The sequence below is a fragment of the Canis lupus genome, chromosome 25 (genome assembly GCF_003254725.2).
Source record: "Canis lupus dingo isolate Sandy chromosome 25, ASM325472v2, whole genome shotgun sequence".
Classification (NCBI taxonomy): domain Eukaryota; kingdom Metazoa; phylum Chordata; class Mammalia; order Carnivora; family Canidae; genus Canis; species Canis lupus.
The window spans coordinates 31,916,064-32,492,779 of record NC_064267.1 but is presented as its reverse complement, the minus strand read 5'-3'; the positions used below and the strand labels follow the sequence as shown (position 1 = coordinate 32,492,779).

General features: G+C 40.2%; 4 protein-coding genes, 2 long non-coding RNA genes, 1 other non-coding gene and 3 pseudogenes across 17 annotated transcripts; 5 read left to right on the top strand and 5 right to left on the bottom strand.

The window, feature by feature from the left end:
* Positions 1–93,364: 93,364 nt before the first annotated feature.
* Positions 93,365–95,846, top strand: LOC125753654 (uncharacterized). The gene is made up of 2 exons (XR_007405961.1): positions 93,365–93,563; positions 94,307–95,846. It is a non-coding gene; the product is annotated as an uncharacterized LOC125753654 (long non-coding RNA).
* Positions 95,847–145,684: 49,838 nt separating this feature from the next.
* On the bottom strand, positions 145,685–145,860 carry LOC112670226 (U4 spliceosomal RNA; annotated as a pseudogene).
* Positions 145,861–165,589: 19,729 nt separating this feature from the next.
* LOC125753682 (U1 spliceosomal RNA) lies at positions 165,590–165,732 on the top strand (annotated as a pseudogene).
* Positions 165,733–194,673: 28,941 nt separating this feature from the next.
* DOCK5 (dedicator of cytokinesis 5) lies at positions 194,674–405,879 on the top strand. 2 transcript variants are annotated; one of them, XM_049101457.1, is made up of 53 exons: positions 194,678–194,940; positions 253,685–253,768; positions 274,368–274,408; positions 279,309–279,364; positions 281,007–281,103; positions 291,249–291,397; positions 294,181–294,316; positions 295,657–295,814; positions 296,882–296,963; positions 299,264–299,393; positions 302,282–302,354; positions 305,928–306,070; positions 309,210–309,335; positions 313,423–313,547; positions 315,795–315,893; positions 317,161–317,233; positions 319,690–319,793; positions 320,781–320,964; positions 328,201–328,298; positions 328,532–328,621; positions 330,220–330,320; positions 332,018–332,152; positions 337,230–337,341; positions 338,538–338,608; positions 339,208–339,314; positions 341,347–341,483; positions 344,522–344,617; positions 350,687–350,785; positions 354,067–354,161; positions 356,015–356,093; positions 357,470–357,570; positions 360,616–360,674; positions 360,987–361,141; positions 361,935–362,020; positions 364,059–364,218; positions 364,998–365,038; positions 365,702–365,792; positions 368,767–368,886; positions 373,383–373,472; positions 375,428–375,532; positions 380,563–380,703; position 381,704; positions 382,539–382,620; positions 383,800–383,884; positions 384,318–384,404; positions 386,432–386,608; positions 390,782–390,865; positions 391,601–391,738; positions 393,610–393,776; positions 398,830–398,998; positions 399,685–399,823; positions 401,043–401,146; positions 401,737–405,879. In XM_049101457.1, the coding sequence occupies exons 1-53, from the start codon at positions 194,898–194,900 to the stop codon at positions 401,839–401,841; spliced, it is 5,610 nt and encodes a 1,869-aa protein (XP_048957414.1). In that variant the 5' UTR covers positions 194,678–194,897; the 3' UTR covers positions 401,842–405,879. The 2 variants fall into 2 exon arrangements, 1 of the variants encoding a protein (XP_048957414.1); XR_007406049.1 differs by lacking the exons at positions 361,935–362,020; positions 364,059–364,218; positions 364,998–365,038; ... (15 more) ...; positions 401,043–401,146; positions 401,737–405,879 and having other exon boundaries at positions 194,674–194,940; positions 360,585–360,674; positions 360,987–361,004.
* LOC112669725 (uncharacterized) lies at positions 218,375–270,927 on the bottom strand. 3 transcript variants are annotated; one of them, XR_003142472.3, is made up of 5 exons: positions 270,776–270,927; positions 269,441–269,715; positions 264,507–264,669; positions 260,442–260,573; positions 258,379–259,558 (listed from the first exon to the last, which is right to left on the bottom strand). It is a non-coding gene; the product is annotated as an uncharacterized LOC112669725 (long non-coding RNA). The 3 variants fall into 3 exon arrangements; XR_003142473.3 differs by lacking the exons at positions 258,379–259,558; positions 260,442–260,573 and adding an exon at positions 218,375–218,524; XR_003142474.3 differs by lacking the exons at positions 258,379–259,558; positions 260,442–260,573 and adding an exon at positions 260,621–260,894.
* Positions 358,823–358,941, top strand: LOC112670207 (5S ribosomal RNA). The gene has a single exon (XR_007406056.1). It is a non-coding gene; the product is annotated as a 5S ribosomal RNA (ribosomal RNA).
* A 2,972-nt stretch (positions 405,880–408,851) lies between the features above and the next one.
* Positions 408,852–413,399, bottom strand: GNRH1 (gonadotropin releasing hormone 1). The gene is made up of 4 exons (XM_025463070.3): positions 413,311–413,399; positions 412,292–412,433; positions 410,469–410,564; positions 408,852–409,057 (listed from the first exon to the last, which is right to left on the bottom strand). The coding sequence occupies exons 2-4, from the start codon at positions 412,430–412,432 to the stop codon at positions 409,016–409,018; spliced, it is 279 nt and encodes a 92-aa protein (XP_025318855.1). The 5' UTR covers position 412,433; positions 413,311–413,399; the 3' UTR covers positions 408,852–409,015.
* Positions 413,400–416,478: 3,079 nt separating this feature from the next.
* KCTD9 (potassium channel tetramerization domain containing 9) lies at positions 416,479–454,712 on the bottom strand. The gene is made up of 12 exons (XM_025463069.3): positions 454,478–454,712; positions 445,206–445,327; positions 442,251–442,294; positions 438,711–438,807; positions 438,021–438,079; positions 437,693–437,821; positions 433,505–433,572; positions 433,312–433,407; positions 432,456–432,605; positions 421,289–421,394; positions 420,371–420,504; positions 416,479–418,386 (listed from the first exon to the last, which is right to left on the bottom strand). Exons 1-12 carry the CDS (start codon positions 454,523–454,525, stop codon positions 418,270–418,272), a joined length of 1,170 nt encoding a protein of 389 aa, XP_025318854.1. The 5' UTR covers positions 454,526–454,712; the 3' UTR covers positions 416,479–418,269.
* On the top strand, positions 454,708–508,480 carry CDCA2 (cell division cycle associated 2). 8 transcript variants are annotated; one of them, XM_025463061.3, is made up of 15 exons: positions 454,708–454,991; positions 456,118–456,184; positions 456,280–456,453; positions 457,774–457,928; positions 470,141–470,291; positions 472,010–472,206; positions 474,029–474,113; positions 479,725–479,933; positions 482,185–482,269; positions 482,702–482,955; positions 487,119–487,197; positions 488,454–488,542; positions 489,448–489,585; positions 500,955–501,126; positions 503,761–508,480. In XM_025463061.3, the coding sequence occupies exons 2-15, from the start codon at positions 456,118–456,120 to the stop codon at positions 505,002–505,004; spliced, it is 3,099 nt and encodes a 1,032-aa protein (XP_025318846.1). In that variant the 5' UTR covers positions 454,708–454,991; the 3' UTR covers positions 505,005–508,480. The 8 variants fall into 8 exon arrangements, with proteins under 8 accessions (XP_025318846.1, XP_025318850.1, XP_025318842.1 ...); XM_025463065.3 differs by having other exon boundaries at positions 456,274–456,453; positions 487,119–487,167; XM_025463057.3 differs by having other exon boundaries at positions 456,274–456,453.
* LOC112670164 (60S ribosomal protein L27a-like) lies at positions 463,522–464,000 on the bottom strand (annotated as a pseudogene).
* Positions 508,481–576,716: the final 68,236 nt, after the last annotated feature.

Below are 576,716 nucleotides of genomic sequence, written 5' to 3'. Positions count from 1 at the left end.
AAATGGGTAACTTAATTTTATTTTGAAATATCTATGTTTAAGATACATTGGAAGTTACAACTTTTGCAACTATTTACACTTACAATGAAAAGTTGTAGATATCAATTAAAATCAAGAGAAACGGGATCCCTGGGTGGCTCAGCGGTTTGGCGCCTGCCTTTGGCCCAGGGCGCGATCCTGGAGACCCGGGATCCAATCCCACGTCGGGCTCCCGGTGCATGGAGCCTGCTTCTCCCTCTGCCAGTGTCTCTGCCTCTCTCTCTCTCTCTGTGACTATCATAAGTAAATAAAAAAAAAATTTTTTTAATAAATAAATAAATAAAATCAAGAGAAACATTACGTAGATTTCCAAAATTTTTCTAGGGACTGTGTGAACAAAAAGTGTTTGAAGAATACTGCCTTGGAAAAAAAAATGAAAAGAAAAAAGAACACTGCCTTGGGCAAAAGATTTGAGCAGACATTTCCCCAAAGAAGATAAATGAATGGTTGACAAACACATGAAAAGATGTTCAACATTATTGGACTTTAGCAAAATGCAAATCAAAACCACAATGAGCTATTATCAGAATGAATACAATAAAAAGGACATACACTAACAAGTGTTAGCAAGAATGTGGAGAAATTGGAACCTTCAAATATTGTTAGAAGGAATGCTAAATGGTGCAGCTACCTTGGAAAACAGTTTGGCAGTTTCTCAAAATATTGAACAGAGCTATCGTACAATCCAGCAATTCTACTCCTAGACTGTGGTGATGGTTGCATAACTACATAACACACTCAAAACTATTAAATTTAACATTTTAAACAGGGGACTTTTATTATATATAAATTATATCTCAGTGAAACTGTTTTAAAATGCCACAAATACAATACAATACATACATACATACATACATACATACATACATACATACTTGTTAGAATAAATGAATGTTCTTTCATTATGTTTACTCTGCTTGCTTGGAGGCAGAAGGAAATGATCAAACTCTTTGAGAGAGTGAGGGGAAGAATGGGGCTATTTCCCTGTCCCTCCACATTGGCAAAGTGGCCCAGAAAGTCAACTGAACCAGCATGGAGCTCAGCCTAGTCAGGACTGGACAGAGCCTTCTACAGACAGTGAGTCCCAATGGTTCACATTTCAAGGTCAAGGTTGTAGATTTTATCCTTCACAACCAGGTGTCTGTTCTATGGTCAGAACTGAAAACAGTTAATGGAGCTCCACAGCATTCTCTTTTACACAGAAGAATTTACCCAATTTCTTTCTATTGCTTTTCATCGGTAGACTAAGTTGGATTTTCCAGCAGATTATCAACCCTAGAAAGTGGAACAATTTGGTTATAATGCATCCAGGAGTATGAGAGAGGAAATAGACAAGCAATTAATTCTCAGTCTTTCTGCAAACACTACAGAGATGGCTGCTTTTGTCTACCTCTCAACTGAATACAAAGAACTAAATTCATAAATTCCAGTTTAAGTTTAGGATGTATTGAATATTCTTTTTCCAAATGTGTACCTCATATTTGAATAGCATAATGAAATAAAACAAGGAGTCAGAAGATCACATATTAAAGGGCTGTCACCCCAGTATTCCTTTGGAAGCCTAGTGTACCTATTATAGCTATATTCTCATTGCTTGACATTTTGTTGTTGTTGATTTAGAGACAGTATATAAGCTACACAAAGAAACCAGCTGCCTTTACTTTCTAGTTATATCACACTCTTCTTACAAGGATACCCAGTTTTATCTATGACTTTATTTCTAGTTTGGATTCTCAGTGACTTTTGGCCATTTCCAAAAAGCAACAGATAAAAATGGGCCACTAATGATAATTTTCAAAATAATGGGATTTATTCACGTTGTTCTAAGGACATTCCCCAATATAAAATTTTCAGCAATATTTGGAATGTTTCTGCTCCCTGACAAAGTATTTACTGCCATACCTGTACATCATTTATTTTTGCTCCTATTCCTTGATTTGCTAATTTGAGACTCAACTGTAAATGAGAATGTGTATCTTTCTTAGTACACTTTTTAGTTCTTCAACTGGCTACATTTGTAAGTTTGAATAATACATTTAAACCTCTACTGGTTTATCAGATAGCAATGAGGAAGAGCTCCACTTTTTTAGGCTGAGAATATTAACATCAAAGTCTCTTCTCTTCACTTTGGTTCTCTCTCCCTTTCTCCCCAACTTTGCGATCTGTACGTTTACTTTAATGTTGTTAAGGCTGGAAACTTTATCCTATGTCCCATATTAACCAAAAATAGTCTTCTATGCTTTGTCTATAATGATTCCAAAAACCAACCTGTGGCATTTGGCTTCTTAGAACTACGTAAATTAAAAAAAAAAAAAAAAACAAAAAAAAAAACAAAAAACTATGTAAATACTGCTTGCTGCAGAGGAAAGAACTATGCTCCATTTCCTTTCTTGACCATCTTCTCCATCCTCTTTGGAGTTTCTCATTTCTCTGTTTTCCTTCAGTCTTGGCTTTTCATACTGTCAATTTGTCCAGCTCCCTTATTATAGTACCTGGGACAAGAAGTCTTTTGTCTCAAAGCCTGCTTCAGCTTCAGGCTCTTGCTATAGGTGGACTTGACTGTCCTCCACGCATCCAGGCATCCTGAGGTTTCCTTTATTTTCAGTCCTGGTTTGCATCCATTCCTGGATCACATGTTTTCCTCTTCCCCTACTTAAAATTTTGTTTTTGTAAAACTCAACTTCAAGTAAGAATCAGCAGGAGGTAAACTTCCTGAATCCCTGCATGTCTGAAAGTGTCTTGGTTTGCCCTCTCACCGCAATGACACTTTCCCTGGGTATGTAGATTTCAGAAAACAAAACATCTTCCAAGTAATTTATTTATATTTTCACTAATTTATTTGTATATTCACTTGCATTTCTAAGAGCTCTTTCTTATTCTCTCTTCTTTAAAAATTTTTTTAAAATTTATTTTAGAGAGAGAGCAAGCGTATGTATGCCCAGGAGCTTGAGCAGGAGGAGGAGCAGAGAGGGAGGAGAGGCAGGGAAGAGTAGAGAGGGAGGAGTAAATGTAGGAAGAGTAGTGGAGGAAGAGCAGAGAGGGAGGAGCAGAGGGGGAGGGAGAGGGGAAAGACCCTCCAACAGACTCCACTGCTAACTACAGAGCTCCAGCAGGGGCTGGATCTCACAACCCTGAGATCTTGACTGGAGCTGAAACCAAGAGTCCAACACTTAACCACCAGAGCCACCCAGGAGCCCTCCTATTATGTCTTCTTTATCACAGTATCTGATTATTGTTTTATAGGAATAATTAGTCTTCAATTTCTTTATGAACAGTAATGAGGTTAAAACAGAAGTTGACTTCAGTTTTACTGGATTACTTGTTTCCTTCAGGGTTAGATTAGATTTTTTCCATTTCCTTGGCTTTCTTTTATCACAGGCTTTCTTCAAAGGTCTGCTTTGAGCAATCCATGATTGCATATTCATACTTAAAACTAATAAAATGGAGAAGCTCCCTGAGAGACCTGTGAATCTGGTTGGGGGTTGCTGAATGATTTTTGTGACAGGATGGGATTTGGCCTTTATAAGTTGCTTAGCACCATTACCACCGAAAATGTGGAAGATTTTATTCTGAGGTGCTAATTCCCACACTTCTGTAGTTCTTCCTACACAATTCTTTTGGTCAATTTCTTCAGAAAAATGTTCTTTTCCCTTAGTATTTATGTAATGGGATGAAGCTAGGGGAAGGGAAGTGGTCCACATGCCTTAATGCCCACAGTCCTGCTTGAGGCAGGTAACAGGGAGTTAGGGATCATGGAACAGGTCAAACATTCCAGAAGACTGCCCATCACTCTCAGGGTTCTGTGTCATCCCCCATTCCTGTTTTATCTGCAGTCTCTGCAAGGGGGCCTCTCACAGTGGGCAGGGCAGCAGCCACCTGACTGTGGGAAGTTTGGGGGGGCTCCATGCAAATTCAGGGGTTGGTCACAACCCTTTCACTTGCAATTGACTTTCCCAGCTGTGTTAAACTCTCCTTCCCTAATGAGTCCTGTAAACTGTTCTGAGATTATGTAATTCTTCATTTCTTAATTATCATGCTAATGGTGTCTCAGCAGAGAGGATGAATATGTTCAGTTCTTATCTTGAATCAGATAGCTTTATTATTCAGTTTTTACATCTCATATGTAGAAAAAAATTACACACAAAATGTTTAAATCAGTTCTATCCACATTTCCACCAGCCCAGTCTAAACACTGATGTCAGATAAGTTGATAATCAAAAGCAGTGGGGAACCTGGTGGCTCAGTTGGTGGTTACTGGTTACATGTCTGCCTTTGGCTCAGGTCATGATCTCAGGGTCCTGGAATCCAGCCCAACATGGAGCCCCACATTGAGCCTCAGGTCAAGCCCCACAAAGGGCTCATTGCTCAGTGGGGAATCTGCTTCTCCCTCTCTCTCTGTCCTCCCCCAGCTCGTGCTCCCTTGGGTGCTCTCATTCTTTCTCTCTAATAAATAAGTTTTTTTTTTTTTTAAGCAGTAAGTATCAAAGACCTAAAAATATGTGTGTCTCTGTGGGTGTGTGTGTATATTTCATGGGCCATATTTTCTACCCATATTTTAAAGTCGTACCTGTTCACAATCTGTTTCTTTCAGGATTGCACAATGGTAATGTGCCTTTTAAAAAATGAATAACAGATTTTTATTGAAAAAAATTCTAAGCAGGCATAACCAGCTCCTGGAAAAACTTTTTGCATTACAGCTTGCAGAGACTTATAAAGAACATTAAACACCATCTATCTCTTGCTCATCTGTCAAGTATTATCAATTTTGACAGATTTTCCTAGGATTTTACAATAAAAAATTATGAGCACAAAGACCTCTACCTAGCTTTCCTCAGACTCCTCATCTTTCTCTCCCAGTGGCAACCAGTAGACTGAGTTTAGTATTACTCCTTTGTATACTACTGAGATTCACTATAAGCAATCTGTATATATCTATAATAATATAGACATTGGTCACTAATAAATACAGTCATGTTTTTTTAATTTTTTTTTTTAAAGAGAGAGTGCGCACATGCAGGAATGGGCAGAAGGGAGGAAGGGCAGAAGGAGAGAGAGCTAGGCATGGAGCCTGATGTAGGGCTCGATCTCACAACCCTGAAACCATGACCTGAGCTGAAATCAGGAGTTGGACACTTTATTGACTGAGCCACCCAGGCACCCCTACAATCATATGTTCTTTTCCTTGATTCAGTAACAGGTTTTCTAGCATTAAATTATCTTTACATTACTGTAATCAGGTAGGTAGATAGATGATAGATAGAAGGGTGGATAGATGGGTTCATGCAGCTGTAAAATTGTCACATCTTTCTGGTAAATAGTTGCTTTTTCCATTATATATTTATAATCTTTACTCCTAAGTAATCTATTATAAATAGCAGATAGCTAGATTTTTTTCCTTTTCATTCAGTCTGGTGATCTTTAGCTTTTAATTGTTACATGAATTCACATTTATCATAATTACCAACATACTGTATTTACTTCTACCATGTTATTTTATGCTTTCTGTTTGCCTTGCTTTTCCTATGCTTATTTTTTCTCTTGTTCTGCCTCCATTTGGATTGGTTGGGTTTTTTTTTTTTTTTTTTTTTTTTTTTAGTTTCCCTTTTCTCTCTCTTCTGTTTTAAAATTTGTAAACCTCATTTTTTTTTTCTAATAGAAAGTTAGAGTCACTGAAGTCTACATTTAGTCACTGCAAAGTAGCCAGTGTCGCCCATCAGTACCCCATTTCCACCAGCCCACTCAGGCAGCTGTTAGAGGCTTTGCATTCCCTCCCAGCTGCATCATTTCCTCAATGAAAATTCCCACTTAGTTGCAAGGTGGGAAAAAGACCCTGGATATTAAGTCCTGAAGTCTTGCATTCCCATCCCAGTTTCACACCTCACTGAATGGAGGGTCTTGAACAAGTAACTTTATTGAGTTTTAATTTTCTTACCTGTACACAGAGTCAAGTATATGGCTACATATGTGTTGGGAGTAGAAGGAAGATAATATATGTAAACTATTGCATTATTTGGGTAGTCATAGGTAGACAATTGGTAGACAATAACTTTTGGCAGTTTCTCAGTTGGCTTATTTTATCTTCAAAGTCTTGATCTTGAGTCCCAAAAGGATCATTAATACAAATATCTTGATGTTTTGGTTCCTTTTTAGGTAAGGGTTTAGTGTTATTTTGTGTACTCTCTATCATATCATTTTTGTATTGGCTATAAGACATCAGCACCAGTTCCCTAGCTATAATCCTATCTATCATCTTCTGATAGATCTCAGCAAACCGAGGTTTCTGAATAATTTACGTTCTCTTCTTCCAAACTGGACCATTAAAATTTTCTCAGCTTTCCCTCAGTTTGCTAAGCCTTCCCAGAGTTACACAGATATAATTGCTCAGACGTGATCCTGATGGAGTAAACATTCAGGCCAACAGGAAGCGAGGAACAAGTCCATTTTACAGTTCACTTATTTTCTTAGTTCAACTTGGTTGCTAAAAGGAAGCAGGAAAAAATTCAAAAGGCAGCCTTATTAAATGAACTGAGAGCAATTTAATTCAGATAACTTAAGTGCCAATTAGCTCATTGAGAACCCCATGCTGATAAGTCAGAAGGTATTAGCTTCCAGGCAAACCCACAAGACTCGGGAGGACCCAGATTCTCTTAAACCCACAGTAGACCATCCAATGACATGCACAGCATACTGAATGAAAGATTTAAATACATACACAAAGATAAACTCAAAATGGATACACAAAGATAAACTCAAAATGGATGAAAGATCTAAATGTGAGACAAGATTCCATCAAAATCCTAGAGAAGAACACAGGCAACACCCTTTTTGAACTCGGCCATAGTAACTTCTTGCAAGATACATCCACGAAGGCAAAAGAAACAAAAGCAAAAATGAACTATTGGGACTTCATCAAGATAAGAAGCTTTTGCACAGCAAAGGATACAGTCAACAAAACTCAAAGACAACCTACAGAATGGGAGAAGATATTTGCAAATGACATATCAGATAAAGGGCTAGTTTCCAAGATCTATAAAGAACTTATTAAACTCAACACCAAAGAAACAAACAATCCAATCATGAAATGGGCAAAAGACATGAACAGAAATCTCACAGAGGAAGACATAGACATGGCCAACATGCATATGAGAAAATGCTCTGCATCACTTGCCATCAGGGAAATACAAATCAAAACCACAGTGAGATACCACCTCACACCAGTGAGAATGGGGAAAATTAACAAGGCAGGAAACAACAAATGTTGGAGAGGATGCGGAGAAAAGGGAACCCTCTTACATTGTTGGTGGGAATGTGAACTGGTGCAGCCATTCTGGAAAACTGTGTGGAGGTTCCTCAAACAGTTAAAAATATACCTGCCCTACGACCCAGCAATTGCACTGTTGGGGATTTACCCCAAAGATACAAATGCAATGAAACGCCGGGACACCTGCACCCCGATGTTTCTAGCAGCAATGGCCACTATAGCCAAACTGTGGAAGGAGCCTCGGTGTCCAACGAAAGATGAATGGATAAAGAAGATGTGGTTTATGTATACAATGGAATATTACTCAGCTATTAGAAATGACAAATACCCACCATTTGCTTCAACGTGGATGGAACTGGAGGGTATTATGCTGAGTGAAGTAAGTCAGTCGGAGAAGGACAAACATTATATGTTCTCATTCATTTGGGGAATATAAATAATAGTGAAAGGGAAAATAAGGGAAGGGAGAAGAAATGTGTGGGAAATATCAGAAAGGGAGACAGAACGTAAAGACTGCTAACTCTGGGAAACGAACTAGGGGTGGTAGAAGGGGAGGAGGGCGGGGGGTGGGAGTGAATGGGTGACGGGCACTGGGTGTTATTCTGTATGTTAGTAAATTGAACACCAATAAAAAAAAAATAATAAAAAAAATAAAAAAAAAATAAAACCAAAAAAAAAAATTAAAATAAAAAAAAAATAAAAAAATAAAAAAAAAAAAAAGAAAGATTTAAATACAGCTTTAGGGAGCAATAGACAGGAAAGCCTTGGCTTCAATCTATTGGGTTAATTTCCATACAGTTCTCTATTGGTTTATATATATGCTATCTATTAAGAACAAGTCTTAATAGAACATTAATTGGATCTTTTAAAGAAGGCATTTTCTATACCTTAAAAAGTACTTTTAACGTGATTTCTGAAGGTCAAAACAACATTTTGAAGCTCTCAAAATGACAAGACCAACATCTAGTGGTGAAGTGAGTATACTGCAGGATGAATTCCGGCTTACACGGGTCAGCGATAGATGCATCTCTTCCTCAGAGAGGTTATTTGCTTTCAAAAACCAGGATTCCTAGAGAGTCACCCCAAAAGACTAAAGTGTTAGCAGTAGAATTCCAGGCATTTGTGAAATAAGGGACATTTCGGAGATAGGAGGAGAGTGGCTTTTTCAGTGCTACTTAATTTAGATGATAACAGCGAGTGATTTTCCAGTTTATTTTTAAGAACTCTCCAAGCTGAAAGTTGCTCCACCAAATTTTAGAGGACTTTTACATCCAGTGTAAGAGATACAATTTGAATATCGCTGATAATTGTTATTGACTGCCTGGCATGCACTAGAGCTGTTATTGCTTTAAATAAATTTCTCACGTAAAAGTTAGCTTCTAACCAAGTACTTAATTGGTTTATGCATTATTTTTGCCACCAGCCTGCCTTAGTAAATAAATCTGTTTCTTCTTCTGAATCTGTAAAGCTCATTAAGAACACTTACACAGCGTACTCCTCATCACTTACATCTCAACATCATTATAATTCTGATGCGTAAAATTGTTCCACAGGGGCCATGGCACAGTAAGCAAAAGACAGGAACTCCGAGACCATCCGAAGGACCCCCAGTCATGCCAGCATGTTCTCAGGGATCCCTGCCCACCTCTTCCTTCCTCTTTCACCCTGGATTTTCAGAATCCTTCTCTTCACTCTGATACCTGTGGCCCCATTCTCTCTTGGTCATAAATACAAAGAGCTAGACTAGCATATGATTCCAAGCCAGTTTAAGTAGCAGTGGGAGGTTATAATATCTCTTCCTGGCTTACAAACCAAATGAAAACTTCATCCTCCAGCTGGCCAGCTCTAGCTGTTTTCCTCTAAAGAAAGCACCACTTCTTCTGAATGTATGTCTCTGTCCATCCATCCCAGGAACAGAATATGAGGGTCCACTCAGTCAACTCCGTGGGCTCTTAGGCTCAAGTTCTAATGTTGCTTGACCTGCCTCTAATGTGGAACTGGCTTGCCCCTCTTGCCCTGTCTCAAAACACCTTCCTCAACCCCGCAGTATAGGAAAGTGACCCTCTTTAGGAAACGGTGCTGGATATTATCCAAGGGTTGTTCTTTATCAAGGCCCCTTTAGGCTTCATTATACATAGTTTTTGCAGCCCATGCATCAAGGGAAAACGGGGGAGGGGGACACTTAAACAGGCTCTTTCATCAGGTGATGTCATTATCTGGCTTGGTGTCTCTTGCTTCAATTACTCCAGGCAGAGGACCCACGACTTAGCCATTGTATGGTTTTTCATCACTTCCCTAATAGCTTTCCGTATCTGGATTTTGATATTAGAATTAGCATCCAGACAATTTAACAGAAGACCCAATGGTGAAGTTATGAAGCTGACTCGACACCTGAGTAGAAACCACTTGTGGGAGAACAGGCACCCCTGGTCCTCTGATGCTTCAAACAAAACACTTATCCAGGGGCAACTGGCTGGCTCCATCTGTAGAGCACGCAACTCTTGATTTCAGAGTCATGAGTTCAAGCTCTGTGTTGGACATAGAGCTCACTAAAAAACAAAACAAGACAAAACACAAGTATCCAAAGATCCCTCTGCCTCGGTTTACCCCCAACCTCAGCCCATCCACCCGCTGTTGCCAAAGGACACTGGAACACAGATCTGGCATTGTCATCAGCCCCTGCTCTGCAACCTTGTCCTTGGCCTTTCGTTGCCTTCTGTCACCCCCTCCCATAAGCTGCCCCCAACCTCCCTTTGCCACCCCTAGACTGAGCTCTGTGGTCTGACTTTCTCTGTTTAGCCATCACCAACACTGTTCTTCCCTGCACTGCCTTTCCCCATCTTTCAAGACTGAATTCAAGTGTCTGCTCCTTTCTCTCCTCTGAATTGCAGTAACTCGGCCCCCACAGCCTTCCATTGTGTCTTAGAATAATTTCCTTACTCATCTCATTTTCTTTTTTTGCAGAGATTTACTTGAGGGTTATACAGTTTGTCTCTGTCACTTCTGAATTCTCCACCAAGCCTGGTACTTACTAGGAGCCGAGCAAATCATGACCAAAACATCTTTTTAAAAAGGTCAGAGAACCAGTGACTTTGATTTTTGGAGCCTTTTACAGGGCCTAGATTCACTTTGAATCGTTGGCTGCAGCATGACAGCAAAACAGAGGGCTTCACCCTCTTTACTGGAGAATGTATGATGTCTCATTCTCCCGTATCCCTGACAAATGATTTCCACCCTCCACCCCCTTCTCCAAGTTAAAATGGAGCAATAAGAGCCTGTCTTGAGATATATTGGAGAAACAGTCCGTGACTGGCATAAATTAAGTTGTTGGACGGTGAAAGATGCTGCAGTGCAGGCGGCCGGCACCTCCTGCACCAGTGAACTCAGCAGTAGGCAGCTGGAAGGCCGTGGGGAAGCAATACCGACCCCTTTTCCCTTTCTCTACAGCAAAGTGCCCTGTGATGCAGGTTTGGGGCACAGACCAACACCCACTCACAGGCTTGTGTTGCTCTATTAGATGGGTTGTTTGGGCATTAAGATGCCTTCTGTGGGATTTGGCTTCTGTACGGGAACAAAGGACCTCGGTTTCATCCTCACGGTAAGGACCACCGTGTACTGAGCTCTCACTGTGCACCTGGTACTGGGCTGTCCTGAGGGAAAGGTACTGTGGTTAACAGCACTTGACGAAGAGAAAATGAGTGTTTGGGACCCAAAAGTAACTTGGCCCAGGTCACGGCTGGTGAGTAGAAGAGGTAGATTTTGAAATCAGGTCTGGCTACTTCCAAAACCCACGATCTCACTCGGTGTGCTCCTGAGCCTTTCCTGAAGGAGCACTGAACAGAGAAGGTCAGGGCACCTGCAATTGAACCCAAATTGTGTCAGGAATTTGCTGTTGACCTCAGAAAACGTATTTCGTTCTGTCCTCGGCTATAAAATGTGCTTTCTGCAATGCCTATCTCTTGCGAACCTCAACTGAGATCATGCTAAGTAAGAAGTAATAAATAAAGGAATAAATAAACTACGAAAGTTCAATCACTCCTCTATTAAATGCCTACTGTATATTAGATGCTGTACCAGGCATTCAAAATGAAGAATTTAAGTTCAAAGTCCCTTCCTTCGAAGTACTTAACAACCTAAAGGAAAAAGACAAACTGACAGTAAGAAGTAGCGTAACCGCTCTGCTAACTGCTCTGCTAGAGCCAGCACACATGCACCTAAATCCTCTACAGGGGGCAGCCTCTTGAACTTGAGGGTGGGAGAAATGTCAGGAAAGGCCACCCCCCGCCGCCCCCACCCAACAATCAGAGCCAGCATTCATAGGGTGCTTAGCTGCGTGCTGCTAACTATGGTAAAAATTCACATGAATTATTTAATCCCAACAGCTGCTCTATGTTGAGGCTTCTCATCTTCTTCCTCTTGTTAACATATGAGAAGATGGATGCTTACTGAGGTTGCTCAAGGTCACAGGGACAGCATTTTGAGTGAGAGGTCTGTCTGATATCAGAGCCCACACTGCTGCAGATCTGCCTTTCTTCAGAATCCAGGAACAACCAGAGTCTTGACGAACGCATATCCAGTGGTCAGGCCGATAAGGAAAGGTATTGTGGATAGAAAGAACAGCATGTGCCAAGCACAGAGATGACAGCAAGGGGAGTTTGTGGCTGAGTTTGGCGGCAGCGTAGAATGTGCTGGGGGAGTACTGAGAGGAGCAGACAGGGTGGGAGTGGTGATTAAGGAAAACCCAAATGAAAGCATTCACTCATACATTACTCCTTAAAGCTATGAACCTTGGTCTTTCTGGTGGCCCATTCAGAATGTCGCTGGTTCTCAGGAAGCAATGAGATTCACTTATGACTCTAGTCAACAGACAGAAGAGAGTTTGCAGGACTCCTGGTGTATTTCTCTCCTTGCGTGCCTTAAAACATTAAAGGGGCCTTAAAGCATTAAAGCAGGGCAGCCCGGCTGGCTCAGCGGTTTAGCACCTGCCTTCAGCCCAGGGTGTGATCCTGGAGACCCGGGATCGAGTCCCTCGTCCGGCTCCCTGCATGGAGCCTGCTTCTCCCTCTGCCTGTGTCTCTGTCTCTCTCATGAACGAATAAATAAATTAAATTTTAAAAAAAAGCATTAAAGCAGCCACTTGAACTAATTATGGTGTGAAAGATCAATCAGAGCCAAACATACAATTTGCAAAATTGCAGGTACAGTAATAAAATAAAATATTGGATCACTGGAGCATTCATTTTGAGAACGATATTTTTGACAGGTTTCTATGTTAATACACTTTTTCCACTCCTTGACCAAGCTGGGAGACGCCAGCGTCCTGACCCTCATGACCGAGAGTGTGACCTGCTGATGAGAACGAAGACTGGGCTTTGGCGGCAGCCAGGCTGGCTCACAGTCGCTCTCTCCCGCTGGCCCTTGCTGTGACCCAGAGCAGGTCACTCAACTGCCATAGGCCTTTGTTTCCAGGACCATAACTGAAGCTCACTGTAATGCCTCCCTCTGAGGGTGGTGGGGAGAGCCAGCGACGTGCAGAACGCCCATCACGGTACCTAGCATGTTGTAAGGCCGCAGTGAATGCCAAACATCATGATCGAAGAACACTGAGGCCTCGGCTACAATTCGGATCCCTCCACCCCACAGAACATACCATGGTGTGAAATATCAGCTCCACAGAGAAGGAGTCCAAACACTCGTCCCATCCCCAAACCTGCATCACAAAGCACTTCTTTGCGGGGAAGGGCAGGGACAGCATAATCGTCTCTCCCCACCCCCAGCTATAAGCAGTCTGTGATATGCTGAGTTGGGTAGTGCAGAGACGAGCTGCCCATCTGCACTGCAGCTACTTGCTGTTTTTGCCAGTCATGGGCATGGTTCCTCCACTATGCTTCAAGCTTAGCTCCTACTGCTATCGTTTTAAGCCAACAGTGGTGTCGCTTGGGGATGGGTGGGAGGCAGGAATCTCTCCTAAGGACGTGACAGAATGCCAACAAAGTAAAGCTATGAAGCATTCTGGGCTTTTTAAAAATATACTTGCAGCCAAGGATTTAAATTGAGTATATACCCTACAAGTGACTCCTGAAATAAGTCATTGGATCTCCGCACTTTCTGCTCAACGTTTCACTCAGCATTCAGCAGCATCGACCATAGGCCGGGATCTCTGGAAAATATGGGTATTAACGAGATACTGACTCAACCAGTTTGAGCTGCTAATGATAGAATATCACAGACTGAGTGGCTTAAACAACAAACATTGATTTCACAGTTCATTCTGCAGTTCTGGATGGAGGCTGAGATGTCCAAGATTGAGGTGCCAGCAGATTTGCTGTCTGGTGAGAGCCAGAGCCTACTTCCTGATTTGTAGATGACCATCTTCTTGCTACACTTGGGGGTGTGAGGGCGGGGAAGGGAGGATGAGAGAGAGAGAGAGAGACTATCTCTCTTGTGTCTCTTCTTATAAGTGCACTGATTCTATTCATGGGGGGCTTCACCCTTATGACTGAATTACCTCCCAAAGGCCCACCTCCAAATATCATCAAATTGAGAGTTAGGGTCTCTTTCTTTTTTTTTTTTATAAATTTATTTTTTATTGGTGTTCAATTTGCCAACATATAGAATAACACCCAGTGCCCATGAGAGTTAGGGTTTCAACATAAGAATTAGAGGAGGCCACAAATATTCAGTCCATAGCAGGTATCCATATACTTTATCTACAAAACAGTTTTATCTACAGCTTAACTTTATCTACAGAGGAATTATATCATGTAAGGAAATTATCTTAAGTCAAAATAGAAAAACAGTAAATACTGTAAGAGAGAGAGAATCAACAAGTTAAAGGAGTTCACAGGTTGGGAGGAGATCTTCTCTGGTCAGGGAATCTAAAAAAGGTGCCTTGAAGAACCAGCATTTGTGTTAGGCCCTGAAGGATGTGAATAGGGCTGTTCAGGAAAGGGAAACACCACATTGCGGGGCAGACCTGGGAAACCCAGGAGCACAGTTTAGTTTGGTTAAAGCACACAGGGTTGGAGCAGATCTTAGAAGCTTAATTAAGATGCAAGGACTACTTTTGAGTAGGTGGGTTCCAGGAAGTGTCCATTGGCATCAGTGGATGGGCTGGACTAGGTTTGGTGGGGAGGGGAAACTGAGGCAGAGAAATCACTGGGAGAGCACTCTGCCTCAATAATTGGAGGACCCTGGATACCTGTGCCTACTTTCATCTTGAAGAATGAGCATGACATATTGGTGTTTTGTTTTGTTTTCAAAGAAATACGTGCTTCTCCCTCCTCCTGTGTCTCTGCCCCCCCCCATCTATCATAAATAAATAAATATTTTTTTGAAAAGGGGGGGAATCCCTGGGTGGCTCAGGAGTTTAGCACCTGCCTTTGGCCCAGGGCATGATCCTGGAGTCCCAGGATCGAGTCCCATGTCGGGCTCCCAACATGGAGCCTGCTTCTCCCTCCTCCTATGTGTGTCTGCCTCTCTCTCTCTCTATGTCTATCATAAATAAATGAATGAATGAATGAATGAATGAATGAATAAATAAATAAATAAATCTTTTTTAAAAATAAAGAAATACAAGTTATCTTACAGCTCTTTTTTTTTTTAAAGATTTTATTAGTATTTATTCATGAGAGACAGAGAGAGAGAGAGACTCAGAGACACAGGCAGAGGGAGAAGCAGGCTCCATGCAGAGATCCCGATGTGGGACTCAATCCTGGGACTCCAGGATCACACCCTGGGCGGAAGGCAGCCACTAAACTGCTGAGCCACCCAGGTGTCCCTTGGTAGGTCTTCAAGACTGAAATGACGTCACTAGACTACAACCCTTAGTACTACTTGGCACCGCCCTCATAAGGAACTCAAAACAGCATACACTGGCTGTAGAAGTGATGGCGTCCTGTAAGATAACATGGACCAGTCACCATGTTCAGAATGATGTGGGAAGTCTTAGAAATTCTTTTCACCTGATTTGTTTTATATCTTAAGACTTTTTTTTTAATTCAGTAAAATATACATAACAGCATTTATCATTTTAACCATTTTTGAGTGTACAGTTCAGCAGTATTAAGTACATTCATATTGTATAACTATCACCAGTCTGACGATTTCATCTCCAAAACTTTTTCATCTTCCCAAACTAGAACTCTGTCCTCATTAAACACTAACTCCCCATTAGCCCTCCCCCAGCCCCTGGCTGCCACTGTTCTACTTTCTGTCTCTGGGAACTTGTCAGTTCTGGGTACTTCCTGTAAGTGGAATTATAAACATGTGTCTTTTTGTATCATCTGGCTTATTTCACTCAACATGATGTTCAAGGTTCATTCATGTCATAGCCTGTGCCAGAATTTCCCTCCTTTCAGAGACTGAATGATCCATTGTATGGATAAACCACATTTTGTTTACCCATTCAGCTGTGGATGGGCATTTTGGTTGTTTCTACCTTTTGACTATTGTGAACAATGCTGCTATGAACATTAGTGTCCAAATATCTGATTGAATCTGTGCCTCTAGCTCTTTTAGATATACACACAGAAGTAGAAGTTCTAGATCATATGGTAATTCCATATATTTAATTTTGAGGGGAGCCACCATACTGTTTTCCATAGCATCTGCACCAGTTTCCATTCCTATAACCAGTGCACAAAGGTTCCAGTTTTTCTAGGTCTTCACCAACACTTGTTATTTTGTTTTTTGCTTTGGTTTTGCAACAACATCCCAATGGATGCAAAGTGAAAATTTGATTTTAAAGTGGGCAGAAATGCCTATTCTTTATGCAGAAGTGACCCAGTATGGGAAATGGACAAAGCCTATTAAACTGCTTTCTAAAAATCTATTTTCCTCTGCCCTTGGCTCCTTGGGGTATTATTTACTTACGTACTTACAAATGCCTTAGGCTGGTTTCTTACAGCATATCCTATGGGATGAAAAAGATCTTTCTTTTGTCTAATGATGTGGCTCTCAGTATAGTTGGTGTTGGGAGGGGTGGGATGGAAGAGCAAAGTAAAGGTCAGGGGGTCACTCGCTAGCCCAGTAATCTTAACTGGAGGGGACATATAGCTGCTCTCTGAGCCTGCAAGGCCCACATCTAAATATCAGGGAGATGGCCTCACTAACGTGTAAAAAATCTTCACTGGGACTAAGAATGTGTGAAACACCAACTGTTACCTACAAAGTGTAGGAAATCTTCACTTTATTCTTTTAAGATCTTTTATTTCTAAGTAATCTCTATACCCAATGTAGGACTCTAACTCACAACCCCGAGATCAAGAGTCACATGCTCTAGGGACTGAGCCAGCCAGAAGCCCCAGGAAATTTACATTTTAAAAGAAGACTGAAGACCAGTAATAATTCTTAAAAATAATAGGGTTTATTCTTAATCAAAATTAATGTACTTTTAGCACTTAGGAACTATAAAAAAATTGAAGTAACGTATAATCTGAAAGATAATTAATCTTAGCATGTTGGCATGCATTCCTCCAGTCGTTATCCCACTCAAGCTCCTAAAATGGTATTATTTTATTTTGTAGTTTCCTTTTTATCACATTACAGCAGGAATACCTTTCCATCTTGTAAAATATTCTTTTCTATACATCATATTTGCTGGCTATCTAACATCCCATTATAATGATATGCATTTATATTCATATATCATAATTTATTGTATCTATACCTTAATTTTGGGAAAAAAAGATTAATCCAAAATCACAAATTCAAACATTACCCTCCCCAAATACAACAACCCTGCACTTCAGTTCACATGCTACATAATTATTACAATTCTTGAATATCATCATTGACTCTACCATTTTCCTTCTCCTATCAACCCACTCTTCTGTCTTGATGTCCATTTTATTTAGTATAGTTTCCACAATCTACTACACTTAACTCTGTCCACCTCTCCTTCTGCTGCATGATAATGAAGGTAGCAGAACTCCAGCTGTGGATAAACCCAGAGATCTGACTTTTGTGACCCAACTTCTCATTTGTTTGAGTGTTACTGTGAAGAAGACAACTATACTCTTATCTTTCTCAAATGAGCACTCAACACTTCCCAGATATTGCAACATGGTTTCTTAGTAAACTTGTTCAAACATTCCCCACCAATGAAAATTTCACAACCTTACTTAATCTTCAAAATTCCCACCCATACTCTACTCATTTTTCCTCACTTTCAGATACTCTCTTGCATTGCATGGATTCCTTTATTAATGAGCAAGTATTTATTAAGCACCTATCAGGAGATAGGTCCTGTTTAGTCACTGGAGGTACTGCAGTGAACTAAATAAAATTCTGTGCTCGTTGGGCTGCCTTTCTAGAATTTGAAGAGATGGACCAGGAACAAGTAAGCATTTAATGCATAAAAATGATAGGTCGTGTCAACTACTGAAAAGAAAGCTAAAGCAGAGTACAGAGTCGATGGGAAAAGGTGAAGGGGTTTCTAGACAAGGTGCCCAAGGAATACTGTATTCAAGCAAAAACCTAAATGCAGTGACAGAGCAAGTTATTTGAAGCCCCACTCAAAATGATTCAACACCTCTTCATGGCGAGCTTCTTAGCCTGTGTTCAGTGTCTTTTGTGAAACACCCCAAACTTTCCTTATGCCTCAACCAAACCCAGTGGTGCTCCCTGATTTTTTGGTTTTATATCTTCCTATACAGGTGCCTTTTTCTGGAATGCCTTCCCCTCTTCCTTGAAGATCCAATTCCAGCATTCCAGCACCTGCTCCTTTCCTGATCACTGAGCTTGCCGATTCTGAAATTCTCTCTCCTCTTGGCTTTTATGACCTATCATCACTCCCCTAGTCTTCCTACCTCCCAGGCAGGCTCACTTCTCCTCTCTCAGCCCTGCTCCCTCCCTCCCTATGGCTTAACCTATCATCTATGTGCAATAAATCCAAAAATTTATACCCCTTGTCTACATATTTCCTCTGAGTGCAAGGTCGCTTTGTATCTGTAATTATATTTTCCCAAAATTTACATCTCTGAAATTTAAGCCTTGATCCCCTCGCCTCTGTGGGTGACCTACCACCCAATTCTTGCCACACCAAAAACCCGGGAGGTCACCACTCTTATCACACTTGGTATCATTCCCCACTCTGTTCACCTGACCAGTTCTCAGCTTAAATTACACTTCACTCAGAGAGAACGTCTATGGACACTCAATCAAAAGTGAGTTCCCTTTCATCTCTGTTATGTTCTCTCATAGCATCCTGTGTATTTCCGGCATAGAGTTACTGAGATTCGTAACTACATGTTTTGTCTACTTCTTTTTCTTCATGTTGTGTTTTCCCAATAACCCTATGCTTTCTGAGGGTAGGGATTGTGGTTATCTGTTAACTGTTGATACCCATAACCCGGCTTATAGGAGATGCTCAAGAAATATTTAATGGGAGATGGGACCAAAAGTATTAATGTTTGAGGATTCACAGACTTCCTTCCTTCTTTTCTTCACTTGGCCAAAACATATTCAGGCACCACCTGCTTAGCTTTCTTCCCTGCTCCTGACCTGTAAGGGTTAAAAGAAAAATAAAACAGACTCTGGGCATAAGAAATTATATTCCTTGGGGTGCCTGGGTGGCTCAGTGGTTGGGTGCCTGCCTTTGGCTCAGGTCGTGATCCTGGGGTCCTGGGATCGAGTCCCACACCAGAGTCCACACAGGGAGCCTGCTTCTCCCTCTGCCTGTGTCTCTGCCTCTCTCTCTGCATCTCTCATGAATGAATAAATAAAATCTTTTTAAAAAATAAGAAAGAAATTATATTCCTCAAGTGGCTTCACATGGTGGTGTAAGAAGGATTTAGGAACCAAGATAAGGAAGTAGGAGAATAACAGTCTCCTAGAAGCATTTGAGAAGGGCAGTGGACAAGTTCTGTCAATATTTATTTATGTGAATTATGTGCACTTTGACTTCCCCTGTTTGAAGATATTTATTTATTTATTTATTTATTTATTTATTTATTTATTTATGACAGAGAGAGAGAGAGAGAGAGAGAGAGAGAACATGGACCTGTGCAAGGAGAAATGCAGAGTGGAAGGGAGAGGGAGAGAGAATCCCAAGCAGACTCCTCATTGAGCACCAAGCCCCACGAAGGGCTCAATCTTACAATCCTGGGATCATGACCTGAGATAAAACCAAGAGTAGAAGCTTAACTGACTCAGCCACCCAGGCACCACTGACTTCCTCTGTTTGTAAGAAACAACATAAATACTAAATATTACTGCTCTTGTTTGGACTATTTTCATTCGTTTACTTTTTTTTAATCCCCAAACCAAGCCTGATAAACAATTTAAAAATTATCTCAAATAATAGGAATATTGATTTATTTACTAGCAATATCTATTCTTTTAATGAATTGTCTGTTCTGCCATCAGGCTGAACATCTGTGCTAAGTTTAGGAGGTGGCATCTTTTCACATTTTAAGTGAATGAGTATTTTTAGTGAAAAGGTGGGAAAAGCTGTACTAGGGGTGGCCGGCTAGATGCCATTATTAGAAAGAAGTCCCAGGAAGAACGCTTTTAAGATAAAGAGGGAAGAGATCACTTTTGGGGGGTTGATACTAAAAGGGTTATGAGTCAAAATGAGAGCAGAAACAAGGGCCTGAGCATCACAGATGAAGGCCACACGGGAGTCTAGTTCTAGACAGGCTTTCTAACACTAAGAAAGATTTGCTAGGAGCTTAGGGACGTAAGTGTGGAAGGTCGGAGTAAAAATGCATTGGGAATGCAAAGCCTTACTGGAATTCTGTGTTAAAAAGTGACAAGAAAGAACAGGGCCCATCTTTTCAACTGGGGTCAAAGTGCTCCCTGGGCGTCAGAGCCCAGGGATAGGGGTAGGGTGAGGAGAGGTACAGAGGAACTCTGGGCATCCTGTAGACCAGCTCCTAAGGGACCTGCTCCTGGTCTTCAAGGCTTCTGATTTCCAGGAGTGCTCACACCATGAGTGTCTGGGAATAATCTGGGTGAAGAGACAGGTGCCATTTTAAGCTAAAGCAAGTCACTGCTCTATGGCTACAAACGGTGGGTGGTAGAGGGCTACCTCTAGGAGCTTCTCCTTTTGAATCAGAGGGCAAGACAGAAGCAGAGACTTGGTATTTTTCACCTTGGGGGTATACTATCTCCAGAGTAAATACCAAAGATATTTCTGAGAAAAAATGGAAAACCTCTGTGCTCTTTAGACTCAAGTAAATTTTGGATCTTCTGGTCAGATTTATGTTACGCAGGCTCTTGCTCACAGTGCAATGAGTCTGACAGAGTGCCTGGGATCACGATATTAGGTGCCCTCTAATTACCTAAGCATCAGTTCCCCTGCTGTAAACCACAGATGCCAGGATAGAGGTAATAAAGCTCCAAGGATTGCATTTTTCAGTCAATTATTTTTGATGATATGCTAGGAGCCAGGTCATCAAATTGAAATCCCTCTGTGTGCAGCAGAAATGTCTCATAATGCATTTTGTGAGATCAGGGCAAAGGCCTCAAAAAGACACATTTTTTTTTTAAACGGACTCTTTTTTTTTTCTGGTTATAAAAATTACATATGCCTAGTGTAGAAGCTATAGAAATGTACATAGAAGAAAATAAATATTATGGTTTTAATAAATTTTCACCCAAATAATCACAGTTAATTTTGGGGGGTTTCCTTTAAAGGCATGAACCTTATAATCAGCTAGAGGTATTTACATAGCTAAGTCTATGCAAACTAGCTGAGAGTAGCATTTTTCACTGGACTTCATATTGCAAGTGTGAAAAAGGAATCTATTTAGAACTTGAGTCCTACAAAGACCAGAAAGCACTGAATTGAGTTAGATGGGCTCTATCACGGATACTTGGGTAATTCAGTACTAAACTGATTTCACCACTACTAGCATTGGAAAGCAATACAGCCAGATATGTCACTGGCATGCCAAGAAAGTGGCCCCCATAAAGAGTGATAGATCATCACTGTCTCAGTACATCTGGAAATATCCTCCGAGCCTAAAAATAATGGGCCACATTAGCTAATGCAGAACAGTTATTTGGCTAAATTAAACTTCAGCTACTCTCAAGAGACTCATTCCAAAAAAAGGATTTTTTAAAGTAATAATGATAGTACCTTATTAATTATTCATAAAGTAATTATATTGGAGCCCCTGCTGCCTCCATCCATCCAAATGATACCGAAACTAAGGAAGAGGGAAGGAGAAAGAGTTAAATATTATATCCCCATTTTTCCATCAAAGAAAGTATTTTTCTAGGCTGAGAGTGGTCCTTGGGAAAGGGTATAATCAGGGCATTTCATTTCTTTCCTGTAGAGGTATTTTGTTGAGATGGTGTTCCAGCCCTTGTACTTTGTCAGTTTCTGACATTCTAAGATGTCACAAGCCTTTCTTTCAATCCACAGCCAATGCAGCAAAGCTTACACTGAGGAAATGGGGCAGAAGCAAGCAAAGCACAGGACATCTGATCACAGCACAGTAGCCAAAGCTTTGGTGGCAGCCGACAGCCAGTGTGTGCTCTGGCTGGACTCCCATTTGCCTTCTGTCAGCAGAGAGTGAGGACACAGGAAACTTATAGCCTCTAGACAAGCCCACTAAATGGACTTCATCAGGCCTCTCATCTAGAAATCTCAAAATTAAAAATCTGGACCACCAGAATGCCCCCACTGAGGCACAAAACCAACAAGAAAACAGGCACCAGCTGTCTGACAAATAAGGCCCTGGAGTCAGATGCTGGTTCCCATGTCACAAGCATACACACACCTGGTGAAAACTAAGTGAATGATCAGTGACAATCCCACCAGATGCTCTTCAATTCACAGTGGGTGGGGATGCAGGGAGGTGGCTGAAGAGTCCTACCTGTCTAGTGCAGAAAATTCAAAATCTGTAGAACTAAAAATCTCCATGCCTGAGGAAATTCACTGCTAATATCTCACCATATTACCTTCCAGACTTTTCAACGCAGATATACATGTTAATCTGAATTTTTGCCCAAATTGAGATTATACTGTATAATATTATATCCTGGTTTTTAAAATTTAATGTTATATACATATATTTTTTAAGGTTTTATTTGTCTATTCATGACAGACAAAGAGAGGCAGAAACATAGGCAGAGGGAGAAGCAGGCTCCATGCAGGGAGCCCAATGCAGGTCTCGATCTCAGGACCCCAGGATCAGGCCCTGAGCCAAAGACAGACACTCAACTGCTGAGCCACCCACGCATCCCTAATGTTCTATATTTTTAAAGAATATTTTCAAGTCATTAAATATTCCATGACTCATTTAAAAGACTGCTTAATACTCTTTCACATGTATGAGTCACAGTGGTGTTTAATTTATCTCATCCTGTTGGATATGCAAATAGATTCCAGGTTTCTTATGAATATTAATAATATGACAATAAATATCCCCATACATAAATTTCTGTCCCTTATTGTACCCTTTCTCCAAGGTATGTCCCTATACTTTATTTTATGTGGCATTTATGGACAATTTTTAAGCTCACACTCCCTCCAAGCAGAGTATGAAAACACCTAGTTCTTCAAATCCTCACTAACATTGAAAATAATCATTATTTAAATCTTTGTTTTCTGGTAGACAAAGTATATATTATCACTGCTTTAACTTGTAGTTGCCTGATTATTAGGGAGCTAAACGTCGTTTTTTGTTTGGTTTGGCTTGGTTTTAGTTTGTTGCCATAGTACTTTTTTTCTGGAAATAGAGTATTTATGTCATTTCCTTTCTTCTCTTTTGGATTATGTCATCAATTTCTAAACAAATTGTTTCTTTTACATTTGTGACAAGTAACTAACTTATAAATGGACAAGGATCTTCCCTTCTTAATTCATTTTATTGCTCTCACATGCAGGAAATCTTGCCTCATGCTGAGATGAGATACATCTCTGGGTTACCTATTAAAAGAAATATACGCATGCTGTATCCAATGAATACGATCCTTTTGTACTCACTTCTGCTTGCTCTCTAACATCTAGAAGTTGCTTTCAAATGAGGGAACAATGCTCTGTTTCCCCAACCTGAAGAAAGCTGCGATAAATGCCTTTCTTTCTTTTATATCTGAGGCTTAGCCGAGCCACCCGCATGCATGTACGTGCAGTCAGCAGGTGTGTTCATTCTGTTAAGCCATCTGGGGCCAACTTAATACCAATCTGCATTCTGCTATCTATTCTTTCCTGTCCTTGGTTGAGATGGGATACAAGGAGAGATCATTTTTATCCTTTTGAGAGCTGAGAGATTAAAGAAAACTCAATTATTCTATACTCAGAACTGGTCTTCAAAAGAACCCTAAAAAATTAATGCCCAGATTTGAATCTCAAAAAAAAAAATATGCCCGCGTTCTCTGTCTTAACCAAATACTGTGTGATTTTAGACAAGGGTCTCACCTCTTTAAGCTTTGGCTTCCTGATGTATAAATTCCAGACAATGAGCCCTACTTTACATTGGTGCCGTGATGGTTAAACAAGATCGTGTTCCCGGTACAGCCCTCAGTAAACACAGGCCAATAAATGTGTGTTGAATTTGAATTTAAGGGAGGCTGAATGGGAGTGACAGCTACAAGGCTTTAAATTCCAATCTGGCAAGATTAAGGCCCTTTCCCAAATGTTAAGGTCCTTCCCTAGAGTGTAATTTACTACAATAACTGGCACAAGATCTGGGGACACTGGGATGATATGTTTGCCAAATGACTTGAAAACTTTTGAAGGGAAAATTCTTAGAGAAATAAAAACCAGGCAAAATCAGTATATAAACAGGAACCCTGGTCTCCTAGGTTTGTGTTCGTTTGTCACAGAGAAATGATAATGTTAAGATTGATTGAGGGGAACCATGTGGTGGACACTGCATGCAGACTATTTCTCATCCTCTCTCCGGTCTGTTCAGAGTCAGCACTGTTGTGAACACTGGATTACAGATGAGAAGAGGGAGTCTTGCCCAAATTCAAACAACTAGTGAGTGAGAGAGAAGACTCTGTGCAGGTGCCAGACTCCTCACAGCTTCATGAATACAGCCATGAAGGAGCATGTAAGCCATAACAACTGGTCACTGGATGAGACCACACCCCTGTAACTTGCCCTGCAGTCTGATCCTTAGCAGAATGATATCCGAGGTGTTCTAGAAGGAATTTTTGTCTCTCAAATACCTTCTCCATCTCCTCTTATGATTCAGAATATTTTCTGTTCTGGAATCCGAACCTTTTCATTTCAAAATCAGATAGGTCTTAAACTGCCAGTGGCCTCTGGTTTCTATTCTGAGGTATTTTGGCCCAGGAAGGTGTAAGTGACTGACAAGAGAGTCTTTCTGGAGAAAGGGTTTGGCTGGGTGAGGGGAAGAGAATGCAAAACAACTGGCAGAACCAGGGAATCCCTCAAACAAAAAAACTTAGAGGATTCCACAATTTTGCTCTGAACAGGACATATATTGTAGAATGTATTAGAACCAAACTGGCAATTTGCTGCATAAGAATTAATCAGGAAAAGAAAATCTACTTGTACCTTAATTGAATGGCTTTTATTTTTCCTCTTAATTAATAGGATATCCAAATTCTTTAATTAAACTCATTAACTAAGAGCTTTCATTTCTTAAAAGTTCCATTTTTAGGAAGATAGATACATGGAAAGAAGATTTTATTATTTGAATACTTTGTGCCGTTTCTGATGACGCATCATCTTTATTCCTTAATATTCTTTCCAGAAACTGTCGTGATTGAGTATACTCAGACCCTGGTTCTGTGAAAACATAAAATCATCAAAGAGTCTTTATATTAAACCACATTTCTAGACAAAACTAAATCGGAACATACTTAACGGCCATATTATACGTTAAACTTGGTTTATCTGTTTCTCTCCTCCTCCCGTAATATAACCTATGCATAAAGTGTAGAATTATGGTAAAGTTGAAGACATCGTTTAGGGGCAAATGTATTCCTTTAGCTAGAGGGGTGACATTATAAGACCCAAGGGGACTGCAGAAGTGATGACTACGGGATAAATACCCTTGAATTATTGGTGTACTGTCTTCCTGCTTATTTTTCAAAAGAAAGAAAAAGTAAGCGGTGGTCAGGATGCCCATATTTCTTAAATTATGTACATGGCTCTCTTAGTCCCTCTGATTCTATAAAGCTGCGTGGCTGACAGAAGCATAGCATTATTGCCCATAAAACTCCGATGCATAGAAACACTGTAAGAGTACACAAAGGACTAAGTAAATTGCTGAGGAAAAAATCGGTGTGAAAAATTGAGAATTTGAAGCCCATATGCCATTTTCCTCATTGGCCTCCTACAGCTGCCCTGCAGAGCTCCCACTTTGCAAATCTAGATGCGAGCACATTTACTGGGGCAGTGCTTCTTAGCTCAGCTCACCTCCTTAGAGCTGACAAGTGACCGCCTGCACCCGGCTCTTTGGGGAAGAAAGCTTTTAGATGGATTAAAATGTCAGACACACAGACTGTTTAAATTGAGAGTGAGGGGGGTTTCCTAAGTGCGCAGCTCCCTGCTGCCTAATGACACCCCACTGCCCTGCTCCACTCCTCAGCAGCAGGAAGAGACAAAGTGCAGAAGGATCATAACAATACATCTTGGTGTGCCGAAAGCAATTGTCTGAGGGCACACAGACTGGAACCAAGCCTGCCATGTCCATCTTCCAGCCAGACTGCACATTAGGCAGCACACTATTTTCCATTTCCTCTTGCCTTGCTGCCTCTCAGTCTCCCCGCTACCCCTAGCTCACAGTAACCCCCCTGTGCCAACTGCATACCCAAGAGACCCCAGTGCAGCAATTTTTTTCAGCACTCACTTCTCCATGCAGTTCTTTTCTTCCTTCAAGACATCAATTATACTAACCTGTCATTCTAAAAGAATTCCCATTCTTTTACTATTAAAAGTATTAAAAGATATTAATGTATTAGCATAACTATCCTGCCAAAGGAGGGCACATGGGTGTGCATTTGTGTGTATGTGTGATAAAAGAGCATCATCCTAGTTCTTTTTTATTTTTTGAAGATTTTATCTATTCACTATTCATTCATGAGAGGCACACAGAGAGAGAGAGGCAGAGACATAGGCAGAGGGAGAAGCAGGTTCCCCAAGGGGAGCCCGATGTAGGACCCGATCCCAGGACCTTGCGACCATGACCTGAGCCAAAGGCAGCGGCTCAACCACTGAGCCACACACAGGTGCCCCCATCCTAGGTCTTAATTGCAAAAGAGAGAACTGAACAGTAGTAAAGATGCAGCACAGAGAACTGAGTCTTGGATTCTAAAGTTAGCAAGCCTTTTAACTTCCCTGGTCTATTTCCTATTAGGCAAAGGACACAATTGGACCAGTTCTCCAAGGTCGAGGAGCATGTTTCAGGCTAATGGGAGGAGTATTAGAAGCACAGAGTCCTTTCTGTGGTGTAGCTTTGCAAAATGATTTCCGTGCCTGCCCGTGACACAGGTGCCCCATCTCTCTCGAACTATATAGACTTGGGTGGGCCAAATTTGCAACCATTACTGTGCTGCCCTCAAATGGCACATGTTTTGATCAGAAACTGCAGGAGAAAGCACACATCAGTGTGCCTCACAGTGGTGCTGGGGAAGAGTCCACAAAGAGGTCTCAGGTGGGTCTGGCCATTAATAGGTTACAGCCCAAGTTCATCTTTTCAGCCAGAGACATTATCTCATCAGCAGGTCTTGCCAGAGGCTGAAGTTATGTCTCATTAAGAGTCTCCCAGGCACTGTGATTCTGCTTTGTCACAGACACCCATTTAGTTTATAGTTCTGCTATGTCATTAGGCAACCTTTTCAGAGCAATGCGGGAAAGAAGAGTCTGCGATTAACCAATTCAAGACAGAAAAGAATGAAAAGAATCATAGAACCACAAAATGTCCAAATTAGTGACAGAAAAGTAAAGGTCTATATTTCTATATTAAAAAGGGACCCGAGAGGATGGGCTGCGAAGGGAATGCTTGCTGTATGTGAAAATGAAAGAACAAAAAAAGAAAAAGAAAATGAAAGAACGAATCAGCCTTTCTTGGCTAGGCACAAGATGAAGGAGGTAATACAAAGCACTGAAAGTGAGAAGGGGGGCTTGAGGCCTAGGACCCCACCCTAAAAGACATGAAGAAAAGTCAGAGGAATCAGTGGGAATGTGGCCTTGGATAGGAAAGGAGGGAAACAGACTTTTTTTTTTTTTTTTCCCCATAAATTTTGGTCGTTGGCTGCATCAAGGCTAGGACCCTGGGATAAATGTGTAAGTAGGCTGGGCTGGAAAGTAGCATCATTTAGAAGGAAGGCAGGCAGTATCCCTTCTCCTATTTTCTGTTACCCAGGCTATTAGACCTTTGGCCTCACAACCGATGGGGGGCAAAGAGAAAACAGCTTACATGTCTTTCTTTTGGAAAAGCTTTCTGGGCTCCTGTGCAGCCGTGCAAAGAACGTTCTGAGCTGGGCGCGGACGCTTTTCTAAAAAGCCAAACGCCTCCCTTTTGGGCACCCACCTGCAGCCCCCTGCTGGGTGCGGCGCTTGCCCGCTGCGACAGCGCCCCCGCTGGGGAGCTGGAGCCGAGCCGCCACGGGCCTCCCAGGGCGTCGCCCGCCGCACCCGCAGAGAGGTGCGGGTCCCCATCACCGCGCTGTTTGATGCAGACTATGTATGCGCGGAAAATCCTTGGTTTGCGTTGCCGCCCCTCTCCCCGGGGTGCGAGGTCGGCGCCGGCACCCCCGCCCGCTCCCCCAGCGCCGCCTCCGGGGAGCTGCCGCCGCCGCATCCCCCGGGCCTGAAGTTCAGCCTCACTGCAACTTGCCTAGGGGGGGAAAAAAAAAAAAAAAGCAGAGACCTGGCAGGTGGGAAGGGGGCGGGCCCGAAGGCACCGCAGAGGGCTGCAGGGCAATCCCGTGGACCGGGGGGCGAGCGGGCTTGCTGCCCCCCAGTGCCCCCGGGGTGCGGGCTGCTGCGGGCCGGGGCGAGCCTGCGAGGGGACAACCTGGGCCCGCACCGACCCAGAGGCGCGGCGAGCACCGCCAGGGAACCGCAGGTCAAAGAAGCAAGGGACGGTCCTCGGTCGAAGGAGACATGGGGGTTGGGGGCGACATCCCCAACTGCCACGCGTCTGGGAGCTCGGGCTCAGGGCGGCGCGGTCCTCGCGGCCGGAGGATGCTGAGTCATGTGCCTTCCCCGCGGCGCGGGCGCCGGGCCCCTAGCGGAGGGCGGGGGAAGGAGCCCCAGCTCGCGGCCGGGTCGCCGCTGCACCGGAGCCCAGCGGGGGGCACGTGCGGGAGCCCGGAAAGCGCACCGCACCTGACGTGTATTCGAGCACAAGCACGTGTTTTCTGCGGGAGGAAAAATACCAAACTTCCATCGCAATTGAAAGGCATTCTAGACTCAAAAGGAGGGCTCGGACTCTCTGGGCGGTAATCCCTTTGTTTTACAGTTGGGGAAATGGGGACCCCCCCCCCCCAGCCGAGAAGGAACGGGCTTCCCGCAGCCTGGGGTCTCCTGTGCGCCTTACACTGACCTTGCTGCTGTGGCTTTTGCGCTTTAACCTTGACTTGTCCCTGGGCTTCTGTCTCTCCCGATCTAGTTACTACCCTCCATGGTTTGCAGCAAGCATCTTCCCTGAGGTTATTTCTGCGATTTCCCCGCAGAGCGTGCCTCTGCCCGTTTCCAGTTCCTCTCGTCTTTTCAGGGCACCCCACTCTTTTGTCAGGCCGGTTGAGGCTCCTGGTTACTGCCGCAGGCACCTTCAACATCCTGGGAAATGGGTGCTAAGCAGCCCAGAATTCTCTTGGTCTGATCTCTCTCTCTCTCTCTCTCTCTCTCTCTCTCTCTCTCTCACACACACACACACACACACACACAGACACAGACCTCTTAGTGGTTAGGCTTTTAAGGAACTTTGTGAAGTTTCTACTCTTCCGGTTGGCAGTTTTTCAAGGCACAACAGAGAGATGAAGGCTGCAGGTGGGAGGAAGAAGCCCGTCCTAAAGGATCTCCTATGGCATAGGGCACAGCCCCCCTTATAAGGACGCCCACCGTCTTCCTCAAGCCTGAGGATGGGGTGACTGTGCTTTCTGGGCAGGGTGTGGGTAAGCACTCTCTCCTGGAGCATCCACAGGCCATGTGTGCCGTTCTTACTGTGGGCTAACCTGCACAGCCCCTCCAAATTAACCAGAATCTTTTGAACCAAGGAGTGGTGCCCACAGGAAAGAGAGCATGAGCTGCTCCAGCAGAGGGGGTTCCTGGGGGGCGGGGACGCATGGAGCCTCAGCCCCCCCCCCATTTCCAGTCCACACCCACCTCAGTTCTCCACTTGTTCATTTCTTTTTTTTTTTTTTTAAGATTTTATTTATTCATATGAGAGAGAGAGAGAGGCAGAGACACAGGCAGAGGAAGAAGCAGGCCCCATGCAGGGAGCCCCACATGGGGCTTGATCCCAGGTCTCCAGGATCAGGCCCTGGGCTGAAGGCGGCGCTAAACCGCTGAGCCACCCGGGCTGCCCTCCACTTTTTCATTTCTATTGAATTAGTCCAGTCTTCCAGGCTCCCTGCCTTTGCCAGTATTCGCTGGTCGATTGAACAAGGGCTCAAGATTAATCGGTCGTCCTAGCAGCTCTTTGGGATAAAAGCCACACTCTAGCTGTTGAAAGCTCTGCTCTCTATTCCAGGAATCCGTTTATTTTTCTACTTTTCTTATCAAATTTCCACAATTGACTTTAAATTTTTCCCGTGGGCGTCTTGCACATCCCCCAGGCAGATTGTATTATTTACTTTGGCACCGTGGAGAGGAAGGCTACTCATTTAGCTGTGTGTGGTTGGTTGCCTTATCTTTGTTCTTGAGAGATTAGGCAGTCTTATTCCATAATACATGAAGGTTTTATTTGTGAGCTGTGTCCCTCACCCCTGCTAGCCACAGCCGATAAAATTAAATAGAAGGTCATACTTGTATCTTCAGGGCGCTTGCTGATTATCATAATCATACAAGTAATGAACATTTGACCACCTTCTCTGTGCTCACATGCTTTTAACCCTTACAGCTCTGACAAAAGATAAATCATTTTTATAGAGGGTACCAAGGTCTGGATTTGAACCCAAACCTATTTCAAAATCTTTCCATGGTCTAGGAAAAGAGTTATGGGCATGGAGGCTACGAGATCAAGACTATTAGGAGTTATTTATAATTCCAGAAATCCTAGGATTATGGAATCAAAGTGTTTAGGATAGTAGTTAGAAATAGGAACAGCACAGTGGTTTGCAAGCACAGACTAAAATCTTATTGACTTGGTCAGAGTCGGATTCTGCTCATTACCATCTACTACGAACTACTTAGCTTCCTCAGACTTAATTGCTTTAATCTGAAGATGAAGCATAGCAATAATACACATCTCACAGGTTCGCTGATGGGATTAAATTAGAGGTGTTTGCAATGTTCAGCACAGGGACAGACAGAAGGTGCTTAATCCATGTTAGTTCTTATAAATATTAAGGTTAAAGAAGGATGAGTGAAAATTTGAATTCCTCAACTAACAACACTCCTACTATTTCTATTCTCCAACTTGTCCTTTTGGATGCAGATAGGCTAATCTCAGTCTAGAAGAAATCACACTGTATACTATTTCCCCTTCTTCAACATTCATATGCAAGTAAAAATCAGTTTAAACCAAGGACACATTTACAAGAGTAAGTAACAAGGAGTAAAGCTTTATGAATTGTGTATATAGGGAGGGAGGAGCCAGTTCTGTTCTTTGGTGAGGTTGTCTGGTGTCTGCAAAAGTGTTCCAAAGTCGTAGGGACCCACGTGGCTTCCAGACGTTCACAACGGTCTGCTGTGAGCTGGCACAGATTACTTATCTCTCAAAGCCTCCCATTTTTCATTTATTCAAAATGGTGATAATAATACTATCTCTTCAAAGCTGCAGTTAAACTTAAATGATCTTATATATGTGAAAGTGCTTAGCAGAGTGCCTGAGTCGTCATCATCTCCCAATAAATAAAGGTTTACTTTCCCTCTTTCCATTGTCCTGATTAGAATTAACTGGGTTATCTATTGATTATTTTGTAGGGGCATCTGTGGCTCCATGTTTGGCAATGTGTACTTATATTAATGTTAACACAAACTGATGTTATAAAGTATAATTCTAAAACCCCATAACCATGAATGGGGTGGGGGGTGGGGCAGGGAGGGAATGGAGATTGTCTTGAATCATCCTAAGGAAAGAAAGGTCATGTGTGGGGCTAGTTACCAGAGTCCCAAAGCCTGTAGCAGTCATTGCACTCAGGGAGTGTTGGTTGGTTCATTTTGCAAATGGTCTATGAACTGCAGATGTCCCTGCGAGAGAAAACAGAAAATGACTAGCAGATCCCTAGGAGAACATAGCTTCTTTAGGAAGATGAGAAGATACCTGAAGCTGGGAGTTAGTGGAGAAATGAGAAATCGAGCCACAGACGATGAAAGATATCATCTACCAAGAAGGTGATGAGGCTTTAAGAACTGGAGGGATTGGGGTGCCTGGGTGGCTCAGTGGTTGAGCATCTGCCTTTGGCTCAGGTTGTGATCCTGGGGCCCTGGGATCGAGTTCTACAGCAGGCTCCCTGCGGGAGCCTGCTTCTCCCTCTGCCTGTGTCTCTGCCTTTCTCTCTGTGTCTCTCATGAATAAATAAATAAAATCTAAAAACAAAAAAAAATTGGAGGGATTTATACTTCCAGCCATGATGGAGTAACTGGCACCAAACTAGTCGTCCTACTGCAAATGGTCGTAAAACTGGATGAAAATTTTTCAGGCAACTGTTTGCAGGCAGTGAACAACAGGCAGCCCAAGACTGTCATCCCTGAGAGAGAAAAACGTAAACATAAACCTACAGGCATCCAGCTAGCTGCCTGCCAAAGACAATTCTTTAACTAGAGCACTGAAGTCCAGACAGGGGTGGAAGTTGAGGTGAAGAGACAGAGAACAGAGTGTAGCACAGCTGAAATAGCTGGAATCTGTGGAGTAGGGCATCAGCAAGGAGAGAGCTATGCAGAGAGGGTTCCCCAATAGTCTATATGGGGGTCCCCCATGAGACCCTGCCTGAGGCCTGGGCTGTTGATGAACAGAAAGAGACTACCTGGGGTTCACCAACTAGTAGCTGCTGGGGTTTGAAAATGAGCAGATGCTAACAATGCTGGAGCAACCAAAGACTTGGAAGTTCTAAACCCCATAGAGTTGACAGGTCTCCATAACATTTTAGAAACACCCTTTGGAAAATAGCTAAGACACCAAGAAGGTTTTCCCTTAGGAGTAAGTACTATACTCTAGAGAAAGGTTCAGCAAACTTTTTTGCAAAAGACAGCGTAGTAAATATTTTCCTGTCCAGGCCATATAGTCTCTATGGCAACAACTCAATTCTGTAGCATATAATCAGTCAAAGACTTTATGTAAATGAATAGCATGACTGTGTTTTAATAAAACTTTACTCTCAAAAATGGGGATGGGGCAGGATTGGACTGAGGATCATCAAACATTCTAGAGTAAGACTTATTCCAGACCTGCATTAACAAAGCCTGAAGCTAAGCCCTGACAAAATCTCAGGTGAGGCAGGGTTTGAAGTCTGAGCCCCAACGAGGTAGAAGAGCTTGGGAAACAACCTTGGGCTTTCCACAGACCCTATAACAAAGTACCAAACTAGCCTACAAAAGTTCAAAATGACCAGCTGGTAATTGGACTACTCACTAAAACAGGTATTAGCACTCTTCAGAGGATGATGACAGAACTCAGAATCTTTACAACATACAATGTGAAGTAGCCAGTACTCAATAAAACAAAATCACACACAAAACGTCACTAATGTGATTTATAGCCAAGAGAAAATAACAGTCAATATAACCGACTCCAGGTAATTCAGATGTTGCACTGAGCTAAGGTTTTAAATCATTTGTAATAAATATGTTCAGAGAATCAAATAAAAATATGCACAAAATTTAAAAAGTATTGTCTAATGGGTGAAGAAATATAAAATCTCAGCAGAGAAATGAAAATTGTAAAAAAAATAATGAAATCAAAATTTTACAACTGAGGGGCACCTGAGTCGCTCATTGGTTGAGCGTTTGCCTTTGGCTCAGGTCATGATCCTGGGGTCATAGGATGGAGTCCTGCATCAGGCTCCCCAGAGGGAGCCTGCTTCTCCCTCTGCCTATGTCTTTGCCCCTCTCTGTGTGTCTCATGAATAATAAAAAAAGAGAATCCTAAAAAAAAAGAAAAAAGAAAGAAAGAAAAAGAAAATCTTCAAAATTCTAGAACTGGAAAGTACAACTAAAATGAAAAAAGTCACTGAGGGGCTTAATTACTTTTTGGAGATGGCAAGAAAAGAGAATCAGTAAACTTGAAAATGGATTAACTGAAATTATTCAATCTGAAGAAATAAGAGAAAAGAGAGCGAAGAAAACTTGAACAGAAACAGGACCTATGGGACAATGCCAAATAGTGCCCCAGAATGGGCGAGAGCACTAGTTTGGATTGAATGCCTCCAATGTGGTAGGTTGTAGGCTACACACTTTAAAATCTGACTTAATTGGCACATCAACACTCTGTGGTAGAAATTACTGTCCTTACAGATGTGATTCACAATTAACAGATTTGAAAATAGGACCAGGGGATCCCTGGGTGGCTCAGCGGTTCAGTGCCTGCCTTTGGCCCAGGGCGTGATCCTGGAGTCTCAGGATCGAGTCCCACGTCAGGCTCCCTGCATGAAGCCTGCTTCTCCCTCCTCCTGTGTCTCTGCCTCTCTCTCTCTCTATGTCTATCATAAATAAATAAATAAATAAATAAATAAATAAATAAATAAATAAATAAATCTTAAAAAAAAAAAAAAGAAAGAAAATAGGACCAAACAGGAAGGATAGTACTTGACCTTTAGTCCAAGTCTGCCTCAGATCTACTTAAGATTGAGCAACGTCAGCATGATCCCATAGCTTCTAGAATCATCTAGATGTTATCTTACAACAGATTTAGGATCATTGATGGATTACTTATTCATTGAGCACTTACTATGTACTAGAAATTGCAGTATATGTGATTTCATTTTAATGTAGACTTTGTATATAAATTTCATTATAATCCCCACCACAATTCTAAAAAGTTGGTAACATTATTCCCATTTTATAGATAAGGAAACTGAGGTTTTGAGAAATTAGGTAATTTCCTCATGGTCATACGATTGGTAAGATTAAAACCCATGCCAGTCTTTTGCCAAAGAGTGTAAAGTATAACATCACCCTAGGGGAAAAAAAAAATGGTTTTTAAATTTCTGAAAGTAACTTGCATTACTTTTGCTGTTTATTCCTAACACGTATTGTCTTTTAATATGAACAATAAAAACTTAGTGCTAATGTATGATAAGGAAGAAATGATCATTTCTTCTTACTTTAGGAGACAACCCTATAAATGTATAATAGCAGCTCTAACATTGAAAGGACTTTAGATTAAATCCACTGGGGCCTGTGTGAAGAGGAAAGACTCCCACTGAAATTGCCCTGAGAGTCTACAAGGGCTTAGACTGGAAGAGTCTCCTTGGTTAAACCTCTGGTCATTTAGAACATCAGCTGTTTGAATCATGACTTGAGCTTTCAGAGGGGTACCGAGTTATCATTGCAAACTTTCCACAGACACAACTCTCGCTGATTGGTTGTAAAGGGTCAGTTTCCATCTACGGAATATCCCCCCAGTATCTTTCATGTTTCCCTTGGTTTGGAAGCCTCTGTCTAGAGCAGAGGTGGCAGGGGTGGGGGGACTGGGGGTCGGGGGTGGAAATATATCATTACTGCTTTCTAATGTTAAGGGAAAATGTTGCATTTATCAGAAATATATCATAATAGGGGAAGTCATGTGTTGAGAAGGAGGCAGAGCAGAGTGCCTCTTTCCCACAGTGCTCTGGAGATACAAAATCGGAGAACACACCTTACCAGCTGCCAAGGAGCATATAACCATTCAGGAAGGCAAGACATATGTGAATGAAAAAGAAAACATACCTTCCAAGACAACCCAAAACTGCAGTGCAGGGGGTAAGAGCAGTGCAGGTGGTAAGTCTTCTGTGGTTTTCAGGTGGAGAAAACCACAGAAATCTTCACTTCACGGCAGAGACTGAATGATAGATTGAACAGAAATGGAGAATGGGTAGAGGAGATGACATTCAGAGTCAAGAGGCAGAGTTTGGTAGGCTTCCCAGGGAGGTGGCGGGGGAGTGGGGGTCTTCTGGAGATTTGTGAATCATCTAGCTTACTTAAAAACTTCCATGTATTTATGCACTTTTTTCTGGAAAGAAAGGACATAGTTTCAAAGGGGTTCCTAACAACCTCAAAAGTCAGAACCCATACTGTAAGGGCTAGAGAATTGTCAAAAGCTTAATCACTGGTCTTACAGTGAGACCCCCATCATCTGCCTTGGGTTTTTTGTTTGTTTGATGGTTTGGTGAGGTTTTGAGGTTTTTTGTTTTCGTTTTTGTTTTTTGTTTTTTTAGTTACTTGTAAGTCATTCAGATACAGATAATTTCAACACTACGGGGAGGGTGCCAAGGTCAACATTGGAGGAGACACTGGGGACAGAAAAGTCTTTGGTGCTGCCAGCACACTGGATAAATGGCTGTCTCTATGAGCCAGCTATGCTCACAAGTTCTGGAATCATGGCACCTGGGGTCTCCCATAGGGAACCATGTGTCCTGATTTGGGAAATAGCAGCTACAGTAGTTTTCTGGTGTGTGTACATTCATAGTATTTGTGTAGAACTTAAAACAGTTTCCACCTTGCCCTCCTCCTTCCACTTGCACCTTCTGGAGGACTGTGGTCTGTGACTCCTGGAACTTCTAAAAAGCTTATTTAATACTGTTGCCCTCCTTCCCACTGTCCACAGCAACCCCACCTTCTACTCCAATTCCAAATTTCTCCTATTCCAGGGAGCATTGTGGAGCATTTCCTGCATCTATCTTCTAGCTTTCAATATTACCTATCATCAAAAAGCTGAATTTTCTCTTCTCTTTCTCTTTAAATTTAGATGAAAGCAAAGAGAAACAGATTTGCAAATTTCTTTACCAAACTTGACAGGTTATTTTGAGCTGGGAACTGATTGATCGGAATTGACTTTTGTAGTGAAAACGAGGCTGGAGTACTTGATATTGTTCTAATTTTCTGGTTACACTCAGGAATGAATCACAACAAATTTCAGTGACTCATCATTTCGGAGAGAAAGCCTAAATTTTGATTCTATGAAAAGTTTTGCTTTATTAGAAATGACACAGGAGCGTTCTCTCTGTTCTAGTTCAGGCACCATCATAGGCAACCTAGGTTTTGCACAGGTGTCAAATTTTCTTAAATAAAATCACACAAAGCAAGTATATCTTGATTTTCAGGGCTGGATTTTTTTTCCCTCTCTCTTTTGCCTCCTTTTGAAAGAAAGTGTCTTCAAACAGGAAGCCTTGAGCTACTCATAAATTCTCCCTAACACTGCAGAAACATATTTCATTCTGAAACAGTGAGGATAGCAATAAAAGCCTCTTGGTTGAGGGACAAAGCAGCGACATCTTGAGTAGTTTAGAAGTTTAATCTTCCATCCTGATACCATCCCAAGAATATTATGCTCCTGGGGTTTTCTTTATTGCCAGCTATTGTTTAATGCCAGGGTGAAAGGAATAATTTAATGACAAGCAAGGGCAGCACAGTCTGTTCCTGCTACTATTAAATTTCTTTCGGTTTTCCTTTTGTTTTCAAATTACAGAATGAGAACTCAAAATGTATCTGGTGCAAAATGCTGGGTACTTACTGCCTCAGGCCATAGAGCAGACCCGGCAACATTGGAGGTGGCTTGGATAAAAGGAGCTCTTTGCTTCTTCTGTAGTTAACAGGATGATAAAGGGATTCAGTCTGGGATATTTGATTGATTCTCCCTTGGGAAGGAAACATAAATTATTCTTAATTGCTGAGTGATGGGTCTGTTATAATTAGTTACAAGGGAAAAAAAAAATGATGCCAAAGAAATAAGGAATGGCCTGCCTGCCTAAAAACAGATGTGTCTTGGTCCCATCCCCAGCCCAGTTGTGAAGCAGCAACCCTTCAGCTTTCTTCCTCTGTCCAATGTTCTCCTTGCCATCCTGAAATCCCACTGGCCCCAGAAGCTTGCTCTGAACTCTCAACTTTCCTACCTGTGTCTAGCCATAGGGAGGGAACCTGAGTCTCTCCCCTTTTGGGTGAAATCTGAATTCTGAGAAGCGCAGAAAAATTACTAAAATATATGAGTAGCAAATTGGCATCATTTTCAAGTTGCCATGCCCTCAAAAGAAAAAAAAAAAAACTGGGGGAGGAATTACTTAGTCATTTTAGGTTTGTAGATGGACCAATGAAAGAATCTGTTTGTGTCATCCAGAAAAAAATTTAGAGCCCCTTGGTGTCAAATGACCCAGCTAGTTGACCAAACCTGAAGATAAACCCACCCCTCCAGGTGCTGATGATAATACCATACAGATCTCCGGGTTTCCCATGTTTAGAGAAGACCCTGGGACACTGTAGAGACCTTCCAAAGCTTTCCAGACATTTATGTATGCTCGGGCAGCTAAGAACCACTCAGCTTCATGAAGCCTTCCTAAGAGAGATGTTCTGCAGAAATCCCATCTCCCTAACTGGAGTCTAAGTGCCTCATGAGAAGAAACCATATATTGGATGTTCATTCTTATACCACAAGTGTGTAGTAAACTTCTGTGAGGTGTCAATGCTTAATGTACATTTGATGACTAATGGAATATAGTCTCTAAACTTGCCTTCTGAAACCCACCCTCCCTTGAGCCTAAAGCTTGAGAGGCAGCAGGGAGATGGGAGATGGTCCAGACCTCCCCCTCTCTCTCACTTTGCATTAGGCCATGGTAAAGTTATGGCACCAGAAAACATTTACCTTTAACCCTCCAGCGTCTCCCTCAGTGTTGCCTCTTACCGCCAAATCGATGATGAATGCAGGAGTGAGGACCAAACAGAATGCATGGGCTTAGCAGTAGCTTGGCTTAGCTATGCTCCAGCTGAAAAGAACTTTCTTTCTTTTCTGATCCCAGAATCACGTTAGGATATAGTAACTGATATTAAGATTTCCCCCCAAGTAAGGGTACGTGCATTTTTAATACACGGATGAAGCAATAATGGTGACATCTCAATAGTTAGACCACAATTCCGAGCAAGACTCTCTGTTCCTTCTTATACTAGAACAGACTAAAAGCTTGCTTTTGCATATATGTTTTCCTGAGACTCAGAAATAAACTGAAATTCATGGTTTTTTGTTCCAAGGCCAATGTTTCAGTGTAACTTACCCTATTAAAGAAATCTAAAACCTCACACCCAATTCAGAGCTCACACAATGAGGATAAAATATTTGACTTCAAATTTGGAGTTCCAGGCTATCCCTAAGGGATATAGAAAAGGAGCAAAAGCATTATAAGCTCTTGTGAGGAGGCACTTCCTCTTCCTTTGGTGTAAACAATTTGTTGGTAATGTGACAACCTTGAGAGGTAACCATGTAAAGTAATGTGGAGCCAGCCAACAAGGCTCCCTGGGGACTGAGGGAACAACAAGGTGTCTCAATCCCAGATTTGATTAACCCTCCCTCTAAGACCTCCCCTTGCTGACTTCTACAATCCTGGACCACAGAGATGCTACTCCTGTCCCTTGGGTACATACAACAGAGAGAGGACAGCAGAGATATTCATATTGCAAGATGGAGACTACCACATCTCTAGTAGTTCTGCTCAGAGATTCTCAGTGAGGTGAAGGGAGGCAAATCATTAGACACTCTTAGGTGTCCAATGCTTGGACAAATAAGTTTCATGTACTTCCCCCAAGACTAATTACTACATTATGAGTAAAGCAGTATGTACCTAGTACCATACAGATTGAAAAGTCCTTCAGATCTCAAGGACTAGGGCATAGAAATTGAAAGAAGTTTCTCCTAGAGCAGCAGAAGAAGAAAGTGTGTGGAAATGTGATCATTGATCTTCAAAGATCCCCTCTAACCTGTGCTAGAATAAGGAGATCTGTGTTGTCTTTTGATCTCAGGGAACTCTAGCAAATGCTGGTGAAGAAGGAAGCAGGGGCTTGTCCCAACAAAGGCCAATATGTACTCTCCTCAAGAGAGGCTGCACCATGGATAAAACTTTCTCTAAACAGGCCAAAAAGGAGAGAAGTCAGGGTGGCCCTAAAGAGAGTCCAAGGGCAAGTAACAGAAGGAAATAAACAAATGGAATTTCCTTTTTGACCTTAAGCAAGTCCTTTTATCTCTCTGGGCCTCAATTTCTGTATCTTCAAGAAGATTGTCTCTTAAGATCTAACCACATCTATAATCTCTTAAATCCACATTTATGAAATTTTGATTCATAAACCTATGATGAATCAATATAGAATCAAATAGAATATATCTATCCTAGAAACACATTTCCTGTGGAAGATGGAAAAGGCCTTAAGCTACAGATCACCAAAATGATTAAAAATATAAATAACCATAGACAGGCATCGCATTCATCCACTAGGGCTTCCATAAAGAAGCACCACAAACTAAGCGGCTAAACAGAAATGTATTATTTCATGGTTTTGGAGTCAGAAGTCCAAAATCAAGGTATCAGCAGTGTTGGTTTCTTGTGAGGAACGTGACGAAGAATCTGTTCCATGCCTCTGCCCTAGCTTCTGGTGGCTTGTTGGTGATCTTTGGTGTCCCGTGATTTATAGACGCATTACCCCAATCTCCACCTTCATCTTCACATGGCATTCCCCTTGCCTGTATGTCTGTGTCCAGATTTGTCCAAATATCCCCTCTTTATAAAAACAATAGTCACATTGGATTAGGAGCCCACCCCACACCAGTTTGATCTCACTTTACCTAAATATATTTACAATGACCCTAATTCCAAATAAGGTCATATTTTGAGGTACTAGGGGGTTAAGAATTCAGCATATGAATTTGGGAGGGACACAATTCAACCCATAACAGCCATACAGCACAGAGGTTAAGCTCATGGACTTTGAAGTGAAACAGCCAAGAGGTCCAATCTGCTTCACTTACTTGACTGAGTGATACAGGACAAACCTCTGACTCTCTGAGTCTTGGTGCTCTCTTCTATAAAATAAGATGAAATGAGGAAAAACATGCCAACAAATTAAAATAAGCACATCACGGTGGTAGTAACTTGTAGGTGTTCAATAATTGGTAGCTATGGTATTTTCTTCAACCTAAACTATCTGGACAAGTAGTTGAGGACAAAATAGCTTTGAGAGCCTTACTAAGTCAACAAAGGTCTACATGGTCTGGTTCCCCTAGCTGACTCTGATCCCATTCTTCACACCTATCCTGTCACTCTCCAATCTAGCCACATAGACCACCTTGCTGCTCCTCAGATATGCCCACTCGCTCCCACCCCATGTCCACTCATTCCCACCCCAAGGCCTTTGCATTTGCCTTTCCTGCTGCTTATAATTTTCTCTTCTTGGATACCTACATAACTGGTTTTTCCATTGCCTTCAGGTCAGCTCAAATATCATCTTATCAGAGATTTTCTTCCTGACCATCCCTTAAAAACAATATGCCCTGAACTTCTATTCTTCCCAAACCCCTTCTGCTACTTTATTCTTCTCCTGAGTACTTATCACAATCTAATGCACTGTTAAAAGTTGACTTATGCTCCAAATTCACATGTTGAAGTCCTAACCTCCACTATCTCAGAATATGACCTTATTTGGAAATAAATTGCCAGAAAGAATTAGTTACGATGAGGTCATATTTGGGGTAGAGTGGGTCCCTAATCAATATAACAGGTATCCTTATAAAAATGGGAAACTTTGAGACAGAGATATGTGTACAAGGAAAATGCATATGAAGATGAAGGCAGAGATCAAGATGATGTTCCCATGGTCTAAGGAACTCCAAATATTGGCAGTAAGCCACCAGAAGGATAAGAGAGGAGTGTGGAACAGATCCTTCTCTCACAGCCCCACCCACTCCTGATCTCAGATTTCAAGCTTCCATAATTGCTAGACAATGTATTTCTGTTGTTTAAGCCACCCAGTTGTGGTACTTTGTCTTGGCAGTCCAAACAAACTAATATTTGTCTGTTGTCTCTCTCCCTTGACTTGGAAGACTTGACTCCTGAGGCCAGACACTCCAAAGAAGAAAGAGTATAAGACAGATGAGTTTCTGGAATTGGTATCACATACCTGTAGGATTACATCCACCTAGGCTCAAGAACCAAAGAGAGTAAACAGAATTTCAATAGAAGGTAGAGTCAAAATTAGCAACTAGAAACTAAATATGCTTAAAGCTAATGTTAGAGGTTGGAGAAATGTACTTCAGTGGGCAAGGATAGGAAAGTTCTAAGGCCTAAGTCATGGAAAGGCTGATCTTCCAGGAGGGAGTAAATAAAGGCGTTGCCTACAGTTCCAATTCATAAAACCAAATTGGAGAGAAGAGAAGATCCACTATGAAAGAGGAGACTGAGAAGAAGTTTCCAGATGGGCCGGAGGGTCTTCATGTACCCTTGTTAGTGCTGGATAGGCATGCACTCCCTTGGGGCAGGAGCAGTTCCTCAACCTCAGGGTCATTGGCATTTTAGGCAGGACAAATTGTTTAGTATCTCTGCTCCCTGCTAGAAGTGTCCTTCAATCCTTTAATGCTAGAAGTGTCCTTCAATCCTTGTGACAACCAAAAATGCCCCCCTCCTCCCCTCCCACTGCAACATATTTCCAATTGCTGCCTCCCGTTGAGATCCACTGGGCTATACTGAGAAGTGTTCAGTGTACCAGACATTGCCATCCAGTTGGGAAAGGGAACAGCAAAAGTAAGACAAGTTTCATCCTAGGGAAGGAATGGGTGTTCAGCAAGCAGGCTGAGAGGAATATAGGGGCAGGAATGACACCAGAAGTCCTTTTAGTTCCTTTTTTTTTTTTTTTTTTTTTTTTTAAAGGCAGGCAGCCCTGGTGTTTTTTTTTTTTTTTAATTTTTTTTATTTATTTATGATAGTCACAGAGAGAGAGAGAGAGAGAGAGAGGCAGAGACATAGGCAGAGGGAGAAGCAGGCTCCATGCACCGGGAGCCCGACGTGGGATTCGATCCCGGGTCTCCAGGATCCCGCCCTGGGCCAAAGGCAGGCGCTAAACCACTGCGCCACCCAGGGATCCCCTCCTTTTAGTTCCAATGGGGTCCAAGGTTGGGGCATACCAGATGCTGAGACCAAGAACACAGAGCTAGAGCCACTGATGTACCCTAGACTTTAGGTTAGGTCCAGATTCCTTCCAGAAACTGAGGATGAGGGTGAATCTATAAATGGTGAGCAGGTGGGAAAGATAAGGCGCACCATAGTCAATGCAGCAGCAGGGGAAAAAATATAGGAGGTTGAATGTTTCTTTGCATTTCACTTAGTTGCAGCCAAGAACAAAGGGCAAGAAGATTGTCTTGTGTGTGTACCCCAGAGTTAACCACCCCCTTTTTCCCTACCCTTTCCACCCTTACCCCATTCCCTCATTTATCCAGAAGAGGTGGGGTCATTATGAACAGTGGGGAGCAAATCACAGAAGGGTGAGGTGCTGGTGAGTGGATGGCTATTCCCACATCTCCACCTGGGATGGAGAAGGTTTACCAGCAGGCTGTGCCTGTGTTCTGAGACTGCAGGAGGCAATACTAGGTCATTCTCTCATTGTCTCCATGGCTTCCTGGAGTCACTATCCAGCTACCAGAAGATCAACATTTTTCCAAAAGCGTGGGTCCTCAAGCAATGCCCTGGCCTATTAAGCCCCTAAAAAGGCTGCTGGAATGGATTCCAACTTGGCCGAAAGGAAATGCTGGACCCCAGACTAAACCAAGGTCACTACCTCAGAAGCAACATTATTTTCCTGTAGCCCCAGGATCTGGAGAACAAGCATAGACAAATTCTTCCTCAGTAAGGAAAAGAAGGTCAACAACTTCTTGGTTACTTTTCAAAGTCTTACAGAAGATCTTTACTCATTAAAAGGTTCTTCAGGTGCCAAAAAAATAAAAAGGCACTTCATGAAGTTGATGCAGGGAGTCCACTTACCACAGGACACATGGCTATTTCTCACAGTCGATTTCCATTTAATCACCCTCATTAGCATTGAGCTGGTGTGTAACAGACTCCTATGGGTTATTCCCCACCCCTTGTCTTTCTGTTCAAAAGCATCTAGTGTGCAAGAAAAACAGAACATAAAATTCTTCCCCTGCTCCTTTGGGCAGTGACTGTGCTTTTATATCAATGCTTTATGATGGGCACCAGGGTCCTTTAATAATCCCTGTTTCTTTTTTGAAAGAATCTTAAAAGCAAATATGCATTTACCAGAATTTGGGCAAAAATTCCAGATGAAAAGCCTAATCATGTTTCTGAGAAAAGCAGAATTATACATCAATAGTCAGATAGCTTGTTCTCTGACAGAGCAATTACATTAAAGGCAGACCTTCTACATACAACTAAAAAATAGTCTCCTGTTTCTAAAATAGGGAGGAATGTAATAGCGCTTAGAGCTGAGAATGCCTTGAGTTCCATCATCCACTTTGGTTTGCAAATTGATTAAAGGGAGATTTAGAGGAAAAGCCAAAGGTTTTTTTCCTTTGCTTAGGAAGCACAATATGCTGTTTATGTTCTGTTTTCCTTTTCACTGACTATAAAAATTCGTTATTGCTTCGCAAAGAATAATTCTTAAAACTCTAGTTTTAAGACAAAACTTTAGTTTCTAAGAAGAAGAAACGGGAGTGGGGGAGGAGGAGGAGGAGGAGGGGAAGGGGAAAGGGAAGGGGAAGGAGAAGGAGAGGGAGAAGGAGAAGGGGAAGGAGAAGGAAGAAAGAAGAAGAAGGAGAAGGAGAAGGAGAAGGAGAAGGAGAAGGAGGAGAAGAAGAAGAAGAAAGAAGAAGAAGAAGAAGAAGAAGAAGAAGAAGAAGAAGAAGAAGAAGAAGAAGAAGAAGAAGAAGAAGAAGAAGAAGAAGAAGAAGACCCTCCAGAGTCTTGATTACTCCTGAGGTCCTGGTGTGGTACAGCTGGGGAGTGTGTCAAAACGGAGCCAGAGTTCTTAAATGTTGTTTCCTGATTTTTTGCAAAGGAGGCATGGGCTTGGCTTCTAATCTCAGCTGGGGGACTGCCTGCTGAGCCTTCCATCTCTATGTGCCTAACTAAGAGAGTTAGCAGAAAATCACCTTCCATCCCAGCATTCTGCGATCCTATAAAGGCAAAAGTTCTCTTCCGTTTATGCTGTTAGTGGTTTTTTTTTTTTCCTCTCTCTCTCTTTCCCATACCAAATGAAAGAAAAAAAAAAAAAGAATGAAAAGAAGGGAAATAAAAAAGACAATCTCCCTGCCTGACTTTGTATGGATAGGAGAAACAGGATCTGGTTTATTTTGGGAACCGAAGCACCCAGGGAGTGGGCGTCTCGGTGCAGTCGGATCTGGAGGCCCAGCCCCGACCGCTGGGCGTCAGGTGTCTGCGGCGGGCGCGTGGTCCTCACCGCAGAGCATCCTTCGCGCGGTCCCCGGGCCTCGGAAGGGAGCAGCGCGCTCGCAGCCGGTGATAGGTACACGGGCCATCGAACAAGCCATTAGCTCGGCTGGCGCCGGCCACCTCCCCGATTTTGTAAATGGATCTCATTGTTAGGGTAATTTACTCCGGGAGGATCTGCAGCAAACCTGGCAATTGCTAATCACCGACTGTGGAGCTGGTGGAAATCTCAGGAAGCCACTGGATTTGCTCATTTTGCTGTAGGAAAAAAAAAAAAAGAGATTCAGAAAGAAGGTGTGACTACTGTTCCGGATCATTCCTCGGGAGGGGCAGAGCCTGGCGGGCGGGGGGGGGGGGGGGTGCTGATTCTGACCTCCCTAATGACCTAATGACTCCTCCGTTATGCTGTCCAGCCTGCGGAACAGCTGCACCCGGGCTTGAGCGCAGGGCCAGGGCACGGGGGACCGGGCTGGAGGAGAGGGGAGCTGCCTGAACCGCGTGCCCCCGCCTTGTCTGGGCGTTGCTGTCGGGGCGCAGCAGGGACAAGCGCTTGTGGAAGGTGGAAGTACACAGACCTGGTGTCTCAGTCAAGCTAAGCTCTGCTTTGCGACTGGCCAATTACCTTTTTGAGTCTCAATTTCCAAGTGTCTAGAATTTACCCACAATGCAAAATTATCAGAAAGATTACACAAAATAATTTGTAAAAAATATCTGAATCTGACACAGATCATGAATATCTGCTCCCTTTCTCCTTTTAACTTCCCTTCCTCTATTTTTTTTTTCTGTTTTGAAAGAAGGGGGTGATATCTTTTTTTTTTTTTTAAGATTTTATTTATTCATGAGAGACAGAGAGAGAGAGGCAGAGACACAGGCAGAGGGAGAAGCAGGCTCCCTGCATGGAGCTCAGTGTGGGACTGGACCCTGCGATGACAACCTGAGCCAAAGGCTCAACTGCTGAGCCACCCAGGCATCCCAGAAGGGGATATCTTCTAAGTTATGTATTTCTCCTACTGTGGGAAAGTAGCAAAAATTGCATGGATGTGTATTCTATAACCTATATATTCCCCCAAAAGCAGTTTTAATGTTTAAAATAGATTTTCTATGCCAAAATATAACATGGCTACTAAATTAATAGGATGCTTGCATGAAAATCACTGTTTACTGTGATAATGAAGCATTTATCAAGACTCCCAGGTGGAGCATTACATAATAATGTCTCAGCCACAGGATTACCATCAACATCATCAATGTAGCCATTATCATAAAGACCCATGGCTTAAAACCTTCACTGCCCATGAGTATAAACAGATTACCACACAGATGAAGAATAGACCCTTTTGCCCCAAATATCCCGAACAGATGTGGTCCCTGGCCTCTGTGGTATCCCTTCACCGTTACTGAGAAATCACAGCCTAGGCTTCTCGGAGCATTTGCATAAGTGCAGCCGATCAGTCATTTTAAAGTGCACAGTGTGAATATGAAGATCCTTCCCGTTACTGCTATTTTATTGACCAGAACTGTAATGACACTTATTATATAGTGACACACCTACATTTTTTTTCATAAAATAAAATGGTTCGTTAGTCAAAAGGAAGGATGCTCAGTATCCGCTGATGTTTTAGGGCCCCACTATGTGAAAATGGACAAGAATGTTTTATTTTATTAAGATGACCAAGCAGTCAGTATGGAGGAAGCAGCCACTCTATGCCAGCACTATTCTTAGTGAGGAATATAGAACAGGTAGGAGATAATTCTACTCATCCTTGAAGATTCTGGTGGCTCTCTATCATGCAAAAGTAACAGCTCCTCTTTACATAATGCCTCTTACAGCCTCAGGCAGAAAATATAATATTTTGTTTTGCTTATGTTCTTCCTTTGTGCTCCATGACCCTTTGAATAAACCTCTACTGTGGACATGATCATATCGTATTATTGTAATTGTTTACTTGTCTTCTTCATTAGAGGGGTATGAAGCCTGTCTAACTTATGTAGTGAAGGCTTCAATTTGAACCTACCATTTCTGCAAAGAAGCAGGAACACCAAGGATATTGAAGTGTAGAAAAGTACACTAAATTTTAAATATTAAATTAAAGGGGAGGAGGGCAGCCTGGGCGGTTCAGCTGGTTTAGCGCCACCTTCAGCCCAGGGCGTGATCCTGCAGACCTGGGATCCAGTCCCACGTCCGGCTCCCTGCGTGGGGCCTGCTTCTCCCTCTGTGTCCCTGCCTCTCTCTCTCTGTGTGTTTCTCATGAATAAATAAATAAAATCTTTAATTAAAAAAAATAAATTAAAGTGGAGGAAAAATGTAAATTTTCCCATATGATTTCTCACCATTCTGGGGTCTGGAAGCCTAAGATCAGGGTGTGTGCATGGTGGAGTTCTTCCTCCACCTTCTTCTAGCTCATAGACAACTGCTTACCCGATGTGTCTCCACATAGCCTTTCTCTCCCTCTTCCTCTAAGGCCAACAAACTTATCAGATTAGGACCTTACACTTACTTCACTCAATTACCTCCCATAAGCCCTATCTCCAACTACAGTCCCATTGGGGCTTGAGACTTCAACATATGAATGGGGGTTGGGGAGGCACAACTCAATTCATAGAATATGGCAAGGAGGAATTAGCCTGCGCACATAGGTGGACAGGGTGTTGTTCACTGATACAGAGAACATAGGAAGAGGGGCAATGACTGCTTTTATGGGAACAGCAATAAGCTCAGTCTAGAACACAGTGAGTGTGGGCCATCTGTGGAACATCCAAGCACTGATGAATGTGTCTGGCCTTCAGCAGACAGATCTGGGTTGAAGGCACAAACCTGAGCACTGTCTGCAAACACATAAGGTGAGTCCATGCGAACTAATCAGAAAACCCAAAGAAAATGAAAAACATGAAAAAAACAAAAAAAAAAAAGCAGTGAATTTCGGACAGAACCCTGGAGGGCACCAAGCCCTTTAGGGATTGTAGCTGTCAGAACCCTGTGAGACTGAGGTGGGCAAAACTATAGGATGAAAACCAAGGGGGGGTGGTGACTTTAAAGTCAAGTTTGGAGGATTTCCAAAAGAATTATGTATTTAGAGTGTCAAATGCCCCAGAGAAGGCAAATGAAACAAACTATTCGTTGAGAAACTACTGAGTCACTGGGAGACTTAACAAGTCTTGTTCTATTGAGTGATGCCTGCAGGATCTCGGTTACAGTGGGCTAAAGTGGCATTGAGAGGTGAAGAAGGGGAATGGTATAGATATTTTTGTATGCTGATTAACATCTACCCATAGATCAGCCCGTTATAAGAATCACTCTAATGAGCTATTAACCTATCTATTCATTCTTACATATATATTTCTCTAACTTTTCCACAAAAACCTCATAAAAGACATTATCAAAAGCTTTGTTAACAAGAATGTTAACATGGCATTATATGCTTTTAATTAAGTGCTTCTACTTCCAGGTAAGAACAAATGATTCATTAAGTAATTCTATATTTTGGAATTATGTAGGGCCACATCAAGCCTACTTACCTAACATTTTTAAGAATGTACCTTCTTGGGAGATTCCTGGGTGGCTCAGTGGTTTAACACCACCTTCGGCCCAGGGTGTGATCCTGGAGACCCAGGATCGAGTCCCATGTCAGGCTCCCTGCATGGAGCCTGCTTCTCCCTCTGCCTGTGTCTCTGCCTCTCTGTCTTTCCTTGAATAAATAAATAAAATCTTAAAAAAAAAAAAAAAGAATGTACCTTCTTTACCCTTTTGAAAATCAGAACAGATTTTGTCCATCTCTAATATTCTTATTCTCTTCTGACTCCAAGACTAATAAAAAACACCAGAAGTGCACATGTGTTCTTGCAGGAGAGCAATTTGGAAACTTTGCAAGCTATTGCAGTGCTCTGGGAAATAATACTTTTTGGCAAAACGATTTGGACTCCTATAATGTAATGGGATCTCCTTCTCCTAATGTGGGCTTCCCATCTCTCTTAAAAAACATGCTTCCCCTTGGAAACTTCTCACAAATGCATATTCATAAATGCCAGTGTGAGAGTATAGATGCATTACCTTCTCTTCCATAGAATTATGCTTACCTTCAACTTTCAATGCTATCTTCTAAAAACCATGCACTCACACTAGATTTTTCTCTTTCTCATGGACTCCAAAATTGCATTTACTCAAACTTTCCATTACTTACATTAAAAATATATATAGTTGGACTTAGGTCCAGAATAACAATTCTCCTAGTTGTTTTCCCCCCTGGCTATTTTAAGATATTATCATTGATTTTCAGCAGTTCGAAAACTAGGAATATAACTAGATATGATTTTTTTTTTGTTTTGCTTATTTCTGAGAGTGAAAGTCCTTTTTTTTGTCTGCTAGTGAGTGTGGGATGGGGTTACTAACCATCAGATTCCTTCTAGAGCTAAGTTGAGCTGGGCCAGACCATAGCTTTAATTTACCTAGGTGTGGGTATCTTTGTATTTATTTTGCTTAGGGTTTGCTGAGCTTCTTGAGCCTGTGGATTAATATTTTTCATCAAATTTGGGGAAATGTTGGCCTTTATTTCTTCAAATGATTTTTCTAGTGACATTTGTTTGTTTGTTTCTTTTTCCAGGATTCCAGTTATATGTAGATCACATTATATTATTCCACAGGTCACTAATATGCTGCTTTTTCTTTTATAGTCTTTTTTCTTTTTGCACTTCAGTTTGGTTAATTTCCATTGACCTTCTTCAAAGTTCATTGATTTGTTCCGCTGCAGCATACAATCTGTTCTTAAACTCATCCAATGATTTTTTTTTTAAACTTTCAGATCATATATTTTTCAATTCCACAATTTCCATTTGGTCCTTTTATTTAAGTTTCAATTTCTTTCCTAAAATGCCTCCATCTATTTACCTATTACATCAATCTCTTCCTAGAAATTCCTTAGTGTATATTTGATGGTTGTTTTAATGTTAAAAGTTGTTTAAAGTCATTGCCTGCTAATTCTAACTGGATTTGCTTCTAGTGACTGCTCTTCTCTTTATGAAAGGTCACATTTTCCTGCTTCTTCGGGAAATGTGTCTCAACGTTTTTCATTGTATTCCTGTTGTGTGTTTAAAAAAAAAAAAGTGGAGACTGGTATATTATTGTTTTTTCATTTCTCAGAGAGTGAAAATCCTTTTCTTCTGTCTGCTGGTAAGGATGGGGGAGAAGGGTACTGCTGACCATTCAGATTCCCCCTAGAATCTAACTGAGCTGGAGCTGGACCAGATATTTAACTAGATTGATTACCCACCCTCTAGTGTCACACCCACTGGCCAAAGGATGATCTTTATGGATCTTATCAGTATTTTGAACTGGGAGTAGACTGCACTTCAATTTTAGATGATTTTGGTTGATCTTTGAATTTCAGCTTCATAGGGCCCCAGAATGTAAACAAAATTCTGAAAATGTGATCTTTCTACTATCCAGTCATCATTATGGCTTTCTCTGCAAAATTCAGGGTGTAAATGTGTTAATGGGAGTTGGGGGGGAGGGTGGTGGTAGATTTTTGGACCAAGTGATTTGATTTCATTTTTGGTGCTCTTTCAAAGTCCAACTCATCCAAGACTTTGGTTATTTTCTTGTCATCCACAGCTGACCATTCTCACCTCCACTAGACCAGGCATCCACCACCAAGAATGGATGACCCACAACTCTCTTCTCACTGATGAGGGAGTAGATTTTCTCCACATATCAGTTCATTAAAATTTCCTTGCTTGCTTCCGTAAAAATAATAAAATAAAATAAAATAAAATAAAATAAAATAAAATAAAATAAAAATCATTTTTCTTTTGTCTGTTTCTTTTTTTCTTGTAGTTACCTCAGGAGTAAGATCTTTCACATTCTTCTTCCTCCTAACTGGAAGCAGACATAACTTAGATCTTTAATAAAAAGAGACAAAATTATCAGTTAAGTCATATAAGAAATTAGAGACACTCCACATTTATCAAAATATGACTCACAACAGATACCAGATATAAGAAGTCTTTTTCTCTCACCCCACTAGCCCTCAGTAATAATGCATCTTTTCCTGTCTTCTGATCTGTATCCTGAGGCACTATCCATTACCTGACGGCATGTTTGCTGAAATGCATAACTGACACAAAAAGTCTATATGCAGGCACTGGGTCTGGGAAATCATACACCGAGGAACTGACTGCTGGACACAGCTAGCACATCAGTCTTACTGCCAGGAATGGCTGATGTGGTATGGACCAGGACAGAATGCTGTGGCAATGAATGCAGCTCACACAGAATAACACAAGAAGTGGATTTAAACCAGGTCCTGATGATTTTGTAAGTGCTTTCTCCCTTAAGCAAAATCTTGTGTGGAAGACATATATTAACCCCATATGGGAAGATTTGTAAGGGACATTTGAATCAGAGTATAATTGAAGACTATTGCATATTTTGGGTAATTTGCTTTAAGTCTATATGTGTACATTGCATAGATCAGTGATATTTCATTCTATATTGGAGATTATCTTTTTGGTGTATATAATATTGGGTTGAAAAAACAACTTGATATTATTTTTATAAAAGACATCAGAACCTATCAAGTAGACACAATGACATTGTGGTTATATTGTCTTGATGCCTGGTTGAAGTGTGTAGCTCTAAATAGGAATTATTCTCAGTTGTTCCAGCCAGAAAGTAATAGCTACAGCATATTTATCCATTTAACCACGCTCCAGATGCTGTACTGATTGCTTTAACGTAGTACCTTGAATACTCATATATGGTTGCCAGACTGGTAAGTTTTATCATCATTTTGCATTTGAGAAAACTGGCTCAGAGAGATTAAATAATTCATACATTTGATAAATATTTATGGAACATTCACTATTTGCAGGAACTGGGCTGCATGCTGGAGTTACATTTGATGAAAAAGACATGCTTAGAATCTAATGGAATTTTTAACATCTTTTTCTTCCCTTTTTGAGTTTTATATGATATGATTTCAATATAGAAAACAAAGAAACAAAGATAAAAATGTCAGCAATATTATTGATAAATCTTACCGGATCTTCTGTCATCTAATCACCAGCCCTGCTGGGCAAATACAGGCCTTCCCTCCTTACTTCAGGGATATGACTCTTGCCCAGCACACAAGCAGTACAGGATGCCATTCCTGCCAGCAAACCAGGAAAACAAAGAGCTAAGCCACACACACCTAGTTCATCCTCCCAAACTCTCCAAGCTGACAAGTCACTATCTGATAGTGCATGGGGCATTGGGATGACTCCAGTTCAAGTACTTCTACATGAAAACATGAGGCCTGGGGCACCTGGGTAGCTCTATCAGTTGAGCATCTGACTCTGGATTTCAGCTTAGGTCATGATCTCAAGGTTGTAAGATTAAGTCTTATGTCAGGCTCCCCATGCAGGGGAGTCTTCTTAAGCTTCTCTCTCTCTCTCTGCTTGTGCTTTCTCTCTCTCTCTCTCTCTCTCTCTCTCTCTCTCTCTCAAATAACTAAGTAAATCTTAAAAAAAAAAAATGAGGCCAGAGGAAAGGCTATTCTCCCTTAAGCAAAATCTGGTGTGGAAGACATATATTAAATAAAAAAATTATATATGCACTTAATTTATTCTCATTTTCATTTGAGCTGTGAAGCAGAAACAGAAGGTGCTGTTAGAATGTATAATAGGAAAATTTCCCAAGCTTCTTAAAGAAGTAAAATGAATGAATAGGAAGTATCTAAGTGAGAAGGGGGAAGAGTACTCCAAGGGGAAAGGAAATGCATGTGCTAAGGCCCTGAGGCAGAAAGTAACATGTAGTGTTTGGGGAACCAAAAAACCAGTGGGCTGGAGAGCACAGAGAAAGATCCCTCTGTTGTTAGAAGAGGGTTGTTATGGTCTGAATGCTTGTGTCACTCCAGAATGCATATGATGAAACCCTAACCCCTAAAGATGCTAATATTAGTGGGTGGGGCCTTTGGGAGGCACTGAAATTGTGAGAGTGGAGCTCTTATGAATTGAATTAGTGCTCTTATAAAAGAGGCTCTGGAGAGCTCCCAAACCTCTCACCATATGAGGACACAGCAAGAAGGTATCAGCTATGAGGCAGAAAGAAGGTCTTCGTCTGACCATACTAAGGGCTTGATCTTGGATTTCCCAGCCACCACCACTGTGAGCAATAGATACCTATTGTTTATAAGCTACCTAGTCTGTGGGATTTTGTTTTAACAGCCTAAATTGACAGGATGAGATTGCAGAGATGGAGAGAGGTCCTACTAACAGGCAGGATTTTGAACTTTGTATTAAGGGCCATAGAATGTCATGGAACTGTTGTAAGTAGGGTATTGACATCACCAGAGTGCCCAAAATTATGTGCCCTCCACCTAAGAGTAACGATGAGCAGTTCACAGGTTAGAATTTTCAAAGAGATTCAAATTTTCTTTGCAACTGGTACTAATTCTCTTGTCTTATACTGTCTAATTCATCCTCTGCAAACTCACAAGTGAGCCGAGAGCTTGAGGGATATTTTTAGTTCCATGATTAAGTGGTATCCAAAGTGACGTATAGTGTGTTCTGGAGCTTTCATGGATTCATTTTCATTTAATAGGTTGGCCTTCAACTAGCTGTTTTATTTATTCATGTCTTCCTTTTTAAACTTTAATTTAGCAAAGCATATTAGATGCCAAAGTTTATTATGCTTCTCGGCCTGTGATTTAGCTAGTCTGCCTTTGCTGATAACATATCCCAATCCATCAACATCACTGTAAATCTGAGATCTCTGGGTCTGAGACTGGAGCTGCTACTGTTTCTCTGACTTCCCGTGAAAACATTCCCTTCCAGGCAAATGTGCTCTCCTTTGGGGACTTGCATGTGTGCATGTTTGATTCTTCTTTTTTCAATTCCAAAATGTGGGTCGTATCTGAGGGATCTTTCCTAACCTGATATGAGCCAACTGGTTAACCACCTAGTATTTGTTGAACATCTATTAGAAATAACACATCTAGATATTGTGGGAAATTGAGGGGGGAAGGAGATATGCATTGTAAGTTTTGCCTTAATTCTGCTTACATTTATCCATGGTGATGGTTGAAAACACATGTGTTAGAGGGTGAATGGTAACACAAGGCAAAAGATGATACTTGCCAAATAAATGATAGTAATTGCTAAACTGCAAGAGTGTAGGAAATAGTAAAGGAATCTCTAGTGAGTAAGTGGGCTGGAGAGGTGGGTAGGATTCAGTGGGCAGAGCATCCTGGATGGAAACACATTCCCGATGGAAGGACATAGTGCACTATGAGGGCAGGGATGGACAAAGGTCTGTGGTTATTTGGGGACCAGGCAGGATTTTAATGGTAAAGAATCTTGGGGTCATATTGTAAAGGATCTTCCATGTCAGAAGACATTAGATTGGAATGCCTGGGTGGCTCAATGAGTGAAGCATCTGACTCTTGATTTCAGTTTAGGTCATGATGTCAGGGTCGTGAGATCAAGCCCTGAGCTGGGCTTCCTGCTGGATAGGGAGCCTGCTTAACATTTTCTCTCTCCTCTCTCTGCCCCACCCCTCCTTATGCTCTCTCTCTCTCTCTCTCTCTCTCTCTCTCTCTTTCAAATAAAAGAGAGAGAGAGAGAGAGAATATGACTAGATTAATTAACAAATCATAGCCTTAACTTAATATTCTTAGAAATAAAAGAGGCCTAAGAGATGATGTCAAATGTTCCTTTTTTAAATGAGAAAATTAACAAGTAAAAGGGATGTCTTATTTCCATGTTTATCTATCTGTATTTTATAGTTCATCTGCTTGCAAAAGCCTTTGGAGGTGTTTCCAGCCTGCCCAACTCAGTACTTCGCGCATTGTTCAAACAGGCAGAAAGATCATTTCAAAATAAGCTCAGAACTTCACAAAATATTGAATAGGGCTGTTGCAAGCACCAAAGCTTATTCTATTGGCCTAGAGTTTTTAGTACACTTTATCCATCTTTCCATCTGTCAGTGAGTTGCAAAAAAGAGATTTTCTATTGAAGCATATTCCGGTGACTGTGACTCATCAAGAGCCACAGTGCTGGTGTGAGCGCCTGGGATTTGGAATTACTAGAAGCTTTTCACAGAGGTTGGTCTAGGTGAAACGCCCACCACTACCATTCCATCCCTGCCCTATGAATACCAGCCATCCTACAGCGTTCAGTTCCTTTTCTACCTACAATCTGAAGGCTGACTCATCCATCCTTCCTGGTGAGTCATGCTTCTCTCCTCTGATTTCCTGCAGCATTCACTGTCTGGAGCAGTCTTGTTCCACTCATTATATGCTTTTTGTGGTTTGCACTTTATTGAGGAATCATTTACACACAGTAAAATTCATAAACCTGAAGTGTAGAACTTGATAAATTTTGACAAATGTGTAATCATTATTTTGATCAACGTAAAGAACATATATTTATATCACCTCAGTAAATTCCTTCCTACCCCTCCCCAGTCTAATCCATTCCCCGCCCACCATGGGCAGCTACTGTTCTGATTCCAATCACCAGAGTTATTTGGGCTATTCTCTTTTTTTTTTTTTAATTTTTATTTTTAGGGGCACCTAGGTGGCTCAGTTGGTTAAGCATCTGCCTTCGGCTCAGGTCATGATCCCAGGGTCTTGGAATCGAGCCTCCACAGTGGGCTCCCTGCTCAGCAGAGAGTCTGCTTCTCCCTCTCCCTCTTCCCCTCCCCGCTGCTCATGCGTGCGCACTCTCTTTCTCTCTCAAATAAATAAATAAAATCTTAAAAATACATAAAAGATTTTACTTTTAAGCAATCTCTGCACCCAATGTGCGGCTTGAACTTACAACCCCAAGATCAAGAGCCACATGCTCTACTGCCTGAGCCAGCTAGGCATCCTTATTGTGACTATTCCTAAACCCACAGAAACAGATTCACATATTGGAATGAAATCATACAGCATATGTATTCTTTGTGCTTGGCTTCTCTCACTCAATGTAATATTTTTGAGATTCATCCATGTTGTTTTTTGTATCAATAGCTTATTCTTATTCTTTTTTCTATCCCATGGTAGAAGTATGCCACAATTTATTTATTTCCCTTCTGATGGACATTTGGGTTTCACCAGTGTTCAAGTGAGTATTTTTGTGCAAGACATTTTGTGGACATGCACCTGTATCCCTTGCATAAATATTTTGGTGTGGAATTGCTGGGTCATAAGTACATATATATCAGTATGTATTTAGTTTTATTAGAAACTATCAGAGTTTTCCAAACTGGCTGTACAGAAATGTACTCCTACTGGGAAAATATAATTATTGCAATTGCTCATCATCTTTTATATTGTCCTCCTCTAACTTTAGCTGTACCGAATGTGATAGAGGTACTCACTGTGGTTTTCGTTTAGATCTACCTGATGTCAAATGCCAAACACTTGTTCCTATGCTCAGTATATCTTTAGGTAACTTTACTTGTCGAGCATTTCTTCAAGTGTTTTGCTCATTTTTGTATTGAATTGTTTATTTTTTTATTTGTAGGAATTATTTATAGACTCTCAATACAAGTCCTTTGCCAAATATACGCATTTCAGTGTTTTCTCGCAGTCTGTGGGAGAAAAGCCATTGACTTTCCCAACATTATCTTTTGATAAGCAGAAGTTTTCTAAGTCTGGTGAAATCTAGTTCATCATTTTTTTTATGGTTAGTGCTTTTTGTGTCCTAAGTAGTCTTCTCTACCCAAAGATTGTGAAGATAACTTTCTAAGTTCTCTTCTAAAAACTTTATAAATTTAACTTCTAGGTATAGGCTGCCCATTAACACTAATTTTCATTCCTCCAACTGTATTCTTCTTCAGGTTTGTCCTGGATGTTTTATTTCCTTTGCATTTCAATATGCATCTTGGAATCCACTCATTAACTTCTACAAAAACTGCTGGGATTTTTTTTTTTTAAGATTTTATTTATTTATTCATGAGAGACACACAGAGAGAGAGGCAGAGATAAAAGCAGAGGGAGAAGCAGGCTCCATGCAGGGAACCTGATGTGGGACTTGATCCCGGGTCTCCAGGATGACACCCTGGGCCAAAGGCAGGCACTAAACCGCTGAACCAACCAGACTTCCCCTGCTGGGATTTTAATTGGAATAGCCTGCATCAATAAATCAATGTGATAAGAATTAATATCTTAACCATTTGAGTTTCCCAACCAGTGATTATGTCTCTCCACTTATTACATCCTCCTTAATATCTCTCAGTAATGTTTTGTACTTTTGAGACAAAGGTCTTGCCTACCTTTTGTTAAGTTTAGTCCTGGATATTGGGGGAGTTTTTAAGTGGTATTTCAAATTTCATTTTTTCAATTTTTTGTTACTAGTGTAAATAAATAATGGATTTTTAGATATTGATGTGCCTCCCTCAGACTGCCTAAATTACATATTAGTTAAAGTAGTTTATAGATTCCTTGAAATTTCCTAACATACAATCATGTCAGGTCTGAATTAAGATACTTTTACATCTTGCTTTTCAACCATGGATCCTTAAATTTCTTTTTGTACTTTTCCATGACTAGATCTTCTAATACAATGTTAAATAGAAATAATAATAGTAGACATCATTTCCTTTTTCTAGATTTTAGAGAAAAAGCATTCAATATTTTGCCATTAAGATGTTAACTGTAGGTTTTTCATAGACTATCAGATTGAGGAAGCTTCTATCTACTGTTTGATAAGAATTTTAATGATGGACATCTGCTGAATTTTATCAAATGCTTTTTTTGCACATATTAAGATGATTATACTTTCTTCACTTTATTCTGTTGATGTGGCAAATTATATTGATTGATTATAAATGGTAAGCCAATTTATATTCCTGCGATAAACCATTATGCCTGACCATTATGTATTATCTTTATAGTATTGATGGACTCGATTTGTTAATAATAGGTAATATCTTTTTTTATCTATATTCATAAAAGGCATTGGTCTATAATTTTATTTTAATGTCTTTCTCAGATTTTGATATCAAGATTGCACTGGTCTCATAAATTGCATTGAGAAATATTCTATCTTCCTCTATCCTCTGAAATGATTTGTGTAAGACTGGTAGTACTTTATCATTAATTTTTTAAATAATTTATTACTGGAGCTATTTACTGTAAAACAGTTTATTTGTGTTTATAGTAAAAAGGGTAAAGCCTAGGGTTTCTCTTGAAGTTGTTAATTACAGTATTTTCTTTAAAAGACATAGTACTATTCAGATTTTCTATTTCTTCTGACATTCAGTCAGGGTTTGCACTAAAAGGAAGGGAAGTTAAAACAGCTTGGCTTATGATATTCAAAACCATGATATGATTGGTTCTCACTTCAGTGTCCTCCTTCCAAAGGATCAGGATCTCTTCTTACCCTGAGATCTGGATGCCAGTTGCATTTCCCTGAAGCACTGGAAGTTCATTTCATTATTCTCTGGTCTCCACAATGGTTTACCCACATGGAATGGCGTCCTTATTTGATCATGACTCATAATCAGTGTAGATGTGATCACATTATAAATACCCTCACTCTCTAAGCCATACTCCTGGGACTTTTTTCTGCTTTCAGTAAGATTACTGAGGACTTAGAATATGCTTTCAAGTTGGAGCACTGCTCCCACTTGCATTAAAGAAGTGCTATCTCACACACCATGTGGGACTGTCGATTGTATCCCAGTCGTGGGCACTTTCTGGAACTAGAGGATCACAGAGTCATTATCCTACATCGACTCAGATGCTATTTATATGAAATACATTATTTATTGATATCTCCATCGCTAAATCGCTAAATATTTGGAAAGGATCTAGCATACATGCCATGTAGCCTAAACAAAAACATGTCTCGTGGCTCCTAGTCCTGAATTGGGTAAGCTGCAAGAAATATTTGCTTTCATTTATTTGGTTTCCAGAGTTCTGCTTTCTTTACAAGGTAACCTTGACACTTCTGTTTCTGTTGGGAATAATTTACTGAAGGGGACAATGGAAGAGAAATTAAAAGTCAATTCATAGGTTTTTGCAAAGCAATTTGGAAGAAAAAAAAGAGGACTAGCTTCTTTATTTTTCCCTCAGAGGCTAAGAACTCTGGAACAATATTCCAATTTGTAGAGAATGAAAGGAGATCTGATCTATGTACAAAAAAAGAATAATGTGGTCAGGGAACATTCTGATATGTTTACATGTATTGTGATGCAATTTTCTCATGAGCAAAGCTAAAGTCACAAACCCAGTATATCAGGGGTTTGAGAACTACTAATCTGCGTGAAGCGTGGAGGGTGTCCTAGAAGCTACCATGAGTGAAGGGAATATTTTGCTGTCTATTGCATCTTGAGACCAAGCTTCTCTGCATTTTAAGGTGAGAGCAGAGATGAGACAAGAACTAAGAATTCTCACCTCATCAGAGCAGCACCCAACAGTAGATCAAGAAATTGGCTGTGGTAGGACTGCTCTTCTAAGGAAGCCAGGGATGAACCCATTTATTTTTGTTCTGCTTCTTCTTTGGATTCTTGGCATCTGACTGAACTCCTAGCAAAAGGCCTGCCTTGACTTTTCTGTTCTTTTCAGTAAGCATTTCTGGGAGTCCCAGTTTCCCCCCAAGTCTTATACCAGCTCCCACATTAGCTGCACCTTCCTACATATTGGCTTCAGCCTCCCAATGCCACTTCATCCTCCAAATCAACTCTTTTATATGCCACCATACCTTCAATCAGCATTAATAGCAGTAACTGTCTGAGCCTGGTCTATCTCCTGACTTAGTTTCATATGAAGGTCTCTTACTGGGGTGCGAGTGGTGATTAAAAGCCTAGTCTGAGAGGGTGACCAGAAAAGCCATGGAACGTAGCCAATAGCTGCACTAAGTTAGGGTAGCAGAGATCCTGAAAGTCTATAGTCAGCATTGTCAAGAGCATGGGCTTTTGATGGTCTAAATCAGAGAACAACAAACCCTTTCTGTTTGGGCCCAATTGTAAATATCGTAGTCTATGGACCATATGGTTTCTATCGCATGTTACTTAGCTCTGCCATGGTAGAATGAAAGCAGCCATGGACAATGCATAAACTAATGGCTGTGACTGTATCCCAATAAAACTTGATTTTAAAATATGGATATTTGGTCAGATGTGGTATAAATTTATATGCTAGCTCTGCCTCTTATTAGTTTTATGACTTTGACCAAGATAATCTCTCTATACCTTAATTTCCTCATCTGTAAAATGGATATGATAATAATACCTACTGTTCATAGTTGTCTAAGGGAGAAACATATATATAAAACACTTGGTACAATGCTTTGGCACAAAATAAGTAACACATAAGTGGTAGCTGTCACTATTATGATTATCATCATTTTATCATTATTCTTATAAAATCAGATCCTAAAGAGGACTCTTATGCCAATTTCTCAAATTGCTTGATCATTTCTACTGCCTTTTACTTCAGGCACCTCATGTCCTGTCTTTTCTGGCTAGCCTCAGTCTCCGATCAGGAAATATCTTGGTCAAAATTAGCCCAAAAGATATTATCCTTAAACAGTACTAAAAAGGCTGGCTAGAGCATGGGGCAACACCAGGTAGCTATAAAGACTCTCATATTAGCCTCAAAATTTGGTGCCTATGCCCAACAGTGACACATTTGCTGATTTTCTACTTTCTGGGATCTGAAACCTTCAACCTATGTTAGCTTTCCACTCTTTCCTGCAAGAGTTGTCCTTTCTATATGCAATTCTCTGACTTCCTAGACTTAAAATGCCATTATCTAAGCTTTTGGGGCTTGGGTCCCTAAAGTGTGTTGTCCATATTTAGATCTCCTAGCTCCTGAGATGGATGACACCAGGACAAGCATTTACTAACAGTCTGGGGCCACCAACCTGAAGGTGATGCCCATTCTGCCTTTGGTGAGCTCACATGCCTACCTGGATGTGCCCTTGTTCTCAACCTAACTGCTAAGTTTGGCTTGCTTTCCCCTGAGTTTTCGCTTTGTTTTTCCGTGTAGCCTCCGATTTCTCCTCAAGGACCCTATCTACAGCCTTCTCCAGCTACTGAAGGTTGGATTACGCACCCCATATGCTAGTCACTAGCTTAATTCTTGGCATGAAGAGACCGATCTTCTGACCCCATCCAGTGAGAATGGAGATGGGTTGGGGGTTACTTACTCCATATGATATTTATTTTTCATGAAAGTGCTTCTTCACAGGGAGATAGGATGAAGGGGAGGTAATCCACTAACTTTCCTAGATGACAAAGATGCTAGAAATGGAATCCAAAGCTTCCCCTTTCATTAATGCCATCAGTTTAAACTAGTGGTTACAGAAGGAAACTCCTAAGTCATGAAAGGTTTCTGCCTCAGGGGCTTCTCTTATAGGTCCTGTGGAAAGTGGGCTCAATCTCCCATTCCAGGGTGAGGCTCCCAGTTCTATAGGCTTGCAAATTTGCTGGTTAGTACACACAGGCTATGGGGCCCTGGGGTTCTGGATGATGATAATCCAAATCACAAGAAATGTGTATGTAAAAACTAGACTGTTAAATGGATTCATTTGTACTAAACCCATAATTCTCAAACTCCAAGAAAGTGACAGGGGTATCTTTCTCTGATAATAAGACTATAGCAAGAAATTACACTTAAGGAAGGGGAGTGTCAATAGGATGACTCCCAGGTGATGATGCTGAAATGGCCTGATGGAAAGACAACCCCTTGTACAAACTAGACACTCTTGTTATCCTGCCACTTCTGTGGCTAGAGACACACCACCCATATTTGCTTCTCAGACCCTGCCTTCTTTATGTTCCCATTACCATCATACCAACAGCACCCCACAACTTGTCTTTCACATATCCAATTTGGTCAGTCATTAACAGTTGGTGGTGGTGATGTTGGTGGTTATATATGGGGCCAGTGGGGGGTGAGTAGGGAGGAGGTGATGTTATCAATACTATTCATTGAAGGGCCCCTGGGTGGCTCAGTCAGTTAAGCATCTGACTCTTGGGTTTGGCTCAGGTCATCATCTCAGGGTTGTGTGATCAAGCCTCGTATCTGGTATCTGGTTCCATGCACAGCAGGGAGCCTGATTGAGATTCTCTCTCTTCCTCTGCCACTTCCCAACTCTCTCTCTCAAATCAATAAATAAAATTAATCTTTTTTAAAAAAAAATATTGTTCATTGAATGCCAGACACATTTCCTGAACTGAAGAAGCTCAGAGCATGTGGGCGTGACAGCCAGACAATGACAACATGATGGCCAAGGGCAGAGACGAAGATATGTATTTCCAAGACAGCAGAATTTGGAGAAACATTATGCAGTGAAATGTGAAAAAAAGAAACAAAAATTTAGTCCAGTCCCTTCCCTACATTTTCCTTCTCTTCCAAAAATTATCACTCTTAGTGATGAGCTAACATCCCTTCAGTTCCCTTTGAGCAAAAAGAGATCTGTATAAACATATGTGTCCTTCTTTGTTTTCCTGTCAATTCTCTAGGTTGCTTTTTCTTTTTACCCACTGACCAATATGCCTTGGAAACTCATATGTAAGTATGTGTGGATATAGTCAGGGTGAGATTCAAAGTATTTAACAACCCAATGATGGCCTGGTACACCCAGGACTAATGTGGGTCCAGTGTGCAAGGGCAGGTTTTTCTAAATGTGGGAGAAATTCACTGCATTTTATCTGAGCCAGTGCAATGTGTTAATTACATCTACAGCTCTGGAGCCAGAAGACTGTTTACATTTTTAATTAAAGGATCAAGATATTCTTGTGAAATTTCTAATTGACTCCTTATTATAGATGCAATATCTACCTTAAAGTATAAATTTAAAAATACACCAAAATGGGGCACCTGAGTGGCTCAGTGGTTGAGCATCTGCCTTTGGCTCAGGTAGTGATCCTAGGGTCTGAGCATAGAGTCCTGCATTGGGCTCCCCACACAGAACCTGCTTCTCCCTCTGCCTATGTCTCTACCTCTCTCTGTGTGTCTTTCACGAATAAATAAATAAAATCTTTTTAAAATAAATAATACATCAAAGTACTCTTTCTCTTCTACTAATTCTACATCCTTAGGCATCAGGCCTTCTACTTGTTTACACTGAGCTGAAAGTTCCCCAAACCACTCTTACCTCTGCAAAGTTCCTCTTTCAGTGTTTTGTACTGTTATTTTCTACATTTCCACTTTATGCAACTCTGATTCTATCTCTTCCTGTATTCTAAGAATTCCTCAAAATTTCTGGTTCATTGATTACATTATTTATGTTTTCCTGTGGAGGTAAAGACAGACAGACACACACAGACAGATAAATATATCTTTTAAATAATTTTATGAGATTTAGGAGCAAGAGTGGGAGAGGGAGGCATGCTTAGTACCTTGATTTAATCTTTATTTCATTGGGTAAGTCTGTCTGAAAGTACTTTCTTCCCATATATAACCTAAAAATCCAATTATGTTAGAAGCATTCTATATACACTGAAGACCAGCCTAGGATCAAATATCAGTAACTGCTAATAGCCATGATTTAATGACACTGTACCAAATTTTAAAAAGCTTATTCTATATTAGCCTCTTTAAGTCTCATCTTTGATAAGAAAATTAAGAAAGGCTGGCTATTTTTTTATTGTCTTTAAGAAAAATTCATTTTTTTCCATAACTTTCACTAGCAGAGCTGAAAGTTTTCAGAAACAAAAACACCAGTTAATGCCAACTGGCAAAATACTCTAATTCTGTTATTAGTTTATTCATTCATTATATATTTACTGGCCACCTATTCTGTACCTCTGTAAAAAGATCAAGGGATACAACAGTGAGTAAGGCAGACGTAACCCTTGCATGGAACAGTCTGAGTGGGGCAACCCATGGAACATTTACAGATTTTGTAATGTTTGCGCATCTCAGTACATATAGTGATGGCAGCATGTCTTTAGGTGGTTGCAAACCTTACATAATGGTCTATTGGATCAAATGGTCCAGTGTTTTCCTTGGAGTTAGTCTGTGTTTCATTCATCTTGGTAGAGTATCCAGAGTATCCAGAATAGCACTAAGCACATGGTAGATATTCAAACAATACGTATTCTAAGAATGAGCTTCCTAATTAGAATGAGCTTCCTACAAATTCATTTTCACGACTCTGTGCAAGTTCATTTATAATCAGTTTTGTGTGAGGCATCACAAATGTGAATGAAATGTGATCCCTGCTTTCAAGGATTTCACAGTCTAGTAGAGAGACCGATGCATACCTGCTTTTATTAGTTTGCTTGGGCTGCCATAACAAAAATCACACACTGGGTGGCTTAAACAACAGACACTTATTTCTTATCTTCTGGAGGCTAAAGTTCCAAGATCAAGGTGCTGGCAGGGGTGGTCTCCTCCTTGGCCTCTCCTTGGCCCCTTCTGCCTTTTGCCCCTTTGGTTGCTTTTTCATGTGTTTATTCCTCATGCACATGAGCCCTAGTGTCTCACCCATGTCCAAGATTCTGCATCTTAAGGACACCAATTAGGTTGGAGTAGAACCTATCCTAACAGACCCATTTTAATTTAATCACCTCTTTTTTCTTTTTTAAAGATTTTATTTGTTTATTCATGAGAGACACAGAGAAAGAGGCAGAGACACAGACAGAGGGTGGAGCAGGCTCTCTGCAAAGAGCCCAATGCGGGACTCGATCCCAGGACCCCAGGATCACACCCTGAGCAGAAGGCAGATGCTTAACCACTGAGCCACCCAGGCATCCCATTTAATCACCTCTTGAAAGGCCCTGTCTCCAAATATAGTCATATTATGAAATTCGCTGGTGGGTTAGGACTTCAACAGATGAATTTGAGGAGAACAAATTCAGGCCAGAGTAATGCTTATATTACAGTATGACTAATTAAATAACAAGGAAAAAGTATTAGCAAAGTGGACATTTAACTGAATGAAGGACTGAGCTTTAGAAGATACTAGCATTGGCTAGTGCTCAAAATTCTTCAGGGCAGAGTAAGAATAACAGTGTTACTACACATTTTGCTTAATTTCCCAAAACACTGTACTAAATAGAATCTAGATTGCAGGTATCTTTTGTTCTGGTTTTTGAGACACTATTTTTTTTCTTAATTTAAAGAGAAAAATGATCTAGTTTTTAATGTGTCACTTCTAGGAAAAGAACCAGAGTTTAATTTACCTTTTCAATGAGATTTATATTGTTTCTTTGATGTTTCAATGCAAAAAATCGTTTGGCAGGGGTTTACTTTGTCATTAACATTCAGATACTAAAGTCCTGTTCACCATAAATGCACCTGAAAATGATTGAAGATGTGTCTTGATCCCAACAGTTTATTTGTGAAGTCTATTCCAGGACTTGTTTGGAGGTGGAAGGGAATAAAATATTAGGTGTCCCTCATCACTCAAATTAGAGTGCAGAGAAGCCAGCTCAGTTCTCAACCAAATCAATAAGCAGAATCAATCAGTTCATCTTTAATTTATTTACCCAACCATTAATTCAAATAAATATTTGTTAAATTAAGGAAGAGCAAATCAATGAAGTATTTATTGAATATCTATTATTTGTCAAAACTATGCTGAGTCCCATGGAGACTACAAAATTAGGTAAAATATCACTCCAACAAGAATTCTACAACTAAAGTGAGATATAAGATCACCTAGAATGAGACAGAGAATGATTACATGATTCACTGCAGTGGTAGCTAAATTGGGTGGGAATAATCAAATTTTCTAGATGATAAAGATTAAAGATTTTATAGAAGAAGCTGTAGGCAAACAGAATCTTAGATGCTAACTATAATTTGGCTAAATGGACAATAGAGAAAGGGCATTCTAGGTGGGAACAATGGTATCATACATCATGGAAACAGAACTGCATGTGGGGAGTTGGTGGGACAACAAGACCACTTGACTAAGTAGGATGATACAAGTTGAGGAAGAGTAGAAAACATCATTAGAAAAGTTGGCAGAGGGGATTCCTGGATGGCTCAGTGGTTTGGCGTCTGCCTTCGGCCCAGGGTGTGATGCCAGAGTCTCAGGATCAAGTCCCATGTCAGGCTCTCTGCATGGAGGCTGCTTCTCCCTCTGCCTGTGTCTCTGCCTCTCTCTCTCTCTCTCTGTGTCTCTCATGAATAAATAATTTTTTTTTTTAAAGAAAAGTTGGCAGATGTGGACGCTGGAGATGTGGATCCTGGAGACCCGGGATCAAGTCCCACATTGGGCTCCCTGCATAGAGTCTGCTTCTCCCTCTGCCTGTGTCTCTACCTCTCTCTCTCTCTCACTGTGTCTCTAATGAATAAATAAATAAAATCTTTTAAAAGAAATCAAAGAAAAGTTGGCAGATGACCCTAATATCAGACTGAGAAGCTTTGACATGAAGCAAAGAAATAATAATATAGAGAGAGATATCCTGAAAATTCCCTTCCAGGGAAGTGACATGATGAAACACATATACATGTCCAGATACAACAAGTCCAGCACAGGAAGTTACAGCAATCTGGGCAAGTGGTAAGGAAGCCTGAGGGATTAGGGCAGGAATGGAGGAGAGATGTGATATTTTGAAGGAAAAATAGGATTACATCATAGGCAGGGTTTGTTTTTTTTAAGATTTTTATTTATTTATTCATGAGAGACACAGAGAGAGAGAGGCAGAGACATAAGCAGAGGGAAAAGTAGACTCCCTGTGGGGAGCCTGATGTGGGACTCAATCCCAGGACCCCAAGGTCACCACCTGAGCCAAAAGTAGATGCTCAATCACCGAGGCATCCAGGTGACTGAGGCAGTTCTAAATCATGAAATCTGAGTAACTTGAAAATGGTGATACCACTGACAGAGTGAGGACAGAGAGATTGGGTCTATTTGGGGGGAAAAGACAATGAGTGCAATCTGATGTGATTGGGGTACAACTGCATATTCCAAATGGAGTAATTCATAGGTTCTTGGAGTTAGACCATGGGTAAGAAAATTGACCTGGAGATACCCACATTTCAAACAGGACCTTATGCAGGTAGGTATTGAATACTTTTTGACAGAATAGAACATGGTTACACATTTGAGACACAACTTATGTATTTTAGAATCAATGGAGTAGCGATGTCAAATAAAGTCAGGAGAAAGGAATGAGTTCCCTCAGGCAAAGAAAGAAGAGTAAAGAATCATTTGGGGAGTCTGAGGGGCAGTCTGAATAGTAGTGGGAGAATCAGAAGAGTGAATTATGAGGACAGCTTAAGAAGGATAGAGTTTCACAGAGAGGGAGGGGCTAGAGGTGTGAGTGGGATGCAGGAAAGGGGAAGGAATCAATATGATCAAATTCAGCAGAGAGTCCAAGATGATGAAGGGCTAAGAATAGATCATTTGACTTATAAAGCACCACTGGTGTCCTCCAGAAGAGCTGCTTTAATAGAGTGACAGAAACAGAACCCAGAGGCCAATGCCAAGAATGAAACAGGGAGAGAGAAATGCATGTCCTTTCACAGAAGTGTTGACATTTAAGTTGAGAATGGGAGCTGAGAGGCCCCCCTCATTTGGAACTTAGGGTGGAGCAGAGCATACAACTAGCCATTGCCTCTGCCAGGAGACATTTCCATCTGGGACTGGTAGATGTGATATTAATCTAAATTGCTAGTGACCTGGGTAGCCTGGGTAGCTCAATCAGTTAAGTTTTCCGCTCCTAATTTCCACTCAGTTCATGATCTCAGGATTGTGAGATGGAGCTCTGCATTGGGCTCCCCACTCAGCGGGTAGCGTGTTTAAAATTCTCTCTCCCAAGGATCCCTGGGTGGCTCAGCGGTTCAACGCTCTGCCTTTGGCCCAGGGCGTGATCCTGGAGTCCCGGGATCAAGTCCCGCGTCGGGCTCCGGGCATGGAGCCTGCTTCTCCCTCTGCCTGTGTCTCTGCCTCTCTCTCTCTCTGTCTGTCTCTGTCTTTCATGAATAAAAAAAAAAAAAAATTCTCTCTTCCTGCACCTCCTGCACCCCCTGACCGCACTTTCTAAATAAATAATAAATTAAATTGCTAGTAACCAAGAATCTGAACATGAGGGATTCCTCCAGAGAGGAGGACGACAAGTGAAGCCAGTAACCCAAACTATAAAAACGGAACCAGTACTGCCTTAGCTGTTTACAAAATAATTTGAGAAGTCCGAGAAATGAGTATAACCATCTCTTTGAAGCAAGTTCAATAGAAGGAGAAGCACTCAGAACAATTAGCAAATCACAATAGAAGTCCATGCTTTTCTAGTGCAATTGATTGTTTTATATGCTGCTGCTACCTTGATTAAAGCACCAGGTGATGCCCCTGAGTGGCTTGAAAGCCGACACTTGAAGTCAACCCATGCAGTTTCAGCAAAATTATTAAATTAAGCTTAACAAATTGGCTTCATCTCACACGCCAACTCTGATGAGTTGGTTGTGGCCGCTAAACTGCGCAGGGTTAAGAGAGATTGTGGTGTGTCAGGAAAGGGTACCTTTTGATTAGCAACTTTTGACCTGGGTGTTATAGGGGAATGTGGTAGCACTGATGCTTCCCCATCTTCCATGTTCCTACTAAGTAATTATGTCTCATAGTAGAAGATTCATGAAAACGAGGCACTGTACAATTTGCTCTTTGTCTTTCCTACACATTAAGTTTATTTGAGGCAGATCCTGGGTTACAAATGCAAGACAGTCTCATGATAGAGAACCACAAATGAACAAGAAAAAGTCTAGAAGTGGAATTGGGAATGCATCAGGAGTAAATGAGGGTGGGGCAGAGACAAGGATAAAGGACGGAGAGAGGCACAAACAGACTGACAGGAATAGAAAGGGAGACGGATGAAGACAGGTCTCCATTCTTTTCCCACTTTTCTCTTCCTCAAGTCTTCTTTTATTTTCCCTTGGTTCTCCATCTGGATTTGGCAGCCTGGGGTCCGATCTGGCAGTTGGCCATCCATCCTGCAGAGATCTATAGATCTATAAGAACTTTCCTGAGTCTCAGATGACCTCAGAGTCACAGGTTAACTGCATGAAGAATTCCTCTGGTCAGTGACTAAAATCTGCTTGAATCTTCAATATCTCAAACTTGTGCCTTTCTTGGATAACAGAGAAGCCAGCAGTTTAACCATATGTGCGATCCCTTACCCTGACCTGGGCTCTTTATTCCTGTCTAGAATCTACATTTCAATTCCAGTCTTGGTCCTTGAAAATGTCTGTACTCCACACATCCGACTAGAGGCACTATGAAATATTTATTTAACCTTCAAGGCGAGGACTTTGCAGCAAATGGACTAGTCTTGACCAAACTATAAGCTCACAGCAGCCATCAGAGGCCTTTTTTAGTTTAAATCAGTGTCACAAAAGCAATTCAGGCCAGGAACACAACGAACTCAAAACCACTGCTTGTCTTGGTATCTTAATGTAAATTATTTATATTCTCTCATCCTGGAGACAGAAGGAGAATAGAATGAGTCAGCAATTTTCTTTGTAAAGCTGTGCATAGAATAAAAAGAGTCAGCATAGGGTGAGACAGAAAGATAAGGTATTCTTCACTATAGTACTTAATTTAAAACCACAAATTGGCCTACCCACTTTAGTATTTCCTTTTAAAAAGAGCAGACCACAATCCAGGAATAGGTATCTTAATTAGATGGCAGCTTAACTCTTCCATGGCTGCAAGAAACAAAATGATGTCCATGTATGGCTCCTTCCCAAATGGAGCCTCCGGCATCCCATGGGTGGCTTCACCTCATATGCAAATCCTCACATCTCTAGGATTTAGCCTTCTACCTGCATGTTATCCACCAAAAGAGAGTAAAAGAACACAATGGGACTAAAGATATCCAGCAGGTCTCAGGAGAAATGAAGTCATGGATGACTGAGTCTGGTTTATTTGCATATAAGAACCTCATTCTGGGCTATAATAATAATAAAAAAAAAATGTTTTCTGAGGTCCCAAAGCTGGATTTAGTTAGGAACTCCATAGGGATGACTAGGGTGCCCTGAGGAATATTCCCAACTAAAGGTCCACCTTAGCCAAATAAGAATCCAAGGACATATATCTCTTCCAGGAAGGAGAGAATGAGTGATAATAGCTTCCAAAGAGAGTTTTCTTATGCTATTTAGAGCATCTTCTTCAAGCAGTCTGGTCTTATTCCCTCTAGAGGTGCATATGAGCATGAAGCTACCTTTTAGTTGGTGCTCTGGGAACGAGAGCAAGAACCTCGAGAGCTGCCATAGAAAGGCAAGTGAGGACATTCACTTATTTGTGTGATGACATGTATTCGAGAGTTCTTCCACTGACTCATTCAGCAACCCTCCTTTATTGGCTTCTTATACTAGAGACACTCCCGTGAGGATACAAAAGAGCTTGAGATATGGCCCCCCTCTTCTCTGAGCCTCTAGAGCTGACCCAGCTGAGAGGCCACGGAGGACACCCCAGTGGAAAGTTTGCCTGGGATGGCTTTTTCGAAGAAAAGCATAATTGATATCCAACATCGCTTTAGTTTCAGGTGTACAATGTAATTATTTGATATTTGCACATATTATAAGATGGTCAGCACAATAACTCTAGTTAACATTTGACACCACAGATAGTTACAAAAGTTTTCTTCCGGGATGCCTGGGTGGCTCAGTGGTTGAGTGTGTCTGCCTTTGGCTCAGGGCGTGATCCCGGAGACCCGGGATCAAATCCCACATCAGGCTCCTTGCATGGAGCCTGCTTCTCCTCCCTCTGCCTGTGTCTCTGCCTCTCTTTCTGGGGTCTCTCATAAATAAATAAATAAAATCTTCAAAAAAAAAGTTTTCTTCCCTGTGATAAGAATTTTCACGGTGTATTCTCTTCGCACCTTTCCAGTGTATAATACAGTATTATTAACTATACATACTGTGCATTACATTCCTTTTATTTATTTATTTTATAACTGAAAGTCTATACTTTTTTTATTCCATCATTCATTTTGCTTGCCCTCCCCTCTCAGCCCCTGACAACCACCAATATCTATGAGCTTGGGTTTTGTCTCCATTTTTTGTAAGATACCATATATAAGTGAGATCATAAGGCGTTTGTCTTTCTCTGTCTGACTTTAGCATAATGCCCTCAAGATCCATCCATGTTGTCACAGATGGTAAGATTATCCTTTTTTTAATGGCTTAATAATAGTCTGGAATCTGAACAGTAAGGCGATTTGTTCTTTTCTTTCCGTTTCTTAAAATACCTGCATTATCAAAAACTTGGAGACAGAATAGCATAATGAAAGGTTAAACGTCACCTCCACCTAGAGGGAATACCTCTTTGGTGTAAATCCTTTTATTTCCGTGTGTGTCTGCACATGTATCATATCCTACCTGCTGGCTTAAGTCTTAAAGCCAAGACAGATCAAGCGACACCTGCTTTCCTTCTTGCTGAGGAAGATGGAGCCCTGCCCTAGGGGCTGGGAGGCTAGAAGGTTGGGGGCAGTCTGCTGTGTTACTTGAAGTCAACCATTTAACCCTGTTGGCCTCACCTCCCTCCTCCCTACGTTTCCAGAAGGTGGACTCTCTCTAAGGTTTCTGCCGGCCCTCTGGGTTTTCCACCCCCAGACTCCAGGTTGGTCCATTTAAAAGTCCCACTGTCCAGGTAAAATGGGAGTTATAACTCAATATCCATACATGACAAACTTAAAACACACAGGCAACCAGGTATAAAAAGACGACTGGGACTCTGCTTTCTTAAACCATTTCTCTCAGATTTAAGAATCCTTTGTAAATAGCAATCTGGGGAAAGTGCCATTTGATACAGAAATGAACTACTTTAGTGTAGAGATGAGTTAACTTCTAGGGCAGGGCTCCTCTGAATTGGATTCTGAACAAAAGCCACTGCCTCAGAGCAAGCTCTCCCCTCCTTCTCCCTGACAACGCCCTGCTGCAGTGTTTGCTGCAGGCCATTAGCATTCAGTATCAGATCATCTGCAGACTGGGTCCCACACCCAGCAGGGGCCACTTTGAAATTCCAATTTGTTAAGAGGAATTGACTTTGGCTTAAAGAAGATGATGGATCACGGAGCTATTAGCTAATAGCACGTATCACCCACTGTCTTGTTCTTGGCAGATAATAAGTAATGAAAACTTACTGTTCATGGACATATTCCTGTTTGCCCTTTGAATCAAACTCTGTGGGTATGAGGATGGATGAAAGGGTATAAGTTCACAAGACATGGGAGTGTATTCTAGGTCTTTTGCTTTGGATTCCTAGAAGCTTAAGCTCCATGATCAATAAACTCCCTTTAATTTTCAGTACTTAGAGAACAGAACTGATAAAAGAGCTTCTGATGTTAATAAGCCTGGATCTAAACAGCATGAAGTCAAGTGAAAATGGGTAACACTACTAGTATCAGTGAATCAGTCTAAAAAATGCAGTCTCCTGAATTTCTTGGGAACATTGAACATTCAGATATGGCTGCCTATGGTTTATTCATCTGCTCCAGTGATGCTGCAGAAAAGCTCTTTAAAATGTTTACCACTTACAAATGCAGCCGGTTTTCCTCTGCACTCAGCTGAATCTGGAAACCCCAGCAGGGGACTCTCATCTCCAACAAATATGCCATTCTTGACACTTAATTCCACCAAAGGATGTTGGTTTTTTTCTTATGTCTAATGGGATTTACTGTCTTGTACGAGCATGGTTTTTAAGGACTAGGGCCCTTTCTTAAAATAAGCAGATGTAGATCTAATTTATTATACTGGTATTAATTTGATCATCTCACTAACATTTTTAAAGAAGATACCCAGATGCTTCTTTGAACCTTTGAATATTTATGATTTAAAGATTAATTATGTTAATTTGGGTCTACTGGTCACCTCCCCATATTTGATTAACTGTGGGCCTAAAGGAAGATTGGTTATTAGATTATTTCTTTGTAAAGGAGAAAAGGGAGGAGACAGCCTGATGGATTTGTAGGGCTCTCTAGAGAAGACGTACTGTGGCCTGAAAGCATTTGAGGCCATGAAGTTAGGGAGGCTTCTGTAAAAGCCTATCAAGTTGTCTTCTTACCTAACCAGTCACAAGCCTTTTTGTTCTGAACATGGGAAACTGCAGCCCCTAATGGGAAGAGCCAATGCCTGCCTTGCTCTGGCCAGCTTAATTTTAAACCCAGGTCACCATCTGTGCCCAAAGCCTCTGATCCAGAGATGAGTTCCTTAACTGTGGAGCTAATAGTTTTCTTTCATATTTCTGACCATCTTAAGTAAGGGTAATCCAATACTTGAAGTGATGGGGTGTCATTCTTAGGCCATCAGTATCTCCAAGCAGAATGAGACTAACAGACTTGAACAAATCAATTAACTCCATCATTCTGAAGTGCAGCATGCCCCAGCCCCAGCTTGCTAGAAGAGTTCTCCGCCTGGAAACTTTGTCTGCAGGCAGAAGTGCATCATAGGAGTCTGAGTCTCATCGTTTCATCAATGACCCTGAAGACAGTCCATAAAGAAGGTATCAGACTTCCATGATGCCCAGTGTCTTGCAGCAATAAGCTCACAACCATCCTGTTGCCTATGTCTTGACAGCCCACTTCTGGATGGCAGTTGAAGGTCTGCTGAATGCCCAGACCCATGAAAAGTATATACACAGGAGGCAACTGCAGAAATTCCTAGCAGCTTTCAGATAATACGGTAACTGGGCATTGCCTAAAGCCTTGAGTTATGGGGGAGTGTCTTGGCAATAGAGGTCTTTCTGGAGCAGAGAGTCTTGATAGGCCTAAGAGATGGAAGTAGAGTAGCACAGGGCTGGGGCAGTGGTGAGGGGCCAGAAGCTTAGAGTCCCAGTTGGCTGGGCTTTCCAGTAACCAGTGAATCAAAGACTAATGGCATAACCAAGGACTAGAACCTGTATTTTTTTTAACAGACCTTTTTTTTTTTTTAGAGAAGTTGTAGGTTCACAGCACAATTGAGACAATACAGAGATTTTTCATATACCACCTGTCCCCACAATGCATCCCTCATCAAAGTGGCATAAACCCACACTGACACATCATAATCACCCAAAGTCCATAGTTTACATCAGGGTTCACTCTTTGTGTATACACTCTATGGCTTTCTACGGATGTATAATGACATGTATCCGCCATTGTAGTGTGGTCCAGAATATTTTCACTGGGCTAAAAATCCTCTGTGTTCTGCCTATTAGCTCCTCCCTCCCCCCACCCCTGGCAACCATTAATCTTTTTACTATTTCCATAGTCTTGCTTTTCCCAGAATGTCACATAATTGGAATCATCTAGTACATAACCTTTTCAGATGGGGTTCTTTTACTTAGTAATATGCATTCAGCTTCCTCTATACCTTTCATGGCTTGATCCCTCATTTCTTTTTAGCCCTGAATAATATTCCGTTGTCTGGATGTACCAGATTATTTATCCATTCACCTACTGAGGACATCTTGGTTGCTTCTGTTTTGGCAGTTATGAATATTGCTGCTATAAACATTCACGTGCAGGTTTTTGTGTGAACATAAGCTTTCAACTCCTTTGAGAACTCACATTTTTTTGACTTCCAACTGAGTTCTTTTTTCATCATGACTAGGATTTCTTCCCAATGGAATCCTGTGACTTATAATTTCTCTCCCTTCTGGGTCCATGACATCCTTAGGATCAATAGATGGCAAGGGTTAGAAGAAAGTTTTTTTTCTTACAGTTTTATACCTTATTTGAAAATGTTTTGCAGTTTTACACCTTCATTTGACAAAATTTTTTAGAAGAGAGCTTCAGATAACCCACTCTAGATCCTTTATTTTACAGAGATAAAAACCAGCCCAGAGAGATTATAAAGTTTGCCAAAGGGAACAGAGCTGGAAGCTGGGGTCTGACTCCAGTACCTGCACAGCTTCCCATGCAGTGCTGCCTCCCATCTCTGTGAAAGGAGTTAGAGTCATCTTGCCCAGGTGGTTTAAAACAATCTAAATTATGCCAGGTAAATTTAAGTTCACCTGCATGGGATGGTGTGAACTGATCCTGTACGAAGGTAGGAGGAAAAACCAAGTATAGAGGATCTTACTGGATAGAGGTAATTTTTGTTGCTGCCTTTTTCCTGAATGCTATTGTGGTCTCTCATTTTATTCTTATGAATGTAGAACAAAGGCTTTTGTTCTGAGTTATGAATGAGGAAAGTTCCCCCTCAGAGCCAGGGCCCATATCTTCTGTCCTCTGGTGTAATGGTCAACACCAGCTCCCTCCTGAGGGTGGAAGTGAGGGTCCTGCTTCCTGTATTCTCTAAACTGAACATTGGCTGAAAGAGGACAATTTTCCATGGAGAAATCACAGCTTTGAAAGTCCTCTACTGGCCGACTGAATAAACATGTTGTGGATGCTGGTATCCAGGAAGCTATCTCATGATATTGAAATTATTTGTTTATGGGTCTTCTCTTAATTAGACCACACGGTCCACAAAGACAAAGGTACAATCAATAAATATCAATAAATATATGCTAAAAGACATGTATGCATATTCCAGAAACTACTCTTTTTGAAAAGTGCTGACTGCTGGAGAATTAGAATAAAAATGTGATTCTTTCATAACTTCGCGCCTGCCAGCTTTGGGTCTTCCACATGGCTTATTACAGCTATGTCATCTGAAATGTCCAACCGATTTAATAAATGGTTTGGCTGTACTTGCTCCTGAGGCTTTTCATCACAGGAAGCAATTTTAGAGATCATATGATAAACAGGAGGGAAGTCACTAAAAGCACCAGTAGTTTCTTTGAAGAAAAAGATTTAGTGCGGGTACTTAGTAAAAGTAATATTATTATCCTGTCTCAGTGCTGTCAGGTTGTGGAAATAAAAAAGTACTGGAGATTGTAAGGTCACTGAAATGCGACTCCTATCCCCTCCAATAAAGGAATCTTAATTAGAGTGGATGGGAAGTGATGGAGGTGGAGAGAGTCCACCTATGAGAGGGTAATAAAGCAAAAGGGGTGATCAGAGAAGAAGGAAAGGAAGACACAATGAGCTCTAATGATTCCTTGAATGAGTCAGCTGTTTGCTTGAACATTCATTGATGCTGTTGCAATGTAATCCTGTATCTCCAATACCCCTGATTTTCCATACAACTGAGCTCAGTACAGATGCACTATTAGGTGGTGTGTGTGTGTGTATGCACATGTGCGTACGGAGGTATCAGGAGAATCCTAATAGCAAATCAATGAGCTTTATGTATGAAAATTTCAATCCTCAGAAATGACTCATTTCTTCCAAAAGAACCTTCTCTTTATGACTGATAGGTAGTCAATTTCTGTCAGCTAATGCATGCATTTCCCTTCGGTCTGAGAAGACAAAGAGGTTCTCTCTGAAGAAGGACATAACAATAGCTCTTTCATGATTATATGCAGAGAGAAGACAGAAATAGGATTCCAGCCTTTTAAAAGGTGGTAGAGGGAAAAATATAATCATAGAGTATTGAATTAGGCATCATACTCTGCTGTTAGTGGACTGTGTGACCTTGACACTGTATGATCTCTAATATCCCTTCTAGATATATTGGCTTAGAGCTGTAATGCATTTCCTCTCACAAACTCTGATTTTCAATTTTTTCATAGAATTTCCTCTACTATAGTCTGCTATACCATTCATTCATCATTTGTTCTTTGATCCAACAAAGATTTATTGACCCCAATTATATGCCAGGCCCTGTAAGATCACAGTATTGTAACCTCCCTGCAGGCAGGTTCATCTTCATATTTTCTATTGCCCAATCCACCGTCGTTGGGTCTCAGCAATTATTTGTTGAATTGAGTTGAATGATGTCCCTCAGTCAAAACCAAAGGTCAGACATGTCATTTTGGTTTTGATGATATTTTGCTGCGTTAGAAATTGCCCAATCCTTGAAGCCAGAGAGACTGTTCTAATCTCATCCTATGAAATAGCAGTGACTACTTAGAGACCTTGGGCAAGTTTCTTAACCCAAGGTGCCTCAGTTTCTTCCACTATAAAATGGGAATGATCACTCCTATCTCATAGGGTGGTTGTTAGGATTAAATAAGAATGTCCATCTCAGGGGATCCCTGGGTGGCTCAGCAGTTTGGCGCCTGCCTTAGGCCCAGGGTGTGATCCTGGAGTCTCGGGATCGGGTCCCATATCAGGCTCTCTGCATGGAGCCTGCTTCTCCCTCAGCTTGTGTCTCTACCTCTGTGTGTGTGTGTGTGTGTGTGTGTCTCATGAATAAATAAATCTTTTAAAAAAATGTCCACGTCAAAGAGCCCTCAAAGTGTCTGAAGCCATTAGTAATGGTGGTGATTATTTTTATTAAATTCATCTAAGTTTCTGGGCTCTGTGTTATGATTGCCTCATTGATCCTGCAACTTTCTCTGAATTAATACTGCTATGACACTCTGAAGGGTTAGTCTAATTCTTAGAATCTCAATCAATGGGAAAATGTATCTCAGAAGTTTCACTGGTAAGCTAACATGGAAATGCATCATGGCACTTGGAAGTGTGTTAGTGGGAGAGCCAGATGGCTGTACCAAATCCCAGGTCTGCCACTACTAGCAAGTTACTTAATAGCAAATTACTTACACCACTGAGTATGGTCCTTAAGCCTCCCTGAAACCCAGTTTTGTTCTGTAAATACTAAGGGAAAAAAAAACAACTTCTGGCACGTGTTATTCACTTTTCATTCAACACATATTTATTCAGGTCTTTCTGAGTGGCAGGCATTTGGAATGTAGAAAGATGGAGATGGCTCCTGTCCCTTTGGGGTTTCACCTAGGAATATTGTAAGGACCAAATCAATCCAGACATTACATGGTTAACACCTGGCAGAAAAAAAATCTGTGTCTGATAAATATCTGCTGAGTGCAATCTGCTGAATGAAGGGGTCTTTCTGGTCAACCCATCTCCCATTATCCCCTGCCACTTGGATAGGAAGATGAACAGAGCATGCCTCACATTGTGCCTCAGAAAGAATAGACAGAACAGGATAAAGACTCCCTCTGCTTTCTGTCTATTCTCCTTAGTCTCTTTGATTTCAAGTCACTTGTTATTCTCCTTAGTCTCTTTGATTTCAAGTCACTCAGGTTATCTCACAATTTACATGATAGAGAAGTTCCATGGAAACCCAGGAAAGCCATATGGCTTAGTTATATAAGGTCAGGAATTGCAGCAAATCGGAGATGCAGAAGAAACAGAAGCTACAGAGCTTGGCCTTGAGTCTTCCCTCCCATGTGGGGCCAGTGGAACCAGCGCCTTTCGGGAAAGAGGAAAATGCACCATTAGAGAGCTGAGAACACCAGAACATTGACCTGGGCAGGGGTGGGGAGAGGCATATGGTATGGGGTACAGTGTTGGGTACCTTGTGGGCTTTTTTAAACATAATGATCATGTTAGTTAGTAGTAGATAGAAGCCCTTGGTAATTTCCAACTTCATAATGATAGTCAAGATAACAAATGAAAGGGAGCTCTAGGTAGAGTGCAGGTGTCACCTAGACCTCAGAGCCTCTGTCCCTGTCACCTGAGATTTACTTGTTCTTCAGGGCTTTCTCACTAATTGCCAGTCTTGGAAGATTGGTGCAAACCTCATGCATTCCATATCAACTTAACATACTTATGAGAGATTCAATAAATATTTACTGGTTCAATCAATTAAACTTCAGGGGTAAAGAGGTTCTTTATGTGTGAGTCCAAACATCTCTGGCAATTCCGGTTTTTACTGACATCAGGAAGCACGGAAGCTCAGTGCTTTCAGATTCAACTGACCATATTCATCACCTTCATTTAACACAAAATCCTATATCTCTGAAGGGAGAGAACATTTCAATTGCTCTGCCAGCATCAATCTTTCTAGTACTAGTGCTCTGAGCCTGAAATAGGAACTAGTGGTAGCACATTTAAATTCACAAGAAATAAGACTTGAAAGTCATTTGTATTTCATATCATAGGAGTAAATTCAAACCCTATTGTGGTCCACATTTGGAAGCTTTAAGTGGCAAATAATTATTTGTGTTCACATTTTTTTTCCTGATGAAAAAAAAACTGGTCAAGATACAGTCATAATATTCTACAGTTTTATATCACTTTTCTTCCGCACAGCTTCTTACAGCATCTCATTTCCTCTCATGGGATTTTTTTTTATTAGAAACATCTTTCTAGAGTGGCATGTCAGTGCACTTTTAAATTTCTTTAAAATGTTTAAACTACTTTCCTTATGATGCTATTATCCAAACACATTTTAGATTGATGTCTTCTCTGTCCTTGTTTGTCTTTGAATACCCATTTTCCATGGGTTACCCCAACAGAGCCTCCAATTCTTTCTCAAATATTTCTTTTTTTTTTTAAAGATTTATTTATTTATGATAGACATAGAGAGAGAGAGAGAGAGGCAGAGACACAGGAGGAGGGAGAAGCAGGCTCCATGCCGGGAGCTCGACGTGGGACTTGATCCAGGGACTCCAGGATTGTGCCCTGGGCCAAAGGCAGACGCTAAACCCCTGAGCCACCCAGGGATCCCTCAAATATTTCTTTTTGGGTCATCTTTTCATGGATGTTCCAAAGCAAAAGGCCCTTTTCCCATCCATCTCCCAAGTCATTTGCATTTAATTAAAAATATCTTTTCAACCTACTTTCTTTCCTCGACTCTTACAGTGGACATATTTGTCTCTCTTAGCTTAATATGGACATTGAGTTCCTGATGCCCTCTCTTGATCCTCAAAATGATTATATACTTTTTTTAATGAGTCCCGGCCTCACTTACGACAGAATCTTCTAATAGAGAAGCCAACGCCTGTATAACAGGAAATGCTGAGTCAGAAGTTAGAAACCCAGAGTACCATCTCCCATCTGCCATTCGTAAGCTGTGAGAACTTTCACAAGTAACACTACCTCTCTGAACCTGAATTTCTTCACCTGTAAAAAAGGGATAAAGATTCACCCTTGTAGGTGGTTAAATTTAAAAAGATTATTCTGTAAAAGTAACTGATGTCATTCTGGGACACAGTAGGTGCTCAGAAAGTGGATTGACATTGAACATAGCACAGTAGTATTTTAGGACTCACGTATCTCATGTCTAGACGGCCGCAATAATTTCTTAACTAATTGGGGTTCTTTCCCTCCTTAAATCGCTCCTGTGCTGTAGTGCCAGACTAATTGTCTAAAAGCATCATTTTTATTATGTCACCCTCTTGGCTTAAGGACATATATCAGTAAAGAATCAAAATCCTCCTTCTGCCAGTAGATCTTCTGTGACTTAGAGACAACACAGAGTCTTGCTGCCCCACTCAACCAGTCTTTTCCACTCCTCCCCCATCCGTCCTTCCCCTGTCCCCCCTTCATCCCCATGGCTGGATTCCAATCCTTACCTCTCCTCTCCGACTATCCCTCAGAGTCTTCACAACTAGTTCTATCCAAGCTTTGTCTCTTTACACACTTACCCCCCAGGAGCCTCACGTACACATATACTGTACTCATATTTTTGATAGCATATATTTTATATATTTATGTGTATTTAATTCATTAATAAAAATAAATTAACGTGGCATGTATAGCCCTTTCTTTGTCTCACATGTGGAAATTTAACTCATATGTGGAAATCACACCCCCAACAAGGTGATGAGCTACCTGAAAGCAAGAGCCATGCCACTTTCTGGCATAGGTCTGGTGGGAAGTTGGCTCTCAGTACACATTTCTAAAATGTATGTGCTGTCTGTAATTTACAATTCTTTTTGTGAATCAAATTTCTTCTTTTATTCAACACTTACAACATTTTTGTGCCTCTGCAACATATACTCCCTGTCTTCTGAGTGTCCACAGGCTGAGAGAGGCAGATAATTATATTAAATAGAGGTATGCTAGCGCTAAGTGTGGGATGGTACAGGTAACCACCGCCTCTACTAACGCTCGCATTCGCTGAGTGCCTACTATGTGCCCTGCACTAAAGCTTCGGTCACAGAAACTTGAGCATAAATTATTTAACTTCATCCTCAAAAACCTGTAAACTGAACTGGCATGACCCTCATTCTCTGCATACTCTGAGCAATGAAGGGGACTGTCCAAGGTCATGGAGCTAGTAACTGGAATCCCAAGAGATTTTTACCAGTAGCGCAGAGGTTATCTGTGTCCCCAGGTGCCCTTGTGCCCTTTCTTGTGCCCCAGTCACTCCACCTGCTGAATGTGGGATGGCTCTGGCTTATCCTCCCAAAAAAGGCTTTTTGATGCTAACAGCGGGGGGTCTGTGCCCCCACCCCCAGCCCCAGTCACAGGCTGGGTTTCACCCTTGGAGAGCGAGTGCTGCCTCTTTTCTCTGCTGATGCTCCTCCTGCAGGAAACTATAGTGACTACAGCCTTTCTCCGTCCCCACAAGTGCTTTTCTGGGTTCCCACGCTGCCACCTTCCCCCACTCCCCCATACTGCTCTCCTACATAGAGTGTTTGAAATTGCTGCAGCCCATCCAGACCCCCACCTCAACCCGGGACTGAAAGTGCCTCTGTAACTCCCTTGGCTGCCGCAGCAACCCCACCCCACTTCTGGGAAGAAGATTCTATGCCGAGTGACTGCTTCCAGCCTCTTTATGGCCCAGACTGGGGTAAGGAAGGAAGAAGACTGGTGTGTATTGAATTCTTTTGGGGTGTCTGGTACAGAGCTAGAACCTCCACCCATGTTTCATTCGCTCCTTAGAGTTAACCTACAAGGAATATTATTATCCCTGTTTTTTGAATGTGAGGGAGCTAGGGTGCAGAGAAGTTGGGGACTGGCTCAGGTTCCACAGCAGGGTGGGGATTTGCAAGCCCAGGACTCCTGCCCCACCTCACAGCCTCTTACTGGAGCACACTGGGGTTGGATGTGGAGCCAGACCTGATCCAGCAGCATGATGCCACGGGTGAAGGATGCCACAGCCTCCCTCACCTCTCAATTTTTTTTAAGATTTTATTTATTTGTTCACAAGAGACACACAGAGAGAGACAGAGACATAGGCAGAAGGACATGCAGGCTCCCTTCAGTAAGCCTGATGTGGGACTCGATCCCAGGACTCTGGGACCACGCCCAGAGCCAAAGGCAGATGTTCAACCACTGAGCCACCCAGGGGTCCCACCTCTCACTTTAGTAAGCCCCTCCTCTCATCTCTCTTCATCAGCTCATATATACTGGGAGCTCCCCACCAGCCAGCCAGGGACCATGCAAAGCACTCTGTGCCTATGATCTCATTTTGCTCTCTAAACAGTGTGATAAGCATGAGCCAGAGTAGCAGCCTCATTTCACAGATAAGGCAACTGAGGCATACAGGGGCTTCTTGCTTGTCAGTAAATAAAAGCAGAGCCATACACTAATTCCAGACAACTGCAGCAAATAATAAAATCAACATTTCTCTCCCAGCCCTTTAGTGATGAGAGTCCCCTGAGGTGATGTCACCCTATCTTCCCCTGAGGGAATTAGGAGCTAATTTAGCCATGCCAGGGAGGCTTTTTGGCCTTCTCTCTCTCTCTCTCTCTCTCTCTCTCTCTCTCCTCTCTCTTTTTTTTTTTTTTTTTCCTAAATTCAACTTTTGTTTTTCTCCTTCTCAACCTTGAAGGCCTCCTCATTAAGTCTGGGAGGCTAGAACTCAGATGAATGCTTATCACGTTGGAAGGAACATTTAAGTATTTATCTTTGTTCACAGAGGAAAAATGAAGGTAAACGCTATGCTTGCATTGCTAATGTCCAGTCCACCAGAATACTTGGCATATAATAAATGCTCAAAAATATTACATGAATGAATGAATACATGGTAAGCATTTCCCCCCTCTAAATGAAACCGAGTTTTTATTAGATCGGTCAAGCCAGATCTAAAGCACCTAAGAAGAAAGGTAACCTTAAAATGACACCTTTCAACCTGACACAGATTGTGGCCCTGGAGACTGAGTCCCTCCTGGAGTCCCCGCTGGAAACCTGCTCTCTGTCTGATGGTGCCAGACTCTTCTAGGTGTGGCCAAAGCTGAGCTGGGCTGGAGGGAATACAGCGCTGTGCCTTTAACAGGGCGTGCCCGTGGCTTGCTGCAGTCTCCACCGCAGTGAGCCCAGAAAGTAGCACCCTGCCCCCCCAGGCTGGGTCCAGCATCCCGGCTGAGCCCAGTGCTGAGAGGGGACACCTCTTACGGCCAGCAACTAGCAGGGCCACCGTGAGCCAGCCGCTTTGCTCTGGTTATGCCAGGAACTCCTCATCCACAGATTAACACATGGGTGAGGGATGGCACATTCCCCGCTTTCCTTGAACAAGGCTCCAGACATTGAACCATTAATTACAGGCAGAGTGCTAATGGGGAACAAGTCATTTCTAAAGCTGAGGTCAGAGCTACTTTCAGATACACAGATCATGGTGCCTTGACTGAATTTTCAAGCCTAAGCCCTGAATGCATATGGGATGCTTTATTGATTTTTTTTTTCACACTTTGGGAAGATTTTTCTTCTATGTGGCTGTTGGTGAGGGTTTGCTGAACCTTTTTATAGCAAAAACTTCACTCGTTTAAAGAATATGACTCTTCAAGTTTGTAAGACACAGAGCCTTCTAGAAACAGGTTCTTATTCGCAACGTCACTGCCGCGCTAGCTATGATTCCAGCACAACCTCTGTGCCCTTGGAGGATTTGCCTGTATCCTCATTTGATTGGTCTTGCTCACGTTCTTTTTATAAGATCTCCCCCCTTTTCAAGAGCCTGCTGTTACATAAAGATATATAGAACGCAGCACCAATTAAGTGCCTTTCCTCCCCTCTGTAAACTTCCCACACCTCCTAGCTCTAAGATGACAAGCCCAATTAAGCAATTTAAAATAGGTCTCTACAATAGCCCCATGTAGGCTGCTATATATTACTTTACTGCATATTACACCCTGAGAGAAACGGCCAAAAAAGGAAACGATGATATTAATATGTCCCTGTTCCCATTGGCTCATAAGTTAGCTGGTCGAGCGATCATCATAGAAGAGCTAAATGTTCCAGCCCATTTCGGGATGCTCTGACATATATTTCCCTCCTACTTATCCCTCTGTGACAGAAGCAGAACATTAGGCAGAAAGGGGAAAGGGGAGGGTCCCACAGACTTGTGCTTTACTGGAGCATTTGTCTTCCAAGAATTCATCCCACAAGTGGCTAATTAGAGTGCCCTTGAAATAAGAGGCAAAAGAACAAGGGGCTTGCGATGTTTGCACATATGTACATACAATATTTGCACAAACATTGTCGATGCTTCCTTTCCTACTTAGATTTACTATTTGGAGGCTCCTGCCACCTTATGGTCAAATCGCATCACGGCAAAGCACAAAGCAGGGAGTGGGCTGTTGTAAAACCTGGTGGGCTCCTCTCTTGGATCAAAACTATTGCTAGAGATGTTGATTGATACCTTCCTCCACTTGGGTTCACATGTCAGAATAGTATAAGGGTACATATGTTTGAGGATGTTTTTCCAAGTCTGTTGAGCAAAACTACTGATTCCTTCAGTACTTTATTTTAAAAAAAAATAGAAAGGCTGCTCAGATCATAAGGAAAATTAGATTCAGGTTTTGTCTTTGCCACGAACCAGATGGTGAGAGGTTTAAACGCTCTCAGTTGATGTACTTAATAGAAAGATTGAACAAATCAAGATAATGTCTACTCTTTTTCTATACTGGGTTGGAAAGAATATATTGGGAAGCTCACATAGACTCCTGTGTATTCACTTGCTGCATATTACACCAAGAAGAGGAGCAAAGATACCAAGATCAGAGAGGATACAGTGATATCGCAGACATACAAGTTGAATAGTTTACCAAGGTCACGCTCTGTTTTAACTTGGAGATCATTATACCATCATATATCTGATTATCTATAACTTCACAGGATCAATAATGATTATTATAACATTTCATAAAAACTATATTCATACTAAATATAATCAAATTCTGGCAGTAAAAGTAATAAATGTCAAAAGTAAAAGTTGTCTAGTTTATTGCCTATTGTCTTTGGAACCAAGATTGATTTGATTGTGTTTGGTTTTTGTTTTTGTTTTTGTTTTTGTTTTTATGTTTCCTGAATCAGGAATTCGGTCTGGTGCGAATAACCTTATTTTCTATACCTTCTCTCTCAAATTACCATGGATTTTCAATCAGAAAAGGACAATTATCATATGATTTCACTCATATGTGAAATTTAAGAAAAAAAAGAGAATCATAGGGGAAGGGAGGGTTGAATAAAATCAGACGAAAGCAGAGAAGTAGATAAACCACAAGAGTCTCCTAACTCTAGGAAACAAACTGAGGGCTGCTGGTGGGGTGGGGGTAGAGGGGATAGGGTAACTGGGTGACAGGCATTAAAGAGGGCACGTGATGGAATGAGCACTGGGAGTTCTATGCAACTGATCAATCACTGACCCCTACCTCTGAAACTAGTAATATGTTAATAAATTTAATTTAATTTTAAAAATTACCCTGGATTTATGGTGTGGTTGTAAACTGGTAGGTAGGAAAGGAACCAATATCTGAGTGCCTTCTATATATTGGACACTGTTTTGAGGTACATCTTCTCCTTTCACATCCCAAAACTTTGATAAGAGAGAGACTGTGTCCTTAGAGTTACAGAGAGCAGATGGAGATTCAAAGTGGTTAGGTGATTCAATCAGTTAAACAGCTAGTGAGTGAAAGAGCTGGGATTAGAACTACAGACTAGGTGGCAGGTGGGGAAAGGTGTAATTATGGGATTTTTAGCTGTTGTACAATGGTTAGACTCAATATATGGTACTCCTTTGATATGAGTAGTTAAAAAGCACCTGCCACATAAATGCCCAAAAGTGCAACTCACAAAAAAACCGAGATGGTGGGGGATGGGTGGCAAAAAGAAAAAGCACTCACCTCTCCACAGTATATCTATGAATAAGAATTTCACATGCTGATCAGATGTGCTTCAGGAAGGGGGATGGGGCTACCATAGATTAGCTAATATCTCCTCTGAACCTGGTCAGAGTTAACCCCATCCCTGACTTGGGACAACAAACCCTTTAGAAGTAAGTTGGAAGGGGATTTGAATTTCACCAACCCTTGAGACACTATGACATCCAGGACTGTCACAGCAGGTGGGAACGATTTGTTTTGAATATTCCAGAACATCTCAGGAGTTAAGTGTGGTTGGTCGACAGCAACCAGAGCTGCCCAGCTACTGCCTCTCCCCACTGGCCTTCAGATGTCATATTCCCAAATATCACTTACTTCCTCTGATCAAAACAGACACCTCAGCCCATGGAAGGACCACAAACCTGAACTCAGGAATGCAAAACTACCCAGAAAGGGAGGCATTCACTCCATGTGGTGCCCTTGGCATTCACTGAGGCCCATCTGGGGAGAAAGGAAAGGCTTCTGCATCCACCATCCTTTGAGGTTCATTTTAAAATGCAGCTCAGGTAAATAAGAATTGAAATTTATTTGTCGCCAGACAGGATCACACTGTTGTAGGGCATAAACTAGGTTATCCGAAGGTTGTGATGGATAAGGAAATGTACTCCCTTGCTGACAGGAGAGAAAGCTGCTACCAATTCTGCAGTGATTACAGACAGCTAGAGCTTGTTTTTTTTTCCTGAACCTAGAGGAGGAGCTGGGCAGAAGTGGGAGGCCACCCTGCAAACTCAAGAATCCTTGGCCATTACCAGAGTCATGTTCTCATCCCTTCCTCTCCTTGTTTCCTCCTGCAAGGAGAGTGGTCACCAGTTTCAGCTGCTACCTCTGAGTAACTGAGGCAGGGGAGAACTGTCCATCTTGCTCAGCCAGGGAGGCCACTACTCAAGCTGTACAGCGGTAGGGGGCTAAAATTGAGTCAAGCAGCTCAGGGTTCCAGTGGAGAAAGAGGAAAGCAGTGATCCCCATTAGATGTTGCTCTCTCTGGTAGTAGCCCCCATTGTGTTTGGGTTTCAGCCTGATAGATGGAAGGATCTGACTTCAATATAATGAAGACCTAGATTCAGAAGGAAGGCAGAATGGAATCCCCCCACAACATGTACACATATGCCTAGGGATGGAAAGAAAGCACTCCCCAAGAGACTAGCTCTCCTTGAACCCATACTAAATTATACACTTAAATGATAATCTAGTTCTAACCTGTTTTAGTTCTCTCTCTCTCTCTCTGCCTCTCTCTTTCTCTCTCTCTCTCAGCAGTCTGGTGAAGCCTATGAAAACCCATCTCATAATAACATTTTCAATCTCATAAAATAATAGGAAGCCAATGATATTAAAAATCAATCCTAAGTTTCTTTAGTTTAAAATATAATTGTGGTCTAATTATTTCATGAATAAATTCTGTCTTCCTCATAAGATTAGAAGTCACTTTAGGTCAGCACCTGCCCTTTTTTATTTTCCTAAAACTCCTCTCTTTCCAGAACTCCAGAACTCTTCTCTAAATGTGTAGTATAGCACTTAGCATAATTTAGGAGTTCATCAAAGGCATGTTTCTCTTTCATGGGTTATAAACTCATAGAAAAATGTAACTTAAAATACATAACATTTTCATTAGTCATTACATGTCTTCTGCCAATGGGAAAACTAAAATTTCACCCCTAAATTAAATGAGTGAATATGAATAAAAACATCAATATGGTTTTATTATTGAGAGAATTACACTAAGTAATGAGGTTACTTCTGGTTGCATATTAAGATTTTTCAGCCAGTGCTCTCTGAGCTTGTTGACTTTGTGTCAAATGAGCAAAAGTTATTCTGTGCTCAGAGTTAGAAGAGGTCACATGCTGGAAGGGTGGGGGGCTCATTCATAGATTCACTGCTTACCCCTCACTCTGGCAGATGACACAGTACAGAGGTTGCTGACAAGTTCTTAGAGACAAATTGCTCTTTGTAAGACATTCAGAATGTACTGATTTGGGCAGGCCAATTGTGAGAGAAGCATCTTCTGCTGAGGGGCTTACCTGGTAAGTAACCTTAGCAATTATTCACTAGCTCAGAACGCATTCAAATTTTATTGATCTTGGAAATAGCTAGCTCCTAGGTGACAAGCTTTGTTCTAGGCATTGTGTGTTGTCATCTGTAATCCTCATCTAAAAAGCCTGTGCGGTGGTATCTCATTGTGGTTTTGATTTGTATTTCCCTGATGGCAAGTGATGCAGAGCATTTTCTAATGTGCGTGTTGGCCATGTCTATGTCTTCCTCTGTGAGATTTCTGTTCATGTCTTTTGCCCATTTCATGACTGGATTGTTTGTTTCTATGGTGCTGAGTTTAATAAGTTCTTTATAGATCTTGGAAACTAGCCCTTTATCTGATATGTCATTTGCAAATATCTTCTCCCAATCTGTAGGTTGTCTTTTAGTTTTGTTGACTGTATCCTTTGCTTGCAAAAGCTTCTTATCTGGATGAAGTCACAATAGTTCATTTTTGCTTTTGTTTCTTTTGCCTTCGTGGATATATCTTGTAAGAAGTTACTGTGGCCGAGTTCAAAAAGGGTGTTGCCTGTGTTCTCTAGGATTTTGATGGAATCTTGTCTCACATTTAGATCTTTCATCCATTTTGAGTTTATCTTTGTGTATGGTGCAAGAGAGTGGTCTAGTTTCATTCTTCTGCATGTGGATGTCCAATTTTCCCAGCACCATTTATTGAAGAGACTTTCTTCCAGTGGATAGTCTTTCCTCCTTTATCGAATATTAGTTGACTATAAAGTTGAGGGTCCACTTCTGGATTCTCTATTCTGTTCCATTGATCTATGTGTCTGTTTTTGTGCGAGTACCACACTGTCTTGATGACCACAGCTTTGTAGTACAACCTGTGTGGAGGTTCCTCAAAGAGTTAAAAATAGACCTGCCCTACGACCAAGCAATTGCACTGTTGGGGATTTACCCCAAAGATACAGATGCAATGAAACGCCGGGACACCTGCACCCCGATGTTTATAGCAGCAATGTCCACAATAGCCAAACTGTGGAAGGAGCCTCGGTGTCCATCGAAAGATGAATGGATTGTGCTTTACGTATACAATGGAATATTCCTCAGCCATTAAAAACGACAAATACCCACCATTTGCTTCAACATGGATGGAACTGGAGGGTATTATGCTGAGTGAAGTAAGTCAATCAGAGAAGGACAAACATTATATGTTCTCATTCATTTGGGAAATATAAATAATAGTGAAAGGGGATAGAAGGGAAGGGAGAAGAAATGGATAGGAAATATCAGAAAGGGAGACAGAACATAAAGACTCCTAACTCTGGGAAATGAACTAGGGGTGGTGGAAGGGGAGGAGGGCAGGGGGTGGGGGTGAATGGGTGACGGGCACTGAGGGGGGCACTTGACGGAATGAGCACTGGGTGTTATTCTGTATGTTGGCAAATTGAACACCAATAAAAAATAAATTTATTATAAAATAATAAAATAAAAAGCCTGCGAATAGTTACTATTATTCCTACTTCCAGGAGAAAAGGTGAGACTCAGGGGTCAGAATGATTGAATATAGATTGATGTTTCCACAGAGGAAAAAATAATTTTTTCTCCACCTTTCAGAGCTATTTGCTGACACCCCCATAAATAAAAGGCAAATTAACAAAAGAAAAACAAACATAAGTTTATTAATATGCATACCTCAGATATAGATAGACACCCAGGGAAATATGAGTAACTCAAAGAAATAGCTTGGATCTCTGACTGAAATACCATCTACAACTAAAGACAGAAGACAAAAGGTGTGGGGGGAAGCCAGTTTGGGAGTTTACAGAAAAAGCATGGTAAACAGGGTAAGGTTTGTTATGCAGACTTAAGTCCAGAGCCTTTTCCATTGACAAGATTCTCTTGTGTTTTGGTTGTCCTTCTTTTCCTGGTACAGAAAAGGAGATACCCTTGCCAATGGAGATTTTCTTATAAATTTCCCTTATAAAAGTGTAACTTCTAGTCTGTTTCTAGAGCTTCTCCTATGTCTACTGTTTCTCAAAATAATCAACTCAAAATAATCTCGAAGCCAAAGAGTCATATTTTGGGATGGCATATTTTGCTACTCATCATTTAAAACCCAGGTCTACCTAAATTTCAAAGCCTACACAGTTTTCTTGTGTCTGGCAGACAGCAAACAGCCAGGTGTGCCAGAGCAAGGGTAGAGGGGAGTGGGTGGGCACTTAAGGTGAGGGAGTTGCTGACAACTCTTCAGCCATCACAGAGCTTCCTTGTATATGATAAGTGTTCAATTAATATGTGCCCGTTAATTGGGGATTGAAGCATATTTTACTTCTATATTTAAGGGTATAAAACTGAAAGGGTAATTTGAGTCCCATTCACAGGATTGATAAAGGCTTTTGAAATGCCCGAATGAGCTTCAGATTTTTTTTTTAAAAGACTTTATTTATTTATTCATGAGAGACAGAGAGAGAGAGCAAAGACATAGGCAGAGAGAAGCAGGCTCCATGCAGGGATCCCGATGTGGGACTCGATCTCGGGTCTCCAGGACCACGCCCTGGGCCAAAGGCAGGCACTAAACGGCTGAGCTATCCAGGGATATCTCTAGCTTCAGATTTTATTCTGAAGTTTATAAGAAGCCATAACCAGTCATTTATAGATAATGACAATATTAAAGATTAATGTGAGTGCTACAAAGATGGAATGAGAAGGATGATATTAGAGACAGAGCACATGGTTAGGACAAGAATTTGGGCTTCAGGGGTTCTGTGAACTTTCTAATATTATACTTAAAATCTTGTGTGTATGTACACAAATTACATTTTGGGAGGGAAACAATTCATAAATTTTCATGAAATCTCAAAGGAGTCTATGGACACAATAAAGTTTAAGGACCACAACATAAAAGCCTAGATTGATGGACAGTGGCAGAAATAAAAGAAGGAGATCGACAAAAATGTTTTTTGGGTATATTAACAGGTCTTAGAGACTTGTTTACCGGCAATAAAAGAAAGAAATGAATCAAAGATAATTCAAATTCAACTGTCTAGTGGTGCTGTTTATCAGAAATGGGGAAAGAAGGAGAGACAGTCAGGAACCTGCTGAATTTGTGATGATAAAGAAATATTCAAGAGGAACCTTTCGATGTGGGGAGAAAGCACAATGAATCTCACTGAAAGTATAATTTTACAGTCATCTGTACAGAGGAGTTCATGAGGAGTCTAGAAAACAAGATGCCTTCTGGGTAGGAAGAGACCAGGAAAGTGTATGAGAGTTTTGGGATAGAAGAAATGATCGATAAGCTGATGCGTTTGAGAGATTAATGGCATTGATGACTTCAAGAAAACACCACCAAGACAGCCTTTTTTTTGAGACAAAGCTGAGTTCATTGGTAAGAAAGAACACTACTCAATCTTAGAGGGGTAGGGTCAAGTTAGAATATATATGAGATTTGGTGTTGGTTTAAGGTAGCTCTTTCAATGAAGGGCCTCATTAGAAGTAGGTAAGAATCATGATATAACACTTCAGAACTGGTGAACACCAAAAGGTGAGGGTTTTGAAGAAACTTGTACAGAAAATGCTCATTTGATGCTGTAAATTAAAAAATGCAATAGTCTAATGTTCATTTAATTGGGGTTTTTCAAGAAGCTCCTGGAATGAATAATAAAGTTACTCACAACTTTCATCTTATTAGGCAAGAGTTTCCAGAATAGTGAAGCTCATTAATGAAGATACTAGAAGAGTAAAGTCATATTAATGATGACAGCTGAATCGTACAGTCATGTTCATGCAGACAAGTTGTGTGGTGTAGATGATTTCAAGCCTCAAACATAATGACTTACTAGCAGATCTAGTTAGTAGGAGGCTGTTAGTGGTTTGTGGAGCATTAGAGTTAGAATTGCTCAAGAATTTACTCAAATTCCTAGTTTCCCTTCACAGTCCCCCTTTCCCGAGTTCCTCCCGGACATGGTCCAGCCTAGTGCTATTGCCAATAATGTGCTTTATAATCTAAACTAAATCCCAGGCAGAATGGAGCTACCAGATTGTTTTCAGCTATTCAATCATTGAGGTTTCAATTTGCATACTGTTTGAACACATTTGCAGTGCTAACTTCAAAACACCCCATTTGTGAATCAAAAGAACAAAAATTTTTGCAGTCTGCTGCAATTCTTCCCAAACCAAACATTCAGTGCAAAAAAAGTGGGAAGAGAGAATTTTAAATCACCACAGAGAGTAAGGAAGAGGAACCCTTTGCCTCCCATATTCTGAACACATGGCTCTGAAGAATAGGATGAGGAAGGGAGCAGACCAGTTCCTTTTTCCTGGTACCCTTGCCCACACAATTGCCTGGATATAGAACCTGAGTGGCAAAGGACTCACTTCCTGAAACCAGAATCTCCAGAATCTTCACTTATCTCCATTGTTATCCTGTATCTGCATTTCCTCCTGGATAAAAACAGAATGTACCCGTCATTAGATTGAGCAAATATATCACACCATCTGTGATAATTACAAGACTTTCCTTGGAGGAATTTTTTTTTTTTCTTAAAAAATTTTTGACTGCAGGACAAAAGGCCTGCCCTGTTAAAGCTTGTTGCATGCATGCCACAAAATCCTTACTGTTGTGTGTTCTGCTGGCCTTTTCACAGTGGGACTCAGGGCAATAGCTCAGATATGCACACCTCCACAAAAATTCTCAGCTTCCTGATCTTAATCTTAGGGTTGTCTTGAACATTGGTGTTAAAAAAAATTTATTATTTGCGTCAGTTCCTCCTTTAAAAATAAACAGCTGTGACTGAAACAGAAAAATTGCACCATGAGTCAGCTAAAAAGAATGCAGGGAAGTTGAGGCCTCTGCAGTCGATGTGGATGCATCTAGCTCACGATCTTAGAGTGACATCTAGAGTTGACAAGGTAAAGACCAGCTATTCCTTAATCATGGCACCAAAGTTGTGCCATAGTGACTACAAGTGGATCGCTTTATATGTGTGATATGTGAATTGTAGTCCACAACATCAGTGTGCAACAAACGTCACCTTTTTTCCCCCTGAATCCAAAATAATTCATTGTGATCCAACATCCTCTTAGGTTCTCAGAAAATTTCCAGTCATTGTATAGTTTCTCTCTGTACAACCCTCAAATCCAATTATACTTGAGAAGGTCTCAAGGGATCTTAAACAGTACAGGACATTTGCCTTACGTATTTCAGCCCAAACAGGTCACCTCTGATGTGCTCATTGTCCAGGATACAGACAAGGGTTTCAATCCTACTCTATCCTTAAATTACCTTTTGCAAAAAATTGAGGGGCACCCTGGTGGCTCGGTCTGCTGAGCTCAGATCATCATCTCGGACTCCAGGGATTGAGCTCTATGTTAGGCTCCTGCTTAGCGGGGAGCCTGCTCCTTTCTCTCCCTACTCATTCTCTCTCTCTCACAGGTGCTCTCTCACAGGTGCTCTCTCTCTCTCTCTCAAAATAAATAAATAAGTAAATAAAATCTTTTAAAAAAGAATTGAATAAAAAAAAAGAATTGAATCTCCCTCTTGTAATGGTTGTGGAAGAGGAATAATTTAATTTGCCCTTCAGGGTTCTTCTAACTGAACTAAGAAAGAAATTGAAATAAGACAGATGAACCAGAGAAAATCAAATTATTAATTTTGTACATATGGGGAATTCATACAGACATGGAATTCCAAAGATAGACAAAACGAAGTACACATGTCATCCTGAACTAAGGAGAAAGAGTAGGTGTCTGGGGCTTCAAAGAGAAGAAATGCAGAATGAAAAAGAGAAAATATTTGGTAAACAAGTGTTTGCTGGGCCCCTCAGAAACAATGGGATGAAGAGGACTGTGATCAAACAGGCCTGGCTTGGTTCCTCCCTGTCTGCCACACCCAGCTCACATCATAATTAGTTATCTGTGGTGACAGCTCTGTTCCTAGAGCAGGTCCTCTAAATTCTTTCAGGCAGTTGGAAAGTAGAGTGGTGTCAAAGTTTTTTCCTTAACCTTCTGGGCCTTATTTCCAGCTCAAGATAATCTGCATGCCAAAACCACCGGTCTTGAAGGCCTGCCCTGGGATCCTACAGGATCAAATGAGGTAAGGAAAGGGAAGTAAGTAGGTGCTTGACATAGAAAAAGTGCTCAGAGGGCCCTCTCTTTCCACATTTCTCCTCATGAAACTTCTGCTCCCAATCATGCTGCACTTATTTATTCCCCCACGTGATTCCTAGCACTCTACTGAGGAGACTGACAAAGACTCTTTGCCTGATCAAACTCTATCTAGGCTCTCCGGAGCCTTTTTTTGATTAGGCCCCGTCCTGGAGCATGTCCTTAAGAGCTCAGTTTTAGGGTGCCTGGATGGCTCAGTTGGATAGAACATATTACCTTTGATCTTGGGGTTGTAAGTTCAAGCCCCACTTTGTGTGTAGAGATTACATGATATAAGATCTTTTTTTTTTTAAAAAAAGCTCAATTTTAGCAAGAATCCTGCTAAGTCAGTTTAACCAAACTCCCTCACCCTCAATACTTTGATCACCCTTATCTTCCGCCATCCTCCACCATCCCCACAGAAATATCTGATCACCTTGGCCTGCCTTCTGCAAGAATCCTATTAGGTCACCTCAGCAAAGAATTACCCTACCCTCTTAGCAATAATAATTTTCTACCACTTACCACCCCTGTTCCTTATCTATAAACTCCCACTCTACCTTGTTGTATTCAGAATTGGACCCAGTCTTTCTCCTCTGCTGTTAAACCCCACTGAAATGGTCCCTACATCCATCAACAGTCCTAAATAAAGTCTGCCTCCCATTTTAATAAGTGTAATTTTCTCTTTAATAGCACCCAAGAGAGAAGAGTCACAGTGTGTACTTTTGAAGCATCTGCAACATTTAAGAAAACATAGTTTTCTATGTAAGGCTCGGCTTCATCCTCAAAAAATTCTGCTGCATCACCTCTGTTCTTGTACTGTTGGAATAATGGCAGTCCAAATATTTGTAGTGATCCTGTGAATAGTGAGGGTCAAGGAAAAATCACCTTAAGTCCATGAAATGCCTGGGGGCTAGAGAACACTGAGAAGTATAAATGACTATGGAGCAAGAATCTGTGAGTATTTCTGCCTCCAGGTAATGCAGTCAGTATCGAAATGAGCTTTCCTCATCTAGAAAATGTGGGTCTGGCACTGGGGCAGACATTTCAGTAAATCATGAAGGCTCCACCAGCAGGCACAAGCAAGTTACTTAGAAAAACGGCTTATTTATCTCCATCAAAGCTACTTGCCTTGTTTTCTTTCCTGACAGTCCAAACATGTTCTCTGACACTGCAAGTCATTGTGCAAACCTGAAAAACAATGAAAATGACAAATGGTTTGTATCAAAACAGGAGCCGTGGAGGGCAGAAAGCAGGAGGAAACTCTTTCCATGTCACTTCACAACTACATAACCTAATCTTCTCTCACACCTAACTCTTCCTGACTTTTTCTTCTAAAAGAAATTAATTGCCTGGCAGAGAATTACAGAAATTTTGGCCAGAGAGATTATTAAAAATCAGTCATGCATTGGGCTGAAACTAGCCTCCTGGCTGCCTATAGCCCTGAAATCAAAACCTGTTAATTATACAATGGATCATGCTGTTTGCTAATTGTTACGTGTGATCCTTACATTAATCTTAAAAGATCATGTTTTCTCTATCACGCTTTCTGTATCATATGGCATCCCTAATGCCCATCACAACACTAGATACATAAAAGGTGTTCGGTACTTGATTGCAAACATTGTACGTGTTAAGCAGAACTACATAGAGCACGTCTGTGCAGAAAGCCCAATGAAGGCAGGGCAGGAGGACTAATCAGTAATCTATTTGTCAGCAGGGGCTTTAGCTTCATTAGCTTGGCTAATTGAACTACCACAGGTTACATGGAAATGGGAATGACACGTCAAGTTTGTCACACTTCCTGAGTGTTCTCTATTTCTTCCGAAAACTGGCCTGAGAAAATTAATTCATTTGCTCCAAAAAACCAATATATCAGATTTTCTACCTTGAACTTGGAAGAAACAAGCTGTAAAAGAAAATGCTGGAAATGAATTATTTCAGTAGGCTTAACAACAGCCCCAGGAGGAAGATAAGTCACGTTTGATATGTGTACTGTTCACAGAGAGTGTGGCAATGAGAAAGCATCATAAATAATTAGAAAAGAAAGACATCCCATTCAGCAACTCAATCAACAAACAAGGGTTCCCAAGTGTGTTCAGCACCCAGGATTGTCACATTCTCTACATGTTCCTTATTGCTCCTGATCCATAAACTCAGTGATTAGTTAGGATATAAATTCAGATGCTATAACAAAGACTCCACAATAAAAAATGGCTTGAAACAGATTAAAGTTTATTTCTCTTTCATGTAAAACACCAAGGAGGCAGCACTCCAAGGCAGATACAGTAGCTCCACAACCATGAGAATCCCAGGCAATTTCTATTCTATTTCTCTGCCATCCTCAACTTGAAGCTTTCATCTCCCATGCCAGAATAGCTGCTCCAACCCCGGCCATTGCAACTGCATTCGACTCAGTGGAAAGGGGAGAAGAGGTTGAAATATGCCCCTTTCCTCTGAGGGAATGACACAGATTTTTCACAGCAGTTCCTCCTGAATGAAGTCAACATTCTCACCTAGCACAAGGGAGACTTGAAAACCAAGACTATATTGGGCAGCTCTGTCCACAGTAAAAACACAGGAGTACTATTATCAAAGGGAGTGGTGAGAATGGACACCAAGAAATAATCAGCAGTCTTTTTCATAGTACATCTACTATTATGTAATCTAGCCTTTTCTGCATGACATAGAATAGTGATTCTCACATTTCCGTAGGAGGTGAAGTGGCTGGAAATCATAGCCCAAACGTGAACATGAGTTGCTCAATATCAGTGCTTCAAAAATGTCATTCATGGAATATTAGTCCCACAACATAAATTGAAAACAAGTTTGCTTATTGTTACATGGTGCTAGGATCAAATAAGTTTGCAATATACTTTAACTCTATCCTTTTCTGGAGATTGTGGATACATTCTGATTTTATAGACTTTGAGAAAGCAGCTTAACTATATTTAATCCAGTATTCCCCAAACTTATTTGACTGAAGACATTTTTGTGTGAGCCAAAAATCCCACAGAATTAGTGTGCTACAAAATACACATTGGAAGACAGATTTAATTTCATCCTCCAAACTGGAAGAATGTTTATTAGCAGGAAATATGACTGCTATAATATTTTAAAAGTCACAACTATGAGATCATGTGCTCCAAAATAAAATAAACCCTTAGACTAAGAATGATTAGGTGTTGGGGCACCTGGGTGGCTCAGTCGGGTAAATGTCCAACTTTTTACTTCAGCTCAGGTCATGATCTCAGGGTAGTGGGATCAAGCCTGGAATCAGACTCCATGCTGAGTGTGGAGCCTGCTTAAAATTCTCTTTCTCTCAACCCTTAATCATAGGAAACAAACTGAGGGTCGCTGGAGGGGAGGAGAGGGTGAGGGGATGGGGTAAAAGGTGATGGGCATTGAGGGCATGTGATGTAATGAGCATTGGGTGTTATATAAGACTGATGAATCACTGAACTCTATCTCTGAAACCAATAAGACATTATATATTAATTAACTGAATTTAAATTTAAAAATTTTTTAAAAACTTCTTTCTCCCTCTGCCTTTGCCCTTACCCTTTGCTCATACACACGCAGTCTCTCTCTCAAAAAAAATTAAAAATGAAAATAAATTTTAAAAAAAGAATGATCACGTGTGTCTGAGTCTCTTGGGGTGTGTGTGTGTGTGTGTGTGTGTGTGCTGCTTTTTCATTCATTATATCCCACAAGGGTAGCAGATACAAAAGGTTTAGTAAACATTTGAGAGAACAACTTGTAAAAACCCTATTGATTGGTTAAATTGTTCCAGGATTTGGGAAATGTCCCCATTAATGTGTAAATGAAATATCTAAGCCTATGTCACAAAATAGTCTATATATAACTTGAAAATCAATAGACTTTTAAGACACAATTTCTGCTTTCAAACACATGTAACCTATTTTGGGAGCAATGACTAATATACAAAATACAATAAGTTTGTGGAATTTTTTTCCCCTATGTGCTGGTATTTCACATTTGTACCTATTCTTTTTTTTATTTTTAAATTTATTTTTTATTTGTGTTCAATTTACCAACATACAGAATAACCCCCAGTGCCCGTCACCCATTCATTCCCACCCCCCACCCACATTTGTACCTATTTCTGATTGACTTTTGCCTCTCAAAGAAACAAAGTTTTAAATAAATAGCAGCTCATTTTACTGATTCCTTAGACAGGGACAGTAGTTTCATATCATGATACCACATGACCCTACTAAGGACCCAGAATGTTTGCATGCTCCATGCACTAAGACATGGTCTCTCTCTCTCTCTCTCTCTCTCTCTCTCTCTCTCTCTCTGTCTTTTAATGTGCCAAAAGTAGCAATATTTTCAAAAGTCAGATCACATGGATCCTGGCCTATTACTGGTTTTGGAGATCTGTTGAGTCATTAAATGACTCAGTAACTATAAAATGGTAAATCTGAGTGAATATTTACTGTTTCCATAAAACAATCTGGGAGGTAACCAATATGAGGTGAATAATCTAAGTTCTGATTCCATTTGTTCCGTTATTTCAGCTTTAGCTTTTGAGTGATCTCATACATTTCAACTCAGTCACTGAACGAGAATGGTACCATGATCCTCCCAGTTCTCCTAGCCATAAACTTGAGTTTCATCCAAGACTCTACCCCAGCCCTTAGCAAATGGTGTTGATTTTTCCCACTAAATCTCTCAAACACACCCCTTATCTTGAAACCCAAGTTCAGGTACTCATCATCTCTGCTTCAGCTATGACAGGAGCTTCCTTTTTAATCTCTCTGTCCTTAATCTTCACTTTGTCCAATTTATCCTCTGATCTAGATTACCCTTTCTAACATTTAAATGTTAAATTCTCTTTCAGCATAAACTTTTGATTAGCTATAGATCTCCTATAAGCAGTGGTTCTCAAAGTTAGATATATTACATCTTCCTTTAAGTGGAAAAAAAATCCCACGTGCATTAGTTTCTTATTGCTCCTGTAACAAATTACATTTGACAGTTTAAAACAACATAAATATATTATCTTACAGTTCTGAAGGCCAGAAGTCTGAAATTGGTTTTCAGAGGGCTAAAATCAGGGTGTCAGCAGGGCTCCATTCCTTCTGGAGTGTCTAAGGGAGAATCCTTCTCCTTGCCTTTTCCAGGTTCCTTGAGATTCCTGCAATTCTTGGCTTATGGTCCTTTCTGTCTTTCAAGACCAGCAATGGTTAGTTGAATCTTTCACATGCTGCATCACATTTCCTTTTCTCACTCTGGCCTCCTGATTCTTTCACTGATAAGGGCCCTGTGATTACACTGTGTCCACCCAAATAATCCACGATAATCTCCCATCTCAAGTATTTTAACTTAATCTCTTCTGCAAAATCGCTTTGCCATGTGTATGAGTTTACTATGGCTGCCATAGCTAAATACCACTGACTGGGTATTTTAAGTCATAGCATTTCAAAGATTAAGTAAGATTATTCATTTCAAAAATTAAGTAAGATGATTCATGACTTAACACGGTACCAAACACATAGTATGCACTCAATAAGTGATTGTAGATTAAAATATGAAAGTGAACATAAAAAACTAACATAATCTGCTTTGACTGCAAGCTATTCCTTGGAAGTGTTCTTACATAGCCATAAGTAAGCACAGGACTGGAATTGAAGAGAAAGGGAAAGAGAAATCTAACCCGAAAACAAACAAACAAAAACCCAAAAAGCCTTAAAGAGAAAGTGAAGGTTTTTTCCAATCAATTATGGTCTGAGAAAGTGAAAAACACCATAAAGAATATGCAAAAATAAGAAGGATTTTTGGAAAACTGTTCTGTATCTTGATTGTTGTGGTGGCTCCATGAATGTATATACCTATCAAAACTCAAATTATGCACTTTAATTGGGTCTAATTTATTGTTTATAAGTTATTCCTCAATAAAAAGTGTTAATATATATATTTATATCAACTACTTCAATTATTTAGATATTTCTAAGCAATTGTTTTTATCCTAGCAAAAACTAATAAAAATAACTTGGGGGGACAAAAAGAATGTTACTGTGTCCATTAGGACCCTTTCAGTTGGAAGTGACTAAAGCCCAGAACCAACTGGCTTGATCAAAGGGACTTTACTTGAGGCACAGCTCATAGGCTCAGGATCTGGTTTCCCTCCAACTTTGCTTCTTCAGTCTTAACTGAAAGTGGACCAATTTACCAAAAGCCAATTTCATTGTTCTTGCTTCAAGGAGCCAGGAAGCATACAGTTGAACTTTCTTTAAGGTGCTCTTTGAATACAAAATGAAAACAAGTAAGCTAAAATGAAATAGTTGAAAGAAATAAATCAGTCTGGAAAAATGGTTATTTAATGTTACAGCTAAATTGTGTCCCCTGAAAATGTATATGTCAAGGCCTTAACCCCCAGGACCTCAGAATGTGACTATACTTGGAGATAGGGACTTTAAAGAGGTGATTAAAATTAAATGAAGTCACCAGGATGGGCCCAAGTCCAATATGACTGGTGTCCTTATAAAAAGAGGACATTAGGACACAGACACACACAGAGTTGAAAGACCATGTGAGGACACAGCAAAGACAACCTTTTCCAAGCCAAGGAGAGAGGCCTCAGAAGAAACCAACCCTGTGGAAACCTTGATCTTAGACTTCCCAGACTCCAAAAACAAATTTCCGGTGTTTAATATACTCAGTCTGTGGTACTTTGTTGTGGCAGTCCCAGCAAACTCATGCGCTTGGCAAATCGGCCATTTGGTGAGTATGTTGCCAGTGCTCACCACATTCCCTATGGGGGTCTCCCCTCTGGCATAAAGATGGCTGTCAAAGATCATGGGTCACAGCCTAATTCGAGCTAGTGCTGAGATTCACTGATTAAATGACATAAATCATAGGTGGCATGAAATAACATTTTACATTTAAATTAAAATTCTTTCTTTTTTTGTTTCTGGTTTGTACTCTTATGGGTCGCCTCCCAGCCTACTCTATAAGGAAAGTCAATAGTCCACTTTCTGACTTCCGAAAGAGGCTTATGGAATCCATGAACCAGAGCTGTAAAAACTAGACCTTTGATTTTGCACGAGACAGGCATTACAGAAAAGAATAAGGTTTTTTTTCCCCTCCAAAGGCTAAGCTTGAAAGGAGCTGGGCATAATAACATTTATTCACTAAACTAGGCTGAGCACAGAAATTTATAAAGTCACCTCCTCCCCCTCCCCCCAAAAAAGGGTCACGGCTCCCTGCCCTATGGAGAAAGATGAAAGTTTCCCTGGTTGGGAAGGCAGAAAGACAAAAAGCAAAAGGAGGGAGGAGACTGGGGCCTCCTGAATGGTGAGTACCATGTGGAGAGGTGTGGAGTCAACATCAAGGATGGCCAAACTCAGACAGGTGGACACCCTCAGTCTGCAGCACAGGGAGGCCCAGGAGGGCTGTGTCAGAGACCACATCCAATCCAGGGGAGTCCAGTGTGGAACCCGTGTGGGGCAACATTAGCAGGGCTGTCCTTTACCAGGCAGAGAGGCATCCTGTCTATGGCAGCCTGCACAGGACCTGCCAATTGCCTAATAGTAGTAGCCCTGCTTAGTAGTGCTTCAGATTTGGGCCAGCTTATGCCACCTTTACTTTGGGAACAATGCCCTTTTCAGAATCACTTTAATCCATCCAACATAGAGGGTGATGCCTTGGACACTCAGGGAAGTCAGATGTGTTATGGAAGGGAAAGTCCCAAAGTCTATACTTACATGAGACTCCATGTAGCTGAATAGGGCCAGCTAAGGATTTCTACCCCACCAGCCTCACATAGCAAGCTGAACCAGACTCCCTTATAAGTATACACCTCTTCTCAGGAAGTACTGCAGTATTCTGATTAACTTAGGAATGGTTTTGTGCTCCACCAATCCCTTCCCCAGAGTGGGGAGCAGATCCCCCAAGTGCATTACAAAGGACTGAGAAATCCCCAGTTTATAAATGGGAGGCTGGTGGTGAAATGAGGTGAATTGCTACTTTAGCAGGAATGTAGGTTTGTGTGGCCAAAAAAAAAAAAAGTTATCCACTATACCCTAGTGTATAGGGTACATCTTGTTCTCATACTTTAGATTTTACCATAAGAGAGAAACATTTTTTTCCCCTCTCTCTCAAATTCACATATGCTGCCCAGAAGCTCTTGACCTTTCTGAAATCTTTGGTAAATAGTTGTAGTCAGTGTACAATAACTGCAGACCACAAATAAGATGCCTCCTGAAAACTGGATGACAAGGTCAGAAAAGGTCAGTCTTATAGGCATAATAGGAATTCATACAAAGGAATGGAATTAGCCATTTGTGTAAATATTTCCAGTGTGTTAGCTCCATTAAGTGATAGTTTACAAATGTAGCTAGAGTAATTAGCTTGTCTCCCACACATCTTCAAAATACCAAGGGTGCCTTCCCCAAGCCTTGTCAAGAAGACACAGATAAGATACAGAAGGCATGAGGGGAACTTGTAGGGTGTTGGTAATGTTCTGTTTGTTTGTTTGTTTGTTTTTTAATGTGGCTATATGTTATCCAGATGTATTCAATTTCAGAAAAATCATTGACCTTTATTTACACTTATGATATATATTCTTTTCAGTATCTCAATTTTTTTTATTTTTTTTTACTTTTTTATTGAAGTATAATTAACATGCAGTGTTATGTTAGTTTCAAGTGTACGATATAGTGATTCAACAATTCTATACATTACTCAGTGCTCATCACAAAAACTGTTCTCTTGATCCCCTTTATCTATTTCATTCCTCCCTCCATCCACTCCTCCTCTGGCAACCACCAGTTTGTTCTCTGTATTTAAGAGTCTGGGTTTTTTGTTTGTTTTTCTATGTTTGTTCATTTGTTTCTTAAATTTCACATTTGAGTGAAATCATATGACATTTTTCTTTCTCTAATAGACTTCTTTGACTTGACATTATATCCTCTAGGTCCATCAGGTTGTTGCAAATGGCAAAATCTCATTCTTTTTTATGGCTGAGTAATACTATATACATAATACATATGTATATGTATGTATATTATATATATGTATATATATTACATATATGTATTTGTCTATGTATACATGCATTTACCACACTTTCTTTATCCATTAATTTATGAATAAAGATGCTTGGCTTACTTCTATATCTTGGCTACTGCAAATAATGCTGCAATGAATATAGCTGCGCGTATATCTTTTTCAATTAGTGTTTTTGTTTTCTTTGGGTAAATACCCAGTAGTGGGATTACTAGATCATGTAGTAATTCTATGTTTAATTTTTGAGGAACCTCCATACTGTTTTACACAGTGGCCATACAAATTTGCATTCCCACCAACAAGTGCCCAGGGTCCCTTTTTCTTCACATCCTTATCAACACTTATTGTTTCTTGTGTTTTTTATTTTAGTTATTCTGTGGTCTGAGGTGATATATCACTGTGATTTTGATTCACATTTCCCCTATGATTAGTGATGTTGAGCATTTTCTCATGTGTCTGTGGGCCGTCTGTATGTCTTCTTTGGAAAAATGTTTATTCAGATCCTCTGCCCATTTTTTAATCAGATTGGGAGTTTTTGGTGTTGAGTTGTATAAGTTGTTCATATATTTTGTACATTAAACCTTTATCAGATATGTGACTTGTCAAAATCTTCTCCCATTCAGTAGGTTGCTTTTGTGTTTTATTAATAGTTTCCTTCACTGTGCAAAAATATTTTATTTTGGTGTAGTCCCAATAGTTTAATTTTTCTCTTGTTTCCCTTGCCTGGGGAGACCTATCTAGAAAAATGTCTCTATGGCTGATATCAAAGAAATTACTACCTATGTGTTCTTTTAGAAGTTTTATGGCTTCAGGTCTCATAAAAAAAATGTCAAAAAGAGAAAAGCTAGAGAGATATATCCTTATAAATTAAATTACTATTCAATGTCTAAATATTTTGAAGCAGTTCTTCAATAAAAGAAGATGTTGGTCACTGGTACAGGATATGGGCATATAATAATCTGTAGAAGGACAGTTTTAGGATTTATGCAGGTCTTTATATGGGACAAACAGACAGACTGAGTGGTCTGGTTACAGAGTGTGCTCTCTTCATGTAATCAAGAATGATTCTCTCAGTTTCTTCACAAGCATGGTACGTGTCCAGCTTGTCTGATCAGGTGCCATGCTCCTCCGCTGGCCTTGGGCAGGGTCCTAATAATTTCCTGGGTGTTTTGATAACAATGCAGGGTTGCCCCACATGCTGCGTATAATGCCTTCATGCCCTGGTGGTCCCATGGGGCCGGATGTGCCTCAGAACACAGACATTTTCATATTTTAGAAAGAAAATACAGTGTGGGGACACCTGGGTGGCTCAGTGGTTGAATGTCTGCCTTTGGCTCAGGCCATGATCCTGGGGTCCTGGGATTGAGTCTTGCATCAGGCTCCCCACAGGGAGCCTGCTTCTCCCTCTGCCTATGTCTCTGTCTTTCTCTGCATCTCTCACAAATAAATAAATAAAATATTTTTTAATGAAAGAAAACACACAAAAAAAATAAAGAAAGAAGAAAGAAAACACAGTGTGTATAGTGTATATTCAGTATGTAACACCCTCAGCAGAGGCCAGGGCAGGACCATGCAAGTAAATACACATTCTGCAGTGCAATTTATGAATATTCACTTGAAAGAAGATCAAAGGAGTCTTGAAATAGCCTCATATTGGGTTCATGAACATTTAACTCCCTAATAAGTACAAAAATTGGCTTTTAAAGATTTGGGGATTACAAAATGAAGGATCTGGACTCTTTATACTCACTATTTTTCATCAGTAAATTAATATTCTGGGTTTATCAGTTTCTTATAACTGTGGTTAGCAGGAAGGAGGCCTTGAAATGGGGAGCAGTTGTTTCCCTCCCCTTAGACCATGGAAAGAAAATGAGCCTGAAGAGGTGGAAGTGATCAACACAATCCCAATGGGGAAGGGAGCCAATAGACCTGGTGCCTGGCAGAGAGCTAAAGGTAGGACTGGCCAGGAGAAGCCAGTGAGGATACACATGGCCTGAGAACTCCATCAGCAGTGATGTCCATTTAAGGTTGTTTTCAGGGTTTGGTTTGATTTTGTCTTGTTTTTCATCTGGTTTTGGTCTTTTGAGCTCAGTAATGTCCTTCAGCTATCTCTCTGCAAAGTTTTGTTAAATATTTTGGAGGAGAGCACAGAAGCTGCAAGGGGAATAATTACAACCAGGGAGGAAAGTGCTGAGGCTGAGATAGTATGGGTAAGAGAGGTCGAGTGGCTGCAGAACAGCCTGTCTTACCTATTGACTGGACCACACAGCCAACAGGCTGCAGAGAATATTAAAGGGAAGTGTGGACCCTGTAAAAAAATCAGTGGAGAGCGCCTTGGCACTTACTGTAATGTAGGTGGGAGCACTCAAATTGAAAGAGCTGTAAGGATGACAGAAAAGGTTTGACTTGTGCCTGGCGACATAAGACAAGGGCCATGTGAGTCCTGGAGGACTCCCTGAGCATGTAAACTTACCTATTTTCCCCTTATCTAGTAAATTTACTTATTCTGCTCCATGGGGCTCCTATAAAGACTAAGTCAGATTGTTTATGTAAGGTTTTTAGAATATACCTAATAAATTATTATTATTAATATAATATAGACCAATTGTACATACTATTATAATATATAAATAAGTTAATTTAATACTATTGATTCGTTGTAAATCTTTATTATCACTTATATACTAACTAAAGCTTATGAACAGTTTGCTTAGTAAGGGAAAATGTGGAGTTGCTATACCCTTTAGAGTTTATTATACTATAAATCTGTTGTGAATGATATAATTCTCCTGCAGACTATGGAGTCAGTATTAATTTATTTTTAAAGATTTTATTTATTTATTTGAGAGAAACGAGAAGAAGTCACAAGCAGAAGGAGTGGCAGAGGGAGAGGGAGAAGCAGACTCCTCGCTGAGCAGGGATCCTGATGTGTAGCTCCATCCTGGGAACCCAGGATCGTGATCTGAGCTGAAGGCAGAGGCTTAACCAACTAAGGCACTCAGGTTGTCCCTGAAGTCAGTATTTAAAAATAATCCTGTGTTGTCCTCATGAAGCCTCAGCAAAGAGAACATTTTAAAACCTCATCAGAGTGCCAACAAAGTACAAATCTGATGAAGCAAATTTTGGTGGCCATATAAATATGTGGCAACTTTCCTAGCCCTGGGTTTGATAGTGGAAGGAGGAACAATCATGATGGAGCACGTGTAAAGCAACATGACCCAGCATTTCCACCCCGAGATACATATCCTCTAGGAACACCTATTTGGACAAAATGAAGACATGTATGGGAGTCCTGACTGCAGCAGTTTCTAACAGGAAGAAAAAAAAACCCTGAAAATAACCAGTGCCCATTAATGGAAGAATGGGTAAATAAATTGAGTTGTAGATAAACAACAAAGTATTACTCAGAGGTTAAAATGAAAAAAATCCCACAGGAAAAGCAAGTTGCAGGAGGATATGTATAGTAAAAGGCTACTTATAAGGAGTTTATAAATATTCAAGGCAATAATACATTGCTTGAGGAAAATTACATACTTAAAATATAAAAACAGATATGGAAACTATAACTACCCAGGTCAGGATGATTGTTAGTCCTGGGAGGGGAGGAGGCTGGTTGGTGAGGACTACACAGAGAGGGCAGGGAAGGTTTCTAGTGTATCTGTAATGTTCTTTTTCTATTAAAAGAAAAATGATCTAAAGCCAAAACAGCAAAAAGAGATTACGAGATGACAAAGCTTTGTATTGAGGGTGATGTTATTCATGATATTATTCTCTCTAGTTTTCTCAAGTTTTCAAATTGTTCACAGTTTTAAAAAGAAATCCAGACTTCTGGGTTCTTATAGTGAAACGCTTTAATTGAAAATTTCTTCCCACACTCTCTAAAATTCATGAGAATGCACCAAAAAAAGGAGATAAAACCACCCATAATCAATGCATTCAGCAAAACTAGGAGACAATATTAAAAATCTCATGTATATGGGGAAATAAATATTCAAAACCAATAGAGATAGCTACTGGGTCAAAGAAAAGAGTCAGATGGATGCTGCAGGGTGAAGAGGAGATGCAGATGATTTGATGTCTGCTGAGGAAAGCTAAGAAATTCAATGGCAAAACTAGTATGAACAGTAAGAGAATTCAAGAAGATAGCATGACATAAACATTAAAAAATAAATGATGGGGTGCCTGGTTGGCTCAGTCGGTTAAGCGTCTGCCTTTGGCTCAGTTCCTGGGATGGGGCCCAGGGGCCAGGTAGCTACCCACTCAGCGGGGAGTCTGCTTTTCCTTCTGCCTTCCCCCCCTCCCATATTCTTTCTCTCTGTGTCTCTCTCTCAAATAAATAAAATCTTTTTCAAAAATATTAGTGACTTTCACATATACAGTCTACAATTAGAAGGTGTAATGAAAATGAAAACATCATTTTAGTCACAACAAAATAGAAATAAAATTCTTAGGAATAAACTGAACAAAAAATTTGCAAAAGCTGTAGAAGGAAAGTTTTCAAAACATACTGAAAAGACCCAAAGATAGACTTTGAACCAATGAAAATACATTCCTTGTTCTTGTTTAGGATGACTACACTGAAAAGATGTCAACTTACCACTAGTTAATGCATATATTTACAATGATCCAAATAAGATAATATTTCTTTCCTAAAGCCAGACACACTGATTCTAAAAATCAAGAAAACTAGGAACAGGCTGAAAAAGAAAAGCAGTGATAGGAGATAATAAAATATAAAAGACAATACAAAATTAAGACAATATCATCCTGGTACACAAAGCGTCAGACAATCCAATGGACTAGAACAGAAAATCTAGAAACAGTCCCAAGAACATATGGAAGTTTAGTATATTATGATGGTGACATCTCATATCACTGGAGAGAAGATGGACTTTTTTAGTAAATGGTGTTAGAACAATGGTATAACTATTTGGAAAAGGTAGAATGGGACCTTACATTATGCACTGAATCAGAATAAACTCCAAATGAGTCCAAGATCTAAATGTTTTCAAAATAAAAAGAACAGAAACTATGAGAAATCTGGATGAGTTTCTTTGAGTGTAGAGAAAGCCTTTCTATAAATGACTCCAGGGGCAGCCCCGGTGGCACAGTGGTTTGGCGCCGCCTGCAGCCCAGGGCGTGATCCTGGAGACCCTGATTTGAGTCCCACGTCGGGCTCTCTGCATGGAGCCTGCTTCTCCCTCCGCCTGTGTCTCTGCCTCTCTCTTTCTCTGTCTCTATGAATAAATAAATAAAATCTTTTTTTAAAAAAGCATTATAAATGACTCCAAATCTAGCAATTAATAGAAGATTGGTAAATTTGGCCATATAATATTGAACCAAATTTTTTCTATGTGAGAGAATCCCATAAAGAAAGTAAAAAATGAATGACAATCTGATAAAATGTTTGAAACGCAAACTTCTTAAAAGCTCTTTTAAAAATAAGAGAAAGAAGAGAGAGCAAAAATAAAAATAGGTATTTCACAGGAAAAGACAAATGTTCCTTATGAAGAGATTCGACTTTTTCATATTAAGAAAAACAAAAATTAAAACTACACCAGTGAGAGGCACCTAGTTGGCCCAGAAGAGAAGGCATATGACTCTTGATCTTGGGGTCATGAGTTCAAGCTCCATGTTGGGTGTAGAGAATACTTAAAAATAAACAAATAATTAATAATGATAACACACTATACCAAGTGACAATTTCATACCTGTTAGACTAGAAAATTTCAAAAGCTTGACAGCACATTTAGTGAGAATATGGAGAAACAGGCGCTCTCATACCTTGCTGGAAGGAGTGCACAATAATATGCTATTGGTACACACAATAGTAAGGAAGGGAATTTGGAATAGATAAACATTACATACACCACTATCCTTTAGTGTTGCAACTCAAGTTGTAGGAATCTATGCTGAAAGTACATTTCCATAATTCTGAATAATATATGTACTAGTTTATTCACTCTGCATTATTTGTTTTTTCATTATGCATCTACAAACCACACACAAAACGTCAACCATTGCCCCAAATTGATAAGAGGTAATCACTCACCAATTCCTAAGCATTTAAGAAAATTCTAATATAACCAATCAAAAAATAAATAGTGTCTTTTAATTATATAAACTACTTTTTAACAATATACTGCTCAGCTTCATTCCATGGTTTGAGTGCTGCCAGTTTCCAAAATGTCTTTTTGTGTGTGCACTGCTGGCACTCCTGCATTTTTACAGATTACTACGTCAAGGATTCATTGGTTTTACTTCTATTTATGAACTTTTGACATTTTATGGTGTCAGAAGTCAGATCCAAACAAGCCCTTCATGGACTCTAAGAGTTGTGAGCAACCAGGTGCTGGTATCCACAGAAGCCATTGAAGTCACTATTCAAAAAACTTAAAATGAATAAAAATTAGAAATAAATAAAACACTGTACTCAACATCAAAAAATCATCCTAGATTGTGTGAACTCAAAAAACATTTGGATTACTTTCTATATTTCGTAGAGCCTAAGAATATTTATATAAGCACTCTACAGTATTTATAATGGCAAGATATTGGAAATCATCCCAGTGCCAAAATAGGAGATTGGTTGAAAAAAATGTAATATAATCATACAATGGTGTAATCTACAGCAATTTTTTAAAAAAGGATGAATCTTGGGATCCCTGGGTGGCGCAGCGGTTTGGCACCTGCCTTTGGCCCAGGGCACGATCCTGGAGACCCAGGATCGAATCCCACGTCGGGCTCCCGGTGCATGGAGCCTGCTTCTCCCTCTGCCTGTGTCTCTGCCTCTCTCTCTCTCTCTCTGTGTGACTATCATAAATAATAAATAAAAATTTTTTTTAAAAAAAGGATGAATCTTCATGAACTAATTTGGAGTCACTCAGTGTAGCAATCAAAATCCCTAAGAAGACAAATAAATCAATAGCCCCACCCAACTCCTGATCTTGTCTTCTGGCTTATTCATCTATTGGCTGCAGTGCCAAGTCAATGCCAGGCACACTTCTACCTTTGGTTGCTTGCACCTGATATCCTCTCCTCAAGGTCCTCCTGGCTTCCCCTTTATTTTTCTGGGAACTTATTCAACTATCACCTTCTCAGTGAGACACTCACTGGCTCTCCTACCCCAAATTGCAACTTTTTCTGACACTTCCTTGCTTCCTACATGCTAAATATTTCTCGTTAGCATTTGTCACTAATATATTCTGTATTTTACCTCTTCAGTTTTATTATTATCTCTTGCACTGGAATGTAAATTCTGTAAGTTCAGAGGTTTTTCATCTATTTTGTTTATACCTGTTCTCCCCGTACTTAAGTGAATCTCTGACACTCAACAAATATCTCTTCAATGAATGGATGAATCCTTCTGTTCTTCTGGTATTATTTCTTCCCAACATTTTCTCCAGTTTGTATTTCTGAAATTTCCATTAGTCAGATATTAGATCTCCTGGATAGACCCTCTTAGTTTATATTTCCTAATACTTTCTTTAAAGTAAGCTCTCTGCCCAATATGGGGCTCAAACTCACAACCCCAATATCAAGAGTTGCATGCTCTGAACCAGCCAGGAACCCCTTCTCTATTACTTTCAATTTCCTTGTCTTTGTTCCTTACTATCTACTAATTTTTTATTACAGTAGCATATTTTTTATTTTGATAGTGCTTCATTCTGTTTTTCATAGAATATAGGATGTTTTTTTTTTCCTTTGAGAATATTAGTTGATGCTTTCTCTGATTCTCTGCATTGTATCTGATCTTCTAGAATCTCTTTCTCTGTTTACTTTGATCTCTACCTCTTTCATCTTGGAGGTGATAGTCAGCTATCCCTTCAGAGTGAGACACTGAAAACAGATTGAATACTGCCTGGGCAGAGCTTGTAGACTCCTGGGTTCTGTGGGCAGATGATTGGGAGAGAAACCAGCCATTTTGTTTAATCTCTAAATGTTAATATTTGCTCTCTGGGTCTGTTCACTTTTTCTGGGCTTCACACCCACCATGGAGTCCAACATGGGGCCTAAACTCATGACCCTGAGACCAAGACCAGAAAAAGACCAAGAATCAGACACTTAAGCAACTGAGCTACCCAGGCACCCCTATTTTTTAATGTTTTGAGGAACCTCCATACTCTTTTCCAGAGTGGCTGCACCACTTTGCATTTCCACCAACAGTGCAACAATATTCCTTCTTCTCACATTCTCATCAACACCTGTTTCTTGTGTTGTTGATTTTAGCCATTCTGACAAGTGTGAGCTTTTATCTATCATTTTAGACAAGTTTTAGGAGGAGGAGGTCACAAATGCTAGTTGTCAATCTGTCAGTTTAAACTAAATGCTTTAAACAAGATTTAAAATCTGGGCACCATGCATACAAAGGTCAGGAAAGGGATCCCTGGGTGGCGCAGCGGTTTGGCGCCTGCCTTTGGCCCAGGGCGCGATCCTGGAGACCGGGGATCGAATCCCACTTCGGGCTCCCGGTGCATGGAGCCTGCTTCTCCCTCTGCCTGTGTCTCTGCCTCTCTCTCTCTCTGTGACTATCATAAATAAATAAAAAAATTATAAAAAAAAAAAAAAAGGTCAGGAAAATTAAGTCCTGGCCCTTTAGTTACTCTACACTAGGGGAGGAGATTAACAAATTGCAATAACCATTAAGTCAAGGGACCCAGTAACTGGATTCTAGTGTTTTATTTCTATTACTAGAACATTTCTATGGCTCAGTTTTTCTACCTATAGATATTTGGTATATACATATAGTGAAATATTATTTAACCTTAAAAAGGGAAGAAATTCTGACACATGCTACCACATGGATGAATCTTGAAGACAGTAAAATAAGCCAGGCACCAAAAAACAAATACTGTAGGATTGATTCCTCTTTCATGAGGTACCTTATAGAAACATAAAGTACAGTGATTGGGAGAGCTAGAAGGAGCTCTGGGGAGCTGGAAGGAGGAAATTAGCAGTTACTCTTTAATGGGTACCATTTCCCCAGTTTGGGAAAAAGAACATTTTCTGGTGATAGATGGTGGTGATGGCCACACAACAATGTGAATGTTCATAATGCCACTGAACTGTACACTGAAAATTGAATAAAATGATAAATTTTACATGTTACACATATTTTACCACAATTTAAAAATGGAAGGTGTTTTAGTAGGGTACATTAAGCATTTTGAAGGGAATACTGGGTATCAGTCTTCTAATTATCATTGAAATTCCTCTTCCACTAGGAGATAAGGATGAATCAGCAAGGTTCAATTACCACTTTCACACACAATTTTCCTTGTACAGAAAAATAGAGTGTTACAGATCCAAACATTGGGGCTGGGATGACAACTAGGGCATCTCTTGGTAGTGAGAAGGAAATGGAGACATTTGGCATGAGGTGGAAAGAGGGGAAGCCCAGAGCATGGCATGCTTTTTGTAATCTTCTAGAACATGATGCATGAGCCTGGATTATATGTTTAGGACAAAAACGCCAGGCCAGTAAAAAGGAAAATGTTGGCAAATTCCTTTTAAATTCACTCACTACCAAACCTTCCTTCTTTTTTTTTTTTTTAAGATTTCATTTACTTATTCATGAAAGACAGAGAGAGAGAGAGAGAGAGAGAGAGAGAGAGGCAGAGACACAGGCAGAGGGAGAAGCAGGATCCACGCAGGGAGTCTGATGTGGGACTCAATCCTGGGACTCCAGGATCACGCCCTGGGCCAAAGGCAGGCGCTAAACCACTGAGCCACCCAGGCTACCAAACCTTCCTTCTTGATCCTAAAACCATAACATTTCTCTACAAGAATCAGAATTGACCTCATTACAATGGGTTTCCATAGAGAGGTACACTGAAGAGCAGGTGAGCCATTTATCCTGCATGAACTTTTGAACTTGCTTTACAGATGTGTGACACCGCACAGGGGTTACAGATTAAGACTTCCTGTGCAAAATCATTTTCATTGTCATTATATAGCACACATTCATCAAAAGATCTTGATGTGAATAGCATTCCTTGGAATTGTGCAACATGTAGCTCTGATGGGGATATGCCCAGATTGGCAAAAACTCATCCTGACTACTTGAAGAAGAACTAGGAATAGCATATGCTTCACTATAAAATCATCTTTGGGTGGAGAGGCACCATTCTGATTTCTGTTGCTCTTGCTCAGTTCTGGAAATCATCCCCTAAACTCAGGCATCCTTTGGTAAACCTTTACTTTTATGGGATATTTTCTTTAAAAATTCTTTCAGTGGCAAAGAGAAAGTCACATTCCCCTTAATTCAGCCATTCCTCCCTTTGTGCTTAGAAGGATGATATTTTTACATTCACTAAAGTGTCATTTAATGAGAATGGCAAGATGAGACTCCAGAATATAAATTATTAATGAGAACTTTTTCTTCTAGAAGGAAATTAAATGAATAGCAAGTAGTCCTGTTATTAGATTTTAAATGACTTTAATTTCTTAACACCAACTGGAAAGAAAATAACCACTGTTATCATGTGTAATTTCTGATAATAGTAATAATAAAGATTTTATTTGCAATCTTATTATGCAGTGAGAAGGTTACTAAGCAATTTACCAGAGTGTAGGCTGAGAATTGTAAAATTCCATTTATGTACAAATGATACAATGCGTTGCCATGGTAAACGACTGGTCAAAACAGGATAATGTTCTGGCTCATTTGAGATTTATGGAAGCAATGATTAACTGATATAAAGGAAGCAACTTCATTCTCATAGTCCATGAACTTTCTGGGGAAAATATGAAGAATTCTGGAAACTAAAAATTCTAACACTCTGTTCCCCAAACTTGGCTGTATGTTGATATCATCTGGAAAGTTTTAAAATATACTGAAAGCTGAGTCCTGTCCCCAGAGATTCTGATTTAATAGGTGTGAGGTGCAGGCTGGAACTGGGATTCTTAAGTTCCCCCAGGTGATTCTAATGTGCAGCCAAGATGGTGTCACACATCCTTCCATCCAAAGAGTACAGTGAAAGTGAACCTTATTTATCACATATTTGTGATTCAACATTAATGAGGGCTTTGTGTTAGAGGTAATTACATCCGTGTGTCTAAAGACAAGTGAAGAAATAAAAATATAGAAGTAGAATATAAATAGAATATTTATTAAAATAACAGATAATATAACATTATCTATTAACATAATAGTATTAGGTTATATTGTATATATTAGAAATAGATTACACTTCATATATTATGTGTCTACTCTCATATTTTCATATAATAATAGAAATGTGGGAAGACATGTAATCCCAGACTTTACGAAGATTGACATTCAAATAAACTTAATCAGAACTACACCAGTCTAACTGAGGGGTACAGGATGAGATGCCCCAAAATGTGCCACTTGGGCATAAAAATTATTTTAGGTTCAAAGTAATCAAAACTCAGCAGACACTGGAAAAGTTCCCTGCCTCCCTCATTACTGCCTACATTTACATTGGAAAGAAGCGGCCTGCAAGAGGAAGAGAAATATTAACAGAGACTGCACATAGGGCAACCTTGTTTTTCCAAACATCTCCTTTCACCTTTCCCTTAATGAGCTTCCTCTCCTTTGTGTCCTCAGACCCCTACCCCTCTCTTTAGCTCATAGAAGCTTCCTGTTGCCTCATTGTCTTTGGAATTCCATGTCTGTGTGGATCCCCTGTCCATAAGCCTATTGAATTTTATTTTCTTCTATTCATCTGTCTTATATCAATTTGATTCTAAGTCCAGCTAGAAGGACCATAGGGCAGAAGAAGTTCATCATCCCTGGCACTATAATGAAAAACAAATTTTGTTTCCAGAGACTGTCTGGTACTCACACATTTTGAAGAAAACCAATTTCTCTCACCTATAAAATCAAGCTGTGTCCAGATAAGGCAGGTAGAATGATACCAGTTGAGGCAACTGATTTGGTTTCCATTTGAGACTGAGCTATTTAGCTTCACTGCATTTTATGGAGCCAAATTGTGATATAAATGTTAATAGATGATCCCAGAAATGCACAGATTTGGTCACAAAGGACATCAAGTTTCAATCAATTGTCACTAGTGAGAAAACAACTCATTGATGTCCAAGTTCATAAAGCATTTCTTGAACACCCACTACTTGCAAAGCAATGAGCTTCTTGAAAATGCAGGAGTGAGAACTTATCTGTAATTTTATTACTCAAAAATGATCCAAGGCAAATATGGGTTAAGTTTTGCTCTGTATGTTTGTTCAGTATGACTGATGAATGCATGACTTCTTTCTTATTCTTTATACTTTTCATATGCATTTAAAATATTCCACTTAAGAAAGGTTTAGTCAATATGGACCCTACGTTAAATCTGCAATCAAGGAGATGAAATAAGAGAGCTATATAAGCAATGATAATATACATTTGAAAACAATGGGTAGAATGCAATAATAGTGTAATTTTCAGTCTTTTAATAATTCAAAGTAAGTGTTCAGTAGATAGCTTTCTGTATAGTGATTTAGGGAATCAGGTTCTGTCTTCCCATGGCCCCGCCATTTCCAACAGCTTCTTGGCCCCTCACTGAATCCTCAGCATCCAGCTGGCATTCTGGCAAGTAGACTGGAGGATTGCATGGCAGGTTTTTATGAGCCAGACTTTGGACTGGCACACATCATTTCTGCTCATATTTTATTGCCTAGAAGCCAGTCACATGGCCAGCCCTTCGTGAAGATCAGGAAATATAGTCTGGCTCTTTGTCCAGGAAGAACAGGAAAAGGGTTTAGTGAGCATCCATGCACGAAAACAAGAAGGTAGAAAATATGATTCACGTAAGGACCAGAGAATGAAAATGAAAGGGTGGAGCATATATAGCCTGGCTAATACCCAGCTGGCACATGCAGGAAGGATATGCAAGCTGCTAAAACAATTAAGTACTTCTGAACTAGTTGAAAAGATCCACCAATCCCAGCCCCTGATTGTCCATAATACCGTTCCAGCCACCACCTGAGCCCTCTGGACCGCCCACAGGGGCCTGCTGCAATGCCGTGGTCTCATCAATTTCGGCTGTTTGGTGCCCAGATTTTATTGGCTGTTACATGTTTTGAACATCATGCCTGAACATAAGATTATGAGAGGGACCAACACCAGGATCTGGAGAGGTAGGTTAGAGCCAGTTCAAGGGTGTCTTCAAATGCCACACCATGAAGATTAGATTTTATTCATTAAGAGGGAGGAAAGGGTATTCATCACAGATGTTTTTGAGTAGGCAAGGAATATGATCAAAACTCCGTTTAGAAAGATTTCTCTGACAGCAGCTAATTTAGGATAATATGCAGAGAGAAATTAGAAGCAAAGATTCAATGAGCTTTGTAAATGAGTGACACCGTGTTATTAAAACAGCAGGGAGGCCACATCTAATTAGTTATTGTCCTTATTAAGATAAGGAAAATATTTCCAACGAGCTAGATCAGACCTAACCTTATTACTTTGTTCTAATTGTCAATGTTTATAACTGTAATTGTTCTTGCTGTATCTGAGTGAGTGGCAATATTACTCTGATATATTGTTCCGAGGGCTCTGGTGCCAGGACTCGCAGAGCGTCACTGAATCACCGTCCTGCATACACTTACTTCCTCAAGGAGCTCTGCAAGGGCAAGGACCTCTCTGTTCTGCTTGTGTCTGGGATCCTCCCTCCTCCACGTTTCCTACATACCCACATTCACACCCCTGAGCAAGTGTGCACATGTACACGCACACAACACACACACATACACACCAGGACCCTGACATGTAAGAGGGAATCTTATACCTGCCATTTGCATGTTAACTAGAACCTACTGGCTCATCTTTGCCAGCCCCACATCCCAGAGAATGGGCATGATTTCTACTCTTTCCTTCCTAGTTTTCAGACTGTTGTCCTCTGACTTAAGAATCAAAGCCAGATCATTCTTGCTGTGTACTTCTGAGGCCATGGTCTTCCCCAGTTGCCCCAGACCAGACCCTTTGCCCACCCAGGCTCTGGAAATGAATCTTGTTCTCCACACCTCTGCCTGGGCTCTATCTGGAAGGGCTGGCCCATCCTGTCGGCTGCATGTTCCCCCAAATCCCCGGCAGAGGACATCTTACTAATGTCCCCTGCTCAAGACTGAAACAGACCCTTCACTCTCCATATGTTTGTATGATTTGTGCACCATAGAGGGATTTTGGGTTGTTTTGTTTCCTTCTAGTCTGAAGCTGATATAAACTATCTGTGGACTACATTCTTCATAACGCCTTGCTCCATGCTCAATACTTAGATTCTCACTAAAAACTCTGGTTGACAAGAACGATGTAGGGGCCGAACACTGAACAAAAACCATAGACTATAGGCCCCAGGCTTTGTCTCTCTTCAGCTCACAGACCTAATTCCTCTGGCCTCAGATTCCCTCTAATTTCTCAGACAGGGGAATAGAGCTAGGCCAATGTTTCCTCCAATGCTATCCTGTAGAACATGGATCTATAGGGAAATAATAGGTTATGTGGGGGACAAAAGGGTGTTAGGAATATGGGGATGTTTTTTGTGGGTATACAGATTTAGGTGACAAGACGAACACAGATAGACTTCCTGACTGCAGGAATTCCATCTGGGAGGGTTGGCCCATCCTGGGCTTCTTCAGCCCAGGGCCACTCATTCCATAGCATTCTACCCATAGTTGTAACAAAGCTTTGTAATCAAATAAAGATATGATATACAACATTAACCCAAATGATTTCACCATGAAGCCCTTTTGTCTTAGAGCATTTGATATATTAACATTCCAAAGAACCCAGATTTTGCAACCTCAGATTCCCCTCCATTCTTAAAGAGCCTCCTGGGATGACACGACTTCCAGAAAGGCTGATGCCTCTTTTTCTTCTGCCTTTCCACATTATGTTATCTCTAGCATCTGTGGCACTTTCTGGCATTTATCTTGAACTTGCATGTGCATCTGAGTCATGGGTTACAGTAGAATTCCTTATGGACGTGCCCAAGTCCGGAGATCTGTGCCCCTGCAGCTCTAAGCTCCGTGATTCGCCCAGGCAGCAGCAAAGCTCCACTCATCCATCTTAGACTCAGCACTTGGCTCTCTGACCATGCCTCCTCAGAGTTTGCCAACTCTCACACCTCCCTACGCACTCCCCTGCCACTGCTCCCATCTCCGCCTAAGTCCTCCACATTGTTAAAGAGTGATCTGTTTAAATACAAGGCTCCTAATGATGCTCCCAGGTTAAATCCCTTCTACAGCAACCTCTTATCTACAGGATAAAGTCCAGACCGGTCCTGGGACAGAGACCTTCATTTTCTGGTTCCCATTTGTGCCTCTAGTGTCATCCTGCAGGAATACTAAACTAGATCACACATGCACACACTCCTAGTGCTACCTCCTGCCTACAAGGATGGACATTCCCTTACCTGGAATGTCACCTCTCCTTTTCTCCTGGATAAATATTCTTATTCATCCTTTAACATAGCACATGTTCTCCTCCACATCCGAAAATCTACCTCTGTAGCTCTCTTCAGCCCAGTGCCAATTATTCCATAGCATTTTATCCATAGTTGTGTGATCACATTATATTGCAATGATTTGTTTACATTTCTACCTCCCCCCTCTCTCCCCCTCCACTACACTATGAGCTCCTTCATGGCCCTGACTATATTTGTATCCAAAGTACCAGCATAGTGGCTGGTATGTAGAATGCTCTTTTTTTTTTTTTTTTTTAAGATTTTATTTATTTATTCATGATAGTCACAGAGAGAGAGAGAGAGGCAGAGACACAGGCAGAGGGAGAAGCAGGCTCCATGCACCGGGAGCCCGATGTGGGATTCGATCCCGGGTCTCCAGGATCGCGCCCTGGGCCAAAGGCAGGCGCCAAACCGCTGCGGCACCCAGGGATCCCTAGAATGCTCTTCTTAAAAAAACTTGTTGAATTAAAAAAAAAAAAAAAAAACCTTGTTGAATGAACACATGAATGATAGTTTCCACTCTATTTGTTAATTGTATGAATCAATGACTGATTGAATCTAACATCTTATTGATGTCTCATATCCTATGTAACCCTTGACCTCTTCAGTGTTGATTATCTCTCCAATCCATCTGCTACCTCTTGGTGAGCTGCAATTGTATTGGCCTCTTGGCTGCTCCTCCAACATTCTGATCTTTCCCTACCCTAGGACCTTTGCATGTTCTGCCTAGAATTCTCTTCCCCAGGTCTCTGCTCAAAGTCACTGAGCAGACATTATCATATTTTTTTGTTATTGTTTATCTGTTATCTGCATCCCACCTCCACTGAAAGCTCTTGAGGGCAGAGATTTGATCTTATTCACTGTCACATCCCAGCACCTAGAAAGGTATCCAGGACTCAGCAAATACTTGTTGAATAAAATTATTTCCTCCTGTAGAAAATGGTCTGGTCCAGACTACTAATTGCTCCCTCCTTCATTTTCTTTTATTATTCTTCTCGAATTCTAGGTTTTTAACCAGACACCTGACTACCTGAATTAAAATCTATATACAGTTTCCATTATTGTTGAATATGACCACTTGGCTAAAGTCTGGTATATGGGATATAAGAGGAACTGACATATGCAAGTTCTAGGATGTGTCCTTGAAGGGAGCTGCCATGGTCCTTCTTCCCTCCTTTCTCCAGCCTATTGGTTGGAACATAGACATGATGACTAGGGTTCCATCTTCCATAATGAGCATACAGGTTCTTAGAAGAACTATAAACAGGTGATGTTATGTTTATACCATTATAATATTCTTGCTTGACCATTTAAACCAGTGTCCCATGAAAGTTGGTAGGTTCAGTTGAATACAGTTCTAAGATAGTTTTCAAATCTAGGCTTCACTGCCAACAGGGCCAGAGCATTCCAGACGTGTAATTTCCAGTTACTGGTAGAAAGTCTGTGGACTTTGCTCTACTTATCCCTTGTTCTCCTAACATCAATTAGGGCAGGAAAAATTTCTCTCCTTTATTGTTTATAAGTGTGATTTCATCATAATTGTAATAATTTTAAGAAAACCAGTGTTCCACTATAATAGCACTATATTAGAGTCTAGTAAGAAAACCAGAAACCACACCAGGCTTTTCAAATTGAGGGGATTTAATCCAGAGAAGTGGTTACACGGGTGTTAAAATACTGGGGCACTGGTAACTACAGGAGGCAGCTCCCACCTCTAGCACAAAAATGAAGAATGATACCAAAACTGAGGAGCTCTGAGAATGGTTGGCTAGATTTCTTATTAGATTGGCTGGTGCTCTGACTTCTGAACAGGATACTGCACAGCTGCTGCAGACCTCTGAAGGGTGAGTGTGACACCCCAGCGTGGAAGTACTGAAGAAGCTGGGGGGCTGCCCTGTGCTACTGGAGGGATGCTAACAGGGGCTTGATACAGGAAGGAAAGCCTCCCTCCTCCCTCTTTCTCATTCCCACTGGTGTTCTACTTGGTGACATGTCACCTTGCAACAGGATGCCAGAATGGACCAGAGTGCAGGGCATCTAGGGTACATAGTCCTAACATCAAAAAACCTATCACTATAGGGTAGGCTTGGAGCCAAAAGACCATAGGTGAACAATCAGCACAAACCCTTCATGCCATATGAATACCCAACAGACTCATTATGTACATGGAGGCTCAACTCAAGGTGATGGATTTGAAGAGTCATGTCACTACTATCGGAAGGGAAGAATCACAAAGGATAATGGCCAACACACTTGTTAATATCTACATGTAGGTCTCCCAGCCTTCATTTTCAGTTTTACTATTGATTTTTTTAACCTAGAGTGGAAGCCAATTTGGATCTAAGTCTATGTTTGAACTCACATTTCTTATGCCCTTATTAATGATGATAAAATGTAAAATTATTTCAGACTATGAAACTAAATACACAATTTTTGCAACACGGAATATATTCAAGGAAAACGTATAATTTGGGTTATTACATTATGGCATCAGACATAATGCTATTTCTGGTCCAACCTTTGTCTTGTAAATGTGTGACCCTTTCTATAGCAACCTTTTGTTTCAAAGACCACACTGATGCAAAGATTTCAAGCACATAAAAGCCCATAATAAATCCACATTGATTTTTCCATAAGAGCTCATTTCTGTGACTAAAAAATGGAAAGCAGATGGTAAATATTTACCAGAGTTGGAAAAAGAAAGAGCCTGAGTCCTAGAGCCCTAAGCCTAGATCCTTTTGTTTCGATTCACCAAATGATGCCTCTCAAAAACTGTTCTCACCAGTGCCTCAATTCCATGAGAAAAAAAAGTTAATTTGTTCTTAAAATTTCAAGTCTCACAGCTCCAGGATTCTTTGGATTTCATGAGAAATGAGATATCTCTGGGCCCAAATTCATCCAGCTGTTCTTTGTACTTCACTTCTACAGCACTGTAATGTTTTAATGCAGTAGTTCAAAAATTTGCAGTTAGTTCCTACACACTGAGAGGTCATGGTATAAAGAAAAGTTCGTACATTTTGCTCAGCAGAAAGGCCTTATATAAATCATGGCATCTTTTTTTTTGGAAGCCAGTATGAACAGCCATCCTGACTATGCATTTAAAAAGCCTTCTTGACTGCTGTTACTCACTCAGGGAAGGGAAAAGAGTATAGAAAAGGAAGAAAACCCTAGCATGGTTAGAGACAGCTCAAAAGGAGTGACAGCAAAATGACATTGCAAATGTATGCTGTCCTTCAAAATAGTCACAGTGGGAGAGAGGGAATGCACATCTTTCAGTGACACTGCCATTTACAAGTGTTTGGATGACCAATGTGAATCTTTTTGAACCAGTTTAAGAGACCCATAAAAAGTTTTATCACTTTCTTCTCAATCTCTGGGGCGGGGGGGCGGGGGGGGGGGGGCAGGGGTTGTGGCCAAAGAGCATATACATAGCTCAGGGTGTTCCAGATTTCGGTCCCCAATTTTAGCAACTATCTTAAAAGACAAGCATTATATATCTCTTGAGAACGCTCCTAAAAATGTGCTTCTTTACTAAAACAATTCCAAAATGAAAGTCCCAAGGTATTTTGTATCTTAGATCTTATCTAAGGTTTGGCTTCCAATGTTCTACCCTGAAAGAAAAAAGTCACTGGAATGTTTAGATTCTGGTATTTTGTTAAAGAATTTGTCACAGTGTTTTATAGACCATGTATTTTAGCTGTGCCTTTAAGGGTGGAAAAAATTTCAACAATCTTCCCCAGCGTTTTGTTTTTATCACTTACTTACAAATTCATATAAATGAGATGTTTCTCCAAGATGAGTTTCCTGATAATGGTATCACATCCAGTTACACTCCAGATAATTCATAGTAAATAAAGGTTCACAAACTTAGAAGGTGTCTTCTTATTGTTAAATGAATCCTGGTATATAATCAAAGATCATAGTAGAGCACTTTATCAAAAAGTCAAGCAACACAAAGAAACGAACAGGCCTGTAGAGGATAAACACTTTCTAAAAGTAAACATTTGGAGATGATGGCATATGTTCTATCCTTCTGTATTAGTCTGTTTGGGTGATCATAACAGAAGACACTGACTTTGTGACTTAAATACCAGAAATCCATTTTCCCCCAGATCTAGAGGCTGAGGAGTCCCAATATCAGGATTTTGGCAGGCTTCAGTTTCTGGTAAGAGCTCTCCTCCTGGATTGCAGAGCTCAACTTTGTCCTCTCATGGCCTTTCCTCCAAGTGCATGTGGACAGAGTGAGCCCAAGGGTCTCTTTCTCTTCTTATGAGGACGCCGGCCTCATCGGGTTAGAGCTCCATCTTTATAACCTCATTTAAACTTTATCATCTAATCTCATAGGCCCCATCTCCCAATACAGTCATGGTGGGGGTTAAGGCTTCAGTATAGGAACTGGAGGATCCCAAATATGCAGTCCACAACACCTTTCCTCTGAACACTAAAGCCATTTTCACTGAGGTTCACACATGCGTTAAAGAAGAGTGAGGTCAAACTGTCAAGCAATGGGATTTACTGAAAATGGTGTCCTAGTTAATGAATGAAGGTCTGAACAAAAATCAGAAAAAGAATCAGAAGAAGCACATGAATGAGCAGAAGTCATGGAGTAACTAAGTTCAAGCTTCTCACCTGTTTGAAAACTGATAAAGAAAAAGAAAAAATTCTTCCGCAGTGAGGAAGAATGCTGAAACATCTACCGGCGCAGACCACTGCTGCTTCCTGGCAGGCCTGGCAGGCTCTTGCCACTGTAGAGTCCTGTGCCTCAACTTCTTGGCTGCTGTCCCCTTGGAAGTTAAATTGGGCATCCACACCCCTCACCTCAACCTAGTTCCAACTTGAGGGCTCTCTTGTGCTCTGTTGTATTCCAAAACACAAGTCCATTTGGGAAATAATTTACAAGGTTAATATTCTTTCTTTCTTCCTCTCTTTCTTTCTTTGAGAGAGAGAGAGAGCAAGAATGAGTGAGGTGAGGGGCAGAGGGAAAAGCAGACTCCCCACTGAGCAAGAAGCCTGACATAAGGCTCCACTCCAGGACTCTGGGATCATGACCCAAGCAGAAGGCAGATGGCCAATTGACTGAGCCACCCAGGGGCCCCTACAAGGTTAATACATTCTGAGCCACCCAGCTCCTTCAGGTCCTTGGTCAGAATTAAAGATCTAGATTCAATCTTGTGCCGTTCCATCGTCCCCACTCGCCATAGAGTCCTTTGCCTTGCTTGTTTTGTTTGTTTGTTTGTTTTTGGTTTCTCATCATCAGAACACCCTTCCTGAGGTGCCTGGGTGATTCTAGTTAAGCATCTGCCTTTGGCTTGGGTCATGATCGCAGGGTCCTGAAACGGAGCCCTGCATCAGGCTCCCTACTTGGTGCAGAGCCTGCTTCTCCCTCTCCCTCTGCCTGCTGCTCCCCCTGCTTGTGTTCTCTCTCTGTCAAATAAATAAATCTTAAAAAAAGAACACCCTTCCTGTGGTTCAGGAACTCACCATTGTGTGACTCTTGGTGGTTGGTAAAATGCCATCTCACCATGGAAGCTTTGAATTCAAATGTGGACAATTGCTTTCCCCAGGCCCTGGCAGCTATAGCTTGGATGTGGGATGAGACCTCAGCCGATTGGATGTTCCCCCAGAATTTTATTCTGGAGGAAGTGACACAAGGAATCAGGAGACCCCCAAAGAAGTCTCCCTGATGGTGCTGTCAGCATTGGCCTGCAAAGGGCATGTAGCTCCCCCTGGCTATAGCAGTGCTGTAGAGGGATCCCAGCCAGCCTCTCCATGGGGTAGCCTCTGGGGCTCCCACCTCCTGTTCTCCTTTCCCTATCGCCTCATTTGTACTTTTCTCCAGCCTCCCCGTCCCTTCTGGGAGTTCTCTGAAATCCATATAGTAAATTCCAATTCTACTTAAACTACCCAGAGGGGGCCTTTGTTTGCAACTAAGAAGCCCAAATAGTGCACAAACTCAGGTTCTGATCGCTGAAATGGAAGTGGATTCCTAAAACAGAGGAATCTTCAAAAATTTAAAGTATCCGCAATCATTGAGTAAGAAAGCTGGCCATGAACTTGATTGGGAACCAATTAAAATATAAATGCAAAATAATCCCCAAGCATTTTTTTTTTCTTTTGCCCCTGAGGCCTTGCAAAGGTCATGCAGACTTTTCAACAGTTTTTCAGCAGCAGATTTAAAACACCCGCAATCTGAATCTCCGGATTGAGAAAGGCATACCTTTTTTATTTGCTTGGCTAGTTCTTGACGCCAACTCTCTGCAGTGTCTCACAAAGGCCAAGCAACTTTAAAACTATTACAGATTGCTTCTAGAGTGCAAAACTTGGCCAAGTTTTGAGAAGTAATTTATTCACAGCCTGATGTGTTCCATCAAGTAGAAGCCCAGGGGCCTCTTTCATATCCAGTGTGTCAGGAACAAATGGGCTTCAGTGCATTCCAGAAAACAAAGACATTTTGGGAACAATTTTAGGGAACATGCAACACTTTCTGGCACTTCAGGGCCTAATTTGCTGCTATATTGAATTTCGGTGATCCTAATTTTAGAGTTTAACAACACCTGCTGGTAAAGCCATCCAACTTTGTCTTACCGAGTTGGTAAGTAGGTAAGAGATGATGTTTTACTGAGAGCTGGATAATCAGGAAATACGGGGGAGGAAAGATGGATTGCCCCTTTTCTCAGAGATGAGCCCACACAAAACAGCGTGAAACGTCTACATTTTCACACAAACTAATTAAAACTACTTGAACCTTACCTCATTAAACCGATTTCATCTGAGCTAAACATGCAGAGACTCCTACAGTCAACGATTAAAATAGTACAGGCTGGGAGGCTAGTGTGATTTCCAGCTTCATAGATGGGCCTCTGTCTAGCAAAGACATTTGTTTCCTACCTAACTTGACTGCTGATTAGATTAAGGGCTTAGACCCAAAGGTAAATGTAAGAAGAATTGCATCACAAGCAGTGAGTTGATCACAGTAGATAAATTCAGGCTGACTACTTTGATTATAAGCATAAATGATTACACTGGAGCTCTGTTTCCAACTAAGGTTTTCCCGTTCACTTATTTTGTATCATAATAATTAAAAATTACCAAGCTCCTCACAAGGATTTCTGAATGCTGATAGCTTTTGGGACATTTGATCTTGGTATCTAATATTTAGTATCTGATACATGGGATTTGGGTTTGATGTTTTCCTTTTCTCTCTCTCTGCCTTAAGGCCCTACTTCCTTCATCCTTTTATTTCTAATTCCCACAATGAAATTTCTCATTCATGCTTGTTCTAGGTAATTTGAGGAAACTATGGTTGTCAGCTTCTGCTCTTGGCTTTTTTTTTTTTTTTTTTTAAGATTTATTTTATTTATTCAGAGAGAGCGAAAGAGAGGCAGAGGGAGAAGCAGGCTCCATGCAGGGACTCGATCCTGGGTCTCCAGGATCACACCCCGGGCTGCAGGCGGCGCTAAACCGCTGCGCCACCGGGGCTGCCCTGCTCTTGGCTTTGACCTTGTTCTGTTTTCTGTCTCCAGGGTAAGCATTTGTCACAGCAGGAAGCACATAAAGAGATTCTGGCAAGACAGGACTATGCTTCAGATGCAAGGTCTCCTTGATGCCTACTAAAATCACTCCCCTCAGCCCCTGCTGAAAGTTGGAGCACACTGGTAGCTGGCATCATCACTGGGAATCCAGGGAGAAGAGCTTTCATGGAACACTAATGGGGGGAGTGGAACAGAGGCAGTAAGCAGGGGTGCCCTGAGGAGGGATAGAGAACCAATGAGCAGTCCTGGTTCCAGGCCGGCATCAAGAGTAGAGCTGACCATCCAGGGCCTGAAAGTTTGGAGTGGGGAGGGTCAGGAGGAAGTGAAAAGCAGAAATTGGGAGAACACCAGGCACAGTACAAGTATTTGTTAGAATTCTTACAAGTCAGGAGTAAAGAAGCAAAGCTAAGCCCTAGAAGTGACTCTAGATGAGACCAAGAAGAGCACTGGATCTTATTCTTGGGGAGTGCAAGGCAGGGCTCCACATTTTTTTTCTCTCTTTTTTTTTTAATAAATTAATTTTTTATTGGTGTTCAATTTACCAACATACAGAATAACACCCAGTGCTCATCCCGTCAAGTGTCCCCCTCAGTGCCCATCACCCATTCACCCCCACCCCCTGCCCCACAATTTTTTTTTTTTAAGATTTGTTTTACTTATTTATTTGAGAGAAAGTGTGCAAGCAGAGGGAGGGGCAGAAGGAGAGGATCTCAAGCAGATTCTGTGCTGAGCTTGAAGCCCAATGCGATTTGATATTTCACCTTATGACCCTGAGATCACAACCAGAGCCAAAATTAAGAGTCTGCCACTTAACCCACTGAGTCACCCAGGTGCCCCAGGAGTCAGTGCAGCCCAGGTTTTTTGGGGGGGAAAGATTCACTGACTAGGGCACCCAGCCCTCTAGGGCTTAGTGAAGGTCTGGCCTCAACAATTTCCCCTGGGAGAGAAAGAAGGATCTGAAACATGACAGAGATTGCTGCCTTACAACATAGAACAGCAGGGGAAACAATATTTCCAACAAGCAAGAGCTATTGTTATAGATTGGCATTCCTCATATGAGGCTTTTATGTTTCTTTGATTTTTGTCTATTTGCTATCTGGAAAGTAACAATGCAGTAGGTAGGATTATCTCTAACAACCAACAACAAATGGACTCTGGATGAGTTAATCAGAAAGAGTAATTTATTAAAAGGATATTAGGTATCTCATGGAATCTCTAAGAGATCTGGAGAGACAGTCCAGGAATTCCCAAATCCCACAGAGCTGGTTCCTAGCTACAAGTTAGCAGAAGTCCCAAGCAGCGGGTACTACCTGTAGATTGCTCAGGCACCACTGCTGTGATGGGATCTCAATCTTGCTGCCTCACTGCAGCCCCTGCATGCTGGGTGCACAATCATGCTGCAGGGAATTCTCTATAGTCCTTGTTTCCAGGTCCCTTTAAACCCAAGGGTAATGTGTGAGGGTGGCAAAGCCTAAGTCTTGTGATCATGGCTTCACTGCTTCACTAGGCCAGCTCTAATTTCCATAATGCCAGGTGAGCTCTGACTCACACAAAGACTTGTTCAGAGAGAACTCTTTACACTTGAGACATTGAAATGGGACTCAATGATGGGCAAGCAAAAAGAATGATAGAAGTGCCTACAGTGTTCTAGTTCCTCTAGAACAGACTGCTATGGGAATGTTTGTGTCCCTACCCCACCCCTCAAATTCATGTGGGGAATCCTAACCCCACAGGTAATGGTATTTGGAGGTGGGGCCTTTGGGAAGTGATTAGATCATGAGGGTGGTACCATTGTGATGGGGTTAGTGTCCTTACAAGAAGAGACACAAGAGATGACCTCTCCTTATCTCTCTCTGCCATGTGAGCACATAGCAAGAAGGAAGCTGTCAGTAAGTCAGGAAGGGAGTTCTCACCAGACACAGAATCTGTTAGTCCCTTGATCTGGGACTTCCCAACCTCCATACTGCGAGAAATAAATCTGTCATTAAAGCATCCAGTCTGAGGACTGTTACAGCAGCCAGAGCAGACAAAAAGAAGCTGGAAGGAGCTATACCTGGTTGAGGGGTGACAGTTCTATGTCTTTGGCCTCTCACTGTGCTTCACACCTGTGGCTTCATGGCCAGTCTTCTGGCTGAATGCCTGCTGGGGCTTCTCAGTGTTCATGTCCTGGAGCTCATTCTCATCTGCCAACTTTTCAATCCCTGACCTCTGTAATCTGGCCATGGCTTGCTTTCCTGGTTGCTTGGGACATTTCTCCTCAGAGTCTGGCCTCTTGTGCTGTGGAAAATCGTCCTACTGTGGAAAATGATTCTGACACCACTTCTGAATGATACATATTCAGTCCTCAGTGATAAAGCATCCCGCTGTATCTTAGGGTCAGAGCTCTGCAAAGTCACATGATGATAAGACCCTATAGGTAGGTAATTGAATCCCTGTGGATGGGGTTGTGATATACGTGATTCATGCCAAGCCTCGTGTCTCAATGGATTGTGTTAAGCTAGCTGCACTGTATCATTTAAGTGATAGTTTTGCTGACTTTTAATAATAAGCTCCCCAACCAATCATTCCCCTAGAGTATAGCTGAATTTTCAATAACTAAGTTAAAATGTTACTTTGAAAAACTTGTCTCTTGAGTGCTCTTTTATAATAATTGCCATAAATCTAACAAAAAGTTTGAGGGAAGAGAAAGTGGCCACATCAGCAGCTCTGTAGTAAAACCCTGATTTCCCTGGTACAACTCCTTATTTACATGTCTGTAGGCACAGCCTTAGCTATCTTGTGGCTAAATTTCTTCAACTGTGAGGTACTCTAAAAATCCTAATAATGCACTTCATAGCACTGTTAACAGAGATCACTCAAGAATGCTTGAACAGCATTTTTTGCAAAATAAAATGCTGAGTAATCTGGAAAGCATGACACTATCTGAAGGTCGATAGAAGAAGAGGAATTGCATTAGGACAACTCATGTTCTTTCTATCAAAGATCAGACATGATGTCAGTTGTAAAATGCAACAGTGTTCCATTCTAAAGAATCGGGGAGCTGAGTGAATGAACCCAAAAAGGGAGTTAGCCCCTGGCCAGAACCAGACAAAACATCTCTAGGGGAATTTTATGTAGCAGTCTTTTTCGTCCACTCTGGCTACAACAAAACTCTACACTGTGAACGTGGACTTGTGAGTCTGCCTCCCATATATTGGGCTTTACATGTTGCTGTCTCTTCTGCTCTGGGGCCACCACCACTAGGAGATTTAAGAAGCTGCCTGGTGTGGTTCACAATATCCACAAATGCCTTGCAGTTCACAAAACACCCTCCCATCCATTCTTTCCTCTGAATCTCAGGGCATCTCAGCAGGTAAGCAGAAGATAAAAAGTCACAGGGGCTCAGAGCACAGGCACAGGGGCCTCTATGCTCCCAGGATGTCATAGAAAGTACTGGTTTTCGCATGCCTCCCTCATTTCAAGTGAAGCATGCTCTCTCCTCCAACGGGTCCAGAAAAGGATTTTCCTCCCTTATTTTTTTGAGGAGTCATGGGCTGTTTTCATCCACTTAGCATTTCTTCTTTTACTTAGGGAATTGCCTCTTCCCTATTTCTGATGGTCCTTATATCACAGTCATCAAGAGGTGGACTTGGAGTCTCCACAACTGAGCTAGAACCTCTTTTAACATGTAATGTATCCTGAATAGGTGATATTCACAGGGAAATTGAGATTAGAGGGTTTTCCACTATTGACCCAAAAAGGAGAGTTGAATCTTTCTGCTATCAAGATCCCCAATGTCCCCAGTGCTGTCCTTTCTGAGGACAGGAAGTCATATCTTGCTTAACTTGGCTGAACTATGCTAACCTAATGATTCAACTTCATCGATGCCATTAATCAACTGCACTGGGGAAGGAAAAAAACTTGAATTTTAAGTCCTAGGAAAGCAAACAAACAAACTTTAGTTTCTGGGAAACGTGTCAAAAATCATTTTTCTTATAGGCAGGAAGATACTCCTTAATATTTGTCTATGTGTGCAAACTTGGCCTGGCATCAACAATCTATGTTTATTCAGGTCCTACAGCATCAGCAGAAAAGGCCTCACAAATCTTTCAGGGAATAGTAACACTTTCAGACAGTCACTTGTAGAAGTGCAAATAGTCATTAAATATCTCGTTGACTTGACTGGTCAGATTGAAACAGGCTTCTGAGCTGAGAATGCCCAGGGGATCTTAAATAACTACCTTGCCAAGCATTTTCAAAAACACACCATGCTCTCTGAATTCTATTTGGCCCAAAAGATTGGCATAGGCCCAGTTTCTCTTCCTTTGCTCTTGGAAATCTTCCCCTTCTTCCCAATGCTAGTGTTAAACAAAATGAGAACCCAAGAAAAATGTATGTTTGTTTCCTCTAAATTCAGTCCCTCATTGGGGCTATCACTTCTTCCTGGCCTCCCTTATATCACAGCATGCTTCCAGCAAAGGAGACAGTATCTATTATTTATCCTACAGCACACATTTATATCTGATTTACCTATCCCAGGGTATTAGGCTCACTTTCAGCTATTAGCCAGCAGATGAAGGAAACATTATGGGGGATGATGTTGGCACAAAGGAGGCCATACTTCTTACTTATAGCCAAGGCTGATGTCACCTTCAGAACTCTAAGAACATGATACCTCTGAGTGAAGCCATCACAATCTCTTCACACGCAAAGATCCTTACCCCTACTCCCCACCCCAAAAAGAGAAAAAGCAAGAGCATATTAATTTGCTTTTATTGCTAGGTTATCTCCAGACCTACCTTAATTTCTTTTCTTTTTTTGTTTTTGTTTTTGTTTATTGTTGTTTTGTTTTTGTTTTTGTTTTTTGTTGTTGTTTTGTTTTTGTTTTTGTTTTTTTGCAAAAAGATATGTTGCTTCCATGGCAAGATCAGAGAGGTTCAAATCACAGATGAGAGGAGCAGATGTTAGCAGATTTGGATTCTAGTCCTTCTTTCCCACCATACAGCAAACCACTCTTGTCTGTTAGCCCCATGCTCCTGACTCTTCAAAAGTATATCCATATGTGTCATCACCAGTCTAAAGAAGTAAGATAACCACTAGATGATTCCAAGAACATTTTCCTTTTGGGGACTGTAGGTTCTGATGACTGCAGGGGTGGAAAAATAAGTTTCCTTTTACCCTTCTAGGTTCCTAACTGAGACTACCTTGTCATAAAAATAAAGGTTAACAGGAGATAACCAAATTTAATTATGTATGCATGTACAGGAGCCCCACAAAAATATGAGACTCAAAGAAGTGACCAGAGCAGGAAGCTTTCATACTTTTTGAACAAATAAACAATAAGTTTGTGAAAAATTAACAGGGCAAAGGTGTTTGAGCTAGCGGTAGTTAAATGGTGAAGAAGTAATAAGATTTGTTTATTTAGCTTTCCTCAGCCCTAAATTCTGTGTTTAGTGATAAGGAGGCCTTCTAGACTACTGCTGAAAGGAGAGTAGCTTTCACATGAGAAATTTATCTCCTGCTTTCAGAGTGTCCTTAGTGTACCAGCTGCTTCTCAAGTACCTTTAATTCAAAATAATCAATATACCAAAGTGGCATATTTTGGGTGGAGCCATTCTGAACCCCTACATCACCAATTCTGAGATATAAGTTTTTCTTCCACATCAAGCAATTCTCAGACACCAGGTGGGGGTGTCCTGCAATTCAACTTAATTCTGACACTATCTACCTGGTGATAGGATCAGATTCTGCATTTTAAGGGTTCAGCTCTGGAAGAGTGCTCCCCATTTCAGAGCCAATCAACAAATCCAGGTTATTTCCTGTGCTTTTGACTGGTCATAAATCAGAGGTTCCCACAAACCCCATTATGGGTTAAACTAATTTGCTAGAGCAGCCCACAAGATTCAGAGGAACATTTTACTTACTGAATTTACCAGTTTATTATAAAAGGATATACCTGTGGAATAGCCAGATGGAAGAGAGGGATAGGGCAAGGTATGGGGAAGGGGCACAGAGCTCCATGCTGTCTCAAAATGTGCCACTCTTCCCAAATCTTCAAGTTTTTGCCAATGGGGAAGTTCTCCAAACCCCATCCTTTTGTATTTTTATGGAGATTTTATTATATAGCCATGATTGATGAGATTATTGTCCACTGGCAGTTGAACTTCATCTCCAGCCCAGAGATGAGGGTGGGGAATAGGGAGACTGAAAGTTGCAATCCTCTAATCAGAGTTGGTTCTCCTGGCAACCAACCCCCATGTGCAAGTGCTTACAAAATGTCACCTTATTAACATAACAAAAGACACCTTGGTAGCCCTCATCACTTAGGAAATGTCTAGGGTTTTAGAAGCTTTGTGCCAGAAAAGGGGACAAAGACCATATATATATTTCTTATTATAAATCGCAATGTCACAGGGACTGACTCAACAAAACCACTGTCTTGAGGCAAAATTTTAAAGGAAAACATTTTAACTTTGCTTCCCCTGCAATAGTCTTTAAGACCCCTGAAATCACATTTTCCTATATGGCCTCATCCCAAGATAAGAGATATGATAATAAAGTAGGTGAGAATCACTGCACTATGGATGAGAAGAGCAGGTTCTGGGTTCATTTCCACCACCAGCTTCAAGACCTGGCCAGGTCACTTGCCTTCTTTCCATGTTAGTGCTGCATGTCCGAGTTGAAAAGATTGGAAATGATGACAGCTAAGATCCCTTCAACCACTAACTTTCTGCCCCACACTGTCTACACTCTACAGGCAAATGCTTCTTTCTTAGTGATGATCATGCCTGGCTGGCCTATGAAAAATGGAAAAAACAAAGCAAATAAATCACCCCTAGTAGTGCCTGCCAATTATATGCAATTATTTTGCATACAAAAAAAGCTAAACATTTTCTACGTTAATGGTACTGAGAAATATTAAAAGGCACCTCAGGTACTTTTATTTTAAGTTGAGCATTAGGACAAACATTAAAGATACAAATTCATTGGCATAAGCAATGGCTGGAAGGAGCAAGAGGATTTATGGATGGGGAGTGTGTGGAATAGGAATTATCTATATCTCACCAAATTATCTCTAAAAAATAATAATCTGAAGAAACTAGGTAGTTTTGATATTTTAATTCTTAATTTGAAATTTTTTAAATTTTATTTTAGTGATTTTGGTGTACAGAACTCAAACTAGTCTAGCAACATGTCAGGCATGTAGTGGGCTGAATGATGGTTCCCAAAAAGATATGTACACCTTCTGATCTCCAGAATCTGTGATTATGGCCTTAGATGGCAAAATAGTGGATATTGTATTATGACAAAAGGTGTGATTAAATGAAGAATATTGGGAAAACAAGTTTATCCTAGGTATTTGGGTAAGCCTACATGTAGTCACAGGTATGTTCATAAGAGGCAGGGGGAGTTTTGAGATATACACACTACTATGAACTGAATATTTGTATTCTCCACCAAATTCTTATGTTGAAATCTTAACTCCCCATGTGATAATTTTAGGAGGTGGGAGCTACCGGAAGATGATTAGGTTATAAAGGTAAAGCCCTCATGAATGGGATTAGTGCCCTTATAAAAGAGATTCCAGAAAGCCCCTTTCTCCTTCCACCATGTGAGGACTCAGCAAGAAAAAGACTATGAGCCAAGTGAGGCCTCACTAGACACAAGTCTGCTTTAAGGAAGAAAGAAAAAAATTCCCCTTAAAGCCATCAGAGGGAGCACAGCCCTTTCCACACCTCAATTTCAGACTTCTAATCTCTTGAAAACTGAAAGAATAAATTTAATTAGTCATGTAATTTGTTACATCAGCCCTAGGAAACTAATACATGTAACAAAGGTGCTTTAATAAATAGATAATAATTATTCATAAATATCAGCAAAATAGCCTAAGTAGAATAATACTTGACTTATATTATTACTTGATCAATTATCTTAGAATTATAAATATATACAGTTTTTCAAAATTTTAAAAGACACATAGTTCAATGGAACAGAATTACAGAGCCCAGAAATACACTCATGTTTATATGGTCAATTAATCTACAACAAAAGAAGCAAGAATATACAATGAGAAAAAGACATTCTTTTGGTGCTGAGAAAACTGGACAACTAAATGCAAAAGACTAAGTCTGTGTCACTTTCTTATACCATACATAAAAATAAAAAGAGCTAAAGACCTATATGTGAGGCCAGATCTCATAAAAGCCCTAGAAGAAAACATAGGAAGTAATCTCTGACATCAAACGTAGCAAAATTTTTCTAGATATGCCTCCTCAGGCAAGGAAGAAAAGCAAAAATAAACTATTAGGATGATACCAAAATAAAAACCTTTTGTACAGTGAAGGAAACCATCAATCAAATAAAAAAGCAACCTACTGACTGGAAGAAGATATTTGCAAATGATATATTTGATAAAAGGTTAATATCCAAAATATATAAAGATCTTATACAACTCAACACCAGGAAAGCAAATGATTAAAAAATGGGCTTTTTTCCAAAGAAGGCATACAGATGACCAACAGACACATGAAATGAGGCTCAACATCACTAATCATCAGGGAAATGCAAATCAAAGCCATAATGAGATATCATCTCACACCTGTCAGAATGGTTAGAATCAAAAAGACAAGAAATAAGTGTTGGCGAGGATGTGGAAAAAAATGAACTCTGGAGCACATCTGGTGGGAGTGTAAATTGGTGCAGCCATTGTGGAAAACAATATGGGGTTCCTCAAAACATTAAAAATAGCAATACCCATAGGATCCAGTAATTCCAGTACTGGATACTTATCCAAAGAAAACAAAAACATCAATTCAAAAAGACATAGGCATCCCTACATTGATTATAGCATTATTTACAATAGCCAAGATATGGAAGCAACCCAAGTGTCTATTGATAGATGAATGAATAAAGAAGATGTGATACATATATAATGGTATATTATCAGCCATAGAATTGAATGAGATCTTGCTATTTGCAACAACATGGATAGACATAGAGGGAATTATGCTAAATGAAATTAGTCAAATACTAATAGCATTATTTCACTTGTACGTAAACTCTAAAAAAACAAACAAATGAATAAACACAGCAGAAACAGACCCATAAATACAGGGAACAAACTGGCAGTTGCCAAAATGGGGAAGAATGGACAAAATGGGTGAAAAAGAATGGAAGGTACAGGTTTCCAGTTATGGAATGAATAAATCATAGAAATGAAAGCTACAGCATAGGGAATATAGTCAATAGTATTGCAATAGTGTGGTAACAGGTGGTAGCTACACTTATGGTGAGCAAAGCATAATGTATAGAGTTCCTGAATTACTATGTTGTACACCTGAAACTTATGTAACATTGTGTGTCAACTGTGCTTCAATAAATATAAATCTCAAAATTTTGAGAAGCTGAAGGGGTAAGCTAACTTTCTCCACACACTCTTTCTTCCTGAAGATTTATTTATTTATTTTAGAGAGAGAGAGAGAGAGAAAGTGTGAGTGGGGAAGGAGCAAAGGGAAAAGGAGAATCTCAAGCAGATGCATGCTGAGCATGGAGCCTGATAGGGGGTGGGGGCTCAATCTTGGGCGCTGAGATCATGACATGAGCCCAAACTGACTGACTGAGCTACCCAGGTGCCCCTCTACATACACTCTTTAAGAGTCTGAAAAATGAGTTCTCTTTCAAATGCCATCTGATTAATATCACCTAACGCAGCATTCATTCCTTTTTTTTTTTTTTTTTAGATTTATTTATTCATGAGAGACACAGAGAGAGAGGCAGAGACATAGGCAGAGGGAGAAGCAGGTTCCTCGCAGGGAGCCCAATGTGGGACTCGATGTGGGACTTGATCCCGGATCCTGGGATCAGGCCCTAAGCCCAAGATAGATGCTCAATCGCTGAGCCATCCAGGCATCCCTGCAGCATTAATTCTAAAATAACTTGGAAGATACTAGGGAAAAAAGATCACCAAAATCTACAGCTAATAGATAATCAACTGTTGGAACCTGGGTTTTCTTTGAATAGATGTTTGAAGTATCTGTAATTTCAAAGCTAAATATGGAACTTCATTAGTAAGCATGGGAGAGTAGGACAGGCTCAAGAAGTTTTAAATTTCAAATAAAGTTAAAATTTCAAACAAAGTTAAAATTTCAAATAAAATATAGAAAAAGGCAGAAGAAATGTTTATGAAATGAATACAATGTAAATGTTTCCCTCCACACTAGATATGTGCTACTTACAAAAGACATAATTGATACATAATGACATATAATAGTTGGAAGAAAATAGACTGAAGACACACATATGCACACCTTGCACACACCAGGCAAGTATAACCAAAAAAAAATTGGCATTGCCCTTACAATTACAAGTAAGATAGGCTTTGCTGGACAAAAAAAAAAAAAAAAAAAAGAGCATTATTAGTAGTAAAGTTAATTACTACTCAATAATAAAAAAGATTATTAGTGAATAATAAATAATTGAATAAATAATGAATAATGAATAATAAATAATGAATAAAAAATTCACTATGAAGATTTAACAGTCTTGAATATAGTCATACTTAAGTACATATGCTCCAAATACATGAAATCAAACTTTTCAGAATTATAAAAAATAATAATAAATGCATTGCTGTTGTAAGATGTTTCATACAACGCTCTCAGTAATTGCTATTTCAAGCAGACAAATGAGGACTAAAAGATTGAACAAAATCGACACCTTTTTTCTGTGTCATATATATGAATTCCTGAGGCTAACTGGAAATTTAACAAATCTTTCACGGGCTCCTGGGTGGGTCAGTCAGTTAAGCATCTGACTCGGTTTTGGCTCAGGTCATGATCTCAGGGTCATGAGCCCCTTGTAGGGTGTGAGCCAGATTAACTTTCTCTGTCTCCCTCTGTTCCTCCTCCCACGCATGCATGCGTGTCTCTCTCTCTCTCTCTCTAACTAACTAAATAAATCTTTAAAAAATTTTCCAGGGACACCTGGGTGGCTCAGCAGTTGAGCGTCTGCCTTTGGCTCAGGGCGTGATCCCAGGATCTGGGATCGAGTCCCACATCGGGCTCCCTTCATGGAGCCTGTGACTCTGCTTATCTCTCTGTGTGTCTCTCATGAATAAATATAATCTTTCAAAAAATAAAATAAAAAAATTTCCAAAGATATATGCAGTATTTACAAATTTGGTGATACATGATGCCAATGTTCTCTCAATAACATTTTCTTTTTTTTTTTTTTATTTATTTATTTATGATAGTCACACAGAGAGAGAGAGAGAGAGAGAGGCAGAGACACAGGCAGAGGGAGAAGCAGGCTCCCTGCACCGGGAGCCCGACGTGGGATTCGATCCCGGGTCTCCAGGATCGCGCCCTGGGCCAAAGGCAGGCGCCAAACCGCTGCGCCACCCAGGGATCCCTCAATAACATTTTCTGACCACAATACCATGAAGAAGAAGAAACAGATAAATATGATCCCCAAATATTTATACTGAGCAAACAACTCTTTTCCAAATAGTTCATGGGCAATTAAAAAAATAATGGAAATTTAAAAATAACATTATGTATGAAAATTGTGGGACGAAGCTTACAAAGTATCAGAGGCAAATATACACACTTAAATACATATTTTAGGAAATAAAAGCCATTGAAATTATGAGCAAAGCATCCAATTTTGAAAAAAGTATCAGTGTAAATCCTAAGGAAATAGAAGGAAAAACAATAATAAAGATATGGGAAAAAATAATTAACGAGGCAACAAAAAATATATAAAAAAGCTGGTTCTTTGAAAAAACTAAGTTGAAAACAATTATAAAGCTGACTTAGAAAAAGTAGAGAGTGTACAGCAAGCAATCAGAAACAAAAGAGTGGGAGTACTGAGAAAATAGTTTTCCAAAATATAAAACAATAATATGAAGTTTTTATGCCAGCAAAATCCTTCCTTATATTGTGTGCATATAGGTAAGGAAGGATTTTATAATCATGACACTTACTAGAAATAAGTTTATAATGAAAAATATTAAGCAAATTGAAAATATAAAACTTACCTGTAAGTTAAAATAATAATTCAAAAATGTTTTAAATTTTTAGAAAACTAGAAAATGTTTCAACAAATATAATAGATAAATGTTAATATATCAAAAGTTCAAAGAATTCTTTCAGATAGATAATAGGTGAACAACCCAATGGAAAATAGAAAACATATTTGAATACATAATTCACAGAAGTAGAAACCAAATGGCCGTGGGATTTTCTTTTTAATTCATCTTTGGCTCCCTGGTAACCAAACAACTCCAAAACATAACAACAGCAACAAAAAGACCTGAGAAATATTTTGCTCCCAGAACAACTACAAATTGACAGATAATATAAGACATGTCTAAGAATTTATATAAAGGTATACTCTCTCTCATCTAGTGCTGACAGGAACTTAATTTGATATATTTCCAAATAGTGCTTCAGAAACATATAGGAAACACTTAAAATATGTACATTCCTTAGATTCATCAATTCTAGTCTTATAATTTGCCCTATGAGGAAAGCCATGGGTTTGCATTAAGCTTTATTTCTAAGGATATTCATGCTTATAATAGAGAAAGTTTGGTAACAAGCTAAATATCCAAGAATGGGAAAAATAAAACTTTGCATTCATTAAAAATGGTGCTGTAATGTCCCAAAGATATAAACAAATAGACCAACAGAAGAGAGAATAGTATCCAGAAATAGACTCATATGTACACAGCTACCTAAGTAAATTAACAAAGACATCAGTGAAATTCAGTGGGAGAAAGGGTGAACTTTTTAATGAATGGCATAAGAGCAATTGAATATTTGTATGGAAAATAACGAACTTTGGTCTTTAGCTTATATCATAAACAAAAATTAGTTTGTGGTGGATCATAGAACTAAATGTAAATGGTAAAAATACCAAGCTTCTAAAAGAAAACAGACAGATGGCTTCATGACCTTGTGGTAGGCAAAACAGGACACTGTCCTGTTAAGCAGACACTAAAAGCTTTAACCACAAAAGAGAAAGAATTGATGAATTGGACTTTATTAGAGTTAAAAATTTCTTCTCATCAAAAAGCATCACTTCACAAAAATGGTACTTTGCAGGAGAGGATGCCCACACAGCTGGTAAGCTACAAAAGATACTCGACATCATGACTTATCAGGTATGTACACACTAAAACCACAATGATTGTAGCAAATACCTATCAGAATGACTACAATTAAAAGGACCAAAAATGCCAAATATTCACAAAGATATCACAAAACTGGAGCCCTCATATATCCCTGGAGGGAGTAACAATTGCTTCAACCATCTTGAAAAAGTGATTTGGCTACTAAAACTAAACTTACACCTACCCTATGATGTGTTGCTAGGTACCCAAAAGAAACAAAAAGCATATGTCCTCAAAAAGACTTATATAAGAATGTTCATGGCAACTTTATTCACAATAGCTACAAAATGGAAATAACTCAAATGTTTGTCAACAGAAGAATGAAAAAACAAATTATGGTATATTTATATAGTAGAATACTATATAGCAATGTTGAAAAAGAAAGAACCATTAATATATGCAACAAGATAAATGAATATTTAATAAAATTATGTTGAATGAAAAAAGGCAGATCCTGAAGAGTACTTTTGAAAAAAATTCATTCCATTTATGCAAAGTTAAGCAAAAATCGTCTATGGTGATTAAACTCAGAATAGAGGTACTTATATGGAGATCTTGAATGGAAAAGAGCCTAGGGATGCCTGTGAGTTGATGGAATGTTCTATATATTGATGGGGTGTGGCTAAGAGATGACACATAAGTAAACATTTATGGAGATGACTATTTAACATACATACAATTTTGTGCAAAATTAAAATATTTTTAAGAGATGCTAGAAAATATTTAACAGTATGAGGAAATGTTAACATTATACTAAGTAAAAACAAGTTTTAATCATCAATTTGTCCATTCAACAAATATTTATCGGGAATCTACTAAGTGACAGACATGGTCCTAGGACACAGAGAATGATAGTGAATAAAATAGAAAATGCCTCTATACCCAAACAGCCTACATTCTAGTGTGGCGTTCATTAAACGATAAGTACATGTGTGATTTCACCTGCATGTGGAATCTAAAAAAAAAAAAAATGAACTCATAGATATATAGAATACATTGGTGGTTGCCAGAGGCAGAGGTTGGGTGTTGGGTGAAATGGGTATAGGTGTCAAAAGATACAAACTTGCTGTAAGGATTAAGTCCTGGGGATGCAATGTACAGCATGATGACTATATTTAATAATATTGTATTGCATATTTGAAAAATGTTGAAAGAGTAGAGTTTAGAAGTTCTCATCACACACACACACAAAATTGTTACTATGTGTGGTACAGGGTATTAACTAGATTTACTGTGGTGGCGATTTTGCAACATCCACATGTATCCTATCTGTACACCTCAAACTAATAGGATCTTGTATGTCAATTATATCTCAATAAAAATGTCCCAGTTTGCCTAACACATTGCTTTAAGTTAAAATCTGTTATTTAATAAAATTGGAAAAAAGGTCATTGGCACAAAGTGGCAGAGAAGTCACTCGACTGCTAAAGAAAATTTCAGTCTACTCCATTCTCACCTTGCCTTGAACACACCTCATCACTGTAAAGATTTTTTGAATGAGTGAGTGAAGGCATGACTGTCACTGCATACAATCTATTTTTTGGCAGATAATAAAGACAAATCTGTTTCTGTCATAACCCAAAAGTTATGCAAAATATTGGCTACATTATCAAGAAATACCAAACATTTTGGTAAGTTAGAATAATTATTCAAGTATCTGGAATGCTCACTACGTATCTATTTAAATTTATTTAATCAATGAATAACTCCACAGCAACAACAAAACAATGAGTACATAGATATAGTGTATTATTAAAAGGTGTGCACATGTATGTGTACACACTCATGTCAACAAGGGTTTAAAATAGGCATAGAAAAAAAGACTAGAAAATTTTAGAAGTGGTATCAGTTTTGGGGATTGCAAGTAATTTTCATTATCTTCTCTGTGCTTCTATAATTTTCTGCAATGAACATTCCTTTCCTTTTATAATTGGGGGAAGGTGTTATTAACAACATGCTTAATGCAGGCATGTTGGTTCTAGCTGGTTCTCTGCAGAGGGACAACCACATTATGCTCCCTGAGTATTTGTAGCTTATTAGTTTTGACAGCTGTGTAACACCTGGAGCAGTTGCATACAACCTGAATGAATTTCTTCAAGGCAATTGATGTAGAAATTATATTAGGAGAGGAAGGACAAAGAGTCATCCAGAAAAAACTTTTTAATTGGCGTCATGAAATAGTCTCCACAGGGATTATTTGCCAAGCCAGGATTTTTCATCGAACATTAGGTCAAAGTCATTAAATCAGAGCCAGGAAAGTATATAAATTATAGTGGAATGTTTGTCCAGCCTGCTAAATCATATCTTTGCCTCTCTCATTAACTTGGAGAGCATCTTTAGGTAAATTCACACAACTTGATTTCTCATCTATTAAATGGGGAAAATAATCTTTAGATTAGAGGTCTGCTGCAGTTTTCTACTTGGCCCTCACTGATCTAAACTGTACTCCTACTTCAAAAGATCCATGGTGGGGTATGCACTCAGACCTCCAAATGACTACAGCTTCTTTCATGCTTAAACCCCTTTACCAAGCCACACCATAGATAAGTCATTATGTGAAAACACGTTTGCGATGGAAGTTAGATTATTTAGAAATCCACAATCTGTGATTAATCGGATCATTTGGTACAGAACAATTAAGTGAGAAGTTAACTTTGGAAGTTAGATTTTGCTATACATTCATCATTATTTTTCTTTGTCCCAACACTTGTCCCAACACTCGGCTATGTGAATCTGCTTCAAATTGCAAGCCTTTTCTGTCAGAGACAGTCATGTATTCTATAAAATTATTCCAGATTGCACTTAAATTAATTGTAAAATACATACACATACACACACAATGTGATCCTTAACTTTATGTATCAACTTGACTGGGTCACAGGAGACCCAGATATCTGGTCACACATTATTATGAATATGTCTATAATGATGTTTCTGGATCAGATTAACTTTGGAATCAGTAGGCAGAATAAATCAGATTGCCTTTCCTCATGTGGGTGGTCCTTATCAATCAGTTGAAGGCCTAACTAGAACAAAAACCCTGAATAATAGGGAACTTCTTCTACCTGTCTTTTTTTTTTTTTTTTTTTTTAAGTAGGCTTGCCATGCAGCATGGAGCCCAATGTGGGGCATGAGCTCACAACTCTGAGATCAAGATCAAGAGTTGGACACTTAACCAATTGAGTCACCCAGGTACCCCTCAACCTGACTGCCTTTAAACTAGTACATCAATTTTTTTCTGTCTTTGACTCAAACTGAAACATTAGCTTGCTCTGGGTCTCAGGCCTATCAGCTTTGAACTGGAACTATACCATTGACTTTCCTGGTTTTAGGTCTTTGTTTTTTTTTTTTTTAATTTATTTTTTTATTGGTGTTCAATTTACCAACATACAGAATAACATCCAGTGCTCATCTCATCAAGTGCCCCCCTCAGTGAGGTTTTAAGTCTTTGGACTTCAGATTGTAACTATACCTTTCTCTCTCCTAAGTCTCCAGCACACTAACTACAGATTTGGGGGCTTTTCAGAGTCCATAACCACATGATCTGATTTTATATAATAATAAATACATCTGGGGCACCTGAGTGGCTGGGTGGTTGAGCATCTGCCTCTGGCTCAGGTCATGATCCCTGGGTCCTGGGATTGAGTCCTGCATTGGGCTCCCCGCAGGGAGCCTGCTTTTTCCTCTGCCTCTATCTCTGCCTCTCTCTGTGTGTCTCTAATGAATAAATAAATAAAATATTTTTTAAAAATTTAAAAAAAGCATAAATACATCGGAGAGTAATGATCTTGAATATGTTTCATACATTTACTGGCTCTTTGGGTATCCCCTTTTGTGAAATGATGCCTTTTAATGAACATAAGTTTTTAACTTTAATAAAGCCAATTTATCAATCCTTTTTCTTTATGATTAAATCTTTTAGTATCCTGCTTAAGAAAGTTTTGCCTACCACAGCCCACCACAAGATCATTTATTATATATGTATATTTTTTAGATTTTTTTATTTATTAATTTGAGAGAGAGAGAGAACACGAGTGGGGGGAGGATCAGAGGGAGAGGGACAAGCAGACTCTGAACTGAACATGGAGACTGATACAGGGCTCAATCTCATGACCCTGAGATTATGACCTGAATAGAAATCAAGAGTAGGATGCTTAACCAACTGATGCTTAACCAACTGAACCATTCAGGTGATATATATATATATATATATAATATATATATATATATTATATATATATATATACCAATTACAATTGATATTATATATTGAATTTATATCAATATAAAATTTCAAATCATTGTGATGACTTAAATACTAGTTTCTGGATCTCAAAAGAGGTGGTTGTGTAATTTATTCACTTGACATGTTTTAATCTTATAACTGCTAAAATGATTGTAAACTGGCTACGTGAATGTACTGAAAACTTCACAGAATGTGTCTATAATTATTGGACCTATTCTAGATTAGTTTTTTCAAAGAAATCAATCATTTAAATAAGGTTTTTGTGAATGTCTTCAACATGATGAGCTTTATCAACATTCTTTGCTGGTTCTTCTTCATCTCCCTGATTTTTAAATGTTGGAGTCTCCCATGCTCTGTCCTCAGACCAATTGTTTTTCTATCTATACTCAGCCCCTGAATGATTATATCCAATTTCATATCCAATTCACACTACCACATTTTACTATTTAGAATGTATTTCACAAACCCAGACATTCCTTTGGCCTTTATGCACATGTCCATTTCCACTTACAAGTCTCATGGACATCTCAAAATTATAAAGAGTGAGTCAACACTGAGCTTCTGATATTTCCACACTGCCTTTCTACCTTCTCAGTCACTGGCAATTCTAGTTTCCCAGTTGCTTCTTTTTCCTTGATATCTAATTTATAAATAAAAGCATCAACTCTACCTACAAAATATATTCAGAAGCTTAGCACATCTGCTGCTGTGATCCTAGTCCAAACTACCATAATCTCTTGTTTAGACTATTGCAACAGCTTCCTACCTGGTCTACTTATTCTTTTCCCCTTTGACCATTCAGACCACTCTCAAGAGAATAGTTAGGAAAATACTATCTAAATGTAAATCAGATCATGTCATTCCTCTGCTCCAGACCTCTAATCACATTCAGGGAAAGAGTAAAATTCTTCCCAATACTTACAAATCTGTATTGGTCTGTGGTCACTGAGAAGCAGATTGCAAGATGGAATTAAAAGTGCAGTGATAACCCTGAGTGATATTAGCAAGATGGCAGATGAGGAAGCCCCAGACCATTGTTTCCTCATGGAAACATTAAATAAATAGTCATAAATTGAATAAAATAGCTTTATCAGAATAACAGAAATCAAAGAATTTACAGCAAGTAAGCAAATGCCAAATCAAGCAAAAGCCACATTCAAAATGGTAGGAAATTTCATGATATATGTAGCCACCTCTTCCCTGATATGGTGCAGTTTGAGGAAAGTGGTGGCCTCATCCCAAGCCCCTGTCCATGAAATGAATTTATAGTGTTTTAACCTGTATGTGGGCTGTTTGTGGGATTGGTCTCAGTATTGTTTAACTTAGAGCCCATACAGAAAAAAAAGTGGCATGGATGTACACTAGAATAACCTGCAGGTAACAGCAGACATGGCTCATGAAAATTACAAGAGTGCAACAGAACTACAGATACCCCAGAGCAAAGATCACTGATTAAGAAATACAATAGAACAGCTGAGACCCTGAGAAGAATCAGAGGGGAAACACTTAGGGAAATTAAGATGTTTAAAGGCAACTGTATATATAGAAGAATAGAAGTGGGAAGACCCCTACCCCAAGGAAAATTCATGACCATTTTATGGTTCTGACAACCATAAGCCTTCACACTGGGCTGATGAGTAAAGGTCCTCCCCTAATAGCCAGTCTGGGAGAAGTAACTGTTTCTTCTTTAAAACAACAATTTTATTTTTATTTATTTATTTTTTTGTTCATTTGTTTATTTGAGAGAGCGAGATCAGGTGAGTGGGCAGGGAAGGGCAGAGGGAGAAAGAGAGAGAGAGAATCTCAAGCAGGCTCTATGCTCAGCACAGAGCTGAAAACAGGAATCAGACGCTTAGCCACCGAGGCGCCCCTGAACTCAATTTTCAATAGAAGATCACAAAGCATAAAAAGAAACAAGAAAATATTGCCCATTTATTTTTTTAAAAGATTCTTTTATTTATTTGAGAAAGCGAGCAAGTGAGAGAACACAACCAGGGGCAGTGGCATAGGCAAAGGGAGAAGCAGGCTCCCCATTGAGCAGAGAATCAAATGAAGAGATCAATCCCAGGACCCCAGGATCATGACCTGAGCTGAAGGCAGATGCTTAACTGACTGAGCCATCCATGCACCCTGAAAACATTGCTTGCTTTTTCAAAAGAGCAAAATAAATCTCCAGAATCTGTCCCTGAAGAAACAGGCATCAGATTTAGTTGACAAAGACTTTAAAAAACTACCAAAGAGCTCAAAGAAAACACAAAAACTGAAAGAAATCAAGAAAACAAAATATGAATGAAAAAAAGAACCAAATAGGGGATCCCTGGGTGGCGCAGTGGTTTAGCGCCTGCCTTTGGCCCAGGGCGCAATCCTGGAGACCCAGGATCGAATCCCACATCAGGCTCCCGGTGCATGGAGCCTGCTTCTTTCTCTGCCTCTCTCTCTCTCTCTCTGTGACTATCATAAATAAATAAAAATTTTAAAAAAAGAACCAAATAGAAATTTTGTAGCTGTAAATACAATAGCTGCATTGAAAAATTCACTAAAGAAGTTCAACGCAGACTTGAACAGTAGAAAGAAGAATCCAGGATTTTGAACATTAATTATTTGAAATTATTGAGTCTGAAGAACTAAAAGAAAAAAGAAGAGAAGTAAAAATAGCCCAAGACCAAGTGAGATATATTCCTGGAATGCAAGGGTGGTTCAACATACAAAAATTAACATAACATACCACATCAATAGAATGAAGGGAAAAGCCACATGATTATCTCAATTGATAACAAAAATTTAACATCTTTCAATTAGCAATAATCGCGCCTCGGATAAACCTCATTGGCACGATACTGCCACTGCACAAAGCTAAAAAATTTAACATCTTTCCGTGATAAAAACACTTTATCAAACCAGAAATAAAAGGAAACAATCTCAAAATAACAAAGGCCATATTTGGAAAAATCCACAGAGGGATCCCTGGGTGGCGCAGCGGCTTAGCGCCTGCCTTTGGCCCAGGGCGTCGTCCTGGAGACCCAGGATCGAGTCCCGCGTCGGGCTCCCAGTGCATGGAGCCTGCTTCTCCCTCTGCCTCTCTCTCTCTCTCTGTCTCTCTCTCTGTGTGACTATCATAAATAAATAAAAATTTTTAATAAAAAAAAAAAAAGGAAAAACCCACAGAAATCATAAGCAAAAGACTGGAAGGTTTTCTTCCAAGATCATGAACAAGTCAAGAATACCCACTGTCACCATTTCTGTTCAACATATTTAAAAATGGGCAAAGGACTTAAATAAGCACTTCTCCTAAAAAGATACACAGATTGTCAAAAAGCATCAAATGATATTCTCAGTATCTCTAATCATTAGGGAAAGAGAAATCAAAATCACAATAAGATTAATTGCAGCAATTAAGAGGGCTATTAACAAAAAATAAAACAAGGGGTGCCTGGCTGGCTCAGTTGGTAGAGCATGCAACTTTTGATCTTGGGGTCATGAGTTCAAGCCCCACATTGGGTGTAGAGATTACTTAAAAACAAGATATTTAACAAACAAGTAAATAAATAATTAAATAAAATAAACAGAAATTAGCAGGTGTTGATGAGGATGTTGAGAAATTAGAAACCTTATGCATTGGTGGTGCAATCCACTACCTTGGTTGGTCCTCAAAATATAAAATATATTTACCTTTTGATCCAGCAATTCTACTTCTGGATATATACTCGAAAGAATTGACAGCAGGACTTTGCACAGAGATTCCCTCATACAGATTATATATCCATGTTCATAGCAACAGTTTTCACAATAGCCAAAAAATGGAAGCAACCCATGTATCCATCAGTGGATAAACAAAATGTGGCACATATATATGATGGAATATTATTCAACCCTTAAAAAAGAATGGAATTCTTACACATGCTGCAACATAGATGAACCTCGAAGGCATTAGATTAAGTGAAATAAGCCAATCACAAAAGGACAAATAGTTTATAATTTCACTTCCTCAAGGTACCTAAAGTAGTCAAATTTATGGAGGCAACAAGTAGAATGGTGATTGCCAGTGGCTGCAGAGATGAAGGAAGAATAAGGCATTATTGTTTAATATGTATGAAATTTCATTTTGGGAAGATGAAAAAAGTTCTCATGATAGATAGTGGTAATGGTTGCACAACTATGTAAATATACTTAATGCCTCTGGACTGTACACTTAAAATTGGCTAAAATGGTAAAATTTATGATTTGTATCCTTTTTCGCAATAAAAATTTATCTTGGAAAAACAGAGTACAAAGATTTTATTAGGAGAAATGTCCATGAGGGGGAATGAGGAAGGAACTGGGAGAAATTGAGATAATTATTTAGACCATGAAGCAAGTCTGACTCTCAGGAAAAGAGATAAGGAAGGAAGACTGAGTAGAAGGATTCTAGACCTCCATTCAATCTAAGGAAGTTTTGGCAAGTCCAACAGCCACAGTTAGCCATCAAAGGAGTCCCCATTTTCTCCCAGAAATGGGTCTGCTTTAGTTTCTTTGAACTATTGGTATTGACTGAAAGGAAGCAGCCCTAAAAAATGACAGTAGGTTACAGAATGGAGCAGCTGGAGAGCTTGATCAATCACACTCTTTGTCATTTGAAGTCAGTGAAACCTATTCTCACTGAAACCTCAAAGGCCTCAATTTGCCACATCATTGCCTCAACACCTTGCATCATGTGTTCTAACCACATTGGCCTTACCAATCCTTGAAAACACTAAGCATGTTCCCACTATAGAGCCTTTGCCCATGTTGCCTAAATCCCTTTCCCTCAGATATCCACATGGTTTATTTCTTTCCTCACTCCAGATTATCAAATATCATTATTACTCAAATATCACTTTCCAGTGAAGGCTGCTTTGGTCACCCTATATAAAGTTTTAACACCCCTCCACTAACCCCCATATACATACACATACTTTCTATTCTCTCCTCTTTGTTTTTCCTTAGCGCTTGTCACTATAACACATACTATACTCATTTATCTTGCTTATTTCCCGGTTCCTCTACTATAATGTAAATTTTATTTTAGCAGGAGCATTGATTTTCGTGGTTGCTAATATTTATCAAGTAAATAGTAAGTAGAATAATGCATATTAAATACTAAGCACTCAATAAATATTTGCTGAATAAAACATTGAGCACACAGAAGAAAAAAAGACTGAGAAATATTAATCAATTTACTGGTAATGTGCAAATGAGTCATTACAAGAAATCCAGAAGGACATCTTGGCAACATTTAATTCACAGTCCAAATTTCCATGTGTACTTGGAAGGAAGAAACTTCATGAAAAATCTACAATCCAAATATTTCTCAAGTTTAGAATGATTTTCATAAGAAAAAAAAAAAAGGAAACTTTCAAAGATAAAAATTCTAAGACAAAATAGTCATCATCAAAGGACACCATAACATCTTTGTGACTCCTTTGGGTCAAGAATGGGACAATATATGTCTCAAAAGTGTTAGTGAAAACAATTGATTTAAACACATTGAACTTTTAAAAATACCCACAGTTCTGGGGCACCTGGGTGGCCTGATTTCAGCTCAGGTCATGATTTCAGGGTCCTGGAACTGAGCCCTGCATCAGGTTCCCTGCTCAGCAGGGAGTCTACTTCTTCTGCCTCTCCCCCTGTGTGTGCACTCTCTCTCTCAAATAAATAAATAAAAATCCTTAAGAAAAGTAAAATGAAAATATTCACAGTTCTTAATAATAAAAAGAAAAATCAAATAAGGGCAACGTCAAAAACAAAAATAAAAACCTTCCCTTTGGGTCACAAGTAGGAAAACCAAGGCACCAATTTTTTTATTCTGGAGATTGGCAATTAAAATAAATACAAGGATTTGTCAATTATCCTAATTTCAGGATAACCAAATTGCTTTAATTGATAAGGAAATGTCCTTCTTTTCAGAAAACATTCAGCTAATGAATGAAGAAATATAATTTATACAAATCATCATTTTGGAAGCTGTAGTGAAATCTTTGATTCAATCAGTTATCAGCAGTGAGTGCAATAGAGAAGAAATTGGTGGGAAACAAAACACACATCATGCTATTGCCCATTGAAACAAGTAGTCAATCTTAGCATCACTAAAGGTAGGACAGACATTTTTGTACTTCATCTTGTGATGCGATACAAAACACACAGCACCACCTATGAAATATTCTGGCTAAGAAAGCAGGACCTGAATCTAATCAAGCACTAGAGCTAACTTCCATTTACAGGAAAAATGAGAAATAGAGAAACAGGAACAAGTGAGATGACACCATCAGGAAAATCAGACAAATCCAGAAGGTGGGACATTCTACAAGACAGCTGGCCTGACTTCTGAAACAAGTAAATAGCATGCAAAAACATGATGGGAGATTGTTCTGGATATTATTTTTAACTTAATAACACTAGACAACAAAATACAATGTGTAGACTTCTTTTTGTATCCGATTCAGATACACCAAATACAAGAGGCACCTGAGTGGCTCAATTAATTAGGCATCCAACTCTTGATTTTGGCTCTAGTCATGATTTCAGGCTCATGGAATCAAGCCCCGCTTTGGGCCCCTCACTCAGCAGAGAGTCTGTTGAAGGTTCTCTCTCACTTTCTCTTTCTCTCTCTCTCTCTGCCATCCCCTCAAATAAATAAATCTTAAGAAAATACTTTTTGAGACAATTGAAGAAATCTGATTATTGTCTAGTTATCAGAAGTCCCCAAAGAATTATTATTATTATCATTACTTATTAATTTTGTGGATATGAATAATGTCACTGTAGTTAGGTAAGACTGTACATCCATATTTTTAGACCCATATTAGAATATAGAGGAGAGTGACATATATTTAATTACATTTAAATGACTTCAGGAAAAGAGGAAAATGGATTAATCCGATGGGGCAAAATCACAGTAATTATTGAATTTACATAATGAATGTAAGTGGTTTATTTTATTATTCTCTCCATTTTGCATATGTTTGGAAAATTTAACAAAAAAATTAAAAAGAAAAGATTATTCTATTCTAACGAATGAGGGTTTACTATGTCATGAATAAATCATCCACTTAATTAACTTATGCTACAATAATATCTGAAAATATTTATGCACCTAATTAGAGGGAAAATAAAGCATGAAAATATCTCACCTTAAATCAAATATTTGGAAAGTCTGATATCTATTAATTCAACGTATGTTTGTTGAACCCTTACTATGAATCAACCATAGCTCTAAATGCTAAGAATATAGTGATGAACAAAGTTAGGTCCTTTTCCTCTTGGATCTATACACTAGGAAGAGATAGACAAATAAAAGATAATAGTAATCGAAAGTAATAAGTACCATAAAGATGATAAAGCCAGAAAAGAAGATAAAGGGACAAGACAGCAGGAGTGGAGAACTTCTGAGATGAGGTAGACAAAAAAGGAATTTCTAAAAAGGTGATACTTGAGCTTAAATCTGAATGGTAGTAGGTACATATATTAAGAAGATCTGGGCAATGAAGCAGGGTAGGATGAAGAGCAAGTATAAAAGTTCCGAACTGTAGAAGAGCTGGATGTGTATGAAGGACACTGTAAATAAAGAAGAGGAAGAAGCAGGGAGGGGTGTAGGTGAACATCAGGAGTCAAGTAGGGGACAAAATACGTGGGGCCTTGCAAGTCATGCTAAGAAGCTTAGATTTTACTGTAAATACAATGACAAATCATTTAAGAATTTGAAGCAGGAAAATGACATGATTAGATTTAATATTTTTAAAATACATGCCTTTATAGGTTTAGAATTTGTTAACTGAGTTCATAACAAGATTGGCCTAAAACTTTCTTTTCTTATTTTGTCCTTGAATGATTCTAGGGTCAAAGTTATATTAGTATAATAAAATGAAATAGAAAACATTCCTTCATTTTGTACCCCCTGGAACTTTTGTATAAGACTAGGATAATCTGCTCCTTAAATAATTTATAAACATTGCCTGTAAAGCTATCTGACCTGATATTACTTTATGCATAGATTTATGCTATAATTTATTTAGTAGCTATATGTTACCTCATGATTTCTAGTTGTTGAGTTGAATTTGGTAAGTTATATTTTTTTGAGAACATACATAATTTTTTCAGAGTTTTAAAATATATTTGCATAGCCTTACATTTCTGAATAAAATGTAGTAAAGGGTTAGATTTCCCTCTTAACCAAGACAACTGTCAATTGTTGGAAAAATACAGTTTCGAATACATTGGACAACAGGCCACAAAAAAACTGTGCCCCTGGGAGACAGACAGCAAGATGGACCCTACAATTGACTAGTTTATGCCCCTGGAAGGATTTCTAGGCTGCAGCCACAGGACAGGAAATCCCAGGTGGATCATGGAAGACTCCCAGAGTTGGAAGATAGAGCTGAGCCCACAGTGGCTGAAGTTCACAGGCAGAGTACCAGAGATGTGGGAGCAGTAGCAAAGGATCCCTAGCTGAGTGAAAATCAGTATAAACATGTGAGAAAACTACCCCAGGTTGAGGAAAGAATGACCTGAAACGATTAAAAGGTACAGCTCCACCAGGGCTCAGAATAGTGCCTACTCCTAACAGTCAGTCAGAAACACCTCATAATTCACGAGGCTTTAAGCAGGGCATTCATAAGAATCTTGCTTCCATAGTGGAAAATAACTTGATCCAGATTAAACACTGCTCTGGTCCTACCTAATAAGCAAGAACCAAAAGAATCAAACTGTGTCCATGGAACTTAACTGTATACCAGAATAAAGCTCAAGAAATTTTATGGGAATGCAAATATAACCCAAAATAAAATAAGCTAAAATTCACAATGTTTGATATCCAACCAAAATTACTAAGTAGGCAAAGAAACAGGAAAATATGACCCATAGTGAGGGGGAAAATCAATCAACTAAAGTCAACACAGAATTTATGCAGATGTTAGAATTAGCAAATAAGGACATAAGAACAGTTCACGATAACCATATTCTGTATGTTCAGAAAGTTAGAGAAGAAAGTGAATATATTAAGTAGAAATGCAGAAGATAAAAAATGATGTGAATCAATGAAGTAAAAAAACTGGTATTTTGCAAAGATCAGTAAAAATGATAAATCTCCAACCCAGGGATTCTCATTTGGAGGTGATTTTGCCCACCACGGGACATTTGGTAATGTCTGAAGACATTATTGAGTACGATAACTAAGAATTGCTGGTATCTAGCAGGTAAAGACCAGGAATGCTGCTAAACGTCCTGCAGGAAAGCCCTCGCAACTAAATTATCCAGCTCAAAATGTCAGTAATACTGAGGTTGAGGCTGAGCAGAAAAAGAGCGAGAAAACACAAATTATTAATATAAGATATGAAAGAGATGACATCATTATAACTCTTACATATTTTAAAAGTACAATAAGCAGTACCTGGGTGGTTCAGTTGGTTAAGCATCTGACTCTTGATTTGGGCTCAGGTCATGATCTCAGCGTCATGAGATTGAGCCCCACATTGGGCTTTATGTTAGGTATGGAGACTGCTCAAGATTCTCTCTCTCTCTCTCCCTCTCCCTTGGCACTTCCCCCTTCTAAAAAAAAAAAAGCGAGTACAATAAGCTAATGTTATAGATAACTGTAGGCAAAAAAATTTTGAAAATTCAGGCAACCTGATATATTTATTGAAAAACGTAAATTAGCAAAGCTCACTTGAGAAGAAATATATTATTACTAAGTCACCATGTATCTGTTAAGGAAAATGACTTTGTACATTAAAAAACATAAGCACAAAGAAAACCTCAAACTCAGATGGCTTTACTGATTAATTCTACCAAGCATTTGAAGAATAAATAATATTAATTCTACACAAACATTTCTCAAAAATTGAAGGAGAGCCACTACTCCCCAAATCATCCTACAAGACCAGCACTAACCAAAATAAATGGATTATTTAAAAAACAAACAAACAACATATATTGGTCCTTGAAAAGAAAAAGACGTCTATGAAAACCTATAGCTAACATATATTTAATGATAAAAGAGTAAATCCTTTTCCACTAAGATGAGGAACAAGGCAAGAATATCAACTATGCAACATCTATCCAACATTGTACTGGAAGATATAGTCAATACAAAGGAAGAAAAAGAGCCAGACTACCATTCCCACCCAGCAGAAATTAGGAGCCTCCCACTCATGTAGCTACAGAGGCTAAGTGAGGAATCTTGGCTTCTACCATCTGGTAGTAACAAGTTGACATCTCCTTCCTTCCCTAACCAGACCAGTGCCGGAAGAAGCCAATTAAAACAGAAGGTTTAAATAAGATCCAGAGTCTCATAATACCTAAAATATTCTTGTTTTAACTGAAAAATTCCTTTCATATCGAGGACCAGAAAGATCTCAAACTAAATGAAAAAACACAACAGATGCTGATACTGTGAGATGACAGAAGTAATAGAATTATTTGGTGAAGATTTTAAAGTACATATGATTAAAACTTAAATGAGCAGTTTTGAACAGATTCAAAGCAATTGAAAAAAAAAAAGGAAAGTCGCAGCAAAGAAATAAAGAATCAAATGGAAATTTCAGAACAACCGGATTAGAGAATTCCCTGGAAGGACTCAATAGCAGAATGGAGGAGACAGAGGAAATAGTGAACTAGAGCTTAGAACAATAGAAATTAGCCAATCTAAAACAATAGAAACAGAATGGAAAAGAACAGAGCTTAAGGGACCTGTGGGAATAAAACAAAAATTGAACATTTCTGTCTTTAGAATCCCTAATGAAAAGAGAAAGAGGGCAAAGGTAGAAAAGCATTCAGAGAAATAATAAGTGAAAATTATCAAAATTTGGCAAAAGACTTTCAAGAAATTAAACTGTCAACCTAAAAAAAAATTAGCCAGTTATTTTATTAGCAAAATGAGTTTATTTGGGAATAGCTGAGGAACTGCAATTTGAGACTAGCAAACTGTGGAAAAAGCATAGAGGAGTCTGCAGAGACAAAGAGAATGTCAACTTTTATTAGCTTTTAGGAGGAAAATGAGGACAGTTGTTTTGAACAAAAGTTCATTGACATGAACATGAGTTTGAGGTTCTGGCAATTTCTCATTGGCTATAAGCGGTCCTTCTTCCTGCTGGTTACGTAGGCTGCAAAAACTGTGTATGTGTGAGCTGCCTCTTCACGGCTTCCCAGCTTCATGGTAGATGAGGTTTCCTTTACTTACTTTCACATTTCTCCCTTTTGATCAAGATCTGTTCTTGAAAGTTTCACTGATCAAGAGTTATGCTTTCCGCATTTAGTGATTTTGTCGCATCATGCCAGGAAGGACATTTCCTGCTTGTCATGTCCCATGTTGCAGATAAAGTGCACAGAATGGAAACTATTGAGGCTACATTTGAGTAACAGGGAAAGGTAGGAAGGAGAATTTTCAGGCATCTTTCCCTAAGTTCTATATCTTTTCGAGGTTGTAAATATTGCAGAACAACTCAAGCACTGGGTTGTCTTTCCACTTTGTTGATAATGTCCTTTGATGCACAAAATTTTAAATTTTGTTGAAGTCCAATTTATCTAGTTTTTATGCTATCACTTGTGGTTTTGGAACCATTTCTAAGAAACCACTGTCTAACACAAAGTCACGAATATTTACTTCTATGTTTTTTCTCTTAAGAGTTTTATATTTTAGCTTTCACATTTTGAGTTTATGATCCATTTGGGTTAATTTTGTATATAGTATGTGGTAGGAATCTAACTTCATTCTTTTTTGTGTGATTATCTGGCTGTCCCAATATCATTAGTTGTAAAGACTATTCTTTCGCCTGTTATAGTTTCTTAACACTTTTTTTTTTTTAATGTAGGCTCTGCACTCAGCATGGAGCCCAATGGAGGGCTTAAACTCATGACCCTGAGATCAAGACCTGAGCTGAGATCAAGAGTCAGATGCTTCACCAACTGAGCCACTCAGTTGCCCCGTGTCTCGACACTTTTGCTGAAAATCAATTGACCATAAATGTTAGGATTTATTTCTGGATCCTTAATTCTGTCCCACTGAACTATATATGTCTATTTTTTTTTAAGATTTTATTTATTTATTCATGAGAGACACAAAGAGAAAGAGAGGCAGACACACCGGCAGAGGTAGAAGCAGGCACCATACAGAGAGCCGGATGTGGGACTCGATCATGGGACTCTAGGACCACGCCCTGGGCCAAAGGCAGGGCTAAACCGCTGAGCCACCCAGGGATCCCCTATAAGTCTATTCTAATGCCAGGATCACACTGTCCTGTTTACTGTAGCTTTGTAATAAGTTTTCTTTTTTTTATTTTTTTAATTTATGATAGTCACAGAAAGAGAGAGAGAGAGAGAGAGAGAGACAGAGGCAGAGGGAGAAGCAGGCTCCATGCACCGGGAGCCCGACGTGGGATTCGATCCCGAGTCTCCAGGATCACGCCCTGGGCCAAAGGCAGGCGCCAAACCACTGCGCCACCCAGGGATCCCTGTAATAAGTTTTCAAACCAGGAAATATGAGTCTTCCACCTTGTTTTTTTTCTCTTTCAAGATTGTTTTGACTATTCTGGGTCTGTTACATTTCTATATGAATTTTATGATCAGTTTTTCAATGTCTGCGAACATGGCAATTGGCATTTGAATAGTGACTGCATTGAATCTGCAGATCAGTTTGAGCAGTATTGCCATCTTAACTATTTTAAGTCTTCTGATCATTGTACATGGAATGTCTTACCATTTATTTAGCTCTTTAAGTTCTTTCAACAATATTTTCAGTTTTTAGTAAAAGTTGTACTTCCTTTGTTAAATTTATTACTAAGTATTTTGGTATTATTGTAAATAGGATGTTTTCTTATTTTTGGTTTGTTCATTGCTAGTGCATAGAAATACAACTGATTTTTGTATATTGACCTTATATCCTGCAAATTTGATGAACTCATTTATTGAGTCTAATAGATTTTTGTGGATTCTTTGGGAGTTTATATGTATAATCTGGAAATAGAGATCATTATATTTCTTTTCTAATCAAACTGTCTTCTATAAGAAAAAAAAAAACTCATAGAAAGAGATCAGATTTGTGATTACCAGAGGGAAAGGATGGGAAAGAAGGAAATAGAAGAAGTTGATCAAAAGATACAGCTTCTAGTGATAAGATAAATAAGTACTAGGGATACAATATACAACGTGATGACTATAGCTAATACTGCTGTGTGATATAGAGAAAAGAGTAAATTCTAAGAGTTCTCATAACGAGATTTTTTTTTCTTCTTTTTTCCTTTTATTATATCTACAAGAAGATGGGTTTTAGCTGAACCTAGTGTAGTAATCATTTCACAATATATGTAAGTCAAACTATTTTTTCACATGCCGCGGACTGACCCTGCTGGGCTCGCTTGCTGACTCCTCTCAAAGGGACAGCCAGCCCCCCATTCCCATACATGAATACAGTGATGTATGTCAATTATTTTTCAATAAAAATGGGGGTGGGTGGGAAATACGCCTTCTATTTCTTTTTCCTGTCAAATTACCCTGGCTAGAACCTTCAGTATAATGTTGAGGGGGGAAAAAACAGAGATGAGAGTAGACATTCTCATCATGTCCGTGATCTTAGGGGGAAATTTGTCAGTTTTTCAGCATTATGATGTTAGCTGTGGTCTGTGTATGGAAGTCTTTCATCAAGTTGAGGATGTCCTCTTATATTCCCAGTTTATTGCTTCTATCACAAAGAATGTTGGCTTTTTTTTTTAAATAATTTTTTATTGGTGTTCAATTTGTCAACATACAGAATAACACCCAGTGCTCATCCAGTCAAGTGCCCTCCTCAGTGCCCACCACCCAGTCACCCCCACCCCCCACCCACCTCCCCTTCCACCACCCCTAGTTCATTTCCCAGAGTTAGGTAAACTTTTAAATAGCTTTCAAAATCTGTGGTAAACCTGAAACTTCAAAGTTTCTAAGTTAAAAGGTTGCCTAAGACTTTTTCTGCATCTATTGAGACTACCATGTCATTTTGTTTTATGCTGTTAATATGAATTATCATACAAATTAATTTTCATATGGTGAACCAACCTTCAGGTACTGAGATAAATTCTATTTAATCATGGTGTATAATCATTTTTGTTGTTGGATTCAGTTTGTGAATTTTTTGTTGAGGATTATTGCATCTATCTTCATAAAGGATATTGGTGTGAAGTTTTCTTGTGATGTCTTTTGGTATCAAGTAATAATGAAGTCAAAGAATGAATTGAGAGGTATTAACTCCTCTTTTTTGTGGAGGGGAATTTGTGAAATATTGATGTTATTCTATGTCTGGTAGGTTTTACTAGTGAAACCATCTTGACTTGGCTTCTACTGATTCAATTGCTTTGCCTGTTACGCTTCTGTTCAGATTTTGTATTTCCTCTTGGGTCAGTTTTAGTAGGTTGTGTCTTTCTAGGAATTTTCCTTTCATATAGGTAATCTAATTCATTGTCATACTTTTGTTCATATAATTCCTTTATATTCCTTTTTAATTCCTATAAATTCAGTAGTAATGACACATCTTTTATTTCTAAATTTAATATTTGAGTCTTTTCTCTTTTTTCTTATCCAGTATAGCTAAAAGATTGTCAATGTTGTCATGTTTTTAAAAAGGCAAAAACAGCTTTGTTTCATTGACTTTTCTTCATTGTGTTTTTATTCTCTCTTTCATTTATTTCTACTTCAATTTTTATTATTTCTTTCCATGTGCCTACTTTGAATTTAGCTCACTTTTATTTCCAGGTTTCTTAAAATAAAACATTAGCTTATTGATTTAAGATCTTTTTTAAAAACTCTTTGTGATAAAAACACGTAAGAATAAATTTACCAAATTAGCTATTTATAAATCTATGGCTCGGGGATCCCTGGGTGGTGCAGCGGTTTGGCGCCTGCCTTTGGCCCAGGGCGCGATCCTGGAGACCTGGGATCGGGTCCCACGGCGGGCTCCCGGTGCATGGAGCCTGCTTCTCCCTCTGCCTGTGTCTCTGCCTCTCTCTCTCTCTCTCTCTGTGTGACTATCATAAATAAATTAAAAAAAAATCTATGGCTCCATAATGTTAATTATATTTACAGTATTGTGCAAGGATTTCTGGAATTTCTACATCTTGCAACACTGAAACTCTATACCCACTAAACACTAATAAACACTTCATTATTCTCCAAACCTTGGCAATCATCCTTATACTTTCTGTTTCTGTGATTTTTGGCTATTTTAGATACTTTAGGTGAGTGTAATCATACAGTATTTGTCCTTATGCAACAGACTTGTTTCCTCAAGATTCATCCATGTTGTAGCATGTGACAGGATTTCCATCTTTTTTAAAGCTGCCTAATATTTCATCACATGTACCACATTTTCTTTATCCATTCATCCATTGATGGACGTTTTGGTTGCTTCTACCTCTTGACTATTCTGAAGAATGCTACAATGAACATGAGTGTGCAAATATCTTACTGAAAGTCTGTTTTAGATTCTTTTGAGTATATAGTCAGGAGTTGAACTACTGAATGTTATGGTAATTCCATTTTTAATTTTCTGAGGAATTTCCATACTGCCTTCCATGTGACTACTTCACTTTATATTCCTATCAATGGTGCACAGGGTTCTAATTTCTTCACATCCTCACCAACATTTTTCGTTTTCCATTCTTATAATTGTAGCCATCCTGATGAATATGAGGTGATATCACAATGTGGTTTTGATTTGCATTTCTCTAATGATTAACAACATTGAGTATCTTTTCATGTGATTATTGACCATTTGTATGTGTTCTTTGGAGAAATGTCTATTCAAATCCTTTGTCCATTTTTTTAGGATTTTATTTATTTATTCATGAGAGACAGAGTGAGGCAGAGACATAGGCAGAGGGAGAAGCAGGCACCCCACAAAGAGCTCAATGAGCGTTCCGATTCTGGATCCCCGGCTCACACCCTGAGCCAAAGGCAGACGCTCAACCGCTGAGCCACCTGGACATCCCCTTTGTCCATTTTTAATCTGGCTATTTATTTTTGTTGTTGATGTATTTTAATTGTAGAATTCCTTCAATATTTCGGATATTAATCCCTTATCCAATATATATAATTGACTGTGTTTTCTTCTCTCTTTTATATTCTATTTTCCTATTCTATAACAGTGATCTACCCAGTAGCAATGAGCATATTTACCCCCCAGGATGTGATCTTGAAATATCATTTTCTATTAAAAGAAGTCAAAACTTATTAAAGAAATTGTTGATTCTAGGACTTGACCAAGAAATATACAGAATAAGCCCAGTGTACCTTCTTATATCAAGTAAGCTATCAAAGTAGTATTATCAAGATACAACAGCAACTTGAAGAAGTTTTCACCAAACAAAGTTGGAGAGGGTGAATATCAGTAAGGATAAAAAGAGTAAATTATTTTAAATGGTCCATGAATAAGAAAATTTATCTCTCTGAAAAAAAATACACTAATTTAGGAAAGATGATGAAAGCTGTATTTTATATTCTTTAAATATGTCGGCATGGTTTCTGGGATTCTAAAGTAATTACTTTCACCCTAACCTAAAGTACAACTTAAGGGGCACTTGGGGGGCTTAGTTGGGTAAGTATCTGACTCCTGGTCTCAGCTCACGTCTTGATCTCAGGGTTGTGAGTTCAAGCCCTGCATTAGGCTCTACACTGGGTGTGGAGCTCTACTTTTAAAAAATAAATTGGGGCATACTCTCTTTCCCTCTCTCTCTCTCTCTCTCTCTCAAATAAAAATAAATAAAATCTTTAATAAATAAATAAGGTGTGAGTTAAATACATGAGTTCATAATAATGCTTTAAGCATTTGACTACCTTTGAAGGATGATAGGGAATTAACTCATTATTTTTAAAACTGTTTCTTTTGGGGGGCACCTGGGTGGCTCAGTGGTTGAGTGTCTGACTTCTGCTCAGGTCCTGATCCCCGGGTTCTGGAATTGAGTCCCGCATCAGGCTCCTCAAGGGGAGCCTGCTTATCCCTCTACCTGTGTCTCTGCCTCTCTCTCTGTGTCTGTCATGAACAAATAAATAAAACCTTTAAAATAAAAATAAACTTTTTTAATGGGAAAAAATCAAGCATTTGCTCTGACTTTCCTATAGATGCTATACTAATATTGCTGAGTGTATATCTACATAACTGTTTTAAGTCACTCTGTCCTTTGTATTGCCTATAAACTGGCATTTAGAACTATGAGCTTCAGACGCATGGGTGGCTCAGTGGTTGAGCGTCTGCCTTCAGATGTGATCCCGGAATTCCGGGATTGGGTCCCACATCGGGTTCCTGCATGGAGTCTGCTTCTCCTCCCTCTGCCTATGTCTCTGCCTCTCTCTCTGCGTCTCTTATGAGTAAATAAATAAAATCTTAAAAAATATATATGAGCTTGATCATATTTGAAATGATTAGGTTTGAAATTTTTGGTCATATTACCTAACAATGAGAAACACTATCAATACAAAGATGTAGCATCCTCAACAAATACAATGCACATGTAAAATATGATGATAGAGGAAGATCTTTAGATTAAAAGAGGCTTAAATAACATTTTTTAAAAGATTTTACTTTTAAGTAATATCTGCATCTAACGTTGGGCTTGAATTTACAACCCCAAAATTAAGAGTCACATGCTCTACCGACTGAGCCAGGCAGGCTCAGTAACATACTTTTTTAAAAAGCAGACAGAAGGAAACTTTTTTGTTTAAAGATACACAGTGGGGTGGGAAAACTATAAAGCAAAGCAAGGAAATGATTTTTACATTACCTGAATAAGTCTCTGTCTTCCTGTTAGGGGGACGGAGCATGTGGCAGTGTACTGGGTGGCTGTTCAACTTTAATCCCTTAACTCATGTGGTAGTTACAAGGGTTTGCTTTATAATTATTTTTTTTATTTTGTATGTATTTTTATGTGGTTTATGTATCTGTGCTATATTTTAAAATGAAAATTTTATAAATAAGTCAAGACAGTAATTAATTTTGAAGAGAAGAGTTTAAAGAGGGCATGAAGATTCTGAGAACATGGTGGCACTCTCTTTTTGGGTCTAAGTGGTAATTACATGGGTGTTTGTAAAAATGTGCCAAAATAAACATCCATGATTTGTTCACTCTTCTATATGTATGTTTTACTTCAATAATAAAAGTTATTTTAAAAAATAAAAAGAAGAAAGCACAAGAGCCTTCCTTAGCCACTACTTAATTTACCCTTCATTTTTTATTTTAGGAAATGTTGCCTTTTGGTCTCATCTGTGTCATGGGAGAAATACATAATTTCATACTCGATTTAGAAGGCGTCCAGATGCTGTTACATTATTTAGTTGGCGCTGTGTGGAAGTGTTGCTTAAAGAGAGACTTTCAGTGCCAGAAATTTCTTTGCAATATATCATGTTAAACACCAATGATTTGTGTTTTAAATTTTGCCTAATGCTTTTTGTAGTATTTGAATTCTCATTGTAAACCATGAGAGCTATCTGCAGGGAATCGAGGCCTTTCCTGGTTCCCATTTCCTTCATTTGGGGAGATAACATCACAGTATATATAGTGAGGACCCAGTTATTTCCAAATCCATAGATTCATCGGGGCTGGGAAATGTCAAATCGGCACCTGAATAAATAAAACACGAGCCCATTAGTGCAAGCTTCTGTGACCTGTCAGCATCATTAGGCTTTCCCGTGCACAGGAAGCCAGCTGGTATAAGGCCTTTAATAATGATGGCATCTCTCGAGAGAGCCTAACAAATCCAGGCTTTGCTTTTTGAATAAGCATTCTGATGTTTACTTTCCAGGCAAGGGTCTGACTTCGTCTTCAGGTTGCTGTAATTCAAACCTTGCCCTCCTAGGAGTCTTCCCGCCCTGCTGTGAATGGATGCACCCAACTAGATTCCAGAATGGAACTCAATTGCACAGACCTACGTAACATGCACAAGGACCCAGCAGTCAGGCTCTTCACAAGGCTTTACATCCCCAACGTTAGTCTTCTAACGGCAATCTCTGCAAGGACCCCTTTGTCTTAGAGAGTAAACGCGTTAGTTTTACAATACAAGCTCAAGTAGTGAATATTAATGTTTCAGAGTGCAAAGTTTAGGAGCAGGGACCTGGACTCAAACTGTCCAGATTCAAATCCCTTGCCACTTACTAGCTATATAACTTTGGGCAAGTTGTTACACTTTCTGGCCCTCAGTTTACTCATCTGTGAATGGGCAGCATGCTACCTGTCACATAGAGTTCAGGTGAGAATTAAATAGTATTCATATACATATAGGTCATAAAACAACACATTTAGTAAGCACTCCAAGCATTTTGATTATTATTATTAGATGTGTGAGCTTGCACAAGAAACCTGACCTCTCTCTGTTTCCTTATCTATAAAATGAAATAATAAAAATCGTACTTACTTTTTAGGGTCATAATTAGTATTCAGTTAGTTAATTCATATACAGTATGTAGTAAATGGCCTACAACATAATAAGCACTCAATGATGCTATTATGTGATCTTTTCCCTTTTCTTATCTATAGAAATGCAGATATGAAGCTGGGCTGAAGGCTGAACATAATGTATGCCACAGGTTTGCCAACTTTCAAGTTGGCAGAAACTTGGAGAAAAGTTGGAGAAAATTATTGATTCCTTAATATAGTCTGTTTAACATAATTCATGTTTCAGATTACTAAGGAAATCTATTTCTATAATAATACATTGGTAAATTAACAGAAAATATAAAATTTCCATAATCTCACTATGCAATGATATGTATTTTTTAAAATATTTTAAATATTTCTTTTCATTCCAGTCCCTTCTTTACCATATACAAACTATGAGCAGGGTAAAAGAAAATCATGAATTGGCCCTTGAATTTCCTTTTAAAGGAAAACTGCTTCGTTTAGCAAAATCACTTAATAATATCACTTGGGTGGAAAGTGAGACTGTCAAGAACATTAGAATTGTCAAGGACACAGAAAGGAAGCTAAAGCACTCAGCAATAGGACTGAATAGTAAATCTGAAAAACAGACCAGGCAAAGTGAAGGGAAAGGCAGAAGCGAGGCTGAGAAACATAGTAAAAGAGATGAGGGTCTTTAAGGCATAAGAAGGTGTGATAGTACAGTTTTCATCATTTGTGACATAAACAGTATATATATTCTCCAAAATGAGCTACTCAGCTCAGGTCTACATTTCCTGTTCTCTTGCAGCCAGCTGTGTCCACACAAAAAGGGTCTAACCAGTGAGATGGGAGAGGAATGGTGGATGCTACTTCCCAGCTGGATGATAAGACCTCCAACACACCATGGAAAAGTCTGTGTATCCACCCAGGACCCTGGGCTTTGACCCAGATGGAATAGATCAATTAAACTTTGCGCTGTTTCCCTTAAAGAGGAGCCTGGTATGTCCTGCACCAGCAAAAAGCAAGTTGTACATGTGACACACACTTTAAATGGGCCAGACTCTCTAGGTGTCTCCTTAATTATAGAACTAGGGGATAGAGAGAACAAGAAACAAGTGAGTTCTTCCCAGAGAGTAGAACCAGAGCCTGCTCTAAAAGTCACTCTGCCACTAAGGCAAGGAGCCTTCACAATTGGTCCTGTGAGAATTAATCAGTGCTGTGGAGCATTGTTGGCTGCTGTTTACATTTCTTTTCCAAACAAGGATTTTATTGCAGTTGTCCTTGACCTAGTCTACCATTTCAATGTGCATCTTTAGGAGGAGATACAAACATGTGTTCTTTGTTTTATGAGTGTTGGGGAAGGCATCCTCTTGTACACAGTCTTTCCTCCCCCTGTCTGTTGCATAGGAACTGGCCTTGGGCCTGGAACACTTCCTACCAAGAGATAAAGAGCCCACACGGTCTGTGCAGGCTTATCGCGCTGTGTGAGACTATCTTTTCGTGTTTCAGACTCAATAAGTACTCTTTTGTCTCTGCTTCAAGCATGTGTGTCAAATGGCACCTGGCCAACCTCATTGTTATATCTGTCCTCCATGAGAAGGGAACAGAGTTCCTCCATTGTGGCACAAGAGGAGTCAACATGGGCCAACTGCTCTGTGTCACTGCTGGGAGAGACCCTCTGGTACACTGCTGAACCTAATCTTGCTCTGTCCCCCTTCTATGTAAGTAAAGCATTGTTTCATTTAGTGCTGTCTTCCTTGGCCACATTGAAACAAAGATGTAATGGGCAGAAGTGTTTGGACTTTCTACTCCTGGTGGTTGGCACAGTGATGATCTTCTATCTTCCACGTACTTGGAGTCTCTCCCTGGGATTGGTCACTGGTACATGAGCTCCAGAGTAAGTCATCAGGTCATGAGAAGCCACATCCAAACTTGTTGGAGGAAGATACATATCAGCTTGAGATCCTAGCTGTTCACCCAGAGAGTCTTTTGAGATGTCTCATCTGAGGAGGTGTGAGCATGTTCACTACGTTGAAAAACAGTTGTGCATTAACATTTAGGCATCTAGGAGGTTCATCAGTGACAGAATGCCAACTGTTCCCTCACTGCATCCATATCCGTGTTCCCTGTCTTCTTTTTTTTTTAATTTTTTTTTATTTATTTATGATAGTCATACAGAGAGAGAGAGAGAGAGGCAGAGACAGAGGCAGAGGGAGAAGCAGGCTCCATGCACCGGGAGCCCGACGTGGGATTCGATCCCTGGTCTCCAGGATCGCGCCCTGGGCCAAAGGCAGGCGCCAAACCGCTGCGCCACCCAGGGATCCCCTGTTCCCTGTCTTCTATAGAAAAAGCTGTAACTGGATTCAGGTAAGCCAGCTAAAGCTACATTTTGCAACCTCCCTTGCAGCAAGATATGGTCATGGGATATGAGCAGCATTGATAGGTGCCAGTTCCAGAGGATTTTTCCAAAACAGTTGGGCATGCACTTCCCTGTCTTTTTATGTTCTCTTTCCAAAATGCCTGGAAGATGATGAAAACTGAAAGTGCTGACTGGATTTCAGCTTTACATCTCTAGACAAGTGCTTTTCTAACTATCTGTGGTGAAGAAAAATTTCTCATAGACTAATTCTTTTGAAAAATCTTATAAAATTCAATCTCTAGAAAACATGAAATGAATAGAAAACAAAGACAGGCCCCCCAAATTTTATTATTAGATTCCATAATAATAAAATTATATTTCAAAAAATATAGTAATAACAAATAACAGAAAAATTATAAATACTTGGCACATTAAAGTTAACAAAACACATGCAAGACTTCTTCATTAGAAAAAATGGAATATTGGGCAGCTTGGGTGGCTCAGCAATTTAGCACCACCTTTAGCCCTGAGCATGATCCTGGAGACCCAGGATCGTGTCCCACGTCAGGTTCCCAGCATGAAGCCTGGAGAGGTTCTCCCTCTGCCTGTGTCTCTGCCTCTCTCTCTCTCTCTCTCATAAATAAATAAATAAAATTTTAAAAAAGTTTTAAAAATGGAATATTGCTCTGAGATACTAAAGAAGACCTAAATGGAGCAATATGGCATGTTCATGAATTGGAAAAGTCAGTACTCTTATTTCTCCCCAGATTGATTTACAGAGTCAGTACCATCCTGATCTCCATTCCTGTAGGCATTTGGATTGTTATTGACAAGTTAATTCTAAAATTTATAATGAAAATTTCTACAGACCTAGAAGAGCTAAAGCCATTTCTAAAAAGAAGAAATAAAAAGAAGAAAGTTGGATAAACCTGCGATTTCCCCAAATGTGGGAAACTCGACTGCATAATTTGTGGTAGTGGGGGACTGCGTTCGCGCTTTCCCCTGGAAAAAAAAAAAAAAATAAAAAAATAAAAAAAAAAATAAAAATAAAAATAAAAAGAAGAAAGTTGGATAAAACTATCTGATTTCTGGGAGTCTGAGTAGCTCAGATCGTTGAGTGTCTGCCTTGGGCTCACATCATGATCCCAAGGTCCTGGGATTGAGCCCAGCATCCATCCGGCTCCTTCCTCAGTAGGGAGTCTGCTTCTCCCTCTCCTTCTGCCCTTCCTCCTACTTGTCCTCTCTTGCATGCTCATTCTCTCAAATGAATAAACAAAATCTTTTTTTTTTTTTAAAGAAAGCCTCTGATTTTATGTTTTACTATAGAGCTATAATAATTAAGACAAAAATTCAAAAATATTTAAGGTTTTGGTAAAAGAATAGACATAAAGATCACTGAAACAGTACAGTAACTTCAGAAATAGATACACTTATATTTGGTAAATTCATTTTCCCCAAACATGTCAAGCAAGTCAATGGGTAAAGAAAAGTCTTTTCAATAAATGTTGCTAGAACTACTGGATATCTGTATTTTTAAAAATTGACCATTAATTCCATTTCACACTATTACAAAAATTAGAAGTGTATCATAAAGCTAAATAAAAAAATAAAAATCACAAAAGCTTGTAGAAGAGAACAGAGGTGAAAATCTTAGATAAGGCTTAAAAACATAAACTATAAAAAAAATAAAATCAAAAATGTTTTTTTTTACAATGGACATCATTAAGACAATAGAAAAACAAACTGCAGAAGGGGAGAAAACATTTACAATTCATACTCAACAAAAAACTTGTATCAAAATAGATAAAGAACTATTAAAAGGTGCAAACTTCCAGTTGCAAAATAAAAATATCATGGAGGTGAAAAGTATAGTGTAGAGAAGAGTCAATAATAGTGTAATAATTTTATATGGTATAGATGGTAATTACATTTATCGTAGTGAGCATAAGGTATAGAATTGTCAATCACTGTCATACACCTGAAACTAATACTAATATAACATTCAACATCAAGTACAATAAAAAAAACTCCTACAACTCAGTAATAAAAAGACAACCTTATTTTTTAGAAATGGTTTGAACAGATATCCAAATGGCTGATAAATACGTGAAAATATGCTCAACGTAACCAGTCATCAGAGAAATGCAAACTAAAACCACAATAAAGTACACCTGTATACTCATCAGAATGGTTAAAAATTAGAAAGATTAATAATACCAAGTATTGGCAATGATGTATAGCAACTGGAATTCTAGCACACTGCTGATAAGAATGTAAAATGTTACAACTTTGGTAAATATATACCTATGTACAACTCAGCTGTAGGAGTATGAAGATAGATAGCTATAGACAAGACTTAAACGTATTTACAAAAGCAGCTGGTAAGGTGGAGTGGGCCATGGGCTATAGTTTGCTGCTATGGTCTAGACTATCTTTTTGTGTACTTGGAAGTACCCAAAGAATGAAGAAAACATATCTCACTGACCTAATCTAGGATAATCTGAGCATAAAATAATGATTAAGTAATAGAATAATACATTGAGTAAGATAAGAATCACGAGTTAGGCACACATTTATAGAAAGTAAAACTCTCATTTGTAATAGGAAGTCAATAAATACATATACAAGAGGGCAACCCTGGGTGGCTCAATGGTTTAGTGCTGTCTTCAGCCCAGGGTGTGATCCTGGAGACCTGGAATCAAGTCCCACATCCGGCTCCCTGCATGGGGCCTGCTTCTCCCTCTGCCTGTGTCTCTGCCTCTCTCTCTCTCTGTGTCTCTCATAATAAATAAATAAATAAATAAATAAATAAATAAATAAATAAATATTAAAAATCTTTAAAAAAATACATGTAGTAGAAATCCTGGAATTAGAAAATCAACATGCAGCAGCCATGGCAGTAATAGCTGATTAAAGCAAAGAATCCCTAACAGACACTAAAACCAGTGGGGTAAATTTTGATGAAGAACAGGACATTTACACAAAATACTAAGTACAAAATATATATTAACTTTACAATAGAGAAATGTGGCAGACAGGATTTTAGCGGTGTGAAAAATGTGTGTCCCCAATATAATGTGCTAAGAAGAACACAGAATTACTTTGGTGACATTCATGAAAATATATAATCTGAATGTACTCATGAGGAAATATCAGACAAGCCAAAATTGAGGAACATTCTACAAGGTAAGTTGCCTTCACTTTTCAAAAGTGTCAAGGTCAGAAAAGCCAAATGAAGACTAAAGAATAGTTCCAGATTCAATAAAACAACCAAATGCAACATGTGATCATGGATAGGATCCTAAATCTGTAGGGGGCATTTTGGGGACATTCAGTGAAATGTGAATGGGACCTGGGGGTTAGAAGTGACCATTGTCTCAATGTTAATTTCCTGACTTTGATGGCTGTTTTGTTACGCAGGAGTCTCTCCTTGCTTTTAGGAAATATTATAGGTATAAATAGGTAATGGCTTCATACCTGTAATTTGTTCTCTAAGGACTCAGAAAAAAAAAAGATTATTAATGTATTGTTTTACTTAATATAGTTGAGTAACTATCCCAAAATCTAGTGGCATAGAATGACTATGCCATAGAGGCATATTATGCTCATGGATTCTGTGCGTCAGGAATTCAGACAGCACACAGCATAGGAGGCTTGTCTCTGCCCCATGATGTCTGTGACCTCAGCTGGAAGATTTGAGGGCTGGGGGCTAAATCATCACTCCCTTGTCTGGTGGTTGATGTTGGCTGTCAGCCAAGCTGATGCTGATGCCGTTGACTAGAAAATCTCTATGTGGCCTAACAGTATGTCCTGGGCTTTCTCACAAAATGACAGTTGACTTCTAGGGTATCTCAAGAGAGATAATCAGGCCAAAGGTATATCCTTATTATGACCTAATCTGAGAAGTCACATAACCTCACTTATGCTGTACTCCATTGTTTATAGCAGTCACACACCCATGTAGGTCAAGAACAGAGGCTATAGACAGTACTTCTTGATGAGGAGTGGCAAAGTTCTAGAAGAGCAATAGGGAACGGTGGCATATTACTCTGGCCCTTTCAGAAAGTATCATCTATCATGTCTGTACACTGAGAAAAAAAAGAGAGAATGGTAAGACAACTGTGGTAGAATGTCAACCACTGGGCAATCTAGGTGAATACAGGAATGCTTTGTATTCGTCTTATAATGTTTTTGAAGTTATTGCTGTTTTAAAGCTAGAAAATAAATGATGAGAATGTATTTCATTAAGCTAATAATGCTCAACTATGAATTTTAAACAGACTTGGTTGAAAAATGAAACAAGTATTAATATTAATTAAAATAATCATATAATTATTAATTACTAAAATTTCAAGAATGTTTTAAATCATTACATTATCTCAAAATAAAATTTAAATATCATATGTTGTAATAGAGTCCTACTGCCCATGACTTTCACTACACACCATGGATTTTCAACCTCCATAATGCAATATACTCTTTTTGGGCAGGCAATCATGCACTTGAAGGTCACGACAAGGTCAAATCATCATAAAAGTTTCTAAATGCTCACACTCAGTTTCAGGACCTATTTCTTAGTGGACCACAAACACATAGTATGTGGGCTACACATGAAGCAGCAACACTCTAAACTGTATTTCTGGTGTTTTGTTGAAATAGTTCAGCCTGTATCCCAATATTACCATTTTCTGAACACTTTATACTTCCTTGTCCAGTTTGAAATGTCATTTCATCATAAACCAAGTTTTCATATAATTGGCCCTTTTCTAGGTCCTATATTTTATTCCATTGGTCTTCACTACTACCACTTTGTTTTAATTATTATAACCTTAAAAGATGTTTTACTCAGTATTCTTTGTTATAAACTTTTTGTAAATTCTCTATCCCATTATTCTCTCAGAGGACCTTTAAGATACCATTTCAGGGACCTGTGTGGCTCAGATAGTTGAGTGTCTGCCTCCAGCCTAGGTCATGATCCCAGAGAGTCCGAGTTGGGCTCTCTGCTCAGCGAGGAGTCTGCTTCTCCCTCTGCCCCTCCTCCCTGCTTGTTCTCTCTTACTTTCATTCTCTCTCAATAAAATAAAATTCTCTCTAAACAAATAAAATCTTTTTTTAAAAATTTAAAAATAAAATACCACTTCAAATTAGGAAAGAATCACACTTGTTTATTTACTGGAATGCAACAAATAATTGATTTAGACAAAAATATTATCAAATGGTCCCTTCCAGGAACAGAATATATCTTTTTATTTATACACCTTTGTATATTTGTATATTTTATTCAGAAGAGTTTCATATTTTTCGGGGTGCCTGAGTGTCTCATGGGGTGCCTGGGTGGCTCAATTAAGCATCCAACTATTGGTTTTGGCTTAGGTCATGATCTTGGCGTCCTGCTATCAAGCCCCTTGTGGGGCTCTCTGATCAGTGGGGAGTCTGAGGATTCTCTCTCTCCCTCTCCTTCTGGCCCTCCCCACCACCCATGTGCTCTCTCTCTCTCTCTCTGTCTCAAATAAATAAATCATTTAAAAAAAAGAAAAATTTCATAATTTTATTTTCATAGGTCTATTCATTTCTTATTAGAGTTATTTTTGGATATTCAAGAAGGTGCTATCAGATACTGGCAGCATAAATGAATATATCTTCATCGAGGTCCTGCTCAAGCCTAAATTGTGGACAGTGGTACAAATCAGACTGTTAGATGCAGGGTCTCTCAGCAGAAGTAGAGCATGTTACAGTCCAACATGTGGGCAGGATATACTCATCCTAGGGAAGAGAGGGAAGTGTGTAAAGTTTGGGTTTGTGATGATAACTCAATCATCCGAAGGAAAAGAGCACATGACTTTGTCTAAAACCTAAAGAAAGAGAATGTAGTGAATAAAATTGGAAACTCTGTTTATACACCAGATTTCTGGGAGAAGCTGATTCTACAGTTTGTATACATAAGTAAGAAAGCCAGAGCCAGAACACTTTGGGGGAGGGGGAAACAAAGCAATGAATAAAAAATAGCTCTGCTAAATATTACAGCATATTTGTAAAACACAAACATTAAATTATTTTGGTATTAAGACATAAATAAATAGATAAATAGAACTGAATAAAAAGTCCAGACATTAACCAAAATATATGTGGAAATGTATTCTCCCTCTGCCCCTTCCCACCTCCCACCCCCACCTCCTTCTCCTACTCACAGTCTCTCTCTCAAAAAAAAAAAAAAAAAAAATTATTCACTGCAACATTGTAACAGTAAAAAATTGAAAATAGCTCAAGTATGTATCAATAGAGCAAGGTAAATAAATTATAGTAATCCATAATGGAATATCATGTGCCATTTTTCACAAGATAGTTTTTTTTTATACTGCTTCAGAAAATCTCTGCTATATTAAGTGAAAAAAAAAGCAAAGTGTATGTATTAGTTCACTAGGTCTATCGTATCAAACTGTCAAAAACTACGTGGTTTAAAACAACAGAAATGCATTGTCTTATATAGTTCTAAAGGCTGGAAGTCCAAAATCAAAGTGTTGGCAAGGCCACGTTCTCTCTAAAGCCTATAAAGAAGGGTCCTTTCTTGCCTCTTTCAGCTTCTATTCTTGGCTGCCAAATCTGAGCCTTTCTTGGGTTGCAGGTGCATTACCCCAGTCTTTGCCTCTGTCATCACACAGAATTATCCCTGTATGTCTGTCCAAATTTCCCTTTCCATATAAGGACACCAATCATATTGGATTAAGGTCCACCCTAATGACCTCATCTTAACTTAGTTACATCTACAAACACCCCATTTCCAAATAAGGCCATATTCATAAGCACTGGAGTTTAGGACTTTAACATGTATTTTGGAGAGACACAATTTAGTGTATAATTGTCCAGAATAATACATAGTATGCTGCATTTTGAGTAAGAAAAGGAGATAAAAATACATTGCTAGTATTTGTTAAGAAATTCTAGAAGAATTTAAGTTATATATAATAATAATATCAGAAACTAATATAAGGGGGGATCCCTGGGTGGCTCAGCAGTTCAGCGCCTGCCTTTGGCCCAGGGTGTGATCCTGGAGTCCCGAGATAGAGTCCCACATCAGCTCCTAGCATGGAGCCTGCTTCTCCCTCTGCCTGTGTCTCTGCCTCTCTCTCTCTCTCTCTTTCTTTCTCTGTCTATCATGAATAAATAAATAAAATCTTTTTTTAAAAAAAGAAACTAATATAAGTTTTTATACTGGAAAGAGGGAGTAGAGCATATGCAGGCAAGAAGGAAGCAAGATTGTATGTTTTCTTATATTATTATTATATGTTATTTGTTATAACATGAACCCTTTACCTTTATTTCCAAAAAATAAAAAAGTAATTCAAAAAATCACTATGAGGGGCACCTGGGTGGCTCAGTTGGTTGAGTGTCCTACTCTTGATTTCAGCTTGGGTCATGATCCTGGGATGGTGAGATTGAGCCCAGCATTGGTCTCTGCACCCAGCAGAGAGTCTGTTTGAGATTCTCACTCTCCCTCTCCCTCTCCCCCAAACCCCCCTGCTCTCTTTCTCTAGCTCTCTAAAATAAAAATATATCTTTAAAAAAATCACTACGATATACTGAGACGCAACTGTACTTTGGGTCCAAGGTAACAGGGGATGGCATAGCGTGACTTTAGGAGTGTCAACCACCATGCCCAAGCACACTCCTCGGTGGCATGTGGCCAAAACAGTGCCAATAGAATAGACACCAGCAGCAGCACTCTGAATTCCAAGCTGAAAGGCTCATCATAGTTCTGAGGGGCCCTGGCAGCTTTGGGACCCATGAGTCAGTAGCAAGAGAGTCTAAAGTAGGTAGCAATTCAATATTTTTAAAAGATGACACCTGGGAGGTACCTTTATGTGACTTTTTACATTGCAGAGACCTCACTAATTGGTCAGGGCTGAGATGATCTGTTTGTGAATATGCATGAGATACTCCCTAAAAACTGCCAAAAATAATTTTAAAGGATTTTGAAGGGGAAATAGGGTCTACAGCATAGAAATAATGTTTGTTTCTACTGTTTATATGATCCTTGGAGTTCAGTCCTACTACTTACAAGCTGTGTCACCTTGAGCAAGTTGCTTGACCTCTCCGTGTCTCAATTTCATCACCTACAAAACAAAGATCCCTTCCAATTTCTTTTTTTGTACTCTTCCTAAAGATGAGTATATTTGCCCACTTCACATCAGGTGTGGCATGCCAGCTGGCCAATAGAATGAAAGAGGAAGTGATGGACAACATTTCTGAGCAGAAATTTTCAGAACTGTTACATGGCTCAGCCACTTCTTTTCCCTCTGTGATGAGGCCAAAACAGAGGTGGCTCCTTGACCTTGACATTAAAGTGAGGAAGAGCTGCTGAGCTACAGCTGACCCACAACCACCAAGAAATATGAGTGAGGGGATCCCTGGGTGGCGCAGCGGTTTAGCGCCTGCCTTTGGCCCAGGGCGCGATCTTGGAGACCCGGGATCGAATCCCACATCGGGCTCCCGGTGCATGGAGCCTGCTTCTCCCTCTGCCTGTGTCTCTGCCTCTCTCTCTCTCTCTGTGTGACTATCATAAATAAATAAAAAAATTTAAAAAAAAAAAAAAAAAAAAAAAGAAATATGAGTGAGAAATGAACCCTTGCTGTTGAAAGCACTGAAATTTGGGTTTCCTTGTTACCACAGCACTGCCTAGCCAATACTGTTTGATAGAGAGCACTTTCTCCCTCTTAGGGTTGTTGTGGGATTTAAATGAGTCAATATGTAGAGCATTTCTATTTCTATAATCACAGCTGGCACATAGTTATCACTACTTGTGATATTACTTGTGACTGTTCTGATGGTTAACATTAACATTAGGCTTGTGTGGTGATAAACGTATGGATCAATGAAAAAAATGAATAAATCTTAATAAAATGCTAAATTTTGCATTCAATACATGCACACTTTACCTACACTATCTCACCTAAAATTTTACATCAATTATATGAGGTTGGTCTTAATGAGCTCAGTTTTACTATGAGAACACTGAGAAGTTTGAGAAGTTAAACCTAAAATTACATAATAACAAGTAATAGAGCAGGTATTCAAACTAGCTATAGCTGTCTCCTTCTACTTTATTACATAGCTCCTCTCTGACCTGGAAAAATGTTGAGGAACTCAGAAAGTGTTCAACTTTGTGCCACCCTTAGAATGCAGTTGCTCTGATCCAGCAAGCCCAAGTGACTTGGAATGGTATTCCTCCCCCAAATCACTGTGAGATTGCCTTCTTTTCTCTCCTTCATTTTCAGCCCACTCTCTCCCACCTCACCTCTCCTTATCTCAGCAAGTCCAAAGCTGAATTTTCAGAAATTGAATTGGTAGAAAATGGACCAAGTAGACTAAACAGCAGAGCCCATGGCCATGACCTCCCTGCTCCCCCCACCTCTGCCATCCTATCCAACCAAACTGATCTCAACTGATGCATCCCCAACTCCTGACGCTTGTCCCTACTAGTCCCCCACAGACCTACTTTTCCAAGAATGTCTGTCCTTGGGGAAATGAGAACTGTGACAACATACCAAATCATGCAAGCTCCATTTTCTTCTCAGATGTGGATGGATCCTGTGACTCCTAACTGCTCATCAACTCAAATCCTCACAGTTTTTTCTCCACTCAGTGGTCAGAGCGACACTTACAGACGAGGACCAATTCATATTGCTTCCTGACTTCAAAGTTCCAGTGGCTGCTTTCACACATGGAATAAATCTAATGTATTTATCATGGCATATGTAAACTGGCCACTGGATGCCCCTCAACCTGATTTTTCCTTCTCTCACCCTTTTGTTTTCAACCTATTAGGCACACTGTTTCCCTTGCTGTGCATGAATGAGAAGGATCGCATGAATAATTAGTGACTGAGGAGAATAGGTTGCTTAGGAAACAAAGGAGAAATATTTAAAATCTAATTAGCATCCTGATGGACATCCAAAAGGCTAATGCATCCATAAAACAAGAACAGGTCCCTATGAAACAAGAATAGAGAGGGCACACAAGAAAAGAACAAAGATTTCTCACAAATTAAAGACATAAATATCAAAATAAAACATTTATAATAGGCTAAATAAAAACATAAATTCCAAATTAGAGTCCTGAAAGCTAATATTAGAAAAACTGTAGAGCAATTAAAGCAAAAGTACTAAGATATGAAACCTATAAGATGAATCCAGATGGTCCAACTCCCATATGGCAGACATTCCAGAATAGAGAAAAGAAATTGAATGGAGGAAATAATCAAAGAAATAATAGAAGACAAATGCCCTGAGTTGGGGAAAACTGAAGAGATATGGGTCTTCCAGTTTGGAAGGAGCACTAACGGAACGTTTGGATGGCTCAGTGGTTAAGCACCTCCCTTCAGCTCAGGGTGTGATCCTGGAGTCCTGAGATTGAGTCCTACATCAGGCTCCCTGCATGGAGCCTGCTTCTCCATCTGCCTGTGTCTTTGCCTCTCTCTGTGTGTTTCTCATGAATAAATAAACAAGATCTTAAAAAAAAAAAAATGGAGCACGAAGCATGACCTCAGGGCCCTGAGATTGGGCCCTGCCTCAGGCTCCATATTGGGCATGGCACCCACTTAAAATCCTCTCTCTTCCTCTCCCTCTGCCTCTTGCCATCCCAAAAATTAAAAAAAAAATAAAAATAAAAGAAGGACCAAGAATTAAGCAAGATGAAAGAAGGGGAAAGATCTAAACCTAGACACATCCCAGTAAAATTAAAGTACTTAAAGAAAAAAAAAGGAAAGAAAATTCCCAAAACTTCCCAAAGATAAAAAAAACCTCCTATGAAGAAAAAGCAAGCTATTGGTGTCAGATTACTGATCAGCAACAATGAACACTACAAGAAAGTGAAATGATAGCTTCAATATTTTGAGAGAAAGTTTGGCACTGAGTATTCTATCTTTGACCAAACTCTCAATTGAATGTAAGAAATGATTATCGACACTTAAAAACAAGCAAGGACCCAGAAAGATAACCTCCATTGCACCATCTCTGGAAAAAATTACTTGTAAAGTTGTTTTAACAAAATGTAAAAGGATTCTAAGCAAGAATACATATAATCTAAAAAATAGTGTAATGCAGTCAAAGAAGAGATTCATGGAATGACTGTATGCAACTTGCCTTGGGAAAAAAAAAAAAAAGTAGCCCGAATTAAATCAGAAAGTTAGAAAAAACTCTTTGGAAAAACAAACAAACAAATGTGGGGTTCATTCAATATATATTTTGAACATGAAACTAAGATTTCAGGGATGCCTGGGTGGCTAAGCTGTTGAGTACCTGCCTTCCGCCCAGGGCGTGATCCTGGAGTCCCGGGATCGAATCCCACATTGGGCTCCCTGCATGGAGCCTGCTTCTCTCTCTGCCTGTGTCTCTGTCTCTTTCTCTCTGAGTCTCTCATGAATAAATAAAATATTAAAAAAAAAAAAAAAAAAGGAGGGCAGCTCCGGTGGCTCAGCGGTTTAGCGCAGACTTCGGCCCAGGGTGTGATCCTGGAGACCCGGATCCAGTCCCACATCCGGCTCCCTGCATGGAGCCTGCTTCTCTCTCTGCCTGTGCATCTCAATCTCTGTGTGTGTGTGTGTGTGTCTTTCATGACTAAATAAATAAAATCTTAAAAAAAAAAAAAAGAAGAAGAAACTAAGATTTCACTCTTCTTTCCCGTGAACATGAAAATAATAAAAACAATACAGTCCCTCATTTAAAAAAAAAAAAAGCCATCCAAGATAGTCACAGGTATATATGAGACAAATTAAAATGTGAACCAATTTTGAGTAGTTACTAGGGGGAGAAATCCCATTGACCTTGATGCTTGGAATTTTTTCCTCCAAGCAGTACAGTTTCAGAGATGTAGGATTGCATTTCCTTTTGTATAGGTCTGGTCACCCTATTTTTTTCTTCAGTGATTGATACTTTCAGAATCATCATATTGGAATCACTGTTTGAGAATTAATCTATAGACACATAGACAAAACACATGGAAGATTTGATTACAATTACGGAAAAATAATCCTTGACATTAAAAAACTAATGATATCACTGACAAGCCAAGTATAGAGGAATAGAAGGACACATGAGGAAAAAATGCAAATACAGCAACTTTTGCATCTTATGGCCAGTCAGTAAACAATGTCAAAAGTCAATGTCAAATCAGTTGATATATAACTACTTAAATTAGAGGAGTAAGGGAATTTTGAGGGGCAAGGAAGGGAGGTGAGTGTGCTAAATTTAGTACTCTGTACTTACACTACTTAAAAAAAAAATTTAGAAGAAATAGAAACAAACAGATGCAAGCCCATTCATGGAGGAAAGGTGGGAAATGGAATGAAATCCCACCCTCTTCCCTTGGTGAAGGCAGGGAAGGCCATGTTTTTATTTTGCCTATATTAGTTTTACAAGCTTTAACCAGGCCACAAAAACTGTAGGAAGGTCTATTGCAATGGAAATCCAAATACTAGATTGTCAGACATGGTTCTGTTTTGAAAGACTTTCAACCTAGAAGGACTTTCTATCATCCTCCCCACTGAGGCTGCCCAGGGAAGTTGGCCCAAGGGCCAAGCTGACACCTAACTGTGCATATGAATATCTCTGAGGAATCTAGGCCCTATGAATCTAAATAGCCTCATTCATGGCCATTTATTTAGAAATCAGTGTGGCCATCAGTCAAAAGGATTGGGACAGGGCCTAGGAGAGATGGGTGTAGGTCTGTTTCAGCCGGGTAGGCAAGAAACCTTTTTCTTATCCCACCTCCCCTCTACCATTCCTCTGGGTGACTTTTTTCCCCAATGCTGGGACTTTACACTTAAGAACTGCCTAACAGGATGACTGCTATCACCAATGTATATTGATAGACTGATTTGGAAAGCACCAAAACTCTTAGACTTACTGGTGATCACCTAAAAAGGCACTCTTCCCCCCTACCACCTCACTTCTATTACAACCGTGTGCAGGATTGAAAACCACCAGAGATGCCCTTGGTAGTCAGTTTAGGAAATCTGGTTGGTGTAACTCAAGTGAAATACAATCTCTCTTCCATTGAAAAGGAGGAAAACAAGGTGGTGACAGAGCAGGTGACAAGCCCAATTGGGAGTTTGGAAGTGTAGTTGGGGGGAGGAAAGGGACTGAAAGATTGCGTTACAGCTCCTTTTTGAAAATTTCTTTATCACAACACTCAACGCCACTTGAAAGGATCTGCATTTATCTGAGGCCCTGGAGTGTTGATGTTTTTCCTGCACCTGCCAAGTCACTCCTGAAACTGATACTGTTTCCCAGCCAATGGAATCGTTCTATGAAAAATTGGAAAGAGTCAACTTTGTACTGCTTTGGTTCATGGAAGAAATAGTCATTCTTAGCAGAAAAAAAAAAAAAAATCCACCTGGTGAATAAGTACAAAGACAGAGACAACATTTAGTCAAAGAACAGAGGAAATAAAGTATTCAATCTAGAGACAAGAATTTCTCCTTTTGGGGACTGTTGTTGTATGGCTGATCCGATGCATGTGGTAGCAGGATAAAAGGACACTGATAGATCAAGTATAAATCCATCATTGAGCCCATTCCCCCAGTGAAGAAATTGCCTTCAGGTGAAGCCCAGTAATTGGCCCAGGATCTATTAGGTGGTAAGTGGCCAAGCCAGGAATTGAATGCAGATGTCCTGACTCCAAACCCACTGCTGCCTACATATCAGGCTGCCAGCTGTCAGAAAGTCTTTGTGATGCCAGCTGTTTGTGTCTATCACGTCTGCTCACACTTTCTTAGCAAGCCACATATCCATGAGGCAGGACACATAAACTCAGGAGTGTAGTGAATAAATAGGAGCAATTATACAATCTATACCATATCCCTCTATCCCTTCGGCCCAGCAGTGGTAGCAGCTGTCAATAATTCTTAAATTAATTCACTGTCCTCCATTTGGCTCTTCCACCCCCTAGGTCACCAATCCCCTGCACTGACGCCTTTCTGTTTAAATATTCAAGTGGTCTCTGCTTCTTAGTTAGGCCAGCACTGTCTGCCACATCAACATCTGAACACTTACTACGTTTTAGGATGTCCTAGGCACAGAACAAGGTGTGGTGTGGATTTTTTTTAAAGTAGTATATCTAAAAATACCATGTGAGTAATAATCATGACCAAGGTCAAACTTGTATCAGTTGTAGTTTGGTTCCATCTGAGTGACAGAAAATCCAAGGCAACAGTGGCATGAACAAGAAAGAATTTTCTCTTGCATGTAAACCATGCCTAGAAAGAAGTGACCCCAGGGTCTGATTTCCTAACTCTGTATTCATCAGGGACCCAGGTTGACCACTTGGCTTCCACTTCATGCTCCAAGATGGACTACAGCAATGACAAAATGTTCTGGAACTTAGTAGTTCAGATGGCAGCCTCCTGCTATCCCCTCTTCCAATTATTTTGAAAAGGGCTAATTGCCTACATTTCACTATTTTTTTGGCTTAAAAAATATGTAGACAGACACAATTTCAATTGGCCAAATCTTCATACCTAACCACAGCTAGACAACAAAAGAGGCTAAGAAACACTAATCTTTATTCTAGACAGCCATGTGTCCAGCTAAAAATACAGGAGTTTTGTTATTAAAGGAGTAGAGGAAATAGACATCCAGGAAAAATCAGCAATTTCTGGCACTCCCCACAAACATTTTCATGAGTTGATAAATTTTGCTCAACTATTTCTGTATTCAAAGTAGCTATAAACCCCAGGGAAGACTGCTATTTTTTCATTTGAATTTGAGAGGAGAGAACTTACTTTTCAGAACGCTGAAAGACATATGAAAAAGAAAGTGTGCTATCCTCTGAGTTATAAAAAGAAGGAAAGCAGCTAAATGACAATTGAAACAGAAATTTGCTACAAATGCTATTATACTGATATTTACTAAAATGAATGTAGTCAATGTTTATATAACACTTTTTTTTTAGAATTTTCAATTACTCTCATTAAATGCTCACCAAAAATTTGTACTCTGCATTATCATCTTCATTTGATAAATGAGAAGGATGAAATTTAAAGAATTTAGATGATTTTCCCAAGTTTAAAAACAAGGAACTAAATTAGTGCCCTCAGAGTCCAGAGTTGAGAATCTGTATTCTCTCTTCCCCTCCAGCATGCCTCCCTTTGAGGAATTTGACAAAGCACACGTGTCTCCATGTTGGAAGCAGATGAGGATGACTCCCATAAAATCTCTGGGTGACATACAAGGACCCTAGGGATCTGAGCTGCGTGACCTGCTTGAGTCATTGAAGAAAAGTTGTAGCCCTTTGTTGCAAGTTTGTCTTTCTGTAAACCCCAGGAGGTCATGCCAAAAGCTGTACTTTCTTCTGAGTGAAAGTACAGAAAGCGAGGCATGAAGATTTCTCCCACACGCTCTGCTTCCTGAGACACCTAGCCTGCCACTGATCCTCTTTCTGCCTCAGTTTCCATCAACACTCCCTAGACTGCAAGACGTCTAGGTGGGGCAGTTTGGGTTTTTGAAAAATAAGCACTCACCCATATTCATTGCAGCATTTCACAACAGCCAAGAGGTGTGATCGATGGATGAATGGATAAAGAAAATGTGGTATATACATAAAATAACATATTACACAGCCTTAAAAAAAGAAAAAAAATTCCATCACATGCTAAGACATAGATGAACCTCGAACACATTATCCTAAGCCAGTCACAAAAGAATAAGTACTGTGTGATTCAACTCATATGAAGTATTTAAAGTAACCAAAAAATCATAGAAACGGGAAATAGAAAGGCAGTGACTATGGGCTGGAGAGAGGAGGGAGAAGGAATTAGCTTTAATGAGTATAGAGTTTCAGTTTTGCAAGATGAGAAAGTTCTAGAGATCTGTTGCACAATAATGTAAACAACGCAGCTGAGCTGTACTGAAAAATGATTCAGATAATAAATTTAAATGTTATGTGGTTTTTTAAATCACAATTTTTAAAAAGAGGAAAAAAAACTAATAAAACTAACACACACACATGTAAGAAGTAGGGTTCTCCAGGCAAGAAGTAGGATGTGGGCCTGGAAGTCATTACACAGCACAGAGATGCCAATGTAGGCTGTAACTAGGTAACTAAGCTGTAGCTTTTGGGTGCACCATGCTTAATCAGATTGGAACTCAGCCATTGAGGTTTTCCAGTCTTTACAGCTAGATGGCATTCAATGCTGCCAATGCAAATCTGCAGATAGAACAGGGAAAGGAGATCTTATGAAGAGGTTTTTGACTACTCACAGTGCACAACTACCACAGTGCTTTTCATACCAATGGTATTGCATAAGTATTTATACGGTGGAATTGATTGGACTCTAATGGTATCTGATGTTGACCCTCTTGATTTGAAAGATACTCTTCTAAGGACCAACATACACTGTCATGGAGTTCCCAATCAGGGGCTTCCAACAGGTCTCAACTCCACATCGCTCCAGTTGTTTGTACAGCTCATGGGTAAATGCTGAGAATGGATCTCCAGCCTCTGCTTTTCCTACGAATTGGCTCCTGGGTACATTTTCCAGATTTTTCTTCTCTCCTCCAATTGGATATGCTACCCTGCCCGTGTCTCCCTCTACTTTACCCTCTGCCCTACCAGACTCCATCTATTCTATACTTTTCCATTTGCTTCATCCTTTCTCTGGTTTGTGTTTTCAAACCTTGGACACAAAATACCATTACATCTAGCAGAAACCCAGGGATTCATTGGAACATATTACTAAGAGTTTTTGGCATCTCCATATAATAGCCAATGAAGGTTTGATAACAAGCCTTCTATACAAAATAAGCACCAGGGGATCCCTGGGTGGCGCAGCGGTTTGGCGCCTGCCTTTGGCCCAGGGCGCGATCCTGGAGACCTGGGATCGAATCCCACATCGGGCTCCCAGTGCATGGAGCCTGCTTCTCCCTCTGCCTGTGTCTCTGCCTCTCTCTCTCTCTCTGTGACTATCATAAATAAAAAAAAATAAAAAAAAAAATCAAAATAAGCACCAATAAGCCATCTTGTCTCCCCCGCCCCCATAGAAATACAATGGTTGTGGAACCCTTAGCTTCAGAGGGGGCATTTTTCAGGGAAAATCTGACCAATCTTTCTATCTCTCAATTGTGGTAATCTGAAAATATCCAAATACAAGTTATCATTGCCAGACATGTGAATTAGCACAAAAGGCACATAAAGGCCTGAAACTTGACACCCATTTTTTATTAAAATGGGAAAGACCACCCAAAATAACCTGCAGACCCTTTTCTTTGCCCTAATAGTGTGTTATAATAATTCATTCCTCTGTGTGAGTTCTTCTGGAGATGATAAACTGAGGCTGAAGTAATAGAAATATATATTCTGGAAGATCTTCCACAAGGGAGATCCCAAGATACAGTGAAATAGCAGACACAGCAGAATGGCAGCCCAGAGGTTGATTTCTGATCAACTAGACCGTCTTCTAACCCCCACCCTGCCACTCAACACCTATGTGACCTTGGCTAAGTTTTTTAATGACTCTTAAGCACTGTTCTGTTCATCTATCCAATGGAGATAAAAATACTACCTGCCTGATAAGAGTTGTTATGACAAGTAAATGAGAAGATTTATGTAAAACTCTTAGTACAATAATTATTTTTTAAAAGATTTTATTTATTTCTTTAAGAGTGAGAGAGCATGAGCAGTGGGAAATGCAGAGGGAGAGACAAACAGATTCCCTATTGAGCAGGGAGCCGGAAGTGGGGCTAGATTCTGGAACCCCAGGATCCTGACCTGAGCCAAAAGAAGACTCTTATTCGACTGAACCACCCATGTGCCCCATTAGCACAGTAATTCTGAATAAGATTTAGGTAAGTGGAAATAATGAAAGTAACACAAAACATCTATTCCTGCCATGAGAGGGCAGGTTTTAAAAGAATTTTGAGAATTCAGAACGAATGGGCTATAGCTTAGCTGCAATTTATACTTACAACAGTGGGTGGCACTAGTACCATATCATATCTATCTAGACATTCCACCACCACCACCCCCCGAATTTTTTTTTCTTTTTCTTTTTTTTTTTTTTAACAGCATTCCTTTTTCGGCTTTCTTTTCCAGGAATAAGAGCATTTCCCCCTTGATCTTTTAATTTTTGTTATCCCTTTATAGTTTCATGGGCTGTTTTCAGTAGCAGAGTAAATTATTTCTATTTTAAAATGCAGACACAAATTGCCACAGGCTGGTTTCACGAAATTTTAAAATTTATTTTGAAGTTTTCCCCTCTTTCTAATTCATTCCCTAAATCTGACTGTATTGTTCTACTATGGACATTGAGACAAATATTTTACATCTATAAAATCCTTAATCCTGACATCTTTAATCCTAAGAAAGTATCAAGCCCCTTTTCCTAGGATACCATAGAATGTGTTTATTTGAAGGAGTGTTTGAAGAGAAGACTTTGAGCATGGCAAGAAACCTACCAATGGTTCTGAAATCATCCTTCAATTGCTTGGTGGACATGCTTATGGTTAATTCAGCAGTGATTATAATTGTATGTTCTTTTTCTGAAAATTTTTTAATTTTTAAAATATTTTTAAAGATTTATTTATTTATTTGAGGAGTGGGGGGAGGGCAGGGAGAGGGCAAGGGGAAGCCCAGAGGGAAAGAATCTCAAGCAGTCTCTCCACTGAGCACCTGCTGGACTTGGGGCTCTATTCCACGATCCACTGAGATCATGACCTGAGCTGAAACCAAGAGTTGGACGCTTAACTGACTGAGCCACCCAGGCACCCTTATAATTATATTTTCCAGTTCAATTTGTGTTGCTCTCACAAATGCCTCTGTGAATTTTATTTCCTATGCTGTTGCCATTGCAACTAATTCAGGTCATTCTCTAGCACAGCCAAGAAGCTACAGGTTGGGCTTTATTTGGGTGCATCAGACTTGAACTGTGACATGGCTGGCGGATCCCTTGCATCACAGGGTTTAGAGATTCTCTAAGAGTTAACTCGTTCCCTAAGGGTAAGAGGCCCACTCAAAGCCAACTCTAGGCAAACACGGCCTCAGTGCAAAATGTATTTATGCAACCACACCCCAGAGTCTTGTTTGCAGCAATAGTTCTGTGGTCTGAGCACCAAGGGTGGTGTTACAGTGATCAAGAACAAGGGTAGGGCTGTCAGGTCACACTGGGCTGGGAGGTGACTCTAAGGGTCCAGCAAATGCCTCTTAGGGGAGCAGCAGCACCAGCCTTGCAGAATTCAGAATAAAACCCTGCAACCCACGGAAAGGCCCATTCTACCCAAGAGAGCAAGCCACTAACAAAATAATAGTAATCACTCTGACCTGTTTAAACTTCTCTAAGACAAGTGAAATAATTTTGAAGCTAAATTCCCTTCTGTGTTTCCAGATGGGTAAGTTTAGGGGTGGAACTGAACCTTGCAGAAACTGAAACATCACGCGTTACCTTTTAGTAGTAAATTTGGTGCAAGAGCCTCACCTGCGAAGTGGTTTTTGTTTTGTTTGTTTGTTTGTTTGTTTTTTGGCCTTCAAAGTTCACTTACACGTACATCAAAACAAGGGAAAAGAGTTAAATATATTATATGATAAAATTCCCATTTATTTGAAAATACTCATCATGGATTCTGTTAGCCAGTTATATAATGAGCAAACAATAACAATTTGGTCTCCAATTCATGTCTTGCATTTCCTTATATTTGGATAGAGCAATCCTGAATACTGCTCTAACCATGATGAATAGGACTTCACTTCTTATTTCCGGTGAATATGAATACACGACAATTAGCACTTAAGTGTGATGCTGTCTGCTTGTTTCCACTACACACTCTTCATTGAGTTGAGGATGTATGCCTTATTCTTGGTTTACTAAGACCTTAGATTGTGAATGAATGTTAATTTTAATCAAATGCCTTTTGTATATCTATCCACATGATCGTTTGGTTTTTCTCTGAGACCTTCTGATGAGATGAATTCTGCTGATAAATACTCTATTAGCTAACTACTCTTGTATTTTGAGAATAAAACTGAAGTCATTTAGGGTTTTAATTGTTTTTCTTTTAAGATTTTATTTATTTATTTGAGAAAGAGAGGGCAAGAGAGATAGCAGAGGGAGAGACAGAGGAAAAAGCAGAGTCATGACTGAGCGGAGAGACTGATGTGGGGCTTGATCCCAGGACCCTGAGATCGTGACCTGAGCCGAAGGCAGACGCTTAACTGACTGAGCCACCCAGGTGCCCCAACGCTGAAGTCATTTTGTATTGTTCTTTTCATAGAATGCTTGATGAGATGCTTAATATTTCACTTTGAATCTCTATGTACAGTTATATTTGTCTGATATTTGCACAAATATCAATTTTTTTTTCTCCCACATTTAAACAGGTTTTTCTGCCAGGGTTATGTTATTTCTTATAATAAATCAGAAAGCATTCTATCTTTTCCTGTGGAAGTGTTCATATTACATTTTCAACTAATCTCTTCTTGGAATATACAGAAGTATATGCCTTTATGTCTAGGCTTGCCATGTTTTTTAGATGTAATATTTTGACCACATTTTCTATGTCTTCTGTGCTCTTTGGCCTCCTATGGTTATCTGTTTCTTGGCTGAATTTTGGTCATTTACATTTTCCAGTGAATTCTATCATTGTGATTTTTACAATTTATTAAGTAGGAACTATATGCATAATCTTATGTAATTTTGCTCCTCTAACTCTGTGATCCTATTTCCTTTTGTGTGCCTAGCTTGCATATTTATGTTTTGTTCTGTTTTGTTTTGTTTTGTTTTTTAAGTGGGCTTCAGGCCCAGCGTGGGGCCCAAAGCAGGGCTTGAATTCTCCACCCTGAGATCAAGGCCTGAGCTGAGATCAAGAGTCAAACACTTAACCAACTGAGCCACCCAGGCGGCCCTGTCTTTCTTTTATTCTTGGCTGAATTCACGCCAGGTCTAATTCATTTTATTGGTATGCTTCTACTTAACACGGCTTACAGAAAGTCAAGTGAAATACATGGCCATTGGAATTCTCCTGTTCACATTCTAGGTGAATAGTAGCTTCCTGTCTTCAAATAACAGTCTTATTCTGAAGAAATTCTAATATTTCTCCCTAGACAATGAATTATGACAACATGTTTACCAACAGGAAGACTGAAATCAGGAGGGAGACCTTTCAGCAAATTACGGGAGGAATCTAAACACAGCTCTGAGGGCCAGCACTTGCTTGGCACTTGAAGTGTGGGCCAAGTTAACAAGAACAAACATTAGCAGTCAGATCATTTCTAAATGGAGTTTGCCTCCACAAAGAACATTAAGCGCGTTTACTTGTCCTAAAAGAATTTTTTTTGCCTCTGCGGTATGAATGGTTCTGAGAAACAAAGCCTGAGGCCTAATTTTATGGGCGGGAAGGGCTTGTTTAAATAAGAACATTATGCCACAGTAACATGACTAAGAAACTATGTAAGTAGAAAGCCCCGGGGCGCTGTCCTCCTGATGCGGCTGAGCCAGGTGATTTGCAGCAAAGTATGTAGAGACATCTTGTTATCTTGAAAGAAGTGAGCTCAGGACTATTGCCCAAATAGGAGGCAAAACAATCTTGGGGTGAAGCCATATCCTGAGATCGAAGACTATTACTTGAGAATGTTGTCAGCATTTTAACATTAAAGGTTTGTTAAGCTATCATGAGTAGGGGTGGCAATCCCATATTTGCTTGATTCAAATAATAGCTTTCAGATTACCCTGATTTAAAATCTTGCTATCCCAATGAACAATCCCTAAAACTTTGAGTCACTTGTACTGCGGCAATAACAATTCTACGCTCAATGTAGTTTCTCTCAAGAGAAAAAGACTGACGTTCAAAAACATGAATTCTGAGACCAAGGACAATTAAAGTGGTCTCAGTTTTAATGAGCGAATGGACATGAAAGCATTTCAGAATATTACTCATCCGTACATCCGAAGGAGATGAGAACAGGATATTGAAGACATATCTGCAATCCCATGTTCACTGTAGCTTATTCACAATAGCCAAGGTGTGGAAATAAGCTATCAATGGATGAAAGGAAAAAGGAAATGTGGTGTATTTATGCACAATGGAATATTATTCAGCATTGAAATAGAAGGAAATCCTACCATTTGCAAGAACATGGATGGATCTTGAGGCCATTATGTTAAGTGAAATAAGTCAAACAGAGAAAGACCAATACTGTATGATCTCATGTACATGTGAAACCTTTTAAAAAGTCAAACTTATAGAAAGAGAGTAGATTGGTGGTTACCAGGGTCTAGGGGGAGGAGGAAATGTTGGTCAAAGGGTATAGACTTCCAGTTATAATGTGGATAGGTTCTGGAAATCTAATGTACAGGTGGTAATTACGGTTAACAATACTGTATTATGTACTTGAAATTTCCTAAGAGTATGGGGCGCCGGGGTGGTTCATTGATTGAGCATCTGCCTTTGGCTCAGGGAGTGATCCTGGGGTCCGGGGGATCGAGTTCCACATTGGGCTCCCTGACAGGAGCCTGCTTCTCCCTCCGCCTGTGTCTCTGACTCTCTCTCTGTGTTTCTCATGAACAAATAAGTAAAATCTTTTTTTTTTTTAAGTTCCTAAGAGTAAATCTTAAGTGTTTTTACTACACACACACGAAAATGGTAATCATGTGAAATGACAGAGGTGGACCTTATTTCACAGCAGTGTATCAAATCATCACATTGCACACCTTAAACATGTACTTTGATATGTCATTAGATTTCAGCAGGACTGAAAAAAAGAAATTCCTTACCGGTTGCTGGTTCTACAGTTTAAACACCCACATTTCCCTACCAAGTCCCCCTTCTAGTATTTCTGGAAAAGCCCAGAGTGTGTGTCTCAGAATTCACACCAATCTGCCCATTTTGCTTTCTTTTCTTCTGCTCTGACCTTTGCCAGGTGGTATCATTGGTATCCACCTGGTCATGAAAACTTTTTCACAGAGGTTGTCACACTTCCTTCTAGAACTATGTTCTGAGAACACCCATTGTCATTTTCAGTAGGATACCTGTGAGAATGCCCCCCTCCAATCTTGTTTCCCGCAGCTTTACTGAGATATAATTAACATAGAGCATTGTGTAAGTTTAAGGTGTACAGCAGGTTGATTTGGTATATTCATATATCGCAAAATAATTACTGCTGCAGCTATAGCCAATAACTTGATCACATCACATAATTACCATATGCTTTTCTATATTGTTCAGGTGAGAACATTTAAGATCTACTCTGTTAGCAGCTTTCAAGTATATAATACAGTATTTTGAGCTATAATCACCATGCTGTACATTAGATCCTCAGGACTCATTCATCTTGTAACTGGAAGTTTGTATCCTTTGACCAACTTCTCCTGACTTTTCCCAACCCCCAGACCCTGGCAACTGCCACTATACTCTCTATGAATTTGGCTTTTTTTTTTTTTTAAGATTTTATTTATTTATTCATTAGAGACACGCAGAGAGAGAGAGAGAGAGAGAGGCAGAGAGAGAAGCAGGCCCACACAGGGAGCCCGATGTGGGACTCGATCCTAGGACTCCAGGATCACGCCTGGGCCAAAGGCAGGCGCTCAACTGCTAAGTCACCCAGGTATCCCTGAATTAGACTTTTTTTTTTTTTTTTAAGATTCCACATATACATGAAATCATACATTACTTATCTTTCTGTCTTCGATTTAGTTCACTTAGCATTGTGTCCTCAGGATCCAACCATATGCTATCACAAATGTCTGTCTCATAGCTAAATAATATTTTCTTATGTGTACACACCATATCATCTTCATCCATTCATCTGTGGACACTTTAGTTGTTTCTATGTCTTGGCTGTTGTGAATAATGGTGTGATAAAAATGCCTCCCCTGTCCACCTTTAGAAGTCTACTTGTTCAGTGGGTACCAAAGCAGCTGCTTGTGTGCTGTCTTAGAGAGATTTGATTATGTTTTTAATTTATAGTTCCTATCATTTGGAATAGAGTTCAGAGAGGCTAGGCCAGGAGTCAATTTCCCCAAACAGATACTGTTTTCAGAAGTGCCCCCTCCTCTAAGGCACCCTTTGTTACTTGGTGTCCTTCTCTTCCAGGAGGTTCTCCCAAGCTCTTATGCAGCAGACTTCTGGTGGGAAGGTCCTATACTGATGTCTCCCTTGGTACCTTGAACATGCTCTGGGCGGCACCCTCAGCCTTTTCACTCACTTCAAAAGGGGGCAGTCATGGTTTAGAGCAGGGATTGGCACTCTATGGCCCTCAGGCCAAGTCCATCACACAACCTATTTTTGTACAAGCTTCAAGTTAAGAAAGTTTTCTGCATTTTTAAATGATTGAAAAAGTTTGGGAAAAAAAAAGTGTTTCATGACATATGAAAATGAAATGAAATTCAAATTTCAGGTCTACAAGTTGGAACACAGCCACACTCACTTGTTCACATATTGTCTATAGCCATTTTCTTGCTACAATTACAGAGTTGAGTGGTTGCAACAGAGACCAGATGGCCTGCAAAATCTAAAATATATATATGGGCCCCTTATAGCAACAGTTCACTGACTCCTAGTTTAGAGCATGGACCCTGGGGCCAATCTGTTCAGGGTTTGAATTTAGTTCTGCCACTAACTAATCACATGAGCAGTATCTTAGCGTGTTCTGGACCATGCTGTCCACATTTCTAAGAGGGTGGGGGAATGACAACTGCTTTATTTACCTCATTAGGTTGTGTGGGAATTAAACAAGTCGATTTAGAATAGTGTCAGGAACAGGCCATGAATATTAATTATTATTGTTACACCACAGCTGGTGACCATAGAAAAATCTGTCTGGTGTTAAATAAAAATTCTGGATCAAAGTGTGTTTCTTAACTGACCATGAAGTAATAGGGAGAAAAATCTTCTGAGTATGAGAGTCACCTAAACAATATAGTCACAAGGTCACTCTTACCAAGGGACTGCAGAATGAAACTTCACTCTGGTCCCAAATAAAGGTCAAAGTTAGGCATTTAACTTCTTGCTTTCCTACATCACCCGGGAATCTCAGCAACCAACTAGTTTTCTTTCGTTTATTTTATTTTGAGGAAGGTTATATAAAACTTTCCATTTTCTAATGTTCTTTTATAGTCATTTTCCATGTAAAATATGATTTTTTAAAAATGTATTTATTCGAGAGAGACAGAGAGAGAGAGAGAGAGGCAGAGACACCAGCAGAGAGAGAAGCAGGCTCCATGCAGGGAGCCCTACGTAGGACTCGATCCTGGGACTCCAGGATCATGCCCCGGGGCCGAAGGCAGGTGCTAAACCTCTGAGCCACCGGAGACCCCTATAATTGTATATAGTTCTATTATGGCATATACAGTTTAATTACTTTTACTTAAGCTTACATTGTAATATTTCCACATTGCTTCTTAGTTATCTCTTGTTTTACTTTTTTTAATTTTATTTTTAAAAAGATTTTGTTTATTCATGAGAGGCACACACAGAGAGAGGCAGAGACATAGGCAGAGGGAGAAGCGAGTCCCAATGTGGGACTTAATCCCAGGACCCCGGGATCATGACCTGAGCCACAGGCAGACGCTCAACCACTGAGCCACCTAGGTGCCCCTCATCTCTTATTTTAAAGAATTTAATGAAGACACATTTTCAACACATACAGGAACTTTTCAACATATGTATATAAACAAAGTTTTGAAAACTCAAGTGGTGAGTGAATCATGTGAATATTGATCCCATTTTCATCAAACTAATGACTTTGCATTGCTCATGTCATTGGCTTCTCCCAAAGGTGATCTTGAAGCACATTTAGATATTTGCAGCAATGAGCATTCTAGAAACAAAACTAAAAGCTTTTTGCTGTGTTTGTGAGGAAGGTGAAAGTGCTTTCCAGGCATAAATCTCACAGCAATGGCAATAGATATGACTAACATTAGAGCATTGACCATCATCTCCCACTCATCAGAGAAATGGGATCCACAATGACACATGGCAGAGGCAAGAACAGACTCAAAGATGTTTACTAGACAGATCATTTGTAGGGCAGAGAGTAGACAGTGATGTGAGTTTGTAGGGAATATAAAAAGTGCTTCTAGGGCAGTGGAGGGTCAGTTCCTCTGTCCAGTTTAGCTCACAGGTCCCAAATGACAATCATCACCCTGTGCCTGATTTACTTACAACCACCCTGTCCCAAAACATTTTCCTTTAGAGTAAGATCTTTGAGTAGTGGTTAAAGCCAATTACATTTTTTCTCCTTTTTTTGATGGGGGCGGGGGGAGTGGATTCTAGAAACTACACTCATTCATATGTAGGCTCAAAGAATGAGCCACTTCTATCTAGAAAAAAGAAAAAGAGAGAGAGACACTTTTTTGCAGAATCCATAGCTTCTTTCAGAGAAGCAATCAAGTCAGCCAGATTTGGCAAAACAAAAGGAAGTGAAGCTCTTACCAGTTACCCTCACCATCTATCTATTCTCTTAGACATTGTAAGGGGTAGCCACAATTTTTATGTCAAACTAGCCTCCAAATTCATTTATCCTCATTTCTTTCTCCCTCAGGCAGACTAAGCTAGTGCCAGTGTGTGCATAAATGTGTTTGTGTTTATGTAGGTTTCAGTGTCTGAATATCTCCGGTTGTGGGATATGCTTACTGTTTGTTCTGAAAAGGTATCAGAGGAAAAAGAAAGTGATATTTCTGGGAATCATGCTTTTATGCCACCTACTCATCTAGTTGACTCTCTAATTTTAAGCCTAATTTTAATAAAAGACGTTGAATAGCTCTGCCTTTATGATTTAAATGGACTTTCAAACTGGGATTTAACCATCTGATATAACAAAGTGGGTGGACTTCAGCCTTCAGAGGAAAAAGAATAAACATACTGAAAGCTGTAATTAAAATGTTCCGTTTGCCTCCAACCTTCTTAAGACAATTATTGTCAAACTTGAAATATCCAGTGCCCAAATTCCAACCTCACGTTTTGCAAAAAGTGGTAGGGGGTGGCAGCTGAAAACGTTCCAGAAAAGGCAGCTGAAAGCATTTTGTTAGAAATAACAGATCCACTGGATGAGCACGAACACTCTGATGCATATTATATTCAAATATACCGGTGGTTAGAGAACATTGGTCAATTTCCTTGAACAGAGGTGATTAAAATAACTTCGTGAAGGCCCCATTCTATAATGCAAATACTTCAGCTCCTAATGGTCCACACGGAGGAATCACTGAGGAAGTATGATGAAATAAGTCCTAAAGAAATCACAAAGGAAAACTTCAATACAGTACAATTTGGATATATTCACCAGGTGCTCAAGTCCCCAACCTTAGAGTCATCCTTGACCCATCTTGTCAATCACACCCAGGGGCAAGATCCAAGGTCTCTGGCTCCTGAACCATATACAGTAAAGATCTTAAGATCTTAAGATATACAGTAAAGATCTTAAGAAAAAAACACACGCACGCACATTTTTTCCTTTGCAAACTTTCTGAAAATGTAAGCTAATGAAAGTGTCCACAGTAAATTCCCCTCTGTGCACACTGCACTCCTGTTGGTTCTACCTTCAGTATATATCAAGAATCCAACTTCTTTCCCTTCTCTCCCCTACCATCCTGGACCCACTACTTCCATTTCTTGCTTGAACTACTGAAATTTTACTATGTCTTCCCTTGGGCCTTTACAGTGTGTTCATCCCACAGGCAAGCAAATTAGATTGTGTCCTAGGTTGGCTCAAAACTCCCCAACCTTGTGTACTGTTGTAATGTATAAGCCCTTACTATGCCTTTCAGGATCCTTCTCTATCTGGCCACCCTGTGCCACTGGGACCAGGTTTGTTCTTTACTCACTTCTCACCAGCTAGGATTCCTTGTTGTTTTGGGAACCTGCTAAATATGCCTCCAGGCCTCTGCATCTGTTGTTCTTAATGTCTAGAATATTTCTCCCTAGAATCCTTACTTCCTTCTGGTCTATACTTCAATATCACCTTTGCAGAGTACTCTGTATAAAACAATGGCATCCCAAACATCCTATCCTCCCTGTTTTGTAGTTTTCTCTACACGATTAGCCTTTCTTTGTTTGGCATATCTTTATTTGTTTTGTTTTATTCTCCTCTTCCAGACTGTAGGCTCTGTGAAGGTAGGGATTTTACGGTGTTCACTGTTGTGCCCCATTCTAAGAACAATGCTTGACACCTAATACGCACATAATTAACATCTGTGGAAAAAAAGAAGAGATTATCTAGCCTGGGAAATTAGGTTAATCATGAAGTCATTGGCAGAGGAAGAGAAATTATTTTTCAGGGAAATGGTGGAATGCCTTCATGCCTTCTGGATGTTGTCTCAAGTGATAGATTTTTAAATTATCATCACACTCTGTGTATAAATACCTATTTGTTGATGGAGAAGAAAGTAAGCCCTAGGAGTTACCCACCTAGAACAGGACCCCTCCCCGCCCCCCCCCCCTTTTTTTAAATTTCAGATCTGGTTTTGCAAAAGTTACCAAAGTTACAATGCACTAATTCTTCCTTCCAAGATTCACTCTTTTACTACGTGTTTATTTTACCTTTCTTTCATGTTCCAAATAGGCAAGGCAAATTTCCCAGACTGCAAGGACAAAACGGTTTCTTTTGAGAGGTATTTTCTGGAATCGTGAACATAAATCGGCTGGTCATTTACTCTGAGATTTTACTTCCATGGGTAAGGTAGCAAAGCATCCCTCCCCTCCACCGGGCAGCACAGGCGTCTCTAATCCCATCTTCAGTCCTGAGGTCTCTCCAGGAGCAAGTGAGATCCTGGAGGGCGTTCGGAGGGCTCCAACAGCAGTCTTCTGCAGTTCAGAAGAGCAGGCTTTGCTTTTGGCTGCTGGTCAAAACCATACAGTGAAGGAGAGATGACTCGGATGTGTCCTGTCCCCCTCTCCGCAGGGATGCTCTTTAGGCTGCTGGTCTCTTGGAAAAGGCGGTTGGGGGGGGGGGGTGTGTCTTGGGGCGAACTTCTCCCTTGATCATAGGGGCCCTCAATCTCTTCACTTGGGGAGGAGTCCCGGGGTTGGGGTGGGGGTGGGGTAGGGGAACAGGATTTCCAAGTTAAGGCTCTCTAAACTCTAAAGAATTTCCCCAACGGAGCTCCCCGAGGAGACGGACCTTTCTGGGGTGCACATCGCCCCCCCCCCCGCACCAGGTCTCTATTTACCCGAAGACGAATGCGCCTGCTTTGAAAGCTCTAAACGTTATATGGTCTCATTCATTTGGGGGAATCTAAAAATCAGTGAAAGGGAATACAGGGGAAAGGAGAGAAAAGGAGTTGAAAATATCAGTGAGGGTGACAAAACAGGAGAGACTCCTAAGTCTGGGAAACGAACAAGGGGTCGTGGAAGGGGAGGTGGGTGGAGGGATGGGGGTGACCGGGTGACGGGCACTGAGGGGGGCACTTGATGGGATGAGCACTGGGTGTTATGCTGTATGTTGGCAAACTGAACTCCAATTAAAAAAAATTTTTTTTTAAAGAGAAGGAAAGCATTAAAGGGTGGCCCCGGGAGAGCCTGTGGGCCCTGGAGTCCTTCCGGCTCTCTCTCTCTCTCTCTCTCTCTCTCTCTCTCTCTCTCTCTTGGTCAGTGAAAGCTGCAGGGGGTGAGCGCAGCGTCAGCTGCTCATTCATTCAACAAATATTTACTGAGCGCCTGCTGAGTGCCAGGCACTGGGGGGCCCGGGGCGAGGAGCGACCTGGGACTTGATCCTGGGCCCCCCGGGGGCGCGGTGGGCGCGCCTCTGCTCCCCCGGGGTGCGCCGCCACCTCCAGGGACGCCCCGGGCTCCAGCCTGGAGGGTCTCACGGGGGACGAAGGGAAGGCGGCGGAGGGCGCAACAGTAAAACGAAAAAGCCGGAGCCGGTGGGCCCCGGGGCGCCGCTCCCGGGGAGCGCGCGAGGCGGGGCGGGGGAGCGCGGAGCGCGGAGCCCCGGGCGCGGAGGCGGCCCCGGCGGGCGGAGGGCGCGGCCGGCGGGAGGGGCCGGGGCGGCGCCGGGAGGGCCCAGCAGGTGACCGGCGGCCCGGCCGAGCCCCAGCGAGTCCCGCGCGCGCGGGCGGCGAAGTTTGCCGGAACATGGCGGAGGAGCCCGGGGCGCGCGGGAGCGGGGCGCGGCGGCGGCCGGGGCCCCGGGAGCTGTAGCCGCCGCAGCCGCAGCCGCCGCCGCCGCCGCCGCGGGGCGAGGTCGCCGCCATGGCCCGCTGGATCCCGACCAAGAGGCAGAAGTACGGGGTCGGTGAGTGCTCGCCCGAAGTTCGCGGGAGCGGCCCTGCCCCGCGGCGGAGGCTCCCCCCGGGCCCCCCGCGCCCCCCGCCCCCAGGGCGCAGGCGGCGCTGCCCGGCCGGGACGTCGCCCCCGGGGTGGGGAGTCTCAGCGCCCCCCGAAACGGCACTGGGGCTCCGGGACCCGAAGCCCCGGCGCCGTGCACGGTGCAAACGTCAAAAGCGAGCGCTCGCCCGCGGGGGTGCGGGGCGCGGGCCCGGGGCTCCCCCTTCTCCGCCCCAGCCTTGCGGATCCGTGGAGTGGTTTGTCCGCTCGCGGACCCGGGGCTTCTGCGTGCCGTCTGCTGGGCTCCCCAAGTGAGGTCCCCAAGTGAGGTGTGCGGGGGAGGGGGTAGGACGGCGCCCCCTTCCTCCAGGGACTGGGATGCCGGTAACAGTTGTAAAGTGAATGGGACACTCAAGCCGTGGGGTGGGGGTGATGGAGACGGAGGAGACGGCGAGCGGGCTGGGGGCGCGGACGCGCGCGTCCCTAACCGAGCGTGCCTAAAGGCGCCTACGACCGCCCTGCGAGGCCGCAGTTCCGTCCTGGGGCAGATAACGTGAGGAATTTTTTTTTTTTTTTTTTTTTAAGATTTTCTTTATTCATTCATGAGAGGCACAGAGAGAGGAGAGAGAGAGGCAGAGGGAGAAGCAGGCTCCATCCATGCAGGGAGCCCATGCGGGACTCGATCCCGGGACTCCAGGATCAGGCCCTGGCCCGAAGGCAGGCGCTAAACCCCCCGAGCCACCCAGGGATCCCCACAGGAGCATATTTTGTTAAGGAACCTGTGGCAGGTCCTGGCCAGGCACTGGGCTTTCCTAAAGGTGGTGCTCCAGAGCCCCCACCACCCGCAGAGGGGTGGCTGTTGTGTTGTTGGGGACCCGAAAGCCTGGCTGTGCCTGGTTTTGACCCAGGTGGAAAACCGCGGTCCTTGCACCTGGTGTGTGTGTGTGTGTGCGTGTGCGCGCGCGTGCTGAGGTCTCTTGGAAAGACTGCCCTGAGCCGGGCCATCCCTGGGGCAGGTGGACTTCCGAGCGGTTCCCTAGAATAAACACAGTTGTGTGTGTGGAGCATTTTATCACTTCCTCCCAGGTTCATTCATTCGGTCCATCTGTAATGTAATCTTTTATTTTACTCGCTTTCCCGGGCCCCATTTTTCCTTACCGCTTCAGTTAGTAGGGAGGGAGGGATCCCTGCAGCGCTTCTGTGCTTTCTGACACACTGAAGTCCTCTTGGGATACTCTTTTAACAACCTCCTCTAGGTGCTTTTCGACTCTGTAACCACAGAGTCCGTTAAAAACCCAACAACAAAACCCTTTCACATTTAAAATAGTATCTTAATTGTGACCCTTTCTGTGTATATGTAGCTGTATATGTGATATGTACTGTGTATATGTAATTCCTTGTTGCCCCCCTATTCCAAAAAAACTTGTTTCCTCTTAAATTTCCTTTAGAATCCTTGCACTCTCTTGTGGCAGCAACTCAGAAATAAGTGTTTCTTCTGACCCACAGTATCTGGTCAGAATTTGGTCCTGAGGCTTCAGGCAGGTGCCAGTGAGTAGCCAGTAGTTATGGAAGGAAAATGGTCTGTGATAGATGGAATCGATTTATTTTTGAGCATTACAGAGTACTACTAAATTAAAGCATAATTAGCAATGCCTGCTCATTAGTTACTATTTACAAAGATAGCAGTTTTGATTTTGTTTCTAACAGGATCCAACACTATGACTTTCATGTAGTTAATGCCAAGCATACCCCTCAAATGTGGTTTTAATTACCATAGTCATAGGAGCAAGTGTGACATGTTTTCTTTTCAGTAATACTACCCCCCCTCCCCCAATTCTGGAATCAGGTTACCATGTTATTTATCAGCAGTCAAGAAAAGCATTTGAAATGCATTTCCAGGGCATAGGTGGTAGCAAAACTGCCCCAGGATATAATTTGGCACACTTATTTTACTAGACACAATAGATTTTGATTAATCTTGGCTTGACAAAAGGACCCACTGTTAGGACAGATTAGCTGAGGAGATAAATCACCATTGTTTATTCCTAAAACTCTCTGTTGTTCTCAGTGCCTCCCGCTTGGAAGCCTTCCTTGGCCTACCGGGGTAAAGTCTAAATTGAGCCCAACTTTCAAGGTTATGATAATCTGGTTCGACCTGTCTCCACCAACTTTATCTCTCCTGGCTTCTTTCATTAACTTACCAGGGCAGACACTGCCCTTCTCTGCTCTTGTGCAACATGCAATGAAGAGGTTCTCCCTTTGGGACTTTGCTCCCAGAGTGCCCTCCCAGTTCTGTATCATCTCCAATCCAGCCTATTCCTCGGGGGGCTCAGATGCATTTGCATTGCTTCCCCAGATTTGGTATGAACCGGACCTTCTTCCCAAACCCGTATGCCTCTCCTCACAATCACTACATTGTGCCACACTTTGTTACTTATCCTTTTATCCTTGGGTTCACTGAATCAGGTTATGGTTCTGTATCCCTGTCATGATACCAGGTAGAGAGCCTGTATTCAGTAACTGCTTGTCCTTGCTGTTGAGGTGACACTCTAAAGCCTTAACCTCATTTCCATGATGATTTAATGCAGTTCCTCTCCCCACCCCCCCACCCCCATTCACCACAGTATGAGTTTTATTTTGTTTGGTTAAATGTGCGTAGTGAGAGCCTTCGGTGTCTTTATTTCTTTGCAAGCAGAAAAATGAGATGTGCTGTTGAGAAAATAAGGAAGCATCGAGTAGACAGACTTCATTTAAATATAATTAGGAAAATTGGCTTGTTGGACTTTTTGGGGGATAGTTATCACTTACGAGTGTCTGCTGGTCAGATTGTGTTTCTGGGTGAAGGAAACCATGTGATAGTCATTTTGAAGCATTTCAATGACTCACAGCTACTCTGTGCGAGGGTAGTGCTTTGATCTCAATTTGAATTTTGCTAAGTGAAGCTAGCAGTCTCTTATATTATCTTGGTGCCACTATTGGCTGCTCCTGACAGAGCCTAGATTTTTCTATGGGGACTGAAATGCAATCTGACTGGGCTTTCTTAGTTCTTAAACATAGCTCTGTTGGCTCAATCTCTAGCATTTTGGAGGGCCTAAATGACCCATGTGTGTTATCTGTTATCAAGGGAAAGGACCAATAGATTTGCTTTTTTAAAGTTCTAGTCCATTAGTATCCTGGTGTGAAGTGTTACGTGCCAAATGCTTGGAAGCAAGTGCTCTTCCGTACAGCCATGGAAAACTGTCTTTTCTTCTTTCCATTTTCTTTATTTTCTTTTCCTTTATTCTTTTTTCCCCTTTCTTTCTTGAATTTTTTTTCTGTTCGAGGACATGAGGATATAATCACTTTTATTTAGATTTCAAACAAATGTCAGTGATATATATCCAGGTTACTTTTCTGATTATTGAAACATTTATGTTTTAAGTCTGCTCCCAAACAAGCTATTTATTATTAATAACGGTCCCAGATTATGTTGTTGGTTGATTTTTTGTTGTTGTTGCAAAAACAATTCATTATTGTTTGTGATCTGTATTGTTATAATGTGATAAAAGGTAGTGTGGGAGCATCTTTGCTTTCACCATTAGCTCTTCATCTGTTGGTTCTGCTAGGCCTCATTAATCTGAAAGCATTTAGCTTAGTAGAGGAGACTCAAATGCTGATGTAAAAAATTGAAAGCAGACTCCTGTAGCCCTTTGTTAATGCATTCAGGTGTGCTGTGGTTCCCATCCAATCCTCAAGAGGAGGGTCTGAGGGAATAACTAATCCAGTTTCCCTTTAAAGAGAGGAACTTGGTGTCTAAAGAGGTAAAGTGAATTGCTTAACACAAGATAACCTTTTGATTGCATGAACTCTGTTGGTCCTCTGGTGAAGCCACTGGATCCCTTTCTTAGAATAATGATTTTAAGTGTATAAAGTCAACTATGAGGAATTGAAAATGGAACCCAGTTGTATTGAAATACAGCTGTCAGGGTATTTTTCAAAATTGTAATATTGTGATACGTGTGCTTATTAATGCACTAAATAACAAGATCTAGTGGCATGTCTGTAAACTACCATACTTTCAAATTAGTGATGAGTATATATGATTTTTTTAAGATATCTGCAGTAACCATGATAATGATATGAAAATACTTATGATTTCAGTTTGGTACAAGTTGGGGTTTATTGCCTACAGTCATAATTAAATACTAAGTTTTAGAAAATTGAGATGCATTTTTTTTTCCCATTTCAAATCCATGGATCTCTGAATTTTTTTTAAGACTTTATTTATTTATTCATGAGAGACAGATTGAGAGAGAGAGAGAGAGAGAGAGGCAGAGACACAGGCAAAGAGAGAAGCAGGCTCCACGCAGGGAGCCGGACATGGGACTTGATCCTGGGTCTCCAGGAACACACCCTGGGCTGAAGACAGCGCTAAACCTCTGAGCCACCCAGGCTGCCCAGATCTCTGGATTTGAACACAGATTAAAAATCCTTGGCTGAAGATCACACAGTTAATTAGTTATGGAACCAGAATAAGCAACAACAGTAACACTTGTTGATCATCTGTCTACTGGAGGCAGATGCTGCTAGATATTATACAGCTGAAGAAGCCTTTGCCCTAATGTGTTCATGTTCTAACAACATTGAGGCTAAGAATAAAAGAACTATAGAATTAATATTTATTATGAATTTACTTTGTGACTGTTCTAAACCCTTTAATTCAGTATGTTCTAGGTACATGTGGGGGTCTCAGAGACATTTTACAGTTGTCCATTGTCACCTTGATCTTTGCCATATCCAGGTGCCCTTGTGGTGAAGCAGCTTCATGTCTGATTCCATGCCCTTTTGCCTTGTCTGTTTCCTACTTCATCTTTTCTCTGTGTTACTGCTTTTTGAATGTTGTAGTTTTTACTTAGTTATTGGAAAAGAAAAATCCTCCATTCCTGCCATTAAAGAAGAACCAGCATCATGTGCCATAGGAAAAAGCAGCTATAAAAATAACACCAACAAAAATAAGACAGCAGTGTACTGAGGTCTGGCTAGATACTGGTACCTGTCAAACCATTCCTCTATTCAGGAGGGAGGATGATACCCAACTTGAAGCTTTCTCTTTGTTGTGACGTTGATTCCCGTGATTTCTGATAGTTGATATTCTATAAAGTAGCCGGGAACCCTGACTAGTGAATATTGAACCATTGCTCCTAGGGGAAATTCAAGGTCAGGTTCCTGTGAGCCTCTGGTCACGTTTTCATCAACTGGTCAATACATTACCTTATTTTAAGTGTGTTTCTGTTTAAAATTTAAAGACTTTATTTAATATATATCATTGATTTACTAGCTGTGAACTCACAGCCAATAGGACGATGAATCAAGCCTAAGTGAAGCTTACCTAACACATGTATTTTCTTCATTAGACAAATTGCAGCCTTTTTATGCCTAAGAACACTACACAGTAGCTCAATACCATGCACTGTGCTTGGGGGCCATTTTAAATGGTGAAGTCATTAACAAAAAAGCATAATATGAGAAGAACATGACATTACCTTTAAAACTGCAAAAAGGACACTTGTTTGCCATATGAGAACTGAAAAAGGTGGTGTCTCCTTGTTGGACCTCAGATGGGACCTTGCACATCCCATTTTGCCTGTCTGCACACATCTGAGAGTGACTGTAGAAGCACCAGGAATATTTATTTGAGGCTACAAATACATTTTAGCAAGTAGGAAAATTCACAGTTACAGAATTTGCAAATAATAAGCATCAACTGTAGCTAGTTAGATAAAAAGAGAATTAAAAATGGAATCACTGGGCAGCCCTGGTGGCTCAGTGGTTTACTGCCACCTTCAGCCCAGATCGTGATCCTGGAGACCCGGGATTGAATCCCACATCAGGCTCCCTGCGTGGAGCCTGCTTCTCCCTCTGCCTGTGTCTCTGCCTCTCTCTCTGTGTCTCTCATGAATGAATAAATAAAATTTTTTAAAAAATGGAATCACTGTTAGAGTAATCCCTCCTTAAGTCCTTCTAAGAATCCTCCCTTAGGGTACTACTGCCTTTGCCCACACTTTGCCTCCCCACACCTCTCAATGTCTTTTTCCCTTTATTCTCTTTACATAGTCTGTAATTGTCTTATTTATTTGATTGTGTTTACTGCCTGTCTCCCATACCAGAATATAAGGTTATAAGGACGGGAGCTTTGTCTTTTCCATTAGAAAATACCAACCCTGGGAAAAGTGCCTGGCACATGGTCAGCACTCAGGATATAAATGATGGAGTAATAAATGAGCACTTGAACCCATCATCTACCTAAATTTGTCTTGTCTGCCATAAGAGGGCATTTTCTCCAAGCTATGGAGTATACTGCCCTATGCATCCTTCCAATGAGATGCAATCAAAAGCAGTAGGAAAAGGAACATATAAATACTAGATAAAATAGATTTAATAAATTGCTTAAGCAGAGGTTGTGTGAACATTGTGGGGTGGACAGGAATTGAAATCCTAAATGATGCCTTACTAGATAGGAAAGGAAAATGGGATAGTCCTCCTCCTCCCCCTCTCACCACCCGCCTCCTCCTCCCCCTCCTTCTCCTTCTCCCCCCCCCTTCATTATTTGTGGAGTCTTCATGGAGGAAGGTGCTTGACCACAGTGGTAAATAGGGTTTGGGAGGTTCTGAGTCATTGCATTAGTACTGTGTTGAGCACATGACTTAGAAAAGACAAAATCTAATGAAAGAAAGAAGGCTTTTAAATGCATTTGTTCCTTCCTATTACAAAAAAGGAGTTGAGATCCCTTTACAATAAGCATAGTGTATACTGTACACAGGGTCATCAAAAGAAAAAGATCACAAGTAATGTGGAGAAGAAAAAGTAATTTAGAGTACTGGCAAGGGGCTTTGCAGCAAAGGGAGTAGTTACTCAATAATTAATTTGTCCAGATTTATAGAAGGCTTTTTTGTGGTGGTCACACGTTTCAACTTGTTAGCTGAAACTTAACTGGTAGTTTCTCTCATCTAAATATTAAGAGACAAACCAGTGGAGTTTGGGGGGTAAGGAGTCAAATCTCATCGTAATGAATTTTCCCACGAAGGGAAAATTTCCCAACTGCTAGTTTATCCCCATCAATATTCAGTGTAACAACAATTACAACTCTATACATAGAAAATATTTCAGTACTGTCAAAATAATAAAAAAAGGAACATGGGTCAATTCTGTTACTACTCATTTGAATGGAGAGTTATAATAGAATTGCAATAGAATTGACCTGTATCTGTGGCCCAGGAAATTGACTAAGGTCAGATAGTTTTTCACTAAATGCTTAAAAGGAGGGAAAAGAAGTTTTCTTCCTCATCAAATAGATAAAATCATCAATGAAATGTCTGCCATCTCTGGATGTTAAAGGTATAACAGATCCTTCGGGAGTCCTTTGACATTGGTTTAGAAGTAGCCTCCAGCATACCTCAGGAATAATGGGCTTTTATTTTTAAGCTAAAAAAGGGCTTTTGAGATCAGGCTAAGAAATTATTTTGAGGCAAAGAGTTGGGTGAGCAAGGGAAAGCAGAGGATGGTTGTGTTAATTTTATTTTTGCAAGTGATGTCCAGGCCTTGTCCTCTGGAGCCTGGGCTGGCAGTCAGGACTCAAACGATTGTCTGAATTGCTGGCAACCAGTTCCCAAGCAAGAGACAAAAGTGGTCTTTGTCTTTCCACAAAGCTCTATGCCATGGCAAAGCTGCTATTGTTCTAATGGCTTTATATTCATGGATCTACGTTTCCAGATTGTGCCATTTTCTCCTACTTTTCCACACCCTGTTAAACTCTGGGACGGTCTATGTCAGATGCAGTAGTTGGACCCCCTCGATGCCCTAAGAATCTTGGGCATCCATTCTTTATCTTTTCAAATAACTTGAGGAAAAGAATCGTAGCAGAGATTAATTCTCTCTTGAAAATAGCTCTTTGCTGACTCAGCCAAGGTGAGTAAGAATGCATCCTGATGACTGGTTTGTTACATATGTAGCTGGGGCAGGAGTGTATTTCCTATGAGCCTGGAGTGATAGGGCTCTCACTCCCCCACACTTTGCTGCTGGAGACTGGTTATAAGTTCTAAAACTTGGTTATAAAAAATCTGACAGCTTTACCCTTTTGTGCATAGCATCATAAAATATTAAGGGCTAGATTCTCTATGCATCCCCTCATAGCTAACACCCTCATTTATTGGAAAAATACGCCCTGCAGGCATAAAGTGATTAACCAAAGTCATAGGGCTCCTAGAAAATTTGTGTTTCAGCCTATTGTCTTCTAGCTGCTTCCTCTCTATAACTTGACAGAGCAAGTTTCTTTATATGTCTGCTTGGGACTCTTGACAAATAATTGCACCCAACACAGTCCTAAAGGTGAAAATACTTGTCTTCCCTGGGTTTTCTCCTAGGTGGAGATTTCGGTATGAATAAGATTTAGCTGTTAAATTATCTTCTCCCCCTTTTTATTGAGATATAATTGACATATAACTTGATGGTATTTTCACGTATACAATGTGAAGTGTGTATAAGGAGAAATGATCACTGTGGTACGTCTAGTTAGCATCCATATCAAATTTTTCTTCACGATGAAGGCTCTTTTTTTTTTTAAATTTATTTATTTATTTTAGAGCACAAGTGGGAAGGGCAGAGGGGGAGAGAGAATCTCAAGCAGACTGCATGCTAAGCATGGAGCCAGATGTGGGCCTTGATCCCATGACCCTGAGCTCACAACCTGAGCTGAATCCAGAGTCAGCTGTGTAACCAACTGCACCACCCAGGCACCCCATGTTGAGGACTTTTAAAAGCTACTTTTGGGATGCCTGGGTGGCTCAGCGGTTGAGCGTCTGCCTTTGGCTCAGGGCATGATCCTGGAGTCCCGGGATCGAGTCCTACATCTGGCTCCCTGCATGGAGCCTGCTTCTCCCTCTGCCTGTGTCTCTGCCTCTTTCTGTGTCTCTCATAAATAAATAAATAAAATCTTTAAAAAAATAAAAGCTACTTTCAAATATACAATATAGTATTATTGACTGTAATCATTATGCTGTACATTACATCCCCAAGAATTACTTATTACCACCCATCTCCCACATATGACAGCCATCAATCTATTCTATGAGTTCCATTGTTTTTGTGGGTTTTTTTTTTTTTTTTTTTTTTAGATTCCACATATAAGTGAGATCATATAGTGTTTGCCTTTCTCTGGCTTATTTTACTTAGCATAATACCCTCCAGTTCCATCTGTGTTGCTATAAATGGCAGGATTCCCTTCTTTTTATGGTTGAATAATATTTCACTGTATACGTATCACATTTTCTTTATCCATTCATCATCAGAGGACACTTAGGTTGTTTCCAAATCTTGGCTATTAAATAATGGTGCATTAAACATGGAGGTACAGATATCTTTTTCAAGTTAGTGTTCCTTTGAATAAATACTCAGAAGTGGGATTGATGGATTATATGGTAGTTCTATTTTTAATTTTTGAAGAACCTCCATACTGTTTTCCAGACTAGCTGCACTAATTTACATCCCAGAAGTACATAAGACGTCTCTTTTCTCCACATCCTCACCAATGCTTGCTTCTTGTCTTTTTATAATAATGTTCTAAAAGACGTGAGGTGATATCTCATTGTGGTTTTGATTTACATTCCCCTGATGATGAGTGATGTAGGGCTTCTTTACATGTGTCTCTTGGGCATCTGTATGTCTTCTTTGGAAAAAAATGTCTATTCAGATCTTCTCATTTTCTAATTGGAATTTTTTTTTTTTTTTTTTGCTACTGAGTTTATGAGTTCTTTATATATTGGATAACTCCTCACCAGATGTGTGATTTGCAGATATTTTTTCCCATTTGGTAGACTGCCTTTTTCATTTTGTTGATGGTTTTCTTTGCTGTTTACCTTCCCCTTTTTAAGAGTTCTGGAAAGGAAGTGTGTCTTGGAGGTTTGAGCCTGCAAAGTAGAAGTCACGCTGTGGGTTTCATGGTGGTCATATTTCAGGGCTGGTATAGACTCAGTGATGTTTGGTCCCCAGCACCAGAGTATTGATATAATGTTCAATGACAAAATTAATAAGTAACATGATATTCTTACAACATTACAGGCATGTTTGAATGTTAATGCAGTTTACCAAGTATGGGTAAAGTCATGTATTGATCATAAGGGATTATAATATTGACCTGGAAGTGAGAGAACATTGGTATTTTTTTAAACCTGTATTTTGAGCAAAACCATGATGCTTTATTCTGAACACTTAAGGTAGGAGAAGTTTGAGTAAGGCTCCTTGGTGTCATGGTGGGTACAAGTCCTCCTGTGCAGTTCTGATGGAAGGGAACAGCTTGATAGTAGGGAGGATATGCAGCCTCATCTCAAGGCAGAGAGCTACTGGGGACTTCCTGTTGGAGTCAAACTCCTCCTGGAACAGGGCTGGAGTTTGTCTACCTGGTTTCTGAGGTATACCAGCCAGGCTTTGAGCTTCCTTATGAACAGGAGCAAATAAATAGAGAAGGCCTGCCCCTCACATCATGACAGCATGATTCATTTAAGTTTTTCCATCTCACAGGATTATGAGGCACAGTTTCTATGAACTTGCATGCTTCTGTATATTTTCTCAACCAGTGAATACTAGAAGAACATTTATTGTCTTTATTTTTTTTCATTTATTATCTTTAAAAAAGAGATCCTGAGGCTCAAAATGTTGGAAACTTTGGTATAAGTGAAGTTCTAATGTGCCATGTCTTATAATAATACTGTGTGTGCCGTATCATTGTGGTCTGAAAAATCTAATTAAAACTGGTATACCCTCTACCAAATATTGATTAAAATAAAAAATGTACATATCCTTTGATCTACCAATTCCATTTCTATGAGTTTATCCTACAGATATGTTAACACATGTGGGAAATAATACATGGACAGGATTGTTCATTAGAGCATTATTCATAACAAAAATGTGAAAATATATGTGAACCAGTGGGGAGTGGGTTTAGGGATTTGTGGCATGTGCATATAATGGAATACTACAGCATTAAAAAAATCAAGCTCAGTGATAGACAAAGTGTCTGTGAAGATGATACTGGCATTTGGTAGTTTAAGGATGATCTCTTCAAAAAATGGTTCTTGGTCAATTGTCTGTCTTGAAAAATGTACTGGATCCCTACCTAATGCCAAAAAAAGTTGATTCCTGGACTCCTACTTCACGCTGTAAAAAATGATTCCAAATGTCTGAAAGGTAAAGTCTTTCAGAAGGGAGTATAAGAGGAGCGTCTATGTGGCTCTGTTGATTAAGCATCTGACTCTTGATTTTGGCTCAGGTCATGATCTCAGAGTCATGAGATAGAGCTCCGTGTCTGGCTCTGTGCTCAGCAGGGAGTCTGCTTGAGATCCTCCCTCTCCCTCTCCTCTCCCCCTCCCCCCTCTCTCTCTTTCTCTAAGAATAAATACATCTTTTTAAAAAAAGTGCATAAGAGAACATCTTGATCTTGGAGTAGGCAGAGATTCTTAAAAGGGACACAAAACCCACTAACTTATAAAAAAATTATACTGAATCTATTAAAATTAAGAACTTTAAGTTCACAGAAAGACACACTTAAGAGATTAAAAAGAGAACCCACAGAATGGAAGCAGACATTCCCAGTACATATGTCTGAACAACAGATCATATTGCAAACATGTAAAGAACTAGAAATTAGTAAGAGAAAAGAATAACCCAATACAAAAATAGGCAAAAGATTTGGATAGACACTTCATAAAAGATAATATCCAAATGTCCAGTAAACATATGAAAGGGGGCTGCTTTCCATTTGTCATCACAGAGATGTAAAAACAATGGCAACCCTACCAGAAGAGCTAAATAGCACAAAACAAAACCATGGAATCATTCCAGCTGCTGGTGAGGACACGTGGTCGTAGGAAGTCGCATGTGCTGTGAAAGCGTACATCAGTACACCCATTTCGGAAGGCAGTTTAGTGGTTCCTAGGAAAGTTTGGTGTGGACCTACTATGTGCCTCCACAGTTTCACTGTTAGGAGAATGACAAGTTTCTGCTAAAAGCCTTGTGCAGAATGTTCATAGTACACTATTTAAAATAGCTCCAAATTGGAAATGACACACATGCCCATTGGCAGTTGAACATATGTATAAATTATGGTGTCCCCACCCAAGGAAATACTATAGGGCAGTGAGAATATAAGATTTACATGTCCTCATAAAAATACAGTTAAGTCTTCCAAAAGGCCATGGGAAGAAGGTGAACACAAGAGTACCTATTTTGCTACTGAATTGCTATAAATGCCAATACAGGTGAAACTAATTTATTTTTTAGGTCAGGGTAGTCGTTAGTCTAGGTGTCTGCAGGGTGAAAGTTGTGCTGGCAGTGAGGATGAGAGCATTTAGGTTATCAGTAACATTTGTCTTTTCTTGATCAGGGTGTTGCTTATGTAGGTGATTCAGTTTATGAAAACTTAGTGCACTGTACGTGTATAACATGTGCCTTTCCTGTATGTACAGTAAACTAAAAAATTTTAGAAAGGAAAAAAGTGAAGGAGCTCTCTATTCATTGATATGGGCTATTTCCAAGATATATTTGAATGAAAGGGCAAGATGCAAAAAGTGTCTATAGTATTAATTTCATTAAATGAATATTTGTTCTGTACCTACTGTGTGTCAGGCACTGTCAAGCCACAATGCAGTAGGCAGAGAAAAGTGTGTGTTTGCATGAACTTGTAAATGCTAGACCATTTCTGAAACTGTATGTAAGAAATTGTCCATCAGGTGGTTCTTGAAAGGGGATGGTGGATTGGGCGTCAGAAGTAGAGAGCTGGGATCCCTGGGTGGCGCAGCGGTTTGGCGCCTGCCTTTGCTCTGGGGCGCGATCCTGGAGACCCGGGATCGAATCCCACATCGGGCTCCCGGTGCATGGAGCCTGCTTCTCCCTCTGCCTATGTCTCTGCCTCTCTCTCTCTCACTGTGTGACTATCATAAATAAATAAATAAAAATTAAAAAAAAAAAAAAAAAAAAAAAGAAGTAGAGAGCTTTTATTGACTATTTTTGCACCTTTGAAAGTTTGTGCAATGTGGATCGATTACCAATTTGAACAAATAAATAAATTGGACTTCATGATCCAATGAGTATTAATGTAATTTGTGACCTAAAGGCAGAGCTGTTGTCACCTCTGTTGTAGAGGTCTAGTAACTGAAACAGACTATTTCGGTGGTTTGCTACAAATCACACAGGATGTCTTGGGTGGGTTCAGCAATTAGGTCTTTGACCCCATCTCTCAAACTACGCTATTGCATATTCTAGCAAAATTCTAACTTTATACACTCCTGTAATTTAGTATACTTTGCTTTCTACAATTGAGTGAATTACTTATGATACACTCTGTCTCTTTGTTTACAATCAAAAACCTATTCCTACATTGTTCTTCAGTTAAGGGCAAAATGGAATTTTCATGTTTACACTAGCCTCATTTCTTTAATAATCCTAAAATTAAAAACTTGTAGAATTACGTCTCATTAATTTTAAGTAATTTATTGTTTTAAGTATCTAAATGACTATTTTATGGCTGATAAACCATTATTCTCTGGCTTTGACTCCTTTGTTTAAAGACAGGGAGGTGATGTCATTCTTTTCTTTGATAAGGTAATGGACAGGCCCATGGCATACACAAGACTTAGTCTCACATTACATAAAATATTTCACTAACAAAATAGAACACTTATATATGATTATTTCTATAGTCTAATAGCTTCACTAATATGGTATGCCTTTAAAAAAAAATAAGTCATGTTCTGAGTAGGTGAAGAAGATCGATGTGCAGCTGTTGATTTGCTCAGTGCCACAGGGTAAGCTAACATGGTTACTACTTCCAGTCCTGCAGACTGTAGCAAGTGCCAGTGGCCAAGCCATGCTTAAAATCAGAATTGTAAAGACAGATGCAAGAGCCATTTGCTGCAGGGTGAAGGTTTTGGAGAGTAGGTTCTTGTGGCTCAGAATTTTGAAGTTCAGGTCTACTTTTATTACCCTTTGCTTTTATGAATCAAATAAGGCTCTAAGCCAGTTGAGAAGGTAGGAATATGATGAGCATACTTCCTGGTACCACGGGCAGTATATAATCATTATCTGAAATTTTGCTAGGCAGGAGCCTGCCTGAGACTATACTAGCCTGGCAATCAGGTGATCTTGTTTGCAGATCAAGGTTGATTTTTTTTTTAAGATTTTATTTATTTATTCATGAGACACACACACACACACACACACACACACACACACACACACAGAGGGAGAAGCAGGCTCCTTGCTGGAAGCCTGATGAGGGACTTGATCCCAGAACCCCGGGATCACAATCTGAGCCAAAGGCTGATGCTCAACCACTGAGCCACCCAGGTGCCCCCAGAGCAGGATTGATTATTAAACAGTTAGTGTTGTTAGCTCTGAACCCATCTTCAGAGGTCCAGACTAGACTCTAGTATATTTCCAGTGTCAAAGCTCTTATGGCTGGAAATGGCCTGGTCTTGTAAAAATTGTTAGAGAAGATATTTGAATTCCCAGGAGTCTCTGGGTGAGGGGACTTCTATTCTCTGTTTCTGTGCTTTTGGAGTAACACTGGCTCAGATCAGTCTAGGATGTTAAGAGGTATAAACAAATAATTCACACAAAACCGACTAACATGGGTGTTTTGAGTCCAACCAACTGGAATTTTATTCTCTACTCACTGTGACTAGCTTACTGCTCTGAGGAAGTCCATGTTCTCAGAATACCTGCTATGTTCCAGTGGCTTATGGGGTGTGAGGATGACCTAAGATACGGAATGTGTAGAAAATACATAGAAAGAGTAGGCAGGGTTTCATAAAGTCTGGCTTCCTTCCCTTTGGTCTGATAGAATGCCACAGTATACATCATCTCCAGCCTCATCTCCGGTCCTACACTCACAGACAGTTATGACCAGTAGCTCTTGGCCAGCCATTTCTGGTCCTATCACACAGACTATCGTAGAATTGAAACTAGGAATCTTTGAGGACAGAACCCCGAATGATTATCTTATAAGCCTGTGAGCCTTTCTTTTTTCTTTAAAGTCAGCCAATTAACATAAAATGTATTATTGGTCTCAGAGGTAGAGGTCAGTGATTCATCAATCTTATATAACACCCAGTGCTCATTGCGTCATGTGCCTTCCTTAATGCCCATCACCCAGTTACCCCAACCCCTCACACCTTCCCCTCAGCGACCTCTATGTTTCCTATGATTAAGTGTCTCTTACAGTTTGTCCGTGTGAACCTTTCTTAAAGAAGACTGATGCCTACTTGAGGAAAGGGGTTGACTGTGTATAGAATACTGCAGAATATTTCTGAGGAACCTAGCTTGAGGGAGACCAGTACCCAGTTCACATTGGGCAATGTGGGGATTGCGGCTCCAGCTTTTTTTCCAATTGCTTGATAGCTTCAGGGAGTCTTTTTGGAAGCTCACAGATTCAGAAATGGTTTGACTCTGTAGAAGAATTCTTTTCATGTTTGAGCTACGATCTAAGCCAAGAGCTTTGGAAATTTTGAATCCATCTCTTATATTTTTTTTCCTGAGTTAGATATGAGTCTGCCTGCTCAGTTCAGATTTGACAGTGGAACTTATTTCAGAAGCAAATGGCTCACTCCGAAAAGCAAACCACAATCTTGTCCACTTTCCTTTGGTTGCATTTTGATATTGACTTAATGCAGTGACATATTTTGGACTCAGAAAACCCTCATTGGTTGCCCAAAGGACTCCATTTGTAAGGATCAGACACGAGGCTGTTACGGAGGACACATGTACATGCAGAGTTTTGCTCTCATTTGCTTTCTTTTTTCCCATCTTTACTGGTGATTTTTCTTAGCTACCAGGGGGCTAAATTCCAGGGTTAGGAGGCTTTAGCTAATGGTTATAAAACCTTAGGGAAAGTACACCACTTCTGTGGTCCTATCTTCCTATCAAGAAATGACAGATGAAGGAAATATAAGTGATCTCTACAGTGAAGTGTGCATTCCCTGTAATATGTCTTTATCTTCTTGCATTTATCAGCAGCCTGGGGTGACAGGGTTTTTAGACTTTTGGAAGATTAAAGGGCTTGTTTTCTTGCAGTAATAGGCACTCTACCATGTTCTTTTGTCTGCCTTAGTTCTGAGGGACCCCCCCCTTTTTTTTTCCTGTTTTTAACACCAAGTGTTTGGATTAAGCTTCAGGAATGATCCGTCTCATAAAGGTCTCATAAAGGTTTTTTTATATTCTGGGGCACTTAGGGTTTGGAGGGATGATGGGTAGAGTGAGACCCACAGAGAAGTATCGAAGCCAGGATTAGGAAGCTGGGCTTGTATTTCAGTCTCTGTTACAGACACAATCGAGTGGCTTGCCTCTCTTTATCTCAGTTTTCTGGCTGTAAAATAGAGATGCTATTTTCTGCCACCTTCCAGATTCTCAGAGTGTGAGGCATTTTCAATTTTAGCAAATTTCTACAAATTAATTGAGCAGTGCCAGTAAGGCCACATGCATTGACCAACAATGTCAAGATCTAAAGTTGATACGCCATTGAACTTTCTGCCTGAAGCCTTACTCAGGTGGTGTTGTCTAGGAAAAGCTTTGGGGCAAAGAAGCCCATTTCTTCAGGGCTCTTTTCTTCACATGCCAATTGTAATCTGATAGTTTTCCTTCTAACTGCTTCATGGCTTTTATATACTCTTCAGGCTGTTTAAGTGATTCATAACATGAAGAACTCATTTTCTCCTGACAGTGAACTTGTGATCTTGTTCATCTGGTTCCTAGTTCTGAGATTTCCCCTAATACTCAGAGCCATTTTTCTCAAAGTCTTAAAGGGAGATCAGTTTTAATAAGGGGTTGATCAAGTTTAATAGGTGGCTTGAGGTATGAATCTGCTGTTGCTAAGTCAAAGTTTAAAATCCCTATATTATATCCTTGATTTTTTCCCCCTTCTCTTATGGGCATTTGTGTCTACTTAAAGTAATACACACAGAGAGACCAGATACATGCCTTAAGGTGACCTCTATTGATGCCTTCACAAATCCTATTCTGATTTGGTTGTCAGGGCTCATCTCTATTGGGGAACTCATGAGTTCGCAGGTCTGGAATGGTAGATGTGTGAAGACAAGGGCTCTAGAGGTGTGTTATTGGCTGACTTGTGGAAATAATTGTTCTGTATTCATTCACCATGTGCTCCCAGGTATTTAACTGAGGAGCATATGTTCAGCACTTGGAAGGATCCAGAGAAGTGGACATAGATCTTGTTCATAGGAAGTTTAAAATAAATTAAAGTACTACAAGTTATGAAGTCAGAAATGGCTAAAGTGGAAGGCTGAAGATGAAAAGAGGGCAATACTTTGGGTTCCAGGACTTTAGAAAAGCAGAGGTTACTTTAATTGAGGGGATTAGGTAGTCTTCAGGGAAGAAGCTGACCTTTATGGAGATGGGCATTGAGGTTTGAGAAGCCTGAAGATATGGCTCAGCATGAGACTTGGCTCCTGGCTGTAGAACAGGTATCTGTGGGAGGTAGGAATGAGGAAACCATCCATTCTGGCTGCAGCAAAAGCTAGGTGAAGAGAAGAGGGAAATGACATAGATTATCAAATGTCAGGTTGTCCGGGAGCCCTGTTTACCTTAATTTTTTTCTTCCTCTTTAACCATTAATGCTACAGGGGTATGCTGGCAAACTAGCTCTCCAGAAGACAGGAAGGAAGGAGGGAGGGAGAGAGAAAGGAAGGAAGGGAGGAAGAAAGGAAGGAAGTAAGAAAAAGGAAAAGAAAAGAGGAAGGAAGAAAGAAAGAAAAAGGAGAGAGAGAGAGAAACCAAGCAAGCAGGCTCTGATTTGTAGTATTTGCCAATGTCTGTGGTATAAGTATTCCCACTATGGCCAATTTCAAACTATCAGTGGATTAACGAATAGCTTACAAAAATCCCCCAAAATTTAACAGTTGGCTCTTACATGCTAGTAGAAGCCTGCTACTGCACACTATTGAACAGCCTGATTTAGAGCCAATAGAATAAATCGTCACCATACCTATCTGGTCAAAGCCACTGCAGAAGACTTTGGGAAGGCCTAGGTAACCAGCCACATTTTATACCATATCTGACTTGCTCGGCCATTGTCAATTGGTATATGGGTGGGCACAGCACTCCAGGGAAGCTATTCCATAATCTGAACGATGACAATGCTTGGCACAAAGAAGTAGAGTCAGTCATATTCCCTATCTTGGGAATTTGAATGAAAGAATCCCAAGCTGTATTTTGCCACAGAGGCAAAAGCTAAAAGGATGCCATTTGACAGAGTCGAGTCCTTGGCAAACTGAAATCATGTGGAGGCCAAGGTTATGAATGAAAAAACCATATGGAGGATGGACCTAAAGAGTATTACACTAAGTGAAGTAAATCAAACTGAGAAAGACAAATACCATATGATTTCACTCATGTGCAATCTAAAAAAAAAACAAACGAGTGAACAAACAATGGAATCAGACCTATAAGTACAGGGAACAAACGGATGGTTACCAGAGGGCTGGGGAATGGACAAAATGGGTGAAGTGGAGTAAGAGATCCAGGCCTCCAGTTATGGAATGAATAAGTCATGGGAATAAAAGGGACAGCATGGGGAATACAGTCAGTGATACTATAATAGTGATGTAATGAGACAGATGGTAGCTACACTTGCAGTGAGCACAGCATGATGTATATACATTTCTCCAGTCACCATGTTGTACACCTGAAACTAATGTTAACATCATGTGTCAACTATACTTAAAGAAAAAAGGAAACAGGAATACCATAGGGAAACTGGAGAAGCTGATTGATAGAAGGGAGCAGCTGTAGAGAGCAACCCTAGAGCCTCTGGGGCGGGTGCAGGGTTGGAGGGGGTGCACCCAGGCCCCAGAGCTCTCCTTGTTCTTAGCTGCTGTCCAGTTCTAGGTCCAAAGCATTGCTTTTCTTGACTCTTCCTGACACAACTTGAGTGGGTCTCTGTTCCATACAGTGTGATGGGCTCACTGGAAAAGTTGATTTGGCACCTCAGAGTACCTTGCAGAGCTTTCTGTAAACACAAAAAATCAGAGAGGAAGGGGCAGATCATGCACGGGCTTCTGATTGAATTCCAAGTACACCCCGTCCTTTATTTCTCTGCAAGCCCCCCTCTCTGCATGCCTCCCGATGGCTTGTGAATATTATGTTTTTCATTCTGGCAGGGCTGGTCTGGAATCTGCAACATTGAAAGAATAGCCAGTAGGACAAGTGGTGGGGGTGATGTGTTTTGTTGGCATTTACCACGATAGGAAATCATGAGAAAATTGCAGCTATTAGCAGTAGGGAAAAAAAGGTCTTTATTTGCAGAGGGCATCTGGTGCGCGAGGGTACGAGAAGATGCCCTCTACTGCATTGGTATGAAATGCCATTTGAAAGAGGCTTAGGGCAAATTTGAGTCTTCATCCCCCCTGATGTTCTCTGTACATGAAAATTTGTGAATAATTAAATTGTTAGGGAGGGGGAAAGCATGCTGCAGTATTTTTGCCCAAGGCTTAGTCATACACACAGTGAAGTAGCTACTCCCAGAGTCCAGGGTTCAGGGTGGCAATATGCCATTGTCACAAGGGAAGGGTCCTCTCTTTATAAGGGATATGGTGGAGAGTTGTTAAGGAGACCACTTAGAGGTCAACAGATGGGTACTCTGCCCACAGCTCCATCACGAACCAGCTGTTGGGTCATTCCTAAGCTGCTTTTGGGGGGGGGGGCTCATCCCCTCATCCATAATAAAGGATTTTGCTGAGAGAATTTTAACTTTTTGTTTGAGAAATAAAACTCCTTTGAGACGCTAATGAGAGCTGTGGATTCTTTCCACAGAAAATTGTGCATATGCATGCAGACAGAATTTCACATACAGTTTTAGGAAGTTGAGAACTCTCCAGGGACTCATGAACCCCAGATTAAGAAGAACCCCTGCATTAGATGATGTCTGGGCCTTTTTCTATTTATAAAATTTCATTTTTCTAAGACTTGGGATCCTGGAAGGAACTTGGAAAGTCAGTGAGGCCCTTCTTTTTGTCACAATGAGAAATAAGACTCCTCTGAAACACTTCAAACAGAAGGCTTAATGAGCCAGAGAGGCTTGTCGGCTTTCCTCAAAGAATCCATAAAGTCTTGGAGTGTGCATTCTAAGTGGGAAGAAACAGTGAATTTGAAGTATATGTAATATAATGGCAGTTGATGTTAAGGGCTATGAGGTTACAGATACAGGATTGTAATAGTATTGTGAGGGATAGAAGGGCATGCTATAGGTTAAGGCCCTCAGAGATCACTTCTCTGAGGAGGTGACATTTGGGAAGAAATCTAAATAAAAGAAGGAATAAGGCATGCAAATCTAGGGTAGGACAGTTCCAGGTAGAGGCTTGGCACAGTTGAGCAATAAGAATGGCCAGTGTGGCTGGAGCTGAATGACAGAAGGGGGCAGAAAAGGAATGGTGGGAAGTAGGTAGAGGGGTTGGCAGAGTTTGTTTGGGGTAGTTCTGTGTCCACTTGAAAAAGTTGTATGTATCTTGAGTGACATCTCATAATAATGGTTATTTGTTAAACCACTCATTCATTTGATGTTTTGTTCATTATACACAATGTGCAAAGCAATGAGCTAGTTGAGTAAGACAGTGGTCCTCAAACTTGGTGTGTGTCAATACCACCTAGATGGCTTTCTGAGGCTAGGGGTTCCAGAGCACCAGCCAACACCCAAAACCTCTAGGGTGTAAGGCCCAGGCCTCTGCTGTGTTTTGTTTGAAAAACTTCCCAGGTGACCTTGGTATGCAGTTCCTGGGCCTGCCTTGGCAATACCACTGGAATAAGATAGCCCCATCTTCGGGGAGCTTACAGTGGAGCAGAGGGGATGGAACGATGCTTGAATTATTGCTTGTACATGGGAGAGCACAGCATGTCTCATAAGAGGAGCACAAGATATGCTAAATAGGGTTTCAGAAGAAGTGGCTACCTTCCTTTGGAGAGCTCAGAGAGGCCCAAGGAACAACTGAGCCAGGTTCTTCACCTATGTGATGAGGATAGTGTCAGAATCTGCTACAGAGCCATGTAAAGACTGAGTGCCTGAGAGTTTTCCAAACAGGGTCTGGCACATAGTAGGTGCTCAATAAATGTGACCTGTCATTTGAGTTGGGTCTTAAAGAATGGCTAACGTTTTCTGCAGTTTGTCATCTAAGAAAATTTTTTTTGTAAAGCTTCCATGTAAAGCACCATTCAAATGGAAATCACCAGCTATTATAAAAAATAAAAAGTCTGGCTGTTAGCTTGATGAATAGTCATAGTTAACAAGGGGATCAAGAATTTTCCAAATCCAAATCCATGTGTATAACCTTATACAGGAAACATTCTGTTCCTGACTTTGGTGCTTAATCCGATTCATTGAAACCTTCATTGTGTTTATGTATTGCTTCATTTATTGGACCAGCCTTGCAGGACCAACTGTGGTCCAAACATTGTGCTCAGTGCAGTGGGCAAGCATTCTAGGCCTGGAAGAGCTCTCATGCTAGTAGGAGAAGTAAAAAGTACACAAATGAGTCAAAATAAGCTGAGTTTTCATTACGTAGGTACCCCCTTGAAAGAGGACTGAATATACATCTGCTTACAACATCTGGATCCCATTTCAGTTGGAAAGTCTGTTTTAAAAGGAAATATCCATATGTGTCATGTGACTGTGACCAATCCACCCAAAGTAGTTAGAGAGTGTCTGAATTATTTTGTGTTACATTGATGTTTGTAAACGATAGGGTTGAAACCCCCTTCTGTGCTGGACTATAGGATAACCTTGGAAAATGAAGGCTGTATAAGGCTGGTGCAATTTCCAGCAATATCTAGATGGGGCCAACAGAGTCTTGGACCTCCTCAGGCGTTGCACATAAATGCTCAGGAAACATTAAGGCATTATGGCATTAGGTCTTGGCTCCATTTAATTGACCCCAGAATTTTGACTGCCAAAAATCAGTAAAGATTAATCTGCTTTTTAGAGAATATTCCTTTGCAGTTCAAGGGCCAGTTTCTCAATTCCAAGAAAAAGGCAGGGCTAATTCTTAGCATGAGCTCTGTAGCTTGCCCACAGTGGTCGTGGGTGGGCAGGTTTGTTTGAAAAGGCCCCCTGACTCTGTTCTTGGTGGAGTGGCAGGGTGTGTGGGTTGGAATGAAGGATGGAAAGCTGAACCCTGGGCTCAGTGGGAGTCTAATCAAGAGAGAAGTTTCCTGTGGATCAGGCCCAGACCCAAGAGGTGGAGGGGGCCTCTCTATTTCCGGCCTGAAATGAAACGGCAGTATGGGAAGGCCGGGTGTGTTACAGCAACTTCCCTGGGGTAACTGTCCTGTTCAAAGAGCTCTGCTCACCTCACACAGTGGTTTGTTTCACACAGAAGCCTGGGGCCGCCTGAGAAACGCATGATTATAGCCAAACAAAGCTGATCATCTCAAGGCCTCTCCCCCTCCTGGCTGGGAATGTAGCTTTTACTTTGTGTGGCACATGTGTAGTGCCTCTTTCCCGAAAGCTCTCAAGATGTGAGACACTGGAGACCCAGGAGGCAGAGCTCATTTTCACCCTCTTTTGGGATGTCCTCATGCTCCATCAGGGCTTAATTAGAACCGTCTGGTGAGTAGCCTTCCGGGGAGAAATAAACTTTCCTTGTGAATACCAACCCCCACCCCAAGGAGAAGTAACAGCACAAATTAAATGCATATCCAGAATTGCACTCATCCGAATCCTGACATCATAAACACATTTATCCATGAAAGTGACTGCATTGGATCTGGGAAATCTCCCATGTCTTACTGTGGCTGTGGCAAAGGGGGCCCCGTTAGGACGTTCAGAGAAGGGGGCGGGTTGATGTTTTGATACCAAACCTGCTAGCTGGTTCTCTTTGCTCCCCCACCTGCCTCTCTGTTTTTAGAGAACTAATTCTTCCCTTCACTTGGCTTGTTCCTCTTTTGATCTTAACCTTGGCTACTCTGCTCATGCTCCCAGCAAGTTTGGTGTACAGGGTGGTGTAGCAGGATGAGCTGGGACAGCATATCTGGCCTGTGAGTGGGAAGTGGTTTAGGGTTAAGTAATCCAGGGTGGGAGGGTGAGTGGGACAGACCGTTTCAGAGCACCTCTGATAAAGGAGAAGTGGCATTTGCACACCTGAACATAGGTCCCATCTGATCCAGTAGTTCTTGATTTCAGTCTCACATTTGTCTCTTCAGTCTCAGTATGTTTGGTGGTCGCCATTGACATCTCTAATTCTCTAATTTTGTACAGTGATTCTTGCTTTAGGGGTATTCAGGAGAGCTCTCATTGGGGTTCTGTGAACACCCCTACACCCCCTGTGCCTCCCACTTCCCTCCCCACCCCTGCCACTGACTCACCTGTTCTGTTGGTCTCAGGGCAATGTGGCTGAGATGGTTAACTGTGGTTTTATAGTTTGCCTTACTTGCTAGTCCCCCATTCCTCTTTTCTTATATGGAAGTAGGTCATATCAGTTCAGGGCACACTGGTTGGTGGTCATCCTTCCACAGGCTATGCTCTGTATGAATGTGAGGGGGACAGAGATGAATGAGACATTTTTTAAAAAAGATTTTATTTATTCATGAGAGACACACAGAGAGAAGCAGAGACATAGGCAGAGGGACACACAGGCTCCCTGCAGGGAGCCCAATGTGGGACTCGATCCCAGGACCCCAGGTCATCATGCCCTGAGCCAAAGGCAGATGCTCAACCACTGAGCCACCCAGGTGCCTGGGACATTGGATTTTGACATGTGGGTGACGCTCCATCTGTCACAGGCCAGCTAGCTGAGGTAAATGACAGGGCACAAGGACCAGAATGGGATGCCTTAAATCAAATTTCCTACCCCATTTGGTTTTTATTCCCCTACTGGCCAACTTCAGATTCAGTCTTATCAACAGCAAGCTAGTGACTAGAATGAAAGCCATCCTATCATTCTGGCTAGACATATTTCTGCCAGGTATCACCAGATGCCTCTTTTGAAGGAAGTGGCATGATCAGTGAGTGGGGTTATGAGAAAATGTGCAGGTCCTTCAGCCTGGGCTCTATTTCTGTGATGGAGTCATTCTCTCCACCATTGGGATATGGTTCTTCAGACCAGGGAATACCCTAACAATGGCTCAGCTGGCTCTTTGTGTCTCTTTCAAAAGCATGGGGGAGTTGGGTGACCAGTTTGATTTCAGCTTTAAACCATGGATAAGCTAGAGTGACATGGCAGGCAGCGTATTCTGTGGGAATATAGCACCTTTGAACAAAACAGTCAATTTGTATAAGGCAGGGGTGGGTGTGCGAGGTTTTTTTGTGCGTCTTGGATTTATAGACATTGAAGAGAGAGGAGGTACAGTACTTCCAGAGTGCAGGAATTGCTTCTTCATTGCCTCTGGACCCCAGCCCATGATCAGGTGCAGTCAGGTCTCCATAGAGACTTATGTGATGTATTATGGTGGTAATTTGTTTTGAGAGAGAGAGAGGGTACCTCTCCAGAAGGGCCAAGATTGGGAGGGAGGGAGAAATTATTCTTCCCAAGCAGGGCATGAGAACAATCTGCAATCTACTCAATGTCCTGGACTTTATTTTATTTCAATTTCTGGCAGTGTTTCTGACTACAGTATCATTGGAACACACTTTTTTTTTAATTAAAAAAAAAAAGATTCTTTGTTAAAGCAATGTTGTTTTATTATTGAAGGATTTACTGATAGAAAATGACCACTATTAACTTTGATAGTGCTTCCCCCAATTTGGATAGAGTAAGTTTATATGATTTATATGTTAAGTAATTAGAAATAACAAATCTCAGGCTTTCCTTAAACCCTGGAAACAACACACACACACACACACACACAGTTTATGTGATAATTAGGAGGGGATTTAAAGAACTGTTTTGTGTTTAAATGAGTAATCGTATTAATGATCTCTGGACACCTAAATAATGGGCATCTTAAAAAGGGAGCAATTGAAATTAGCTGTTTGAGTCACCAACTGCTTTCAGAACTTTCTACTTGTGGGACTTGTCCTAATCAGTGGACTTTTAGCTTGTTTGAGAGTTTTGGGTTTTTCTTTCTGTGCCAGCTAATAGCAGTACTGAATGTGCATGTCATTCTAGTACCTTCATTCCAGTTACCCAGAACACAGAAATCAAGCTTGAGCTACTGGGCGGGGGGGGGGGGGGGGGGGGAGGGCAGAAGATAGGTTGGTAGAGGACAATGGCTCAAGGTTGGCCATGAGGGAATATTATTGCCCAGGACAACACTTGCAGGAAGGGAGCCATATCTGTGATTTTGGAGAGCCATAAGATAATTTTAGATGGTCTAGTACATGGCATTAATTTAACATTGAATCATATAGTGAGGAAATGGTTCCTTTTTGAAATCTCTTTCAATACCTCTGGTTTCATCAAATAGGAAGTTTTGGTATGATGTGTTAGTAATACTGCTCAGACATTGCAATTTCAATCTTTATAGGTCACTGTAGCTCCTAAGACTATACTTTTTTTTTTGAAATACAAAATTTTATTTATTATTTGTTTTAATCCCAGTATAGTTAACCTGCAATGTTCTATTAGTTTCAGGTGTACAATATAGTGATTCAACACTTCCATACGAAACCTAGCGCTCATTACAAGTGCCCTCCTTAATCCTCATTATCAGTTTCACCCTACAGCACCCGCCCCCCCACTCCCTCTTCTCTGGTCACCATCAGTTTGTTCTCTATAGTTCAGAGTTTGTTTCTTGGTTTGTCTCTCTCTCCTTCTCCTTTGCTTGTTTGTTTTGTTAAATTCCATGAATGACTGGGGCACCTGGGTGGCTCAGTTGATTAGTCATCCGGCTCTTGATTTTGGCTCAGGTTGTGACCTCAGGGTTGTGGGATTGAGCCCTGTGTTGGATTCCACACTGGGTTTGGAGCCTGCTTGGGATTCTCTCTGCCTATCCCTCTGCCCCTCCCCACCCCCTGCCCGCACTCTCTTTTTCTTAAAAAAGAAATTCCACATGTGAATGAAGTCATATGGTATTTGTCTTTCTCCGACTTATACTCTCTAGCTCTATGCATGTCTTTGCAAATGGTAGAATTTCATTCTTTTTAAAGGCTGAATAATATTCCACTGTGTGTGTGTGTGTGTATGTGTGTGTGTGTGTATACACTATACTTCTTAATCCATCCACCCATCAACAAACACTTGGGCTGCTTCCATAACTTGGCTGTTGTAAATAATGCTGCTATAAATATAGGGGTGCATATATCCCTTTGAATTAGTGTTTTTGTATTTTGGGGCTTCAATGCTCAGTAGTGCTGGATTGCTGGATTACTGGATTATAGTATGGTTCTATTTTTAACTTTTTGAGGAACCTCCATACTGTTTTCCAGAGTGGCAGCATCACTTTGCATTCCCGTCAACAGTGCAAGAGGGTTCCTTTTTCTCTGCATCTTCTCCAGCACTTGTTGTTTCTTGTGTTTTTGATTTTAGTGATTCTGACAGGTGTGAGGTGATATCTCATTGTAGTTTTGATTTGCATTTCCCCGATGATAGGTGATGCAGAGCATCTTTCCAAGTGTCTGCTGGCTACCTGTATATCTTCTTTGGAGAAATGTCTGTTCAAGTTTTCTGTCCATTTTTAATTGGATTTTTTGTATTTTGGTTGTTGAGTTATATAGGTTTTTCATATGTTTTGGGTACTGACCCTTCATCAGATATGTTATTTGCAACTGGTTGCCTTTTAGTTTCATTGATTGTTTCCTTCACGGTGTAGAAGATTGTTATTTTGATGTAATCTCAATAAGTTATTCTTGCTTTTATTTCTCTTACTTCAGGAGACATATCTAGAAAAAAGTTGTTATGGTCAATGTCAGACACATGACTGTCTGTGCTCTGTTCTCAGATTTTTATGGTTTCAGGTCTCACATTTAGGCCTTTAATCCATCTTGAATTTATATTTGTGTATGGCATAAGAAAGTCATCCAATTTCATTCTTTTGCATGTTGCTGTCTAGTTCTTCCAACATCATTTGTTGAAGAGACTTTCCCATTGGATGTTTTTTCCTGCTTTGACGAAGATTAATTGATCAAATAATTGGGGGTTTATTTCTGGGTATTCTGTTCTGTTCCACTGGTCTATGTGTCTGTTTTTGTGCCAGTGCCATACTGTTTTGATTACTACGGCTTTGTAATATGACTTGAAGTCTGAAATTGTGATGTCTTCAGTTTCGCTTTTCTCTTTCAAAATTGCTTTGGCTAGCTGGGGTCTTTGTGGTTCCATATAAATATGAAGATTGTTTATTCTAGTTCTGTGAAAAATACTGGTGGTATTTTGTTAAGGATTGTATTAAATCTGTAGATTGTTTTGGGTACTAGACATTTTAACAATATTTGTTCTTCCTATCCATGAGCATGGACTATCTTTCCATTTCTTTCTGTTGTAAGACTGTACTTCTGATACTTGGACTAATTTTCTTTCTTCTGGATTATTTTTCTTTTCTCTCTCTCTCTTATTTTTCTCTTTTTTTAGTGCAGTACTCTTCATTTTGGAGAATCTTCCCCAAATGTTTGCTGATCTTGACTACTTATGTATTTATACAAATACAAGGTATTTGTACGAATACTCTGAATTGGTCCTTTCCTTTCCTTTTCTTTCTTTTCTTCTTTATTGTTTTATTATTATTATTTTTTAAGACCTTCACATGCCTTCATCTGTAGATGTTTCTCTGGGCAGGGCAGTTCAGATTTTCCCAGGAAAGATTTTGCTTTGGATGTCAGTGGAAGCAGAGGGCTGGGGTCATCAGCAGGAATTAAGCTGTAACCCTCTTTGTCCTGTTCCCCTCCAGCCCCTCTCCCTTGCCTGGTGTCCTTGTCACTCAATTTTTGCAGAGGATAAACTTCCTGTCTCCTATTAGATGAAGAAGGGATTGTTATCTGGAAGTGCATGGGGGTGGGATGTCATTCATTTATCTAGCCTCTCAAATTTCCCCATCTTGACAACCACTTCTCTATAATTATGGCCAGTCTATCTAAATTGCTTTATTTCTACACGTCATTTTTCAAAATTTCCACTATTGTTAGGTATTTAGTTTGCTATTTTTCCAAATGCAACTAAATTTTATGTTTAAATTCTCATCTATTTCTCTATATTTCCAAAAGAATATTTCTAATAAGTGAAATTACTGGATCAAAGGACAGGAATATATGAAGTAAGTGAAGCTTTCTGAAAGCCTTAGCTGTATTTTGCCAAATCTTAAATCCCAGTTCCATCATTTCTCGCTGTCATCATCATCATCATGATCACCATCATCATCACTCACCATCTCCACCATTACCATCATCATATCATCACCATTATCAATATCTGTCACCATCACTCATCATCATATCCATCACCATCATCTTCATCATCATCATCATCTCTAGAGGAATACTTGCAGTGACTATTCTAAGCACTTTATATTCCCATCTCATTTAATCCTCAAAGCAATCCTGTGCATAAGTCACAGTTATTAGGCATTTTAAAAGAAGTTTTTATTTATTTATTTATTTGAGAGAAAGAGAGCATGAGCATGAACAGGGGAGGGGCAAAGGGAAAAGCAGACTCACCACTGAGCAGGGAGCCCAATGCGGGGCTCGATCCCAGGACTCCGGATCATGACCTGAACCAAAAGGAGATGCTTAGCCGACTGAGCTACTCAGGCATTTTGGTAGAGGAGAAAATGGTGGCTTAGAGAAGTTTAATAACTAATAGGTGGTGAAGCTAAGATTCATATCCAGACCCAACTGGCTGCAGAGTTATGCTGATCCTATCAGCTCACCATCCCCAGAGCTACCCTGTGCTCCTGTTTACCTGAACTCATCTCCAGGGTATTTGGGAGTGAAGAAATGTCCTTATCCTTCCAAGTTAGCAAGGAATGTTGGCTCTTGTTAGGGTCTTTGCTGTTCGGGGGGACACTGTTTTCTCTCAGGGAAAAATTATGAGTTCCTGCTTTCTTCATGCTACATTGCAGTGTAGGAAGACTCTTTAAGGCCCTGGCATGGGGATAGTGCTTTAGTTTGGTTTATAGGATGGTTGTAGATTTTTTCTTTCTTTTAATAATCCTGATATTATTTCAAAGGGGAGCTGAAAGGGAGAGCATACCCCTGAGGACCTCTGGCTTATCACGTATGAATAATTCCCAAACCTCATCTTTAAAATAAATGGAAATATAATTCAGTTGGTCATATCGTGTTCACTTCTGGGTGGGTGGATATGATAGCTCTTAGGAGACAGGTGGCCTGAATCTCCCCCTGACTCAGACACTCCTTTATTTTCTCAAATACAGCTAAAAGAATGATATGCCCTACCTCTCGCTGTTTCACAGGAGTTCCCTGAGAATAAGTAAGAAGATCTCTGTAAATTCGTTTTTTCCCCCTCTAATCAGATAGGATGAAGACCAGGAATGGTAATTATTGCCACATTGCTACACTGAGGTAGAGATCATTAGAATTCATGCCTTTTTATCTAATCTCTTGGTCCTTCCACCTGTTCCTACCTTTCAGCAGGGTCTCCTGGTGAAACCCAGAATGCTCTTGCTTATTTTTAGCAAGCACAGAGCCTAATCAGCTAAAGAATTTTCATAAAGGCCGTGGGACATCAGTATTTCCTTTACTATAAGCAGACTTCCCATCTGCAGGAAGGATGAAGAATTTGAGGAAATTTGCCAAAACATGTCTTCCACCCTTGGTGCCACTAACAACTACCTGCCCAGCAAATGATAGGCTGTATAACCTCATCCACTAATTTCCTCTCACCTCACGGTAGTAGAGCTTACCCAGACTCCTGCTCCGGGGCCTTTGCTCTGGTCAACTGAGTATTTCTATTGAAAGCTCTGGAACTGAACAACTAATTCTTCCACCCTTCTGAGGGCTCAGCGATTTACCCATGGGTCAAGATTTAGAATACGCATGCTACTGTCTTAGTCCTCTAAACAGGGTATGTGTGCTGAAATATTTTGTGATCCAAAAATAAATAAATAAGAATAAGGGAAGGACTTTTAATGAAACAGAAGCATAAAAAATGAAATGAGAATGAGTGGTAAGAATGGATTGCTATTGTCAAGAGAAGTAATGTCTTAGTCTGCTTAGGCTATTATAATAAAACACCATAGACTGGGTTTGTTTGTCACAGTTCTGGAAGTTGGAAAGTCTGAGATCGCAGTACCAGCATAGTTCGGTTCTGGTGTGAGCCCTCTTCCTGGCTTGCAGATGGCCACTTTCTTTTGTGTCCCTATGTGGCTGATTGAGGAGCTAGAGGCCTGGTTTCTCCTCTTCTTATAAGGATACTAATCCCATCATGGCCGCCCCATCCCCATGACCTCATCTAAATTTGATTACTTCTCATAGCCCCACGTCCAAATACCATCGCATTAAGGATTTAGGGCTTCAGTATGTGAATTTGGGGAGGGACACCAATATTCCTTCCATAACAAGTAACTTCTTTTTTAAAAATCTTATAAATGCATACTTATATGTTAAGATGGATTTAGGTCCTTTTTGGTAGATAATTATTTAGATTTATCAAAATCTTTAAACAGAATTAAATTTCTGTTAAGTGGGAAGACCTTCATGGGTGAAGTGTGGACATTTGTAGCCTGTTAAAGCTGAGACTCATCATAAGAGAAAGTTTCCCTGCTTATCCTATCTGAATATTACCCCACCCTTGCTTACCCAGCATTACTTTTTATAGCACTTATCACTTTCTGGTTTTTTTCTGTTTTGTTTCCTGTTCTGTCTCCAGCAACAAGAACAAGACCCAAGTTGTACTGATATGTTGAATGAGTGAATGAGGCATTTTTATCTTAAGTATTTTTAAACTTCCTACATTTATATAATATTCTTTATATTATATAATATTTTTTATAATTTCCATATATTAGCAAATGTATCTTTTTTACCCTATGATAAAAATTAGTGGCATTTTATATACCCATAAGGAAAAGAACAAGTGAGTCATTCTGAATCTCATTCCCTTTCAGTTGGAAAAGGTAGAAATGAACTGAGAATAAATCTGTCTTCAACTATTGGAGGGAAACTAATTTAAAACAGTTAGATGGGCAAGAACTCGCAGGGGTTGGCATGAGGCCCCTTTTGGCAATGGGACACAAATTCATCTTATTTTCCTATAATTTGTTAGATATAAAAATCTGCAAGGCATTTTTGTGTTTCTACAGAGATGAATAAAGGAAAGGTTATGGGCTTCATTGCCTCCACCCATACGCTGGGCCCCCCTGGCACCCTTCTCAGGTGACTGACATTAAAAAGGTATTCCTACAACTTAAAATGAAAAAACTCCAAATAATCCAATTTAAAAACAGACAAAGGATTTGAATAGATATTTCTCCAAAGAAGATGTACTAAATGGTCAATAAGCCCATGAAAAGATGTTCAACATCACTGATCATTAGAGAAATGCAAATCAAAACCAAAATGACATATCATCTCAGACCCATTAAGATAGCTACTATCAAAAAAAAAACAAAAAAAACAAAATAACAAGATTGACAGGGATATGGAGAAATTAGAACCCATGTACCCTGTTGTGGGAATGTAAAATGGTGTACCCACTAGGAAAAACAGTATGGCGGTTCCTCAAAACTTAAAAAGGGAATTACCCATATTATTCACCAATTCCACTTTTGGCTCAGTACCCGGAAGAATTAAAAGTAGGGTCTCAAGAGTCTCCTGGGTGGCTCAGTCAGTTAAGCGTCCAATTCTTGGTTTCGGGTCAGGTTATGACCTGAGAGTTGTGAGATCGAGCCCCTCGTGGGGCTCCTCACTCCACATAAGGCTGCTTGAGACTTTCCTTCTCCCTCTGCCCCTCCGTCCCCCTACCCTGTGCACTTTCTCTCTCTCACTCGCTTTCTCTCAAATAAATAAATATTTTTTTTTTAAAGGGAGGGTCTCTAGGAAATACTTCTATATCCATGTTCATAGCAGCATTATGCACAGTAGCCAAGAGGTGAAAGGAACCCAGGTGTCCATCGGTAGATGAATGGATAAACAAAATTGTGGTATATACATACAATAAATATTATTCAGCCTTTAAAAAAGTGAAATTCTGATGTATACTACAGCTTGGATAAATGTGAGAACATTGTGCTGAATGAATTAAACCAGTCACAAAAACACAAATGCTGTAGGATTCCCTTTATATGAGGTATCTAGAGTAGTCAAATTCCAAGAAACAGAGGGGAGCCTGAGTGATGCAGTCAACTGAGTGTCTTACTCTTGGTTTTGGCTGGGGTTGTGATCTCAGGGCCATGGGGTTGAGCCCCGAATTGGGCCCTGGGCTGCCCCACTTTGAGCTCTGGGCTCTCTCCCTCTGCCACCCCCCCCCCAACATGCTTTGTCTTTCTCTCTCTCTAAAATAAATAAATCTTTAAGAAAATCATAGAAACAGAAAGAACAGTGGTGGTTACCAGGGGCTAGCAGGTAAGGGGAAATGAATTATTATTTAATGAGTCAGAGCTTCAGTTTTGCATGATGAAGAAATTCTGGAGATAGGTTGCGTAGCAGTGCAAAGATACTTAACACTACTGAACTGTACAGTTAAAATGGTAAATTTATGTATTTTGCTACAGTTAAACATTTTTTAAAAAGTAAAATAAAAAGGTAGACTGTGTCATCAGGACCTATCTCAGTGCTCATATAAGCCAGCTGTGTCTAGAGGCTTCTTTATGCTTCCTGTTTTATAAAAAAAGGACACATATTACTCAAGTTTTCTTTCTTTTTTCTTCCTCTTTAATCCATTTAACAGCATATTATGGACAAATGTCCAGGTCAGTGAATATAGATATGATTCACATGTCTTTCAAAAATGACCAATTATTCATAGGGTTTGTGTCTGATGATTTATTTAATGTTTCCTTTTTCAGATATTTCCAGTTTAGTTACCATTACAAACAATGCTGAAATAAACACCTCTATTTTTATTTCCTTATATACTGATGTTCTTTCTGCTGAATTGCAAAATAATTGCTAGGTCAAGAATATTGTCAGAATATTTTCCAAAAATTTATAATAGTTCACATTCATACCAGTACTTTATGAGATGTCAGCTTGTTGATTAGTACCAGATATTGTAATCTACTGGTAGATAATGGGTTGCTATTATTTTTCAGACTTGCAGATGTGAAGTTGAATATGTTTTAAAAGTGTACCAGCTCTTTACATTTATTTGCATATGAGATAAGATAGGGAGTCGAATTTTGTTTTCTTTCAGATGAATAGCCAGCACTGTTTATTAGATCATTTTTCCTCAATAAATTTTTTTTTAATTTTTACTTATTTGTGATAGTCACACACACACAGAGAGAGAGAGAGAGGCAGAGACATAGGCAGAGGGAGAAGCAGGCTCCATGCACCGGGAGCCCGACGTGGGATTTGATCCCAGGTCTCCAGGATCGCGCCCTGGGCCAAAGGCAGGTGCTAAACTGCTGCGCCACCCAGGGATCCCTCCTCAATAAATTAAAGTGATATTATCATATGTATTTGCATATTTCCTAGACTCTTTAATACCATTGACTTATATTTCTATTTTTGTATCAGTGAAACTGCTTTGAGTATATAGAACTTTATAGACAGTTTTAATGTGTCAAAAGAAAAAAATCCTTTTTCAAAATAATATGAGTTCTCAGATATCTTTTCATTCCTATAAATTTCTTTTTTAAAAAAAGATTTTATTTATTCATGAGAGACACAGCGAGAGAGAGGCAGAGACACAGGCAGAGGGAGAAGCAGCCTCCCTTCAAGGAGCGTGATGTGGGACTCGATCCCGGATCCTGGGATCATGCCCTGAGCCGAAGGCAGACACTCAACCACTGAGCCATCCAGGCGTCCCATCATTCCTATAAACTTTTTGTTTGTTTGTTTTGTTTTCATTCCTATAAACTTTTAAACCATTTTGTTCTCTTAGTTTTTTCAAAGTCCAGTTGTGATTCTGATCTTTTTACTTATTATTTACTTATTACATATAATCTGGTGTATGCATTTGTTTAACTCTAGATGTTTTTTATGATTAAGAAAAACAATATATGCTCATCATTTCCTTTTTTTTTTTTAGTTCGTTCATTCATTCATTCATTCATTCATTCATGAGAGACAGGCAGAGACACACAGGCAGAGGGAGAAGCACGCTCCATGCAGGGAGCCCGATGTGGGACTCGATCCCAGGACTCCAGGATCATGCCCTGGGCTGAAGGCAGGCACTAAACTGCTGAGCCACCGAGGCACCCCTATGCTCATCATTTTCAACCAAACCATTACTAGATGGTGCTAGATAATGCCTTCTCTTACCTCTTGAACACATTAACAATTTATTGTGTGAACTTGCAGACACTTTCTGTGCTTTTGAAACACACATTGAATTATTTAACAAAAATTGTATAGTATACTCTTTTAAGTAAAAATTATGGATATTTTATTAACAAATCTAGATCAGGACACCTGATTGGCTCAATTGGTTAAGTGTCTGCCTTGGGCTCAGGTCCTGATCTCCAGGTCCTGGGATAGAGCCCTAAGTGGGGCTTCGTGCTCAGCGGGGATTCTGTTTCTCCTTCTCCTTTGCCCTTCCCCTTGGTTGTGTGTATGTGCATGCTTTCTTTTTCTCAAACAAGTAAATAAAATATTTAAAAAGTACCAACTCTGGATCATTACCCATGCATACACATACCTCACTTTTCATATAGTCTGTAGTATTTCACAGTATGAATGTACTGTAATTTATTTAAACATTTTTTTCTGGTAGCTATATTGATTGAGGTGCCTGGATGACCCAGTTGATAGACCATACAACTCTTGATCTTGAGGTTGTGAGTTCGAGTCCTATGTTAGGTATAGAGATTACTTAAAAATATAAGTTAAAAAAATCGTATGATGCATTATTTCTTGCCCTTTCACTTTTATGAATATATTAGTTTGCTAGAATGGTCACCACAAAGTACCAAAGACTGGGTGGCTTAAACAACAGAAGTGTATTGTGTCAGTTCTGGAGCTTAGAAATCTGAGATCAAGGTGTTGGCAGGATTGGTTCCTTTGGGAGGACTGTAAGGGAAAGCTGTGTTCTCTTGGCTTGTAGATGGTCTGCTTCTCCCTGTGTCTTTGGCTTGTAGATGGTCTTCTCCCCTCTGTGCATATCTGTGTCCATATTTTCTCTTCTTATAAGATTCTAGTCATAATGGATTAGGGCCCAGACTAAAGACTTCATTTTGACTAAATCTCTTCTGTAAAGGCTTATCTCCGAATACGGTCAGATTCTGAGATTCTGGGAGTTAGAACTTAAGCATATGAATTTGGGGACAGAATTTAGTCATTAACAATGAACAATGCCATAGTGATTATTCCTGTATATGTATTTTTGTGCATTTAAATAGATGCATCATAGAATAAATTCCTATAAGTGCTATGTTAGAGTTTATGTACATTTCTAATATTCATGCATAAAAAGAGTTGTGAATTTTTTTTCTCTGTAAGATTGGTAATATTTCTCCCTTAAAGGTTATGTAGAATTCACCAGGGAAGCCATGTATGCTTTGAGTTTTGTCTGGGAAAAAGTATTACTGATTCAGTTTCTTTAATAGTACTGCTCAGATTTTCTAACTTTCTTGTGTCAATTTTGTTAAATTGTATTTTTCAAAAGAATTTCTGCATTTCATCTGAGTTTTCAAATTTGTTAACACTGGTTTTTAATATCTAACAACTTTAGTTTTGTTAGTGCTTTTACTTAATTGTATGAATAGTTTCTGTTTTATTTAGTTTCTGCTCTTCGATTATTCACTTCCTTCTACTTTCTTTGGGTTTAATTTGCTATTATTTTATTATTTTTTTAAATATTTTATTTATTCATGAGAGATACAGAGAGAGAGAGACATAGGCAGAGGGAGAAGCAGACTCCCTGTGGGGAGTCCGATGTGGGACTCGATCCCAGGACCCCGGGATCATGACCTGAGCCAAAGGCAGATGCTCAACCACTGAGCTATTCAGGTGCCCCATCACTATTTTTTTTTTAAAACCAGCTTGGTGATATGGATGATCTGATCACTGATGATTCATTCATTCATTCATTTATTTCATACAAAAGAGGAAAAGGGCACATACAATGAGGAGGAAGGTCCAGAGGGAGAGGGAGAAGCAGACTCCCAGCTGAGCAGGGAGCCCGACATAGGACTCAATCCCAGGACCCTGAAATAATAACATAAGCCAAAGGCAGCCACTTAACTGACTGAGCCACTGCGGCACCCCGATCTTTGATTTTTTTTAGACTTTATTTTCTAAAGACAGGTGTTGGTTAGGATGTAGAGCAACATGGAACTCTTACTGTTGGATTGGGTATGTAATTTGATACAATGACTATTAAAAGTTGCTTGGTGATATTTATTAAAATTGAACATACATGTACCATGTAATTTCAGCAATTTCATTTCTATGTATATATCTTATAGAACTGAGTACATATGTATAATGAAAGATGTGTAAGGATGTTTATTTTATAGAAGCATATAGCTGAAGGGCCTCAAATTGGAAACAACTCATGTCCATCAGCAACACAGCATGGATAAATAAATTGTAGATTCATATAATGGAATACTATATAGCACTGAATGTGAGCAAACTACTAGTAAAAGCAAGAACATGAATGAATTGCATATATACATTATATGTTACAGGTTATATGTACTGTTTAACCACAGACAAGGGGAACCTATAGTGTTAGGAGAGTGGTTATATTTGAGAAGGAAACTGTGAATGGTCATGAAGGGAGCTTTGGAGTACTCCTAAAGTTCTGTTTCTTCACCTGGGTGGTGGTTATGTACACATGTTCATTTTTTAAAAATTTTTATTTATTTATGATAGTCACAGAGAGAGAGAGAGAGAGAGAGGCAGAGACACAGGCAGAGAGAGAAGCAGGCTCCATGCAGCAGGAGCCCGATGTGGGATTCGATCCCGGGTCTCCAGGATCGCGCCCTGGGCCAAAGGCAGGCGCCAAACCGCTGCACCACCCAGGGATCCCACACATGTTCATTTTTAAATAATTAATCAAACTGTATGCCTGTGATTGTGTGTCTATTTTACTTTAAAAAAAAAAAAAGGTCTTTTAAAATGTATTGCATAGTTCCTAAATGGCCTTCCAAAAACATTGTCCTTCCAAAATGTCCTTCTCCTTAGTGTCATTACTCTAAATGTTTGAGAGTACCTGTCACCCAAATTCTTCCAACCTTGAGAATTCCCATATTTTAAAATACTTCCTAGTCTGTTAGGGAAAAAAATCAATTGCTACTTTTTTCATTTTATTATTTTTAGTGGAGATATGCATCTATTGGACACATATTTCTTTTGTAATTGGTCCGTGTTCCATGCTTATTTTTCTTGAGTAAAAATCTTCATTCTTCATCATGATTGGTAAAATTTTATGGCATACGGTTTTCTGTCTTTGCCATATATGTTGTACATTTTTATTTTTATTTTTAATTATTTTTTTAAGATTTTATTTATTTATGAGACATGAAGAGAGAGAGAGGCAGAGACACAGGCAGAGAGAGAAGCAGGCTCCATGCAGGGAGCCCAATGTAGGACTCTATCCCAGGACTCCAGGATCACACCCTGGACAGAAGGCAGGCACTAAACCACTGAGCTACCCAGGGATCCCCTGTTGTACATTTTTAAAAGACTCTTTTATAAGAACATTTTTAGATTCAGAGCAAAATTGAAAGAAAGATACAAAGATTTCACTGATATCCCTTGCTTACACATGCATATAATCCCTTATTATCAACATCCCCCAGGAGGGTGGTACATTTGTTACGATTGGTGAACCTACGTTGACACATCATAATTGCCCCAATTCTATACTTTATAGTAGGGTTCACTCTTGTTACATATTCTGTGGGCTTGGACAGATGTATAACATGTATCTGTCATTATGGTATCATACAAAATAGTTTCGTTTCTAAAATCTCAAAAAAAAAATCTAAAAATACTCTGTGCTTCACCTATTAATCTCTTCACAACTCCTACTGCCACCCCTACCCTCCAGTCCCTGGCAACGATTGCTCTTTTTACTCTCCTCATAGTTTGCCTTTTCCAGAATGTCATATAGTTGGGATTATACAGTATGTAGCTTTTTCAGATTGGCTTCTTTCACATAGTAATATGCATTTGAGGTCCCTTCGTGGCTTTCCATGGCTTGATAGCTCATTTCTGCTTAGCACTGAATAATATTCTATTGTCTGTATGTTCCAGTTTATTCGTCCCTTCACTTACTGAAGGACACCTTGGTTGCTTCCAAGTTTTGGCAATTATGAATAAATTTTCTGTAAACATCCCTGTACATGTTTTTGTGTGGACATAAGTTTTCAGTTCATTTGAGAAAATACCAGAGTGCATTTTCTAGATCATATGATGACTATTTTTAATTTTTTAAAGATTTTATTTATCTGAGAAAGGGAGAGCAGCAGGAGCAGGGTGGGGGGCAGAAAAAGAGGAAGAAGCAGGCTCCCTGTTGAGCAGGGAGCCTGATGTGGAGCTTGGCCTCAGGACTCTGAGATCATACCTGAGCTGAAGGCAGATGCTTAACCTGAGCCACTCAGGCACCCTGACTATTTTTAATTTTTAAACAAACTGCTAAACTCTTCCAAACTGGCTGTACCATTTTGCATTCCCGTCAGCAATAGAAGAAAGTTCCTATTGTTCCACATTCTCACCAACATTTGATGTTGTCAGTTCTGGTTATTTTAATAGGTCCATAGTGGCATCTCGTTGTTTTAGTTTGTAGTTCCCTAATGACTTATGATGTTGACTATCTTTTCATATGCTCATTTGAGAACTATATAAGTGTACCTTTTTATGACGAGATGTCTGTAAACATCTTTGACTCCTTTTTTATTTTTATTTATTTTTTAAGATTTTATTTATTTATGAGAGACACAGAGAGAGGCAGAGACATAGGCCGAGGGAGAAGCAGACTCCCTTCGGAGAGCCCAATGCGGGACTCAATCCCAGGACCCCAGGATCATGCCCTGAACCAAAGGCAGATGCTCAACCACTGAGCCACCCAGGCATCACTCTTTGACTCCTTCTTTAATTGGGTTGTTTATTTCTCTTATTGTTGAGTTTTGAGTTCTTTTTATATTTGAGATAATAGTCCTTTATCAAATATGTCTTTTGCCAATAGTTTCAACCAGTTTGTGGCTTATCTTCTCATTCTCTTGAGAGTGTCTTTTGCAGAACAAAAGTTTTAATTTTAATGAAGTCCAGCTTATCAGTTATTTCTTTCATGGATTGTGCTTTTGGTGTTGTATGTAAAAAGTTATGACCAAACCTATGGTCATCTAGATTTCTTCCTACGTTATCCTCTGGGTGTCTTATAGTTTTGCATTTTATGCTGAGGTATAAAATCCATTTTGAGTTAATTTTGTGAAGAGTATGAGATCGGTGTTTAAATTCTTTTTTTTTTTTCTTGTGGTTGTCCAGTTCTGGTATCATCCAAGACAATACAATGGAGAAAAGATAGTCTTTCATATCTTGGTCAGAGATAAAAATATATTTTGATAAAGATATATTTGTGTATGTATGTTTCTGGGCATATTCTGTGAATTCTGTTCTGTACATCTGTTTATTATTATGTTAATACCATGCTGTCTTGATGACTGTAGCTTTATGGTAAGTCTTGAAGCTGGGTAGTATTAGACTTCCAACTGTGTTCTTCTCCTTCAATATTGTTTTAGCTATTCTGGGTCTTTTGCCTCTCCATATAATGTGCAGAATCGGTTTGTCAATGTACACAAAATAGCTTCCTGGAATTTTGATAGAAATTACATTGACTGTAGATGAATCAAGTTGAACTGACAACTTGATAATACTGAGTCTTTCTATGGAATATCAATTTATTTAGTTCTTCTGTTTCATTTGTCAGAGCTTTATGGTTTTCTTCACATAAATCTTGTATGTAATTTATTTGATCTATGCCTAATATTTCATTTTGTGTATGGTATTGTTTTATTTTTTATTTTTTTTTTTAATTTTTTTTTTTTATTTATGATAGAGAGAGAGAGAGAGAGAGAGAGGCGGAGACATAGGCAGAGGGAGAAGCAGGCTCCATGTACCGGGAGCCCGATGTGGGATTCGATCCCGGGTCTCCAGGATCGCGCCCTGGGCCAAAGGCAGGCGCCAAACCGCTGCGCCACCCAGGGATCCCTATGGTATTGTTTTAAAATTCAAATTCCATTTGTTGGTTCCTGGTATATAGAAAAGCAGTTGAGTTTTGTATATTAATCTTGTATTTTTTTAAAGATTCTTTTAGATTTTCTGTGGAGATGGTCATGTCTGCAGACATCATTTACAAAGACAGTTTTATTTTTTCTTCCCAATTTATATACCATTTGTGTCCTTTTCATATCTTACTATGTCATCTAGGATTTCCAGTATGATGTTGAAAGGGAGTGGTGAGAGGAGACGTCCTTGCCTTGTTCTTGATCTTAATGGGGAAGCTTCTAGTTTGCTACCATTAAATATGATGCTAACTTTGGTTCTTTGTAGATATTTCTTAAGTTGAGGAAATCCCCTCTATTCTTAGATTACTGAGAGTATTGTCATGAATGGTAAATTGGCTCTGGTACTAATTCCAATGTGAGTGTGTGTGTATAGGGTTTCTCCCTCTCCCCCACAACAAGGAGTGCTGTGCTTTGGATACCAGTTGGGTGTCCTACAATTCAACTCAGTTCTGACACTATCTACCTGGAGATAGTATGAGATTCTACAAGACTTCCTCTCAAACCTTCAGGCACCACTTTCAAGCTGTTACTTGTGTTTCTTACAGTCTTGCTACAAATCAGAGATTCCAGTGCCCCTTCCAAATAAGAATGCCAGTTGCAAGACTGGGTTGTTACCTTCTGACTGACTGGATATAAATCAGAGATTCTTATGACCTCTTCTTTAGATTTAATGTGTTATAGTGGCTCACAGAACCCAGTGAAACATGTTTCTTATTGCATTACCAATTTATTATAAGGTAATATAACTCAGCAACAGCTAGGTTGAAGAAATACATGAAGCAAGGTATGTGGGAAGGGGTACATTCACATGTTCACCAACCCAGAAGCTTTGCAAATTCTGTACTTTGGGGATTTTATGGATGATTCATCAGGTAGCCTTGATCTGTCATTAACTCCCTTTTTAGCTCTTCTCCCTTCTCAAGAGAATGGGGGTGTTTGGGCTGAAAACTCCAAGCTTCTAATCAAGACTTGGCCTTTCCAGTGACCAGTCCTTATCCAAGAGCCATCCAGGAGCCCACCCAGAGTTACCTCATTAGAACAAAAGGCACTTCTATCACCCAGGAAATTATGAGAGTTTCAGGAGTACTGTGTCAGAAATCAAGATCAAAGACCAGTAATATAATGAAAGATGCTCCTGTTACTCTTAACACCCAGGAAATTCCAAAGTTTTAGGAGCTCTGCCTCATGGACAGGACCAAGACCAGATATATATATATTTCTTACTATAAATCACAGTATCACAAATGGTTACTGGATTTCATCAAATGCTTTTTCTGCTTTTATTGATGTGATCATACCAGTGTGTTGTAATTTTTTCCCTGTTACTCATTTTTCATGTCATTTTATGGCCTTTTGTTCTTTGGGAGCTTAAATTTTTTCTGACCAAATCTGTGGTCCTTTTTGCAATTTGACCTGGCCATCAACTAACAAAGGCTTTCCTTTTTCCAGAATTATAAATATAGTGCCCTGTATTTTTCTTTTAGTACTTTTATGATTTTTATTTTATTAAATCCCTAACCCATCTAAAATATATGGTATTCATACATGGTTTTCCATATATGGTATGAGGGCACATCAGCCTTATATTTTCTCTATCTAGTAAGGTGATTATTTTGGCAACATTTATTAAATAATTTTTTTTCTACTCTGTGTTACTTAAATTGCCAATTTTATCATTTACCACTTTCTTATATATATAGTTGGACCTATTTCTGAATTTCAAAAATTCTGTTCAACTGATCTATCTATTCTAAATAATCAGCTTGGTTTCATTATTGTAGCTTTTTAAAAGAACGTATTGGGGGCAAGTATCCTTTGGCTAATTCTTCATTTTCAAAATATTTAAAATTTTTCATACATTTTTTCTTCTAAATGAATTTCATTATTATTTATGTATCAAAAATTTTAAAACTCCATTGGAGTTTTAATTGGAATTTAATTTAGTATACCTTTTATTTAAAGCATTGAGATCTTGGTTTAAAATAGATTAAAGATATATTAATATCTTACAGGAACTTGATATGTTTCTGTTTACTTGGATCTTCTTTGTATACTTACTCTTTTGAGCAAAAGGTTGTTTGACTCAAGAATTCTAAACTCAGGGGGACCTGAGGGGCTCAGTCGGTTAAGCATCTGCCTTCACCTCGGGTCAAGATCCTGGGGTCCTGGGATGGAGCCCCACATTGGGCTTCCTGTTCAGTAGAGAGCCTGCTTCTCCCACTCCCTCAGCCCCCCTCCCCCACTCATGCTCTCGCGCGTGCCCGCGCTCTCTCTCTCTCACTCTCTATCTCAAATAAATAAATAAAATCTTTTTTAAAAAAAGAACTCTAAACTCAGTTGATCTTAAAGGCAACAGTAATTCACAGATGCAAGAGCCAAGAAAGAGTTCTACGAGTATGCTTAAATTAAATGAATTAATAGGGGATTGATTGTCTTAGTCTGTTTGAGCTGCTGTAACAAAATACCACACACTGGATAGTTTATAAACAGCGGAAATTTACTGCTCACAGTTCTGGAGGCTGGAAGTTTGAGATTAGAGTACCCCCATGGTCAGATGAGGGTCCTCTTGCTGGTCACAGATTTCTCACATAGTGAACTGGCTAGGGAGCTCTGTGAGATCTCATGTATAAGATATTAATCCTCTTCATGAGGGCTTCACTCTCATGACCTAATCACTTCCAAAGGCTCTCTCTGCCAATACCATCATCTTTGGGGGTTAGGATTTCAGTATATGAATTTGAGGAGTGAGGGGCAGATACAGGCATTCAAACAATAGTAGAGATTTATTCTAGGCTAAAGATCAACCTGAATAATGCAAAAATGAGGAGGTAAGGCTATAAAAAAGTTAGTAGTAAATCAGAAACCGATTAGACATAAGACTACACACAACTAATTAGTTTAAATACAGGTACAAAAGATCATGGAACAGTAATTTTTGTAAAAGCAGGTAAAAATTATAAAAATAATAATTAACTATAATATTATATAATGAAGCTGCCAGATTATACGAAGAAAAACTGAGAAGTGGTGTGGATCTGAGGATGTAAAAGTGTTTTTCTTACATTCATTGATTAATGTCTAATTAAAGATACTGATGATTAAGATAAATTCAAGAGTTTTTTAAGTGGCAAAGCAATCATGAGTAGAATAAACTTTTTTTGTGTGTTTTTAAAAATATTTTTATTTATTTATTAATGAGAGAAAGGCAGAGACACAGGCAGAGGGAGAAGCAGGCTCCCTTTGGGGAGCCTGATGCAGGACTTGATTCCAGGACTCTAGGATCACACCCTGAGCCAAAGGCAGATGCTCAACCACTGAGCCCACTCAGGCACCTCTTTTTTTGTGCTTTTTAATTAAAGTTTTAAATTCTTATAGTTCTCTATTTTATACTGATGTATATGATTTAAGAATTTTCAAAGCTCATCCCTTCCGAAGTCTTCTTTGGTAACCTCCTTGCTTGAACAGCCCTCTCTACTTTCCTCCACTTGATTACATCCTAGCCATAAAGTAAACTTACAAAAGCTCAACTGCAAACTAGCTGGCATGATCCCAGCTTTTGATGGTTTTACCACTTGAGGTAAATAACTTACATGTAAATATAATTTACATACAGTAAAATTCACTTTTTTTTTTTTTTTTAGCACATATGTCTGTGAATTTCAACAAACTCATACATTTGTGCAACTACCACCACTGTAAAAGTGTGAAATACTTCTATCACCCACCAACTTTTTCCTGTGCCCTTTTCTGGCCAGCTCCCTTCCATGCCTTTAGACAATATTGGCCTTCTTACTCCTCTATAGTTTAGGCTTTTCCAGAATGCTATGTAAATGGAATCAGACAGTGTAAATGTCCTCCGTTGAGTCTGGCTTTTTCACTTGATATAATGCATTTGAGATTAATTCATATTGTGTCAGTGGTTGTTCCTTTTTATTGTTGAATAGAATTCCAGCATATGGATATGCCACACCTTGTTTACTCATTCTCTCGTTGAAGGACATTTGGGTTGTTTCCAATTTTTGACAAATACAAATAAAGCCTCACTATACAGAGAATTACCCTATGTTACCAGAAGGGGAAAAAGGAAAGCAGAATCCACAGAGCAAGAGATAAACAAAACAAAACAAACAAGAATATTTTACAGGAAAAGAAAGCATAAAATAACAAAAAATGAGATACAGATGTTTGTAACAAAAATAATGCTAAACTTTCCATTAAATAACAGAATTGAAAGGGGGAAAATGGCTCTAAGCTTAGGCAACTGATTTTACTCTTTCCAAAATTTCTTGAAAGGTCTGAAGAACTATCAAGAGGAAACCTGGAATCAGCCCTATTTGTTAAGGGAGCTATGCCATCCATATCCCCTATAGTTGGCACATTTTCACGTATCACATATTCATGGACATGTCACTCCACAGTTACACCCCAACCCAACTCCCTCCCCAGAGGAACTTTTTTACAGTATCACAGCATAGTGTGTAAAAGGAGGGAAAAAAACCCAGACTGGTCTATAGTAGTGTACAGACAGGACTTGACTAAAGGACACTATCAGGAAAATTCTTAGTTCCCTTTTGAGGAGATTCAATGAGGGGAAGAAGCTGTTGTAATTTAGATAAGTAGAGACAAATCTACATAGGGCCTCTTTTGTCACTGTTGAGCAATCCTCTTCAAGAAGACAGTTGCCAAGAAACCCATGGGCACATGGGGCCATGCCTGATATGAGCCATCTCTTTACATAGAACCCCAGGGGGGACCCAGGCACATCAAGTGACACAGGAAACTCTAAACTGTGAGTAAAGTTTACCACTTTACCTTCCAGTGGTAAAACCATCAAAGGCTGAGATAATGCCAACTAGTTTGTAGTTGAGCTTTTGTAAGTTTACTTTATGGCTAGGATGTAATCAAGTGGAGGAAAGCAGAGTGGGTTGTTCAAGCAAGGGGGTTACCAAAGAAGACTCAGGAAGGAATGAACTTTGAGAATTCATAAATCATATGCATCAGTCCAAAATAGAGAACTATGGGAAGATTTTTGAGTATGTTGTCAGAAAAGTGTTAGAGTGGCATGATTATTCAGAATAGTGTTATAATGACAGTGATAGCTAGTACTTGCCAATGTTAAGTGTTGTAGGAATACTGCTTAATCTTCACAACAGCCCTGTGATGTAGTTCTTATTATTTATCCTGTTTCATACCTGAAGAGAGACTGAGAATAGGGCAGTCGGCAAAGACCCAAGGGTAGTAACCTGAGTTCTAGATGATAACCAAAGATGAACACAGCAGGAGTAGAAATGGGGAGCAGTAGGTCTAAGATGACTCTGCAAGTGTCAAACCTGCATGACTCAAAGAATAATCTCCAGCCATCTAACTGAAATAGACTGATCTTTGATTTTTCTCTTTACCTATACTATGCCCTGATATCATAAAAAATGTCCAATGAAGCAGAGCAGTGGGCGAGGGTGGGGTGGGAATGTGAGTGGGGAGTGAAGTATGTGTGATTATGTCATATGTCTAGCTTATCATAAAATGTGTTGCTTCTGATGGTACATGGTTTTGTCCTTTCTTTGTGGTCCACAGCACAGAAACAGAAGTTAGAATTGTAACACTTTACATTGGAGCAAATGTAGTTACTGTAGGCTTACTGCTGAATTCATTATATTGAAATAAAATATAACATGCTAGTGTGGAAGATCAGGAAATATATTTTCCACTAGCTTTAGAGTGATTTCTATTTTTAAATGCCAAAAAGCAAAGAAGCCTAGATTTCTGGTTGGAAAAATGTTATTTTGCTATTAATATTTAGATTGTGTTGTAGGTAGGTTAGGTTGTTCATATTTTATGAACAATATATTTTTTATGAACATGCATGCCTAAAATATTCTAATGTTTTGGGGATAAATTGAAAGGTGTGTTGAATTGGCATACTCTAATTTTGATTATGTTCAAATGTATGTGAAAAGAAAGTGGAATTTAGGTGAATTTTTAAAAATGTAAAATGATCATAATGAAATACAACCCAAAATTTAGAATTTTCTTTTGTTCTAAAATTAAATCAGAGAAATAATATATTCACCTTTCTTCAGACTGCAGGAAGAAATGAGATGGAAAGAATTTTGCATATCTTTGCATTGAATTGACTCCAACTAATTGTATCTTTTAAAAAAAAATTATTTACTTTAGAGAGTAAGAAAAAGAGAGTGAGGAGTAGAGCGAGACACAGAGAGAGAGAATCTCAAGCAGACTCTGTACTCAGCACGGAGCTGATGCAGGGCTTGATCTCATGACCCTGAGTTCATGACTTGAGCTGAAACCAAGAGTTGGATGCTTAACCAACTGTGCCACCCAGGTGCCCCTACAGCTGATTGTGTCTTGAAAATAAAACTTCAAAAAAAAAAAAAAAGAAAGAAAGAAAGAAAGAAAAGAAAATTTCATTTGGTTGCATTTATAGGGGTGTGTGTGTGTGTGTGTGTGTACATGCATGTGCGTATACATATATGTGTATATATATGAAGTGGAAGGTAAGTAAATCAGAAAGTTAGCTCCTCATATTTATAGACCTGATGCTTGGTTACTTGTTTGAATTATAAAGACCACTTACATGGCCCTTGAAAAAAATTATTCCAGTTTGCATGTCCCACACTTCCTCTAACTAGCTCTATGATCTTAAGCCATTTCATTCTGGTTCTTACTTTTCTTAAAAGTGAAAAGAGCAGTTGGATATAGAATTTACATTAAAGTCTTCTGGTTTTAAAGGTTTCCAAAACTTTTTTGAAAAAGGTTTTGTGCGACTCTGTGGGACTCCTCAATGTTGTCTTATGGTACTAGAAAGCATTTGTGTTGATGATGACTGAAAATGAAGAGCTCCACCACTTACTTAGTGGCAACAAAGTTAGTTAACATTTCCCCTACCATTTACTACTTACCAGGCACAGATTTCAGTGCTTTAGAATCCCTTACCCCTCACACAAATCCTATGTGTGAAATGCTGTAATTGTACCCATTGACAGGTAAAGAAATTTTGGCAACACGACGTTAAATTACCTCCAAGAGTTACTAAATACAAAGCCAGGGTTTGGACATAGGTAGTCTGAGTCCAGAACTGATATGATTAATAATAACACACAGATCTCTTAGTCTCTCAGAGATTACTTGTTTTAATCTGTAAAATGAGGCTTAAGTTAGCTCTCTCTCCTCTGCTGGCTTGTATGAGGCTCAAATTCAGTAATGTTGAAGGTCCTAAAGTGTTGGCCTGAACCAGCACTCAGTGTGACCTAGGGAACATCTTCAAATGCAAATTCTCAAGCTGCCTTCCTGACCTGCTGAATCAGAAACTCCAGATATAAGCCCAAGAATCTGTGTTTTAACAAGCCCTCCAGGTGATTTTGCTGTATGCTAACATTTGTGAACCATTGGAATAATGTGTATGAAGGTATATGTTAACCTGTAATAAGTTATGTAAAAGAGGTATTTTTTGTCATTATGAATATCCCCCATGTATATGTGCATGTGTAGATCTGTCTAGCTTTCATCATTTGAATTAAATATTGAATACATAAAAGAATATTTATAGCACTTGTGAAGAATATAAAGAGAAATAGTAATAAGCCCTCCTGTGTATCACCATCCAATGAATTGCAAAAAATGGTTCTCTGGATATTAGTCACATATCCATGCTTCCCCCTAATACTCTAACACTCCAGCCCAAGCTTGGGTATAAAAATATTCTGAAATTAGTGTGTTTTATTTCCAGTGTTTTTCTATGGTTTTACCATTTATGCATGCATATTTTAAAAACCTAATTCATTTAGTTTTGTAAGCTTTTGGAATTTCTCTAAAAGCATCATCTGGTATATATTTCTCCAATGATTTTTTTTTTTATTTGCTGAACATTTTGTTAGTGGTATGTGTGCAAATTTGCATGCATTCATTTTCCCTGCTATACTCTATATTTGAATATATCATAATTTATTTCCCCATTTTCCTTTCAGTGGACATTGAGTGAGATTCCCGTTTTTGCTGCTACAAATGCTGCTACTGTGAACATTCTTGTACCTGTTTCTCAGTACATGTGTGCAAGAGATTCCCTGGGGCACTGGTTTTCAGGCTGTCTCCTTGAGAATCTGTAGGAAGAAATGCACTTTACATCATAGCTCAGTTTTAGCTTGCTGGTTATAGTATAGAACAATACAGTAGATTTCTATGTATTGACAAAAATTGGGTCCTGAAGCCACCTAAACTCATTTGCTGGTTCTGATAACTCTTCTGTAAATGCCTTAATGTTTTCTTTGTAGATGATCATGTTATTTTCAATGTCATCCTTTCCAATTAGTAAACTTTTAATTTCTTTTTCTTGCCTTATTACACTAGCTTGAACCACCATTAAAATATGGAATAGAAGTGATGAGAGCAGATGCCCTCACCTTGTTCTCAGTTTTAGGGAAGCACTTAATATTTGACAGTTTGGTATGATGTTAGCTGTAGGTGTATCATGTATACTCTTTATCAGGCTGAAGATATATCTTATTTGCTGACTTTTTTTTTTTTATCATTCATGGATATCAGATTTTATCAAATGCCTTCTCTGCATCTATAGAGATGGTCATATTTTAAAAAGTTTTTTTTTCATCTTAATGTGATAGATTACATTGACTTTTGAATGGTCCTCAGACTGGTAAGAGATATGTTGTTCAGTTTTAAATGTTTGGGGATTTTTTAAATGTCTGTTATTGATATTTAGTTTAATTCCATTGTAGTCAAAGAATATATTTTGTATGATTTGAATTTAGTTAACTGAGACATGCTCTCTTGCCTGATCTTTGTCATACCTAGTTATTTTTCTATTGATTCATTTTTCTCCTGACTTTACGTGATATTTTCATCCTTCCTTGCATGCCTGGTAATCTTGAACTGGATGTCAGACATTATAAATTTTATTTTGTTGGGAGTTTGAATCTTGTTCTGGGATGCAGTTAAATTATGAGGAAACTTTTATTCTTTCTAAGTTTGCATTTGATCTTAGTTAGGCAGGACCAGTATAGCCTTTACCTTAGGGCCAGTTTGGTTGCATTGCCAGGGCTCTGCTCTTCTGGTACTCAGAGCAGTGGCCACATACCACAGGGTTTCTCCATTCTGGTTGTGGAAAACATGAACTGTTCCCAGCCCTATGTGAGGCATGGGAATTGCTACTCTGTTCTTTTCCAGTGGTTCTTTTTTCAATACCCTTAGCCTTGGGTATTGTCTTTGCATGGACTGACCACTACTAGCTATAGACTTGGTGTGGGGGGAACTCCTGACCACCATTAGCTATAATTTGGCATGGTGAGGGGAAACTCCTCTCTGATTCTTTGTCCTATATATCTTAGGCACTTTGACCTCCCTGAATTCTCAACTTTTTCCTTATCTTACTTTTGCCTGGAGGCTCTTTTCAAACAGTAACCAGAGGCAGTTGTAGACTTACCTCAACTATTTCAGTTCTCTCGGGCATCCCTGTCTTGCACTGTATTGTTAGGTGCCTGAAAACCATTAGTCATATTTTACCTGTCTTTTAGATATTTAAGACAAGGTAATTCATATGATTCCTTATGTGTTCTCTGGTCCACTGTGGCTACAGTGGAAATGAAATACATACATACATATATATGTATTTGTTTAGAACAAAAAGTATTTCAGATTCATAATGATGTTTCTAATTCACATAGATTATTCCAGATTATTTTATCCTCTTTTTGATTCGTACTTCTCTTCTATGCTGAAATATCTTGGTTCCAAAGACTTTACTAAAAATTACTCACTTTTATATTTCTTTTCATTTTATTATTTTTATTCTCTTATTTATTTATTCTTTTTTAGAGAAAGAAAGAGCATGTGCATGAGCAGGGGAGAGAGAGAAAAAAATCTCAAGCAGACTCCACACTGAGCATAGGGTTCAATCTCACAACCCTCAGATCGGGACCTGAGCCAAAATCAAAAGTCAGATACTTAACCAACTGAGCCACCCAAGAACATTGCTCTTTTCTTTTCTTTTCTTTTCTTTTCTTTTCTTTTCTTTTCTTTTCTTTTCTTTTCTTTTTTTCTTTTTCTTTTCTTTTCTTTCTTTTCTTTTCTTTTCTTTTCTTCTTTTCTTTACTTTTCTTTCTTTCTTCTTTCTTCTTTCTTTCTTTCTTTCTTTCTTTCTTTCTTTCTTTCTTTCTTTCTTTGTTTCTTTTTCCTTCCTTCCTTCCTTCCTTCCTTCCTTCCTTCCTTCCTTCCTTCCTTCCTTCTTTCCTTCTTTCCTTCTTTCCTTCCTTCCTTCCTTTTTGAGACTTACTTATTTGAGAGAGTGAGCAAGAGAGCATGCATGGGGGGAGGGGTAGAGGCAGTAGGACAAGGAGAAGGAGAAAAACAAACTCTTTGTTGAGAGTGCAGCCCCACCCCACATGGGCTGAAATCAAGAGTCAGAGGCTTACCCAACTGAGCCACCCAGATGCCCCTCATTTTATGCTTATAACAACCCTAAGAGGCAGGTAAAATACCAGTTCACAAATGTCATTTTATTGATGAGGACATTGAAGGCTGAAGATTAAATGACTTGTGTGGCTTTCCAGGAAGGTAGTTCTCTGGCCAGGCTGGGAAGGATCTTCAGTTGGCCTGACAGTTGGTTTCACCTTCATCTATCATTTTTCAGCTACACACATGTGCCAATGCATGGCTTCCATTTTCTCATTTATGAAATAAGGAGATTTGACCAGATGGTTTTCCAGATTTCTTCAGCTTCTGGCCTTCTCCCCAGCTATTTGCTCTTCTCATCTCCCTTTCCCTCCTGGGCACATAGACACACACTCTGTCTTCTCACAGTGCTCGCAGCAAGATGTGGCTGTGGTGCATCCGCCTGGAAGTGGTCCATGGTAGAAAGGCGACTGGTTGATATGCCTTGCTTAGATGTAAGCCCAGGTCCCAACCATCTATTCTTGTTTTCTCATTTTTAGCTTCATGTTTTCAAATTAATGGGTTTTGCAGCCTGGTTGGGCATCATTCCTTTTCTCAATGAAGTGTGTGTGTGTGTGTGTGTGTGTGTGTGTTTAAAGATTTTATTTATTTATTTATTCATGAGAGACACAGAGAGAGAGAGGCAGAGACACAGGCAGAGGGAGAAGCAGGCTCCATGCCGGGAGCCTGATGTGGAACTTGATCCCGGGTCTCCAGGATCAGGCCCTGGGCTGAAGGCGGCGCTAAACCGCTGAGCCACCTGTGCTGCCCAATTAACTGTGTTTTGTCTCAAATTCATGTATGTTTGGAAAAAATAGTCACTGACATTTTTGCCTATCATTTCAGGGTGCTTGTTCTAGATTCCACAATAATCTGTGGCTTTTATCTTCAGATTCTCTTTTATTCAGTTGTGATTTCTGTGCATAAGTTAGATGAAGTAAACTTGACTCAATCCTAGATCTGATCGTTTTTTATCTCAGATCTGTTTAATTTTGTATTTAATAGGAATGCTTACCAAGAAGGACCTGATTCATACCTTATTTGGCTGGGGGAAGGTGTTCTGGGCTTACTAGTAAGTCAGGTTTTTTTTTACTTCCTCATTAAAACCCTGCCTTATTTGCCCTCAGATTTTTTTCTCTTTTACTTTTTCTTAACAAGAAAGAGATCAGTGGAAAAGAATAAAAGCTAATAGAACTGTAAGTATAAGTAACATTAGAATGTGTTTTAATTTTGTATTCATGTTTAGAGTACTATAGTAAGTATGTAATTGAGGCATTTTTGGTATTCTGAATAAAACCCTGGTTCCTCAGCTGAATCACTGTAGCAGTGCTAGAAGGGGCAGCAAGAAAATGGTTAAAATACTAAAATATTCCCTCACTCTCATGCTGCTTCTTGGGGGAACTCTTCTCAACTCCTGACAGTAAGGTGGTTTTGCTGTCCTCAGGACACCTGTGCTGCATTGTCCAGCAGCCTTTACCTTTGAAGATTATTATTTTTTTTTTTATTAGAGACAGACTGAGAGAGAGAGAGAGAAACAGGCAGAGGGAGAAGCAGGCTCCATGCAGGGAGCCCAACGCGGGTCTCGATCCTGGGTCTCCAGGATCACGCCCTGGGCAGAAGGCGGCGCTAAACTGCTGAGCTACCACTGGGTCTGCCCCAGCCTTTACCTTTGAAGGACTGTTGGAGCTAGCTTGTTCTGCTTCTCCATAGGCCTCTCTGATTCCCAGTCTTCATCAAATGATTTCCACTGGCTTATTGATGAGGGGGATGGCATCCATCTTTGAGGACATGGGTGCCACCATTCTCAAAGTTGGAGCCGGACAGGGTAAGAAAGGGGAAGGGGAGAAAGGGAAAGTGACTGCCATTGTTTTTAGTGTCCACTATGTATTACTCATGGTCATAGGGATTCTCCTCTTTGGGAGCAGAATGTATGCAGAAACTTTATGTATGCAGAAACTTTGAGGAATGTACTGTTGCCTCTATTTTTTAGGTGGGGAAGCTGTGGGAGAAAGCTCCACATGTTTGTAGAATATAGGCTTTTCTCCCATAATTGTGGATTGTCTTGTTTGGGCTTTTCTCCTTTAAACATTCCATGTAAATTTAATTTCGTATGAGTTTAAATGAGATGGTGTATAATAATCACTTGGTAACAGCCAGTCAGCACACCATAGTTGAATTTATATCTCCAAAATACCTTTCCAGTTAAGGGTATTTATCTATTCCATCTATAAATATATATAAACTTAAAGCAGAGATTTCTTAGAGAATCACCAGTGAATTGGCCAATAAATCCTCTATTCTCCTCAGTAGTTTAGAAAATGAAATTAAGAATCCCCTAAGAGCCTGCTCTTGTGGAGTACTATGGGTGATATGTATAAGCTACTCTTCTCATACTTAGATAATAATACACTTATACTTGGTGACTTCAATGTAGCACTTTCTACACTCGATAGGTCTTCTAAGCACAACATCTCCAAAGAAACAAGAGCTTTAAATGATACACTGGACCAGATGGATTTCACAGATATCTATAGAACTTTACATCTCTTCATTTTATGGCCCCTGGCCTGGATAGCTCTGAGTAGAGAGGTGCCATCATAGTCATCTCATCCTAAAAATATTAGTTTGGAACCTACATAGAATGAACAGTGTAAAACCATGGATTTTTACTTCTTGGAAACAGATGTAGTATTGAATCTGATTCTCTGATCCTTATGTAGATTGGAATTAAAGAGCAAAAGAAAAAAGTCACTTGGCCTTTGGGGACATGACTGTGTTAAGTCCAGGGAAAGAATCAAAAATGGAATGTGCCTTTTTTGTTTTTTGTAGTTCTAATGGCTGAAAGTAGGTGGATAAGGATAACAATGAAAAAGATGAAGTTTGGTTCTCTTTTTTATATTCTGAATAGTAGATAACTCAAATTGGGAACTTGTTCTGTGTTTGCTGGATCTTTCTTTTGTAGATTCTACCAAAGGACTAATAGGAAATGACACGTTTTATTTATTCTTTAGGGTGTTGTAATTTGAGGATTCATGAAAGAACCTAATTTATCAGAAAGATCAAATACTAGTAACACGTAGACTTTTCATTGTTGAAATGGATCCTCATTTGGGGGCCTGTTAGTATATTCTGTTGTTTTCTTGTTGCATAATCTTTAGACCTCAACTTTCTTTTTTCCTCTCTCATGTAAGCCTGGTTTAAAAGAAAAAGCCAAATCAAAGATTTGGTAAAATGCAAACTATTTTACATTTGTAGACATACTGTCTTGTCTACTTGGCTCTGCAAAATTACACTTCCATGATATAAACAGTAAGCTGCTTAGGGAAAAGTTCCAGCAATTCGTCTTTCCCAACCTTGCACATAGCAGCCAGCAAGGCAATTTATATTCAGCAACTCCCTGTTCTTGTTTAATTTCCTCAGACAAAACAAGAGATTGTGGTGGGCCTGCTTGTTCAAAACAGCACTTGTTTCTCCTGCTTCTTATCATCACCTCATGAATCAGAGACGTTGGAGTTGCTGGGACCCTTAGACTCATCTGATCTGATGCCTAGTTTACTGATGGGAAGCTGAGGCTGATACTGAGGACTCATTCAAGGTCATGCATGTAGAAGTGGTATAGTTGAATCTTCAATAGTGTTTTGTTTAACCCTCAGGATTTTCCCTTATTTCCCCTTTATCTGTCTTTCTCTCTAATGATTACTCACATTCCAGGGAGAAAGCACCATCCACTGAGTGCTGGTTGTGTGCCTGTTCTTCAAACAGCACCAGACAAGCAGACAGTATGATTACCAGTTGCTGATTCATAGAATAAAGCTTGTGTTTGGAAGTTGGATTCCCATTTTCTGAGAGAATTCTAAAGCAGACATCATACTGAGAATCCATGAGGCTCTTCTCTTTGTTTCCAGGCTGTTCCAGGGAAGTCCTTCACCATTCTGGAACAGCCTTGTAAAACGTGATGAAGGCATCATCACCAGTGCCGATAACAACTTTGCCGCTTGTAAAGCTGGATTACTTGGGGGCAAGGTGTTTACTCCTTCTGAATCTGTTTCCTTATTAAATAATAACATGGTGTGTGGCATGTACTTCTTATAGTTACTGTATAACATATGGAAGTGATACCATAAAATACAATGGAAATGAGATGTAATAAAGAGTAGGAGAAGGAGGGCATGGTTCAATAGTCCATTGTTGGAATGAAGAGATGACAGACAGCTGCGATTGGGAATCTTGTTCATACTTCTGCCCAAAGATGTGAAGCTAATGAATATCCTCTAACCTGCAACTTTACTCCAGTGAAAGGCATTTTTGAAGGGATGTGCTTCCCCTGGGAATCTCTTTGAAAGCCTGGATTGGAAAGGCAGATTCTCTCGTGTAATAAACAAAAATTGGTAGGAGAGGTGATTTTGATATCATGAGTGGTGGGGAACCACAGCTGCTGCTTCTCAGGAAAACAGAAGTATCTTAAAGTTCGGGGAAGAAGTGGTGAATACCTGAATCAATTGGTAAATTCTATAAAAGTCACTCTGTGCCTCAAACACCTTCTTTGGATCTAATCCAGTACCTTGAAATTTGAAAGACACAAAAATAATGTGCAGCCAGATCAACATTTGTGCCACCTCCTGATTGGTGGCAGATGATAACCAGGATTATCTGAGATTAACAACCCAAACTGTGTTGGAAGGATAAGATGTCAGATGTTGGAGAAACGAATTCATGCGGGGTAATAGGAAGTCCACAGTTACTTGTTGAACAGAATTATGAATGTGAGCTTTGGATTGTTACATAGCAGAAGATGAGCTGTTCCTAGCAGGGATAAACTGTGGGCTGAGCATAGAATTTAGGGGACACTCGAAGAGTCTTGACTGGAGCAGAGGGTGGAATTTTCCAGGTGATGGAGGCTAAGGTAGATAATTAAGGCCAGGATAATTTGGGGGGGGGGAATTTAGGAATCTAGGAATTAAGGAAACATACTGGTTTATGGTGTATGTGTGTGTTTACGACACTCCTTGATAGGTGTTTGAGCTAGGTGCTGCCTTTGAGAGTTCCTGCCTACTTCCCTGATGACGAAGAACGAAGGAGAGATGGAGCTTGGTCATTACACTAAACATTGTGACACAGTAACTTTGTTACTTCCTGTTTCCATCTGTGAGCAGGGCCGCTGGAAGGAACAGGTTCAGTGGGAGTGAATGGGGAGGAGTCAAGGATATGAGATCTATGCTTTCTATGGAAAACTAGACATACACTTAGTGGGTAAAGCCATGGTGTCACATGACTCTCAGATGAAGAAGAACTGCTATTCAGTGGAATAGCAGCAGTGGTCCACTGTCCCATGAAGAGGTATAGGAGTCAATCACGAACTAACTGCTACATCTAAATCCAGTAGAGTTTCCCTGAACACACTTCATTAGCCCAACCTTGTTCTGCATTCATAGTGTAGGCCAAAAGCTCAAGAGTAAATTAATTTCAGCATGATTTGTCCAGGCTTCTATGCCAAGACTACAAAAGAACACTCTGGGTGAGTCCCTTCAAAAAGAGAGGCTGCTTGAGAAAGATGTGGCTGGAGGCATGTTTCTCCCATTCATGGATAGACAGCGAGGTAAGGAAAAGCCACCAGTCAAGCTACATACATAGGGTGCATTGCAGGTTCGAGAAAGAGCAGTGAGTACCCATGGTTTGCAATGCAGGGGGACCTTTCTTCCCCTGTTAAGGATCCTTGTGGAATTTGGGAGGCAGATTGAATGAGCATCCTCATATGCTCATTAGAGCTGCAGAAATGGGGAACATCTTGCTTCCTTGAATTGGCAGGCAAATGGCTAGAACTGCATCTCTGAAGTGGTTCTTTTTGCCTGGAAGGATGCAGATTACATATCAAGAGACTGAGGGCAAGAAATAAGCCTACTTTAAAAAAAAATAGCTTTCTTGAACTCGAATTCATATCCTATAAAATCTTCCTCCCCCTTTCAAGTATATAGTTCAGTGAATATTCATAAATTCACAGAGCTGTGTAACCATCCCCACAATCCAGCTTGAGGGTTTCAACTTCCTGGAAACATCCCTGGTCCCTATTGTGTTCTGTTGCTCTTCCCTCCTCTCCCCTGCCCAGGCAACTAGTAATCGGTGCTACTGTCTCCCGTAGACTTGCCTATTCTGGACATTGCAAAGAAATGGAAGCCCAAAAATAGGGATTTCACATATGACTGTCATTTAGTGTAATGTCTTTGAAGTTCCCCTGTGTTATAGCATATGTCCATATTTTGTTCCTTTTTTCTGATGAGTAGTGTTCCATCATATGGATATATCCTGGTACTATAGCTATTCGTTCATAGATTGATGAATTGTTTCCACTTTTTGGCTCTGGTGAATTATGCTACTATATTGGTTATCTATGACTGTTGCGACGAATTACTGCAAACTCAGTGGCTTAAAAAAAACAAACAAATTTAAAGCTTCACAGTTCTGAAGACCAGAAGTCTAAGGTGAAGGTGTTGACAGTCCGTGCTCCTTCCAGAGGCTCCAGGGAGATTCCATTCCTCACCATCTCCTCTGGTGGTGGTGCCAGTCCCTGACGCGGTCTTTTCCTCTGTCTACATGTATGCCTTCTCCTATGTGCCTCTACCCAAACTCCCTCTGCCCCTCTCTTGCCCAGGATACACGTGATTGCCTCTAGGGTCCACTCAGATAATCCAGAAAAAAGTTCTTCCTTTTAAGATACTTAACTTACTCAGATGTTTTGCCATGCACAGTTGTGTTCCCAGGTTCCAGAAATTTGATGTGGCCATCTTTTGTGGGGGGGCTGTGTTTCTGCCTACCACAGCAATTGCGAATATTCACGTAAAGTTGCCACTTAGATGTGTTTTCGTCTCTCTTCATAGATAACTGGGAATGTCATTGCTGGCCCTTAATGGAAATTCGTGTTTAGCTTTATAAGAAACTGTCCAACTGTTTCTGAAGAGGCTGTGTCTTTTTATATTCTTGCCCACAATGTCTGAGGGTTCCAGTCTCTGTACATTCTGGCCGATTGTCTGCCTTTTCCAACCTGTAGCCATTCTAGTGGGTGTGAAGTGATATCTCGTTTTAATTTGCATTTCCCTGATGACTAATGATTATGAGTATCTTTCACGTGTCTTAAACCAGCATATGATTCTTGGTAAAATGTCTCTTCAGAGCTCTTACCCACCTTAAAATTGGATTGTCATCTTTTTGAATGATAAGACTTTGCCTATTTTTCATAATCTGGCCCAGTCACTGCCAGTCCTAAGGGTGTGGTGATGGAGGTCACCTTGGTGAGGAGGTTCTGGGCCATCCAGTTACTCAGGATGCCTAGAACTGGGACAAGGCAGCCATGTCTGCCATGAACCTGTGTCAGCCTAGTCCTACCAAGTAGATGGGACTCACAATTAACTCCCAATTATTGTGCCAGGCAAGCCAGGGGATGGCTCATTCTGTGTCTTAGAGATCATAAGCTCAGTGGTGTTGTAGATTGGCTATTGTCTGATAAACAAGGGGACTGACCTAAAAGAACCTCACAGCATATTCTCATTGTAGCCTGTTTTTTTTCTTTCATAATTCTTGCTACAATTTAAATGAAGTAGTTGTTTCTGCAATATTATACATTTAATATCCTCCTTCCTCTACTAGACTATTAAAAAATCTCTGGGACAGGGACCATGTCTGTGAGTTTTGTCACCATCACTGGTCTCTAACATAATATGCAATAGGCAACCAACCAGTTTTTGTTGGGTGGAAGAATGACAGTAACATACCAATAACGGGGGTTTAGGAGGATATCTCCGCTTTGCAGTGGGTGATTCACACAAAAGCATGAAAATAGAGGGCTATTTGTTAAATCAGTAATTCATTAACCACTGGATGTGTTGTTTAGTGACTTGTATTTTAACTGCCACTGATGTCATTTCCCCCATGTTTCTCATTTGCAGCGATCTACAACTACAATGCCTCTCAAGATGTGGAGCTCTCCTTGCAGATTGGAGATACGGTTCACATCCTGGAGATGTATGAGGGTAAGTCTGGATGGCCTTCTGCCAGACAGGGAAAGGGAAAAAATGACAGAGGTTACTTATTAATAAGGCACTTTGAGCAAACATCAACATGCTTTACTTCCTGAAGTGGTGCTAGTGAAAACCCAGGAAGTGCTTTAGGTTATACAATTTTGTACTGGGGGTGATTTCAAAACAGCCAGTTGAATACGTGTGTGCATATATGCCCAGACACCAGAATTTAAAGTCTGTGAGTAGTTGAATGCTAGGTGCTTGACACAGAAGGATCCGACACAGTGCTGGCTTGGGAGGAGCAATGTGGAACACCAGATTGGCTGTCGTGCAAGGGAAACACTGCTGATTAACTAGTTTTCTACTCAGCACTAAATGTTGCCAGATTGGGGGAGAAATGAGGGAGAGACCTACTGGTGTTGCTGAGATTCTTTCACAGAATTAGGTCAGGGCCACAGCAGATCCAGAAAGCCCACTAGTATATTTCCTGCAACTAGGTTGGGCTAGGGAGGTGGTTCCAGTTAACCTGTTTGTGTGCTATAGGGTAGTAGTCAGGACTTCTGATTCGTCTGAGACACAGGTTATGTCTGCTCCCACCACATCCCACCCTACCCCAAGCTTTTAGCTCCAACTCAAGCTCTCTGGTTCCTAGCTGGACTGCTCCACATATCCACATTTCTAATTCAAATACCCAGAGTACAACAAACATGTATCCAGGCCACTGAAGTTGAAGATCAAAGTAGAGACCAATTTTTAGGGTCCATTTATTCTCTCTGAAGATTGAGGCAGGAATGAGGTGGGAGGTAGGCCGACTTTTCTCATAGGGTAAGTCTTGTTAGAATCGGGATCTCTAGATTTTCAGGATCTGCATGCCCCCTCACCCATGTAAATGTTTATGATGATGAAATGGCAAAGGTGGTCATCAAGAACCTAATATGGATTCCTAGGATGAGGAAGAAGAGATGTGAAGCCAGGAGAAAAGGTAGCAGGGTTTGGCCACAGAAAAACTAACTCATTCTGCCCAATTGCATAGAAAACTGTTATTCCTGTTGCTTCCCTTTATTTTTAGATAGAGGGTGAAGGTTTGTTTCTTCCTTCCACACAACTCAAAGTATAACCATGCAACTCTCAGGGGCAGGGAGAAGAGAGAGAGGGCTGTGGAGACTCTTCGCACTCCACTCTCTTTCCTGTTTTTATCCTTACCATCTCAGGTCCAGCCCAACATTAATTCCATGTAGTTCCTAAGTCTCTGAGACACAAGGGACAATTTATCGTCTCATCTCAGGGCTCCTTTGCTTATTGAAACCACAGAGCTCTCAAACCTTACAAGGTCATACCTCTTTATCAGGAGCCAGATTAATCTGTTCTATCTAGTGTCTCTGGGCATACATTTTTGTATTGTATAGATGAAAGGTGTATGTTCAATTTCTGTTACTTTTCCATATGGGCTTGAAAAGAGTGTGTATTAGGATCATGAGGTGAAAGTTCTATAGATGATAGATCCTGATTTCTCCATCATTTTTTTTTTCAAATTTGCTGTATGTTCATGTTTTTCTGCATTTTCCATCACTGAGAGAGCCATGTTAAATCTTCCATCATACTTGCAGTTTAGGTCAGTGATGATGATTTACAGCAATTGCGGTTTTTTGCTTTATATATTCTCAGACCTATTTTTAGGTGCATACAGCTTTAGAATTATTATATTAAGCAATTTGGACTTTTAATTCCTGCTTATTAAATCTTTTACCATTACTTTTGTCTATAGTAATGCTTTTTTCCATAGTCTAGTTTGAAGTTACAGCCAACTTATTGACAGTTCAGAACTCCATTTTTTTTTTTTTTTTTTCTCATGAACCCACCAGGCCATCAGAAATGCTGCTCAGCCATTTAGGAAGCTTTTCTTAATTCAGCAGATGTCTCAAGAAGAGAGCAGCCTTAGATGCTAATTTCATCTTGCTGAGTTTTGGTCTTTTTCAGATCTCGACCTGGTAATTCCCACTTTACCATGTTAGATTTTCAGTATGTGTACATGTATGTATGTGTGTTGTCCAGCTTTTATGAGTGTACTGTGGAGTGTAGGAGGGAAGAGTGGAGAGTTGACTGGAAATCAAGTAGGTGATGTCTTTTGAATACACTTTCAAAATTCTTTTTCTATCTTTATGTGACCCCAGCATATTTTTCAAAATAGCTAATTGAAGCACTTTGTCCATATAGGATTCATATCAATGACCATTTTATATTTACATACTTTTTGTGCTTTACTGAGTAGTCTCCCAGTTAACCAATGAGCATTCCTAAAGGTAGCAAGCTGAGGTGGTCACCAAGCTTTGTTAAATATAAATGTAATCACAGGCGCACAAAAACATCCATTTGAAGTACCCCCTGGAGCTTGAGTCCAGGACAAGCCACAGTGCTCCTAGCATTTTGCAGCTCCTGCAGTGCTATGCTTGCTGGTGCTGGCCCAGCTGATAGACAGTCACTCAAAAACCTGCCACTTTATCAATCCTGCATCTTGAATATGGTGATCCTGATGCTCTAGTCCTGACAGCAAGAAGCTGGTGTTTTTGTTAATTGCTACCATAAAATACATGCTGTGCCATAGGACTCTTTCATGTCAAAAAAGGACGTCAGTGCCTGGCAAGCCCAAAAATAGGGATTTCACATATGACATGTGTCAAGTTATGAATGGGCCATCTTAGAACATGAATTTATAGAGTTCATTTACCACCACCAAGTGGCCTGTCAGCCTTACAGAGATTATTATATTGGATTAAGTTTTTATATAGTGCTTATTTTATGGGATTAATTTTTTTTTAATAATGCCTGCTTTGCCAGATGCAGTGATATGTTCTTATATCTCCTAAGTACTTTGAGTTCTTGGCTGGGTTCTCAAATTCCTTTATTATTTCAGGCAGTTCAGGACTAAGTGAGGGCAAGAGTAATTTGCAAACATTAAACACAGTGGAAATCCTGAGTAATAATTTGAGTTCTCTCCCTCCTCCCTCATCTCCTTTTCCTTTAAAAAAAAAAAAAAAAAAAAAAGAAACATCCAAAGTACTGCCAGATGGAATTTAGGGCTAATGCTGGTACTATTTCATGGCCTTAGGGGTTTTGTGACTTCCAGCTTCCTGTTGAATTTAGCTTCCAGGGCTCCCCACTGCACACTCCGCCCCACCCCGCCTTTGAGATATATTCACATACCAGACCGGTGTGTGCTTTTTCCGGTGTGGACATGAGTCTACCTTTCTGGAGCCCAGATACGGAAAATTCTTTTCTGCCCACAACCCACTACAGAATACCACTTAGGACTCTTCCTTTTGCTGTTTCCTGCCCTGTGGTCAGATGAATAATTATGAAAGTGGTAGCTCCTTGAAGGTAAAGCCTGCTCCTCTTACATTTCAGGGCCAGTGTCTAGCACAGCACCTGGCATATAGTAGATGTTCTGCAGAAGTCTATTAAATGAGTGGAGATAAAATATGAGACCAAGCCCATTGGAGCAGGGCAAGCTAATGGGAGGAGGAAGTGGGGTATAGGGGTCACCTCCACAAAACCCCAGATATTATAGGCAGAGCTGTTCTTTTCCTTCCATGAGAGAAACACAGGAGGCTCCAACATTTCCCCACCCTTTGCAGACTGCAGAAGGATTTGGTTATTGCATGAGTTTTTTGCTTTTGTCTTTAATAACAGCTTCATTGAGATCTATTTCAAATACCATGCAATTTACCCATTTAAACTATACAATTCAGTGGTTATTTACAAAGTGCGCCATTCACCGAGTTGGGCAATCATCATCACTACCTACTTTCAGAACATTTTCATTATCCTAGAAGGAAACCTTGTGCCCATTTGGTGGTCATTATCCCCCAGCCCTGAGCAACCACCAACCTAATTTCTGTCTCTATAGATTTGCCTAGTCTAGACATTTCATGTAAATAGGATCATATAATATGTAGTCCTTTGTGATTAGCTTCTTCTACTTAATGTGATGTTTTCAAGGTTCATCGTCATTACAGCATGTATCAGTATTTCCTATCTTTTTATGGATGAGTAAAATTTATTGTATGCATATATCACATTTTATTTATCCATTCATTAGTTGATGGACAGTTGGGTTGTTTATGCTTTTAACCTCTTCTGAATTATGCTACTATAAACATCTATGTACAAGTTTCTGTGTGGACATATGTTTTCTTTTCTCATTGGTTTGTTCCTCAGACTGGAATTGCTGGGTCATATAATAGCTTTTATGTTTAACCTTTTGGGGAACTGCCAGATTACTTGAGTTTTCCCTCCAAACTAGCCCAAATGAGTGAGCTACTATCACTTATCACTCATTTCTTTCTGTCACTTTGCCATTGAACTTCATTTGTTACCCAAAATAGGGGTAGGAAAGTAGAATTGACTGAGAAGCTATATACTGGTCATCTTTCATAGGCCCCTAGGAATTTTCCTTCAGAGACTTTTTCAGGGAATAAAGATCCTCAAGGGCTGAAGCAGGTGCCCTTGCCTTTCTTCACCTTTGGCACTACCCTGCCCTGTTGTCATTGCCATATGTTTGCTTCTTTAACCAGGCGAGGGATTTGGTAGTGGGCAGCTGTTCCCCATCTAGAGTTGTTCTTTTCCACCCCAGGTCCATGGGCATGGCTAAAAAAAATCACTGCTACCTGGAGATTCCAGATGTGGTCATTTATTCAAAAACACTGGCTGAGGAAGTATTATGCTCTTATTGTGTGCCAGCTATATTTATTGAGTACAAGAGATTTCTAGGCAGTGAGGTCACTTGAGAGACAAAACAGTAAAATTCCTGTTCTCATAGGGTTTTCATTTGAGGGATAACAAAAACAAGTGAACAAAGTAAGTAAACAAAACAATTCAGATACTCAGAAGTGCTATGAGGAAAAAAGTCTGGTGTTATACCAGGACCAGAAGAAGACATGAGTGTTGGACAGGGAGAGGAGAGATGAGGCAGAAAGCCTACTTTAGATCAGATGATTTTTGTCTCTATCTAGATAGAGACCATCCTGGGTAGGACACTTAAACTCTTTTTGTGACATGGTCATTTGCCTCTAAAATTGGGCCAGTTTTTGAATTGAAAGTGATTAAATGAAGGTGCTTTGAAAAACAAGGTTGCAGCATTCTTGTTACCATTAAGCTCTCCTCTCCTGTGATTAACTGGATTTTACTCATAAATGCTTTAATGCCCAGGGTCTGTTGTTCCACCCATGGGTACTGGTTTCCTGTGTTTGATTCATATCCATTGGTTAACTCGTTTTCAGCTCCATAAACCACTCACAAGCTCAAGAGAGAGGGTGGCTGGTGTTAGCAGTGATTTCTGGGGGTAAGCATAACACAATTGGCCATAACAAAATGAGATAATGTCTCAAAGGCGTTCCAAACTCTACAGAAGCAGGCACAGCATAAAGCTTTGTACAGTTTTAGTATAATATGTGAGGACCCAAAGGATAGCGCAAATGATTGCATTGGAACCAGAGGAAACAGACGATCTTGAAAAGTTGAAATAGAAAGAAGCATTTGTGTGTATATGGAGGTCCCTAATATACCCATGTTATTTCTTCTAGATAGAATCAGGCCAGTTTTAAAATGCACTGTAATCTAGAAACCCATCCCCTTATAATAAAAAATTAATACGGGTTATGACTTGAGCTGTACATATCTTGAATCTCATCTTTACAAAGTAGGCTTTTCTGTGAGCAAGTATAGAAGGCAGCATTATGTCACATATGTAGAGTTACATGGCACTGAATTTTGACTCCGTGGTTGACAAAACTTTGTAACAGAAACCTAAAAAAGGAGAGAGTACTCTTGAACTTGTTTCCAGCAGAGGCTTAATCATCTTTCTGAGCTATGCTAATTGGACCTGCCTTGGACTGTCTGACAAAGTAAGGTCTTACTGAACTCTTTCAGAACATCTGAATCAAGAGGATGGACAGTCACATCCTACTGCTCTGTACAACAGTTACCCAGCTGGGTAGCCTTGACATTCCTTTATCATACCTTTTTTCTTTTCCTTCTCTTTTTGGTCAGCCATACCCAATGGTGATAGGTGAGTGAGAAACAAAGAAAATGAGAATTAATTTTTAAAAATCAGTTCTTAATAGCATGTATAAAGTTTTACTGAGTGTAAGCTGAAATAAGGCATTTTGATGTGTTTGTAACTTTCATTTACTTTTGTTACTCCACCCATCAAGATCATTGAAAAGTTTATTATAATTCAGAATCCATAGTCTCACCATGTCCTAGTTATTAAAAAAACAACTGCCTTTCACAAACATCAATGGTAGTGAGCCCAACAGCTTGGATTTTATGATACGGATTGTGTGCGAACATTTTGGCACCAGCCTGGAAAGCAAATGAGGCCATGTGGCATTTTGTTGAGTGTGCCGGTCATTTCCCACATCTGTTTGACCTTTGCCTTAAGAACTGCTTGTCAGCTACTACTACTGGGGACATATGTTCCCGAGATGTGTTTTTTAAAAGATGAGTGGCAGCAGGAGTATGTTTACAGAAAAACTAATTAAAAAGTAGAGCCGGTGAGAAGTCTCATCCCAGATTTAATCTTACCAAAAGGAGAAAGGCTTTTCTTATTCTTCCTTTTGAGAATACATTTGAGTGTGCTTCTAAAATGCCATCCTTAAAATTTCTGTTATTTGTCCATTAGGCTTACCTGGGATCTTCTAGGATTGAGGTCAGAACATTTTTCTGAGTAGTGCTTTTATTTAGTTACTTTATCACGAACTGGCACTTGGAGTTGGCCCATTTCAACAGCTGCCCACGCACCTGAGGAGGCAAGCTCAGCCTGAAAGCAAAGACATTTTGGGGGATGCTCTGGAGGAATGTTCTTGTGAACTTTCGATGTCCCATAAATTTTGGTCTCCTAGGGATCTTGGCGGGATCAAGGTGTCAAGAAGGTGGCAAAGTTAGGCTCCTTCCATCCCACGCATACACATAACCACTCATGGCTCCCTCCACATCTCTAAATGCTGGGCCATTCACATTATTTGGTGTATAACTTTTATCAAAAACGCCTTAGATATCTTCTCCCCATTGGGAAACAGGGCACATCAGACTGTTGTGGGGCTAGGTAGACTCGGTGAAGGATTCGTGTCAGGGGAGAGTCCTAGAGAGAAGTTTAAGATTGAGGGCAAAGAATAGGATATTTCTCCTCTTGCTCATATCTGGAAAGAGAAGATTAATGTATCCTTCTTTTTTGCTTCTAGTAATATGAAAGCAATTTATGATCTCAAAAAGCATATAAGGGGACTTGGGCATCATAAGTACTCACTCTGTACTTGAGTGTCCCATTTTATTCAACCTGTGGCAGCAAGTCATTCAATATAAAGCATTGTAGAAGACATGCTGCCTGAGAAACCTAAATGCCACCAGTCAGTCTAAGAAGCACATGAGAACTGTGGTTCTTTTCTTGGCCTCGGCTCCATGTATAACCATGCTGCATGGAGCTGTGACCAGGGCAAGATAGGAAGGATGCTTGTTAGATGATTAGTCTCACCCTTAAGTTCTGTGTGTGGGTCCCCAGCATGTGTCATCAGAGCGATATTAAATATGTGTGCACTTAACTTTGACAACTTTAACTTTGACAATATAAGATTTTCAATGACTGTACCAAGCACTTCAGTCCATCTTCTAAATGTCCAGAGCGATCAACATTGAATTCCTATCCTGCAATACTTGTTTAGTGCTCACCGATGAAGATTGGAGAGTCTTTTACTGTAGTTGGAATTGATGGAATGGAAGAGGGCGGGTGTTTTGATGATTCTTCCTGTCATATTCATTGCCCCCTGAATGTCAAACCAGGCCTTGGAAGACACTATTTTGGTAACTTTTGAGTTCCTTTTTGGCTGCATTCAGTATCTGCTCAGGCCCTGAGTAACTCAGCATTATTGTCTCAATTATCCTAGCCATCATCATATGGTTTTTCTGTCACCTGAGCTGTTTCTTCTATTGTTGTCTCGTTACCTTTCCCTTGAAGTAATCTTTTCTATGGTTTTTCTTCTTCTCTTAGAAAATAAAAGTATGTCTTATCAGGCACTACAGTTCCTGGAGTAAAGCTTCCCCCTAGCCTGGTATCCCAGCTGCCTTACATATGCTGCAGCTTTGTTTGTTGTCAGTAACTAGAGAATAATTTAGAGAGGTGCTCCTCCTCCTTCCAGGGAGCACAGACAACATTCCTCAGAAAACAAAGACAAGAGAACTTTTATTCTACCATCATTAGTGCAGGAACCAGATGATGGCCCTAGAAGTGGGAGTTAGTCCCTGGATTATGTCACTGGTACCCCTGGTTCCAAATTTGTCTGGCATTTTACTCTGCTCTGTGTGCCAGGCATTGAGCTAAGGGCTTTCATGTACTGAATCATAGCTCTTACAGTCATGAGAGACCAGAGTTACTGATGCTCATTTACTAAATGTGAAAATAGGTTAAGAAACTTGAAACGACACACGCTATTAAATGGTAGAGCTGTGATTCTCACCATGGCCCTCTGGAATCCAAGTAGAGTGTTCTTTGCACATTATGAGGCCTTAGAGGAAATGACACTTCTATTTTGGACCTAACCTATAGTTTTTCAAAGCAGGTGAGGTTCTTTTGCGTTTTAAGTTGCTGTCAGACAAGTACACCAACCATCACCCCAAATGTGCCAGTATTGGGGTGAGTTCTTTTTGAACTTCCTTCCCCCCATGGCTCTCATACACTTGCTTGCCACTGTGGCCAAGTGGACTCCTCACTGCTCTCCAAGCCCACTGTGCACTTGGGCCCCCAGCCCTAGTGCCCCTAGTGCCTACCTGCCTCATCTGCACACCCCCCCACCACCTTTCTCCTCCACCTGCTTTCAAGAGCCAGTTTTCTCTGAGCAGGTAGGCGTATGTGTTCCAGGGGAGCATCGCACAGTCATCTTCCCCACCCAGAGATGTGGGTGCTCTTCCTCTAGCCCACGCACTCCAGATCAAAATTACTGAGGGGCTGAGCTACTGTTACAACAGTGTGTCCAACCCTCTTAGGTGTGGCAGGTAGGTCAGAGAGGGGGAAAGTCTCCGTCCCTGTATGTTTGTGGCACTGAGCATATAACCGGTGTTCCCGATTGTGCCCTCCTGCTTGGGTTAGCAAATAAAGAAGGCATCCGAATTGAACCCAGTGGCCTTTGGCTCTCATAGTCCCCAAAGGTCCCATTCGGTTCACATTTGTGCCCTTACTGCTCATCTTTTGATACCTGGACTCTTACTGCCGTCACCACTACGGGGCTCCACCTCCGTTTCTGCCACGGTGATGTTGTCACAGCCCTGACCACATCTCCTTGCCTCTGTCTCGGTTCTCAGAGTGGAGCCCAATAGTTCACTTTTAAAGTCGGTAAAGAGCTTTGCTCTTTCATTTTGGGGATGCGTTCCACTGAGGAACTTGAAGCAGGTTCCTCAGTGACCCAGACTAAAGGAGCCTCGGGATGGCACAGTGTCACATGCAGTGCACTGCTCATTTCACCCAGCTCATGCTCTAAACTAGGGCACACATGTTTCCAGCGCCATGGCCCAGGATGTTTCCTGTCTTACTGGGGCCTCCAGTTTCCCTTCAGAAAGTAAGACCACCTGTACATGTGCCTTTTACTGTGATGTCCTCCTCAGGAGGCTTAGATGGTCACCTGAAAACAGCAGCCTGCACTTCCAGAAATCCCCAGCTAACTAGCTGTGCAAGTTGTCTTCTCTCACCTGCATCTCTGTTCCATTCAACCATTAGACTAGAAATTGTTTGAGATCAGGGGTTGGGTTTATACTCTCAAACTTCTGGAGGCTCCACAGAGCCTACCATAGGTCTTTATAAAAATGGACCCCTTTAAGTATATCTTGCTTGATTGATTCCTCAACTTGCAAACCTGCATCCCTCTCTTGTCCATCTTGCAAATTGGTGTTGATGTTAAAACCAGTCTAATGGTGCACTGCAGTGAAACTATATATTGCATCCTGTCATTTCAGCTTTCTTGAGCTAGTTGAATAAGCCAGAGAAATGCATCCCAGAGGAGGGCAATTAGAGCCATGAGCAAGAGGACTAACTGCTGGCAGGATTACTTTTTTTTTTTTTAAAAAAAAAAAAAAGAAGAAGAAGAAGAAGAAGCAGAAGGAAAAAGCTGCAGCCAGCAAATAGAACAGCACTTGGCAAATCAGAGGGATGATGTTGATTAGACTAGAGGAAATTTTATTTCTCCCTTGTCACTGAGCTTCCGGGTGTCTGAAGCCAAGAGACATTTCCTCCTTTCGCAGTGGACATTTGGATATGTCATCTCTCCATTCTGCCAACTGTGACTGCACTGCCCCCACCCCCACCCTGGACCCGGTCCTGCTGCCTGTCTCAGGAGGTGTTTGCTGGTGGAAAGGAGAAGTCTCTGACATTACCATCTCTTGTAGGCAACCAGGAGAAACTTTAGCACTTTTAGCTATGGAGTTAGGTGGTTAACAAGATGGGGAAAAATGTAGAATGTTTTTGTGGAAGGAAATTGAAGACACGAAAGCCTTAATTACTTGAGCAGTTGGAGAAATGGAGTCCCACAGAGCGGGTGAGCAAAGAACCATCCTGTTCATTTCAGAGGAACCCTCTTCATAAGGAGCAGTGCCTCCTCTTTGGACATTCCGGCCTCCAGGCCAGTGCTTGGGCCCCTCCCAGCTTTTGCCCACTGGGTGTGGGACCCCAGGGGGAAAGAAGGGTCTCTGGGACCTTGCTGTCAGATCGTACCTTGGAGGTGCAGATTTTATTGTACAGTCCTTGCATGATCTGTTCTGTCCATTACCACCAGCTCACAGGACCTCCTCCTCTTTCTCATTGTTGAAGTTATTTAAAGTTTGTGGCTTGTCTGCTATATTCCAGGCACCGCAAAAACAGGCCTCTTTCCTGTTCACTGAAGAAATAAAATAAAAGATGGAAACAGCATCTTTTTCTTTTTCACTTACTTGGCATGCTTGCATGCATGGTATTTTATATTGGTTGGATTCTATGGGCAAACTTCCTTCCCATGAGAGGCAATAGCCTTGAGCAAGTATCCCATTCACTGCATGGCCATGGAGGCAGGTGGTGGAAGGCAAATAGTGATGAGCCAGGCAGTGGAGCCCTGTGTTTGCGTTCCCAGCTTAGATAGTAAGCCACTTGGGGACTTGGCACCACCTTTCAAATTCCTTGCCTGTGTTTCCTCTTTTTTTAAGTAAGGGTGTTAGATTTCAGGGAAATCTGAGTTCCTTTGGAGCTCACACCTGCAACATCTATCTATGTGCCGTAACGGCAGAAAACTGAGCTAAAATGTTTAACTGGGAAGATGGATTTGTTTCCCAAAAAGGTAGAAAATAATAGAATCATCTTTTACTATGTTTGCATCCTTATCCTTTCTTCCTCTTATTTTCAAAAGCACCAGTGAAGCTGGTAGGAATGTAAGCTGGTGCAGCCACTCTGGAAAAAAGTAGGGAGGTTCCTCAAAAAGTTAAAAATAAAGCTACCTTATGACCCAACAATTGCACTACTGGGTATTTACCCCCAGGATACAAATGTAGTGATCTAAAGGGACACCTATACCCCAATGTTTATAGCAGCAATGTCTATGGTAGTCAAACTATGGAAAGAGCTTCCCTATCTACTGACAGGTGAATGGATAAAGAAGATGTGGTATATATACACAATGGAATATTACTCAGCCATCAGAAAAATAAAATCTTGCCATTTGAAATGACATGGTTGGAACTAGAGGGTATAATGCTAAGCTAAATAAATAAATCAGAGAAAGACAATTACATGATTTTACTTATATGTGTAACTTAAGAAACAAAATAGAGGTGCATAAGGGAAGGGAGGGAGAAATAAAACAAGATGAAATCAGAGAGGGAGACAAACCATAAGAGACTCTTAACTCAGGGTACCTGGGTGGCTCAGTGGTTGAACATCTGCCTTCAGCTCAGGTCATGATCCGGGGTTCTGGGATCGAGTCCCGCATCAGACACCCTATAGGGAGCCTGCTTCTCCCTCTGCCTATGTCTCTGCCTCTCTCTGTGTCTCTTATGAATAGAGAAAATCTTAAAAAAAAATTCTAGGAAATAAGCAAGGTTGCTGGGGAGGGGAGGGAGTGAGGGGATGGGGTAACTGGGTGATGAGCATTGAGGGCATGTGATGTAATGAGCACTGGTTGTTATATAAGACTGATGAATCAAAAAAAAAAAAAGAGTGATGAATCACTGAACTCTACCTCTGAAACCAATAATGCACTTTATGTTAATTAATTGAATTTAAATTAAACTAAACAGAGCAAAACACCAGTGAGCTGCCCAGTGCATTTGGTAAGTAAACATCCCACAGTTGGAAAACAAGGATCCAACAGCTGAGCTGTTTCTGTCTGTCCTCTGAGGAGTGTGCACCCAGCTGATCCTGCTCAGCAGCTTTCCTGGAGGGACATCAGCCATCTCTTTGGGGGACATTCGCTTGGGGATGGGAGGGCAGGCTTTGGCCACAGAAACCAGCCAGAGAAACCAAACAGGTTTCTCTGGCCCACAGGGGGATTGGACCTCTGACCTTGGCCTAATTAACTACCAGACCAGTTACACTGAAAGGAAAAACAACAGGATCTGGCACCTGCTCTTCCTCTGTAGATCCTCTCCATCCTTCCCCTATGTTGGGAGGTATGTAAACAGTGGTTCCCTATCTATTTCTTGCCTTTCATTCCTGGGAGGTCAACTGTATCACAATACTGTGAATGAATTTAATGCCACCAAAATGAACATGTAACAATGGTTAAAGTAGTAAATTTTCTGTAAATTTTACAACACAAAAATTGTTTATTTTTCTGGGTGGTGAGCTGAATTTATTGTAGGACTGCAAAATGAGAGATTTTACAGAACTCTCCTTGAGTTCTACATCTAAACAATGCTATCATGGTTCAGACAGTCTTGAGTCCCCCTCAGTAATTGCCTTTGGAGTCTTTAGCACATTCATAATTCTTCCTTTGTGTGCCAGTGTCTTTGAGTCTTCCCATTAGAAGTCCTTTGGATTCAATTATTTGTTATGGATCTATTTCCTTCCTCATTGAAGGCGATGTCTGGCCCGCTGTTGTTCAGTGAGTGTTTTTATGTATAATAAATGAATGACCACATTAGTGATATAAGTCCTTGGCTCCAGTAGCTCCTTCAAGAGCCTAACCACACTTTCTGAAGTCTCCCCACCCCCACTCATCTCTCTCCCTCATTACTCTCCACTTTGTTTATTTGCTAGGTGTTTATGTACCTGTTTTTTTCTTCCCTATTATAAAGCAAGACTTGGAAGGATGGAGACATCCTGTGTCTTGCTCTCTTGGCTTCTCTCTGTTGAATGAGTAAATCTCTCTGTGATTGAACTTTTGAAAATAAGAAAATTTGTTCAGATTAGCCTGGGAGCATAAAGTAAGGAGTGAAGATGGATAATATCTTAAGGAGGCACAATAAAAAGTGAAAATGATGGATAAGTGTCCTGCAATTTTTCACACATGGCTCACGCCAGTTTCAGAGGCACTCTCAGACAGAAATACTGAGTAGTTTTTGAGCAATGTCACTATCATGGAATTCTGTATCACCTTGAAGTGCTTACTTGGTAATGCTCACTTGATAGTGTAAAGTTGGGCAGTCCGGGTGGCTCAGTGGTTTAGAGCTGCCTTCAGCCCAGGGCCTGATTCTGGAGACCCAGGATTGAGTCCCATGTCAGGATCCCTGCATGGAGCCTGCTTCTCCCTTTGCCTGTGTCTCTCTGTCTCTCATGAATAAATAAATAAAATCTTTTTTAAAAAAATGATAGTGTAGAGTTTTGTATGGCTTTTAAAAATTGCAGTAAAATTTATATACAGTAAAATACACTCATCTTCAGTGTTTAGTTCAATGAATTTTGACAGATAAGTACACCCCATGTACCTAATACTCCAGTCAAGATCCAGTCAAGATACAGAACATTTCCCTTGCCCCAAAAAGCTCCCCATTGCATTATTCTACACCCCAGATTCCCACCCCAAAAAGCAACCACTGCTCCAGGGGAGGTCACCATGCATTTGGTTTCTTGCTCTTCAACTTTATATAAATGGAATTATGCATGTCTGTTGTGTTTGGGTTCTTTCATTCCATGTAATGTTTTTTAGGTTCATCAATAATGTTGCTTATGACAGTAGTTCCTTCCTTTTCATCACTGAGTAATACCCTATTATGTGAATATACCACAGTTTGTCCATACTCCTATTGATGGACATTTTGAGTTTTTTAAAAAGATTTTATTTATTCATGAGAGACACAGAGAGAGACAGAGAGGCAGAGACACAGGCAGAGGGAGAAGCAGGCTCCATGCAGGGAGCTCAACGTGGGACTCGATCCCGGGTCTCCAGGATCAGGCCCTGGGTTGAAGTTGGCACTAAACCGCTGAGCCATCCAGGCTGCCCAGATGGACATTTTGATGGGTTCCAGTTTTTGGCTCTTAATAATAAAGGTTCAATACACATTCTTGTAAAGCACTTTTCTGGATGTAAGTTTTTACTGATCTTGGGTGCATACCTAGAAGTGGAGATATTGCTAATTCATAGGTCATGTGTATGTGGGGTTTTTTTTTTTTTTGGTAGTTTTTGTTTTGGTTTGGTTTATAATTTAAATTTTGTTAGTTAACATATAGTGCACGTATGTTTAATCTTATGTGAAGCTACAGACAATGTGAGACAATTCTAATTGCCCATATCTGTACTAACTCTCGGTAGAGTACATCTTTTTAACTTTAGCCATTTGTTTTGTTTTTGTTAAGATTTTTATTATTCATTCATTCATTCATTCATTCATGAGAGATGCAGAGAGAGAGAGAGGCAGAGACATAGGCAGAGGGAGAAGCAGGCTCCATGCAGCCCGATGTGGGACTCAATCCCAGGACCCCGGGATCATGCCCTGAGCCTAAGGCAAACACTCAACCACTGAGCCACCCAGGCATCCCAACTTTAGCCATTTGAATGGGAGTAGAGTAGTATCTCATTTAAAAAAATATATATCGTTTACATTGAGTTGAATTCTCCCTATGTGGTAGCGTACAGGTTTTGACAAATGCATGGAATCATGAAATAGGGAAGAATTCTATTAGGGAAATATTCAAGATAGGGAAATTCTATTAGGGAAGAATTCAAGATAGGGAAAAATTCTATCAGCCCCCTGAAAATTCTCCCATGTTCTCTATCAACCTCACGCCACCCTGAGCCTTGATGTGTTTTCTTTCTGTATAATTTTGCCTTTCCTAGTCCTGGCTTACCAGGACTCATTAGCTGTAATTTTTTTCATAGTTTTCAAATTTATCATTGTCATAGATGCATGTCATTTTAAAGGTCAAGTCATTTCTATCAAGTTTATCATGATAAACAGCAGTCTCTTCCCACCTCTCTTGGGTTTCTGATTCCACTTTCAACTCTTTCAGCCCTTTTTTTGTTATATGCTTTTTCAATTTGAAAGAATCATGCTTCTATTACTTGATATTTCCATTTTCATTTATGGAAGAAAAGGATTTAGCTCTTGTTTAGTTCCCACCACCCACACATATACCTGTCTGTGTCTAATAGAGACCTCCCAGTAGAGATACATCATAATTTTTTAAAGTTATTTAGATTACTGAGTCTACGTAGTATAAGCAGGAGATGCTGTGGAATGTACCTTAATTCTGTTTCCTATCTTGAATAATGTTTTTCTAGAGGTGTTAATTCTTCTTTTCTTGGTTCTCTGTGGACCTACTTCTTTTTCGTTTCCAGACTTTCTGACAGAAGTGTTTACCTCCTTCTCATATGTTCAGACAAATGAGATAATTTCACAGTTACAGTTATTTTCTTGGATTTGTTCTTCATGGAGTCCTCTGCCTTCCTGCTTTGTCTTGGACTGGTTGCTCTCCAGGCCAGTTACAGAGCTGCTTTTCTGAGTTCGCCATCATCTCTCTCAGGGTCAAGAAAATAAGAACCAGTAGGCATCAGCAAAGCCAGGGATAATGTGCATGCATGTATAAATACAGATGAACACATCCATTAATTTTGACCTGTTGGCCTATTTTAGGAGTCATGTGTACACATGGGTCCCTTGAAGTCCAGTCTAGCATATAAGAGTTCATTCTAGTTTTTTCCCTTTCTTGTAACTCCCTTTTGTGACAGTCAGAAATATGGCTTCCAGCATTAATACATTTCCTTAGTTCATCAGTTCCTCAACCAATCTCTGCCTTCATACCACACCTTCTACATGGACGTCCTCCTCAGTCAGTTCTCTCTCTCATAGCTCATGTCTGTCTGTCGTTCCTCACGCCCAATTTGTGGGTGTGGATGCCCTTCTCTTCACCCTCTTCCTGCAGACCCCTGCATGCCCACCTTGTTCTGCCTGGGCTCTGACATGTTCTGCCTGGGCTCTGACATGTCATGCCAATCTGGCCTGCTGTGTGGATGTCCTCTCCTTGCAAATGCCTAAATGGCCCAGTCCCACCTAATGCCTCAGGGCTCAGTTGTTCAAGAAGGGAAGCAGAAGGGCCAAGATATACCTCTTGATTCTGTCTCCTGTGCCCCAGGGCTTTCCTTTGTTCAGTCTTTCTATCCCAAAGAATTAATTCTGGCCACTCATTTGCTTAATTAAACCCAAGATCTGAGTGCCCTTGAATATTTGCCTATTCCCAGCTAACTCATGAGCGACTCTTATTGATGCAAAATGTGTCCAGCATCTTTTCATCTCTCCCCATTTTTGCTTTACCTCCTAGTCGTCTTCTCACTGTTCCTCTTTCTGCTAAGTCTCATCTCCTGCAATCCATTATTTTTTTTCCTAAAGATTTTATTTATTTATTCATGAGAGGAACACAGAGAGAACAGAGATATAGGCAGAGGGGGAAGCAGGCTCCCCATGGGGAGTCTGATGTGTGAATCAATCCCAGGACCCTGGGATCACGCCCTGAGCCTAAGGCAGATGCTAAACCACTGAGCCACCCAGGTGCCCCCCCTCCCCTCCCCAACCCATTCCTACTTAGCAGCCAGCCTGATCTTCTGATCTTTTAAAAGCATGAGGCATGATGTCATTCAGAATTCCAATGGCTTCCCATTGTGCTTAGAATACAAACAAAGTTCCTCCATGGCAAGTAGTATCTCCAGTAATCAATCCTGGCTGCATATCAATATCACCACGGGGTCTTTTCAGAAGCACTAAGCTTGGGTCCCACCTGAGTCCAATTAAACTGGAATATTTGAGATGTGGCTCAGGCATCAGTATTTTTAAAAGTTCCCTGGTAAATCTAATGGGCAGCCAGGGTTGAGAATTATGCCTCCCTCAGACAACCATCTTATTGCCTTTTCTCCTTTTATGACTGGTTCCATTGAGATCCTAGGAGTGGCCTTTCCTTGATTACCTGATCTAAAATAATGTCCCATGTTACTGGTCATTTTCTGCCAAACACTTCTTACTTAGTACTACCATTATCTGAAATCACCTTATTTCTGTATTTTTATTTTTTGTATGAGAGTAGTCTTCATGATAACCTTTGCTCTCTCCTATACCATGGTGATCAGACTAGTGTTTAATAAATATTTATTGAGTGAATAAATAGCAGGGAGAAAAACCAAGTAAAGGGCCCTGTTGTATAGGAGCCAGAAAGGGTGCAGTAGCAAGAGATAATCTGGCAGGTGAGATGACATGGAGCAGATGCCAGAATCTTAACTGATGGAGATGATCTAAGAAACCAGATAAAGGAAGTAGCTGTGGCAATGGAATTAGGAACTCTCAGATATTTTCATTTCAGACGGGAGAGATTTTTATTCTGAATTGGTCCAGTCCCAGGAAACAGAAACGGCTGGTTTCCCAAATGGAAGAGCCACCCTTAGCTTAGAATCACTTTTGATGTTCACCATGGTTGCTATAAACGCTTTTCACTCCTCTACCCTTTTGTTTTCTTTAGGTATGATTGAAGTACAACATTTTATTAGTTTCAGGTGTACAACATAATAATTCAATATTTGCTTTTTTTTGTTTGTTTTTGTTTTTGTTTTAGAAAAAGATTTTATTTCTTTGGGAGTGAGAAAGAGAAAGAGTGCATGGGCAGGGGGAGCAGAGGGAGAGGGAGAAGCGGATTCCCCACTGAGCAGGAAGCTCAATGGGGGACTTGATCCCAGTACCCTGAGATCATGACCTGAGCAGAAAGTAGCCACTTAACTGACTGAGCCACCCAGACGCCCCAGTGATTCCATATTTATGTTTATTGCAAAATGTTCATCATAATAAGCCTAGTTAACATATATTAGCATGCATGGTTACAAAATTATTTTTCCTTGTAATATATTAATATTTTATTTGATAACATTTATATCTATATATTATATTGTAATAATAAGACCTACTGTCTTAGCAACTTTTAAATATGCAACACAGAATTATTGACTATGGTTGCCATGCTGTAGATTACATCCCTGAGACTTCATTATTTTATAACTTGAAGTTTGTACCTTTTGATTCCCTTCACCCATGTCACCCTCATCTGCACACTCTTATCTCTGGCGACCAATCTGTTCTAGATATCTATTGGCTTGCAAACTCACTCTTTGAGACTGACATTTCACCTAAATCTAGGTAAGACTGGCCCTCTGAGTTCACCATCCCCTACCATTCTCTTCATTTTAAGAATCTACTAATTTTCAAAAGCATCCAAGATTCCCACCACTTCACACTACTTATTGATTATGCTTGTTTGATAGAACCTTCACTATCTCTTTGCATCCTGATGCATTTGGAAGCCTTAGAAGCATACATATTTAACTATAATTATCCTGTTTTAAATATGAAGATCAGTTGGAAAACCACGTTCTTGCTTGTATCCCTTGCAGTTATTAGCAATTGAATTTACGGGTTCCTGACAGTGTATGATTAAAACTCCAGAGATAGACACTGTTCTGATACTACCTAATGCCAAGCAAAATGAACATTCTACAAATTCAGTGTGGTAATTTTGTGCCTTTAGACAGGGGTTATACTCAAACCACAATCCTAGAGAAGACTTAGGAGGTAAAAAAGAAAAAAAAAGTTCTCAAAAATGACAGGTTTCAGAAGCATAATTCTGTGATGAATGGCTGCCCAAAAATACTGTTTACAGAAGTACAGAGAAATTCCTCTCTGACAGTGGAGCAAAGTCCAAACTGTTACATCTTGGTTTTGTAGGACACAGGGAGATGAAAACTGCTTGGAAGAGATCATTGTTTCTCAGTTTTCATGCCCTTCCCCCGCCCCAGGATGAGCCTAAAGCTATTCATTCAAGCAAAGGCACTTTCCTGAGGCAGCAGAACCTACCAGAGATGTTTAGCTTGGTTTTCTTCTTATACTTGGCTCTCTTGTACACTTTGGCATCCAAAATTGGGAGCAGTGTTTCCTGTTCACGTATCTTTTTCTCAACCGTGGGCTTTGATATAAACCTATAATGATCTCACAGAATAGTACCCTAATTCTTTCCTGTAAAAAAATAGCAAAATTCTTTAAATTTTGAATACTGACAGTTTAAAACTTTATAAAATATTATTAAATTTATGCTTAAGGTAAATTCAACTTTTTTTGGGTAATATATAATATATCCAGAATATATTGTGTGTCTTTTTCTCTGGATGATTTCATGTAGAACAACTTACAAGACGGTTCAAGAACCCTATTGGCAGATGCCTAAAGTTTTATTAACAGTTTGCATCTACTTACTCTATGTATGTGGCTGCTTTACAACATATGTACCACCCACAACCAGGTTCGTTTAAGCAACATGACCAACTTAATGCCTGATGGACATGGGGAATGAGGAAAATCATTGTAGTCAGTTACTTCTAGTAGGTATTCAGTATATATTTAATATAAGTTATCTGTTTATGGATAAGTTGTAAACTCTCTTTACCAGATAGAGGGTAGAAAAGCATCAATAGGAGTATGTGTATTTATTGAAATTTTTATAAAGAATTTAAAGGCTTTATTTAAAGCCTCATCAGGCCAGCAATTTTTTTTATTATTATTGGGGTATGAATAGCATTGCCAAGAATTGTTTAAAACGGTCTTTTATTGTTTGTTTCAACTTTTTTAGGTGCAAATATTTATATATGTAAGATTTGCCATTTCAGTTTAAGACTGTTCCAGAACAGTGGTTCTTCACCTGAGAATTGAGATAAGAGAGAGACTACGTAAATTATTTTAAAGTATTTTAATAGTATAGGGTGACTTGTAGAGTGTATATACATGGTTGAAAGACCTTCATTCATGCAAAAATGCTTACTGAATGACTGTAAGGTGTTAGGTATTAAGAAGTTGAGCAGTCTTCTGTCTTGTTTTTGTTGTTGTTGTTATTTTTCCTTTCTCCAAAGGAGCAGAGATGAGGCATGTTTCTATGTGAATTTTAAATCCTTTATCTGTAAATAGAATAAAGCTCTAAAATAGATTTAGATTTTGATGTAATAAACCAAAATGTACACATTCTAAGTAGTTGCCTCTTGGATTACATCCCAGTATTCCAATAGAATTTGAGGATGTATATTGCTAATATTTTTATTAATATAAATATATCAGATAACATAAAAGATTATGTTTTCTTATTCCCCAATAGGTTGGTACAGAGGATATACCCTCCAGAACAAATCTAAAAAGGTATGGTTTAACATTTAATTTTTAAATTTGGGTCTGTCTGCCACTTTTGGATTATGTTACCTAATCCCATTTTCTGCTCATCGCTGCCTCTAGCTCTAGTTTGTGTTTTCTGTGATGGCTTATTGTTTAGATCTGAAAACAAATTCTCTGACTTCAGTGTTTAAGTAAAATAGAACAAATCCCATTGATTGCATTTCCCACCAGGCAACTTAAGGATAAAGGCCAGAGGTGAATTCACACACTAGCTAGGGCTCTTGTAGGCTTCTTGCTCTGTCCCTCAAGCTAAGCAGGGTGGTGATACAATGACATTATTAGGTTGGCTGTCTCCTTCAGGGGGTTCCCATGCTGCTTCTTTGTCCATGAGCTACGGTGCTAATAACCTAGAACTAAAGCATCTCCCATTTGTACTTGACTCTACCCTTTATTAAAAAATGGATAAGCCAGAGTAGTAGTTTTGAAACTGTGAACTTCATGACTCCAATAATACATCATGAGATCAACATAGTGTATTATTAACCAACATTGTCCAAAACCCAAAACTCTGAAAAGTAGAAAAGAAAATGGAATGCCATGAAAACTACTCTTTTATGAAACTTTTGTGTGAGGTACATATTTTTTAAATGTATTTTAAATTGTATTTTAAGTATAGTTAAGTATTTGGTTGCCATGAAAATGTATCTCATCATGGTCAGAGACTTTGAAAAATACTGACCCTAGCAGGTTCCTATACCCAGTGCCAAAACTACTCATCATCAAGCTAAAGAAAATCTATTAGTAACGTTAATACCCCCCTTGGTTAATTTTAGGTCAGGTCAGTGCTTTTTCTTTGACTCTGCACTCTGGGGCAGCAATGCATGTCAGCACTTTGTTTTGAAAGAGCAACATTGATAGGACCATAGTATTTCACAGTTAGTTCACATGCAAAAAAGCTAATTAGGAGAGAGGTCCAAGAAACATTTTAGAATTTATCAGGAAGCATGTGAAAAAAAAATACCCACAGTTGTTATTTTTCACACATGGAATGAGATATAAGTAATCTGAGCACACAACTTCAGAAGAGCTCAAGGCCTAGAGAAACACCTTTTTACAAGATTGTAGTCATTAGGAACCAGCACTGTTTGGATCAGGCTTTCCATATATTTGGCTCTGATGTCACACTCACTGTTTTTACATTTACACATATATACACACACACAATTTTGTTAATGTTGACGATTTAATAATCTTCCAAAATAGAGGAGTGTTTGCTTATAATGTGTCAACTCTCACAATCTGTCCTTTTATCCCTCCCCAAGTTCTAATGCTGAATTTTTCTGCCCACAGTTAGATTCCTGGGCCACATGTTTTCGTTTTCAACTTAACTATTTTCATTTAATCTCTTGCTGACTTTAATTTCTCCAGGCCTTAAATAGGGACCCAGGACGGGGACATTCTGTCATGAATGAGAGTGTAAAGAAGACTAAAGCCTTTCTTTCTTTCAGGATCCTTGTCTGTAGTTTAGAGATACTCCTACTTCTTGGTTTGGATTTAGCCCAATCCGTGTTTCTTTGACTGATAATTATAGGAATGATAGTTATTTCAAAGCATGATTGGAGTTAACCATTTTGAAGTTCTGGATTTATTACAGAGCAAGAATACTTCCCCATCTTCAAAAAAAAAAAAAAAAAAAAAGACCTTAACAAAATGAACAAAAACCCATTCTCAGATAAGATCACATGAACTAAAAGAACAAACACAATTCTTGATTTTTACTGATGATTGTGAATCATGTTGAAACAAGGTCCCAGACCACACTTTTCCCTTTCAGAGAGCTTATAGTATGTAAGGATCCTTTTTGCACATAGAATACCTCAGTTTCTAAGGTGTGCTGTGATACCCTAACAGATCAATATCTATTCACCTTGTGCCCTTGTTGTTGACTTTGAAAAGGAAATAGAGTGCTCTGCTAGGGTGTAAATGACATGTTCTGGGTATGTTTTTAATTTTTTTGTTTTCATCTTCTTAAAACCCTTATTTAAACTTTAAATCTCACCCTTAAGAAGAATTGTTTCAGGAGGAGCTTCTTTTAGTTCTTGATAATTCGACTTTGCAATTCAATGAAATGATAGTACAAACAAGGACGGTGCATTTACTTGTTGATTTTTAAGTTGCAATATCTTCCTGGTGAAGAGCTCCCAGAAAAATCAAGGGAATTCAAATTCAATCATCATGAATTATGTTCAGCTTTTGACACCCTTTCATTAAGAGATCCAGCCTATTTGAAATGCTCTCTTAATGCTGTTTTCTTGTGTCTGCTGGTCTTTGGGGGAGGAGCTATTTGAAAGGCCTATTCTTTTAATGGAAATTTTTGGTGTCATTTATCAGCAGACAAAGCCATTTAGAGTGGTGATAAAATGAGCTAGTGGTTTTAGGAATTGAAGATGCCAGGAGCTTTGCAGAAACTGATTATTGATCCTGGCAGGATTGTGAAAATGTGGATAAGGGCAATATCTAGAAAATCATTGGTTTATTTCTTTTTCTCAAGTGAGTAGATTGCATTGAGAAAGGAAAATCAAAATTGAGATAGGCTATAATTAGTGATATATCACCCAGGTTTATCCTGCCTTTCTGTGTGTCAAAAGGCATTGGAAAAATTCTACAAGGCTCAGATTTACCAGAGCAATTAAATGGATATAAGTGGACATGTGCTGTCATGGGAGAATGGTGCCTACAAATAACAGAGCAGTAATGCAACGAAATAAATATTCTCTTAAAATGAAAGTCATCATGTCTGTATGTTCAATATAATGTAATCTGCTTAGATGTAACAACATAAGATGTTCATATTTCAAATGCTTCTATCTTGGATTTCTCCCAATTATTAGTAGAAGACCAGTCATCAGATTATGAATGCACAAAAATTTTAATCGGCCCTTTACCTTCTTGATGAGAAAAATCTTCAAGGATATTCCCTGGGATGAGCCGTGTTACCTTATTTTAACCTCCAAATGTGGTTCCTTATAACTACTGCTTTAAGTAGTTCATCATCGAATCTGGTTCTCTACCAGGATGGCAGTCAACAAGACATTTACCTCAGCTTAAAAGATGGAAGAGGGAATCCCTGGGTGGCTCAGAGGTTTAGCGCCTGCTTTCAGCCCAGGGCGTGATCCTGGAGGCCCTGGGATCGAGTCTCACATCAGGCTCCCTGCATGGAGCCAGCTTCTCCCTCTGCTTCTCCCTCTGCCTGTGTCGCTGCCTCTCTCTCTCTCTCTTTCTCTCTCTCTTTCTCTCTTTCTCTCTCCCTCTCTCTCTGTGTCTCTCATAAATAAATAAATAAATAAATAAATAAATAAATAAATAAATAAATAAAATCTTAAAAAAAAAAGACTCACAGACTCAAAGCAGCAAAAAAAAAGGACAGAAGAAAAAAAGTTCACCCAAAGTTCCTTAGATACCCTAAGGACAGATCTGGAGCTTCAGAATATCAGAAATTAGGTCCCAAAGGAATCCCATGTACATTGAATCTTTGTTTAACTGTTTGATCAGTTTTCCAAAATCACTTTGAATCCTGCCCCTGTAATGAAGGAAGTCAGTGTCAGCTTACCTTTGTGTGTTGTGGGTCTTATCAATAACAGATTAGCATAGTACTTTCTTATATACCCCCACGCATACCCCTTTCTCAGAGTCTCAGAGTGAGGAAGGGAAGGTAATATACCTTTTTTTTTTTTTTTTTTGGTTCTTCCTGCCTGGCAGGAAAGGATGGTCATTTTGCTTTTGACTCAAGCAGTGACCGGATCTACCCTGTCATCACCAATGCTGGGAGCAGCTCAAGCTCAGATTTTCTTAGTTTCCTGTTGTATTGACAAAGGGCTAAAATGGAGAAAGGAGAGTATTAGATAAGTATAGCACACACAACCAAACACAAGACTGACCCCAGTAGAAATTAACTAGTTTTCTGCCTCTGAATGGATTAAGGATCACTGGGTACACACACCCACCCATCTTTGACCAAGTCCCCCAGGTAGGAAGATATTCTTCTCCCATGTCTGTGCCCCCCCCCCCCCCCAACACAGGGTGTCCACAGGGTCGCACTAACTTTCACAGGTACAGGGTGAGGCACTTCTACCTCTACTGGCCTAGCAGGCTAAGTTCCCAAAAACAGCAATGCCTTTTCCAGATGGCAGTTTCTCTATTTATTGATGAGTGTATTGCACAGTTGAACAACAGAAGCCATTGGCATTTAGGAAAACTCAGATCCATGACTTGCTTTCTGTTGGTTCCATCTGATCTTCACTTCTTCAGTTTCTACTGACTGGTTTCCAGTCCCTCTCTTAGGCCCTCCTTGGGTGTTTATTCTCCCATGGGCAGTGTCACACCAGTGATACAGACTCACCTCTTAAGACTGTAGAATGGAGAGCAATTTGAGACTGGGAAATGCTAAAAATAACCAGATAACTAGTACTAATTGATTGGGGGTGCATTTGGCTTAAGTGAAAGTGCTGAGAAGGGATTGTTTCAGAAAATCACTGTAATTTTATGGGCCACTAAGTACATAGCCCTTCATGTCACTAATTATGTGAAACCCTTTCAGGGCAACAGTTCATGGCATGTAGGATCTGGAGGGTTTTAGGAGCTCGCTGTGGAACTCCTTATCGTTACTGCAGCTCTGAGCTGACGCGGACACGTTTGCCTGCCCACTTATGGAGTGTTTCTCCCATGCGTTGGGAATCCCGATCTTAATTTCTGTCTTTCCAGCCATGCTTTCATTTAGGCTCAGTTAGTGTGATAGGTCCTGCGAGCCTGACTGCACAGTCTAGCAACTATCCTGGTACCCTGTCTCCTCTTCATTCATTCTTGATGCAATTTGTGCTCTTTACCCCGAGATTTGTATGGCCGTATAACCAATGTTCTTCTCTTGTAGGGTATTTTCCCTGAAACGTATATCCATTTGAAGGAGGCAACCGTGGAGGACCGAGGGTAAGTTCCAGTCCCAGGAAGACTCCTAAAAACTGGTGAACGCATCAGATGATCATTGAAGGGTCTCTCAAGGGCTTTATTTCTCTTATCTCCGTCAATTGCACCTTTCACAAGAGAGAGAAGTGAATAAAAACTTTTTCCTGATATGATTCCTTCTTTTATAAGTGCTCCTCTCTGGCATCCTTCACCAGAATAATATAGACAGACAATGAATGAATGGAGGGCCTTTGCCTTCCTTTTGCACTATCTGCTCACTGAGTATATGCGTGCTCATGTGTGCACACATGCATGTCTGGCATTCTTTTGCTGTAAGATCTCTGAGAACCCCCAATTTGGCCACCTTGGGGTAGAGATAAGCAAGCTGTATCTTGCAGTGATCAGCTCTGGAGCTTAGACCAGGCAGTTAGTCTTACTGCACCTTGGACTTTGCCAATACAAATTGGAGGAAGTAAATCGAGCCCTGCATCAGTTGTGAGCTCCATGTGAAATTAGGGGAAATACTGTGTGTGAAGATGCTCTGCAGATAAAATCCATTAAGTTTTGGATATTCTAATTTCTCATCCACCTTACCATTTGTCCTGGAAAGTACTGCCTCTGTGGTGGCTGAGGAGAGGAGTAAGACACAGCCTGAGGTGAGAGAAAGAAGTTGCTGGGTTGGTGAGCCCAAAGGCAGGAGAATTAAGGAGGGAAGGAGAGCCTGGAGCAGGACTGGAATCCCAGGGCTGATAAAGAGTGGAAGGATCAGAGTCACGCAGACTCAAAGCAGCAAAGAACATTCTCAGTTTTAAGTTCTGCACCCACACTTTATAGACAAGACATAGAGACAGGCCCAAATTCACACAGCCCTTCAGTAGCAGAACCAAGATAACCAGATGTCCCCCGCCTCCTAGAGAATCTTCTTTCCAGTGGGCCATTTCTGAGCAGCCTCTGTTGTCATGAGCTGCCGCCATGCTGGCGGAAGGCATATTCCCACTAACGAGGGTTGCCAGATAAAAATGCAGGGTGCCCAGTTAAGTTCGAAATTCAGATAACAACAAGTAATTGTTTACAGTAAATATGTCCTAGGTATTTAATGCATCATGTTTACACTAAAAAATTATTTTAATCTATCTGAAATGCAAACTTAACTGGGCATCATGTACTCTTAGTTAAGTCTGGCAATCCTACCTCTGTTTCCTGTTTGTTTACTTGCTCTTAACTCTTCTTCTCACAGGTCCTTGTGAGATCACCAGCCCCATGACCCTCGTGCCATGCACACTTCTCCACTCACCCTCCCTAATGAAATGGCAGAACCAGCTAAAATACTGGATTTTGGCTTCCATCCCTAGGAGTCACTGAAGCCACCCCAGCTCAGTAGTTGCTCCAGTAGAGACGCAACGTGGTGTGGTCCAGGCTGGGCCAAGGCCTGTTCCATTGCAGGAACCATTCATTTTGAGAGCTGTATTGCTAAGTCCCTTCTTTTCTCAGGTGCTTAGGTATAGTAGAGTCTGCTCAACAAATTTCCCCACAAGGGGTGCGTTTTATTTCCAGCCAGACCAGCCCGACACCTATCTTTGAGCCATAGAGAATATGACCCCCGTCAAGCAAAGCAGGGATGATCCACCTGGAGTAACATGAGCATCTGTCTGGTTGTTCTCCTTAGGCAAAATGAGACTGTGATTCCTGGTGAGCTTCCACTGGTGCAGGAGCTCACGTCGACACTGCGAGAATGGGTCGTCATCTGGCGCAAACTCTATGTGGTGAGCTTTCCCCTGGGTCTTGAAGCTGGTAGTCTTATTTCTGGGCTCCTGGCCTGTCTGTCCTGCTGCAAGGTGTCAGCAATGTTTGGGCTCTGTGTGTGGAATAGGGTGTGTGTTAACTGGACTGTACAGTGGCTGATAACCAGCACATTCTCACTGTCCTGGAGTTAGGGGCATTGGTGATCTAGGGATGGTGGAAGAAATGACGGGACTAGCTCCTAGTCTTGATGTGTATTCTGGTGGATAGGAACTTGACAGTGTTTCATTGGCTAGCCGCATGAGGACTCCCTCTTTGGCCAGTGTCCTTACAGACTGCAACCTGAATGGCTTTAATGAGCCACCATCTAAAGAGTCTTTCTTTCCAAGGCCAACTCAAGGTGACTATTTCTTGGAACAATAGTTTGACCTCAGAATGCTATAAGACACCCCAAGTCAGTGGGAAATTTCACAGGAACCAGCACATTCTCTCCATGATGAACCATCATCACAAGTTATGTGTAGGCTGGCAGTTAGGAGAAGGTAGATCTGGCCTTTAATATCATCTGACTGAAAACACTGGGGGCTGCTCTCTTCAAGACGTCAGGAGTGCTCCAAGTCCCCTGGCAGCAATGTGCACACTAGGAAGCTCTTTCCTTGACATTGGAATGCACAAATATCTTTTTTCTAATGTTCCCTCTTTCCTGGAGACCTGGAGTACATAAGCATCACTAGGCCTTGCCTCTGTAAGCATCTTCCTCTGCTGACCAGAAGAAGATATATTTTCTCATTCAATGCATAATGAGTGCAGTGACAGAGTAGACTAGACCCCCATGGCCTGGAAGTCATTCTGTTTCCTTTATGTGATTTTGTTTATCTGGGTTTTTGTTCAGTCATGTGTTGATTCTTCATTTGAACTCTCACAAGCCAGTCTTAATAACTTATGAAGGACACCTCCCTCTAGACCCATAGTACCAAAAACAGTAATCAGAAGCTCATTCTAGCATAACTTCTAAGAGCTAACATATGATTTCATTTCCATCCTGTTCCATGAGCCGTTGTTACCCATGATGGATCACAGCAGCAGAAATCACCAATCCCTTTGGTGGAAAAGCACAGGATTTTTCTCTGCCTGCCCATCTTTCAAGGCCTAATTCAGGTTCTTTCTTCCTCATCATGTAGCTTCTAAACATACCAATCCATAACGTTTCCTTCTGGACCATAGGAGCTCTTACTGCTGAGCCCATCATTTGACCCTTGGGGCACACTGCCTTGTAATGCAAGTGCTCTTTTGATCTCTTTATGTGTAATTGAGGGGAGAGCTACCTGTAAATTCTTAAATCACAAGCTCTCAGCTCTGGGAGGACTGACATGCTGTTTTAAGCCCTTTGGCCTACATCGATCATCTGGTACATCTGTTGAAAGCACTCTCTGGTTCTGGTTAATTGATTGGTTAGTGGCGGTTGCAACAAGTCTGATAAATGAGGAGTGCACATACACAGGGAACTTCCTTAATGCATTCTCTCTGGAAATTGATGAGTGGCGAAACGTATCCAAGAGTTAAGTACTGGGAAATGAGATTTTTAAAGTGGTAATGTTGGAGAGTGAAGAATATGAATGAGATAGACTTTTCTTCTTGTTAAGACACAGCTCTTGTGCTCACTTCATTACTGTGTCCTCCACATGTTCACAGGTGATTGTGCCATGTCTGCTATTGATGGAAATGAGAAGTCAGCCAGGGAAGAGGAAGCCTGATTCATGATTTTGGGCTTCCAAAATCTCTTAGTAGTTAGATGTGGGCAAGCCCAGTGTGAAGATTTCCTGTATGGGCATTTCACTATTTAATAGCAGAAATGGGTTCTTAGCAAGAAAGAAAGAAGCAGAGAAGGAAGGAATGAAGGAGGGAAGGAAGGAAGGAAGGAAAGAAAGAAAGAAGGATGGAAGGAAAGAAGGAAGGACGGAAGGAAGGATGAACGGATGGACCTCCATCTTCTCTGAGAGGGGCAAGCGCATTTCCCATCTTAATTTTGACATCTAATCAAATAATCATTGTGGTAATTGTGAATATTTAAAAAATGTCTGATAGCTGCTGTAAATGTCAAAAAGACATTCATTGTGGAAATCTTAATCAATTGATATGGCTCAGCAATCTGCTTCTGCTTTTGATACATACTTATTTATTTTAAAAATCCATTTAAAATGGGTTCATTATTAATCACGGCTTTCTCTCTTGTCTTCCTGTTCTTTCCTAAAATATTGACAGTTCACTTCAGGCAGAATTTCTGAGCTTCTTTCTCAAAAATTTGCATCAGAGTAACAAACCTCAAATATTGTGCGTCACTGGGTAAAAGGTAAAAGGACACCAAGTCTGTAGTTTTTCACGCCCGCCCCCCCACAATTTTATCAGTGTTTTTGCTTTCTGATTCTGTAAGTCCTTTCGGTTTGCATAAAGATGAACACAGATTTTACTAATCTACATCAGTACTTGTGTTTCTTGCATTTCCTCCCTCAGATTATGAGACCAGGTGTTCTGTTTGATACCTTTTTTTTTTTTTTTTTTTTTTAGAGGGACAGAGAGAACATGCATGTGCACACGAGCAGGAAAGGGGCAGAGGGAGAAGGAGCTAGAGAAAATCTCAAGCAGGGCTTGATTATACGACCCTGAGATCATGACCTAAGCTGAAATCAAGAGTTGGATGCTTACCAGACTAAGCCACCCAAGCACCCCTTGTTTGATATCTTTCAAGATGCTTGTGGAGTCTTAGAACCTCCACAGTTCTCTACAACACATTTACTAGTTCTCTCCTTTTCAGTCCCTGCTCATGAGAAATTTATGTAGTAGACCCAGAGTCTTACGTGAGAGGAAAATGCTATCCACTAACCAGTGTAAGCCCAGCCTAGACAGGAAAGACATTTGGATAGCTGTGATTTATTTTTAGTAGCCATACTGTAACTTTGCGAAATAACCACAAATATGTTTTTAAGATTTTATTTATTCACTGATTCATTCATTCACTCATTCATGAGAGACACAGAGAGAGAGAGAGAGAGAGAGAGAGAGGCAGAGACATAGGGAGAGGGAGAAGCATACTTCCTGTGGGGAGCCCGATGTGAGACTTGATCCTAGGACCCTGGGATCATTACCTGAGCCAAAGGCAGACACACTCAACCACTGAGCCACTCAGGTACCCCAACCATAAATAAGTTTTAAAGGAGAGAGGAGTTCCTTATGCTGAAGAGAGGAGAACCCACTCATCCAAAGCAGAAAAAGAAATGATGACAAAGCCCATGTGTCTTCTCTTCCTCTTTGTTCTATTAGTATTATTTTGTCCCATATAATTGTTTTTCCTGGTGATGTTGGCTTTATGCTTTTGGGAGGAAGCAGGCTATAGGGAATAAACACTGGACTAGAAATTCAGAAGCTTGGTTTCTCATCCAGGCCCTGCCCTAACTAGCTCTGTGGTCCTGGGCAAGTCACTTGATGTTTCCAAGCATCTTCTGGATTCTGGCCCTGTGTGAAAGCTATGTAAAATCTGCCTTGTTGACTCCCTGGGGTTGTGAGAGCATGAAGAGAGGTGATGGCTGTGAAGTCATTGTGCAGATCGAACATCCAGGACTCTGCACATGGCATTCTTGCTGCTGTCTTAACTTGAAACAGTAGCCGCTTTGGATGTCCTCCCTCTGGGCAGCCTTGACTTGGCATCCCTTGACCTAACTCAGAGTCTCTGAAGCTCCCTTGTGTGTGCCCCCTGCCCACCCCCATCCAAGGCCACTTCCTTTGCCTTGTGTTATCATCTTAGGCGGAGTGACCTTGAGCACTCAATAACTTTGCTAAGTGTTTCTCAGCACAGATAGTGAGCCTCCTTAGTCAATAGGCTCAGGTCTGGGAGGCATAGATCATTCCAGCAAAGAAAGGGGAAGTCTGCCAATGCAGAGTGCGAATTCACAACAGTTTCTGGCTTTGTCTATGCTGCTCTTTCTCATTTGGAACTGGTTTAGTGGGCGTGTTTTCACTGGTTGATTTGGGAAGGGGGAAACAGTGAAGTGGTGGTCGCCTGGTGAAATGGCAAGATTGTGGACACTGGGGTCAAACAGCCGGTTCTTAAATTCTGGCTTACTCTCTTACTTGGTATGTATTTTTATATTCAGAAAAAGAAATTAGCAAACTCAGTAATAGTTACTACATACTAAAACAGAAAGAAAAAAAAAAAAAAAAATAAAACAGAAAGAACTCAGATCCTGAAGGCAGGGATTTGGGTCCAGGGTATGCCACTAGCTGATTCTATAGCCTGAGACAAGTCCTTTGACACCTACATTGTATTTTCCTCACCTAAAATGGTAATTATATATTACATATGCCTTGCACATTTGCTGTTAAGGATTTAGAAAGATAATCTGTATAAAACTTCCAGGACAGTGCCTGGTGCTTTGTCATCAAAATGTGACAGCCCCTGACAATGCCTTTACATCACTGCTTCATGAAAGAGCACACAAAGTATGGGACATGTTAGGAGAACTAGATCGTACTGTGGAACTCTGCCCCGAAGTCGTCTTACAGTGCATCCTCCAGCTCAGGGCTGACAGAGGGGCCCCTTTGGGCTCTGTGTGAATTTAAGTGCCATCCACCAGTGGTTTGTAAGTATTCTGCACCTTATTCTTTGCTGCCGCTCAGGATCATGTATTCTCCCTAGCTTGGGAAAGTAGATCCAGTGAACTGAACCCTGGCCTCCTTTCCTTTCGAGCAGCACATCTCCCTTGTTCCACGTGAGTTCCGCCAGCTGGAGGTGTTGATTTAGACTGATTGGACTGATGTAATACCCAGATTTCCCTTCTCAATAACAACCTGGCTACATGTTTTGAATAGGCATGAATCTACATCCCACGTCATAATGTATTTTTCTCAACCAATAATCAGGACTTGAAAACTGACAAGTTAGGGTGTATTTGTGAGGACAGAGGGATGAGCATTTTTGAAAGTGGGACTGTCCTGGAAATATGGAGATATTTGCTGATGTTAAACATACTCTAGAACCTTTCACCCCGAGACTTAGCTCAGTGTGGTTCCCCACTTTCCAATTGGAGCAATGGTTTGGTGAGTTTTGGTCAGCCAGGCTGTTTTGTCCATGTAATTTGGGGAGACTAAATCTAATCCTTTTTCCTTACAAAAAAGAGAAACATAACAAGCCAGGTATAGAAGGTGATTAATATGCATTATTGAATCAAGTGAATGTAATTGCTAAAATGTAGTTCATAGAACAGACTGGTTTCTCATATTTATTTGTTTATCTAAAAGATTTTGTTTATGTTATTCATGATGGACACACAGAGAGAGGCAGAGACATAGGCAGAGGGAGAAGCAGGCTCCCTGTGAGGAGCCCAATGCAGGACTTGATCGGATCACACCCTGAACCAAAGGCAGATGCTCAACCACTGAGACACCCAGGTGCCCCACATTTATTTATTTTTTTAATAAAAGATCTATTTATTTATTAGAGAGATGGGGGAGGGACAACGGAGAGGGAGAAGCAGATTCCCCATGGAGCAGAGAGCCCCATGTGAGGCTTGATCCCAGGACCCTGAGATCATGACCTGAGCTAAAACCAAGAGTCAGACGCCCAACTGACTGAGCCACCCAGTTGCCCCTGATCTTCTCTCATTTAAAATTTGTGGGTACAATAAGACCTTGAGCTGGTCTGTAGTTGTATAAAAATCTGGAGGGGAGAAAGTGCCCCTAACGGAGGTGGGGGTGGGGAACTTGCCAGACACAATGAATCGCCTTTCTTCCCATCATTGCATAGCCGTGCAGATTAAAGCTACTCAAGTCTAATCTTTTTGAACTGGTGGTTATTACTGGCTGCTGGAGCATATGCTCTGAAGTGTAATTAAGCTAGTCTCATGGTTGGAAACCAGCATCTGATTGCTTATTACCAGGGACAGAAAATTCCCATAGAAAACTTGGTCTCGTTGTCAGGGCATTCCATCTGTGAGTTGCAAGCCCGGCTGGGGCCTGGCTCTCATGAGACACAAGATGAGACTCGGCAGTGACCGGGACAGGGCAGGGGGTGTGCTTTGGCTGTTTTTCCAGTTTGGTTTTACTCTGTCTTGGTTGCCTGCCTCTCAGGATTTCTTGTGCTACTTCCTGAGGCAAAGAGTGTCTTACTGGAATCTTCCCTTCAAAAATGAAGCCTTTGCTAGTCAGGCAAAGCCTTTTTCTGGCAGGGAGAAGATGCACTGAAAGGAATGGAGAGGAAGAGGGGCCAGGGCCACATGGATTCCCTTTCTCCCAGAGTTTGGAGTCAGCGTGGCAGGAGGACATCCAGGAACCAGGACCCCCAGAGTTACAGAAGGACAGGAGAGTCCCTGCAGAGAGCTCTCTACAGGTGAAATTTGATATGGAGCCACCCGAGCATGTGAGCACGTTGGGAGTGAGATGGTCAGAGTCAGATAGAGTTAATCAGGAAGTTGCTTGCAGGAGTAATTAAGTTTAATGTCTCCGCCTAGACTCACGGACGCTTGCTTATCCTGGGGAATGGGTCTCTGACCCAGTTCCTTTGTTTTCCAGATGGATGTATCTCAGAGGGAATGATTTCCCCAAAGTCGTTTAGCAAGGTAATGATAGAATTAGAGATAGAGACCCAGTCCCCATACTTTCCGTCATGGCCTTTTACCTCTAAATCAAAATCTGCACGCAAGAGGAGAGGTTGGCGAGCAGAGGAAATACTCCTTTGCAGATGGAGACAGGACCAGAGAAAAGTCTTTTGACTGTCTTCTGCCTCCTTTGAGAAAATGACAAATACAGTCCAGGTTTTCTGACACCCAGGGAAGTGGTGCTGGTGCCATCGTCCCAGTGGTCTCTCGAATTTCTGAAATACTCAGTGGAGGCCTTCTGTACCCCTCGTGGCCACTGCTGAAGGCAAAGCTTTTTTCTTGTGACTTTGTTTTTTTATCTCTAGAAATTCTTAGAGAGAGAGAGAGAGAGAGAGAGAGAGAGAGCCATTCAGAATAGAAATGTAAAAAGCAAGACCTTCAAGATTTCCAAGAGGAAAAGAGGGAGAAATTCTAAGCAAGTACAGGAATGCCTTTACTCTCTCTCTTTCATGCAGCTGTAACTGAAACTGAGACCAGAGTGGAGTTTTACATGTGAACTGTCAGAATTTGTTTTTGAGTTGCTCTTCTGTTCCCAGGGCTGTGCTGACTTTTGCAGAGAGGATCAAAGGGATTATTAAATAAATTCTCTGCCCTCTTAAATTATGTGACCCATAGCTACTAGTGCAAAAAAAAGTGGGGATTAATGATAACAGAGAAGGTGCTCTGCAACAGGCAGGCTTGGGCAATGGAGAGTTCAGGAAAGAAGACAGGAAGGGGGGGCATGATGGGACAACAGATGGAGACTCAGGGTCTTTTGGGGAGTGCTTGATTTTCTCCTCCACCTGTCCTCATGTGCTTCCCTGGGAACCCATAAGCATCAGGGTCCAGCTACTACAGAACATCCTACTTAGAACAATTTTAGAAATGTGGCAATAAAATCCATTTCCTCAATAACTGGGGAAATTGCTTACTTTGGTGTGTTCCAGCTTGTCTATTCAGAATTAATTTGGCACAGTGAGTCAGAGAAGAATGGCTGTCTTCATCCTTCTTTTATGGGGGGATCTTGGCAAACAAGATGATATGAACAGGCAATAATTAAATTGCCTTGGATAGTGTCTAATATAATTGAGACCAAGAACTTGTGACCATGTGTCACAAAGCACTGTCTCTCAGAGAGGCTCCCTGGAGTCTCAACACCTCCCGCATTATTTTTTTTACCATAATATGAGGACTAATATCTTCATTAAAATTAGAAAACACTTAAAAAAAACACCTAAGAGTAGACGAATGGGTTGCAAGAAAGAAGATCCCCTCTCTGCCTAGCAGCTTTGAAAGGCAGAATTTTATGGGCTTAATTTTTCACTCCCCTTTTCAGATTGAAAGACAATGGATGGCAACATTTTATACAGTACTGCATGAAAAAAAAAAAAACAGTTTTATCTTTGCTTATTAAAAATGGAACTTTTTAAAGTCCCGTTTTTATGCTTTTTTGAAAGACTGGCTGATGAGGAAGAGGCAATTCAGAAAATGCTAAAAGCCTAAAACGTAGGCAGTACAAAATTTGAAGCAGGTTTCACGGTCTGTATTTTTCAGATCAGTAGTGTTTATGGAGCATAGAAGTGAGTTCTTTGACTCTCTCTTTTGTGCACTCAGAACATTGACCTTCTTTTAGGGTTTTTATCCCACTCTGCTAGTCTTCGCTGTCTCCCCCGTCCCCACTTCTGGGCTGAGGGCTCTTTGCTCCACGTTTACTCTTTGTTCAGGAGTATCTTGGGTATTTTCAGTATCTTGATTGTACTCGATAACTTGCCTGGGAATCTGCCCCAGGGATTGTTGTAGAAGAAGATCACAGAAGAACACGCTCTATAGCCATCCACAGTTTCTTTGAGTGTGTGTGTTGGGGGGGCGGGGTTGCATTATTTTTATAGCAGATAATAATATTTTCTATAATTTAAAAATATTTAGTTATATAAATATATCATGAATTTTTACCTGCAAATAAAAAAGAAGTGATTTTGTAGTATGTAAGTCGTGAGTGGAATTGTGCAGGTTTTTATTTTTAAAAAACATGTTTCAAAAGTGATACACAGAACAGTTTTCCATTATGACTTTATCTCAAGTGTCTTCCTTCCCCCATCATATTGCCCCCATTTGTTTTCCTTCTGGTTCTTGTCACAATTTAAAATTATTTTATATGAATAAAATGAGATGTATGTTATTTATGTAAACAATATTGTGTATGTTAGTGATATTATTTACATATATAACTATATACTCATTTAGATAGAGGCAAGGTCATAATCGCTTGGAAATCAGATATTTGACTCTTCAAATGACAGAGGTACATATAATTAGTTGGTCATAAGTTAGTTTGGTTCAGATAGAGAAGTTCTTAATGAAGCCCAGAATAGTAGTTTAATTATTGTAGGTCTGATGATTTCTGGGATGGTCTTACAGTTTTATGAGGACTTTAAAACAATATTGTCCATTTCATTTTCCATTATCCTTTATCTCTGAAATGATAATTCTTTCTCCATCCGTAATTCACTCATGCAGTACATTTTATAGAACGTCTACTCCATATCAGTTCCTAGGGATACAAGCATGAACAAGCCCCTTATCCTGCCCTCTAGGAGCTTACGTCCAAGAAGAGGGTCAGATGGGCCAAGATGGTCTCTGGGTTCTGAGTGCCAGAATGGGAGCAAATTCCAGGAACAATGGGAGGGATAGCCAGCCCATCATTAGGGTTTTGAGCAAGAGACTTCTAAGTTGAGACCAAAGAAGTAAGAATTAATGATTGGTAGAGGTTGTAGTGTGTGAGGAGGTGCGAAATGGGGGGACGTTTGAGGGAAGAGGAGAAAAGTAGTTTCAAGGAGAAGAGGTATCATATTGAGAGGGTCTGGAACACTTAAGAGAAATGGACACAGCTTTTGCAAGAAAGGAACATAGATTTTTGAGGTAGACATTGGTATAAAATGCAGCTGGGTGGGATGCCTGGGTAGCTCAATGGTTGAGCACCTGCCTTCAGCTTAGGGTGTGATCCTGGTCCAGGGATCGAGTCCAGCATCAGGCTCCCTATGAGGAGCCTGCTTCTCCCTCTGCCTATGTCTCTGAGTCTCTGCATCTCTCATGAATAAATAAATAAAATCTTTTTTTTTAAATAAATAAAATCTTTTGAAAAAAATAAAATGCAATTGGGTATGTGGGCAGGACCCATGGGGTTTACAATGTGATTTTCTGTCTCTGGAGGACAGAGGAACTCCCTGGAGGGTTTAAAACAAAGGAGGGCCATGGTTGAACTTTGGATACATGGATGATTTGATATACTTATGACTTAGGAGCTACCATCCATCCTCCAGTGGCTTATCTGATTCTAAAATTGGAATAGAAGAGGGAGTGGGAATGGCCTAGAGCAAAGCCATCCCATTTTTAAAAAAATTCTTTGAAGCACACAGCTTACTGTATGGTGAAATTATTTGCTTAAGCAATACCTTATAGAGTAAGAGTCAAGTCGAAAGATGCCTTCCATCCTCCACACCTTCATTTTTTGTTCTTTCCTCCACCTCAATTTCCCATCCTAGAGCAATAAGGTCACGCTCTTCCGCCAGCTGCAGCAGATGACGTACAGCCTGATTGAGTGGCGGTCCCAGATCCTGTCTGGAACACTCCCCAAGGACGAACTGGCAGAGCTCAAGAAAAAGGTCACAGCCAAAATCGATCATGGCAACAGGTAAACCAGGGACAATTTCACCGAGAACTCGGAAAGAGATGGACACATTTGTGCTAAGGATGGCTTGCCATCAGCTTTCCATCTTGGAATTGTCAAAGAATGGTGCTTACTGCTCTCTCTTTCTGCATTGGAAGACATTTAATTTTGTTAGAAAAATTTGGCAGTCAGTCCCCTCGTGGAGGCCAGACCCTGTGTGGGATCTCTGGGTCAAGGATGATCAGAGAAGATCATCAGGGATGATCAGATGATCAGGGAAGATGGGACTTTGCTGCCAAACAAGCCTGAAAGGGATAGCGCATCCAAAGTCACATTTTCTGAGGCCTACAAGGATCACAGTTCTTATTCCAACTTTAAATCAACGTCAGATTCATTCTGTCTTTATCTCCATGTCCCTAACTGGGACCATTGTGTGAAGTGTATAAAAACCAAATTTACAAGAAGAGTAAAACATATTCTTAGCCTGTCAATTATGTCTCCAGTAACCTCGAAAGAGTTCATCGCTTTGTTAATTTTCTGATTAGTTAAAGCAGATCTATAGATTCCCTTTGGAAAATGGGAAATCAGTCCACTCATCAGTTTATGGTAGCCTGGGATACATCTCTCCTGACTAGCTCCTTTTAAAAGATTGGGTTGGTTCCTCAGTTTTGTTGGTGATCTGTCTGACATTTCATTTTCTAAATTTCTTCAAGTTGTGCATATGTGATTTTTTCCCTTCCCCCTTTGCCTCAGGACTCTTGAATGTACTTCTGACATCTGTAAAAAATACAGCTCATTATCCTATGGACTTAGATGTTATAGACTCTGGCAACTATATTCAGAAATATCTGGAGTGACTATGACATACAAGATTCATATTCAATCATTATTTGAAATCTCCTATGTACCTTCACATATCTTACTTGATTATAACTCATTTTATGGTTAAAGAAACAGATCAAGTGAACTTAAGTAATTTATTTCCAAGTCACAGAGATCAGAAGTGGGGAAGTCTAAATTTGAACCCCAAACTTGATGATTTCATGTTTAATGCTCCTTTCTTAGGGTTAAGAATGAACTGTTCCCTCCCGTGTCACTTGTCCATTCATAGGACTATAGCCACAGGGGTTGCTAATCATGTGCTCGAGTATTTCTTCAAAGACATGGTGGGATAAGTCAAAGTATAAAGTAAATTACCTGGAATCATCTTGCTAGCATGTATTCAAACCAAGATTTAAATCCTGGTCTAAGTGACAGCAGAACCCATGCTTTGAGATTGGTTAAGAGATTCCCTCCTTGCACGTAGGCTGCCCTAGTATTTTTGAGTCTTGTCACAGTATGACATTGGCCTGGAGGACTCTGATCTTCAGCATAGGATGTTAATGTCCCACTGAGGGTCAGACACGCCTGCCTTCCCTCTCCAGTCTTTAGAAGCAGCTCAAGAAATTAAGCTGCTTCATCAGTGCCTCAGTGCTCAGTCTCTGAGCTGCCAGTAAGACCCATAGCTCCTGCGTGTGGGTGGCCTGTGGGTCTGGCTGCCATGGAAAGGAATCTGCCAGATTAAATCAGTTGATGGAGATGCTATAAAACAGTGAGGAGGGTAATTAGACATTTTTGCTTTCTTCCCAAAGACTTGGCATATTTCACTATTATCCCGTAGCTTTCTTGCTGTTTGGACATCCCTACTCTCCCAAATTGCTGGTTCCTGGAATGTACACTGGGTATTCAGATAGCAGTATCCTGTTTCCACCACAGTCCCCAACTTATTGGAACTAAACAAAAATTTTTTTCTATTTCTTTGTGCACATCGGGCATAAGAGCCTTGGTAGGGATCGTGCCATGCCTAGGTCATGTGGCTCTTACTTTTCCTATGTAATACTCAGAGCTACAGGGCATCCCGGGTGGCTCAGTGGTTTAGTGCTGCCTTCAGCCCAGGGTGTGATCCTGAAGACCCGGGATCGAGTCCCACATCAGGCTCCCTGCATGGAGCCTGCTTCTCTCTCTGCCTGTGTCTCTGCCTCTCTCCCTCTATGTTTCTCTTATGAATAAATAAATAAAATCTTAAAAAAAAACCACTCAGAACTACAACTTAACACAGATTTTTTCTTGTGCTGGTTTCAGCGATAAGAGCTGCCATTTGTGGAGAGTGTACTGTATACTAGATATTGCGTTACGTGCTTTTTATGTGTTAACTCATTAAATTCTCACAGCAGCTCTGAAGGATGGGGGATATTAACAGATGAGGAAGTTAGGGCTTTGTAAAATGAAGTAAATTACCTGGAATCATTGTGGTAGCATGTATTCAAGCGAAGATTCAAATCAGAGCCCATGCTTTGAGGTTATGAGATTCCAACAGCCAGGACCTACTTCACTGATTGCCTTTAAGACAGTCTTGAATCAAGGACTGTCCTCAACATTGAACTTTTAAGGAAATCAGGCAAAGCCCCCAGATATTTGGGGACTGGTCTATCATTACTCCTCCTATGCCAAGTGATAGAAGATAGGGGAAGAGCCATTGGTCAGAGTAATCTGGTCGCAATCAGTGCCAGTTTTGGCTTTGCTATGGAGGATCTGTGGAACAAATTACTTTGCATATCCTATGAGTTTGGTTAACATGACCATGAGTTTTCATAACTTACCTACCATAAGTTATGAGGAAAGGAGGCGGAAATCCAAAAGAGAAAAGCCAAGGAATTGTTCTTGACTGGTCCAACGCCCAGCTTTCTAACTGTGCATCCTCCAGGGACTCTTCAGGAGAGAGTCTGTTCTTAATGAGGAGAACTCGCTAATCACTCCTTTCTTTCTAGAATGCTTGGGTTGGATCTGGTAGTAAGAGATGACAATGGGAACATCCTGGACCCAGATGAGACCAGCACCATTGCCCTCTTCAAGGCCCATGAAATGGCCTCGAAAAGGATTGAGGAGAAGATCCAAGAAGAAAAGGTATACATTCTCCAGTGTCTAGATTTGGGCTGCCGAGATTCCGGTTTTGCTTTTACTTTAATGAGAGAAAGGGAGTCATGGACAACCAGAGATAGAAATGTTTAGAAAATCATTCATTGCTTCACTGAAAGCAAAACATAACAGAAAGAATGAGGCAGTGGTATACCTTCTGATACAGAAAGATTGCAAAAGTGTGCATTAATAGAAAAAGAGCAAGATGCAGAACAGTGTCTACAGAACACTAGTCTTCATATCTCAGAAAGGGATATATGTATCTCTGTGTTTGCATATGCATAGACTAACTCAGAAGTGATAGGCAAGAAATTGATAATTAATGATTGCCTCTAGGAAGGAGAACTGGGTGGGAGGGAGCCTTTCTTTGTATGGTGTAACTATCTGTATTTGGTATATATGATACAATTTCCAAACTAAATAATAAAATATTTAAAAATAAAGCATTCCAAGGGTTTTGAAAGTAACAATTAGATATTAAATAAAAATTAGAAAAGTACAGAGAAAGAGAACAAGAAAAACCCGCCATAGTATGATGACACAGACCCATCCATATTGATATTTTGGCATATATTCTTCTAATCTTTCTGTTCTAATGAGTAAAGGCTTCTGTTTATTGAGTCTGTTGTTTTTTTGTTTCTTTAGTACAGTTATAATTGTATTTAATTGTGTTTCTGGATCCAGTGGCTAACCACACTTGAGAGTGAGGCCTTTCCAGTATTGCAATGAGAGCTATTCCCCAAAAGAAGGATAATGGATCATGATTTTTGTGCCTATGAGGCTCATTCAGAAGCTTTTGTGAGAGATGAGAAGTTCTCGAAGCTGCTAAGCCATGAGTTGTCATCTTTAGATAGCACTAACTGAATTCGCTGCATTCAAGGCCCTGAACACAACAGTCCTTCCCCCCGCACCCCCTGAAAGATTTATTTACTTATTTTAGAGGAAAGAGTGTGTGTGCACAGTGGGGAGAGGGGGAGCAAAAGGAGAGGGAGAGAGAGAATCTCAGACTCTGTGGTGAGCGTGAAGCCTGACACAGGGCTCCATCTCATGACCCTGAGATCATGATCCGAGCCAAAATCAAAAGTGGGGTGCTTAAACAACTGAGCCACCCAGGCACCCCACAAAGAGGACAGTCTTGAGCATCCAAATCATAGTGATTATATTTTGCTCACTTGCTCCTTTGGCCACATGCACACACTTTCTTCTCTGTCAGTGTTTCTCCCCTCAGGTGGTAATTATACTTGTTCCCCATTTGCCAGCCCATGTCTTGGCCATTATTTTCCATTTGCTGAAACTGAGATGATTTCTCTCTCCTCCTTTGTGTTCAGTCAGTTCTTCAGAACCTAGATTTGCGAGGCCAGTCTGTCTTCAGTGCTGTCCACACTTATGGCCTCTATGTGAACTTCAAGAACTTTGTCTGCAACATTGGGGAAGACGCTGAGTTGTTCATGGCCCTCTATGACCCGGACCAGTCCACCTTCATCAGGTAGTGGAGTCCCAGGCCATCTGCTCTTGACCTTGCAAAAATACCCAGCCTTCACCTGCTACCCACAGTCTATGTACTCCCAGGGTCTTAGAGTCACATAAAACTTATCAGAGACGGGGACAAAGAGTTCAAAAGACCATGGGGACCAGATAAGGGAGGAACACATCAGCAGAGCACAGAGGATTTTAAGGCAGTAAAACTATTCTGTATGATACTATAATGGTGGATGTGTGTCATGATACATTTGTCCAAATCAGTAGAATACAAACATCAAGAGTGAACCCTAAGGTAAACTATGGACTCTGAGCGGTAATAAGGTATTGGTGTAGGTTCAGCAATTGTAACAAATGTACCACTGTGCTGGGAGGATGCTCATAGTGGGTGAGGCTCTGTTGGCAGGGGTGGGGGTGGGGGCAGGGAGTATATGGGAACTCTCTGTAATGTCCACTCAACTTTGTTGTCAACCTAAAACTGCTCTAAAAAATAAAGTCTGTTAAAAAAAAAAAAAAGTTTTTTTTTTTTTTAAGGCTGTAGGGAATGATAATAGGCTTTGTTTGACCCTACAGTCATGCTACTATTTAGCTGAGCAGCTAAGAAAACAGATTTCTTCTTGAGCAGATGTTGTTCAAGGTTGTTACTTACAAATTGTTTATTTCTATAGTAGAAATTTTGTTTAAGTGTAGTGGTGTGGATTCCAGGGGATGGATTTAAAGTAATTATTTTGAAATTAGATTCCAGATTCAGAAGAGCTGAAACTTTTATACAAAGAATTGGAGGTGGGAGAATGACCCGAAGCAAAATGTGATAGAATCGGCTGTGCCTTTGCCTATCCTGAGTAGTGTTTGTCTGGGTCCACCCTGGGTGTGTATCACAGAGCTGGGCTGCAGCACGCAGGCTTCTCCAAAGCCAGGAGACCAGGGAGCAGCCACTTGGGTACTACATTCACACTTGGCTGATAAATTCAACAGAGTTTTTTGGGCCTTCGTTTTACCCTGTAAAGTCTGTGCTCAGGGCAGCCCCATCCCCAGTTAGCCTTTCATTAAGGATAATTTTTTTTCCTTCACCAGTGAGAATTACCTAATTCGTTGGGGCAGTAATGGGATGCCCAAGGAAATAGAGAAGCTTAATAACCTTCAAGCAGTTTTTACTGTAAGTCCTACCTTATGTTTGATAATTTTCTGTGCTTATGATATTAGTAGGTGCTTGTGGTAAATATATGGAAAACTTCAGAAATGGAAAGCTGAAAAGAAAAATCATCCTAATCCCTCTAGCAGGAATAATTATTAGCAAATATTTATTATTATTTATAATAATAATTTAATTTAATTTAATAATAATATAATATAATATAATAATAATATTTATAATTATTTATTTAGCAAATATTTATCGAGCCGCTATTAGATCCCAGCCACAGACCTAGATAGACACTTATGAGATATAATAGTGAACATATCAGAAAAAGCATCCCTGGCCTCAAACAGCTTTTATCCAAAATGGTGAGACCGTAAGAAACAATGATCAAATAAATAAGTAAATTGTACAGAATGTTAGAAGTCATAAGTACTTTTGGGGAAGGGGTTGGGAGTTTCAGGACTGGGGAAGGGATGCTGTTTAAAATAGGCAGGTTGAGGCAGACCTTCTGGAGAAGGGATGGTTTGAGCAAGAACTTAAAGTTGACAAGAGAATGAGCAATGCTGATACAGGAGTGTTCCAGACCAAGGTGATAGCTCAGGCAAAGATGGGGATCTTGACTTTTTTGTTTGCTCATATTTTAATGGACTTTACCCTATACTCCTCCTTTTCTCCAAGTAAGGAGTACTGCTCTGTATCAGTCAAGAGGAATTTATTGACTCTTCACTGCTCTGCACTAAGCCTAAAGGAGAGAACTCTCTTCCTTTTCTGCCTTCTTTCCTTAATTAAGCCCATGCACATATTTTATTTCTTTGTTCTCTTACTACTCCTACAGCAAGGAAAATAGTGTAAGTTAAAGTGCCAAAGAACGTGATATGGAGCAGCAGACCCAGTACAGGTGTATCAGTCTCTCATTTGTTCATTCATTTCTCATTATTATTCAGTCCTTCTATTAACATCTCATTTCTGGGATGAGCACGGTGTCATTACTGCTCATATACTGACACACCTGTATCTTTACCACTTGGCAAACAAAGAGAAAGAGCTGGAACTCTTCCTGAAACCTTCCTTCCTCAGTTCACAGATAATGTGGATTTTTCCCTAAAATAAAAGGCATTTATTTATCACTCAATGTGTCCCTTGGAAAAAAAAAAACACATTATAAAAGGAATTGCTGAATTTTTGGTTCATCTTCTACTCAATAGCATTTTAGAAAAGCTGCATTTCGTCCCCTTCCCCCCACTCCCCTTACCAATGAGGGTCTTCTTGGGAAGTAAATTTCATTTCCAGCCTTTTCAATTAAATAAAATGTGGTGACCACTTTTTGATCACTCAACATTCTACAAAATCTTCTTTTACAAATGATTGTACATTATTAAATAATATCAATGTGCCACATTTGTATAAGTAGTCACCTAGAGTCTTTACGTTTCTATTAACAGAAGCCTCACAAAACCTAGAGCAGAAATTCAGGGTTAATGCTATCATTGCTTTGTATTCTTATCTTGGAGACCTGAGTTAACTAAATTACAGAGGATGGGTTTGGAGTGACTATTCAGAAAGTAATTCTTGATTCAGTAAAGAGACCTTGGATAGCTGTTTCATGAAAGGAATTTGAAATGCAATTAAATTATTTTTGATGTTAGAGAATGAGATATGTGGGCTCATTCATGGGTTTACTCATCCAGCCTTAAGAATACAAACAAGTGTAGAACATGAACCACAAAAAAACAGACATCTTATCTACACATCTTTCATTAATCAACATACACCCAGAAGCTCTCAATGAATGCCTCTCATAAAACAGATGAATAATTTATAGAAACCAACACATGTAAATTTCTCTGTTATAGTTGCCTCACAGGATTATTTGGGAGATGAAATATCACCAGCCTGTATAGATTCCCCCATAAATGTCAGTGTCACACAGTGTCTTTGATTTCATTTGACACTGAAATGCATCCTGTGCTCAGCTATGTCCTAGCAGAATAGAAAGTAGCGATGACAGGTGTCCCAATTTTTAAGTACCCTGCTTAAATGGATAAATTAGAGACTTTCAGTCGAATATGATCTGATTTCTCAACTTGAAGTAGGAACTGGGAAATTTAAAAAATTCCTTCCTTTTTTGAATACAGTCATTTTCCTGGGATACCATGGTAGTTCTTGGGTGGGGATGGGGAAGGGAGGAGTTATGCTGCAATTCTAACATTAGGAAAATATGCTCCAAACGGTGGTCTGTTGTAGAGTGAAAAGAGAAACAAAGGTGACAGGGTGATGTGGCATGATCTCCTTTTACATGTTCTCTGTCTCTTCAGGATCTCAGTAGCACAGACCTCATCCGACCCCGCATCAGCCTCGTGTGCCAGATTGTCCGAGTGGGCCACATGGAGCTGAAGGAGGGCAAAAAACATACCTGTGGGCTCCGAAGACCTTTTGGAGTAGCAGGTACAGAAAGACCCAGAGACAAATGTAAACGGTGCAGCCGCTATAAAAGACAGCATGGCAGGGCCTCAAGCAGTGAAATATAGAACTTATGATCCAGGAATCCCACCTCTGGGTGTCTACCCAAGAGAACTGGAAGCAGAAGGTCATAAGATATTTGTACACCCAGGTACAAGTACACCCTTATTCACAATAGCCCAAAGGCGAAGCAACCCAAGTGTTCATGGATAGATAAACAGTACACAAAATGTGGTCTGTACATACAGTGGAATATCATTCAGCCTTAAAAAGGAAGGAAAGTCCACAATGTGGATGAACCCCGAGGATATTGTGTAAAGTGAAATAAGCCTGTCACAAAAAAATAAACGGCATGCTCTCAATTACATGAGGTACCTAGAGTGGTCGGAGTCACAGAGATAGAAAGTAGAATGGGGCTTGCTGGGGGTGGAGGTAGGGGAATGAGGGGAGCTAGTGTTTAAAGGGGACAGTTTCAGTTTGGGAAGATAAAAAAAGTTCTGGAGATGGATGGTGCAGCTGACTGCACAACACTGTGAATGTACTTCATGCCACTAAACTGTACATTTACGAATGCTTAAAATGGCATATTAAAAAATATTTATTCATGAGAGAGAAAGAGAGAGAGGCAGAGACATAGGCAGAGGGAGAAGCAGGCTCCCTGTGGGGAGCCCGATGTGGTACTCGATCCCCAAACCCTGGGATCATGACCTGAACCAAAGGCAGACACTCAACCACTGAACCACCCAGGTGCCCCAAACAGCAGATTTTATGCTATGTATATTTTACCCTCATCTCACACATACACACACACACACACACACACACACACACAATTAAAGACAGGGAGGGAAACCTAGAGACAGTGCAAGATGAATTTGGTTGTCAGCGTTAGTTATCAGACACAGAGCATTTACTGCCCAGGGCTACCAATTGTCTTTTCTTGGGTTCTGCATCCTCCCCTAGACCCCATCTCCTTTGTTTTTCTCTCAGTGCTCAGCACAGTGCCTTGTGCTCAGTAGGACCGGAGTAGAGGCTCAGTTGTGACTATTGGCATTCTCCCTGCCTGCGGGCTGCATATTGATTTCAGTCCAATAAAATTCTCCCTAGAAAGACTTTGCTGGTCTGAGAGATTTACTCTTCAAAGGCAACATGGTGTTGGTAACTGCTTTCAAAGAGGGCCCTTGGCTTAAATCAAAATCCCTTCCGAGAGGCCCTGCATTTTCTTCTGTAGTTTATTTAATTGAGGAAATACATTCCGGGTCATACACTGACGTCTTGGTTGCCAAGAAGTTTTGAAAGCTGTCAGTGAAATGCCATAATTCTCCTGGAACAAATGGCCAGAAAATGTCAGCAGGCTTGAACTTGTGGGTTGTGTGAGAGAAAACGAGGCTTTCTCTCTATGAGACTCTGTACTCTCATCCCTTGACCAGCCTTGCACTCCCATTTGCTGCTCAAGGTCTGCCAGTCTCTGAAGAGGGTGCAGCATTACTCCTGATAGAGAATTAAAATGAAATCTCAGAAAAGACAGAGAGCCCTGGTCTAGCACAATTTAGCCATGTATATGACAATCCACTGAACTTCAAATTTAGGGCATATTCGAGATCGCTGTCCTTCAAAATGGGCCAAAGAGATTGGAACATCAAGCTTGCGGCTTTGCTTGCTTTTCTGTTTCAGGGTAGGTGGGTGGGTGCACATGTAAGGAGAGAACAGTAATTTACTCTGATCCTCGTTTCCAAGCACCGATCAGCAGATGAGTAACTACATGATGGCATCAGCAAATGAACTGCCTGTTTGAGGACTACATGTGCCAGACACAGATTTTTCAGCATTTTTTTTGTACAGTATTTGTAGGGGTCTGTTAGGGGCTGATGGCACAGCCCGCTTTCACAGCATCCTTTCACCAACATTATTATTTCCCAGGCCTTACCCACTGGCTTTGAGAAGGCATTTCTGTCCTTATCCTTTACTTTTTCATACGAGAAATGTTTCCTATATCAGTACTTCTTTTAATCTCCAAACAGGTTATCGGGAGAGTAGATTGTGAGTGTGTGTTTTATGGCCGGTTTATAATTCATTAACCACGGGTGGCCTCTTGGCCATGGGCCCTGCCTCGTCTGAGCAGCTGTGGAGTGGCCCACTTATTAGTTCTCCAGGCAGCAGGGCATTATTGGCTTAAGTGATTTGACCCCATAATCACTCTTGGGTTCATACCCTGGCTTGACCACTTAAAACTTTGGATCTAGGGCCAATTACCAAACTTTCCTGTGCTCATTTTGCTCATCTTTTAAAGTAGGGCAAATAATAGTATCTGTATAATAAGATAATATACCTGGAAGGTGCAGAACGATGCTGTATTACTTGCTCTTCTTGTCCAAAGGAGCAAATCACTGTGTGATCTCCAGTTCTGTGCTGCTGGCACCTCGGCTTACCTTTGTGGACATGGAAACCAGGTGCGACTATGCCAAGTCCAAGAGGCGGTTGACCACTTCAGTTTTGAGTTTCTCAGATCTTCATTCTCTTAACACTCCTAACAGAAATATGTGTGCTCTGTGTCTTTGAACGCAGGCTTGCTAAAACAAACAAACAAAATGGTTTCAGATTTCTTAAGAATTTAGCACTTGGTTGTGTAGAATTTTAAAAAGCCGGTAGTTTGCAGGGTTGATCTGAGAGAAATCCAAGCCTCTGCCGGAGCTCCTGATGAATCGTTCTGCAGGCTGGGCACAGGGAGTCCTCGCTGGCAAAGACGCGGGGTGTCCCTGCTTGGTATCTTTCTTCTCTAGTGTCCTGTGTTTGCAGATACCATAATTTTCCATTGTAACTTATTGAAGCCTGAAGCAATTAAGTTCTTTAATTAAGTTTTATCTTTTTCCTAGTGATGGATATTACTGATATCATACATGGGAAGGTGGATGATGAAGAAAAGCAGCATTTTATTCCCTTTCAGCAGTAAGTACTTTGGCATTTATCCCGGGTGACTTGAGACCGGGAGTAGTTCTCTGAATGATCTGTTAACACAGAACCAGGTGCTAGGAACCATTTGCTCAGTTACAGAAGGAAAGCCTCGGAAGTTGGAAGATTGTGAGATAGAAGTTGACAGAAGGCTTTATTCAAGGTCCTTTATATTGGGATCACATGTAAGAGGGCAAATGTAACCTTTCTGATTTTATAGAAAGGGCCGATGGAATAGAAGGGGCAAATCTCTGTCCACACTAGAAACCAGAGAATGGTGCCCTGTAAGTGTCAGAAAGGCCAAAGTGTATTTGCACCCTGTTGTAGGGTGCAAGTATTACAGAAGACAGGGCATCATGCAGGACAGCACAGGGCTTCTGTGAGATTTTGTCAGAACAAAAAACGTGGTCTGGTAGGTCTGGAGGCCGAACTGACAAGCTTCCGGCTGCTGCTGCTGCTGCTGCTGCTGAGCTGAAGACCACACTTTGAGTAGAAGGAGTGTAGGAGGTTTGAGAGTGAGGGGCTGACTAATAATGCCTGGGCTCCTGCTGGTGGAGGGAGAACCAGCCTGGGAAGACATGAAAGGATTCCCTGAAGAGCTCGGCTAAGACTCAGACTGAGCTTTGGGAGCTGGAGGCCTGGGCGGGCCCCCGGGGAGTTGTGGGCCAGCAAATGCCAACCCACATGACTCTGAAGAAGTGTATGTGTGAACATGGTGGCTGGCTCTAGCAGTCGTGCTCGCATTACCCCATATGCAGGTGGCCTAAATGAGGCCATGGAAGATGATAGAACTGAGTCCTAACAGAGCAGTTGTGTCAGTGAGGGAGGGTGACTGTCTCAGCCAACCTGTAGCTGCCACAGCAGATCAGTAGAACTGCTGAGAATTCTGGAAACCAGCCCAAGGATACTCGAATTCATATATGATTTTTTTTTTAAATAATAGTGCACATCAGTGAAGAAATAGGAACTATGCAGAGATGAATTATTTGACAAAATTAGCTAATCATTTATGGAACCTAAACTAGAGCCTTGTCTCACATCTTGTGCCACTGTAAATTCTGATTGATTAAATGTATAAGTGTAAGAACTAAAATCTTAAAATACTGCAGAAAAACAGAACTTTTATGTAATAGTGGTGTGTGGGAGGTCTTGCTGACTCAGACTCCAAAGATTTGACCAAAAAAGAAAAATTGACAGGTTAAACCACACAAAAATTTTAAATAACTTATGTCCAGAATAAAATTTAGTAAAATCTTTGCAATATATGTGAAAAAAGGATGAATATTGTTACTATATAATTAGTAGAAATTCATAAAGGTATGAACAGAAAATAATATACATGTGTATATATACACACATGGCCATGTACATGTACACACAGAAATGGCCTGTAAATTCATTGAGAATCAATGGAATGCAAATTAAACAAGGAGTCTTGATATTTGGTTTGACTGAGTCTTGAAAATATATACAATATCTGGAGTTTGGGTGGACATAAGAAAATACACGGTACTTATAAAAATATAAATTGTTACAGGGCATTAGAAGCCTCAAAATTTAGATATTTCAAAGAATATACTCCATAATTAATAGTGAGTATTTCCATTAATTTAACCAAAGGTGATTTTACTCCATTTTTGTTTAACTCTGTGTTCCTATTTTTTTCTACAAAAAAAAAAAATATGTATTATATGTAATTTTATTTAAAGTACAAAAATCTTTCTCTCTTAGTTTAAAGCCTACCACCGTTGGACCAGTTTCTAATAGTAATAGTAATATAATAGTACAAATAGCTTATGCTAAGTAGCACTTTCTTCCTTCATCCAAAGGCTGCTATTAATAATTTTTTTAAATGTGTACTTACTTAGTATCCTACCACCTATACACTGACCCTCCAAGAATGTGACAAGGTAAATATTTTATGTAGCTTAGTACTAACATGAATTATGATATGACTTTGAAATTCATGAATGATGATCCCAATATAAATAGCTACATACACATTCAAGTATATTAAATAAATATATTAAATGTAATAAATATATTAACTATAATTTTATATTAATCCATGAAGTTAAAATGTATTAATGTATTAATATATGACTATCTTAAATGTTGAGTAAATATTAAGTAAATAATATATAGAGAATAAATATGAATATATATTTAGATACATTAAAATGTATATATTATAGGTTATGATATATAAAACATAAAGAACTTACATGTCCATGGATGTTCCTATTATATATGTGCATAATGCTATTATGTATCACTATTATATGCGCATCATGTATATACACATATTATATACGTATATACGTAATAGGAGCAGCATGCATGGATGCGAAAGTTATTCTGTCGGTGTATTTCACTTCTGAGGTCTATTTCATCCTTTGGTTATGTGCCTCCCTGCCTAATTTCTGAACTAGTGCCCATCCGGCTGTCATGTTGAAGCAGTGAAGCCCTGAGATCGCCTTCCCATATAATAATACACACTTTGAGTTGCTGAGGAGCCCAGCCCTAATTTGATTACTGCTCACTGTGCAGCCAACAGCCACTGTAAAGCATTCATGATGCAAATCACAAGTCTCTGGCTTTTCACTCCTAAGATTTATGGCAAATGTTTTCATAACTTATCTCAAGAGCTTTACAGTGTTGTTATATCAGGAGAGTCTCCTGTATGTATTCTGCTAGTCCCTTTAAGAAAGGGTCGTTTGAAGACAGCCACTCAGATCACAGCCACCTCGCTTTTCAGTAAGACATTGCATTACATTTTCCTGCTACCATCAGAATATAGATCAGAACCCTGCAGAGAAAGCTGGCTTGCGTAGTGGGCAAAAGAACAAAACCACAACACAGAGGGAGACTACTGAAGTGCACCAGGCTAATAGGTAGCACCTGAGAGTGATTGTGCTGTCAGGAGGGGTTGTGTTTGGCTCTATGATCTCCCTGTGTGAACCTCGGCCTGGTGGGATCATTAAAGTAAAGCTTGTTTGCCAGTGGCTATGCCATCGTAACTCTACATATAGTTTGTCATCACATGAGAATCTAGGAACAGCCTCCAAAAGCTGCTGTTTGCATACTGCTCTTGTATGTAGGTTGGTTGTTGGTGCCAGATGGAGCCATTTGAAAGGCATATGATCTGGACTCATGTTACAGATGAGGAAACTGAGGCCCGGAGCTTACCATTGGGTAGAACAAGAACTGGAGGCCAGGTCTCCTACCTCGTCCCCGCTTCCATCCCCAGTTCCATTACATCAGCCTTTCCTGCCTCAGAAAGAGCATTAGGCACTGCCTCTGATTTTGTTAACATTTGGCCACATCAGTTTCATTTGTTCTTGAGAAGTTTATTTTTCCTTTTTCCATCGAGTGCGTATCTTAGCCACCAAATTCATCTTGGAAATGAGCAAGATAGGCGCTTAAAGGAAAAATAAAGGAAAGAAAGAGTCCTCTAGTGAGATGTGTCTAGTGTTTATATTTCCAAATTATTGCAGGACCCGCCCTATTTGAAGCTGTGCTACAGAAACTTCCCCTTTTTTCCTTACCTCTCATTTCTGATTTTCCCAGAATTGCAATGGAAACCTATATCCGACAGAGACAGCTAATCATGTCACCCCTGATAACATCCCATGTGATTGGGGAGAATGAGCCACTCACTTCAGTCTTGAATAAAGTGATAGCAGCGAAGGAAGTGAATCACAAAGGACAAGGTACACAGCCCTGCATTAGTAAGCTGGGAGGGGCATGGGGGAGTGGCATTGGCATTGGGTCCTTGGACTTGGGCGCTTTTCCCTGTCTTTCTCTGATGCAAAGCAGATGCTACTGGAGGGTTGCTTACCTCAGCTTCCTGATGAAGGCATTTAATACTGAGGAGCATCAGAGCTGCACCCAGCATAGAATTGGATCACAGCTGTATTTTGTAAATTCTGTGGGACCAATGTTTATACCATGGATCCTTTCTTAGTTTTGTCTCCCCTACAATCCCAATGCTAATTTTAGGTAAATGCACAAAGAGAAAGAAGTTTGGGGATTATTATGTTCCACCCTCTAAATGTCTATTTCATTACTCCCTAAAATGAGGAGGAAAGAGACCAAAGTGATACTAATGAACAGATATTAATGTGAAACAATGGGCTAACTAGCAGAACATTTTGAGTTGTTTTTAGTGCTTCCGTGTAATATTCTATTGACAAAGTTTTATTGTTTTATTTTTAAAGATTTTATTTATTTATTCATGAGAGACATGGAGAGTGAGGCAGAGACATAGGCAGAGGAAGTAGCAGGCTGCCTATGGAGGGCCAGATGTGGGACTTGATCCCAGGACCCCGGGATCACAGCCTGAGCCAAAGGAGATGCTCAACCACTGAGCCACCCAGGCATACCTGTTAACACAGTTTTAATTAAGAAATTCCACCCATTGAAACTGCATTTTAAATTTAAATAATATAAAAAAACTAGCTAAAATTTTTAAATTCAAATATCAAGATGGTGATGATTTAGGGGATAATTTTGAAGATTGGGCCATTTTCTTTCTTTCTTTTTCTTTTTCTTTTTCTTTTTCTTTCTTTTTCTTTTTCTCTTTCTTTTTTTTTTTTTTTTTTTTTTTTTTTTTTTACTGCCCTGTAACTATCTACTGAAGTGGAGGCAATCAGGAAACACATTATTTTCAATGTATTTCATTTTCCATGTATTCACAGTTCTGGATAGGAAAGATATGAGGAATCATAAAAGAATCTGAAAATGAATAGTGAAATACATTTCTGTTGTATTAGAACTCCTAACCTGGGATACGATTTATTAGAGTGGAAAATCCTTATACTAAACAAATTGCTGTGTGTGTGTAATTTTTTTTCCCAAATAAAAGTGAAATAAAAATTTCCTCTCTTGCTGCTTAACAAAGCAAATACTTTTCAAATGTTTTTGTGCTCAGCACAAATATTTTTCTATAGCCAACTACATGGTATTTCATTGCTTGGATTAAAGAAAATTTGCCCCCCCCTAAGTAAACACTTAAGTGTTTTCTATTTTGTCACTATTATAAATTTAAATAACTCTGCTATGACTACTTTTATTTATGAAGCTTTTCCATAGTTAGGATTACCTCCCCTAAGAAAATTCCCAGAAGTAGGATTCCTGGGTCAAGTGATGGAATGAGCTCAAAGTCAGAGATACATGTATTTCCAGATTGCTTCCCATCGACTTCTGCCACTGGGTGATAATTATCACAGTGCCCACTTGGTGAGCTGATATTTAGAAATCTTTACCTGTTTGGGAACCCTGGGTGGCGCAGCGGTTTGGTGCCTGCCTTTGGCCCAGGGCGCGATCCTGGAGACCCGGGATCGGGTCCCACGTCGGGCTCCCGGTGCATGGAGCCTGCTTCTCCCTCTGCCTGTGTCTCTGCCTCTCTCTCTCTCTCTCTCTCTCTCTCTCTGACTATCATAAATAAATAAAAAAAAAAGAAAAGAAAAAAAGAAATCTTTACCTGTTTGTTGAGCCCCTAGGTGGCTCAGTCAGTTAAGCGTTTGACTCTTGATTTTGGTTCAGGTCATAATCTCGGAGTCATGAGATCCAGCCCTGGGTCAGACTCCATGCTGGATGTGGAGGCTGCTTAGAATTCATTCTGTTTCCCTCTCACCTGCCCTTTGCATGCACTTGCTCACACGCTCTCTCTCTCTTTCTCTCTCTAAACAAAACAAAACAAAACAAAACAAAACAAAACAAAACAAAACAAAAAGACTTCACCTGTTTGAAAGGTGAAAAGTAGACTTCCAGAGTTCCCTTGCATTGAAAAAAAAAAAAAAAAAAAACTACTTGATGATGAATTACCTAGCCTTCCTATACATTTGTGAGTTTTCCTAAAGGTTTCCTTCTCAGTTTTTATGAAGATAATGTCTTATACAGAACATGCATTTTTCAATTTTTGATTTGTCAAAGATTCGCCAACCTCATGTTTTTCCTTGTGAATAGTCTTTTCATGGTCTATGTATTTGATGTTTTTCTTGTAATTTCTTAGGGGTATTTCACCATTTGTAGCCTGCATTTCACTTCTTTATAAATATCACAACTTTCCATTTGTGTATAGATAATTCTTTTTTTAAAGATTTATTTATTTATTTATTTTAGAGTGTGTACAAGTGGGGAGAGGGGTAGGGGTAGGGGGGAGAATCCTCAGACTCCTCACTGAGTGTGAAGCCCCACATGGGGCTTGATCCTATGACCCTGAGATCATGGCCTGAGCCGAAATCAAGAGTCAGACACTTGATTGACTGAACCACCCAGATGCCCCTCAGTAATTTTTTTTATGTCTGATTTCTTCATTTGTCTCTATACTTAGAAAAAAAGGTTCATTTTACTTCTTTATTATAGTAGGAATTTATTTTAATGAAAAAGCAAGGTAAGAAATTAGATCGATTCTCTTAAGTAGCAAGAAAATTATTCCAGCACATTTATGAAATTGTTTCTTTTTTTCAGGATTTGTTATGCATGTTTACTATATATTAAATTGCTGTATATTATAGTAATTAACCTAATTGTTTTCTACCATGAATACAACACTTCACTACAGCTCTACAGTATTTTGGTATCTGATGGGGGGGGGTATCTTTACTCGTGTTCTGTTTTCCCCCAAAGTAAACATCTGTTCACACCTCTGTCAAATACTCAGGGAAGTCTTATTGTGATTTTTATAGGCGTGTCATGAAAATTTAAGTTCACTGGGGGAGAATTTACATTTTTATAATAAAGTATCTGTATATTAACACAATGCGTATATTTTTCTCAGCATTTCGATGTGTGTTCATGGTATAGATCATAAAGAGAACTAAAAGTTCATCCTCTCTTTCTTTCAAGGACTTTGGATATCTTTGAAGCTTTTGCCAGGTGACCTTACGCAGGTTCAGAAGAATTTTTCACACTTGGTGGATAGATCAACTGCAATCGCCCGAAAAATGGGCTTTCCTGAAATAATACTTCCAGGTAAAAGCTTTGACTTGGTTCATCTGTTCTGCTTCCTCTAGTTCTCCCTTCATGCAGCAGTGACTTCCAACAGAGTGGTTGAGGCAACATAAGATCCTCTGTGGTATTTAGTTACCTGCATTTGGTGGTATCAAGACAGTAGGGGACACTAACAGAGTGGGGGTACCTAGTACAAGCACAAGATAATGCTTCTGCATGTAACTCAGAGCTTCCTCTTCATGCTCTTCATTTATGCTCTGCAAAAGCCCCTCTGAAATTCTTCCCTAAATTATCCATTAAGAAGAGCTAATGGGAGCACTGGTTTTGTACCAAAGATGATTTGCCTCGTCCCATGTCACTTTCTCAGGATGACATCCCGGCATTGTGGGCTGCTGGTCAGGAAGCTCTAGCGAGGTGACTGCTCAGCTCAGCATCAGCCAGACCCTCAGCCCCATTTGCTTAAATCCCAACTGTGTGCTTGGCTCTCCCCATACTTGTGGTGACAAGAATGTAAACATTCTACGGCCTTCTTACTTTAGTTTTGTCTTTTTTGGCATCACGTGTTGGTGATCTGCCTGTGTGTTCTCTTGAATTCTCTGACTTAACCCATTTAATTTCTCAATGTTTATAGTAATAAAGGGAAATCACCTCAAGGAACTTTATATAAGATATTTATGTATTACATAAAGCATGTTATAAATAAACATTAAAAGATCATCATATTATATGTTTTATAGATGGGTAGATAGAATATATAAATAAGTAATTTTTGGCATGTTGGAGAAATTTAAGAAAACCTTGCTGTTGTCTATTGCATAAAAATTGGGGTTCTTTTAAAGTAATGCAACATCTGACTCCTCATTTTGAAGATTAAGGAGCAGTAATACTGTGTTGCCACACACACTGTCTGCATGTAGTGAGCATTGAGAAAGATGAATGGGAAAAAGAACTATTAAATGGAGACCATCTTCTTTTCTCATGAAAGAAGTCCACTGATGTCATTCCCTTCCAGACTTCCTTAGCCTAACACATCTTCATCTTCATTCTGTGAAAATTTTTGTCTTCTTCTTGTTTAAAAACATAAGCATTGGTAATATTCCTATAATTGCAGGCTGTGTTATTACTACAGTGAGAACAAAAGATGAAAAAATAAAATGGAGAGATGTATTTTTTTGGACAAAGCGAATTGATCTTTCAAATCTGGCTAGGAAGATTTCTTTCTAGTCTTTCTAGTTACTCGGATTGGTTCCCGGACTGCCAGGGCTGTATAATAGACTAATAGACTCTGAAAATCATCTGGGATGATGGCTCCCAAATGCTGGTCTTTGGATCAGCTGGGAAACATTAAAATACAGGCTCCCAGAGTCTTGCAGATCTCTGATTCAGTTTGTAGGACTAGGGCTCCCCTGCTGATTCTGGTGATTGGCCAAGTTTGAGAAATCAGAGATCAAGACCAAAGTCCCTTATCTTGTAGCTCCTCATCACCATTTGAACAGGCTCCAGAGATGCCTTAGACTCCCCCCTCTGGCTCAGGCGCTCCTGCTCTCTGCCAGAATCTAAGAAGTGATCACATACTCTCTGTTTCTGCATCTGCCAGCCACTCTCTGTTCTGTCCAGAATGGTGTCACTAGAGTCACCAGAGTTTGTAATGTCACCTAAGTCCCGTGGATATTTTTTTAGCCTAAGGATTGTCTCTGGTCCTCTCAGCAGCACATGACACGACCCACTACTCCCTTGTTGAAACGTTCCCCCCTCATCGTCAGGGACCCACACTCTTCTCTTTTTTCCTCCACTCCCCTTTGCTAGCATGTCACCCTCTACCTCGCCTGTTAAGAGTTCCTCAGTATTTAGTCCTTATTGCCTGTATTAGTTTGCTCAGGCTGCCCTAATAAAGTACCACAGGATGGGCAGCTTCAACCACAGACATTTATTTTCTCCCATTTTGGAGGCTGGAAGTTCGAGATTAAGGCATCATGGAGTTGGTTTCTTCTGAGCCTCCCTCCTTAGCTTGGAAATGGCCATCTTCTCATTGTGTCCTCACATGGTCACCCCTGGGTCTAATCTCTTTTTTATGAGGATTCCAGTCATACAGGATTGGTGCCCACCATATGACCTCATCTTACCCATCACCTGTTTAAGAGGTCTGTCTCCAAGGACCATCACATGTGGAAGTACTAGGGGTGAGTGCTTCAGCATGTGAATTTAGGGGGAATGCTCGAGTCCATAACAGGCCTCTTCTCCTTCTCATAATTATATTTTCTTCCTATGTGATCTCATCCTCTCATTTTCCCTCGGTATGTTAGTTGCCTCTAAATAAATTCCTGTCTGTGCCCTCAAAACCGCTCCTTTGAACTCTGTTACCATAGATCCAACCACTTCCTGCCTCAGGACTTGAGTAGGTACTATTCCTGCCTCACTGGATCACTCTTTCCTCTTTAACTGGTGAATTTTGTCTCAAAATCCCCATTTGGAACTTGCAATCCTCCGCATCCAGACTGGCTTTTCAGATGTGTTTTATCTAAGAGAATGGCACCCGCATCCATCCAGTTGTACTGCCAAACCTCCCTTTCTTTAGGCCTCACACAAAAAAGTGTCTAAGACTTGCCAGTTTTACCTTTAGAGGCCTCTCAAAGCTGTCCCCCTCTCCCTTTCTCCTTTGCCACCACATTAATTGTAGCTACTGCCACCATTTAGCTACTGCCAACCGTTAATGTTTGGACCGCAATACTCTGTCTACTGCCTCTGGACCTTTGCACATGCTATTTTCTCTCCCTCTTACTCTCCTCCCTCCAGTGACAGTTCAGAGTAAAGATTCTCACACCCTCCAGACACAGTTGAGACTTAGTGTTATGCCTTCACAGAGCCTAGAGTTTTTCTTCATTGATAATGATTCACTTTGTCCTATGATTATCTGATAATGCTTCTCTTCCCCACTAGATCTGTGTGAGAATGAGGCTGGTGCATGGCTCACCATCATCTCCCAGGCACCTAGCACAGTGCTTTGTACAGAGTAGGTGCTCGTCAGTTTTTTACAGGAATAAATGAATATTATCTCATCTGATTGTACCATAATGTATAGTACATTATACATCAGACAGCTGTCTATTGTTGGCAACTAAGGATTTTCCAACTTTTCACTTTTGTAAACAGCACCACAATGAATATCTTTATAAATAAATTTTCACTCAAATTCTTAATACTTTGGGACAAATGTTACCAGTGCAGTTGCTTTAACACAATTGTCAGTTACAAAGTATATGTTAATTAAGATTTCAAACTCTGCTGTATGAATAAGCCCCTTTTGTCTCACCTTAAGCAACTGTGGGCAAGATCTTAATTTTCCTTCTAAACAGATGAGTGATGAGAATGCAAAGTGCTCAAAGTGTGCATGATACTGATAAAAACAATTAGACTGATTTAAATAAACAAAGTATTCTACAGACTTTTAGAAACAATGTTTATCTCATCAGGTTATTATATGGATCAAATAAATTATTGCCTATAAGTCACGTTGAACAGTGCCTAGCACAGAGGAAACACCCAATAAACATTAGCTTTCATTATTTTCAGATGTGTGAAAATACTGCCCTCCAAGGCATTATTGAAAAAAAATCTGCCTTTGTAACCTAATAAGATGCATTGTGTACTTTTCTTAGACAGCAGTTATTAATAAATAGAACAAAGAATTACTATTGGAAGGAGTTCATTTTAAACCACTGCATTTTGGGGCATCTCGGTGGCTCAGTGGTTGAGCATCTGTTTTTGGCTCAGGCCATGATCCTGGGGTCCTGAGATCGAATCTTGTATCAGGCTTCCTATAGGGAGCCTGCTTCTCCCTCTGCCTATGTCTCTGCCTGTCTCTGTGTCTCTTATGGATAAATAAACAAAACCTTTAAGAAAAATAAAACACTGCATTTTAAAGACACTTTGGTTTGTATGGAATGATAGATAGGACAGCTGAAGAGGACAATACATATAAAAACTTCTGCTATATGAATAGCTCCCTATGAAGTCAGAGCAATTCATATTTTATTTATATATCTTATTACATCCTGAGAATTAAAAACGACTTCTCAGCACCACTCACAGGTGGGTTGTCCTGTTTTAGGTGATGTTCGGAATGATATTTATGTCACCTTGATCCATGGAGAGTTTGACAAAGGAAAAAAGAAGACGCCAAAGAATGTGGAAGTGACCATGTCTGTGTACGATGAGGAGGGCAAGCTCTTGGAGGTATGTGGGACCACCCAGAAATCCTGCTGCCCTCACACACTTCTTTACAACAACTCGGGACTTTGGTTTGAGGCAAATGGCTCTCCATGTTCATATGCTTTTCCTTTTTCACAAGGAAAATGTATGGAACCTGTTAAATGTGTGATTAGCAATTACCAAGTTTACTAATAAACCCAGTTAGATTCTTATTTTTATTCTTATTTTGTCCTCTGCTAAGAAATATATCCAGCTACTAGTGATTTCATGGGTATGCTTCTGATCCAGAAATTCTATACTGTTTTCAAGTTATTTGGGCACTCTGAAGCCCGGTAAGTCCCCATGGGGCTTGAGTGAGGTGGCATGGGTGCCTGGATGGCACTGAAGAGCACACTGCCTGAACCGAGGAGACAGAACCAGAGGAGATGCACCCAGTAGAGAGCTCTTAAACTGGCAAGAATCTTGGGTCACATCGACTACCACAGACTGGTCTTTAGATTTTGTTTTAGTAATTATGAAACTGCAGTCCACAAGGGGCAAGCTGTCTCCTCGTGGAAACACAGAAGTCATTGGAGGAGGTCAGACTAGATCTAGGTATCCTGGCTTTCAGGAGTTCCTCCTCCTTCTTCCTCCTGGAAGTCCTCCAACCGTGGCAGCATCCTGTCCAGATGGAAAAGTGTAGTGAGTGTTGATTCTGACGTCAGGCAGAAAGAGAGGTAGGAGGCCCTCATAGTCCCGGCTGAAATCCAGTTCTCCTTGTATGAGTCATAGTTACCTCTAGTTACCTTCTTTGGAATTGAAGACCTACACTCTCTGAAGGCCACCTCTCACAAAGGTGTTTGTGGGCACAGTGGAATACATATCCCCATCACTTTCCCATGGACGTTATCATCTTTGAAAGCAACAGTTGACTGAGTCAAGTCCTATTCTGTGGTACGGGAGCAAACAGTATGGTAGTCCTTGTTTGAGAGTGACTTCTTTGTGCCATTGATAGAGCCCTGGAGCCCCATGAGTTCAAGTATACATCTTCCCCTGACTGTGTACTTTACAGCTTTGCTAACTAGCTTGGAAGTGCTTCCTTAGAGACCTGGTTCTACTGAAGTAAGTGGCTCATTACCAGGAAAAGACATATCTCTGATTTTTAGTGAACATGCTCTACCTAGACACCAGGTCCTTAACGCAGTACGTGGACAGGACCTCACACAGTGGTCGTCTGCTTGTGTGCTATAGCTCCAGGTCACCTTTACTGGCCCTCTGCTCCCTGAGAGAAAAAGGAAGAGGAAGGAGAGAGAATATATGGCTGCAGATGGAAAAGAGAATAAAGTTTACAGTGGAGGCGTGTTATGGTGATGCTGGGTTCCTTTAGTACTACCACAGTACTATATATATATATATATATATATATATATATATATATATACACACATACATATACATATACACACACCACTTCTACCCTCAAAGAAGGTGGTAGACCAAAACTCATTCTTATCCTATTCTTCAGTCTCTAAATGTGATCGGGTGATGTGTGCCAGTGTGAGGCATGTACTGGCCACATGGAGGGTAGGACAGCCCATGTATGGTGTGTGGAGTGCTCTTATTTTTCTAGATAGAATTATCCCTTTTTAGTATTTACCGTCAAAATACAAAATTACCCCTTTAAGTATTTACCCTCAAAAACAAAAACACTAATTCAAAGGGATACATGCTTTTCTATGTTTATAGCAGCGTTATGTACAATAGCCAAATTTTGGAAATAGCCCAAGTGTCTATCGACTGATGACTAGATAAAGAAAACATATATATATGTACATATATATACACATACATACATACAGTGGATTATTACTTATCCATCAAAAAGAATGAAATCTTGTCATTTGCAACAAAATGGATGGAGCTAGAGAGTATAATGCTAAGTGAAATAAGTCACTCAGAGAAAGACAAAGATTATATGACTTCACTCATATGTGGAATTTAAGAAACGAAACAAATGAGCAAAGGGGAAAAAAGAGAGAGACAAACCAAGGAACAGATTCTTAACCATACAAAACAAACAGATGGCTACCAGAGGGGAAGTGGGTGGGAGATGGGTGAAATAGGGGATGGGAATTAAGAGCACTTGTGATGAGCCCTGAGTAATGTATAAAATTGTTGAATCATTGTATTATACATCTGAAACTAATATAACACTGTATGTCAACTATATTGGAATTAAAATAAAAAATAATAAAAAATATCCTTTTTTCATTCTTTTCTTTGCATCCAAAGAAAGCAATTCATCCTGGTGCTGGATATGAAGGTATTTCAGAGTACAAATCAGTAGTCTATTACCAAGTCAAGCAGCCCTGTTGGTATGAAACTGTCAAGGTGAGATGCGCTACTTGTAATCTCCATCATATATTAAACCTCATTTAGATTCCTTTTTTTTACCCACAAATCATTCCTTCTTTATCCTGAAGTTATACATAGGTTGCCTGTGGTGTCCTAGAAGAAATGAATTGGTACAATTCTGCATGAGAGTATTTATCTTTAACTCAGAATTCTTAAATAAATAACATTCTCATTGATGAATGTGTAAAAATTTGACTAGAGACACTTGCAGTTGTAATGCTGTAATAGGCTGCCAAGATGATCCAAAACCAAATGGAAATTTTCACACTCTGCAAGCAGTTGCCTAACATTTTTTTGTCTTCTTGGCCTCTAACCAAGTTTTCTGGGCCTCTTTTCAATTTAAATATGTGTGTTACATATTCCCAATTGCTTTTTAGATAAGCCATCCCCTGTGAGTCGCTCAATAGCCCTGTGGCTAAAACAGTGTGGTAACGCCCTTTTCTGATTAGGTAACTAAGACTCAGAAATGTCAGGTGACCTCCCAAGGTCCTGTAACTGCTTAGTGTCCAAACCTAACTTCTTCTGAATCCCAGATTGTCAAATTGGATTGTCAAAGTCTTATGAGCTCTCCATAGAGAACTTGGGAAAAAAATTGCAGTAATATCTCAATGAAGAAGTAACCATTTTCCTCAATTTTATATACTTCCTATGCTTTGGAACATGCCATTTGTAACAGATTTAGGTTGTGCTTTTTAAAACTACTTATCTCAAGGCATTAAAAGTTCTTCAGAAATGGGTTTCTAGGTACTTGGATAATATTTCACCAATCATGCTATACAAACTCTCTACTCTTTTCATTGCCACGTACTTCTGTATTCCTTGTCTCTTCTGTATATGTAAACAGCAAAAAGCTTCCTGGTCCCCAGTGTTTTATCTTTTCCTTCTGTTATGAACACTAATTACTACTGCATCAATATATAATCGTATCTTGACATCTGAAAGCTCCTGTAGAGACCCCGGAGTGCTGATGATCCTTTTCGTACTTGAGAAAGTACTAGAAACTTGTAATATTTCCATCCTCAGAATATATGATAAACAGCAAAGAGGATTTCTCTTGAGATTCTTTAGGTTTTGAAAATGACTAAATCTGCTTTGAATGGATCCAAATCCAAATCTCACTCTGTAGGAATCAGTGCTGTAATAAGATACTAAAAATGAGTCTAATTCTGTAAAATGAGCAAAGAGCACAACATACTGTGTATATATAAACAATATAAATAATAAGTTCCTTATTATTATGTAGGTATCCATTCCTATAGAAGAAGTTACTCGCTGCCATATAAGATTTACCTTCCGACATAGGTCATCTCAGGAATGTAAGTACTAGAAGGCTACAACATATTTCTGTTAAAAAAAAAAAAAATTTCTCTTGCTTGACAGTGCTTTTGTGGGTCTGGAAAACAAAATTCTTGGTAAATAGATACTTAGCATCATTACTTCAAGATTTGTTGGTGCTAAGGAAATGAGAGAAAGACAAATACCATATGATTTCACTCATATGTGGAATTTAAGAGACAAAACAGATGAACATAGGGGAAGGGAAGGAAAAATAAAATAAGATAAAAATAGAGAGGGAGGCAAACCATGAGAGACTCTTTAACTCTAGGAAACAAACTGAGGGTTGCTGGAGGGGAGATGGGTGGGGGAATGGGGTAACTGGATGATGGGCATTAAGGAGGGCACATGATGGAATGAGCACTGGGTATTATATGCAACTGATGAATCACTGAACTCTACCTCTGAAACTAGTAATACACTGTATATTAACTAAATTGAAATTAAATAAAAATCTAAAAAAAGAATTTCCCCTGAATGTATGACATTAATAGATGCTCTATAGCAAAAAGAGTTTCACAGTCAAATAGGAATAGGAAATGCTGTATATTATCTCTCTCTCTTAGACATTCACACTGTTTGTTGCCATATTGCTGAGAAGTCCTGCAGCAAGCAAACCTGTTGATGTCTCCTCAAATCAAATTTTTTTTCCATGAGAAAACTACTTCAAGTCTTAGATCCCAGTTTGTGAAATGACTACTCAAAAAGTGTGAACAAAGAAGAAAATGGATATGTTCAGATAGATCATAACATTTCTGGAAATGTCTTATTCAACACCATATAAGCATGCAATTCTTCATTCCAAACTGAATTTACTGAACACCATCCACATACTGGACTTTAGGCCGGGCCCTGGAACTATGATAGGACATGGGTCATGCTTTGAAGTCTCTGTTAGGCTGGCTAGGAAAAGGAGGAAGAAAAAAAAGGCAAGTAAGGCCAGAACAGTGTGGTATATCCTACACCAGCAACAAGTTGTAAAGGGGTGTGGAGCATAGCATCCCACCCCTTCTGGGATTTATGTGTGAAGTCTACATTCTGAGACTTGGAGGTAGAGAAGAAATTGCTTTTAGCCAGCGAACACTGACAGTGGAGAAATGTGTTTGAAAGCCACAAAGTGAATGCCCTAGGGCTGAAGTGGGAGCAGTCCTAATATTAGATTGAGCCCCACGAAATTGCTATTTTTGTAGGTCCATATCAAGTAGTCAAATATCAGCAATTTCATATGGTTCTACATAATACTGAGCTAGCATTTATCAAGCCCTTAGTTTGTATGAAATACTAAAGTGAATCTGTATTTATACACTGTGTGGTGTCCACAGTAATCCAGTACGATAGATACTGCTTTTATCCACATTTACACAAAAAAGAAACTGAGCAGAGTGATGAGATACTTGCCCAGGGCCACAGGCCTGGGGAGTGACACAGCCTGGGTTGACCCCTCAGCAGTCGGTATCTAGGCAAGCTGGAGCCTCATTGTGAAGGATGGTGGTTATTTTGAACCATGTTATGGAGGAGCCATTAAAAGGTGTTTTGTGGGTGGTGGTGATGGTGGTTGTGGTTTTCTATGTTTATAACAGACAGCTCTATTCATAATACTGCCAAATTGGATATAGCCTAACGGCCACCAACAGGAGAAAGAATAAGCAGATTGTAATGTAATTTACAATGGTTTACTACTCAGCTGATCCAGGGGCATGTGAGCCACAGCAAACCTCAGAGTTGTGCCTTCCATGAGAATAGGGCACAGGTTGCCCTAGGCATTGACACCTAACTAGGGGACAGAGACAGCCCAGAGGCCAACACCTAAAGATCCAGAGAGAGGGACTTTTTCTTGAGGAGGCTGGACTCTCCTGCATAATAAACCTTGGAATATAATTAATACTTCACCAACTCTATCTTAAAGCAACAGAAATGAGATATTTCATGAAGGCATTTTGGAGCAGCATAGGTGACCTGATTAGACCTGCTTTTGGAAATCTCATTCTGGCTGCAGCGTGGAGAAAGTGTTGGGGTTGAAAAGGACTGCTTGGAGAGATCCTCTAGAAATACAGGGAAGGCTTGACAAGAACTGGGGTAGGAACAGAAGGGATGGAGGGAAAAGGCACAGGTTTCAGAGGTATTCAGGACATGCACTTGACGTGGGGTTGGAGTCAAAGTCAACATCCACATTTTTTATTTAGATGATTGGGTAGTTGCTAGTCTCATTCATTTGCAAATGCAGGAAGAAACACATATGTGGAGATACTAGATTTCAGTTTGGGGAATATTTCCTGTGACATGCACAGTACAGATGGGTTATTGTAGCTTGCTGAACGGTGTTGATTATAGCATGATTGAATATCACACCCTGGAGCAAAATATGAAAGCATCCATCATAGGCAATGCTTCCTGGTATCTTTCTGCACTGCTCAGACATCTATTTCTGTCTTTTCAGCCAGAGATAAATCGGAGCGAGCCTTTGGAGTGGCCTTCGTGAAACTGATGAACCCGGATGGCACCACTCTGCAGGATGGGAGGCATGACCTGGTGGTTTATAAGGTAGTGCTAACAGAACAAGGCTCAAAATATTGCTTAGGAAATATTTCCTCCCTCTGAAATTGGTTGTTAAGGCTCCAGTCAGAATTATGTGTATAAACCTCTCTAGAGCTGTGTTTGCCCCTTAAAGTCCAGAAAAGCAGAGGGCTCTGGTCTCTCTAGCGACATGGTCTCCCATCCCCTTTATGGAAGGAGTGAATTGTATTATTATTGAGGCCTCTGAAGAATGTCTCCCTTTCCTACAGTGGCATTAGGCAGCAGTGAATGGTCAAGGGCTGTGCTGTTTCCTCTCCTCTGCATCATCTTGTATGGAACAGAGATAGTTTCACTGTTGGGCTTGGCTGGGGTGTGGTAGGTGTGGTAGGATGTGGTTTTCATATCACCAAGAGCCAGGCACCATTTCTCTGCTAGGGGGCCTCGCTTCCTTCCCTAGCAGTTTGATCCTCATTCTTTAACTGCTATGGAATTATCTTCTGAGATTTTCCTAGTGGAAAGTTGATGCAAGAAGGCCTCATTCATCTAACGGTATCACAGAACTGGTAGTAGCTTCTTTGAGCAGCATCTACCTGGTATGGCTCTTCCTGTAACAGCTCCTTACTTCACAAATATTTTTGGAAGGCATGGCAAACTGTTCCTTTCCGGTGAATCCAGTAACTCATCAACCCAATGATGTATCATTCTGACCATTTATAGGTTCAAGAAAATGAAATCCAGCTTCATTCCTTAATATTTATTTATTTATAGCAGAGTTTTAGGATGTTCTCAGTTTGTAGTTCACAATTTATTCCATATTCAGTGTTGAAACTATTTCTGGGCTCAAACCCTGGAAAAGTATCACAGTGTCTTAGAGTTGGAAGGAACATTAAATATAATTTGAGAAAACCTTATTTCACACCCTGGAAATGCACTGTGTTCATGATAGAACTACTTTTATTTGCACCTAAGAGATTTTGCCCATCATTTGGTGACCCTAACATGCATCCTTTTCAGGGTGACAACAAGAAAATGGAAGATGCTAAATTCTATCTGACCCTGCCTGGATCCAAGGTAGAGATGGAAGAAAAAGAACTCCAAGCGTCCAAAACCCTGGCCAACTTTACCCCAGCCAAGGATAGCACAAAAGACAGCTTTCAGATCGCCACCCTCATTTGCTCCACAAAACTCACCCAGAACGGTAGGTGTGGTGACCACACTGATACCATACTGAGTTTTCTGTTTGGGCTCCCTGGGTCCAACCAAGACATGGGGCTGTGTCTTCCTACATGGGATGCTGGGCCCTTTGGATTTTACTCTCTGTTCTTCACATGGCATTCTCAAAACTAACGCTCGTTCTGAGGTTATCTTGAAGTATCTTTCAAATAGGATGAAAAGTATTTGGGTATTTTTTTTAGTATCATAAAACCTGTAAATGTAGTCATTAACAGAGGCTGAAAAAAATTTTTAGCTCTTACATTTCCTTCCTTCAAGGCAGCAAAGAATTCTAATTACTCTGTGAAATGTATGAAAGAACAGATGTTAGTAATAAGGGGAAGAATACTGGCAGAGAAAAAGAACCAGTCTCTTGCCCAAACAGGTATGGCTAAGAGCAGGGAGGGTTTCCTGTTAGAATTCCTTCTGACCCCTACAGAGCCTCCTCTTTTCCATTGTTTTGTTTTTTTTTTTCCTTTTTCCCCCAAGCAGTCATAAAATCAACTGAAGAGTTCAAATGGGCTCCGCTTTGCTCCTTCTTGAAATCTCTGATACCAATTTTCACTTCTCTTGTGTCTGTGATGGCTTTAATATCCAATAGCAGCTTCTCATCCAATTAACTTAAGAGTAAGGAGTCCTGCTGAACATAGTAAACCAAGAATCAGGAACTTCAGGTACTTGCCTAAGAAATTCTACAACCCCTGCAACATATAGAGGATTAATCACTTTGGCCTTCTAGATTTGGGTGAGCAGCATGGCTGAGACTCTGCCTTACAGAAGTGCTAAGGGGTAGACAAAACAGTTTAGACGTAAGGTACACTCAGGGATCAGATGTTGGTTGATCTTTAAAAGGGGTCAGTATTGTTTGTTTTGATGAATCATGGTTGGCTAGAGAACATGGATAGTATTTCAACTTGGACAAGTGGCCAGACTCAACAGAGTGAAGTGCAGAGCTGATACATCTGTGAAAGTAAAAACACACTCACCGGGAATTAAGCCAGACAAAAGGCAAAACCTTGGATTCAGTGAAGAGCATGGATTCAGTGAAGAGTTTCAAGGTGGCAGAGGCCTCAGGGAGAGGAAAAGGCATGACCAGGCGGGTACAGGGGATTTCTAGGGCAGTAAAGCTATTCTGTAGGATCCTGTGATGGATACGTGAATGCATGGCATTCTGCATTGGTCAGAACCCACAGAATGTGCTACACAGAGTAAACCCAAACATAAACCATGGACTTCAGTTAATAAACACCACTAATATTAGGTCATTGGTTATAACGGATGTAGCACGTTACTGTAAGATATTAATAGTAGGGGAGCTGGGGAGCATTGAGAGCGTATGTGGGAACTCTCTGTACTCTGTGCTTAATTTTTCAGTAAACCTGAAACTGCTTAGAAAAATAAAGTCTATTAAGAAAAAAACAAAAGCCAGAAAACATTCTTTTTTTTTTTTTTTTAGATTTATTTATTCATGAGAGACACAGAGAGAGGTAGAGACACAGGCAGAGGGAGAAGCAGGCTCCATGCAGGAAGCCCGGTATGGGACTCGATTCCAGGACCCCAGGATCACACCCTGAGCTGAAGGCAGACACTTAACCGCTAAGCCACCCAGGTATCCTTTAAGCCAGAAAACATTTTGAGCTTCATAGAAGATAGGACAAAATTATATCAGTGACCTAGTCCTTCTTAGGGAAAAAGCAAATGTGATAAACTGCTGGTACTGGGTTAAATAGTATAGTATTTATGGAAGATGATTTAGAAGGTGTATCAGAGGTTTTGAATGTATTTAGACCCTTTGACCCCATTATCTCACCCCTAGAATTTAAGCCTAAGTAAACAGGGAAAGATGAGCACAAAGATTCATATATGAAGATATTTCCTTATTATTACTCATAATAGAGGAATAGTGGAAACAATCTGAATGTCCAATAACTGGGGGCATTATCAGGTAATTAAATGTGCAACTACCAAATACATTTCAAAATGTAATCAAACACATGAAAACTTTAACACTAGATACATGTCGACAATTTGGAGCCGATTGCCTGGGTTTAGGTTCAAGCTCTGCCACTAACTGTTTCATTTCAGGCGAGCTGCGTGATCTCTTTGTGACTTGATTTCCTCATCTTTAAAAAGGCAATAATGTTGGGCACGTGGGTGGCTCAGTCGGTTAAGTGTCTGCCTTTGAATCAGGTCATGATCCCAGAGTCCTGGGATTGAGTCCAGGTTGTTAAGGCTCCCTGCTCAGCGGGGAGTCCACTTCTCCTTCTGCCCCTCCCCCTGCTTGTGCACTTGTAAGTGCTCTTTTTCTCTCTCTCTCAAATAAATAAGTAAATAAATATCTTTTTTTTTTAAAGGGAGTAGTGCAACTATACATTTCAAATAATGAAGTAAGTTAAAATGAGAGAAAAACAAGTGTCTTGCTCATTGTAAACACTATGTGAATATTAGCTGTCACCATTGTCATCATCATTCTCATTATATGTCAACAAGAAAAGACTAAAAGGAAAGACACCCAAAGTTGGGACAGTGTTTATTTTCTGTGCTCTATTTTCCAAACTTTTAACTATGACATGTTAAAATGTTATTTTTGTAAGTACGGTAACAGACAGTACAAAGCATTAATGTTCTTTTAGGGCCTGCAAGGGATCGTCAAGAGAGATGGCATTTATCTAATATCCTTTCCAGAGATTCGATTTCAAGTAAAACAAGTGATCAAAGTAGGTGACTTATGATGAAAAACAGAAGGAATTTCCATGAAAAATAACCATATGGTTAAATTTATTATCTGCAGTCAAAAATACAGGAAGTGTATGGACAGGTGGCAGTATTCAGCTCACACACTTGATTTGCTGATACCTATGTTGCTTATCTTCTAGATGTTCTAAGGCCCTGCTATCCCCCTGTGGCAGCCATCAGGCACCTGGAACTTGTGAAATGTAGTTAGTAGCAGAAGAAAATATGAATAGTTCCCTGGTTGCATTAGTGTCTTTTCAGGTATATGTGGTTTCATGTTACTGGTGGCTTTTGGGTTGGCCAGCAGATACACAACATCACTGTCATTCCAGAAAGTTCCATCAGATGGAACTGCCCTCTGCTTTCCTGTCCTCCCTATTTCTAGTGTTTAGGTCTCAAAAAAACCTCAACATACCAAACAAAACAAAAATCTTACATAATAGCCTATCCTAAAGAAGGTTTTTGAAACAAATGCATCGGAACCAGGGGGAAATATATGCTGCCCCATGGCCACACAAGAGAGGACAGATATGGGAAAAGTGAAGAGAACAGCAGGACATCCCAACCATCCAAAGACATGGGGCATTCCAAGGGACAAATACTGATAATAAGGACAGTGGGTGGTTCGTGTATTTGCTTTCTTCTTATTTGGTTGAAGTTTTAAGGAACCAATTTAATGTATTCCAAGCAGCTGAAGAACAGTAAGAAAGCATCAACGCCAAGAGGCTATTTCCTGGTAAAAAGGGTAGCTGTTCTTTCACAGAGACCGTAACCAAGGGCATTTCTCCTTAGCCTTACAAAGGACTATTCAGACTCAAAAGGTTAAAAGCCACTGACCTTTCTTACAAACAGAGCTTGTAGACTCTTGATTTATAAATTTTTTCAAAACTAGATCAGATCCAATTTATATGGGATCATTTGTTGCTGGGCGGGTATGGAGGGTGAGAATCATTTTGTGGCTCCAATAAAAGGAGAGGGGAGTGCAGGTCCCTATAGGGGGGCCTGGTGCCACGGGATTCCCAGCATAATCTTATTTTACCCTGCAACACTCTAGCACATGAAGACACCAGCGTTGTCATTATTCTCCTGTTTACTGATCAGAGAGTTGAGCTCAAGTGCCAAAATATTTTGCCTAAGTTCATAAATAGTGAACACATAGGTCTGAAAGTTCAGACACAGGTCTGAAAATAGATATTTGTAACTCCAAAACTTAGGGTTTTTTATTTTTCATTTCTTTTTTAAGTGTTATGGTCTCTAATCCTTTCCCTAAAGTAGCCTAAATTTGGGGATTGTCATTCAAAGTATCTTGAGTTCCTTTTTTTTTTTTTTTAAGATTTTATTTATTTATTCATGAGAGACTGAGAGAAAGGGAGGCAAAGGCAGCTTTCCCACAGCAGGGAGTGTGATGAGGGACTCCATCCCAGGATCCCAGGATCGTGACCTTAGCCAAAAGCAGACGCTACACAAATTGAGCCACCCAGGTACCTGCCATTCCCCCCCCCATCCCCAAGAGTATCCTGAATTTTTAAATACTTTGGGTAGGGACATAAGTTGAGGTGACTTTGAATAACATTTGGATGGTCATTCGGGATGATCCAGAAATTCCATTCTACTTACATTCCCCAGAGATGGTTGGACCTGGAAACCAGAAGATGTATGAGAGTGTTCATAGCAGAATTGTTTGTGATAAATAGGAAAAAAAAAAAAAAACTGCAAACAACTCAAATGCTTATCAGCTGTGGACTGGACAAGCACATTGTGGTACATCCCATCCACACAGTAGGAGAGATACTATATAGCAATTGACATGAATTAGCTAGAGCTATATGCCTCAGCCCCCAAGAATCTCAGGAGCATAGGAAGTCTGAGGACTTCGCTCTAACAAAGTACTGCCACTTTTCTACTCCAGGACCTTATGATTCACCAAACAACAACCAAATTCCTGACATGGGCAGTGAGGTGGCATGCAAATATTTCTAGGGTGTAAATCTCTGAGCTGATAGAGGGGTGGTTTGCAGATACTTAAAGCTGCTGGGTGACTCTTCACCCTGAAAAAGTATCTAGACCATTTTCCTCAGGCAGCGACTGGTAGAGTGAAGTAACAGATGGAGTGGTAGCATTGACTAGCCTCTGACAGAAATAGGAGATGGGAGGGTGGAAGTGGGCAGTGCCTAGTAGATAAGCCCAGCACAATGTCAGTTACTAAATGCTTATTGAATAATTGAGTGAATCCAAAAAACTGTGTTGAGTTTCTTCAGGGCTGCTGGTTCCCTTTCCACCCATTCGTTCATTCTTTTATCAAACGTGCTGAACACCTATTGGGTACCTGGCACTCCTGACGGGGTATTACAAAGAATGCAATATGGTTCCTGTCCTCAAGTGGCTCAAGTCTATGGAAAGAGGCAAAGAAATATGAAGTGTGTCTTTATTATTTGTAATGTTGGTATATGGATATGCATATGTATATGTAGGAAGGAGTACAAATAGCCCAGGATGATTGACAAAGTCTTCCCAGAGAAAGTCTTCCCATAATTTGAGGTGGGTCTTAAACATAAGGATGAGCTTACCACATACATAGTATTAAAGTATTTCTGGGCATTTCATATGAAGAGAAGACTATATGCAAAGGCATGGATCTATCAGAGCATGCCATAGTCTGGGGAGTAGTGAGTTGATCTGCCTGGCTGCTGAAGGTAACAGAACTGTGGGCAGGAAGGCCACGGGTGGAGCCTCACCGCCTTCTGTGAGTAGTATTGCAACTTTATTCTGTTGACAGTGGAGAGTCTCTAGGCACTGAGTTTTGGAGGTTTCCCAGGAACCAAACAATATGCAAACTAATAAAACAAACACTCATGAAGTAAATTGACTGTTCTAATGAACAGTATGTTTTCAACAATTTCTGTATGTTACACAAGTCCATTGATTAAAAAGCATGTGTTGCTACTTATACTAGATAATGCTCTGCAAATTGGAATAGTAGCTTAATATTCTAAACAAAGTAATAAAACAGTAATAGCCCAGATGCCTATTATATTTCCTTGTGACATTTTTAGCATTGATAAAAGCTATAAATGGCTTAAAGATTCATAAATCTGCACTTTAAATCCAAACACACCTCAAGATTTCTTTCCTGGTCTTACCCCAAGGATCATGAGTCTGTTCTGCCTGCCTTTGATTTTTCTTTTTAAAGATTTTATTTATTCATGAAAGATACAGAGAGAGAGGCAGAGACACAGGCAGAGGGAGAAGCAGGCTCCATGCAGGGAGCCTGACATGGGACTTGATCCCAGAACCCCAGGATCAGACCCTGGGCCGAAGGCAGGCGCCAAACCGCCAAGCCACCCAGGCGTCCCTCTGCCTTCCTTTGAAATAGCAACCTATCTAATTTGCTTGCTTGTTTCTTTGAAGAACTCTGGGGAGGTATTATGATAGAGTAGCAAGGACATGGACTTTTTGGAATCTGATAAAGCTATAATTAAATTCCATTCATAGCACTCCCTGGCAGTTGTGTGACCTAAGGCTAGTAATTTAATTTCATAAGACCTCAGTTTCCTCAATTCAAAAATGGAAACAATGAAATCATTACAATGTGGTTGCAGCGTTTAAATGGATTAGTGTGGGGCACTTGGGTCGCTCAGTTGGTTAAGCGTTCGACTCGGTTTCAGTTCAGGTTGTGATCTCAGGGTCGAGATCAAGCCCCACATCAGTCTTCACGCTCAGCACAGAGTTGCTTGAGATTCGTTCTTTCTCTCCTCCTGCTCGTACTCACTCCCTAAAGCAAATAAATCTTGAAAAAAAAAAAAAGATAAATGCATTAGTGCATGTATATAAGTTCCCTTTTCCTTTAGCATCCACTGGTGGCAAAGGACAAATTAGGCAATGCAGCAAATTGAAGGTATAAAGTTTATTTGAGAGTGCTTTCAGGGCCCCTGTGTGGTTCAATTGGCTAACCATCTGATTCTTCATTTTGGCTCTGGTCATGATCTCAGAGTCATGGGATCAAGCCCCGGTCAGGATCCATGTCAGTGCAGCATCTGCTTGTTCCTGTCCCTCTGCCCCTCCCACGCTCTTGTCTTGCTTGCTCTCTCCCTATCAAATAAATAAATAGAATCTTTTTTAAAAAAAAGTATTTTCAACTTTTCATCTATATGGCTATGATGTCATTATTTCAAAAATTTGAATTCCATTCAGGAATTCAGTTTTATGTTCTTATGTATTAGTGGTTAATTTTTTCTCTGAAGACTAAAAGACCACAAAGTTTTTCCTGTTTTAAATAGGAGACTATAAAATAAATAATAAATAAATAAATAAATAAATAAATAAATAAATAAATAGGAGACTATAAGTTTAAAAAAAATACACAAGGAATTAGCCCCTATTAAGAACAATTATCTTTTTTTCTGGAGAGTTCTATAGTTGTATCCTGAAATAGTGTGTGTTACTTCTCTACTCCGTGTCTAATTTTATGACTTGTGGTCATTCTTCCTAGTTGACCTGTTGGGCTTATTAAATTGGCGTTCAAATTCCCAGAACATTAAACACAACTTAAAGAAGTTAATGGAAGTGGATGGAGGCGAGATTGTTAAGGTATGTTTATATATTCAAGAGTAGAAATACAGTCACTGTATCGTTACTTCCCAACACTTCAAAGGAAGTCAGTGGTTGGAAATATAAAACTTATCTACATCAGAAAGCAGAAGTGACAGTTTTTAAGAAATGCTATTTTTAAGCTTATTCTATAGTAACTGAATTTCTCTGAAATTTTGCAGTATGGAGCTGAACTAAAAGCATGAAATAACCTCTCTCTTTTTTATCTTCAGTTTTTGCAAGATACACTAGATGCACTTTTTAACATAATGATGGAAATGTCAGACAATGAAACCTATGACTTCCTTGTGTTTGATGCACTGGTAAGCAGTTAAACACATTAACTAGTTTATTCTCATGACTATGTAGTGTTTAATATTTTGCTATTATACATGTCTGTGATGAATATGCATACATATTTGTATACATCTCTCTGATTGGTTCCTAGAAGTTAAATTAGAAACAATGGACTTATGTTCAAAGTCTTTGTTTTTCTGCTGCCTATTAGATCTTACTTTTTGACATACTTTCTTTCTCATTAGATAAACAAGGTGTTGTGTTACTTTAGAAATCAGGAATCAGGGATCCCTGGGTGGCGCAGCGGTTTGGCGCCTGCCTTTGGCCCAGGGCACGATCCTGGAGACCCGGGATCGAGTCCCACATCGGGTTCCCTGCATGGAGCCTGCTTCTCCCTCTGCCTGTGTCTCTGCCTCTCTCTCTCTCTCTCTCTCTGTGACTATCATAAATAAATAAAATAAAAATTAAAAAAAAAAAGAAATCAGGAATCACTTGAACATACTTTAAAATTATCTAGTTACAAACTAGGAGACACCTTTAATGAAGATGATTGTGGCTGTGTTGTGTGTGCTTGTGTGTTCATACAAGGGAGACTGAATTCATACATCAGAAATGAGTGTCAATCTCATTCTGTATAACACACAGCCCAGCAGACAATTAAATTTGTGATATCAAGTACTTAAGCATACAGCTCATTCCAAAAACTGGGATCCCGACAAGGAGAGATGATTTTAGAATCTTGGAAGGCTACAAATTGTGGTGGAGTAGGGGAAGTGGACACACCCAAACCAAGCATTGTTTTCTCGTTGTTGGGGTTAAAATTCCATGCAGAATTTCCCTGGATGTTGCAGCAAGAAAATGTTAGGTGTCTCAGTGGTGTGGAGAAATTGATACATTCAAGAAGTTGTCAGAGGTTAAGGATGTGAGATAAAGAGGAGAAACACTCGAGCTAGGATCACAGCTGGCCAGATTGATGGAAAATAATGGTTATAGGTCCTGTGGGACGAGGTCTGCAGATTTTCATGGGACAGGGCAAGTGACAGTGGGTACCTGCAGGCATCCCTGGTGCCCTTCTTCTGCATTCTTGTGTCATCAGCAGGTGCATTGTGGTTATTGGTGGATTATGGGCCTGATAGGGATACCATTCACAGAAGAAGCGGAAATTGAGAGGCTAAAGTCTGATGATGAAATTCAATTACTGGGGACTCTCATGCCATCAGAAGAACAAGGTCATGAAATAACTCATTAACTGCATCCCTGGGTTAGAGTTTATGTTTCCCACAGAAGACCCCTTCTCTATCTTTCTGCTGCTTCTCCTATCTTCCTCCCTAACTCATGTTGCTTGCACACTGGCCTCCCTTTGAGAGAGTGAACTTCCTGAGGCCAGGGGCTGGCTCTTATTAGATTCTTTATAGCATTTGGCCCAGTGCCTAACACATCATAGTTTCTCTATTGATATTAAATAAAAAGAAATTCCCAAGACTTGACTTCAGCTCTGGAAAAGTGAAGTGGGAACACTGCAAAAATGGTCAAGAAAGAGGGCACCAAGATGTTAACGTCTAGCTTATTAACAGAATGCCTGGGGTCATATAGTGCTGCTATTTATACTTTTCCCCTTTGGCAGGTATTTATCATCTCACTGATAGGAGACATCAAGTTCCAGCATTTTAATCCTGTCCTTGAAACCTATATTTACAAGCACTTCAGCGCCACTCTGGCATATGTGTAAGTATGATTCAAGGGAACTACCTGTTGTTGGATTGTTGGGTTTGGACTCATAGTGTTGGGTTGTTAAGACATGCAAAGGGCATAAGCTGAGTAAGTGTTCCCCTTAAGTGCAGAACCTTGTTCTAAGCTTCCTCTGGTAGAAAAAGAGAACCTTTTAAGTATTTCAACCTTGGGAAAAGCATTAAGGTCAATCCAGAAGAGATAAAGCTGTATGTCTTTAAGAATCCAGAACATATAGAGATGAGGAGTTGAAGGCATTGGAAGTACAGTCAAGGACAGAAGATCATACTCAGGATCTTAGGAGAGTTGATCATCAGGGGGATTAGCTGGAAATCCCAAGGGGATCAAACAGTGGATTAAAGCAAGACTAAGTGTGGTAGAACTGAGGGTCATGTCCTCGGTCCTACCCCACAAGTGCTTTATAGAATTTATTATAGAGGATATGAGACAATTATGTATTTCTTTATATAAATGAGAATGATCTCTGCCTTTTCTATAGTGCAGCCTTTCTGTCTTTGGTTCACGAGCCTGTGACTCAGGAAAGCAACTAATATTCAGCTTACCTCACCACGACATTATATGTGGCCTCTCACCCCCACCCCCATGCATTCCAGTTACCGTGCAGAACAACATGATAAAGAGTGGCAGGATTGTAGTAGAGATCGGCAGAGATCTTTTTGACAATGGCTTATGCCAGATCATGCTCGCTGCTCTTGCAGATCTATCAGATTGGCTGCTGACCTGATTTTCCAGGGTTTTATTTGCATGGGAGGTCTAGAAATGTTTTAAAATGTAAGTGACAGGAAAGAGGTGTTACGTAGTGTAATCACCAATGAATGTGGTGGGCATAATGCCCACTGGGTTGGGGGAAGCAGCAGATACACTTGTGATAGGTTTCTTTGCCTCCAGTAGCCTCATTTTCCAAGCAGGCAGTAGCTGCAAGTGAGCCAAATGAAATACTCCAGGAGGTAATAATCTGGGTTTCTTTACAAGACTTTATCAGTTCTACATGTGTGCTGTGGATTTTTCTTAATACTACTAAAACTCAGAGATTTACAGAAAGAAAGGCAAACTGTTAGTGTCTTCAAAACAGTGAATTAGCAAATGATTAAGAAAATACCTAGACTCTGGGAACAAAGAGCAATCTGACATCTCGGCACAGTTTTATCTGTTGTGATGCTCAGAAACCATGGTTGTTCTTATCAGATTGAGCCAGAGTCAGATTGAGCTTCTCTTCCCATGCTTACAAAAGTGTCCATCTGGCTCCATTCTATGGAACCCAGAGAATTGAGGCAGACTGCCAGGAATTAGACTTTTTAAAAGATGACTACGTTAGGCAGACAATCCCTTCCTTTCAGGAACGTCTGAGAATGTCTGTATAACATACTAGAGATTAAAATACCTTCCTGGTTTGAATCCCTTCAACTTTCATTTTTGATTCTTTTTTAAAAATCCTACAAAAGGAAAGAAACTACCTGTATTTCTAGGCTTTAGGAAAGCTCCAAACCTAGGCTGCAGTGAAGAAACCAGATTGCAAAGGAGTTAATTTCCCTGTTCAGGGCATATTCTCAAGAGGTAATTATAGTTATGATTTCAGCTTCCCTGCTATGCCAAGTTCCCTTCCTATATAACATACCCCAAACCTCAGAATACCACTTTGCCCCACTGACATTTTTCTTTCTCTCTCTTTTAAGGAAACTCTCCAAGGTACTGAACTTCTATGTGGCTAATGCAGATGACTCCAGCAAGACAGAATTGCTTTTTGCTGCTTTGAAAGCCCTAAAGTACTTGTTTAGATTCATCATCCAATCTAGAGTACTTTACTTAAGGTAATGGTAGCTGTAGTAAGATGTTTATGCTGTCTGTTCTCTCTTCATGGACTTCCTTAATCTCACAGTCATGTTCAGCGCTATGAGTCATGGTTGGGTCATGGAATTGCCAAATTTCAGAACTGCAAGGCTAAAGATCATGGTAGACTCTGAAACCTCTAGAAAGGCCCATGTAAAGTCCTTTCAAGTCAGCAGAATTTCTAGGGAAGTAATGATGGCAGGACGTAGGGATGCAGGTGGCTATAATGTGCACGCTTGATGAAAGCCTTGGTTGGTGATGACAGCTTCAGGAAGCAAGGTTCCTGTCGCAGGGCTGCATTTAGCACAAGGGACTTCATGGTAATATTGGGTGTACAAATCTAGGATTGTGAGCTCTTGGTGTGGTGGATGGAAAATGGTAGTAGTTGTCGTCAGGGAGATGTTTCCTCAGGGAGATGTTTCCTCAGGTGTGTGTTTCTTTGCTGACGTCATGCTTATCTAACTGATGAAACTAAGCCAGATATGATAATTCCCAACTTGAAATTCTAGAATAACAGCTCCATCAAAAATAGCAGAGACATGGTGCCTGGGTGGCTCAGTGGGTTAAGTGTCTGACTCTTGGTTCTGACTCAGGTTGTGATCTCAGGGTCATGAGATCGAGCCCCATGTTGGGCTCTTTGCTGAGCATGTAGCCTGTTTGGGATTCTCTCTCTCTCTCTCTGTCTCCCTCTGCCCTGCCCCCTACTCTCTCTCTCTCTCTCTCTCTCAAATAAATAAATAAATAATCTTTTTAAAAAGTAGCAGAGACAAAGAATGAAGAAATAACTTTTCTGGGAATGCCCACAACCCCAGTGCCATCTCTCCTTTTCAGTAATAACTGGATTTCCAAACTGTTAAAATATATTGCTGAGGCAGGTTTGGAAACTGGACAGATAGTATGCTAATATATTGTTAGGAGTAAAACTATAGATAAGAGGGTTTCAAGTCTAGATTTAAGCATTTGTATTGTTTTTAACTTGATATGTTTAAATACTCCTAAAATTAAAGGCAAATAACATTTAAAAAGCTTGGAACATACAGTATGGATCAAGGCCTTTAATTAGCTTTACTAATGAAAAGCTCTTACCAATCAACAAAAGAATGATAAACATCCTTAAACAATAGAAAACAAAAACAATGTATAAGAGAAAAATTCAAATGGTAAATTAAATTTCTTAAAAAATATTCAAGAGTACCTGGGTGGCTCAGTCGTTTGGGTGTCAGACTCGGGTTGAGATCTTGGGATTGAGCCCTATGTGGGGAGCCTCACTGGGAGCCTGCTTGGGATTTTCTTTCTCCCTCTCCATCTGCCCCTATCCACTACTCTCTTTATTTTTTTATTTTTATTTTTTAAAGATTTTTTTTTAATTATTTATTAAAGACAGAGAAAGAGAGAGAGAGACAAACAGAGGGAGAAGCAGGCTCCATGCAGGGAGCCTGACATGGGTCTTGAACCCGAGTCTCCAGGATAACGCCCTGGGCGGAAGGCGGCACTAAACCGCTAAGCCACCAGGGCTGCCCCCACCGCTATATATATATATAATTTATATTTATATTTATATTTAAATAAATAAATACTTTAAAAAATTTCTACTATCAAAATACCATACACACACACACTACCTTTATCTATACATTTGATAAAAATTAAAAATCTATTTCCTTTGATGAAATTGGATAAAAATTTGTCATGCATTTTAACACTGATAGTATAAATTTTTTAAAGGCAGAAATTTGGTGCCATGAATAAAAAGCAAAAACAAAAGCCACAAAAAAGCAAAAGAAAATACTGCCTTTGTCTGGTAATATGCCATCTAAAAAATTTACCTGATGGAAAATAATCCACCAGGTGTGAACAAAGATGAATGATAAGGGGTATGTTAATGAGGGAAGATAACTGTGATAGGTTCTTAAATAATAAACTAAGACATAAGATGTAAGTGCAGTATGATCCCATTTCAAAAATATTATAGGTTTGGGAACTAAAATTTTAGTAGGAATAAAACTGTAGGTAAGAGGGTTTTAAGCAGGTTATTTTTATTCTTCCACCATTTTTAAAGTTTCCACAGTGATTTTGCACAATTTTACAGTTTTTAAAAATGTTTGATGACTTAAAAGTTCAGCTGGGTGGATGACAATTCCCCCTTCTCTAGCAGGAGCGAGTAGTGTTTTCCTAGTGTGCGGTTTATACACAATCTCTGTAATCATTCAGACAGGCTTCTTTTATAGCTAGTTCCTTGTATTTTGCAATTATATTAAATTTCCAGAAATTCAGGGCTTGGAGTGTCCCACCAAGGGAATATTCCCTTACCTGAAAGTTTGTATAGTGAACTCTGATTTCCAGTATTAAAAATCATCATAAAACCATAGAAAGGAGATCTTCATTTATGAAATTGAAAAATACTTTCCATTGCTGATTCGCTAGTGTGTCCCCCTTCATAATGTTGCAGTACCTCTGAGCCATTGTTTTCAATATCATATAGAAGGAGAACAAGGGAAAAGCCAAGATTAGGGTGGTTAAGTAGCCCATGAAATTGCCTAAAGGGTTGCTGTGTTGAATGTGGTCCCTGAGCACCTGCTGATGGCTATCCACACTCCTCCAGTTTTTTTCTCATAAAGAAGAGCTTGATCTGAGAAAGTAAGCCTGGAAATCTGCATTCTCTGATTGCTTAGATCAGATAGACATCAATCAGTTTACTGGCCCTGTCCGGGAGCTGCAGGAATGAAATGTCACCCCCACCACCATCCTCCACCCCCTACTGCCCCTTTGCCTTCCTCAGAGCTGAAATTCCTCTTCAGAGCCCATTTCCTGACTGCAATTTTCTTTCATTAGGGAGGCTGAGGTAGAATTAAAATTGTAAATTGCCCATGGTCCAGCATTAAGCACTCTGCCTCAGTCTTGTATTGGTCCCCTCCCCCACTTTTTCTTACAGATTTATTTATTTTAGAGAACATGCTCAAGTGGGGGTGGGGTGAACAGAGGAAGAGGGAGAAGCAGACTCCCGCTGAGAGGGGAGTCCAGTGCAGCTCTACTCTGGGCTGGATTTCACAACCCTGAGATCACAACCTGAGCCGAAACCAAGAGTCAGATGCTCAACCAGCTGAGCCACCCAAGAGGCCCGAGTCTCCTTTACATAAATGCCTGGCACAGAGGGTGCCAGGTACTGCTCTGGGTGCTGGGGGTCTAGTAGCAAGTCTAGTAACAAGTAAACAAGGCTCCAGCTCTGATGGTCCTTGTGGGTTGTGTTGAAGCCAGGGAGGCAAATAATGAAGAAAGAAACCATTAGATTATTTCAGATAGGTAAAGGCTGGCAGGAGAGGACTTACTGGGAGGATGACCAGGGAGGGAGAAGGCCTCTCCGGGAGTTGGCATTTGAGTTGAGACCAAACAGGAGGAGGCCACCTGTGCAGGTCTCAGGGAGGATGAGTGCGGGAGCAGGAAGTGGCAAGGCAAGGGCTCTGTAGGGCCTATGTAGAAGTCCAAGAATCCAGTGTTGCTGGAGCATGGGGAATGAGAATGGGGCAATGGGGAGTGGCAGGCAAATGACAAATGAGGTAGGATCTGGTAGTCCATAGCAAGGAATTTGGATTTTATCCAAGTGGAATGGGAAGCCATTGAAGGGTTTCAGTTAGAGAAACAGTAAAATCTGGCTTGCATTTCCCCTGATCATCTCATTTCTTAGGTGGAAAGTGGATTATCATGGGTAAAGAGCAAATCCTTGGTGAGTACACCATGGGCCGTTGTAATTGAAGTGTAAGATACGGCGGCTCTGTCTCCAGTGAGGTGCAGAGGGTGCAAGGTGGCCTTGTTGTTAGTTTCCGTGGGAGAATGAGAGGAAGGGAAGAACCCTGGGTAACTTCCATGTTTTGGGTGCTATCTCCCAAAACTTGGAATACTGAAAGATGAGCAGGTGAATCAAGGGAGTTCTGCTTTGGCTATGTTAATTTTGAGGTACTTTTTGGACTAAGTTACAAATTAAAATTCCACTAAATGGGTGAATTGAGAATGACCAATAACTTGGGCTGAATGATTTTCTCAGAGGAGTTTACATTCCACGAGTCCCTGATAAGGTATAAGCGTGCACATGTAGGTACGTGTGTCTAAAGGATGTGTCTAAAATCCTGGTTTCAAATAACCCCTACTCTTGACCAATTGGTGGTAATATTGCCACCCACTGTAAATGCACTTGGACTATACAATTTGGGACTTTTGTGTATCTGAATAATGGGCCAGAGACTTCTGATTTCTATTTATGAGAAAGAACCAACTTTTCAGCAGATGGACAAATTCTGGAGACAAGCAGAAGTACCTTAATCAAAATGAGCACAAAGCAGTAAAGGCAAAGGTGTGTTGTGTGCCACGAGGCCCTGTTCTAGAGTAGGTCGCCACCCAAGTGGCCACTTCAGTAGATAGAATGGCACTGCCTAGACTTGCAGATTGGGTTGGGTTTAGAACCTTGCTGGTTTGAGGAGCTTCTCTACGCATTATCTGAAACCTCAGCTCAGATGATCAGGGCTTGAGGAGATGAGATGGAAGGATTGGAAGAGGAGAATGAGGGAGGAGGACAGGAGTGATGCTGGAGGATAGGCTGTGGCAAGAGTATGTGTCAGGGAAGTGAGCCAGGGGAGTCTCCGGCATTGGAGTGCTCTGCTAATGAGCGAAGGAAGGTGGGCATGCCTGCAGTGCTTGTGCTCCTTCAGGCTGTGCAGCTTCCTGCTCTTCCTCCTCTGCCAGAAATGCCCATACACCACTAGGATGGACAGCTTCATACAGCCTCAAGAGAATCCTTCCCAACTGGCTGACCATAGTTATGGACCAGGTGTGGAAGCTCTATGGTAGGACTTTATGTAGAAATTCCTACCTGCTTTCATCCAGGTGGTAATATCTTCTCAGCCTACTGGACTTCTCCCTGAAACCATCTTGGAGTACCTGTGACCTTCCCTTTGCACAGTGTGAAGTGGTGACTAGGGAGGCACAGGCCTCCAGCATTGTTTGGGCAATGGAAAATTTCTTTCTAAACATGGAAAACCTGACCGCTCTTCTCTTTCTCCTGTTAAGATTTTATGGCCAAAGCGAAGATGGAGATGAATTTAATAATTCAATCCGCCAGTTATTTCTTGCTTTCAATACGCTAATGGACAGGCCCCTGGAGGAAGCTGTCAAGATCAAGGTAAGCATGGTATCAGTGTGGGTGCCTCTTTTAATGCTGTTGCTGAGGATGTTCTGTGACAGCAGAACTGGACAGGGTGGGAGAGAAACAAAGTGAACCCTTTTTTGTGGAAAGCCTGTAAATTTTAGTATGACTCATAGAAAGGAAGGGGGAAAACCTGTGTGTTAACTTTTATGTCCATTCGTATTCTCAAATGGCAGCTTGCCAAAGACAAACTATATCCTTTCAGACATTCCTCGAATGGCTTCTGTGGCCCCTGTGAATGCAGCCAATTGATCCTGATGTTATAGGCAACAGGTTTTTATGCTAACTTCCCCCCATTCTTCCCAGAAGCCCAAAGTCACCATCATGTTCATCATTATCAGTTTTTTAATGTAAAATATGCAATCTCTGAGGCCTCAGATCTGAACTTTATTATTTCTTCTTTGTTCTTTTGGGCCACCTAGTAGGGGAGATGTCAAGATCTTAACTAGCCTCCTTAGATAAAAAAACGAATTCCAAATAGACAGTATCTATTGGTAATGAAGGAAGCAAAACAAACAACAAAAACAAAAACATCGAAAGATGAATGGATAAAGAAGACGTGGTTTATGTATACAATGGAATATTACTCAGCTATTAGAAACGACAAATACCCACCATTTGCTTCAACGTGGATGGAACTGGAGGGTATTATGCTGAGTGAAATAAGTCAATCGGAGAAGGACAAACATTATATGGTCTCATTCATTTGGGGAATATAAATAATAGTGAAAGGGAATAAAAGGGAAGGGAGAAGAAATGGGTAGGAAATATCAGAAAGGGAGACAGAACATGAAGACTCCTAACTCTGGGAAATGAACTAGGGGTGGTGGAAGGGGAGGCGGGAGGGGGGTGGGGGTGAATGGGTGATGGGCACTGAGGGGGGCACTTGACAGGATGAGCACTGGGTGTTATTCTGTATGTTGGCAAATTGAACACCAATAAAAAATAAATTTATTATTAAAAAAAAAAAACACCAACTGTGCCACCTGACCTTTTAGGAAAAAGATTTTAAGAAATCGCACTTAGCAACATTTAGCTCTCCTCTCGACTGCAGGAGCATCTGTGTCCAGTTCCCTATGTAGATGCCAGCCTTTTCTTCCTGGGATTAAGTAGTACATTCTGTATCCGTCCTGCTTGGCAACTGAATTTGCTGTTTGGTATTTTTCTTACAGGGGGCAGCTCTGAAGTACCTTCCCAGCATAATTAATGATGTCAAACTTGTGTTTGATCCCGTTGAGCTCAGGTAAATAGCAAAACACATTTGCTGACTTTAACAAAGGGGTAGCTCCTTTTCTTGGCTGGGGCCTGGGCTGCTACACCTTCTGTTGTTCTTCTAACCCATATTAGCTGAACCCCTTCTTGTGCTCCGTTTCTGTGGAAGATATAAAAGAAGACACAAAGCCTGCCCCTGAGAGAGGTTTGCCCTTATCTCTGGGGCAGCAAGACAGGCAGACGTGAAATTAACTACAGAAGAAAGTACATAATAATACGCTTCCAGCCCTACCTAAGTACCCCTGCAATGCAAAGTCAGATGGTGAGCGACACTGGGGTGGAGTCAGCGGGGAAAGGATTTTGCAGAAGTGAGGTGTTCAGGCAGGTCTGCAAAGCCCAGATAGACATGACCGTGCTTTGGCAGTTTAAACAGAGGCGGCCCTAAGGCCGAGCGCCATAGCACGTGGAACACAATCTCAGCTTTCCTTCCAAGGGGCAGACTCTCAGGGCGTCTGGGAGAGATTTCCACGGAAGACTCTCCACACCGAATCTCAGAGTAGAGGGGAACCTCGTAATGATACCTTCAGCGTGACAGAGTGCAAATACTGACCTCTGGGATTTCTCCTGCAGCGTGCTCTTCTGCAAGTTCATTCAAAGCATCCCTGACAACCAGTTAGTTCGCCAGAAACTTAACTGCATGACCAAGATAGTGGAGAGCAATCTTTTCCGGCAGTCAGGTATGTCTTCACCCAAAACTACTGCTTACTGAAATTCCAGTCTTGCTCCTTCTTCAACCAACACCTGTTTTGTTGTTGTTGTTGTTGTTGTTTTAATGTCAGTAATGTCCTTACCAGTAGTTTGTTGGGACTTAGGGACCTCCTGAGAAACCAGTTTTAAGGAGCAGAGTGTGTTCAGTATTTCTAAGGGGATCTTAAAGAATAAAAGCATGCATGTTTTAATGAGAACAGTCCAGTCTTTCGTTAATTAGAGAACTGTCCTCAAAATGGACACCCCAGAAAGTAGCAGGCAAGCAGGAAAGATGGTTCTTTTAAGCAAATGTGTCTTCTTTGACTTATATTTGTTGCATAACCTGAAAAGCCAGGAGGTAGCAGTGCAGGGGTATGCTGGTGCCACTCATCCTGGTTCAGGAGAGCGGATTATGCATATCTCTTCTCAACTTCCATGTTTGGTCATGTCACATGAGGAGCTGAAAATGGGTTACAGTGGTTTACACCACAGAAATTGGCAAACACTCTAAGTTATGGGTTTGGTGAGGGTGGGATTGGGGAGGCTTAGTGGGGGAGCCAAATCACCAGCATACTGCTGGGAGGGCAGAGGGCATGGAGGAGAGAAAACTCTTACATGGATGAAATACTCTTCATTTTGTAACTAGGGGCAAGTATGTAGCCACCATGCTTAAATCACTAAGTTCATGTCCCAAAGCTAATATGGGAAAGAGGTCCAATACCTGGTCTTGCCCCAATAAATCCAAGACTTGCTAGAGAGGGTCCACTCTGGGAACTTCTTTTGGAGCTACTAACACTAGTTCAGGGGCTACCACTAGTTGCATGTTTTGCCTGGAGGGTTGAGGACTGGCACGACTGCTTAGAAATAGGGAAAGGTGAGTGGGTTATTGGTGGCAGGCCTCCTGGCCTTGCCCCACACTAGCTATGTAACTTCAGACACGTGAGGAGCCTTTGTAGGTCTTAGCCTCCATTTCCCTGGAAGGAAGGATTTGAACTAGATCCTATCAGTAGACTGTTTTGACTCCGATAGCTTCTGACCCTGTGAATGTTTGCTTAGAAATTCCATCTGTTACAAGGACACAGTTGAGGGTGTGCACAAAGCTGGTGAATGCTCTTAAGCAGAAAACATACTATTACTAAACATCTTAATATGCTATGAGATCTCTGCCTAAGCATGCAGAAAGGATATATAAAATAATAAAAATGGGGGGTTTGAGCACAAGAGCAAGCATGCACTATGTGGTTCCAGTTAGAGGAAGTATTCTCACTATTAATAGTCCTTTCTGTTAGTGTCCAGAACATCTGGCCTCGTCATAATAATGTCTTCGAATAGCGAAGATCCCAGAAGGAAAACATCATAGATAAAGATAATCTCTTATTTTCTGAAGCCTGCAAAAGGACTTGATTGGCACATCCTTAAAACACATTGAAATGGGGATCCCTGGGTGGCGCAGCTGTTTAGCGCCTGCCTTTGGCTCAGGGCGCGATCCTGGAGACCCGGGATCGAATCCCACATCGGGCTCCCGGTACATGGAGCCTGCTTCTCCCTCTGCCTGTGTCTCTGCCTCTCTCTCTCACTGTGTGCCTATCATAAATAAATAAAAAATTAAAAAAAAAAACATTGAAATGTACTAGCAAAGCTCCCGCGGTATTTACACAAATTTCAGAGTAAATTCTCTCCATTAGGTGGAAACTTTGAAACATTTTTTAAAAGCGTAACTTGCTTAATTTGCTCATTTTGTTTGACTTAGCCTTCAACTGTCAAGTTGGCGTATTTTTTTTTTTTTTTGGTAAGCTAAAGATATTGTTGAATACTTGAAACATTTTTGCATGTATCCATGATAGGTGTAATTTTCTTAGCCCTTCAAATTAAGTTAGAGGCCCGAAGGTCCATGCCTACAGTGCTGTGTTCCTGCTCGGTGGAGCTCTGAGGTCAGCTGTGGTATCAGGCAGAAGCGGGGCATTTCAGGGGCTGCCGCTGCAGCTGCCGCAGCTGCTGAGCTGTGTGCATTCTCTCCCGCAGAGTGCAGAGATGTGCTGCTGCCGCTGCTGATAGACCAGCTCAGTGGCCAGTTAGATGACAACTCCAGCAAGCCCGACCATGAAGCCAGCTCGCAGCTTCTGAGCAACATCCTGGAAGTGCTGGACAGGAAGGATGTGGTGAGTTGAATCATCACCCGGTGCAGACCACACAGCACACGCTGGTCCCTTTGCCTAGGGCAAGGATGACTTCACAGCCTTCCTAGTCTCAGGGTTTCGCCCAGGCAGTTTAGAACCTAGGTACTGGTGCAGGCCGTGCTGGTTTTGAGGTGATCGGAGGGGCTGCTTCTTGCTAGAGCCTGCTCGGCAAATCTAGGTCCAGGAGAGATCTGCTTACTGCTGGCCCCTGCTGCGGCCTGGTTTTCCCAGCTTGTCTACCACTGAGATCCCTGATGGGACTTTGAAGAATCAGCCGTGTTCAGACATTTTGTGCAGAAACCTGGGCCCTCCTTTACCTCTGGTGCTGATGGGACTGTTGTTAATATTCCTGAGCTTCTGAGATGCTCTCAATTTTATAGTCTCTCTGATATCGATCCTTCCTTTTGGAGCCTGGTAGAAAGGATGTGTTTTCGTATCTTGTATCTTCTCTCTTACCTAGGCACCCATCCTCCCCAAAACCCGGGGGCTGCATCTGTCTGAATTTACCTTGTTCTAGAAATGGCAGAGCTGATAGCCTAGGCATGGCCTCCTCCAGAGGCTGGAGTAGTCGGCAGGATGTGTCAAGCTGAGCACAGACCATACTCCCCACCCCCACGATGGCTGCACAGCACCAATGTTCCCATACAGCAGAGAAACACCCTCAGCTTTGCCTAAGCCCACTCGCTCACCAATATCTTTAGATTCAGTTCTGCTAAAAGAATTGAAGAACGCTCTGTCCCTTTTCCCATGGCTAAATTCTTAGCTCACTTTTCAAGGTCCACCCCAGTTTGGCCACAGCCTGCCTCATCCACTCATCTTCCCATGGGCAAGTCTGCATCTCTGCTAGTTCACGCCTCAGCCACAGGGATCCTGGAGAGCACCATTGCTTTCTCTGCCCACCTCGGCTCTTTCTCTGAGCCCCTGCAGCCCATCTTAACAATTTGTATTATTTATTTGATATTTATTATAGGTCATGCTCCCTTTCCTTTTTTTTTCTTAAATGTGTTTCTAGAAACCACATAAATTATAAATTTCGCCAAGGAATTTTGTGATAGGGGATTTGATTCCTAAACGAGAGATTTTGCAACAAATAAACAAATATAACTGATCATCTCCTTACGATAATATTTTTAAAAAGTAACTCTTATGACTCAGTAATCAAAAATACTAAAATGAAGCTCAAGCTATAGTTGGCAACAGCGTACCAGAGACTTTGGTTTAGGCAGGGCTCCGGTGTTCTAGAAGTATATGATCCAAAGTTAATCAGAACCATGGGAATCGGGGTGTTTGTTTTCTGATGCTGGTATTAGCATGTGTAGCTCTTTATCCTTACACAAATCTACAGGTGCCTCAGTTTCCACTCTGTAACATGTAGGAATTGTTCTAGATGGCCTCTTAGATCTCTTCTACTTCTGACACTGTTTGGTTTTATTTAAATATTTATTTATTTGAGAGAGAGAGAATGAGTGGGGGGGAGGGTCAGAGGCAGAGGGAGAAGCAGACTCCCAGCTGAGCAGGGAGCCCAACGTAGGGCTTCATCCCAGGAACCCAAGATCATGCCCTGAGCTGAAGGTAGATGCTTGACTGACTGAGCCCCCCAGGCACCCCAATACTTGACATTTTAATAAAATTGTATATAGCATATTTTAATAAATTGAATTTAAATAAAATTTTAAAATGTTGATTATGAAAAACAAAACAAAAAACAGGAACTATATATATAGCAATGATTTAGTTATTTGAAGGATTAACTAGGAGTTTCAAAATATCTGTCATGAAAAAAGAATGAATAAAGGCTTTGAAAAGACAAGTTGAATATTACTAACTTGGAGCTGAATGAGTACAAATCACCAAAAAAAAAAAAAAAAAAAGGAAAAATAAAGAATATGTATTTGTGAAGCACTGTTTGTTGTGTACATCAACCCAGCTCATTCCTGTAAGGGAACCTTTCTTTTTCCAGCTATGAAAATGGAAGCTCAACAAAGTTAAATAATTGCTCAAAGTGACACACGACAGAGTCAAAATATTAAATCCCTATGTTAGTCTTCTCAGGCTGCCAAAACACAACACCCAAGACTGGGTGGCTTAAATGACAGATATTTATTTCTCATGGTTCTGGAGGCTGGAAGTCCCAAGTCAGGGTGCCTGTGTGGTCAAGTTCCTGGGGAGGGCCTCCCTCCTGGCCTGAAGACAGTTCCTGTCTCTCTGTCCTCACATGGCTTTTCCTCAGTGTGTCTGTGGAGAGAGAAAAGGCAAGCTCTCTAGTGTGTCTCCTTAAAAGGACACTAACCCTATAAGACCAGGGCCCTGCCTTCATGACCTAATTGTCTCCCAAAACTCCATCTCTAAATACCATCACATGGGAGATTAGAGTACCAGCATATAACTTTTGTGGGGTATAAAAAGTAATTTTTATTTAAGTAATCTCTCTGCCCAGCACGGGGCTCAAACGCATGACTGTGAGATCAGGAGTCACATGCTGTATCAACTGAGCCAGCCAGGTGCCCCCAGCATATGACTTTTGAACAGATTTAGTCAATAGCAATCTCCTTGACTTGAGTCTCTTGGGTTTTTTTTCCCTCCTACTCAGAAGGTGGCAAGAACGTTGAATTTTTGCCTTCTACTTCCCATGCACGTGGCTAGTTACTCGGGGCCACCCCATGTGCTCAGCATCAGGACTGACTTCTCATGCCAGCGAGGGGTCTGCCCAAAACTATGTTGAGTTGGTGGCCACAGTGAACTTGCAGTGAGTGTGTGTGGCCTGGGTTATTGGGATGGCATCCTGTCTGCATCCCCACGCTCATCTTGGTACATGCTATATCCAATCATTTTCAATTGATTCCTTAGTAACAGTATATAGTAATCTGTGAACTTATTTTCCCCCCTTTGGACAAGAGATTGCTTGAAGGGAAGAGCAAGAATGAGACTTAGAGAAAACTCACCTGTCCAAGGTTTTTTTTTAGGAAAAGCAAAGCTGAGTCAGAAGAAGTGGTATCAATTCCTGTGTTTCCCCCGTGCAGGGCCCCACGGCGACCCATATCCAGCAGATAATGGAACGACTGCTGAGAAGGATCAATCGGACTGTGATTGGGATGAGCCGACAGTCTCCCCATATTGTGAGTATCGCGACCACGCTGCCACCACTGCTTCCCAGTGTTCCACCTGCCTATTGGGAGGCCCCAGACCAGTAGTGTCTTGGGATCAGATTCCCACAGGTCCCACTCGCCCCAGTCCTGGTCCACAATCTCCACCTGCCTGCTGTGCCTCACAGCTGCCTGGGAAATAAGTGGGCCCTAGAACTTCACAGACCTCCCTAATGATGGGATGACCTTGGTTCTAACTGCCCGCAGATCTTGATTCCAGCAGTGATTTTTCTCTTGAGAGAAAAGGCTCCAGCAAGGTGATGGGAGGGGCTGAGGGAGAAGGGTTTGGGGGACCTTGTCTTGCTCATATTGAAGATTAGACAAAGCCTGTTGTAATACGTTCCAGCAGAGATGGAAACATGTGGGCAACCCAGGCAGGCAAGCTCAGTACCCATTTGACCTCATGCTCTTCTATCTGTTTAATATTTCATTTAAGGAAAACATGAGGCTTTGTGAGCAGAAGATGAAGGCTTGTGGTGGCTTCCTCTGTTATCTCAAGTAACTGGGTTCTGATTCTCAATATGTGGTACACAGGCTCGTCTGGATCTACCCTTGTTAGAATGATAACAGGAGCACTATTAGTACTCCTAGCTGTAGTGATGATAGAGTAGTAGTCATTAGCTGGGTTTTGTTTTTTGTTTAATCTGCCAGAAATTATTTCAAGCAGTTTCCATTTCATGGAAGCTTCACACAAGATCCTTGGAGGTAGTTCTTTCTTTAGCTGCATTTTTTTTTTCAAATCAGGAAACCTGCAGAGAGAGGTTAAGAAATCTGCCTGAGGTTGCAGAAACACCAGGGGTTTGAAATGGGTCTTGAGTCCCAGGCAGCCTGCCTGCTGCAGAGGCCTCACATGGTGGCTGCCCTCACCCCAGGCAGCTTAACCAGGTTATGTTTTCCAGCTATGCACTGTAGTCAGCAGGAGAGGAATTCTGATCACTTCCATCTTCCCCCGCACTATATTTCCACTGCTGTCTAGCGTGCTTGTAGATTGGTGCCCTGTGGTACCATCCAGCCCTTTTGGTTTTAAGAAAAACAAATGTTTGAAAGAATTTGTGATTAGCATGTTTTTAGAAATGTGGAGGTTGCTCTGGCCTCTTCCTCTCCACCTGCTGGGCCTCAATTAGATGTCAAAAAAAAAAAAGTAGTTTGCAACCAGGGGTAACTGTTGGAAGACCATGCTGTATCATCATTAAAATGAGGGATCTTTTACTTATGATATTAAAAGCTACAATTCGATCTCATTTAGAAAACAGAATGAAAAGAACCATCCCAAATGGCTTTAGTAAACAAAAGCCATTTAAAAATTTTTTATTTTTTATTTTTTATTTTTTTTACAAAAGCCATTTATTTATTCAACAAATAGATGTTAAGAGACTGCTGTAAGCCAGGCACAATTCTAGACACTGGAGGCATACTAGTGAACAAAATAGATAAAAATCACTACTTTAGAGAAGTTTATATTCTAGCATAACAATAACAAAAAATAAGGTATATGCCATGAAGGAAAAAAAAAAAAAAAACGAGCAAGATAAGGGCAATCAGGGTGGGAGAGTTACAAATTTAAACTAGGTGATTAAAAATGGTTTGCATGAGAAGGGAAAAATTGGACAAAGACTTGGAGAAGTAGAGGAGGTACTGTGGAGGTATAGGGAGGGGCCTTTCAGCAGAGGCAAGGCCAGGGTAGAAACCTCAGGATGTCCCTTGTAAGATTCACATCTGGTGACAGAGCTGATCCAAATAGGATTGTAGAGAAGTAGCCACTAGGTTAAGATTCAAGGTGATCAAAAACATAATAAAGGATTCAGATCTCTTACTAAAGGTGTAGACGCTAGACATACCATTCATTGTTATTGTCAATCCATTGCTGCCATGTTTTTAAAGAATATAGAAAGAAAGGCAGGTTGATAACTATATTGTTTAGGAAATGATATATTGGTTTTCTAATATTTAACATGTCTTAATTTAAATTTATCTCTTCAGCTTCTTTTAGTAATGAAATTGTTCATTATCTTACTTGTTTAAACCAACTCAAGAATGTTGGCTAAGTGTATTTAAAGAGAAGGGTGGGGATTTGAATGTCAAAGGAGCAGGATACTTGTCCTGTTTCTGTTAAAATAAGATGATGGGAGTGGTGATGGCTGAGATACAGGGAGTGGTAGAGATGCCAAGAAAAGCAAAGTAAAAATGCAGGAGAAAGATAAACATAGGAAGGAAAAAAGCAAGGGAAAGACAGAGACAAAGAGAAATATGCAAATAATAAAAGAATGAATATCGATATATGTGGCTTAATATAGTTGAGTCTCATACTCAAGAATAGTTAAATATTAGAGGATCTGTTAGGGGCACCTGGGTGGCTCAGTAGGTGAAGCATCTGACTCTTGATTTCAACTCGGATCTAGATCTCAGTCGGGGTCATGAGTTCAAGCCCTGAACTGGGCGTGGAGCCTACTTTAAAAAAGAGAGAAAAAAAATATTTTCAGCAAGGATTTGTTAATTAAATACATCAGTTGGATAAAAGGAAAAAAGCTTTATGACTATGTCCAAAAATGCCAAAATATATGATGAATATAACATGAATTCCAAATTAATGGAAGGAAATGTTAACATGCAATCACCAGGCAACCTATTTATTCTCCTAAAAAGGAGAATCAAGATGTTAAATCTCAACACTGTTTAGCATTTTTCTATAAATTCCAGTCAATATTATAACACACATGCATATATTTACTAAGTATGAGTATTGAAAAGTTACAAAATAATTTTCATAACTGTCATTATTTTTAGTGAAATGATTACCATTTCTAGGAAACCCAAGAAACTTAACAAAATCTTAATGGAAATAATGAACAATTTATTAAACTGACCAGTTTTAGAATAAACAGACAATATCCAATGGCCTTTCTACAACAACAGTAGCTATTTAGAGATTATAAAAGAAAAATCCCATTCAATTTAGTCATGAAAATATGAGAGTAATATGAGTTAAATGAATAAATAAATTAAAACTTAAAAAATTAAACCAATACAAGATACACCTAAATGAATAGCCCCATTGAAGTAATAGTGGAGGATTTGCTTGTCATATTTGAAAACATTATAATTAGCTACAGTAATTAAAATAGTGTTGGACTAATGGAATAGAGTACATATATCCACAGAACAGAATTGAGAGAATTTAAGAAGAGACTTCAGGTTATATGAAAATTCTATTACTATTCAATAGGGAAAGTGAAGATTTTTAATAAACGTTATTTGGAAAATACATGAATGGTGTGGAAAAAAGTTTGACTTTTATTTCATGCTCTATCCAAAAAATAAATTTCAGATGGTATGAAAGGTCAATGTAAAAAGAAATATTAAAGCAGCTAGAAGAAAACATAAATTAATCTATACTTTTAAAAATTCCATTATAATTAACATGCAGGATTAATTTCAGGTGTACAAATAGCGATCCAACAAGTCTATACATTTCTCAGTGCTCATCGTGATAAGTATACTCTTAATTCTTTTCACCTATACCTATTTTTCAAGACCTATTTTTAAGAGAAAAGAGATTTATGAATTTTCAAAAATGGAAAGGATACCATAAAAAAGTTTATTAGAGAAAAATATTAAACCCCTATATGTGAAAATATGTATATAAGCAAATTAAATGTCAAGCACCAAACCCTAAAACTTATTTGTAAAATAAGTGCCAAGTGGCTGATAGCCTTAGTATAAAAATACCTATTATAAACAAACCATTAAAAATATATATATATTTTAGTAGAAAAATTGGTAAAGAATACGAGCAAACAGCAAAATGAGAGAAAAATAAATGGCCAACCAACAAATAGACAGATGTGTAATTCAGAAGAAAGGAAACGCAAATTAACAAAAATGAAATTAAATAAAATGCAGAGACCCAGAATAGGCAAAGGCCTGGAGAAACAAGTAGTGTTAGATACTGACAGGAATGCAAACTCTGTGTGGTTTGGTACTATATATAAGAAGCCTTAGGACAGTAAATTTGCATTGCTTTATAATTAGAAAAATAAACTTTTTTTAAACAAAGAGACTAAGACATTCATTCAGAGAGTATTCTTTCATTGTTTTTGTGTTTAGAAAGTCATTTTCTCCATCCCTAAAATAGTTGTATATTCATCTTCTCTATGCCAATTCATTTAAATAACTATGTTAATACAGGAGGGCATTTCCCCCTAGATATTTGCCCACTGGCCAGAATATTAAGTCTGTGATTCAAGTATGGTGGGACTAGAGGAAAACACATTGAATATGTAATTCTTGACATCAAAAATATAAATTGATGTTAATCATCAAGCTCTTCAGTCCCTTTCTTCAAACCACATCCATAATCACAGGTGCATAATAACCTGCAGGAGATAGCAGTCTGAAGGATTCTGGAGTTAGAAGAATGACACTGAAGTGCTCTAGCTGGGAGCACTCATTTCCCTATCTCTCTGCTCTTCCATTCTCAGTTTTACCATCTCTGTTTCCTCCTTGCTTTCTTCCAAAATCAAATTTGTGCTATTTCACACATTTCTCCACGGACTACAACTCTGTCTCAACAAGAAACTCAAAATCCCCAAGTTGTTGTGTTGTATTTTATTTTATTATTATTATTTTTAATAATAAATTTTTTATTGGTGTTCAATTTGCCAACATATAAAATAACACCGAGTGCTCATCCCGTCAAGTGCCCCCCCCAGTGCCCGTCACCCATTCACCCCCACCCCCCGCCCTCCTCCCCTTCCACCACCCCTAGTTCATTTCCCAGAGTTAGGAGTCTTTATGTTCTGTCTCCCTTTCTGATATTTCCTACCCATTTCTTCTCCCTTCCCTTCTATTCCCTTTCACTATTATTTATATTCCCCAAATGAATGAGAACATATAATGTTTGTCCTTCTCCGATTGACTTATTTCACTCAGCATAATACCCTCCAGTTCCATCCACGTTGAAGCAAATGATGGGTATTTGTCAGTTTCTAATGGCTGAGGAATATTCCATTGTATACATAGACCACATCTTCTTTATCCATTCATCTTTCGATGGACACCGAGGCTTCTTCCATAGTTTGGCTATTGTGGACATTGCTGCTAGAAACATTGGGGTGCAGGTGTCCCGGCGTTTCATTGCATCTGTATCTTTGGGGTAAATCCCCAACAGTGCAATTGCTGGGTCATAGGGCAGGTCTATTTGTAGCTCTTTGAGGAACCTCCACACAGTTTTCCAGAGTGGCTGCACCATTTCACATTCCCACCAACAGTGTAAGAGGTTTCCCTTTTCTCCACATCCTCTCCAACATTTGTGGTTTCCTGCCTTTTTTTTTTTTTTTTTTTTTCTGCCTTGTTAATTTTCCCCATTCTCACTGGTGTGAGGTGGTATCTCATTGTGGTTTTGATTTGTGTTTCCCTGATGGCAAGGGATGCAGAGCATTTTCTCATGTGCGTGTTGGCCATGTCTATGTCTTCCTCTGTGAGATTTCTGTTCATGTCTTTTGCCCATTTTATGATTGGATTGTTTGTTTCTTTGGTGTTGAGTTTAATAAGTTCTTTATAGATCTTGGAAACTAGCCCTTTATCTGATAGGTCATTTGCAAATATCTTCTCCCATTCTGTAGGTTGTCTTTTAGTTTCGGTGACTGTATCCTTTGCTGTGCAAAAGCTTCTTATCTTGATGAAGTCCCAATAGTTCATTTTTGCTTTTGTTTCTTTTGCCTTCAAGTTGTTGTATTTTAACTGGTGACCTAGCTGAGATCTTAGAGTCAGTGTCTGATGACCTGCAGGATTCTGCAAATCGTACTATTAAAGGGGTGAGCAAAGCCCTCCACATTCCTCAACTCAAACCTAGAAGGAAGTCATTTTAAGCAGAAACAGCAAAGCATGTGCCCTTTAGACCTTTAGGATGCAGAAAGTATCCAGGTTGGTGGGGTCCCTGTTTTGGTAGTTGGGTGGAGATAACCAAAGTACACGTGCACAAATCTTGTTTTGTCAGCTGGTGGTCTAAGGGGTATTAGATTTGTGTTTCTTCTGTCCTTCCAGGGGAGTTTTGTTGCTTGTATGATCACGATCCTGCGGCAAATGGATGACAGCCACTATAGCCACTATATCAGCACTTTCAAAACCAGACAAGACATCATTGTAAGTTGTCTTTGTTGGATCTGGATTATACTTCTTATATTTGGGGGCGGGGGGAAGGAAGGAAGGGAGGGAGGCAAGAAAGAGAAAAAGAAAGAAGAAAAAAGAAAGAAAAACTGAGCATCATGAGTCCAGAATTCTCTTTCACTCATCTCCATTACTTCATGGCTGTCCACAATGATTACAATAAGGAAAGGGTTGATTCTTATTTTCTCTGTCTGATAGCATTTGAAGACCTCAAAACATGTACCAAGAAGCCCTCACTCAGCCTCCTGAGTCTCTTGGATTTAGAGAGAACCTTTATTTAGAACCATTTGAGAGATCTTTCTTGTTCTCAGAAGAGAACCTCATTTTCAGAGGTAGTAGTTATGCCATGGCAAGGATTCTGAGAGGCAGATATGTGCACAGTACTGCTTCTAAGATGTGGTTGGTGTCATCTTTTTCAGTATTCCCTGGAAAGGGAAACAAGAAGAGTTAATACTTGCCCCTTACAATATCTGTAAGATGATATTTGCCCCCTGACAAATGTCTGTCACCTTCAGTTGACCATATTGTATTCTCTTTTGTTTTAAACAAGAAAATTGTTCTCATAATGACTGTTTAGCATACAACCAAAAGTTGCCTAACAGGCAAAGCTGGGCCTCAGGTGCTTCCCCAGGATCTTCTCTTTAGGGAGTTGTTAGTGACTATTAAAAAGTCCCTGAAAATATCATCTTATCTTGTAAAGCAGTGAGCCGGACACAGCTGGATCAGCAACTCAGTGACCCATTGTACTAGTCCTTGTGGTGGACCATCTCCCACCATCCGTGCATATTCCAGTCTTCTTTAGGCTCTAGATTTTCTACTTTCTGCCTATATTATACTGGTAGGATGTGGCCTGTACACCTGAGGATATCCAGTTCCGTTTCTGCCAATAGCCTTCCTTTCTGAGAGGTCCACATGATGGAAGAAAACACAAGGAACTGCAGAGAAAATGCTAAGTAGTAGTAGTAGTAGTAGTAGTAGTAGTAGTAGTAGTAGTAATGGCAGTGGGAGTAGGTCCAGTGATGAACCATGTGGTTTAATCTGGAGGCCTTCATGAACCTCCGCTTAAGCCATGCTCTGGCCTGCAGCATGGTACAGGGACTCATAGCAATATGTAGTTGTGCCCACAGAGACCAAGTGCAAGAGAATTAGGAACAGAGGAAGGGAGGGAAGAGGTGGAAGTGGGGGGCTAGCAGCGTGTCCCCTCCATAGGCAGTAGGTATAGTGGGTTTAAGAACACAGACTTTAAAATATCCAGATCTAGGTTTGAATTCTGGCTATTCTGTTTCCTTCTGTGAAATTTTCGGCCAGCTATTTAACTTCACTAAAGCTCAGGTTCCTTGTCTATAAGATCATACCTATTTTGAGGGTTAATGTAAATGAGTATCAGTTGAATCAACACCTGATAATTACCGAGCTCTGTGTTTGGCAGTGTAGTTGATGCCTATGAAGACTAGCTATTTATAATAGTAATTTTATTATTGTCATATAAAATAAAGTTAACATAAAAATAGTATAGTTATTTTTTAAAAATTTCCTTCAGAAAGTTAAGTAGAATAAGGGAACTTATACTAAATTCAAGCTCTTGACAATATAGTTCCATTAAGTAAGCAGACAAAACAGTACATTCCAGAACAATGGTAGGCTCTTTCCCCTGTATTATCTAATTAAAAGAGGATTATTATCCCCATGAGGAAACTTGTCATCAGGGGCAAGCCTTCAGGGTACAGCTAGGCCATTGACTTCCAGCGAATTGTCCTTTTCCTCCCTCTGCCTCTGAGTAAATCATTTGGCAGAATTTGGGAAGTGGGAGATAAAGTAAGACCTGGGATAATCTGTGAATTACCTTTCTTATACGCTATTTCCAATTAATTTAGATTCCCAAGAGTTCAATGTAGAATCGGCATCAGAAGTGGATAACTGGCATCTAAACTTAATTCTCGCTTCACAAATCACAAATTCTTACTGGTTTGAGAGAGTCAATAGAATAATTAATATATGAGACTATGATGAAACATTTTAAAACTAAGGAAATATGTGTATGATTTGAGAATTGAGGATAGAAAAGTTGGACTCTCCATTGAACTGGAGGAAGAGTCAAGCATGGCACAGACTTCAGAGCCCGGACCATTCCCACTCCTGTGCTGTGTGGCATCCAAAGTGCTGGAAGTTGGCCATCATGCCCACCATCTCAGAGGAACATCATTAGAGATCGAACCCAGGCCGCCTACTTCCCAGCTCCCGCCTTCCTTCTGCTACATGATGTAATTCATAAGATAGAACTGTGCGGTTTAGTGCCAGAGGGATTGGCCTGGATTTCCAACTTAGGAATCCGAGTGGAAAATGTCTAAATTTAACTAACTAATAAATAAAAAGCTTTCAAAACTTTTAGCTTTGAATTTTAGTCCAGAATGTTCTAAGTTGCTTTTTGATCACAGCCCCCTTTTGAATACAAGAGCTGTTTTCCGGACACTTTGCTGTGTTCTTTTGTTATTAGTTATTACTGTCATCACGACCCACTGCCAACTATTGCTGTTTAAGGACCCTTCAGGACCCTTCCCCCAAGCCACCCCTGGGAACATTCCTGGAATCGGAGGCATAATGACTTTGCTTTTTATTTATAGTGGTTTTCTTCTGTTCTAATAATAATAAAGGAGAATTGGACTCAGAGTTATTAGAAGTATCACAATTTCCGGCAGATTCATTTTAAGTGCAGTAGATGTGTTTGGACAAACTTGGCAGCAGAGGACTAAAGATATCATGGCTCTAGATTTGGGGTCCAGAACCCTGAGTTCCCTTTCCTGCTCTCCCACTGCCCAGCTTCTACAGCCTGAAGCCAGTCTTTTACCTTTTCACAGACTCAATTTTATTATTTCTAAAATGTGGACAGCCTTTTTGTTCTTGTCAGATCCTTAAAAACTCTTATTTTTTAAAAAATATTTTATTTACTCATTCACAAGAGACACAGAGAGTGAGAGAGGCAGAGATAGAGAGGCAGAGACATAGGCAGAGGGAGAAGCAGACTTCCTGTGGGGAGCCCGATGCAGGACTCGATCCCAGGACCCCAGGATCACGACCTGAGCTGAACGCAGACGCTCAACCACTGAGCCACCCAGGTGCCCCCCCCCCCAAAAAAAAACCCCTTATTAAAAAGCTAGGCTATAATTATGGGCAAAGGACATCTTGTTCTCATGCTGTCCATGCTCCCTCTTGTCACCTAGTTCCCCCCACCCCAAACATTCCTCCTTTGTTCTCTGCAGGACTTCCTCATGGAAACTTTCATCATGTTTAAGGATCTGATTGGAAAGAATGTGTATGCCAAAGACTGGATGGTCATGAATATGACACAGAGCAGGTGAGATGGCCCAGGATCGGGCCTGAGGCATTTGACTCTGAATCCTTGGCTTTCATGACCATGACCAGTAACCTGACCTTTGGAAAATGCTGTTGAATCTCTTGGGGGGACATCTGGGCTCTATAGAGTAAGGAGCCTCCTGTGTCTATGATGCCGGTTCTGGACTTGCATTCTTGCTTTTCCCCTGGGCTGTTGGCAGCTGCTCTGCTTCAAGCTCCCTGCTCTGGTGTAGTCTCTTGATTGCCCTCCATCCTCAGTCTCGGCTCTCCCATAGCGCCCTCCCGTGGTTCCATGTGGCCTTCATCATCATGCCATGCAGAGCCTCTGTGGCCTGGCTCACCGTGCTTTTCTAGCCTTACCTTCCAATATTTCACTCCATAGACAATGTGTGCTACAACCAGAGTAGCCTCTTCTCCATCCCTGGACGTGTCCCATGTTTTCCCTTGGGCTGCATCTTCCTGCTGCGGTGCCTTCCCCACAACCTCCAGCTGTCAGCGTGCCACCATTCAAGGTCCTCTCCAAAGGAAGCCTTTCTGACCTGGACATGGCATTTTCCTCCTTTAATGTCCTGTACCTCTTTGACACCCCCTCCACCAGATTGTCCATATTCTTTGTGGGGTCATGGTTAGATTTATATGTTGCAAGTAACCCCCACCAAGTTGTAAACATCTGAAGACCAGGAACCCTCTCTTTTAAGACAGACCTAAGCCAGTGCTTTGTAGTTGTTGGACCATAACAAATACTTGATGAATAGGAGCAAAGTGAACTGAATATATATATATTTTTTCAAAGTTTCAGAATTTTATATATATATATATACACATACATATACACACACACATATATGAAATAAGATTTCAAAATTATATATATACAGATAATCACAATTCTCTGTGAACTTTATTAATAAAGTAAATCATCAGAGATACAGATGTAGTGAAATGACAGGACACCCCAGTCCCCAGTGTTTATAGCAGCAATGTCCACAATAGCCAAACTGTGGAAGGAGCTGGGATGTCCTTTGCCAGATGAATGGATAAAGAAAATGTGGTCTATATATACAATGGAGCATTACTCAGCTATCAGAAAGGATGAATACCTACCATTTGCAACAACATGGATGGAACTGGAGGGCATTATTCTGAGTGAAACAAATCAGTTGGAGAAAGACAACCATTATATGGTTTCACTTATACATGGAAGATAAGAAATAGTGAAAGGGATTATAAGGGAAAGGAGGGAAACCTGAGTTGGGAAAAATTAAAGAGGAAGACAAACCGTGAGAGACTCCTAACTCTGGGCAACAAACAAAGAGTTGCAGAAGGGGAGGTGGGTGGGGAGATGGGGTGATTGGGTGGTGGGCACTAAGGAGGGCACTTGATGGGATGAGCACTGGGTATTACACTATATGTTGGTAATTTGAATAAAAAATAATTAAAAAATAAATTATCCTAAGAGTTATTAACATACCGATTTAGAAAAATCCTTCCCAACTACATGCAGACAGATTAAAGAAAAACTCTCATCAGTATCGCAAAACTTGAAAAGGGAAGCATGGCAGTAGAGTGCAAAGAGCCCTCTCTGAGGCTCAGGAGACCTGGTTGATCACCTCAGCTATACCCTCCAGGGGCTAAATTGTGATGCAGCCTTGAGTGGCTCGTGGAGTCAGTTCTAGAAACTTGACTTGAATGTCCTCTGCAGTCTGTTCTGGTGTTGGTCCCTGATGACCTTTACAGAGCTAAAGGTTTCATGTTGCTGAGTCTAGGTTTGGTTTGCTTTGGTTTTTCACGTAGGTAGGAGATGTTCTGAAGAGCAGAAAGTTGCCTTCTTCATCTGGTATTTCCTTCCCACAGGGTTTTCCTCCGTGCGATAAATCAGTTTACTGAGGTTCTCACAAGGTTCTTCATGGATCAGACAAGCTTTGAACTTCAGGTAAGCAACTCCTCACCTAAGGGGTTCCTTGAATTCTCAGTCATGGTGAGACAATTGTGGCATTTTGGAAAACATCACTTCAAGTTTTATCGTTTTCAAATGCAAACAGTTTTCCTGTTTTTTTCTCCTTTCCCTAAAGCACACATTCCTATCACTCTCCTCCAGACAGAATCAAGTTGATTTTTTTTCTTTCTATATAACTAATACAGGTGAAAAAAAAAAAAAAGGTAAGAGTAGAAAATATAGCTAAGCAAAAAGAAGTAAATTGAAATACAAATAGTTCTACCTTCTGCTGTGAACATAACACAAATACACATAAACGCATGTGCTTGCAGATGGGCACGCAGACATTCCTCTGCCTGCAGGTGGTTTCATTTCTAAGCAGAGATTCACATACACACTTGTGTGAAAATCCAAACTGGGTTGAAGCAGGTGACTCCTAGCTCCATCTTCATCCATCTAGCAAATATTATTTATTTGCACAGAGCACCATTTTAAGGTCTGGTGAAGGTAGACAAGTTCCATGCTCCGTGCTTCAAACATTTTGTTGGTGACCTGCTTTTGCTGTGTCATGTGGCTTTGTTTGTATCTGTGGGACTTTAAAAGTGGAGAGTCCTAAGAAGAGGAGATTATATATGCATTTATATATACATATGTATGTGTGCGTGTATATATAAGCTAAAATGGAGTACCTATATTTGCTAGTAGACATAATATATATATATATATATATATATATATATATATATATATATATGCCAAAATGGAATCAAGCTGTGCAGTTCTTTGGCAACCTATTAAATTTAATTTTTTTCTATCATCTTTTCAATGATACTAAATATTCTCACAATATTATTAATGGCTGAGTACGGTCTGTCATGGCCGGACCATGATTTATTTAACCAAATTCTTCTTATGAACATTTAGATTGTTTCCATCTTCTGTTATTTAAATAGCACTGTGAAGGCCTTCCTGGCTTTAAATATTTTTAAATACCCATGGTTATTTTGCCAGGATAAAGTCCTAAAGTATTTACTATTTCAGAAGTTTGGCAGGATTTTAGGGCTTTTGATACATATTGCCAAACTACTTACTATAAATAGGTGCACTTCCTGGCGGCAGTTTTGCCCTATCTCAGGAGTAAAGACAAATATAATAGTCTGGATTAAAAAAAACAAAAAACTTAATAGTAAGTGTTAACATTTTCAGAGCTGAATAATTGAAACACAAGAAAGAAAAAGAAGCCTGGTGGATTTTATTTTGCTTTTTTTCCTTAATCCCTGTGAGTAAATTTCTACCATGTGGCATCGTTTTACTCTGACCCTTACTAATGTTATTTTCCATTTCTTTTCACCCACACAATCAATTTTGAGCAGCTCTGGAACAATTACTTCCATTTGGCAGTAGCCTTTCTCACCCATGAATCCCTTCAGCTTGAAACCTTCTCTCAAGCCAAGCGCAGCAAAATTGTCAAAAAGTAAGTGTCCTCTTAAACTTGCTTATGATTGGGAAGGTGATTTTTCCATTTCTTTTCAGAGCAGGGTTTTTGGTATCACAGAAATGAACTATTCAGGGGCTCCCCATGTTGTTAGTGAGATGTGTCTTAATGTCATCATTTAATAGACTTCAAATTTCCTCGGATCATGTCTCTTTTCAACCCATCAGTCATCGAAATTTTAAATATTTTATTTTTTAAGGCTTTTAAAAGATTTTTAAGATTTTATTTATTTATTTGAGAGAGAGAGAAAGAGAGTACAAGATGGGTGGAGGGTCAGAGGTAGAAGCAGAGTCCCCGCTGAGCCAGGAGCCAGATACGGGGCTCAATCCTGGAACTCCAGAATCATGACCTGAGCCAACAGCAGAGACTTAACCAACTGAGCCACCCAGGCTCAGGCACCCCCATTGCAGTTTTTTTAAGTGGCATCTATACTTGGAGAGGTGCTGAGGCTGGCCAGTACTCCCACCTCCATCCAAGAACAGCTGCCCATCTGCTGGCAGCTTACCCAAATTGCAGGCGCAACGCCTCTCCCACTCATATTTCACAAAGCAGAGTTCTTTGGCCCCACTCTGTACCTCTCAAGTCACTTCAGCAGAGGAGCCAAGACTAACACATCCCCTAAAAATGCCCTCCAGATTCCTGGCTCGGAATTCAACATGGACATATGTCCAGGAGCGATGAGAGATTTAGGGAAGCTTTTCATTGCTTTCCTTTCCGGTCTGTTTCAGAGTTCATGGAGAGCCTGGAAACTCAAAAGGCTGTGTAGTTAAATAGAACATGAGAAATTTATCATTTAAAGGCTATGAAACTTGAGCTCTGTTCCCTTGCCAAGATGTCTGAGATTCTAGGCAAACTCTATGGTATCTGTCTACCCCTGGTTTCTCCCTAAAACACAGATTGGTGGCTAAGAGATTGAGATTTAAATCTCAAAGATAAAAGTAAAACTGGTTTTCCAGATTTCCCTATGGGGTGGGTATGGAGAGAAAATAGATTTTTAAGATGGATATCTTAATCTTAGACTATCGTAAATGACATAACTTCTTTCAAAGATGGATTTGATTTTGGTTAAACACTCAAGAGTGAAGTTAGTTGACACCACAGTCTGGTAAATAAAGTGGTTAGTTAGGATTAATGATTCTGGTTTTTTGTTTGTTTGTTTGTTTTGTTTTTTTGATTCTGGTTTTGATCAGAGAAAAATGTGACTAAGTACAGGTTGTATAAAATATATATGGTCTATGGCCATACCACCCTGAACACACCTGATCTCGTCTGATCTTGGAAGCTAAGCAGGGTTGGGCCTGGTTAGTACTTGTATGGGAGACCACCGGGGAATACTAGGTGCTGTAGGCTTTTCTTTGGGGCACCTGGGTGGCTCAATGGTTGAACATCTGCCTTCGGCTCAAGTCCTAATCCCAGGCTTCCCAATGGGGAGCCTGCTTCTCCCTCTGCCTTTATCTCTGCCTCTTTGTATGTGTCTCTCATGAATAAATAAATAAAATCTTAAAATAAATAAAATAAAATACATATGCATGTGAGCAAAGATGCACGTTGGGAAAAACATTTTTACTAATGTTACAGAAATATGAATAAAATTTTTTCAGGAGTTCTCTTATTTTTATAAGTAGCATCAACAGTGGTCTTAATAAACAATAGTAGTTATCATATATGCTTATTATGTGCCAGACATGAACTATATATGCTTACCTAATATAAATAATAAAATTAAGTATTTTTGTTGGAATGTAATAGTAAGAAAAGTTTGTTTTGTTTTTGTTTTGTTTTTGTACAAGAAGCCTTTACATAAGAATTTTATCCTGGGGGGATCCCATCACCCATTTAAACCTGCCTTTGGCCCAGGGCATGATCTTGGAGTCCCGGGATTGAGTCCTATGTCGGGCTCCCTGCATGGAGTCTGCTTCTCACTCTGCCTGTGTCTCTGCTTCTTCCTCTACCTGTGTCTCTGCCTCTCTTCCTCTGTGTCTCATGAATAAATAAATAAAATCTTTCTTTTAAAAAAAAGAATTTTATACTGGTTTCTAAATTTACAAAGGAGGAATTTGAAAAAAAAAACGTTTAGTGCAATGAGTAGAATATGTAGAAACATGATTGTAGGATGGGCCATAGGTCCTTACTAGAGATCCCTGGGAACATTGGCCATATCGACTTTGACCCGCTCTATTTCTAGTTTTCTTGGCCCCCAGCTTCTGTGGTTGTGGTTGGGGTAGCCTCAGGCCTATGTATTCTTTAAGAGAGATCCAGGTGATTTTGATTCTTCTCTAGTCATTAACCACTGTCTAAATCAACGTTTCTCTCTCTCTCTCTCTTTTTTTCATCATCGACTCCTATAAGGAAACCTTTCAGAATTGTTTTTCTAATCACACCACCCCTGAAATATTAATACCATATATATACATGTTTATAAACATATCTGTTTATGTACTCTGTGTATATTTGTACTTCCTACACAAGAACAGTAAGCCTTCTGTGCCCCAAGGACCCTACAAGGCTGTGTAGTTAAATAGAACATGAGAAATTTCTCAACTGATTAGGTATATCTAGAGCTTCTCAGTGTGAGTACTCTGAAGAACATAGTGGTATGGATGTGGGTTTCTCAGATAAAAATGTATAAAAATCATGTTGGTTAGACATCAGTCACATAGCCATGTACATCATGCCTCATTCATCTTCCTTTTCATTACTGCTTGTTATGCTTTGTTTCTTTGCTTAGCAGTGGCCAGAATACTCCTCACCCTTCTCTCTTCGCTGTTTGACAATTTCATTTCTCAGTTATTTTTCAGCATTTGCATTTGGCCCCCTCCTGCTAGTAAAGTCCCCTCTCCATGTGGCCCATTTCTTTTTGGGGCTTCTTTTGGTATTAACTGTGTCTCTTAGAGTGACCTAGCCTCAGGCCTGTCTTAAATGTGACCTAGAGGAGCAACAGGCTATTTTTCCTTGCCTCATCATTTTAACATATGTGCTCATTTCCACTGCAGATCTTTCTCTTGTTTATGATCTTCTTCCTAGATATGGGGACATGAGAAAGGAAATCGGTTTCAGAATCCGTGACATGTGGTATAACCTGGGTGAGTGTATGACCTTGAACCTGCCCCTGCACAACTTCTGTGTCATAAGCATCCTACCATGGGTTCTCTTGGATTTTAATTCCCAGTAACCCCAAGATTGATTTGTCTGTCTAGAAGTGAAAGTTGACTTGTAGATCTTAGATTATGACATCCACATGTTGTCAGAATATGATACTTAGTCACTCGCTTCTGAGTGACTTGATTTGATTTACCCACATGACCTTTTCCTGTTCTGGCCCTGTGGAGGAACATGGTGACACTTGACTTGCAGTTGAAATCACTTTTTAATATCCTCACTTACTTTCATTTCAGGTCCCCACAAAATCAAATTTATCCCCTCCATGGTGGGTCCCATTCTAGAGGTCACACTGACCCCTGAAGTCGAGCTCCGGAAAGCCACTATCCCCATTTTCTTTGACATGATGCAGTGTGAGTTCAACTTTAGCGGAAACGGCAATTTCCATATGGTAAGAAGTGGTAGAGCTGGAATCTTCTGAAGGCAAAGATAGTCAGCTCTGACTTGCTTCCTTTTAATATAGAGAAGCAGTAGCCCAAGTAATACTAATCCAAGTTGGTCTAAAAACTATTTACTTTCATTTTGTGAAGCAATTAAGAGACAGAATTGAATAACCTATCCCATGGCTGAGAAACGATGTTTTTCTACATGCGTTTCCTAAAACAGCTCTGCATCTCTGGGTAATTAAAATTTGACATCACCCATTTTAAACCTGTCTGTTGCAGTATAGCTGTGAATATACAGTATAATGCCACAGATTAGGGGAATGATGCTGTGGTCATCTCTTGTTTTGAAGTTTCCCTCAGTTTATATGATCTGTCTCTTTATGCCTCAGTTTCTTTATCTATCTAGCATATTGGTATTGAAAGGAAGATTTTGTAGCTGTGAAGCTCTGCAAAAGTAAATTCCACTGCCAGGGCTTAGACAAGAAAGAAAAATAAAATAGATAATTAGAATCATTAAGGTTTGTCAAAACAGAAAATTAATATCTGGGTTTTTTTTTTTTCCTGCAAATGTAAAGCAAAGGACACAGTAATGTGAGACTTGTTTAGAGAGTTTCTGTCGGACCCTAGTACATGATTAACAGATGACAGGAAGCATGATCTTCCCCTATACCATGTTGGAAAGCATTCACAGTTCAATAAAGGAGTTGTGTCGAGTCTAGAAAGGTTGGCTGGGTGTCTTGCGTGTCCTCTTCTACGGACACCAGGCATTCTCCTGTGAAATTCTGCTTCTGCTTTCAGTTTGAGAATGAGTTGATCACAAAGCTGGACCAAGAGGTAGAAGGGGGCAGAGGAGATGAACAATACAAGATCCTTCTGGAAAAACTGTGAGTATTTCAGAAACAAAGCTTCAAGTTGACGCATCATTTAATGATGGAGGGAAGCAGGCTTCTGCTGTGCTTACAAACCAGTTGAGTAGTCCCAGAAGCACAGGGGTCACCACCACAAATGGTCCTCGGTGGGATTAATGGAGTTTACACCGTCCACTGCTGACGTTTGTTTGTCTGATGTGAATCAAATGTCCATGTTTTCCTGGCCAGCCTGGCCCCTCGAGAACAGAGCAGATGGAAGAGGGGGGGGGAGGTACAAAGCGATGGCATTCTGCCCATGTTTGAATCGCTGAACTTCGCCAAAGGTGCCAGCGCCTCTAATTATGGCTTCAAAGCACCAATTTAAAGGAGGAAGGAAAAAACATTTCAAAGTCCACTTTACGTTTAAAAATACCATATGCCCCATCGAGGGCCTCTGAGAACACCTGTTAGATCTCTAGCCAGGTTGGTCTTTGCACTGCCCTACCCACCTCGCCCACATCTAACGTTCTTCTTCCCTCCTTTGCTCACAGTATCACCGCCACTCCCTACCCACCCACACATACCACACACACCCCTCCTGGCCTCTGAATTCTCCTTTGCGCATGTGGGGTTACGATATAAAAAGGCAGTTAAAAGCACTTGGATGTTGGCATTAGACAATCTTCAAATCTCGTTTAGCAGAGTGTCTGTTACCAAGTCCATGCTAATGGAGTGTCGCTGCTCAGGGTTTGTGCTGGTCACTGCTGCCATCCTCAAGAAAGGACCTTCGTCCTCCGTGGTGCTCACTACCTAGACTACTCATTTCTCGTGTCCTCTGAGCCTTTGTGATACTGACCAGCTGTGGCACCTGTTGATTGGGTTTATGCCTCTGTCATTTTGTTGCCCACCTCTTTCCAGGGAGTGGCATGTGCTAGAGTATGCTTGGGGACAGGGAACTCCCAACTCGGTTTTCTTTTTTGTTTTTTTAAGATTTTAGGAGCCAGCACACTGGATGCTGAGAAATGGAACGGAGTTGATGACTCAGCTATATTTTGAAGAACCAGAAGTCTTTCTGATTTTTCTTTTAGTGGATGACAAGACCTGTTCATTGATCTTTTCATCATGTTTCCATTAGGTCTATGTGTTTGTGTTTCAAACCTTCCCACATTATGATTTTTATATTCAGATCTTGTACAGGAGTCAAATGGGAAAATTATATACATTTATATATATATATATATATATATATATATATATATATATATATACAAAAAAATTTACAAATGATGAACTACCCCTATTTTATTCCCAAGATGAGTTTTCTCTGTAATTTTTTTTCCTTCATTCTTCCTGAATCACTAACTCAGAAAAATATGACTATATGAATCTCCAGTGTTCAAGAGTAATCCTAAAGTCTGTGCTAATTCCTTGGACCCATTTCTTTCTCTTTTTTTCTCTTGTTCTCCAAGTTTCCTTCTAGTTGTCAAATCTAAGAAGCCCCTGTAGAATCGTTTTGCTCTATTTGGGTCCAACAAGAGAAGATTTAGCTCAAAAGTTTATCCTCAGCTTATTTATTTATAGTTTTGCATTTTTGTTGTTGTTAAATAGCAGTTTTGTCTGAAGAGGCACGTGTGTGCATGTGCACTAGATTGCTAGGGTCCTCTAGGTTGGGCATTGATTCAAGGCTTTCCAGAATGCCCACAGGATGCCCTGAAGTGCTAGGCTTTAGGGAGAATAAAGACATAAAAAGATGGATCAGATAGCATACACAAATCTTTTGGGCAAAGACAAAAGCAGAAAATAAGTACAGATAGAGCTTCAAAGATGGGCATTGCGGGCTGGGATTCTAAGTGACAATGGGACTTGAGCCAAAGCCCTGAAGACAAAGCAGAACTTGAGTCACTAGGAGGTACAGCAGAAGCCAAGCCGTGGGATAGGACGATGTTACAGGAAGGGTGTGTATTTCCTAGTCTGGCGCCACCTGCTGCTAGGCCCTTAGACGGTACTCATTAGCTGTACTGGAATGCCAGACAGTATGGAACATGGCTATTTATCTACGCTTCCACCCTTCCAGGCTCCTAGAACATTGCCGGAAACATAAATACCTCTCCAGCTCTGGAGAAGTGTTTGCATTCCTGGTCAGCAGCCTGTTAGAGCACCTCCTGGACTACAGAACCATTATCATGCATGATGAAAGCAAGGAGAACCGCATGAGCTGTACTGTGAATGTGCTGGTAGGTGCCAAGCCCCCAGGTTGGTGAGAGGGCACTGCTGGGTCACCCCTGCAAGCATAACTCAGTTCTGAGTAGTCTGAGTAGACCTCACAGACTCAAAGGTATCCTGGGGCCACCTCAGTGGAGTCTGTGTCCTGCTGAGTCCAATTGGGACTGCTGACTCAGCTTTGCATTCGGATATCAGTTCCCACAGACATAGGGATGAAGAGTGAAACAAAAGGTCTTGGCTCAACTCTTACTCAAAAGCCACCCTTCATGTTTTTCTCTTCTTGTTTATATGTGGTTGCTTTGTTGTTGGAGATATTGGGCATAGACAAATATGCTTCAGAAACACTATACCGTGAGGAGAGAGTCTATGGAATACTCATGGTATAGAACTCTGTGGTCTTGCCTTTCCCTATATATGCAACTGGGACCACAGACCTCAGAAGTTTAGGCTGCCATGCATTCCTCTGCTTAATATAAATGAAGAGCCTGATTCCACTGACTCCTTGAAGAAGAAAAGAGACCATGAGTTGACTCAAGTATCAGTTGGCTCTCTGTTCACATAGAGGGTTTCCCTCACATTTTTTAAATGCATGGTCCTAAAAAAATTCTTCAACTTACCTTTATAAATGGTCCCTCCCTTTCTTTGTGGGGGTATTTGTTAAAGGGAGACAATAACCTTTGGGAAAATGACACTATTGAAGAACGGAAATAGTGATTTGGCCATTCCCATAGCTAGCTTCTCAATAACCTTTGACTTACATTGGTATTTTTGCTCCCCCTTTTTTTGGTAGAATTTTTATAAGGAAAAGAAGAGAGAAGACATATACATAAGGTAAGCTGGAGGAGACTTCTGCTTTTGCCATTTATGTCATGGCTTTTTTATTTATTTCTTCAGTAAGCAAATACTCAGTCCCCACACCATGCTTGCTCCTTTGAGAGACACCAAAAGTATATGAGATGCCCCCTTCCCCCTGAAAAGGTCAACTCTTTGGACAGATACATGAGTACAGTCTGAGGGGGTGCAGAGGGAGGATGGTGTTGGGGTTCTGGGGAAGGATAGAAGACCTGCCAGAGCAGTCAGGAAAGGCTGCATAGGGCAGAGGCATAGATAGACATGGACCTGTCAAGGACTGTCAGCGTGGGGTGCCGGAAGCCCTGAGCATGAAACAAACTTGGACTTGAACTATATGCACTTTCTTGAGGAGAGGTTCCATAGCTCTTATGAGCTTCCCAAAGGGGTCCATGACATTTTTTTTTTTTAAATTAAGCACCGCTGGGTTAAAGGGTGAGTACAAAGTAGAGGAGATGGAGTGGGAAAGACACACAGGCAAGAAACAGCACAGAGGGATAGAGGAGAGGGAAAGAGGGAAGCGTTGGATCCCTTCAGCTATGAGAAAGGAGTAAGAGAGAAAAGATGGGGAAGTGGGCTGTGGCCTGGTTGTGGAGTGAGCTGAACCTGAATGGCAGAGTGCCTCCTTCCTCCTTTTCTGACCAGGTACTTGTACAAGCTGCGGGATTTGCACCGAGACTCTGAAAACTACACAGAGGCCGCCTACACCCTCCTCCTACATGCAGAGCTTCTGCAGGTAAGTGGGTCAAGGATGCTTTGTTTCCATTGGGTGGAAGTCAACTGTCCAGCCCTTTGGGACCAGATCCTACACACTTCATGATTTTTTATGGAAAAGCCTTATTCAAGGGAGATTCTTTTATCCAAGAGCAGTCGTATGCTTTCTAAACAAGTGCAGTTAATTTTCTGACTGACGTTGGGAAAGTGTCGATTATAGTTTATTTAAAAATCCTTTGGAAGCAGAGCACAGCTTACAGGTCTGTCTAGTCATTGACAGTCTAATGGAAGAAATAAAATACATGTTGGTTAATATATGTAAAAAAAATTCTAGAACTGCCAAGAAATGAGTTGTAAATGAATGTAGCAGTATTTCCCTACTTAGACTCTCTTACTGAGTAAAAGTAGTGTGCCATGGATATAAATGCATCTATATGTCATGGATCCCAAGTAATTATTTTGGGCTCTGACCAGTCCTCTGACTTTGCATTCATGTATTACCTGTTCTTCCCACATCACAGTCTTTGGATGACTAATAGACGACTCACACTTCACATGGCAGTAACAGAAGCTGTTATTCCCCACTGTGCTCTTGGATCCATTCCTACCTCTTCTTTCTTCCCATTTTACTAAAGGCCACCTCCGTCTACCCAGGCGCTCAGGCAAATAAATGCCTGCTGTCATCTTTGATTCATCCTCCCTTGTCAAGCCTGAGCTAGAACTGTGGACCTGTAGCATCTGTGAACACCTCTATCAAGGCACATACTTACCTTTTATTTATTTATTTTTTCTGAGGTAGGAACAATTAAGATCTAGTTTCCTAGAAAATTTGAAGTTTGTAATCCAGGATTGTTGTCTGTAATCACTATGCATTAGATCTCCCAGGTTTCTGTCCCCAGTGCCTCTGCCTCCCAAGCTCCTGGGAACCACCCCCATGCCCACTGTTTTCATGTGTTTGGGTTTTTTTAGAGTCTACATATAAAAGCTGTCCTATAGAATTTGTCTTTCTCTGTTTGAATTGTTTCACTTGTAATACCCTCAAGGCCATCCACAGTGGCCCAGAATGACAGAATTTCCTTCTTTCTCGTGGCTGGATGACATCCCATTGCATCTATATTCCACATCTTTTTTTTCCACTGTTGGACATTTCGGTTGTTTCCATCTCTTGGCTACTGTGAATAATGCTGCAGTGAACACGGCAGTGCAGAGATCTTTGAGAGATCTTGATTTTACTTCTTTTTCTATCCACTTTTCTTTATCTTCACTGCTGTTGTCCTGTGGTCCATTGTCTCTCCCCTAGAGCATGACAGGAGCCCCCTATTATATCTCCCTGTCTCCATTCTTGCCAGTAGCAATTAATTTTCTTGTAGCATTCTTAATTTTTATGTTAAAAATAACACATGTGCATTGTTCTTAGCTTTGTCATTAAAAACAGGAGTCCTGTGCCTCACCATCCCCCAGGGCAGTCATTCACAATTCATATTTAAGTTCAGAGCACTGAAAAGCTTATCCTGTATGGGATGGAGGGAGGACATGTTGACTGTGGCATGATCACAAAGAGTGTCTGTGACTGTAGGTCTTTTCATTTGTTGTGCTCAGAAAGTTAACTCTCTACCCTGGCAACAAGTATGAGGTGTGGATGCAACTCTTTCTTCCCAGCTAGCTACTGAATTTAGGGATGCGGTGTATTAAGTATAGCCCATATTTTCCTCATTGGGATGATATTCCATCATTGTCATGTAGTAAATTGCTATATAAGGCAAGTCTGTTACTACATTTTGTAAGGTTCTGCATGGTCTGGATGAATGCTCTGTTCACGCACCAGTGCCACACTGTTTTATTTTATTTTTTAAGATTTTATTTATATCTTCATGAGTGACAGAGAGAGAGAGAGAGAGAGAGAGAGAGACAGGCAGAGGGAGAAGCAGGCTCCACACAGGGAGCCTGATGTGGGACTCGACCCCGGGTCTCCAGGATCAGGCCAGGGCCGAAGGCAGCGCTAAACCGCTGAGCCACCCGGGCTGCCCTCCACACTGTTTTATAGTGTGTTTCATTACCTGGCACTTACTCTTCATTGCTATTCTTTTTCCAGTTTGCACCCTATTCCTTTTCGTTTATTTTTCCATGTAGATTTTGGAATCTTGACATTTAAACATTGATAGAGGAAGAATTTCCATGTTTTTGGAGTAGCATTTTCTTACCCAAGAACATGATAGGACTTTCCATTTGTTTTTTGTGCCCTTCAATGGTGTGTTAAACTTTTTAGTAGAGAAGTCTTGCATATTCCTTGTTAAGTTGATTCCTAGATATCTTTCCCTTTTAATTATGGGAAAATACACATAAAATTTACTGTTTTAGCTATTTTTAAGTGTACCTTTCAGTGGCCTTATGTACATTTCATGTTGTTTGCTTGGTTACCTTCTCATTTGGGGTTTATTCTTGTTGGGGTCTTCTATCTTCAGCATGGTTATCTTTTCATGGGAAATCCATCTGTAAATTTCTAAATTTGTTAATTTTTATACCACTACTTATTTCTCTCATTATCTCTGATAGTTTTTTAGTTGGCACGCTTCATGAAGGAATGGATTGTGAAGAATACAGTCTGTGTTTGCACACGCTTGTAGTTTTACCCCTTCCTTCCCATTTTTATACTTCTTTTTTTTTTTTCCTTTCATCCCATTGCCTGAGTGATACCTTTGGTGAACAGCAGTTATGCTGGTTGGCAACCTCACCTCATTCCTGATTTTTCACAGGGATGCCTCCAGTGGTTGCCCGTTTGGCATGACACTTGTTTTGGAGCTGACATGTGTCTTGTGGTAGGGGGGCAACTTTTTTGTTTAACAAATAATCTAAATAATGTGGCCGAATCAAAAATATATACAAATATGTCTGTGAACTTTTATTGGCCAAATAGTTGCTACATTGACCGCCTTTGGTTAATTCATTTAATTAATCAGTGCATTACATTAATTTCTTTTGTTCCCTTTGTTTTTCAGTGGTCTGATAAACCCTGCGTACCCCATTTGCTTCAGAGGGACAGTTACTATGTCTATACCCAGCAAGAGCTTAAAGAGAAGCTGTATCAAGAAATCATATCATACTTTGACAAAGGCAAAGTGAGTGTTCATTTGTTTGTTTTCATGTTGGGGGAAGTAAGACATTGACTGCAATATCGCAGTTTTGTTTTGTTTTGTTTTGTTTTAAAGATTTTATTTATTTGACAGAGAGCGCATGTTCATGCACAAGCAGGGGACTGGACAGAGGGCTAGGGAGAAGCAGGCTCCCCACTGAGCAGAGAGCCCAACATGGGGCTCTGTCCCAGGACCCTGAGATCATGACCCAAACCGAAGACAGATGCATAATGGACAGAGCCACGCAGGTGCCCCTCACAGTGCAGTTCTGATGCTAACTACCCACAGCATAGATCCCTCAGGTTAAGGCAAATAGTCCCTAGTAAGACAGCCCCCACTTCAGACACCAGCCACAGTTCAGGGGTCTCTGGGCCACCCACATGTATCGCCAGTTAATGATAAATTGGGGGAGGGTGTCCTCTGAACCCTTCAAATTTGATAATATGCTGGGACGACTAACAAAACTTGGAAAGATGTCATGCTTACAATCACAGTTTTATCTTCAAGGACACAAATCAGAACCAACCTATTGCAGAAATACACAGGGCAGGGTCTAGGAGCATTCCAGATGCAGAGCTTCTGTGCCCTCTCCCTGTGGATTCAGGGCACGTCACCCTCCCAGCAAATTGATGTGTCCACCATTAAGAATCTCACCTGAGCCTCTGTGCATTTTTTTGGGGGGGTTCCATTTGAAGGCTTCATTGGTTGAATCTTTGGCTGCATGAGTGAAGAACTCAGTCTCCAGAAGCCTTTTACTCCCAGAAGATCCAGCTGATACATGCTGCTCAAGGCCCCAATCTTCTAATCCCACGGACTACAGACTACAGTTCTGGCAAGGCCAGCCCCCATTCTGAGACTATCTAGGGACCCACTGTGAGTCATCTTTTTAGTATCAGCTCAGGTGTGGTCTGAGGGGCCCATCAGAAACAACAAAGACACTCCCTTCACTGGAAAAATTCCTGGGGTTTAGAAGCTCCCTCCCAGAAACTTGGGACAAAGATCAAATTCTTGATTTTAGAACAATGACTCATGACTTTTTATTATTCCCATGTGTTTCTTTGAATTCTGTTATTTTTATTTATTTTGTCTATTTTTTTTTAATTTTATTTATTTATGAGAGACAGAGAGAGAGAGAGAGAGAGAGAGAGGCAGAGACACAGGCAGAGAGAGAGAGAGAGAGAGAGGCAGAGACACAGGCAGAGGGAGAAGCAGGCTCCATGCAGGGAGCCCGACATGAGACTGGATCCCGGGTTCCAGGATCAGAGCCTAGGCTGAAGGCAGTGCTAAACTGCTAAGCTACCGGGGCTGCCTGAATTCTGTTATTTTTAATGGGAGAGCAGATGGATAGATAAATTAAGGTAAAGAAGTCAGTAAAAATCAGTTATGTTGAGGACACTTAGCTCAGTGGAGCCCAGGGCCCCTCTTTCCATAACCGTAATTTACCTTTCTAATATTGCTGAATGCCAGGAGCTAGGACCATCATTTTCAGTGTATTCTCTAGAGATTGTTGGCCTGCACCTGGTACACATCCCACCCCCAGGCCACCACTTGCCTAGCACCATAGGTAACAAGCAACATAATTGCCCAGGGGCTCTCATAAAGATAAACATGTGAACTAAGCAGGAAGGTATTGAGTCTCTGATCAACTGGACAAAGCATATCTAGCTGAAAGGCTTTTAAAATGGGGAAAAAATACAGAAGGGGGAGGGGGAGGAAGAAAAATCCCGCATGCTATCAAAACAAAACAGATCCTAGATTTGACTGTATCAGAGGCCTGGAAAGTTCTTACAGACTGCTGCCTCCACCCACTATTCCTGATTTAGTAGTAGAAGCCTATTGGTTAAATAAATAAATAAGCCAAGGCAACCTTTGGAATGTGAAAGGATATTTGCAAATGACGCGTCTGATAAAAGGTTAGTATCTAAAATCTATAAAGAACTTACCAAGCTCAACACACAGAAAACAAATATTCCAGTTAAGAAATGGGCAGAAGACATGAATAGACATTTTTCCAAAGAAGACTTCCAGATGGCCAACAGACACATGAAAAGATGCTCAGCATCACTCATCATCAGGGAAATACAAATCAAAACTACAATGAGGTATCACTTCACACCTGTCAGAATGGCTAAAATTCACAACACAGGAAACGACAGATGTTGGTGAGGATGTGGAGAAAGGGGAACCCTCTTGCATGTTGGTGGGAATGCAAACTGCTGCAGCCACTCTGGAAAAACAGTATAAAGGTTCCTCAGAAAGTTAAAAATAGAACTACCCTATGACACAGCAATTGCACTACTAGGTATTTATCCAAAAGATAGAAATGTAGTGATTCAAAAGGGTACACGCTCCCCTAGTGTTTATAGCAGAATTATCAACAATAGCCAAATTGTGGAAAAAGTGCAGATGTCTCCCAACTGATGAATGGATAAAGAAGATGTGGTATGTATCTGCAATGGATAAATGAAACCTTACCATTTGCAATGACAGGATGGAGCTAGAGTGTATTATGCTCAGCACAATAAGTCAGAGAAAGACAAATAACCATCATGATTTCACTTATATGTGGAATTTAAGAAACAAAATAGGTGAACATAGGAGAAAAAAAAGAAAGAGGCAAACCATAAAACAGACTCTTAACTATCGAGAACAGAGGGTTGCTAGAGGGGAGGTGGGGGGATGGGGTAACTGGGTGATGGGCATTAAGGAGGGCACGTGATATGATGAGCACTGGGTGTTATATGTAAATAATGAATCACTACATTCTACTTCTAAAAATAATATTACACTAAATGTTAACTAACGAATTTAAATAAAAACTTGAAACAAAAATTAATTTTTAAAAAAAGGCAGATAATCATCATGATAAAATAGTTACCATCTATTTAGTGCTAGTTACTGTTTGGGGTAATTTCCAGACTTTTTTTCCCCAGTTTAATTCACCCTAAAGCCCTATTAGGTAGATATATCTTTTTCACAAATGAAAAACTTGAGGCCCAGAGAGCAAGTATATTTGCTCAAACTCTTTGGTCTCTGCACCCCTTTTCCCTCTTAAAAATTATCAAGGATCCCAAAGAGCTTGTTTTCACATGGATTACATCTATTGATACTAAGAGTATACTTAGAAATTAGACAGAAAATAATAAGTATTTACTTATTTGTTAACAACAAACTTTTCACTATTAATATAATCGTATTTATTAAAAAATTACTATATTTTCCAAAAAAATTAGTGATATGAGTGACCTTGTTTGACATGTTTGCAACACATCTCTTTAGCGTCTGGCTTAGTAGGAGATGGCAGAATTCTCGTATCTGCTTCTACAGCCTACTGTGGTATTACATGTTCTGTAGCTTGTGGAAAACCCCACTGTATGAGAGAATGAGGATTGAGAAAGGCAAATGATATTATTATTACTAAGATGATAATTTTGACCTTATGGACCCCATGAGGTCTCTTGGAGACTCCCAGAGACCAGGGACCACACTTTGAGAAGCTGTGTGCCAGGCTGTTGCCCTGTTAACTGGCATAACTAGTATTTGGGGAAATGAGAGAACTTGACTTTTTTGATACTGTTGATGGGCTTCCTGCTCCAGGCCCAATCAATCTGGAATGATTTCCATATGGCACATTTCAGAGCCTTTTCAGAGATCCAGGCCCTAAAATTGCAAAGGGGGCAAATTTGGCAAAATTTGATTTTAAAAAACTTAATTTAAAAATGTTTTACAACTGTATATGAACTGCACATACATTCTTTCAGCAGTCAGAAACAATGGAACACAGCACCTGGTTAATAAGAATCAAGTAGGAAATTATCAGATGCTGTGTTATTATTTGGCTCAGATACCAAATATGTGAAGTAGGCCATAACTTACATGGTCACAAGTACTCTAAGGCATTTTTCTTAAAACTCTGTTTGACGAAGTAGGTAGTTTGGTCAGAAGTAGGGAATTAACCCTCAAAATTGGAGAAACAGTTTACTAAGTTCTAGACAACAGAATAGTTAGCCTTTCTTCCATTTTTCCCCTCCTCCCAAGCAATCTGATTCAAAGCACACATGCACACAAAACACACACACACCCCAGAGCCAGCACTAGAACCAACACCAACTTCCTTTCCCCTCCAACAAGACTTTCATGCTCTCGGAACCCAGGCTTTGCAACTGGTTCCTCTCCGCTCTCAGTGGTCTTAATGCTTTGCCCTTTAAATGCAGTATTGCTTTGTTTGGGACACATAGCATTCTTCATGTTCTTGCAAACAGAATTACAGAAGATGCCCCTGGCAAAGCAGCCAAGATACAGTAGCTTTATCATGTCAGAAGAAAAGGTTTCATTGATCCAGGAGGTGAGGCGTGGTGAGAATATCTGCAGAAACTCAACCCACCCGAGTCCTTAGTCATTGTCAGAGGCTCTCCCATGGCTTTCACAGATCAGTGACTACTTTGTTCACCACTCATAACCCTACTTTTCTTTTTCCAAAGATGTGGGAGAAGGCCATCAAGCTGAGCAAAGAATTGGCTGAGACATATGAGAGCAAAGTATTTGACTACGAGGGCCTTGGCAACCTTCTGGTGAGTCCGGGTCAGAATGTGTCAAGTGCCAACAGGCGTACTAAAATTTGTGTTTGTGAAAATGTTTTTGTACGTTTGAGAAAGTCAAGATAAACAATGTTGTTTACAATGGAAAAGTAAACCTTAAAAGAAAAATGAAAAAAAAAAAGATGAGGTCCAAAAGGTGTTATCATTATTCCTCCAGATTATCTGTGCTAAAGGGCTCCAGATCCTTGCCTATAGACCTTTCTCCCTTCTCGGTGCCTTTTGTTTCTCTAGGGTAGGGACCCTCCATGTTCCTGACCCATCTCCCCTTTACCCTCTCAGTTACTCTGCCTTCTGTGAACACTATACATATTTCAAATATTTTCTGACATCTTCTGTTCATCAAAATTACTTGTTTGTGGTTCACATCCTCAGGGTCTGCTGAATGAATGAACTGCTAACCTTTGAGCTTTGGGGAGTTTTGCTTTTTTGTGCATGTGTTTTTGGTTTTTTTTTTGGGGGGGGGTGGTTTGCTTTTTTTTCCTCCCTTGTGCACATTTTGCTAAGTTGTAAAATGCTTCTGCTGGATCTTGATTCTCAGATTTTGCCTCCCTCCTCCCAAAATGTCACTAGGGTGCTATACTTTTACAGTTCCATGAACTTATGTGTTAGTCCTGGCCATTGGCACAAGTCAACTATTTAAAAACCATATAGCAAAACAAAAATAACCCGTCTAAAAATGTCCAGTGGTGGGCCAGCACACATTGCATTTGATAATTTTTAGTAACAGAATCGCAAAACATCAGGTCACCCATTGTTATGTAGTAATAACGGTTGACCTTTGAACAATGTGGGGTGGGGAGCTTAGGGGTGCCAATCCCCCCACCAACTGTTGAAAATCCAGCATATAACTTTGACTCCCCTCAAACTGAACTACTGATAGCCTATTATTGACTAGAAGCCTTATTGATAACATGGACAATTGATCAACTACATACCTTGTATATGTATTATATGCTATGTCCTTACAATAAAGTAAGCTAGAGAGAAATGTTAAGAAAATTGAAAGGAAGAAAAAATGTTCCCAGTACTATACTGTATGTATCAAAAATATCTGCATGTAAGTGGATTCATACATTTTAAACACCTGTTGTTCAAGGGTCAAGCGTAGTTTATTTGAGGGGAGAGTTGTCAAGGTAACTTTGAAAAGAACTTGCTGGTGTGTTGTACCATCTTCTGCTACATACACACAAAAATCACTTTAAATTTCATGAACTAAATGGAGCTGTTAGTGATAGAACACGTTACCCTGCTACAAAAATATTGTGCTAGAAACCTTCACCTAAATAAAGTATGTAATACAGTCGTGGGACCTAGGGGGGCCTAGGGACATGCCCCAGAGACCCCAGGTCTGGCTACCTATTTTTCTTCCTTTAAGGCTTGCCCTCAGCCCTGGCTGGGAAACCTGTTCCCCTGGGAAGGATTAAAGCTAGGGCTGGGACCAGATACTGAAAAACAGAACATCACCACCACCTTCTGGGCACTTGTTGCTGAGCCAAGGACTTTTATCTAAACCACCTGTGTGAACCAAAAAGTTCTTTATCTTCTTTTCTCACGTCTCTGTTTAAGTGCAGCCACCCTCTGTGAATCTCAGAGAGGGCTTTTTAACCTTTTGGGGGTACTGAACCCTCTTCAGGAAGCGGGTGATAGCTACACACCACACGGCCTCCCTCCACAGAGGAATGCAAAGGCGAGCATCTTCCCACAGGCAACGTCAGAGATTGCCAGACCCTCTGAGGCTCATTCACGGGCCCAGGTCCAAACTCTTCCATCCCAGAAAGGGATAACTTTTTGGCCTACAAGATAATTTCCTAAGACTTTTCATTTGTGTGTTGGCCCATGGGAAACAACAAAGCAAATAGTCTGATCTTCCCCACCCCTCCGTGGTGCCCTTGTAACCTCCCTGTGGAATGTCTTATTTTGTTTTCCAGAAAAAAAGAGCCTCATTTTATGAGAACATCATTAAAGCAATGAGGCCTCAACCTGAATACTTTGCTGTTGGATACTACGGACAGGGCTTTCCTTCTTTCCTCCGGGTAAGAAACCTCAGGGTGGTCCTCCAAGCCATTAAGCCATGCAGTCCGAAGGAGGGAGGGTCTTCATCTCTTTTCCAGATGGACCTTGTGTGTTAGCAGCTGGAGGCCTGAGTTCTCACTGTGGGAGGTCGGGGAGGGAAACCACTTCCTGCGTGGCCGGCCTCTTCACCCCACACCCCCAGCCTTGGGGTTTCTGGCAGCTTTTTTGTAAAATGACTTTTCCCAGGTGGAATGAAAAAGGGAAAAACAGAACCATCCCCTCCACTGGTCTGCTGCTACAGCTCAGGCTGGGGAAAAGTGTGGATTGATGTATTTAGTTGTTTATTTTATTTCCAGCCAGAGCCAGTTTGAAAGCAAATATCCCGAGGACAAGACTACGAAAGTTTCACAAAAATAAAAACAGGTGTTGTAATAGTGAGAAGGACCATGTGTTTTCTTCCTTCTCAAAATTTTCTTATGTGATACCGATTTTAAAATCTAAAAACCAAAATCTTATTCCCTCCTACCCCTCACTCCCCCTGCACTCACAAAGGAAGCCTCTGTAGAGCTGGCTGTATTTAAACACATTATCCACTTTCCTTCCGCTGATTTAAGAAAAAGTGAGAAAGGAAGCACTTTACATTTCTCATAGTGCTCAATGAGGAGGAAACTCATTCATTCAGTAACTATTTACTGAGCACCTACTGTGTGCCAGGCACATACAAGGCAGATAATAATCAGATATGGTCCTTACTCTCGTGGAACTTACAGCCTCATGAGTGTAATGTTAATAGTCACACAAATGAATGGAAATTGAAACTGACCAAGAGGGGTATTCTAGGTTATAAGACTTGGTTAACCAGGGAGTATTTACCCAAGTAACATAAAAACTTATGTTCACACGAAAAAAAATTGCACATGATTGTCTATAGCACCATTATTTATAATCAACCAAACACTGGATACAACTCACATGTCCCTCAATTGGTGAAGGAATAAACAAACTGTGGGATAGCCAAACAATGGAATTCTACACTGTAATAAAAAGGAATAAACTCCTGGTACACAAGCATGTGGATGAGTCTCTGATGCATTGTGCCAAGTAAAAGAACTTAGATCATAAAGTCTACATACTTGGATTTTATTTCTATGGCATCTGGCCAAACCAACATTTACAGTAGAGGTAGAGACAAGAGGCATCATCATTTTGTATTTGTGGGTGAGGGTTGGGTTTCAGAGGCATGGGGAAATTTTTGGGTGGTGAAACTGTTCTGTATTTTGATTATGATCATGGTTATGTTTGTCAAAAGTCACAGAATTTTACACTAAAGAGGGTAGATCTTACTATATGTAAATTATGCCTGAAGTTTTTTTAAGAGTCAGGAAAGACTTCCCAGGGAATTTCTGCTTTGGCTGCAATTTGAAAGGCAAGCTTGGAGTTACAGAGATAAAGGTGGTAGGAAAAAAGCCTTCCAGGCAGAGGAAGTGGCCAACAAGAGCACGGCAGTGCCCAGGAATGAAAGACCAGTGCGGGACCAAAGGCAGTAGGGTGTGCGGGGAGTTGCAGCACGGGCTGTGGGGAGAGCACCTATGGCGGGGCCGTGGGGTTGCCCTGGCTGTTTTGTCAGCATCCCAAAAGCAGGAGGGATTCCTCTCATTTTGGATTCTGTGTGCTGGCAAGGTCATCATCTGGCTGGTACGGACAGTGGTTGGATGTATATAGATAGCCACTAGAGACTATTGCAGATGTTGAGAGAAGGAAGGGAAGGCAGGTCGTCCTTAGGAAGTGGCTTTAGAGAAAAATGGAAAGATTTAGAATGACAGAGTAATGGCATTTGATGATTATTGTTGGGACATGTGGGTGAGGAAGGAGGGAGGTGACAAGAATGATTTCTAGGAAAAAAAAAAAAAGAATGATTTCTAGGTTTCTGGCTGCATAACTGGAAGGACTGTGGAGCCATCCACTAAGACAGCAAGACTAGAAAAGAATAGAGTCCATTCACTGAATAAATATTTATATATTTATTGAACTCTTACTCTGGGCCTTGCTGTTTTATAGGCTTGGGGGCACAGTCCCAAACAACCCAAATCCTTGAAATTATGGAATTTATATTCTAGTTTGGAGACACACAAAAAGTAAGTGAAACATTTAGCACATCTGATAGCCTAGAACAGTGCCACACCCCGTGTAGACACTCCATAAGTATCATGGAGAAAATGTCGGGGCAGGTGAAGAGAGAGGCAGGTGATGGGGGTGGAGTTGCAACTTTAAGTAGAGTGAATGGAAGATATCAGTAAGAAAATGACATCTGAGCAAAAATTTGGAAGAGGTGAGGGAATAAGCGAGGTGACCATTAAGAGTTGAGATGTGGTGCAAGGTGCAAAAGCCAAGAGGTTGGAGGATTGTGAACAAGAGGGCAAGTAGGGAAGGATGGGTAGGTGGCTTGGTTCCCAGTCACAGATGGCCTTTCAGATCTTTATACATTCTTCATGTAAGTCTGGCTTGGACCATCCTTGGTGTGAGGTGCATTTGGAACATCCAAAAGATGAGAGTCAACAATTTGGTACAACGGACCCAGAACTCAGTTTCCAGACTGGAGATGAAGTTGGTGGCTTATTCAAGGTTGGATGGGATAGTGCAGGGAAAGAGAATGGACCACCAAGAGGAGAGGGTCTGGAAAGGAGCCTTGTAGTGGGTTCTAGTCTGAAATTGGCTGTCAGTCTCGGTGGGCCAGTCCCGATAAGGCTGTGGCGCCTGCTGGCCGAGTGTGTGTGTGTGTGTGTGTGTGTGTGTGTGTGTGTGTGTGAAAGAGAGAGAGAGATTGTGTGTGTGTGTGTGAAAGAGAGAGAGAGATTGCTGTGTCACATGAGCTAAAGGACATGAGCTGGAGACAGCACCAATTCAGTGCAAAGATTAGATTTTCAGGTTGAGAGAGTGGGGTCTCCATCATCTGCTGGGTGACTGTATGATTTTAACCAAATCCTGAAACTTCCAAGTTCTCTGCTGTGTAAGTTAGAGAAATACTGCCCACGTCACAGGGCTGCTTCGGAATGAATAGCGTACCAGCGTGCTTTATAAACTGTAACGTGGTTTGTGGGTGTCCTGTGTTGTCAGAGTGCACGGAAGCATGTAAAATCCTCGGAATGATGTAGCCTACATGCCCTTCTGTGTTGTGGATCATTTTGCCAAATTTAGATATTTAGAATATCTAAAACTGCGTCTTCCTCTTCACCTCCTACCACCACCACCACCACCACCACCAGCCCGCCCCAGCCAGGCCTCCTCCTCCCCTGCTTCTGGCAGCGGCACCACTGCCCTTCCTGCTCCAGGGCCAGCCACCTCAGAATCCTCGGTGATCTGCCCCCCCCCCCCCCCATCTTCTTTGCCCTTCACCAGACACCAGGGTCAGACTCCAGATCCTGCAGCTTCTCCTTCTCCCACTCAGGCCTGCCCAGGATTCCAATGGTTGGCAACACACCCCACTACCTGCTGAGGTTGTTACACTACTGCTTTCATCACGTCGCTCCCTCCTGCCAGAACCTCCAGTGAGTTCCCTGGACTGTGGGAACTGAAGCCTGCCTTCCAGTGTTCTGGTTCATCCACTTACTTTCTTCTAGCTCCATTCCAGACTTTCTGCTCGGTGGCCCCATCCTTTTCCCTTGCCCTGCTGGTTGACCACCCCTTCTCTTTCCCTCTTCTTACACTCTCCCTCTATCTGGGCCTGGTCAATCCTGGGTCTTCCTTGAAGCCCTCTCTTTCAGGCCATGCTGGTCTGTGCTGACCTCATGCTTGTCTGTTCCCTTCACATTGCTGTCCACATCTTACATTCAGTGCTGCCATATACTCTGCTTCCTTACCTACTGCAGCTTTGCCCGAATGATCAAATTTCATAAGGCATGGATTAGTCACATAAATCTTTTCCAGCTTGGAAAAACGTCAGGGTCCATTCCAGAAGATGTGGCAATTTTTACTGCCATCAGTATTAATCCTAGGAGGTATAGCACCTTCATGCTACTTGCATGATATAAAATGTCATACTTCCTGGTTTTCTGTTTCTGTCCCCCAGAAGGTGTTTTTTGAGAGTAGGGTCAACATTATATCCCTAGTGTCTTAGCAAATCCACTGCTTGTCCAATACATATTTGTTACATGAGTAGACAAGGGATTTTTTAAAAAACATTTTCGAAGACAATATGGTCCCAAGGTTTAGTTAAAAATGGATCATGTATGGGCTGCCAAATCTGAGCACTCATCTGAGCAGCATCAGATGAGTAGGAACCTTCGAAACATGGCTGCATTTAAACTCGCATGGACAGCTGCAGCAAGGAGTCAGATTACACCCATGCCTGGAGCCTAGGAAATCTCTTTCTTAAAAAAAAATCCAATTTTATTAATTTTATTAAACATAAAGAGAATGTAGATTGAGATGGAGAGAATAGGATTTGGTGCAGTTAGATTCTGTGAGCCTTTGGTATTGCCATCCACAGTGACTTTCAGGATTGCCTGGGGACTGCTATAAATTATTTCTGTTCTCTGTTAACGGAGATTTGTTGTGTTCACTCTCTTCACACTTTGTTGTTCTCTAAGTCAGTGACATTCAAAGTGCTGGTCCACAGCCAGATCATGATAAGAGGACGGCTTGCACATGAATCAGTGCACTACCTTCCTTCATTGAGAAGGTCTTGCTATGAAAAAAAATCAGCTATGTTCCACAGCGTGCCTGGTGACATTGTGGATCCTGTACTAGGGCACAAGCTCATTTCCTTGTGGATCAGTGCAGACTGTTTGCAGACCAGCTGTGGTCATGGGGCCACATTGTGAGAAGCACTGTGGAGGCAGCTTTATGCCTGTGACTTAGCTCCCCCAGTAAAACGTGAACTCTTGCCAGATGTGATGGTTGCTGCAGGGTAGATATCTGGTGAGAACTTGCTGGTGGAATGCACTTCAGCCAGCTGTGCTAGGGAGGCCCGTAGCTTCCTCAGCACCAGGATCTCTAGTTGCCTCTTCACTCTTCACACATAATCACTCCCCTTGCTGTCTCTGATCTGCAGAACAAAATCTTCATCTACCGGGGGAAGGAGTATGAGAGGCGAGAAGACTTCAGCCTGAGGCTGCTGACCCAGTTCCCCAATGCCGAGAAGATGACCAGCACCACACCCCCGGGAGAGGAAATCAAATCAGTCCCCAAAGCAGTGTATCCTCGCCTTGTGGAGACATGGCCTGGCTCAGCCACAGAAGCTAAGGTTTCAGTCATGTCTCTGCACATGGTTATGTCCTGTGCTCTGACCACTCATTTAGCTGTTCTGCCTCAGTTTTCCATTCCTTGTAAAAGCTTTGGGACCCTGACATCCTTAGCTCATGGCTATGAAGTAAAGGAAATAGATAATAAGCAAATCTTGAATATGAAATGTTTTATAGCAATAGGGGGAGCTTGAGGATGACATGGACTGCTTGTTCAGAATTCTGGGTTCTGGGTAAAGTTATATAGCTCTTCTTTTGTCACAATGCAATGACTTATTGAAAAATTAATTATATACTTTCTTTAAAAAAAGAACAAACACCAAGAGGTCCATAACAAAATTATTTTTAACCTTTTTCATAAGTTTTGTGCTCAAATAAAAATGTTCTAAAATTGAACAGTTTTCAGAGAGAGGTGGATAAGCCAGAGCCAGTGCGGCAGGTAGATAATAAAACGGGCTCTGGAGCTAACGTTTGCCTGGGTTCGAGTCTCAGATTACGTCAACTTGGGCAAGTTCCTTGATTTCTCTGTGCCACAGTTTTCCCATCTACAAAATAAGGATGATGTTCATCCTTTCTCACAGAGTTCTTGTAAAGATTGAGTAAACATAGGTCAAATACTGGGAATAATACCTGGTACATAATAAAAAGTCAGTACATATTGGCCATTATTATACACCTAGGTTGGTAAGTAGCTATAGAAAGATCGTAGAAAGATCGACAATAATAATAACAGACCAGTAGACAGGCACACATGTAAGAGAGCAGCAGCCTGCTAATACATAGCAGGTGCTTGGAAAGGAATGGATCTTCTAGGATAAATCCTTGTTTGGGTTATATGGGTTCAGAAAAGAGTGGAGGTTCCTTCATGATATGGGAATGATGAGGTCTTCAGGAACTGGATTTAGGATTTCCTATCGCTGGGCCCTCAATCCGCTCTGTCAACTAGACCAGTGTAAGGCACAGCCCAGTGGTTCTCAGATTGTGTCATACAGAGAGATTCTAAGTCAGCAGCTGTGAATTCTAATACTGCATCTGAGTACATGTCCATGTGTTTCTGCGCCCAGGAGGCTGCACACTGCCCAGAAGTCCCGGCAGTCGCTGTTTTAACCAGACACAAGGCCTTAAACTTGAGTTTAAATGCTGTAGATTTTGAAACAGTATATTTGCACTGGCAAGAACAAAAAAAAAGTCATTTTTTTTTTTTAACTATCAAGTCCAAGAGACAGGTCTTCCCCCCCTGAGCTGGGTTTGAAGCCTGACTTCACCGTGAACCAGTTGTATGCTCTGGGTTTTCTCGGAGCCTTAAATTCTTCGTCTGTAGGAGATTTGTAACATCCGACTGTTTATTGTTGTGTTTATTGGTGGTAACATATTGAGAACCTAGTTCAGCACCCAGCTATGGCCCACCATAAACAAGGAAGATCCAAAGATACCAGAAGTTCCTACTGCGCAGGCTCTGGCATCTGGCTGTTTCAGAGGCCTGCTTGGCCAAAAGAAATGATTTAAAACTGTTTCAAATCCCTTTTCCTTGATATTTCACTGAAGCCTATTTTCCTGTGGCAAGATTGCTTGCCAGGGGTCTGACCTAAAAATGTCCTAGGATCATGATTTAATAAGGCATTTTGGTAATACATAAGGGAACCTCGCTTTCAGTGCAGTCCTGGCGTTCGGTAAAAAGGAATAATTAATGCAGGTGCCATTTCCATGCAAAGCAGGGAGAACAGGTGGTCCTTTCTGTGACAGCGTCATGGCCCTGCCCCTTTTCCTTCCTTAATGAGCTCCTCAGACATGCAGTGTTTCACCGTAAAGCCAGTGATGAGCCTGCCGCCCAGCTACAAGGACAAACCAGTTCCAGAGCAGATCTTAAAGTAAGTGGGGGTTTTTTGGTTTTAAAAACACTTTCCCTCTCACATACTTTATCTGGAGTACATCAAAACCAAAGTCTTGGAAGCGCCTGGGTGGCTCAGTCTGTGAAGCGCCAGACTCTTGATTTCAGCTCAGGTCATGATCTCAGGGTTGTGAGATCAAGCCCTGAGTTAGACTCCGCTGAGCACAGAGTCCACTTGATTCTCTCTCTCCCTCTCCCTTCACTCATGCACACTCTCCCTCAATCAGTAATCAACCAATAAAATCTTTAAAAAAACAAAAACAAAGCCTTAAACTCATTTGGAAGATCTTCTGTTGTCTTAAACCTCTGGGTCTTGTATAGCAGGATCCCGCAGACTGGGTGACTTATAAACAACAGCCACTTATTTCTCACAGTTTTTGGAGGCTAGGGAAGTCCAAGACACCAGCAGATGTGGTGTCTGGTGAGGACCTGCTTCCTGATTCACTGACTTCTTTCTCACTGTGTCTCACATGGCAGAAAAGGCGACAGAGCTCTCTGGATCTCTTTTATTAGGGCACTCATCCCATGCATGAGGGCTCCACCCTCATGACTGTGCACCTGCCACAGACACTGCTTCCTAATCCTATTGCATTGAGGGTCAGGATTTCCACATGTGAATTTTGGCATTCAGACCACAACTCTTTATTCTATTTTCAGTATAAAATAAGCCTGGTAACTCAAAAGAGATTTGGGAGGTCTTGGATTTTTTTTAGGCAGACAGAAGGAAATCAGGAATTTGACTGTTAGGTTTCAGATCTCCTGGGTTTTATTTCTACTCAGAAGCACTCTGAGAAGTGGGCTGACCTCACCTTGCCTGGTGGGGTCCCCAGTGATCAAAGGCCTCACGCTTTTTCCTGAGAAGATAAAATGCTAGTAGAATTGTGATAAAAACATACAAATGAAAACACAAACATGGATATAAATACATATACCTTTTTAAATAGTAAACTGGAATGGATTCATAAATAATAAAATTAAGATTAATAAAAATAAAATCAAATTGTACATCTCCTCCAGCCTTCACTAGGGAGACTGTTTTGAGATTGCTTAGTGGATAACACTTGGTCTGTGTAAGATGCGGCCCAGGTTTTACTGAAGTCTGAGCAAGGACTGCTTGTTCTAAGAGAAACTACAGCATTGTGGCCATGTCTTTCTCCAGCTACTACAGAGCCAATGAAGTGCAGCAATTCAGGTATTCCAGGCCATTCCGGAAAGGAGAAAAGGATCCAGACAATGAATTTGCTGTGAGTCCACCCTGTTTGCCCTCTAAAACAGCGTAAAGTTGACATCCAAATGAAGGCTTTCCACCTAACCAATGCAGACAACAGAAACGATGGCAGCCCTGGGGATAGAGGTGCTACATGCTTACTACTTAGACATCAGGCCATCCCAGTGGAAAACTCTAGACTGGAACCCACCCCAAAACTGGGCTCTACCATCGGGCTCCAGTGCTGCTGCCAGTATCAGCAAGTCACACTTCTCTGGACTTCACATTTCCCCTCTGGAGGGTCAGAGGCCCAAGTAGATGATCCCTGGTAGTTTTAAACCTCCAGAATCCTCAAAATATGGCCCATTCACTAAGGAAGCATTTGTGACTAGAATCTCACTGACCTCAAGCAGAGAGTGTTGCTCTTTTACCCAGGAAATGACATTTCCTATTTCCTTTCCTTCCACCAGACCATGTGGATTGAAAGGACCACATATACAACCGCGTATACCTTTCCTGGGATTCTCAAGTGGTTTGAAGTCAAACAAATTTCAACGGTGAGTCATCTGAAAGTGGAACTCAGAAAATTCTTTGTATCTCCAAATATAATAAGAGCCTTTGTTAAGTCCCCTTCTAGCCTCCTCTGGCCAACTTTGTTTTCCAAAAGAGAAATAAAAGGCGTCTTGTATAATAGAACTCCTTTGTACAACTGATGTTACAAGGCCAACCCTAAAGGTTACTCACAGTGAATGACTCTTTTATGAGCAAATGAGTCTTGTCTCCTCATGATCCTGCCAGTGCACCAAACCATTTTCGGAATGTCTCCTTTGAGTTTGCCGTCAATCACATTCTCTCCCAGAACGTTTCCTCTGCTTTCATTCGTGGCTAATCACATCACCAGTCATCCCAGACTCTTCCTTCTCCATCTTTCCCCAAAATTTCCCCCTTTACCTTTTTAAGATTCATTAAGTCTATTTTCTTTATTTCCAGCTCTACTACTGCCATACCCTGTTTTAGTCTCTCATTCATCTCTGGTGGATGCCATGGAAAAAGCCCCCTCGTTGGCCTCCTGCCTTGGCCTTCACAGGCCTGTTTTCCTCACTGCCTCCGAGCGTGAGTTCCACAGTGGAAAGCCGACTGTTTTATAACCTTGCTATGGCTCCCCAGTGCCTAGAGCATAAAGCCTCTGTTCCTTAGCACACACATGCAGAGGCTTCGTGACTCAGCTCTGCCTGAGATTTCCTTTGGAATCTTCTGGAACTAAACTCATTCCATGTTATTCCAACCCTTCATAACAGTGGGGGCATTTATCTTTGCCCAGAATGCTACTTCTGAACCTAACTACCTCCCATCAAAATTCATTTTAGGTATAAGCTTCACCTGGAAGGCACCTCTGAAATTCCCAAGTGGGTTAGATGCCTTTTCCCTGTGCCCTTTTGCAACCTGGACTTATTTCTAACAAGTTACTCCCATGCTTACATGTCTTGAGACCCCATTATAAAACCATAGGCTCCTCTCAGCCATGAATTAGATTTTAGCCAGTGCTGTAACTGTGGAGCACAGCGCAGTACTTGACATGTGATACACTTTCAAGAAATAAATCTTGAACAAATCTGAACTGAACTAAATTTGATATGTTCCATATCACTAGTAATAAATTATTTTTCCAGTAAGAATAGGATTTTTGGATAGAGACTTTTGGAATCAAGGCTGTAGTAGACAGTCATGATGGCTTTCAATGGGGAAAGTGAAGAAGGTGATTTTTCTTGAAACCTGCCTTTGAAGACATTTCTACAGAGGTTGCCCTTCTGAATCTTTACTGAATCTCATTTCACATTCATCCAAAATTCAACTTGAATATCCTAACACATCCCATTATTTCTGACTTCTTTTAACCACGGAACCATACTAAGGTGACTTATGTATGGTTTGAGTGTATGGCTTCCAATATCATTTCCCTTTTCTCAGGCAAGAAACATCAAGCCTTTTGCCAGGGAACATTTTGGGTGCTGCAGAAGTATCTTGGATCAGATAACCCATTACTTTGTCATCGATCTTCTCAAAAATCTCTGAGAAAGCTCTGCTTAAAAATCAATCATTATTATGGCTCCAATTTTTTTCCCCCAAAATTCCTGTGGACACTTTGCACCAAGAAATAATCACTGCTATTGCTCTAATTTTTAGGTCACTCTTGTACTTCCCAAGAGACTTTAAGTAGCTTACTTGGCAACTTAGCAAAACCATTTCCAATTAAATGTGGTATCTAAATAAACAACCTTGAGAAGCAAAACCTCACTCTTCTATTGCTTGGTGAGGATTTTATACCTTGTATTTTTTTTTTTTTTTTAAGATTTTATTTATTCATGAGAGACACACAGAGAGAAGCAGGCACCATGCAGGGAGCCCGATGCAGGACTCAATCCCAGGACTCCAGGATCACACCCTGGGCTGCAGGCGGCGCTAAACCGCTGCACCACCAGGGCTGCCCGATTTTATACCTTTTAAAAGGCACACTGAGGACTTCTTTTCTGTCTTTGATGTGAGCTCACAAAATGCTCTTCCTCTCCCTTGTCCTCTGTCACAGGAGGAAATCAGTCCCCTGGAGAATGCCATAGAAACCATGGAACTCACCAATGAGAAGATCAGCAACTGTGTGCAGCAGCATGCCTGGGACCGAGCCCTCTCTGTGCATCCTCTCTCCATGCTGCTCAGTGGCATCGTAGACCCGGCTGTCATGGGGGGCTACTCCAACTACGAAAAGGTGAATCCCGTGCATCTCCATGCCTCTCAGTGGCACCATGCAGCTGGTCAGTTAGTTTATTAAAGCTTCTCTGAGAGATTTTTCACTCTGCCATCTTTACAAGTGGGCAAGTGAAACTAATGAAAAGCCTGTCCCTGACCTCACACCGATCTAATACACCATGTCTGCTTGATTTACCTGCTATTCCCTCTCCCAACCCCTCTCGGCCCTGAGAGTTAGAAAGTTTACAGGTTGACTCCTCTGTAAGGGTGCTCTGGAAGTGGAGAAGCAGAGAGAGAAAGGCAGAGCTAGGCTGGGAATGCCCACCCCAACTTGGTGTGCCATAGGCTGTATGGACAAATGCTGGACCCGGCTGTACCCTTAAATTAGTTCAACTAAGTGTTGTACCTTATTCTGGAAAAACAAGAAAAGAGTGCTCACCAGATGTGAATCCATTGCATAGGGTTTGGATGTAGCACCATTTAAAATGGAGGTAATTGGAGCGCCCACGTGGCTCAGTCAGTAAGGTATCTGCCTTCGGCTCAGGTCATGATCCTGGGGTCCTGGGATCAACCCCTGTTCCAGGCTCCCTGCTCGGTGGAGAGTCTGCTTCTCCCTCTCCCTCTGCCCCACCCCCTGCTCATGTTCTCTCTCTTGCTCTTTCTCTCTCTCCCTCTCAAAATCTTTAAAAATAATTTTAAAAAATAGGTAATGGATTCAATAGGTAAAATTCAGCTAAGAGTAATTAATTGAGGCAGGATTTTTAATTGTTCAGTTGTTTTCAGTGGCTAAGTAATTTTGGAGTCCTCTTCCTAAATATAAATAAATATTTGACTGCTGCACCCCTGTGGCATAGTCTGGAGAGTGAACAGAAAGCAGAGAAGGTGGACGAGAAGGGCGAGGAGACTTTAAATGGGCCAATTCTCTTATTTGCATTTGTACACAAGTCCTGAGAAGACCAGGGCATTAGAATCAGCCACTCCTGGGACCCAATCCTGGCTTGCCATTGGCCCCTGTGGGCCCTTGGCTGAAATACTTCACCTCTCTGAGCCCCCTTTTTTCATATCTGAAAAAAGTAAGGAAAATAAGTAATGCTTGGGAGTGGCTGGTAGCTGAGGAAGGCATCTTGTGTATAAGGAACATCACAGAGCATTTGCCATATGGTTGAGCCCTGATGAGGGTTGGTTTTCTTCCTCCCTCCTGTCCACTCAGAGCCAAATGTGATCTGAATGTCCTTCCTGAGTAGAGCTGCTAGTGCTCTGTGACTGCTATAACCATCTTTCTTTTCCTTTCCCATCAAACTTTGAACCTTCTTCAGGCCTACGACCCTCAGCAGCTGGGAAGGACTCCACACCAGAGGCCGATTCTAGTGTGCGCATGCTAGGTGTCAGTACCAATCTCCCCTGTAATAACGAAATTCAACATAAAACCAGGATCCAGAATACAATACTTTGTTATACCTTAATGATGTTGGTATGTTTTTTTCGTATAAGCTAGGCCAACTGTGTTTTTCCAAGTATTCTTTTGTTTGTTTACATAATCCCCCTGAACTCAAATTCATATGTGCCAATATCTGTGAATAGGATATAATTTCATAGGAAGGTTTTTCCAATGTCATTGGCTTCTCATTGAAGTTTTTTAAAAAGGGGAAGTAGGGCAGGTAAACATAAATTTCAGATCTTTAGCTTAAAATACTTAGTTTGTACTTTTAATTAATATGTATGAGTTGTGCATTTCTAAACATAAGAAAAAAGTAAACTCATTGATCACCAGTGACCCCCATTGCAATTAATTGGGGAGTCCGTCATCGCCTACCTATATGAATGACCTATCTTAAAGCAGCCCATTAATCACTACCTGAGTTTTAGGAATGCAAGTTCTGTTTACTGTAATTCATCAGCCCCTCTCTGTTGCGAGGCAGGACTCTCCTAAAAAAAAATAATAATTTCAGAGCACTCTGCTCCAACATTTGACTCAACCCGATGTTTGGGGAATTTCAGTGCATTTTATCTTATATCAAAAAAAATTTTTTTTTAACTTTTGAAGATTTAAGCTGCTTGTCTTTGGAAGGTAAGGGTGGATGAAGGTTTAAGCAATACTACTTTTTCATTCATTTCTCTTTAAATATTAATCTGGCTAGAAAGAGTGCTCTCGGATGTGCTCGCTTGCTTCCTGTCTGTGATACTTGACCTGCATTTATTTATATTCCTTGTTGTGTTAGTTTGCTGGGGCTGCCAGAACAAAGGCACAAACAGGTTGACTGAAAACAATAGAAATATATTGCCTTACAGTTCCGGAGCCCAGTAGTCTAAAATCCAGGTGTCAGTAGGATTGATTCCCTCTGAGGGCTATGAGGAAGAATCTGGTCCCCACCTCTCTCCTAGTTTCTGAGGGGTTGCTGGCAACCTGCAGTGAATATCCTTCATTTATAGATGACCATGTTGTCCTTGTGCCTCTTCACAATATGTTCACCATGTCCAAACGTCCCCTTTTCACAAGGACAGCAAATATATTCAATCAGGGGCACATGGGTGGCTCAGTCAGTTAAGCAGCTCCCTTTGGCTCAGGTCATGATTTCAGGGTGCTGGGAACCAGCCCTGGTTCGGGCTCCCTGCTCAGCAGAGTCTGCTTCTCCCTCTGCCTCTGCCTCATGGTCTCTCTTTCTGTCTCAAATAAATAAAAAGGACTTCAACTTATGAATTGGGGCAAGGTGGAGGCCACAGTTCAACTCATAATATCTTCCCACAGGTGGAGTTTGCATATACTTTTTCCACACAAAATGAGCTGATCCCTGATCAATTTTTTGGTGGGGGGTACTGTATCCTGTAGTTTCAGGACCTTAGGTCTCATACAGAGGGATGGCTTTTAAAGTATTGGAAAAGAAGAGTGAGGGGAACTTTGAAGGCTGGTCTTTGAAAACACTCTCAGAAATAATAGTTATGGTACAGGGAGAAAATATATAACTCCCTTTTAGGACTGTATTGGAAATGTTCACCACAGACTTTTTTTCCCCTAATGAATGGTCTTTAAAATGGTCTGTTCCATAACACCTATGTTTATAGTTTGAGTTTGGGTTTTATTTCACTATTGTAGAGACTTAGCCATTGGGACCCGTGAATGTTTATTAACTTGGTTATGTGTGACATGGTCTTCACATATATTAAGCTTAAACGCAAGGTGCTTTTAATATTTTTAAAACAGGCACCTGGGTAGCTTGGTCGGTTGAACATCTGATTTCAGCTTAGCTCATAATCTCGGGATCCTGGGATCGAGCCCCATGTGGGGCTCCCTGCTCAGCGGGTAGTCTGCTTCTCCCTCTCCCTCTGTCTCTTCCCCCCGCTCGTGCTCTCTCTCTCTCTCTCAAATAAATATATCTTTAAAAAATATATTTATAAAACATTTTCACATCTATATCTCATGTCCTCAAAAAGTCTTTTGTTTTTTTGTTGTTTTTTTTTAAGATTTTATTTATTTATTCATGAGAGACACACACAGAGAGAGAGAGAGAGAGAGAGAGAGAGAGGCAGGCAGAGACACAGGCAGAGGGATAAGCAGGCTCCATGCAGGGAGCCTGACGTAGGACTCGATCCCGGGACTCCAGGATCAGGCCCTGGGCTGAAGGTGGCACTAGCCCCTGAGCCACCCGGGCTGCCCTCAAAAAGTCTTTTGGATAGACAAATAGAAAGTGTGGCTATTCATATTCACTTAATATAGGAAGAAAATGTGATACAGCCTATATCAGATGGTAGAGGAGCAAAACGATCAGCCATCTCCAGCCTATTAATTATTTCCTTTTTCCTTTATAATATCTGTGCACTTGATCTAACGAATAACCTTTAGATATTGTCATTTGCCTTTGTCCTTTGGGAAAGTTATTTTAAGAAATGCCATTCTGCTCTGCTGATAATTATTTGGTTAGTGCACTTGTGTGTGTCTGGTGATTGTTGAGAAGGTACTGTGATTAGGCATTGCATGATTCCAAAAAGATCACAAAATAGCACATACCCTTAGAATTGTCCGCTACGGCATCAAGGTCATCCCAGGAGAGGAATGAGTGTTTCCATAGTCGTTCCAGGTTTATCAGCTAGAAGAGAAGACAGTTTTCACCCATCCAGGCTCCCCCCTCCTCCCTCAAGAGTCAAATACACAGATAGGAATGGTTCTAATTAATACTTGCATGTGCTTCCCTTTTAGGCTTTTTTTACAGAAAAGTACTTGCAGGAGCACCCCGAAGACCAGGAGAAGATTGAGCTGCTGAAGCGTCTGATAGCATTACAGGTATGACTTAAGTGAGGTGTGTGGCCAACAGCAACCCCCACACCTGCTGCGCTCCATGGGGGGCCACACGTGCACAATGGCAAGATATTGTCTAGGGCTTAAATCCACAAGCCCACTTTGAGGGGTGCTTTTCTTTTCTTTTCTTTTCTTTTCTTTTCTTTTCTTTTCTTTTCTTTCTTTCTTTTTTTTTACCTTTGGAATCACAGCCTATCTGTTTGTTTGGCTAAGTGACTCCAGGAGTAGCATTCCATTAGACTGTACAGTGCAGAGAGGGTCCTTCTGAGAGAAGAGGTTAAAGTCTGCAGTTTGGTTTGCTGGGCTGTGTTTCCAGCTGAGGCATGTTGGCTTCAGTTTCTCTCTCGCTCTCTCTCTCTCTCTCTACCTCTCTCTACTTCAGTGAACAGTGGGAGAAAATGCAGCCATCCATTTCACTCTAAGGTTTAAAACCAGGAGGGCCTTAGCCACAGACATGCCCCCAGGCTCAGGTGGGTTTGCCTCGACTGTCCGTCCATCCCCAGTTTAGGGCCTACTTGTATCTTTGTGTATTTCTCTGCATCCTTGACCCAAGGGTGTCCAGTGCCCAAACCCTACACGGAGAAGTAGCATTCTCATTTGGCAGATGCTGTGTCTACCAGTTGACCTGCCCATCTCTACCCTCATCCTTCCCCAATCTCCAAATCTGAAGTATCCCTCTTCCTAAACCGTATTTCCTTCCTTTCGTGCCCTTTTTCCTAGATGCCTCTGCTGACGGAGGGGATCCGCATCCATGGGGAGAAGCTGACAGAGCAGCTAAAGCCACTACATGACCGGTTGTCATCTTGTTTCCGGGAGCTCAAGGAGAAAGTGGAAAAGCTCTACGGTGTTATAACACTGGTTGGCTTTGTCTAAGTAGCTTGTTGCCTTCTTCAGTCTTTTTTTACCTGTTTTGATAATGATGAGTTTTTCAGCTGCCAAATGAGTCAAAAGAGCAGAGGAATGGCATGAAAATACTGGAGGCAGGGAGGAGAAGACATGGTGCTATTAGTGACCTTCTAAAGTTAATGTGCTTAGATGGGGGTTCTCAGACTCTAGTGACTGTCCGAACCACCAGGAAGGCTTGTGAAAACAGATATTGCTGGGCCACATCTCCAGAGTTTCTAACAGAAGGTCTATGGTGGCCTGAGGGTCTGCCTTTCTGACACACGCCCAGGTGGGGCTGATGCTCCTGGTCTGGGCCCATAGTGCGTGAACCACTCTCCTAGCACTTGGGGTGTTCCTGCTCCCAGATGCTGCTTATTCCTGGCCTTTCTAGCCCAATTCTTTGTATTGTTCCTAGTCTTTATTTTTCATTTTGATGAAAAGTTTCCACTCTTCACACCTTTCAAAGGAAGAAAGAATTGTGAAGTGCATTTTACAATGCATATGGTTGATTTCATCATTTTTCCGACAGTTCTCATTTCTCCCTGTGACAGTTTTCTTCTTCCTGAGAAGTTGGGTGGGTTGGTGCATGTGCTTAGTCACCTTTTCTCTCTGGGATGCCTGGCTGGCCCAGTTGATAGAGCATGCAGCTCTTGATCTTGGGGTCATGAGTTCATGCCCCACGTTGGGCATAAAGGTTACTTAACAAAAAATAAATAACCTTTTCTCTCCAACAGTTGATTGAATGTTTGACTCCAGCTTCAGTTTTCCATTGTGATTATTGTGTTTTTTTAAGATTGGTTTATTTATTTGAGAGAGCATGCATATTGCATGCATGAGCAGGGGGAGGGGCAGAGGGAGAGGTAGTCAGCAAGAGAAGCAGACTCCCCACTGAGTGCAGAGCCTGACACAGGGCTTGATCTCATGACCCTGAGGTCATGACCTGAGCTGAAACCAAGACTTGGATGTTTAACCAACTGAGCCAGCCAGGTACCCTATTTCTGCTCTTTTTAATATGAGTCCGCCTTACTATCTAACTGTCTCACTCTTGAACCCCTGATTTCCAAATTCTCTTTCCTTGAACCAAAGCTCTGAATTTCCTTTTGTGTACTCCTGCCTCCCATTTCCACACTTCCATATTTCCTACCTTTTTCTCTCCAGAGTATCTTTGTGATCATTGCTTTTAATCAAGTGTTCAGTCGTGTCTAACCTCCTAACCTGTTGCCAGCTAAGAGCTTTTTCCTAGGAACGTTTGTCTTTTACACAAGTTCCTAGATGAGAAGGACTGTGACTTTCACCTAATGAGTAGTTTTTATTAGATCCAGGCCAGTGTTTGTGTGTAAAATTGATAGGGTGTCCTATTGGGGCAAATCAGTCCTACTAGAGACATTTCTAACGAAAGTAGATCAATCTTCCTTTACTTCTTAAGATTCACCATTTGTTTCTTGAGCATTGGGTCTACAGTTTAAATATAAAACTTTCTATTAGGCTAGTATTCTATTTTCTTGGTGGCTGAAAGAAGCAAAACTGGGGAAGCAGACCGAGGTTTAGCTCTTCTCTTGGTGGTAGTGGGGGGCTAGGCAATGAACAGCTTGGTTTTTCCTCCCTTATGTGGCTGGCAGCAAAATCTGGGGATTTTTTTTTTCCTCTAGTCTTAACAAGGATGGTTTAACCTAGTTGTGTTTCTAATTAAGAATATAAATCATTGCAGTATTTAACAAGTGAGGCAGCAGTGGGTGCCAGCCAAAACAAATGGCACTGCCACAGACAGAATGGGGGCTGCACCAGTCCATAGGGGCTGAACTCCAGGCTAAGCTCACTGTGAGATGTCGTGTGTTGTTCTTCAGCCACCCAGCTTGACTGAGAGGAAGCAAAGCCGCACAGGGTCCATCGTACTACCCTACATCATGTCATCTACACTGCGGAGATTGTCCATCACCTCAGTGACGTCCTCTGTGATTTCCACCTCTTCTAACTCGTCCGATAACGCTCCTTCCAGACCAGGATCTGATGGGTAAGGGTTCAATTCTTAATTACTGGGGGCAATAGGGAGCGGGGAGGGGGTATCTCCGTACTAAACCTCTGCCTTTTGTCACCAAATGGAGCCTTGGTTAATGTAGAGAAGTACCCTTATAAGAGAAGTAATTCAGAGTATATCGTTGTTAGCCTCTGGATCATTCTCGTAGTCTTCCTCATGAGGAAGATCATTGTTTACATAATGATACTAGTTAGGAAAAAATAGGATAATGATCACCCATCATCCTGTCGCATTCATTTTTTTCAGAGTGATTTAGAGTCTGATTATTTTTCATCTGAATCAGTTTTCAAAAGTAATTGTAAAATTTATATTCATTTTGTAAATAGGTAATATAATTACATGATATGGAATTCCAGGGTACAAAAGGGATCAGTCATGAAAAATCACCTGTCAGTCCTTGACCATATCAGTCCTGCCCTGCTGAGGCAAGTGATGTCTTGCTTCAGGTTCTTGCTGCCTTCCCAGCAGCTCTTCATACACACACAAGCAATACCTAAAAACATGTTCTTCCTCACACTTTCTTTTATCTGAGTGGAAACATAATTCTTTCTTTACCTTGCTTTTTTTTTAACTTCCTGTATCTTGAAAATCCTTCCATTTCAGGATGTAAAGAGCCTCCTCTTTGCTTTAAGCTGCAGACATCTTGTGATATGTCTTCACCAGGACACCTTCCACCAGTGCCTATTGATGGATGTTTAGTTGATTTTAATCTTTGGCCATCATAGCCATGCAACAGTGCATATTCTTAAAAATAATTTGTTTTGTAAATATAGGCATATCCCTATGAGGAATATTCTAGAAGTGGAATTGCTTTGTCAAACATTTATAGTTGCAGTTTTCAAAATTGTAGACATTATACCAATTTACAGTCCTATCAGCAACCTACAAGGGTGCCCATCACCCCCATTGCCCGAAATAGTGTATTATCAGCCTTTTTAATTTTTGCCAATCTGATACATGGAGAATATTTTCATGGCATAGGGTTTCATTTTGGTTTGGTCTTATTTCTCTTGTTTTGTGTGAATCTGAGCTTCTTTTCATTTTTTATTAGCTGTTTGTATTTTATTTTCTGCAAAATATGGTCATGTATTTTGGGTACATTTTTCTGTTGTGTTCTCTTCATCTGTAATATTAGTTGGAATATACCTTCCAGTTTCTCCTTTGTCTTTTGACTTTGCTTCTCATTTTTTATTGAGTTGTGCTGACTTTTTTTTAATGCCATCAAATAAATTAATGTTTGATTTCACGACTTCTGGATTTTATATTATGATTAAAGGCCTTCTCCACTGTAAGGCTGAAAAAATTAATTTTAGAGTTTCACTATTCACACTAAATTTGAAATGTATTCAAGTATAAAGTGTGAGGTATGAGGTCAACTTTTTTTTTAATTCTTTTTTTTTAATTTTATGTATTTATTCATGAGAGACAGAGAGAGGCAGAGACACAGGCAGAGCAAGAAGCAGGCTCCATGCAGGAAGCCTCACACAGGACTAGATCCCGGGTCTCCAGGATAATGCCCTGGGCTGAAGGGAGCGCTAAACCGCTAAGCCACCCCAGGTTGCCCAGAGGTCAACATTTTTTTGGCCACACGATCACTGTTTTCCCTTTAACATTAGTGAACAAACCATCTTTTCTCTACTGATTTGAAATGTCAACTTTATTACAAAATCAAATTCCTATATGTTCTTTAGTCTATTTGCAGACTTTTTTCCCATTTCTTTGATCTCCCTACTTAAAAAAATAAAATCTTTTGAAAATATTAAGAATAATTAGAGTCTTTTTTGGAATTGGGCTCTATGGTATTTCTTTAATCAATGCAGATTTAAGATAAATAATAGTGAGTGGCTTTCCCTTACATATATTAACAATTGAAAAATACCGAAGAGGGACCTGGGTGGCTCAGTCAGTTAAGCATCCAACTCTTGATTTTAGCTCAGATCCTATTCTCCGGGTTGTGAGATTGAGCCCCACATTGAGCTCTGCGCTGAGAGTGGAGCCTGCTTAAGATTCTCTCTCTGCTCCTCCCACCCTTCACACACTCTCTCTTACTCTCAAAAGGAAAGAGAAGAAAAATACCAAAAAATTAAAACCCGTATTTGTAGTCTTTTAAAAAATAATAAAAAAGGAAAGACTAATTTGAAATAAAAAAAAGAAACTGCCATCTATGAGCATTTCCCATGTGACTCCAGGGGCTAAGCCTTACTCAGACTCTCCTGAAACTCTCTCCCTTTACCTTCAACAGAGCCAAGACAAACACACTTTGCAGGAAGGGCGAACATGCATATTAAAAGCTTAAAATGATTGAAGCAGCCTATCAATCAAATACAGTGAGTGAATCCTGGTTGGATCTTGATTCAAACAAGCCACTTCAAGAGAAAGTCTATGAGACAGTCAGGAAATGTGAGCATTGGATGTTCGATGAAATGAATTACTCCTTTTGTGGGACCAATCATGGGAGTGTAGTTATGAAGTGAGTCCTTGCCTTACAGAGGTATACTCTGAAATATTTATAGATGAGATGATATGGTATCTAATAATCATCTCCACATGATCCAGTGAGGGGCATGGAATGTGGCTTAATGTCTGTAAGAAAGCAGATTGACTGAGTTGTCCTTACTGACACTGACATACACATGGGAGTTTCTTAGGTTCTCTTCACTTTTTTATGCATTTGAAAATTTCCATAATATAAAAAAGTCCTTGCCTCCTCCAAATATCGTGTCTTAATATTTTTGAGTATTTAGTAACTAGTGATGCTGACTTTTAAAAATCATTTGGATTTCCATTTTCATGAAATACCTTTTATATCCTTTGGCACTTTAAAAAAAATTGAACTATTCATATTTTTCTTTTTGGCTTGTAAAAGTTTCTTATATATTAAAGATATTTGCCATCTAAATTATGTCCAGCAGATAGTTTTCGTTTACTAATAACGCTTTCTGCCGAAGCTTCTATTTTTTTATTAAATACTAAGAGCTCATCTCTGTTTTTGTATTATCTTATTTCATACTATAGCTTTTGTCTGTGTGTGTATTATGGGCTTTTTTTTTTTAAGTGGTTCTAATTTCATAGCAAGATTAAGAATGTACAGCAGAGCAGTACATTCATTACTACCAATGAACCAACATTAGCACATTGTAGTCACCTGGAGTCCATAGTTCACATTAGAAGTTTCGTCTTGGTGTTGTGGTTCTGTGGGTTTGGACAAATGTATAATGACAAGTATTCGCCATTGTAGTATCATATGGAATAATTTCACTGCCCTGAAGATCCTCTGCCCTCTGCCTATTCATCCCTCCAAGCTTTCTATTTTCATGGAGTAAAAATCTATCAATTTTTAGTCAAGCCAGGGCTTATTAAATACCCATTTAGAAGCTCTAAGCAATACCCATCATAAAGGTGTAATATCTTTTTTAACCTTCCTCCGTTTTACATTTTGCTACAGTCATTCCCTCTCTCTTTGTCTCTCCCTCACCAGCCCCACTCCACCATTCTAGAGTAGGCTGCATGCTTCATGCAATAAGAGCAAACACATTGTCTTATATAACCGCACACCCCAGTACAGCCTGGATGTTCAGGAAATTTGGCATCAATACAAGGCTGTAAGCTCTAACCCTTATCCCAGTTGTGTCGGTTGTCCCACTATGATTTTTATACATAGCATGTGATCCTGACTGGATCCCATACCAGAAGTTGCCGTGTTTTGCCACGCCTCTTTATTCTTTAATCTCAAGTAGTTTGGCTTTTCGAAAAAGATGAAAGACAGTCTTGTCTTTCATCATATTGACATTTTTTAAGATTACAGGCCAGTCATTTCATAGGATTCACCTTCATTTGTGCTTGTCTAATGTTTCTGTGTGCTTAGGATTCAAGTTGTAGACTTTTGGGTCATATTATGTCCTTTTAAAGTATCATATCCAGAAGTGCATTATGTTCATTTGTTCCCCATTAGTGTGTTAACTGATGGTGTATGTCGTTGAGGTTTTGTCCATTTTCTTTTCTGTATAGTTACTGTATCTCTCTTTGTAGTTAATAAGTAATTTATGGGAAAATATTGTGAGACTATCCTGTTTCTCATCAAACTCTTCCTCTCTCTGTCTAGCACCTAATCATGATTCTTGAATGAAACAGGTTTCACTATGGTGTTTGAAAATCTATCACTATAATAAAAGCATTTGGGGAGCATGCATCAATGCTAGGCACTTGTTCTAAGCATATGAGGTAGGTACTATTACTGTCCCCATTTCATAGATAAGGAAACTGAGGTATGAAAAGATCACCCAAGAAGTAAGCATAGGTAGGATTTGAACACAGGCTGGCCATCTCTGGGACATATGCTGTTACCCAAGTAGCCTGAAGCTACTTATGTGTCTTTTATTGTATGAACTCTGTCTTTGCCTATAATTTTAGTAAGACTTTCTCTTTCTGGGATAAGATGAATGTTCAGAGATGTTTTCCTTTCATACTTTGGTGGTCTCATTTGTGTACATGTTTAATTGGCTGTTGGAGGGATGCCTGGGTGACTCAGTGATTAAGCATCTGCCTTTGGCTCAGGGCATGATCCTGAGATCCTGGGATCAAGGCCTACATCAGGCTCCCCAAGGGGGGAGCCTGCTTCTCCCTCTGCTATGTCTCTGCCTCTCTTTCTGGGTCTCTCATGAATAAATAAATAAAATCTTAAAAAAATAATTGGCAGTTGGAAATTCAGATGTAGAAGCTGAGAGGGAAGTCACAGATCAAGATTATCTTGAGGAGTCATAATCTCTGGTCTTTTTTTTTTTAAGATTTTATTTATTTATTCATGAGAGACACGGAGAGAGAGGTAGAGACAGGTAGAGAGAGAAGCAGGCTTCATGCTGGGAGTCCAATGTGGGACTCTATCCCTGGATGGAGGATCATGCCCTGAGCTGAAGGCAGATGCTCAACCACTGAGCCACTCAGGCGTCCCACCCCTGGTCTTTCTTGGAGTAAATTTTGACTCTCAAGTGGTCAGGGTTTTGTGATTTTGGGCCTTGTTCTTGGCTGATAGGTCAATCCTCGAGCCACTTCTGGAACGCAGGGCTTCGTCGGGTGCTAGAGTTGAAGACTTGCCCCTCAAAGAGGACAGTGAGAACCGGATCAGCAAGTTCAAGAGAAAAGACTGGAGCGTGAGCAAATCCCAAGTCATTGCAGAAAAAGTGCCAGAACCTGATCTGATGGTAAAACAACAACAGCAACTACTACAGGGGGGTGGGTGGGGAGCAAAGCAAACAAGCACCAGAGGTTTGCTAGTGCTTTCCCTGTAGCCAGGCACATGCCCATTCCCATCAGAGCTGTGAGTCACCTGGCCATGCTTTCTCAGGACACAGCAGCCTGTGGTGGCATTCCATCTCAGGCTGTGCTAAAAAAAGCACATAAGGAGAATTGGAGCAGCTAAATCAGTATTGGTGTAAGACCTTGTACCCACAATGTAAACATGTGGGCTGCTGCTTGGAGTTATGGTTCTCACCACCATATTCCATGACTCAGTCCAAACGTTGTCATTTCTCTTCTTTTAACTTAAAAAAAAAAAAAATGCTGTTTCTTCTATGAGCCATATCAAGTTGCTAAGTGTGGCAATTCCCTGAGAATCAGGGTGGCTCAGTTTCCAACATAAATAATACAGTCGAACTGTGGTCAAGATCAGGCTCATGGCTGGCCAGAGAACAATGTCTGCTTGGTGATTCCCTGTCTGTGTGTTTGCCATGCTCGCCACATGACAGCATGGTAAGCTCAAGAGTGGCTCCCGGAATGGTTCCCTCTAACATGTTTGTGCTCAGCAGGCGAGGGGGTTCAGAGCAATGATGAGCTCAGCCTTTCTCACGGTGAGAATGTTTTGCTGTTCCCCACCCTCACCCCCCACTAGAGCCCAGCCAGAAAAGCACAAAGACCAAAGAGTCTCCAGTTGTCGGACAATCGGCTGACGCCATTTCATGGTTCTTCACCTCCTCAGTCGACACCCTTGAGCCCACCTCCACTCACTCCTAAAGCTACCAGGACCTTAAGTAAGTCTTTTATATATATATATATATATATATACACACACACACACAGATATAGAGATACAGATATATCCCCTCTCTTTGTTTCAGTAGGAAATGGAGTATATCTATGGATTTGGGCGATATTTAGCCAGAACAGCCACATAGTATATGAGATTATTTTAAAAAAAAAGATCTATGTATTTATTTATTTGAGAAAGAGAGAGAGTGAGCACAAGGGGCAGAGAGAGAGGGATAAGAAGACTCTCCATTGAGCAGAGAGCCTGATACAGGGCTCGATGCTAGGACCCTAGGATCATGACCAGAGCTGAAGGCAGATACCTGACTGAGCTACCCAGGTGCCCCAGTATATGAGATTATTGTAAAGTTGGCTCATTCCACAGTAGTGGGTATAGTAAAATTAGAGTTTGACAAGGATTCTGTGGGTTCCTAGGACACATTAACCTTCTCTGAATAGTGACTCAGAGGGTCTCATGACTCTTTTTCCATTTGTGAAGTTATAAATGAGGTAGAGCTAGACGGGGACTAGACAGGAAGCAAGTAGCTTACAAACTATTGGGTAGGTAGCTCTGCACTTTGTATACGAAAGTGTCCCAAAAAAAGGATGAGAAATAGACCTGCTCCATGTACTGTCTACAGTCAGGCCTTGGGGAATCGGCAGTACACATTGCCTGACAAGAATTCCAAGGTACCCTTGGTAGAAAAAATGGAATCACCATTTAGGACCAAGATAGGACACAGGAGTCAACCAAGAGTTAGAGATAATTAAGTAAGATTTCCTGGAGGAAATGGTATCTCACCCTTTAAATAATCCAACTAAGACAACTCAGTTCAATTTAACCAATATATATTGGCCACTTACTTTGTGACAGACATTTTTTCTAAAGCACTTGGGATAGATCAGAGAATAGAGTACCTATTGTTAATATGCTAAGTTCTAGAAAATGTCTTCATTTCCAGCTTGATAGTAAAACCCTAAGCAAAAAAAAAGGGGGGGATTTTTACTTTGGAACTTGTTGTGAAACCTTCTAGTGAGTAAACAGTGCTATATTTGTTATGAAGGGCAAGAGGTCTTTTCCATTCTGTCCACAGAAACTACAGAATATCACCTTAGCAGTTGGATGGCCAGGTTGGTTTAGGTGTTAACATGGCAAGCAGAGGTTCCATGATATTCCTTGATGAATTCTTCTCTCTGCCTTCATCGACTTTGTATCATTTCTAGGCTCCCCATCTTTGCAGACAGATGGGCTGATGACTACTACTGTCCCGCCTCCCCCTCCCCCCAAAAGCAAGCCTTATGAGAGCAGCCAGAGGAACTCCACCGAGGTAGGAACAAGGCCAAAGGCCGGCGTTGGGGTCAGAGCGTACCACTTGTGGGAGTGCAGTGTTGGTTTTCCAAGCTTTTTACTGGGCAGGTTTTCTGTAGATTTGTCACTCCAGTCTCTTCTTGATTCATGCCTAAAATCATAAAAGATAGGGGAGTTTCCATGGGAAGAAACAAAATGTAAGCAGACCTTTACATCAGATCGAAGGCAGACCTTTTCTCTGTACCTCACCCTGGGTACAGGTGAGTGAAGTCGGAAGTGAATTCTGGTTCACATGTGAAGAGTTTACTCCTGAGTGAGTAACAGTCATTCTGGAATGGCCTCTCATGGGTTTCCTTCATTCATTCAACAAATACTTATTGAGTGCCTGCTATAGAACCCAAATGATGGGGATATAACTCTTTGGTGTATGTCTGATTAACTCAGAGAACAGGGGAAGATAAATGAGTGTTGTTCCCCTTCTGTCCCTGCCAAGGCGGCGTAGATAAACTCAGATCAGTTAGATGCTTACATGCAGTGGCAGAAATGTGGAGGAGAAAGCAGATTAAGAAGAAAAGACTCATTTGACTTTTGTTGTGTCTGCTCCCTCAGATTGCTCCTCCACTGCCAATCCGAAGAGAAGCCAAAGCCCCACCCCCACCACCTCCCAAAGCTCGGAAATCTGGCTTCCTTTCTTCTGAGCCTGGATCCCAGTAAGGATCTTGCCCTCTCTCTGCAACTCTGAACACCTCGAACAGCTGATGCCTGAGAGGAGGCACGGTCCTCGTTCCCCAGGGCCCCGTGCTGACCACCTCTCCTAAAGCTGGAGTCAGCTTCACCAGCTCAAAACTGGTTGCTCGTTGAAAGGCTTCTCTCTGATGGATGCCTAAGGCCACATCACATGTCTTCCAGTCCAAGAAGATTCCAGAATTGGTCACGTCCTGTATGTTTCTCAAAGGAGAGATCTTCCTCACCATGATTAAATTCAGCCTCTGGCACAGAGCCATTGCAGCCTACAAAAGCCTGGAGATGTTCTTCATAGTGTTGGAGGAACAACCCCAGTAACCTACATACAGTCTGGAAGAATTCCTTGCTTTGCTTGTGAAAAGCTATGCTTGACATGTTTTCTTAAAGGGACATGCCGTGTCCCCGATAACATTGGAAGAGACCCACATCAAGTACTTCGGTATCCAAAATAATCCTATCTTTCCGATGTCTGCTGTGTCTCCTTTAAGGAAAAGAACATCTTGGTGATGAAGATTGGCTACTTTCGCGTATGAATAGCTATCATTGTTGAAAAAACATGGACAGATTGTGAGGTCTGAGCTCCTGCCCACCCCACCCACACACACCCCCTACATGTGGGGAGGGAGAGCTGCCCACCCCCTCTGAGGGGTTCCTCACACTCCTGACTAACGGCCCTCAGCCCTCGCTGCATCCCGTCACTCCTTCCTGCCACAGACTGCCTTGAAGCTCTTTCTTTTGCACAGTTTCTTGCCCTGTTACCTCCTCTGAGCTCAAATCACTGGACAGAAGGGACTTAGAAGCCCGGATTCAACAACTTCTCGTCCAGATCTCATATGGATGGCTCCGCGGCCCCTCTCTGCCACCTGATTTTACCCTGGAGAATACAGTGCAATATCTCCCGTTGATTATTTATTCCTCGTGATTGTGGAATTAATTTGATTACATGTTTATGGTACTAATGTCAATAGTCCTTTCACAAGAAGAAATGGGGTGGCTTAGCTGATCAAACATTACATATACATAAATGACCACACAAGGTTAAAGACATTTTGAGCTAGAAGGGCCTTAAAGGTCATACAAACCACCCCCTCGTTTTGTAGACAGGGAAACCAAAGCTAAGCAAAATCTGCCTACAGATTCTTACTAATAACCCAGCTTGCTGATCGAGGCTTTATCCCCAGATAACACTTAGATCGAGAAGACAACTCTGACAAACTCCATGATGAATACCCACCCCTACTTGCAACAACAATGGGAATGTCCCAGATATTTCTGTACAACTTAGATGGTTATGGCAAAGTCCAAAACCTTTTGTGGATCCCCTAGGTCAACAGGTGGGGAAGCTTCCCAGAGTCCCTCCGGCACCTGGGTCCAGTCCCCCCCGCCCCCCCACACACATCCTGCCTCGAGGTAGAGAGAGGAAAAAGAGATTTCACCGCCAAGAATTCAGATTTGCTTGCCTGCCCCTTTGTGTGCCTGTCTCAACACTACCCCTCTTAGAAGAGACATACTAATGCTTCACAGAGTCAGGGAAATAAAAACCTCTGAGACTTGGCCAGCATTGCTCAAACAATTAGTGTGTGTATTTAAATGTGGTGAGGAAAAGGCCGTTCTTCACCTCCACTCAGGAGAACCTTCAAGGGGATAAAAGAGAGAACCTGGATTTTGGAAATAAACCATCTGGTTTCAGACCATTCCAGCTGTGTCATCAGTTAACTTGGCAAACTCCTTTAATTCTTTGAAATCAGCTGAGCCTTCATTTCTTCACCTTTTGAAACAGGGAATAACACCTGCCCCACAGGTGAGGTTCAGATGAGATCGACTGTCTGAAGTAGTAGGTACGACATGCTCCTTTCCTCTACTCAGCCTGAGTAAGATCTGGAATTCTCTTTGAGCATTACTGATAATTTTCTTCCCCTGAAGTAATTTGGAAAGTGAGTGCAAGTTAGCTGAGCACATACAGTCCCTTTGAAAAAGATGGCATCTTTGGAATCTCTTACATAATTATTTATGACTAAAGGAGAAGTGCTAATAAGAACTGGAAAGGAAAAAAAAGAACTGGAAAGGATTTTGGTGGAAAGAACAAAGAGAAGGAACAGGGAGGTTATTCAGGGCTTCTGTGGGGCCTGGAGCAGTTTCTAAGAAGTTGCATCTCAGACTGGCTAGTGTGGGGGTGTGTAGGCCTCACTCACCCTATTTTTCAGGCCGCCCATAAAATAGAAAGATGTAAACTGGTCACAGAAAAAATACCAGACTTCAAATATGTCCTTTCAGAGCAGTGCAAGGGAGGGCTGCGGTGTGATCTTTGAACAGGGGCTGGGGAAGTCTGCTACACCAGTGCCCAGATACTCTTCCCTTTCTTAATAGAATATATTTTTCCCATGTGTCTCCCCTTCCACATTAATGCAAATACTAGGTCTCTCCTTCCTGAATAGAATTATAGGTAATGTCATGGATAACAGATTACAGGGAACGTTGGGAAGCCACTGGTTGGAAAGAGTCCTGTTAGACAAAAGATAATCAGTCTGTCCTGAAGTCAAAGAGGAAGACTGCAAAGAAATGCCTTCTGATTACCTTGCACCTAGGAGAGATGAGGGGCCGGGAATAAAAGAGGACAGAACTGGTCTTCATTTTCTCTGATAAGAACTCTGGAGCATTAAAGGATGTTGAAAATAGCTCCCAAATTGTCACAACCTTTGTGGATATTAGTTAATGGAATTTTTCTAATCCCTTATTTTCTCTCTGTTCCAGTGATTTGTCTTTGAGATTTTTTTTTCAAGAATTGTTTCATTCAACATTAATTAAGCTCTTACTGAATGCCAGACACCTTATGAGACCCTGGGGATGTGGCAGTTCATTGTGTTCAATGGGAACAGCATGATGTGCAGAGACTGTGCTGTGGTGTTGGCAAGAGAGTGGGATTAGAGAAAAGTGAAACCCTCAATGAGGCTGCTTGGGCCATGGGCCTCCCCTCTTGCACCTCATTCACATCTTGATTCCAGAATCGCAGTCATTATCTCCCATCAGGGAGACCCATGAAAAATGCTGTCACCCTGCAGATCCCTAAGAGATGAGGGGGGATTTGAGATAACCACCTACCTTTGTTAACTTTCTCCAAGCTGTGAGAGTCCTTCCCCTCTACTGGCCCCCAGATCATGGGGTGATTTCTTCCTTTAAAATTGAGATGAGTCCTATACATACATATGCTCAACTGCACAAATCTTAGGGCTACAAATGGATGAAGCTTTACATAAACATGCACCATGTCACCACCTTTCCGATCCAGACCTAGACTACTTCCAGAACCCCAGAAGATCCCTCTCATGTCCATGCCATCCTTCTGCAAAAGGCATTTAGGAGGCCGTTCATAGCTGTACCTGCCCTCCTGCCCCTGCTTGGCATAATGAAAAAGGGAGGAAATCCCACCATCAACACAGAACAGGACAGTAAAGACCATGTACCTTTTGGCAAGACCAATACCTTTAGTCAGTCTCTGGGCCTCAATATCCTCAGGTAAAACATATCTGAGGCTAGTGGTTTTTAGAATCCCTTCAGCCTAGGCTTGCTTTGATTCTGAGTGAGAAAGAGAATCAGAAGGACAACTTAAGTTTCTGTACAATGGCTTTTAGGTCCACGTGCCATTAACCAGGTGGGATTTTAAAATTAGTTGGAAAAGAGAAGTTCCTCTTTGGGTGGGTTGAGTGTGGAACCACCAGTTCTCACCTACAAAAAAGGAAAAAGGTAGTTGTTCTTTTAAGATGATGATTTCAGGCTGTTTCTTATAATCCAGCCAAAGCTGGTCTCCCACCTATGCTGCCTAAACTTGTCTATTAGTCAAATTTTGTAAGTTGTTCACCTAGACTTTGTCAAGGGTTCTGTTGCCTGGAGTTTGTAAACTAGTTGGGTTTCAAACATGAACTCTTAGGAAGATGTGCATTGAAGTAGAAAAATTTTGTTCAGATTTGCTGTTATTTATTTTTTAAATTAAAAATGGAAATGTATTTTGAAGTTTATCGTGTTTAGTCTATTATTACTCTTATGTTAGTGGAGTGAAATCATTCCTGAACTTCACCGACACATCCAGTGCCTCTGGCCTCCTTTCATTACAGGTCCTGTTAGTTGAGACTCCTACTGTGGGGTCATGGAGTCATCTTTGCCTGGAAGCAATAACAACTACAGACCATTTGGTTCTTCCCTCACCTCTATCCCCTCCATCCATCCCTCTGGCATCGGAGCTGATGGCTTCTAACAATTGATTTAATATGATAGGTTGTTTCTTCATTCATTCATTGAAAAGGGAAATAAAAGGAGTAGCTAGTAACTTATTTGGGAAGGATAGAAACTGATTCTCAAGCTACGTTGAGCATTAATTATTACCTGGGAAGAGGCCACACACCAGACCCATTAAATCAATTTCCAAGAGAGGGGAGCTTGACCCAGGCACCATATTCCTTCTGAATCTCCCCAATGTCATTCCAATGTTAAGCCAAGGCTGCAAATCACTACCTTAGAGGAAATAACAACTTGAGAAGATTGGTGTTCAAAATGGATGTTCATTTCTTAAACTCCCTGCTGGTGATGTGTCACGTTGGGGAGAGGAGGGGACAGCCACACTTCAGTTAGAATAGCCACACTGTTTAAAGTCCTGGGCTTATGCCTAAGATTTTTTTTTTCTTTTAAGAAAATGTCCCAGTGCTTTTAAACATTTGCCATCTATTGCTTTTTAGGGCAATAATGCCCCACTGTGTACATAAGAATCCCTGGCATGCTAAAAATGCAAATGGTTTGGGCCCCCAAGACTGAATCAGTAAGCCTCAGGAATCTTTTTGGATCTAAAATCTCCATAGAAATACTACTTTAGAGTACCGTCCACTGTCAAAATTTAAAAGTGCTGTTATTTCATGCAATGATTTTTGGCTTTTCCCCAGTCATCTCCAGGATACTGCAACTTCTAAGCCCTTTGCTAAAATGGTCTATCCTCAGGCCATTCTTTCTGACACTTGGTCATTTAAAGCCTTATATATTTGAGAACTTATTAAAGGGAACATTTGGTATGTTTCCCCACTGTTTATTTTGAATGACAACTGAACTTTTTTTGAAGCTGCGTTGATGAGGTAGACAGTTCTTCAGATTTAGGAAAATGTGTAAAATTTTAATAAAGAGGTCATTTTCACTCTCCTCCTTAGGCCTTTGGTCATTTGAGAATCAAATACCCAACATGTTCATGTAAGTCGCAAACTACTGGATGCCATCCCGAGCTTATCACATCTGCATCATCAGGTGGCTGGATGAGCATCTCTGTAGCCCATTCAGGGAAGCCCATAGCTTCTGGAAAACTGAGACTCCAAACAGAATGTAAAAAATAAGTGATTGTGAGCGGCGTCTGGGTGGCTCAGTCAAGCCCCTGCCTTTGGCTCAGGGTCCTGGGATCAAGCCCCTCATTGGGCTCCTGCTCAGCAGGGAGTCTGCTTCTCCCTCTGCCTCTGCCCCTCCAGAGGTGATACCTGTTCTCTCTCTCTCTCTCTCTCTCAAGTAAATAAATAAAATCTTTTTAAAAAAATGTGTTGCCCTGTTCTTTAAATATGTTAACTAATTAATGTAAAGATTGTAAATGGTATTCTTTTTAGTAACAAAAAAATTGCTACTGAGCAATTGGCAGGTGGAAGCCTCTCGTGCCTTGTAATGTATTGATTAGTGAAAATAGGCAGTTTTGCCTTTTGTTCTGCAAAGTAGGTTAGGAACTACATCTCTGCTTAATTTTATTAAAGTGGGAGTAAGGAAATTATTTGAGAGATTGTTCAAATGGAAATATTTGGGGGAATCTAGCACTGTGCTGATCTGTATTAAAAGGGGGGGGGGTTCTCTCCCATGGACTGTTTAAAACCCCAGTTCTAATTCCTTAACACAGGCCCTTTTGAGATGGAGGGGCAAGGAGAGGAGGAAGGCTCTGACTGAAACAGCGAAAGGGCCTTGATCGTTGCCGTGTGAACACAGGCACAGTTTGTCGCTGTGACATCAGGCAACCTTTCTGAAATTAGTTTTTCAAATGGTCTCAAAATGATTAGAAGTTAGGAGGCTAATTGAGAACTGGTGTCATAGTGTCTGGGACCCCACAGAAAAATGGTCGCTAGTAAACGAAGCCAATACATGAGCCTCAGGATCCTGTTTAAGCTCCAATTAACAAAATATAACCAATTAACAAAATACATACTAGCTTTGGAATCTAATACCATCAGCTGCCCTTCACCGCCCTGCCCATGTACCCCGACAGACCTGACAGACATTAAACCTGGGTCTCCCCATTTTAAAGGGAAGACAAGGATAACTAATTTCCAAGGTCATTGTGAGGGTTAATGACAATATTTATGCATCTGTCCCTGCACACAGCCTGACACTGGTCTTTGTGGAGAATGAATGGTGGCAATGCTATTTGACCAAGGTGCACAGGAGCACCTGAATTTCATCAACAGACTCTGTACTCCAGTGCATTTCTCAAGAGAGATCACCCAAAGAGATGAACACTGTTTTTTTAGGCCTGAGTCCCAAGCTTCAGCACACACCTCTTGCTGTGGTGAACACATGGAGACCACATGTGGCCAGCAGGAGCACTGGACTAGGAGCCCAGCAGAGCCTCCTCTTTCCCTAGCCTCTCAGCCTCCAGTTGACTTTCAGAGGGATTGGAGGCAGTCAAGGAAGGGAACAGCTTTCCAAGTGGGGGGAAACCTTGGCCGTGGCCTCACTTTGATGGTGTATAGTCAAAAATATAGTTACGATCTCCCCCAGAAAACTGTTGCTGAATCAGATTTTGGGGCCCAGCCCAGTAGGTGACTGTTCTTAGGACGGAGTGGTGGCGGAGAGCCAGGGGATTTCCTTAGTCAACAATAATGTCGACTTTATGTTGTCTCCTGGGCCCCATACTCAGCGTCTCCCCTTCATGGGCTTACAGTGCCCCTCCCCCACCAGAGTTCTGCCTTAAAGACTTCATGCTTATGCCACTTTATTCACAACACAGCACTTTCACCATGAAATATGTGAACTTAGCGTAAGCATATCTGAAATCCACACAATTCACAGATGTTAAACGAGTCACAAATGTCAATGTCAGAATTATACTTGTGTCGCCAATCCTTCTGGTTCAGCGGATTTAAATCCTCTTCTGGCCAGTTTCCTCTTCAATCAGACTTTCCTAAAAAATGCACGAGCAAAAAATATATCAAGGTTGGTCTTACTAGCTGGATTTCACTATGCTTTTGATATCTTAATTTCTGAAATACCGATATAGAAAGAAGAGAGCCATTTATTTTTGTGCACGAAAAAGTGCTAGAGAGAGATATTAGATCATGTGTTTCTAAGTTGTTTAATAACCATAACATTAATAGTTTAAGGATGGGCTATGAAGGAGGTGAAGAAAGGTCTGATCTCAGTTTTTTTTTTTTTTAATTGTATTTATTTTAGAGGGGGAGAGAGAGTGTGAACGGGGTGGAGGGTGGAGGAAGAGTAGAGGGGGAGGGACAAGCAGACTCTGTGCTGAGCATGAGCCCAATGTGGGGCTTGATCCCAGGACCCTGGAATCAGGACCTGGGCTAAACCCAAAAGTTGGATGCTCAATGACTGAGCTACCCAGGCGCCCCTGATCGCAGTGTAATTAACCCTGCTTTGTCTCCCCTCTTTCTTTCTAAGGTCACATTGGGGAAATTTCACTGCTCACTATGATTTTTATTATATGGTAAGTAGGAATGGACACAGAAAACCAATAACGATCTCTGTTTTTTTTTTCTTTGAACCGTGGGTGCAGAAGTGGTGGTCAATGGAGAAGGTGAAAGCTATAGCTTGTGTTTATATATGATTTATTCAGGCTTTCCCTGCTCATGGGCATAGCTGTAACTAACTATAGTGCCCCTAACTGTCGCAAATAAGGGGACCACAGGAGCTCTGAAAGTCCCAACGATGAGCTCAAGCTCCAACCTCTATATTCAGTGCTCTGTATACTTGCTTTCTCATTATCAAAAACCTGCATTAGGTTAGTAGGCTCCCATTTGGGGTGGGGATTTGGAGATTGTTATAATCCCATCAGAAAATTGGAAATCAAATATGCGGCTCTGAATTATAAATTTACTAGTTTGGAATTCTTTTTTATTCCAAGGGAGGGAAAAAAATGAAGTAGAGCACCATTTTTGAGTTCTACATTTTTCCAAGGAAAAAACCACACCAAACCAAGAACATCAGTGAAGAATTAAGGAGTCCCGCAGAGAAGGGTGGATTAGCCTAGATTAGAGTCCAGGGTGGGTTGCAGTGGTCAGTTAATACCTGAGAAGAACTGACATGTAACAGCGGGCAGAAATGTATGAGTCATCCTAAAGGCTAGACCAGGATTCGGAGATAAAGGTTACAGAGAGATTTCAATTTAAGGGGGAAAAGGTTCTAACCATTAGTACTGCCTACCCACTGAAAAGGGGGGTGTGACAAATAGGCCCTACCCCAGGAGGAACTCAGGCAGTCAGGAAGGTAAGCCTCACAGAGGCCAAGAGGTGGTGGACAACCTGAGGGGTCGCATCTCTCCATCTCTAAAGGTCCCTGTCATTTCCACTGTGACTCACCAGAGCTCCTCTCAGGTCCCTGAGGGGAGGTCGGGGCTTGTGGATGGTGCATTCCAGGTGCTGAGGTTCTGCTGGTTGATCAAGTTCTTTGGCCATCTGAGGAAAAAGAACGTGATTCTTGCTGAAGGAGATCAAGAAATGGAATGGTATTTTCCACCATTTTCACCAAGAACTATGTGTGGAAAGTCAAGGGAATTGTGGGACGAGGATTTTAAGAACATAGATCCGCCCTGAGGCATTTGTACAATTGGGTAGGGCCTCCTGAAGGTGATGGTGGTGGTAAGGAGAGAATATTTTCTCCCTACAGATGATGAGAATGAAGTACTTCGAACCTTATGAGCGGACAGTATACAAAATGTCTAGGAGTTTCTAGTTACAAATCGGAATGATTTCTATTAGTTTTTATTAATGATGTCATAGTTAATTATGACTTACTTCACATATGATCTGTGGAGAGGAGATTTCAGATTCTGGGGCATCTTTATTTCATGCTAAATTATCTTTATTATTTCTCCAAAAAGAGGTATTTCTTTTCAAAGAAAGATAAATGATTTTAAGTTTCTCTCGTTTCCTATTCTCAGCACCATATTAAGTGTCTCAGTCCCAAGTTACTCATCCTTTAGGTCTTGTTTTTTTTCCCATTAAGAAACAGTACCAACTGTATTTTTATTAATCCACTATCATCGGGGGGGGGGGGGTGGTTAGCCAGCTAGCATCTAAGGCCTTTCTCCTGCTATCTTCATATGACCCCAAGAAGTCTCACTTTATAGATTAAAAAACTACCCTATGTGAGTGCTGCTCCTAGTACTGAAATCTAATTTATATGAAATCCACTCCAGGATGTATTTCAGGATATATTTTGTGTCCTTAAGTTTGCTAACCCTCCCCAGTAGCAGCCTTCAAGTTCTTTCCTTAAACACCCATTTCAGTAAAAAGGAATGATAGGGCCTGCACTCTTGATAAGAATACTTATTTATAAGTTATGAAAATGTACACTGGCCTAGTACCATAGATACTTTTAAAAGATGAAATATGGGGGGGACGCCTGGTGGCTCAGCGGTTTAGCGCCTGCCTTTGGCCCAGGGTTCGATCCTGGAGTCCCGGGATCGAGTCCCGCGTTGGGCTTCCAGCATGGAGCTTCTTCTCTCTGCCTGTGTCTCTGCCTGTGTCTCTGCCTCTCTGTCTATCATGAACAAACAAATAAATCTAAAAAAAATAAAATAAAAATAAAAGATGAAATATGACCAAAAAAAAAAAAAAAAGCAGGAGTTCTAAGATTTTCTCTCCAAATCTCAAGGAATCATCTAGTTCTGGAGAACTTGGGCCCATCCCGTCGTTTCGAATTCCTTTGGCATTTCTAGATACTCAGAGTGCGACACACCACTTTCGCACATGTTGCTGCATCTCTTGGCATTGTTCCTGCTGTTTGTTTCCTTAGTCCCTACCTGAATAGAGAGCAAGAATGGGACCTGCCTTGGCAAGTGTCTCACCTCTTCCAGAATACCAGGGGTAGACAGAGCAGGGTAGTACGGTTGGGTGACACACAGAATGGATTTGTTTTTGTTTTAAAAGGTTTTATTTATTTATTCATGAGAGACCCAGAGAGAGAGGCAGAGACACAGGCAGAGGGAGAAGCAGGCTCCCTGTGGGAAGCCTGATGCAAGACTCGATCCCAGGACCCCGGAATCACTACCTGAGCTAAAGGCAGACACTCAACCTCTGAGCCACCCAGGTGCCCCCCACCCCACCACACACGCACAGAATGTTAACACAGAATTGAACCGCATAAGCCACGTCTTATATTGAAGATGAAAGAGACTTACCTCTTGGAATGAATCAATCAAATGTTCAGCATTTCTCTTCCCCCCAGGGCGGAGTCCATAGGACCAGTGTTGGCCGGAGCAGCTCACCACACAGAAGGTCAACAGGAGAAGTCCAGCTACAAGTTTTGGAATTGGCTCCATGCTAAGGAACAGCAATGCAACAGCCAGAATGGACCCAGACTGGGTTGAGCAAGAAAGACCTTTTGGTGAGAAGCCTCATGTTTATATGCTAACGGTGCAGAAAGCAGAAGTAGCGATTGTCTGCTTCCATCCCAGACGCTGAGACACACATCCCTATGTGCTTGCTTCAGGTTTTTCAGCCACTGGGGATAAAGGCGGTACTTGGAACTTCCATGCTCAGTATATTTTAGTACTAAGCTAGTCTATTTTTATTTTTAGTACTTATTTGGCTATCCAAACCCCAGGATTCCTTCCCTTATCAAGTTCACCTTTTTGCCTCAACATTCCCCCACCCACCCCGCAATGAGTTAGTTTTCAACTGTATCAGTTCCTGAGATATGGAGAATTGGGCCATCTGCTTGGAAAGGTGGCTCCTGCTAGGAATCTCTGGCTAATATAAAGTTGTATGACATTAAATGCATACACCGTGGCACTAATTACATTTTGCTGAGTGTCTTCCACGCATAAGTGTTGGCCGGACCATCTGTGAGCGTGAGAGAGAACTCAACACCTCTCAAAGCGCTAAGCCCCAGACCAGATGCCTCCGTGGCCAAGGCAGGCTGGAATTAGCTCATGACGGGAGGAACGCTCACAAAGTCTTCAAGTTAATTTTCATCAGACAGGAAAGAGGCTAAAGACAAAATCAAATACTGGTCGATGAGCTGTTGTAATTACTCCCCACACGCTGGATTTCTGTGGCCTGGGGTGACAAGGACCAGAAGGGTCAAGGTTTCTTTAGATACTGTCACACCTGGATTTAGCCCTGTGGGTGTAAAATGCCCTACAGACAGACAAAGCATGTGGTCTAGGACAAGTGCTAGAAACACAAAGCGTTTTACCTGCTTGCGGACCAAGAGCCAAAAGAAATCCCGAGCTTCTTTTGGGAGTTTGTGGAGTACTGTGATTTGTCATTTCTTAGCTTCCCTTTTATATGAAACTTTTCTGGGACTGAAATCTTTCCTGCTGGTAAATTATACTGCACATGGACTATGAGGGTTTTAATACTCATTTTTTTTTAAATCCTCACAAAAAGCCCTTAATAGTGTGTGTAATTGGAACACCCACTGGTGTGTCTGTTAAATTTACTTCAATTGTGGCCATTAAAACCTCAGCTAAGACTTTTATAGCTGAGACCATAATTCAGAGATTAAAATCTGGCTAGGTGGGATTCTCTTGAGGAAACTGACAGACGTATCCAGAGTTCAAGGAAATAGCTGTCGTACTTTAAGTGATGTTAAATGCACACATAAAAGCTTTCACGAGAGGCCACATAATATTTATAGAAAGAAGTTGAGTCAGGATGCCTGGTAGCTGGTCTCAGCTCTTTGATTCTTCATTTGTAAGAGGAGCTGACTTATACATAATAAGTGATTATTGGCACTAAACCTACCTATACCTGTATAGGATCCTAAAGCAGATCATGGGAGTCTGAAAATTCCCCAGTCTCCTACCCACCAGGTTCCTTCCTTGACTTACCTGGAAAGCCTTCTTTAGCATCAGAAAGTTAAGGAGAAACACTGTAGTAAGAATATACTAAGCCCAAGACCACCTGGTGGGTGGACAATTTGACTCATTTAAGTAGATACTTATTTGAGTTAAAATATGCAAATCGCTGTGTAGTAGGAAGGTAGTAAGAACACAAAGGTGAGAAATAATAGTAGTTAACTGGCATGTGACTAAGACCAACCTCACTTATTATAACAGTCCTGCCAAATTTGGATAATGATATTATTATCGTTGCTATCGTTATCCAAATTTTAGAGATATGTGTTCCAACCCAGTGGCTAACCCTTAGGATACTTTATTTATCTTGTTTAAACACCTGTTAAATCCCTAGCATTTAGTCAGCATTGGATAAGTGTAAGTTTGAATGAACAAATGAATAAAAAAGACCTTTACACCAGATTAGGCTTAATGCTTCCTCTATTTCTGCATCAAAGATGTTTTATCTGACATAGAATTAAACCTTCCTGTACAATTGTCTGTGAGGGCTGTTACATTAGCTAAGTAGCAAAATGGTTTAAAATAATTGGATATTTGCTCATTTTAGAGCTAGGATTGGCAAGTTCTCCTCTGGTAGAATCTAAACCAATCAGTCATTGCCCAGTGTTTTTTGGGAACAATTACATTTTCAAGGATGTCAGCATAAAGAGCCAGGCTGCCCTGCTTTACCCAGCCATTTCTGTGGAGGTTGTCAGAGTCTCATGATAGGGTGGAGAAGGGGATAAGCCTTCAAGTATAATTGCAAACAGAGGGGAATTTAAAAATATTAAGTGATGTATTTCATTTAAATTATTATTTCCTTAGACACTGAATGATTTAAGTTTCATTCTGACATGAGAGTTATCTCACTATAATACAAAGGTAATGAGAAGCTTTTTCAAGAGTGCATTAGTTTGAACAGTGTTCAAATCGTCCAACTGACCTCCTATTTGCTGAAAGAGGTGCACCTCTAACAGTGTTGCTTAAGCAGATGTGGCCTTTGGTCAGGACTAAGGAAATGGGAGTTAAGACTTCTGACCCTTATAGTCAGCTTAAGCACTTTTCTTTGGACAAGCATCTGTGGATATCTTGTAGGTTATTTCTACCAGTTGGTATTTCATTTTTGAAACATGTTTTGAAATTTTTGGATGAACACAGCCACATGGTGTATAAACACATTCAATATGCTTTATGCCAAATCTGTGTTGTATACTTAGGTCACATAGATCTCAAGGGCAAAGGTGAGATTTATTTTCTACAGTATCAAATAAGAGACTAAACATGCAATTAATGGAATTTTGATAGTGACAAACTTTGAACCTTTTTATAGTTCCAAGGATAGATCCATTTATCATGAAGCTTAATTTAGTAAGCTGGGTTTAAGTAATTGGGTTTTATAATTGTCATAATTTTTTATTAATTTAGAAATGTCCAGACCTTAAAGTGTATGGCTTTAGAGGGAAAATGGTTTCATTTTCAACATTAAAAGAAACACCTCAAAATTATAAGTGCTACAATAATGACTTCGTAATCTTGATGAGTGATGGATGCAAACCTCTTTTTTGCCCTAATGTAAAATCTCAGCAGGAAGAATGTGTGATGAACTCCTGCTGACATATTTAAAGGTTGTGAAAGGCTTTCAGAGAATTAATCCTTGAATAAGACGCTTTATACAGAAAATAATGTAACCACTTTTCTTTGTAGAGGTGTACTTTTTAATTTTAAAGATAACACCTCCTTGGAAATTTAATGAAATTCTAGGGCTTTTCATTAAACATGATTTGAAGTTGACATGGGGGTAGATTTACAGTATAAATCACCAATTCATAAAATGAGCAACTGGAGAAAATATTCCAGGTCCTGATTTATGAAAGTAACCTTCATAAGAAAATGAATTTGCAACATTTCCTACTAAAATTTTTTTGAAATTGTATTTGAAAGAACTAGATTATATTACAAAATACTATGTATGGCTCTCAACAATTACACGAGTACTGAATTTTATCCATGTAGGTAAACTAATTTAGGTTTTAAACCCTTTCCTAGTCCCCCACCTCCAACTGTATTTTTATCTGTGTGTACACATGTTCCATCACATCGCTTTGTGTTTAATTTACAGTATTTACTATTTTGAAACTCCTCTGTCAAAACTCTCTCCTAGGTGTCAGGTGAAAATGTTTTGGGGACAATGTACTTAACTAACCTAATAAAGCTAACCTATAACGTTCATCAGCTAAAGAGTAACACAAATTAAATGAATTATTGGAAGGCAGTCTTGTTTTCTCAGAATTAATGAAATTTCTTTGTGCTGTTAACATGGTAGATTTTAAAAAGAGGGTCACAAAATAATCATGCTTTCAGAAGCAAGGTTACTTTAATGGCACTTTCAGAGACGAATCCATTACACTGTTATGTTGCATTTTCTTTTCCACCCAGACTCTTGGGGCTGGTCATGAACATATGTTGAAGAAATGTAAGCAAAATACAGTAAAGTGCTGATTTTCAAAAGTACGACAAGAAACTCCTTTTCAACATTTCACATCATTTATTAATGCAGTATACATTAGATCCAAAATCTGCAGTGTCTAAGCATACCATGTTTAGATCTTTCAGATTCTTCTGCAGTTTTAGGTTATGTCTACGGAGGTACCCTTAAGTGGATGAAAACACATTCTATAATTATTGAAAATATAGTACAGAGTGAAATGATTTAAATATAATTTAGGCACATTTGATTATGAAAATAGATATCTCTCAATACAATACTTCTCTGTCTTGGTAAAAATAATAAAGCAAAGAAAATAATTCATTTCTGAAGATGCTTTCCCTCACCTGTAAAGGTCCGATCGCCCACTATGCATATTGTACCCTTTACTGTTCAGGAAAGCTTTGCATATGTATATATAGAAGAATAAGCTACGTAAATATTGAAGACATGTCATTCTCCCAAAGGAGACAAAGTAGTTCTTAATGATTCATTGCTTCAATTTGATGAGTCTGTAGAATTCAGAACCTATTTGGACACAGCTTATATCCCTGCTCTTGGGGTAGACATAAGGACATGGGTCACTGGTAAGGAAATACAGGCCCTATCTCTGCTACCATAGAGATCAGGACTCAAGAAAATCAGGCTAGAATTCATTTAAACAAAACCAGAAAATAGAAGTCAAAGATCCACAGGTGCTGACTGATTGGTATTACATCTTGAACCAACCAAATGCCTTTATTCTTATTTAAGTTTTTTGGTGGCTATAAACTGTCAGTTTAAAATCCCCTCATTCCCCATTGTAGGGTTTTAGCTGCAGTTATGTTCATGTCCAGAAGATGACTGCCAGATTCATTTGCATTTTATAGCCTGGATTGCAGTGGACTGGGATTTATTAATACCTATTTCTAAGTTTAAGCTATCTGGCATTTGAATTAAATTAACATTAATAATGCACCTACGTTTTTTGGTCTTGACATATCTTCCTATGCGTGTTTTGACTGTACAGGAGGAAACAAGGCTAGTAGTGTAAAGTGATAAAATTGCTTGGTCTGGCGTTGAGTGGAACTTGCTTACAATGAAATTCTAAGGATGCTCATTTAAAAGCAGTAGCAACAGGTATATTCTTTGTCCATCTGAAGAGTTCCACCTTAACTTGAGCTGACAATGAGGTCTTTCCTTTCACTCTGTCCCAATCAGTAAGAACTGAGGATTTAATTTAGCTACTGCTTTGTTCTAAAAAATAAACATTATAAAAATGAACCTGAAAAGAGAGCCTTGGGGAGTCTGATCTCACCATATTAACACGGCGTGACAGGTATTTAAAGTAGGGGAGCGCATCACTAAAGCTATTAATAAACCTGAACTTGTCAATATTTTCATAAAGTTTAACAATTTAAATATCCATACTGCATCTAGAGATTCAATAAATATAATTGCATATGTTGTGCTTTTCATAAATTAAAATCCTCAAAATACATTTCAAACCAAGATGGTATTTCCATATCATGCCTATATAAAAGCAAATATAATAGATCCTATTCCCGGTCATAAAGCCAGGCAAATCCCCCTACCTCCACTCAAAAGGCAGCAAGCTAATCTAGCTTCCCTACATCTATTACATGAGTGCTTCTCTGTTAAAATCAGAATGTGGAAAAAAGTTACTTTTTTCCTTTATGCACCGCTGAGAACAAGCATAATCCTCTAAATGTTTTGTTTTGTTTTTTTTCCCTTACAGTGTTATTTCTTCTAGACAACTGAGTGGGTGGAGAAAAAAAGTGATAAGGAAAACATTTTGCATCTTGGGCTTCTTCCTCTAGCCCTGAAATTCTCATCTGACACTTTGTGACATATGTAGTGGTGTTAGCATCTCTTCAAATATAGCTCCCTTCACGTTGGAACCTCTCAGGTTGGCTTCTTGAAGATCACACCCAGACAGATCACAATTCTGCAGACAAAAACAATATTCATGAAAATAAGATGGAGGTTTAGGGCCTTTTTCTGTTCCCTCTCAAAATGATTCCTGGGGCACACGAAACTCACGTTATCATGAAAACCAGTTATTTCTGGAAAACTTCTGTTTTGGGAAAAAAGTCAGATTTTCTTCTACTGGATTTGCTTTCTCTAGGTGATGCTCAGGCTGACTGTCACAAATATAGACAAAGGTTCAAGAGGAAGTGTGTGTCTCCCATTCATACATTTTAAAATCAGTCATTTAAAACCCAGAATGGACTCCAATGTAGTAAATATTATCTATGCAAATTTATTGTATTTCATGAACAATAACAAAAGACATGAACAAGGCTGGGAAACACTATTAAAAAAATCTGAATGAAAGAGATTTTACTTCCTAAATTAAATTATGAAATAGATTTTGCCATTCCTCAACTCGAATATTTCTAAAGCAGGGAACTGCCTTTTTTTTCTTTAACGCCCAAATTACATGCACAATTCAACGAGTTTTAGCAAATGTATACAACAAACAGTTACTACCACCACAATTCGAAGCTGCTTTTAAATTTCTCAGGACCACAGAGTGGCAGATGAGATCGATTTTGGATAGTCCCTGGGGATGGTAGGCGAATACACATAACCTTTTAGGACAGAATGTTACCAGCTGTACTTCAACAGGGAACCTGATTAGTCTTTGCAATCAGTTGCAACCAGGAAGACTTTTGGTGTTTATCCACATTGGCTACATGGTAACTAAAACCAAGGGCGGGGGTTGAATCATCTTTGGTGACAGTACCAAAATTAAATAACTGTGCTTATAATGGGTTTATACTTTTGGCCTTAGGCTGGTTCTTTTTGCTTTTAAGTTTAATGGGGCCTGCCACTCTGTTGCTAAGACCTATCAAGAGAACAGGCAAAACATTAAAAGAAAAAAAATCTGTAACAGGCCTAAAATTAACCTAGACCTACTATTCTCTCCAATCCAACCTAGGCCAGAGTTTCTTGGATAGGGCTATACTGTTCAATATGATTCTAAGAGCCACATTTGGCTACTTAATTTTAAATGAATTTAAATAAAACTTTAAAAATCCATTTCTCAGTTGCACTGGCCATATTTCAAGTATTCAACAGCCATAGTGCTGATTACTACTATACAAAACAGACTTTTTTAAAAAAAGATTTTATTTATTTATTCATGACGGACAGAGAGAGAGAGAGAGGCAGAGACAGGCAGAGGGAGAAGCAGGCTCCATGCTGGGAGTCTGACGCGGAACTCAATCCTGGGACTCCAGGATCACGCCCTGGGCCAAAGGCAGGCGCTAAACTGCTGAGCCATCAGGGATCCCCTACAAAACAGATTTAGAACGTGTCTAGCCTCACAGAAAATGCTAGTGGACAGCACTGAGAGATCTATCAATAGCACATGACTATGCTAGCTACACTGCAAATTAAGACAACATATAGAATTCTGATGAAGGAGATGCACAGACAAAATTAAAATCTGAAGTTGAGATTCAAAAAGAACATGATTCCCACTTAGAACAGGCTTTCTCAGAACCTGGTTTCAAACCTGTATATCTTTTAAATCTCTCAAGTAGTTTAAAAAAAAAAAACTGGCCCCATTTAATTGTTTGGAATTAAAACTTACAAAAAACACAATAAATCAGATTTATAAAGCACCCATCAAACTGAGCTACTTGAAGGAGACCCAAAGAAAAGAGGAGAAATCAACTTCGAGTGAATGTCAGATGAATCTTCAAATCTGAAACTGGCATCTCTGACTTGTGTAACAGAATCCTGCTCTGGGATTCCAATTTGTTTAAAGAAGCAATCGATAAGAAAACATCCCTCCAGCTGTGCTGGCAGGCCACTTGGCAGTTTGTACCAGCCAACTACTTTGTTTATAATTTCAATAAATTTTGCATGAGATGCTCAGTAACTGTAGATCAACAAAAACTCTTTAGCAATTAGTGACTCACCTCTAAATCAGTTCCTGCCAGAGTTGCTCCTCTGAGGTTACAGTTCTTCAACTTTGCATTTTTTAAGGTGGCAACTCTCAGGTTAATTCCTGTCATTTGACTTCCTTCCATGTCCACACCTTTCAGATTAGCACCTAAAGTTAACATACAGGGGGAGTAGGTGAACTTAAAGATATTTATAGTCATCTACCTTCAAAAAACCACAAGATGACTTAATGGAGGTGACTGATGACAGGCTCCTTTAACTTTTGGAAAGAACTCTGTGAACCATAAATCTCAGTCTCTCAACCAACTTCTACATAGAAAGAGTTCATTGTTAAAAAACTGCTTGCTTATACTCTGAATTAAGAGTGTTTTAGGCTATATTTTGAGGGAGGAATTTAATTCGGTCTTAAGATAAACAGCACTTTTATAATAACCCCTGAAAGTTTATGATAAGGAAGGTAAGTATCCTGTATTCTAAACATACACATAAATGAAGTGACCAGTTCACTGACACAACAGAGCAATCGGAATTCATAAATATAACAGTAAATCTAACAATGATAAAAACTGTCTGGCTTTATGCAAACTGAAATTCATTTTAGTCAGATTAAGAGTATGCTGTTTAGTTTCAAAGTTTGAGATGTTGATATGTAATTCTCCAACTAAAGCCTTAGCCTTATTCAATATTAGAGGCTGGATTTCCCCTGCCTTCTTGCCTAGCACATGACTGAGATCAAGACAAATTTACTCATTACTAATTTTCCCAGTATGAGGACAGAAGAAATCTATATCCCCCTACAGTGATCATGACTTTCCCAAAACAATTATTTTGGGATTTATTATTATTTATTTATTTATTATTTATTATTACTGGGCCTTTTACTTCATGGTATGTTTTCACATCAGAAAACGTACTTATAGGTAGAAGCTCACCTTCTAAATTGGCTTTAAGACCAGAAGGATCTTCAAAATTACACAGTTTCAGGGATGCTCCTTCTGCATTAGAACAGAGCATCTTGACTCCCTGGAGGTTTGCACACTGGCAAGAAAAAGAGAAGTCCATATTATAACATTCAGAATTTTGTTTGGAAAAGAAAAAAATGGCTCAAATAGTAAAATAAAAAACAGACAAGGAGTGGAAGCTCAGTTGCATACACTTACCATCAATTATTTTCTGTTTATAATGAAGATCTTTCCATCTAGACTCAATAAGAACTGAGAACTACTTCAAGAACAAGTTCTTTTAAAAAAGCAGTTTTAAAAGAACAGCCCAATTAACAATAGCATGTCCATTTTACACAAAACTTAAGAGTTTAGATAAAACAAATGGAGAGTCAGACTATGACATCCTATTTCTATTTAGCCCTGGGTGTGACAATGTGAGAGCTGAAACGTATGAATAAGAAAAGCATAAACTTGTCAAGGGTAGGGATTTCTCTTCCTTATTTCTGTAGGAATCAACCAAATTCTTGATGTTCAATCCTATTACTATCTTCATGTCAAAGGTCAGAATACTAAGGCCAGTAGTTCACAGCATGATCTGGCTACAAAACACTACAAGTTGTTTGCTGGGTCTTTCTGTACCAATCACTAGTACACAACATTGTCAACTTTGAACACTCAAATTACAGTGCAATATACAAAGAGGAAAAAACTAAAAAATGTATTTTAGAATTTTAAATTATGTTAATGTATCTCCGAGGATTCTAAAATCCTAAGGCTGATCAAGTTATGTTATTGCCATATCTAACAAACACAATCCTGTTTTATATATGCAATTTCATTCACCCTACAGTCAATCCTATTGAAAGGGAGATAAGCTACAGATCAAATCACAGACAACTGAGAAATGCACATGCACTTTCCACTTCTGCCTTTGCAATTACACAAGGTAGCACAGAAACTCAGACTCAGAGGTAAGATAAATGAGGACCTGGAAGGACCAAAATAACTAAAAGACAACTGTGTTTCAAATACTTGAAAATATTAACAAGACAGGAAGCTGATAATATGAAAATAAATGTCTTGTGCTGTGTTGTGAACCCAGGTAAAATAGACTGTAACTATCATCAAAAGTTCCCAAGGTGACACACAGGGAGAGTGCCCCCCAGTTAGGTGTGACTGCAGCACCAGCAAACAGACTGGGGCTAGGCATCTAGTCTGACCCAACTATAAACCCAACATGGCTCCCCACTGGCCCTTCACAGTACAGGGACCAAATCCTGCCCACAACAAGAAAATGCACTAAAGTAGCCAACTGGACTGAAAGAAAAGGCAGCTCAGTCACACCAGCAGGGCACATGCAACACATAGGAGACACCTCTGCCTGAAGTGCCAGGTTCTGGTGAACAAAGGATACTGAACTACAGGGCACTATAGGACCTCTTCTTCATAAGGCCACTACTTTTAAGAGCATGAGACAGGGGTGCTTGGGTGGCTCGGTTGGTTAAGCATCTGCCTTTGGCTCAGATCATGATTCCAGAGTCCCAGGATTGAGCTCCATGTCAGACTCCCTGCTCTGCAGGGAACCTACTTCCTCCTCTCTCTGCCCCTGCTCATGTGCTCTCTCTTTCTCTCTCAGTCACTCAAATAAATAAAAATTAAAAAACAAAAACGAAAACAAAACAAAACCAAAAACACAGGAGACAGAGCTGACTCTAATACAGATACAGAGAGTTAGACAAAATGAAGAAACAGAGGAATATGTCCCAAGTGAAAGGACAGGACAAAATCACAGCAAAAAAGCTAAATGAGATGGAGACAAGCTATATGCCTGATAGAGAAGTCAAAACAATGGTCAAAAAGATATTTACTGGATTTGAGAAGATCTCAGTGAGATCTCAGTGAGACTCTTTTCTTTCTCAGTGAAACTCTTTTTTTTTTTTTTTTTTAAATTTATGATAGTCACAGAGAGAGAAAGAGAGAGAGGCAGAGACATAGGCAGAGGGAGAAGCAGGCTCCATGCACCGGGAGCCCGATGTGGGATTCGATCCCGGGTCTCCAGGATCGCGCCCTGGGCCAAAGGCAGGCGCCAAACCGCTGAGCCACCCAGGGATCCCTCTCAGTGAAACTCTTAATGAAAAGATAGAAAATATAAAAGAATCAATCACAGATGAAGAAATGAAATTAAAAATACACAAGAGGGAATAAATAATAGACTAGAGGAAGCAGAGATACAGATCAGTGAGCTGGAGAACAAAGTAATGGAAAGCAACCAAGATGAACAGCAGAAAGAAAAAAGAATAAAAAAATGCAACTAGATTAAGGGAACTCAGTGATATCAAGTGTAGTAATACGCATTACACAGATCTCAGAGAAGAAACAGGAGCAGAAAAGATCGAGGAGGCACAGAGACCTCAACAGAATCAACCCATGGACATCCACACCAAGACCAAAAAGTAGTGATAAAGAGAGAATTTAAAAGTAGCAAGAAAAAAGGAAAGAGTTACATAAAAGGGAAACCGGGTAAAGTAATCTGCTGAATTTTTAGCAGACATGGGCAGCCAGAAGGGAGTGGCATGACATATTCAAAGTGCTGAAAGGAAAGGACCTGAAACCAATTCTACTCTACCCAGCAAGGCTATCATTCAGAATAGAAGGAGAGATAAAAAGTTTCCCAAACAAAAGTTAAAGCAGTTCATCACTATAAACCAGCTTTACAAGACATGTTAAAGGCGATTCTTTGAATGGAAAGAAAAGGACATAATCAGGAGTAAAAAATTAGAAAACGTAAATACAAATATAATAAAAGCAGCAGATGAATCACTTATGAAAACTAGTATGGTGATTTAAAGAACCAAAACTCAGGTGATTTGCAAAAATAAAAGGATATAAAGTATGACACCATATACATAAAATTGAGTGTTGGGATGGGGCATGGGTGAGTAAAAATTTAGTGCATTCAAAATGGGTTCAAACCTAAGCAACCATCAACTTTATATAGATACCAATACACATAAGATGTTATATATGAACCTAAAGGCAATCACAAATCAAAAAACCTGTCATGGATATGCAAAAAATAAAGAAAAAGAAATCCAAGTAAAGCACTAAAGAAAACAATCAAACCACAAGGGAAGAGAGCAAGAGAAAAAAGAAACAAAAAAGAACCCCAAAATCAACCATAAATAAGTAACAAAATGATATTAAGTACACACATATCAATAATTACTTTGAATATAAATACACTAACCGCTCCTATCAAAAGATACAGGCTGCGGCACTTGAGTGGCTCAGTTGGTTGAACGTCCAATACTTGGCTTTGGCTCAAGTCACAATCTGGGATTGAGCCCAGCTTTGGGCTCCCCTGTTCAGTGTGGAGTCTGCTTGAGGATTCTGTCTCCCACTCTCTCTGCCCCTCCCCCCACTCATTCACACTCTCTCTAATAAATCTTAAAAAAAAAAAAAAGATACAGGCTGATTGGATAAAAAAGAACCAAGAACCACCTATATGCTGCCTACAAGAGATTGATTTCAGACCTAAAGATACATGTAGATTGAAAGTGGAGGGATGGAGAGGTGCCAAGGTGGTACACTTGGTTAAGCACCCAACTTTTTAAAAAAATTTTATTTATTTATTCATAAGAAACACAGAGAAAGAGGGAGAGACATAGGCAGAGGGAGAAGCAGGCTCCTCGCAGGGAGCCTGATGCAGGACTCGATCCCTGGACTGGGATCATGCCTTGAGCTAAAGGCAGATGCTCAACTGATGAGCCACCCAGGCATCCCAAGCATCCAATTCTTAATTTTGGTTCACGTCATGATCTCAGGTTCCTGGGATTGAACCCTGTGTTGGACACTACACTCAGCAGGGAGTCAGTTTAAGGATTCTCTCTCTCCCCCCCGCCCCTCCCCCCTGCTCTCTAAAACATACCTTACCAAAGAGAGAGAGAGAGAGAGAGAGGGGCACCTGGGGGGCTCAGTCAGTTAAGTGTCTGCCTTTAGCTCAGGTCATGATCCCAGGGTCCTGGGATTGAGCCCTGCATCAGGCTCCCTGCTCAGCAGGGAGTCTGCTTCTCCCTCTGCCTCTTCCCCTCCCCTAACTTGTGCTCATTCTCTCTAATTAAAAAAAATTATTTTAGAACATTCCCCCCAAAACAGTGGAATACACATTCTTTCCAGGTGCAATGAGAATAGATCATATGTTAGGCCACAAAAAAGTCTCAACAAATTCAAAAAGATTGAAATCATATCATGCAACTTTTCTGATCATAATGGTATGAAACTAGAAAAAAGTAGAAAGAACACAAATACCTGGAGATTAAATAACATGCTACCAAACAGTAGGTCAACTAAGAACTCAAAGAGGGAATTAAAAACATACATGGAGAAAAAACAAAATGAAAATACAATGGTCCAAAATCTTTGGGATGCAGCAAAAGCTGTTCTCGGGGGAAGATATAGGCCCTACCTCAAGAAGCAAGAAAAAGCTCAAGCAACCTAACCTTACACCTAAAGGAAGTGGAAAAAGAAGAATAAACAAAGCCCAAAGCCAGTAAAAGAAAGGAAAAGTAACACTAAGACAGAAATAAATGAAATACAGACTAAAAGAGCAACAGAACAGATCAATGAAACTAGGATCTCATTCTTAGAAAGGTTCAACAAAATTGATAAACCTTTAGCCAGACTCATTAAAGAAAAAGAAAAGAGGACTTGAATAAAATAAAAAATGAAAGAGGAGAAATAAAAACTGACATCACAGAAATACTAAGGATCGTAAGAGAATATTATGAAAAATTATGTGCCAACAAATGGGACAACCTAGAAGAAATGAATAAATTCCTACAAACATATAACCTCCCAAAACGGAATCAGGAAGAAGAAAAAAACAAAACAAAACAAAACAAAAAAAACCCTGAACAGATTGACTAGTAGTCATGAAATTGAGTAAGTAATTGAAAAACTCCCATCAAACAAAAATCCAGGACCATATAGCTTCACAGGTGAATTCTACTAAACATTTAAATAACAGTTAAGACCTATTCTTTTCAAACTATTCCAAAAACTGAAAGAGGAAAGAAAGACTCCAAATTCCTGCTATGAGGCTAGCATTACTACCCTGATACCAAAACTAGATAAAGAGACTACAAAAAAAAAAAAAAAACAAAAGCCAGAAGCCAATATCTCTGATGAACATAAATGCAAAAAGTCTTCAACATTACAGCAGCAAACCAAATCCAACAACACACTTACAAAACTGAATTCACCATGATCAAGTGGAATTTATTCCTACAAATAATATTTGCAAATCAACCAATATTAACAAGAGAAAAGATAGCCATATGACCAATTAAATAGATGCAGAAAAAGCATTTAGCAAGCACAATATCTATTTATGATCTCTCAACAAAGTAGGTTTAGAGGAACATAACTCAGCATATAAAAGGCCATACAGGAAAATGTCACTCACAGCTAACATCATCCTTACTGGGGAAAAAACTGAGAGATTTTCCTCTAAGATCAGGAACAACACAAGGATGTCCACTCAAATCACTTTCATTTTCATTCTGGAAGTGCTAGCCATAGCAATCAAACAAGAAAAAGAAATAAAAGGAATTTAAGCTAGTAAAGAAGGAAGAAGTAAAACTTTCATTATTTGCAGACGATGTGATACTCTATATAGAAAATTCAAGGGATCCCTGGGTGGCGCAGCGGTTTAGCGCCTGCCTTTGGCCCAGGGCGCGATCCTGGAGACCCAGGATCGAATCCCACGTCAGGCTCCCGGTGCATGAAGCCTGCTTCTCCCTCTGCCTGTGTCTCTGCCTCTCTCTCTCACTGTGTGCCTATCATAAATAAATAAAATTAAAAAAAAAAAATATTAAAAAAAAAAAAAAAAAAAAAAAAAAAGAAAATTCAAGAGTCCACCCCTCAAAAAAAAATAATCATAAAACTGGTAACTGAATTCAGTAATGTCTCAGGATACAAAAATTTATACAGAAATCTGTTGTTTTTCTATACATTAATATTGAAGTAGTAAAGAGAATATTAGCAATCCTACTTATACAACTGCACCAAAAAGAATAAAATATCTAGGAATAAGCTTAATCAAGGAGATGACAGACCTGTACCCTGAAAACTATAAAACTGATGAAAGAAACTAAAAATGACATAAATAGATATTCCAAGCTCATGAATTGGGAGAACCAATATTGTTAAAATGTTCCTATTACTCAAAGCAATCTAGAGATTTAATGCAATCCCAATCAAAATATCAATAGCAGTTTCCATAGAACTAGAATAATCTTAAAAAAATTTTTTTTTAATAATCTTAAAATTTATATGGAAACACAAAAGACCCTGAATAGCCACAGCGGTTTTGAAAAAGAACAACAAAACCCTAGGTATCACATTCCCAGATTTCAAGGTATACTACAGAGCTCTAGTAATCAAAATAGTATGATACTGACACAAAAACAGACACACAGATCTACAGAACAGAGTCCAGAAATAGGCCCATGCTTTTATTGTTGATTATGACAAAGGAGAGACGCCTGGGTGGCTCAGTTGGTTAAGCGTCTTACACTGGATTTCAGCTCAGGTCATGACCTCGGGGTCCTGAGATGAAGCCCCATGTCAGGCTCCATTGGTAATGGAGCCTGCTAAAGATTCTCTCCTTTCTTCTCCCTCTGTCCCTCCCTCCCTAAACTATGACAAAGGAGGCAAGAATATACAATGGGAAAAAGACAGTCTCTCCAACAAATGGGAAAACTGGACAACTTCATGCAAAAGGCTGAAACTGGACCATTTTCCTATACCATACACAAAAATAAACTCAATGGATTAAAGACCTACATATGATACCTGAAATCATAAAAATGCTAGAAGAGAAAACAGGCAGTTTTCTTTGAGTTTCTTTGATCTCAGCCATAAAAACATTTTTCTAAATAAGTCTCCTTTGGCAAGGGAAGCAAAAACAAAATTAAATTATTGAGGATACATCAAAATAAACTTCTGCACAGCAAAGGAAATCACCAACAAAAGACAACCTACTGAATGGGAGAAGATATTTGCAAATAACATATCCAATAAGGGGTTAGTATACAAAATATATAAAGAACTTATACAACCCAACACCAAAACAACAAATAATCCAGTTAAAAAATGGGCAGAAGACATGAACAGACATTTCTCCAAAGAAGACATCCAATATCCAACAGACACATGAAAAGATGCTCAACATCACTAATTATTAGGGAAATGCAAATCAAAACCACAATGAGATATCACCTCACACCTGTCAGAATGGCTAAAATAAAAAACATAAGAAATAACAAGTGTTGGTGAGGATGTGAAGAAAAAGGAACTCTCATGTACTGTTGGTGGGAAAACTGGTGAGCCACTGTGGAAAGCCACTGTGCTTCCTCAAAACATTAAAAATTACCATATGATCCAGTAATCTACCGACTAGGTATCTACTGAAAGAAAACAAAAATACTAATTCAAAAAGATATATACGTACCCCTAGGTTTATAGCAGCATTATTTACATGGCAAAGATACGGAAGCACCCAAGTGTCCATCAATAAATGAATGGATAAAGAAGATGTGGTATACACACACACACACAACACACACACACACACACCACATTAATGTTACTCAGCCACAAAATAGAGTGAAATCTTGTCATTTGTATCAAGAATGGAGGCAGAAGACATAATGCTAACTGAAACATATCAGAGAAAGAAAAATACCGTATGATTCATTCACATGTGGAATTTAAGAAATAAACAAATGGATGACATAGGTGAAGGGGATTAAGAGTAAACTTATCATGAAAAGGCACCTGGGTGGCTGTCAGTTAGGCGTCCAACTTCGGTTGTTTTGGCTCAGGTCATGACCTCAGAGTTATGAGACTTAGCCCTGCACTGGCTCCACCCTCAATGTGGAGTCTGCTTGAGATTCTTAACCTCCCTCTCCTTCCCCCTTTGTTTCTCACACCTGGTGCTCTCTCTCTTGCAAATAAATAAATAAAATCTAAAAAAAAAAATACACTTATCATGAAACTAATAAAACCAATATAACACTGTATGTTAACTATACTTAAAAACAGGGAAGCAGCAGAAGTGGATGGGAGTATAGATTAGACCAGCTGATTTGGATGAATGGGTGATTGATACATGGGGGATTTTTAAAAAACTAATGTTTGTTGTTTTAAATCTAATAACCACAACAACACAAGAAAATCCTAAGATTATTATAAGTACAGCTCTATACTGAAGGCTATACACTATGGAATCTCACAAACAGATTTGTAAGAAATTCAGTGAAGTTTTCTATCTTAACTACAGAACATATTTCACACTCTATCCATCAATGGTAAAGCAGGTCATCAACCCTAAAGATACAGAATTCAGCTACTCAGTAAACTAGCATTGCATCTCGAAGAGTTCTGCTATCTTACTGTATCAAGGGGAAAAGGGTTTTGATGAAAGTAGTTCAATTATTACCATTATTTTTTAAGTATGATAAATGGCATTACGATTATGTCTTAAAAATGGTCTTGATCTCCTTTAAAAAAGATTTTATTTATTTGAAAAAAAGAGCAAGAGCACAAGTAAGGGAGAGGGGCAGTGGGAGGGAGAAGCAGACTCCTCCTTGAGCTGGGAGCATGCCCTGATTCCAGGACCTTGAGTCCTGAGCCCAAGGCAGACACTGAACTGATTGAGCCCAGATGGTTTTAACTTTAAGAGATAAACAAAATGTTTATAGGCGAAAGAATGAGTGGCTTCAAAATAATGTGAAAAGAGGTGCAGACAAAATTGTTTATGTGCTGATAATGTCTGTTGAAGCTGAGTAACGGAAGTAACAAGGGGGACTCATTATATTATTCTATTTTTGTATGTTTGTCATTTTCCACACAAAAAAGTCATTAAAAAAAAGAAATAAGGAAGAGAAAACACATGCTATAGACGCAAGCTCCAACTATGCTAACAAACTAGCCTTTCTGGGCTTGGGCAAATCTCTAGGTTTAAGTTTCTCAGTCAACCATACAACAGATGACACTTGATGATCCTGCCAGCTCTTACCATGTATAAATCTTGAATGAGAATGTGCAACAGATATGTAACAGCTAAATTATTATACCAGCTTCTATGCAGCAAGCTGAAGTCACTGATGGCACACAGAGCACGTAGAAGAAACACTTTAAAGCATGCTGACAGAATAGATAATGTGGCATGGACTTCTTAATAGGGACAGCAACTGACATCACCTTAGCTGGTAACAGAATTGCATGGTTCCTATGGAAAGACCTCACAGCCCATGAGGGATACATTGGGTGAGAAGTCCAAAAAGAGTGGTGGAACCATTAGGTAAATCTTGCGTGGCAGAGTGCTTAGCACACATCATATTTTGTGGATACGACAGCTACTCATTAGCAATCATCCTCAAATGCCAAGGACAATTGACAATTAGTTTTGACTTCACAGCCTATATACCCTGGGCAATGACTCTCCAACATGAGCCATTTCTATCATTAGTAATTAAACTTAATTCTATAGCACTTCAGCTTACCAATTATACACTACGGGTAGAACAAGTATTTACAGGTAAGAAAATTATTGTTCAGGTTTGGAGTACTACTACAATTCAACAGAATTTAAAACCAGCTGTATTGAATGACCCAATCTGTCTTTTTATCTTTTTGTTCGTTTGTCTTGTCCTTAACAAAAGCCACACAGTGGTCTCTCAACATTTCACTATTTAAAGAGTAGGTCCTTCAAACCCTTTCTTTGTGCTGCTAGTCTTTTGCCTATTTTGCTACCAATGTGGTCCTTCCTCATAAGATGGGTCAAGGAGAGTTGAAATACTGGGAATGTATATTGGCAGATTTTGTTATAGATCTGATACTATAAACTTCATGGTAAAATAGGTTACAAGTAAGGAATACAACTAAAATTATAAAACTCAATGAATATTTATTCAATGACTACTAAAAGCAAGGTACTGGGGTGCCTGGGTGGCTCAGCTGGTTAAGTGTCTGACTTCGGCTTAGGTCATGATCCCAGAGGCCTGGGATTGATCCCTGAGTCGGACTCCACGCTCAGCATGAAGTCTGCTTCTCCTCCTCCATTTGCTCCTCCCTCATTCATGCTCACTCTCTCTCTCAAATAAATAAAAGCTTAAAAAAAAAAAGGCAAGGTACTATATTAGATATTATTAATTCAAAAGACATATAGGGGGCAGCCCGGGTGGCTCAGTGGATTAGCGCTGCCTTCAGCCCAGTGCGTGATCCTGGAGACCCAGGATCGAGTCCCACATCAGGCTCCCTGCATGGAGCCTGCTTCTCTCTCTGCCTGTGTCTCTGCCTCTCTGTCTCTCTCATGAATGAATAAAATCTTTAAAAACAAAAAAAGACATATAGGGCTTTCCTATTTCCTATTAAGGAAATTAAAGTTATTAGAAGTTGGTAGATTTCACTGTTGTTTCTGCATCCATTCTCTAACCCCAAATTAGCACAGGCAATTGTTATGTGTGTGTGTCTATGTGTATATATATAACAATTTTGTTTATATATATGTATTTGCACAGAGGTCAGTGCCCCTAGCCCCAGCGCTGTGCAAGGGTCAACTGCATATACATACGTATACATACATACATGTAAACACAAACACCTGTGTATACATGTAGAGAGGAGAGCCACTGAGATGCTGACTTACACAGATTGACACACGTTTATTTCACAATATCTCTGCCAAATACCTCTAGAGCAATAACATTTCTCTACTTCAGAAATGAAGTTGAATAGATTTCGAAGGTCTTTTTTAGCTTTACCCTCCTAATTCACTGAAAATATAAGTCCTGATAAAGTACAATATATTGAAAAGATGAAGATGTAGTGTCAAGATTTCTTGATAGTTGCTAATCTTTCACATCTTCACTTATTGAAGGATATCAAAATTATAAAACCAACACATTTCACTTTCAGAGCCTTGGGGTTTATCAACTTAATAAATTATCTGTTTTCAAGAAAAAGCTCTAGTGAGAACGAGATCATTTCTGCTTGTTGAGACTGTTCAACAGACTGAACATTTAATTCTCTTATAACAAAAAATGAACATTTAATTCTCTTATAACAAAAAAAAAAAAATGATTCTTACATCAAGCACTGATCCAGAGAGATCAGCTCGTTCAAGATTTGCACAGCAGAGATTAGCATGTGCAAGATTGCAGCGGCTCAAATTGGCCATTTTGAAGTTAATATATCGAAGGTCCAAACGAGAAAGATCAGCACCACTGAAGTTTAAACCCTAAAATTAAAAAAAGACAAACTGTCACAAACTATAAGCCATCTGTTATTATTACATTTAATTACTATAGCTAACCACCAAGTTTCTTAGATGCAATTAGAAGGTCAGTCTTTTGGAGCTTATTAGAAAACATGATCTGATAAAACTAGCGTCCTTAATGAGTTCTTAGTAAAAGAAACTCTAAACATAACATTAGACTCCAGCCTCATTTATGGCCATATCTCATTTATGTGCAGAAATTTCTAAAGAGCAATCTCTCTTGGCCATGTATGTATTGATAGGTATTATTTAAATCTTTATTTTTATATATTTTATAAATATTCAATAATACAAGGTAGCTTTATTCTTAAAAAGTGAATACTGTGGTTTTTAAAATCTTTAGTGCTATAATACATAAAAGTATCTGCCACTAACTGGCCATACAGAATAACTGTACCAACAATTGACTTTTTATTTTAATTGCTGCAATTTGATGCACTATTCAAACACGGCTACATAACACATATTAGATAATATAAAAGGCTATTATATCTCTTTTTTCGCTAACCATTCTGGTAATAAGTCAATGCTATAAACCATAACTAAATTCTATCTTATTTTGAAAAAGGAATATAAGGCAACAATAAAAAAAATCCTACAAGAATGTAAAACTTTACTCACAGCTTTGCTGATACAAATAAGTCATGTAAAAGCCTGCTTTAATTACCTGGCAACGCAATTCTGATTTGGTTGGAGTGGCTAGAAGAAATCGGACAAATTCCTTTCGAGATATTGGCGAATGATCCTCTGGTGGTTGAGAATTCTTAAAGAAGATATTAAGAAATCAGTGGAGTGAGCATTTTGGGAAACAGCTACAATAACTGAACACTGGCTAATGTAAAAAAAAAAAAAAGCCTTACCTTTATTGCCACTTCCAGGTGTTCAATCAATGAGTCAATTCCAAAAAATCTGGCTTCTTCTAACACACCTATCATAATAAAAATGATGTGACTTTTATAGAAAACTATTCATTTTAATACTTTATAAAATTCTTTGTTAAATCCTCACAATACAAGTGAAATTCAAAAAGCAGACAATCAAAAAAAAAACAAACAAACAAAAAGCAGACAATACAGAAGATATTTTGAAATATTCTGTAGACATGTGTAAGACACAAATTTTTTCTAAATAGTTTACATTCAGCAAAAGAAAAATATAGAAACCTAAACAGATTAGAATGAAAACCTTCTGCATTTCAAAATTTTCTGAAAATCACTTTAAAAAGACCACAAGCAAAAACTCCTAATTTCCCGTTCCTAAAATAACTGAAATACATTTGATTGTAAATCTAATAATAAATGATCAGTTTACCTCATCTTAACATTTCATTGACTTCTTCAGTGAAGCAGATCTGAATGAGTTTGTCACAATTATCTTTTACTTACTGAATCAGAAAATTATAGAAATAAATAAAAGTAAATAAACATTTCAAAATAAAATGCAACAGAATGACTCAGAAACCCCTTAAGGTGAATCTTAAGGTGAATTAAAAAAAAAAAAAAGGATTTCTAAATGATAAAAGGGATTTTATATATGATTTGGTTTTCTTGGTTAAAAAAAAAAAAATCTGCACATTCTCCAGATGACTTAGTATGCATACTTATTTTTTTATATCTGTTAAATGTCTTCATCAGGGTATTTGGGAAGAAATTTGGAATCAATTTTCTTTCAAATGAAGACATCATTCATTCAGTCAGCTGAATTTTTTAATAAGTTAAAAAAGGACTCAGCAATTACAAAGAAAATAAAAGACATAATCTCTCCCTTCAAATAGTTCCAAGCTAATAAGGGTAACTATAGGTAGATATGGGAAGCTCAGCAATTATCTGGGAAGATGATGGTCTTCTCAGGGAAAGACCAATTCCATCTCTAATATTCCAGTTGCAAAACAAAGGTCATCTAATGAACAGCACACTACTCAGGTAGGTGCTCTGGCACACTTTCCAGTCCATGCCAGAGTGGCCTCATCTTTGGATTCCTCATTAAGGGGTAGCCATATTTCATTTCTGTCCCTGGTAGAAACCCACCATAGAAAGGGGTTTCTAGCTGGCTTCACTCTCCTTGTGTCAAGATCTTCAGAGTCAATCAGAACCTCCAAGGAATGTAGTAAGGTTTTTTTTCTACTTCTGGGTTCAGAACCAAACCTTAACTTCCAGAAAAGCCTTATTAATACAAAAGGCATCTATGAGGGACAGATAAGAAAAGGAAGTAATATTTAGCATATTTTGTCAGCACGAGTAAGAAATAGATTTGAATCCCAGTTCTGCCCCTTACTTCTTTTTTTGTCTTAAACTATTTATTCTTTCTATTAAAGCTTCCGTTCACATTTGTGAAATGGAAGTATTACCACTTCACAAAGTTACAGAAGTATTAAAAGATATATGCATATATATTATCTGGTAAAATGTTTGGCACTTGATAGGTCCTCAATAAATGATTATCACGATCATTATTAAACTGTATGTTTTCTGATAAATATTTAAGACCATTCTCTTTTTACTGTATCAAACTGGGGTTTCAGAAGATTTATGTGAACTTCAAGGAAATAAATATTGAAATTCTAGAAAAGTTCTCAAGTTAGAGAATAATTGAAGTGAGATTTAGCTACAAGGTTGGGAAAGATGATTTAAAATGGGGGAAAAAAAAGGGGGCTCCTGGGTGGCTCAGTTGGTTAAGCGTCTGCCTTTGGCTCAGCTCATGATCTCAGGGTCCTGGGATGGAGCCATTGTGGGCTTCCTGCTTAGCTGCGAGTCTAGTTCTTCCCCCCCTCCCCCTCTGCCCCTCTCCCCTGCTCGTGCTCTCTCTTTCAAATAAATAAAATCTTAAAAATAATAAGTCAGAAAGAGAAGGTTTTAAAGATAAATGAAAGCAGAAAAGGAAGACATGATTCATTGGAAAAAGTGAAGGTCATTAAAGGCAGAAATCAAAAGAAATAAAGTAAGCAACATTCATTTGGGGAATATAAATAATAGTGAAAGGGAATAGAGGGGAAGGGAGAAGAAATAGGTAGGAAATATCAGAAAGGGAGACAGCACATGAGAGACTCCTAACTATGGGAAACGAACTAGGGGTGGTGGAAGGGAAGGAGGGCGGGGGATGGGGGTGACTGGGTGGCGGGCACTTAGGGGGGCACTTGACAGGATGAGCACTGGGTGTTATTCTGTATGTTGGCAAATTGAACACCAATAAAAAATAAATTTATTATTAAAAAAAAGAAAGTAAGCAACAAATATATTCGCTGATAAAAGCACAAATTAGGAAGAGTAAGAAATAAAGTCATTTAAATAAATAGAGGGGAGGCAAATAAGTCAGTGTAGATTATTGAAAGCATATAATTACCTGGGGCAATCTGTAGCTATTATATAGAGTTTGGATAGATTTTGTACTAATTAGAAGTAATGCTTTATAAAATGAATTCAGTACAGAGCTCTGCTTGCTGAACAACTGAATAAATACAAGTAATGGCTGAGAAACCTGAAAAACAAACAAGCATAGCTTGGCAAAAGCCTGTAGTGCTAAAGTCTGGGATAGTATGAGTATGTATTTCTGTTATTTCCCTAGGCAGGGAGGATATGAAACGCTATTAGTGATACAAAGAAAAATTAAACTGGGAAGCACTGAAGGAGCCCATAGGACATCTACAGTGAGGTTTAAATGTCCTCAGGAGAAAAGAGTAGCCACTAGAGTATAGGCAGCAGAGTGATCTAGCTGCTGAAAAGCAAAAGACTGTGTAAGAGAAGACCATTGCTTCTTTCTTTCTTTTTTTTTTTTTTTAAAGATTTTATTTATTTATTCATAAGAGACAGAGAGAGAGAGAGACGCAGAGACACAGGAGAGGGAGAAACAGGCTCCATGCAGGGAGCCCAACCTGGGACTCGATCCCGGGTCTCCAGGATCATGCTCTGGGTTGAAGGCGGCGCTAATCCACCACTGAGCCACCAGGGCTGCCCCATTGCTTATTTTTCTAATGACAGTTTCTGTAGAATGACTAAAATAAAAATAGGTTATACAGGGTTTTAAGCAACAGTGGCAGGTAAAAAATAAGAAAGTAACAAGAATTTGTTATGACTAGGTATTGAGCTAGATGAAAGATCAATTAAGATTATTTTTTTGCAATGGGTAAGCTTTAAAGGCAATATAGACTTTAACACAGCAACAACAAAAGTTACTGAGTATTATCTATTATACTCCAGAGACTGTAAGTTAGCCCCTTCCCCTACTACCACCCCAGGCTGAGTCTGATGTTTGGCATGTAGGATTTTCAAAATCAGAAGATTCCACATAAAATTTTAAATTTCCAGCTTTTCTTTAAAAATCAAGGCTCTGACCCCCTATGTCCACATCTCCAGACGGCAACAATCTGTCGAAGTAGAACAGGAATGTGCACTCAAGATCACCACATGCCCCACCACTCATCAAGTTAGACCAAATTTGGTCACATAGAGGCCCACGAGCTTTGAATATGTATCTACTACTTTTACTACTTTATAAGAGCTCTGGTTGACATCTTTTTTTTTTTTTTAACATCATCTCCATGATGTGAAATTCCTGTGATGTAATCAGAGATTTAAATAATTTTCAAAGGAGACTCAGAAAGGCTTTCCCCAAGGTAAAATTCTAGTAAGTTGTAGAACTGAATTTCTAATCCAGCCTTATGATTTGGAAATATAATTTCCCCTTCTGATCACTCTACTCTCAATATAATGCGAAGGTTCATAATTTGAACTCAAGTCACAATTCAGTTAAAAACAACAAAATCTTTTAAAGTACCTCATGATAAAATCTAAATCTATTTAGAATCTGAAATCATAATTTATGGTTAGACATATACCCATATACCCAAAGACTGTCTATCTGTGCCTATATGACTGTCTGTGCCTATATCTATTTCTATACCTATATAAACTCACATGTGTAAAAAAATTTAGTTTTAAAAGTGGAAAAGCTATACTTTCACCTTATGAAAATATACTATGTTACTAAGTAAATGAAAACAAAATAAAAATCCTAACCTTACAAAAATGTGAGGAATCATATTAAAAACTCACCCAATAAATTAATGCCATCATTTACAATGAGCTGTCCATGACGCAGGTAGTTCAAAATGGGTTCAAAGTACTCAGGACTTCGGTCAATTAAGAAAGCTCCTCTATGATCTTGCTTATTTCCCCAGACACCTGTGTCACCATTACAGCGAAGAGAACCCCCCCATAAATGAAAAACAAAGTTAGAAATTTAGGAAGAAAAATTGTATAGCATACTAGTTTTTTGCTCATGTAAAAATTATTGATACCATTAAAAAGTATAGGACAAGAGTTAAGTCAATATAACTACAAATAGGTTACACAAAATGTGGAAACAATGTGTTGCACTCACCTTTGTCCTTAAACATGTGGGCCAGCATACTGTCAGGTTCTTTATTCACTAAAGTGCTCCTAAGAATTCAGGGAAAAAAATTGATTTCTCCATTTGTCTTTATAAACAAACATATTTAAGTCAAGAGTATACTCGATCCCAGCTGCTCTCTCAAAAAGATGCATGCTATAACCTGGTAGGAGTGACGCTGGGAAACAAAAACGTGCAATAAGTTGCCATTTATCAAAATCCCTTCTAATCTGGCACTTCCTTTGATTCAAATATTGTTTTACGTTCCTTTAACTTAAATGCTAATCTAACCTTTTAGCAAGCTATTATATCACAATATGCTGACCTAAACTTACATTGTTCTTATCTTTAACATAAGCAGTTGTAGTTGCTACAAATTTCAGTACCATTAATTTTTACTTGCGTTGCACGTCTATTACCTGACATCTAAAAAACATGTTCTAAAACCTTAAAATACTGATACTTATCAAGCATGTTCATGCTTTTTGTGCTTTCTCTGGAATGACCTGTTTATCATTTTTCTACTCTTTAAAAAAACTTTCTAAAAAATGGTTCAAGATCAGACAGTTCATTTAAGCAGCACTGGAGTATCTTCCAAGGGAATTGGCAAAACTGAAGGAAACAACAAATACTACGTAGTGCCCCTAACACACACATGTGCACACTCTCACATGCACCTACCGTGTAGTTGTAAAGTACCGCCCTCCAACATTTAATGTCAGCCAGTCTGTGTGAGATCCTGACAACCCTTCAGGTAGTTTAGAATCTGTCTGAGGATCTAGAAATGATATGTAGAAAATAATAAAGAAATTAAGATTAGAGAATTGGGGAAGATGGCAATAAGCATAATTTTTTACACTTAAAAACACACGTAAAAGTATACCAGAGCTACTAGAGACCAATTGATAGCATTTAAAACAACACTGATAAGGTATTCCTACCAACACTGATGGGCAGAAGAGCAACGTGGTATAAGCATCTTTCAAGGAAGAAGCTGAGAGAAACAACAGAGTATGTGATGAACCTAAGAATCCCAAAGTATTTCATGCTGACTTCAAAGCTCAGAAAGTATATTTGAGAACAGGAGACTTAAAGTGGAAGGGGTATGTCCACTCCAATGGTGGGTGATGGAAGCAGTTTGCAGTAAGATCTTGGAAAGGCTAGACATGAACTCTCAAAACCCACCAGCCAAAACTCCCTTCCAGGACCAATACCAAGGATAAGATGTTGTTGGAAAAAGAACCCAAGTTGAACAGAACAAAGACAACAAAGACAAAAGAAAAAGGAGTCCAGATAAAAGTTAAAAAGGTCTAACACAATTGGAATATAGCAAAAGGGGACTTCCATATTTAATAATTCACACAAATGACAGAAAAGGGAACTTTAGAGCCATGAAATTGGAAAACTTTTCCTAAGTCAGCTCTCCCTTCTCAAGTTAAAGAAACTAATTTCACATTAAATGGGCAACTGCAAGAGAAAATCTCACACATTTTAAATAAAGCAATGAAAATGTGCCAGAAAGAAATGCCCACAAAATAAAAACTATAATCAAATATTCCAAACACGCTAAAAGTAAATATAAAATATGAAAGAACAACATAACCCAGAATTACAAAATTCACAAATGAGGTGAGAGAATTCAAGAGAGAACTAAAACTACAATGAAAACTCAATTCAGAAATGAAGATCAAACTACAAGAACACAGGAGAGAATAAACAGGTAACACCTTAAGGGAAAGAAACAATGAAAAAGAGGAAAGCTTGAAAAATCAGTAAGAAATGAAGGAAGAGATGAGAACGATTTCAGAGAAGATTTCTAATACGAAAACAAGTGTAGAAGATCCAACATACAAACAATAGGACTGAAAGGAGAAAATGAAAATAAGGGGACAAAGTAAATGCGTAATTTAAAGTTCAAGAAAACTTCCTGAAATTAAAAGACTTGCCAAGTACATATTGACAGGGTCCACCAGGTATCAGATAGAATCAGCCCAGAACACCCAAGATGAGTCTACTAAAACTACTGTTTTAAAAAAGAGGGCAGGGGACACCTAGGTGGCTTAGTGATTGAGCGTCTGCCTTCAGCTCAGGTCAAGATCCCAAGCTCCTGGGATCCAGTTCTGCGACGGGCTCCCTGCAGGGAGCCTGCATCTCCCTCTACCTGTGTCCCTGCCCCTCTCTCTCTGTGTCTCATTAATAAATAAATATTTAAAGTAAATAAAAAAGAGAGTAATCCTTTGAGTGACTTAGGAAAAATAATCATTATGAATGATCAGATTGTTTGGACATGGACATTTTATGCCAAAATAAGATGGAGTACAACATATTAAAGAGATTTAAAAAAGAAAATATGAACCAAGGATTTTAACAGCTTGAGGAATAACTGATACACAATAAACCATACATCATTAAAGTTTGCAATTTGTTCAGTTTTGACTGAACTTGTTCAGATTTTATATCTAGCCAAACTGATTCTCAAGTATAGAAACCACAAACTGTTATTAACGTGTGAATTGTCAGAGAACATTGTTCTCAGAAGTTCTTTGTAAAGATCTACTAGAGAAAAATTTTCCGACAACCACTGGAGGTGTCAACATAGGGATTGAGGGTATTAAATACACTTGAAAGAGTAAAGCTAAGTGACCGTTTAAAGAGAGAATATAGAGAATATAGTATATAATACCTATATAAGCTGATAACATAGAAACAATACCATTATTTTTTAAGTAACGGAAGAAAGGAATGAGCATATGCAAAAAATGTTTAACTGTCTTTAGCAATCATATCGGTACTGCCAAGTACTGGAATTGTTACTGACACTTTTATGTGTGTCTTGTGTGGGAGGATGTAATGAGTACTTATGTGACATAATTCCCTCATTCCCTATGACCCCAAAAATCAGAATTATTGATGTGGAAGAAAGGAGACATAGGTGTAAGACAGAAAAAGTTAAATAATAAAAGTTAAATAAAATCAGTTACAATCCTGATTATAAACCAAAGTATGAGTATGAACCCATGAGCTATTTTACCTATGTTATATATTATATAAAACTTATTATCATATAATTTACATTACACATAAATTTCATCTCTAGCTAGCTATGTATTTCCAACTCCTTCCACCAAAAAGCCTAGTAAAAATAATGAACCCAGTAGCAATGAGCCTGTCTGGCATCCAGACTGTTTTGAAATGATATTTCCTACTAAAAGAAATTAAGGCTTCTTGGAAAAAACATTGATCTGGGTCTGAAACAGGAGAAGTATAAGATGAACACCCTGTTATTCCAGACAGTAAGGAAGCTATAAAAGACCAGTGGGGTTATATCAAAAGGAGTTGAAGAGGTTTCGACCAGCCAAATGTAAAATAGTACGGGCATCAATAAACACAGAGCATGAAAACATATCAAATATTTTTAAATCCAAGCATTCATAACAATAAAAAAACATGAATTACTTTTTATTTTGTATGTGTGCACCAAACCAATTAAAGCGACCACTGCCTGCTAACTACTCTGTTAAGCTAATGGATAAAAGATGTGCTCATTGTTTTAAGGTAAGAGCATGTACTTCTAAGTTGGCAACTGCTCATGTGATGATCTTGAGAACTCCCTCCTCTCTCCAAATGCAATAACTGTGATGGCTTACACAAATTATTAAATATTCAGGGTCAGGCTGTATGGAGCTAAATACATCAAATACTCATTAAAGAACAGTGATATTATCTAAGCCTCATGTTTTCTTTTGAGATGCAGAATTGTATAAACTTTCTTCCAAATCAAAAGATACCATATGTGTATCTTGTATGTGGTTGATAACAAGTCATTTTGACTGATTTGATTCGACCACTGTGAATGACTGTCAAACACTAACTTGTGCAAGCACTACACACTTAAAAATCTGTAACCTAACACCTACAAGGAGAAAATATCAACACAAAAGTTGTAGTTTCCACAATTGGAATGACCCTATCATGTCATCTCTGATAAACGTGTGCACTTCCAGAGCATTTTAAAAGCAAGTAAAAGATGAGGTATCCATACTAAAATAGAATTCAAATTAAAACTTTACTTCGACAGACATACCCAGTTTAGAATCAAAAAGTTATGATGATCTGAGTGCTACCACAAGATCCTTGTCAATATTAAGCTTATTAGTAAGTGCATGTAAAATATTTTTTTCACTTTGGCAGATAAAATTGGCTTGTTAGGAAGTCACTTACCAATAAATGGTTCTCCTTCACACACAAACAAAACATCATCATCCCTGGGGAAATCAAAATTTAAAAGCCACCATCAAAATCCAGAAATCACATTAATTATCAGTTGACTAGAGGAGCTATACTTTAGAATTATGTAGAAGACAGATTTTGCTATTAATCTATATTGCAAAGACATTGACTAAGTGTCCAGTGCTTTGCTTAACTTCTTAACTGTCTTTGGATTTAAATTTAAATAAGATCTTGTACATGGAAGAACTTTTAAAATGGAAAATACAAAACAAAACCCACTATGCAAATTATGTGAATTCCACCTTTGTTTTTTTTAAAGATTTCATTCATTTATTCATGAGAGACACACAGAGAGAGGCTGAGACACAGGCAGAGGGAGAAGCAGGCTCCATGTAGGGAGTCCGATGTGGGACTTGATCCCAGGACCCCAGGATGACACCCTAGGCCGAAGGCAGGTGCTAAATCGCTGAGCTACCCAGGGATCCCCTAAATTCCACTTTCTTATCAATTGAGGAATGTACTTTTACACTCAAGGGATAGGATTAAAGCCATAGCCAACTCTTCTTTTTATACTTTAATTCTGTAACCCTAAATAAATTATTGGGATTTTCTTCTAAATTATCAGCTGCTCTGTGCTTTGGAAATAAAAATACATTTTCATGTTACATCTAGGAAGAATATAATTCCAAGTATAACTTTGTTATAAAAACTCTCTAGGAAAAAAAACAAAAACAAAAACCAAACTCACTAGGGACACCTGGGTGGCTCAGTGGTTGGGTGCCTGCCTTTGGCTCAGGGCATGATCCTGTGGGATCCAGGATCAAGTCCCACATCTGGCTCCTTGAGGGGAACCTGCTTTTCCCTCTGCCTGTGTCTCTGCCTCTCTCTGTGTCTCTCATAAATAAATAAATCTTAAACAAAACAAAACAAAACAAACACCCACCATACACTCAAAGGTCAAATGATTGCATGTAATCCAAAATTCTAGATTATCAGTGTATATTTTCCTCCCCTACCTCAACATATCTCACCATTAGTGTAAATAAATGATCAGAGATTATACTGTGAGCCACAAATTCTTAAACAGGGAGATATTTTCTAGTTCAGAAGGCTTCACTTCTGACCTATGTTGTAGAAACTTTTATTTCCTATAAGGCTTCACAGGAATACACTGAATGTTTCATAGAGGTAGTGTCTGGGTTAAGGAGAAATTTGGCTTGATGCAAAGCATCCAACAAGACTTAAATATCTATCGAAAGGAAAAGAAGCTGGGAGACAGATGCTGAAAAGCTAAGTTATTCTAATTGATTTGGATTTTAAAGCTGCATCTTTTAAGTCTGTAATCTCTTCTACTTGCTCACTATGCCAATTAACTTTTTAAGACTAGTATGAACATTTGTTTTCTTCTCATTAACATAAATCAACTACTAAACTGTATGACCCTGGTAAAACATTGAAATTCTCAGGTGTTTAATTTTCTCATTTATAAAATGAAGAGATTAGAAACGATTACCTTCAAAAGCAGTATATAATGTTGAAAGGTCATTCTGACCTGAGTTTAAACAAAAACTAAGCTCTGTATTAGTTTTGTATTAGCTATTGTAGTTTTGTATTAGCTATTACAATTTAGCACATCATTGTCTTCATATCATCAATTTAAAAAACCCCATGCTGGGGATCCCTGGGTGGCTCAGCGGTTTAGGGCCTGCCTTCGGCCCAGGGCATGATTCTGGAGTCCCAAGATCAAGTCCCACATTGGGCTCCCTGCATGGAGCCTGCTTCTCCCTCTGCCCGGTGTCTCTACCTCTCTCTCTCTCTCTCTGTGTCTCTCATGAATAAATAAAATTTTTAAAAAAATAAGAAAAAACCCCAGGCCTCCCCAATTAAATGAGGTGACTTTGGCAAAGCCAATACAACACAACTGGCAGAGTCAGCACTTAGTGTTCCCTTCCCATCTTCTTTCTTAAGCCTCTTCTTGCTCCAAAATTCTATGATCCTATGAGGATGGAATAAGGTGAACAAACAGTTGTTTTAAAGAGATATATCTACCTGGGATATTTAAAAAACAAAACCAAAACCCAATAAACAGAAAACCACTACTGTGGTGGATCACTGGTGAGTTAACCCTACTTAAAGCTCTACCTTATTTAGCAAGTTTTCACCAAAGTAGGTCATTGTGAGATTTATTAAAGTCACAGCATTCTTAGGTAATGAATTGAACAATAAGCAGTAACATATAAAAATTAAAGAGATCAATCATATTTCTAAATTAAAAAACGTATGTCTTCAGAATCAGAAATTCCAGAGGTTCTAGGCATCTGGATTTTGAAACATATCAATTGGATATTAGCTAAATCCAAATTATAAGCCAGTGGGAAAAGAGGTAGAAAAGACGTGGTGAAATTAATACCTGGAAGACACTTGGCAAATTGGTCATGTGACAAATTGATTTTTGGTGAACTGGCTTTGTGTCAATTAGTCATTTAGTAAATTAGCCTGCCTCTCTGTGAAGACTATTTTTGTAAGAAGTAGAGAAAAATTTATCTTACAAAAGCACATGTTCAGAAGCAATCAAATCATGAGTTAATGTATGTACATCAATTTTGTAATACCAAAATAAGTTATGCACTTCCACAGCATTTTAAAGGCATGTCTCATCCCAAATTGCATGTCTTATTAGATCCATCTCTAATAACATAAAGAAAAAATTCCTTATAGCCATGTATGAAATATGCAGAAAGATGATCAGAATATTGGAATGTACTACGGATTTTCTATCTTATAGAGTAAGTTCAAATTATTTAAATTCTAAAGAGCAAATTTTAGGCAATCATTTGCCAAAATTCTATATTCTTACCAGTAATTAAACTACTACTTAAGGGAAACAGCAGAGCACCAACATGTTGAGGGGACACTGTAGACAGCTTATAAAAAGGTGAAGGTTACCTGATCAAAGCAATATCATCAATCAGTCCACCTTTCCCATTATACACACTGGTGGCTTTTATGCCGAGTTTACTGCTGGCCACAGAAAGCAAATCAGATAAAGTTCCATATACAGCGACCACCTGTGAACACACCAGATTAACAACTTACATAATGAATTCATTATTTACAAATTATAAACCGCCAAACTACAATCAAAACTAAAAATGAGACTATCAAATAAAAGGAGATTTTGAGAGGTTTTTATATCTAATATTGCTGAAATCCAGAACTAGAGTGTAAGAAATGATCTCTGCACAAAAATAATCTACGGTCTTATATGTGTTAAATAATGCTCCCGTTCCAAAGACAGACCCACACTGGAATGCAGATTCTGACATTTTTCTATCTAGTGGACGAGATAAATTATCCTCTTTATGCTTCTGTTGCTTTAACCAGAAACCAGTAAGAATCACACCTACATGAGGTCATGAGGATGAAAGGAGTTAATGCATGGTAAGAGCTTAACAAAGCTTCTGAGACCTATTAAGTCTTTACAACGTTGCTTTTGTGTTATTCCTTTGTTATACATGCCTTACTTTAAAAACAGGAATGATTTACTGTTTATGATAACATTTACTACATCAGCTACCACCACATGAAAGGTAAGAACTTCCCACTTCACTTAATTCTTCTGTAATTACCTATATTATAAAAGCCAGATTTTAGCTAACATTCTAAATACAGCAAACAGCTGAGATGCAGTGAATTTTTCTCCTGCTTTATATCAGACACAGTCTGATACATGTATAAGCAATGCAAATGCTTAGGTAGGGGGCTGAGAATCTCTACATGTAGTTAAGTTTCTTTTTGCTCCAGTATAATTTTAACTATGGGTTCCCGGTGGCCCGGTGGCTGAGTTGTATAGTTGTGCTATTATCAGTTAGGCTCTCTAAAAATTATGAATAAAATGTAGATGAGGGGCTGAACATGAAGAATGAACAGCCAATCGACCTTCCACAGGATACTGGATCAAGGAGCCATATGAAATAAAAAAACAAGGCTGAATCTTTGTTTACCAGTGACTAGAGTTTAGTAGACTTTGAATTTTTTTAGTTAAATAAATGAAATGAAGAGCAGAGTATGAAGGGAATTGTTTGCTAATATAGAAATGTGCAAGAGTACTTATATTCCAATTGTTTTCTCTTGGACCATAAGGATAAAAGGACAGATACATATTGCAAGCTGGGGAGTTCTGGGGAAGGGTGGTAGGCAAGCACAATTTAAAGGGAAGTAGGTGGATTAAAAGTCAGGTACAATCCAAGTGTCCTTAAACAGATGAGTGGATAAGCAAAATGTGGTACATACACACAATGGAATATTATTCAGCTATTAAAAGGAATGAAATTCTCATACAAGCTACAACATAGACGAATCTTGAATCCATATGCTAAGTAAAATAAGGCAGGTACATAAAAAGGGCAAATATGTGATCCCACTTATATGATATAGGCAAATCATAGAGGCAGAAAGTAGAATAAAGATAATCAGGGTGAAGGGTGAACTGCAAAGTCATTGCTTAATGGGTAGTTTATATTTGGTATGATAAAGTTTTGGAAGTAGTGGTGAGGCTACACCGTAAATGTACTTAATGCCAAAGAATTGTATGCTTAAAAACGGCTACAATGGTAACTTTTTGTATATCTTGCCATGGTAAAAAATAATAATGCAAAGCACTAGGCACAGTGTCTTGACACAGCAAACATGCCATAAGTAACTGAAACCTGAATAAAATGTGTCTTCTATATTTCCTATCATTTTTTCACCTCTGTAATAGAGCCTGGAATTCTGTTACTACAGATACACGTTCCTGGGAGAAAAGGAAGAGAGAATACATAAGGCTTTATGTACAAGCAAACCCACTTGTGCTAAGGGAGAGGGTATGGAGAGAAAACAGAAAAGAATCCAAAGCATAGAAACACAAGAGACTGGGATCCCTGGGTGGCGCAGCGGTTTGGCGCCTGCCTTTGGCCCAGGGCGTGATCCCGGAGACCCGGGATCGAATCCCACGTCGGGCTCCCGGTGCATGGAGCCTGCTTCTGTCTCTGCCTCTCTCTCTCTGTGACTATCATAAATAAATAAAAAAATTAAAAAAAAATTAATCTTTATCGTGCATATGAGGTTTAATTGTTATATGTTAAACTCACTTTAGACCTCAAAGAGGCCAATCATTTGTAAAATGGTCATGCTAAGAAAGGCTATTTGCTTTATGTGTGGTATGCCCCCCAGGGTGGACCTGGGGTTCCCACATCACTGTGATTACCCAATTTAATAAAGGAGGCACTATACTTAGAATGGAAGCATTCTATAGAGTAAATTGAGAAATGCCTCTAGTCAAGTTAATGACCATCATAATATGCTACTATTAATCCTTTCTAAAGTTCAGACCCCAAGACAAGTGAAGACCATCAGTCAAATGGGACAGTAAATGTTTTACCATGTCTAAGAGGACAGATTAATTTAGTGAGTTTTAATTTGCCTTTAAACACCATTTTCAAATTGTAGCCTAGATAATTCAAATTTAAAAATTAAAACCCACACGTGTAGTATCTAAAGCATTTTTTCTTACATGCCCATGTTATCTGTTACCTAATACACTATCAATAAATACTTATTCAATTTATGCAAGCTGATTTACCCAACCAAACCACCAATCACAATTATTAAACACAGAATTCAATTTACTCTACCTACACTTTTAGTTTAATACATTTAAAATTGGGTGGGTGTTTTTTTTTTGGTGCAGGGTTTAAATTCCAGTTAATAGTTTAATATTAGTTTCAAGTGTACAATTAGTGATTCAACACTTGCACACAACGCTGGCTACTCATCACAGGTGCACCCCATAATCCCCATCACCTATTTAACCCATCTTCCCTCTCATCTGGCAAACCATCAGTTTATTTTCTATAGTTAAGAGTTTGTTTCTTGGCTTCTCTCCCCCCCCCACTTTTGTTCTTTGTTTTCTTAAATTCCACATATTTTTCAATTATTTTGTTCCTAAAAAAGATAACTAAACTCTAAGCTAAGAAGGCAAATATTAAAATAGTAAATATTAAAAAGTGTGAGAATATCAAGTGTTGAAGAGGATGCGGATCAGTGGCAAGGTTTATGCAATGCTAGTGGGATATAAATTACTGCAATGCCTCCAAAAACAACTTGACATTATAAAAAATTAAACATTAATGTACCCTAACAGCCAATACACTGGACTCTCGAATAATGCAGGCTTTTGGGCACCAACTCCCCCTTCCCTGAATAGTCAAAAATCCGCATATAATTTTTGACTCTTCAAACACTTAATAGCCTACTGTAAACCAGAAGCCTTACCAATAATATAAACAATATATATTTTGTATGTTATTCTATTTTTACAATAAAGTATGCTAAAGAAAATACATTCATAGGACTATAGTGTATTTATTGAAAAAGAAAATCTACACATAGTGGACCAATGTAGTTCAAATCCATGTTGTTCAAAGTGAACTGTTAGTACAACTTACATATATATTCATCAAAGCATTGGTTCTGAGAAATTTGGTCGCTAGACTGGCAGCATTAGGATCACCCAGAAATATGTCAGAAATTCAAATTCTTGGCCCCATCCCAAATCTACTGAATCTGAAGCTCTGGGGGTATGGCCCAGCAATGTGGTTTCTCAATTCCTCCAGCTGTTCCCAATGCATGCTAAAGTTTGCAATCCACTGCCCTAGAAAAATGCTTGCATGTGTGTACCAGGATACATACACAGGAACAGTCATAGCAACACTGTCAATTTAATAGCAAAATATAGAGAAATAACCCAAGTGTCCACTGACAGGAAGATAGATAAAATGGGATAGTACTTGTATACAATAAACTATTACAAAGCAGTGAAAAAAATTGAAGTATATAGAACATTATGGATGTAACCTTAGAAATATATTGAATGAAAAATGTAAGTCCAAAAAGATTATATATGACGCCAATTTAGGATATATCCCAAAGATGACAAAACAATATATAGGTTAGTTATACATATATATGTGGCCAAACTATTAAAGAAACATGGCAAAGAGGGATGCCTGGGTGGCTCAGTTGGTTGGGTGTCTGCCTTGGCTCAGGTCATGATCCTGGAGTGCTGGGATGGAGCCTGGCATCTGGCTCCTCACTCAGCGGGGAGTCTGCTTCTCCTTCTTCCTCTACCTCTCCCTCTTTCCCAAATAAATAAAACCTTAAAAAAAAAAAAAAAAAGAACCATGGCAAAGAAAACTACAGCATTCATGAAACTGGCTGATTTTATGGATAAGCAGGGGGATAGTAAAGTGGACAAGAACATTAAGTTTTGGTAATACACTTTTTCTTTCATTGTGTGGCAGGTTTACTGATACTTGGTATATTATTTTCCTCTTAATTTTTATATGTTTTAATATTCTTTATATGTATCAAATATGTTTTTTAAATGTTTAAAGTTGAAAAGCAAAGTTCCTATTAATGTTTACGTTTCAATAGGAAAAGATTGCATAGATTTTACTTTTCTTCAACTTAATGGATTCAAATCTGGATACTTAACACCAACAACGTATTTCTGACCTAATATGAAAGCCAGAAGAAAATAATTATGTCCTGGACAAAGAGTGTAAACATCAGTACAGAATTTTATTTCACATTCCATTATGTCTGCCGTAAGTATGGCATGGTTCCTCATACAAAGATGGTACTAAATTTCAGTATACAAAAGGTCTATGACTCGCACAGCCCATTGATAAATATTCTGAAGTTAAAAAGGCCAACTTCTATTCAAGATGTATAGAAATTTTGAATTGACATCAGGTTACTCAGAAGCCACTCACTACTGTCAGACATCTGAGTCTCATTTCAAATTCCTTAATGCTATTTACGGGAATATTAAAAAGAAAAAAATGAGAATTCTGAGGCATATGGAGAAATGATGAAAGGATACAACTGATTCTTTTGGAGCAACTAAAAAACCTAAAATTTGAAGATCCCAATTTTTTAGGATTATGGCCTTCAAATGTTTTAGACTGCATACTCCATCAGTAAAACATTTTTGGGCATGTGCTCAAACATTTGTGTGTTTATTTACTCATTTATAAAGTTTATGCCACAATTAGAAAAAAACAATACAATTTCCCAAATGAGGACTTTTATCAACTTAGAATATGGAACTGGCCAGTAAAAATCCCCTATTTACCATTAAATTTAGTGAAATGCTACCAAATATAAACTGATTTTAAACATTAAAAACAAACAAGAAAGCGGGATCCCTGGGTGGCGCAGCGGTTTGGCGCCTGCCTTTGGCCCAGGGCGCGATCCTGGAGACCCCGGATCGAATCCCACATCGGGCTCCCGGTGCATGGAGCCTGCTTCTCCCTCTGCCTGTGTCTCTGCCTCTCTCTCTCTCTCTGTCTCTGTGACTATCATAAATAAATAAAAATTAAAACAACAACAACAAAAAAAAACAAACAAGAAAGGAAAATAAAAACATCTCAAGTTGTCTTCATATGTTGGAAAATATTTTTAAACATCTTGCTACTTAGGATGACCTCATCCCACCACTGGCTAATGTTTCAAAGAACAATATGTACTTGGAGAGTAGTTTATTGTTAATAGTAGTTATTAAACAGGACTTCAAATAGTCTTCTTTAAAATTTGGTACTTTTGGAGGCAGCTGGGTGGCTCAGTCTGTTGAGTATCCAACTCTTGGTTTTGGCCCAGGTCATGATCTTAGGGTAGTGGGACTGAGCCCCAATTCCGGCTCCACACTCACTGGGGAGTCTGCTTGAAAGATTCTCTCCCTCTGTTCCTCCCCCACTTGTACATGTGCGCTCTCTCATAAATAGGTAAATCTTAAAAAAAAAAAAAAAAAGGTACTTTTTGATTTCTCAGATCCAGATATCCATTTCTTTTAAGTTTTAATTTTATTATTTTTTTAAAAAATTTTTTATTTGTTCATGAAAGACACAGAGAGAGGGGGACCAGGCAGAGACACAGGCAGAGGGAGACGCAGGCTCCATGTGGGGAGCCTGATGTGGGACTTGATCCTGGGTCTCCAGGATCACACCCTGGGCTAAAGGCGGTGCTAAACCACTGAGCCACCCGGGCTGCCCTATTTTTTAATTTTTTAAAAAGATTTTGAGAGAGAGCAGGAGCAGAGGGAGAGGGAGAAGCAGGCTCCCGGCTGAACAGGGAGACCAATACATGGCTCTAACCCAGGGTCCTGGGGTCATGACCTAAGCTGAAGGCAGCAGGTTAGCTGACAGAGCCACCCAGGCACCCCCCATTTTTTTTTAAATCTCATAGTTTATTTTTGGAGAAGTGGCAGCTCTGCCATTTTCTTACTGCTTACTTGTGTTCACATAACAGTCTTCAGTCTGCAGCTTCTTAAAGCCACTTGGCATTTTGGTGAAGGTTAATTTAGTTAAAACTGGATAATTCAAATCTTAACATGCACTTGCATAATTCAGTAGGTCATAATTCAGAACCAACCAGTGAAGTAGTTTTCTCATGTGAACAGACTCCCTTCTCTCAGTAGACCTGAGGCTACTAAGTAGCCTACAGGCTACACATTGAGTAATTGAAAGCACTTGTGTCTTTATGGACTGAAAAACCACATTTTAAAATGATTTTAGATTTCTAAGTAAAAATATAAAAAGTGTATTTCTTCTTAAACTCTACTGGGTCCTCTTGCACACCCTCTGTGGTGTACTATTGCACCATGGAAAGCACGGGTTTAGAAAATGCACAGCCCTCTCTACAACACCGAAGCATGCACTAGTTACACTTATGTTTATTCAGTATACAGAAAAGTCACGGAAAGCATATGATGTAGTTCCCTGCAGTATCTCTGTGTCTCTCCAAGCCCAGGCTTTATGGCCCAGTCTGGCAACCACTGAAGAAGCATTACAGGAGGGAAACCTATTTGACAAAACGGATACTCATCTTTTGACGAAGAAGAAAAATCAGAAGCTTGGTCAAGAAGGGATAATGGAAGTGACAGATATCCCAATATCAAACTCTAATGGTAGTGCTCTGTTTCAGCATATTTTTCATGAACGTCATGTCATGATCATGCCAATTCTGGCTTAGTCATGTTATTTATACAAACATGTAACCTGTTATGTATTATTCTGGACTCTTGTCACACAAGAGTAATTAGAGTACATATATATATTTTTTAATCAGCTGGAAAAAGAGGAAAGGAAACAGAACTTTGGCATAGAGTATGTTTTCTGAGTAGTAAGAATTATAGTATGACTTGTTTTTACTATTATTGAATCATACTAGTAATTTTCCAGCTTGGATTTTTTTTTTTTAAGATTTTATTTATTCATGAGAGACACAGAGAGAGAAACAGAGGCAGAGACATAGGCAGAGAGAGAAGCAGGCTCCATGCAGGGAGCCCGACATGGGACTCGATCCTGGGTCTCCTCCAGGATCAGGCCCTGGGCTGAAGGCTGCGCTAAACCATTGAGCTACCAGGGCTGCCCCAGCTTGGATCTTCATATGATCTTTACTACTAGTATAAACATATTTATCTTTATTTACTTGCGATGTAATTTTCCCAATCTTTTGAGATTCCCTAGAAAATATTTTTAAAACAAGTACAACTTTTTTTTTAAACAAGTACAATTTTATTTAAAAAACGGCTAACCTAACCTAGTCAAGACCAGATACTTTAAAAAATATATATATGGTAAGACTAACACAGCCAAGCTTTGAAAGAACAAAATTCAGTGGTTTCAGAGGAGATTTAGCGCATAGTCAAATATCTATGACTTAGTCCAAACATCTTGTCTTTTAGAGAGGAACAAAGAGATGCTGGATAAAAATGTCAAAGGTCTGTTTTTGAGAACATATTACAACCGTCTGGATATACGAAGTTTTTTTTTTGTTTTTCTCCCAGTACCAATAAGTTTTAGATTATTAGCAGCTAACGATACAGGTTTAGAAAACGCTGATGTCAGAAGTCAGTCTTCAGAAGTCTATTTTGAAGTAACATTTATGAAAACTCAAGAACTTGAATACACGCCAGTCGTTCTTAAGGTTATTAGATCTCCACACTCAGAAACATCAGAAAATTATAGTCAACACACTAGACCGTGGTTCAAATTTTTGGAGCAGATTTATTTAAAATCTCAGAGTAGCTGGAGAGCCTTTTTTTTTTTTTTTTTTTCTAAAATACTGGGGCACAATTACACTATTTAAAGACGTACTGTTTCCAAACTTTGCGGGAAATAAAGTACTGTATTCTGGCCAATACTCCAGTGAGGCCAATTTACCTTCACCTTAGCCTGTAAGGCACAGTCCTTTGTAGATGTCATTTAGCCACATCATAAACGTCTGCTTTGGACAGTCAAATTTTCCAAAGGGAGCCGAACTTTCATGGGTGGGGCAAGAGACTCGAGAAGGAACAGGATTCGTTTTGGCTGGCTTCAGCCTTGGAGGGGGGGGCGGGCAAATATTTGGTACCACACCCTCAACAAAGGCCTAACACAGCAACGAGTCGTGTCCAATCAACCCACTTCTGGTCTACTTCTACTGTGACAATCCCTAGAGAACTAAAAAAAAAAAAAAAAAAAAAAACGAGGCGAAATAGAAAAGTGAGCACGTTAAGTTTGGCGGCGGCGGGGCTGAGGGCGCCCAGAGGACGGAGGTGGGAACACCGTCAAGGAAACGTCCCTCATCCTCATTCTGCTATTGCACCTAGGGTAGAAGAATACCGTGCCCCCCCCCCCCCCCAAATAAAGCCTCCTCCTTCTACCTTCCGCGTCTGCCTCGGTCGCTCACCTCTCACTTTCTGGAGCAGAGCATTACTCAGCACGAAGGTGGCAGCGAGCGGGCGCCCTCCTGGAGCCGGGGGCGGGCGGGGGCGGCGGGGTCGCCGGGGGTCGCCGGGGGCGAGGCGCCAAGGGGGGCGGCGGCCCGCCCCCGCCCCCGCGCTGCAGGACGCGCACCTGGACGTGGGAGCCGCTCGGCACGAGCTGACCCGCCGCGGCCCCGGGGGCGGCGGGGGCGGCGGCGGGGGCGCCGAGGGGCGGGCTGGGGCCGGCAGCCCCGCGGGCGGGGAGGAGGCCGCGCGGACCCGCCGCTCCCGTCGCGGGCGCCCCCCGCCGCGGCGCACGCCCACCGCCCAGCCCCTCTCCCCAACTTCAGCCTCTGCCCCGCCGGCCCGCCCGGGCTGCGCCGCCCTCTCCCGGGGCTGGCGGCCCGCCTCCTCCCGACCCCCTTACCTTTCCATTCTTGGGGCTGCCGTTTAGGAACAGGGTCACCCGCCTCATCGCGCTGCCCCCACTGGGTCCTGAGTGAGTCGCCGCCACCCTCCCACCTGGCTCTCCTCCCACCTTCTTCTTCTCCCGCCCTTCCCCTCCCTCCACCCACGCGGACTCTCCTCCCTTCGCCACCTTCCTTCTCTTAGGGAGACACACTAGCACGCACTCCCGGTCCCACACCCCTGGTTCGGCCGGTCCTCCTTCCCACCCCGCCCCTGGGCTGCTCAGCCAGCCTGGGACCCTTCCCCCACCTCTCCCGGACTGACTCTAAGCTCCACCAATCAAGCGGCAGCTCCGGCCAGGACTCAGCCAATCACCGCCCTGCATTGGGTGGGCTCATCCTAACCCAGCCCAGGTGGAGGGAGGGAAGAGAGGTTGCTGCCTCGCAGACGGGAAGGGTTATCAGCCAATCAGCACAACCTGCAGCCGAGCGGCGCCTCGAGGCGTTACTGAGCACGCGCAAACCCAACGCCAGGTAGCGCTCATCTGCATAGGGGGCGGGGCTGGGGGGAAAGAGGTGGAGCGCGGGCGGGGACGCACACGAGTCGCGGTGGCCGCTGCCCACTCTCGGGAACCGCGGACGAAACGGCTGCCGTCGGGACTGGCTGATTGGGCAAGAGCCCGCCCGTCGTTCTGCCAGGATTGGCCCAATGATTCTTTTCGAAGTTCGCAGCGTCCAATTGAAAAGCGGGGGGGGCGGGGCTAAAGGCCTAACCGAAGGGTGCCTCCGCGAGACTCTCACGGGAAGTAGTCCCCCGGGTGCGGGGGAGCAGTCGCGGCTCTGCGGTCGGTGCGACCCCCCGCTAGCGGGGGCCTCTCTGGAGCTCACGAAGCCCCTCCGGGTGCCGGGGCGACGAGGTAGAGGCCCGGGAGAGTGCGGGGTGCGCGTGGACACGTGTGAACAGAGGCGGCGTAGAGATCCGTGGGGGCAACGCCGGGGCCAGGGGGCGGGGCTGGCGATTTGAATCAGGCGGCGGGCGGCGAAGGCGGCGGCGGCGAAGGCGAAGGTCGGGAGCGGGCGGCGGGGGTCGGGGGGTCGGGGTTCCCCGGGCCTGACGAGGCAGCCTCTGGCGTCCGGGAGTCGCCTTCTCGAGCGACCCGTCAGCGGCTGCTCGACACTCAGCCTGCGGTGGAGCGTTGCGGATAAGCCCGGTGGGAGCAGGGCCGGGCTGCGGGAGTGAGAGGTAGGGCGGCCCGGAGGGCGTTTCTCCGGAGCGTGGTCTTCCTCACTCGGCTCCTCTTGCGGCCTGAGCCCGGTCCCCCGCGTGCTTTCTAAAGTGCACATCGCCTGGAGCCCGGCCAGACCTACTCCGTGGGAATCCGCAAAGCTGGGCCTTTAACAGAATCCCTAGTCGATGCAGATGCTCGCCAAGGCTGAAAAGCCATGACTTCTAGTGTGGGGTCTGCTTTGTTTGATCCCCAACAGCAGTTTCCTCCATTTCTCTCTCTCTCTCTCTCTTTTTTTTTTTTTAAGTTCTCAAGACACCCTCTCGACGTCTCTTCTCATGCCTATATAGGTTGTGTTAGGATTTAGTCTTGATCGAATCACGTTAATGTCGGAATGGGGTTATTTCTTTCTTTCTTTTTTTTTTTTTTTTCAGATGGATACCAACTCAAAGGACAGTAGTGAGCCTCTTGAGACCGAGGAGGCTGCTATTCGTGATGCTGGTATGTAGTGATCTCTTGCCTCCTTGTGAAATGTAAGGATTAGGCGTTTGTTTTCCTAATGATGTTTAGCCCTCACCGTATGTTGTCAGTTGCAGAAGATACCTCTATCATTTTGGGGAGTGGGAGTCTTGTAACTCCTCAGAAGCATACACCTGATGTGTTTCCTAGTGATTGCACAGCAGATACTTTCAAGACTCCTTTGGACTTTTCCACGGTAACAGTAGAGCAATTGGGAATTACGCCTGAAAGCTTTGTAAAGAACTCTTCAGGTAAGACAGGTTGTCATTCTGTTGCGGTGCTTTTAAGCTTCAAAAATGACTTTAATATAGCTCAGTTTTGTTCATCTGCTCTATCTCATTACTTTGACGCTGCAAACGTTTGATTAGGGAGATTTCTGTGAACATGTGCAGTGCACCTAACATATAGCAGAATACCAGGTCCCCAAGGGCACTCAGAGCGATAAGGTTGAGAAGTGTGCTCAGTTTCCCAGACTGGAAAAGAATCCATACGCGAGTCACTTTTTGACCTCACACTTGGGATTAGGACTCTGTATACTCTAGTGATAAATTTTATACTTACAAATGACAAAAATAAGGGAAAGGAGAAGAGCAGTTAAGAAAGATTGGGGTATGCCTCTCTGAAAATCACGAACAGAAAATTCACTGGGGCTCATCTTCAAGGAGTAGAGGTGAAATTCACCCGTGACGTCTGATTTAGCTAGAGATGAAACAAACGTGGAAATGGAATTAAATTGGAGAACAGCCTTAAGAAATGGAGGCTGATAGAAGGCTGGAAAGTTAGAGGACCCTAGATTAGATAATGCATGATTTGGACAACACCACAGTGACATGCCATTCTGTGTTCCCTTGTCAAGAACATTATTCATAAGCCTTAAAAACAAACAAACAAGGGAAGCCTGGGTGGCTCAGCAGTTGAGCCATCTGCCTTTGGCTCAGGGCATGATTCCAAAGGTTCAGGATCGGGCTTCCTGCATAGAGCCTACTTTTCCCTCTGCCTCTCTGTCTCACAAATAAAAAAATAAAATCTTAAAACAAAACAAAACAAAACAAAAAAAACTTGGAATTATTTTGTGCTCATCAGCATATGGCCAGAATTCAGTGTAGTGTGCAGAAGGTAGATTGCTATCTCAGAGAAACAAATTACCTTGAAGAATTGAGAACATGAGGGTACATGTGCCTAAGTGCGAGTTTTCCTCTCAGTTCTTGGGGATAAGATGAACTAATTCAGAAAAAAGAGAAGTTCTTGGTCCAGAGCAAGCCGTTACCCATCCCTGTGAGCAGGACATATGAAACAAAGATGAGAACTATTAAAATGTATTCACATGTTCATTCCACAACTATCTGATCAATGCTTTGTGCTAGACACTTTCAGAAGTGTGGAATAAATCAATTGACAGCCCTATTCAATTTCTTGTTTGTAAATAATATTGCCTGTAATTCTCTATTTAGATTTCTGTAATAGGTGTTTATCATGTTCTCTCTTTGGCTGGTATGTTACAGAAAATTCAGTACATGATTACTGATGATTGCCTTGTTTTGTTCCAATTTAAATGAGAATTTTCGTTATAGGAAAGTCATCATCCTACCTTAAAAAATCCAGACGACGCTCTACAATTGGTGCCCGGGGCTCCCCTGAGACAAACCATCTTATCCGTTTCATTGCTCAGCAGCGGAGTTTAAAGAATGCAGAGAAATCCCCTTTGACACAGAATTCCCCTTTTCTGGTAAGATACTCTTCTAATACTCTTCTAAGTTCAGTCATGAATTCTTGGAGGGAGAATGTTTCATTTTGTTACAAAGCTTTCTTAAGGTGTTTCCACCTTCTTGTGCATCTCATCCCTTTTGGATCTGGAGAAATATTTTCTCTGTCTTACAGAGAGTGTTGAGTTAGCGTTTATGGTGAGGTTGAATATGGCCATGTTAAGAATTAGGAAATCCTGGATAGAAATAGTTTTCTAGAGGAGCTATTTTATTTTGCAGGGCTTTTTGGTTTTTGGTTTTTGGGGTTTTTTTGGCCATTTAATGTTTTTCTCTCTAATGAAGCGAAGCAGTGTTTTTCAGTCTTTTTCTTTTAATACCTGTAAGTGTCTTAATTTTTTTTGACTGTAACATATTGGCATGTAGGGGTAAGAAATCTCCCAGGACAAAACATTTGGGATAGACTTTCAAAAAGGAAAAAAGTACTTGTCTGCTGATGAGAAAGGATGTAGATGTTTTTTGTGGATTTTTTTTCAGAATAACACATGTTCCTAAAAAGTCAAATAGTGTATAAGGGTTACTATGAAAGACACAGTTAATGCTTCCCCTTCTTGAAGGACAACCACTTATTGTCTCTTTTGGTATTGGCCTTCCTATTTTAAAATGTACTTACATTGCCACTTCTATATATTTCAGTTTTAGACACTATGCACAACGCTGCGTGGTACGGTGGTTCTCAGAGATTATCTGCCCATCCTTGGGGATCCCTGAGTCCATTCAAGAGATCTAAGAGGTTAAACAGGGTTTTTGTAAAAGCACTGAGCTATTTGCCTTTTTCCACTATGTTGATGTTTTTACTCACAGTGCAGAAGCAACAGTCGGTCAAACTCATGGCACCATGCTGTCAGTTTACTCCACACTGCTAAGCCTTCACAGGAAATGATAATGCCAGGTTCACTTAATATCCTTGGGGATGCAGTGAAAACTGTAAATTTTATTAATTCTCCACCCTTGAGTATTATGTGTGATGCAATGGGAATTCTGCATCAGGCACTTCCAAAGTACGTAAGAAGTATGATGGATGTTTTGAAAAAAATCGTGTGTATGATTATTTTGAGCTGTGAGCTGAACTCTGCCTGTGTTTTTTTTCATAGAATGGCATTTTTACTTGAATGACTGACATCATGGTTAGACCTGGGATTGTGAACGTTTTCTCAAAAATGAACAGTGAACCTGCCCTTTAAAGGAAAAACTGAAATATTTATTATTAATGAAAAAGCTTGAGTTTTCAGGAGGAAATCAGAACTTTGGAAAACTTCTCTACAGCACCATGAGCTTGAGAACTTCCCAGTAGCTAGACTTTTCTAATAAGATCAGTGGCCATATTAATGAATGTGATTTTTTGTTATGTAATAACAGGTGTCAACATTTGGAAGATTTGCATAACGAAGTGAACCAATATTTTCCTAATGACTAGTGCATGCACAAAATACCCTCAAATTGCAAGAGTCTCACGGATTTTAACATAACAATACAAAAAGTTCATAGGATTTCATATTTGATGTTGCAACTAACCTTTAGGAAATTTCATTGAATTTTGTGTTTCATTAAAGGAAGAATAGCCACAATTCTGAAAAGGCTAATAAATACTTTCAATAGCTATAATGCACATGAACTAAGAGATCCTTTGGTGATCTCTTAATTTTTTTATTTTTTTTTTTAATTTTTTATTTACTTATGATAGTCACACAGAGAGAGAGAGAGAGAGAGGCAGAGACATAGGCAGAGGGAGAAGCAGGCTCCATGCACCGGGAGCCCGACGTGGGATTCGATCCCGGGTCTCCAGGATCACGCCCCGGGCCAAAGGCAGGCACCAAACCGCTGCGCCACCCAGGGATCCCTGATCTCTTAATTTTTAAGAGTGTAAAGACTTCCTAGGAACTGCTCTTGGGTAGATACGAACATGAACTGTGGAACCATTTGTTGAGGTTTGATCCTGGCTTTATTATTAATTAATTGTGCCTTTGGAAAGTTAATTTCTTTTTATTTTATTTATTAAAATAAATTATTTAATTTTATAAAAATTTTATTTTTAAAGTAATCTTTATACCCATTGTGGGGCTCCACCTTATAACCCTGAGATCAAGAGTTGGGTGGTGCTCTATAGACTGAGCCAGCGAAGTGCTTCAAGTTACTTAATTTGTTTCAGTTTTCTCTCATATAAAATGGAGGTGATGATAATAGCAAGATTTTTAAAGAGGATGATTAAATTAGTAGAGGTGAAGTTTAGTAGAGGTGAAGTACTTAGACCTGTGCTTGGAACATGGTATGCTTTAGATTTACTGTCATTGTAATTATTTCTGTGAAAAGTAAGGATTTTGCTCTCTTATACCTCTTAGCTATAGTTATCCTAACACAATCCCTGTCCTCATCATTCCAATACAATTACAATTTTTTCTTTTTTTTATCTAAATTCGATTAACGTATAGTGTATTATTATATTAGTCTCAGAGGTAGAGGTCAGTGATATATCAGTCTTATATAACACCCAGTGCTCATCACATCCCATGCCCTCCTTAATGTCCATCACCCAGTACCCCACTCCCCCTCCTCCAGCGACCCTCAATTTCCTATGATTAAGAGTCTCTTATGGTTTGTCTCCCTCTGATTTCAGCTTGCTTTATTTTCTCCCCTCTTTCTTTATGATTCTCTGCATTGTTTCTTAAATTCCACATATGAGTGAAATCGTATAATAATTGAGTTATTTTGCTTAGAGTAACACCCTCTAGTTCCATCCACATTGTTGCAAATGGCAAGATTTCATTCTTTGATGGCTAAGTAGTAGTTCATTGTGTGTGTAGTGGTGAGTAGTAAACCACATATTTATCCATTCATCTGTCGATGAACATCTGGGCTCTTTCCATAGTTTGGCTATTGTGGACGTTGCTGCTATGAACATTCAGCTGCAGGTGCCCCTTTTGATCACTACATTTATATCTTTGGGGTAAATACATAGTAGTGCAATTGCTGGGTCGTAGAGTAACTCTATTTTCAACTTTTTGAGGAATCTCTATTCTGTTTTCCAGGGTGTCTGTACCAACTTGCATTGCCACCAACAGCATAAGAGTGTTCCCCTTTCTCTGTATCTGTTGATTTTAGCCATTCTGACCAGTGTCAGGTGGTATCTCGTGGTTTTGATATGTATTTCCCTGATTCTGAGTGAGCATTTTTTCATGTGTCTGTGGCCATTTGTATGTCTGCTTTGGAGAAGTGTCTGTTCATATCTTCTGCCTATTTCTTGGTTGGGTTATTTGTTTTTTTGGTTGTTAACTTTACTTTATAAGACATTTGCAGATATCTTCTCCCATTCTGTTAGTTGTCTTTCAGTTTTGTCAATTGTTTCTTTTGCTATGCAAAAACTTTATCTTGATGAAGTCCCAATAGTTCATTTTTGCCTTTGTAGACATGTCTAGCAAGAAGTTGCAGCAGCTGAGGTCACAGAGGTTGCTCCCTGTGTTCTCCTCTAGGATTTTGATTAATTTTTGTCCCACGTTAGGTCTTTCAACCATTTTGAGTGTTTTGTGCATGGTGTAAGAATATGGTCATTTCATTCTTTTGCATGTGGCTGTCCAGTTTCCCCAGCACCAGTTTGTTAAAGAGACTGTTTTCCATTGGATATTCCTTTCTGCTTTGTTGAAGATTAGTTAACCAGAGAGTTGAAGGTACATTTCTGGGTTCTCTATTCTGTTCCATTGATCTATGTGTTTGCTTTTGTGCCAATACCAAAGTGTTTTGATAATTACAGCTTTATAATAAAGCTTGCAGTCCAGAATTGTGATGCCACCAGCTTTGGTTTTCTTTTTCAATGTTGCTTTGGCTATTCGGGGTTTTCTGGTTCCATACAGATTTTAGGATTATTTGTTCCAGCTCTGTGAAAAATGTAAATGGTATTTTGATAGGGCACTGAATGTATAGATTACTCTAGGTAGCAAATATTTTAACAATATTTGTTCTCCAATCTGTGAGCATGGAACATTTTCCCCTTTCTTTGTGTCTTCCTCAGGTTCTTTCATGGGCATTCTATACTTTTCTGAGTAGATCCTTGGCCTCTTTGGTTAGGCTTATTCCTAGATATCTTATGGTTTTTGGTGGAATTGTAAGTGTGATGGACTCCTTAATTTCTCTTTCTTCCATCTCATCATTAATATATAGAAATGCAACTGATTCCTGTGCATTATTTTTATATCTTGCCACTTTGCTGAATTCCTGTATGAGTTCTAGCAATTTAGGGGTGGAGTCTTTTGGTTTTCCACAGAGTATCATGTCATCTGCAAGGAGTGGAGAGCTTGACTTAGTCTTTGCCGATGCAAATGCCTTATATTTCTTTTGGTTGTCTGATGAGACTAGGTACAATTTAAGCAAAAAACAATTTTTGTTTATATTAGGACTTTGTGTGTTACTCAACCATGTAGATACTTTTCATAAGCTGTGTAGTATACCATGGTCCCATTTGTTTTCTTCCACAACTTTTGTTTTTACTCTAGTTAATGACTTGTTATTTTTTGGTTTAGTCTCTTAAGTTATTGCATAATCTCATCCTCAAACGTTGACAGATCTGCAAACCTTAAGAGCCTTTGGGTTCTTTTCTTTTTCCTGGATGTTCTCTATCTTCCTTGGCTTGGTTGTCATCTGGGTCTGCTGGATAGCTGTCATTTTGTGACTTGCTTTCACCATCCTTAGTGATTCCTTTTTCTTCTTCTGTTTCGATATTCTGTCTCCCTGACCTCATCTCTCTCTCTCTCTCTCTCTCTCTCTCTCTCTTTGGTTTACTATCTCATTTTTCTGGAACCTCTGTATATCTGATGAAGTTTATTCTACTAGCACATTTGGATTATGGCTTGTCTTGGTATAGAAATCTAGGTTGCACATATTCTCCATCAAAATTTTGAAGGCATTGCTCCATTGTATTTTAGCTTCTAGAATTGAAGAATCCTATTCATTCAAGACATATTTTGACTCCCTATTTCTTGAATGGCCTGCTTTTTCATTTGTGAAGCTCTTTTCTTGGTATTAAAGAATATTGTGGGCTCTTGGGGACGTGATATTTTTATGGATGTATATTTCCTCCTGTTGCAGGATCTCTTTGCCTTCAGGTTCCATTTTCCTACCTGATTAGTTCAGGCTCTGTCTCATGCTGAAATCTTTTGATGTCTGGAGATCCTTGATACTCGTCATTTTTTAAAGCGAGACACTTTAAAAACTTGACTGGGAGCTCAATGTGCATGGTCTGGTTTTGTTCGCTGGTGGATATTTATGTAGATGTGGCCACTTTTCATTGGAAGAACTCCCAAGTATCAGAATCCTGTGGCTATTTTCTTTTGGCAGGTCTGTTTTTCTCTGAAAGGAATTCTGCAGATATAAACCTGAGCCCTAGGACTCTGGAAGTCAAGTGTCAAAAATGACCAGAAGCCTATCTGTTCATTGAGAAGACTTGAACAGGCTCTGTCAGTGCAGACCCTCCTATCCTTAGCTGTTTGTGGAGTTCTCTCTCTCTCTCTCTCTCTTTTTTTTTTTTTTTTTTTGAAAAGCACTTATTAGCATGTAATGAACCTCCCCCTACATGGCTGCTTCAACAAGCTACTAGAACGCAGGCACCCCCCACACCCTTTATCTTCTCCTCAGCTCTTCTACTGAAGAATTTGGCCTTTACGATGACAGGCTGTTTGGGGAGCTTTCCCTTTCCCAAAACTTTGTGCCCAGTCGCACCACATCGATAATAGGAGCAGCTCCAGTCTTGTTTTTGGCGGCATTTACCCATGTCTGCTCACTGACTAAGGTCCACAGTTTATAAAGGTTGGCAGTTGGGCAGAAGCTCTGGTTCCTCTTTAAGTGGTAATGTCTCATACCGACTTTTCCAAAGTAACCTGGGTGATATTTGTCAAAGTTGATCCTGTAATGATGCATGCCACCAGTATTACCCTGGCCTCCTGGGTGCTTCCGGTGCTTGCCGACGCGGCCGTCCGTGGCCATGGCTCACGTGGCCCCAAAGTTTCTGGGTCTTCCTCAGTCTGGATGGCATGTTGGCGGCCCAGAGGAAAAAGGATGTTTGTGGAGTTCTCAATCTCATGGAATCTTAAGTCTCTGTGTTTTCTTCAAAATATAAAGGTCCTTTCTTATTTATGGAGAGGTCTGTGGGTTCAAGTGCTAATGATAGAGTTTCAGTGTTCCTGTTTTGAGTCCTGTCCTTTACACTGATTTTCAGAAATATCTGATACTTTAGATACCTGAACCTTTCTGAGGGTCTGCAGCAGCTTGGCTTGCTCCTGTTGTAAGGGGGCCCTAGAGAGTCCCTGTTGGTTTCAGCTTTCTCTGACCTAAGTCCATTTTTGTTTGTTGACATGCCATATCTGCTGTTGATTTTTTTCTTTTTTTAGTGTATGTGCTGCCGAATCGAGCACTGATTTTCTTTTTTAAGTGTGTGTGTGTGTGTGTGTATATTTATGAAAACACCCCACACCCATGTCATATGATTCTATGTATTAAAAGAATTCTTGAATATATAGCTCTAGTATCTAGCATCGTTAAAAGTAAGTGCTTTTTACTTGAGCAGTTATTCTGGATAATTAGTGCTATCCTTTGACCTTTGGAGATTTGCCTCCAGAGTAAATACCCTTAGTGGTTCTACTCTTTCAGTTCTCACTGTATCTGTTCGTTCCTTGCCCAAGAAATTTATTGATTGCATAAATAATATTACCTGTTCTAATTTACTGAAATCTTTTTGTGAATATACTGTTAAGACTTTTCTTTCTTTTTGTAAAGTGTAAGGGCCTTTATGCTTAAATAATTCTTAAATTCTCTTCCTTCTGTTTTTATTTTTTTTATTTATTTTAAAGATATTGTTTATGAAAGAAAGAGCGAGAGACACCAAGCGGTGGGAGATGGAGAAGGAGACTCCCTGTTCAGCAATGTTGGCCTTGATCCCAGGATCAATCCCAGGACTCTGGGATCATGGCCTAAGCTGAAGGCAGATGCTTAACCAACTGAGCCACCTAGGCACCCCTACACCTTCTGTTTCAGAAAGAAAACATTTTAGAGAAAAATTGAAGGACATTGGCTCTCCATCTTTCCCCTACTACCCTTGCCTTCATTCTTAAATATCTCAGTAAGGACATGGATGATCATCCACCATCCCAGCAGCCTCAGGTCCTTAACTTCTGTAGCTCCTACTTAGGTTTTTTCCTATCTGGGCTATTGCAAATAATGATGCAGTGAACATGGGGGTATGTTTAGGGTTTTCATTTTCATTGCGTAAATACTCAGAAGTAGAAGTGCTGGATCATACGGTAGTTTTACTTTGAATTTTTTGAGGAATCTCCGTACTGTTTTTCATTGTGGGTGTGCCAATTCACATTCCTACCAACAGTGCATGAGGGTTCCCTTTTCTTCATACCCTTGCCAACACTTCTTATGGCTTATTTTTTTGATAACAGCCATTCTGACAAGTGTGAGATAGTATCTCATTGGGTTTTGTTTTGCATTTCCCTGATAATGAGTGATGTTGAGCATCTTTTCACATGTCTGTTGGCCATCTGTGTCGTCTTTGGAAAAATGTCGATTCAGATCTCATTTTTAAAATAGATTGCTTGCTTTTTTGTCATTGAGTTATATGAATTCTTTATTTTTTTATATCATCCCTTTATCAGAATGTGATTTGCACATATTTTCTCCTATCCAGTAGGTTGTTTTCTTGTTTCGTTGATGGTGTCCCTTGCTATACAGAAGCTTTTTAGTTTACTGTAGGAAATAGCAGTTATTTATTTTCACTTGTTGCTTGTGCTTTTGGTGTCAAATCCAAAAACTCCTTGGTAAGATTGATGTTAATTGCTCACTACCTGGGCAACCTGGGTGGCTCAGCGGTTTAGTGCCTGCCCAGGGCGTGATCCTGGAGACCCGGGATCGAGTCCCACGTCAGGCTCCCTGCATGGAGCCTGCTTCTCTCTCTGCCTCTCTCTCTCTCTGTGTGTCTCTCATGAATAAAAAAATAAATAAAATCTTAAAAAAAAAAAAAAGAGGAGCTCACTACCTGTTTAAGGATTGTTATGGTTTCATATCTTTCAAGTCTTTCAAACATTTGAGTTTTTTGTGTATCGTGTAAGGTAGTGGTTTAGTTTCATTGTTATGCATATGGCTATCCAGTTTTCCCCATGGACTGTTCTTTCCCTATTGGATTTTCTTGGCTCTTTAGTCTTCGGTTAGTTGATTGACCATTCATGTGTGGATTTATTTCTGGACTGTCTGTTCTCTTCCATTTATCTGTGTGTCCATTTCTATGCCAATATCATACTGTTTTGATGACTATTGCTTTGTAATATAGTTTAAAATTAGGGAACATGATGCTTCCAGCTCTTGTTCTCTAGAACTTCTCAAGATTGCTTTGGCTATTCATGATCTTTTATGACGATCCCATACAAATTTTAGGATCATTTGTTATGTGTGTTGGTAAATGCCATTGGAATTTTGATAGTGATTGCATTGAATCTGTAGACTGCTTTGGGTAGTACAGTATTTTAATGAAATTCTTCCAGTCTATGAGCACAGAATCGTTTTCTGTATGTTTATGTCTTCAATTTCTTTCATCAGTTTCTTATGATTTTCCATGTACAGTTCTTTTACTTCCTTGGTTAAATTTATTTCTAGCTGTTTTAATTCTTTTGATGCAATTGTTTTCTTAATTTCAGTTTCTATTAGTTCATTATTACCAGCTAGAAACACAACAGATGTTTGTTAGTTTTGTATCCTGCAACTTTACTGAAGTCATTTATTCTAACAGTTTTTTGGTGGAGTCTTTAGTTTCCCATATTTAATATGCCATCTGCAAATAGCGACAGTTTTTCCTGTTTGTTTCTGATCTGGATGCCTTTTATTTTTTGCCTAATTGCTACTACTTAATCTTTCAGTGTAAAGGCATTAACTTGTCTTCCCACTGTGGATGATGGAGAATAAGCCTTCTTTCTTCGTTCTGTTTTTTATCATACGTACACAAATGTTCTTCCCATCCTCTACACTTTCTAGTAGTTGAGTTATATAAGTATTCAAGTGTTTATATTACTATGACCACATAGGTCATTCTGAGCTTATTTTTCTTCTGCAATTATGTTATCCTTTTCTTTTGGGTGATTTTCCACTAGTACAAACAGATTTTCATATCTCTCTTTAACTCTTTCTAGATCTCCATGGCATCCCATTTCTGTGCCTCTTCATCATGGCAGAGTGCTGTGAGCATTTGTTCTGTCTTGCTTCACTTCCTTTCTTTCATCCTCTCTGCTACCTCTAGCTACTCCAATTGGGCTTTGGTTTCTACCACTCCAATCAAGAAGACTCTTGTCACTGTTGGTCCCAAATGTCCTACACCTTGCCAAGACAAAGATTAAATCTAAGTTTACATCTTCCTCAGCCTTTCTTCAGGTTTTGATGTGTTTGACACCTCCCTCCTTGAAACGCTTTCTTCCTTGGTTTCTGGGATTCCATCCTGACCTGATTTTCCTCTTCTAGTTTTTCCTCAAAAATGCTTGAGTGCGTGCCCCCAAGGCTCCCCTCTGTCCCCTTCTCTTTGCTTTCCTTAAGGACCCGATCCCTTCCCACAGCTTCCAGCATCAGCTGTAGACTGAATTCCCAAATGTCTTAACTTTGGCCCAGAGCTTCCTAGAACTCCAGATTTAGGTATACAGTTGCCTGTTCAACATCTTCACTTGGGCCACAGCCAAGTTGTAGACTTCTCCTCCCCATCAGATCCTCCAGCCCACTTTGCTCTTGTAGTACATGTCGTCATCATCCAGTTGTTCAGGACAACTACCTATTGATCTTCTTTGGTTCCTTTGTTCCACATCCAGCACATCACTACCTTCCAGATACCTCTCAGAAACCTTTCTATAATTCTACATGTCCCACAGCACCACTGCTATGACCCTAATGTGATTCCTGCCTAGATTACCACCTGCTCCTTCCTAACTGGTCCCCTTACTTGCCTCCTTCCCTAATCCACCCAGCATCCCACAGAATGGTCAGAGATAGACTGAATCAGATCATTCATTCTGCTGCTTAAAACCTTCAGTGGCTTTCTGTTATGCCTTGAATTAAACCCAGACCCCTTCTTTAAAGCTTTCATCGCCCTTCCTGATGTGAGCCCTGCCCACCATTAGCTTCAAGTCCCCGTCTCCTTCCATTTTCTGGGCATGGTTGGTTTTTTTCCTGTTGTGTCCTGTTTCCTTCTTAAGCTTTTGTTCTTATTCAGCCTTGTATTGCAGAATGCCTTTCTCCCCCAACATCTTTGCTCCACCACCACTTTCTCCTTGTTTTGGTTTCATCTCTGCTATTGCTTTAGATAGAATGCTGTTTTGACTAAAGCAAAAGCAGCTCTTTACCGTATTGCATCACATTCCTTTTTTTATCTTCTCAATAGCACTTATTGTACCTGTAAGTATATTAATATGGTTTTCAGAATTTCAGTCTAGAATGTAATTCTAGAATGTAATCCCCTGTGTCCTTAGCCCTTGGGACAGTTATCTGGTACACAGGAGGAATGTTGTTGACTGACCAAGAGAATTCCTGACAAAAGAATAAAGCAGTGCATTTTGAATGTCTCGTTTCCCTTGTAATATTCCTATTCTCCATCAGGAAATAGGGGAAAACGATTCTAACTGGGGAACCTTTCATTTGTTTTAGGCAACATTTCAAAGTACTTTAAATTCCTAGGACATTAAACCTACCCCCCTACCATGTTTAAATAGGAGTACCATTGTTAGTGGTAAATGGTATGACTTTGGGATAGTCCATTTCTTTTCTCCATATCTCATAGATAAAAGTTGGCCACCAACTTTTTATGAATGTTAAGTGTTATGTCATAAAGGTTTACATCATCAACCATATTTGGATTTAAAATATCCTGTTATTATGTAACAGTTTGCTTTGTGAATGTATTTAACTGGGAATAGAATCAAATGTGTGAGCAGATCCACCATCAAACATGGCTTCAAGCTTTTAACTGATTTTCCTCCATATGATGTTGTAAAGGGAGGTAATTTTTTACTTTACTTTTGCATAGTGTACTTCTTAAATTGTTACAAGCTCCAAATTAGTGGAAATACATTAGTCTAAATAATAAAGGGGGGAAAAAAGCACCTGGATGGAGAATTTAATAATTTATGAATTTAATAAATTGTATGTTACTTGCATGTTTCTGGCACTTCTATCCCTGCCAGTGTCAGTTTTGCTTGATGACGCCTTGGTTGAAATCCCATTAGAGTTTCCAGAGCACTCTTGTGCAGACCATCTAACTTTGGCTTTGTAGTTTTAGCGAATGGCCAGCTTTTAGCTCTAAGGAAGTAAGGTCTCATGAAATCAGGAAAATTTAGCTAGGGAGAGGTTGAGTGTGAAGCTGGATATCTGGGCTACTATGGAACATCTGTGTCTCATCCCGGCCTACCGGGGAGAGGGTGTGTATGGATGGGAATGAGCTGTCACACCAGCTTGGTGTGATACTAGGTATGTTGAGACCTACGTGTGTCATGCAGATAATTTTCAATGGATTCTTTTTAGCAACTCTGGTGAACTTTGCAAAGTGGCAGGTTCTTCCATCCGTCCTTTCTTGCCTCCTCTCCAGGATTTGGTTATTTCCTGTGTTCTCCATATAATTGCTTTGATTGGCTTCTCAAGCATTTTTGTGCTAAACTTTCCTTTCCAATTTGATTTGCTGAGGCTGCCTCAGGCTATGGACTCTGAGTTAAGGACTCTAAAAGAGAGGCCTTAAACTCCCCAGAAGGAATCCTTTTAGAGGTATTTAGTCCCCGAACAACAATTGGGGATGTGTTTTGCATGAGTGCTTTCTTAAAGTTCTTCCCCACCTACTCCAGACTTCTGTCATGTGTGTGGCCTGACTAATAACAGTATTGAGCCCGCCTGTAGCTACACATCTAGACGTACCACGCAGCTGTTCTCTGTGCTTGGGTTCAAAACTGAGGAAGATGTAGAGGAAGAAACGAGGATGATGGCAGCATCCAAAATACTCAAACTGAAAATACGTGATTCAAAGGAGAAGAGGCTCTGCTACACTCATTTATCACCTCTGATCTTCAAAAAGCCCTTATGTATTTAGTCCTGGATGCAGTGGTTATAGGCCTAGAGTAGAGAAATTGTGTTCAATTTCATTTATAATACATTGCATGTCTCTGTATTTTAACAGGGCAGTCCTGTACTATATCGGAATGTTAATTCCTTAAGGGAGCAAATGTCTGCCTTCCAGTCAGCTTTCCACTGCATAAAGGAGAATGAAAACATGACCGACCCCCCTGGATTCTCAGAGGCAGAAGGAGAGTTCAAGACAACAGGCTCGAGTGAGTAGAAACCATGCAGTCAGTTTGGACTACTGTATTTATTCAGAGAAGCCTGTGCGGGATAAAAAAATTTAGTTCCACAGTGTGAAGACAGTCTTTTCTGAGCAGAGCTGTATTTTTAAATGGAGCCTAACATTTAAAATTTGGAAAATTTCACACAAAAATTTGGATTTCTGGTTTGTCTAGAAAAAAACCTGATATCAAACAGTCCCAAGCCTGCATTTCCACATGGCCACAGTTGAGTTTTAAGTGTTAACATGTCAGAGCTGGTTGACTGTTTCATCTTTAGAATAAGGACATGTGGGGATCCCCGGGTGGCGCAGCGGTTTGGCGCCTGCCTTTGGCCCAGGGCGCGATCCTGGAGACCCGGGATCGAATCCCACTTCGGGCTTCCGGTGCATGGAGCCTGCTTCTCCTTCTGCCTGTGTCTCTGCCTCTCTCTCTCTCTCTCTCACTGTGTGCCTATCATAAATAAATAAAATATTAAAAAAAAAATTTAGAATAAGGACATGTGGCAAATTGGAGCATTCAAACCTTGATTTTTAGAGGTTTATTATTAAGTTTGGCAAGCATTTCTATGAATACCATACACCCAACTGTGATGTTATAAGCAGATATATCTAATCCGACATCTTAACAGCCTGTCCTATTCTCTACCATAACTTTTAGATTGTAATTCATTTGGTTATTTTGTCCTGTCACTTTTGATTTTCCAATCCTAAAGCATTTGAAAAACCAGAATTAGACAAAATCTTGACCTCACCATAATCATCATAATCATTCCTCTGGTGCTTTGCACACTGAGGTTTCAAATGATTTTGTTTTGGTTTCTTGAACCATCTTCAGGTGCATTTCAACACCTCCTCTTGTTCAGTGTGCACACCATTATTCAAGACAAGTCCAGTTCATCTCCTCCTCTGGCCCGTGACCCACTCCAGCGTACTTGTTTGTAGTTTGTAACTTACCTATCTTTCACTTTTGACCTGCATTTTAAAATAATTTACTGACCTGATTGCTATAGTTCTGCAGGTGACTACATTCACTTTTTGTAGCTAAGAGGAACTGAGGTGCATTTTGGCTGTATATTTCAGAAAATCATACACAGTCAAAGCAGAACCAGTATTAGAACATAACTACATCCGTTAAAATGTTCAAAAGAGGGGCTCCTGGGTGGCTCAGTTGGTTAAGTGTCTGCCTTCGGCTCAGATCATGATCCTGAGGTCCTGGGATCCAGTCCCATCTCAGACTTCTTCTCTGTGGAGAGCCTGCTCCCTCTTCCCCTCCACCCACTCATGTGCACACACACACACACTCTCTCTCTCTCTCTCTCTCTCTCTCACCCTCTCTCCCTCCCTCCCTCCCTCTCCCCCTCTCCCTCTCCTTCTCTCTCCCTCCCTCAGATAAATCTTTAAAAAGTTCAAGAGAAAAGGCCTCATTGTAAATTTTAAAATAGAGTGAGATACTCTATCAGAAATGGAAATGCATATTAGCATATCTTTGTACATTTTTAAAGTCTAGAAAAAAAATTTAATGTTTACCTTTTTAGTAGTGTTGCTCTCTTGCCTTTCAGTTAGATTTCTTCTGAAGAGAAAAATGTACTTTTAATTGATAAAGCGTTTAGACTCAAGCATTACATTTCACTAAGATTATTTGTAACGTTTAAAAGTGAACATTTATGCCTGCCTGCATTATGTTTTTATTTTGTTTCGTATATATAGCCAAAAAGGAAAGTCTTGGTGAATGTCAAGAGTCTGCATTCCGTGCAAACTTATCATCCAAACGTCGAAGGATATGCTCTCAGAGTAACGTTGATGAAGATCTAAGTGATGCGGTTCATCTGCAGATATTCAGTAGTGCCACTTCCAATGCAGGCAAAATGTGTGCTGTTGATTCTGCTTTTGCAGATTTTTCTGAGGTAATTCACTGACCAGAATCCTAGGAAAATGAAGCTTTGGTTTCTGGCTAGACAGTTTTAAGACTGTCAGAAACTTTTTTTCAGTTATGGTACCTGGTACTTAGATATTACAGCAGAGTTTTAAGTTATACTGTGTATGTATGTGCGTGTGTATTTCTTGTCAGATAAAAATCTGTTGTTGTTGGTTAGCTTATTGATTATTTGACGATTTTGATTAGTATGTTGCTTTTCGTTATGAAAAACACTTTATGAAACTACTAAGCTCTCTGGTCTTCTGCCTGTGAGGTATTGTTCTAGATACTGATGGTACAACAGAAAATCATGGTCCAGCCCTTGAGCAAATTTTAGCCAGCTGGAGGAGGCAGACACAGGAGCGGTTATTTACACTTAACTGGCAGATGAGTTGAAGACTCTATATGGGCTGTGCAGCTCAGGTCTGGGGGTCTTACACTTTGACCTTTTCTGCCCCTAAGTGGTTCAGTACTGGCTGGGAAGCAGGGTGCTGTTTAGCCATTCCTCCTTTGTTCTGTTCACTTCTTTCAAGTGGCAGTAGGGATTTTTGTTCCCTACTTAAAGCCTGTCAAGATTATCAAAAGACGATAAACAACATAATTAAATACTACTATTGAGGATCCCTGACCTTCTCATCACATGTGAATGGGAAGCTAGTTCTCATCACTGGCTTTCCTTGCTTTAGTTCTGATATGACCCAGCAGATTCCCGTATCTTTAGTGAGAGGGGACACCTGACACCAGCAGATCTGAAACTATTTTCTGTAGCTTCTCTGTCACAAAGATTCAGTACATATCCTGTTGATCTTATTGGACTAATATAATAAATGTTTGATAGTCATTAAAGATTTCTCAGGGTCTAATAGGTTTCACTTGGGAGTCACTTATAATCTCTGCTCCCTCTGTTTTTTTCTAGTTGTTATGAAATCATCCAGCAAAACCAATAGTTTCTCATCAGAACTCTCATCAGTTTGGACATATATTACGATTTGAAAATGGTGTCCACGTTATTATGAATGTGTTTTCTATCCTAGCCATTAATAGTTTTTCTATCCTAGCTATCGATACCTTGATTAATAATGAACGTTTTTTCATTATTTTTTTAAAGATGTATTTATTTATTTTAAGAAGGGGGCAGGGGAGAGCATGAATCCTTCCCATTCATGGGCAGAGGGAGAAGGAGAGAGTATCTCAAGCAGGCTCCACAGTGAGCGGGGAGCTCAGCATGGGGCTCGATCTCATGACCCTGAGATCTGACCTGAGCCGAAACCAAGAGTTGGATGCTTAACTGACTATACCACCCGGGTGCCCTCATTTTTCATTATTTTTGTGATTTTTCCTCTTTAAAATCCATCAATATAGTTTTCTGGACTTCAGACAGTAAGGCAACAAAAGTGTGTCCTATAAACTTTTCTTAAGGAGCTGAAATCTGGGGATGCCTGGATGGCTCAGCGGTTGAGCATCTGCCTTTGGCTCAGGGCGTGATCCCGGAGTTCTGGGATCGAATTCCACATTGGGCTTCCTGCATGGAGTCTGCTTTTCCCTCTGTCTATGTCTCTGCCTCTCTCTGTGTCTCTCGTGAATAAATAAATAAAAATCTTTAAAAAAGAAAAGCTGAAATTTGTTTGATAGGATGTTTAGGCTGCAGTTACAGTGAATACTGTGTTTTTAGTTCAATTGCTGTGGACTTTCATAATAATCAGCTAGGTCATGATTTGACATCAGATTTCCAGATAATCTCTAATGCTTACAAAGATCTCCATACTCCTGTAAGTAGTAAGATTTAACATTTCTTTAATTCTTCCCTCAAGAAATCTTTTGAATCTGGCTTAACACAGTCCGGATATTTAGTTGAAGAGTCTGTTTCACTTCTAGAGCTCACAGAGGCTTCAAATGGTAAGTATTTAATCTTTCCTTAGTACTTGTGCCAGTTGATCTATGTGCTAAACTTTGGGGAAACTGAATCCATGCCCTATATTTTAGGAGCTCTTGGTCTAGTTGGAATGTTTCAGAATTCCTGTTAGAGAATAACTTTTTTTTTTTTACTTTGACTGCCACTGATAAGAAAGTGAAATATTTCCAAGTTGATAGAATCTGTTGTAAAAAACAGGATGTCTGAACGCACAAGTGTATTTTGTAAGAGAAAACACATGCGTTTTATTTTTTGTTTTGTTTTCTTGTTTTATTTTGTTTTTAAGTGTGGAAAGGGACTAGCGTTTATAACTTTCCCTGAATCAATATGCTTGTATTGAGTGAAAGTCACCAGTTAAGGTATTAGGTTTACTTTCAACCCACCTGTGTCTTTATCTTTAAAGTAAGACTTACAGATATATATAGACTTCTCCCTTGTTCTCTTCATCTACCTGTTGATTTGTAACCCTTATCTTTCCTTTAGTAAACTGGCAAACAGTAGTTCCCTGAATTCTGTATGCTGCTCTGGAAAAGTTAAAAGAACATTAAGGAGGAGGTCCTGAGAACCTCTTGATTGATAGCCATTCTGTCAGAAGTATAGGTAACAATCTGGATTTGTGACTGACATCTGAAGTCTAAGGAGGAGGTTGTTGGAACTCTAGTCTGTAGCATGTCAGTCAGAAGCACAGGTGACAGCCTGGCACTTGGGGCTGGCATCTTAAATTGGAGGTAGGGGACACTCTTCTAGGATTGAGCCCTTAACCTGTGGAACCTGATGCTATCTCTGGGTAGTGTCAGAATTGGGTTGAATTCTTGGATACCCTGCTGGTCTAAGATAAGAATGCCTTGGTGGTATTGTGTGTTAGAAAATCCCTTCCCCCCATGTTGGAATTGAGTCCTGGAACCCAAAAAAGAGTTGTTAGGGGAAATAGATCTGGACAGTTTGTAAAGTTCCTATATCCCATCCACCCAGCCACGTTTTTTATGGTCATTTACAGTATAGATATACTCTACATTACTTTTCTATTCATTTTAAGTCCCACAGTGTTTTTCCTTGACACAGTCACGTGTATTGGGAGCAGAATCTTTTATGATTACCCAGATAGACACCATTTCTGATGCTCTTCATTCCTTGGTGAAGATTTGAGTTTCCCTCTGCTGTCATTTACCTTCAACCTGAAAAAGAACTTCCTTTAGCATCTTGTAATGTATGCCTGCTCCGACTTAATTTGAATCATAAAATGGATGGGTCACAGAGCCAGGTTTATAAACTGGTTACCCAGATAAAATAAAATAGTCTTACCTTCATCATTTCTTAACAATTCTCTTGCTTTCCTCCTGTGGGACTTCGTCTTAAATGACAGATTCTTTGATAGTAGTTATAGAATGTATGAGGTGTGGTCATTAAAAACCTGTCACTAAATAAGACACCTCCCTCTACAATCTTTTTCAAGTGGGAACATCACAAGAGCCAACATATCCCATTTTAACACCTCACTAGGCTCTAAGCAGAAATACTGTATGACAGGAAAGAAGAGCTTTGATTAAAGGAGTCTGGTCAGCACCAGTTTAGCACTCCATGTGCTAAACTGGTTTTTTAGTGGCACCCCAGAATTAATTCTGCCCCAAATAGTCCACCTTTCGGAAGGGTGAAAAGATTTTGTAAAGGAGGATAGACGACACTTGGAGGAGGGCTTGCAGAGGAGAACCCGCAGGATAGCTCCACGGTGTCCTTGCCTACTCCACTTCGTCTGTTTCACCCACCTAGCTGGAACTCCGACCCAGAGACCTGTGTATCTGCTCTGTTCCCGCCCCACATATGTCTGTGCAGAGTCTTGTGTGTGCTGATAGCCTCACCGCATGTTTTGTCTCCCCAGGGAACCTCAGTGCTGCCTGGCTGTCCCTTCTGTTCCTTGATCACCTCATTTTTGTACCTCCTCTTTTCTCTCGGGCTTCTAATCCTCTAATCCTCCTTCCCTTCCCTTTTTTTTTTTTAAGATATTTATTTATTTATTGCAAAAAATAATTCTTCAGTGTAAGCATGTTTCATGCAGTATCTTTCTTCCATATCAACATACATGCACATAATTAGATATCATTCAAAATTGAACTGGACCTCATGCATTTATATTTGTTAAATCTGGCAGCCCTACTCATGAATGACTGATACAAGTTTCTTGTGCCTCTTTGTAGTCCATGGCTGCTTCTGTCACCAAGAGAACAGATGTCAGAAGCAAGTGGCCTGGGGCAATCCCCACCACACTCGTGCCTCTCCAAACAAGTGTGCCCCTCCCTTTCCTCCTATTATGGTAGATCTCCATGCTCTGATCCAAGGGTAATCCCTTCCCTCTTCGAGGACCTTCTGCTTGAGGTGTTTCCTCTTCTCCTTTTTTTTTTTTTTCCTCTTCTCCTTTTAACACAATGTGCTATATTATCTCCCATCTTCAATTGGCCCTTGTCCCAGGTTTCCTTTCCAGCCAAAACCCCATGTCTTTGCTTTCCTCTATAGCAAAGCTCCCTTTAAGACTAGGTCATGCTCAGTCTCCTAGTCTCCCATTCTCTCTCTCTCTCTCTCTCTCTCTCTCTTTTTTAAGATTTTATTTATTTATTCATGAGAGATGCAGAAAGAGAGAGAGAGAGAGAGAGGCAGAGACATAGGCAAAGGGAGAAGCAGGCTCCATGCAGGAAGCCCGATGTTGGACTCGATCCCGGGACTCCAGGATCACGCCCTGGGCTGAAGGCAGGCACTAAACCCCTGAGCTACCCAGGTATCCCTTCCATTCTGTCTTGACCCAGCTCCAAACAGGCTTTGGTCACCAATAGCCTCCTTGCTATCCCAGTAGTTCCTCTCAATAGAACCTCTTCTCGGGGTCCCAGCGTGGCAGGCAGAGCTGCCTGGGCATCAGGACACCATTCTCTCATGTTTTCCCTTCTTCTACTGATCATTCCTTGTCTGTTTTCTTTATTTCTTCTCTTCCATCCTTTAACTTTTCAACACTTGAATGCCCTGGGTTCAGTGCTCAGACTTTTCTTCTCTGCACTCACTCCCTAGGTGATTGTGGGTATTCTCACAATGTTAAATGCTATCCACAATGCTGTTGACTCCGAAACTTAAATACCTCTCTTTGGCCTCCTCCCTGAACTCTCAGGTGCCCAATTGCCTTTTCCTGTCTCCACAGGAGTGTCTGATGAACATCTCAGACTTAACATACTCAAACAGGTCTCAATTACTTTTCCTTCCCAGTCTGCTCATCTTTTTTTTTTTTTTCTCTCTTTTTTCATCTCAAAAAACGATACTGCCATTCACGCAGTTGCTTGTATCAAAAACCTTGGAGTAACCTTGGCCACCTCCCTTATAAAGGTTAAACTTCAGGGGGCCCCTGAGTCACCCAGTTGGCTAAATGTCCGGCTCTAATGTTGGGCTCAGGTCAGGATCTCAGAGTCCTGGGACTGAGCCACATGTCGGGCCCCACACTCAGTGGGGAGTCTGCTTCAGGATTCTTTCTCCCTCTCCCCATGCTGCCGCCACCCCCCACATGCACCCCCCCCCCCAGTACATCTTAAAAAAGAAAAGAAAAAGTTAGACTTTTGATTAACAAGTGCTGTTGGGTTTATCTTGACGATCTATCAAATGTCTAACCGCTTCCTACTCCCTAACTATTATCACTGTGGTCCAGGCTACCATCTTATCTTGCCTGGATTATTTTGTGTCTCCTCTTATGTGATTTCCCTCCTTCCACCCTGGTGGACCCCCCCCTCTTCAGGGTTTTCTACATGGCAGCCAGGGTGCTCCATTTAAAATGCTAGTTACTATGTTATTCTCTTTCTCAGGATCTTTCATTGACCTCCCACTTACTTACAACAGTACCCAGTCCACACCTGACCTAGTCTTTAGTCTTCTCTTGGAGCTTCTTAGCTCTCTTCTCTTTGCTCACGCTGTTCCAGCCACAGTGGCTTTGTTCTACCTCTGTGTGTTGGTATAATTCTGTCTCAGATCTCTGCACTTGGCTTTTTGCATGTAGTGTTCTTCCCTAGATACATGCATGGCTCACTTCCTCACTTCATTCAGGTGCCTGCTTGATCCCTGAACACCTCAAAACAGCAACTTTCCCCTCCCACCTTATCCTACCACATCTCCTTAATTTCTACGTTATTTCCTTTAAAGGCATATATTACTACTTGTTAACTATACACTTCTTTAACTTTTTATTTTGAGATGACTGTAGAGTCATAGGCAGCAGTACAAAATAATATATAAAGGGATCCAGTGTTCCCTTCCCCAACGTTCTGCCAATTGTAACATCTTGAGTAGCAATAATAGAGTGTCACAACCAGGAAATTGTCACTGATACAATCCATGGACTTCCCCCCTTCCCCCCAGATTTCATCAGTTTTACCTGCACTTATTTGTGTTTATATTTAGTTCCATGTACATTTATGACATATAAACTTAACGTGACCACACTGCAGACAAGATAGAGAAAGGTTCAGCATGGGTCCCTCACACTATGCTCCCCTTCGTTAGCCATCGCTCCCTCTCTCCTACCCCTCCTGTGTTTTTTATGGTCCGTTTATCACCCAAAGGCTGGGGGCCTTTGTGTGTTTTGTTCATCATTGTATCTTTAGCACCTAGAAAAGAGTGCCTGTGACATGATAAGTGCCCAATATATATTTGTTAAATGTTGATCGTAAAGGAAGTGCTCTCTTGTGAGGAAAAAAATATACACCAGTAAGCCTTGTCTTGTTTGAGGGCATACACAGCATATACCAGTTTCGATTTAATTTCTCCTCACATCCCATCTTTTCCCTCCCACCACCCTTGCGGGCTGAAATCCCTCTGACTCCAGCAGTGAAATTGATCATCATTCATTGCTCAACTCATGGTAGTTTTATGGTGCGAGGCCTAGGAGTCTTGAGTAAAGGCAGACTAATAGCTGTTTCATGGGCATTTTCTTGTTTTTGTTTTTTTTTTTTAATTCATGAGAGACAGAGAGAGAGGCAGAGACATACATAGAGGGAGAAGCAAGCTGGTGGGAGAGGAACCTGATGCAGGACTCGATCCTAGGACCCCAGGATCATACCCTCAGCCATGGGAAGACACTCAACCACTGAGCCACCCAGGCATCCCTCATGGGCATTTTCTTAAATTTGTTGGGTGGCCAAAACTCCTTGCTCACCTTCACCCACCGTAGTTAGATTGTGGCCATGCCATTTCTCTTTATGTATCCAAATGAAATTCCAGATGTTATTCCCTAAGCAGGATATGTTAGGGTCAAATTTTTTCTTTCCTTTTTTTTTTTTTTTTTTAAGATTTTTATCTATTTATTCATGAGAGACAGAAGGGGTGGGGGTGGGGGCAGAGACACAGGCAGAGGGAGAAGCAGGCTCCATGCAGGGAGCCTGATGCGGGACTCGATCCTGGGTCTCCAGGATCAGGCCCTGGGCCAAAGCCAGATGCTCAACCACTGAGCCACCTGGGCTGCCCAGGGTCAAATTTCTTATAGCATGTTAGTCTCTTGGCAAAGACATATTTTTGCTGTAGAACAACCTGATTCAGATGTCTTCTGCCTCTCTTGTTTACATGCTTCCTTTGAAGGAGTCAAGGTTGCTGAGTGTATAGAGGGCAAAAGTTCAAGTGATGCTCTTCCACCTGACAACTTTATAGAAGTGAGTGCAGACCCAGCTCCTGAAGTCAGGTCCCTGGTCTCTCCACTGTGCAAAAAGGACGTTCCATCCTCTGAGACCTTTGTACTTCGTTCTGTGCTGAAGAAACCCTCTGTTAAGCTGTTTCCAGAAAGCCTGCAGGTAAGTTTAGATCTACTTCTCCTAAAGCAAATTGAATAAAAATTCATTTTGGCTTAAAACAATTCTTGTGATATGTTGTATATGTCATACTGGTTTAAAAGAAGCTATCTTGCCCTAATGTTTTCCCCTCCTTTTCTTACAGCACTATGCAGAGATCCTTCCTGCCTGCCTGCCTTTCTACCTACCTACCTTCCTTTTTTCTAAACTCAGTATGGAATATAACTTGTAGAATTTACTGTGGGTAGCTATATTTTGAGTTTCAGAGTTATTGATGTGTGAGTCTGTTAATTATTTCCACCTAAAATATTTGGTCTTAGAGATAGCTTTTTTATAGGCATGTACCTTTCTCTAAACTGAGCTAGTATGAGCTAAGAGTAGGTTGGTGGGAATTGGCTGGAGCTTACTATTAAGTCCTTCCTTTTCTTTCTTTCTTTTTTGTGCCTGTACATGCACACAAACTATGGTGGGGAAGGGTAGAAGGAGAGAGAGAATCTTAAGTAGGCCCATGCTCAGCACGGAGCTCAAGAGAGATTATGACCTAAGCCAAAATCAAGAGTCAGATGCTTAACTCACCGAGCCATCCAGGTGCCCCTTATTGAGTTCTTTCTACAGACAGTTCTGGTATATCATGTACATGCAGCACTGGTACTCCAAGGAGCCCAGTGCTGCATTAGCCCCATTCTATATAAACTTACGCTTGAGGCTGTTAAATGAACCCAGGTAAATCTGATAGTGAAATCCATGGCAGGCTGTAAATGTTGTGAAAGGTTGAGGGGGTGGCCTCTGGAGTCCACATGCCTGATTTCAGATCCTCACTCTGAAGTTTAACAAGTAGGCAGATTATTAACCTTTTTGTACCTTGGTTTCCTTATCTTTGAAACGACAATGTTAGTAACTACATTACATGGTTATTTGAGCATTTTAACTGGGATAATAATTTGAAATTAGCACAATGCCTGTCAAATGAGAAGTAATTTTTTTTCAATCCATAGACATTTAAGTATAGAACCATGCCTATACATCTTTAAAGCCAAAATGAACTAGACTACCTTCTATCTATCTACATGAATAGTTAATGGTCAATGGCTGTTTAAATGTTTAATAGTTTTTCTGGTTAAAGAGCTGACGTGAGTCTCTGCAGCACTGCTCATTCATATCTTGTATTCATTGTATCTTCTCCTCAAACAGACTTAGCATCTTCATGATCCAAATAACCCTTACTGATTAACAGCATTACATAGCAAACATCAAGTCCTACCACTAAAATTCTATGAAGATTTTTATAATCCAAGGTTTGTGGGTGTATACAATTTGAATTGTTTGCTAATTTTCATGGTGGTTTTAATTAAAGATAGCCTAAAAATTCACAAGAATTTTATTTTCTAAGCTCATTTATTTCACAAATACTGATATGGGCATTCTCCTCGTCAGGAAAATAAAATGGACTTGAGAGAGAGTTGCTCAAGAAGATTGGTTTGGGGCAGGACAGTTGCTTAGAAATGGTGCTGCTCTTGGAGCAGGTGCACTGGAGAAAATGAATAGCTCTAGAGAACAAGGGCTGGTCCGGGATGTAGGAAGCAGATGAGGATTTGGAGGTGACTTATGGACCCCACAGCCCTGGCTCTGTCCTGCTTGACTCCAGTGGGCCTGTGTTGAGTTTGGCCATGTCTGGTGCTTCAGGACTTGCACTGTCCCTTCCTCACCAGCTTGCCTACTCTATCATCTTTTGCTAAGTAGAGAGGGACAAATACTATCTTCTTTTCTTGTTCCTAACTCAAGAATATAGTAACGTGGACGAGAGGTTTACATATTTATCAAAAGTGCGAGTTACGTGTTTAAAAATAAAACACCCCATTATGTCATTTACCTATTGTTTTCTTGTTTTTGTGCAATTCTTATAACTGTAGTTAGTCTGCGTCGTCTGGCACCATTTGTATGTGGCTAGTATGACTCTAGCCACTCAGATTTTCCATAATTTCATTTGCCAGATTAAAAATGATGAAGTGAATTTAGCCCATATTATGGATTTCTGTTCTTTAATTTTGACCTAAAATACTATTTACTGAACTAATGTTTAGGGCATCCAGTTTTTCTTTGTGGCTCATCATTAACCCCAAACCATTATGAAAGTGAATGTAATCTGCAATGCTAAATAGTATCTAGATCTTGTCAGAAAAAGAAGTTCAAGTTGTCGGTTCTTAATGACTGTGCATATGCATTTATATGTGTAAAATTTTTCATTGATATTTAGGAACACTGTGACAATCTCTGTGATGATGGGACTCATCCAAGCTTAATCTCAAATCGTGCAAACTGTTGCAAAGAACAAAAAGCAGGTAAGAAATTCACATTTATTTTGAAGCCTGAGGATATCATTTCCTTGTGAATCATTTGATGGTAGTATGTGGTATTTTCAGTGATCTGCTAAATGCCGTGGTGCTTCTCATATTCTATGGGAATGGAGAACAGTTGGATGGAATCTCTTTGGAGAGTTTCACAGTCGGTCTGTCCATTTTGCCTGCCCATTTGTGCTTAATGGTAACACTTGTAAAGGAACTTATTATTCCAATTTTGTAAACTTCTAAGATACTTATGCAAAATTTACTTTAAAATCTATTACCATATTTTAGAACTGCTTCCTTTTCCATTTTGAATTTATGTTTTCTACAAACTATTTTCTATTATAAAAGCTGTATCTAATTATGTTAAAAGATTCTAGCTTATGCATTTTTAGATAATTCTTTTATCTACTCATTTATTATCTATAGAAGGTCAAGAAAATTGTAAAGTGCCAGCCTTTCTAAATATCAGGAAGAGGAAGAGAGTTACTTTTGGAGAGGATCTAAGCCCTGAGGTGTTTGATGAGTCTTTGCCAGCAAATACTCCGTTGCGAAAAGGAGGAACACCTGTTCGAAAAAAGGATTTAAGTAGTATCAGTCCCCTGCTACTTGAGCAATCATCACCAGTTCCTGTGCAGTTGCAGTTATCACAACCAAATTTTGATGACAAGGGGGAGAATCTTGTAAGTGTGAAAAATGTGGAACAAACTTGTTTATATTTTCATCAGACCTCGCCTGTTTTGTGTGAACAATAATTATGCTTTGAAATCATGCAATGGACTAAATGATGTGTCATGGTAGAAAATAATGTGTTTTTTTAGGTAGGTTTTTTTTCTCTTTTTTTTTTTTTACCCTGTGCTCATCATGACAAGTGCATGGGGTATTAGCTGTGTTCTCATACTTGCATGACTCCTTGTACATGGCATATTTCTTGGAACCTAAATACCATTGACTGACAATGTACCATTGTTTTATGGACCACCAAGAAAAGATGCTAGAAGTTAAGCTGTCACACACCATGAATTGTAAGCTGCACTCAGGTTTCAGAAGTGGGAAAATGTGAAAGAGCAGCAACCTTAGAACTGATATGCTGTAAATATAAACTTTTTCCCTCTAAGATGAATTTCTGTAGGTAGAATTAATTGATGAAAAAATAGGAATGTTTTTTACCTTTTTAATACATATTGCTGAGTATCCAGAAATTGTACCAATTTGGACTTAACAGCAGTATAAATGGTTTTATTTTACTAAACTTTGTAAACTTTGGGTATGAACTTGTACTTTTTAAAATAGCTTAATAAGAGAAAAAGATGACTTGAAAATTTAGTTTCCTAATGAGGTTTGAACATTTTTCATGTTTATAAGCCATTTGAATTTCTTCTCTAGAGAATTGCCTATTAATCTTTGCCCGTTTTTATATTGGAACCATCATTCATCCTCTCCCTTGCCTTACACTTTGGAATAAGAATATTCCACTTTTAGCCAATGTGGAGTAACAGGGACCTAATTTATGTTTTCAAGAAGAACAACTAAAACAAAACAAAACCCAAAATATACAAAAATGGTTGTTCTGAGACATTGACCATCAGGATGGGCAGGATAGTGACAAATGAGGCAAACTGCATGAGCCCCAACTTAACTGCCCAAGCTGGGTGTCCAGGCCACAGCACAGGAGGGGTTTACCTGGTGGAGCCTGGCAGTTTCCATGAGCTGAGAAAATGGAGTTGGGAGTCTGGGAAAGCAGAGAGGCTAGAGCTCATGGCAAAGACCAGAAAGGAGAGAGCTGCACAGAGAGCTCTGGAGATCTGCAAAGGTTTTCACTGGAGACTTAGCTGAGCAGCTAAGTACTGGTCAGTGCGTGCTTGTGAATAAACTGCCTGAAGCCAGGGAAAGGACGACCTAAATGGAGCAGAGGAAACAGTCCCTACAGCTACAGGGAAGAAGGAAGTGTTACCACCAACTAAGTGGTAGAAACACCTTATATTTCAGAGGGCATCCGATACTCAGGAGCGTATTGCCTCACTAGTAGAACAGAATTAGCTTAGCAAGCTTTGAAAGGACACAACTTTACTGCATTGTACAACTTAGCTCAAAAACAGCAAAAGTAAAAAAAAAAAAGAAAAAAAAAAACAGCAAAAGTATCCAGTGTCAAATAACATTAAACTCAAAATGTCTGACTTTTCAATAAAAAACTAATGGACATGTAAGAAAAGATACCCCATGATGAGGAGGAAAATCAGTCAAGAAAAGTAGATCCAGAAATGACACATGTGGTAGAATTTATAGACGAAGACATTGAAAAAGTTACTTTATCTTTGATATGTTCAAGGCGGAGGAAAGATTGGACATGCTGAGAACATGAAGGATACAGAAAAGATCCAACCTGAATTCTATACATTATAGTCACTGAAAATTATAATCTGCTGGAAGAAAAATATGTTGAATGAGAGTAAGCATATTAAAGACTCCAAAGGAAAGATTAGCAAACCTAGAGATGTAGCAATAGAAATTATTCCCCATGAAAGAGTAGAAACGATTGAATATAAATGAGCAATTGGTGAGCCTAGGACAACTTTAGGTGGCATAATATGCATGTAATTAGAGTCCCCAAAGAGAGGAGAGATCAGAACAGAAAAAAATACTTAAATGGCTGAAAATTTTCCAATTTGATAAAATCATAAACTCACAGATCCTAAAGTTCAAATTCCCAGTGCAAGAAATATGAAATTGTACACAAAGACACATCATTGCTTAGAATCCATGATCAATCAACAAACACGAGAGGCAACAGAACTCTCATTAGAAACTGCTAGCAAAAGGACAGTGCAGCAGCATTTATTTGGAGCAAAAAAGCAAAACAATAACAGCAACAGAACTTGTTAATCCGGTGAGGGATCCCTGGGTGGCGCAGCGGTTTAGCGCCTGCCTTTGGCCCAGGGCGCGATCTTGGGAGACCCAGGATCGAATCCCACGTCGGGCACCCGGTGCATAGAGCCTGCTTCTCCCTCTGCCTATGTCTCTGCCTCTCTCTCTCTCTCTGTGACTATCATAAATAAATAAAAATTAAAAAAAAAATCCAGTGAAACCATCTTTCAAAACAAAGGTGAAGGACAGGCTTTTTCCGACATCTGGAAGCTGAGAGGATTCATTGCCATAGCAGGTTAGCATTAGAAGAAATGTTAGAGGAAGTCCTTTGGTTAAAAAAAAAAAAAAAAAAATTCCCAATTCAATCTAAAAAAGGGATGAAGAGCACTAAGGATGCTCACTCATCTTCAGTGGGCAGATTGTAACAGACTTTTAAAAAATTATTATTAATCTCTATAAAAGATTGTTAAAACAAGAATAATAGCATGTGTTTTGGTTTATAGCATATGTCAGTAAGATCTACAACAGAAGTAACATGGTATAGAGTCTGGGAGGGGTTTTTAGGGTGTACATAAAGTGGTGGGAGTTAAACATATATGCTGCAAACCCTAAACACGACAAAACAACAAAAATATGTGGGATGCACTGAAGCAGGCTTAGAGGGAAATAATTAAAGTCTGTATTTCAACATAAGAGACGTCTCAAATTAATGATTTCAACTTCCACTTTAAGAAACTAATAGAAGAAAGCAAGTTAAAGCCAAAATAAACAGAAGGAATTAATAAAGACAAATGCAGAAATCAATGAACTAAAAAAAATTGAGAAAAAATCATCGAAATAAAAAGATAATGCTTTAGAAAAATAATATGGGTAAACTTCTAATCACACTATTCAGGGGAAATACTCAAATTACCAATATAAGGAAAGAAAGGTGGTTTGACCACATACTCTAACAGGTTTTAGAAGGATAATAAGTATTATGAAAAACTTAATGCCAATAAATTCAACAACATAAACTAGACATGTTCTTTGAAAAATACAAACAGCCACACCTCATGCTAGAAGAAATAAATTACTTCATTAGCCCTATATCAACTGAAGAAATTTAAGTTGTAGTTGAAACCTTCCCACAAAGAAAACTGCATATCCAGATGATTTTGCTAATAAATTCTACCATATACTTAAGGAAGACCTAAATTTATGTATATTCTTTCAGACAATTTGAGGAGGTAGGAGTAATTCCCAGCTCGTTAATGTCAGCATTAATTTAATATCATAATCAGACATAAGAAAAATAGAGCTCAATATTCTCATGAACGTAATATATAAAAAAGTACTACATCATGACCAAGTGAGATTTAACCCAAAGATGCCAGTTGGTTTGATATTTGAAAAAAAAAAAAAAAACAATCTATAATTTACATTATTAACAAACTAAGAAAAACCATGTGGTCACTTCTGATAAGAAGTCCAAGCAAACTGGTGATTAAAGAAGATTTCTTCAAACTGACAACTTCTATTTATGAAAAGCCAACAGCTACTATCATACTGGTAATTAGGTGGGAAAGAAAAGTTTTGACATCTGCATTTATATTGCCGTTCCCCTGAATAATAGTGAAATGTTAAGTTGTGCTTATTAATGGAATGTCCTATTTACTGTAGAGTTAGGACATGTGATTTTAAGTAAACCGAAGAGGAACTTGTTAGTGGATCATTATGGCTACTTCCATTTAATATTTCATTTGTTGGACTGTAGTTAGTAAACATAGTTTCGTTAAAGATTGGTAAATATTATAAAATCTTTTTATATTCAGTATCTTTGTTTTGCTTTGACCTTTTTTCTTAATCTTTTATTGGTTCCCCATCCCTATGCTTCCTGCAGTTCCACCTACAAAAATAAATCCTAATTTTCTTTTGGGCACATTACATGTCCACTGAATTTAAGGATGTCTAATTTCTATTCTTGTTTTTCTTTGTTTAGGAAAACATAGAACCTTTTCAGGAATCATTTGCAGTTCTGAGTCCTCTTAGTAAGTCTTCAATCTCTGAGACTCTTTCAGGTAGTAACTTTTATTTATCTTAAAATCAGACAAGTGTCATTTTCAGTATTTATATCTATGAAACTAAATCTTAATTTCTTTTTAAAATTTTATTATAACAATGCATGTTTGGTTTTTAAAAACCATGTAGTATAGGAAAGCTTATAAAAAGTCTCTTGGGGTACCTCGGTGGCTCAGTCCATTAAGTGTCTGACTCTTGATTTCGGCTCAGGTCGTGATCTCAGGGTCGTGAGATCCAAGCTCAGCAAGAAGTCGGAGCCTGCTTGAGATTCTCTCCCTCTCCTGCCCCTCCCCCTGCTTGTGTGTTCTCTCTCTCTCGAATAAATAAGTGAGTCATAAAAAAAAAAGAATTTTTTCTACATCCAGGTCCCGCACCTTGTAATCACCTGCAGTTAACTTCTGTAGGTGGTAGCCCCATTTTTCAGGTCTTTGCAGGCAGTGGAGTTGCCCTCCCAATTCTTGTCAACAGTAAATTCCTTGTGACAATTGGGAAAACTGAACGATGTGGATCATAAGGGTCATTTTTCAATTTCCAGAAGTGTTCACCAACATTAAGTTGACCTTTTGGGCCCATGTACCTTTTGAGGTCCCTGGCTTGTTTATGGTCATGACAAGGTAAGCCAGGACTTGGGTGGCAAACATCATGGGGACCATTATTCTTGTCTCTCCCCTGACGGAAATCTGTTAATGGCTTCTCATCAGCTGGAAGAGACAAACCAGGTTCACGGGAACAGAATCCAAGACATGGAGTGTGAAGTTAGAGCTATACCTAGAAGTGTAGTCTGTCATGTTCCAAAGCCCATGCTCTTTTACACATTATACTACCTTTCATTTATACCATTAAAAGGGATCAAATGAAAAAGTACCTGAATTTTGTAAGTTAAAAAAATTACTTTCATGATCATTTTAATGCCCTTTTTTTTGCAATTTCATTGTACAAAATGTAGCTTGGAATAAAGTGACATCAGTGAGAATATGGTATTTACTGTAATGTGATTTAATCTGTTGTCTTAGGGTAATATGGTATGCTTTCTCCATGGGAAGTGGTAAAAGTTTCTGGGTTTTCAGTAAACTTTAAGTTTTAAAACATGTATCTGAATCTCAAAATTTATTCTTAGTAATTAATTATGTTTAGATACTATCTTCTGCTAAAAGCAGAGGTGAGTATCCAAAGCAGTATCCAGTGTATTTGAAAAATGATGGCTCTTACAACTTTTTGTTGGCTACCCTAATTTTGCTTGTGTCTTCCTCATCAGGCACTGATAGCTTTAGCTCTTCAAAAAACCATGAGAAAATAGCCTCCTGTAAAGTTGATAGAATCACACGGGCCTCTAACAGAAGAAATGTAAGTGTTTGTATTTGGCACAACGTATTTGTTTTTAAATCTTACTAGAGATTTTTTCTGTCTTTATGATCACATCATTTTGAATAAAATCTTGATTTAATTAGTGTCACTGAGAGCTAATAGCCTATAACCAATGGTAATGTTCTTTTTCTGATTTGATTTTAATTCTGTTAGAAAAAAATACAATAAAACAAGATGCTTTCAGAGTTTGTGTTAATGTAGAAGGTAATCCATTTGGCACATTTGTTTGGGATCTACATGGTTTTATGAATTTTACTGAAGTACACAGTGGAGAAGAGTAGTGTGTAATTACAAGAGCCAGAAAATGGCATAATTATAACTTTTTTTTACAAAAACATTGCATTTTTTGGTTTTTTTTTTAACACTGGGTTTTAATTCTTTTCAGTAGGAGCATAACTCTCATTGGGTGTGTGTCTTTTCCTCTTTCATTAAATAAAATTGGGTTTTTGTCCAAATTCATAAATATATACCATTATAGGGCTTTTAGCTGACATTGTTGGATGATAAACCCAGGATTCACATTTAGATAATCTAAGTGCATATCCCCCCTGCCATAACTCAATAGCAGTTAGCTACTAAGTTGTAGATGCTTAGTAAATATTTTATAAATGAATAAATCAACTGGTTTTAAACTTTTTTTTCTCCTTTAAAATAATGGACAGAGTGCATATGCTTCTGGTTCTAAGTTTAATAAGATCAGAGATTAGTAATTACTGAGCTCCTCCATTTGAATTTAAGATGGTTAAAATACTTCTAATAGAATTGGTCAATTAGAACTGGGATAGAAAACGTAGAAGCAGCGTGGGGAGGAAAATATGAGAAACACATGTCAAAACGCACTTGCTTGTGTTTTATGGTATCCCTCCTCTAAATTTGCTTTATAGCAATTGACCACTTTTGCAGAAGAGAATGTTTGCAACTTACTTAATACAGAAGCTCAGCCTTGCAAAGAAAAGAAAATGAATAGGAGGAAATCTCAGGAAAGGAAGCTCACAAGAAGAGTACTTCCTAAAAAGAATCAGGTAAGTGTGTTTTTATAGATATAGTAAGAGTGGAAGTCATACATTTCTTTGTTGTAGGATTAGGAAAGCAAGGAAACAGAATTCTTCCAGTTAACGTTGAACCAAGAGTATTAAAATCATCATTATCATCATTAAATAGAAAGGGTCAGAGGCAGTTATATACTCAGCTGTAATTACCCGAGGATCATTTTTGTGTTGTCTTCATTGTGTCATGTACATTCAGCACAGTAGAACACGAGCACCCCGATGTTTTGGTTTTTTTTTTTTTTTTTTTTTATGATAGTCACAGAGAGAGAGAGGCAGTGACACAGGCAGAGAGAGAAGCAAGCTCCATGCACTGGGAGCCCGACGTGGGATTCGATCCCGGGGTCCAGGATCGCGCCCTGGGCCAAAGGCAGGCGCCAAACCGCTGCGCCACCCAGGGATCCCCGAGCACCCCGATGTTAAATTGATTCTTACCTTTGAATGTAATCTAACCTCACCCTATGAGAGGAATCTTGTAATTTCTTAGAGATGAGTGTGCCATCTGCTGCTTGTTTGACTTAGCTTCTGCAAATGGCTAGATCTCTTCCTGTATTTAAAGAAGAATGTAGAAATGGGCTCTTCATCTTCCTCAACACTTCAGGGCCTGTGCTGGCTCAGGTGACTTCATTGTGTCTTTGTGGATAGCTGATCCAGCTACTTGACCCAGTGGACCCTTTCCACTTCAGTGATCCACACACCTTCCTCTGCCATACCCCACAGCTTGTTGGTACCTAAGACCTTCCCACTTTTAGTAGTACACACTTCTGTGTCCCATTCTCTGACCCCAGCTGCCTCTCTATCCAGCCTTCTCACTCCCTTACTCATATGCGTCATCTGGCCCCTCTGTGTACCCTCCAGCATTCAGATATCCTGTCATTTCCTCCATTTCCTTGTTCACCCTAAATTGCATGAGCAGTTTCACCAACTCTTGTCAGTAACCTCAGTCCTCTATCCCTTTCATTCCACTTCAACTCTGGATTAATCCACCACTGTCCCCTCTCCCATCTAACATTGCTCCTGGAGAGGCTCACAAAGGTGCTCCTGCTGCAGAGCCATAGTTTCAGATATTGTCTGAAGTCAGCTCTCATTTTCCCCCTCTTCACTCTAATCTTTTTCCCAAGGTATTGAGTGAACTAGTGACTAAACTCCAGTGCAACCTTTGAGCTCTTGTGCTTGGTTGCCACCTCCACAGTATTTGGCATAATTGAGAACATCCCTTTACAGTCTCTGTTAAAGGTTTATTTTTTTTTCCACCCACCCTTAGTTTGTACTACCTAGAGTTCTCTCTGCCTTTCTAAATCGTGTATTTTCTGGGTAATGTCATAGGTGGCATGGTTGATGCCTCCCAAATCTTTCTAATGTATAAACATAATTAGTGGCCTACTATATTTCTCTTCTTAAACCATCCTACAAGCACCTCAGATATCAGCTTTTCCAAAACTAAACTCAATTTTACCCCAATATCCTGGCCACCAAAACAGTAAACTTCCATCCTGTTCCATGAAACAAAAACTGGTTTAAACATGGCCCAAACATCTGCAGTCAGCAAAGCCAGAAAAAAGCTGGAAGTTTTCCTGGTTTAATCCCTCTTTTATTTATTTTATTTATTTATTTTTATTATTATTTTTTTTATGATAGTCACAGAGAGAGAGAGAGAGAGAGAGGGAGATAGGCAGAGAGAGACATAGGCAGAGGGAGAAGCAGGCTCCATTCACCGGGAGCCCGACGTGTGGGATTCGATCCCGGGTCTCCAGGATCGCGCCCTGGGCCAAAGGCAGGCGCTAAACCGCTGCGCCATCCAGGGATCCCTAATCCTTCTTTTAGATCCCAATCTTTTGAAAGATCCCCTTGCTGAAAAAAAACACATATGTTCAGAAATATGCATGTACCTCTATTACTGTATCAAAAATTGGTTTTCTTTATACTCTTTAAAAAAACAATCCTACAAAGAATGTACACATACTTTTTGACATAAAATCAATAGCCAGAAAGTTCAGGGAGCATTGAGCATTAAGGTTTATTTCAACCCCTCCCAGGACCCCATGGAATTAAAATAATAGATATAATAAAGAGACTAGACTCAGAATAGCACTGAGAAGAGGAAGGAAGTAAGGAGGGATATTAAGCAACAGATGACAGCCTTCAGTGAATCTCTGGAAGACAAGGTGGATGAGGGCACATTAACAGATGAAAGAGGTGGATTTACAGCCCAGAATGTTCTTAGAGGGAGCCAGAGAGGCATTGGGAGCCAGCCTGCACGTGGCAATCCCAGGAGACTTTGGGCCCAGTATTAGCAGATCCAGTGGATGGTGAGAGTGAGGAGTGGTAGTAGGTAACAGAGTAAACAAAGTTCTGTATTTGAGACTATTTGCACCAGTTGGCATTCCACCCCTGTCCCTCCATGTTCTCCCATCTCAGAACAGATGTTATCGTGCAAGTGAAAGCCCTCATTCTGGCATTTGGAAAGTTCCATAGTCCTGACAGCCTGTTCTTGCCCTAAAGCACAGCCTACCCACTGATGCTCCTCATTCTGCCCTGCCCCACCCTGCACAGAGTTGCCAATAGAATTTCCATGCAGGAAAGAGACTGAGATGGAACGCAGAGGAAGCTCAGACCAATTTATCCAGTGTTTCCTTATGTAAAACCAGACAACTGAGTTAGAAACAAGAGACGAAAGATCAATATTTAAAAGTTGAAAACCTTAAAAAAAAAAAAAAAAGAAAAAAAAAAAAAAAAAAGGTTGAAAAACTTACCCCGGAAAGAGATGCTATTCTGGGAATGGACGGAAACTTTATTGAAAAAAATCTAATCTACTCAGATTTAAGAAAATATTACCTGCATGAAACTAAGAAGAGGATCCTATGAAACAGGAGCAGAGGAAAAAATAGTCATATATATGTAAAATCTAGTAGTTGGACTAGACAATAAAGTTAAGGAAAGTCCCCTAGGAGGTAGAGCAAAAGAGAAATAGACTAGTAATAAGAGATGTAAAAACTGAATCTAGGAGACTATGTACGTATCTCAGAAAGAAGAAGAAGATAGAATGAGAGAAATTGTCAAAAGAAGGGATTTCCCACAACAGAAAGGAGTCTTCGGGTTAGAAGGACCTACTGAATGCCTAATAAAATTTAAAAAAAAAAAAGGCCAAGTCTTCAGCCTGTCGGTATGAAATTGAGCAATAAGGATAACAAGAAAAGTGGACTTTTCCTCCCTGGAAACAAGAATCTGAATAGTAAGTATCAAGTTTAACAGTAGTCGGAATGCTGAAAGATGATTGAACAGGATCTTTAAAGTTTTGAACGAAACTTGATTTCAGCCCAATACTTTGTACCCAGTCAAATTCAATTAAGTGTAGAAGAAAAAATAAAGACATTTAGACACTCAAGGACTTTGAAAGTTTTTCTTTGGATTATTACTGGAGGAGATACTCTAGGAAACTGAGGAAGTAAGCTTAAGGATTCAGAACACACTGGATCTAATGATATGGGAGAGCAGTATGTGGAAATCTCTGGTTGTTCAGCCAGCCCAGAAGAGCAACCAGGCCAAATTTGAACAAGAAGAAAGGGTGCTCCAGGGAGAAGGTCCTTGGAGAGAAAAACAAAAAGACCAATGATTGAGAAAGGAGAAGGTGTATCATATAAGAAGAAAAAGAAAGGTAATTACATACATATACCATTTCAAATAAAAGCCTGTGTATAAAAGTTTTGGAGTAAATATGAAGCAAACATTAATGTGATTACAAGCAAGTGTAAGGGAAAGTATGTTTTACAGTGCTAGGAATCATCTACAGGGGGCACCAGAGGAAAGGAATATGAGCTTTATCCTTCGCAGAGCAATGAAAAAAATTTTACACAGTCATGATGTGAATGCTATTTGTTTTCAACTAAGAGCAAAGCTTTAAGAACTGGATTGTGTAAGACGATCTAAGTGTAGCTGCTAGCAGAAGGTGAAAAGTGGATAGAGAAGATGTGAGGATGTTAGTTAGCATTCACTGTAAGGGGGTTAACAGAGCAGGTTCTATAGCCAGCCAACCTAGATTCTAAATTCTGGCTTGACCACTTGCTACCAGTGGAATGGCAGGCAAGATTCTTGATTTCTCCATTGTTTTTAAAATAAAGGGAATAGTGGTACTTAAATTTAAAAGCCTATTGTGTGCATTAAACAAGTTAATATATGTAATGTGCCGGTGCCTGGCCATAGTAGGTGCTGTGGCTGTCGTTAGGATTATTTTACAGATTAGGGGTTCAGGGTATATTTTGAACATTGATGAAAAGAAACATTTACCTTTTGACCCAGCAATCTTGTTTCTGGGAATCTGTCTCAGATCCAATGACAGAAACACAAAAAGGCATATGAGCAAAGATATTTTTTTGCAGTACCCTTTGCAATGCAAAAAACACAAAAACTAAATACCTATCAGTATGAGACTGGTTGAATAAACTATGGTGTGTTGGCCAAGTATTTTATAGCTGTAGAAGAAGTAGTGAAGAGAATTTCCAATGATGGAATGATGTCAGGATGTCTTTACTGTTGAGTGAAAAAAAACAAGGTGTAAAAATAACATATAGAGTAGGCTTCTTGGTACTGAATTGTGATCCCACTCCCACACCGCCCCCAAAATATTTCTTTTTTTTTTTAATTTTTATTTATTTATGATAGTCACACACACACACAGAGATAGAGAGGCAGAGACATAGGCAGAGAGAGAAGCAGGCTCCATGCACCGGGAGCCCGACGTGGGATTCGATCCTGGGTCTCCAGGATCGCGCCCTGGGCCAAAGGCAGGCACCAACCGCTGTGCCACCCAAGGATCCCCCCCAAAATATTTTTTTGTTGAAACCCTAACCTCAGGGCACTTAGGTGGCTCAGTGGTTGAGCATCTGCCTTTGGCATGATCCTGGGGTTCTGGGATTGAGTCCCGCATCAGGCTTCCAGCAGGGAGCCTGCTTCTCTCTCTGTGTCTCTGCCTTTTCCTCTCTGTCTCTCATGAGTAAATAAATCTTTAAAAAAAAAGGGAAGAAACTCTAAGTTAACATGAGATCATTGGGATGGTCTCTATTCCAATGTGACATGTGTCCTTATAAGAGGAAGTTTGGACACAAAAGGAGACCCTCAGTGTGCACACAGCCAGGGAGAAAACCAGCTAAAGAGGCAGCAGGAAGGGGATCCCTCGGTAGCTCAGTGGTTTAGCGCCTGCCTTCGACCCAGGGTGTGATCCTGGATTTCTGGGATCAAGTCCCACATCGGGCTCCCTGCATGAAGCCTGCTTTTCCCTCTGCCTTTGTCTCTGCCTCTCTCTCTCTGTCTCTCTCATGAATAAATAAATAAAATCTTAAAAAAAAAAAAAAAGAAGCAGCAGCAGGAAGTTGCCATCTGCATACTGAGGAAGAAGACCTCCGAGACCAACTCTGCAAGCACCTTGATCTCGGACCTCCAGTCCCCAAAACTGTGAGGAAATAGACTAAGATTGTTGAAACCACCTAGTCTGAGGTATTTTGTGATGGCAGTTAATATGACAATCGAATGTACTATGTTTTATCTAAGAAAGTAGGGAACGTTAAACATGTATTTGTATGAACAGGTGTATATATTGATAAACACATATAAAATCTTTTCATAAAAGTGAGAGAATAAGCCAAAGGCCAAAACCAATTATCCCTGGGGAGAGGAGACAGAGGAGGGAATAGGAAAGACTCAAAGCCAGACTTTCCTGAGCATGTTTTGGACTTTTGACTTTGAACTGTGTCAGTGTGGCACAGGATACAGTAAATCAGAATTATGAGAAAGAGAACAGTCCTTAAAAATTGGAAATAAAGGGGATCCCTGGGTGGCTCAGTGGTTTAGTGCCTGCATTTGGCCCAGGGGGTGATCCTGGAGTCCTGGGATTGAGTCCCACATCCGGCTTCCTGCATAGAGCCTGCTTCTCCCTCTGTGCCTCTCCCTCTCCAGCTCTCTCTCTCTCTCTCTCTCTCTCTTTTATGAATAAATAAATAAAATCTTTTTTAAAGAAATTTGAAATAAAAGGAAGCCAAATCATCTGGGTGTCAAGTTATTGGCTTAACCTCACAAAGAATAATTTCAAACCTAGAATTTAGAGGTCCTTTCAGAAAGCATCCTCAGGACAAGAGTGACTACAAAGGAAGTGAGCTTAATCAAACATAAGGAAGGACTCCTACTGAGAGGGGAGTGTAATGTAGAATAAAGAAATTAAGAGTTCTTGTGAAGTTTTTTTTTGTTTTTTTTTTTTTTTACTTACTAGGAATCCAGACCTGACCATTAGATAATAAGAATTAAAAATCAAATTCAGAACCTTGTTAGGCCAAATTTGAATTGGAAACATCAGTACGGACTCAGGTTTTATTCCTTTAAGAAGATATCCTAGCTCTTTCAAGGCTTAGAAGCAGTGAGCACCCCTGGGACCCAGACTGCCATTTCTGAATACCATCTTCAACTAAAAGTGATGAGGGTTCCGTAGTGAAATGGCTGCTTGCGGGTTTATGAACAGCACACATAGGGAACGAGCCTGGGTCAGTACCAGTGTGCAGTGAAGGAATAAGCTTAAACCCCTGCGGCCATGGGGAAGGACCGCAAACCATCTCGAAGGGGCTCCACTGACCAAAGGTGGGACAGTGTGATTATCTGAAATAACAGTTGTGGTGGATTGAAACACAGACTTCAAATGTGAAAAAACACTTCAAGTTCATAATAGTTAAAAAATCTTAAAGGTCACCTTAGAAGCTTTCTAGGACACCAACTCATTTTTGTGAAAACTAGAAAATAAGGGAGTTCTATTTTCAAGTAAACACATAGTTGATGAGGGTAACTTATTTATAGGAAAAGTTCTACTAAGTTAAAAAGACACATTCATGAAAGTTGCTGATCATGGGGTAGAAGGCTGATGGGGGAGCCAGAGTGGATGGATCGGACTGAGCACTTGAGCCTACAAAGGTCACGGGAGAGAACGCAGTCCTTCCAATGCAATGAGGAAGGGTACAAGCACCCACAAAATGCTCTTTTCAAAAAAAAAAAAAAAAGCTGAATCTAATCAAGTCTAGATCTAACAACTAATGTTAGGAAGTGTAGGGGAGAGGGGAAAATAAAGACATCTTGATTGCAGTCAACCAGATCCAGAGTTTGACTAATTCTCTGAGGCCGGTGCCTCAGTTTACTCATCAAATAAATGGCAAGGGAAGAAAGATAACCATAGATTCAAAGATCTGTCAACCAAATGGAATGTGTGATGACCTTATAGGGATCCTGATTTGAACAGCTGTAAAAAGACATGGGCCAAATGGAGAAATTTAATCTCTGAGGAAATAACTAGGGTAAATTGCTCTTTTTGTTCTTTGTGCCTAAGCTGTATATTTTGAGGTCATTTTATTTATTTATTTTAAAGATTTTATTTATTCATGAGAGACCGAGAGAGAGAGGCAGAGACAGGCAGAGGGAGAAGCAGGCTCCATGCAGGGAGCTTGATGTTGGACTCGATCCCGGGTCTCCAGGACACTTGGTTCCGGGATTCCAAGATCACTCCCTGAGCCGAAGGCAGACGCTTAACCACTGAGACACCCAGGAGTCCCTATTTTGAGGGTAGGCTGTTGTAACAAGAATTAGAGATTTCCCAGGTACCCTTTACCCAGTTTCCCCCAGTAAAACTTCAGTAGTATCACATAGAAAAATACCAACACAGTCAAGATAAAGAACATTTCCGTTGCCACAGGGATTTCTTCCCCTTTTGTAGCCCTATTTCCATGCCTGTCCCCATCATTAGTGGCAACCACTAATTTGTTCTCCATTTCTTTAATTTTGCCATTTCCAGAATGTTATGTAAATATAACCACACTCTGTAACTTCTTAGGACTGTTTTTTTTTTTTTTCACTATTATATGGAGATTTATCCAGGCTGTGTATATCAACAGTTAGTTCCTTTTATTCCTGAATAGTATTTGTTATTATAAAAAAAAATAATTATTTTGCAATATATACATATATCAAGTCATTACATTGTGTATTTTACACTTAAATTTTATCTGTCTGTTTTATCTCAATAAAGTTAGGGGGGAAATGGCATTGTAAAAAGAAAAAAAATCAACAATATAATGCCAGGTAATAAAATGTTTCATTTTATTATTGGGGCGGGGGAAGCTCTATATCTTAGGGATACTGAAGGATTTTCACATGAAATGAGGTGATGCCTGGGATTTGCTTTAAAATCTGAGGGAGGGAGTTATAAATGAATCCTGATTTCTATGTTAGTAATTGTTGAAGCTAGATCATAGGTACCTGGGGTTCAATATACTATTTTACCTGTTGTTTGTTAGAAACTTTCCATTATCGAAGGTTTAAAAAATGACAGTATGAGCCTCTTATTTAGAGAGGTGGAGCTAGCCATTAAGAACTAAAAGTTGAACCAATAAATAAATGAAAGGTGTAGGGAAGGGTGTGCTTTTCATCATAAGCTTTCCTGTGCAATGTGATTTGTTGCTATGTACATGAATTGTTTTAAAATAATTTTAAAGCTATTCACAGGAAGCAAATTAAGTATTGTTTATGCAAACAAAAGACAAGTATTTACATCTATTTAGTGATCTCCTTCGCTGGGAAGAACTGTTGATGATTCTGGAGTGATTGGAATCACTTTGGGGATAGTATGTTCAGTTGTCCTTTATCTGCCTCAAGTCTTATACGAGCCTAACCGTTTGTAATCAGTGGCTTCCCTAGGATTCCAGTGACATGCAGCTTTTTTATTGCAGTATAAAAGCAAGGCTGTTTTGTATTGGAACAAATTTAAATTCTGATAAGATTTTAGCCTTTGCAAATGAAACCTGCTAATAGGCAAGCAATATTAGAGGTATGTTCATGACAGAGTGCAAGTGCTTTAATAATCTTTGGTCTTTTCTCGGTTGGTGTACTACTGGCCCGTAACAATGAAAAAGCAATATTAGTTTTTCATTATGTGTAGCAAATTTTATGAAGTTTTAAATATACCTTTTCTTTTGCATTTATTCATTCATTTGTTCATTCCTTCTTTTTTATCGGGAAGTCATTGTGTTTCGGGAAGTGTTGCAGGTATGGGAGACATCTTATATGAACAAAGATGTCCAAAATCTTGCTAGAAGGGTATTTTCTGTACCTATGAATCCCAAACTATTCTAGAAGTTATAACTGATGACAATGACCATAGGGTATTAACTGTGTAGTGCCTGTGTCACACAATAACACTAAGCATACTTTGGAATCAAAAAAAATTTTCCCTATATTCTCATAGTAGTAGGAAGGAATTAAAAAAACAAGAATAGCTGACACATAGCTCTTCTGTGTATGGCTCAAGCCTTATTTTAACCATTTCACTTACATCAACTAACAATTCTCGCTGCAGTAGTGTGTGCCAGTGTGGTTTCCATTTTGCAGAGGAGGGGGTATAGAGAGGTGAGGTAACTTGCCTAAGATCGCAAAGCAGTTAGGTGACAGAGTCAGGCATCTGGCACCAGAGGTCGTGTGTTCTCTTTCACAGCTCATCTGAGGAGCCCAAGTTAAGATTTTTTCTTTTGGTTTCCACATCCATTGACCAAGCTGTCATTTCCCCAACTGTTCATGGAATCTCAACAGATGTTCCATAAGTATATATATATATGTATGTATTTCATGGAAAAATAGTTAACCCAGCATTTCCCTAATGTGTTTGAAGATTATTTATACTGAGGACTTCTCATAGAATTTAATGTTGAATGTATATTGTAAATCACCAAGAGAAACATTTATCTTGTACAGTTCTAAAATTATTTTTCCATGGAATGTCTTATTTTGTTTTGTTTTTACAGGATATCTATACATATCTCAGGGAACATGCAGTTCTGTGCCGTTTTTGTACTCTTGAATATCATCTGTTCTTTCACGTCATCAGTTTATATGCTTTCACCCAAATAATCTTTCTTAAATGTAAAATCAAATGTTGTCATTCCCTGAATCACCGTGCAGTGAACCTTCATTGTTTTCAGGCTCATACTCATTGCATACAAGGGCCTTGCTTGCCTTGGGGAGCAATCTTGAAAGCCCCCTATAGGCCACATACCAATCTGAGTCCATAGAGACCCTGTCATGGTTTGTATGTATTACAGTTACTTGCCCTTAGACTGGGAGCCCCTTAAAGACCACATCCTGTTTGTTTTTTGTTTCCTATCTAGCCAGTTACTACATGTACATAGTGGTTTCTCAATAAATGTTTGCATGGATTCCATTTTCTGGCAACTTTAATTGCTGAAAACATGTTCCTTATGTTGACCTAAAGTCTAGTTCTCTCCAATATTATCACACTGAGTGTACTTCTTTTTGCTCATAACAATACAGTGTTTGAGTTTCACTGAAGTCTTTTCCATATGGAACTTTTTTTTAACAGAGAACATTAATTCTCAGTTGCTAACATGGCAGTCAAAATTGAATTTAATACTACATTCCAGATAGTATTAGAACAGTTTCAATTTTTTATGGAAACCCACATGTCTGGTAATCAGTTATTACCAGACCATTGTCTGTCATCTTCTACTTGTGCTTGTTAACCCATCTCATTTTGACCTACTCATTTCAATTTTGGTTAAATCATCTTTTGTTTGAAGTAGTTCAGCTAGCTTTGTGTTATCTTTTATGTATGCAACTGTTGTTTCTTCTTCCAAACCTATGAGCAGAGGACAGTCTCCCATAGTTTCCAGTAGATACCTCATTCTAGGTTAATCATGAGTCATTCTGTAACTATATCTGATTTACAAATATCTCATGTCTTAAGTCTGTCAGCTTTACAGCATCTAATCTATCTCTCACTTACCCAGAACTTATTTTGGCAAATGTTTTGTGGAAATGTAGACCATTAGTTACCATATAATCTGTAAACTGGAGTTCTGCTTCGTATTCTGTTTGACTTTGTATGAACTACCCAGGCACCCATGCCTGACTCAGAATTTCTAAAAATTTATTTTTTTTTAAGATTTTTATTTATTTATTCATGGTATATGTGTATATATGTGTGTGTGTGTGTGTGTGTGTGTGTATATATATATATATAGAGAGAGAGAGAGAGAGAGAGAGACGTGCACAGAGACAAAGAGACATAGGCAGAAGGAGAAGCAGGCTCCATGTAAGGAGCCAGATGTGGGACTTGATCCGGGGACTCCAGGATCACACCCTGAGCCAAAAGCAGACGCTCAACCACTGAGCCACCCAGGCATCCCAGAATTTCTAAAATTTTAAATGGCATAACTAATATCAGGTTTTTCTGTAAGAATTAATTAAAGGTTCAGAAGTTCAATGGTGTGACGTCTTTCCCAATTACGGCATTTTACTACATTTCACAGGCTTTAAAAAGTTGCAGGAAGAAGAAAGCAAAGAGAAAGAAGAGTGTTCAGAAGTCTTTATATGGGGAAAGAGACTTTGCTTCGAAGAAGCCGCTCCTCAGTCCTATTTCCGAGCTGCCTGAGCTCTCCGAGGGGATGCCTGCCACTCTAGGCGCCGGAAGGATGTGTTCAGGTATCCTGCTCTTTTCCTGTTGATATTTTTGTCTTCTCCATCACTTTCTTGCTGTTGCACCCTCTTTTGCCTTTTTTCCATTCACTGTTAAAGAGCATATAAATAAAAAAACAACCTTGTGTCGTACTACCATGAGATTTTGAAGTTAAGGAAGCAGTAGTTGGTAACTTTTACCCTCATCAGAAACTGATGGAAACTCTGGATCTTCTCCCCAGAGAAACAAAGACACAAGATAGTACCAGTACATATAATTTTAGGGGAAATAATTTCCTTCCATCCTTTTTCTTTTTAAAGCATTTTAATGTTTTGATTTTTTTATAGCATGCTGTTAAAGTAAAATGAATTCTGTGTGGTGTTATGGTCCATCATGAAACGTAAACAAGGTGATGGCTCAGTAACAGATGGACAAAAATTTAAAAAATAATAATTGCCCTATGATGTTCCAGTAGAATTGGCACTGCCAAGCATCTATTAGAAATAACATTTATGAGTTGAACTTGATTACCTTGAAACAGTTATGTTGGCAAGCAAAGATTAAGTCAGTTGACATCCTAGTTAGATAAAAATTGGAGTTACATCTGTTTTATAATGCCTGAATTTGAAGATTGACTAAATCATGCTGAAATTAATAACAGTATGTGTTCATTGGTGTGTTAATTTTGTATAGAATAATTTCTAAAAATAGCTGTCTTTGTCAGTCATCAAATGTATATAGTCTGCATTCCATTTGCAATATATCTATAGGATTTATAATAGATCCTAGGACGAATACAGTATATGCCACCTTGGACTGTTGGCTTCAACCTGCTTCTTAACTTCAGAAAAGCACAGAGTTAAAGCACACACAGGTAGCCCATCATCACCTATGCTCCTCCAGCCCCTGGGCACCATCGACACCCCAGCCGCTTTATGTACTATGTCTTGAGACAGGGGGTTGGCCACTGCACCTCTTTTTAATCTGGCCCCAGTGCTGCTTAGCCTTTAAGATTTAGCTCCACTAGCTGCCTTTCAGGGAGAGTCTTTGTTCACACTGCACCTTTACTGTCTAGTTTGTAATGTTCTTCTGCCTCCCTCCCCTGCAAGTTGCAGTCACATTGACACTGAAGACCAAGTCTTATTTCATTATATCTCCAGTTCCTGACAGGAGTTTTTCCAAAGATGTTTAAACGATGACTCTTAGTGTATGTTTTCCATCTTGCATCTTATTAGAGAACTTCTTTTTAAAAACACCTGAAGGATTATTTTTTTCTCTATCCAATGGTGTCATGTTTTAAAGGTTTAAAGCAAATTATTCTTCCTCCCTTTTCCATTTCCCCCATCCCTTTCTTTTTTCCTCCCTCCATCCCTTACCCCTGTGTTTCTTCCCTAGCATGTCAAATACATAAACATTGATTTTTAAAGTTGTATGAAAAGCCCAAGTGACATATCAGTTGGTTGCCACCAAGTGGACCCTCTGTTAATCTCTGCCTCATGTGACCTGATTTTAAGTACCTAAATCATGAAATACTGGTTTTTAGATTTTTAGCTCAGCTGATGATTTGTATACCCTACAGTTCTGATTTTGTTTAAAATATTTTTTATACTTATTTGGCCATTTAAAAACTTTACTCTCTGAGATAACAAGAGAGATGGGATCCAGTAGTACTGAGTACTGAAAGCCTGAATTTGTTTACGCTGTGTTACACAGCTTAAAATCTTAAAAAAATATTTTTTTTAGAGAGAGCATGCATACATGGGAACTGGGGGAGGGGCAGAGGGAGAGGAAGAGAATCTTAGGCAGACTCCCTGCTGAGCACAGAGCCAGACCCCAGGCTCCATCTCACAACCCTGGTATCATGACCTGAACCAAATCAAGAGTTGGAGGCTTCATAGACTGAGCCACCCAGGTGCCCCATTTAAAAAAAAAAAAAAAATTTTTTTTTTTTTTTTTTTAAGATTTATCTATTTAAGGCTGTGTTCCATAGCTTTAAAACCTCAATGATGTTTCTTTCACCTGTGTGATGTGACACAGGGTGTCAGAAACACCGGGCACCTCCACCTGGCATATCTTCCTAGAGTCTGACTTTGAGATTGAGGTGGAAGGGACAGATTTTTTAGAATATTGAAACAAAGCTCTATGTGACAGTATAATGCAGTTTAAATTATATTAATTTTTAAACACAGGGCCTAAGAGTCTGCAGAAGTACCCTCAGATCTGCCAGAATTCCAAGTTTTCTTTTCTCTATTTCAGGGGAAATGTAGCTAGAAAAGTTTCAGAAGCACGGCGGTGCCCACTTTCAGTGATTCATTTTTTGTGAAATGGGAAATGTGGCCGCCTTGTGCTGATTGACCTTGTAGTGTGGAAAGTACATTACAGGAAGCAATTTGAGATACACTTCTCATTTTCATGGTCTGAGATTATGTACTTTATCCACTCATGTATTAAATACATATTTTCTTAACCTGTGGCTTGGAGAAGAACTAGAAAGGAAAGAGCAAGATGACAGATGGGGGCAAGTACAGGGCAGCATTTGCTAAGTCTTGTGAGTTTTGAAAGCTTAACACAGAATAGATGATATGGCACCTGTTTGATATGTTGACTTTTATTTCCATTGTTACTTTTTAGTGAGACTTAAACTTATTTACATCCCTTAGATGATTTCAACTCCAACGGTGAACTTGAAGAAGAACTTGAAGAAGCAAAGCCTCCTAAAGGAAAGAGTCTTTTGCCCCAGAGCCCCGAAGATTTGCAGATGAATCAGGGCTTTAATAAATACGATCTGTCTGCATTCTGCAGCTCTTACACCAAAAGTTCCTTGACGCTTATTAACTCTGCTTTAGATCAAGATTTAAATATAAATGCTGTAGCAACTAGTGAACATAAAATAATTCCAAAAGCAGAAATTAAGTCAGAAGGTGCAGATGAACTGAAGGCGGGCCCTGAGAGCGAAAGCAGTCATGTTTTTTGTGCTTCTGTGACCGCAGAGCCCCTGGCAGCCGATGATGCAGAATCCAGTGTTATCCTGCCGTCTCGGGAACTGGCTACTGCCAGTCAAAATGTGGAAAACATTTTCCAAATCTTTAAAATTTCAGAAGATGTAAACATAAAGTATGAAAAACAGGATGACTTTTTCATAGCTACAGAAGGAAAAGTGCAGACCATGCATTTAACGTCTGACTTCCAGAATAAAGAGGTCTTAATCAACAACGTAAAAGAAAGTAAAAGACCGAGTGCAGGTTTGAGAAGAAACTCCATAAAAGGTAGAAGTGGCACTGGTATGCGTGGTGGAGAAAAGCAGCACAGAAGGCACTCTTCATGTTATTCCGATGGGCAGAGTTTATATTTGGAAGAAAATGGAAATCACGAATCTCCCTACCTTGCGAGCAGCTCTGTAGAAATTGGTCTAGAAAATTCTGAACTGTATAAAGATTTATCTGACTCCATCGAGCAAACCTTTCAGAGAACAAACAGCGAAACAAAAGTAAGACGCAGCACACGGCTACGGAAAGATTTGGAAGATGAAGGGCTCGTGTGGATTTCACTTCCATTTCCTTCCACTTCCTGCACTTCCCAGAAAACGAAAAGGAGAACGATATGTACAGTTGACAGCAGAGGATTTGGAGGCCTGTCCCTCTCTAAAGAAACTGTGTCTTCTGGACAGAAACCGAGTATGCCATTCCCTGTATCAGGTAAAGAAAACAGAGAGGGCTTTGCTGCTGCTTCTTCCAGTTTACCTGGAAAGAGGAGGAAGAGTGTCTGCACATCTGTGCTCGCAAATACAAGAGATACTACTACTCAGGCAAAATGCTACAAAAGAAGAACCTCTCTCAGCCAGAAGGGAGAGAGCTCTCCGAAGGACTTCCAAAGAATCGAACCTGTCCAGGAACTAAAGCAGTAGCTGGCATTTCCTACAGAACGCAGGGCAGCAGAGAAGGTAACCATCCGTGCTCAAAAAATTCATTCATTCCAGTTCATGTCCCTTGTTCAGCTTTGGTGTTTTAAAAGTTTCAAATAAAATCATTTGAGTTGAACTTATTTTTAAGTAGAAATAAGTGATTTTCTTCATTGAAAAGGAAAACATTCTATTTAATATTGTTCTTCTCTCCCCAAATAGTACACACTTACTGAAGCTTTCACATTGGTACATGTTCACTGAAGCGTTTAAGTCTCTGTTGCAAAAAAAACAAAAACAAAAACAAACCAAAAAAACCTTGTCTTTTAGAATTGACTCATTCTGTCTGGATGAGAAGAGTTTAAAAAACAAAATGATAGAATTCATGTAATTTTGTGAAGATGGAAGGTATACAAGGTTAAAAACTGTTAGAAAAAGAGAAAAGATGTGTTTTAAAATGCAAAAAAAAAAGGTTAAAAAATGTTAACAGGAAAGATGGAAATCATAAGACGTTTTAAAGTTGAGAAGCTTTAATTTACTTTGTCTCAAATGAAAATTTTGTATTAATAGGTTAAAACCAAAACTTAAACATGGCACCTTGGAAAATTCCTTCAATAATCAGAATATTATAAATCTAGCATTCTAAAATGAGTATTTAGTTTATGAATGAATACGGTGAAAACATTCTGTTCTTCAAACAAACCTCTTACATGGTTTGTGGGGTGGGACATGCAGGTTTAGTTTTTGGTGAAAACAGAGCAGTTTAGTTGAATCATCTTCCAGATCATTCCAGTTAGTCACATTTAGGATTTATTCAAAGAAAACCCAAATTACTGATTTGGGAATTAATTCATGGTTCTCGATTAAAAAAAAATTTTTTTTTTTTTAATCCAGAAACTCCTATGAAAAGGCCCTGGAAAATTAGGTTACTAACACAAAGATGGTGGTAGATGGCTGATTTTTTATTTAATCTGGCCTTTTCCAGCAGTTCTCTTTATTTCACGATCTCAAGTACAATCACTTGTCTTGGATTTTCCAGTTACTTTTCAGCAGCGTCCTCTCCTGTTACCCTTTTGATGACAGCAGTTTGAAAATCTAAATTGCTATATATCTGGAATTTGTGAATGCACATAAATCATTGTATCATTAAACAATTGTCTTTGAAATCCTTTAAATCATTGAACTCTCCGTCTCCCTGATAGCAGAAACATGTTAACAAATAGAGCTCTCTATAAATAACACAACAGGGAAGAAAGCTCCTGCTGAGTGCCCATTTCCCCTGCCTCAGATAGAGACTATTTGTTACCTTCTTGGCACCAATAGGTCTGGAACTCCTGCTGTTAAAGACTAAATGTATTTTACATTAACACTCAAAGTGATCCCCAATTTCTTCAGCTAAAGGCTGGATTGTTTTAAAAATTCTTTTATCTTTACACGTAAATTATTTATGGGCTTTTTTCCCTCCCCGTTTATAGTTTGGTATAGTTGGCAAATCTCTACCACTGAAAACTGAAAACAACACCCCCCACACACACTCCCCTCAGCAAAACGAACTATTCTGAAACTTTTTGGTTTTGGTAATTTAGAAAGAAAAGAACAAAAACTTTCAGAAACATACGATGTTAAGGGTTTTGTTTTTTAAAAGCTTTTTGGTCTCTTCCTTTCATGTGAAGGATAAAACTACTGGTATTTTTTTTTCCTCCCCTTGTTGCTGTATGATGATGTGTGATCTCCGTTGTATTTGAATTTTAAGAAGCTCACCCGCTTTGTTCTGTTTCTCAAACCGTGCTAATGCGGACAAGGGACACATTTGATATGTGGGTTTTTTTGGCTTGAGTTTTCAAATGTTAAATTCTTGTTTTCTGGCATCTCCAGTTAAGGATGTAAACACTTGATGTATTTTGTTAGTTTCGGGATGTATCAGTATAAATGTTCTGTTGATTATCTGTAAATAACAAATAGGCAGTTTTCCTAAAAAGAAGAGGTCTGAGAAATCAAACCAATTGGGGCATAATTTTATCCACTGTCTCATTTGTATTCCTAAGATTTGTGAAAAGTTAATTATTTCTGTACTTGATCATGCTTGCTTGTTTTTAGCTGTTTCTGTTCATTAACGGTCGAATCGGAAAGTGGGCTTTGGAAGAGTTTGTTCTTGCCTTAATCTTTTTTTACTGCAGCAGCCCATCGCTCCTGTCGATGCTTGTTTGCTCCAGAAGATGGCAGCATGACATCTGGATACATTAACTTGGAGCCGGGGCAGCCCTTCATTGTTGCTGTGGGTGCTTCTCTGTCACTTTAATTTTCATCCGTATTTATCATGGGAGTGATATGTGTCTATTGGAAAAAAGTGGAGAACTGTACACCATTCCAAACTGTCTCCCTGCAGCCACACCTGCCCCTCCCCAGCTTTCCGTGTGAACACTGTTAACAACTGGCCTACGTCTTCCAGACCTTTGCTTGTATACCCACAAGTGTAGGTTTTGTTGTTTTCTGATGGGATCACTATAATGTGCCGTTTTGCAGCTTGATTTTCTTATTCACCAAAACACCAGGATTGAACTTCCATGTTGTTACGGGGAATCCTAGTGCAGCCTCAGTCTTTTGAATCCCTGCAGAGTCGTACACTCTGCATGTCTATAACTTAGTTAGCCTCTCCTTACTAAAGAGTCTGGTTGTCTCCACTTTTTTGTGATTGAAAATTACGCGACACTGGGCTTGTGTCAAAAATGTCCCTAAGACAAATTCCTTGAAATTAAAATTAAATGGATATCAAGTTATCTTCCCTGGTTCATACGTGATAGAGTTCTTCTATAAACATTCTGGCATGCATTTCCTTCATTCCACCGTCACCTCAGTGCCACTTTGCTTCCTTTTTCTCTTGCTGCCCCCCATGGCATTTGAGCTGTGGAATTGAGTGTGGGGCTTAAGACTTAGCGTGATAAGAAGGAAATGGTTATTAGCGCCTGGTTCATGCTTTAGATTGAAAGAACTCTTTTTTTTTTGAAATCAGACTTATTGAGGTGTAATTAACTATAGTAAACTATAGTGAAGTTTACCTTGTTAAATGTACAGTGTGAATTTTGGCAAATTCATACAGTCCTAGAACAGCTGCCACCGTTACATAAGAGAACACTTCCATCACCCCAGAACAGCTCTTACCTCTTTGTTGCGGTCAGACCCTCTCTCCCCCAACCCCAGCCTCTCACAACCACTTAGCAAATTTCTATCCCTCTAGTTTTGTCTTTTCCACGATGTTGTATAAATGGATATAAGAGTTATATCCTTCTGTGTCTCTTTTGAAATTTAGCAAAATGCCTTAGAGATTCATCTATGTTTCATGTTATAAGTAGTTGATTCCTGTTTCTCACTAAGTAGTAAAAGTCTGTTTAATGGATGTACCAGTTTTCTTTACTCATTCACCAATGGAATGGATATTTGGATTGTTTTTTTACCATTACAAATAAAGCTGCTATAAACATTCACAGATGGACTTTTTTTCTTTAAACACATTTTCATTTCTCTTGGGACAATATCTAGGAGTGGGGATTCCTGGGGTGTGTGGTTGAGATATGTTTAACTTTTTGAGAAACTGCCAAACTTTTCCATTGTGGTTGCACCATTGTGCGTGCTCACCTGCAACACATTCAATTGCTCCACATTTTCACCAGCACCCAATGTTGTCTTTTTCATTTTAGAATTCTCTGTATCCCTAACAGATAAAAATGTAGAACATCTCTTCCTGCACTTGTTTGCCATCCTTATATCCTCTTTAGTGAAGTGTCTATTCAGATGTTTCTCCAACATTTTATTTATTTATTGATGTTTTCCTATCGAATGAAAGAGTTCTGTGTATATTTGGATACAAATTCTTTTTTTTTTTTTTTTTAAGATTTTATTATTCATGAAAGACACAGAGAGAGGCAGAGACACAGGCAGAGGGAGAAGCAGGCTCCTCACAGGGAGCCCAATGTGGGACTTGATCCCAGAACTCCGGGATCATGCCCCCAGCTGAAGGCAGGTATCAACCGCTGAACCACCCAGGCATCCCTGGATACAAATTATTGGATGTATCTTGCAGATATTTTTCCCCAGGTGTGACTTGTCTTTTTATTTCTTAGCACTGTCTTTTAATTTCAGTGTAATCTACAACTATCTTTTTTTTCTTTAATGGCTCATGCTTTTGTGTTTTATCTAAGAAATCTGCCTAATTCAAAAACAAAGATTTTCCCCTGTGTTTTCTTGTAGAAGTTTTAGAGTTTTAGCCCTCAGGTATTAGATGCATTTTGAATTAATTTTTGTAAATTATGTAAGGTCAGGGTTTTTTTTTTTAATGGAAATTATTCACCATTTGTTGAAAAGATTATACATTTTTCATTGAATTTCTGTGACACTTTTGTTAAAATTGTTTGACCTTATATGTACAAGCCTATTTCTGGACTTCATTCTTTTCCATTGATCTCTGTTCTTAAACCAACATCACACCATCTTGATTACTATGGAAGGCTTTTTTTTTTTTTTTTTCTTAACTATGATTCTTTATCATAGTTTATATTTAAAAGTTCTTTTTTTGTGAGGCCAGTAGAAGCAAAAGATTGACCAACCAATTCTATCTGGAGCCTACAATTACACCCAGACTTGCATTACCATTTAGGGGAAAGAATCAATAATAAGCTATCAGAAATATAGGAAGGAAACAAACTTCATTGAGTCCATGTACATTCAGCCCAGTGCTCTTGTTCAGTTCATGATTCTAAATTGTCACCCTGAGCCCCACTGTAAGATTTAGTCATTGAGAAAGAATTCTCTTTTTGAACACTACCATATAAAATCGGCAAGAAAATAAAGTGAATTGGATTAAAATAAGGTTCAAAAGTCTTCGCCAAAAATATTAAATTATAAATCTGATTCATTTCTTCTCATAAATAAAGTTTTTACTATAGTTTGGTTTTTGTATAAAAACTGCCACTACCTTCACTCATAAAGTAGCCTTAGCATTTGAGAATTATTTCTTAAGCATAGGAATATTTTCCTGTACCAGGTCACCTTAAGTAGACAGATTGTAGATTCAATAATATGTATGCCAGGCATTAATTTCTAATGTGATCACTCTCTTCGAGATACTCCATTTTCTCTAAGGGGCAGAATTACAGTCCAGGGTGATTTGAAAGGAACATTTTGGTACTCTCAAGTGATACCACCTGGAGATCAGGTAAGTTTGATTTCTTTCTAGAAGTGATGCTTGAACAAAATATACTAACAGGAGTTTTAGAGGAATGGGGATCCAAAAGGCATATTCTTTTCCAAATGTGATTATCTTATTTTGTAATTTCTGCAATTTTTTGCTGTGTTGAGGCACATACTCCTACACATTTTTGCTTTCAGTATTTTTCTTAATTCCCCATTAGATTCTAACCTATGAATAAAGCTGGACAAAGCTTGGATTTGAAACTAGACTAGAGAGTATGAACGTACATAACAAAGTTTTAAAGAAGTCTCTCCTCCTTGAATGCTGATGCATTTCTGTCTTTTGTATTACCAGATTTCTTGGTAGTGTGTCAAAGGGTTGACCCAGGACCTGGAATCCATGATCAAGTGAACAGAACTGCAATGATATTAAATCACAATAAATAATTGTACATACCAAAAAAAAAAAAAGTGTTGGGTGTTTCCTGTTTTGTTTTGTGGTTGGTTTTTGTTGATGGTCATGGGGTGTTTTTTTTTTTTTTAACCTTTAATTTATTGGAGATTATTTCCCCCGTTTTTTTTCTTTTTCTTCTTCTTTTTTTTTTTTTTTTGAGATTATTTCGTAACCTTAACTTGGCTCTAGAACAGATTAATTACCAATGTACTGTGGCCTAACAATTTCAAATTTGTCTACTGTTGTACTGGTGTGTTCATCTTTGTACATTCTTTGATGCTTCTCTGTGTTTTATTAAATCATGATACAGACTGCAAGTAACATAATAGCTTTGGTGAGAAGATGAGTAATTACTGCCATTCTCCTGATACATAGTTTTGTCCCACATCTTCAACCAAAATCCTACTTAGCCTAGGGGTGACCTTAATTTTAAGATTTATTAGGACTTTGGAAAATTTTAGGATACTGAGAAGCAAGTGTTTTCTGGAGCTGCTATTTGTAGATACCGTAAGTGTTATATCTGTTATATGAAAATGGAGAATACATGAGCATGCACACTAAAGAAAAATACCAGTTTGCATTTTCTAAGGGGCAGGTTGGGATATCCAAAATATCCAAAGACCAGTTGTGGAGCAGTTTTCTTAAGGCTTCCTTCTCATCTGTCCACAACATACACAGTGTCTGATAAATGGTTTAATTTATATTAATCTGTGAATAAAAGTGGCCTGTGAAGGTGCAAACAGCTGGCATTTGGGTTTTAGATGTAATTTAAGAAAATTCCAATTACATATTTTTTAGAGTTCCAAATTCCTGAGGGTATTTGTGAATTTTTAAGCTCTGAAATGTAAAGATAGCTCTTATATATACTTACTACATATAATAATTTTTTATTCTCATGGCTTTATTTACCTAACTTAACATTTGCTTTTTAAAAAAATTTTTTTCCCACTTGTTTGAATGTTAAATATGGTGATTTGCTAGTGACATTTCTATTTTTGCTGCTTAAAAACAAACTACATTTCCAGTGTTGTGGAGTCTGGTAAGCATGAAGTAAACGTCAGTTTTTTTCTCTCTCTAGGTATATCAAATAACTGCTAAGTAGCATCAGGTGTTTGCAAAAATAGGTTCTTCCACATGTATGGCCCAAACAGTGACATAATTTTTGTTTAGTATAAAATTGATGTCAAACTGTTGAAACATGATAGGATTTTTCGGTTCAAGTAAGTTTAGTTAAGATGCCAGGCACTTGGATGTAAAGTGTGTGATTTTTATGCCTAACATTTGAACACGGACAATGTGTTCATTTTCTAATTGTTCATAACAGAACAACAATCCAAAACCACCAGTCTTTTTCTTGTTTTAAGTATACGTTGGGAATGAAGATTTCAGAAGTATTCCCTAACTCAAACCTGAAAAACCTGGTGTTGGTCTTGGGTGATTTCCAGTGACCCTGTGACTCCCTTCTTCCTGCCCCCTGTGTAGATTTGGAACTGGGCAGCCATTTTTGTTTTTGGAAGGGAAAGGAGACAGATATAATGAATGACTTTTATTGTGCAATATTTCAAACTCTCTTGAATGCATTCGAATGGGATGGAAAGTGTTCTGCCCTATGTCATAGCCAAAACAAACAAAACATATTCCCTAAACCTGCATGTGTGTTTTTCTCAAACTGGCAGTAGTTAGAGCTCTAGCTCTCAAACAAGAATTTGGTTTGACAATTTTTAGCCCTTGTTCAACTGAGTATTAGGATAGGTCACAGCCAAAGCAAATATTGTGGGGAAAAATTAATACACATATTTACAGCTTGCAGGTGGCTTTTTTTTTTTTCTTAAATGGTATTTGTCTTAAGTAATTGCATTTGTAGTAATACTTTTAAATAGGCTACCTTTTTTTGGCTGATATTTTTTAAATGAACTTCTCTCCGATAATAGTAACTCCAAATGTAAATAAATTCTACAGAGGTCCCCACAGAGTGATAAATGTTTGAATTTAAGTATTTAAACATTTAGAAAGACCACTAAGAATCTGAGAATTCTAGGAATATCAGACCCAGCAAATATGCAGTAAAACTCCCTTGATGGTAGCCTTCTATGGCCCCCGAAGAATTCCTTCTAGCGAGTATCAATGACTCCTTTATGATGATGCTTCCAACATTGTTTACTGACTCCAATAACTCCCTCTTAAGTATTCCCACCCTTTGGATCTGTGGGGAGAAAGTACTCTGCACAATCAAGATAATTCATTTTGTAATGCACCATTGTGCTTCATAACCCTGGCAAAATACATTTTTTATTAGAATAATAACTTTAAATTTATGGTCACCCATGACCATGGTTTGTGCCTTAACCAAAGAAATACTGGAAACATAAATTTTTTGAGCCAGGCAGTCTGCCTCAGAAAATGGTAGCAAAGACTTCATTCAATCCACCTTTAGGTCCTTCCTTTGAAATATAAAATTCAAACTTTCATCAAATGTTTTATTGAACAATATCAGATATCTGTGCAAATGGACATAAGCCATTGGATAATTTCACTGACCGTTAACTTTTTGTACAATAAACACTCCAGACAGAACACTGCCTTCATCTTGCATTTCAGTTAGTAACATTGCACATTGACGCAAAGATAGCTATTTCCCAAGCACTGCAAAGTCCAATTGTATTCCTATCAAGCAGCCCGACTGGCATGTTCCAGACATAAATCATTGGAAGGAGCGGGTGCTTAGCGTGGTGCAGCGTGTCTGAATGGTGGGAAGTGGAAGGACCTCTGTGTTGGGTAAGTGCATCCACGAGGTCCACGGCTCTCAGGCTGTAGAGAAGCAAATATGAGTGTTACGATTTAAGAGGGGAGGGGAGGAGGGTGAAGTGCAAACTTCTTGGTAAAAAAATAAGCTGTTTTCCATTTTAAATGTTGCTCTAAGTTTTTCGATTTAAGTATTCAAACTTAAATGCGGATACATAGGGTTCTTTCACTGGGTAGCGTAGGAATAATTGGACACCGATCTATCAAAGTTCTACTATTTGTTTTTTTTTTCAACTCCATGAGAGCTGAGGGATCCTTTTTTTTTTTTAACCTAAAACTAAGTAAGCTTATTGTAAGATTTTTAAAAATGTACATTTCTCAGTCAAATTGGAAACAATGTGCACTGTGGCTTCATTCCCCCCTCAGAAACCAGCTTTTCTTTAGGTACATTGCCTGAGCCTACCTGCCTTCTACTCATAACCCTTAATCAAGGTTTTCACACTCCACTTTGTAAGTTGGTTTGGTTTTTTTCAACCCACATTTCAGTAAAACATACAAAACACCCTTCTGAGGTAGTCTATCTCTCAAAGTGCATAGCAAGACATACGATGTTTTCCCATCTTATAAATAAGATGATCAAGAGGGAAGCGGTTTTCTCTGCCTACAGAGAGAGAGAGAGAGAGAGAGAGAGAGAGATGCAATAATAAGACCTGGAAAGATCGGAGGCCTTCTGGTACCGGGCCCGTGGCTTATTTCGCTTGTCTCAGCGGCCTCCTCCGTTTTCTACCTGCATGCTTAAGGAGGTCAGGCCATTTGGGAAGTTTAGTTGGAGGAGCCCTTGAAATCAATAGCTACCATGGGGTTTTGAAGCCATCCAGACTCTCACAAATAATCAAAAGCTGCATCTCTCTTCTTAAAACGACGTGAATCATGAGTGTTGATTTACCATTTCTTCTATAATATATTGGGGGCGGGAGGGGTGTGGAGGAGGAGAGGGGATTGGGAACAGGAAAGAAGCCAGAAGAAATAGCGTTCGAACCAGAAACCAGGACTGCATGTGCGTTTAGATGCCAACACTTGGAACAAGCAGCATCTCCACCAGACTCCTGAAGCATGTGCCCAGCGTCCCGCTGCTGTCCTGTAACCATCTGCTGGGATTTATATCCTGTATTTCCCCACGAGGGGCAAACAGTTCTGGCCATACCCAGACCACTTCCGAGGCGTGAGTCCTTCGGACCTTTCCTGCCTTCCCTGCCGGCCGGTGCTCTGCCATCTGGGCAAAGCAAAGAGCTGTTACAGCCAGGCCAAAGCTGTAACAATATTAAGATGTTTTCCTCAACCTTGTCCCCAGAAAGATACTCTCTTTCCAGAAGACTCTTCTCCCCTGGGCATTACATCATGAATTGATTCAGTTCTTGGAGGAAGAAATTGGACAAAATATAATAGATTACCTCCTGGGGAAACATACTTAGGTTGTTAAGTATTCCCATCAGAAAACTAAGAAACTGCTTATATATGACTGCTCTGTCCACATTTAACCTTTCACCTTATCGCGGCTGAGCAGGGTGCTTTTTTCTGTAAAGGTTTTTGTTTTAGCGGGGCTCAGAGAGAACATTTCGCCTTTATTTTTTTAAGGAATACAAGTATGCTTTGTCTTTGCCATCCCCTGGCCTACGCGAGTTTCCTGAGCCGGGGTGCGCCACCAGATCCGGGGCAGACGAGGCTGCACAGCCGCAGAGGGCGTCCTTTCCAGGTGGAGGCTCTGGCTCCCAGTGGGCAGCGGGGAGCAGTGGGGGCACAGCTGGGCTGCAGGACAGTGGGGTGCAGCTGGGTCGATTTAATTCTCCTTAAGGGTTTCTGGCCTCTCGGGCATCGTGGCCCAAGATGGAAAGACAGCTTCCCACGTGGAACTTTCAGGAGGCATCACCTGGGTTGTGCAGACAGCAAAGCCCTGCAAGGGGTATCAGTGTCGAAGGAAAAGGATCGAGTTTCCTCTCTTCCTGGGAACCAGCTCTCGGAGAAGGATGTTTATGATTGATGAAGTGACTCCCATCCAACAAATAGCACAGTAACAAATGTGGGAGCTATTTTCTCTTCCAAGTTCGAAAGCTGGAGTGCAGGAGGGGCCGGGTAGGCTTGGCCATATACATTTACTGGCTTTGGATTGGGGTAACTTGGAACAGTAAGCAGAGTGCATGGAAGAGCAGAGGAGCCGGAGGGACCGGTAATAAAGTAGGAAGCCTTTCATCACCACATGCCCAGCTGGTCACTGGAAGCCAGTCAGTATCCAGAGCCTCGTTAGCAGATTAGAGGACCATGTTAGGGAGCTGGCCGCCTCCACCGGCGGGATCACGGACGATCCCTGTTGGCAGGGCCAGTGTCCTCTTCTGAGGCAGAAGCAGCCAAACCTTGTCCCTGAACCTCAATGACTGTCTTGTCTCATAAATCTCCAATCGGGAGATTAGTGCGGGCTCCCTGAGCATTGACATCTATTCCTTCATCCCACAGCCTTCCCAAAAGTCCTCCAGTGGCCCCAACCACGCTCCCAACTGTCAGCCTCAGAGGGCTAGGCTCCCCCGAGGAAATAGGAACAGCCACCGTGCTGGGGTAAGACGCAGCCATGGGGGGAGCTAGGGAAAGGGGACACGGGACCTCTACTATTTGTGCAACTTCCTGCGAATCTGTCTCTACAGTTGAGCCTTGAATGCCATGGGTTTGAACTGCCTGAGCCCACTTATACATGGATTTCTTTTTTTTTCTTTTTTTTATATATGTGGATTTCTGACAATAAATCCATTACTAAAAGTATTTCCTGATTCTATTATTTTCTTTTTCTCTAGCTTACTGTATTAGGAGAATACAATCTATAACACACATAACATATATAATAGGTGTTCATCAACTGTTTGGGTATCCGTAAGGCTTCTGGTCAGCAGTAGGCTATTTGTAGTTGAGTTTTTTGAGAGTCAAAAGTTAACACATGGGGCAGCCCTGATGGCCCAGCGGTTTAGCGCCACCTTCAGCCCAGGGCATGATCCTGGAGTCCCAGGATCCAGTCCCATGTCAGGCTCCCTGCATGGAGCCTGCTTCTGCTTCTCCCGCTGCCTCTCTCTCTCTCTCTCTCTCTCTGTTATGAATAAATAAAATCTTTAAAAAAAAAGTTAGCACATGGATTTTCAACTGGGTTGGAGGGAGGCAGTGCTGGTGCCCCTAATCCCTGTGTTGTTCAAGGGTCAACAGTGATAAGTTTAAAAACTTAAAGGGCTGAGAACATTAACAGCAAAAGTGTCCATTAGTTACCTTATCTGTAAAATGGGCATGTTAGGGGTACCTGCTTTATGTAGGTGCTAGAAAAATCAGTTAATACAGACATGGTGCCCCTTGTTTTCTCATCCTTCTACACTTTCTTATTACGGGAGCCCATTTCCTTTCTCGTGTGTCTATCCGCAGTGTTATCACTGTAGGGGTTTCTCACAGGGTCTTGTTGCACGTGGTCTCATTATTATGCCCATATTACAAAGAAGGAAGCTGACTTTAAGGTGTTCGTGTGACTTGCTCAAGATCACATAGCTACTAAGTGACAGAGCTGGAATTAGGAGTTTGCCGTGCTCTCAAATCCATTCTCCTTTGAGGAAGATGCTGTAAATAGGCAAGGATTTGAAGGTGAGAATTTTCTCTGTGTTAGACTTGCTCATGTTATTAGAAATGCCCCTGATGGAAACCTGCTGCCCTCTACTCAGGATTACAGACACAAGGGTCCCCTTTGCTCCATTTGGGGGGCATCTTCCCACTTCTGGTCTTGCTCTCATGTCCTTTGCCCATAGCCTCGTCCTACATGTCCTCCAAAGAAAATCAGTCCCTAAACTTCAACCACTGCACCACCTACTGCACCCCTCACTCCTAGTTTAGATATTTCTGTATTAAAATGGGGTTAGGGCAGGCGTGCGTAAGCAGCAAGGCTGTTGGTTGTGTAATCCTGCACTGAATGCACTGGCTTGCTAAAATTTCATATTATCTTACTCAAACCTTTCCCTAGGGTTTTCCTAGCCATGGAAATCAAATGCAGGGATATTTTCATCACCCAAAATATATTCACCTATGATTTCACAGCAAGGGGTCAGGTGTGCATTTTAGCCAGAAAAAAAGTAGGAAGTTTGGTAGAGGTTCTCTCTAGAGTCTGACAGAAGAACAGTTTCCATGAGGGGGGTCTTGTCCATCCTAAATCCAGTTCTGGGGATAGTTTGAGTAATATAGACTCTCCTCCATCCTGCTGGGCACCTCAACCCCAAGAAGAAATCTATCTGAGCTGCTGGCTGTCATTTGTGTCCAGAGACCCAGAAGGAGGAACTGGCACAAGTCCTGTGTCAAGGGCTTGGGGCAGCAAGTGCCAAAAGAAATGTTTAGTAAATGATCATTAATTACTAGACAGTGAGTAGAGCATACATTTAGTTGGCATGCTAGCTTTAAGCTGAGAGGCTGGTTAAAGTTAAGGGGGGGTCCCTCCATCTCATTGCTCTGGTTCAGGCAGTGGTACCAAGATAGTTCGGGGTAAGAATGGGAGCTTCCTCCTAAAGGAGTTAGTATCCAAATTTGGGGAGTGTTACCCTGCTTTCCCCAATAGCTTCTGCAACGGGAATTGGAGAAGGACGTTTTTAAACATTTATTTTATACGGCCTCATGACCCCATTTCCCCTGTATGTAATATGTGCCACGGACAGTGACACCATAAAATGTCGGTTAAAAAATTTCCAGATATGTATTATTTTGTACTTGTAGTTTGGAAGCCTTGAGATACAAAGTGTATAAAACAATTTTAGAAAATTACAGAAGGATAGAGATGAAAAACAAAATAAGGACTATCTTTTATTTTTTTCCTACCTTCTAACTTTGTATGTAAGGAAATTGATGGGAGGGGAGTTGCAACCACTTGCCCACTACCTGCTAGGATAAGGTCTCCCAGATATAGGGCATTTGTCTATTCCCTCTCCATGTCGCTTTTGTGGGATCAATGATATTCTATCACCTAACCATGTTTTTACCTTCTTGAAATGACCACCAACTGGGCTTTCTCTCTCTTGTATGTTGACCACAGCAACAGGCTGGTCACATAACATATGTCATAGATAAGCTTGTTGAGGGATTGAGAGGCTGTACTATGCAATGATATACCTGCATTAGGTATTGAGACTATTATTTCTGTTAGAAAAGCATGTAATCCAAAGTCATTCTACACGCTTGGGACAGATGTTGAGCAGGAGGGGCTGGCTAAGTCTCCTGCAATCATTCCAGTATTTCTCGAAGCATGCTCCACTCCAAACAAATCAGGGAATTTGTTTAAAAAGGAAATGACAATAATTTTGTGCCATTTGAAGGTCAGCATTTTACCCAATGACAGTGTCCCTTTGACCCACTGTTTCAAGCAGCTGCTGGACCCTGAGACACAGTGATCTCAAGCTTCTTATGCTCTCTGCTTCCTAATCATTTTGTGAGCTTTGCCTTTGATGCCAGTTGCCAGCGAGACCTCCGTGAGTTGAGAGCAGGGGATTTGAAGTTAGTCCTGAGTTTGAATCTCAGGCCCCAGTTACTGTATTATTTGCTGAATTACATATCCTCTTGGGAACTCTCAGTTGTTGCATCTATAAAATGAGGGTAATAATATTTTCTCTTACAGGGACGCTTGGGTGGCTCAGCGGTTGAGTGCCTGCTTTCGGCCCAGGGTGTGACCTTGGAGTTCCCAGATCAAGTCCCATATCAGGTTCCCTACATGGAGCCTGCTTCTCCCTCTGCCTATGTTTATGCCTCTCTCTCTCTGTGTCTCTCATGAAAAAATAAATAAAATCTTTAAAAAATATATATATATTTTTTCTCTTACAGTAATTGTGAGGATTGGATTATGTAGTGATTATGTGTAAAGTTGTTTAGTGCTAGGCATACGATAGGGATTGAATAAGAGAATATTAATTTTTACTTTTCCTAACGTGATTTCAGACTTACAGAAATTTCAGACTTAAAGAAAAGTTAATAGAAATACTACAAATCGCCTTCACTAAGATTCCCAAAATACTAGTATTTTATTGTATCTGCTTTCTCTCAAGAAAGATATATCTATATAGATAGATAAATTGATACATAGATCTGTGTAGATCTATGTCTATGTAGATATAGTTCTTTGACTTACAATCAGCCTACCTCCCAATAAATTCATCCTAAATTGGAAATCTCCTAGGTCAAAATGCACTTAATGCACCTAACCTACGGATCATCAGAGCTCATCCTAGCTGAACTTGAACGTGCTCAGAACACTTACAATAGCCTACAGTAGGGCAAAATCATCTGACACAAAGCCTGCTTGATAATAAAGTTTTGACTATTTCATACTGTACTGAAAACGATCAGAGAATAGTTGTGTGGGTACGAATGGTGGTAAACGTATTGGTTGTTCATCCTTATGATGGCGTGGCTGACTGGGAGCTGCCGCTGCCCCACATCATGAGACAGGACTGTGCTCTTGCTACTTAGCCTAGGGAAAGATCCAAATCCAAAATTTGAAGTATGGTTTCTATCGAACACGTATCACTTTTCTACTATCGTAAAGTCCAATCATTGAGTTGAAACATCCTAAGTTGGGGACTGTAATATCTATCTATCTATCCATCCATCTCTATATTCATATTTGTCTATTTACCTATAAATATATTTTTTTTTCTGAACCACTTAATAAGGGTACAGATGTGATGCCTCCATCCCCTAAATGCCTCAGTGTAAATCTAAAAATACAAGATAATGTGCTCCAATGACTATTATTAAGGGGCTGTAATTATAGCAATGGGAATATTTACATAGTTCCACAGTGTTTCTCTGACTCAGATTCAGATCAGGAGCCAACCATCTTTTACTGAGCATGTATTATGTGCCAGCCGTAGTGCTGAATGCTTTGGAAAATATTCCATCAAATTCTCTCAACAGCATCACGAAGCAGATGTTAGTAACAACATTTAAGAGACTCAAGGAGTTAGTAAATTGCTCGCAGGAATGTAATAAGTGGAAGACGTAGGATTTGAACCCATTTTTGAGGACTCCAAGCCAAAAGTTTCCAAAGTTTCTAAAACTACACTCTTAACAAAAACAGTGTTCTTTGTTCTAGACTGCTGAACACATAGTATTATAAAAATGAGAAAAGTAAGAAAAACTAGGAAGCAACCCTACTGGGGCCCCTGGATCTGCATGTGCTAATCTTGGCTCAACTGTCCTGTGATTCTGTGGCTGAGCTTTAGGGGTTTTGTTTCCACAGTCCTTTCTAATTCTGATGAGCTCTCCAGAACTCTATTTCAAAGTCATTGTCATTCTTTTGCACAGTTTTGCTGCTGGCTGGAAACCAACCCTTTATCTTCTGATACCTTTAGTCAGGTTTATTTTTGAAAGGAAGGTTTATTTTCTCAGGGAGTGCTGACGATATTGTTAACATTTTGGTGGTTAGGACTTGAGAAACTGGCGATGTCATCCATTGGCATGACTTTGGCTCTGGCCAGACTCTAGCAGAGATCAAGAGCTGTCGATCTGCTCTCCTCCTCAGCCAACCGTCGCTGATTGGCCTGACTCAATGTCCTCCTGCCTAGACACAGAGGACAATAACAGCACAATCCACTGGGGTGACAGATGCCTTACAGAATTTCAGTATCCTGAGGAATTCTGGGGTGACCCTTTCTGTCCCAGGATTAATTCAAGTAAAATCCTGAGTTTTAATCAGCAGTCCTGACTTTCAGATGAGTTAGAAATTCAAAGTCAGTGGGAAAAGAATATTAATTCACAGACCAGACACTTTATTTTATTTTTAAGATTTTATTTTATTTATTCATGAGAGACACAGAGAGAGAGGCAGAGACACAGACAGAGGGAGAAGCAGACTCAGTGGGGAGCCTGATGCAGGACTCGATCCCAGGACCCTAGGATCACACCCTGAGCCAAAGGCAGACACTTAACCACTGAGCCACACAGGCATCCTCAGACCAGGCATTTCATAGAGAACTCCTACTAGCTGGGGAAACACCTGTTAGCCATGGTTTAGCCAAGATGAGAGAGGGCATCTGGGAATATTTGAAGTCCCTGCCTACAGAACTTGGGAATGGAGAAACAGTCTTCCTCGGAGGCTGACAACTCAAGTTCCACACACTGACCCGGGTTTGGATTAAGCTCCACTGCCTAGCTTTGTGACTCTGAGCAAGGTCATCTCAAATTCGTTGTCTGAAATGATGGCACTGTTTTTCTTTCAAGTGTTTTTTTGTGAGACTCAATGTAAATAAAACATCTCATCTATAGACGGTGGCCCTCAGGAGATTCTCAAAAATGGTGGCCAACTAGAATAACGAAAAATGTGAGTGGGGTCAACTCCAAATTCTTCTATATTCCTTTTCTTCCTTTGCTCCTTCTTTCTCCTTTCCTGTTCTCTCCCTTATCCTTCTCACACCCTCCTGGCTCCTCCTCTCCACCCCCATCCCCATTCTGGAGGATCTGAAGGAAGACGTTAATTATTAAAGAACATCCAGTTCTTGACATTCTATGTAGAAGAAATCAGTGATTTTGAGGACCCTAAAGAGAATCACTGATTTTGTAAAGGCTTAATAAAAAGTCAACAATCAAACAAAAACTTTTTCCCCTCTGAATCATTATATTCTGTTGTTCCTGAACATCTGGGCTGAGGGGAGGGCTGCCTTTGCTGGGGCCTCACAACACAGCTTCTTGGGCTGTAGCTATGTCTCTGTTTATGCCTCATTTGGAACATAAGCCATCATTCCAGGATTCTCTTTCTGGAGCTGCCACTAACTATGTGGGTGAATTATTTTCCAACTTTGAACTTCAGTTTTTAAAATGGAACAAGTCAGGCGAGACTTGCTATAATTGATGGAAGTCGATGAACATACCACTCAGATTTAATGCTTAATCGTATACTCTTATTTCGTTTCCTGTGTATCCATCTTGTCTTGACAGTCAGCTCTTCAAGCAGGGGGACAGTGTCACACTCCATAGGAAAAAGCATAAGGTTTAGAAGTAGAGGCGCCGGGTTCAAGCCCCAGCTCTGTAACCTACCAGCTTGCATGACCTTGGGTGAGTCGCTGCACCCTCACCGTCTGTGCTTTCCTCTGCTATAAAACGGGGCTGATGTCCCCTTTTAAAACACAAGGTTATTGTGAGGACTAAGTAAGGTAATCATTAATATAGCATTTGGTACACTTAAAAAAAAGAGTTTCATTTTTGTACATTGTATCACCCACGGGGCCTACCACTGTGCAACTTAAGTAAGTTTTTGTCAAAAGCTGTCTAAGAACAAAGCTAAGACTTGCTATCATTGCTTTTAAAATCACTGAAGAAGAGTACAGTTGGTATATCAGAAAAACATTTCCTTTCCAATGCACAATTTTAAACACACAAAAAAGATGCTTTCGAAACCAGGAAAGGCTTTGAGTAATGTTATGTAAATAATATTGATGTTAATATTCTCTAGGTGCCTTAAGATTTATGTGGTAAGAATAAATATCGAAATTAAACATGAAATGAAATACTAGTGCTCTCAGTGGGATTAATTTTGTGAGGCTCTCTTTGCATAGTACATAGTTCTTAAATTTGCATAGATAAATTTTAAAAGTTACTTTCTAATTATAAAAATAATATTGCAGAAGATAGGAAAGTATAAATGCAAAACTAGTTGCATTACGTGGAGAGTTCTCCAGAGAAACAGAACTAATAGGATATATTTTATATATAGATATATATATAAAGAGATTTATTATAGGAAATTGGCTCATGCGATTATGGAGAAAATGCCCTAAGATCTGCAGTTGGCAAGGTAGAGACCCAGGAGAACCAGTAATGTAGTTTCATTATGAGTCTGTGTCAGGAGACAGGAGAAGACCAATGTCGCAGGTCAAAGACAGTCAGGCAGAGAGGGTCCCTCTTACCCACCCTTGTTATTCTATTCAGGTCTTCAACTGATTGGATGAGGCCCACCCACACTGGGGAGAGCAATCTGCTTTACTCAGTCTACCAATTCAGATATCGATCTCATCCAAAACCACCCTCACAGATACACCCAGAATAATGTTTAGCCAAATGTCTGGCCAAGTCAAGCTGACACATAAAAGCATCACACCTAATATAATAGACTATCTAGGAAATTCAAGAAAGAAGGAGAAAAAGAAGTTCCCAAATGCCACCACCCAAAGATAACCATAATTAGAGTTTGACCTGTTGCTTTTCAATCTTTTCTCTCTGTGTTTTGTTCAGTGTGCCACTGACCAGGTTTTAAATCACTTATTCTACTTGACTAGAGATTTCACGTTGTCTCTTCTTATTTACCTAGAAAAGTATCTAAAATTTTCCATGCCTCTGGTTTTGCACTTATAGAACAATCATCATTGGAAAACTTGCCTTGGGTATATAAGGTGCTGTTATTATAACCAAATGAAATAAGTATGACCCACCACCTCACGTCTCACCCTAAGGAAAAAGAAGTGACGCCCCAGTTAAGGAGGCAGAGGTGGGGTGGAAATAGGCATCAGGAATTCCTGAGAGATAACCAGGGAATTCCATCCAAGCTGATGCTTACCTCGGAAATGTCCCCAGACAGCCAGCTTATGGCTTTTTCCCTTGGCCCAGCACTGAAGGTGTTAATAGTACCCTCCTGGTGTCCCAAGGCTGAGGTGTGAGCAACTAGGGAACCCCCAATAAATTAAGGGCGGCAGCCTCTCTGAGGAGGGAAAGGTGGCTTGTTCAGCATTTTAAGCCTTTTTTCTTGGTGTCCTTTATCACTGATTGATTTATTGGATATTTGTGCAGCGGGCAGGGGATTTGAAATATAACATAAGCGCTTCCTGAGATGTCAGTACTCTAACGTTAGTGGTCTACATGAGGATGTAATTCATATCTGCAGGTGCCTACACTGGTATCAAATACTTCAATAACATCATGCCTGTGGAATCCACTGCTCCCAAGTGCCCTATTTGTATTCTGATATGCCCACGTCTTTTCCTATGTGTGTTTTCCTTTCTTAAGGAGCTCTCATTTCCTTCAATAGGATATGTTTTATTTCATCTCTTTTCCTGCATTTACTCATATTAATGTCACCGCATTCACTGGTAATGGCTGGGCCTGGAAATAGCCCGCACGGCCACGTAAATACTAGCCTGCAGTGTGTTACTATGAGAGAATGGAATGGAACCCTTGGAAGTAACAGTTTCTTTTGGAATTCTAACTAAATGTTGCCCTGTGAGAGAACACTTGAGGAAACAAGTCAAGAGAACATGGTGGCCTCTCCCTGGAGCTGGCAGGGTTGGGAGCCAGGAAGGAGAGTTTAGAGTTGTGGATACTTCACTTCCAGTTAGGAAGTTCTTGGTTGGTTGATAGAAGTATAGCACAGTCAAAACATCCCTTTGGGGTTTGCGTTTATTGCTCTGTCATAGTTCAATAGGTGAATGATTCTGATTGGCCAAAGCAGAAGACTTTGAACTACTTAAACCCCTAGATTGGCAGGGTGGGACCATGATGATAAAGTGCTGTGTTCTGGGCAAGGTCCACTCTCCTTCTCTTTTTCCAACTCTTCACTTATGTATTTGGGAGACTGACTTGTACAGGCAAGCAGTCCTTGTTTAGCAGAAGGAAAATCTGCTCTGGACCTCGGCTGAATTTGTTTTATCTTCTCTGTAGCCTCCAAATTTTCCATTTCTACCATGAGCTAGCACTTTGCCTGCTATTTATCTCACAAGAAAGTGTAGAGAGAAAGCATAGTTTTTGGAATGTTCCAGGATATAGTACATCATCAGCATGTAGAAAGGCACAAAGGATTGTGTTCAATGTTATTTGTTTAGAACACAAGATGAATTTTCCTCCAGAAATTATTTTGCAGTGTGGGATGCAGATAATTACTACACTCCTCTAGTACTAATATGCTGATAGAGTTACAGATGCTTTAATTCAAATGGTATGTGTTTGCTCTTCCATAAAATTGTTAAATTCTGATTTCATCTGCTGATATAAATGTAGGGTAGAGGCACCCTTCTCCCACTGTTTGGAATAGAGATCCTGGAGGGAAGTCTTGAGGATATAGGGGGACAGGAAGGGACAGCCATTCATAGGTATGGGCTGTTGAAAGTCAGCAAACATAATATGTAGTGTATTATATATTATCTATAATACATATATATCATGATATGATTACATAATTTTATATGTCATATAAAAATCCTATGTGTGTGTGTGTGTATCCTATAATAAGATACAGGCTGGAATCTCTGGGGTTTGCCGTGGGTGGCCAGCTTCCCATTTTAGGCTGCGGGTTTAGAAATATTTCCTTTTTGCATGAACTGCTGAGGTGTCTGTAGGGGAAAGACAAAAACAGATACTGTGAACTTGAGCCTTGCCAAAGAATTAGTCCTTGGGATCTTGGAAACTTTGGGAAAAATATACTTTTAGAAGATGGGGTCTTGAAGAATTTTAGGACAAATATTTATTGGTTGCAGGAAAACTAGCTTAGCGGGACCTTGGTTTTTGCAAACTTAAAGATCTTTTCCTTCTTGGAAAGGATAGTTTTCAAGTAAATCAGAGTCTTTAAGAAGAATAAGATGTTCTGCAGAACAATGTAGAAGGTTTTTCTTGTGGGTAAGCCATATCTCCACAGATTACTTTCTTTTTTTAGGAAAAAATTTCCCTGCATACAGATTTTGATAACCCTCTCACTAAAAATGATTGTTGGCTCCTGATAAAGGCATTCCTCAGCTGGAAGATCAGGAGCAAGCCCCAGACAAGGTTGATAGAGGGGCCTTGAGATGAGACCAAACTGAGGGCTTAAAACTCTATGTGTGAAAGGCCCACAGGAATGTTATTCCAAACTAAATAATCCAGCCCTGTGCAGCATGCTGATGGAGGATTACTGGGCTCCTCCAGATGGGACAGATTTAGGGTGAGCCACCTTGAGGACAGGGAGCTTTTTCCCTGACAATGAAAATTCCTGCAGTCAATCACTCAGAAAGGGGACAGATCCAGAGGTGGAGAAGGAACATGGAGTTGGTATTGGGGTTCGAAGGAGATGGGGCATTGAAGAGACAAGTTTTCGTGGAAAAGAGGGATGCTATAGGAGGCCCCCTTGCACCAGTAGTGGAGGGTACTCAAAAGGAGGTAGGATCTTGGGATAGGTTTCGGGCTGGTTGAAAAGAGGTAGGAGAGTGGGGGAACCAAAGACTTAATTAGATTAGGGGGTGAAGGGGGAATCGAGTTTGTCCAGGCAAGGTGCTTTCTGTTGACTGAGTTCATCATGGAGTATGTTCTGAGAGTTGCTTGGAGTATGCAAGTCTTGCATATCTTTTGTTAAATTTATCTGTATTTCATATTTTTTGTTATTATAAATGGCATTGTTTTAAATTTCATTTTCCAATTGTTCCTTGCTACTATATATAATTGATTTTTGTTTATTAATTTTTCATCCTGAAACCTTTGCCAAATTCACTTATTAGTTCTAGCAGTTTTCTTGTATTTATTCCAATAACTTTCTCATTTTGGGTCTTTTAAAATACCTTCTATGTCTCAGAGTGCCTGGGTGGCATGATCAGTTGAGTATCCAATTCTTGGTTTTGGCTCAGATCTAATCTCAGAGTTGTGAGATCAAATTCTGTGTCAGGCTCTGCACTCAGCACAGAGTCTGCTTGTATTTCTTTCTCCGTCTCCCTCTGCCCTCCCCACCACACCCTATCTCTCTTTAAAATAAATAAAATACACCTTAAAAATAAATAAAATATATTCTATGTCTCTATTTAGCTTGTTCTATCTTTCCTCTAGCATCTTGAATATATGGAATACAGTTATAAAATTTCTTTTGTTCTTTTTTATTGTCCTTTTCTACTGATGCTACCATCTGTGTCATTTCTGGGTGAGTTTCAATTGATTTTTTTCTTCTTATTATGAGTTGTATATTTTTTCTTTGTATGCCTAGCAATTTTTGTTGGATGCTAGACGTGAGTTTTATATTATTTGGTGATAGATATATTTGCATTCTAACAAATGGCCTTGAGCTTTGTCCTGGGATGCTATTGCTTAAAAATAGTTTGATCTTTTTTTTTCCAAGTAGAGCTTGAACTCACAACGCTGAGATTAAGGTCTGAGCTGAAATCAAGAGTCAGACTCTTAACTCACTGAGCCACCCAGGGGCCCCAATGTGATCCTTTTGGATAAGCCTTTTTAGGTGAGACCACCTAAAGATGAATTTAAGATTAATCTTTCTTCAGTTGTGAGGCAAGGCTCTTTTTAGTATTCTGATGTTTCATGTACTATGAGATTTTTCCACTCTGGCTATTTGGAATAAGTACTGATCCTGGCCCTGTGTGTGCTCTGAGCATTGTTCTGTCTAATTCTTTAGAGTGATTCCTGGCCTTGGGTAGTTGACTTATACACATGTACTAAGTAATACTCAATTGAGTACTCAGTGGAGACTGTCTACAGAGCTCCAGAGTTCTCTCTCTGTACAGCACCCTCCCTCCTCTCCCATATTCTGGCCTATGGACTCTAGCTGCTTTGGCTTCGCCAGACTCCCAACTCCATATCCTCATTTCAGGGAGATGGGGTCTCAGCTTGGATTCCCCCTCCCAGTGGTGGTACACACTGGAAACTTTCTCTATGTGGTAAATTTGGGCAATCATTGGGCTTACCTCACTTTTTCTGATCACTCAGGGATTATTGCCCTTTGTTTTTTGATGTCCCATGTCTTGAGAACCATTGCTTTGTATACATTGTCTGACATTTTAGTTGTTTGGGACATGAGGACAAATCTAGTCCCTGCTACTGTATTTTGGCCAGAAGCAGGAGTGCATGCCCACTGTTTAAAAGCCCAAGCGTGTACAACTCCATTGAATTTCTGTTGGTGAGTACTAGTCATATGGGTTCATTTTGGTACAAGAAGAGTGGGGAAATTGAGTTTCTGGCTGAATGATTACTTCCCAGCAACAACTCTGCACAAATTCGGTGGCCAGCTAGCTGTTTCTATCACAGTATTCTTGTCCTTATCTTGCAGATGAGCAAGCTAAGGCCTGGTAGAGTGAAAGAAAGCTTCAACCAGGGGAAATTAGGATGTGGTCATAATGGAGTTGTACCTGTAGCTCCTACAGGCTTTCCTCCTAAACTGTGTTTCTGTTCTGGGTATTCAGAACGCCATAAAATCAGCCAACCTCATCCACTATCTATTAAGAGCCAAGAGGAGCTTTGATTGTGAGAAGAAATCTCTCAGTATTCAAAGTGGGGTTGCATATGTAGTGAAAAAATTTTTTTAAAGCAAAACAGAGTTCAATGTCTATGGAGCTTAGCTTTGTTTTCTTTGTTTGACTAAAACCTCAAGTAAGTGGGGGGGCACGTATTGGGAATAATTAGCCACAACGGGTGGTATAAATCCAAGGAGAAAAATAATTCATCAGCTTTAAAGCAACTCATTTAAAACTGTGAGTGTAGTTTATTTGACCTGCATTTGGGAGCAAATATTAATGAAGAAGTAAAGGCAGCTTATGGCTTTTTCAGTTCTTTCATTTCCCACTAGATGTCTTTGATAGAAACTAATTATCAATGCTCTTGATTTAATTTGGAAAAAAATTGGATGAAGGTTTTCCTTTGGTCCCAAGTCAGTGTTCACAACCCAGGAGAACTGAAATTAACCCCTGATCCTTCCTTAGTAACTGCTCTAGCCAGTAAGGTCCAAGGAGTCTACTTTAGAAAATAAGAAAAATTATGATTATTATTATGGTGATTATTATTTTTTAAATAAAAATTTCTTGTGGGAATGCAGGAAGACGAGATGAAGTTTTCCCAGTGCTAAAGTTGCTTTTATTAAACCACTAAGCAGATACCACAAAACTTTCATTAATTGAAACCCAACTAAATTGAACTCGTTTTTATCCCACATTCCACTTTCAAGAAAAAAAGAGTCAAAGACAAGAAAGCAAGATGCTGCCAGCAACTTATATTTTTTTTAAAAAAAGATTTATTTATTTATTTGAGAGAGAGAGCAGAGGGAGCGGCAAAGGGAGAGGGACAGAGAGTATCTCAAGCAGACTCCCTGGTGAGCATGAAGCCTAACACAGGGCTCGATCTCATTACTTTGAGATCATGACCTGAGCTGAAATCAAGAGTTGAATGCTCAACTAACGGTCATCCAGGCACCCCTGTCAGCAACTTATCTTAAAATAAACTTTCAAGACCATACTTAGGATCCGTTACCTGTATCTCAGTGATGTACAATTTCTATAGTTTCTCCGCAGTATGTTCTTAATAATGATGTTCTCCGGGATTATATTTTACCTCCTCTTTTTTTGGTAGCCTAAGCTTGGGATTAAGAGTGTGGGCTCTGGGCAGCCTGAGTGGCTCAGCGGTTTAGCGCCGCCTTCAGCCCAGGTCATGATCCTGGAGACCCGAGATCGAGTCCTGTGTCGGGTTCCCTGCATGGAGCCTGCTTCTCCCTCTGCCTGTGTCTCTGCCCCTCTCTGTGTGTCTTTCATGAATGAATAAATAGAATCTTAAAAAAAAAAATGTGGGCTCTGGATTTCAATCCTGGTACCATCATTATGTTGTGTGATGTCATCTGTAGAATAGGAAAAATATTAATACCTACAAATAATGAGTGGATACATGTCATGTGCTAGAGTAGTGGCTTGCCAGCTACTCCATAGAGTAAATGCTCAATAAATTTTTCTATCATTATTATTATTGTTATAACTAATGATATTTTTATTTTTTTGAGGGAGACAGAGTAGGTGGGAGGGTAGGGTAAAGGGAGAGGGAGAGAGAGAAACCCAAGCAGGCTCCATGCCCAGTACAGAGCCCAGTGCAGGACTCCATCTCATGACCCTGAGATCATGACTTGAGCTGAAATCAAGAGTCTGACACTTAACTGACTGAAGCACCTAGGCGCCCCTCTAGTGCCATCTTTACATGGCACTTTGCCTCCTCTATAACCATTGCTTTAACTTTCATTTATATGCTAATACTGATAGCACCCAAAATAAATATAAAATTGTATGTGTGTATCTAGATTATGACTCTTTATCCATGTTTTAACTGTGCTGGACTTTTCTTTCCATTGACCTTCACCCCTGAGGGACTCACAATATCATTTCTAAGTAGTCATTTGTACTTGTATAGGGTTCCACATCTCCTTAAATTCCACTGCAGGACAGTATAATAGTATCTACAGAGAACCCATATCATCTGTCTTTACACTGTCTTCTTCCAGCGAAGCCAGAATCTACTCATCCAGCAGAGTAGACCTCCTTGGCAAGTGGCATCCGTCCAGGTCCCGGATGACTCAAGGGCTGAATGTCCCTCTCTCCATCCACCAGGAGACTGCTATGACTTATTCTTGCAAGAAATGCACCACCAGTAAATCCATCATGCCTCCCTTCTCTGTTATCCTTGGTTACCATCCAGGTAACTTCCTCTCATCTTTATAGCTCTCTGCTCTGACTCCCCAGCACACCTTCCCTTTGCTCTCCTTTCCAAGCCTTCTGTGGTCTCATAGGAAGCAAATTCTCTGCATCCTCAATATTTTCACTAAAGATGATCTCTCTTTCCATTCCTTAACTGAAACCAAGCTCTCTCCTAAGGACACTACTTCTCTTGGTAGCTATCTCAAACAGATAATGCTCATTGCCTCCAGGGGAAAGAAAAGCCCTGCTTTCTTCCAGCCTTTGCCATAGGGCCATCCCCTCTGGTTCTATCACACTCTGTTCTCTGGACATATATCCTTCACTCAGTGAAGACACTGGTATGGGGTTCATCCTCCTAATTTCTTCTCTAAGTCCAGCTCATCTTTGGAAGCTTTACTCCTCATCAGCTGTTCTTTCCATAAACATACCATGTACCCTATTGTGACTCATAGCTATTCCATCCCAGAATAAGTGTAGACATTCCACTGCCGACCGGACCTGTTAATTTCACACCTATCTTGTGCAGTTACTCCCTCTACCTGTTCCTTGGTCCCATGGCCTTGTTATTATTGTCCTCCTTGAATTTCTTGAAGCCCAGACCTTCTCCCTATCCACTGTTCACTTTATTTCCTCCCAACTTAGACTTCCTGGTTCCACTGTTTTCACGTTTCTCTTGCCAGTTAAATTCCTTGCCCCCTCTTTTTTTTTCTGTTCTGTCCACTCTAAAAGCCTCTGGATCATTCTAGTGTCTGACTTCAATTTGCCTAAAATGGGACTACTGCATTGCTAAAGAAAATAGCATTATCTTAGTGGCTGGTGCACTCTACACTTAGGTTTTTCAGCCCCCTGATTCTATGAATTAATCTTTTCAAAACTTTTTCATTCTTCTCATTGACCTACAACACCCTGCATTTCAAGCTGTCACCTCTTACTGCTCCTTTGCCCATACCCGTCCAGCCACAGTGACCTCTTTGCTGAATCTTGAACGCATCTGTGATGGTCGGTGTATGTGTTAACTTGAATAAGCTATCATTCCTAGTTATTCAAACACCAATCTTGGTATTGCTGTGATGGTATTTTGTTGGTCTGATTAAAGCTCATAATCAGCTGACTTTAAGTAAGGGAGATTATCTTAGGTACTCTGGTTGGAACTTATTCAGTGAGTGAGAGATTATAAGAGCAGAACTGAGGCTTTCTTGCAGATTGCTGTATTAGCTCATATCTGAAAGTTCCAGTCTACCATCTTGATAGTCTGACCTACAGATTTAGGACTTACCTACCCAACTTTCTGACTGACTGTCTGCTGGACTTTCCTTTCTATTGAACTTCATCCCTGAGGGGCTCACAATATCATTTCCAAATAGTGCCTTCAACAGTGCCAAGTAGTGCCTTCAACATTTGCTTCAACGTCAAATAAGCCAATTCCTTGAAATAAATCTCATAATATATATCTGCTCTACCAGTTGTATTTCTCTGGTTGAACTCTGGCATGGATTTTCATACCCTGAAAATGGGATGCTGCTCTAACAAATACCTAAAAATGTGGAAGTGGCTTTACAATTAGGCAGTGGGCAGAAGTCAGAAAAATTTTGAAGGGCATGTTAGAAAAAGCCTAGACAGATTGACTTCAACAGACTGTTAGTAGAAACATGGATGTTAAAACTGCCTTTGAGGGGTCAGAAGAAACTGGGAAACCCCTTCTCTAGTAAAGAAAGTCCATATTGTCTTGGAGAATACACAAATACCCATAAACAAATTGTTGGTAGAAATATGGACATTAAAGGTGCTACCAATGTGGACTTCAAAGGAAATGAGGAACATATTTTTGGAAACCAGAGAAAAAAGGAGCTTTGGTATAAAGCAGCAGAAAGTTTAGCAGAGTTGAGTCCCATAGTTCTGTGGAAAGCAGAATTGTTAAACAATGAATGCAGATAGTTGAGATTCCTGAGCAAGATGTTGAAGGCACAGCCTTCTGTGAAGCAAGAACTATTAAGAAAAATGAACAGGACCTGTTGATTTGGGAAATAGCCTAGCTTGATGGCAACAAATGCTAAAATTAGGAGATTTGCTATCAGGAAAGCTGTGCTCTGGAGAGAAAGCCCAGGGTGTGACTGGGCAAACTTTACCTCACTATTTAGAGTATTTGGTCATACAGACGGCACTTTGAAAAGTTTAGATGTGTGACTCAGCCATCTCCACAGAAGCCAGGAACAGAGAAGAGATTACCAGGAAAGACCTATGGAAGGGTCTAATGGAATCTAGTGGATCCCCATGACATCCATAGGAGACCTGCAAGGTTTCCAAGAACGTCACACCAGCAGAAATACCACCAGCTTGAACTGAGAGGACAAAATGAAAGAGGACTGTAGGACTCCCCAAACTCTATAGGCAGAAAGCAGGCTGATAAAACCAGTCAGCTACAAACACATGCCACTCTGCATGAAAAAGAAGGATGGCTCACAAAGCAGAACCTTGAGTCCACAGCATAAAGTCTCAAGTCATAGGATATTATTTAAGGCCTTGAAAACTATTGGAGTTTTCCCTACTGGATTACAAAATTGTCTAGGACCAGTGATGTTTCTTTTTTTAATCCATTTTCTCCCTTTTTGAATGGGAATATCTATATCTGGCAGCCTATGACCCACCATCGAATTTTAGGAACCGATAACTTGTTTTCTAGTTTTACAAGTCCATTGATGGAAGGGAAATTTGCGTCAGAATTTTTATCATATCCAGAGTTCTATCTGTACTTGACTTAGACAAAATTTGAGATTTTTGAGTTGATAACTAGATGAAATTTTGGACTTTGAATTGATGCTGTAAAGGACTGAGACTTTTAGGGATGTTGTGATGGGGGTACATGTATTTTGCATATTGGATGGATGTGAATCTCTGGGAGCCAGAGTATGGATTGTGGTAGGCTGATGAATGGCCCCCAAATATATGCAGGGCCTAATTCCTCAAACCTGTGAATATTACTTTACATAGCAAAGGGACTTTACAATTATAATTGAGGATCTTGAGTTAGGGAGATTATCCTGGATTATCTTGGTGGGCTCTAAATGTAATCACAAGGTTCCTGTAAGAGGAGGCAGAGGGAGATTTGACTACAGAAGAGGAAGTAGAAGATTCTAGATGGAAGCAAGAGGTTGGGGTGATATGGGAGGGGTCATGAGTGAAGAAATTCTGTTCTGTCTACTCTAAAAGCCTCTGGATCATTCGAGTGTCTGACTTCAATTTGCCTGCAGAAGCTAGAAGAGGCAAGGAAACAGAGTTCCCCTAATGCTTCCAAAAGGAACTAGCCCTGCTGACACTTTGACTTTAACCCTGTGAAACTGATCTTAGATGTCTGCTTCCAGAATTGTAAGAGAATAAATTTTGTGTGTGTGTTTTTTAAAAAAAAAAAAATTATTTATTTTGGGCAGACAGAGCAGTGCATGAATGGGGGCAGGGACAGAGGTGGAGGGGGAGAGAGCCTCAAGCAGACACCTCACTGAGTGCAGAACCTGATGTGGAGCTCAGTCCCAACACCTATGTGATCATGACTGAACTGAAACCAAGAGTTGGACACTTAACCAAGTGAGCCACTCAGGTGCTCCAATTCTGTGTTGTTTTAAACCACAAAGTTTATGGTAATTTGTTACAGTAGCAATGGGAAACTTATACAGGGTCCAACATGTTCCCACCTTAAAACTTCTGTACTATTTCTTCTTCTTCAAATGCTCTTCCTCTGGATACCCATCTAATTCCTTCATCATACTCAAATATTTTCTCACACTTCCTATTCTCGTGAAGCTCACATTTACCTCTCTGTTGGACATTGTAAACTGCTCTCTGCCTTCCTGCTGGACACTCTCTATCTCCTTCTTTCTCTACTTTCTTATATATGTACATACATATATAAATATATATATTTCCGATTTTATTTATTAATTTATTCATGAGAGACACACAGAGAGAGGCGGAGACATAGACAGGGAAAAAGAAGCAGGCTCCCTGCAAGGAGCCTGATGTGGGACTCAATCCCAGGACCCTAGGATCATGACCTGAGCCAATGGTAGATGCTCAATCACTGAGCTATCCAGGCGCCCCCTATATATTAGGTTTATAACCTAACACACTATATAACTTATTTATTATGTTCATTGTTTATTACCTATCCTCACGTGCTAGAATATAAACTCCACAATAACAGGCATCTTTGTTTTTTTTCATTAATGTATTCCAAGTATCCAAGATGGTGCCTGAGCACTGTAGGTCCCCAATAAATATTTGTGAAGTGAATAAATAAAACTTATCCAATTACTTCATAGGTTCTCCTCAGTAGATCTCACTTCCCATTTCATAAGAAAAAATAGAAAGCATGAGAGAAAGCATCAAGTTTCTCTGATCATGCCTATTCATGGTCTTTTCTCTTCTCTACCTTTTGTAATAGAATTAAGAATTTCCCCTCCCAGTCAAGGTAAATCCCTCCATCCACTCAGGAAGATGGAATATAAATTATCCCCTTTCCTACATTATCATTCTTTACCTCTCTCTCTTTCTTGGCTTCTCCCTATCAGTATTTAAGCATGTTCATGTCTCTCCCAGTCTAAAAACTGCAATAGCCCCCTTCCTCTATTTGTAGCTCCCTTACTGCCAGACACTTAGAGTTGTCATTATTGTAAGCTCTACTACTGTCATACCACCCATTCATTCCTCATCCCTCCATCTGGCTTTCACCCACAATCCTTCAATGAATCGGCTCTTGTGAAAGTAGAGGATGACCTCTTTCTAAACTCAAGAGATACTCTTTCGTCCTTATCTTAGATGAACTCTTGGCAGCATTGGGAATGACTGCCTCGCCCTCCTTGAAGTAATCTCATCTTTTGCCTTTTGCTTTTTGGAAGAGCTACTCTTCTGATTCACTCTCTGTTTCTTTCTCTGTACTTTGTCAGTTACCTTTTTTCCTTCTTTTTAATAGACTTTACTTTTTTGGAGCAGTTTTAGTTTCACAGCAAAATTAAGAGAAAGATACAGACAGTTCCTATTTACCCCCTGCCCCCACACATGCCCAGTGGGCCCCCCCACCATTATCAATATCCCTCACCAGCACTGCATATTTGTTACAATTCATGAACCTACATTGATACGTTATCATCAAAAGTCCAGATAGTTTATATTCGAGTTCACTCCTGGTATTGTGCTTTTTATGGATTTAGACAAAAGCATAATGGCATGTATCCACACTTGTAGTCTCATTGCCCTCATCATCATCTGCACTTTGCCTAGTCATTTCCCCTTCCCTCAACTCCCTGCAACCACTAATCTTTTTCTGGCTCTGTAATTTTGTGCTGTATAGTTGGAATCATACAGTATGTATGTAGCTTTTTCAAACTGGTTTCTTCATTCTATTAAGTTTCCTCCATGTTTCTCCATGGCTTGATAGCTCTCTCTCTTTCTTTTTTTTAAGCACTAAATACTATTCCATTATCTGGATGTACCACAGTTTATTTATCCATTAACCTACTGAAGGACATTTGGTTGCTTCCAAGTGTTAGTAATCATGAGTAAAGCTGCTATACTTATCTGTGTACAAGTTCTTATGTAGACATAAATTTTCAACTGCTTTGGATATATACCAAAGAGCATGACTGCTGCTGGCTCTTAGTAAGGATATGCTGATAAGAGTATGTTTAGTTTTGTAAGAAACCTCCAAACTGTCTTCCAAAGTGGCTATTCCATTTTGCACTCCCGCCAGCAGTGAATGAGGTCTGTTCCTCTACATCCTTACCAAAATTTGATACTTCAATTAGCTCTTTATTTTTTTATTTTTTAATAAATTTATTTTTTATTGGTGTTCAATTTGCCAACATATAGAATAACACCCAGTGCTCATCCCGTCAAGTGCCCACCTCAGTGCCCATCACCCACAATTAGCTCTTTAGATTCCTCTTCCCATGCTAAATATTGTTGTCTTTCAGAGTTTTGTCCTATGCTAGATTTTCTTTTCATATTATCCATTCTTTGAAGCACACAGCTTCCATGACAATGTATAACTCGATTATTCCCAAATGCATTATTTTATCAGACATGTGCCAGCTGCTGTTATAGGTGCTATAGCAAGAACAGTGAATAAGATGGACACAGTGCATGGATTTTCTAGCTAGGGGGTGGGAGACAGAACCTAAGAAAAAAAATTAAAAGCTAAATAAAATGATTTAGAATAATAGAATTACTTTTAAAACTAAATCAGGGTAACAGGAGACAAAGAAACTGGGCAGGTGCAGGATTGGAAGGCTACTTTGAATAGAGGGTCAGAGAAGGCATCTTTGAGGAGAAGGCCTTTGAGCTGAATGGGCCTGTGACCATGTGAGGCTGGTAAGTACAGAATTCAGCACAGAGTTTGTGTGTGTGTGTGTGTGTGTGGGGGGGGGGCACATAAGTCTCAGTAATCAAAATAAATACTATTTTAAGGAAATATTTTTAAAAGCAAAATTAATGCCAAAAACATGAGGAACAAAATATCAAAACTTTAAACAAAAAAGGATCAGTAAGATGAAGCTAATTAAAAATTATTTAAGATAATCACTTGATCATAGATGTTGTCAAATATGGCAATTCTCTCAATTGAAAATGAGATCATGGGAATCCCTGGGTGACTCAGTGGTTTAGCGCCTGCCTTTGGCCCAGGGTGTGGTCCTGGAGACCCGGGATCAAGTCCCACGTCAGGCTCCCTGCATGGAGCCTGCTTCTCCTTCTGCCTGTGTCTTCTCTGTCTCTCCTATCTCTCTGTCTTTCATGAATAAATAAATAAAATTAAAAAAAAAAAGAATGAAAATGAGATCATCTAAGAAATTTTGAACATCTTCTTGGAGAGTTTGCTTCTGTTGAAGCCAATAAATTCTGGTTTGGGTATAAATAAAATGTTTAAGCTTAAAATAATGTGAATTTTAATATACTTTTGAAGTTTTTGATATTTTACGAACCATTAAAAAATATGAAAACATAAAGAGGGGAGCATATATCTGCTGTATGGTTCTGGACAGCACTGGAGCTGAGACTTGAATGACATGTGGAAGTGTGGGGAAAGCCATGTGGGATCCAGTCACATGCAGAATAGAGGAAGAAGTGTGGGTGTTTTTTCTAGTTGCCTTAGGGAGTCATAGAAAGGTTTTTAGCAGGAGTGTGGTATAATTTTTTTTGTTGAGATATAGTTGACATTTAATATTATGTTCGTTTCAGCTGTACAACATAATGATCCAATATTTGTAAATATTATGAAGTGAGCACCACAGTGAGTCTACTTCACATCCATCACTGCATATAATTACAATTTCTTTTTTCTTGTGATGGGAATTTTTAAGATGTACTTTCTTAGTAACTTTCAAATATGCCACAGAGCCTTGTTAACCAGTCATTATGCTATACATTTGCATCCCACGACTTATTTATCTTATAACTAGAAGTTTGTATCTTTTCACCCCTTTCACTTATTTGGCCCACTCCTCCCCCTGCCTTGTTTCTGGCAACCACCGATCTATTCTCTGTATCAATGAGTTCAGTTTGTTTGTTTATTTAGATTTTATATGTGAGGAGATCAGTATTTTGTCTTTCTCTGTCTGACTTACTTCACTCCAGGTCTATCCATGTTATTGCAAATGGCAGGACTTCCTTTTTTTTATAGCTGAGAGATATTCCATTGTATTTATATACCACATTTTCTTTATGTATACATCCCCTGGTAGACACTTCGGTTACTTCCACATCTTGACCATTGTGAGTAATGCTACAATAAACACGAGAGTGCAGATCTTTTTGACTCAGTGTCATCGTTTTCTTCAGATGAATACCCACAAGTAGAATTGTGGGATCTTATGGTATTTCTATTTTTAATTTTTTGAATAACCTCTACACTGTTTCCTATAATGGCTGAACCAATTTGTATTTGTCTCACAATTTCATGGCAATTACGGTAATAGCATTTACTTGCCTGCAAAACCACTGCTCTATAAGCTCTGTGAGGACAGAGTATTTCTTACTTCGTGTGTATCCCAAGCACACTGACTGAATCTCTCATATTTTCTTTTTCTTTTTTTTTAAAGATTTTATTTATCAATTTATGAGAGACACAGAGACAGAGAGAAGAAGCAGAGACACAGGCAGAGGGAGAAGCAGGCTCCAAGCCGGGAGCCCGATGTGGGACTCGATCCCAGGACTCCAGTATCACGCCCTGGGCTGAAGGCTGGCGCTAAACCACTGAGCCACCCCAGGGATCCCTCAGATTTTCTTTTTCAAATTAGATTGCTTATTACCTTGTGGTAAACTGTTTTCTTCCAGACAACCTCACTGATTGGGATCAGTCTAGAGGTTGGCCGACATTGGATCAGGTGCCCATTTCTGCTGCAATTAAGGCTATCCCTTGCTTAGGACACATATTTCATCACTAGAGGACTATAGGTGCTTAGGTCTCCTTTAAAATTGCTGATGGCGTTAAGCATTCGGAGTGATCTATAACAGCTTTGGAATGGGGAACTGAACTCAGCTCACTTCTCTTTATTTCATAGTATTTCTTCTTTCCAAAAGAGAGTATGCAGTTGGATCAGGTTGTTACCATTCAACTGAGGGAAGTTTCATTGAGCAGTGTTTACCCACCAGTCCTTAGAGGTAGTTGGCCTTCTTTAAGCCTAGAGGATGTGTTTCCTGTTATTTGCATTGAGATTTGGTTCCTAATGGCCCATGTGGGTTTCCTTAACTGAAAGGCAAGACAAAGAGGGGGGAAAAGACCCTCTTGGAGTTTACTTCCCCTCCCCTGAAAAGATGCAGTACACGCAGAGCTGAACTTTCTGGAACTCTGCTATACTTATTTATCAGGCATCATTGGAAAATGAGGGTTCTGCATCAGTGGGTTTTCCAGACAACTGAGTGTGTTCCATTTTAAATACCAACCCTGACAGAAATTTAAAGCATTTTATGAGAATATTTCTGAAAAGTATTTGATACTTTCTTCTTCAACTAAGAACATTGAACGTTATTTAAGTTGTTAAATGATGCTTTGATGACTTGATTATGTGCATCAGTCATTGTTCCAGGCCCTCAGGGCCTGTTGAGCCATGAAGAGCTATTTGCTCCAGCACTAAATGGTCTCAGCCTGCTGACTTTTATTAGTTTTGTATATGCTTTTAATCATTATCCAATATCTCTTCTAGGCTCTGTGTCTTAGCCTAACATCTTTTCCCTGCCATGTCCTACTCTCTTCAGATGCACTGTTCTGAATCTATTGTTGGCTGAGAACCCAGAAAACCAAGGCTGGGATGGACCGGTCGCTGTCGAGTGTTGCTAATTGCTGGAGTGAGGAGTGAGGAGATTCTCTTGTCTATGAGAATTATGACTTTCCTGCTGAGATGCATGTCTTCCGTCTTTCCTCACCTACTTTCACATCATTTCTCAGATCCTATGGCCTACATATTAACTATGTGCTGATTCTTAGAAGTTCTAACGAAAATCATAGAGTCAAATCTAGCTTTGGAAAAAAAAAAATCTTTTTCTTCATTTTTAGAATTGTGGTAAGGGGGATCCCTGGGTGGCTCAGTGGTTTAGTGCCTGCCTTTGGTTCAGGGTGTGATCCTGGAGTCCCAGGATCGAGTCCCACATCAGGCTCCCTGCATGGAGCCTGATTCTCCCTCTGCCTGTGTCTCTGCCTCTCTCTCTCTCTCTCTCTCATGAATAAATAAATAAAATCTTTAAAAATAAAACAAAATAAAATTGTGGTAAAATACATCTAACATAAAATTTACTATTTTAACTATTTCTAAGTGTACAATTCAGTGGTATAAACTATGTCCACATTGTTGTGCCACCGTTGCCATAATCCATCTGTATAACTCATCACACCTTCTACATCTGAAATTCTGTCCCCTTAAACAATGACTCCCCGTGGGCTCTTCTCATCAGTCCCTGGCAACAACCATTCAACTTTCTGTTTTTTCCCTTTCTTCCCTCTTTCCCTTTCCCTTTCCTTCCTTCCTTCCTTCTTTCTTTCTTCCTTCTTTCCTTCCTTTTTCTTTCTTTCTCTTTCTTTCTTTCTTTCTTTCTTTTTTTTCTCCTTCTTTCTTCTTCTTTTTCTGTGTCCTTAGATTTGAAAAGATCTTTCACAATTACCTGGTTTCACCTTCTATCCACATATTTTAGGTTCTCTCGAGAGCATGCTCTGACACTAGTCAATTATTCAATATTCTTTATCATGGCCTGCTTCCTCATCTGTTAAAGGAAGTAACATAAAGGGTTGACATTTTAAGTTTTCAGGAAACAGGGATGGTAACAAGAATAATTAAAATAATCATACCTTCGAGGCACCTGGGTGGTTCAGTGGTTGAGCATCTGCCTTTGGCTCAGGTCTTGGTCCTGGGGTCCTGGGATTGAGTCCTGCATCAGGCTCCCCATGGAGAGCCTGCCTCTCCCTCTGCCTATGTCTCTGCCTCTGTCTCTCTGTGTCTCCCATGAATACATAAATAAAAATCTTAAAAAAATAATCATACGTTCTCTGCCTAAAGACAATAAACTGACAGATGTATGGAAGATGAAAGATGTGTGGTTTTGGACAGAGATTACTAGTGATGCAGACAGAATGCTTATTTGAGAAGGGCGGCCCAAAGCCATGGGAGAGAGATGGGAGTCACCTTGAGGCCCTTTAGTGGAGAGATAGGCCCAGGGATGGAAAGAAGCCCAGGAGCAGAATGGCCATGGGCTGATGCAGGAAGATGGATGAGCCTAGTCAGCTTCTTCTGTGTTATGACTCCCTCTTTTCTCTGTCCCCTTCTCATGCTGGGATAAGAAGGAGCCAATCAGGTGGTTGTGTGGGTTTCAGTGGCTGAGTAAGCAAGGCCCCCTCCACCAAACTTGGCCACAGTGTCTTGGAGTGCTTATCTGTGAAGAGGAGGGCTTGGGAGGAAAACTGACCTGTTGTCCAGAGTCTGATAACAGAACAGAATTGAAGTCATATTTCAAAGGACCCAAGGGAGTTCGGGTGGGGGCAAGGATTGTTACAAATGATGAGCAGAATTTTGTAGACCCCAGCAGATACTTACCAGCTGTATCTTTAAAGGAGGATTAATCTTGGTCTTCCCCAATTTTCCTCTGCCTGGCCTCACAAACTTAAAAAGAGAGGCCATATATCTTCTCTAGAATATATTCTTGAAATAGTAGACAGGGAGAATTAGGAAAAAATAGCCCAAGTTAAATCAGACATATAGTTATAAAATCATAGGCCTAGGATATAAAGGGCATTGAAGATTTCCTAGTTAACTAGATGCTAGCTTGTGCATTTCAACTGTAACAATATAAATAACACTCTCTTCTTGAGCACCTCTAGCAACAGAGAATTAAGAACATGCCAGTGTAGCTTACAGCTGGCCTTGGACAGTTCTAATTGTTAGAGATTGTTGTAAGAAATCTGATTTTCTGGACTTTTCATCTACTGATGCTTGCTTTGTCTGGTTGAGCAATCCCAATCCTTTATAAGTCAGACCTAAATTCTGTGGGCAACTATTATGTTCTTTTCAGAGCTAAACACTCACCCCAAGTTTTCAACATTTGTTTTATTTAATTGATGTCAAGTGTCTTAACTCTGCTAGCCATTCTTCTCCAAGGAAGTTTCAATTAGATGATAGTGTTTCTCCATGAATTACCCAGCATGGTCTACTCAGTATAAAGAAGAGCAAGAGGATCACTTCCTTTATGATAGACTTGCTATTTCTGATAGCACCTCTTAGTATCACGTTGGTTTTTGGATCCATAATCAATTGAACACAAGCTACTCCTGCCTTAGTGCTTATCTTATTGATTTTAAAAATGCAACCAGTTACCTTTATCTATCATATGTCACAGGGGCCATAGTCCCAAAGTGTCAAGGAGCAAAGAAGGGTTGGCTTTTAGATGACATGAGAGATCAAACAGCCCAGGAGGATCACTGAGGACAGAAGCCCTCTTAGTCTCATCACAGGACAAATTGCAAGAGTTGAATTTGTGACTTCCTCATCAGGAAAGGGAGTAAAGTACTAGGAGCTCCACGTGGAGGTAGAGACTTGGAAACTTCTTATTGGTGCGCAGAGTATGGAGACAAGGGCCTAAGGAGTTATTCAAGAGGTCAGTCCTAACAAGAAGCAGGTGATGACATTGATGTTCTATGATGTTATTCTGACCACAAAACAAAACAGTCCAGAGATTGGAAAGCAAATTGTTTTTGGTGGTCTGATCATGGAAAATGGTGGAAACTGGGTTTTCAATCACTCAAGCAAAGTTTTCCTGGCTTTATCCATCTGGTCTTTCAAGGAGCTGAAAGGGGTGTTTGTCAACATGGACTAGGACAGATCCTCATACTGATAATTAATTAAAGTTGGCCCATTTTCTCAGACTGAGAAAATTTGGGGCCTGAAATCTGTTATCTATCCCTCCTAGTTTCCTGTCATCTGCTGATTTAATGAACATACCATCACTGTCCTCATCTAAGTCATGCAAATGTTTAGCAGAGCATGCCAAGGACAAATAGTTCTATGGCATGATATAAAAGCCTCCCTTCAGGTTGACAGTCATCTATTAACTTTTTGAGGATAGCCATCCAAGTGCTTATTAATCTATCCAATGGTACCAGCATTTAGCTCGAATTTCTAAATCTTGTCCAAGGTATCTAATGAGAGACCCCGTCAAAAGCCTCACTGAAGTCCAACTTAGTGTGTGTTTTTGCGATTGTCTGTCCCAAAAGCAGAATGGGGGGTAGACTGGCATAATTTATTCTCAGTGAACCCATTCTGACTTTTGGTGATCACTGTTTTCCTTTCAAAGTGTGTTCACAAACCATTTCCCTTCAAACTCGCTTCAAAATTATTCTAGAGATTGTGGTCAAGACTATTGGTTGTCATTTTATGGAGCCTTTTTTCTACCCTTTCTTGAAGTCTGGGAAAATGTTGAATCCAGCCCACTGATACTTCTCTCATTCTCCATAGTTGTTCAGAAGGTATCTACAGCATTTCAGCTTTCATTATTTCTACGAGATGCTGGTGGCGTAATTTGTGTAGACCTGGTGATTTGAACTCACTGAGGGCAATGAAGTATGTTATAATAACCAACTTTGGCTTATCTCTTACAATGTTTGTATTTTCTTTTCTCACATGAAGATTGATCTCCTTAAGATAAAATAGGTGGGAAAAAAATTAACAGGAGCCAAGTAGTTCTATTTTTATCCATGAGCATTGAACATGAACCTCTGCCCCAAACATGAAGACTTCCTTATTCTTCTTATCATTGATATACCCTTTAAATGCCATTTTTATAATTTTATCATTGACATTTATCAGTGCCTACACTCAGAAAAGTGCTTATATAATTTTTATAGGTGTTCAGCATCACGTTGTTGAAAAAATTGTGAAAATGTATTCCAGAGCCTCCCAATCACTGTGAGACCCAGCTGTCTTTAGCTGATCTGAGAGATCTGAAAGATCACAGCCCCTGTATAGAATAAGTACAGCTTTTCTACAACAACTGCCATCCTTTGCTCAAGCTGATGTGAGTGTGTATCTGTTCCTTTTCATAACCAAACCAGCCTAGCCTGAACCTGTAGCAACCATTAACCCATCAAGTGAAGTTTTGGAGACTTGTATGCCAGGGCCGCCTGAAACTGCCTAAGACTAAACTCCCTCCTTTCTTGTTTTGGCATCTTTGCTCTTAAAAATCCCTCAATTCAGAGGATTACCCTTAAATTCTCCATCATCTGATTCAAGGTTACCTGATGTCCATTGTACATAATTGTTCTATCCAGTCTAGAAGTCCTATGTCCTTTCCCATGAGCTTCTAATATTCCGCAACGGTGCTGTCCCATGTGGTAGCCAATAGCTTCATGTGGTGTTGGACAGCACAGATATAGAACATTCCCAGGATCCTAGAGTTCTGTTGGACAGCACTGGTGTAGTTATTTTCAAGCCCTTTGGAATTTTTCAAGCAGGAAGCCTGGATGTGTTAGACATACACAGAGCTGGCACTTGCCAGTGGTCCTTGCAAGCCATTGGAATCACCTCTATGGGAAGGCTGTGATGGGCTCCTGAGGCTGTCACTTTTAAGATAGTCCATGTACTTGGTTTGGGCATTCCTTAGAGGCAGGTGATTACAATGAGCTCCTTGGGCTCCCCCAAGGGACCACAGTTTGCATATCTGTGAACAAATATTCCCCAGATCCATTGGTGATACTTGTCATTTACCATGCCTAACAAAGTGCTGGCACTTGCAGACACTCAGACAGTTTACCCAAATGAACAAATGAATTAAGAGAGGTTTCTTTAGTTCCTGAAAAGCCAAAGAAAAGTATCATGGGGTTGGGAAGGAAAGAAAGAAGGAAGGAAGAAAGGAAGGAAGGAAGGAAGGAAGGAAGGAAGGAAGGAAGGAAGGAAGGAAGATCCCATCATCTAGGAATTTCTCTTCTCTCTCTTTGTCTCTCTGCTTTGAGCCAGAGAGAGCCTCAGAAGTAGACTGGAATGAGCTTACAGAAGAAGGAAGTATAGAGAGAGAAGGAAGATGATGAGAAAGAGGAGGACAGGAGCATCACACCAGAGGGAGAGAGATAGTATTTTCTTTTTTTTTTTTTTTTTTAATTTTTATTTATTTATGATGGTCACAGAGAGAGAGAGAGAGAGGCAGAGACACAGGCAGAGGGAGAAGCAGGCTCCATGCACCGGGAGCCTGACGTGGGATTCGATCCCGGGTCTCCAGGATCGCGCCCTGGGCCAAAGGCAGGCGCTAAACCACTGCGCCACCCAGGGATCCCCGAGATAGTATTTTCAACCTAGAAAGAACGGCAGAGTCCAACTGGCCTAATTCCTCATGTCGTCTATGAAATATGAGCATTTCATTTGGCGTTTAATACAAATCTGCAGGAAAAAATGAAGCAATGAGGTCGAAAGACATAGGTTAAGCGACTTGTCTAGAGTTACAAAGCTAGTGAGTGTCAGAGCAAGGGCTAGAAGCCAGCCCACCTAGCCAGTGATTTCCCACCATCCCAGGGTGGCTGAGGAAGGAGAGAGACGGGAGGGAGCATGGGCCAGGGAGGGGATTCCATGGGGTGGGTGGCAACTGAGGGGAGGGTGGATATGTCTATCAGCTGTCAGCCCCCCTCGCGACTTTATCCTAGGAGAAGAGGGTTTCATGGTTGCTTCACCTAATCCATCTGAACTTCATGGTTTCCCCATCCCAAGGGAGACTTCTAGCTGGCAGGAGACTTGCCTAGACCGCACAACCCATTGCCACAACCCCAGGCATGGTACTTACTGCTTGACTAACCTACGGGACTAGGTTGCATTTAGTCTAGTAACTGTTGGTCCCTCATAAGCATGGTCCAGATGCAAACTAATTTCTGAAGCAGCTTGGTGTACCTCAAATTTCACCCACGCCAGAATATAAAAACACACCGAAACAGAATTTGGCAAGGATTTTAAACAGAGCTCTCAAGGGACTTTGTCACATTCCCTCCCCAGTTGATCCTTAGACAGTCAAGTCCTGGAGCAAGCTTTTGAAAATATTTCACATTCCCTTTACTTCTCCTCTCTAGAAAACCCTCCAGGTCAAGAACTTTGGCACCGGAGCGGGGAGCTGGAGGTCAGACACAACTGATTTCTTTTCTTTCTTTCTTTCTTTCTTTCTTTCTTTCTTTCTTTCTTTCTTTCTTTTTTTACACAACTGATTCCAAATGCAAGCTGCCACCTGTTACCCTGGGGAGGGAACTTAGTTTCTCCAATACAATTTCAATAGTAAGAGTAACGTGTGAGGACCATGGAGACCGTCCTTATCCTGTGGGACCGCGGTGCCTGGGAAACATCATGTGACCCGCAGATGTTAATTGCACCTGCAGCTCAGAGTGATGAGCCCTGGATGTGAATCCTGGCACCCTGGCTTTGCAGCAGTGTGACCTGGGGGTGAGTCAGTTGATTTCTTTCCTGCCTTGGCTTTCTTATCTGTATCACAGGATTACAAACTGAGATAATGCATGTAGAACGCTTAGCACAGAACCTGGCACATGATATAAACATCGGCTATCACTACCACCTCCTAACGTCACGTGATTTCTTTATGTACACTTCATTGTCCTCGGGGGCACCGAGCAAGCTGGTTTAAAATCCTTGGTCAAAAACATCTGCCAAGTGGCAGCATTCACACCACACTTGGCGATAAATGTCCTAACTCCAACATAGCTTCAGCTGGCCTAAGTGAGGCCAGCATCAGGTTTTATGGGTCTGACGAAGATGTTTGAAATATTGTAGGAGACTGTCAAAGAATACTTAGACCCACTCCGAAAAGGGGCCGTTCTTAATTTTCATCTTTCCTGCAAGTCAGAAAGATATATACTCTCCAAATAAAGGCAGTTTCCTCGTCCTGAAGTTATGGCAGCTTGGTCATACAATAAACAGCACCCTGTCATAAGGACCGCATAAAACATGGTCTGACAGTTCTTTAAAAGTAAAAAGAAACACGACTGCAGCCGATGACCTTTCCTCCGAGGGCACAGCTGTTTTGTGTGGTTGGAGGGACCCGTGGTTTCATACTTAGGGGCTACGATATATGACTGGCTTTTCACAATGTGTTTCCATGAGAAATTACAGTACGTTCTAAAGGGGAGCGCCGGTTCTACTGCATTCACATTAGGCAGGAGGACTGTTTTTTTTTTTTTTTTTCCTCCCCTCTTGATGTTTTCCAAATGATATCGTGCTGAATGCTGGTGATTAGAAACTTCTTTAGTAGGTGAAGTGTAAGCAGTCTTGAGAATACCGGGGCATCTTCGACTTCCTGGGGGGATTTTAATTATGGGCCTTTTGTCGGGTTGGTGGGTCAGCGCCTTTGAGGACTTCTGCATTTATGAGGAGTTACTCAAAACACAGCGCTTCTGTGGGTGAGGACTGGAAATCGGCGGGGAAAATTTAAAATCGTAGCTTTGTTAGAGATGGTAGGTGATTTCCATTTTCTTGCAAAATGTTTCTTTCTCCTGTAAAATGTTATTTGTGCAACGCGTTGAAATGACAAGGAAAAAGTAATGTCTAAAATTTCGAATTGTGCATGTGCTGTGTGGGTGAGGATGGATGTTTTTGTCCTTTGCTTGTTTTCCAAGTTATCTTTAACATGTTTCAGTGACTTCATAATGAAATTAAAAAGAAGCGTTGCCTCTCCATTTAATTTTTTGATTTCCCCCTAGGTATACTGGAATATTCCTGTTAAAGCATCCGATCCTACCCCCCACCCTTCAGCCCTCCAATCTCTATCCTCTAAATTAGAATAATAAGTCCTTTGAGATGGGACTTTGGCAGCCTCTCTGCAGGATGGGGTGGAGAATATGCCAATTACCGAAGGTTGTCATTCCAATATAAAAATGTGCTCTCCTTGCTCGTATCCAAAACCGTGCTACTGACCTGCCAACAGCAGGGTATTGAGTGCACGTCCCAGTACAGTGGGAGATTTGTTCTGATTTATCTGTGCTCTCTCACCTTGTCCCCTGAGTGACCAAGGCTGGGCATATGCAAAATGGCTGGCTTGGTATAGAAATACAAGTGGAGGCCCTGAAACAGTTGACTTATTGGTAATTAGACCACACTGGTATTGAACCCATGACCTCAGTCTCATTAGAGCTGCATTTGGGCCAACCGAGTTGACCAGAAACAGATTCAAAACAGTGAGTGATAGAGGTCTTTGTTGCAGGGTCAAAGGCCTATTTACACTACCCAATATCATAAGTGGATTCTCACTTTGCCATGTTAAAGGAGCAGCAACAGACGAAAATGGCCATATGGACAGGTCACTGCTCTCTGCTTCATAGATGTGGCTACTATAGCATTGCTATTCTGGCCAACTCCCTTCCTTTAACTGCATCTCCATGTAACTTAAGGGTTAACAAAGAGAGAGACAAGTGTTTTAGCAGGACTTGCCACCACCACCACCTCTTTTCAGTTGCTAATAGCTAATAGTACAAAAACATGGGATTAAAGCCCATTTCTTTAGGAATGATTTCCTTTGAAATGGCACTCTTCAATTAAAAAATATCCGTACTTGATCATTATTTTCACTCTTTCGCTTTTCAAGGAGAGCTGAAAACAGGTGACTTGTCTTCATTTTGTGTAGAAAAGGAATCATTTCCTGGTGATGGAGCAGGATAAATGGAAAAGGCAGGGCATAAGAATGATGAGAGACACTATGTGTGAAATCAATGAAATGGAATAGAAAGAGACTCCAAACATAACAGAATTTTTTATGTGGTAGCACTGGCCTTTCAGGTCAGTGGGAAGAGAATGGATTACCTGAGAATGACTAACCATTTAATAAGATAGGTTTCTGCTTCGGACCACACCCAAAGTCAAGATTTAAATGTGAAAAAAAACTTTACAACTCTAAAAAATAATGAAGCAAATTAAAAAAAAAAAATCCTGGAAGGCCTTTCTAAGTGTCTTGGAAAGTACAAAAATCATAAAGAAAAATACAGAATAACTTGACTCCATAAAAATTTATCATGAAAACTTATGTATACCACATACTAAATGATATTAAAAAGCAAACTGAGAGACAATATTTTTGGTTCCTGGGAAAGAGTTACAAGAGATTTCTGATACGTATGGGAGATTTAATAATTAAGCATTTAGATATCAACAAGAAAAAGAGGAACAAGTTAATACAAAGCAGACAAAAGAAATGAACATCACTTTACATAAGAAGAAATGTAAATAAATAGCCAGTGAACCCATGCAAAATATACTTAACCTCCCTGGCAAATGTCTAGAATTACACATTTTAAACAACTGAAAGTTAATTTTTCTTCCAAAAAATTGGCAAAGATAAAAATAAAAATGCTGGCAGTGTTGCAGGGAAATTAGTTCTTGTTTTTGTACCACTTGTGGCCATGTAAATTGCTAGAACTTTTCTAGAGGGATATTTGGCAATATGGGAGAAAAGCCTTCAGATTTTACTGTGCTGTGACCCAGAAATTCTACTTGTATGAATCAATCCAAAAGGAATAATCATGGATATGTGTGAAGATTTTGCTTTTAGGATGTTTTTATAATAAGAAGAAATTGGACACAGCTGAAGTCCCCGACAATAGAGAATCAGTTAAATGTATCGTGATGTATAGTGTATGATGGAACTTCATGCAAACTTATCGTGTTGTAGAAAAAAATTATATTTCATGTCACAAAAAAATATTCATTATTGTTCAGAAAAAAACAGCTTTAAAATTGTAGTATTATAAAGTTATATGTTGTATATGTGTAGGAAAAGATGATAGAATAATAAATATCATATATATCGAACTATTAAAATATTTTTCTCTAGACATAGGAATAATAGATAATTTTAACATGTCTCCTTTCATCAGTTTTTTATCTTAGAGTGAACATGTATTGCTTGGAGAACAAAAGATAAAGCAATATATTTTGTTTCGAATGTCATAGGTAGCACAGTTTCATCCTGGAGATTCTATAAGATAATATATAAGAAAGTTCCTAACACAAGATTAGAAAGATAAGGGGGGCCTTGGTACTAAAGACTTGAATTGGAATATAAAAAGTTACTATATAGTACAAGAACTTGCAGCACTCTCCCAAAGACTGACTTCTCTAGTTTGTGGATTGTATAAGTCCCAACCCACTCTGTCTCTTGCTTTGTAGCTAGACTTTCTATCTTAATGGTTCAAACATATCTTCATAAGATGTCAGGAAAGGAACAGACAAAAAAAAAATCCAGCCTGTCATTTTTAAAAAAAGATTTTATTTATATAGTTACTTGAGAGAGCGAGTGAGCAAATATGGGGGTAGGTAAGGGTAGAGGGAGAAGGAGATGCAGACTCCCTGCTGAACAGGCAGCTGGACACAGGACTCGATTCCAGGACCCTGAGATCATGACTTGAGCCAAAGGCAGACTGAGCTACCCAGGCACCCCTCCAGCCTGTTATCTTAAGATGATTTCTATCATATTTATCTTCTCCACTATAGTGTGAGGCCCGCTGGACTGTGACCCTTTCTTTAAGGTGAGCTGAGGCAATGGGTCTTCTTTCACAAGTGTTCCTGGACTCCGTAGGAGTTGCTGTATTATCTATCATGCAATGCAAAAAATAGGAATTATGTACGTGCAACTGAAACATCAAAGTGAAGCCCAAAGCTTGTGACCTATGGATTGATTCTGGAACCCTGGGGATGTTTTGGATAACAGGAGGGAGAGGAGTGTTTGCTAAGTGAAGTGTGTGCTCAGGCTGTAGGAGGCGTGGGGTGATAGCGTTGGAGTTGTTCTGGAGCCCGGTTCCCTGTTAGCACCATGGATTTACATCTGGGTCCATGGGAAATAAAAGAAGTACACAGGGGAATGGAAAAGCGTGCTATATAAAAAGGAGCCCTTTAAGATTTGGCATATAACACAGCACTAATGTGGGATCATTTTGACAGACCTTGTCACTAAGGGGTGTGTGCATGTGTGCGTGTGTGTGTGCATGCATACTCAGAGGGTACGCTAATGGTTCCTGGAGGTGGGTGTCAGGAACTAGAGTAAGGATTTTCTTTATATCTGTGGAGTATGGTGTTGCTACATTGCTGGGATCCGTAGGACACAATGGTAATCCTTTCGGTGACATTAAGGGGATAGGGAAAGAGGATGGAAAAAAAGAATATGGAGGTGAACTCCATACTGAAGCTGACAGGGCTTATTTTTGTATAGAGTAAAATCCCCTCAGAGGTCCTAAGACATAATTTGGGGGAACTTGTTAAGAAGTTGGATATTCTGTTAGTGCAAGCAGGGTGGAGAAACTCAGCAAGATATGGATTGCAAGTATTAATGTAACTTCCCTTTAAGCCCAGAGCGTAAGTGCCCTGGGAAAATGTGTCTTACATAGACAAGTGTTCATTTTTATGATTAATTCAGCTGGCTAGAGCTTGGTACTAATGAGAACAAGGCCAAGGCTATTGGCTCTATCCTCATAGGAGCTGTTAGTGTCTCACGGCTCTAAAACTGAGGTGACACCTTTCACCCTTGCACATAGTGGGGATTGGGTGAGAGAGTATGATGTCTGAGTCCACTTTTAATGCTTCTCCAGTCTCCACACTTTCCCCTCTAACACAATGCCGCCTCTCTGAGTACACTTGCAGCTGGGATTTTGTAACGTGACAATCGAATCAATGCTATCGTCTTCAGAGCCACATTGCACTTGGAAATCGGAGACTGCCCAAATTAGAGACATCACAGTTTACTCTGTTAGCTAGTCACTTCAACGCTTACAGGTCGCTGTACCAGTTGGTTTTCAGAGATGAATGCAGCTTGAAAGAAACCATACCCAGGTCACCGTGCTGCCCGAGAGTTTGGGATCTTGCATAAAACAAGCCTACATGCTTTGTCCACCTTGCAAGAAGTAGTTGGCAATCTGTAGCCATATACATTTGGAAAGGAATCAAGTTGGATATTTTGTCTGGGTCCCCTAGATCCTCTGTCTTGAGGTGTCCCATCACTTCAGTCCAAAATCTTTTCATTCTTAGCTTTTATTACTCATCCCCCACCCTCTCCATCTCTGTATTTATCAGGCTTGTCTGAGTTGCAAGTAACTGAAACTCAACGCATCTTTGTTTATTAGCTCACGTGCCTGGGAAGGATATTAGGTTTGTTCACAGAATTTAGAGAAGAGTTGCAGAGACCAGAGCCTTAGAAATTGGAACTGGGACACAACCCTAACTGGAGACCTTTCACTTTCTTTCTTTCTCCTTATCTCTTCTTGGCTTCTTTTTGAGAAAGTTTCCATCTGTGTGGTAGCCAGTATCCCCAAATGCACGTTCTCTTGGGTAAACAAACACAGCCGTTGAAGTCCCTTCTCCAAAATCTTTAAGATAATCCAAGGGAAGGGCTCTCCTCTGTCCATTTTTTTGGCCCAAACCTTGTTTGCTGAAGGATTAAAGTACTAAGATTGGCTGGGTTTAGGTCATGTGTCCATTCCTTTAGCTTGTGTGCATGTGTTGAGGGGTGGGGGAAACAGAAATTGTGTTAAAAAAATAATAATAAAAAGAATGGGAATTGTGCAGATTTAAGAAAGTGCAGTTCTTAACTTTCCCTAAGATTCAGCTGGTCAGTCTCCTCTGTTTAGAGCCCCACAAAACAGTGGAATCTTTTGAGGGAACCCAGAGTAATACAGATGCAAATATGAGAAGAAAAGTAGTCTCTTTTTGATAAATTTGAAATTTAATTCTTATGTTGTCATAAGGACTACCATTTAGGTCCTTCTTTAATAGATAAGGAAAGTAATTCACAGATAATTGAAGTGAATTGCCCAAGCCAAATTGCCCAATTGGTGAGTAACTGGGCAAAAAACCCCAAAGTTCCTTCATCCAAGTTAATTATTTTTTTCCTATGTTGGCCTACCTTCAACAGACTGGTCATCAAACTCATTACTGACTTTAATGATGAGAATTTCAAGGAGTACTTGAAGGCCAGCCTCAAAGGTCTTTAAATCCCATTGTTAGGGCAACTCTCTTTTCTAGCCTTTAGGTGAGTAGGTAAATGGACTATGTGGGGCCAGTTGGCTATGGACCTTGGACTCAAAGAGTGAATCCAAGCCTCCTTGTCTCCTTGGTTGTGTGGGTGTTCTGGGACCTGTGTCACAGTACCTGGTCAGAAGGAAAAGAAGGGAGAGATCAAAATTCAAACCCAGTCTGGGGTTTCATTTTTACCTAAGATGCAGAGAGCCACAGAGAGCATTGCTTCGGCCCTAACAATAGGAAAAAGCTGGATATTCAATAAAATCATGACTTTTTTTTTAGCCTGTTAGAGGTCATAGGGCAACCCAAACTGAATTCCACGTTAGAGGGTACTAAGCCCCTCCCAGGAGACATGGAGACACATGACAAGGTACTGCCATAAACAACAGATATTTTTTAGCAAATTCTTATAGACCAAGTGTGGGCTGATCTTACTTGTTCCTTATTTGGCCACTGACCATTCCAACGTGGTCAGCCTGCTTTTGACTCTTTTCCTTCTATAGTACTGGAAGGTGAGTATATTGCTTCTGGATTTCTGTGTAACAAATTACCATTTAAATTACCACTTTAAGCAGCTTAAAACACCAAACATTTATTATCTCAGTTTCTGTGAGTCAGGAAACCTGGTGCAGCTTAGCTAGGGATTTCTGGCTCAGAACCTCTCATAAGGCTGCAAGGAAGGCACAGATCATGGCTCTGATCATCTCAAGGCATATTGGAGGAAGGATAATCCAAGCTCATGCACCTGGCTGTTGGCAGGGCTTAGGTCTCTATTGGCAGCTGGTTAGAGGCAGAAATTCCTTGCTACGTGGGCTCTCCACGGGACAGCTCGCAACATAGTAGCTGGCTGCCTTCCAATTGAGTGGGTGAGAGAGCCAGAGAAGATACCCAAGAAGAAAACCACAGGCTTTTTGTCACCTAATCTCAGAAGTGACATCCCATCATTTCTGCTGTCTTCTTTTCATTTGGAGTGAGTCACTAGGTCCATCTAAAACTCAAGGGAAGGGAATTAGGCAAGAACATACCAGGAGACAGAGATCATTGGTGGCCATCTTAGTGGGGCACGCAGAAGACTTTTTTGGGGCATGCATAGCTAACTATTATACCTTTTGGTAGGAAGTGGTAAGTAGGAGTGAAAGGTATTACAATGCAAAGTTTTTCAAGGACTGGAGCTTTGACAGGAAATTGGAGCTGCAAGTATCCAGGATTTGAGACTTGATTGGGCTAGGGTAGAAGGACATCAAGAATGAGAGAAGGAAGAAAACAAACACATGAGCCATGTGCTTCATGTTATACCATTAAATTCTCAAACAAACCCATGTAGAAGGAATTAGCTCCATTTTACAGATGAGGAAATTAAGGCCCAGAGAAGTTCAGTGTCTCTCTCAAGATTACAAAGGTATTGTGATGATGGTTGCACAACTCTATAATACACTAAAAATCATTGGATTGTACACTTAAGGCAGATACATTCTATGATATTTAAATTATATTTTAATAAGCTACTAAAAAAAAAAAAAAAAAGACCACACAGGTAATATGTGGTAGGATGGGAATTTCAGACCTAATTGTTTTCAGCTCTGTGTTAGTCTGCTTGGGCTGTCATCATAAAATGGCACAGATTGGCTGGCTTCAACAGATATTTCTTTTCCCATAGTTCTGGAGGTTAGCAGTCTGAGATTCAGGTATTGGCACAATTGGTATCTTCTATGGCTTCTCTCCTTGGCTTGCGACCACTGGCTTCTCCTCTGTCTTCACACACTGTCTCTCCTCCGTGAACACACATCCCTGGTGCCTCTTTCTCCATCCAAATCCCCTCTTCTTATAAGGATGCAAGTGAGATTGGATTAGGACCCACCCTTATGGCCTCATTTTAACTTAATGACCTCTTTAAAAACTTTATCTCCAAATATGGTCATATTTTAAGCTGGTGGGTATTAGAACTTCAACTTATGAATTACAGTTGGAGCGGGGTGTGTGATTCAGCCCATGACAGACTCCAAAGCTTATGCTCTTTCGTATACACTTTTTCAGACAACAGAAGTCTACTGTCTGTTAATGAGATCTGCTGATAAATATTATCCTGGCTTTATTAGTACAGTATTTGTTTTGTTCGGTTAAAACAGTGTTGGGAAAATTCTAATTCACACAGATAAGTATCTGCAAATGGTAACAGTTTTAAATTGGCTCATATTGTGATCTCTAGATACTCTTCAAATAAATTGATGCAAAGCCCAAAAGAGGAATAGTTGGATTTAAAATAAAAATTAAATTGAATTACTACCAATATTTAACATCTGTTAATACCATTTATCACAGAGAGAGAACTTAAATAAAAAGCATCCAGAATGTATAAAAATTGCTAAAACTATTTTTAATGTGATGTTATCATAAGTCTTATCATCTCCTTACTTGTTACTACACAGCTAACAATATATTGGGAGAACACATTCTCTGAGCAGACGTGGATGAGCCTGCCCTGATGGAGCTTGAGCACAGCCAATTTTACTAAAAGAACATATGTGTGCAATATCACATGAGGAGACATGCATAGGCCTAGGTTTTTAAAAAGTCCAGACATACAAGTTAACTTATTGCTGTCCTGGTGTGTTAAATTTGACATTCAAGACATTTGAGAAGGCATTTTTTTTTTTAAAGGTAAAACTGATATTTTTTGAACTGGGTGCGTGGGTGGCTCAGTGGGTTAAGTGTCTGCCTTCGGCTCAGGTCCTGATCTCAGGGTCCTGGAATTGAGCCCTTTGTCGGACTCCCTGCTCAGTGGGGAATCTGCTTGTCCTTCTCCCTCTGTCCCCTGCTGTGCTCTCTCTCTCAAATGAATAAATAAAATCTTTAAAAAAAATAAAAATACTTGAATCAAACTTTTGTGGGACCCCAGTGTCACTGGGGGTCAGGAACACACAGTTTGAAACTACCTGTGATATATCCTAAGGCATCTCATGCCTCCTGGGCCATTGGCAACTGACCCGGGGACCCATCTGGCACAGGCACCATGGACCCTGGCTGCTGGGCTTAGATCAGCTGCATACAGAATGGGAGACCCACTGAGGGAAACACCAGGTATGTGCTTGAAGGACACATTTCGGACAATGTGAACTAAACTACCACCTCTTGGGTTAGCAAACCCATGGATTTAAAGAGTGACTCCAGGATCCCTTCTATCTCCTCTCCAGATCAACCAGAAACCTTAGCATTCCTCAGGAAGAATCCAATGTCACTTACAATTGCCTTTTTGTCTGCTTCCTCCCTCAATTAGAGAAGCCTTTGTAGCGCTGAGACCAAATGAGTCCATAAAAAGGGCTTATTTACCATTTGGCACTCAGATAAAGCCAGAGTCTCTCACTCTCTCCCAGGTTCTCATTTATTCTCCTCCACACCCCTCTCGCCTGTCTTTTAAGCCAATTAAGGGAACAGCAGATTTCAGGCAGATTTTGTTCAAGGGCCACAAAAGTTTGTTCTTTTTTTGAGTATTGAGTTTTTCAGTCAACAAGGAGAATCCAATCAAGATGCCTTTATCTCAAAGACAAACAAATGCAGCTAATGAGGGAATGGGGAGGACTAAGGGAAAGGACATTCTGGAAGCTTTAGTAATTCTTTGGAGGAGACAACATGATTTCACGAGGACTGAATTTTATGTATGGAATCCTTTCGGTGAAGAATCTCCCCATCACACAGCACTCATCCACTGGATGGCAACAGAGAGCCACGTATGCCTTTATCCCTGTTCTGGCATAATTTCGCCTCTTACCTTGCTGAAGTTTAAAATCCCCTCTGTTTATTGAGTGGACTAATACCAAGAATTTTGCTTAAGAAATGTCTGATTCTTGGCCGTTTGGACCCTACTTTCTCGGCCTTTGCCCTGATCCTCATCTTGCATCTTCACAGGCAACTGTAAGTGCATCTGTACTGTTCACTACTATACCGGATACATACTGTCACTCATGTTTTAGACTCCAGGAGAAACTGCCAAGTAACATTTTCCTCTTTCTCTTTTATACAAGAGGTTTTGTTGTTCTTTGAAAATCTTTGTGTGTGTGTGTGTGTGGCTTGTTTCCAGTTGAGAAGAATTAAGTAGCCAGCCTTGCTGGGTATGAAATTGTTTGCCACCTACCTGCAGACAACAGTCAGACTCTACACTAAGGGGCTCCTGCCTTGAGAACATTGTTCCCTCCTGGCTTTGTCTGATTACTGAGGGGGGCCACATGGGGTTCTGTGGGAGGTGGGGAGAAGAGAGGGTGGCTCAAATGCCTTCCCGCTCATGGAAGAGAAAGCTTGAGTTAAAAGGGGTACACCAAGGCCCATGGATGTTGATGCTGTCCTGGGATTTAATTCATGAGGTTGTTCTAAAAACCAAAGAATTGCTGAGAGGGAGCCGCAGCAAGATGGGGACAGAGGAAAAAACAGGGGCTTCTTGCAGCCACATTGCAAATTTGAAATAGAAAGCCCTTTGGCTCTGTGTGTGATGGGTAAGTGGAGGTGCCCCTGGCTTGCCTATCATTTAGGAAAGGAGAGAGAAGAAAAGAAGAAAGAGAAGAGAAGAAAGAAGGAGAGAGTCTGAGTGCAAGAATGATGGAAAGTTCTCATGATGCAGCTTGCTGATGCTTTTAAGACAATTCTAGCTGGAACCTCCAGAGCCATCTGCTTTGGGGTTAGTGACCACTTACCTGGCTCTGTGCCTGGCTTGTGTGTGGGGCACAACAAGAGCCAGATTCTGACCACTGCAAAGTCAAGGTGGCCAATCTGGCTGGGGGAATCCAAATGGCTCATGGCTGCACAGCTTGAGAATCCCCTGGCCTGAGGTTTGGAGCCAGAGGCCAGAAATGCCCCAAAGCCATGTCTGCTTAGCTGGGAACCGAGCTGGATGGTACAAGTTCCCCTGGACCATGAAACCACTTCATATAGTGTCAGCTACTGATGGTCACTTTAGCCTGGAGCTCTGAGGGAAGGGTCGGGGCCAGCAGCAGGGCAGCTGGCTGAGGAGGCATGTGTGAGCAAGGGAGAAGGAGAAATTGCAAATATTCAGGAGACTCTTCAGTGGAGAGGCCCAGACTCTTCAAGGCAGGGACTTCTCTGGGGACATCTGTTGAATAAAATTGAATATAATCTCATATTGGATCAAATAATACTACTTTGTATTTATATAACCTTATATAACAAAACAAAAACATGTTCTTGGCTAAGAGCATATTGAAAGACAAGAGAGGGAACTCTTCAGAGATAATAGAATTTGGTCTTTCTTTTGGATTAAATAAGAAATCCTTTTTATATTTAAAGGCCAATGATACCCATTTACTGTGTTTGAAGCATTTTCGATTTTCTGAATGTTTTGGCAGTCAACGTTTCTTCATTTCATGACTAGTAACATTGGGGTCAGGGGATGATAGAAATCGTGTTTCTCAGACCAGTTGATATTCCTGACTTGATCATTGAATTATTTTTCTTCACCACAACTCTCAGGAAAAGTAATACTACATATTTGTTCAAGATTTAACATGCTTTTTTTTTTTTAGGATTTTATTTATTTATTCATGAGAGACACAGAGAGAGAGAGAGGCAGAGACACAGGCAGAGGGAGAAGCAGACTCCATGCAGGGAGCCTGATGTGGGACTGGATCCCAGGACTCCAATATCATGCCTTGGGCCAAAGGCAGGCGCTAAATGGCTAACCACCCAGGGATCCCCAAGGTTTAACATGCTTTGAAGCACAATCGTACCCTCTACCTATTTGCTCTGTACGTAAGTTTTGAGGTAGGGAGGGCACTCTTGGTGGTCCTAATTCACCAGGTACAGATATTTTGGGTCCCAGAAACCATTGAGTAGCCTGTGCGTGGTTTCCTGGAAGTAGGACAGAAGTCCGGTCTTCTGTGTCCCAATCTAGTGTTTTACTGTTAAGCTTGACATTTTCATTTTTATATATTTTACAAGATATTATGTTTATAAGATACTCTGTTATGTATGTTTTATTTGACTTTTAAGCCTCATAATTATCAACTGTCTACACTCTACAAAGTGACAGCAGAAAATGTGACATCAGAAGAATTGTCATGAGGTCAGCAGTGGGAAAACCGTATACTAATTCTATCTACTTCCTTCTGGAGCAAACCCCCTAATGTATGCAGTCCTGGCCGGTATTTACTGTTTTGCTCCTGCTGGGACAATTGTCTTGTTCTCAGACAGAGCTTTGGTGCATCTTAAAATGACTAGACAGTAAATGAAAAGAATTTCTGCTTAAGCAAAGGAATCTGATTTTTCCAAGTCAGAGGTTTTTACCTGATGATTAGAAGGGGGAATACTTTTTAAAGGTGAACCCACACCAGGTGTTATTATCCTGAAGAATTCTTTGAGTATGTCTTGATAATTTTCAATGTAATGAGTTTGGGAAATCTCTGAAGCCATAGAACTACACCGGCAGGCAGCAAAATGGTTTCAAAACGCGTCTTCGAGCTAGCCACTTTTTGGTTGCTCTCCTTGTTCTAAATCACCCAGATATCCAATGGGATTTAGAACTGGCCCTAATGGAACCTCTAGCAACAAGACTTCATTAGACTAACCCTCATTTAATCTTCTCCTGTAAGATATTCCTAACACCGGGTCCCTTGGCAAACGCCCTGAAGAAGTTTCATTTCAATAATATTGCTTTGTATTTATATAACCTCTATATCTAAGGAGCTTAAAAACACTTATGGCCCATGCTTCATTACTTAGTTTAACCAAAAAGAAAGTCAACCCATTTCATATTAACAAATTTAAGCTCTCCCCTTGGAGCTAGGTAATAATCATAACACTTTGTCTGTATGACACATTTTCTCTTCCACGAAGCTCAAAGTAATTTGAACAACTGAATTACTGGAGAACATAAAGAACAGATAAGGCAAGTGCTTGGTTTAAGGTAACCCAGCAAAATGGGGACAGATTATAAGTCGCCAATAGGATTTCTGACTCTCCTGTCATCCCTCCGTTAACAATGGTCACAAGTACGGTGACAGTAAACTTTTAAAAAAGTGGATGGTGACTTCCTTTTGCTGTTCCCTGTTGCAAATCTGTGCAGCTTAATTTTTTCTCCACTAAAGGGAGTAGTCTCTAAATCCTGCCTCCACTTCTGGATGTGAGGTTGCATGCTCTTTATGTCCTGGTTAGCTCTCCTAGGGTTTGCAGAGATGGCACAGAACATTATGTATGGCCAAGTCCTGATTAACCCAATACTTCCAGGTAAGCACTTTAGGTCTTTGAGTCAAGTAGTTAAGTGAATGTTACACGGTAAGCCCTTCTCATTTCAATGCTTGCGGTATGTCCCTCCAAAGTCTGGAGTCACTTGTTGAATCTGTCTGTGATGATTCAGGCTCTCAGAGTTCTTCTCTGTCAGGACAGTGGCTCTTCACTGTCAGACCTGCTGGTATACCAAATGTGAGAAATGGGAATGGCCATGTTCTGATCTCTGGATGTACCCCAGAGAACCACCATGTGTTTGACCTTTACCTGTCCCTCGACCCATCTTCTCTCTTCTTTGGTCCAGTTCTTCCGGAGGCTCGGCTGAGTAACTCCTGAATTCAACACAGAGTTGTCATAGAAAGGGTACAGAGGATAGAGGATGAGGGGACTGTCTGTGGGTCCCCAGGGCACTGCAAGTTGCCAACCTGGGATTCCCATCTTTGTATATTTCTTTTTGGCCCTTCTCTTGGGAAAACTCAGAATGCAGTTTTGGAGAGGTAAAACTGTATTGACCTTTCTTTCTTTCTTTCTTTCTTTCTTTCTTTCTTTCTTTCTTTCTTTCTTTCTTTCTTTCTTTTTTCTTTCTTTCTTTCTTTTCTTCTTTCTTTCTTTCTCTCTCTTTTCTTTCTTTCTTTCTTTCTTTCTTTCTTTCTTTCTTTCTTTCTTTCTTTCTTTTTCTTTCTTTCTTCATATTGTATGTCCTTCTATTGAAATATATTTGACATATAACAGCGTATAAGTTTATGACACAAAACATGTTGATTTGATACACTTAATTGCCATTGTCGCATTAGTTGACACTTCTATGGAATCACATAGTTACCATTTCTTTTTTGTGGTGGGCATAATAGTTTGACATTTATATCCATACTGTATTTTTTTTAAACTGCTTTTAATGCCTGACCTCATACCCTATGCCCTGGAGCTGCACAAATGCTGTATTTGTCTTTGAATTTGGGGTGGGGGGAATGATATTTTCAGTCTCCTATAAGGAACACTCCCATGCCCCCTAAGGGAAACTATCTTCCCAGTTCCCCTCAAAAATATGTGAGTTGGTACCTCAAACACAGCCCAACAGGTCATTCGTTGGGGGAAGCATGGTGTAACTGGCCACTGTTGCGCTCTCAGGGTGGGTTTTCTTGCCCCAAAGTAGTCTGATTTAAGCTGAAGGGAAATGGAAGCTGAGAGATCGGTTGTCTGGAGACCCCGGGCTTCTTAGGGCAAATATTCCATAGCAGAGACCTCTGGGCTGCTTGGAGTAGATATGGCAACCTTAACTTGGCCCTCCTCTCAGAGCGCATATGGTGTTCGAAGTCAAGATCACACACAGCAATATACCATACTGTGCATGGGGAAAATATTTATGGGATAATAAATGTGAGCAAAGCATGTTTGTGCTCTGTGCATAATTGGCAGTAGACTATGTAGATGCACTGATTTCATATTTTCCCTTTTAGGGAGCTGTGGCCAAATGCCCTCTCAGACATGCCTAGGAGCAAAATAGTCTTCAACACAGGGGCAAGGGATGAGGCCAAGGAAACAAGCCCCTGTCAGCTGGTTTAGGACTAATGCTTGTAGAGGACGTAGGGAATTCCATGTGTGGTCTGGCTGAACAATGAACACAGAATTTTTCCCTCTAAAAATGGGTTTTATGTTCTTTTATGAATGAAGAGTAGACCAACCCCATGAAACAGTCTTTATGTAGACCCTTGCTAACACCAATAAGAAAATTAGCATGATATGACCATTGTCTTGGCAAATTTGGGAAAAATCCAGGCAAAACTGCCTAATTCAGATAAATTTTTCTATTTGAGATGTCAATCTCATTGTTCAGGGATTTTTAGAGGATTGAGAAAGTACATTTTCAACCACAAGCTGCATTAGATACTATGTGATCATTCCATCACTACTACAATGTCATTAAATTGTTAGCATGCCTTTATTTTGTCAGAGCTCATACATAAGACAGCAAAGAAAAATCTCAGAAAATAAATTCCAAAGGTTAGATTTTTAAAATTTCACGTCTCCTAACTCTTGTACAAGCATAGTAGTAGAGAGGCAGATTTACTGACTAAAAGAAATGTTAGTATTTGGGCATACGTTTGTACATTTGTTGTTTAGATTTTTAAAATAGAATTTAGCAGTGAGGTTGCATTTCTTTTGTGAAAGAAATCTGTAGTTTTCCTGCCTGCTTGCTATTGTTATGTAGCGGGTAGATTTCTCTTCACATTCTTTTTGCATTATTGTAACAGACAAGTCTAAGACACTGTCTAATGTTAATTCTACACACTCCTGCCAATTATAATCAGAGCTAGTCAAAATAAACAAATTAAACAAATAAACATGTCAAAACATCTCTGAGTTAGCGAAAATAAGCCAAGTCTGAACTCTCCCAGTGTTTCAGCATAAATGATGGGCTGTGGGTTGTAAAACGCTCCATAACATTTTTTCACCTTTGCTAGGGGGAAGGTGGGTCAGTTTAGAATTACAGTGCAGTTCAACTTTGAGAAAGGGGTCTGTGACTGCAACCAAATCAAACCCAAATGTTGCTGGCTTCACCTAGGGTAGTAATGATCTGCCGCATGCTCTAAATGCTTTAAAAAAGAAAGAAGGAAAGAAAGGAAAAGCAGTTGATTCTTTGCTGATGTGATGCCAGAACCCTTAAATCACCGGAGAGGTTGAACACAACACAGGTGAAAATATACCAAAGGCGGATGCACATTTCAATATGAAACATACTGTCACTGTGACATTTCCCAATCAGCACATTTAAAATACTGGGCAATTAAGTTAGAAAGCTCTATTGGCTTCAAGAAGGAACATAAAACATGACTTTGCTACCCAAGTAGGATATCTTGGCCAGACCTATGCTTAAATAATGAGGGGTAGGAGGGAGAAGGGTGTGTGAGTGTGTGCGTGCGTGCGTGTGTGTGTGTGTGTAGTGGTGTGTCAACCTACAAAAATATGGAGAGAGGTTAGGGGAGAAGGCTGTCACTCTGGCAGGTGGTTCTCATAAAAAGGTGATCTCTTGAAGTTCAAGAAATTTAAGCATATCTACACCCACTCCCGGGCAGCATGCCGCAAAGCAGGTGATTCGTGCAAACCCCCTGGTGTTCTTCGTTCAGGGAATACGGATCTGGGACCAGCCCCAAGCCAGGCGCAGGGCAGCGACAGGGAGCAGGGCTCAGTCTATGCCTTCGAGGAATCCCCTTGCTCCCGGCGATGGGGAGGTTGCAATGTTGGGTTTTTCGGGAGGGAAGCCAGTGATGGGCAGCAGGGCAGGGCGAGGGAGACCAGGCTCTGACATCTCTTGCTGTTCCAGGCTCACCTTACAGTTGTCAGGAAGAGGATGGGGCTAAGGTTATGCTCCAAGGAGCCGGGCTCTGCACAGGAGTGAGGGGGTGACATTGGAAGAAGGGGCCTGCGGTGGAAATCGTGGGGCCTTTGAAATGTTGTTTTCTGAGGACAGTATATAGAATCTTGGTTATTAACAACCTCTCACAAGACAGTTATTTTTGGAGTGGCCTCTTAGGAGGCAACCTCTTGGAAGTGAACTCATTTATTTTGCGTCTCACTGTCCTGCCATTTCCTGCGGAGAGAGGGGAAAAGTGAAACCACATGTTTTGAGGAGCGAATGGAGGAAATCCCTCCGAAGACAAATGACGACTCCTCTCCCCTGGCAATTAGTCAAATCTGGGCTTCGGGCCAGCCCAGGTGTTCCCGACTGTGTATAAATTTGCCAAAGAACAATGAAAATAGCAGCTGATTGTGCTGACAGATTCTTCTGGTAATTTCCTGTTGTTTGGCATCTTCACGTTACTTTCCCACAATTATGGCTGCTGATGAAGTCTGGGGCCCTTCGAAGCAATTTTCTAACTCTCTCCTTGCCCCTTTCTGTCATCCCAGCAGCAAGCCGCCTCTTACCCCCAACCTAAAAGAAATGAAACAATTCAGAATCTGAAACCAAGTTAAAGAATATTTCAGAGTTGTGGATGTGGTTTTTTTTTTTTTCCCCTTTCCCAGATGTTAGAATTTAATCCCCTTGCAAAATACATATTTTAATGAGTCTGAATTTAAAAGAGGGGAAAAATGATTTGCACCTGCATCATATAGAGTTTCTTGGCAACCGTAAGCTGGGATTCAGGTTCCTTCAGATTCTCCAACGTACAAGTTGGAAGGCTTCCTTGTGTCATCCACGAGTATCTAATCTCCACGAAGTCGGGTCAGCTGGTCCTGCTGCTGAAAGGGGTTGGACTCCAGCCCAGCACTGACCAGAAGGGGCAGCCCCAAATGGGATTGGGTGCCATTTTGATGTCCCCTGACTACACAAGCCCCTCTGCTCACCAACTGCCCCCTCTGCCCACTCCCCAGTTTAAGAAAATGAAACTACTATGATGTGTGGGTGGAAGTTATATTTGCACCCAGAGCATCTGGGGGTGAAATGAAAATAAGGGGGAATGCCACAATTTTCTCAAATCTCCACATTATCCAATCTGTCAGGAAGCTATGCATATTTTCTTGGTTAGAGCAACTATGTAAAATACTTTTTTTTTTTTTTTTCTTGGAGGGTCTGGGGAGCTGGAGCTATTGTTGAGAAGCTGCCAAGAAGCTGGTTTCTTTCTCTTCACTTCTCCCTTTCCCGGCCCCTCAAACCCCCAGAGGAGAGAGTAAACGAGAACGCTACAATGTGGGCTTGCAAAAGAGTTGCTTAGGATATATTAGACTAGAGCATAATGTATTGGATTTTTCTAAACAGGGCTCCGTGTCCCCTATTAATCAGGACTTCTAGTCAGGAGAATGGCAAACCAAATAAAAAATTCCGAGATAATCCACAGCAGTTGAGAAGAGGGTAAATCTCAGAACCTATCACATCTGAAAAATGTTTTGGAAATTGGCTTTGAAATAACTGTCAGTCTGCTCTGTCCTGGATATACTTTCAGTGGAAAGACGGAGTTTCCTTTTGTTTTAAGGTGAGACTGTGGGAAAAACCCATTAAAGTCCAAAAGCACCTAGAAGACTTCTTTCTTGAATCCTGAACTCTTAAAAATAATAACAAAACATCCAGGTGGAGATAGGGAGGGTGTCCGAAATGACATGAGACATGGGAAATGCTGGTTATTTGTGACCTTTCGATAACTCTTCCACCCCCCCTCATGTACTCTATCGCCATATGCTTGGGGGTGTTGATAAAAGGTGCTGGTTAGGTTTTTAGAAAAACACCTTTAATTTATGTTGCTGTTCCCTTCATCAAGAAACTCATTTTTTATCCATTAATCTATTTATTCATTAGTTTACACTCCTTGTGTCCAATATACTTGGAAGTATTTTGTCTTTCCATTGTCCCTATGTTAATCTCCTCTCTCCCTTTATGGAAATATACTCATCCTAAGATTCCAAGTCAAATAGCACCTCCTCTGTGCAATCCTCCTTTCTCTATCTCCAGGCCCTTATTCATCTTACTTTTCTCTAACTACAGGGCACATGCATTCACCCAGACATATTGAGCGAGCACCTAAAACATGCATTGTGCTGGAGGGAGGGAATACTGTGTCGTTTAACACAATCATGGTTCCTGGCCTGTTGGACCTTGAGTAGAATGGAGGCGACAGCCAGTTAGAAAATTAGATCCAATATGGCATGTTAAAATCCTGTGACATGGGAGGCTGTGGAGCAAGGAAAGCAGCCCTGATGGGCAACGATGTTTAAGCTGAGACTTGAAGGATGGGCAAGTCGCCAGGCGACTGGGTGTGCGTAAATGCTCCTGGCACAGGGAACAGCATGAGCAGAGAGGCATGACGGGAAAGGAGTGCAGGAGCGTGGAGTGACTTCTGAGCCACCCGTGGAGAGCGAGGTGGGAGGGGGAGTGGTGAGAAACAAGGCCCAGAGGTGAGCAGAGCCTCAATCCTGTTTGGCCTTTAAAACCAAGTGAGGAATGTGGACTTCGTCTGGAGGTGGAGCTGGGAAATGCCTTAGGCAAGGAAATGACACGATCTAATTTGTGTTTTTTGAAAGATGTCTCTGCCTGGGTTTTGGGCAATCGATGGGGGGCTGAGGCAGTGCACGTGAGGGCTGTCTTCAACGGAAGTCACCTAATTACCCACAATTTGCCTTCTTTCACTCTCTCTGCGGATAAGCCTTTATACTCTTTAGCCTGATGACAAGCATCTTGAGACCAGGCCCTATTCTGTCCCTTTGTGCACAATTGATCGTAGATGCTCAGTAAATGCTAATGGTGGTCAGATTGTACTGTCAAGCCTCTTTCTTTTCCGCTTGCCATTCTGACACTTCTGACAGTGCAATAGCCCATCAGCGGGCAATAAATGGAGGGAGAATTTTTCTGGATGAGTCTTTTGACAGCAATTTCTGAACCTCAACTTACCAAAACAAAAACTTACCAAGAAAGCCTTCCTACTTTCTTAATTCCCAAGAGAGGAGAGTTGTGATTTTATGTGCCATATGCAGTTCCAGGTATTAAAAGTCCAAGTCCTTTTGCCAAAACACTGGACAAAGTCCACTAGGAGGAACGTGGGGCTTATCAGGGTGGGATGGAGGAGAGTGCTGGTACTGTTGGAAAGGCCACGGAGGCCTAGATCCATGGTTAATTCTCCTGTACTTGCCTGGAAAAGTGACTCCCCTCCGCCACCCACCAGGCACATTCCTCAGTGTCCACCAGGGAATCTGACCCCGTTAGCACTGAGTATTTATGACCAACATTTGCCAGTGATTATATTAACAGTCAAATGATTGCAACTCTGAATGCAATTGTGTGTGTGCGCGCACCGGTGCACATCAGGGGGAGGATGGTTAAGGAAGAGAGAGTATTCTTGAAGCAAATATATTGTCTCTTTTAAGTTGTGTCCCCTCACATCAAACTGGAAGTTTTGGTGATATACACTCAGGGGCAAAAAGTGGAATAACTGAAAGGAGTGGTTCACAGGTGAGGATACGTATGTGTAGGAAGAGTGTCTTGCCCACCCATCGAGACAGCAGAGCTGGGACTGAAGCGAGGTCTCTTGGCGCCCAGTTCAGTGGTCTCTCCATGGTGCCCCAGAGCTTTCCCTCTGTGTGTTTATTACCTTCATACAGTGCTTGTTTGAAACCGAGTCTCAGGGTTTTTATACTTATCTAGACATTCCCTCTTTCCCCCACCCTCTTGCCATTTCCCTGCACACCTGGGGCTGCTTGTCTGCACGGCGGGGGTGCAGGTAACATTCACTTTCTGTGCTTGTCCCTCCTGTAGTCAGAGGACCAGGAGTTCAGATCCAGGAGCCCGGATTTCAACTGTGGGGAGGCTGAGGCATTTGTTTCCTTTACCAATCCTCAAAGCTTGCACCCTGGTTTTCCTGACAACCTCTTCCTCCACTCTCTATAGGTCCTTGGGTAACCTGTCTTAGAGTCTGTTTGTTTTTATAGGATGGTAGCTGGGCTTCCCAATCCTCTTTCATTAACTGGCCACATTCACCACTTTTGCAGTAGCCATATATACATATTGTATGCAATTAGGTCAATTAATTGTTTTTTGTTTTTAGTTGAGTACATTATTTAAAAACTTTATAGCAGTACTATAGATAACCAATATCGTTGGCCAATAAAAAACTGAAAATGAACAATGTTATTAAGTTCTAGCTAGATTCACTTGAATGCTGAATGCTGTAAAGTTGATCCCTGCTCTTTTTTTCTTTGTTAAAAAAAGGTGATTAGCTAAAATCACAATGAGATATCACCTCAAGCCTGTTAGAATGGCTACTATCAAGAAGACAAGAGGGAACAAGTGTTGGCCAGAAAGTGGAGAAAAGAGAACCTTTGTACACTCTTGGTGGGAATGCAAACTGGTACAGCCACTCTGGAAAACGGTATAGAGGTTTCTCACAAAATTAAAAATAGACCCACCCTACAATCCAGCAATTCCATTTCTGGGAATTACACGTAGGAAACAAAAACACCATGTGGAAGAGATGTCTGCACCCCCATGTTCATTGCAGCATTATTTATAATAATCAAAATATGGAACCAACCTATGTGTCCATTGATGGATGAATGGATAAAGAAGTTGTGATATATATACATTTAGCCATAAAAAGGATGGAACTCCTGCCATTCGTGGCAACATGGATGGACCTTTAGGGCATTATGCTAAGTGAAATAAGTCACACAGATAAAGGCAAATATTGTATGATCTCACTTAAATGGTGAATCTAAAAATAAAAACCTCCAAAAAAACTAAGCTCATTAAAAAAGAGATGAGATTTGTAGTGACCAGAGGTAAGAGGGATGGGGAAGGGTAAATTGGAGGAAGATGGTCAAAAGGTACTCACAGTTTTAAATAAGTACTAAGAATTAATGTACAATATGATGACTGTCGCTAACACTTCTGTGTGGTATATTTGAAAGTTGTTAAGAGAGTGGATCCTAAGGGGGAATCAGAAGGAAAAACACATTTTTCTTTTTCTTTCTTTCTCATTTTTGGTATTTTTATGAGATGATGGATGTTAACTCATTGTGGCAATCATCGTACAAAATACTAAGGCAAACCATCATGCTATGTACCTTAAACTTCTACAGTGTTGTATATCAATTATATCTCAATAAAACTGGGGGAAACTCTAGCAAGTGCTAGAGGGGTTGTAAAAGCAGACTTTTATTTTATTTATTTTTATTTTTAAAATATTTTTATTATTTATCTATTTTAGAAGGAGAGAGAGAGAGAGTGAGAGAGCAGGGGGGAGGTAGAGGGAGAGGGAGAGCATCTGAAGCAGATTCCCCATTAAGCGTGGAACCTGACTTGGGGCTCGATGTCATGACACTGAGATCACAATCTGAGCCAAAACCAAGAGTTGGATGCTTAACTGACTGAGACATCCAGCTGCCCCAAAGCAGAATTTTAAATGATACATGATAAAACAATGTCAAGCAGAGTGTATTAAGGACAGGTTAACTCATTGTTGTTAAGAGAATGATTTCAAGAGAAAAAAAAAAAAAAGAACCATTCCAAGATGTTCCAGAATCCATTCAGTCACAGTGTCCTGTGGATTGTAAACCTGATGCTAAAGGAATTCAAATCAAGGGGAAAGATGACTGAAGGCTGGTATTGTTGGGGAAAGAATTGTCATAACATCCTTGCATTTCTAGCATGCTTTATTTCCCCCTCAGTTTGTGAAATTATATGCCACTTATGGTTTCAGGAAATATGAGTAGGATTCATCACCAGAAGAAGAAAAATCATAAGAATACTGGCATCTCTATCTTGCTGAATTATTTATTGTTTCTTGCTAAGGAGCAGACTGCGGGCTTCTTGCCCTGCTATAGATGGATTGGATTTGATTCTGTCCCCATGCAGTCTGGTGAGCTTATTTTAATAAGAACAACTTAATATTGCAACTATACAGTAGAGCTTTGGCGTCCCTCTAGGACATTCTGCACTGCACACTCTGAGCTAGTCCTGCTCTTCTGATTATTTTGGACGAGGAAACCGAGTTATCTTCCTAGCTTATGTGAATAATCTTAGAATTGACATTTAAATCCAATCTGTGTGTGTGTGTGTGTGTGTGCGTGTGTGTGTGTGTGTTTGTCAAGTGCCAGACACTATGCCAGGCACCTTCATATCCATTATTATGATTAATCTCCAAAATAATGTTATGAGGTAGACATTATTACTATAAACTTATTTACAAGATAAGAAAGCTGAAGAGAAGTTCAGTAACTCATCTAGGGTTACCAAAGTAGCATATATTAGGAAACAAGATTTCCAGCTGATTTCTGACTCCATACCCACTTCTAGCATGCTGTGCTGCAAGAGGCTGCACGAGTTGGCAACTGTCTGCCTTCCTTCCTTCTTTTCCTCTTCTCTCTCTCTCTCTCTCTCTCTCTCACTCACTCCCTCTCTCTTTCTCTTCCCTCCTTTTCTCCTTCCCTCCCTGACCTTTCCATCCTCTCTTCCTTCCTTCCTTTTCTGTAATTTTATTTTTGTTGGTTACTCTTTCTCAGCTATGAAATAAAGTAGCAGAGACATTGGATAAAATTAATCAAGTGTGCACTCTTGATGATTCCTCTAACTATGGAAAACAGAAAAGAGGTCTGAGTCCTCATTACCATGCCAGGCATGTGACAGCACTATACATACACGTTCATTCCAGACCTTAGGCCAAAGAGCAATTCTCTGTGCTAGGCATTCTCATCTCCACATTGCAGGCAGGGGAGTGAGTCTTCAAGGGGGCTCTGTGACTTGCCCTCTGGTTGTCTAGCTACAGTACATGATGGGATCAGAATTTGAAGACATATCTGCTTGACTCCAAATCCCATCTTTTCTTGGTTGCATTATTTTTTTTCCTAATTAAACACTAGTTTGGGTCAGAATTTGGACTATAAGACAGGCATATTTAAGACTATCAAAGAAGAGGTATAGGGGAGTTTGCCTAATGGCAAAAATGAGAGGCACAGGTGTTGGGATCTGAGCAATTCCTCCCTCGTTGGCACCAGATGACCGAGATGATGAAGATGATGCAAAAGATGAGCCAAAATATCTCAGGCCTGACTGAGTCCTGCAGGCTGATCGATGAGAGCCATTGCACCCGGCCTGCCTCTCACTGGCCGGTTTGGGACTGGGATTTCCCCCACCACTGACCTCCCATCTTCCCTTATGAGGACAAGATGCTGTTTACTTTCCATCTTAAATGACTGTGGTTCTGTGAGCTGTTAAGAAGTCAACATGTTCCAGGCTCCCATGTTAATGGCGTGGGGATTAAAACTAAACAAAGCGAGCAAGCATTTGACAATAAATGAGTCTATTGGAAGTGAGTAGTGAGCGCAGAAGGTAGTGTGTGTTTCTTGCTTGTTTATTGACTCTGGTATTTTGGGCAAGTCTTTACATTTTGGTTTGCCTCTGTTGTGCCCGTTATAAAATGGAAGATAACAGTAGCACGTGTCTCTTAACACTCGGAGGTGGTGAGAGGTTAATTACTTAATGCCTCAAAAATTCTTCAGGCTCCATCCATGGCCAGGACCAGAAATTGGAATGGTTTTCTTTCCAAATTTTATCAGAGTCCTCTCCTGTTCTCTGAGGCTCAAATCTTAGTGGGGAATAGGAGAAACAGAAAAGGAGGGTGAAAAATAAGAAGAATTGGAACAGGGGGGGTTCATGGGAAGCTGTGTTCAGGGATGTTTGCATTCTCTTAGGTAAAAAGAAGTAACCAAAAGAAGATGCAAGGAGTCTGTTTGTTCTTACTCTGCAAACTTCTATGCTTGAATTACTGCTCTTTGGAGAGTAGATAAGTTGTGCACATTTTTTGAATGTGAGTATTTCCATGATCTAGGGTAAACAGTGGATTTATTTTTGTAAGTCTTTGAGTCTTCAGAGTAGACTCTGGTGCTCCCCATCTCACTGTGCCTCCCTCTGCCCTCATGTCATTTCTGACCGGAGCTGGGATCTGGGCCATACCTGACGGGCAGAGCACTGTCAGTCCATGGGGTAAATGCTTGGGTACTATAGAGACACTCTGACTTTATTCTGTGGGACAGTTTTTCACTTTAAGACAAGATCAGCTCTATAACAGACTCCTGAAGCTAAGGTCCAGGTCTGCATCGTCCACCTCCCCCCCCCCCGCTCCCTGCCGATTTCTACCAAGCCTGGCAACTGAAGGGTGAGGCAGAAAAGAGAGCTGGATGCATTATCTTCTCTAATCAAAGGGAAATATATTTTGCTCTGAAGATTTTAGCAGTTTTTCAGACAGAGTCAACAGCATTTTTATCACAAGACCCTATGAAGTCCCAGGTTTATTCCATTTTATTTTATTTATTTTATTTTATTTTATTTTATTTTATTTTATTATTTTATTTTATTTTTTTTCCATTTTAATCTCTTTTGCAAAGGACTCTAATCAACCTTGGTTTTGTAATAAAATATGAGACAACACAGCAAAGCCACTGAGATATCCTTCCTTACCACAATTTTGCCAAGGTGCTACATACCTTCACATTAAAGAAGTTTCCACAAAATAATCTTATGTCTCTGTTATTTATATCATATGAAAATCTGAATTCTCACATGGCCAGATTTTTCCTCATGACCAAGAACATCTCTTTTCTGTACCTTTGTGAGTCCATGGACAGTGCATTAGAAGGTGAATGAATGAGATTTGCAAGAGTGGTGGGAACAGGGGGTGGGGAGATTACATGGCTGATCTAGTATAGTGTTCTTAGGTTCCCCTTATATACTTGAAATAGAGCTTCTGGCTGGCGGCTACAGAGCAAAATATTTTTCTCCTGGCAGGATATGTTTATCAAACTACTTTTTATTTTTTAAGTAACACAGAAACCCTTTTCTACCCTACCCTCCCACCCATACTGAAGCTCTTTTTTAAGAATTGTGTTTCACGTGTACAGCATTATAATTCAGCATTTGTGTACACTACAAAGTTATCATTCCCTGTCTATAGGTACCATCCATCACACTACAGTTGGCCCCTTTCTCCCTTTTGTCCATCCCACAACTCCCTTGCCCTCTGACTTGTTCTCCATATTTAAGAGTTTGTTTTTGTTTTATTTGTTCATCTATTTTGTTTTGTTTTTAGATTTCACATGAGTGAAATCTTATAGTATTTGTCTTTCCCCTTCTGACTTATTTCACTTAACAAAATATCCTGAGGGTCCATCATTGTCACAAATGGCAGGATTTCATTCTTTTTTATATCTGAGTCATATTCCACTGTGTGTGTGTGTGTGTGTGTGTGTGTGTGTCTATATATGTCACATCTTTATCCATTGATGGACATGTAAGGTTATTTCTATATCTTGGTTATTATAAATAATGCTGCAATAAATACAAAAGTGCACATATCTTTTCAAATTAGTGTTTTTTGTATTCTTTGGATAATTACCCAGTAGTGGAGTAGCCGAATCATGTGGTGGTTCTAGTCTTAATTTTGAGGAATCTCTGTACTGTTTTCCATAGTGGCTGCACTGATTTACAACCCCAACAGTTTACAAAGGATTCCTGTTTCCACATTCTCTCCAAAACTTATTATTTCTTATCTTTTTGATAATAGCCATTCTAATAGGGATGAGGTGATATCTCACTGTGGTTTGATTTGCATTTCCCTAATCACCAATTGACGATCTTTGCATATGCCTGTTGGTCATATGTATGTCTTCTTTGGAAAAAAAAATGTCTATTCAAAAAAAAAAAAAAAAAAAAATGTCTATTCAGATCTTCTGCCCATTTTTTAATTGAGTTGTTTGGTTTTTGTTGTTGTTGTTGTTATTGTTGAGTTGTATGAGTTCTTTATATATTTTAAATATTAACCCCTTATCAGATATGTGATTTGCAAATATCTTCTCCCATTTGGTAGGTTGCCTTTTCATTTTGATGATGGTATGGAAGCTTATTGGTTTGATGTAGTTTCATTTGTTTAGTTTTGCTTTTTTTCCCTTGCCTTTGGAATTAAATTCACAAAAACACTGCTAAGACCTATGTCAAGGAGCTTATTGCCTATGTTTTCTTCTAGGAATTCTATGGTTTTAGTTCTTACAGGTAAGTCTTTAATTCACATTGAGTTAAATTTTTTTAAGATTCATTTATTTTGGGAGGGAGGGGCAGAAGGAGAGAGAGAATCGTAAGCTGACTCCCTGCTGAGCATGGAGGTTGATGTGGGGCTCAATACCACGACCCTGAGATCATGATCTGAGCCAAAATCAAGAGTCGGACACTTAACCAACTGAGCCACCTGGGTGCCCCTTGAGTTAATTTTTGTGTATAGTTTAAGATAGTGGTTTAGTTTCATTCTTTTGCATATAGCTGACCAGTTTTTCCAACACCGTTTATTGAAAAGACTGTCATTTCTTCATCATATGTTCCTGGCTCCTTAGTTGCACATTAACTGTCCATATATGTGTGGGTTTATTTCTGGGTTCTTAATTCTATTTCATTGATCTGTGCATCTGTTTTTGTGCCAGTACCGAACTGTTTTGATTACTATAGCTTTGTAGTATAGTTTTAAATCATAAAGCAAGGTACTTCTAGTTTTGCTCTTTTTCAAGATTTCTTTGACTGTTCAGGATTTTTTGTGGTTCCGTACAAATTTTAGAATTATTTGTTCTATTTCTGTGAAATATGCCTTCTTTATGTCTTTTTAAAAAAATATATTATTTTTTATTTATTCATGAGAGACACAGATTGAGAGAGAGGCAGAGACACAGGCAGAGGGAGGAGAAGCAGGCTCCATGCAGGGAGCCCCACGTGGGACTCGATCCCAAGTCTTCAGGATCATGCTCTGGGCCGAAGGTGGTGCTAAACCGCTGAGCCACCCGGGCTGCCCTCATCAGTGTCTTAGAGTTTTCAGTGAATAGATCTTTCACCTCCTTGGTTAAATTTATTCTAAGGTATTTTATTTTTTTCTGATGAAATTGTAGTTGAGATTGTTTTCTTAATTTCTCTTTCTGATAGTTTGTTATTGGTGTATAAAAATGCTACATATTTCTGTATATTGATTTTGTATCCTGTGACTTTACTGAATTTATTTATTAGTTCTGACAGGTTTTTTTGGTGGGATTTTTAGTGTTTTCTATATATAATATCATGTCATCTGCAAATAGTACTGTTTTATTACTTCTCTTTTGATTTGTATACCATTTATTTGTTTTTCTTGCCTAATTGCTATGGCTAGGACTTACAGCACCATATTGAATAAAAATGGCAAGAGTGGGCATTTTTGTCTTTTTCCTGATCTCAGATAGAAAGCTGAAAAATTTTCCCCATTGTGTATGATGTTAGCTGTGAGTTTTTCATATATGGCTTTTATTATGTTGAGGTAAGTTTGCTCAATACCCACTTTGTTGAGAATTTTTATCATAAAGAGATGTTGAATTTTATTGAATGCTTTTTCTGCATCTATTTTGAGGTGATCATATGATTTCTATTTTTTTTTTTTATTTTGTAAATGTGGTGTATCATGTTGCTTGATTTGTGGATGTTGAACCATGCTCGCATCCCTGAAATAAATCCTATTTGATCATGGTCTATGACCCTTTAATGTATTGTTTAATTTGGTTTGCTAATATCTTATTGAGGATTTTTACATCCATGTTCCTCAGGTATAGAGGTCTGTAATTTTCTGTTTTTATGTTGTCCTTGTCTGATTTTGGCGTCAGAGTAATGCTAGCCTCATAAAATGTATTTGAGAGCATCTGCTCTTCTTCAATCTTTTTTAAGAGTTTGAGAGAATAGGCATTAAGCCTACTCTGAATGTTTGAAAAAAATTCACCAGTGAAGTTATCTGGCCCTGCACCTTTGTTTGTTGGGAGATTTTTAATTAATGATTTGATCTTCTTACTAGTAATTGGTCTATTCATATTTTCTATTTCTTCCTCATTCAGCCTTGGAATATTGTACGTTTCTAGGAATTTATCCATTTCTTCTAGGTTGTCTGATTTGTTGGTGTATAGTTGTTCAGAGTAGTCTCTTAGCACCCTTTGTATTTCTGTGGTAACAGTTATAGCTTCACCTCTTTCATTTCTAATTTTATTTATCTGAGTCCTCTTTCTTTTTTTCTTGGTAAGTCTAGATAAAGGATTGTCAATTTGGTCTCTCTTTTCAAAAAATCAGTTCTTTGTTTCATTGATTCTTTCTATTGTCTTTATAGTTTCTGTTTCATTTATTTCTGCTTGATCTTTATTATTTTCTTCCTCTACTAATGTTGGGCTTTGTTTGTTCTTCTTTTACTAGTTCCTTTAGTTGTTAAGTTAGATTATTTGGGATCTTTCTTTTCATAGAAACCTTCTTAAAGTTCCCCCATGGGAAGCCAAAGACTGCCGCTTACAGGATCTAGTTAAGGAGAAGTTTCCCCCCTTGTCCTAAGCCTTGTGGGTAAATGCTGGCCAAGAGCATCTGCATGCTAAAGTTGCCAGAGAAAGAAGTAGTTGACCTCTGGTGTTTGTTTTGCAACTAACAAAGAACCAGAGGAAACTTTTTTGAAATGTTTGCTTCAGGGTACAGTGATGAAACTACTGTTGGCTTCTCTTAGAAAATATGTTATATCTGACAGCAGAAAAATAACTTCTTTTGATTATAAAAAAATGAAGGAAGACTTTTATAATGTCAATAATAGGCAAAGTAATGACTTTATGCTTTTTTCCTTGCGGGTACCCTGGCAGAAATGGCAAAGCCTAT

Coding starts and splice junctions, on each gene's coding strand:
- DOCK5 (XM_049101457.1), top strand. CDS start 194,898: ATGGCCCGCTGGATCCCGACCAAGAGGCAGAAGTACGGGGTCG. Junction 328,622..330,219: donor TCCTTGTGTTTGATGCACTG/GTAAGCAGTTAA, acceptor CCCCTTTGGCAG/GTATTTATCATCTCACTGAT. Junction 368,887..373,382: donor CATACTTTGACAAAGGCAAA/GTGAGTGTTCAT, acceptor CTTTTTCCAAAG/ATGTGGGAGAAGGCCATCAA.
- GNRH1 (XM_025463070.3), bottom strand. CDS start 412,432: ATGGAGCCAATTCCAAAACTTGTAGCTGGACTTCTCCTGTTGACCTTC. Junction 410,565..412,291: donor TGATTGATTCATTCCAAGAG/GTAAGTCTCTTT, acceptor CTTTTTCCTCAG/ATGGCCAAAGAACTTGATCA. Junction 409,058..410,468: donor GGGACCTGAGAGGAGCTCTG/GTGAGTCACAGT, acceptor TGCATTTTTTAG/GAAAGTCTGATTGAAGAGGA.
- KCTD9 (XM_025463069.3), bottom strand. CDS start 454,525: ATGAGGCGGGTGACCCTGTTCCTAAACGGCAGCCCCAAGAATGGAAAG. Junction 442,295..445,205: donor GATGATATTGCTTTGATCAG/GTAACCTTCACC, acceptor TGATTTCCCCAG/GGATGATGATGTTTTGTTTG. Junction 433,408..433,504: donor ACCTGGAAGTGGCAATAAAG/GTAAGGCTTTTT, acceptor ATCTTCTTTAAG/AATTCTCAACCACCAGAGGA.
- CDCA2 (XM_025463057.3), top strand. CDS start 456,118: ATGGATACCAACTCAAAGGACAGTAGTGAGCCTCTTGAGACCGAGGAG. Junction 488,543..489,447: donor GGGCCTCTAACAGAAGAAAT/GTAAGTGTTTGT, acceptor TTTGCTTTATAG/CAATTGACCACTTTTGCAGA. Junction 501,127..503,760: donor CGCCGGAAGGATGTGTTCAG/GTATCCTGCTCT, acceptor TACATCCCTTAG/ATGATTTCAACTCCAACGGT.